The 558068-nt window shown below is 52.1% G+C and overlaps 23 protein-coding genes across 34 annotated transcripts; 8 read left to right on the top strand and 15 right to left on the bottom strand.

The window, feature by feature from the left end:
• Window positions 1–8431: 8431 nt before the first annotated feature.
• WNT6 (Wnt family member 6) lies at window positions 8432–20833 on the bottom strand. The gene is given in 5 exon segments (XM_086615749.1): window positions 8432–8893; window positions 9170–9289; window positions 9291–9472; window positions 12390–12610; window positions 20757–20833. Coding segments are annotated over 5 exon segments (1062 nt in total).
• Window positions 20834–29728: 8895 nt separating this feature from the next.
• CYP27A1 (cytochrome P450 family 27 subfamily A member 1) lies at window positions 29729–34670 on the top strand. The gene is made up of 9 exons (XM_086615906.1): window positions 29729–29962; window positions 32073–32263; window positions 32510–32709; window positions 32793–32990; window positions 33118–33278; window positions 33635–33801; window positions 34080–34161; window positions 34248–34448; window positions 34545–34670. The coding sequence occupies exons 1-9, from the start codon at window positions 29729–29731 to the stop codon at window positions 34668–34670; spliced, it is 1560 nt and encodes a 519-aa protein (XP_086472032.1).
• A 1878-nt stretch (window positions 34671–36548) lies between these two features.
• On the bottom strand, window positions 36549–41416 carry PRKAG3 (protein kinase AMP-activated non-catalytic subunit gamma 3). 2 transcript variants are annotated; one of them, XM_086616051.1, is made up of 13 exons: window positions 41384–41416; window positions 40468–40507; window positions 39931–40163; window positions 39765–39846; window positions 39619–39677; window positions 39279–39324; window positions 39095–39149; window positions 38873–38999; window positions 38599–38764; window positions 38388–38425; window positions 38040–38186; window positions 37861–37954; window positions 36549–36571 (listed from the first exon to the last, which is right to left on the bottom strand). In XM_086616051.1, exons 1-13 carry the CDS (start codon window positions 41414–41416, stop codon window positions 36549–36551), a joined length of 1143 nt encoding a protein of 380 aa, XP_086472177.1. The 2 variants fall into 2 exon arrangements, with proteins under 2 accessions (XP_086472177.1, XP_086472176.1); XM_086616050.1 differs by lacking the exon at window positions 36549–36571 and having other exon boundaries at window positions 37838–37954; window positions 38599–38785.
• A 2177-nt stretch (window positions 41417–43593) lies between these two features.
• TTLL4 (tubulin tyrosine ligase like 4) lies at window positions 43594–63261 on the bottom strand. Its single transcript, XM_086616049.1, is given in 27 exon segments — window positions 43594–43896; window positions 44721–44803; window positions 45395–45465; window positions 47698–47908; window positions 48499–48598; window positions 50433–50570; window positions 51293–51427; window positions 51997–52095; window positions 53602–53724; window positions 54358–54389; window positions 54392–54432; window positions 54435–54487; window positions 55583–55665; window positions 55749–55834; window positions 55837–55942; window positions 56868–56944; window positions 57908–58018; window positions 58375–58499; window positions 60466–60529; window positions 60945–61054; window positions 61747–61832; window positions 61834–61929; window positions 61931–61963; window positions 61965–62068; window positions 62071–62571; window positions 62574–62713; window positions 62802–63261. Coding segments are annotated over 27 exon segments (3210 nt in total). The 5' UTR covers window positions 63062–63261; the 3' UTR covers window positions 43594–43754.
• A 6770-nt stretch (window positions 63262–70031) lies between these two features.
• On the bottom strand, window positions 70032–85550 carry STK36 (serine/threonine kinase 36). The gene is given in 44 exon segments (XM_086616158.1): window positions 70032–70193; window positions 70293–70373; window positions 70376–70582; window positions 70584–70625; window positions 70627–70770; window positions 70772–70861; window positions 70863–70931; window positions 70933–70986; window positions 70988–71047; window positions 71318–71472; window positions 71694–71760; window positions 71762–71847; window positions 72256–72427; window positions 72846–72920; window positions 73080–73190; window positions 73396–73459; window positions 76879–76973; window positions 77157–77277; window positions 77496–77605; window positions 78212–78277; window positions 78279–78340; window positions 78632–78645; window positions 78647–78680; window positions 78683–78758; window positions 78760–78771; window positions 79152–79257; window positions 79611–79704; window positions 79908–80046; window positions 80048–80116; window positions 80375–80494; window positions 80605–80645; window positions 80648–80765; window positions 80767–81009; window positions 81221–81405; window positions 81668–81758; window positions 82163–82191; window positions 82194–82239; window positions 82241–82305; window positions 82308–82411; window positions 82637–82751; window positions 82754–82769; window positions 83185–83262; window positions 84215–84355; window positions 85467–85550. Coding segments are annotated over 44 exon segments (4113 nt in total).
• A 516-nt stretch (window positions 85551–86066) lies between these two features.
• Window positions 86067–93186, top strand: RNF25 (ring finger protein 25). Its single transcript, XM_086615550.1, is given in 12 exon segments — window positions 86067–86104; window positions 86216–86290; window positions 86370–86380; window positions 86383–86469; window positions 86567–86636; window positions 87343–87412; window positions 87539–87610; window positions 88331–88471; window positions 89274–89291; window positions 89293–89364; window positions 89712–89846; window positions 89963–93186. Coding segments are annotated over 12 exon segments (1515 nt in total). The 3' UTR covers window positions 90689–93186.
• A 1214-nt stretch (window positions 93187–94400) lies between these two features.
• Window positions 94401–99395, bottom strand: BCS1L (BCS1 ubiquinol-cytochrome c reductase complex chaperone). Its single transcript, XM_086615705.1, is given in 9 exon segments — window positions 94401–95089; window positions 95786–95831; window positions 95834–95902; window positions 96358–96527; window positions 96909–96972; window positions 97342–97536; window positions 97652–97791; window positions 98068–98444; window positions 99358–99395. Coding segments are annotated over 8 exon segments (1257 nt in total). The 5' UTR covers window positions 98388–98444; window positions 99358–99395; the 3' UTR covers window positions 94401–94836.
• Window positions 99396–100054: 659 nt separating this feature from the next.
• On the top strand, window positions 100055–109609 carry ZNF142 (zinc finger protein 142). The gene is made up of 8 exons (XM_086615425.1): window positions 100055–100337; window positions 100887–101525; window positions 101787–102047; window positions 102525–103337; window positions 103602–103779; window positions 104460–107694; window positions 108612–108717; window positions 109110–109609. The coding sequence occupies exons 1-8, from the start codon at window positions 100055–100057 to the stop codon at window positions 109607–109609; spliced, it is 6015 nt and encodes a 2004-aa protein (XP_086471551.1).
• Window positions 109610–110392: 783 nt separating this feature from the next.
• Window positions 110393–118863, bottom strand: PLCD4 (phospholipase C delta 4). The gene is made up of 16 exons (XM_086615531.1): window positions 118799–118863; window positions 116976–117028; window positions 116470–116628; window positions 115680–115908; window positions 115309–115438; window positions 114695–114926; window positions 114116–114317; window positions 113650–113794; window positions 113038–113190; window positions 112539–112679; window positions 112132–112288; window positions 111630–111746; window positions 111164–111342; window positions 110863–110998; window positions 110624–110773; window positions 110393–110499 (listed from the first exon to the last, which is right to left on the bottom strand). Exons 1-16 carry the CDS (start codon window positions 118849–118851, stop codon window positions 110393–110395), a joined length of 2343 nt encoding a protein of 780 aa, XP_086471657.1. The 5' UTR covers window positions 118852–118863.
• A 2928-nt stretch (window positions 118864–121791) lies between these two features.
• Window positions 121792–134788, bottom strand: CNOT9 (CCR4-NOT transcription complex subunit 9). Of its 2 annotated transcripts, none has more exons than XM_086615479.1 (8): window positions 134755–134788; window positions 130059–130238; window positions 128821–128936; window positions 127401–127510; window positions 126499–126608; window positions 125435–125533; window positions 122898–122988; window positions 121792–122195 (listed from the first exon to the last, which is right to left on the bottom strand). In XM_086615479.1, exons 1-8 carry the CDS (start codon window positions 134776–134778, stop codon window positions 122020–122022), a joined length of 906 nt encoding a protein of 301 aa, XP_086471605.1. In that variant the 5' UTR covers window positions 134779–134788; the 3' UTR covers window positions 121792–122019. The 2 variants fall into 2 exon arrangements, with proteins under 2 accessions (XP_086471605.1, XP_086471604.1); XM_086615478.1 differs by having other exon boundaries at window positions 121792–122188; window positions 122897–122988.
• Window positions 134789–136072: 1284 nt separating this feature from the next.
• Window positions 136073–174448, top strand: USP37 (ubiquitin specific peptidase 37). 4 transcript variants are annotated; one of them, XM_086615738.1, is made up of 23 exons: window positions 136073–136275; window positions 139819–139990; window positions 140526–140626; window positions 142090–142271; window positions 142625–142699; window positions 143280–143377; window positions 144889–144973; window positions 145915–146076; window positions 146535–146666; window positions 148657–148780; window positions 149051–149256; window positions 150859–150976; window positions 152198–152277; window positions 153603–153767; window positions 155219–155284; window positions 156488–156638; window positions 161217–161469; window positions 163903–164069; window positions 165888–165948; window positions 168116–168231; window positions 169445–169514; window positions 169894–170032; window positions 170849–174448. In XM_086615738.1, exons 1-23 carry the CDS (start codon window positions 136120–136122, stop codon window positions 170934–170936), a joined length of 2967 nt encoding a protein of 988 aa, XP_086471864.1. In that variant the 5' UTR covers window positions 136073–136119; the 3' UTR covers window positions 170937–174448. The 4 variants fall into 4 exon arrangements, with proteins under 4 accessions (XP_086471864.1, XP_086471865.1, XP_086471866.1 ...); XM_086615739.1 differs by having other exon boundaries at window positions 136073–136224; XM_086615740.1 differs by lacking the exon at window positions 155219–155284.
• Window positions 174449–175191: 743 nt separating this feature from the next.
• On the bottom strand, window positions 175192–180853 carry VIL1 (villin 1). Its single transcript, XM_009980348.2, has 19 exons — window positions 180764–180853; window positions 180447–180521; window positions 180113–180309; window positions 179723–179831; window positions 179336–179446; window positions 179041–179243; window positions 178433–178511; window positions 178250–178348; window positions 177997–178150; window positions 177788–177888; window positions 177523–177660; window positions 177197–177355; window positions 176933–177112; window positions 176678–176823; window positions 176417–176561; window positions 175937–176125; window positions 175723–175791; window positions 175394–175531; window positions 175192–175305 (listed from the first exon to the last, which is right to left on the bottom strand). Exons 1-19 carry the CDS (start codon window positions 180836–180838, stop codon window positions 175192–175194), a joined length of 2481 nt encoding a protein of 826 aa, XP_009978650.2. The 5' UTR covers window positions 180839–180853.
• A 4735-nt stretch (window positions 180854–185588) lies between these two features.
• CTDSP1 (CTD small phosphatase 1) lies at window positions 185589–189468 on the bottom strand. Of its 4 annotated transcripts, none has more exons than XM_086615386.1 (7): window positions 189402–189468; window positions 187793–187935; window positions 187472–187573; window positions 187179–187235; window positions 186569–186661; window positions 186073–186258; window positions 185589–185974 (listed from the first exon to the last, which is right to left on the bottom strand). In XM_086615386.1, exons 1-7 carry the CDS (start codon window positions 189466–189468, stop codon window positions 185846–185848), a joined length of 777 nt encoding a protein of 258 aa, XP_086471512.1. In that variant the 3' UTR covers window positions 185589–185845. The 4 variants fall into 4 exon arrangements, with proteins under 4 accessions (XP_086471512.1, XP_086471511.1, XP_086471514.1 ...); XM_086615385.1 differs by having other exon boundaries at window positions 186569–186706; XM_086615388.1 differs by lacking the exon at window positions 187472–187573.
• A 4075-nt stretch (window positions 189469–193543) lies between these two features.
• On the bottom strand, window positions 193544–199564 carry SLC11A1 (solute carrier family 11 member 1). Its single transcript, XM_086615683.1, has 15 exons — window positions 199546–199564; window positions 198818–198951; window positions 197944–198066; window positions 197477–197596; window positions 196607–196713; window positions 196440–196510; window positions 196269–196336; window positions 195966–196121; window positions 195669–195827; window positions 195404–195493; window positions 195131–195250; window positions 194498–194647; window positions 194348–194421; window positions 193742–193895; window positions 193544–193654 (listed from the first exon to the last, which is right to left on the bottom strand). The coding sequence occupies exons 1-15, from the start codon at window positions 199562–199564 to the stop codon at window positions 193544–193546; spliced, it is 1656 nt and encodes a 551-aa protein (XP_086471809.1).
• Window positions 199565–200583: 1019 nt separating this feature from the next.
• On the bottom strand, window positions 200584–203092 carry CATIP (ciliogenesis associated TTC17 interacting protein). The gene is made up of 9 exons (XM_086615999.1): window positions 203017–203092; window positions 202597–202809; window positions 202406–202461; window positions 201996–202082; window positions 201682–201852; window positions 201370–201494; window positions 201204–201280; window positions 201016–201104; window positions 200584–200823 (listed from the first exon to the last, which is right to left on the bottom strand). Exons 1-9 carry the CDS (start codon window positions 203090–203092, stop codon window positions 200584–200586), a joined length of 1134 nt encoding a protein of 377 aa, XP_086472125.1.
• Window positions 203093–203490: 398 nt separating this feature from the next.
• On the bottom strand, window positions 203491–207378 carry LOC104380425 (PNKD metallo-beta-lactamase domain containing). Its single transcript, XM_086615717.1, has 9 exons — window positions 207194–207378; window positions 206148–206263; window positions 205828–205940; window positions 205518–205576; window positions 205283–205375; window positions 204873–205036; window positions 204671–204757; window positions 204447–204562; window positions 203491–204260 (listed from the first exon to the last, which is right to left on the bottom strand). Exons 1-9 carry the CDS (start codon window positions 207376–207378, stop codon window positions 204087–204089), a joined length of 1107 nt encoding a protein of 368 aa, XP_086471843.1. The 3' UTR covers window positions 203491–204086.
• An 82-nt stretch (window positions 207379–207460) lies between these two features.
• On the bottom strand, window positions 207461–215305 carry LOC147528375 (uncharacterized). Its single transcript, XM_086616159.1, has 6 exons — window positions 215278–215305; window positions 214689–214902; window positions 214355–214496; window positions 209341–209351; window positions 208294–208317; window positions 207461–207473 (listed from the first exon to the last, which is right to left on the bottom strand). The coding sequence occupies exons 1-6, from the start codon at window positions 215303–215305 to the stop codon at window positions 207461–207463; spliced, it is 432 nt and encodes a 143-aa protein (XP_086472285.1).
• On the top strand, window positions 207841–213958 carry TMBIM1 (transmembrane BAX inhibitor motif containing 1). Of its 2 annotated transcripts, none has more exons than XM_086615719.1 (12): window positions 207841–207870; window positions 210966–211213; window positions 211308–211390; window positions 211489–211553; window positions 211673–211726; window positions 211868–211918; window positions 212101–212140; window positions 212305–212342; window positions 212569–212656; window positions 212769–212864; window positions 213145–213198; window positions 213296–213958. In XM_086615719.1, the coding sequence occupies exons 2-12, from the start codon at window positions 210994–210996 to the stop codon at window positions 213437–213439; spliced, it is 933 nt and encodes a 310-aa protein (XP_086471845.1). In that variant the 5' UTR covers window positions 207841–207870; window positions 210966–210993; the 3' UTR covers window positions 213440–213958. The 2 variants fall into 2 exon arrangements, with proteins under 2 accessions (XP_086471845.1, XP_086471844.1); XM_086615718.1 differs by lacking the exon at window positions 207841–207870 and adding an exon at window positions 207884–207938.
• Window positions 215306–215598: 293 nt separating the features above from the next.
• AAMP (angio associated migratory cell protein) lies at window positions 215599–220292 on the top strand. 2 transcript variants are annotated; one of them, XM_086615583.1, is made up of 11 exons: window positions 215599–215686; window positions 216017–216169; window positions 216590–216709; window positions 216866–217005; window positions 217121–217265; window positions 217422–217505; window positions 217789–217904; window positions 218270–218373; window positions 218871–218961; window positions 219276–219430; window positions 219680–220292. In XM_086615583.1, exons 1-11 carry the CDS (start codon window positions 215599–215601, stop codon window positions 219753–219755), a joined length of 1272 nt encoding a protein of 423 aa, XP_086471709.1. In that variant the 3' UTR covers window positions 219756–220292. The 2 variants fall into 2 exon arrangements, with proteins under 2 accessions (XP_086471709.1, XP_086471710.1); XM_086615584.1 differs by having other exon boundaries at window positions 215626–215658.
• Window positions 220293–220377: 85 nt separating this feature from the next.
• Window positions 220378–241556, bottom strand: ARPC2 (actin related protein 2/3 complex subunit 2). The gene is made up of 10 exons (XM_086615585.1): window positions 241406–241556; window positions 230836–230870; window positions 229717–229829; window positions 227644–227689; window positions 226880–227066; window positions 226355–226448; window positions 223893–224019; window positions 222369–222469; window positions 221782–221882; window positions 220378–220819 (listed from the first exon to the last, which is right to left on the bottom strand). Exons 1-10 carry the CDS (start codon window positions 241477–241479, stop codon window positions 220795–220797), a joined length of 903 nt encoding a protein of 300 aa, XP_086471711.1. The 5' UTR covers window positions 241480–241556; the 3' UTR covers window positions 220378–220794.
• A 1947-nt stretch (window positions 241557–243503) lies between these two features.
• On the top strand, window positions 243504–246472 carry LOC104379005 (C-X-C chemokine receptor type 2-like). The gene is made up of 2 exons (XM_086615831.1): window positions 243504–243530; window positions 245369–246472. The coding sequence occupies exon 2, from the start codon at window positions 245374–245376 to the stop codon at window positions 246448–246450; it is 1077 nt and encodes a 358-aa protein (XP_086471957.1). The 5' UTR covers window positions 243504–243530; window positions 245369–245373; the 3' UTR covers window positions 246451–246472.
• Window positions 246473–248061: 1589 nt separating this feature from the next.
• Window positions 248062–253089, bottom strand: RUFY4 (RUN and FYVE domain containing 4). Of its 2 annotated transcripts, none has more exons than XM_086615983.1 (11): window positions 253044–253089; window positions 252557–252663; window positions 252069–252194; window positions 251691–251797; window positions 251392–251535; window positions 249758–250679; window positions 249533–249685; window positions 249350–249456; window positions 248584–248730; window positions 248244–248375; window positions 248062–248164 (listed from the first exon to the last, which is right to left on the bottom strand). In XM_086615983.1, exons 1-11 carry the CDS (start codon window positions 253087–253089, stop codon window positions 248062–248064), a joined length of 2094 nt encoding a protein of 697 aa, XP_086472109.1. The 2 variants fall into 2 exon arrangements, with proteins under 2 accessions (XP_086472109.1, XP_086472108.1); XM_086615982.1 differs by having other exon boundaries at window positions 249533–249675; window positions 249736–250679.
• Window positions 253090–263808: 10719 nt separating this feature from the next.
• On the top strand, window positions 263809–322532 carry TNS1 (tensin 1). The gene is given in 43 exon segments (XM_086616160.1): window positions 263809–263884; window positions 265075–265112; window positions 280592–280630; window positions 282785–282826; window positions 285498–285547; window positions 285857–286028; window positions 286355–286405; window positions 286931–287053; window positions 287362–287426; window positions 287546–287629; window positions 287753–287865; window positions 288491–288551; window positions 289778–289853; window positions 289968–290097; window positions 290469–290518; window positions 290520–290535; window positions 291094–291255; window positions 299824–299894; window positions 299897–300137; window positions 300140–300213; window positions 300215–300244; window positions 300246–300527; window positions 300530–300693; window positions 300695–300948; window positions 300951–301405; window positions 301407–301524; window positions 301739–301767; window positions 303923–304007; window positions 307718–307896; window positions 308111–308253; window positions 310630–310724; window positions 311639–311674; window positions 314862–315036; window positions 315711–316579; window positions 317946–318032; window positions 318685–318816; window positions 319246–319338; window positions 319886–319963; window positions 320317–320388; window positions 320467–320635; window positions 320884–320952; window positions 321303–321335; window positions 322388–322532. Coding segments are annotated over 43 exon segments (5526 nt in total).
• Window positions 322533–558068: the final 235536 nt, after the last annotated feature.

A 558068-nucleotide genomic window follows, 5' to 3' on the forward strand; every position in this document is an offset into this window, starting at 1 on the left:
TCTACCTTCCAACTTCCCTGCCCAGATGGCTTGGCAGGAGGGAGGTGTGGCAGACCCTTCTGTCCCTTGATCAATGCCCTGAGTGCACAGAGAGGTCCCTCGCACAGCATCGCCTCAGCACCCATCGCAATTCCTCCATAGCTACTGCTCTCCAGCACCCCGCAGTAGTGTGGAGTGTCCCACGGGAGATTGGTAGGGCTGTCAGGACCCTTCCCTCCGCCACTCTGCCACCAAAGGGGGCAGAGGACACTGGTCCCCTTGCTGCAGACTTTGACTGGTGCACTGTCAGGGCTGGGCAGAGCACACCAGCGGATTCACGCGGATGACACACTGGATCTCAACATAGGGGCCAGTGCTTCTGCCCTCCCCACCTCCTCTCACCCAAGACCTGACTCCCATGCACTGTTTCCCCTTTGTACTCTGCTACAGGCTGGCTGGACCCCCCTCTTAGCAGGCAGGGAGGGAGGCAGGGGAGCAGTCCCCTCTGCCAGGCAGCACTCTGGCTCAGTTGTCCCCAGCAGGTCCTCACCACCGCCTGCTTTCTCGGGACACCCCAGGGGCTACACCCAGGCATGTGCTGCCCTTAGCCTGGACCCACCAGAGGGTGTTCTGGAGGCTGCTTTTGGGGGTCCCCCAGTGAGAGAGGGGTTCCTTCCCACTGGAGGGCAACTCCCACAGCTCCAAGGACCCTGACGCCCGGGCTCCGGGAGCACAGATGTTTGTTCGTTAGGATCCTGCGCACAACTAAATGCCAAGGCAAATCAGAGGGGAAATGCTTTCATCTTCCTCCAGCCCTTAATGACATAATCGCTTCCAAGAGCGGGTGTCTCACTCGCACGCTCCTGCTGGCTTGGGGAGGAGGCTGGCCGCTGCGTCCCACGGCCTCAGCATTCGCAGCGGGAGCAGGCGGGGGGAGACCTGTTTCCTCATGTCCCAGCAAAGTCCTGGGGCCGAAGAAGAGCCAGGTGAGGCCTTTGCTGCAGCCTTTCTTCTGCGTCACACCGGCAAAGCCCTTAAGCACAAGATTAAGCATCTGTCGTAGCCCAGGGAACCAAGGCCCTGCGGGACAGGATCTGGTCCCTCCGAGCAGGGGTGGGTGCAGGCAGGCATGCAAGGCTGGTGAAGGATGCCTTGGTCCTGATGGGAGCGTCAAGGCTCAAGGCAAAAGCTGGGCCTTCTGTGAGCACCGTGTCTGTCCTTGTCACTGCTGCACCTCCACAGTTGGGGACACAGGGACACAGGGCTGTGGGACCTGCCACCTCCCTGCTTCTCTCCCATCTCCAGCACCCCTTTGCAGATCCACACTGTAGAAGCCAGGCAGAGATGTGGGAAGCTCTCAGAGGTGGCATGAAGGGTGATGATCCTCAGAGTCAGGGCAGAAAAGTGATGGGGGGGTCCCTGGCACAGAGCACCATGGGGACACCCCTTGTAGCTCCCCTGTCCGGGCCAAAGCACTCAGGCAGGTCCCTTCCTGCTTACCTGGTGCCCCAGCGTGTGCTTTGTGCAGGGGACTGAGGAAGCATCCATCCCTCTTCCTCTCCATCCTGCCTTCCCTCCCTCCTTCTATCCCTCTGTCCCTCCATCCCTCCTACCATCTCTGTCCCTCCATCCCTCTTGCCATCCCTCCATCTCTACACCCCAAATCCTCCTGCCCAGCCCCCAGGCTCTCTGCGCTTTTCCTGCTCCTTTCCCCTTCCTTCATGCAGATCCTGCCAGCGCCCTACACCGCAGGCTCCACACCCCCAGGAGAGTGGGGCTGGCTCTTCTCTTGTCATCTCTATCAGGTCCCCTTTCCAGCACCTTTGCGTGCAGCACATGGTTCCATTCCCCACTTCTTTCCTGGTGGGTACCCTCCTTTAGCCCCTTCTGCCTTGGGATAAGGAACCTCCAAGCCCTGTGCCCCGGACAATCATGCAGTGGTCTTCATAAGCACTGACTGAATGGAGGGTCTCTGGCATCTCCTTGGAGCAGTGGGTCATCTCTCTGGGGCTTTGGGATGTTCAGAGATGACCATCTAGAGATTCACAGCAGGGAAAGGCAGAGGTTGAGATCTCTGTGCTGTATCATGGTCCTCCCACCTGATCTTACAGACTGGCTGCAGGCCCACAGATGGGACTGGAGTCCAGCACAGGCTGAGACCAGCCTGCTCCAGCCAAGCACAGTCTTGGCTATGCTGTGGACTTGGAGGGGCTGATGGCTTCTGGGACCATCGGGTCCAGCCAGTCTGTGTGTGCATGTGTGGGAGGATGGGGCAGCTCTGCTGACACAGGGTGGAGCTGAAGGAGTGCAGGGGAATGTCTGGAGAACCTTATAGAGGGGGGGAGCAGGAAGATGGACAGAGATGGAGAAGCACCAGGACAGACACTCAGTCTGATGCCATCAGGACCTGGAGGACAGAGAGGAAGGGCACTGGGAGCTGTGTGGCTTTCTGTCGACAGTGAGGCATCCAAGCTGGTTTGGAGGAGTAGGAGGAGGAGAAGCTCACTGGGAGCCCATGCAGCCAGCCATGCACCCAGCCTTCACCATCCTGCAGCGCAGCTCTCCTCACTCTCCTGCCTGGCAGCACCCACGGGACCGGAGCGACGGCTGCGTGAGTCAGGGCTGGGCGTGGGGTCGGGGCGACCCTGCCTTTTGCGGCAGTGTTAGTCACCATGTCGAGCTGCCCCAGCCTGGCAGTACCGGAGCCCCCAGCATGGCTGCCCTCCCACTGGCTCACACCCTGCGACCTGCCCGAGTCTGCTCGCCGTGACTCAGGACCCAACCGCACGACCAACCGGCCGGCCCGGCCAGTCCTCCTGGCTGCCCAAGGCTGGGGCACTGGCAGGGCCTGGGGCAGTGGGTGAACCCCAGCCCCAGCACCATCACTCAGTCACACTGCCCCTCGCATCAGGGCAGAGAGGCAGGATCCAGCCACCTCCAGCCGTCCACTAGAGCATCCTTCCAGTGAGGCAGACCTTCCCTCCTCATCCTCCTCCCAGCACCTGGCAGTGGGTGCCACAGTGGCAGCAGGGTGCAGGGAAGAGGTCGAAGCCCCGCTGTGGATACCATCCCACAGGAGCCTCAAATGCGGGGCTGGGGCTGGCCCCCATCCACGCTGCCTCCCCCATAGCACAGGGACTGGCCATGCAGGGGGACATCCCATGGCAGAGCAGCCTACAAGCTGCTTGGAGTGCTGGTATGACTGGGATGGGGGATCCCAGCTCTTGCACTGCCTCTGGCAAGGACAGCGTATCCCCAAAGTGCCAAGCTGCTGGCTGGGGTGAGAGGAGGTGGCCGGATGGAACTACCCACGCGCATCTGTGTGGCACTGCCCCGGGGAGAGGTGCCCAGCCCAGGGATGGATGGATGGTGCTGGTCCCCATGTAGGGTGAGCAAGGTATGGATCCACCTCAGCAGACACTTCTCCTGCAGCTGCCCCCTGCGGGGGTATGTATAGTCAGATCACCCTCCAAGAGATGGAGGATGGCTGCTGCCTTCGTTATGTGGTAAGTAATGAGGCTGCAGGAGCGGAAGGGATTTGGATAAGGTGAGATGTTGGCAGTCAGAGACAGAACCCAGGAATGAGGAGGGTCTCTGCCCTGCCCTTCTGCTGGGGGGAGGGGGCTGAGGGGTGCCCTGTGGCAGGAGGTGCAACTCCCTGCCAGCCTCCAGAGCCCACCACCCTTGCAGACGCTGCTTAGTGTGCGCCATGCCAACACGGCTGGCCCCAGAATGGTGAGGCTGTATGGACAGAGCAGGGGCCAGTCATCAATGCCAGAGGGGTCAAGGAAAAAGGTCACAGACCCTTCACATTCACAGGCAGCGTCCCCAAAAAGAACATCTGGGGATCCTTGTACACCCCATTTCTTGCCCCTCGCAGGCTCATGCCCACTATCTGCACCCTGCTTTGGGTGCCCTCAGTCCCCGCGCATCACCTTGCCTGAGTGCTTGGAGATGCTGCAGCAGGGCTGGCCTGGAGAGACCCTCCATGGCACCCATCTCCCCTCTGCCAGAGCCCCCACGGTGGGCAGGGATGAGCTGGACCTTCCTGGGCAGGCCAAGCTGGATGTGACTCTTTGGCTGCTTGGGTGACATCTGTCACCGGGAGCCAGAGAGGAGACAGAGGGGGACAGTTGTAGGCAACTCCGTGGAGAGAGCAGCAAAGCCTGGAGCAGAGTCAGAGGCTTCCCGGGAGAGCTGGGCTGGGCAGGCAGGAGCCCTGTTGGGGACCCAGCTCTGCCGGCTGGGCAGCCCTCTTCTCAGCACCCAAAAATGAGCAGGCAGAGGGACTGCAACCACAAGAAATGGGTTTGTTGAGGCTTTTGGGTGCTGCTGTCCGAGTCTTCCCTTGGCTGAGCTGGTATTTGAGTTTCTCAGCCTCCTCCTCATAGGCCTGTGTGTGTTACTCCAAACTTTCCTAAAAAAGCTTCTTCTTTTTTTTTTTTTTATCAAAAATGTTCTATTTTTGGTCTCTGTCCAGAGGGATTTTTTTTTTCCCAAGTTTGATTGAATTAATCTGTCCAGCTGTTTTCAACTTGGGCAATTGAAGGGAAAATTGTGCTCTTCTCATTTGAAGAAAAAAAAATAAAAATGAAGCCATTAATGTTGCAGAGGTTTGAGATTCTTTCTTTCTTTTTTTTTTTTTCTTTTAACCCAAATATTATAAACTTCTTTTTTTTTCCCTTGGGAAGATTCTGCAAGTTTTGCAATGTAAACTGCCCAGCACCAAGGATCTGGGCTACGCACACACATGTACAGCTACACCCCGGACCCCACAGCTGCACGTGGCACCCACACAGCCACCCTTGCACACCCCTGCCTCACACCAGCCTCACAGAGCTGAGTCCTGCCTAAGCACTGTCCCCAAGAGCATGGGGCCAAGAGCCTGAGGGGCAATCAGGGGGCTCATACATACTTACATGCATGCTCCCAAGCACACCCATACACATACACTCCCATGTACACACGTCGCCATGTACAGCTCCCCAAGCACAGCCACCTGCACACCCCCGTGAACCTCCACGACCCCCTGTGCACATCCACATTCATGCAGCCCCGTGCACATTCCCCCAAGCACTCCCCTATACACCGCCCGCCATACCCTCCTATACAACCCCCCGTGCCAACTCCCGGGACATCCCCACGCCCACCCCCGTACACCCCCCCGCCCTCCATCATGCCTCCCATACCCCCCCAGACACCCCCAAGTCCACCCCACACCCCCCCATGCCCACTCCCCATGTTCCCCACGTACGCCTCCACCCTCCCTCCACCCACTCCCCCCGCCCGCCCCCCCCGGAACACCCCCGCCCCGTCCCGCCCCGCCTTGCCGCAGCGCCCCCTGGCGGCCGCCCGCCGCCCTGCCGGTCGCCCCGCCCCGCATCCCGGGTTGCCACGGCGACGGCGGGGATGCTGCTCCCCCAGGGCTGGCAGCTGCTGGCTCTCGGGGGCGTTCAGTGGGTTCCTAGGGGTCTGGAGAGCTGGGGGACTTCTAGGAATCTGAGGGGCTCCCCCCTGGGGACCTAGGGGACTGCTGGGGGTGTGAGGGGCTCCTGGGGACTCCTGGGGTGCTTCTATGAGGCTGGGATGGAGTCCTAGTGGACGGGAGCTCATAGGGAGCTCCTGGAGATGTGAGGAGCTGGGGGGACTGCTAGGGGTCTGGGGAGGTGGGAGATTGTTAAGGGGGCTCTGCTGGCTGTTCAGCCCTCTCCAGACCACTGGGCCAGGTTCAGACCCTGCCTGGCTAGCAGCACCACCTGCCTGTGCCAGGGCCTCTCCTGGCTACCAAGAGAATGGATTTGGCTCTGCCAGCTCAGGCTCAGCAGGGAGCAGTGGCAGGGAGTTGGCAGCCCTCACAAGAGGTAACCCTTCTCCTCAACTGGGCAAGGCACTTGCAGATATCCTGGGGGTGCAGAGGTGCCACCTCATAATCAGCTGCCATGTGTCTATATCCAATTAAGAACCCCTTGCCCCTGTGACAGCTCCATTTACTATCTTGTTCCCCCTCCACGTTTTTGGCTTTCGTGGTCTCCAGCCTTCAGAAGCTGTGATTTGGGGAAATAAGAGAGAGTACACAGGTTGGATCCCTTACTTAAAAGAACTACCTGTCTCTTCCAGTGCTTATCCGTGATCCAGATCTTCAGAGCCATGTCCATGCAGTCAGGAGCATGAAAACAACCCATTGTGAGGAAACTGAGGCAGACTCCCGAGAATGAGCTTGCTGTAGGTCAGACCCAGGACTCTGACATCTCACAGAGAGATTCAGAACCCTCCAGTATGACTGGCCTCAGCCACTCATGGCTCCAGGGAAGAGCAGAGGCGACTCAGAGTTTCACAGGACCTGCCTGAACTGAGATCCCCTGATGTCTCAAGCCCAGGGCCTGAGGTGTGCTCCAATGCTTCTCATTCAAAGGCACCTGCTCAGCCTACGAAATGGGTCCCCACATCTCTCAGCTCACAGACCCTGCATCTCCGCAGCTCCCTTCCTGCAGGGCCCTCCTGCAGCCGCGCGTGTCCTCCCTGTCCCAGGCACACCTGCACAAAACCAGTCAGACACGTGCAAACAAGCACGCTCTCACACAGTCACACACGGGGACGGTGTCACCGGCACACACACACACACACACACACACACACACACACTGACAATTTGCCGTGTATTCTTTGACGTGCATGAAGACATGGGGGCCAACTTGTTTGCACACCCAGGAGGGGCTCACATACATGGTGATGGATGTGCACACAAGCTCACATGCATACATACAGTCATGAACGCACGTAGACATGTTACCTGTGCACGCACACACATGCACATCGAGCTGCTTACATGCACAGGTACTTCCACTTGCACCCACCCAGCCCTGCTCACACCCATCCATGTGTTCCCACAGATGGGCATGAGGCCGGGAGTTCCCGGGAGCCCTGTGTGCCTCCCCTCTCCCAGCACTGCTGTGGGCAAGCCAGGAGGGAATTTCCAGCTGCAAAGCTGCAGCTGACAGATTTAGAGGCTCCCGCCCCAGTGCTCTCTGGGCCAAGTTACTGGTTCACCAGCACCCTGCTTCCCCTGCCCTTCCCCACTGGCTGCCTGGTGGTGGGCAAGGAGGGACCCACTGGTGGACATCACCAGCACCCCAATGCAGCTCCCCTTGCCTTGCAGCATGCCCAGCACTGCGAGCTGCACACCCGCTCTGCCTGGCAGCACACAGCGCGCAGGGCATTGCCCCTCTTGGCTGACAGCCCCGGTAGCCCTTTTGCAGAGGGGTGGCTGGGCAAAGACCCCGTGCCCTGCATTGCTACAGTGCAGAGGGCGGGCACAGGATCATGACCCTCTCTGCCAAGGCTCTGGCTCTGCTGACATCCCCTGGGGGCTGCACTGCTCAATGTGGCGTTGCCAGCCAAGCACAGTTACCTAAACCCCCATGCTGGGGAAGGCTGGAGAAACCAGTTCTCGTGGGCTCCCTGCAGCATGGGAGGGACCCCCTTGGAGACCCCCGGAGTGTCTAGAGCAGAGGGGTGGCATCCTGCCCAGCTGGGCAGCCAGGCAGGCTGCTCCTCACCCTGTGTTTGCCCACGAGGGGCAAAGACTTATCAGGTTACCAAGACATGTCTGGCACCATGCCGGCCAGGTGAGGCTGCACGTGGCCTACCGCAGGCCAAGCGAATGCTTCGCATGCCACCATACCAACAATGCCAGCGCCACAAGGGGCTTCTCTGTGCCAGGCCCCACGGCAGGGACTGCAGCGACTGTGGCTGAAGACTGAGCGAACAGTCAAGAGGACACCTTCAAGAAACTCACAGCCTATCACCATGGTGTCAGGGCAGCTAGCCCTGCATGAGGGGTGAGTGGAGGGGACCATGGGCTGAAGTTCATTGCAAATATTCCAGGTCAGGTGGTGGTGGGACACAAACTGGCATCTCCAAGTGACGGTGGCCGTGAATGACGGGAGGTGAGCACCCACCCAGCCTGGGGGCTGCAGAGCAGGGCAGGAGTGCGCTCACCCTCATCCACGCTCATCTCCTGGCTCTACAACCATGGAGAAAAGCAGAGAGCGGATAAAAAATGAGCCAGGCTTTGCCACTGGTCCCAGCACGAGCAGGAGGCTGGAGGGAGCTGATTGATCAGGACTCATGGCTGGGGCAGGACCTGTCTCTGGCTGGACTCGTCCCAGTATGGCGGCCAGCGCTCCCAGCCCTTCCCAGGAAGCACTGTGACACCACGGCTTTAAATAGCTTTATTAGTGGAAGCTCTGCGCCCACAGCCCCCGCTGCGGGGGCCGTGGGGATGCCAGGCAGCCCCATGCTGTTCCCCGGGGAAAACAGGACTCCCAGGGACGCAGAGCTGGGCTCACCCCCACCGTCCCTGCCACCGGTTCAGCCTGTGTCTGTCCTGGGAGGGCTGCAGTGTGAGCCTGGGGGTGGCCCCCCAAATTGTCCTCGCCAGCCCCCGGGGCTGTCAGACGCAGAGGCTGAGCTCCTGACGGACAGAGCACTTGCGGCACTGCACCACGCAGCACCAGTGGAAGCGGCAGAGGCAGTTCTCCTCCAGCACCACCGTCTCGTCCCGGTGCCCTCGCCCACAGCACAGCAGGTCGCACCCGCTCGTGTCCATGGCCGTGCTGTTGCAGACGCGGCCCCGGGTGCCCAGCGAGCCCGTCTTACGGTTAGCTGAGCAGAAATCGGGCGAGTCGGCTGAGTAGATGAGGTCCTGCTTATCAGGCGGTTTGATGTTGTCACCCACGGGGATGAGGGTTTTCCCATCGTTGCCCCCCATCACCTTGAAAGCCCCGTTGAAGCGCTCGAGCAGGCGGTCCCCCACCTCACGGAAATGGGGCATCTTCCGCCAGCAGGTCCGCAGGGTGCAGGACCCTGACAGCCCGTGGCATTTGCACTCTGTCCTCATGTAGCCGCGCACCGCCTGGGGAACAGACGGCGATGCTCAGACCTCTATCCCTCGCCTCCCTGCCCAGACCCCCAGCCAAAACCCTGCCTCTTGGTGCTGCCCTGGCCCGAGGGAACGTGCTGGGAGGGGTGGGCACAGAGTGTTTCCAAAGCACCTGCAAAGGATTCCTGAAAGATATTGGTCCATATTTCACCCAAAGTTGGTCCAGGTACATGGCTTGGAGGAGGGTTGAGCTGGGTGGGGATACTGAGGGGTGATGCTTGGGGAGGGCAGGGAGTGTGAGGACCTTACCAAACGTCCGGCTTCGTTGTTGTGCAGGTCGATGAGAGCTCGGATGTCATTTTTGCCTTTCTTGCTCTTGGCATCCATGAACTGCTGGGATTTCTCGTAGCCGAACTGCACGTCGTCCCCCGCAGCCCCCCCACTCCCAGGCCGTGCCCTCCATGCCCGGACCTGCTGTGGGCGAGGGGGGAGCCCGGCTCCGTGTCAGCTCACAGCCACACTGCAGCAGCTCGCCCATGCTGCAGGCCTGCGTGATGGCGTGGCTCACCCCCGCCGCCGTGATGGCGTACACGAAGGCTGTCTCCCGGATATCTGCAGGGGAACAGCCAGGACTGGGATGCGGGGTCAGCTCTGGCAAAGACTGCAAGAAAAGCATCCTCCCACCGGCACCCATGGGTGCTCAGATCTCCCCTTCTCCCGCTTCCCCTGTGCTCTGTGCTGTTTCCCAGATGATGCACCCTCCCAGAAGCGGGCTGCCTGGGGCAGGAGCTGTCTCTTGCAAGCAGATATGCAGAATCTGGGGGATGGCCAGGCTCTGCCAGCATTCCTCCACCCCAGCTGTAAGGTCCTACGGGTTCCCCTTGCAAGGACGGGTGCTGTCCCATAGAAAAGAGGGGAGCTCAGTGAGCCAGTGCTGGATGCAGGCGGGGAGGTCCTGAGTGACCGGGTGGTACCCGCAGCTTCCTCACATCACCCAGAAATGCCCCTCTAAGCAGTAAAAATCCCATTCCCAGCTGCAAGCTGGCACCTGGAGAGAAGTGCTGCAAGGGACGCCGTGGGTGCCACTCACCCCTCTGCAAGGTGACAGCGATGAAGCTGTCCTGCCCACTCTCCCCCCATACCCGCTTTGCCACAGGGTGCTGCCTGCCCCCCTCCCTCCACCGGCACAGCCTCCACCCAGCAGGATTATTTATTATTAGTATTTGCTCCTGTCTCTCTCTGCTCCAGGACATGAATTCCAAACATCCTTCCCCTGCCCAGACCTGCCGCTCGCAGCCGCAGCCAGCGGGGGTTTCTGGCAGCGGGGGTGCGGAGCCCTGCTTGGGGGGATCCCATGCTCCCCCCACCCCCATGACAGGCCAACTCTCACCCACCTGAATGCCAAGGCAGGGCTGGCCTAGAGTGGATGACACACAGGGGATGGGGACGGAGGGGAAGGTGTGTTTTGGGAGGTGTCCCATCTCTCCATCTCCAGCACTCAGACTTGGGAGGAGGCTGTAGGAAGAGGGGCTCCTGGCCACTGTCTCCAAGAGCGGCTCCTCCACAAACCCACACAGCACTTGATTCCCACTGGTATTGGCAGGAACTGGGCACACCAGTTCCTGGATGGTATTGCCACCCCAGGGATGAGCGTCCCCTGGCCTGGCCCTCCTGCCCCCCTGAGCCACACGACCACCCGCCTGCTCCTGCCTGGGGCTGGCAGAGCCCTCAGCAGGCAGCCCGCAGCTGGCAGAGCTCCCCGTGCCACCCTGCCAGCTGGGGCCCCGGGGTGCCGCTCCTCTGACAGCTCCTCCAGACACGTGGCTGCCCCTGAGCCAGCCTGCCCTGGCATGCTGCTCCTGGCATGGGCGGCAAAGAGGGAAGGGGGGAGGCCATAGCCAGGAACGGGAGCTTGCTGCAGCATCGCTGGAAAGAGGAGGCTGGTGAATGTCATCTGGGAACCCCAAAAACTCTGGGATGGTTTGTGCAGTCCCTGCAGGCTTACAGAGAGGCTGGTGCCTGCTGGCATCTCTCACCAAAGGGTGAGCTCACTGCTCCTGACACCCATGATGCCGTCCTGGGGACCTCCATGCCTCTTGTTGGGATGTCCCTTGTCCTCAGAGTGCCAGAGGCTCCCAAACTCACCGCTGTCCCCAGGACATTGCTCATCTCCACTGCCCCAGCAGCGAGGCTGGGCCAAACAGAGCATGGCAGCTCCATCAGCATCCCTATGCCTGATGCACCTGAGACTCCTCCAACACAGGCTGCCCCTGGGTACCTAACAACTCATCCACCAGTGTTACCCACTCACTACCTAGTCTGGTCCTGATGTCCTGGCATCATCCTGCTTCCTGCCCAGACCCTGCCTGGCACAGATTCCACCTGCCTCACTGCCAGGACAGTGTGAAAATAGGTGACTCTAGAGGCAGGAGTGACCCCACACACCCTGGCTCTCTGCCTCTTGACCGAACATACCTTCCTGTGCTGGGGGGAACCCACACTTCCAAATCAGTTCCTTAGATGCATCTGCCCCCTGCCATGGGCCAGTGTCTCCCTTGGGGCCCCAGCTCTGCTCCCCACTATCACTGAGACCACTGTGTGCCCCCGGTGAGGAGGAAAACAGCAAATTTTCAATGTCAAGGCACTGCCACCTCAGCTCCCTTGCAGGGCCCAAGGTGGTAGCCACTCTGCCTTGGCCCAGTGGATGCACCGGTGGGAGATGTGACAGCTGAGGAGTCCGGGGCTTGCTCTGCCATCTTCATATCCCACAGTACAGGGACCAACATGGGAAGAGAAGAAGGACTAACTGACCACCAACTAAGTGGCCCTACCAGCCCGAGGTGCTTCAAGCAACCCCCCCTTCCCTACCTGCCCCAGTCCTTCTTCTTCGAGAGTATGTCAGGGATTTCCCATCCCTTTCAGACTCACAGGTGTGCCCTCGCTCTGCCCCTGCTCTGGCTTTGATGTAGTCGGGCTGGGCTTGGACCACTGCACCCACCTGGCTGGGACCTGCCTGTCCCTCCCTGCCACTCCACTTCTGTCCCTCAGGGTGACATCAGGGTGCCCACTCAAGGATGCAGGGATGGGGGGTGAGCACTCCTCTCCTCTGCTCCCTGCAAGGCCAGGAGGAGGGAGCTGCAGGGCACCCATGGGGCAAGGGGCAGCTTCCAGCGGCTGCACGCCGCCTCCCACCCGGGTCCCTTCCCCCAGCAGACCCCAGGGTCCCGGGGCAGCAGTAAATCACTGCCAGACGAGGGTGCATTCTTGGGCTTTGTGAAGCCCCGTGCTGTCTGGGAGCATCGGTAATTGCTTCATTACAACACGGGGAGACATGTCCCGGCAGTAAAAAAACCTCAGCATGACTGCACTGGGGAGCACTGAGCCCCTACACATACACACACACACACACACACATGCATTTGCACACCCAGACTCTGCTCCAGGAGTCCATGGGAGACACATGGCCAGGGAGCAGGAGGCTGTGGTTTGCTTTTCAGGAGATGGGAAGTGGAAAAAGGACTGGCCTTACCTTGCTGCAGGATTTTGCCGAAGTACTTGCTGTGGCTGGTGCAGTTCCAGCGACGGAAGCGGAATTGGTACTGGCACTCCCGGACTCCCAGCTTGGTGCCTTTGGCGACCTCCTGCACAATCTCCGGCTCCAGCTGGCACAGCTCTGCCTGCTTCCCCGCCAGCCGCTTCGTCTTGCGGCAGATGCTGTTGGGGTCCATGACCAGGGGGCTCCCCACTGCCCTGTAGGAGGGACAGCAAGCAGAGCAAAACCAGCACTGGAGCCAAAGGGGGGACCTGGGTGGCAGGGCCAGCCCTGCCCCCAGGGACAGAGCGGGGCCGCGGGGCAGTGCCGGCTGAGCACTGAGCCTGGGGGACAAGGGGACAGGGAGAGGTATGTAGGGAGGGCAGGGCAAAAGGTATGGGTTGCACCTGTGTGCCAGCACCCAGGGGACACTTTGCCTTGCCCAGTCAGTCAGGGAATGCAGGAGATACCCAGGTGTGAGGCTGGCAGGAGGATGCTGGCACATGCCACTCCACTCCCCAAAGCCCTTGGGGACATCCCTGGGGATGATGGCAGTGTCCCTGATGGGAGGTGACAGACGCCGTGATGCTTAGCATCTGCTCTTTGGGTCTGGTGCTGACCCGGCACGGCCCTGGCACTGTGATATGACCAATGCCCTGTGCAGCTGCAGCTCCCAGAGCCCCATGGGCACAGGGGGGAGCCCAGCCAGCCCTCTCAGTGCACCTCCTCCTCTCCGGGGGAGCTTGCTGCTTTACCCTGTGGGAGACGAGCTGAGTGACCTTGCCAGCGATAAAGCCCCTTGGCTGCTGGCCAGGCTCCCATGCTCACCTCCCCCTACCCAGACACCGGCTCCGGAGGAATGGAGCAGCGGGCGGGTGCGGGTGTGCGAGGGAGGGATGCAGGTGGCATCGCCAGTCCTGCTGATGCCAGTGCGGGAGGGCACGTCTCGGCTGGGCCCGTGCCAAAGGCGGCTCCTCCTCGCCAGCACAGCTGGAGCGAGGTGCCTGGCTCTCCAGGCTGGGAGGCAAAGTCTGAGCATGACGCTGTGCTCCCCAGCGTGCTGCTGGCTACAGAAACTCCTGTACTTTCCCCACGCGTTTCGCCTGGAGTGCCCTCCGTGGCACGGCTCGTACAGCTGCACAGCCCGCCGGCACCATGCCCCGTGCCGGGGCAGGCGATGCTCCAGCTCCGCTGCGGGCAACACCGGAGCGGCAACGGGCAGAGGGCAGGCACGCCACGCTGACAGCCTCCCGCCCACGCCACCCATCTTGTGGCATGAAGACCACGTGGCTATGGGCCACCCGAATTTAGCACGCCCCAAACACAGCCCCACTCAGCCTCCCCTTGCCTCCAGCACCACTCCCATTGGGTCAGAGCAAGTCCCACTCGATAACATGATTCGTCTGGCTGTGGATGCCCACAGGACCTCAGGGCTGGACTCAGCATCCTCCAACACTTCGGGATGCCCGAGGACCATGAGGCCACGTCCTCTGGGGTCCCCTGGGGAGCAGAGCCCAGGCACCCTGTGCTGCTGGCAGCCCCGCTCGCTGGGGAGCACCGGCTGCGCTGCAGCTTCCAAACCCAGACCTTTATAGTCTGGCCAAGCCCCAGAGGCTTGAAAATCACAAGCTGAATCTCGGTGTTTAACTGTGTTCTGGTTTCCTTTTCGCCTCACGCAGCTGGGGGGTTGCAATTGGAACACCAGGCTGCACGACTTCGCTTGCCGTCCTGCCTCCAATGCAAATCCCCTCCGAATCCCTTGTTTTAAGCTTGGGGTCCTGCTGGGGTCCCTCTGCCTCACGTCAGGCTCCCAAGATGCCCCCATCTCCTGCCTATCAATCCCAGCTGGGTTTGAGGAGGACATGCCCTCTCACCCAGCCTGGAAAAGGAGTCCTTACATTTTGGCTGGAGTTTTAAAGGGTTAAACAGCTCAACTGAAAGGCACAGCCTGGAAAGGTGACCTCCAGCAGGGAAACTGAGGCAAGTCCACACTGCTGCTGGGGAGCACCCATCTCCCTTTGCTCCCCCAGGTCAGTTTCCCTTTGCACGGGCATCTTGCTGTGTGATATGTGGGCACCTCTGCAAAGGGAGGGGGCAGCTGGGGAAGCATCATGGGGCTGTGGCTGGGCTGGCACAGGTCCTCCATCAATGGGGAAACTGAAGCCCATGTGGAAAGCCACCAGTGAGCCTGTCCAGTCCCATCCCACGATGACCACATGGGGATTCAAGCCCCTGTGTGGAGCTCTGAGCTTGCCCTCCTCGGGGACCATGAGCTCTCGACATCCCCAACAGGATGATGGAGGTTTCGCCGCCTGTTCCGGTGGGGTGGGGAAGGGGAGCTGGGACAGGACTTTCATTAAGAGACGACTCTTTGTACTCATATAAAAACGATGCGCCAGCCCCCCGAGGCCGTCAGATCAAATGCTGAACTGCGGCTCACCCCGGCCCGCCGGATCAGGCCGGGAAGAAGAGCTCAGCCCCGCGGGGCCGGGGGGTGGCAAGCAGCGAGCCGGCACCGCGGGGGTCCCCACCCATGGCCCAGGCGACGGCGAAGCCGGTGGGAGCGGGCAGGAGCTCGCTAGCTGTGCTGACCAGACGTGGGGTGGGCTGCCTAAGTCCGGTATGATATTAATTTCCGCTGGGCTCCGCTTTCTGGCACGGGGAGGCTGCTGGGAGCCCCAGAGCTGTTTTGCTTCGGAGGGTTTCGGGATTGGGGGTGGGGGGGTGACGGTGGGGAGACAAGGGCAAGAAAAATGCTGCCAAACTGCTACCGCTTTGGCAAGGGCTCCGGCGCGGGGCCCAGATCTGCCTGAGCTTGTCCTGCTCCAAGGCCTCCCGCATCTACAATTAAGGTGCCCCACCTCTGCCGCCGGGCACTCCTCCCCCTGCCCTGGTGAAGGAACTGGGTCGCCAGCCCAGCTCCCCCTAGCCTGCCCGGGGCACCCCGGCTTCCTGCCGTCTCCCCCCTGGCAGCTCCTGGATGGGCTCAGCACCCCAGCAGCATCCCTCCCACCTGCCCCCAACACCCTCCAACTCCTGCCAAAACTGCCTCCGAGTGGTTGCTGCCTCACCCCAAAAGGAGCCGGGACCATGAGCTCCACTTTCCACTGTGATTCCCAGCACCCCATACAAGGGAAACAACCCCCATTGCTGAAAAGGGAAACTGAGGCACAGAAGAGGAGCCGCAACCTGCTGCCAACCTGCTGCTATCACCCCTCCAGCTGTCGGAGCCGCAGCCTGAGCCCGGTCCAGGTGGCACATGGAAAACAGGAGCCACTGGGGCTTCTGATGCAGCTCCTGTGCTCTGGATGCTGTCCCTGCTGCGACAGAGACAGGGGCTCCACATCATGGAGCTTCCAGCCTGTCCCAACCTGGTTCGCAGCCAAAATCATAGACCAAGGAGCCTGGCATCAGTCCCCATCTCCCCCTCGGACATGGGGATGGTGTGGAGCAGGGCTTCTGCAGGCTCCCGCCAGTGGACCATGACCAAGGGGCACCGGTGGGCATCCTGGTTTGCAGGGAACAAATGACGAGGAAGAGGATGGTCAGGCTTCACAAACGGCACCCACATCTCGGGTGGAAAAACGCCTCCTTTTGTCCTGGCAGTCCTGAAACCCTGAAGGCGGGCGGTGGTCCTGCCGTGCCAGCTCCACGTGGGACCGGCTGGGTCGGCACCCACGGAGTGCTGCTGCCTGGGTGCTCCTGTGCGGCTCATCTCTCATTCAGGTCTCCATCCCAGCCCCTGGATACCTTCAGGAGGGGGATGCAGGGTGCCCAGTCCATCGCCCCAAGCCCACGGGCACTTCTTCACCTGCTTGGAGAGGCAAGAGCTGCAGGAGACCAGCCCTGGAGTTTGAGCTCCATCCCTGATGGGTCGGGTCACCCTGCATCCCACCCACCGGTGTCACGATCAGTGACAGCCCTGCAAGGAAATCGGACCCTATGGGAGCTTCGCCCCACGCCTGCCACCGGGCCCGTCTCTTTCCAAGCTGTGCAAGCAGCATGGAGGAGGGACACGTGAATTTTCACCCATTAGGCTTCCCTTCACCCCACGCAGGCGTGCGGCGGGTGCCCAGCTCCTAACCCGGAGCGGTGTGTGGGTGCTGCTGGAGGGGGGTTACTAAGCGGGGCAGCCAGGTGTGGAAAGCGGAGCAGGAGGAGCGTGAACGGTGAGTAAGCAGCAAGTCACTGGCCCGGGGGGGGCTCGGCTGGGGCTTGGCTGCCGAACAGCACCAGGGGCACTGAGGGAGCGGGAAATGCTGTGGGTTGGGGTGAGCAGGGGGACCCCATTCCCTGCCCTCCTTCTCGCACCTCCTTGGCAAGGATGGCAGGCAAATAGCTGGGAAATCGCCCAAAGGAAAGAGGCTTTGGCATGGCGTGGTGTCAACCCACAGACCTGCCGGCGGCAGGGTCACACTGAGGCTGGGCGCTCGCAGGCAGGAGCTGCCCGAGCTTGTGCTGTGGGTACAACGGGAGGATGGAGAGAACACGGTGCTCGCAGGGGTGGTGGTCCTAAAGCCATGTCCAAGCCGTGGAGGGGCTGGGATGAAAAGAAAGAGGTCCATCCTCCTCTAGTCACTGTGTCCTTCCTCCAGGCACTGGTGGAGGCTGGAGCCGGGGTGGCACAATGGCTGGGCTAGTGTATGCCCAAATGCTGGTGCCACGTGTGGTAGCAAGATCCTGTACGTCCTCAGCAAATATCAGGGTGTGCCCAGCTCTGTCCAGCACCCTCCTGCACAAGGAGGGGATTCAAAGGGGTCAAGCCTCTGACACGAAGCCCAGCTGAGCCCTCCAGTGTGGGGCATGCACTTGTCAGAGCTGGATGTCACTGTGGGAGAGTGCAGGTGACCAGGAGCAGGGACAAGGGATGGCATAGGGGAAAGCTCAGTTCTTGTCTTTGCAGGAGGACACAACTAGCCCGATTCTGGACCTGGTGCAATCTCAAAGAGCACAAGGGAAACACTTTCCCTTTGAAAAAAACAGAGGGTCAGCGGCTTCCCCAGAGGGGCACAGGGAGATGCTGCTAGGCAGGGGCTCCTGTGCTGGGAGGTGGTTTGCTGCCCACACAGTGCTGCGCTGAGGGCAAGGGCATGCCCAGGACAGCTGGGCAGCTCAGTCCACTGGGCGCTGTGGGGGGCCGTGGGCTGTGGGGTGGCAGGTATGGGTCAGCAGGCCAGGGGGGTGAGTCACAATGCTCACCCCAAAGCACATGGGCAGGGGCCTACAACCCGGCAGCCTGTGTTGCAGAGAGAACACAGGGCAGGAGAACATCTCACCCAGGGTGGTTTTCCCGTTACTCTCTCTTCCACTTCCTGACTGCTCTCAGCCATGCCCGCAGGGATCCGATAGGTTTGGGGCACTGGGGAAGCTGGGTTTGCTCGCCCCATCCCCACAGTGCCTCGATCCCTGCGAGCACAGCACAACAAACCGGCTCAGCTGAAATCCTGCCCTCAACCTGCCCAGGGCTCCTGAAACACGAGATTTGCCTGCCCTGTACCCCTGCACCCTCTGGGTCAGCCCGGGAGTTCCAGGCGGTCCCTACCTGGCCTGCCCAGGGAGGAATCACTGTTGCATGAGGATGTGGGAGAGAAACATGAAAAGATGAAGGGAGGAGGTAGAAAGAGATTTTACAGGGCTGGTGGGAGCAAGAGGAGCCTTTCCCTGCAGCCTGGCACTAATCCAGGGACCAGCAGCATCTGAATGACACATCTTCCCTGTCAGCGCTGACCACATCTGGCTCCCCTCTACCATGGAAATGCCCCTGTGTCTGCCCATCCCTCTATCCCTCTGCCTCTTCTTAGACACAAGGGCACAAAGGGTATAGGACAAGGGTGACTGTATCTTCAGTGAGCCCTCTGGGGACATCCCACCACAATGAGGATGCTCTTTATCAGCTACAATGTCATCAGCATGAGGTCACTGCTCGTGTCACACAACCAAACCTTTCTCCATAGATACAGCTGTCTGCCAGAATCCCAACGGATGTCATTACCACTCACGAGTGGTCAAGCTCTGCTGTGTGCCCAGGCTGGGGACCGTCCCTGCTAGGACTCAGCCCCACTGCACCCCACCGTGCCACTCTCACAAATCAGTTTGTCACCAGCACGGGAAAAACTGTCTGAAACAGGCAGCCCCTGCATCCGCCCAACTGCACAGCCAATGCACCCAGGGCTGGGATGGCGGGATGGGTAAAGACCTCCCTTTCCTGCCCAGAGGAACATGACCCCCTGGCTGAACACCCACGGGTGCCCCAGGTAAACGTGCAGAGATGCACAGGCGAAGATGTGCCACCAAGACGTCCCTATGCATCAGTGACAGGGACAGTAAGGAACAGCTCTCCCAATGCCACTAGACCTGGGGCTTCCAGGTGCCCTGGCACAACCCACAGCTGCACCCCTGAACCCCTCCTCAGCAAAAGCAAAACCCACAGACACCAGTGCTACCCGGATCTGGGAGAGGGGATGAGTACTGGGAGCAGGCACATGGGAAGATGCCTGTCTCAAGCTGAATCAAAGGGCTGGGCAGTGCCCGGACCTCTCTCTCCCCCACACGGGAAGAGCTCCCTGGAAATGAGGAATGATCTCAGCCGGGGGCCAGAGATGTCAAACTCTGGGGGAAGCAGCTCGTGAATCAGCTGATGACTCCGGTGCCCTGTCCCGGGAAGCCAGGCACGTCCATTTGGTGGTGCTGGTGGCCTCATCCACACATCACCTCCTCCCGGCTCTGGAGCGAAGCAAAGTTCGTGCTGGTGATCCCCCTGCGGCCGCTCCACTGCCCGGCGCATTCGGCCGCACTGCGTGCATATGGGTTATTATTCTTAAATTAAAAGTTCCTTTTCTTCTTCTTTTTTAAAAGAAGAAAAAACAAGTTTGACCCCTTGCCCTCCTCTGCCAAATCCTGCTAATCTCCCCAAGCCGGTGCTGCCAGCACATGCACGGCATGGTCACTGCACCAGCAGGACCTGGACTCAACAGCGAGACACAGCTCTGAGCAGCCGGGGTGGGGGACAGCGGTACCCCAGCACCTTGCTCTTGCTGGTCCCATCCGCCTGCTCCCAAATCAAAGGCAAAGTGAGCTCCCACTTCACCCCTGCCCGCTCCAGCTGTGGGCAGGGTGGCACCAGTGTCCCTGGAGCTGGGGCATAGGGCGTGAGTTTGGGGGTGAGGGGCTCGCCGGGTGGGTACTGATAAGGATGGGACAGAGAAAGCAGAGAGAGCTGAAGGGACAGCCGTGTGTGTGGGCAGCAGGCTGAGAATCAGCCAGGGAAAAAACAGCAGGATGGACTGTGCCCCGGGATGGAGCAACTAAACCAAGGTGGGTGGTGGGGAGCAGGGGGACCCTCGGCACACACTCTGCCCTGCCCACGGCTCATCCCACCTCGCTCTGCCCTCCTCTAGCAAAAAATCCGAGGCAAGCACCTCTCAGACCCACGCTAACCCCTTTCCCGGCAATAAACACAGCACTAGGGCTCTGGGGCCAAACTCTCGGCTGGTGTAAAACCAACCATAGCGGCACCATTTATACCCACCAAGGACCCCTGTTTGCCCCCTACCCCTGAAGCCAGGGCTAGCAAAGGGGATGGAGCCATAGAATAAATGACTGGCGGGCAGACGGGGACCGGGAGGGGAAAGGCTTATGGAGAGCTTTATTTTAGTGGTCAAAAGAGTGTGACAATGTGGAGACGAATAGCCTCAGATAATGAATGATAGCCCGGACAGCACGCCGGGGAGCTGGAATCTAAGCACTTAAAACCGGATAAAGACAGGCTGGGTGAAATTCTTAATAGATTTAAATAGTTCATGTTTCGACAGATACCTGGGCTTTCCAAGGCTGGGTCCCAGCTCTGCGCCTGTAATGAATCCCCCACCCCCTCCGGTATCCTGCAAGGCACTGTCTGCCTTCGATGAAGGCACCATTACAAACAGGGGTTTTGTCCCCGCTGTGTTCAAGCCATTGCTCAGGAGGGGACACCGTAGGGACCCTCAAGCTTTTAATTAAAGTTGACTTATTGGAGGGGTCTGGAGGCCCCTGCCCCCCCTTCCCTACCCCACAGGCACGCAATCCTCCCAGGCTGTGGGCTTGGGGTGCAAGGAGGCAGGCTGCAGCTCTCTCCACAGGATTTGGGTGCACCATACCCCCAGGGTCCCCCCTAGCCTGCTGTCCCCAATGCACTCATGTGCCCAAACCCCAACAGCATAGGGGTGCCTCTGAGCTGGACCCACCTGGCCAGCGAGCAGCGATCCCCACCCAAGAGGTGCCCTGGGTGTAGGGAACTCTGTCCCCAAGTGGGATGGGGGAACCACCCCTGGAGAGCGAGGGACCCTGCGCACTCTCCTGGCACCCACCCCGGGATGTCCTACTCACCACCAGAGCCCGATGATATTGGCGGGGCAGAGGAGGATGAAGAAGAGCCCCAGCTGGGTCCGGGAGGAAGGCAGCATCCTGCCAGGGCTAGGGGGGAGCGCCGAGCCCCCTCCGTGCCCCCCGCAGGGAGCCAGGCAGCCGGGCTCGCCGCCGCCCCGAGGGTCCGGCCGGAGCCCCGGCGGGTGGGCGCCCGCTGCCTCCCTCCGCCGGTCCGGGGCGGGCGGGCACCGCGGCCAGCGGGGCTGGGCTGGGTTGGGGCTGGGCTGGGCAGGCACCTCCGGGCGGCTGGAGCGCGGCGCGGAGGCTGCTCAGGAGCAGGAGGAGGAGGAGGGACGGGGCTGCGAAAGCATCTGCCTCCGACAGGGAAACCGGAGCCCGGGGGGACGGACAGGGCGGGCCGGGCGGGGGGGACTCGTGGGTGCCAAGCTCGGTTCCCGGCGCGCAGCCACGGACACGGCGTGGGCACGGGCACGGGCACGGCCGCGGGCACCCTCCGGCAGCGGGACGGTGGCCGCAGCCTGTCCGGCCCCCGTGTCCCGCCCCCGCCCTTGGACGCACAGCACTTCAGCGGGGTCTGGCTGGCACAGCCCTGTCCCCCGCAGCCCCGGGGACCTGGCACGGCCCCGCCTGGCACGGCCCGGCTCAGCCCTGCAGCCCTTGCGGGACCCTGCCTGTCACAGCCCTGCCTGCCTCCACTCGGGGTCCTGGTGTGGCCCTGACAAACTTGACCCAGCCTCAAGGTCCCACCTGCCACCTGCACGTTGTTCTCCTGCCCAACACACCGGCATGACCTTGCCCAAACTTGGTGCCCCTGCGTTGCCCCCGCGTTGCCCCCAGCACAGCTCTGCCTGGCCCCTGTCCCTGTACTGGGTTCACCTGGCAAAAGCCTGGCTTTGTGGCACTGCCTGCCCTCGGACCAGCCTGCCCTGCCTGGTGACACTGGAGGAGTGACCTCTCGAGCATCTCCCAGCACTCAGCTCCAACTCCTCTTGGGAGACATCCTTGGGGCAGGGGGACATGCAGGTTGGTGACAGGAGCAAGCCCCGGGAGCAAAGAGACCGGGAGAAGAGCGCAGGGAGGGCCAGCTTGTTTACGGTGATCTCATCTCAGGTGCAGCTGGGACCCAGGAGGGAGACAGCCCCCAGCACTGGATCACAGCAGGCAGCAGGAGCTGCCTGGGGCAGGAGGAAACTGAGGGGCCTGGGAGGTAGCAGAGGGGCCACACCAGGGATAGGTGGCCAGGGACTGGAGGAGCTGGTGCCCGTAGGCTGCCATCCCAATTTTCTGCCCCTGTGCAGCCTCTGGAATGGTTTCCCAGGGCTCTGGGATGAGCCCTGGGTCTCTGCTTCCCCTTGCACCATCACTGGCTCACAGCAGAGCTTGGGGGTGCAGCTCCCAGCCCTGCAGCATCGGGGCCACGGATCCTGGGGCTGGGACAGCTGCCCTGGGGGATCCTGATCCACCTCTGCACCCACCTCTGCTGAGCGTCATCCATCCAGACCACTGGGTTAAAACGGGGTGCCTGCCACCAGTGATGAGCAAAGCAGAGCACCCTCACTGCTGGTGAGCTCACCTGTCTCTCCAGGAAGGATCTGGGCTCTGTCTCCCTTCCTGGGAGGGTACCACCCCCATTTCCTGCCCATCTCTAACCCCTGGCTTACCCATCAGTGCTTCCCTTACTCTCATCACTGATGGCTTCTCCCCTTCACACAGGCACATTTGCTCCCTGTCAGCAGCGTTTGGTGGTGAATGACTCAGGTTTTATCTGCGGCTTGGCACAGTTCTCCTCCCTCCCGGGCGCAGGAGGTAAGAGGCTCCCACCACCTCCAGAAGTTTCCCACCTACTGCTTCCCTGCCCTCCCACACAGGATCGGGCTCCCGTTCTTGGTATGGTGACCAGGATTGAGCTGTCCTGGCCGCAGCATGGGGACATGGGGACCTTCCCTGAGCTGGGCATTGCATCTGGGCTGCTGCATCATGTCCACTCCCTGGGGTCTTTTGCCTTCACCCACCACCTTCCATCCTACTTGCCCCACGGGAACTCTATCGCCTCAAATCTAGGGAAGAAGCCAGCAACTGGCAGATCCTGGGGAGGGGGCACCCCTGCCAAGGCCAGGGACAGGCTGACGCCATGCCCAGGGCCCCAGTCCCTGTGGGCAGAGCTCCGCAGCAGCTCGCTGCAACGCACAGCTCATCTGCCGGCGTGTTGAAAGTGCTTGTTGTCCCCCCGCCCCGAGCCCCAGTCTCCTCGCAAAGGCAGCGCGGGGCAGGTGAGAAGCCTTTATCTGATTTCCTAAGGGCAGAAAAATCCCTTTGATTTTGCCCCGAAGAGAGGGAGTGGGAGGAGGGGGAGCCCTGTCCCAGCGAGCAGGTGCGGCTGGCGCACAGCGACTCGCCTTGTCAGCTCTGCGTGAGGCTGGATGCAGGCCGGGGGGGTAGTCATGCTCCCAGCATGTATATGGGAACTGTCTCCATCGCCTGGGTCCTGCGGTGAAGCCCCCGAGAGGGGCTGGTGGGGTGGGATGGGCAAAGGCGGGCTCCTTGTCTTGTGCCTGTACTAGGGCGGATGGGACCAGGAGGATGCCCAAGATTTAGTCCCTGCCTCCCAGCTTTTCTCCCAATTGCAGAAAAATCTTCCTTTAGCAAAGGCGAAACTGAGGCAGAGAGATGTTGAGACCTGGTTAAGGAGTTGGGGGGGTGATCTCCAGCTCCCCCAGCTCCCGGGCCAGTCTTGCTCACTCCCTTTTCTGCAACAGGGTCCAAAGGGCCACATCCTTCAAGGACAAGGCCATGGTGGTGACACTGAGCCAGGGCTCCAGGCGACAGGGATGTCACCAGTACCCCAAAGCAGCCTTCTGCACCGTGGCCAATCCTTTGTCTCTGCCTTCCCTCGCCTCTCACAGCTCACCGCCCCCCCCCGGCTTTTGTGTTATTACAAATTATAAAACAATTTTTTCCTGCCGTCCCGCATTCTTCTGCCTCCTGCAAGAATTTTAATGTATTTATTTTTGCTATCAGGGGAAAGCGTCGTGTTCCTTGGCCACCCCCGGGCAGCTCTGGCCCTGCTTGGCCACTGATGGAAATTAATGATGGGGGATGTGGGGAGGTGGAGCAGGAACCCCTGCAGCAGAGACACAGGGGGACAGGTGTCCCCCCAACCAGCCATGGTTTCCCAAGTGACGAGGTCTGGGTGAAGAGGAGGCAGAGCCGGACTGCAACACGGAAGGGTGACGGGGCAGCAGGGGCTGGCACAGAGCTGGCCCCCAGGATATGCTGCTGGTTATGGGCTGGAGGTGGGGCTGAGCTCCGGCTCTCGCTCCCCGCTGTGTGGCCCCAAAAGCAGAGACGGGGGTGCCCGCTCCCCCAGCTCCCCCAGCTACAAGACTGGGGGGGCTCTGGCCTCTGGGAGGGAGCGGACGGGGGGAGAAAGGAACGGGCTCTTCCTGCTGTGGGGAAAGCGCGGCGATTTCCAACCCAAACACCCCGGCGCTCAGCAGCCGCATACTTTCCCAGCGTCCCTCCCCTCCTTTATTCCTGAGGACATTGGCGATCAAACCCAGGTTGGCCCCATCTCCCGCTCCTGCAGTGAGGTCATCGAGCTGTGTTTGTGACATCCTGGTGTCTCCATGGCAGCACGCTGTGATGTCATAAGCCCGGGGTTGCGACCTCACGGCAGGAGCAGAATGATCTTATTAAAACAACATGATCCTCGTCTGTGGCCGCTCGCGGCCAGGGGTCTCCGGTGCAAGGTAACGGTCGGTGGAGGGGCTGTTGGCAGCTGGGGGGACACCGGGGACAGAGCCCTCCCTTGAGTCACATCACCGGTGGGATCTGGTGGTGACACAGAGTGCAATCCTGTGCCCAAAGCAGAGGGCTGAGCTCCCTGACCAGTACAAATACACAAGCCCCGTGGTGCTGGGGTGACAGTGAATTTGGGGACAGCCACGTCAGGGCTCACTGCCACAGCGCTGCCCACCTCTGAGGCCGAGTGTCTGGGACCTTATCGGGGCGCAGAGCCCTTTCATGTCGGGCCGGCGGGCGGCAAGAGGAGCTGACGAGGACCTGTCCCCAGATCAGAGCCGCCCGGCGCTGACAGCGACTGCAGGGCCTGTTCTTAAATTAGATGGGTCCCCCTCCTCCCACCGACCAGTGGTCCCAGCCCCTGCCCCATGGCCAGACACAGCCTGAGACATTCCACCTGCAGTGTTCCATAGCCAGTGTGTCCCACGCACACGTGCACACACACACGTGGGCATATGTTGTACCGCCAGAAGGGCTGTTGGGTGGCTGAGCATCATTCGGGCACTGACAGACAGGTGATGGATGGGTGGAGGGGTGAATGGGAGGATGGACAGATGGATGGGCGTGTGGTCAGCCAGATGGATGGGCAGGTAGGTGTGGGGATGAGTGGGAAGAAGGATGCACATGTTTGTCGATGGATGGATGGGTGAGCGTGCAGGCAGCTCAGTAGATGGGTGGAGAGATAGCTGTGAGATAGAAAGCTGCGTGGAAGTGTGGATGGATGGATGGATGGATGGATGGATGGATGGATGGGAGGAAGGACGGCCCCAGCACTCCTTCGTGAGCCCCTGCAGCTCTGGATGCTGTTACTCTTTCACAATAAACTCAGTTTCATGCACCAGAAGAAAAAGCCCAGCTCTGTCCTGGGAGAGAAGGGAACAGCCATGTCCCAAGGGGAGAAAATTCGCCTTTTTCTCTGCACAACAACGTGAGGGCCTGACCTTGTGCTGCTGCAGCAGTGCACTCTTGCTGCTAGCAGAGGATCCACTCTCCACCACCCAGAAGGGAAACCAAGGCCAGGGGAGACCCTCCTGCAGTGCAGCGAAGCCAAAATTACCCCTCTCCAGGCAGGCAGAGCTCTGTGGCTGGTCCTGCTCCCTCCAACTCCCTGCATATCCGTCTGTCTGGCCATGGGAAGGACACGCATTGCTTGGGCTGGGAGCGATGCCGCTGGGAGGGGGTGTCCTTGGGCCCCCGCGGGCCGTAAACATGATGTCATGTGGCAGCATACACAGCCCGCTCTGTGCACGGGTCCCCAAATGGGCTTCACAAGTTCTGCGTGGGAGGCATCGACCGTGGCCCACAGCCAAGGGAACTGGAGTGGGGAGATAAAATCAGGTTTGCTTTGGGCTGGAGCAAACAGACTCTTGCAGGAGGAGTAAGGGACAGGGACAGAGCGGCTGCAGGGTAGTGGACACCTCCCTGTCTCAGAGGGCTTGGCGGGGAGCAGAGGCAATGGGAGATGTCCCAGTAAAGTCCAGCACTGGTCTTGTCTCACTGGTCCCAGGCTGGCCAGGAGCTGGTTGGCTCCCTTCACGCCTACTTGACTTAGAATAACTCCGTAGGCACTTGAAATCACTAATCAGCCGGGACCACTTGAGAGCAGCCCAGCGCTGCCTGCCGTCTCCCGCGATAACGGGCCGCCAGCCCTGGGCTTGCTTCGGTGTCCCAATCCCACGTCCTCAGGGAAAGGCCCTGGCCCATCGGGGCCCCGCAGGGCAGAAAGCAGGAGGAGCCCGCAGCAGAGCTCACCACCGAGAGCTGAGCCCCTCGTGGTATGGCAAGGGGGGAACTTCGTGCTGGTTGATTTACCTCTTGCATCAAAAGCCTTGTGCTGTCCCCAGGCCTCTGCCCAGGTCCAAGGGGTCAGACAGAGAGAAACGAGGGGATGGGGACCTTTGGGAGAGAGACAAGAGGGTTCCACTTGAACCCTCTATGTGGGAGAAGAGCAGCTGTCTGCAGGCCTGGGATATGTCCCCATCCCTCTGGATCTCCCCATGTCCCCCTCTGCAGCCCTGCCGGCCTCAGCATGGCTCATGACTCAGGCAGTGACAGCACAGTGACACACAGCTGGTGTGATGGGCCATCTCCAGTGAAATGCTGTGGGCTATTTACGGCCCCCAGGACTCCGGGCTCAGCCTTCTCACAGCCTGGGCTTTTCTGGGGGTGAGTCAGGGGACACCCTCCCCTGGGACACCCCCGCTTCCCCACCCCCCCCGGCTGTGAGAGAGCAAATGGGGGTCAGTGGATGCAGCCCTGGGAAAAGTTTCCAGCTCCTGGGTGACACTGCACAAGTCACGTAAAGAAGCTGTCACTCTGTCCCAGCAGCCAGGACCCTGTCCATGTTGGGGGCAGCACTCCACGAGCAGGGTGTGGTGGGTGGGTGCGTTGAGGGGCAGAGCAGTGAGAGGATCCCACAGTGCCTGTCACCCCGCCGGGGAGGTGAGGTCAGACCTGATGATGCAGCTGTGGGGCGATCGGAGTCACAGCATCCCAGGGGCAGACAGACACACAGGATGGGACCTGCCACCCCCAGCTCCCCATCCCCATGGATAAACAGAGCATTTGCTCTCCAGCCTCTATCCGCTTGTCACCAAGCTGGGGCCAGAGCTGGCCCCGCACTGGCGGGACTTCCCGGGAGCGGGCGAAGCCCCGGGCTCCCGCGGCATCCTCCGGCTGCGGATGTGTCACGGCCCAGCCTCTTCCCTCCGGAAGTCCCCGCCGGGCGGCTCGATGGGGTCTGACTCACCCGACCCCCCCCCCCCCCGCCCCCCCAACCTTTTCCCGCACGGCCTCCCCCCACAGCCCTGGCAGCCGGCCCCGGCGGAGCCTCGGGCCGGCCCCCGCCGCCGCCGCTGCCCGCGGTCCGAGGGCGGGGAGCACAGCCTAGCGGCGGGAGCGGGAAGGAGCCGGGCTGCCCGGTCACCCCCCGGCTCGCCCGGCCGGGCTGCGGGGAGCGGCCTGGGGAGCCCCTGCGGTCAGCGCGGCGATGGTGAAGCCTGGCCTTCCCCAGGGCCAAGTGCGAGTTGGGGGAGGGAGAGAGGGAGGGAGGGAAGGAGGGCAGCCCTATGGAGAAGGATTTGGGGATACTGGCAGCTGAAAAATTGAATAAGAGCTGGCAATGTGCACCCACAGCCCAGAAAGCCGATCGTATCCTGGGCTGCATAACAAGGAAAGTGGGCAGCAGGTCGAGGGAAGCGTTCCTTCCCCTCCACTCTGCTCTGGCGAGAGCCCACCTGTAGCACTGCATTCAGCTCTGAGGCCCCCAGCCGAAAGAGGACATGGAGCTGTTAAAGAAGGTCTAGAGGATGGCCACAAAAGGGGTCAGAAGGCTGGAGCACCTCTCCCATGAAAAAAGGCTGAGAGAGTCAGAGTTGTTCAACCTGGAGAAGAAGAAGCTCAAGAGACCCTATAGCAGCCTTCTAATATAAAGAAGTGGGTTATAAGAAAGATGGAGAGAGACTTTTTACCAAGGTGGGTAGTTTTTACTGTTTTTACAAGGGGCAACAGTTTTGAACTGAAAGAGGTGGTGAGATCCCACTCCCCAGCAAGGGGAAACACGACCACAACAGGTTGGGAGAGGCCGAGGCATCCCCCTGCCCCCGGGTGGCCGAGTCCCAGGCTGGGACACCCTGAGTGGGGCTGGGGCCTGGGCTTTCCCACTGCCCCCCCCCCCCCCCCCCCCGGCTCTGGGCCCGGCTGGAGCAGGGCGAGCTGCAGAGCTGGCTGTGAACAGCCATGAGATGGCGGCAGGAGCTTACACTTGGCTGTGCCAGCCTGGGGTGCCTCCCGGGTGTCTGCGGGCACAGGGGTGCCCGGATCCTGCACCACCAGCCCCCGTATCATTGGCAGGGAGAGTGTCAGGTACGAGCCTGGGACAACCCTTGTCCCTCGGTGAGGCAGGATCGAGGGAACAACTCACTGAGGTCTGAGATGTCTGCCCAACCTGGAGACAAAACCATCCTGTTCTTGAACCCACCACTCGATAAGGCTGGTTAATGATCAGTGCTGGGATGTCCCAGCCAGAGGTACGGTGCTGGCTGTCCCAGGAGTGACACCTGGGCAGAACAGTGCCCTGCCTCACGGCCTCAGGACTCGGTGGTAGTGCCAGGCCGGCCAGAGGGAACATGCAGTGCTTGTGGGCTGAATAGCCTGGCCTGCATCGGGTTGGGCAGGAGCTGGTGCCATGCTCTCCCTGGCATGAAGACAAACCAAACCTGCCTCTCGTTGGGTTGCAGCAGCCACACTGGGCACGCTGAGGTCTCCCCATGTGGGCTCTCGGCTGGCAGTGCCCGAAGGAAGCACTGAGAGAGGCCCTGGGACAGCTTGGACCCAGCTCCCTGGGGCATCATTGTGTACTGCAAGGGGACAAGGCAGGGACAGGATATGACAGGCAGGGGATGGAGACAGGGCAGGAGGGCTCAGGCCAGGAGGGGCAGTGCCCTGAAAAGGAGGCCCAGCCATGAGCCTGGTGCAGCTGCAGGGTGTGCAGAGTCTGGGTGCGATACCCAGTGCCAGATCGAGATGCCCATGCTGGCACACGACGCCTGGTGCCCTGTGAGCAGCACCCAGAGACCGCTGCCCATGTGCCATGCCCGGTGTGCAGGACCCGGTGCTGGTACCAACGCCGGTGTCACGTGCTACGTTGTGTCCAGGGTGCTGTATCTACCGTGCCGTGCCCGTGCTGGCTGCCAGCTGCCTGGTGCACGGTTCCATTGTGCAGTGCACAGTGCGCGGCACCCAGTACTTGGTACGCGGCACTGGCTGCTGCTGATACCAGTTCCTGGTACCCAGCACCCGGTGCGTGGTGTGTGATGATGGTGAGCAGTGCCCGGTGTACGGTACTCGGTATGCCAGAGCCAGTAACCGCTGTGCTGTAGCCGGTATCCATGTGGTATCCATGTCCCGGTAACAGGTGTGCAGTAGCTGGCACAAGGTGCCCGGTACGCGCTGCCCGGTCCCCGCTGTGCAGCACCCGGTACCCTGTATCCAGTGCGCGGAGCCCGGTGCGCGACACCCGGTGCGCGATTCTCAGTTCCCGGTGCGCCGTGCCCGGTGCCGGTGCCCGGTTGCCGCCCCCGCGCCGCCCCCCGCACCGCCCCCGGTGCCGCCCCCCGCCGCCCTCCCGGTGCCTCCCCGCCCCGCCCCGTCCCGTGCGCTGCCGACGGAGCATGGCGGGCCCGAGCGGCGGGGCCCGGCGGCTGCTGCTGCCGCTGCTCCTGCGCCCCCGCCCGCCGCCGCTGCGCAGCAGCCCGGGGCCGCCGCGCAGGACCGGGGGCTCGGCAGCGGCGGCGGCGGGGCCGGCGCGGCTGAAGGGACCGGAGGAGCTACCGGGGCCGGGGCTGCTCCGGACTTTCGTCTGGCTCTTCCTGCGCGGCTACCTGCTGCACACGCACCGGCTCCAGGTGCGCCGGGGCAGCCCGGCCCGGGGGCTGCGGGGGGCCGGGGCTGCGGGCTGCGCGGGGGCCTGGGTACCCTGCACGGGGGCCGGGGGGTGGGGGTGCTGGGAGGGATGCGTGGGGCGGAGAGGCTCCCGGGTGTGCGCGGCGGGGGGCTTTGCACGGGGGGGAGCGGGTGGGTGCTGGGGGCAGGGGGTGACATGGGCTCCGGGGCGGGGGGGGAGCAGCCTACAAGTGACAGCAGGGAGTTGAGCGGGGGCGGTGGGGCGGAGGCGAGGAGGGACTGGGCGGTGGGGAGCACCCCTGCACCGTGAGGTGGTGCCGGGGCCAGCAGCGCGGAGAGGGGCCAGCACAGAACCGGGATGGCCCCGGGAGGGTCTGCCAGACCAAGGCTGCGGGCCGAGCTGGCCAGGCTGCCGAGGGCAAAGGTTCAGGGGCAGCTCACGGGACCTGTCCTGGCATCCCCGGGCAGCCCGAGCTGCCCTGGCCACGACAAGCCGAGGGGCTGTGGTTTGGGGGCAGGTAGCCAGGCAGGTGTTTAGGCAGGTGGTAGCAAGGTAGGCAGAGGAGGGGTAGGCAGAGGTGTTTGTTTTCTTATGTCAACACTTCCTCATATGTTGGATGAAGCAACTGATGGGCTTGGTTGGCCGTGAGCCAGGCAGCATCTTCCAGTGCACTGGGGCTCTGACCGGCCAGGAGGAGGGTGCAGGATCTGGCCTCTCGGGCATTGCGGAGCCCTGGGCACTGCTGTTTGGAGAAGGGGCTGTCGCAGGGCAGTGGGGCCTCGGGGAGCGGGCACGGGAGCTCCCTGTTCTTCCCTCCTGCCCGTGGGGCTCTGAGTGTGACCTGGCTTTGTGGACAGATGCCTGTATGCTCCAGAGGTGCCTTTCCCCAGATCCCAGCAGCTATGTCTTCTCTCGGCCCTGCTCTCCCAGGCCTGCTCCATGCCGGGTCCCGGCTGCCAGCAGACACCGGTGGGCAGGCTTCAGCCCAGGCCACAGCTGCCCATGGCCCAGAGCAGCGTGTTCACCCAGCAAGCTGCCTGAGGCACCAGGGCGGCCGTCGCTCCCTCCCTCCCCCTCCTCCTGCCACCACGCATGAGGAACGTCTCCCCGCGGTGACGAATCCAACTGAATCCGGGCGCAGGCTGCGATGCAGTCAGTCACCAAGGGAGATTGTACCACGTGCATCCCCGCAGCCACGTGGAATGGGGACCAGGGCTTCCCTGCTAGGTCCTCTGCAGCCCCCCGGGCTTGGTCCTGCTCCACAGGGGCTCTGGTGGTGCCTGGGTGGGATGGAATGCTCCCCTTGGACGTGGCCCTGTGCAGATCCACTTGCAAAGGGGTGCCCGGCTGCCCCCAAGGGATGCACTTGGGGGTCATGGCGCTCCCCAGTGGGGAGGCAGGCATGGCACTCTCAGGTGTGGCCAAGGAGAGGGGAGCTGTGGCTGGCAGAGCCCAGAGTGGGGCTGATGCTGATGCATGTCCCCTAGCTGGTTTGTGAGCCCATGACCCCAGGACCATGCCCCTGGAGTGGCAGCCTGCCCTGGGAGCAGCCCAGTCCTGCTCCAGCCTGGTGCTGCCCTCCCACCGCTGATCATTAACCACCCTTATCAGGTGGCAGGTTCAAGGACCCACGCAGGGACTGTTGTCCCCAGGTTGAGCAGAGCTGGGGCCATGCTGGCAGCAGCAGGGCTTGGACCAGCCGACAGGCGCTGCAATGGCCCTGCATCTCAGCAGAACCCCGCGCTTGGCAGTTGTCCCTGTACCTGCTGTTCCCTCTTGGTCTTGCCTCCCCAAAAGACCCGCTAGGGCCTTCATGTGTCTCTGGAGTGAGTGAGAGATGTGCCAGCCTGTGCCGGGGGTCGGCAGCTGGTATGCTTCGTGCTGGCAGAGGACATGTGCCTGCAGACACCAGCCCAAGACTCTGCAGAGCACTTCAAGGACGGTCCCAGAGGGGCCCAGCTGGTGCTGAGGGGTCCTTGGGTTGGGTGAAGAGCATGCCAGACACATGCAGGGCAGGACTGGGGCAGGGAGGGACAGATCCAGCTCCAGTGCTGAGCTCTGCTCCCCACCCTGCTGTTCCGCTCACTCTGCTGTGCTCTGGTGCATCGCAGGTGATGTCCCGGCGCATTTACGGCCCCATCTGGAAGTCGACCTTTGGGCATTACGAGAACATCAACATTGGGAGCCCGGTGGTGTTGGAGCAGCTGCTACGGCAGGAGGGCAAGTACCCCATGCGGAGTGACATGGCCCTGTGGAAGGAGCACCGGGACACCCGGCATCTGCCCTATGGACCCTTCACCGAGTGAGTCCTGCCCTGGCTGTGCTCTGTGGGGCGGCAGGCACTCCTGTCCCTTCCTCGGGTGTAGGGTCTGGGTGGCAGCTCGCAATGCTCCCTCTCCTGCAAGCAGCATGTCCCCCCAAGCAGGGCATGGCCATGGAGGGTGGAAGGAGCTCTGGGGTGGTTCCAGCCAGCGTGGGGAGGATGCACCCAGGGGTCGGGAAACTGCTGCCAGCCATGCCCCCGGCGCTGAGCCCCGTCCCCACGCAGGGAAGGGGAGCGCTGGTACCGCCTGCGCCAGGTCCTCAACAAGCGGCTGCTGAAGCCCTCGGAGGCGGTGCTGTACGCGGACGCCATCGGGGAGGTGGTGTCGGACCTGATGGTGCGGCTGCAGGATGAGCGGAGCCGCAGCCCCTCGGGGGTGCTGGTGGGGGACGTGGCCAACCTGCTCTACCGCTTCGCCCTGGAAGGTAGGGGGGTCCTCCCCCTCCCCCTCGCCCTGCCCCACTCTCCCCATCCCTGCGGGCATCTGGATGCAGCCTGTCCCCCACAGGGATCTCCTATATCCTCTTTGAGACCCGAATTGGGTGCCTGAAGCAGCAGGTCCCTGCCGAGACCCAGCACTTCATTGACTCCATCAACCTCATGTTCAAGAACTCCATCTTCGCCACCGTCCTACCCCGATGGAGCCGAAAGGTGCTGCCCTTTTGGGACCGCTACCTGGACAGCTGGGACACCATCTTTGCCTTCGGTGAGCGTTGACGATGGGGGCCCAGCGCAGTGGGATCAGACCCTCAGAAGTGGGGCAGTCCTCATCCACCTGTCCTTTTGGCCACCCTTGCTCTGTCAGTGCCGGGTCCTGCTCTCTGTCCTCACAGGCAAGAACCTGATTGACCGGAAGATGAAGGAGCTGGAGGGGCAGGTGGAGGGGGGCAAGGAGGTGTCCGGCTACTTGACCTACCTGCTGGCCAGTGGCAGGCTCAGCCTGGACGAGGTCTACGGCAGCGTGGCCGAGCTGCTGCTGGCTGGCGTGGATACGGTGAGAGCCGGGCAGCCACCAACGAGGGATCCCTGCTGAGCTCCATGCCGGTGGGGGAGCCATGGGGTCATGCTCAGCCACGCTCCCCAGCCCCTGCGAGCTGTGGGGTGGTGGGTTGAGGGGCTGATGCCCCACAGGGGCAAACCCTCAGGGATCAATCAGTACAGACCCTGTCCTCCGCTATGCTCCCTGCTCTTCTCCCTGTCAGTTTCCCTCGTGCTCGCTGCCTCTCACCCCAGCTTCCCTGTGCACCGGAGCAGGGGCTGTCTGGTGCCATCCTCATGCCACACTTGGCACAAGACTTTTAGGGTACTGGCCCCATCTCCCTCACTCCCTGCTGTGCTCTCCTCCCCCAGACCTCCAACACGCTGTCCTGGGCCCTGTACCACCTCTCCCGGGACCCAGGCATCCAGGAAACACTGTACCAGGAGCTGAAAGCTGTGGTGCCTGCCAACCGGTTTCCTGGGGCTGAAGATATCCCCAAGATGCCGATGCTTCGGGCTGTTATCAAGGAAACACTGAGGTACAGCCCAACCCAGTCTTGCCCCTGCCCCCGGGGTCCTGGTCACCGGCCCCTTCCCCAGGGCAGCCCCTTCTCCCCCTCATTGAGTGATGCACCAGCCAGGCAGGGTGCAGGGGTGGATTTCAGTCCCCCAGGGCCACATCCATCCACCTCCTCCCTGGGAGGGGGATGGAGCTGCTGAGCCATGGGAGATGCTCCCCCTTATCCCGCCTGTGGCTGTCTCCCTCTGGGGTCCCCAGATGAGTCCTGCTCCCCCACTAACTCTCCCAATATCTCAGGGTCTATCCCGTGGTGCCCACCAACGCCAGGGTCTTCTATGAGAAGGACATTGTCATCGGAGACTACCTCTTCCCCAAGAATGTGAGTGGGGGCCATGCCGTGGGGACCCCTGCTGCACTCAGTGGGGCCGAGGGGAGGTCTTTAACCCCCCACTCCTTGCCCCACAGACTCTCTTCGTCCTGGCACACTACGCGATGTCCCACGACGAGACCTACTTCCCCGAACCCGAGCGGTTCCTGCCCCAGCGCTGGCTCCGGGGCTACGGCTCCCCCCACCACCCCTTCAGCTCCATCCCCTTTGGCTACGGGGTCCGCGCCTGCGTTGGCCGCCGCATTGCCGAGCTGGAGATGCACCTGGCCCTCGCCAGGGTGAGGAGGGACCCCCCACCCCGGGTAACTCACCATGAGCTGGGATGGGGGCCCCAGAAAGTCCCCGAGGCACTGCCACCCCCTTTCTCCCCACAGATCATCCAGGCGTTTGAGGTGCGGCCAGACCCCCGTGGCGTGGAGGTGACGTCTGTGTCCCGCATTGTCCTGGTGGCCGACAAGCCCATCAACCTGGAGTTTATTGCTCGCCCGGGGACCCCCTGACTGCATACCCACCCCCCAGCCCTGGGTGCCGAGTGGGGATCCCTGCTGCCCCATGAGGAGAGGCAGGAAGGCAAACCCACCCCAGCACCCACCCCTTGCCCACATTGGGCTGGGGGACTCCCACTGTGGGAAAGATGGGGGGGATGAGGAATGCCTCCAAATCACCCCTGGGGCACTAGTATCCCCCTACCCCAAATCAGTAGGAGGCTTGGGGAACTGCTGTGCCTTTCACACGTCGCGAGGGGTTGTGTCCGTCCCCCCCCATACCATGCCCAGCTGGGCTGTGTCGGAGACCTGGGAGCTCTGCCGGGGCGGAGGGGAAGTGGGGAGGGGGCTTGCAGCTGTTCGGTGTCTCCTTCGTCCTGTCCTTGTGTAGCTGCGCGTGGATCTGTGCCTGGAGCCAGGACATCTGGGTCCTCTCTGAACAGCTGACCTTGGCCTCAGCAGCTTCTCTGTGCCTCAGTTTCCCCTCCTGCCTCCCTGGGGAGGGTCGAGCCACCGGCAGGGTTTTGTGGCTTGTATCTGGACCCGAGGGACGGAGCCAGCCCTGGCCCTGGGGAAGCGGAGCAATAACACAGCACATCCCCCCCTGCCATGGGGGGGGGGGAGGGCCTGTCACCACCCGACGCTGCCATTGTGTCCCCTGGCAGGGCCAGCCAGCACAGGGGGTGTGTGGAGCAACCAGGACCTTTCACTATCAGCTGTTATTTCACCAAGATGCTGATATGGGGGTGCAGGAAAGGGAGCAGGACTCACTCCAGGCAAGGCAGCTGGGAGAGGATCAGCTCAGCTCCCCCAGTCCCCAAAAGAGGACATGGGACTGACACTCAGGGCCATCGCAGGAACGCAGAGCTGGCAGCAGCCACAGGCAGAGGACGTGTTACTGCTTGCCCAAGCTCCTGGAGGGCTGGGCCATGGGGCATCCCTATGCTGAGCGCCTCTCACCTTGCTGCTGCACCCAGCTGGAGCAGGGGGAAGCAGCAGGCAGAAACCTTGCTGGCACCAAGGCTGTTGTCCCCAGGGTGTCCCCGAGGGGACCCATTAACCCCTGCCACGGTGGAGCCATCAAGGCTGCATGACCTCTGGTGAGCCGATGTCCCTGTCCCCTTGGCTCTACCCACCTGGGCACAGGTGCCACCCTCACTGCAGCAGGTCCCAGTGGGCATCCCAGGCTGTGTGCACCAGCCCTGCTGAGCAGCTGGTACCCCCTTCTCAGCTCAGCTCTCCCTGGAGCAGCTGTACTTGGCTGCACCCCGGAAAGGTGAGGCAGTGGTGCCTGGAGCAGGCTGCTTTATTACAACAAGGCTGAACAGACCGGCAAATAAATAAATACCCCCTGCCCACCCCAAAACATGCACAGGGTCCCCATGCAAGTGCCTGTCCTGGGGCCAGCTGCCACGCAGGCTGTGCCCCTGCCAGGGTGCTCCAGCCCCGCGTGACCCTACGATAAACAAGCCTGTGTGTGCCGCTGAGCCTGTGCTACTGGGCACTGAGCACAGCCAGTGGGACCATGCTCGCTGCGGGGGAGCCGTGGCTGAAGCGCTCCAATCCAGCAGCAGGATGGGAGCGGGGTGAGCGGGGCCATGCAGGTCCCTGCACCCAGCTGCGAGCATGGCATGGCTCCTCCTGGCACGGTGCCCATCAAGCATTGCCGTGTGGTGGCTGGTGGGAGGCATCCCCGGGCCCCCTTTTCCCCGCTCCCTGCCTCCCCGAAGCTGGCAGGATCTGGCCCTGGACTCAAGACGAGCCCCAGGACCGGGGCGGGCAGGCAGGCCCTCCCCATGGAGAAGCCTCCGGGGCCTGAGCCTCCTTCCACAGCCCCAGGGCCACACAAGAGACCCTCAAGTCAGATGAGACGACAGCGCTTCCCTGGTGTCTTCAGAGCGAGGATCGGTCAATGCCTGTGGGGTGAGAGAGCACACAAGGCAGTAACCCCCTGATGGGCACTGGTGCTGGGCTGGGCACCCTGTGGGATGGCCCTCCGACCTGCCCCGGTGGCCACAGGGAACAGCGGGGTCTTTCCTCCATCCCTGGCTTTGGATACAAGCTCTGGAATTGGAGGGGGACACTGATCAGGAGCGGGATGTCCCGGTGGTCTCCCAGCAGCTCCTGGCACAGCCAGCCTTGTGAGCAAAGGCATCGTGATGGGGAACTGGAGGTGTCCCATGTCTGGTGTGCTTAACACACAACACCCCTGGTCCCCTTCTGCATGGAGCAACTGGGCATTGCTGGGGGAATGGGTGGGCAAGGGGTGACCCAAGCCTGTTCCCCACCACCGCCTCAAAAAAAAGCATCATTACCTTTGGGAAGCAGCTGGATAGAGTGGCCAGCTCCCCCCTCCCCAGTTATCCCCTAAATGGGTGCCAGGGTGGGTACCAGCACTGTGCCCACCCATCACGTGCCTGAGGACTCACCAGGCAGCGGGCGAGCGGAGCCAGGCGCAAGTAGCTGGGCAGCGCAGTCCCAACGCAGCCTGAGAGTGAGCCCCATCCCTGAACCAGGTGGGTTTTGGGCCACCAGAGGCTCAGTGGCCAGGGTCACTGTGGGCAGAGGAGGTGGTGGGCTCTGGCGGCCGTGGCCCATGGGTTAGCCATGCTGTGCACATGGCTGGTGGTGGATGGCACATCTAGGGTGTGCAAGTGGGGGGGGTCTGTCCTCTGTGCATCCCACAGAAATGGCACCAGACGGGCTCAGGTCTAAGAGGGGCTTTGAGGCAGAAAAAGGGCTCTTCTCTTGGGATGCGTCACACCCTGAAACCCTCATCCAACCCAAAGACCAGGGACCTGCAAAACATGCATCCCATATGCTGCCTGGATGAGGATCTGGGGTTGTCTCCATGGCAGGTGCCTCCATCCTTCCTCATGGACACCAGGGATCAGGACCCCAGAAGGGACTCCCCATGATCCTTGTGTTCCCAGGGACAAGGAGCATCCAGGTCCTGCCATCCCCACCTGGGTACCCAGCACTGCTGGACCTCAGCCCCAGGCTCCTCCATTCCCCCAGGGCCGGTTTGGCTGGGGTGGAGGCAGGTGGCCTGAGCAGGAAGGTGACGAGGTGCGGGTGACCCAGCAGCAGGGAGGGGACAGGAGTGCAGTGGCAGGGGACAGAGCCTACCTTAAGTGGAGAGAAATGGAGGGTGCAAGTGGAGAAAGATGGAGCGTCGTGGGCTAAGAGTTAAGAGCATCGATACCTGCGGGAGTGAGCACAAGGGCCTGGAGAATGTCAGAGAGGGAGACGATGCCCCGTGGGTACCGGTTCTCGTCCACCAGAACCAGGCGATGGACCTGTGGATGCAGGCAGAGCACCACAGGCAGGTCAGGCAGTGGGCGGGGGGGGCTGGCACCAGCGTGAGGCAGCCCCGCCGTTCACCTGCTCCTTGGCGATGCGGTCGATGATGTCCTCCATGGTTTCATGGGGGTAGCAGGTGAGGACCCCCTCCAGGCAGACAGTGCGCTGCCGCAGCGCCTCCCGCACGCTGATGTCCAGGTTGTTGTAGGTCTTCTGGGCTGCCAGGTGCTGTGGGAGAGGTGGCCCCACTCAGCACCTCAAATTGTGCTACCACCAAGGGGGACACTGAGCCTTGGGGATGCCCAGGGCAGATCTGCACTGGCACATGCATGTTGCTGCACGAGGGGTGGGTTTGCACGGGCACAGGCAGGTGTGAGCACGCAAGGGGCCACACTCGTGCCCAGGTGTGCAAACACACAGGGTACTCACAATGACGTCGAACCGGGAGTAGAGGCCGACCACTTGCCCTACAAGGAGAGACAGTGCAAGGGCTGGAGAAGGGGCCCTGGGGACCACCTGCCATGCTTCCCCTGCACCCCAAGGGGCAGCCTAAGGGCCAGGAGGGGGTTTTTGGGTGAGGATGGGGCCGGAGCCGCTGGCAGAGGGAGATGCAGGGGTCACTGGTCCCCTCCCCAAGTACCAGCATCGTTGATGACGGGCAGGGCAGAGACGCGGCGGTCCACGAAGATCTCCAGGGCAGTGTAGACAGGAGCGGTCTCGGGCACAACGGCCACATTGCGGAAGGTGCCAATACACAGCTCCTGCACCGTTTTCTTCAGGAAGCGTGGCTTAGGGAGAGTGGAGCCCTGCGACAGGCCAGGACAGGGCTGGGTGGCACCTACACACACCCCAACACGCTTGCTTGTGCCCCTACACACCCGCCATGCATGTGCCCACACAGCCCTGGCACTCACAAAGATGTGGAGGAACTTGAGGATGCGCTTGTGCGTCAGGATGTGCAGGACATTGCCCGAGATGGGCTCGATGACAGGCAGGCGGTGGATCTTGTGCTTGATCAAGGAGTAGACAGCGTCGAAGAGGCTGCAGGTGATGGGGACACCATGGCAGGGGGGATAAGGCTGCATCCCAGGCACACACCCCACGGGGTGTGCTTTCCCCAGCAGGCAGGCGCTCACCTATTGCTCGGGGAGATGTAGACCAGTGGCTTGAAGGAGCCCTGCAGGTACACCTCTGCCAAGGAGAGAGGTGGGAGAGGGAGTACTCCAGCCCCTTCCTGCAGCCCTGTATCCCTGGAGCCCACCTCCACGCCCTATGCGACATCCCCAGCCCAGCCACCCCCATCACCCCCCCGTTTTTTACCTCTCCAGGTCTCAATCTTGTGCTCCTCCACCTCATAGATCTGAACCTGAGGGCAGGGAGATGCCCTGGTCATGATGGCCCCACAGGGAACTGAGGGGACCCTGGGGCACTGCCCCCTTCCCAGGGCATCCCACCCCATCACCCTAAGCACAGGGATGGCATCTTGGGTGCCGGTAAGAGGGCCACCATGTGGATGCTGGGTTGGCCCAGAGCACCCCCTTGTCCTGGTCTAGTGATGAAGAGGGGACAAGGAGAGGGAATAGGGGACCAGGAGAGGCAGGGACAGGCCCTGCCCACCCCATGACTGCTGTGACTGCTGTGCCCTCCCCGTCAGACTCACCAGAGGTGAGCGGTAGTAGCGATGGAGGATGTTGATGAAGTCGGTGATGGTGAGCATTCCTGCGGAGACACGTGAGGCTGGCAGTGCTGCCTGCAGCCCTCGCTGCCAGGCAGGGGAAGGGGCCAGGCAGCACTGCCAGCCCTCACCCACAAAGCTCTGTGTCTTGCTGTCCCAGAGCGGGGCAGCACGCACCCCGTTGGCCACCAGTGCCACGAAGGCTTTCTTGATCTGCAGGTGGAGTGGGAACGGGATTAGGAGGTCCCTGAGCCTGCTCCCCCTCTGCCTGTCCCCACCAATCCCCCGCTTCATCACCTCCAGGGAGATGTCAAAGATGACGAGCTTGCAGCTGGTGGGGACGGCGTCGTAGCAGCAGTGGCTCCTCATGAAGTGCATGTAAACCTCAGCATCAGGGCTCTGAAACTCGCTCTCTGGGCCCAGCCCCAGCACCTCGTTGCCCAGCGTGAAGGTGACAGGTCTCGGGCTTCTCCGCCTGTCTTGTTCCTCCTCCTCCCTCTCCTCCCTGGGGCGCAGGCCCTCCAGGAACCCTGCGGGCAAACCCGTCCCAGCCCTGGCCAGTGAGCTGAGCTGCCAGGTATCAGCACCCTTCTGCCTGGGGGATGCTGCAGGAGGGGCTGGTCCCCACAGCCCCCCTGTTCCCCACTCCATAGGGGCAGCATGCAACACTGTGGCTCTCCAGCCTGGGGGGCACCAGGAACTGCTGGGAAGGAGCTAAGGAGTGGGGCGATGAGGGGTACGGGCAGAGTGGGCAGAGGACCCATGTGCTCATTACATGAGTGAGTCAGCTCCCCCCTGCCCCACTCCCCCACCTAGGCACTCCCTGCTACCCACCTTCCTCCTTGGGGCTGGCAGCAGCATCCAGCAATGCCACCTGAGGGGACACACAGTGAGGGGGGGTCAGCAGGAGCCAGTCCAGCCTCTCCCCAACCCATGGGTGCTGCCTGCAGAGCCGGGCAGAGGTGACCATTCTTTCAGGGTGGGGATGCAGGCCTGATCAGCCCCCATCCTCCTGGGGACAACCCCACCCCCTCCGGACCCCTGGAGGCTGCTGCCCCTGTGGTGGCTCCAGTCCAGGAGGCCCAGCTTGTCCTCGCACTCTTGGGGGGCAGCAGGGGTCCCCAGGTCAGGGCAGGGGATGACAGGACCCCCCAGCTTCTCTCCCCACTGTCGGAGCCAAGCACATCCCACAGCAGCTCTGCACCCGTCCTCTCTCCCTCCCAACCCCAAGGTGTAAATCCCGGTCCTGCTTCCTCTCGTGCCGGGAGCCCCGCCAGCCCCACCTGCCCCGTGGGGACCAGGTCCACCCCGGGAGACCCTACAATAACACACAGGGCAGCCCTAGGCAGCGGGGGCGGGGGGAGGCGAGCAAGGCCAGCCAGCTAAGCCCGTGGCCCCTGGTTCTCAGGAGACCCTACCATAACAAAGCAGCATGCCAGGCAGGAACAGCAATCCCAGACCACAAACCCGCCGGCAGAGCCAATGTTTCCAAGCCACCCTACAATAACAAAGGCGCAGGCACTGCTCCCTAAGGAGCCCAGAACCAACTCCGTGCATGAGGCGAAACTGTGCCAACGTCCCCCAACCCTTCCCAGGGGGCTGGCGACAGCCAGGGAGCCAGGCGGGGTCCCCACAGCTGCCTGGCCACAGGAAGGGGGCTGCCAGCTCCTCATGCCCCCCCACCCTGGGGGTGGCTGGGTCCCAAGCGAGGGGCTGTCGGGCTGGGCCCCCCACCCTCCCCCGGCAGTACCTGGGGGGCTGCAGAGCCGGGGAGTCGCTCCATGCTGACTGCGGGGCAGCGCTGCTATTCTGGGCCCGCGGCTGGCGGGGGCCTGGCAGATAGGGTGTCAGCGAGCAATGCCAGCCATGCCCCCGCCACTGTCACGGGGGGGGTGTGGGGGGGACACCACCACCGTGCAGTGCCCGCAGCCGCTGCGCCACCCCGCGACCCTGAAACACCAGGCTGGAGGGGATGGCCGTGGCTCTTGGGAGGTGAGGGAGGGGGTGATGGAGAGACAGCCGGGGCAGAAAAAACTCCCCCTCGCTCCACAGACCCCCATCCTCCAGGAGCTGTGTTCGGCGCCTGCCAGGCTGCAGCCCTGCCCGCCTGGGTGCTGCCCCAACCCTGTCCTGCAGCAGGAGCAGGTGGGGGCACAGCATTGCCCCCACTCCCCTGGGAATGTTGGAAGAGGGCTGGATCTGGCCACGGGCTTGGCAACAGCCAGAGTGCCTAGGGACCTTTTGTCCCCGATGCTGCCTCAGCCCTGCATGCCCCTGCCCGGGCTCCTGCTGCGGCTGAGCCATCCCCGGCCACCCCCAGGTCCCACGGCGGGAACAGCCCACACCTGCTACAGAACCACCTTCCTCGCCCGCGGGGCCACCCCCTCCTGCCTGCCCTCCACTCACTCCCAGCTCCATTTCTATTTCAAGGAAGGTTCAAATAACCCCTTGGCCGGCTGCCGTGCTGGCCCGGGAGCAGCCGTGGGCAAGCGGGCTGGTGGCTGCGAGGCCAAACGGACAAAGTGGCTCCAGCTGACTCCTGGGGGACAGCTGGACTCTGGCCCACGGCGGAGTGCAAGGTGCAAAGGCCCTGTCCCCTGGTGCTACCCAAAGGCAGGGAGGAAGAGGAGGGATGAGGCACCGGGCTCAGTGGTGGGGCCAGGCCGTCAGGGCTGGGGTGACATGAGGACGAGTGGCTGCCCCGGTCCCGGGTGGCTCTTGCCCCGCAGCCATGCAGGGGGTGGGATGGGGCCGGGCCCTTACAGCTGCGCTGAGCTGGGCAGCCTGGCTCCAGCCTGGCCGCAGCCGGGTGCTGGCAGCAAGGAAGGGAGCAGGCATCTCTGCTTTCGGTGGCTATTTTCAGGTGCTGGACAGGAGCCGAGGAGCGATGAGATTGTCACCAAGGAGACCGGAGAAACAGGGCCCAGCTCCGGGCAGTGGGGGGCTGCGGGGAGAGGGGAGAGAAGGGCTTTATGTGAGCCCAAAGTTCCCATGAACGGGGCTCAGCACCTCCCCTGACCCCGAGCAACCCACCCAAGTGCCCAGCATCCCCCTGCCCAGCTCGAGGGACACAACCCAAAAGCAGCAAGGGTGAGCTCAGGGGACCCAACTCTTCCTTCCCCTGCTGCAGGGCTGGGCTGCTCTGTCTCCCTTAAGTTACTGATCTGTGGGAGAGACCTTAGGACATAAGGCAGACCCCAGACCCCAGCAGCTATGCTGGAAACTGCTCCCCCATGCAGGGGGGCATGCTTACAATGCTATGGGGCAGCAGGAACGACACCCAGCTCCAGGAAGGACAGGGGAGTGGTAGGGTGGTGGCACAAAGCCTACCTGCACCAGAGCCCGGTGGAGCGCAGGGAGAGCTGAGCTGACCCATGGACCCAAACGGGCCAGGGAAATGGCGGCAGATGGAGGCCAGGAGAGCAGCTGAGCATTTAACAGAAATCCTTGACAAATGAAGGGAAAATAGAGAGCAAAGCCCAGGAGAAGAGTACTGGCCTGCAGCCTCAAAAGGATGCTCCCTCCCCAGCAGCCCTACTGTCCGCACAACAAATCGGAGCCAGGCTGGTACCTGTGGTCTCTCTCGAGCAGCGATGTGCAAGCCCCTGGTTTCCCCCAGGCCCTAAGGCTCGGGGAGGGCAGGATGTCAGCACAGGCATTCAGAAAGGATGAAATGGGTCAGTCAAAAGTTCTGGGCCCTGCTGCAGGGGCCAGGCTGCAGCAGGGCGGGAGCAGACTCAGTGCCCAGCAGCTCAGTGCCAACACAAGGAGACACAGGCAAGTGAGGGCTTGGCCCATGCTGGTCAGGGACGGGAAGGCCAGGCTAACTCCAAGGTCAGCTTCCATGCAATGAAGAAACCACAACCACCGCGTCAGGCTTCAAGAGCAGCCTAGGACAAAGACCAGACAAACCTCACTTCCCCAGGCTTTGCTATTTGTTTTACAAATGGAAGTCACACAGCTCTTCCCTCTGCCCACTAAGACATCCCTCTCTAAAAACAGCCCCACAAGCAAGTGTGCAGCGCAGGGGGCTCCCACTGTCCTTGCTCTCGAGATCCAGCTCCTGTCTCTTCCTTTGAGGTAGGTTGAGGTGTCCCTGGGGAGGGACGGCAGCTTCCTGGTCACATCACCAGGGCAATGTCCGACAGGCAGCCAGCAGGTTTCTGCTCAGCTCCAGCAGTGCACTTGTTGAGAGGTAAGCTCTGAGTAGGGCTGGGCTCCAGGCATCCCGTGAGGTCTTCGCCGGCTGAAGGGAGGGGTGTGCTGCAGGAGAAAGGAGATCCCGTGCTGCTTAGGGACAGTGACAAAGGATCGAAAGGGCCACAGTGCAATATTCACCTGTGGTACTGTCATACACAGGCTCAGAGTCGAGGCTGCCAGGCTCACCTACTCCATTCCCCCACCCTGGGCAGCACCAGTCACCCCAACAGACATCCCAGACAGTGACGGGACTTTAGGGTCACAGCTTGATCTCCCTGGCTGCACGCAAACTCAGCTCCATCCTGGCCTGGACACAGAAGCAGAGACACCCTTTCCCTTAACACCAGAGACCAGAGGCGTGCCTGCCCTCCACTTGGATTCACTTCACCCAGATGAACCCCAGTCTTCCATCTCTCTGCAGGAGGTTGTCAGGGCCAGCAGCACCCATTTTGCAGCCCAGCTTTGCTCAGGGAAGCTGGCAGAGCACAGTAGCCCTTGAAGGCCTCGCTGCTGCCCGAGCTCCAGCCTCCACTCACTGCTGGCCACATCGGAGCCCACAGAAGTGGTGCAGGTACCCAAAGGGAATATCTTGTCAGTGTGTCCTGACCATGACAACGCCAAACGTCACCCAGTCTGGCTGTTCTGGGCCTCCATTCCCATCCAAGCTGGGTGTACAGTGCCAAAGAGACATGCCCAGTCAAGCAGACATCATGCCAGTGCCACTAGCTGGCTCTCCAGAGAGCAGAGGCTGGCTTCAGAGCCTGCAAGCCAACCTGTTCCTCTCCCCTTAAACAAAGCTGCTTTCCCTGCTGCCAGTTCTCTCTCAGGACACCAGTCCTAAAGCCACGCTGTGAACATCATGTGCATCACAGCCAGTGCAAACTCACCCCAGTCTGCCCAGTTCCCGTTTGCTGAAGCCATTTGATTCAACACTGCTCCTCTGGAGGAAGAAAGACTCTGGCAACAACCACTGCAGGAGGAGAGAAAGACAACCAAATGGCTATTTAAGTCACGGCAAAAATCCCTGGAGCCTGCTGGGCCCTGCTGCAGGCTGCCCTAGTGCGCTTCAGCTTGAACTGCCTCACACTGCAGCCCATCGTCACCGCCACCAGACTGTTCCCAGAATAGCAAACAGAGCAGTCTTTGCTCTCTGCTTAATGAATCCCTCTGCTGTAAGTGGGAGCAGAGCATCTCGAGGACAAAAGAGTGGGTTTCTTTCACTGGATCAGCCTGCTGTAAGGCACAGGAGTGACAGACGGAGACGGCTCCCTCATGGAGAGGAATAAAGGGCAGGTCAGGTGCCAATTATGTAGGGCTGTGACCAGTGCGCCCAAGGATATCCAGATGCAAAGCACTTGCAGATCTGATATATTGGGTGGCCTTCATGTTGGTGAGAGAGAGAGAAGCGTGGGTTTATCCACACACCCGGAGGCCTTGGCAGAGAGGGAAGAAGAGGGCAAACAGGTACAGCAGGAGCCACGGGAGCACAACAAGCAGGCTCTCTGCTTAACTGTGCAGGCAAACCACCACCTCTCCCTAGCTCACCCACAGCCATACGCACCGTCTGGGCCAAATCCGTCCCTGCCCCAGTGTGGTACCCTTTGACACACCAGTTCTTCAGTAGCTCCAGACCTGGGAAATGACAGAAAAGACAAGAAGGGAGAATGAACAACCAAGTTTGCAGAGAGTTAAGCCTTCCCAGCTTGGGGCACACAAATCTGCCGCACGGAAGGAACTGACCGCGTAGCGCGTGCTATGCATAACTACTGGAACACGTGCCTGAGCCCAGCAAAACACGGGGTAAACCAAGGGCGTTCACCCTTTGTACGAGCAAACATCAGCAAGTGCCAGCACATGGGCTGCCGCAGTGCCTGCCTTCCTCCTGGGGAGCCACACACACCGTGCAGCAGGCTCAGCTAAGCAGAGAAACTGGGGCAACACAGGATTTGCCGAATTAGACCAGACTGGCTGTTCCCCTGAGCCTGGTGCCTGCTGATTTGGGCTGCACCCATGAAAGTTCCTACAGTGCAAATGTAGAGCAGCTTTGCTGTCACCAGCCCCATTCCCAGAGGAGGGCAGCTCAGGCATCCTCCTTGCACAGCACAGCATCCCAGTGCATCATCTCCTCCCTGCACAGATCCATCTGGAGCTTGACATGGGCTCAGACCTGGTCTCCATCCCTGACAGAGGGTGAGGCTGGCACAGACCAGGCTCACCAGCGGTGTGACTGGAAGGGACCGTTCCTCCGTCCGCACACAAGACATGCTGCTCCAGAGAACAAGGAGGTCATCTTGAAGCAGAGTCATGTGTGTGACCGCAGTGAACAGGCTCCACTTCCTCCAAGACCTCCTGCTAGCTGTCCCCACTACAGCCAAGCTCCCTGCTCTCAGCTAACCCTGAAAAATCCAGGACTGCTCCCTTCCTCTTTTCTCTTTTAAGAGCCTTACAGTCATAGAATGAGCTAAGGTGCCTCAAGATTTAAAAACCAGCAGAGCAATGGCCAGGAACTTGATGCTGTCCAGCTGGGGTTACTGTGGTTTGCTATACGATACCAGCCCTGGCTATAGGAGGAATCCTTGCTGTCCAAACTCTGCTCCTCAGTGACCTTTCAGCAAGCCCCAGGACCTTGGGAAAAAAACCCTACGTGCTGGGGCTTCAGGAGAGCGGGGCAGCTCAGCAGCCCTGCCCCAGCTGTGCATCAGCCCGGGCTTTGCACTGTGCTGGCCAGGGAGACAGGAGGGCTGCATAGAACACGTGAGTGGGCTGGGGGAGGCTGGGTTTTGCTCAGAGGTGAAGAGCAACGAGGGGGTACAGCAGATCTGCTCGCTCGGCTGCTTTGTGGAAGCTGGAGCACTGAACCAGGACCCCAGTCTGAGCCGCCAAGCTCAGGGCAGCACTTCAGTGCAGATGATGACAGGATCTTTCTACCAGCTGACAGGAGAGCATCCAGCAAAGGTATTAGCAAGGCAAAGGATGACACATGCTGACAGTGCAGCTGGAGAGGGCTATGAGGTTACTGACTCTCTGTGAAAGACTGTTACTGACCCCTCTGATATTTGCTTTAACACCAGTCAAAAGTGACAAAAGCTTTTTTTTTTTTCTCTACATGACAGCCAGGCTAGGAGCACACATACGGTCGCTTCAGTGGAGGGCTGGCTCCTGCAGAAGCCTCTCCAGCTAGATCACATGCTGGATGGAGAGCCCTCAGCCACAGACTCTTTATGTTCTCTAACTCGGCACACTAGACCTCACTGGCTTTCTCACCAAAACAGCATCTACTGCTGCCCTGTTTAGAGACAGCCCTCGGTGAGAAGGAATTGGTCCAGCCCAGCTATGCCTCATTAAAGGATGTTTTTTCTTAAAATACAGAGTTGTGTCCTGGAAAAGTGGAGATGATAGCTAGATTTTTAGTGTTTAGGAAAAATTCGTCTGTGTGCATGCTGACAGTTTTTCATCAATTAGACCGCAGCAGGTGACGAGAACGGGCCCAATTTTTCCTTCATTTCACAGATCACCTCTAAGGAGCAAAGCCCAGCGACTCCAGCTGTTTTCTCGCTCAAAAGACGGCAGAGGAACACAATAAGAGGCCAGAGCTACAGGTTGAAGGCAGAATCCCAGCCTGCTTCAGCACCAGGGCAACTACAAGTGCTGGTGCTGCATTTACCAGTGCAGTCATCACCTCTGATCAACTCAGAATAAGCTTTTTGTGATATCTGAAGCAGTCTGGGAGGGTAACACATTTCCTATGGCATGTGCAGGCAGTCAGCTCCCCCTCAACATGCGTAGTTCAGAAGTCTCCCACGACTGCCGGCAGGCAGCCTGCCTGACTCAGGTGACTGTGCCAGGCTCTTGCATGGCAGTTACCTTTGTGTTTATTCAAGTAGTATTTGAGCTCCCACTGGGTCACCAGGATGTTGAAATAACGAGGCTGCTCAAAGAAGCGCAGGTACCGCATGGAGATGTGGGTGGGGAACACCCGCTCGAATTGCCCACGCCGGGAATACTCGTCCTCTGTCTCCACCAGGATGCGAACATCATCTGGGGTCAGGATGTCCAAGACAGAAGAATAAAAATCCTGCAGACAAGAGCAACCCAGGATCATGGAGAAGTTAACTACATTTTGCTGGTCTCCCTTCCCACCTTCCCACTCCTCAAAGTCTCTCAGGCAGAGGCCTCCATGTGTCTGAGATCTCCGAGACACAGGCCACATGGAAAACAAATCTAGGCTCAGTGGTGACATCAACACTGCAGAGAGCTGAGGAGATGCCCAATTCTGCAGCTCAGCCTCTCTTACAGACACTGCCAGGTGGCATGCAAGGCAAGCATCCCTGCTAACCTGCATGAGGTCAGCAGGCAAAGGCTACGAGAGCTGCCCAGAGAAACAAGGAGGAGCAGGCAGTGCTCGGACGCTGTTTGGGGACTGGTGGGTAACATGCACATGCCTATTTTAATGTAAAGATGAGCCAGCGTAGCAGTGGCTTAAGCAAACTCAATTTGTTTCTGACCAGCTGTCTTGTAACCCACTGGAGCCCAAGTGCTCCCCACCATCTGGCTGTCCCCACAGATGGGCACAATCTGGAGCGGGACAATGGATAGACATGTGGGACTGGTTGGGACAGTGGCTTAGCAGGATGGTGCAAGTATCAGAGGAGACTGTGTCATAACCTGGTCAGGTATCTTCTGCGTCAAGTAATAGGCCTTCTTCATCTTCTCTGCTATGAAATGTTCAGATGCTGGCTTGGGCTTCTTCATAGCACTGCCCAGACTGAGGAGACAAGAAGAGGCAGTAGAGCATTTAAGCAGAGACATCCAAGTCCTGTCATGGCAGAGCTGCTCCCAGTAACTTCTGTGAGAGCAGTGACACCTTCGGGAAGACGCTGTGGAGGAGAGAACTTTTTCTCCAAGGATTTCTCTAATTCTGAGATCAATGATGCACCCACAGCCTTGTGCGTCAGCACAGGACTCAGGAACAATGTGGGCAGGGGAACAGGGAGGGCCCTGTCAGCTCCTCGCTAAGGCATTTCAGCATTCCTTCATCCAAAGGTGAACTATCTTCTCACACCCACACAGGAGGCAAGAGGGCCAACGACACACCATGACCCGATTCACAGCACTTGAAGCCTGTTTGTATCTCATGTTTACATCCCGTTTGGAACGCAGCTTCCTAACTGTAACCACAAGGCTGGGTGTACGAGTACTCAGTACTGGTACTGTGCAAGGAAGGAGAGAACTCTTAAATCAGAAACTTCCTCCAGCAACACTCTCGAGACTCAAATTCAGCTCCAGCTCCACATACCATGGGAAATCCTGGCCTTTTGTATGATCTGATCACCAACCATCTAAACTATTCCAAGCACCCGACTGAAGCTTTTGGGAATGTCAGAGCCTAGGAGATACTTGTCCAACACCTTTTAACACTTATATCAACACAGCTGATTTGCTCTCCTGCGTCAAAAATAATTAGTTGTGTGCAGATCCAAACAGAAAGAGCAGAGCCTCAAGGCTGCATGGTGCTTGGGGAACATACAGATCTACTGGAATTATGCCCATATACAAAGAACCCCTTCATATCCTTCCCAGGGCAGGAGGTATGGTTAAGTAAGCTTGCCCCTGGATGCAGAAACTGTGGTAATGCATCATCTGAACCATGTGAAGGATCCGCTTAATCTACTGCAGGTCCCTCGGAGGACACCTGCCCTTCAGCACCTCCGCTGCAAGCTGCAAACAAGTGTGTGATCAAAGCGCCGCAGATGAGCTGGCGAGAGCTTCCCAGCTGGAATGGGCCCACGCTCCAAGCTTCTCCCTTCGCTGAAGGCACAGGGCAGGCGGAGGGCAAGAGTCCCATCTTTTGGCATGCCCATACATCACCGTGTGCTGGTGCTCATCCCAGCGAGCTGCTCATTCAGTGACATACGGACAGCAGCCGCTCTGCTGCAGGGAACAGGACTGTTTCCCCCCCACCGTCAGGTGTGAAACCAGTATAAGCTCAAGCTGTGGTGAAACACAGAAGAAGCAGGGCCTGGGTGGACACATGCCCAGCAATTAGCCTTATAGAAGAAACAGTCATGTTAGCTGCAAGGTAAGACTGTGCACACTCCTGCTTATAGGTCTACAGCCTCTGACACCTGCAGTGTTGCCTAAGGAACAGATCACTCCAGCCTTTGCAAAATAACAGGTGCTCTTCTTGCTCAAGGCAGCAGCACGTCAGCCCTGGGGTAGAGGGTAAGTGGATCCAGCCTCAACACAGCCAAGCCAGCCCTCCAAGCAAACAGAGAGGTAGTGCGGCTCAGCATCGCGTTAGTTCTGGCAGGGGTAAGGAGGAGAGAACACGACTCAGCTAACTGCAGAGCAAGCACAAATTATGCTGGCCTCACTTCCAACTATGGACCTCCAGAAAGGGCATAAATCCTTCTGCCTTGAAGAGAACCCAGGAACTAGATACTCAGGCAATGATGCAAGTCCCTGAGACCCATAGCTGAAGGGCCAGCAAACATTTGCTCTCAACAGCACAGAAAGCAGCGTTTGCTGGGCTGCAAGCAGCCCCCAGATGAAATCTCTCAAGAGAAATGCCTGCCTTTCTGATAGAGAAGGGGGCTGACCTGCAGGTAGAGCCACTTCTTGTCTGTGGCCTTGAGACCACGCTGTCTGTGCTGGGCAGAACGAAGCCGGCGAGGTTGAGGACGTCCCGGATCATCTGGCCCTTGATGCTCACATCCAGAGGGGAGTTGGAGTGGAGGCTGCAGGGAAGCAGCAACACAGCAGTCTGAGTGCTAGAACGGAGGTGCCGAGCCCCACAGCCCCGAGATCACTCCCTAGGTTAATACCAACCAGGATACAAAACCCAGCCTGTCGCTTGCCTCATCCCAGAAGGCCATGAGACATTGAGAGAAAAATCCTGACAACAGCTCTTTGAATGGGGGCTCTCTACCAGAAACGGTTTAATTCTCTACCTCTTCCCAGATTTGCTGGAAACCTGCAAATCCATCCCAAGTCCTGTGTGGGACCACGACTCTGTGTCCAGCTCACGCAGGCAGGAGAGGCCACGCTCAGGCACACTGCAGCTCCCAGCCCTGCCTGCGCAGCCGACACTGCGCAGCCGGGTGCCATCAGCAAGCAAGGAACAGTGCACGAGGCAGTGGAGCTACTGATCATTTCTGCCCACGCAAAGAAGAAATCTCTGCCATCACCTGTTCCCTACATGACACATTCCTCCTTGGCCTTCCTTTTTTAACATTCTCTTCCCTGGCTCTAGCTGGAGCATGCCCAGCAAAGCTTTCCGAGCTGCGGATGGATGCTGCTTTCGCAGACAGGGAGGACTTTGATTCCTGCAATCTGGAGAGGGAGGATTCAAAGCCTACAGTCTTTCAGCACAGGGCGTAGGGGACATCACGAGCCAAATTCACTTTGTGGCAAAAGAAAGGCCATTATCCACCCTGCTGTGGCTCAGAATCTGCCTTACCTCGGGGAAATGTTGACCTCTAAGATCCAGGGCTTGAGGTTTTCATCCAGCATGATATCAAACCCAAACAACTCATGGCAACAATACGGCTGCCGCACGTACATCTTCACCAGGCTGTTCACGTAGGGCTCAGATCTGCAAGCCAAGGGAAAAACGCTTGTTTCCAACAGTCAGACAGCAGAGCTTTGGCTGTTCACAGCACACGCTGCCAGTTCTGAGAGCGTATGCAGCCACATGCTGTGGGAGCGGGTGGGCTGAGAGACCGACTGTGAGCTGCTGCTGCTGCTGCACTGCGTATGGATCCAGCACTGCATCCTGAGCATCCCCCCTCTGTCAGGCAGGATCCATGTCTGAACGCAAGATCCATCCTGCACCAGGAAACCTTTCTTCTGAGGCACCCTGGCCAAGCAAGGGAGCGAGTGGCAAGCTGGGCAGAGTGTTGGGTACACTGCACCCTCCCAGCCTCCCCCCTTGCACTGCAGGCAGACTCAGGAATTGTAAGGTCTATTTACCCATTGCAGCTACTGCAGCACGAGCATAAGTAACAGTACAAAAGGAAGGATTCAAAGAGAAGTACTAAAGACAACAGCAGTGGCAGTATTTAGACTAAGAGCAAAAGGACCAGGCTGAGAGGGGACTGGAGAGCCAGAGGGGCCAGGGTGCACCCCATAGCCAGGCACAGAGCAACGGGTGCCAGGACTCACGCAATGATGGTTTTGATAACGATGTCCTTAATCTTCTCCCAGATGGCCTCGCTATTAACTCCCTTCTGGGTCAGGTAACTCCAGAGAGCTTTGAGCGCCCTGAGAGAGAGAAAGCAAAGGAGGTAGCTTTGTAGCCCCTTGCTGCTCATCCCTGCTAGAGGAGTGAAAGCAGCAGAGGGGAGCCTTGACAAAGCTCTTCCCTGGCACGGCCATCCTTCTGCCATCCTCAAAACCCTCAGCTCCTGGCTACTGCCCTCCACAGCCTGGCCCCTGGTCTTGTAGGCCCAAGCTACTAGGAACATAAATCTGTCATAGACTTGTCCCAGCACTAGAGTAATAGGTCCCAAATTAGCACACGAGCAAGGCCCAGTTCTCTTCCCTCCCCCTTCGTGTCCTCAGCAAACCTCTCCTTCCTGCAGGCCTTCCCTCGCAGCACTGCAAAGCAGCTCAGCAGGAAACCAGCAAGACCCCAGTAATTTTTTTTTTTGCTCAGGCCATTTCACTGAGGCTTTGGGAGTGGAGAAAAATTTTTTAAAAACATGGAGAGCAAGATGGTAGAGGGGAGTGTGTCTGCTTATATAGGAGTTTCCCACACCATACCGAGTGAAGCAAGCTACCCTGACACTGAGCCAAGGATGCTCAGACATTGCTCAAGTGAGACTGGCCAGGAATTCAAAGGTCACGCTTCCTGCATATGAGATGGAGTAGATTACAGCTGCTCTCATCTTTAACGTGGGAGTAGCCAGCTTTGACTTGCATGGCAGTACCAAAAACCCACACAATCCCACCCCCATGGGATTTCAGCTGCTGGGGGACAGCAGATCCTTCTCAACGTGGATAAACAGACCACTGCGCAGCAGGTCCAGGACTGAGAAAGCAATCCTACTGCAGCGAACCACCTTCTGCAGCTCCCTTTGAAGTGAAGTAGCCCTGCCCAGGCCCATGAATCGAGAACTCTATCCTGCACTATTTTTAAAAGAGTTCAAACACCACCGTGGAATCAGAGACTGGGGCCTTGGATCAGTCCACTCATGGGACAGCAGGGAAAAAGAACTCCTGCAAGGCTGCAGCCCTCCTCCCAAACACCCAGAAATGGCATCGCTGCTCCTATTCACACTGAGTAACGTGTAAATTACCATTTTTGCATCAGAACCGTCCCTTCCTCTGCCTCCACAGGGAAGTAAAGAGTAAGATGGGCAGAAGCTCCCATCTAGCCAATTTAAGCATCACAATTACCCATTCAAGTTCTAACAGAAAAAAATCAGATTCTGCTTTAACTACACCCCATCGCCCCCGCAATAGGGAAACGGGATGAATGAGTACAGCTGAGAGCAGCGTTGCAAGCAGGGAACGGTCCAGACACAGGCAGGATGAATGGCAACCACAGCCCAAGCAGCAGTGGACAGGATGAGTCACAAGCCAGGGAGACCATCCAGATTCCATCGACACTAATCCATGCCAAAATCACTCTGCTCCTCCAGTTTCCTCAAGCGGGAGCAGATGATACAGGAAGCACCTTCAAGTTTTGGGTAGGAATATTGAAAAAAGGCTGACTTCACAGAGAATAGAAAGAGCTGCCCTGTGCCCTAAAAGCAGCACACCTACCATTTGTGTCCCTGACAAGCAGTCTGATCCGAGTTGGACTTGTATTCCGTGTTCTTCTTGTTCACACTGTAGTTGGTCAAGTGCACAAACTTGTTGCTGAGGCTCTTCATCGAGGAGGAGTACCTGGAGGAGGTGACAGAAGCACAAGCAGTCTGAGCTTGAGCTGGTTGCTCTCAGGCCCACGGGGTAGGCAGAAACTCTGTTCTCATCTCAGACCACTCTCAGCCACCCACCAGCCTTGCTGCCTTCCCTTCCCAGGCTGCCTGGAGCTCTCTGTCCACACGAGCCCAGAGCTGATGGGTCAAAGCATAAGGCATGGAACAGACTGCCTTGGAGCAGTGGGATGCAACCCCACCCTCAGAGCAGGTCTTTAAGAAAAGGCCAGAGCACCAGTGAGCAAAAGCCCTGACAGAACTGCAGCAGCCTGAGGTAATATAGTCAAAACTGGATGAAACGGTTTCTGATACGCCAGCTCTTATACAGTATGAAGCACAGAGAGCGTATTTCAAGAACTGCTTTACACTGAGCGGATTCTGCCTTGGGAAAGGTGCGGAACAAAGCATCCTCTCACATTCCCTTTCAACTCTGTCACCTGCGGTGACCTTGTGTGTTTCCAGACTGCTTCTAAGCAAGCTACAGCTTTAAGCATCACCGTGTCTGGGATGATCCCCTCCTGCCCCGGGCGAGGCGGGTACCGCAGCCACACACGCCTCAGCGCTGAGGCAGGCCCTGGCACCGCGCTCCCACGCGACCTACTTGCAGCTAGCAAAGCGAACCAATCCGTCCCGTGAAACAGGTACACCCTGAGGGGAGCATAGCAAGTGACGTAACGTAGATCCTCAGGTCAAACTTCTTCCCACCAATGAGGTAGGGTTTGTGGAGATACCTGCAGAGGGAAGCAGGCACCAGTGGAGGGTATGATTTCATGTGCAGGAATGTCTCTAACCCCCACCTCAGAAGCATGGTAAAGGGACTTCCATGCATCAGGGACGAGGCAGAAGCCCTTTTGCAACAGTGTTTCCAAGTTTAAGTCATCACAGTCAAAATGAGAGAGAAAAAAGCTCTCCCATGCATGGGAGATCCTGCAGTACATGAGCAGTATTCCCTTCTGCTCAGTGCCACTTTGAAGAGATCTTCCCTGCGCAGTAGCTTTGCCACACCCACAAGAATGATCACGATATTCAGGAACATTTAAGACATGCAGGTGGGCCACAGATGGTGTTGGTTCAGTGAGCAGAACAGCTGGAAATTTCATCCAAGTACTGACTATCATCCCAGAAGTTGATGATTTTCCGTAAGAAAGCTTATCACTTGCACGGGAAGCAGCCAGGGAGAACAGACAAGCCAACACAGCAGTTCCTGTCTGCCAAACACCGGACTGTTTTTCCTGCCCTCATAAGAACCTTCCCAGAAAGCAGCCTCAAACCAAGATGAGCTATTTAATTTTTCTGCAGAAGGAGAAGGAGATTCTGAAAAACCTGTTATTTTGAGAAAACCCTTTGACCAACATCCACTCGCACAGAGGCTCTTAGTGCCCCATTCTAACTTGGATAAGAACAAATCTTTGACAGTTGCCGCCTCTTTCCTGGGATTTTCTCTTCCCACTGTGCTTGTGGGCACTGGATAAGGTTCATTTGCCTCTGAAGATGCCACATCCCAGAGTACAAAGCAGCGGGGAGCAGGATCACAGCAGAGCTGAATCTTGATCACCTGCCAGACAGAAGCTCCAGAAAGCCCATGGGCCAGTTTGTACCCGAGACCTCAAAAATCTACGTAGAGGACAGCAGTACTCCAGTAAGTCCAGCTGCAGCTGAGAGAGCCAAACTTCCAGCAGCAGCTTTACACGCAGGCAGTCGAGAAGTTTCCAGATGCAAATCAGGTCCTTCTGCTTTGCCATACAGTGGCAGCGGCCCAGACCTGGCCAGAGGAACTAGACACGAGGAGGTCCCAGGCTGTGTCAACCTTGCTTTCCTTCACTCACCTCTGTACCAGCAGTGGTCTCCTTTTGGGAAGCTGGCTCCATTTGTGGATGAACCTGGATACCAATGCTCTTGCTGATGCTGGCTGCAAAACACAAACAAGAACAGATCAGATCTTCTCCCTGCAGCTACAATGGGACAGAGGATTGAGCTCTGTTTTGCACTTACTGGTTTCACGATCCATTTCTGGCGGCTAGCTCCTTCCTCCCATGCTTTCCTGAGTAATTTGATGTCCTGAGGCAGGATGAAGGACTGGGGAAGAAGTTAAACTCCTTCTTCCCACAGCGAGCCTGCATCTTCAAGAGGTTGCGCCACAGACGGTCCCTTTCTCCCAATTTGAATGAACCAGGGAAGTGGTTTAGCTGCAAAGGAACCCAGATGCTGTGAGACCTCCTTGCTTCCCTACCTCCCTGTCCATCCTTGCTGCTCCCTGGCCAGAGGATTACATCCTTTCTGAACACAGTGCAGGGTAACATGCTCTGCTCCACTCCCAGGATAGCACCAAGACAGGACCCACCTGCTCCTGAAGCTTTGCAGAGACAAACACCCACACAGTGACCCACATCGGCTACAAAGCCACCAGCTGCCACCTTGTCCTTTCTGATGTCTGAGCAGTTGCACAGCAGGCATTAACCCTCAGCCTTGAGCTTCCCCTGGCAGTATCCTCCACCCCAGTGGTTTCTCACTTGCTTCTAAACCTTATTCCAAAGTCCTGCCATGCAACACAAGCTCTGAGGACAGAAAGACCCTGCAACAGGACAGGAACAGGGCTGGACACTGCTAGCTTCTAACCCTGGATGCTGCCTCAAGACCAAGCAGTTTGGAGCATCATGGCTCTCCAGAACAAACATGTATATGTGACGCTATCAAACCTCTGGTCACTCACATGTTCCCCAAGCCACTCCTGACCTTTTTAAGATCTGAGTTACGCACATCCCCTCTGGCTGTGCTAGCAGGGAGGGCACTGGTCCTACTCCTCAGTTCTGCCAGAGAAAGGACTTCTTTAAGCAACAATGACTGAATTTAGACGAGTCAACAAGTAATTATGGCTTGGCTACAGCCTCAGTCTGTACAAGAGCCACTCTCACAGCAGGGATGTTCACCCAGCTGTGCCTGTCTCTTGGGCTCATCTCCCAGCACAGGAATGCCAACTGCCATGCTCTGGAAAGGACACTGCAGGGACAGTCTGCACATCAAACACCTGGCCCTGAAGAGAGGGGATTCCAAACTGCTCCCAATACACTCTCCATGCATGTGAAGGAGGGTCAGCCCAAAACATCCCCCTACCTTCTGGTGCTCCTTGATGGCTCTAAAGCTGGGGGATTTCATGTGGTGGCCCCAACAGCCCAGCCAGTCATTGCTTTCTGCAGGAAAAACAGAAAAGTCCATGACCAAGTACTGTGACACCCACAAAACCCTCTCGATCCACCAGGACCCCATCTCCTGGGGTTCGCAGAAGTTTGCCACGGATGCTGCATGGCAATAGCACAAGCACTCATACTGGCTACTGTGAAAGCTGCCCAACCAAAGGCTGTGAGTAGGATCCAGTTAATGAGGCAGGTCATATTCTTGCAAAGGTGATTGTTGCAGGGATCTGGGAAGACACAGGGTCAAAGAAATGGCTTTAATCCCCCAGCACCCCTATTTCTGTGCTTTACAGCAGATGAATGAAGTAGATGGCTATCATTGCCGCAATGCAGAGAGACACATAGGATTTCAAGAATTCCTAGGTCTTGCTTTGCCCTGCTTCTCGCATTATAGCCCCAAATGGTCTGCACAGAGGTCTCCTGACACACGCAGGAGCCCTGTAAGTACTGATGGGACATTACGCTCCAGGATACTAATCATAGCGCTAATGCTCAGTGCTTCCTCAGCCCCACCCCTCTCCTACACATCTCTTCAGCAACAAGATTCCAAACCTGTGAACTCTCTGGTTATGGTCAGAGAGGGCATGGCTCCTCAACACCTGAGGACAAGGGACAGCGGTGCTGGAGTTGGCAACACGAGTGCCAGCCTTAGAGTGTCAGCACCATCTAGAGGCACAGCTCAAACAAGCCGGAGCACAGCTCTGCTGCTCCAGCTCTGACAACCCAGGAGTAAGTCCTTGTGGTCCATGCCAGGAACAAGCCAAGAGGGAGATCAGGCCCTGTCAGGACCCACAGAGTTTGGATATTGCGGGGGCAAACAGGCAGAAACGAGAACCCAGCATCCCGCAGTGCCGAGCCTGTATCACTTCTGCGCTGCTCTTCGCAGGCAGTCTGCCTTCTTGCAACCCACGGGCTGGAGGCAAGGGATGTGTTGGATGCTGCCGGCCTCCCACAACTTACTTTTGCTGACTCTGAAGTGGGACCTGCCAACGGTTTGCTTCACTATGTTCGGTGTGACTGTGCACATTTTCCATCGCAGCAGCTTCCTCTGCTCCCAAGGCAGCTTTTCCACTAGGAAGGCAAAAGATAATGGCAGAAGGAAAACAAACACAATACCCCAATTTTCTACAGCTGCACCCAGGGAAATTCTTATGTTTTGCTGCACAGGCACCAGGCCTTCAGACCTCCTCTGAAGGTGCGTAGCCCCCTTTGTAGAACTAGCAAGGAGCAGAAGACCCTATGGCTGAGGGAGATCCAGGACACTGGAACATTTGGTGGCAGCCAGACTCATGCTCCAGGCTGCGGGGAGGAGCCATTGTTTTACTCCAGCCCTTTGGATGGCCAGCTCCTCCCTGCGTGCTGGCACCACTGCTTGCTAATAACGGGCTGGCTGCTTCTCTGTGGTGCTGCAACAGACGCTGGCTCACCTCTCTCATCCCGAGTACTGAAGTAGATGGTTGGAGGCACATTAGGGAATAAACTGCAGACAAGAGCTGGTTTGAGCACCTTCTCTTGAGCCTCAGCGGGCTGGGCCAGGCACTCAACACAGTTCCTAGGAGAGATGGAGAGGTAGGCAGTTTGCTAAAGGTTAAAAAGTAGCATGGGGAGAAAGGGGGAAGCTGGAAGGAGCTTTGATCCTGGTATCAGGAATTTGCATCACTGCTATGTGGTGCAAGCAGTGAGCACTAAGGCCAGTATACAGTCTGCAGCGATAAGGGGTGGGCTTGCCATGAATTCATAGGCCAAGTGCTGTAACTCTCTCGGGACTGTGTTTTGCCAGGGCAAGCATGGAGTTTGTTACACAATAAACCCTATAACCTAGTCCACAGGAACAAGCAGTGGAGATTGCATGATCCAGCTGTTGTAACCTTCTTGGTTTTGGTGTCTTGCAGGGAAGAGGGGTGGAGTTTTACTGACTGTATCTACACCCTCTTATCCTGGCAATCCCTAACATCTGGAACGAACGGTAGAATTTAAAACACACCTACTAAAGTTGTGTCAGCAGGGCCAGATCCAGCCACTCTCTGCAGCACCTCTATTTGCCTGGGGGGCTGCAAGGAAATGCTTTGCTGCCTGGAGGGTCTCTGGTGGGTCTAGGGGTACATCTAGCTTCCAGATGTGTTGGGGAGGAGCTGCTCCCTCTCCCCACATACCGTCCATTCCCTCGTTTATTCCGCTTATTCCCTCACTGCCACTCTGTAAATGGCAGCCTCAAAGCCTCCGGAGGAAAAGGAGGGGGGAATCTCGGGTTACATCTGCACTTGTAAAGCAAAAGTCCCAGGGCATTCCCAGGCACAGCAGCGGGAATTCCCTGTCCCCATGGGAATTTTTAACACTGCCCTAACATGATTTTTGGCTTGGGCAACTTGCACTGATCCAGAACATCCAGTATGGAACAAGGAGCAGCAAAAGAAAGAGAACAACAACACGCTGACCTCAATTCTCCCGTGCCACCCCCGACCTCGCTGAAGAGAGTGAGCAAGTCTTATATGTATTTTTTTTTTCAATACCAGAATCAGTAATTAAGAATTTGTTAATTGTGAATAAATTACATTGATTAAAATTCCCTGGCACAAAGCTGGTTTTGACCCATGACAGACTGAAGGGAGGAGGCAGCTGCAAAGGCTTCCAGGCCAGTCCAGCGCACACTATGTACAGGGATGTGGCCCACATCTCTCCCTCCCCACCACAGGAGGCATTCGGCCCAAGCGCTGCTTCCCCCCATCTGCCCCCAGAGGCCAACCAGCCATGTCCTGCCAGCAACAGCTGCTGGTCCAATTTCTGTCTCCTCTGCAGGACTTTCACAACCACATGTGCACACCCAGAGCCCTGCAGCACCCTGAGGTTCAACGCTTGCTCCTAGGAAATCTTCCTCATCTCTGAGGTGAGTTATAGCATGATGGAAAGGAGCAAGCTGTCAGGCAGACAGCAAAGCCTGAGGCAGCCCTGGTGCAATGGGCAGCACAGCTGCAAGGACCAGCTCCCATTGCTGGATGGGCAAAGAAACAGGTCCCACAAAGGGCTGCCAGGAGTCACAGAGGCAGGGCTCAGATGACCACAGGCTGACCAATCCTCCCCAGAGAATTCTCCTTCCAAAAGCTAAAGAAAAGCCCAGGCTCTGGGACTTATTTCCAGGATGCAGTGCTGAGATACAAGACCCCAAGGAATGTTTGCAATCTCTGGCCTAGGACGCCTCCACTCTGCTTCATCTGCAAGGCAACGGCACAGCAGGAGCACAATTCAATCCAGAAAACTCTACCCAGCAACTGGCAGTGGCAGTGAAATTAAGACCCCTGTTCTGCTGTGGTGGATGCACCCTCAGCACTTTGCAGACTGCTGTCTGTAGCAAAAGAGGTAGCTTTGGTCTGAAGGGTAGCAAGGAAGCTCATTTTGGTTGGGAAGCCTGTTGCTACCTTCACCCCGTTACCCCACATGCTACGGTCCTCCTCTGTCACCAGGGAGGAGAGACAAGTTTGGGCAAAGATGTCAAGTTCAGTGCACTATTTACAGCTACTAACCTGGACACAAGAGCCACAGAGCCACTGGATGACACATCAGCAACAGAGGAAGCATCCGAGTCACCTGCAGGAGGGGACAGACTCAAGTTTTGTCTCCGTGGGGAGTGAATGCACACAGAGTTGGGAAGCGAAGAGAGGAAACATGCTCCAGGGGACAGACCAGTTCAGCTGCCCCAAATCCTTGGTCATGGGTTTTGCCCACTAACTGGTGGCATAAAAGGCAGGCAGGGTGTGGAGCTGACAGAAAGGTAAGTTTTGGAGCAGCACAGTGGTGAATCCTAGCCTGCTACTCAGAAGAACCCATGCAGTTCCTCCTTGCTCCTAAATAGCTTTCGGGTTCATTACAATCTCTAGGTCATCCTGAAATGACAGCATGAATGTAAGACAGGAGAGCAGCTGTGCTTGCTCCCACCTCCCAGACAGCCCGCTCCCCACCTTGAGGCATGGAGCACAGTCCTCCCCATGGAACCAGCACTCACTGTCCTCATCCTCCTCCTGACTCCAGCTCTCGTCCAGGCCATCAGGAAGTTCTTCCTCCACTTCATCCTGAAGATAGCTAGGGTCCAGCTGCGACTGCTCAGCAGTGACACTAGGACAAAGGGCATCACATCAGAAGGAGTGTCATGTGCTTTCCGGGCCAAAAGACCCAGAAGCCCACGAGGCAGCATGAGATAACGTGGGTAGGGAGTGACAGCACTGCTCTTCCCCGTGCTGATGTACAAGCACTCATCCCAAGCTAGTAAGATAGAGAGGAACCCAGGGCACCCTGAGAGGGAACACTTTCCAGAGCAGCCAGAAAGAAGGAGACACAAGGACACCTCTCCCAGGAGGAGCAGAAGCTCCATGTCCTTGCACCCTCCCTGTCCTGCATCAGCTCCATGTTCCTTTAGGAACCCATGTCTCTGCCCAAGAAAGCCTTGATGGACCTGGCTTGTCAGCAGGTTTCACCCAAAATAACGTGCAGAGCCTGCCACAGCAGGCAGGGCCCCTGACTGTGCAGTGAGCGAGCTAGAAATGCCACACAGCGATTCCATGCTGTAGCTGCAGGAGAAGGTGGAAAGGCTCAGAGCCACCCTGAGTACCTGCATCAAGCCGGAGGTGGCAGGAAGGCTCCTCCTGCACCAGGCTGCCACAGATGGGTTTTGCTCAGGGACACAGCCCATGGTATCCTCACAGCCACCCCCGCAGTGCCCACAGTGCATCCTCTCCCACCACACACAGACGCGATGGCCAGCCCAGCCCAGCCCACCACAGCCTCCCTCCTCCTCCTGCTTTACTTACTCAAGCTTTCCCGGGAGCACACCCTGGGCCCGTTTCTCCTCTTTCTCCAGTCGGATGGTGGACATCTGAGTTGCCACTTCCGAGACAAGCAGCGAGGTGCGGAGGCTCTGCTCTCGCAGCCCGGTCCCCGCCACAGGGACTCGGCACGCTCCCAAGGCGGCAGTCGGGATTGCAGTCAGGAGAGCGATGCGCGCGACGCCAAGAGACGGACGCTGATTACGCTTAGTGCGGACGACAGCACCGTCGGTGCCTATAAGGCTCGAGCTACCGTTAAGGCAATGGCTACCCAGCTCCAGGTTCAGGGGAGCAAGAGTTTCTTCCGGGTGAGCTGTGTTGTGACGTGCTGCCCCCACCTGCTGTTGCAGTTGGACAGGCTGCCCACATTCATAAGGCCAGAGCTTTCGACTTCACGTCCGAAGCCGTTGCACGTGGCAGCCTGTCCAGCTAGCTGCTGCACAGCCTCTGTGAGGCTGAGCTCTGGCTCCTTCACTTTTAAGCTGTGCATTCTACTCTCAGCACCCTCCCGCGAGCACCGGTCCTTCCTGAGGATCGCACCGCTGGGCACAAGGGTCGGGGAAGACACGGCAGTTTGCTCCAACACAAGGTCACTGCTTTTCACTGCTCTGTTGACCAGGCTTCTGGTGGAGCAGTCCCCATTGTTCCCGGAGTGGGGCCATGAGGTGGCAGAGCTGTGGCCCCAGGTGTTTTTCACCTTCTTCATCTCCGGTGACTGCGGCAAAGGCACTTTAGCACTGCTGGGTTGTGGGAAGTTACTATTGAGCACTAGTCTATAGGAGCTGGAAGCCTGCCGACCCGAGCTGAGGCAGAGACTTTGATCCCAGTCCCAGGTTGCTCCTCCGCCAGTGCAGGCAGCAGGCAGGGCTCCACCAGCGAGGAAGACATCACCCTTCCCGTGACAGAGCTGGCATTCGGAGGGCTTTGGAAAGGAAACCCGTAGGGCTTGGGTCTGAGGCAGGAGCGTTGGTAGAGCAGAGCACTCCCACCCAGGTCCAGACAGGGCTGGGCCAAGGGCAGGCTCGGGAGGGCGTCTTCACTGGGGGTGCGTGTGGCATAGTGACGGTGGGCACAAGAAGCAGGATTGCTGCAGAGGGATCCCTGAGGGCAGCAGGCTGCAATCCTGGAAAGCACTCACATATTTCTTCTCTAAATTCCAGACAGGTTTCACCTGCTGCTGAGCAAGGTGCCAGGCCCGGCACGGCTGAGCTCTCCCTGCCGGAAGGGTGCCTGACTGGAGCTCGATGCTCTTCTCCTGTTCTGGGCTCAGATTAGCGTGTTCTGGTCCTGCAGAGGCCATGTAGAGCCCAAGGCACGAGCGAGTCAGTCATCTACAGTGGCACGTTTACTGGCCTGAAAGAAGACAACAACATGAAAAGCACTGTTACCCCACCAGGGCAAAGCGCCCGGCTCAGTGCTCCAGGAGGGAGCAAGGTAAGCTGTTTCCCCTGCAGGACAAAAAAACACCTCTCCATCTGCTGAGCTCCTTGAGGTTCTCCTGGGACCAAGCCGACGGAAGAGCTGGCATCTCACACAAAACCAGAGGATGCGAAGGACAACTTAGAGAGGGCCCTGGGAAAAGTGCCGTCCGCAGGAAAGCTTGTACCCCTGCAAACGTGCAGGGGTTCCTGGATGCCAGCCAGGGCTGCAGGGCTGCAGCCTGGGTGCAGCAGCGCCAGCTGCAAGGAGAGACCACCTGCCCACCTGCCTTGGACCTACAGCAGCATCCAGAGCCCACTCGCACGGGTCTGCATCTCCAAGCTGCACAGTGTGCTCCACCACCAGCTCTCCCAACTCCACCGCAAGCCCCCACACAACCTGCTTCTTTTTCTTCTCCCCACTCCTTAAAGCTTCAGGTCCCATGGTCACACAACTAGGTGAGAATCTCAGCCCTTGCCCTTAGAGTTTAACTACAAATCCCCGGGGTTGCTCTGTAGCACCATGACAGCAGCTCACACACACACCACAGGGCTCGGTCAGACAGACCATCTACACCCACTAGATCTTCTAAATGTGTGAATCAGGCCTGTTTGCAGCACACATCAGGTCAGCAGCATCCCAACTGGAGGCTGAATGAGGTAGGAACATCCCATCCAGGATCCCATAGGAGCCATACATCCTCAAGGAGAGCTGCTGCCCTGCCAAGCTCTGCACGATATGGAAGGGGTCAGGTCTGCCCCATGCCCACGGCTGCACTGCTTGTTAGCACTTGTACAGTCACGCTGAGCACTCTGGACAAGGATGGGGCAGCTGTGTCCCTCTGTGAGCGACAGCCCAGAGGGGCTCTGAGCAGCAGGGACAGGAATCCCACGCACCGTGCACAACTGAGCTGCACCACACTACCTGACCCGTGCCCAGCAGCAAACCCGGGCCGTGTTGTGACATTCGCAGCGATTAGCACAGAGCGAAGAGGCTGCAGCTCAGATGCCGCCACCCGCCCAGCTCGAGTTTCCCCCAGCAAACGAGCCAGCGAGCTCAGCTTCCGCATGCATGACCCAGATGCACCCGGGTCGCAAGTGCACTCAAACTGCCAAGTGACCCTAGAACACCAGTGAATGTAGATGTGAAAAAGCAAAATAAAAACACCAGGAAGTGAATGAAAGTGTCGCCGACATGGTCACCGCAGCATCACTGTGCACACACTGCCAGCTTGGTCATCGCCTGTGTTGTCGCCTGGCTGCGAATGACCTTGCAAAACCAGCCCACAGTGAAAGCCACCTGTGCTTCGTCTCCACCCAGCTTTACAGCTATCAGTGGATCATCCTGCTATAAAAATAAAAATGACTTGCCTAATGAAGATGTAACAAGGGACATGCATCCCACAGCCGGCTTAGACACAGGCGTGAGAATGCCAGCAGAAGCCCTGTGTGATCCTGCTCCGGGGTAAGTGACGACGGCAGCACACATGTGACCAGCGCAGGCACAGGGGTACCGCCGGCAGCCATGGCTGCAGGGCACAGCCTTAGCCACCACCACTGGCTTGGCAAGGGCTGGTCCCCAGCCCCGCAGTGGCAAAGGGAGAATGTGCTGAGCTTGCCCCTCTCCAGAGCAGTTTCACTGTGGAGCCGCAGAAGCAGCCAGGCCAGCAAAGGGCAGGGGTGCAGTGGAAGTGGCAGCTGCAGAAGGAAGCGGCAGGGCCTTTTGTACAGCAGCCAGGCGAGGACTGTGCTGGCCAACGGCTAGTAACCACCGCTGTTCCCTATGGAGACACAGGAGCTCAGAGAAAGAGGCAGGAAGGACGAAAGGAAGAGCGTGGCCCCACATAGGGCACGTCGGGATGCTTCCAGGCTGGTAGCACCAGCTTATGCTGTCTGTCCTTCCCTTCTGTCCGCACTCCTGCATGCCACCACAACCACCTCTGATGTCTGCCTGCAAACTGGCTCCTGTCCTCACTGCAAGGACAGCTCAGCAAAGCAGCTGCTGAACACCCAGGAGAATCAGTGGAGATGGAGGTACCTTCATGTGCCAGGTTGTGGGCACAACAGGACAGAAGCTGCCATGTCCCTGTGGCTCTGGGCACGAATCACGTCACCTACACCAAGGTAATCCCTGCTGGTTACCAGTCAGGGAAGTTTCCCCTTTACGTTCAACTCATTTGTGCCTCTGTCAGAATTTTGGGGTGGAGGAAGGTCACAGCTTGATGCAATCGCTAGTTCTGCCAGCCCAACCCTACGGCAAAGGAACAGGAGTCTGTTCTGCTGCTCACAACAGCAATAACACTACAATTGGAAATTTTATTGCAGAAACACGAGCTGGGAGAAGCCCAGGGTGAACTGGCAGGGCTGGAAGTCAAGCCCAAACATCATTACTGGTAATTAATGAATTTTGGCTTGGACTTACTGACACACCATAAATACAGAGGCCAAAGTTGTCACTGTTGGACGGACCGTACAGCTGCACCTGCGTACAGTTATTTCACTAGCACCTTTTGTTATTGCATAACCTGCTCGCAAGCTTCAGGACGTCAGCTGGAGCGCTGCCACAGCCTTTGTAAATGTCACATCGCAGGCCGCAGGCAGGGGCCACCACACGCCTCAGACTGTGCACGCCCTGCTACACGTCAGTGGAAGAAGGGAGCATCTTCCAGACCGAACCTCCCCGCAGCGTGCGCTCCTCTAACGTCAGCGTCTCGCAGACCCGTTTCTAACGGGAAAGGACGAGACCATAAGAGCCCAGGTGTGCACCATCCCTCCATCATGTGAGTTCAGCCAGGGAGGTTATTTGAAATGCAGCTCGGTGACACACTTAAAATAACAAGAGCTTGCAAACATATGCGCTGCAAGCTGACCTGATAAAGTGCTGTCAGTCTCACACAGCCCAAAGTCACAACGGGGGGGAGGGAGGAGTCGGATAACTGTGATTTGCTGTTATTTTCTATGCTATCGCAGGGTGCAACTTCTGTTTATTACAATTAGAAAGGATAACATATTTTTCTAAATGAGACCTGAGTTCACACCAAGTTCCTCACTTGCAGCTCTGTGGCTTTTGATTAAAGCTTGAACAAGCGAGTTAACAACAACACAAAATAATCAGATTTTAAACCAACGTACATTTCAAAATAAGGGTTTGTACCCCTTCAAAAAATTCAAAAGCTTTCAACAAGAATCAAGTGCATTGATCTGAAACCAATTGACTGAGAGTGCCTAAAGCTGCTCTTACACCTGGTAGCTAGGAACAAACTCTTGTGTTTCAACAGCACAGAAACAACCCTTCCCTTACATGAGCTCCAGGAAACAACGGGCCTCGTGTGGTCACGCACCAAAACAAAGCAGCACCTGCAGCCACCTGTGAGTCAAGCTGAAGAGCAGAGGGTCCTGCTGGCCACGAGGAGAAATCCATGAGGACAAGACAGCTCAGAGACAGCTTGGCCACCACAGAAACGCCAGCGGCACAGGGACCAACAGCCTGCCGTGCAGCTTTGCCATGCAGTTACACATCGCTGCTCGCTCTTAGCTCCAGTATTGTTCTGCAGAATGTTTTAGGTGCAAACCAGAGGCACAGGATGACAACTGATTTCTCTCCTAATCAACACACCAAGTTTTCGCTTGGCCACTCAGGTCAAAAAAAGATACCAGTGAGAAATGACCCAATGTGGGGATGCGTCAGCAAATTCCACCTGCATCCAGGATTGCATTTGGTGGCTGGGGTTAGTCATTTCAATTCAATGGCTGTGGTGCTGAACTCCACTCTCGCAGAACAGAGAAAGTGTGAGAATGCATGGCTGCCCAAATGATCTTTTAACTACGCAGGGCAGCTCTGGCATGCATGCTCCTGTTTCCGAGGTAGCAGGGAGGGTGGAGGCAGACCTTATGAGCAGCGGGGTACAGGTCCAAGTCATTGGAGAGCTGGAATCTAGCCACTGCCTCGCTTCATGCCGCAGCAGATGCCTCCCTCCATGCATCCACAGGCTGGGGAATGAAGGTTCATGCGTTTCAGCTCACAGAGGACTTTCTCACTGCTCTCAGGGCATTGGAGCATGGTACTAGGTGAGGTGAGGGACTCCGAGTATGATAGGCAAAAATTTCAGGGCTGCCGCTTTGTCATGGAGAGAGCACACTGCGGACACCTAAAATAAAAGGGCTGGCTCACTGCTCACCCCAGGCGGGCTGACCTGCCGTGACCAGAGAGTGCAGGGGCTACACCAAAGGGCAAAAGGTCCACAGTGTGGATTCACCATCACTATCAAAAGACATAGGCTTTTCTGCCTGACAGAGTCCCCAGGCACCAAAGGTGACCTGCTGCACAGTGACAGGGCCGCACAACTCTGCGTTTCCCTAGCAACAAGTTGGGAAGTCCCTGCTCTCGCTCCTGCCCATGATTCTTACTTCTCATTGCCGGCGCTACAGGAGCAGCTGTATCACAGCATAAACTAGAGTAGGGAAACGAGCCTCGGTTAAAGCAACCAGCTAAAATATCGGGAGGTCCTTTCAATGAGGAGGTCTAAAGCACCTTCCTGCAGATCCAAGCAGGCAGTAAACTGGAGGGATAGCATTCTCAGTTGAGCTTCTTGATGGGAGAAGAGGTACAGAAGAATTACGCAGTGAGACCTGGGGAGAGCATGGCCATCAGCGCAGGAACCAACAGCCGGTCAGCGCAGCTCAGTCTGGTTTTAGGCAGCCTCGCCACACTCTCAGCTTTTGGCACGGCAATAAAATAAAGTGGAAGACTCAGGGTGAGTGGAAGAAGTATAAAATATCAACACATAGCAAGGAGACAAGAACTACCCAGTTAGTTCAAACCACATCAACTCTTTGCCTGTTCTCTTTTCTTGATAGTTTTTTCTGAAACATATCTGGAAATGGAAGAAAAAGCTCCCAGGTCTGTCCTGCAGTATGTGATAAGAATCCTTCCATGTCTTGACCAGGTGAGAAAGATCCTCTGGAGGCACTGCAACCGCTTCACTCCATATAGCAGTCTCTCAGAGCTTGGGAGTGGAGCAGAACAGAGATTCAGGTTGGGAAGAAGACACCAAAAACTCCCACACTTGCTGCACGGGAGGAACTCAGGAAATGACAATGACACCCAGCCAGGTCAGTATGGCAGCCAAAGCCCCTGAGCTGCGTGGGGACATGGTATCTCCACACAGGCATCATTATTTGGGGACAGTGACATTTGGCCCTGTCACCGTCCTCCTCACAACAAACCCCTGCTATGCTGAGAAGAGCTCTGGGCATGACTGAAGAGCAGGACGCGTTGGTTTGTCATCAAACAAAGTTTGCCTAATACAAAACTTAAGGACTGCAGCAAGAGACCAGTGCAAGGACAAACAAGTGCCGCTATCTGCTGGGTACAACCGCTAAGAGTCAAGGAAAAATGACAAGACCAAACTGTAATCAGACCAACAATTCACTGTTAATTCACCCAAACTGCCTAGGAGCCACTAGACGTCACATGCCTGTTCAGTGAGGAGCACACAGCAATGAGAAAGAAAAGCCGCATCACAGGGAGTTATTTAGGGAGTGTTTAGTCGTACAGCTGTGGGGCTGAACTCTGCCTCCCACAAGGTATCCACAGCCCGGCCAGGCAGGGAGATAGCAGGCTCACACAGTGTACAGGGCTTCTTTTCTTCTGCGATGGATCCTGGAGACATTCAGGAAATACTCCAAGCTCATCTCAACTCTTCTTGCAGCTCTGCCATTCACCTTTCAGACCATCAGCTCTTTTTTACAACACCAGAGCAGCCAAGCTAAGACCCGTGGAAGGCTGTCCCAGCACCCTGCTCACTGCTGCTCCAAGTGCCACTGGAGAGGCTAATTGGGACCGTGGATCGCTGGGCAGGCGGCATTTCTTCCTCCCTGGCCGCTCAGCCAAGGAACATGCTCTGTTTCTCATTTCTTCAGGTGAAAGTCTTTGAGGCCAAAGGTGCTACCAAAATGCTCCGTCCTGCCCCAGGAGCGCTGGCCAGAACACCGACCCCAGCATGTGCTGCCGCAGAGCACCCCCGCGCCGCCTCCCCAGCCCCGCGGGGCCCGGCCTGGCGCACCCAAAGGGCACACGGGGTAGGGACACGGCGAGGCCCCCACGGGGAGGCCCAGGGTGGTTGGCAAAGCGCCTCCTGTGGGCACCGCGGTGGGGCAGGGCGTGCCGGGGGCCCGGGGCGAGGCGCGGATCGGGAGGCGACGGGGGGTGAACAAGGGCCCCACGCCTCGGCGGGGAACACCGGCGGTGGCGCCCAGGGAGGGACACGCGCTCCCCGCAGGGGAAGGGCCCCGCTCCTTGACCAGGAGGCACACTCGGGCTCGCCACTCGCGTACTCACCGCCCGCCCGGCGCCCCCGGGTCCCGCCGCTCCCCGCGTCGCTGCCGCCGCCGCCGCCCCGCCCGCCGTTACCATAGGGATCCGGGGCGGCACCGCCACGTGACTGCACCTCCCGGCGTGTCCCGCAGCGACCCCTGGCGGCCCGGCGGGCGGCAGCCGGAGCGCCGCTGCCCGTGGCGGGGCTGCCCCAGGACGGAGGAGCGAAGCCCCGGGGCGACCTGCGCGACTGCCCGGGGCCCGGAGGGCGGGCACGGCGTGGGAGGGCAATTAGAAAGAGGTGGTTTCTGAAGGTCTATAGGCACTTTTCCAGGAACGGCTTCCCACGGGGAGTGCCCCCGGGGAAAGTTGGCGGGCAGGAGGTGCGTTTCATGGAAGGTCGGGGATGGATCTGAGGAGGATGAAAGCGTTTGTCCCGTTCTCCTGAAGGGCACCGTCAGGCTGAGCCCAGGCGTCAGCCCTCAGCGCTGCTGTGGGGCGGCAGGCTTGCGGGATCTGGTGGACCAGGGGCGTTCTCAAGCACTGCTCCCGCTGGTGCTGCGCAGAGGTGTGAGGAGGTGGAGGAGCTTCTCGCAGTGCCGGGCAGAAGACGGCTGGGGGCTGCCACCAGCAGCAGGCTGCAAGTCACCGCTGGCCAGCGCAGCCAGCTTCTCAGCGGCTCTGAGGGACAGCAGGACCTGCAGAGCAACGACAGTGACAGGGAGTCACCACCAGCCTGGCCCCTGGTCCCCCAAGCACATCAGGTCCCCGAAGGAGCTGAGGTCCCCTTGCAGTACCTGCCGTATCCCGGGGTGCTGGCTGAGGGCCCGCAGCGCGACGAGGGCTCCCTCCCGCACGCTCTCCCAGGGTGTCCTGGCAGGGCCACCTCCAGCAGGACATGGGGGGCCCTGCTCTCCATCAACAGGTCCCCCAGCTCTGCCCAGCGCTGGCCCAGGTTGCCCAGGGCCAAGGCCGCGTTGCAGCGCGTCTTGGCCCGCGTGTCATTCAACAGCCGTGTCAGCCTGGGCACGGCCTGCCCAGGGTCCTGGCCGGGGAGGACTTGTTGGTAGGCGGCATTGCCCACTGCGGAAGCTGGCTGCCTTGCGCACACTCTCCTCCTCATCCTCCAGGGCACCCCAGCAGGCTCTCCAGCAAGCCAGGCTGGCTCTGCAGTGTCTGGGGAAAGCCAGGCCATGTCGGAGCAGGTTTGCCCAGCAGGTTGCAAGTTTTGGCCCGTATAAGGTGTTGCTGGTGGCTGAGCAGGCGGGTCAGTGGTCTGGTCGGTCTCATCTGAGCCCTTCAGGATCCTCTGGAGAAAGGGCAAGTGCTCCGGACAGGCCCGGGCCACATGGGTCAAGAGAGACAGGGAGGTCAGCCCGTGAGCGTGAGGCTGTCCGAAACAAGGCAGACATCAAGAAGGCGATTACATGCTCCGATGGTGGTGGCTACCCTCACCGTTTGGTCTATGACCTGCTCATCAGACACAACGAGGGTGGCACAAGAGGCTCATGGGGAGCTCAGTGTATGAGAAGGGGCAGATGGTGAGAGCAGACTAAGGAGAAAAGGAGAGCGAGCGGCACTGAGTGCACTGTCCTTGCATGCGGGCAAGTCAAGCAGCAGCTGAAGGCTGCCAGCAGGTCGGTGCAGAGCTCAGCTGCCAGCCAAGCTGCTGTGAGGGCTGCATGGCACCCATGGCAACATCCTTGTGTGGGCAGAAGCCACCAGCATGGTGTGAAGTCGTGCCACACATCAGGGGCTGCGATGTGGAAAGGTTTCTCCACAGTATGGGGGGGGGGAAGAGAAACGAAGGGCAAGAGGGTACCTGCAGCAGCTGGGCAGGAATCTGGGTGTCTCTCACAGCCTCCATGACCAACGCTAAGGTGTCTCCATCCACATCCAGGGCAAAAGGAAAACAGAGGAGCTGGCAGGCCTGGATCACCACAGCTGGGACAAGCTCAGGGTCCCCAGCCTCTCCTGCTTGCCTGAATTGTTAGAGAGAGAGAGAGCTTAATACAGAGGTGATCAGAAGAACATCAGTAGCAAGAGGCAGAGAGCATTCCCCACGCCAGGCATGAAGGAGAGGCTTGCAGCTGAGCTGTGCCCTGCAAGCGCCAGGTCAGGAACTTCATGGCCCTCTGTGTGTTCTGCCCAAGCCCCATTAAGCGACCTGAAGCTCTCCCAACTTCAGCCCTCCCCACAACTCACGTCTTGCCAGCATGCCAGGAATCCAGGGGACAGCAGCCTCTTCAGTGTCACCATGAGGGCCACCGTGGGACTGGGTGAGCTGAGACAGCACACGGTGTGACTCGCGAGTGAAGACGAAGAGGGCCAGGCTGAGGAAGAGCAGGGAGCCTGCAGGGGGAGCCCACAGCAGAGCAGCAAATATAGGGAGTCTGAAAAGTCTCCTCTCTTCTGTCTGCCTGTACTGCGTCCAGGATGCTCCGGGGTGGCTTCTGTGCTTGCCGGCCCAATACTAGACCAATCTCCACCATGATGGCCACGCCTGCCAGGGTGAAGCTTCCTTGCAGCACAGACACTCTTGTTCCTCCACAGCCAGCCTCAGCTGAGCTGCTGCCAACTGGGCACAGCATGGGCCAGCCCAGCCCTCTCTCCCCAGAGGACAACAGCAATCCTCAGGAGAAGGCCCCTGAGCCCTCTGGCCTCAGGGACCACATGCTGATGGGACAGGCATGGGCAAGTCTGAGAGCAGGATGCGGAGCAGGGTCCAGGGCAGATGCCCTGCCGTCCTGCAGCTCCTACCTTGAGGGGAGAGGAGGTTCCAGTCTGGTTCTGCCGCAGGGTGACCTGCCCCTGGGAGGTTTCCCTCAAGCGCTGCCATGTCACTGCCCACGCAAAGCACCGAAGCAAACACAATGCACACCACGCTCCACAACTCTGAGGCAGCAAAGCCCTGCTCCACGGCCATGTCCTCCTACAGATGAGGAGACAGGTGTTGGGGGTATCCTGGTCCTCCAGGACTCTCCAGGGTTCTGGTCCACATTCCTGCCAGCCTTATGGTCCTGGGGGGTCAGGGCTGGACAGACATGGTCCAGGGGGAGGACAGGGGGGCCAGGCAGCTGACAGCCCTGCTGCACCTGCTGACAGTGCCAGTTCCCAGACACTGATGTACCACAAATCACCCCTCTCTGCTCACCCACCCTCTCACCTACCCTCCAGAGCTCCACAGACCACCTAGGGACATTAGGTGACTTTCACGGGGTTGTACAGCTCAGCCAAAGCTGTCCAGCTCCACGGTTTGCCTCAGCCTCCATTACTGATCCACATTCAGGACTTTTTGCCCCTACACCTTTTGGCAGGGACCAGGCAAAGGGATATAGGCAGGCTGGTACCTGGGCAAGGAGCTTCAGCAGAAGGAAAAAGATCCCATCATAGAGACCAGCACCCATTGGTGGGGGGAGCTGCAGCTGTGAAAGAGAGTAGGGAACAGACTAGAGGTAGGTGCTGGGTCTGAGGGCAGCAGCACCACAGCTGCACCCTTCTGAGCCCATCTTTGACTGCACACCTCTACAGTGGGGTGACAGCACGGCTCCCCTGCTCCTCCCTTCTCCATACCCATCCCATACCTCAGCAGGTGCTGTCAGCACGTTTGTCACCACTGGTAGGATCTCTTCTTCCCTGAGCTCCAAGGCTACCCCGTGCTGACTGAGCTGTGTCAGGAGGAATGCTGCAGCACCCTGTATGACAGGGAGAGCTCAGCACCTTTGGGACTTTCCCATCTGCCCGCTCAACGCTGGACTCTTCATCCCTCAGCCCAGGGCAGGGACAGGCAGGGCTGCATCTGACCTCATCCCACCCTGCACAAGCAACAGTAGGACCCAAACAGGACATGGGGCTCTGCGGGGCTCTCAGTGACATTTCTGGCAGGGTGGGAAGACTTACCACAAGGGAGATGACAGGAGACTGAGTGATGACATTCATGGCCAGGGTAACCATCTCTTCAAGCCTGAAACACAAGGAGGGGCACTGTGTTCCCACAGCTTCACATCCCACAGAGCAGCAGCATCCAACACTCCCAGGGCTGGGAAACGGCCATCTTGCGAGGAGGAGCAAGCCCTGGTTCACAGCACCTCCTTGTCCACACTGGGTCCTCACCACATCCCCAGCACCCACCCACACTGCCCACACTCTGCTGACGTGTCCGAATTGGAGGGATCACAGAATCATAGATGGCATAGGCTGGAAGCGACCTTAGAGATCACTAATAGAACCTCCCTGTCATGGGCAGGACGCCTCTCAACTAGATCAGGCTACTCAAGGCTCTGTCCAACTTGGCCTTGAACACCTCCAGGGATGGGGCATCCACAACTTCTCTGGGCAATTTATTCCAAAGTCTTACCACCCTCGTACTGAAGAATTTCTTCCTAAGATCTAATCTAAATCTGTTCTGCTTCAACTTAAACCCATTTCCCCTTGTCCTGTCAGTGGACACTCTTGTAAAAAGTCCCTCCCCAGCCTTCCTGTAGGTTCCCTTCGGTATTGGAAGGCAGTTATTAGGTCCCCCCGAAGTCTTCTCTTTTCAAGCTGAACAATCCCAGCTCCCGCAACCTGTCCTTGTGGCAGAGGTGCTCCAGACCCTGGATCATCTTTGTGGCCCTCCTCTGAACACGCTCCAACAGATCCATGTCTCTCTTATGGTGGGGACACCAGAACTGGACGCAGTATTCGAGGTGGAGTCTCACAAGAGCAGTGTAAATGGAGAGAATCACCTCTCTCGACCTGCTGACCACACTTCTTTTGATACATCCCAGGATGCGGTTGGCCTTCTGGGCCGCATGAGCGCACTGCCGCTCATGTTGAGCTTCTCATCTATAAACATTCCCAAATCCTTCTCTTCAGGGCTACTCTCAACCCACTCTGTGCCCAGTTTGTATTTGTGCCTAGGGATTGGCCCAATCCAGGTGAAGGACCTTGCATTTTGACTTGTTGAAGCTCATGCAGTTTGCACTGGCCCATTTCTCAAGCCTGTCAAGGTCCCTCTGGACAGCATCTCTTCCCTCAAGTGAGTCCACAGCACCACACGCTTGGTGTCGTCGGCACACACACTGAAGGTGCACTCAATGCCATCATCCATGTCGCTGACAAAGATGTTGAACAGCACTGGACCCAGAACAGACCCCTGAGGAACACCGCTTGACACTGGTCTCCATGCAGACATTGAACCATTGACCACAACTCTTTGAGTGCGACCATCCAGCCAGTTCTTTATCCACCAAGTGGTCCATCTGTCAAATCTATGTCTCTCCATTTTAGAGACAAGGATGTCATGTGGGACAGTGTCAAACGCCTTGCACAAGTCCAGGAAAATGACATCCGTTGCTTTACCCATGTCAACCAGCGCTGTAGCTTTGTCGTAGAAGGCCACTAAATTAGTCAGGCACGACTTGCCCCTAGTGAAGCCATGTTGGCTGTCACCAACCACTTGGTTATTTTTTATGTGCCTTAGTACAGCTACCAGGAGAATCGTTCCATGATTTTACCTGGCACTGAGGTAAGGCTGACTGGTCTGTAGTTTCCCTGGTTGTCCTTGGTCCCTTTTTTAAAGATGGGGGTTATGTTCGCCCTTTTTCAATCTGTAGGAACCTCACCAGACTGCCAGGACCTCTCAAATACGATGGCTAGTGGTCTAGCAACTTCAGCCACCAGTTCCTTCAGGACCCGTGGATGTATCTCATCAGGTCGCATGGACTTGTGCACCTTCAGGTTCTCTAGGTGTTCCTGGACCTGATCTGCTCCTACCCTGGCTGCTTCTTCACTCTCCCAGACCCAGCCATATCCTCTGTGATTTGGGTGGTGTGGTTCAAGCGGTTGCCAGTGAAGACTGAGGCAAAAAAGTTGTTGAATATTTCAGCCTTCTCCACATCCTCAGTAACCAGGTCACCTGTATCCTTCCAGAGAGGCCCCACCTTCTCTCTCATTTTCTTTTTTCTCTCCAATACCTATAAATCCTTTCTGTTATTTCTAATATCGCTGGCCAGATTGTCTCTGTCAGGGCCTTCACTTTTCTACCTGGTCTCTGAGTACATGAGCAACTTCCTTGTAATCATCCCAGGTTACCAGTCCCTGCTTCCATGCTTTGTATATTCCTCTTTTATATTTGATTTTAGCCAGGAGTTCTTTGTTTATCCATATAGGTCTCCTGGTGGTTTTGCCCGATTTCTTCCTTTTCGGGATGCAATGCCTTTGAACTTGGAGGAGATGATCCTTGAAAATCAACCAGCAATCTGGGCTCCCAGTCCCTCCAGGGCTTTATCGCATGGCACACTACCAAGGAGGTTCCTGAAGCGGCGAAAGTCAGCTCTTCTGAAATCGAGGGTTTCAAGCTTGCTGAGCTTCCCCCTCTTAGCTGCCCTTAGGATCTCAAACTCCACCATCCCATGGTCACTGCAGCCAAGGCTACCCACGAGTTCAGCATTACCTACCAGCCCTTCCCTATTGACGAGAATGAGGTCTAACATGGCACCTCTCCTTGTTGGTTCCTCTATCACTTGGATAAGGAAGTTATCATTAATGCATTCCAGGAATCCCCTGGATTGCTTGTTCCCCCACCGTGTTGTTTTTCCAACTGATGTCGGGGTGGTTAAATCCCCCATGAGGACCAGGGCTTGTGAATGAGCAGCAACTCCTATCTGCCTATGTAGGGCCTCATCCACTTGGTCCTCCTGATTGGGTGGTCTGTAGCACACTCCCACTGTAAAGTCTCCTACTCTTCCTTTCATCCTGGCCCACAGGCACTCGGTTCTTTCGTCATCACTTGGCAGGTGGAGCTCCATGCATTCTAGCTGTTCATTAACATAGAGGGCAACACCCCCTCCTCGTCTCCCCTGCCTGTCCTTCCTGAGCAGTTCATACCCCTCTAGTCCAACCACCCAATTGCAGGTGTCATTCCACCATGCCTCTGTGATGCCGATCAGGTCATAGCACTGCAGGCTCACAAGCATCTCCAGCTCTTCTTGTTTATTGCCCAAGCTGCGGACATTCATATAGAGGCATTGAGTTGGGTCCCTGATGAGTACCTGGAGCCCCCTGATGATGCTCAGATGTTTCCACAGTAACCAACCCTTCAACAACCCCTGTGCTCCGTCCGCAACCCGGCATGACACCTTGATCCCTTGCTAATTCACAAGACTGCACGATCATGCTAGTGCATTCCTCCCCCACAAGCACTGGCATACTGCATTCCAGCTCCCTTCCAGTGATCCTGATTTCACCCCCACCCCCTTTCATACCTAGTTTAAAGCTCTGTCTATGAGCCCTGCCAACTCAGTGGGAGCAGAAGCGCCGCTCTGGGCAGGGTGCAGGGCAGAGGGCTGTTCAGGGCAGGGCATGTTCCTCTCCCACCCATGAGTGAAAGCTGGTGCTTACCTGGGAGGAGAGGCCTGGAGCTGCAGGGTAAGCAGGGCTAGCAGGTACAGTGAGGCCTCGCAGGCTGCCCCCTGGGCCACCTCCACCATGGGCACCTGCCAAGACAGAAGGAGTCACAGGGGGACAGAAGGCTGGGAGGGGAGAAAGGGACATTTCTGGGGCCCAAAGGAGAACTGCACTCTCCAGACTAAGCTCCCCCAAACTCTTCTCCCCACACATCCCCCAACCTGGTCTAAGCAATGCTCAGAGGAATGTGTCCTGCTTGCCCACCCTCCTACCCCACCAGGGCTGTGGTCAGGCCTACTTTGCCCTTTGAGAGCTTGCATGAGAGAACTCCAAAGTTGCTGGTTCCTTCCCAGGTGCTGGCACAGGCTCAGACTGGCATGGCAGCCGCATAGAGGATCTGTGAGGCAAAGGGGAGAGACACATATCAGCCCCTGGGGACAGGGACGCAGTGACCAGGCCCATCCCAGTCACATCCCATTTATTCAACAACTGACACCAGGGAGATGAGAGTCATTGAGGGCTGAGCCCATGGTTCCCCCTTCCCCACACTCCTAACCCCAGACCAAAAGGTCCAGGCATCTCTGGAGACAGCCAGATAAATGGATGGGGCCATTACCTTAAGCGCGTTCAAGGAGCAGCTTGGGTGCTCCAGTCTTCCCAGCAGCCTCCCGAGTTGCTGGCGCTCTGCCTCCATAAGTTTTTCGGCTACCTCCTGAGCAACCTGCAGAAATCAGCCTGTTTTGCACCCTTGGCACCTGAAGCACTGCACAGACTTAAGGAGTTTAACGGTAGCAACAAATCAAGAAAAGAAGGCATCTGCTTCCTCCATGTTGCCTGCATTCACAAAGGGATGCCCCATCTGCCATGACCCAGCATGGCTTTGATGCAGTCCCACAGCTGAGATAGGCAAGGTGAGATTCAGCTCCTCTGCTTCCCTCTTTGTTGACTCAGAGTTCAGTTAAAGGTTCAAATGTAAATCTGTGGTTTTGCTTTCCCCCTTATTATTGTCCATTTAACTTCAGATTTCCTACAGTTCATATCACTGCCATATAAGAATTCTTCATGTTTTCTCTTCATTGCCTAGTTCTTTACTTAGCCCATCCCACAATTCAGACCCTAAGTGGGAGCCTCTAATTGACATAGAGTCCTTAGGACTCCCGAAGCTCAGCTGTTGGCTGGGAAGGAGCAGCCTGCAAACACCAGCCCTGCAGCCACCAAGCCAGAGGACCACAGAGCTCCACTCTACTGCTGAAAAGAGACCCTCCCTCCTGCAAAGGGTCCCTGTGGGGACCACACCTCCTCGCCCTGCAAAGAGAGCTGGCCTGACCTGCTGCTTGGCTTCCCAACAGCCATTCCTCTCCAGGGGGATGCTGCAGGCAGCAGCCAATGCAGCCCATGAAGAGGTCTGCCACACGTAGGCTCTGGTAATGGGCTGATTTGGCCTCCATCACTGCACCTGCACAAGGACAGAGATCAGGAGAATGTGGTAAGGGTGAGGGACACCGAGGACAGCAGGATAGTGCTGGAGGCCAAGAGAGGAAAAGCCAGGCTTGTGACACAAGGAGGGTGAGATCTGGGATTGAGGGAGAGAACAGGAAAGCCTGTTTAGCAGGTATTTGGGCAGATAAGCTTCAGCCACCTCCTCCAGCCAACAGCACTGCAATGGCAGTCAGTACTCTGAGGGACCCCAAGGGCAGGAGGGAGAGGGGAAACCCCAGGAAAGTGGTGAGCTGCCACCAACCGCTACCTTGCAAAGCAGGCCTCCGAGATGGATCCCTGGAGGAGTTTGTTTAGCAGGGCTGATGCTCCTCTCGCAGGCTTGGCATAGAAGGGGCAGAGACGGAAGGGAACGTCGCATCCAGTCTCTCACAGAGCAGGGGTGAAGCACTGGGGAGACACAGAGGGCGCCATCACAACAGATCAGGATGGGACAAGAGAGAGGCTGATGGGGGAGGAGGCTGTGATGGGGACAGCAGAGATGGGAGAGAAGGACTCGTGCTGGAGCTTCAGGGACCTCAAAGTGTCCTCTCCAGCCAGTTTACTGTGTGAGACCCAGTAACTCTGGCTAAGAAAGGGGTACACACAGAGGCACAGACGGGGAAGGCGCCTCCTCAGAGAGCTTGTTTCTGCTTGTGATCCCCCAAACAAACCCCCGCAGCTGGGAGCAGGGTCCTCAGCCTGTGCTCCCCCTGACATGCACACCCAGCCCCACAGCTTCTGTCCCTGGGGAAGAGGGTGGGGAAAAAGGGAGACAGGGGCACCCTTACCAGGAGGCTTTGCTGGCAGAGTCTCATCTCGCTGTCGGCCGGCTCAGCCAGCAGCTCTGGCAGCAGGGCTAGGAAGCAGCCAGCACTCTCCTGGAAGGTCTGCAGGCTGGGGGAGGCAGTGGGAGCAGAGGGGAGAAGAGAGACACAGGCCCCTGGCTGTGAGGGCAGGGTCCTGACCAGGCCCATATGGCCGTAGCTAATGGAGCAGGCAGCACAACTGTGAGCCACTGCCAGTAGGCAGCACAACAGGACTCTAGTCGGCTGTGCCTTCCCCTTAATTAGTCCCACTCATGGAAAGGTGCTCCTCTCTGAGCACAGTGATATGGCATGAAGCACTTAGTCCATGATGCTTCCCCATGGAGACAGCTCCAGTCACAGAGTACGAACACCACCTCCTGCCTACTGCCAGGTCCACACAGTGGCCACAAGAAACCTCAGAGCACTGAGGGTTGTCCCTACCTGTCCTTTTGCCCACTCTCTTCCAGGTTGCATTCACTGCTGAAATAAACTGTGGTCACCATGAGGAGGTCTGTCAGCACTGGGATACACCAGGCTGCTGCAGGATCCAGAAAGAAACAGCAAGTGGGGATTGTCTGCTGGCCATCCCTACACCACCGCAGCAGGATCCTCCCTGCCAGGGGGCAGATGCCAAGAGGCACCGGTCCTGTGAGCCAGCTCCAGCAGGACACCAGGGCCTCCTCAGCACCAGCACTCTGCAGGGCTGGAAGGAGCCCAAATTTCCCTGGGATCCTACACCCACCTGCTTGGTTCTACCACTCTCCAGGATCTGCTTGGCTACAAACAGCAGGGACAGAGGCACATTTAGCTCTTGGCAGAAGTGGTACAGCAGCTCAGAGTCACACCGAGTAGCCAGGAGGTTGCCCACGACGCGGAGCCACAGGACGGAGGCGGGAGGCTCCCTCCAGCATCCCTTCTAGCACCTGGACACAGAGAAACCAGAGGTGCTCATGATCAGCAGCAGTTGTGGCCCTCTCCATCAGCCACAGAGCAGCCCTCCACCCCTCAGCCAGGGGACAGCAGGGGAGCAGATGGCAAGCTAAGTGCATGAGACAGCTCTGGCTCCTGGAGAAGCAGAGGATCTTGCTGGCTGGACTGAAGACTCCTCCAATGCACCCAATACAATCTTGAGAAGAAGGCAGCATCCATGTCCCCAGTCCTAGTTGTCTGAGCCAGCCCTCACCTGCTGAGTAAGTCTGCCAAGCGGGCCTGGACATGGTGCCGAAGGCCAGGTCCCTCAGGAGGCTCAGCGGTGTGCTCAGCTGCATGGCCAAGGGCTCTGTGGCCTCAATCAGGTGCTGCCACTCCTCATCACTCTCCAGCTCCTAGTCACAGAGGAGATAGGCTGATGCCACAGACCCTGCCTGCCCCAGGGTCTCTCTACCAGTCCCAGGGGACTGGGCCCTGCTGTCCTCACCACAAGACACCATCTTACTTCACTCTCCAGGTCCATGGTCTCGATGCTGCGCCTGTCCGGGGCTCTGTCCTGCCAGCACCAGTCTGTGGAAGGACCCCTGCTCCAGGAAACTCCTTCTCATAGTCTTGAGTGATGCTGTGCTCCCTAGCCAAGGAAACAGCACGGTCAGCAAGCGACCCCCACCTTCCCCTGTTCCTCCTCTCCTAGCTCCAGCTCTTCCTCACCGTGGCTGGGTGGAGGCTCCTCCAACTCCCACTCTGCCATGCTGCTCTTTCCTTGCAGGACACTGGGGTTCTTCTCTTTGGAGGCAGCTGGTGGTTCCCCTCCATGTGGGCTGCCTTCCCAGGAGCTGCTCTGGGTCTATGCCCTGGGCATCCCTTTGCCAGAGTCCTTCACAGATGTGTCAGCTGCCTTCAGTTGCCCCTTGGGTGATGGCAGAGAAGTTTGATCACGGCAGGGTTACTCAGGAAGTCAGATGAGCTCCCTGACCCCACCACCCCGAGGACCCCACATCCTGCCTTGTATGTGGCTGACACCCCCGGCCTTACCCATGTACCTTCGTCTTTCCTCCCCAGGTCCCATTTCAGTACCCTCCTTTGTCCTGGACTGTGGGACACAGCCAGGAGAATCCCACACCTTTCCTCCACCTTTTTATCTGTGCCTCCTCAGCCATCTTCTGACGGGCCTTTCTCAGGATCCTGGCCTGGCCGCTCCTGGGGGCCAGGGAATGGGCTTGTTGCTCCTTTAGGGCCTGCAGCTCTGGGGACAGCTTGGTGGTGAAAGGATTTGAGATCCCATGCTCTTCTGTGTCATCACTCACTGGGGAGGTGAGGAGAGAACTTCATCAGTAGCTCTCCCTTGGACACAGAAAGACTAACCGGCTCTGGGGTCCCAAGAGGAATCCTGGGGAACCCGGAGCAAGCCCAGGGGCAGGAGCTGAGAGTCAGCACTTGAAGAAGCTGAGAGGAGGGGAGGCAAAGAACAGAGCAGTAAAAAAGCAGGGCAGGGTGGTCCTCCCAGCCTTCAGGCAGCAGGAGAAGAAATGGACCTGGCCAGCACTGGAAAAAGAGCTGGTACTCACCAGTAACCCGTCCAGCAATGAAGGGGTGAGAGAGCAGCTCCGGCCATGACAGACGCTGGTGGGGGTCCTTCATTAGTAGTCCCTGCAGAAGCTCTACAGGGCAGCACAACACCAGGGTCACTGACACATGTTCGGCATCCACCAGTGAGCACAGTGTACCCACCAGTCTCCCCAGTCAGGGCATCCAGGAGGCCTACGCGCCCTGCCTGGCTCTGGGGAAGGGAGCGGCTCTAGTGCTTAGGGCAGACAGGAAGACACTTCCTTTCCCAGCCCAGTAAATCATTCCTCTGCTGTCAGCTCATCTCCCAGCTTATAGAGAGACAGCAGCAATAACGGTCCCCCTCCCAGGAGGCCAAGCTCTCATCCCTTCTCTATGTTCTGAAATCCCTGTTATGGGACAAAAACCTAAGAGTGACTCACCAGGACAGCAGACGAGGCCAAAGCTGCTGCCCACATTAACGGATCTCACCTCATAGACAGGGTCTTCGCCCTTACCTTGAAGACTGGGCTTATGGCCTCAGGCATTTGACGGGGTCCTTGACGATGAGGCTGACAAGCTGGAAGATGCTGCTAGGTGTAGAAGGGAGGAGTGCCCACAAACAGCTCATACAGGATGCAGCCCACAGACCACAGGTCTTCGTGTGGTCGTACGGCCTCTCCTCCACCAGCTCAGGAGACATGTACAGCGGGGTGCCCTTGATGGAGGTCAGCACCATGGTGTGGATGCTCATGGCACGGGCAAACCTGCTCAGAGCAAAGTACAGATGGCCAATTCAGACTGAAACCACCATTGCAGCTCCCAGGGAGATCCCTACGAGCTTACGAATCCAAAATCCCCCATCCTACTCAACCTCTAAGTACGTACAGAATCCAGGTCCCCTTCCACACTCCCCTCTCCTCCTCTACACCACCCAGGACAGCCCTTGGCTGCTCCAAGCCCAAGTGTCCCCCTCAAGCTGGCCCCAGCACCCACCGAAGTCACAGAGCTTGACGATGCCATCTTTGCCCAGCAGGATGTTCTGAGGTTTCATGTCACGGTGCAGGATGCGGTGGGAGTGCAGGTAATAGAGAGCAGAGACCAGTGGGCAGCTATGGTCTGGACCTGACAGAGACACAGAAGCCTCAATCTGCATCCCATGGTGCCACTGGCTGGCACAATCATGGGGTCCCTTACACCTGGCTCCCCAGTGCCCCTACTCCTGCCCTTGCCCTGTATGGGGCAGGGACCACCCCCAGCCATGGGCCAGCAGTTCCTCAGAGTAGGCTGATGGCCAAGGCGCAACCTGATGGTGTTGTTCTTGGAGAGAGAACAGGGAAATTGTCCCCCAGTGGCGGGGGGCGGGGGGGAGCTACTGCTTTCCATCCCCTTCAGAAGCTCTGCCAGCTAAAGCCTCAGAGGCACCCTTACCCTCCTGATGTCCCCTGGCCCACAGCAGAGACTGGCTGCCTGCAAGCAGACAAACCCTGTTCTCTCCATCCCACAGCAAATACTGCATGGCCACCATCAAGACAGTCACCTGGTCCTCGGGCAAACTCCCATCGTCCTCCAAGATCTGGAAGAGCTCTCCCTCTGCATAGTCAGTCACCACCACCACCTGGAGGGAAGAGCAGGATGGTGAGATCAGGCACTTGCCCAGCTGCATCCCCATCATTCCCTAGGGACCATGACAGAGCAGGGCAGTAAATTGAAGAGGGAGACGCTGGGTATCGTCATATACATCTCATCAAACTTGCTGGGACCTGGGGTGGGACAGAGCCCTTGTGGCTGCACTGCAGCAAGGGCCTAGCATTTAGCAGAGCCCTTGCACCTGTCCTTATTTCAGACAGCCAGAAGAAACCAGAGAAGAGGAAAGGATAGGACAAGCCTAGAATGATATTTCCACACCCACTGGGTAGAACCACTCCCTTGAGTTTGTTTTTGAATCTGCTGCGCAATTACTTTATTTCATGCCCTCATGTCCCATAGCATAGTCTTCAATCCTTCCCTACCACACTGCCTCCATGACAGTTTAGGCCAGTGGAAAGTCAGTGTCTCTGAAGATCCCACTCTCACTTTGTGATCCCAAACTGCCCCTCTTCCATCACACACCCCCCGCCCAGCTCCTTCACCTCTGTGTATGACCCAGTACACCCCACACAGCCCAGCCAAGTGCTGGCTCTCCACACAGCACATACTGGAGGGCTCCGAAAAACACTGACCAGGTCGGCATCCCCAGTCCCCGTCCCCCATCCCCCGTCCATCCCCCCCCCCCCCCCGCCCCACCCAAGGTCCCTGCGTGTCCTCAGGGGAGTGGGAATGCCCTGAGGGCAGAGAACCATGTGGTCATCTGAGAGAGCGGAGTAGGCTGGTGGCAGGATGGCAGCACACAACACAAGCCAGGAATCAGCTGCGAATAGAGCAAACCTGGCTGGCTGGAAGAGCTGCTAGAGCCCTGGCAGGGTGTCACCAGCATCTCCTGAGAAAGAGGTTCCTACGACAGCAGGGGCCAGCCCTTGTTCCTCTGCCCTGGTCAAGCAAAAGCATCTGCGCCAGAAAGTCCCCTTCACCTCCTTGTCGGTCTCGAAGCTGTCAAGCATCTGGATAATGTTTGGGTGATGAAGGCCTCTCATGATCTCAATTTCCTGCTGCAGGTTCTTCAGCTCCTTCTCAGACCGCCCCAGCTTGGGGATGAATTTCAAGGCCACCACCTTTCAAATCAAATGAATTTGGGATCAGACCAGGCTCCCACCCGCCCTGTCAGAGGCCACTTTTAGCCCAAACAGGACTCTGTTTCCAGTTGAGCACACCGAACGAGACATTTGTTCCCTGGATCCCTTGAGCCTAGGGCTTCCCCCAGGCCCTTGGACATCAACACTGGTGCTCAGGGTACTTTGCACACTAGCATATAAGCAAACGAGCTTAATCACTGAGCACCGACAAAACCAGGACTGACAGAAACATGGGACAGGAGCTAAAGATGTGGGTGGACAGCAAGCTAAACACGAGACAGCAGCATGCCCTCACAGTGAGGAGCACTAGCAGCACCGTGGGCTGTATCAACAGGCAGGAGTTTGAGGGAAGTGATTATTGCCCTTCAGACATGTTAGACCACATTGGCAATACAGTGGCCAGTTTTCATAGAATCATAGAATGGTTAGGGTTGGAAGGGACCTCAAAGATCATCTAGTTCCAACCGCCCCTGCCATGGGCAGGGAAATCCTCCACTACACCAGGTTGCCCCAAGCCTCAGAAAGACAATAATAGGCTGGAATGGGTATAGCAGAGGCCACCAGAAATGGCGAGGGGGCTGAAGCATGTGGTATACAAGTCGAGGCTGGGGGAAATCAGCTTGGCTAGCCTGGAGAACAATTGCTCAGGGAAGCCAAATAGTAATCTTGTGATTCCCAAAAGGAGGTTTCAGACAAGATGGAGCCAGACTCTTTATAAGACATGCAAGGCAGGAGGATGAGACAGGGATTACAAACTGAAACAGGAGAGCTTTCAACTTGATATAAGGAAAAAACATTCATCCAAGTATAGTCAAGTACTGGCTGTGGGGTCTTTGTCCCTGCAATTTTGCAGGATTTGAATCCAGTGCTGACTCTGCTTGGAGCAGAGAATGGACTGGAGACCTCCTGAGGTCCCTTGAACCTGAATGACTCCGTGCCCACAGGAGTCGGCCAGGGATGTCAATGGAAAAATGAATGAGTGCCGAATCCCAAAGCCCTGGCAGGGCCCTGGAACCAACAGCCACCAGAAATGAGTCCCACCACCACACAATGGACACCCGTCCCTCTCCTCTGCTGCCTCTTTCCTCACCTGGGCGCTGTGCTTCCGGCGCCCCTTGTACACGCGCCCAAAGGAGCCTTCGCCGATCATTTCCAGGACATGGTACTTCTCCATGGCAGGTGTTCGGGGAGGGGCCGCTGAACTGCCGAGGCAAAGCAGCGAGTGAGGGGGTGCGCTTCGCCATCTCCCCCCTCCTCTCGCCCTCCACCGCTGGCTGCCCTGCGGCGCCGACCCTCCGCTCTAGACACTGCAGGCCACGATGGAGACGGGAGCTGCCCGTGCTGGGAAGGCGGGGCTGCACCCTCTGCCATTCCACAAGCAAAGGGCCGGGGCTCCCGCTCCCCGCGGGCGCCCTCTCCTCCCCGCGGCGCTCCGCCCGCAGCCCGTGTCCCCCAGGCCCCGCGCGGGCTCTGCCTGCCGGCTCCACCTCCGCTCCCCCACGGCGGAACGAGACCCAAGCCCGAGGCGAGGCCCCCCGCAGCCCCCCGGGTGGGATTAACCCCGCTCCGCTCCGCTCCCGCCGCGGCCCGGCTACCCGCTGGCCGCCCGCCGCCACCGCGTCGCCTAGCAACGCCGCCGCCCCGGCGCGTGCGCCCTCGCGGCCGTTCCGCTTCCGGGGCGCACGGGAAGATGGCGGCGGCCGGTGAGGAAGAGGAGGCGACGGACTGGTAATCCCCCCCGTCCCTTCCCCGGTCCCGGCGCCTCGCACCCTTGGTGCCCCGCATCCCCAGGTCGGCGGGCCTGGCGGCCGCCGCCTGAGCCCCGTCCGGTTCCCGTAGGGCGCTGCCGTCGGAGGTGGAGGTGCTGGAGTCCATCTACCTGGAGGAGCTGCGGGTGGTGCGGGGCCGTGGCAGGTACGTACCGCGGCCCACAGCCCTGCCCGGGCCCGGCGCGGCCCCGCGCCGCCGCCCCTCACCTCGGCCTGCCCCGCAGGTGGGAGCCGTGGAGGTCGACATCACCCTGCACCCGGCCACGGCCCAGGACCAGGACTCCCAGTATGTCCGCTTCACGCTGGTGCTCTCCGTGCCCCCCAGGTAGGGTGACGGCCCCTCGCGCCCCCTGTCCTCCCCGCCCCGAGCCTCTCCCCCTTCCTTGTTGTGCTTTGGGTGTTTCTCTGTTTTTCTTTTCCTAGTATCCCAACAAAGCTCCAGAAATCTCGATCAGGAACCCACGGGGGCTGTCAGATGAGCAAATTCAAAAGTGAGTGCAGGAGGAGGGGAGAGGGTGATCCTTTCCTTTGGAGATCCAGGAGGAAGAACAGGTGGAAAAGCCTTCTCTCAAATCCATGCGGCTCCCTGTGCCTGGATAACAGATGGCTACAGGTCTCTAAATCACCTTGTCTTAAACCTCATGGGAGCCACTGGTGCTGAGTTTGACACCAAGGGGTCCACCCTATGGTCGTTCCCCTGTGAGCTCCCTGAAACATAATCTAAATCCTCTCAGCCTTTAAAGCTGTCGGTCCTGTTTTGATAGAGGTGGGACTGAACCGAGTCCTCGGGCAGCCCATTGTTGCCTTTGTGCTCCTGTTCTTGGTGCAGCAGAGTGTGTACAGAGAGACCCTGGTACCTGCTGGCAGCACAGGAGTAACGTGGCTCCCACCGGACCTGCTCAGGGGCTGCCGTCAGAAGCCTGAGAATCACCAAAACCGAAGGGTGCTGGGTGAGCTTGAGCCGAGGCAGTTTGCAAACCTGCTCTGAGGACAAAGGCTTCCTGTGCACCAGCTTGTGGGGAGCCAGGAGAGCACGTGAATATGTGTATGCACACGTGTCCATGCAGGGCTGCAGGCAAAGCCTGAAGGCCAGTGCTCTATTTCTTGCTCCTGTCATCGTGGTGGAGTGACAGGTATGTGGGAGAGTGAAAAGATGTGGCTAAACTTGTGCTAAGTTTTGCTGCTGCTTTGCTGTAGGATTTCCCAGACCCTCAGAAGTGTTGCTGAAGCCAGGCTGGGGACAGAGGTGCTCTATGAACTGATTGAGGTGAGAGTTGGGTGAAATTGGGGGTAGCCAGCCACGGACACTGGTCCCTGACTGTCCAAGGGGTGGGATAGCCCTGCGCCCCTGGGCAGGCCAGTGAGTAAAATGTTTGCTCTAATACTTCCGCAGAAGGGGAAGGAGATTCTCACTGACAACAACATTCCTCATGGCCAGTGTGTGATCTGCCTCTACGGATTCCAGGTAGGAATGTGTCCCCTGGCCCTGCAAGCTGGCTGGGAAGTGAGGCAAGAGAACAGGGAGCCTGGGGCATAAAACTTGGCATATTGGCCTGGGACAGGGGTGTGCCTCAGCAGCCCAGGTCTGTATGTGATGCTACTAAGCATGAACCTTCCTAAGGTTTCCTGTCAGCCTGAAAATAAACGTCTACAGAAACAGGGTATAGCTGCAGCAAGTGATGGAGGAGCATCTTCAAGGGAGTGGATAGGGTCTGGGGATAGTTGCTGCTGCATCTCAGCTTCCTTGTGTTGGTCAAACCACGCCTGGAGTTCAGCACACAGGTGGTCAGGAGGGATAGGAACCCATCTGCGTGGGTGCTGAGCTCTGTGGGGACAGGGGAGCTTGCCTTGTCCAGGTTGCAAGGAGAGGCAGTGCCTGCCTAGGAAGAACATGTTGAGTGGGAAGATTTCTGCTTGCACAGGAACACATGCAGATAAATCAGTCACAAAAACTTTGCAGCTTGATATTATGAGTGTTTCTTGCTCTCGGAACAGGGAGCAGTGTCCCAGTAAGAGCTGAGGAGGCGGAGATGAAGCCCAGAGAAAGATGTTATGTGCCTCTGCCAGCAGTAGCACTAGTTCCCCACTGCCAGCGCTGACATGGGAGTGAAAGGCCCCCTCAGCTGGGGAGGCTTCACAACCCTGTGTTCAGAAACCCTTTAAAGCTGCCCTTTCTCCTCTACAGGAGAGAGAAGCCTTCACAAAGACCCAGTGCTACCACTACTTCCACTCCCACTGCTTGGCCCGCTATGCCCAGCACATGGAGGAGGAGCTCCTCATGCAACAGGAGGAGAGAGAGCAGCACCCGGCGCCATCCCCAAAACAGGTACCTGGCCTTGGGCTCCTCCCCAGCCCCCTGTACATGCTCTCATGACACCCCTGTCACCCTCTTCCGGACATGGGGTGAGGGCTAGCCTGACCTGGCAGCACAGTCACTGTCATGCCTACACTGAGAATCGGAGTGGGATTAGACCAACTGATCTCCAAGGGCCCTTTCCAACCCAAATTATCCTGCGAGTTTTTAGTACTTTAGCAGTTGGTTTATTGGACCTCTGGGTCAGCCCTGCTGTGTGAGGGGACAGGGGAATTGGTTGCATTTATGGACTTCTAGAACCACAGGAGTTAGCAAAGAGAGCTCCTTCCCTAGTCGTCGAACTGCAGGGGTTCGGAGCAGGATAAACGTGATCACCTGTGTTCTGGGGTGATAAAAACCTGCCTGAGCAGGTGTTGGAAACAGTTGTCAGCCACAGAGCAAACAGCGCAGCTGAGTGTGAAACATGTCAAGGGCTCCTTCTTGCAAAACCCTTTCAAAAAGGTGCTGCCGAGATGACACGCTCCACTTTGGAGTGGGGAAAAATAGATCCTAAGCTAAGGAGGACGAGCCATATGTGCTGACAGAGGTGGTTCGTACAGTGGTCGGCTGCTGGAGCACAAATCCTGGTGTGCCTCGTGGTGGAGACACCTCCTGTAGCAGTTGTCGGGACACCAGGCTGCTTTGATGCTGCTGGAACCCCGCTGGGCTTCCCCACGCTGGCAGAAGAGTGAAGGAAGACCACCTTATTCCACTGCCAGGCTGGGGATTATTCGGCAGCGCGTGGGCTGGGTTGTCACCTCGCGCCTCCCCGCAGGAGGCCGGTGTGCAGTGCCCCCGTCTGCCGGGAGACCCTGGTCTACGATCTCTGCACTCTGAAGGCGGCGCCGCCCCCGCAACACCCACTGGTAAGAAATGGGGCCTCACCTGCCCAGCTGCGCCCACTCGCTGGGTAGCTTCAACTGGGACAGTATAATGGATGAATGAACACGTGCTGCACGCTCTCACGACCTCCCAGGCAGCCCATCCAAAGGGTGGTCCATGAAACCTAGCAGGGTGTCTCCTGATTGTTTCATGTATCCACAAAGAGCAGGCTTAGCTGTATAGCCCTGAGTTTTCTTCTAGACCATGAAATGATCCCATGTTCCTTGTGGGATCAAAGGAGGGTTTGGGGAGTAGCTCTTAGCACTGCCAGCTGCCTACCCATGCTGGGTGTTGAGAGAGCCCTTACCCTGCCTCGCTTTCTGCCGCTCAGGAGCCTTACAGGCCAGATACCAAGACGCTGCAGCACCAAGAAGAACTGCGCTTAATTTTCAAGAGACAGCAAGAGAAAGGGGGTATCATTGACCCCGAAGTAGAGAGGAACCGTTACTTCATCAGCCTCCAGGCGGTACGGCACTGGGGGCAGAGAGCTGCTGCGGGGGGCCCTGGAGTGCAGGACCGAGCGCTGTCATCTGCTGTGGGGCTGCTCTGGATCTTTCTTCACCAGTGGCTTCTTTCTTTCAGCCTCCAGCTGTTGTTGATCCAGGCCAAGCAGCCGCTGCCTCTGAGCCGCCGGTGAGTGCAAGTGCTGTGGATGTGCTCCAGCCGCCCAGCCAAACCTCGGCTCCAGAGCCAGCCAGGGCGCCGGAGGCCACGGCAGAACCTGGGCGGCCTGAGAGGCCCGCTGTGCCCAGAGAGCAGCAGAGCAAGAGGGAGAGGCACAGAGGGGCGAGGCCAGGCCCCAGAGGCCAGGGCAGGCAGTCCTGCAGTGGCTTGCAGGAACCGGCAGAGGAAGCCTGTCATACACTCCATGGCTCCAGGGGGCCCAGGGGTTTCAGCCGGAGACCGGTGCGGAGACCTGGTGGGAGACAGAGCCAGGAGTTTCCAAAGCCTCACAGCAGAAGCAGGGCTGCTGCCTTGGCTGAAAGAAAGGAGTTGTGCCCTGAAGACCTTTCCCCAGCAACAGAGGCAGTGGACTTGAAAGAGGAGCACCATGATGTGGAGAGATGGAAACCAGAGGAGGGGGCTGAGGCCCAGGGCAGGGAGAAGGAGAACCTGGCGTTCAGCTGCAGCGACCACAGAGCAGCTGTCAGCTGGCAGGGCCACCACAGGCCCTGGGATTGTGGAAGGTGGGAGAGGTCCAGAATCCAGGAGCGTGGTTCCTACTCCAGAGCGCCAAGAGGGCGAGGGCTATTCAGGCCCAGTGGACAACGAGAAGCCCATCTCCTTGAGAAAGAGGGTGGCTCCTAGCAGGACTGGTGAGGGGCTGGGCTGGGGGAAGGAAGGGCTGTTTCTGGGGAGAACGGTGAAGGCTCTGTGGAGCAGTAGCAAGCAGACACCATACCCTTTTGGAGGGAGGAAGCAGTTGGCACGTGGCACAGCTTGGGACAGATAGCGTCTCTAGGGTATGTGCAGAGTGAAGCATCCTGGCATGAGTGACTGGCTGTCACCAGTGTTGAAGAAGCTGACTCCTGACAGATCATGTCAGACTTGGTCTCAGAGGACCCAGGGGACAGACGAAGCCTTGACAGGGGACTTTGCAGCCATCGTCCCTGTATGTGAGCTGCCAAGAAACAGGCACACCTACAGAGCAAACGGACTGAGCCCAGCACGGTGTCCTGGCAGAGCCAGAGTTGTAGCAGGACTGTCCTTGGAAGCCAGTGTCCTGGCAAAGCTGTGGTGGTGCCAAGTGATGAGGCTGTGCCAGGGCAGCAGCCTGGTGCTCAGCTTGCTTCTTCAGTATTCATTCTCAGAGCACCTTCTCAACGGCTGTCCCTGTTGGACAACATCCCTTGGAGACAACATCACTTCTCCTGCAGCCTTAGCCATTGTTCAGCTGATGGGCTCGGCCAGGCAAGTCTTTTGTACAACAGGACATTTCCCAGTCCCAGCCAGGAGAGCTAAATTGAGCTAAGTGAACACATTGGCAGGTCAGGGCTGTCTGATGGCTCAGGCTTTGGGTTGGCTCGTGCTCACCTAGGATGTCTGAGTTTAGCTGGAGCTCCTGCCCTGTCCATCAGCCACTTCTGTGCAAGCAGAAGCTGATGGGGGAGACCTGGGCAGAGCATTCTGCTTTGCGACCTGTATCTCAGGATCCCCCTCTAAGGCCAGGCTGTCTCTTGGAGCTTCCGACAGCCCGGAGCGAAGACATGCTCCTGTACTTTGGATACTCTTACCCTCCTTTCATCTTCAAGCTGATCTTGCTTCAAAGAAATGAGGATTTGCTGTTTACACTAACTTGGTGCAGTTCCTGCTGCTGCTGCTTCACAGATGTAAACAGTGTCCCACTCCAGAGCCATGATGGGGAATCCCAAGCTTCTGAAGTGAGACACTGCTATTAAATTAATTCATTGGGTCTTCTCCAGAGCCTGCTCCTTTTGTTTTCTCCGCCCTCCCGCTCCTATTATTTGCTGTTTGGAGGGAAGGTGTGGATCCCTGGTATTGCTTACTCCCTGCTTCCTACACCCGGGCCAGGGCAGAGACTTTCCCTTGGCACTCCCGGGTGGCAGGAGGGCTCCCTGGTCCTTGCTTTGCCTGCCTCAGTGTAAGCTGTCTGGCTCAGCCAGACAGTACTAATTCCTTCACACTTTCTTGTGCCTTGTGCCCCCACCTCTCTTTTGGCCACACATGAGTTGTTATTGTCTTCCTCCTCCTGCTGAGTGCAAAAACAGCCATGTCACGATGGACTTGCCAGAGCTTCGGGTGAGATCCCCACGAAACCAAGGGCTGTGTGCCAGCTAGGAGGGCATTTGTGCTGCATCTGCCTGGCTGATCCTTTGGCATGTGAAGGATGCACAGAAGCTCCCTCTTGAATGGGTTCTCTTTACCTGCTGCTCTGCTCTCTCCATGCCTGGCCTTGTCCTGAAAGGGGGGGTTGGATTAACCTGCTGCCCAAGAGCCTTCCATACTTAAATTTCCAACACTGGCTTATTTTCAACCCTTATGCTCTAAAAGCTTTTTTTTTTATCCCTTCTTGGCCTAAGCCTACACTACCTGTCCTGGGCTTGGGGATCTGAGCTCCAGATGTTGTGCCCTGCTGGGGACAAGGGCTGAGCACTTGCTCCCTGAAGACAGCCCTAACTTTTCCTCAGTGCTCACTGTCCTTGTTCCAGCTGGTTTCTGTGGCCTGTCCACACTTGGGTGAAAAGCTGTAAACTTTATCTGACATTGGTGCCTGTTCTGCTGCCTCCTGCCTTCACTTGTGAAATGGCCGTGCTCCAAGAAAGGTGTTTGATGATGTCCTGAAAGAAACACGAAGATCTCTGACCCTCACAGCAACTGAGGCTGAAGCTCCCTGGCTTCTTCCAGTGGGCCAGGCTTACTCTCAGCAGGAAAACTGCTGTGCCTAGTGGTTGGAGCGTGGGAATTCAGCTGTGGAAATCGGAGTAAGCAAGGACTTGAGTAACTTCAATCAAAGGCCAGACACATTAGAGGGGAGGTTTTTTTTTCTGGGGAGTAGGGATTTAGGAAGGGCCTTCACCTTTCTGACTCACTGCTGTCAGCTTGGAGCAGAGGATGTTTTGCAACAGCACATGGAAATGAATTTGGGCTAAACAAAACAAACCTCCAGCTGGAGGGGAGGAAGGGAGCCTGCACCCTGCCCTAGCACTCCTCGCTTGGTGTCCACCTGCGTCACCCACCTACCTCACAGGGCTGTTGTGAGGCTTAACTGGCACAAGCACTTGGGCCGGGCAAAAGGGCACCGGCAGCATCTGTAACATTAACACTATTAAAAGCAAGCAGTGACAGATGTTGCCTGTGCTCTCATGTGGGTGGCATCAGGGTGGGGGTCCATGTCGCCTCTGGTTCTCCCTCACAACTCCCCCATCCTCCTGAACTGCTGTGAGGTGCTTGCCAGTCCCTCACTGGCCAGTTTTGTCCCTCAGCTTTGTCAGACAAGGCTGGGTCTGAGCAGTCAGCCTCTGCAGGACGGCCAAGCACAGGGTTTGAGATGCCAACAGCAGCACCCAGCTCCAGGAGCTGCCCTGAGTCACTGGAGACCACCCCCCACTGTGGCCATAGGATCAGCCCTTCACTTCCAGAAACATTTGTGCCATCTGGAGTTGCATCAAAGCAGCTCCCGGTGGTGCTGAAATGGAGCCGCGTGACATCAGCCCTTCGTATCCCCGTGCGCTCTCGGCTTTGCTCCTGGCCCCATGGGGCAAAACCAAGAGGGCTGAGCAGCGACCTAATGGTTTGGGTTTGGCCAGGAACTAGCTCCCCCAGCCCACCAAGGTGACGCAGTCCCTGAAGCGAGGATGTGAACAGAGGGCTGGCCCTGGGGAACCTGATTTTGGGGAGAGGACAGGCTCTGGCTGGCTTGTTCTGTGGGTCAGCACACACACCCTGACCCCTGGCTCCATGGTGTTGGGAAGGAGACACAGAACTGCCCACTTCTCAATTGCATTTCAGGCACTGGTCGCTCTACCAGACCATCCAGAACTTTTGTTCCTGGCAGGAAGGAAGCCTGTGACAGGGAAAAGGCTGTGAGACTGCCAACAGCAGGCCAAATCCCTCCTTTAGCCATGCAGGGCCTCTTTTGCAGGAAAGAGAGGAGCAGTCACGTCCAACAGGCATGTCTGCACCTTGCACCAGGCTGGCCTGGCTGCAGAAACTCACGTTGGGGTTAGCATCAAGCTCTTGGGAAGGTATTTCGTAACCAGCCAAAGCCTCTCATCTGCCCCTGCCTGCAGTAGCTCCAGGACCCCACATCTCCTCCTCTGGCAGAAGGAACAGTCATGCCCACCCAGGAATGATGTCCAAGCAGATCTGCAACTTGGCATCACAGACCAGCAGGGCAGAGACAAGCACCTGTCTCTTGGGAGCGGCTTTTTTCTGAAAGACTCTAGATTTGGAGCACTGGCTGTGCCAGGCCCTGGTCAGAAGGGCTCTGGACCAGCAGCTGGATAGTGGGGCAACAAACAGGCAAATGGACTAGAGAACCAAGAGCTGTGTTGTCCACTTCACAGAGAATATTCACAAACCACTGAAGACCATTGTCCCTTCAAAGACCAGCAGGTCTTCAGCAGTGCAGCACCCCAATGTCCTGCCCTAGGGAAACGCCCTTCTGCAGCACCCCCAGGCTGCCCCGCAAGGAAGGGGTTTCACATCCAGGAGCCTTGGCAGCTTATGGCAATCCCAGCACGAGGCACACACTGGTGAGCGTGGCTGGTGCAGTAGCACCCAAGACAGGGGAGCAGCAGGAGCTGATTCCCTCTCCCTGCTGCAAGGCTGGCAGCTCTGACTCTCCATGTGTTTTAATAAAAAAGCCAAGGCCTCAGAGAGGTAGAGGTGAACAGAGACCTGGCCTGCATGGCTGGGCAGCTTCATGGCATCCCCAGGACGGTCATGTCCTTGTCCCAGTCCTCTCAGCGTGGCAGGGGAAAGCTGGCCTCTGGTCACAGCAAGATGGAACGTATGTTTGAAATGGCTCCTTCAGGGTCCATCTTGTAGAGCATGAAGTGGCCCTGCACCTGGGCAGCACTGATCTGCTTGGAGACCGACAGCGCCTGCTCCGCAAAGCGCTCGGCTGCAGCCAGAGGCTGCTCGGGGTAGAAGCGCTGGAATATGCAGACAAGCTGCCGGCGGGAGCAATGGCCCACGTACTGCTTGAGATCCACACGGCCAGGCCGCACCAGGGCTGGGTCCAGCCTGTTGAGAGACACAGGGTTGCCTTGAAAACCTGATCAAAGTGTCTCTGCAGGGTGGGTCCTGCAGGAAGCCCCCTCCTCACTAGCACAGCCAACGTCCTATCTGCAAGGTGCTCTGCCCTGTGGGACGGTAAAGGTGAGGAAGAGGTTTTGTCCCTGGGAGGTTGAGGGGCAAATTAGCCTAAAAGCAATGAGAGAATTGGGGAAGGGCTGGCTCCGGAGGAGGACAAGTGTGTCTTGGGAAACAGCTCTGCCCATCTCTGTCCCATGAGTAACCTCTGAAGAATGCTCTAGGCCAGCCAGGTCTGGAGTGAGCCAAGCCTGCCACAGGGCAGTGTCTGGCCAGGTGCTGTGAGAACAGGCTGCATCCTGCCAACTCTGTGCTGGGCATGGGCCCGTGTTTCACTCACGGCACAGCCACAAGCCCCAAAATTCACAGATCCCCGCAGGCAGGAAGCTGGTACTTCTCTTGAAGGGCACAACCATGGTCTGGACAGCAAAGAAGCATCTGAGGCTCCAGCAAAAGGGATCCTGATTATAGCAATTAAGGGATTTGCATCCCAAGGGAGGATTTGGGAAACCTGAACCCCCAGTCTTCACACTGGAGGATGCAAATAGCCCTCCATAAAGGTCATCAAAAGGGAACAAGGTTTTCCTGTGCTACTCTCCCTGGTCCCTCCCAGAGGGCAGCTCTAACCTGTCCACGTAGTTGGTGGTCATGAAGACAATCCTGGCCTCTGTGACGCCACACCATCCAACGCGTTGAGGAGGCCGCTGAAGGTCAGGCGCCCCATGCCTTGGTACGCAGCTGGGTCTGGGAACAGAGGTGTCCAAGATCATATCCATTGGCCACTCACCCTGCGCAGTCCTGTGGGCCACCTCTCTGTCACCTGAGGCTTAAGCTAAGCTCCCCACTCTCTCCTTCCGCTGAGGCTGACTCTCTGCCTCTCCCTGACTGGAAGCACATTCACCTCCCCTGCCAACCTGCACCCTGGGAACCCAAAGAGAGAACGAGGGGGAAAGCCACCACCTCCTCCCTCTCACTGAAAATAGCCAGGCAGGAGAAGCATCTTTGCCTGAGGCTAAAAGACCCAAATCTCCCTTTATATAGCCTAGCCAAAACTGCGCGAGGTCCAGCTTGGGCCTCAGAGAGCTGCCCACTCCTGGTCTGTGCTGGTGCAGCAGAGCAGCCCAGAGCCCAAACCTTTCCCCAGCACAGCCGGCAAACCTCCCTCCCACTGCTGGCCCAGGAAGGGGGGTACCACTCACTCTCAGCGGCAAGGTCCCGGCTGATGAAGGCAGCGTCCACGTCCTCCAGCAGGATGATGCTCTGCTGCGGTGCCACGCTCAGGAGGTGGTTGAGACGGTCATCGGAGAGGCTGTGGTCACTCAGGCTCAGCAGACAGATACTGTACTGCAGCTCCCCGGCCAGGGCTGTGCTGGGAAGGACACAAACCACAGGAGTGAATCACAGCGAGAAAGCCCCGAGAGAGGATGAAACGGATCTCGCTGCCCAGCAGCAAGGGAGAGGGCAGAGGCATCCTCCCCCGGTGGGGATCAGATACAGAGGCAGGTCAGAGCCCCTGCTCAGCCCACTAGTGCCACGCAGCACTGCACAAAGCAAGGGCGCGAAGGGTTCGGCACCATGACCTGTCACAGCGCCTGCAATGTGAATGCTGACACCAGGCACCACCACGAAGGAGGCACAGCCTCCTCCTGCATTTCAAACCCAAACTGATCCACACCCTCTCACCAGACTGCTATGCCCCAGAGCAGGCAGCTAGCAGGAAAACTGCTGTTAGCCAGCTGGCCATACTCACATGAAGCTGCTTTTTCCACAGCCGGGAGGACCATAAAGCAGATATCCTCTTCGGTAGGGGATCCCTAGGAAGACAGTGTCCTTTTAGGAACCAGCTGTGTTGTTCTGAGCTCTCTGCCCGAGAGCTGTGGGGCTACACCGGAGGAAGGCAAGCAACAGGACAAAGTTTCTCTGCAGCTGTCTCCAGAGAGGACCACAAGCATCCTGCCCTACCCCACAGCAGCATCGCAGGAGCAACGAACTCTGTGGCTTATCAGTTTCCAGGATTGGAATGAACTGAGGGGAGTTCATCCCTTTGCAGACCCAGGCCTGACCTCAGCACCTGGACTCGCTCATTAGTGGGATGTGCCCCAGGCAGTGCCCCACAGCCATGGCTGCAGGTGGTAAGGAGCTACGCTGGGCATAGTACAGAGGACACCGCGCCAGAGCCTTGCCTCTCTCGATGTACCACTTGGGGTTGTCGATGAACTCCTTCACGTCCTGGACCAGCCTCTCTGACACACCTTCCTCCAGCACCACTGAGCTGAGAGGCCGCCGGCGGCGGGGGAAGCCGAACTGCCGCCACTCTGCTCCCATGGCCGTGTACATGATCGTCCTCCCCTCCTGCTGCTGCAGCGCCAGTTCCCGGGCTGCAGAGAGAGGCAGAGGAGACAGCTGGCAAGGAAAAGGATCTCCTGTGAAGCCCTGGGTGTCTCCAGGGAGCAGGCTGTTCTCAGCAGGACCCCATGCAGCTCCACTACAGACCTTCCTGGAGGATATTGAAGAAGATCTCCCGGTTGGTGCCCAGCGCAGTGAAGGTGACGGACTCCCAGGGGGTCCCCGTTTGCAAGTCGATCGTCTGCATCTCCCGGTTGCGCTCGATGCGAATCCACTTCCTGCGATACCTGGGGTGGGAAGACGGGATTGGGGAATGGTGGTCCAGCACCACTTGGCTGAGCTCAGCTCAGGTCATGCATCAAGGGGAACACTCATCTCGGGTAAAGAAATCCCTTCACACTGGTGAATACAGGCTCCTCTCACTACTCTCAATCTCCTGCCCTAACCCAGACCCAAAAGGGAAGCAGGATTCTCTCTGCTGCCTCCACACGCCCCCCCAAGTTGGAGATTCCTTGCTAAAATGAGAGTCAGCCCCCAGACTGCTTTCCCTTGCCCTCCCTTACCAGATGAAATGGTTCCCAGGGCTGGGGACAAAGTCAAACTTGGTGCTGATGCGCCCACTTTCATGCTGCAGGTAGGACGTCTCGACGCTGAGGTGCTGCGTGTGCTTGGCATGGTGGGAGATCCAGTTCAGCAGCCAGTGGTAGCTCTTATCCTTGCTGGGCACCTCCAAGGTGATCATATAATGGCGTCTGAAAGCCACCAGCCCAAACTGGGCCCCTTTCCGGGCTAATGCAAGGGCTGTGCCCACCCCAACAAGGCCAAACCCAGCCCCGAAGTACGGGTTGTCCTTCAGTGCTAACACAAAGTCAGAAAAGGGCATTGTGGGAGGTTAAGTGGCTCCTTTCCACAGCATCGTCTCTGCACTCTGGAAACAAACCTGCATGGAAAGAAAAGGACTGAATAGCAGCGGGGCACTGCTATTGTGCATGTCACCCACAATAGCGTGGCCTTTATCGTGGCCTGTTCTCAAGGCGAAAGACAGCCTGGCACATTTGGATGCCCCATATCTGTGCTTATCTTACTACCAGGGGTTCAGACAGCTGCTGGCTGCAGCAGCCTCTCTCTCTGCAGGCCACTGGGCGAGACAGGCGGGAGAGGGCCAGGAGCTGGAGGCTCTCAAGCAAGCACAGGAGCATCTGTTGCTTCAGATATGACAAACCAAGAGTTCAACACGGTTTTACTTTTTAAACAGCTGGCGATCACGAGCATGGCAGTTATTTAAGGTTTATTGTTTGAAAAAGCTGAAGTACATCCTCAGGCTGAGCTGACAGCCGGTTCTTTGCTGCTGGCAATGGGTGCACGACTGTGGTGGAAGCAGCATCCCCATATCTGGATAAAGGGCATCAGCCACATGCTTAAGGGGCTTGAAGTTTCTCCAGCTCCCTCAGCAAGGGCCTTCCAGATACAGGGGACGAGAGGGTGCCTCCCCCGAGTAACAGACGGACAGACAGACGAGCTCAGCTCCCTCAAGCTGGATCCCACCTCCCCTAGAACAGGGTCTGACTCCGTAGCAAGGCTCCTTCCAGGGCAGGGCGTCCCCTACCTCACGGGAAGGCCTCGAACCCGCCGCGGGGTCTCTGCCCCCGCAACGGGGCCCTCCCCCGCCACAGCCCAGCCTCGGCCCCGCGGCAGAAGCCACTGCCCCTTGCAAGAGACGGGGCCCCACAGCGGCCTTCCCCTACGGCAGAGGCCGAGGCCCAGACCCCGCCCGCTCCACGGCAGCGCCCCCGCTCCCCTCGCCGCCGCGGCGGCCGCCTCTCCCCTCCGGCAGCAGCCCCACCATCCCTCACCTTCCCGCAGCGCCGCTCTGGCCCGCGCCACGCCGCTCTCTATGGCCCCGGCGCTCACTTCCGCCCGGCGCCGCTTCCGGCCGGTTGCCGGCTCGCACCGTGGAGCGGCAGCGGGCCGGGGCGGAGCGGCGCGGCCGCGCCAGCCGCGCTGAGGGCGGCGCTCTCGCCTGCCCGCCCGCCGTGCGCCGCCGACATGCGCCAGGGCCGGAGGTGGGGACAGCGGGGCCCAGCTTGAGTCCCCGGCCCGGGCGGCGGGGACGAGCCGGGGCTGCCGTGCGAGGGGGCCGGGACGGCCCCGGCCGTGTGGGGCTCGCGGTAGGCGCCGTCTCGCTCGGGGCCGGGGCCGGGGCCGGGGTCGGGGTTGGGCTCGGGCCTGGGCGGGCCCAGGCCCGGTCTGGGCATGGGGGCAGGTTTGGCTGTGGGCTCAGGGGAGACCCTCGGGTGTCTCTGGGGAGGGCACGGGGGTCCTCGCACCCCCGTCTCCCTGCGGCGGTGGGTTTTGCCAGCGGCCCGCTCGGGGCACGGCAGAAGGGAGCCAGTGTTGAGTACCGCGGATCGTGCACTTCCCTGGGGGTGGCACCGCAGGCTGCCCCTCAGAATGCTGTAGGACCCCTGGGTTCTCCCTCGTTCAAAGCACTTTCTTCTGTTTCAGAGCAAGAGGCCCTCCTGCCTAGCACCAAGCCAGTGCCCGGTGGCAATGAGTGCGGAAGCAGCTGTGTCTGAGGCTGCTGGCGGGGAGATGGAGGCTCTGTGCTCAGAGCTGCTCCTGCCCACGCCGGGAGAGGCAGGAGCCGTGGGAAGCCCTGGTGCAGCCAGCACTGGCCTGGCTGGGACACCCCCGCTGACTGCCAGCCAGGATTTGCTGCTGGCAGAGGCATCGATACCTGGGGAAGGGGCTCACGCTGAAGGAAGCAATGTGGAAATATTCATCGAAGCTGTGGCTGACAATGTGATGCTGAGCAACACCGCCAGTGCCACGGGTACAGGGTGTGGGGAGAGCAGCGTGGGCCCCTTGGTGGTCAGTGAAGGGGGGGAGGTCCAGCTGCGGGCCCTGTCCTCTCCAGCCTGCACCCTGGGGACACCACAGTGCCCTGATGTCTCTGACCCTGTGTGTGTCATGAGTCTGGTGCCGCCATTCAGTGTCAACTTGGCATTAGATGGATGTGTGGATGGGGAGGGTTGGCTGTGGGAGCCTTGGGCTGGGTGAGGGGGTTGCTCTGGGCTGTCAGTAGGGACCGGGTGGAGACCTCCACCTCAGGCTGCCTCCCCTAACACACTTCTCACCTGGGTCCAGTGTGGGGGCGTCCTGCTGGAAACAGGACCAAGCTAGCCTCACATCTCTGCAGGCCTCAAAGGGCCGGTCATCGCGGTCACCCAGGTGATGATGTCCCCTCTTTTATGGGAGGTGTCCTGGGATACCCCAGGCAGCGGGAGGGCTGTGGATCTCCAAACTGTAATTCTGAACTGCCAGTCCCAAGCTCTGGGCCTGGCAAAAGCCCTTTCTAACGCTCGCCCCTCGCTCTCTGCAGGGGTACTGGTCAAAGTGGTGGAGCTGTATTTCTGCGAAAGGTGCGGCCAGAGCTTCCCAGAGGCCTCCCTGCTGTCCCAGCACCAGTGCCTGGTGCTGGCCCCTCCAGGGCACCTGGAGCTCCCTGGGGTGCTGTCGGCTTCTGCCAGCGAGGGCCAGAGTGAGTCGGGGGGCTCGGAGCCACCCAGAGCAGGCATGCAGGAGGGCTCCGCTCCTGAGCGCCTGCTGTGCCCCGTCTGCCAGGAGGCATTCGCGCAGCCCGGTGAACTCAAGGAGCACTTCAGGACCCACCGCACCGCGCCAGGAGCCCTGCTCTGCCCCGAAAAGGGCTGCCACTTCGCCACGGAGGACCGCAAGCAACTGCGCGTTCACCTGCGCCGCCTGCACGGGGCCTCCCCTGTGTCCTGTGCCTACCGTGCCTGCCCCCTGCTCTTCCCCAGCCGCCCGGCCATGGAGCAGCACCACCGCACGCACTTCCCCTTCCACTGCGGCTGCTGCAGCTTTGTCACAGCCAACGCCAAGCTCTTCTGGCAGCACAGGAAGGGCCATGCCGCGGAGCCCCCCGCCAAGACTCCTGCGACAGGCAGTCCCCCCGGCTTGGCCCCCCACGGCCTCCAGCAGCGCTGCGTCCTGCTGTCGGGTACGGTGGGGTGGGGGGGTTGAGGCCTGTGGGTGCTGCAGAGGGTGGCTGTGTCTGTGCACCCCAGTTACAACTGGGAGGAGTTAGAGGTGAGATGGGCTGGGGGGCCCTGCAGTCCGGCTGCTCTGTGCAGTTTTCCCTCCTCTCTGTGGCACAGTTTGTGTCCCCCATGTCGGCCAGGAGGTTTTTCTCATATGTGGGTGATTGGGGTGGCTCCCTCTCACCTGGAACTCAATGATCTCCTGTCTTTCCCCACTGAAGGAGCAGAAGAAGGGCAGGAGGATGCAGGCAATTGCCACTCTGGCTGGGAAGCCACCACAGCAGAAGCCAGACCGGCAAAGCCTCCAGGTGCTGAGAAGGGCTCCTTGGAGGGGCGGAAAGCATCAGCTGGAGAGGAGGACTTGGACAGTGGCAGGGACTCGCCGGAGGAGGATGGTGAGACCCCCTGCAAAGGCGAGGCCAAAGATGATCGGAAGGCAGCTCCTGAGAAAGCCAGAGTGCCACAGGCACAGCACTTCAAAGGTAGGATGCAGGACCCTACCAGGAGCTGCTCGGGCTTTGTATTGTGAACAAACAGCACAGCCTCGAGACTGGCGGGGAGAGACATGGGCTGGGCTGGTGGGGCCTGGGGTTCCTGTGCCATCCAGCAGCCCCACATCTGCAGGTGCCAGTGCACTATTCTCTCTGGCCAAGCAAATGTCTTCCTTCTTTTGCCCATCCACCACTGCTGCCAGGCTCAGGGAAAAGCCTGCCTGGCTTTGGGGGTGAGGGGCATGTGGGCACGCCTTGTTTAGGCTGCACTTTGCTAGTGTTGAGCTGGAAGGAGCCCACCTGAACCATGCTGGTGGCTTGGGGTGGGGAAAATCCCTCCAAGCAGCTGCTGTGTGACTGCATATGTGTGTCAGCCCTCACCCTAGTATGGCTGGAGCGAGGAGAGAACATCTGCCTTTGCTCTCCCCCTCTTCCCTTCTGACAGCTCCCCTTCCTCTGCTTTCACAGGGGATGTCGCGGAGGGCTCCGAGAACCTCTACAAAACCCACATGTGCCCCGAATGCAAGCGGTGCTTCAAGAAGCGGACACACCTGGTGGAACACCTCCACTTGCACTTCCCTGACCCCAGCCTGCAGTGCCCCAACTGCCACAAGTATTTCACCAGTAAAAGCAAGCTGAAAATCCACATGATGCGGGAGACGGGCGAGAAGGCCCACCGCTGCCCGCTCTGCCACTACAGCTCGGTGGAGAAGAACGCCCTCAACCGCCACATGGCCAGCATGCACGAGGACATCTCCAACTTCTACTCCGATGTTTACTCCTGCCCTGTCTGTGCAGAGAAGTTTCGGCTCAGCCAGGCCCTCAAAGAGCACTTGAAGACTCATAAAGCTGAGCCCAATAGGCTGAGCTGCTTCCAGGGGGGCTGCGATTACTGCGCAGAGGACCGGAAGGAGTTTGTCCGTCACCTCAAGGATGCTCATGGCATCAAGGCGGTGGAGTGCAAGTACCATGCCTGCTCACTGCTCTTCGGCACAGCTGAGGCCATGGAGGCTCACCGAAAAACCCATTACGCCTTCCACTGCCAGCAGTGTGACTTCATCTGCTCCAACAAACACGTTTTCCGCAAGCACAAGAAGCAGGGACACCCAGGTAGTGAGCAGCTCCAGTGCAGCTTCTGCCCCTACGCCACCTTCAACCCCGTGGAGTTTCACGACCATGTGGGCAAGATGCACGCCAATGAGAAGATCCACAAGTGCACTGAGTGCGCCTTTGCCACCGCGCATAAGAGGGTGCTCATCCGGCACATGCTGCTGCATACTGGTGGGTGTCTGCTGCGGGGGTCCTGGGAGCCAAGCTGAGATGGGGGTATCCTGTCCTGGCTCTAGGTGGGTGAGGAGGGCTGGGTCAGGGCTCCTGGATCCCATCACTGTCTCTGCCACCCTAGTGTCACTTGGCTGAAACTGTGGTGTGCCCCCATCTCTGTTGTTACTCACAGCTCCTGCTGAGCTGGTTTCCTTGTAGGAGAGGCATCCCGTGCCGCCTTATCTGACCGTCATGCTGAGGGCGTTCTTGTATTGCCTGTAGGAGAGAAACCTCACAAGTGCGAGCTCTGCGACTTCACGTGCCGGGATGTGAGCTACCTGTCCAAGCACATGCTGACCCACTCCGATGACAAGAACTTCATGTGCACCGAGTGTGGGTACATCACCAAGTGGAAGCACTACCTGAACGTCCACATGCGCAAGCACACTGGAGATCTCCGGTATGTCTCCCTGCCCTGCTGACCTGGCAGCAGAGTCAGGGCTCCCCATATCCTGCTCTGGGAGTCTCCTGCTCTGGGCTGCATTATGTGCCAGACTCTCTCATGGCTGGGAGGATGACTACAGCCTGCTCTGTCTGGTAGATAAGAAATGTGGTCTTTGAGCTTGCAGTTTGTTGTCAGCATGGTGCTGTGGAGACAAAGCGATGTGTGGTGGTGTGTCCGTGCCACCAAGGAGATGTATTGCAGCATCAGTGCAGCGCTGAGCTTAGGTTCATGGGCTCTGCTGATGTTTGTGGGCCAAGGCCAGCTTGAGCGCTGCAGGACTCTGCCAAAGCGTGTTTCTACTTCTGTATTACCACCTCCTTTGGGTCTAGTGTGCCTCCAGCGATGCTGGAGGTGCTGCTGGTGTGGCACGTGTGCATGAGGGTGACACAGTCACTGTGTGGGATATCTAGGGAATCTCTCCCATCCCCAGGGTGGGAGTGTAAAGCACCAGCAGTGCAAAGGGCTGCAGCAGGGAGGAATTGCTTGTGGTAAGAGCTGCCCAGACAGCAAAGGTCAGATCTGGCAAACCAAATAGTACCCTTTCCCTCTGTGTCTGGGATGGGGAACCAGAGCATGACAGGGCTCAGCCAGCCCCGGTTCCTCGCACTGCTTGACCGATCCTGCTTTCTCCACAGGTACCAGTGCAACCAGTGCTCGTACCGGTGCCACCGTGCTGACCAGCTGAGCAGTCACAAGCTGCGTCACCAGGGCAAAAGTCTGATCTGTGAGGTGTGCGGCTTTGCCTGCAAGCGCAAGTACGAGCTGCAGAAGCACATGCAGGCGAACCACTCGCAGAACTACCAGGTGCCCATCTTCCAGTGCCAGTACTGCACCTACCAGACCAAGTACAAGCAGGCGCTGCTGAACCATGAGAACTGCAAGCACACCAAGCAGAAGGAGTTCCGCTGTGCCCTCTGCTCCTACTGCACCTTCAGCAACACCAGCCTCTTCTTCCACAAGCGCAAGATTCACGGCTATGTCCCTGGTGACAAGGACTGGCTGGAAAACTACGCCAGCAAGGAGCTGGAGATCAGCTCCTCTGAGGCACTCTTTGGCTACGAGCTCAGCGCAGCCCTGCGTGTGGATGCCAGCTCCCCCCTTGCTGGCAAGGAGCAGTGGGCAAAGGCGAAGCCATCCCAGCTGGATTCCCAAGGGGAAGGGGGCTACCAGCAAGCGTTTGTGGTGCCCCTCCTTGAGCAGGAAGCTGCTCCGCCGCGGAGTGGCAGCGAGGCAGATGGAGGTGTGAGTGAGGAGGAGCAGAGCTGTCCCACCACTGGCGATGCCCTGGGAAATGACCACATGCAAGGAGACACTGCAGCAGGCTCGACTGAACTCGCTGCTTCTGGGGACGTGACGGAGAGCTGCACGTTGCACTTGGAGGCATTGAACGTCTCATCTGACCCCCTCCTGGAGCATTTGACTGGAGAATCCTGCACAGCACAGCCAGAGAGCATGGAAATGCTGTCCTGCAAGGAGCCTCCCACATCCTACAAGATGCTGGGCTCCCAAGATGACCTTAGCTTGGAGGACAATGATAATACGCTTGAAGACATGCCAGACTTTGAGGAAGAGGAGGCAGATGTACAGGAGGACGAGGCAGTGAGGCTGGAGGACAACGTAGCGGCAAGAGACAGCCAGGGAGAAGACACCCTAAGGGATGCCATGGGTGACCTTGAGAGGTCATGCGCAGACCACCACAAGCTGGTGGCGGACACAGAGATGAGAGAGACCAGCCAAGTGGAGCTGCCCGAGGCCTGGCTCAGTGCGCTGAAGACGGCTGAGCAGAGGCACCCACCTATCCCAAAGGACGCGGCTGCCTCCAGTGACGATGCCAGAGGTGGCTCGGAGTCAGTGCTGAAGGCATTGCGGAAGCAGGACAAGGAGCAGGCGGAGACACTGGTGCTGGAGGGCAGGGTGCAGATGCTGGTGGTGCAGTCAGAGAGCCAGATCTTTAAGTGTGAGAAGTGCTCATACATCACGCGGAAGGAGAAGTCTATGTCTCTGCACTCCAAAGCCAGCTGCCAGAGCCGCCGGGCCCCGCTCGTGTGCCACGAGTGCGGCGCCAGCTTTAAGCAGCAAAGGGGGCTCAACACTCATCTCCTCAAGAAGTGCCCGGTCCTCCTGAAGAAGAACAAGATCGTTAAACCAGCTGGTCAGGAGCCGCCTGGGTTGTCCCAGCCTGCTGACCAGCCCAGTGACAACGGTATGGAAACGGCAGAGAGCAACAGGGGAGGCTCAGAGGAGTCCGGGCATGCCAAGAGGCCCTGCGAAGCTGGACTGAAGCCTGATACAATGAAGGCAGTAGGCAGTTCCTTGGCTGGCGAACAGACCTCGGGCTGTCCTGCCCCTGAAGAATCCCTGCTGGGTGACAGCACAGAGGTGATGGAAGAGCCTCCCCAGCAAGTGGATGGGGCTGAGCCAGGTGGAGCTGCTTGTCCCCTCGAGCCTGGGAAACCCTCGGAGAAATACCGTCTGGAGGCAGGGAAGCTGCACTGCAACGCCTGCTCCTTCGTGTGCTCCCGGGTCTCCACCATCACCTCCCACGTGGAGGATGGGTGCCGGAGCCTGGAGCAGTTCTGGTGCTCCCTGTGCCCTGAGGCCTTCCGCTCCCAGCGGGCCCTCAAGAGCCACTGCGCCGGCAAGCATGTTGTGCATCCTGAGGAGGACGGACCCCAAAGCACTGAGTTCTCTGAGGGGCACCTGGCCAGCATTGAGACAGACCAGCCCAGTGAGCCTCCGCTAGATGCGGCTCCCCCGAAAGCTGCCCTGCCCAAGAGGAGGCGTTTCTCCTGCCCCACCTGCCCCTTCACCTGCCACCAGGAACGGGCAATGAAGACGCACAAGAAGAGGGGCTGTGTGGCGCTGGGCGAGTTCCGCTGCGCCTCCTGCCCCTTCACCTCCAAGGCAGCCAAAGCCTTGCGGCTGCACCGCAGGCTGCACCGCAAGCACTACAGCAAGCGGCCGCAGCTGCAGTGCCACCAGTGCGAGTTCACCTGCAAGCAGGCACGCTGCCTGCGGCAGCACGTCCGCATCAAGCACGAGGGAGTGAAGCCACACAAGTGCCGCTACTGCGAGTTCAGCACCACGCGGCGCTACCGCCTGGAGGCCCACCAGTCCCTGCACACCGGCGTGGGGCGCATCGCCTGCGGCATCTGCGGCCAGACCTTCGGCACCAACTCCAAGCTGCGCATCCACCGCCTGCGGGTGCACGAGAAGACACCCACCCACTTCTGCCCGCTCTGCGACTACAGCAGCTACCTGCAGAACGACATCACCCGCCACGTCAACAGCTGCCACCGCGGCGAGCTCAACTTCGGCTGCTCCCGCTGCGAGGCTCGCTTCAGCTCCGAGACGGCCCTCAAGCAGCATGTCCTGCGGCGGCATGAGGAGAAGGTGTCCTACGGCTGCCCACACTGCGGCTTCGTGTGCCACAGCGAGGCCACGCTCAAGTGCCACCTGCAGAAGCAGCACCCACACCTGGAGTGCAGCACCTGCAAGGAGACCTTCGCCACCCGGGAGGCTCTGGAGGAGCACAAGACGCAGCATTTCAGCCACCGCTGTGAGCTGTGCAGCTTTGCAGCCAAGGAGCGGCAGCAGCTGGTGCGGCATTACGTGGATAGCCACGAGCCGGCCGCCCCCCAGGACAAACCCCTGCGGTGCCCCTTCTGCGACTTCACCTGCCGCCACCAGCTTGTCTTCGACCAGCACATGAAGGGCCACGGGGGCACCCGCGTGTACAAGTGCTCGGACTGCGAGTATACCACCAAGAACAGGCAGAAGATCACGTGGCACATCCGCATCCACACCGGCGAGAAGCCCTACAAGTGCCACCTCTGTAAATACGCCTGTGCCGACCCTTCGCGTCTCCAGGTGAGAGCCCTGCTTGGGGATGGGGGATATACTCTACATCTGTGTGGGTTGGGGGGATTCCAGACACGGGGATTCGAGGAAGAAGAAGAAACTCCCAAAGGGAGGTTTTGTTCTCTGTCCTCTTCTGTGGCTTGTACAGGAATAGGAGGCAAGCAGATAAAACTCACATTGGGTAGAATATGTTTCTTCCCTGCTCCCTGCTGTTACAGATTAAGGGGCAGGAGGCATTTGTAGCAAAGCAAGAAGGTGGGCAGCTGTGTGACTTCACTCATCTTCCTGCTGGCTTCTCTTAACGTCCTCTGGGTGCAGCCTTACACCACTCAAAGCCAAGTTTGGCTGCGTGCTGGCTTGCAGCGTGCTCTGTGGCACCAGTTGGACTTGTTGCAGGGAAAGCTCAGCTTCCCTCCAAGCAGAGCCAGACCCTGCCCTCCTTTCTGTAGGTGATCAGCATCCTCATGCGTGGTAAAGGGCCCTTCCTGGAAGAGGAGGGCCAGGCATGGGGTAATGGAGGGAAAAATGATCTGGTTTTGCTAAAAGAAGTATTGACTTTTTTAATGGCCAGACTGAGCTGGAGCCCTCTGGGGCCACTTGAGCAAGGCTGCACGATGTGCTCAGCTCAGGGCTGGCTCCTTTGGGCTGGGTTTTAACTTGCCATAAATACCAAACTGGGGAGAGAACCCTTTGTCCCTCTGCAGGCTGGGACAGAGCAAGCTCGGCAGTACGGGGATCTCATCCTGACCCCACTGTGGGTCCCCCCTGCCCATAGTCTTCCAGGCAAGCAGCCAGCCCTCCTTGCCCCATGCAGTTTGAGATGTCAGAGCTGTCTTTGAGCCCCTCGCTGGCACCCTGGCACCCTGCACGTTCCAGGGCAGGTGGCATGGCTTCATCCTGACCATGCCCTCTTGCCCTATGCCCAGTACCACATGCGGATCCACAAGGAGGAGCGGAAATACCTCTGCCCTGACTGCGGCTACAAGTGCAAGTGGGTGAATCAGCTCAAGTACCACATGACAAAGCACACAGGTGAGTGCTGCCTGCTGGGGACAGCCTGTGGGGCACTGGGGAAGGCTTTGGGGCTGTGGGGACCCCAGCTCTGTGCTTCTTTTGCTACCAGGGGCCCAGCTGGAGGTGGGGGAGGACCCCAGCAGTTGGGGGCAGCACGTTCTCATGTGCTGGTGGGTTGGGGACAGTGCCCCAGGGCAGAAGGGAAGGTGGGGCGGTACAGACCCCAGGGCCCAAGGCGTGGTGCCTTGAAAATCTGGGGTTTTGAGGTGCCTGCTGGCAGGCTGTGTCTTCCGAGTGCAAAGGATGCTGTGCAGGGGTGTCCCTGGGGACTGATGCCATTATGGGGACAGCGAGACCCGCAGGAGGGAGGGCACCATACCCCCGTCTCAGCCCCTTCTCCATCGCTGCAGGTCTGAAGCCGTACCGCTGCGATGAGTGCGAGTACCGCACCAACCGGGCGGATGCCCTGCGGGTGCACAAGGAGACGCGGCACCGGGAGGCACGCTCCTTCATCTGCGAGCAGTGCGGCAAGGCCTTCAAGACCCGCTTCCTCCTCAAGACCCACCTGAAGAAGCACAGCGAGGAGAAGCCCTACGTCTGCAACACCTGCGGGCGGGCTTTCCGCTGGGCAGCCGGCCTGCGCCACCATTACCTGACCCACACCAATGAGCACCCCTTCTTCTGCCGCTACTGCTCCTACAAGGCCAAGCAGAAGTTCCAGGTCATCAAACACATCCAGCGGCATCACCCCGAGCGTGGGGCCGGCGACCTCAGCCAGGGGGTGGGCAAGGACCCTAGCACGCCCACTGTCCACCTCCACACTGTGCAGAGGGAGAGCCGGGCTGAAGGGCCCCCCAGGATGGAGCAGGAAGCAGGGTGCCCCGCAGAGAAGGATGCCATGTCACAGTGAGGCTGAATCCTGACTGCTTTAAGGCCCTGGTGGCACAGGGCTGCTGCAGAGACGTATGTTTGTGTATAGGCATATATGTATATGGGTTGTAACATAGGCAGCTGTATAAAAGGAATCTCTCAGCTCCTTTTAATACTGTTTCTTTGGGCTGTTTGGAGCCCTGTGTGAACAGTGGACCAGGTCCCCATGGGGAAAGAGCGCAAGCACGAGCCCAGCTCCCCGTCTCTCCAGCATCACTGCACCCAGACCCGAGCCTGCCTGTCACCAAACAATTTATTAGGTTGCTTACAGAGGAAGGAGGTGGCAAGGGTTAGTAATGGGCACCAGCCAAGAGCTGTGCTGGGGCTCTGCAGGGTCATGGGGCTGTACCAACTGACCCCTCTCCCAGCTCTGTCCAGCCCCGGGGTTTGCTCAGCTCCAGTGTTGCTCCGCTGGCTCGGGGGACTAGCTGCTGTGGCAGAGCCAGGGCATTGTGCACCATCTCTCCTCCTCGTGGCCAAGGCATGCCTGTGGGCCAGGGCAGGATGCACGTAGCAGGGCCAGGAGGCTGCACCAGCACAGACCCCGTGCTCATGCGTGAGAGGCAGCATCCCGAACCTGGGAAGAGGAAGTCAGTGCCTTTTCCCAGCCCTTGGAGGCCATTGCAAAGGGGGTCACAGCAGTGACAACAACACAGGGATGACACAAACGGCTCAACAAGAGGGTGATGTGGTTGGCTCTGTGGCCCTGGCTGCTCGGGGCCGGCTCTATGGCTTCCGTCTGGGTCCTGCTCCCACCACGGGCTCAGTCCTGCTGAGGGCTGGGCGGCTCGGTGATGTGGATGTGGACAAAGAGCGAAGAGGGTGGGATGCTGGTGCCATCCTTGGAGAGGAGATGGATGTGGCGGTAACCTGCAGGTGAGACAGCAAGGCTCTGGCTGATGGCTCCTCCCACCGCGCCCTCTGGCACCCAGCTAAGCCCAGACATCCCTGCGGGGCTGCCTTCGGCCCCCACCGCTGGGCAGCAGCCACTCACCGGGTTTGATGTTGGCAAAGGCTAGGGTGAACTGGCCCACAAAGTCGTTCCTGGAGGTCTTGTCGTAATCCTCCACCACGAAGCGGACAAGGGCCAGCTCGGGCACGTGGAGCTGGAACTGGAGTGTCTCATCCCAGTGGGGGTTAAACCCTGGGAAGGGAGAGTGGGTGCTGGGAGGGTGAGGGAGGGATGGGGCTGCCTGAGCGCAGCGGGGTCCCTGATACTGCAGTGGGGCTCACCATTGTTCTCGATGTACTTGGTTTCCTGGTGTGCCTGGTCCACGGGGACCCCGTGGATCTCCACGCGCACCAGCGGGTCAATGACAGCTCCGACCTTGCTGTTGGCCACTTTGGGCAGCTGCTGCCCACTGATCACCTGCGGGAAGGGGCAGGGACCCTGTGAGCTGAGGAACAGCCTAAACAATCTGCTGGGAGGCTGCTTGGCTCCAGCACGCTGCCCAACGGTGTCTCCACTGGGCTGGCACTGACAGAGCCCGAGGATGCTGTCATGGCTCCCTGGGGTCTGTCCTTGGCCCCGTACCTGGATCGTCAGGGTGACAGGACCAGGGCCCTCCCAGCTGCTGGGGTCACTGGGGTTGAAGAGGGTCTCCTCGTCCCTCATGAAGGGCGGTTTGAGCACGTAGCCACAGCAGCCGTTCTGACTGAAGAGCCCATCGCACAGGTCCATCTCCATGCCAGCGGTCTGGAAGTTCAGGGCCACTGGGAGAAGGCAGCAGGAAAAGGGTTCAGGGTAGCCTGGAGACACCATGCCCTTCTCGGAGCTGAGAACCAGCCAGTCCCCATGGCCAGACAGATGCAGGGTTACACAGGGACAAGGCACTGATATCTGGGTACCCGCAAGCTCCCCAAAGCAGGGCAAGAGCCTACAGCCAGACCTGGCACCAGATGGGGTTGTAGCTGGCACCAACACGGATGTTGATGGTGCTACTTCGAATGGGACCCAGGGTGTCTCCCCAGCCTGCAGCCCTGATGCCCCCTGGCCATACCGATCTGACACCCCACGTTCCACATCTCCTGGGGGTTGTAGTTGGAGGAGTCGGTTCGCATCCCGCTGGGGTAGATGCGTGTGAGCTGCCAGGCGTTGTGGCGGACAAACTCATTCCCTAGGGATGGAGTGTGAGGGTCACTCATGGAGTCACTCCCTGGCCCACACAGCCACCCACAACATGCGCTGTTCATCCATCCATCCATCCATCCATCCATCCATCCATCCATCCATCCATCCATCCATCCATCCTCCCATTTACCCACCCACCGACTAATTCTCGTCCCTCTCCCCTCCCAGGAACCCAGACGCGCTGCCTCACTTTCTAAGCCAATAACCTCCACTCACCCACCAGAGCCAAAACCTGGGGTACAGCCCCACTGGACCCCCCTGGACAAGGAGGGAACCCCAGTGTCTGGAGGCTCTAGGCCTACACCTGAGGAAGCCGCCCACCCATTCCACTCCGGTCCACTCCCCTGGCACCACTACCCCCTGTGCCTTACCCGCATCCCGGATGAGCTTCCTGGCCTTGGCTTCGGCAAGGGAAGAGATCTCGGAGGACCGGGAATGGCTGCGGGCCTCCTGGAAGCCTTGGAAGGCCACGCTCTTGCAGTAGATGACGCAGTCAGACAACGCCTGTGCCAGACTTTCCTTGTCCTTCTGCAAGGCAGGGCCATGTTGGGTCCATCCTGATGGGAACATTGTCCCCCAGTGCTCACCCAGGATGGGGCTTTAGAGTCCAGGGCAGCCAAGAGCCAGGGAGGTGCTGGTGGTGGCACCGTCCCCACTACAGGCAGCCTTCCTGCCAGAAATGGAGCAGGCAGGGGACCGCCAACACAGTGCCACCACGGTCCATAGCTTTGTCCAGAGGGTCAGTGCTCCTGGCTGGTCCCCAGCCTGGGCCACCCACCTTCACCCTCCGCCTCTCCTCCTCTGCCTCTGCCCCATTATCATCGTCAGACACATCAGGCGCCTCATCCTCTGGCCCATCCAGCATGTCCTCCAGCCGCCCAATCTTCTTCCCCTTCAGCAGGATCTTGTGCTTCAGCTCCTACGGGATTGGGGATGGAGAGGTAGTACCCATCTCGGGGTACCCATCTCCTCCATGGGACTTGCTGTCCCCCAGGACCCTACACTGCTGGGGGCCAGTACCACCAGCACCCAGGAAGGGACAGAGTAGGAGGGCTCTGCTCTGCTGTCTGCCTCTCCAGGGCATGGGGAGACAACCTTGGGAACAGCTTTGGGACCCCTGTGAATGAGAGGACACAGTGTCCCCAGGGACTCCAAGTGCTCCAGCAGAGCAGGACAGTGCTGAGATAGGATGCTTTTCCTCTGGACAGCAAAGCCACCTCCTCACCCCACTCCCAGGCAGGACAGCGATGCCCAGTGCAGCTGTGCTCTGTCCCTACCTCTGGGGACGGGAGCTGGGTGGGGATGCGCCCATCAGTGGTGGTGGTAAGGAGCTGTTCCCCCAGGATGGTCTTGAGCTGCTGGGCCAGGACCTCCTGCTGCTCCATGCTGCAATGGTTCTCCAGGGACAGGATTACTGGGTAGTCTGAGGTCTGGGGAACAACATGCACAGCTGGAGATCAGCCTCAGCGGGGTTAGGGAGCTCTCACAAGGGCTTTGCCCAGGCGTGATCAGTGTCAGGATGGAGGCCATTGTGTGTCCTTGTATCCCCCTGAGACCTTCGTGCACCTCCAATCCCCCAGCATCCCCCATATCCCATCTCACCCCCGCATCCCTCAGGCCCCATCTCACCCCTGCGACCCCAGCAGACCATGGTCCCTGGCCCAGCAAGACACAGGGCCATGGGTCAGACCCCCCATTGCCCTTTCCCGGGAAGAGACACAGCCACCCTCCTCACCCGCAGCGAGACCAGACCTGCTGCAGCACCAGGCGTGTGACCCTCAGCGCTGCTCCCCCTCCAGAGACCCATCACGGCCCCAAATCACAGCCTTGTGCCCCCCAGCTGCTGCGGGCCACCCATGACAGCCAGCACCCAGAGAATGATGCCCTACCTTGAAAGCGTACTTCCCCAGTGTGCTCACTACCTCCCGGAAAGGGATCTTGGAGGTGAAGGTGTGGCCGTGGTACACCACGGGCTCCCCGTTCGGCCCATCCCAGCAATCCACCTCCAGGCACCGGCAGCCCCGTTTCAGAGCCCTACGGGTGGGTGGTCACCCCTGGGACCCCGCGCCCAGACAGGACACCAGCCCCCTGCCCACCCCTCTGCCTGTGGGTGTCACCCTTGCAGGGACCAGGGGACAACCACCTATGGTGGAGATGCTGCCTCATGCAGGGCAGGAAGAGGTGGGCTCAGCATCCCCAAAGTGGACCTCCTTGCTGGACACCACATCACATGGCCACATGCTGAACCACGAAGGAGGCAAAGGAGCTTCTAGGTTTGCCCCATGGAGCTGCCTAGGACATGGCACTGGGGCAGGAGGGTGCCTGGGGGCAGCTGGGAGGGAGGAGCCCCTTTACCTGATGTAGCCCTCAATGCTGCTCTGGCCCCGGATCTGGTCCTCTATCAGGTAGGTGTTGTGGGAGGAGGAGATGAAGTAGTGGCAGAGCGGCTGGCTCATGTCCTGCCACAGCGCCCGGTGCCGAGGGTTGAAGATGGAGCCCTCCGGGGAGCAGAGGTACATGAGGAATCCATCAGCACTCAGCGCATGGCGAGCCCGGGCTGTAGGTGGAGGGGAAGGCCCAGTGACAGTCAGGGACTCGGAAGGGACAGGATCTGTCCTCAACAGGCCTGCTGGTGGCTCCCGGCATCCCCAACCTGGTGGATGCGACTGCTGCCAGAGTCTGGGGCACAGGTTGAGATGCCCTAGGGCACCAGATGTGGGAAGGTAGACAGCAGACCCCAAAGCCAGAGCTTGCACCCCACGGTTGGTCAACCTTCTACACCAAAATGGTCCAGAAATGGACCAAAAGAAGGGGAACTGCACACAGATCGCACCATGGTGAGCCTTCCCCCTGTGCCCATCCCCAGCTGTGGATCTCAGCCCTCTCCTTCCCTCCACTGTGCAGAGCACAGCCAATGTCCGGGCTGGCTCTCACCTGTCTCCGATGGCTCATACTTGTCGATGAGCTCCATGGCCAGCTCCTCTGTGCCCTCATCCTCCAGCTGCTCCTGCCGCAGGAAATCCACCAGCTCCAGCAGCGTCAGCTTCTTCCCGTCCTCAGAGAAGTTCTGGAAGAGGCTCAGCACCTCCTCGCGCTGCGTGAGGGCCTTGTAGAAGAGCACGAACTCCTCCCCTTCCAGCGTTCCCGACTCCGACTTGTCAGCAGCCTGCAAGGGAGCTCACTCAGCGCCCAGCCAGGTCAAAACAGGGTGTCCTGGCCACTCCATGGGGCTGTGGGGGGATTCACCCAACGGAGGGCACAGAAACTCCACACCAGCAGCAGTGGTAGGCATTGATCAATACATGGATGAATAGATGGGTGGATGGATGGATGGATTGGCAGATGGAGGGCTGGTTGGGTGGACAGATAGATGGATAGGTCCATGGATGGAGAGATGGACAAACAGGTGGAGGGAGGGAGGAAGGGATGGATGGATGGATGGATGGACGGACGGACAGAAGAAAGTGGCTGCATCCTTCTGCAGGGAGGTGGTGTGCAGCTTGTTCCAGCCCCTCCAGCCCTTTCAGGCTCTCAGGTGTGATGCTTACCTGGAAGAGCCGCAGGGCATGATCCTCATTCATGTCCACGTTCATCATCTTGAGGAGACGCTGCACCTCCTTGAAGTTCATGCGCCCATCCTTATTCTTGTCAGCTTTCTGGAACCAGTCACGAATCCATGTGCAAGAAACCAGGGCAGATGTTAAGGGAAAGGACATTGGCTAAGAGAGATGGAGCTGGGGAGCATCAGAGGGCCTCTTTTAATTTTTCTGTGGGATCTCCCTGCCCTAATGCATATGGTGAGACCCAGAAGAGCTAAGCACACATGGGGCAAGGCTGGAGATGTAGGGCCTGGGAGATGGCAGGAGATGGGGGAAAGGACTGGGTGTGGAGGGCAGAGTGGTGCCTGCAGGAAGGATATTGGTCTATCTTCTCTCTCTGGTCCATGCTGGTGGCCACCTCAATGAGCTGGTGTAGGCCCTGGACCCAGCACTGCGCCTCCTCTGCCGAACCAGCAATGAGGTCCAGGTTGCCCCGGCGGCCGTAGAAGACAATGGTGAAGCAGCGCTCAGGGGGGAACTCCTCTGCCAGGCTCTGCAGCACCTCCGACTGGTGCCCTTCTCGAACCGTCTCCACATCGCTGATGGAGACTAGGGCAGAGGGAGGGGAGGCCTGTCTGTGAGGGACAAGGACTGCAGGGCAGGGGGCATTGCCCACAGACATCTGTCCTTCCAGCTGTCCCTCCTTCCGCTCATCCATCCATGCATCCACCCATGGAGCTATCCATCTGCCCATCCACTCATCCATTCATCATCCATCCACCTACCCATGGAGCTACTTATCCATCCGTCCATCCATCCATCCATCCATCCATCCATCCATCCATCCATCCATCCATCCACTCACTGAGCTACTAATCCATCTGCACATCTGTTTGTCTGCCTACTTCTCCGCTGGCATGCCAGAACCTTCCACTTGTATCAGCTGCAATTTCTGCTCAGCCCTTGTGACCCATGGGTCTTGCTGGGGGCAGGATGCTTCATGAAGAGGTGTGGGTGAGAAGAGCCCGCACATGCACACAGAGCCTCTCTTGAATGCCCCAGCACCTTTTGCAAGCATGGCTCTAAGAAGAAGCTCCCTGCAGTCACGTCCCTACTCACTCTGAACTCTACTGACGGCCCCATGGCCAACATGCAGCAGCCAGTACTCACAGGCAGACTCAATTTTGCCCGTCTTCTTGGACTGGTACCAGATGGTCATGCAGTCATCCTGCAGCTTGAAGTAACGCTGCTTCTTCCAGCTCTTGGACTTGACTTTGCGCATCAGCGTCCCTTGCTGCATCTGCTCCAGCGCGTCTGTGAGCTGGATGCCTGGGGGCAGCAAAGGTCTGCATCACTGAGGGTGGGGGTATCTGGGCACTGCGGCCTGATACCTCGCTCCCTCCTACCCCTGGGACCCCACGTGGTCTCTCAATTTGGGACGGAGGAAGGACGGACCCCAAACAAACTCCCTTCACCACAAGAGGGGCAGACGGTAATTCCCCATCAGCTCTTCCCACCCGCCCTCGGTGCTTGCAAGCCCAATGCCAATGGCTGCAGTGGGGTAGGGATGCTCCCGAGTGCAGCAAGGCAAGCTGAACCCATGGGCCAGATTTGTCCCAGCGTAAATCCGGATACCAGTGCCCTGGCCCACACCTCCCCTCCGCTGGAGCACTCACGGGCATTACACAGCAGCGATGCCATGGCTCTGCCTTCTCCGCGCTGGCAGCCGCTGGGGAAAGAAGAGAGAGGGCAGCTGTAGGAAGCAGGGCTGGACTCACCCTGTGCCCAGGTCCTGCCAGGTGGGCTCCAGCCGTGCCCATGCGTGTGCAAGGTGCGTGTGTCCCTACCCATGTGTGAGCGCACCTGCGCCTCTCTTCTGCTGGGTCATTGCTTTCCTTAAGTGTCAAGTTCACCCCACCATGCTCATTAAATATTAATTTGTGTTACCGGGAAGCCGGAGCTTGAAAGGTGCCGGAGGAAAACAGAAAAACTTGCAAGTGTGGCCGCCCTGACAGCCCAGGGGAAACCGGAGCCCTTGTGCTCCCAGGTCACTGCTCCCAGTTCAGGAGTGGCCCCAGGAGCCAGGAAAAGCTGCCCTGGGTGTGTGCAGGAGAGCCAAGAACGAGCCCCCACCGCCTGAGAAACAGCCCCCAAACAGCAAATTTAGAAGAAAGAGAGAGTCTTACTTGCTGAGAGCAAGGAAGGGAGTGCAGAGCAGGACCCTCAGCTCCCCCAGCCCCTTCTCCACAGGGAATGTCAGCACCCCCAGGGCTGCACAAGCAGCCGTATGGGGAGCGCGCTGCGACCAGTGGGACTATAAATACAACTGGAGTGACAATAAGGCTTTGATTAGGCTGTTAAGGCTTTAATTAGACTGACAAATTGCTGGATGTGCCTGTCACCCGGCTGTTGGAGCTGGGCCCTTGACAGCAGATGCCACAGTCAGTGGGCTGGGATTTGGGTGCAGGAGGGGACCTGGGGGTCCCTGGGGGTGAAGGGCTCTGTGTCGGGGTGCAGGGGTGGCAGCTGTGCCCCGGCCCCTGACTCAGCACGGGCAGCAGCAGCTCGGGACTGAGAATAGCCGGTGCTGTCAGTGCGCAGGCAGCTGCCAAGCCCGGCTGCCAGACCCTCACAGGCTCAGGGCCCCGACGGTGGCCGCCCCCTGCTCGGCGCAGGGACAGGCAGGGCAGATCCCCAGCACGGCGCTGGCTGGGGCTGTGGCCTTGCTCCTAGGGGACACGCCAGGCGTGGGGCTGGCAGTGGCTGTTTGGCTGTCCCCGCTTTTGGGGACCTCACGTGTCACTGGAGACATGGAGAGGCTGGGGTGCCATCCCAGCTGCCTCTGCCATGCATTCCCAGCACCAGCCTTTCTTTCAGGGCTCAGACCGCAAGGACTCACTGCAGTGCCTGCACCCTCCTGCATCCAACATGCCAGGGGGGCACCGACCCACCGGCCCAGGGCTCAGGGTGCCCACACCCACAAATGGAAGGGTGGCACCACCACTCCTCTTGGGCCCTGCAGAGTGGGTGCCCTGATGCCCGCTGGCTTGCACAGTCCCAGGAGTGCCCTGTACCCTCCCGTAACGTGCTCTCATCTCCCCCACACCCCATGATCTGCAGGGAACCAGAGCGGGGACAACCCCAGTCACCCATCTGCCTGCACCCTCCTGCCTCCCAGCAGCACCCAGCCCGGCGTGGCCAATTTGCAGGGTGACAGCTCCAGGTGCCCACCTGCCCCATGCACCCTGCACCACAGGGGGATGGGGACAATGTTTTTGGGAAGCCAGTGTGGAGGGAGAGGCACCGAGGCTGGAGGAGTGGAGATACACTTGCCTGGGACAGGGATGGGCTTGATGCTACCATCAAGTCTGTCCTCCCTGGACCCTGCCACACGCATGTGCAAGAAGGCAGCATGCAAGGCAGCTGTTTGCAGCCCCCAGGCCCGTAACTGCACTGAGATTTTGGAGCTGAAATGATGTCCCCCAGTGCCAGCCCTTACAGGCTCCTGGCACGGCCCAAGTGTGCCCAGTCCTGCCCCAGCTGTGGAGCCATGCCTTCGCCACGCACGCAGCAACAAGATGATCCCTTCCAGCACAGGGCAGATCCCGTGAGCGTGAACACAAGGACACGGCTGTGTGGCACGCCCCAGTACATAAGCTGTGCCCCGAGCCTGGCGCAGCTGGCCCCACGCAGCCCCCCTCGCCCCCCTCTGAGTTACACCATCAAGGGGAACATGGCAGGAGCTAGGGGTTGGAGAAACCCAAGCCAAGGGCTTTCTGCAGGGCAGCTCCCTCCTGCCAGGAACAGCCTCAGCTCCCCCCAGCACACGCTTGAGCTACCGCAGCTTCTCTCCTGGAGGTGACAGTCCCCAAGTAGAGCTGGAGGGCCAGCGGGTGTGAGCACTCCCCAGCCACTCCAGCGCAGAGTCTCCCGGCAGAATTAAATGCCGCCGTGGGGGTGGTCGTGCCAGAGCAGGGAGGGATGCCCACTCCTCGGACACCACCTCACCCTCCCGGGCTCTGCTCAGCCCCAAGCAGCCTTCCCACTTGCCCCAGGACATGCTGCAGCACCCGGGTGGAGCCTGGCCCACGCAGGGGGCTCAGCCGGCAGCTGACGGGGTCCGGGGGGGAGTCAGACAAGGGGCTCTGGGATGTGGCAGCACAGCGCGGGGGTTCGGGGCTCGGGGGGCAAGTGGCACCTTAAAGCAGAGGAAACAAAACCGCCGGCACCTCTCCCCCATCCCACGCCACTCGTGCAGCCGCCTCTGGGACGACGCTGCCCGAGCCCGGGGGTCCCAGCCCGCCCCGCCGGCCCTCTCCCCGCGCAGGACGCCCGGTTTCCCCGCGGAGCAGCCAGCCCCGTACCCGCTCTCCGGTGTCGTGCCGCGCCGCTCCACTCCGCTCCGCCGGTGCTCCACCGCCTGCGGCCGCACGGGGCCGGGGCTGCCCGGGCTGCCCGCCCCTCCTCAGTGGCAGGCGGCGAGCCCGCCCCCGGCCCCCCGCCCCCGAGGGACGCCCCCGGCCCCGCAGCCACCTCCTCTCAAGGTCGCCTCGGATTAAGGTCACGCCGCTCCCGGAGCGGGGGCAGGCGGTGGCGGCGCAGGCAGGGCTGGGGGCACCCTACGGTGCCCCTCGTCTTGGGGCTGAGCCCCCATTCCCACCCTCCAGCACCTCCTGTCCCTCCCCAGACCCACTTGCACCCAGCACAGCCTGACCTCCCTCTCGACAGGGCACAGTTCCCAGTGTCCCTCCACCTCCTTCCCCGGACACGGTTGTCCACAGGCCAAGACCCTCCCGTTGGAAGAGACACAGAACCCAAAGCGCAGGGCATGCTTTTAGCATCCTGGGGCAAAACTCTTATGGGGATCCAAGCTGGGGCACCCACGGGACAGGCCAAGTTGGGGGCAAGGGCTGCAGGGCAGGGACCAAATTTCAGGTGGCCGATGCTTTAACAGACCTGGACCCTGAGGCAGCCAAGGAAGGCAGAGCAGCACCTCCTTCCCAAAACCCCTCCGCATTACCTGCTCTGGGAGTGATGAGATGCCACAGGGATGCAGCCAGCTCCCACCCGGAAAGGCCACGCACTGTCTCCAGCTCACGTCCCCAAGCTGGCACAGCCTCCCCCGCCGCTTCCTCCCGCCTGCAATAAATCCCCTCCTCGCCGCTTGCCCTCCCCAAGAGATCAGACCGGGAGCAATCTGTGCCGGCTGGGGTTTTATTATTTATTAATCCGAACTTACAAAAAAAAAAAAAACCAAACAAAAACCAAACACAAACAAGCATTTTCACACCCTGTCAAGGTCAGGGCAGAGGGAAGGGAACAGGAGGCAGCAATGGTTATAAAACAGGACCCTGGGGTGGGGCAAGGAAGAGGCCATGCTCTGCCCTCGTTACGCAAGGCTGCGGAGAGAGGAGGGAAGGGAATCAAGATGGGTTTTAAGACTCTGTTGGCACAACACCGCAGATGATCAGCAAAATGGTCTACTTGAGGAGGTGGTGGAAATGGAGCGGCTGCCCAGGCTTGCCTGCAGCCAAGAGCAGGCAGCACAGGCTCCGCTGCAGCAGAACCCAGCAGCTTCTCGGCTGCTTCTGAGTGCCTGCCCACGGCCACACCAATCCCTTGGCACAGGGAGGGCAGGGAAGCAGCTCCTGGTCCAGTTTAATTGCGGTGGGGCCAAGGCAGATGCCAAGGCAGGTTTGAAAGCTGAAATAGATGCAATCCAGCTGGCAGAGATGAGCTGGAGGACAGGGGGGAAAGGGAGGGGGGCCAGGACTGAGAGACGCCTGGCAGGCAGCAGCAGGCACAGAAGCCGGCATACGTGGAGCCTGCAGGATGTTGCTCCCACCTGTCCTGTGGCCAGGGATCATCGGTGGGTGGCCTGCCCACCACCACGAGGCAGGTTCCCTAATGCTGAGCTCCGTCTGACCAACCAGCCAGCAGCCCTGCCAGGCAGATGGGAGGCTGGCACACATCAGCCACTGGTTAGCTGCGGGAGTGCACTATTTACAGCACAAGAGCCACAGTCCTGCTGTCTTCTCCTCCCCCAGAGCCCTGGGAAGCAAGCTTATGACACATGGGTTCATCACAAGTAATCCAGCCCTCCTCTTGGGGCAAGCACCACAGTGGCCCAGCTCCAGCCGCTGCCTCTGCGCCAAAGGAAAGGAGAAGCTCGCTAAGCCAGCCGGATGCAGAGCCAGGAGCAAGGATGTGCTGGCAGGGAAGCAAGCTGTCCCCGGGCTACCTGCAGCTGAGTAGCAGTCTTAAGAGGGGATAAAACAACTGGATCAGCTTTTATTCAGCTCACTCATCTAAACAGACGTGTAAACAAGAAGTGACAAGAAACTGGAGGGATGTGGTGCGTGCGCCCCGTGTCACACACCACTTGGGCGGAGGCTGAGCTAGCTGGAAGAGCGGACATCCACTATCCCCTGCCCGGCAGTGGGGGAGATGCCAGCCAAGCCTCCTGGAGAGACTGGGATCATTACAGATTGGTTTTATTGATTTATTTTTTTTTTTTTAAGCTGTGGTATCAGCGTTTGCTGGTGCTGCGATCCCTGGAGGCATGCTGCATTGCTACAGAGCAGCCCTTCGGCTGGGTGGGATGGTCCGACAGGCCGGGAGCCAGCTGGCGTGCCCAGTTTGTTGCAGAAGAGGTCACCTGTTCCTGGTTCTTTGTAAACCTGAGCTGTTTCTTCCCCAGTCCCCCACCTCCCCCAGCAGTCATTGCGGAGGAAGAGGGATGCCCCGCGGGTCAGTGACTTGACCCTCCTGCAGGTTCTTGACAAGCTGAGCCAGCCAGCGCTTTGTGGTCGTGTCGTCCTTCAGGACCTGGGCAAAGGTGGTGTCCTTCAGTTGGTCAGGAAGGCACTGCCTGAGAGCTTCACGTGCCCTACATCAAGAGACAAGAAACGGGGCCCAACAAATAAACTCACAGGGGCAAGAGGGGAGCAAACCCCACTGGAGACACAATGCTCCTTTGCCTGGGGGTCTCCCTGGGAGGGCCAGCCAAGGAGAGCATTGAGCAGCCACACCACAGCATGTGGTGCTCAGCCAGTCAGCACAGCTCCCATCCCTTACGCTACACCCTGCTGAGCCAAATCCTGTGCCCTGGCACCCATCAGTCAAGAGCAACATGGTGCCAGGAAAGGCCGAGACAACAGGTACATACCCAGCGGCTTTGGGCAGAGCTGCTGAACAGCGTGAAATCAGTTTGTATTCCCTCAACTGAATTTCATCTTTTGGCTTCTCCTGTTAATAGCACACATGATGTGGGAGAGAGCGCATCATGTACCTTCCACCTCAGTCCCTCCCTCATACATAGTTCAAGCCATGTTTGAGCTCAGGCAATCACAACCTGCACAGCTTGAATCTCCACAAGCCCCAAACAGTCACTGTTTCTCCCATGTACCATAAAAGCTCCAGGGACCAGCAAGAAAAACCCAAACAAACCAGAAAACCCACCTGTTTTCCACACTGAGCTAAGGCAGGTGTAAGGACAGACAAGGAACCCTGACTCTCCCGGAGCAGGCACTGCGGAGGAGAACTGCACTTCCAAGGCAGCCGGAGAAACCCCTGCCCAAACTCCTAAAATGTTTACCTGGGGTTATCGGAAAGGCGAAGGTAGCAGCGGACGACATGTTTCAGCAGCCGTGCCGACGGCTCCTTGGAGAGCTGCAGGACCATTTTACCCTGTTTGACAGAGGCCAGTGCCACCAGTTAAAGTCTTTGTAAGAACAGCTTCACAATCAACAGAGACAGAGAAAGACCACTAAATCACTCTCTCTGGATTCCCACGCATCACAGCCCATTACCTTTCATCTGGACAGCCCTGCAGGGAGCCCAGCACTCTGCTTGCCAAGATGCCTTTGAGAAGGGCAGCTAGCCACGATTTGGAAAGGATTCTCCCAGCAGCTCGAGCAAAGCTTGTCTCATCTCTATTCGGTTTTTACCTCCCCAGGACTGCGTATGAGTCCAACTCTGCTTGATTAAAGAGAGCCTGGGGTTTCTTGCTCTTGAAAGAGGCAAACATATCCCAAACACTTTGATAAGCTCCAGCTGAGTCACCCTGTGAGGTGTGTTCCCAAGCTCTGCAACACTCTGTTCTCATCTGCGCTGCCTTCGTTTCAACGCCCTTTTAAAACATTAACAATGCCGAAGGTCTGGGCTCACCCACACCATGTAGAGTAAGATCCACACCTGGTCTTATCACACACCCAAGAGTTGTATTTTCCCTTTCTGCTACATCTCTCATTAAGCCACTACTGGGAAGCAAGACCAGGGCAGATCTCCCTAGCCCAGCCTCCGTTTCTCACACCATGTAAGACTTTGCATGTGGTTGCACCTTTGAACGCACCCTGCCTAGTGAACAGCATGGATGCCTTCACGCATCTGCTTCCTGATATTTAGGAGTCAATCAGATCTGCCCAACAAGTTGTTTTTTTTCCTGTAAAACTACAGTGGCTAGGACTAACCATTTTCCTCATTAGCTACATTCACCTGTGTTTGGATATGCAGGCAGTTAGCAATTAGCAAATCCCCCTCATCTGCCCTTTTGCAAGCTTCCTGTTCTCAGCAGTTCCCCAGGACACCAACATTTCTTGACAATAAAGAACAGAGAGCTCCTCAGACAGCTCCTGGATGGGAAATACTAACTCACTCTTTTAAAAGCATCCAATACTTGCATAGCGTCTTACTCAGTTATCAGCAGACAAGGAAGTAAATCATCGCCCTCATGAGACATGAGTACACCATCCCAATTTTTGAAATAGAGAACAGAAATGCCTATGAACATTTTCATCCTTCTCCATAGTGCTATGGAATATTAATGATGCCAGGGCTTCACCCAATGGTAGGATTATACCACAGCTAGGACTTCTCCCCTGCTAACACAGCTTTACAGATCCACATCCTTCTGTATTTGTACCCTTCCCAGCTACGGATTCTTCCTTGGTCTCCTTCCCTTCCCTACCCCAGGGGTTTCTAATTGCATCCTTCGTTTTGCCCCCAAGCCAGACGTACTTTTGTCAAAGCCAAACCTTTTCTTGAATGCAAAAATTGTGTCACATTGGATATTATGGACATCAGCTCACAATTGTTTACATTTTGCTGTTCATATGTTAATTAGGAGGAAATATTTTCTTTACGTTTGGGAAAACAGACAAATAAATATTCCTAATGAAAGCATCAACATTTAGGCACAGAACCAGCACTGCAAATTGCTTAACTTAATGCTGCACTTTCTTCTCCTGAGACTGCTCTTTAAAAAGCAAACAAGCAAACCACCAAGCACAAAAGCAGGACGACAGCTATTCCAGGGCAGACGTGTATTCCCTTTGGCAAGCTCAAAGATAATAAAGCTCAAGCTGGGGCTATTACTCCTGGGACAAACAAATTATGAGTACCCAAATCTCTCCTTGACAGGGAACGGACAAAAATTGCCTGCTCTCTCTGTGTTCCAACATAAGAACTAGTCAAAAGCAGCAGGTAGCAGGAGGCAAGTTCAAAGAGAAAAAAAGGAGGCTGGCCTTCCAGGCAGCAAACAGGAAACCTGTGGAACTCTTTGGTAAATGCCACTGCGGACACAAAAAGCTTCCATGGCTTCAAGAGGAGGATAGGACAAACCCTGGACTTATTGCATAGAAAACCCACAACTGGCCTCAGAAATCCAAAGCCGAAAATAGCTAGCAGCTGCAAGACTTGTGAGGGTAAGTATAATATGCGCTTGCCTTGCTCTTACTTCTTCGCTCAACCTGCTGCTCTTTCAATCTGTTGTGGGAGTCAGAGATGGGAAATGAATCCATGGTCTGAGCTTGTGATCATTCTTACATAAAATTAAATCAATTCATATCCAACCAACAGCCCCGAAAACTTTTTCTTCTCTGGATACGTTTACCCAGTTTATCTTGGGAACTTAGCATGCTACAACTAATATATGTTCTCTTGACATGCACAACAGAGATACACAAAGGAAAGACGTGGAAGCAGAGAGCTACAGTATCGAAAGCAGCAAGTCCAAGAATGATTTGCCTCCCTCATCCCGTGCTCCAGGCAGAGAGCAGTAAAGCAGCTGCTGAAGAGGCTGGCTGCTTGAGCATAATTATTTTTTTTTTTTTTTAAAGAGAGGAAACAATCTTACCAGTATCATGGCAACATGAGAAAACCGCTCGTAGGTCTGACAGATATATGCCAGCCCTGTGTCATCCAGGAGGATTTTCTGGAGAATAAACGTAGCAACCTAGAACAGAGAGAAAGCAGAAAAGAAAACATACGAACAACTTAACTATGCCAAAAAGAACAGGCTTTGTGCTGTGTTCTTTTCAAGGCAGACCCAGAGCTGAAAAGCCTTTCAGCAGGCAGCAAATGCTTTACTCAGTGAAAGTTTAAAGCCAAAAGAAAATGCAGGGCACTACACAATGCTTGGCATCTCTGGCTAAAGAAAAGAGATGGACACAAAGCAGCGTGTACAAGATGACTGGATGCAGGTTGCGTAAGACAGCAGCTACTGCCGGGCTGCTCGGGACAGCCTCAGGACTACGGCCACACTACTCCAGTCACAGAGCAAGAAGCAGAAGCATGTGTCCTTTAGCCCTGCCATCTATGTGGCAAGCTGACTTCAGTTTTCACCTTGAGCATTACTGATTCATCATGGGATGAGACTTTCTGAAAGAACCTCTGCCAGCTGTGTCAGTAGGCTTCACTAGAGAAGCACACACAGACTAAAACCTGTGGCCAGCCTACCTGGGTCATCAGACCAGTCTGACCAGAGATCTGAGCTCATGGGAGAAAGAGGCCCCTGATTAGAGAGGATAACAAACTGGTCCAGTGCAGTGAACATTCCCATAATCACCACTAAGAGCTCCCACCCAACCTCTGCACTGTGTAACTACAGCATTCGTTTTTTCATGCCAAGGAAAGTTGATCCAGCTCTGCCTTAAAAGTTACTTTGCAGGGCGACAAAGCAGGGAACGAGTGCTGAGAGCAGCAAGATCCTTCCTAGCAAAACTACCAACCTCAGGAACTCTCATCTTAGTTTTGTGATTTTTGGGGGTTTTTTTGTTTGTTTGATTTTTGAGGAGGTAAAAACTCCACCTTAAGCTGTCCCATGCAACAGGACACAAGCCAACTCTGCAGATTACTGGCTGCCTGGTCAGTCGGAGACAAACAACAAAAAGTCTTAATTAGGACAAGACGAGTAGGTACCGTTTTGGAGAGTTCACTGCCAGACTCCATAATGCGTAAGCACAGGGGGATGATTTCTGTTGTCAGTAAGAAATTTATCACTTCTTGCTCATCAGTTTTCACTAAGGCCCCTTAAAGGAAAAACAAAAAAAACAAAAACAGTAAGTGATAAACTGTTGAAAATTAAAAATCTCACCTTCTAAAGAGGACCTGTGCTGTTTTCTCCCCAGGAATCATTAGGTCTGAGTGGCAGGCAGAGTCTGTCATCCTAAACGTGTTGCAGCACACAGCTGGCGAATAAATCGTTTTGGCAGCATAGAAGTCATCAAGCTGGGTTTGGGGGTTGTTTGTGTTTCAGAAAGGGGATGCAGCCTTGGCTCTCCCTCAGTGGTATCACAAACACAAGAGGATCATATCACCCGACAGCAACCTCTGGGAAAAAGAAATACACTTCAAGACCTTCTTACTTTATGCATTAAGAGAGAAATGTTTTGGGCAGAAAAAAGAAAAAAGGAAAAAAAAAAAACAGGACAAGGAGAAGACAGGGCAAATACAAGCCAATCAATGACATAAGCCATGGAAGCCCAGCCTGTACCCACTCATCCCAGTCTCTAGCTGGCTGGGCTGAAGGTGAAGGCACAACAAGACTGCAGGCGCTTGTACTAAAAAGAAACATATTTTTGGCAATGCACCCAGATTCCAGGATTTTCTTATTAGTGAAAAGATCAGATCCTACACATTAAGAGCAACCTGCCTCCACAACTGATGGAAAACGAGCAGCTCCGCCTGCTAATACTACAGGACTCAGAAGATCCCAGTAAAACAGACCTATGACTTTGGTCATGCAGGTGTCTAAATCCACAGAACGAACTGCCCCTAACTCGACAGGAAACCAGAGCTACAGCCTTAGTCCAGCTGCTTACCAATCACTCCGAGGCTTGTGAGCCGCAGGTACTCAAATGGACGCGTCTTGCTAACTGTGTGCAGGAATGGGTACAGGAAGAGAGGGATATGAGCTGCCAGAAAAGCTGACCTGTAGGAAAGGGAAAACACCCAACATGAGAGACAAGGACAACAAAGTGAGCACATAACCCAGTGTTACCATGCACAGCCTCAGACTACTCCTGACAGACACCATTACTGCTGCTCCTCAAAAGCGGGTCACAGTTTGAGTCCTGATGGAAGAGCATGAAGTAAATTCTGCACTGGGAACAGCACAAAATCTAACACCTAAACCATCAGTTACCGGCATGGCTGTCAGGAACAGAGCCTGTCCTGTTGTTTTTATTACCTTTTCCTGCCACCCAGACCCTCTGCTTGGTACATTAACTGTTGTATCCCACTTGCCAGGCTCCCACAGGCAGGTACAGTTACCCACAACACACATGCCAAGCCTCTGCATGACAGAAATCCAGACTGGCTGATCTCTAGGCATTACCACACTTTAAACGTGCACAGCCACCAAGAGTCCTCACACTGCTTTCTGACAATGGCGAAAAACACAGACTTCAGGGAGAAACCTGGAGATTGCTTTGCTAGCAGGGGGAAGCTCTCTTGAATCATTACCCAACATTCTTCCTCTGTTTTCAGTTTTCAGCTTTAAATGTAAAGGTGTATGGTGCGAAACTACCCTATTTATTTGGATATCATCTCATGGAGGGTTGCTGTTTAACACTACTTCGCAGCAGCTGAAAAGCAGCTTCACCTACGCTGCACTTTCTTCTCAGCAGGAATGGAAACATGAGATCACAGACCTATAGGTAGTTTGGTTCTGAGTTTTAGTGACTGATTTTGGCTGAACTAACACTATCTTCTCCCCTGCTGACGTGTACTGGACACGGATAGAGAAAACCTGAAGTCATGCATTGGCTGAGGACTCCAGATATGGCTCTGCTATTGCTCCCCTTGCCACATGTTTTCTGGGAAGGACAGTCCTGCTCATTCCACCCTTTGGACAGCTGGTTTAAGTAACTGTAAGCTGCTTGTCTAAATAACTATAAGCTCTTTAAAACAAGGATCCTGCACACAGCACTCAGCACAAAGGCACCCTTATCGCTGGCTGAGCTCCCAGGAGCTGCCACAACCCACCATTTTGGGAATTTACAGGACCTCAGGATGATTCAGGGAATGCACTGCATTTAGGACCACCATAAAGCTGTCATCCTGCTAATCTGAGCAAACAAGTGAAAGCAGCAGGCGGTTGCCTATCTTTCAGCTTTGTCCCTTGTTCCGCTTCTCTTGGTAAAAGAGAAGAAAGGAGCTTACGTCCTTCTGCAGTCAGACAGACAGGCTGGCTTGTCGATATCAACACCTCAGAGAACTTACACACTTGGAAACACTTACCTCGTTTCAGGATGCGATGCAACACACTGTAGTAGAGCTAAAGCATTGCAGACTCTGTTGGACTGATGGGCTGTCAAAGTCGGAGGGTTGATTGATGGATAAATATTTACAATTTCCTAAAATTTAAGAGATTCGGAAAAGTTAAAGGAGAAAAACATCAGCAAGATGCACCAAAGCACTTGCCCAACAATGAATGGTGGTGTCAAGAGACAACAGTCTGCTCTCGCCAAGCATCACTTTGAAGTTACATGGCAGCCACCAGGCTCTGCAGGCAAGGGTAGAGCTGGGTCAGAGTAAATTTGACAAGGAGTCACAGGAATGCATTCAAACCTTAATTTCAGTAAAAAAGGGTTCATTTGATTTCCTGGCTCTTTACTAGTGTAGAGACTGCTTTGTTTTGAACTTCCAGAGCGAAGAGGAGCGTTGTTCCTGTGCCTAGAGGCAGAGCACACCCACTCTATTCATACTGCAGCTCCTGGTACTCTTCTAACTCAATGCAGGGGAAACAGCTGAGGGCGAGAAATCCAATTCAGAAATCTGCCTGCTTCCAACTATAGCTCCCTTCTAATTTTCTTCACTTGTTTCAGGACCACACTGAAAACAGTTTGACATTGCCAATCCTGCACTCTTTTCTTTCCTTCTTCAAAAAAAATTACTAGATTCGGCACTGAGAGATAGCCAGTCATCAGCTGTAGAACAGTTTGCCCAGAGATAAGCTGAGTCACTCGGTTTGACAGGAAATGTAGGTAGTTTCCCTTGCAAGGATGTCTGGAGTAGTGATCAGCATTCCTATGCTGCCCTTCCTGCGGGCTCCCTGTAAGGGCAACCTTCTGACCAGGAAGTGCTCCAGCTCACAAAAAAAAAAAAAAAAAAATCAAATCAGAGATCTCGGGAGTGACAGTTGTGGTTCTGGGTTCTGCTCTGACCCTGTATGAAGCTAAGTAGAACGTGAACTGCAGGCAGCTCGTACACCCAAGAACTCGCCTGCTCCCTTCCAACTGCGTGCGCTAATTAGAAATCTCAGTCTCTGCACACATTGCCTTGCTAGTGATGATTAACGGCAAACACTAGAAATGGGCTTCCCAGATCTGTTCCCCTCACCACGTGGTCCAACATCCGTCATACTCCCAGTAACAGCAACATGGGACCCCACCAGTGCCTCCCCAGATCTGCCCCATGGACGCACAAGCTCTGCTGCTGCTGCACCATGGAATAAAGACACCGCCAGCCCTACCCACCTGAAGGAGCGCTGCGATGGTGCCAAACGAGTGCCACAGCATCGGGGCAAGGTCAGGCACAGACTCGCGCTTCTTGCTCAGCTCCAGCAGCGCGTTCTCCCGTGTCTCCGGGCTGGACAGCTCATTGATCCACTGGTAGATCTTTTCGCGGTCAACCTGAGCCAGCGCTGTTGGCACAGGCTGGGAAGGAGACAAGAAAACTTCAGTCCAAACATTTTATGCAAGTCTCACCCAAACTCACCCCACAACCCGGCAGATAAGCAAAAAAGCACTCGAGAAACTCCTGACTGGGGGAGAGAGGAACTAAAGCTGCATTAAGATGCTCTGGATACGGATCCCTTCCTTAGATGAGTATTATTATTTCACCTATATGAAATGCAAAGGATTTACTTTCTGCCCCGACTTGCTAGGACAGTCTCTCTTAATCTGCTTGACAAATAGCACCTTGTAACTTCATTCAGCAATACGAGAGCCCTGCTGGGAGGTCACACATACTCAGAGCAGTGCCCAGCAGAGCTCCCAGGGAGGTCACACATACTTTAGCCAGCTATTATTTGCTCCACCTGCATTTAGCACGCATTCATTTCACGCTTCAAATGCAAGTTTCCACAAATTCCAAGTAATGCAGACACTACCTTTTTCTCTCCAAAAACGCCCATGACATTGGAGACTGCCAATGGCTTCACCCAACATACATGAGAAAATTATTCATACAAATACTAGAAAAATTCTCACTACTCCGGCATCAGCATGACACTGTACACAGCCAGCAACACCTGCTGCTAAAGACATCTCACATTTATCCCATGTATCTTGTTTACATGCGTGGAGCCAAAAGGGAATTTTTCAAGACTGATTTTGTGCATAAATTCCTGGTCAAAATAAACCCAGAGAAGAGTAGATCTGCACTCACAGTCAAGGCATATTTTCTACTACTCAGGAAAAATGCAGGATTTCTCTTCTGCTGTTCTTGGAACATCAGGGAAAGAACAGCATCAAGGCCTACAAGTTTTCAAGCCAAAAAAAATGAGGGAGGGCTGGGAGAGAAAGGAAGAGAAACAGGAACTTTCTGTGGAAAGGGCAAGGAGCAAGCCTTTCAAAGGAAGTTTGTCTCATGCCTCTGCTGGCACAGCAAGCACTCAGGTGTAACAAACACTCAGCAGGCTTCCTAATGAGACAGTTTGGGGACTCAGATCCAAAATTTTGAGGGAGACAAACGCAGACATTAAAATTCCCTGTGTAAACACTTCCGAAAGCTGGTTCAGAATCTATTCATTCTGCTGCAGCGTTTACTATTCAAGTAAAGCACAGCCCTGCACAGACACTGCTGCTCCTGAGCTAACCTACATGCAACCAACCAGCTCGGCATCCCCATGCGTAGGGGGCAGTCACGGCTGGGAGCAGAGAATGGACTGTATTCCTTTTTTTTTTTTTTCAAAGCCAGACTGAAACTCTTCGTGTGCTTACCACAACAGACGGGACCACTGCCTGTACCGCACTGACAGTAAACACCACCTTTAAGCAGCTCGTCACCGAGGCACTGAGGAGAACACAAAGGAGTTCAGGAACAAACCTGAAACCATACGCCAGAGGCAGGTTCCCAGAACTACAGGAGGGACGAGGAGGGACTTCTTAACCTTTGGCAGACACCTCCAGAGCTTTCTGTCTACCTCTGCAAAGGTTTCCCTCCTCCATTCATTCACATATTATATCCATAGTCACGTCCAAAGAGATTCTTCCCCAGCTGTGGGATTTCTCCCCCCGCCAGACCCTTCCATCACATTATTTAACTTAAATGTCTACATATAAGCGAATGCGCTGTTATCAATCCCTGTACTCTAGGGCTCAAATATCTGTTTAGCTGTTCATCTTTCCTCCTGTCCTCTTTTTTCTTGTCTACTCGATGTTTCAGGTTTTTGGTTTGTGTGTGGTTTTGTTTTGTTTTCTCCTGAACTTCAAACTAAATTAGTAATCTTGACAAATTTATTGTGCTCTTACAGCTAGGAGTGCAATTGCAATGGCAACTCCTACTCTGGAGCTCAGGAAGACAGGGAGAATGAACAGAGCTCGTTTGTTTTTATTTGGGATGGTAGAGTGACAAGCAGTGTAGCAATAATGTTGTTATAATTGTGTTATCTAAAGCTTCCATCTATTTTTCTAGACTCACTGGAAGTTTCAGTTCCTGTAAGCTTAAATACATTGACCCTTTAAAAGCACAATCATGTGCTTGTGATCCCTGGAGAACACTAAGCAGATTTTCCACACAATTAAGTTTATGATGTCCAGTATCTGTCTTAGCCAGAACCAACTGCTTTTCACAGGCTCTACAGTTGCTCCTCTCGTTTCAGTTTAAATTGAAAGACATATTTTTTCCTAATTTTCTACTTTACTATTGTTCACCCTTCCCCCTCTAAAACCTAAAATTCTGGGGAACCCTGAGGGCTACACACAAATCCTGCAAGCTCCGAGACAGAACCCTGCCAGGCAGACTTTTCTTTTGCACAACAGGGAAAGCAAAAGTTGACAAGAGTATGTCAACACAGCACAAACTAGCCACCTCTGCATCATGAAAGATCTTGTAACACCTTCCTCAAGAGAAACAGCGTTACCTCAAACATCCATGCCCGATTACATCTCCAACAATCACATAATGAACTGGATATAGGCTTTCTCTTCCTAATTGAGCAGTTGCTGCTAGGCACACTGGTAAAAGTACCTGCCAACCAAACAGAACATTGACTAACTGGTTACGTGTGCTTTTTAAACTATTTTGATAGATCACCAACTCAAAAATAGCAGAATGAATTTTGAACTTCAGTAGCAGTGGATTAACTGGTTTTAGTCGGGCTTTCAATGCCTCACTGTCAGTTACAGCCACATTTATCGCTTTTAGCCTGTTCTCGAGCCTCTAGCATGTTATGCTGTCTCCAGGTTTGAAACCAAAGCATCAGCTCTGCCACCAGCATCGCTCTATGAAGACCAACGCTCTGGCTCACCACAGCATTCACAACACCCAAAAGGATTCCTGAGCCAATTCATGACCCTACTAAGAAGTAACATTACCTACTAGAGCTCCCAAGCACATCTCCAGAACCAAACATCCTTTTCTGTCACCTTTAGTCTAAGCATACTGACTGTGGTAGGAAACATTTTAATACAGAACTACCAGGTGGCATGAATTATGTATAAATTGAACATAAATTCAAATAAATGCCAAAATAAAGTTGATTCCTATTCCTGAAACAGATTATGTTGATAAAATTGTCTTGAAAAAAACCCACCTTTTATAGAGAGGTGACTAGAACACAGATAGAGGATTAATAGAGATAAACAGTCCCTCATGCACGTCGACAAGCACTTAGAAATTACATTGCTATAAGAATGTAAATACTGATGAAGAGAGTTCACAATGATCTTGCACACCCTTCTGTGCTCTGGAAAGCCTTACTTCAAATCAGAAGTATTTGCCGGCACTCCAAGAACCAATTTAAAGTCACGAGCACTTAAAGTGGGAAGACATAAAAAGCTCTCTCGACTTCTGCTCACAAGCACTTTACTCACTCTTGCTCGTTAGTCCAAGCAGATCCTTGAGCTAAGTTCCTCTGAAAACAGCTCTAACCGCTGGTCCTGCAATACACCTCCCAAACCCAACACACACCAGAGACTCACTCAGTTCTAGGAAGTCTTACACATGTGATGAATGTGCACTTGCAGAAGTGAAAACCAAAACACAAACCCACTCAGACGGGAGATAACATGCAATAACCACATCGTTCAAACTCAGCTTCCATTTTTGAATCCAACCAGGACAAGCTACTGCTCTACTCCCACCAGCCTGAGTATCAGGCACCCCATCCCACCACTGCTGCTTCCTAAGAGGGAGGAGGACAAGCACCGACTACGGACAGCACTGCAAGGTTTTGGGGGGAAGCACCAACTACAGAGAGCACTGCAAGGTTTTGGGGGGAAGCACCGACTACAGAGAGCACTGCAAGGTTTTGGGGGGAAAAGAGAAGAAGGAAAAGGGGGCCTTTGCCTTTCCTCCTGCTTGCCTGCTATCCTGAGGAACTTTTCACTATCTCCTCTTTCCCTCTGCAGCCAAGGCCAGAAATAAACCAGTTCGACAGAGGAGGTGGCTGGGCATGCAGGAGGCGTCCAGGCGCAGGGAGGAAGAGCGGCGGAGGAAAGGGAGGAAAGGGAGGAAAGGGAGGAAAGGGAGGAAAGGGAGGAAAGGGAGGAAAGGGAGGAAAGGGAGGAAAGGGAGGAAAGGGAGGAAAGGGAGGAAAGGGAACCCGTCCGTGACACACACCGGGTGGAGGGAGCACAGCGGGCACCCAGCAGGGAAGCCTTCCCGGACCCTGGGCGAGCTGCCCTTCCCCACGAGCACCACGGCCGCCCCGGGGAGGCGCGGAGGAAGCCCCAGGGGAGCAGCTGAGCAGGAACGGGCTCGGTCAGCGCCTCCCCGCTACCGAAGGGACCCCGCTGCCTCTCCGCCGCCCCGGCCGGCCACGGAAGCGCTGAGGGGAGGAAGCTCACCAGGGCTCCGCCACCCCGCGGCCTAAAACCTCCCGCCGCGGGCGGCCGAGGGGAAACGTCCCCTTCGCAGCAACCAGTGCCCGCGCCCCCACGGACCCACTCCCCGCGCGGCCCGGCCCGGCCCCGCCCCACCCCACCAGAGCGCGGAGCTGCGTCTCACCGCGGCCGTGGCCAAGCTATGCATGGCGAGAGCGGTGCCGGTGCTGCCGCCAGGCCCAACTCAGGAGGCCGCCGCCATCGACTCGGGCCCGCGCCGACCCCTAACCCCTCCGCGCGCCCGCCGCGAGGGACGCCGGGATCGAAGCGGGGCGGCGAGGCGAACGCTGCGCGCGCGCGCGCGCGGGCGGACGGCGGCGGGGCGCTTCGGCGCACGCGCGCGGGCCGACGGGCAATCGCGGGGCGCGCCGGGAAGGGCGCCGCCGCGCTGACGTAGTGGGCGCGCGCGCGTGCGTGCGTCGCGCGCTGCTGGCCGGTTCCCGCCATCTGCTGCCGCCGCCGCCCCCCCCTCCCCTTCCCCCTCCCCCCGGGCCTCAGCCTGCCCAGCGGCGCTGGGGACGCGCCAGGACGCAGGTACCGAAGCCACCCCCCCCCCCCCCCCCCTTAGCCCCCGCGGCACCCAGGCGCCTGCCCCCCCGCCCCTGCTCCGTCGGGCGACGCCTCTCCTCACGGCGGCCCGGCCCGGGGCGGCCATGGAGCGGCGGGGCGGGAGGCGCTGTCCTCTCGTCCCCGTGTCCGGGCGGGCGGCGGGGCCGTGCCCGAGGGCGGTGCGGGGGAGCGCGGGCCGCCGCCAGGCCGGGCGGGAAGCGACGGCGGTGCCTGAGCGCGGGCTGCCGGGGACCCTCCGCGGCGGCGCCTCCCGGGCTGCGTGCGGGGACCGCTTCGTTCGTTTCTTCTAATTTTTGTTTAAAACGCGCCCCGCTGCGCTGACCGGGAGCTCGCGGCGGGGCGGGGGCCGTGCGGCGGGGCGGGGGCCGTTCGTCGGACCGCCGGGCCGGTGGCTTTCCCGGGCGGAGTGCTGGGCGGGAGCCGGCAGCGCAGAAGGACGCCGGCCCCCCCCACCCCGGGTGACCGTGGCTCAGGTCCCGTGAGAAACGAGCTTGTTTTCCCGCTTAGGCGTCCTCCGAAACTTTGTTTCTATGTCTTACCGACTTTCACCAGTCAGTTCGTGTTTGTGGGTGGTTTTTTTTCTTACCTTAAACCTGTTGAAGTTGCGTTAAGGTTTTGCAAGAGCTTCTGTGTCTGGGTTGGGTCTGCTCGCCTTTCAACACCGAGGAATCGGCGTGTTGCTGCACAGGCTAGGAGAGATTTTATTAATCTAAGTTTCCTTCTCTTGTGTCCAACTCTCTTTCACTGTGTTTAAAAATACCAGCAAAACAGTTCTACCGAACTTCCACAGAAACTTTAAGCCACGCTTCTGGCTTTCTGTAGAGACTCTCTTGGCCTGCCTAGTTAAAAGTTTCTCCTTTTTAATAGGTTTTAAAGGCGGAGTACGCTTGCTCTCGTTAGCTCTTTTCTGTGAGAAAGCATGGCTCCGCTAAAGGTGCACGGACCTGTCCGGATGCGCAGCATGCAGACTGGGATAACCAAATGGAAAGAAGGGAGCTTTGAAATTGTGGAGAAGGACAACAAAGTGAGTCTAGTGGTTCACTACAATGTTGGAGGGATTCCAAAGACGTTTCAGGTACACCAAATATTAAGGCTTTTGTTTAAGCAGTGCATGGATCGAGCTCTTTTGTGAACAGCTGTCCTCTTCAAGGCTATTAAGTGTCACGCAAACTTCCCTCTGTCACTGTTTCTCATTTCTCGTTTCCTGAACACTAATCCCTTTGTATAACTCTCCTGTAAATTATTCACGTGTATTGTTAAAGGATCTGCCGGGGTTGGCATCGAGATACCGCTGAATGGGAAGAACCAAAAAGCAGAGAAAAATTACCAACGTGTATAGAATTATGGCTCGTGTGTTCAGATTCCTGTTATTGGTACGTTTGCAGAACCTAGAGGTGAAGAGCCTGAGCACTTCGTGCTGTTTTCCTGGCTGAAGAATAACAGTGTTAACACACTTGTACCGTTTCTGCTTGTTTATACGAGACTCTTCTGAACAGCAATTGTTACAGTTTCAGGCTTTAAAAATGCCAGGCAATGTGTTTTTTTCACTGGGAGACTGAGGCGGACCACTGTTAAGGATTCTCTTGCAATATTCAGCCTAAATTATCTCTTTTTTTCATTCTACATTTACAGCTCAATTGAAAGAATGTGAAGGAGTGTTTTTCTGTAAGAAATTTCTATATGATTTAAAAACATGTAGAGGATATAAGAGTAGTTGGAAAAAAAAAATCTGATCTTATTTAGCAACTTTGTAACAGCCTAAACTCTGATCTAAATGTTGGCTTCTGCTTTTTCATGCCACAGTGGGTTTTCGCAGTAGTGTCACCAGACCTTTTTCTGAGCCATTTATTTCTCTGTGTGGACTCAGTGAAAAAAAAGTTCACTTTATTTTTGAAAGATCAGGTTTTACTACCTTACTGTGCTGAAAGGTCTCAGCAAAGAACCTGGCAGCCTGTGTCGCCTCGGAATCGAGGCATGGGAAGAATCATTAGTTGTGGATGGTTCCTACCTCTGCTACTGCAGACTTGAGAAGCATCATCTGCCTTCTCGCGCGTGATGCTGTGACTGCATGTTTGATTTAATCCGTTGTTGGACTGTGCTGCTTCTGAGAAGAGTGGTCTCTTCTTCCCCTTATACCTTCTCTGGGTGCTTGTTCTCATGAATTCCTTTCTGCCTGGACAAGTGTTAATGTGGCGTGATGGTGACTCAAAATGTGTTCCATGAGGAGGATGAGCCTGTAGAACAGCTAACCATGGCCTAAAGGGGCAGGTTTTGCTCCCAGCTTCTCACTTCTGCTGGCTCTAGCACTCGTCAGATCTCTCCATGAGCTCTGTAGAGAGTTTTCACATGAATTAACTAGTGGAAAAGACCGAGTGCAAGATCTGGTGGAGAGGATGATATGGGACCATGCAGCTAGGAACTTGGCAAAGGAGGAGTAGGAAATGAGCAAACGCATCTATAGACCAATTGTTTTTGTTTGGCCAGTGGTGATTTTTTGGTGGGATCAGCTTTCTGGTCCTGTTTGTCTCGAAGCAGCAGAGAGAGCATCACGGGAGTGTTGGTGGGAGCGAGCAGCAGGCAGGGAGAGCCGCCTGCCCCTCACGCGGCAGGCTGGTGCCCAGCGTGGTTTGAGTGAGCCGGCCCCGGTCTGTCGCAGCGCTCTTGCGTGCAGCTTCAGGCGAGTGAATACCTGGTAATTCTGCTTCAGAAGCAGCATTCTCTTTTTTGATAAGTTACTCTTGAAGAACTATGAGTGATTTTCCCACCTTGTTTTACTTTTCTGTACCAGAACGTTTGGGTGGATCCAGGGATTTATTTCTTTCTACAGTGACTGGTGTGTCATCAAATTTCTTATGTCAGATGATATGTTTTATTGATGTTTCAAAGCTTTGACTAAGTTGTCCTAGATGCTAGATATGTACTGATAGAAATATTTTATTTACCCCCCACCTCCCGCGACTTTGTAACACTAACTGGGTCTTAACAGGTGCATCAACAATGTGAATGGAGCCCTCATTTAGCATTTTGAGTCAAAATAGGTTCTTTCGCACTGGGATGGTGAAGTAACTGTAATCCCATTACCCTGGCCTCAGTGTTTTAATAGAGGATGAAGAATTTGGAACTCCCTTTTCAATTCTTAGGTCTTTGAAGGCTTTTTTAGCTACTGTTTAAAAAAAGAACAAACACACCACCACCTCCCTTCCCCCCCCCCAAAAAAAAAAGAAAAAACAACAAGAAAATACAAGGATTGAGCACAAAGTATTTCAGAAGTGTAATTTTCCCAGCAAAATAAACCCTTAGTTTTTGACTGAGATAGTTTTCCAGCCTCTCTTATAAACTGCTGTTGTTGTGTCTAGATTTGTCTTCCAAGAAGCTAGAGGTATTCATGGAAAAAAGTAAATCTCACCGATGGGTGTGGAGTACCAAAATTTTGCTATCTCAGTCTTTTACATACCTGAACAAATTTAAATAAAAATCAGGAATACGTTTTATTTTTAAACTTGTGTGTAATTTGAAGGAGACAAGACAGGTTCTAGAGCAATGTATCGCAAAACTTTGGTGTTAGAGTGTAATTAGTGTTCGTGTCTATTAATTAATCATCGTTGTTTAGATCAGTAGTGCGGCAGTATGCAGGTCAGGCCAAATTAGAAGACTCCAGACTGATGGGCAGTGTTTAACTCCCTCTTGTGTAGTGCCTAATGATTTTGGCTCTGGTTTCCAATCTTGCACGGAGTATAGCAATGTACTGGCATGGAAGTCATTGTGTAGCTAGTGCCTCGCCTTAGGCAAAGCTAAGTAAGCAGCAGAAAAGTGAAGAATTAAGCAAAAAAGGATGAGGGAATTGGAAACGAGAGTATGCTTAGGTACGTATTGTCAAACTTCCATGCAGTCTGCAGATGCGAGATATTCTTTTGCTTCCTCTGCTTTAGGACTTACTCTGCATGGAGAGTAGAGCCTTTACTGAACAACCTGTTCTTAAAGGTGACCTATCATGAAGTAGCAATTAAGTAATGGTATAATGAAGTATCAGTGGCATTATTAGAGAGCATAAATTCTTACTAAAATTATTCTTGTGCTTGACCATAACTCTGAAAGTTTTGACACCACTTAGTTATTATAATGTTGCATATGGACTAAGTGTGTTTCTTGCCGACTTACCCTCTCAGCAGATTTTTTTAAGCTATGTCAAATCTCTCTTCTCTGAGAGCGAATTATAAAGTGAGTAGTAGAAGTTTGTACTTAGCATTTAAAACGTTCCGCATTTTAAATTGTATTCCAAACTTGATGTGGAAGTTTCAGCTATATGGGACTGTATGAAACTCTTTACTCCTTTACCTCCAAAAATGTCACACTCAATAGCAAAGCAAGTTTCAGAAAGCTTATCCGGGAATACAGGGACTGTTGAGCTACAATGATACTGCCCTTTCAGTTCTGTTCAGCTTCCAAGGTCACCAATTGCATTAATCCTGTGAGGCTTAGTGTTTGCTCGAAATGGAGCAAGAAGTATTTCGGTGCGAGTGCCTCTTACCCTCTCTGTTTGAAGTGTTTTGTTTGAATTTGTAAGTATTTTGGCCTTTTAAAAATGGATTTATGTTTATAGTCACTTTCTTGTTTTCAGCTAAGCCATAACATTAAAACTGTGACCTTACGACCAAACGGTAGAAAACTGTGCTGCCTGATGCTGACACTAAAGGATACCAGCTTCCTGACAATTGATAAGGTGCCGTTTAAAGACGCAAATGAAATGCGGATGTATCTGGATGCAGTCCATCAAGACAGGGTTCATACTGGTAAGTGCAATTGTTGAAATCATGTTAATAACAGTTTGGAGAGGGGTCGGTGCTCTATTTTCTTTTCATCTTTAGCCATTTTGTCTTCCTTGCGTTACTGACTTTCTTTGCATTTCCGTAAATGCTTCTTTCTGGCTTTGAACCCCAGTTTTTGACATACACTTTTCTCATAACGTACCTTTGTCATGCTGAACAATAAGCTGAACATTAGACATGTAGGATTTGCTTATGTTGTATGTTGATATTTGAAAAACTCTTGTATGTTTATCACACATGCATAGTCTCTTTTTATTTTTCCTCTTATTTTATTCTTTTTAAGGATAGGAGCTCTACCGCCAACTGAGTAAGTGACCAATATAAGGGATATCCATAAGCATATGCTTATGTCTGTGCACTAAGAATATTGTATTGTCTGTTGACAAGAAATCTAGTGTGTCCCTTCCAAAATCAACTCTGGCTAAATAACATCTTACAAATAAGAATGCCAATCAGTTAAATGACAATCAAATCAAATGTTGTATACTTTTCCTGTCAGCTGGGAAACCCTCTCAGGGATCGGGCAGCTTTGGAGGTGTGCTGGGCAGCAGGACCACACAGAAGGAAGCTAATAGGCAATTCTCTTACTTGGAGAACCAGGTTTGTTTAATTATTCAAAGTTTTCCTCTCCTCTAATTTTATTTCATGCATTTCCTGCTCTCGTTCACTTATTGTATGTTGTAGCAGCACTGTAAATACTTATTGTGCATCCAAAGGTTTTGTAATCTAGAGGGCTTGGAATAGATGTGTACAGGGTGGTTGGCAGCAGTGCGTCTTGTTCATGAGGAGCCATATATTCTGTATGAATAAGAAAGGTCAGTGTTTGGCTGTGGAAGACAGAATATGTCTTGATGCACTGGAACAGGTTGCCCAGAGAAGTTGTGGGTGCCCCATCCCTGGAAGTGTTCAAGGCCAGGTCGGATGAGGCTTTGGGCAACCTGGTGTAGTGCAGGGTTTCCCTGCCCGTGGCAGGGGGCTTGGAACTAGATGATCTTTGAGGTCCCTTCCAACCCTAACCATTCTATGATTCTATGTTCTTCACGCCGAGCTATCAGGCAGAGAAGCAGCAGGAAAAAAAAGCAAGCATGTGATTAAGATTTGTTTCTCACATAGTTCTGACTATCTCTGTTTATACCAAACACCTGATATAGCAGCTGAACATGTTACCGTCAGCGCACATCTCAACGAGTTTAGGAGGCTTCAGCCAAATGTATGTATTGAAAAGCTGCTGATCCAGTTTTGTATCAGAATAAAGTCACTGAATTTGTGACATTCTGCTCAGATTTTTGTGTACGTTTTTCAGACTTTTCCCCAGAAGTGGTTTTCCTTCAAAATATTTTTGTTCTTCCTTTTCTCCCTACATGACACAGATTTCATGGTGTGTCTACCAGCTTTAATTTACGTTGTTATCTCTGTGAATATACTTGTATGTATTACTGCCCTAAGGGAAAATATTTTTGATGTTGTCCCAAAACAAATTTTACTTGTTACTTAAAGGCAACCTTGCAGTAAAAACTCATAAGGCTGGATATACAGTGGTAAGATTAGGCATGTTTAGTTTTCAGGTGTAAAATCGACCAACCTTCTTTAGTCAACCAACTATTAGCTCTTTCCATTGGATTACGTGTGGCACTTGCTTGGCCCAAGGCTGTTGGGGCACTATTCTAATTGTGTGGGTTTTAATTCAGCTTTTTTTTTTTTTTTAAATACCACCCAGGATTGATATGGGAATAGTTAGGAATCATGCCCTGGGTTTTTTAGTGTCAAAGCATGTAAAGGAGATTCTGAAAACTGAAGTTCGACTGACTTAGCATTGGAAAACAAGAAGGGAAATTGATTATTGCCGTTTCATATTTGTGACTTGCATTGATACAGTCAAAATTTTACCTGTGTCTGATTAATGTTAAACTCTCTTAATCTGTCTACAAGTGGCATTTTTTCTGCCTTTGGATGCTACACTGTAGCAGATAAAGCAGTGTTGTAAATGCTAGACTGGATTAAAGACTGTCATGTTTTTCACTGTTTTGGTTGTTTCCCTGGCCCACTCCCCTTGGATTTTGCAGACTCCTCCCAAAAGAGTCACCGTGGAAAGTAGGGACGAAAATCCGATTCGAAAGGTGCTGGGTACTCCAGCAAGAGCATCTGTTAAGAATTCCACTGGAACTGGAACGCCCAGCAACAGGGTGAACATTTCAGCATCTCCTGCATCATCAGTCCCTCACAGAACGGGCTTGTTGGAGAATCGGTAGGAGTGTTATCCTCTTACTATGAGATTGTTAAAATTTAGCTCTTTATAGAAATGCGGATGGAACTCGGTACACGTAGAAAAAGAAGGGAATATTTCTTCCTCTGGTTTTCCTGTTACTTTTAACAGGATGTTAATAGGTGCTTTTCTAGCCTCTGGCTGGTAGTGACACTAGAGCTTTATGAACAACTTAAGAGTTGGGCATACCAGATTCTTCTCTGTATGATACAAACATGGAAGTTGTGGAAGAAAGGTGCAAAATGCACAGAAAGGATTGAGGAGTTCTGTTGAGTTGGAAGATGATAATTTACTAGCCTTTCTGAAAGAGTGACTGCTTCAAATTTTTCTATCAGTGAAAAGAGGAAAAGAGCACAACCTCCCGGTTCAGAAATGAGTGAAGATTATCCCAAAGAGAATGATTCTTCAACGTAAGTAACGTTGTTTCTAATTTCTGATTTAAACTCTCCGTTCACTTGTAAAGGTAAATTTTTCTGAAAAGAATGCTTGGGTGTTTCCTGTCTCAGCAACATGTTACAGGCCAGCCACTGGTCAACTTCGGAACGCACGGAGTGCTCGAAGTGGGGTTTGCATTCAGGATTAATGAGGGAAATACAACCTGCTCTAGCAGTTAGTTGATTTGCAGGGACTGGCACATGCAATTTCTGTGTCATCTTTTTTTTTTTAGTCGGAGTAGTCGTGTGTGTGCTATACATGTCTAGCAATAGGTGACTTCTTTGTCGAACTTGCTGTGACCCTTTTCAAGACAAAATTTGTAAAGGGAAATTGTCATTTGGAAAATAAGCTCTGTGTGTTGAAATTGCGTTTAATCGTGAGGAAGAAGGCTTGGTTTAAATTAATTGGTTAAACTTATCTGCAAGCAAAGTTTAGCTGTTCCATAGTCAAGTATTAAAGGTGATAGGAGACAAATGCTTTAAAACAAGTTGCAAATACCAAGCAGGAGTATCCTGTATCTTTTATAACTGCACTGTCTTCCACTCTTATCTCTAGGAATAACAAAGCCTTGAGTGATCCAGCATGGAAGTACTTGAACAGTAGCAGAGAGAAACAGTTGAATCTGAAACAGACAGAGGAAAATAGGACATCAGGTAAAAAATGAAAGTGAAGCCAAATCATACCTGGCTTTGACCAGTACAATTTTACCCTTTTGATATTAGTTTAGAAAGTTGCTGCAGAGCTGGTTTTCCTAGTCTGCTTTCCCTGTGCCACTAACTTTCTTGCTTCCTACAGAGGCATATATGAGATGCAAACAACTTGCCTTCCTTTTCAAAGCCTGTCCTGCCGTAGTGTGACCATGACCTTGATACTTGGGTGCAGATGCCAGCCCATGTGCCGACTTGTTTGAAAATTCAACAAGCAGCTTCAAACTTTGCTCCAAGCTGCCTTTCCCCTTGGGAGGGGATTTCTGTAAACACCTAAGGGTTTCCTTTTTACTCTCTGTCTTGTTTATTTTTAAGGCTCTCCTTTGCTGTTAATGCCCACATGAATTGTATGCTGGTTTTTGTGCTGAAAACGCGTACTGTTTGCTTTTACTTCCCCAGAACTTAGAGCGGGAGCTCTTTGGGGCCAAGACTTTTCTTCTGTTTGTACCAAAGTTCTGTTGCGTACTGATGTGTGACAAGGTTTTATTGACAATATAGAAATATTGACAATATGTACATAAGCTAGTAAGCAGCACCATTCTATAGTTTTACTTCTAAATACAGGCCTCTTTCCCCATAAAGGGGGATACATCCAAGATTTTGGTTTTGTGGGAAATACTGCTGAATGCATTCTTTTTTTAGTGCAGCTCTGATGGCACAAACATGTTGCTGGAGGAGCCAGCAAGGTGAATGTTTATCTCTGAATGAAAATCTGTTTTGCTCTTTAGAGTCAAACTTAGAATCTATGAGTGTGTGCCTGAAAGTTCAGGTAACCATATTGCGAACTTCCTTCATTATCTGCATTTTTGGAAGTCGCATGGCTCAAACCACTGCAAGCTGGGACAGAAGCAAATGTTTATTCATTATCCAAGCTAAGTTACGCTGCGACTCAATGTAATAGGTGTTCTTTTGACTACTGAGAGCGTTTTTTTTGTGTGACACTATCTGAGGCATTAGAGTCTCAGCATCTGACACAATGATATCAGAACAATGAAACAATCGTGTTTTGCCCCAAGCATATAGTAATTTACTGTGGAATTTAGAGTGGGAGGAGAAGCTGTTTTTACTTCGGCATATTTAGCTTGAATTTTGAGAGCACTTCATTGGAAATCGTTAGTTTTGTTATGTGTATCTTGTATATTTGAACAAGAAGTGGTTATTTATTATCTTTCAGATAGTTACAACCATTCAATGACTTTTTAATGTTTCATATTGCAGTTTGGATTTCATGGAGATTATGATATTAAATTCAATTAAAACTCCAGCTTGTCTTTACTTACATATGATTAATATCTGCATTAGTACTTCTAAGTATGTGTGTTAGTATTTTCCTAACCAATTCTGGAAAACAGTATTTGAAGATTTTTAAAACTTTTGACTGAATACTTTTAAACAAGTTGTATAAATAGCTGAGTTATCTGGAACAAAGTGACCTGCCTCTCTTTCTGTTTTTCAAGGTATTTTACCACTGCAGTCATCATCCTTTTATGGTAGTAGATCTTCATCAAAAGAGTACTCCACTGGCAGTTCCACCCTGGACAGGTAGGACTGATTCACTAGCATGAACTGTAAATGACAGTTCATTCCCAGGAATTAGGATCTTCAGTTTCCTGTTTGTTTATCCTATGTGGTATATAGCTTATATGCATAAAGTGTATGTTTATATTTTTTTTTTTCCTCAAGAGTACAGTCTAGGTATTCAGTGTGACTACAGTTGCTCTAGTTACTTCTACAAACTCCAGTTACTGCTTGCAATAGATAGACTTTCTAAAATCACTCAAGTCTATAATAGTCATTGTGAATGATGGATCCAGATGATATCTAAACTCCAGGTGGTTCAAATTCTGTATAAACTCTGGAACTTTAGACTGAATCCTTGCTTCATTTTTCCCAAGTAGATAAATGGTGTGAAACTCTATATTTTAATAACAGTATTTTAGTAATACTGAATCCTGCTGAGGTTGAGATTCTTCTGTGTTAGACGCTGTGTGATCAAACTGTTGGTCTCTGCCCTAGACAGATGAGGTACAAGATCAGCAAAGAAAAGAGGCATTGTCCACACTTTACATATGAGGGACGGAGGTCCAGAGTGATTAGGTTACAAGAACAGGAGGCTGAAAATGAAGACTCTAGTGCAGATGTGAATTTTAAGCATGTCTGAGGAGTTGTGATCTCATGCTACACGATCGTGCTTCCTTGCATCGTGCAGCATGGGGAATTGTTAAATATTTTGAAAACAAAAGGCTTGGTTACACTGCGTGCACACCTGTGGATATGAGGAAGTTTAACCAGACAAAGTATTTAAGTGCTCTGGAAAGAAGTTCTCTCTCACACACCTCTTTTGCATTATGATACATGCCAGTTATATTATGTGACTTTACCAGTCCTTGTCTTCTATAGCGATATAGTTCCAGTGTCATGGACTATAGCTGTTTAAGGAAGAGCATTAGAAATCTTACACTTCTTATCTTTTATGCTTTTAGGTCTACTGTATCCAGCCAGACCCCTTCAGCCAAAAGAAGCCTGGGATTTCTTTCTCAGCCTGCCCCTCTTTCTGTTAAAAAAATGAGATCTAATCAAGATTATACAGGGTGGAACAAACCCCGAGTGCCCCTTTCCACCCATCCTCAACAACAATTGCAAGGGTAAATTTAATTTTCTTTATCTAGTATCCACATTTTGATCATCAGAACATAAACATTCTTGTTATAATTATTTAATGAAAAAAAAAATCCTAAAATTCATGAACACTGAGAGAGAGAGCACTTTTCCTAGTTTGGAAAAATATATATTCTTAAATTCACTTCCTGAGAATTTTAGAGATATAACAATTTCAGATAATTCATGTTCTTTTCATAGACTTTCATGATTTGTCTCTCTCTCGTGTATATACGCACATTTTTTTTTAAATTTTGAGTATAGAAATTCATGAGTGCTTTCCTGATAAATGCTGCCTCCCCTGAGTTTTCAGTTTAGTCTGAAGGGCAGGAGGACAGCTCCAACAAGAAACTCTGTGGGGGGTGGCTCCGGTGACAGTAGTGTCATGTTTAACACTGGCGTGTGTATACATTGATATACATACCATGTTCAATCTTCTTTTCAGGTTTTCAAACTTGGGAAACACCTGCTATATGAATGCCATTTTACAGTCCTTGTTTTCAATTCAGTCTTTTGCTAATGATTTGCTCAAGCAGGGTATCCCATGGAAAAAAATTCCACTCAACGCACTAATCAGGTAAAATTCACTTTCTGGGAAGGATATTTTCTTTCATTACTGAGAAACTAGGTTTTTTAATACTGAAACACCTTTGTAAAGGGTGATTTGCATGTGTAGATAATACAATAAATCCTAGAGCTCTCTGTATTTTGGAGTTTTACTTTAGAAATAGGAAGTAGACTCTTAAAAATTGCAATGTGGAGTTACAGGCAGTCTTTGATATTTTCCACTGTATTTGTAGTGGCTTGAAGAGTGAAATGCTTCAGAAGAAAATTCAAGAAACTACATAATAAATAGATGCAGAATAACTTCTGTTTAAACATTACCAGCCACAGTTTAAGCTGGTCACTGACTATACCTGATATGTGAGGGCTTATGCCTTTTTGGAAAATATCCATTATCTGGTAGCTGTGGATAGTGTTCCAGTTCTACACTCTCAGTTTAGTCAAACTTCATGTCAAGAAACTCCAAAGGTTTCTGTAACATGTAAAACTCTTTTCGCTTTGAAATGTTGAATTTGTGTGTCTTTCAGATTCCATGATATGTCTGTCAAAGACAAACTGGCATTTGCTCTACGTACTGTGCCTTCTACCATTTGGGATTTTTATTATATATGCTCTTGTGTACCTTGTTTCTTTTCTGTCACTAAACAAGATTCAGGATATCAGAATCATTTCTACTTCTAGTTCATAGTCTTTTATATTTTTGGGGGGTAATTTCTATTTTTGCTGTGTCTTCTTGAACTCTTCCTACATGACTTGGGATCCGAGGTTTTTCCACGTGCTTTTTGGAATGTTCTTTTCCTAATTTTGTAAAAAGACCTCTGAAGCTTGTGCCCTGTATACCTAGTGGCAAACTGTGTGGGTAGAGCTTGTGCTTCTGATGGAGGACAGTATGTGATACTGTGCTTAAGTAGAAGTCAGAACTGACACTCAGTAGCATCTACTTTGTCTTCTATTGGTTTGATCTTTCACTTGATCTCACATGATGCATGTTTTTCTGGTTTAAATGCAATTGCCTATCAACTGCTTTGTCGTGGAAAAAGGTGTGTATCCTAACATGCTTCACTGAGCAGTTGTAGAGGGTTAAGGGAGCTCACACCGTTACTGTAGCTCAGCAGAAAGGCAGACACTTGTTGAGCTGCAGTAATCTGATCAGATTCTTTTGGTAATTGAGTATTAGTTGTTGATTTGGTGGGAGTGAATTGCACAGATCTTTTCTGTCTTTTTATTTTACGTGTCATGGAACATGACATCTTCCCATACGTCTACTATGACGTAAACTGTTGTGCTTGGAATATATGGGGAGTGTATCTCCTGTGAAATTGCAAAGCAGTTTAAAAAAAAAAAAAACTGAATCGCAATAATTGAGAGGCAGGTAAAGTAAATTCCAACAGTTGTTTTGTTGTGTTTTTTTTTTTTTTTAAACAAAGTTACCAGTAACGCTGTATGTAGCTTGAATCAAGGAACTTCTCATGCCTCTTTGTTACAGCATTTTTTTTCTCTGTTACAATGTTTTACTGCCAAAAGAAGTAAGGATTGAAATTGAGTGGAGGTGGAAATCAGTAAATAGATAAATAAATAGAAACTAGTTTGACCATATAAGTTGAATGTAATGATTTATGTGTTGCTTATTTTGGTACCATGTGATTTCACATCTCCTCTATCAGTACAAATGTTTTCAAAAAGCATCATTTGGGTTTTTTTCCTCAGTGTAAAAGATATAGCGGAAAGAAGTTTATAGAACTTTATAAGACTCTTCTCTTTACCTTAGAAGATTGTGGAATTTTTGTGTTCACTTGTTCCAATGATGGTCTCAAATGAGATTTCAAAATACTTGAAATGGAAAAGGTTAATTATAAATGAGATATTTTCATACAAAACCCATAAACCACTTATCACAGGACAAAAGCTTTTAGAGACTCTTTAAATGAGGTATCGTGAGTCTTTTTTTGTTTCTCTAAAGTCCTGGAAAGCCAATCAATGTTTCATTACATTGACTTCTGCAGACGTTTTGCCCATCTGCTTGCTAAAAAGGATGTCTGCAGCCCTGAGGTTAAGAAAGAGCTGCTCAAGAAGGTGAAAAGTGCCATTTCAGCTACTGCAGAGAGATTTTCTGGGTACATGCAGAATGTAAGTACCATATTGTCTAGAAACAATCACATGTATTTTGTTCAGTGTTTGGACTGCACTGAACTCCTGTTAAGCTTCAACTCTATTTGACAGTGACTTAAGCTTTTGATTGAATGGCAACAATTGCCTGCTGCTTGTTAGAGCAGAACTGTTTTAGTATTGCTGAATGCAGTGGACTAAAACATAATTTCCCCAATCTGTGTGTGTTTGAGAGAAAGACACTGAATGAAGTTGTACAAAATCACTCTGATGAGTTTACCCCATTTCTAGGATGCACATGAGTTCTTGAGCCAGTGTCTGGATCAGCTGAAGGAAGACATGGAAAAGTTAAACAAGACTTGGAAGAGTGAGACAGTCCCTAATGAGGATAACTCAACTGGAAGGGCTTCTGATGACCTCTCAGCCACCAAAGTTTATACATGTCCAGTTATCAGTAACTTAGAGTTTGAGGTTCAGCATTCTATCATTTGCAAAACGTAAGTGTGCTTGAGAGCGTTTCTCATACTTACCTTGAAAGGCTGGGAAGTGTTTCCATCTTATGTGACTTCATCTGCAGGCTATGACTGGAACTAAGAACCATTTTTTTTCCAGAGCTACATATTTAGAAAATACTTCATGGTTTAGAAACGCTGTAAACCTCACACCATGCTCTCTGCTGCAACAGGCCTTCTTTAAACAGTCTCATACCATTTAGTTCTTCGTTACATAGAGTGGAAAGCTTCTGTGGTTTGCTTTTTGTGTACTCACCTGGAGTATTGCATCCAGTTCTGGAGCCCCCAACATAAGAAGGACATGGACCAGTTGGATAGGGTCCAGAGGTGGGCCACGAAGATGATAAGAGGGCTGGAGCACCTTTTCTATGAGGACAGGCTGAAAGAGTTGGGGCTCTTCAGCCTGGAGAAGAGGAGGCTCCGGGGTGACCTTATAGCGGTCTTCCAGTACCTCAAGGGGGCCTACAAGAAAGATGGGGAGAGGCTGTTCAGGAGGGTCTGTTGTGATAGGACAAGGGGTAATGGTTTTAAAATAGAGGGAGGTAGATTCAGGTTGGATATTAGGAAAAAATTTTTTACCATGAGAGTTGTAGAACACTGGAACAGGTTGCCCAGAGAGGTGGTGGATGCTCCATCCCTGAAGACGTTCAAGGCCAGGTTGGACGAGGCCCTGAGCAACCTGATCTAGTTAGAGATATCCCTGTTCCTTGCAGGGGGGTTGGACTAGATGACCTTTGAAGGTCCCTTCCAGCCCTAACCATTCTATGATTCTACTAGTTGTGTGAAAATAGGGAGAAAAGGGGATTTCAGCCAAGTAACGTTTCCTTTAAAAAAAAAAAAAGGAAGCCATGTTTTTTCATTTATTCTTTCTAAGGGCTTCCAAGGAATGGCATTTTCTTCTGTTTCTCTATGTTATTGCAGAAAAAGATGCAAACCAGTATGTCTGGCCATTCATTTTGTGTGACCTGTGCAGCACATTCCCATACGGGATGCTTGTATTCCACAGTTTTCATGAACACAGACATTTGGGAGTATTACTTTCTATATACTGCATTAGTTCCCTAAAATAATTAAAAGTAAATTGCATGCAGGTAATAATTATTGAAGACAAATGACTGTAGGGTTTGCTTTTTAAAAAAAAAAAAAAAAAAAAACATAAGAAAACTGTGATTCCTTTTTAGATGGATTCTACTATTTTGTTTCTAAAAACAGTTTGAAAGTATTTCTAGGCTTTCATTTCTTCTGGGCTGGGCTGACTTCTTCTCTCAAGAACGCTGAATGAAGAAAACGTGTCCAGCTACGTAGCAGTCACTTTGATTTCCTGTGTGACTGATCACTTGCCTCTCCAAAGCAGTCTGTGGTTTTTCGTTCTCACCCTTACTCAAATGTTTCTTTCAACTTCTAAAGCACCAAAGTGAAATCTCGAAATTCAACTTTGTCATAAGCATCAAACAGTTTCATTCTGATGAGTAAAAATAGATTGAGGCATATAGTTACTGGGAAGTTAGTTTAGCCTAAAAAAATGTAAGTTGCCATTGATTTCAAGTATGTTTTTCATCAGACTTACATAAGTGTGTTTCTTTTTAGGTGTGGTGAAACAGTCACCAAACGAGAACAGTTTAATGACCTCTCCATTGACCTTCCTCGAAGAAAGAAGTTGCTTCCTTCTCGATCAATCCAAGATTCGCTTGACCTCTTTTTTCGGGTATATAGTTTTGGGGTTTTTTTTATTCATTGTGGAGTATGTGTAGGTTATACACTGTATGGAAATTTTGATTGTGTAGCTGATTATTATTTTCTATGACAGTGATTGCTGGCATGTGAAATAATTAAATTTGCACTTTGAGTTTTGGAAATTAACCGTATACAGGAGGTTTTATTGTAAAATGCTATGCAGAAATTGACTGAAAATACTGCTGTGAAATAGGTAAACTTCCCAATTTTGTGGTGGAAGAGTTGAGGCATAAACAAATACAAATGAGAGGCAGTCAGATTGAGATAATAACTCAGAAGTTGCTGCTGCTTCTTCTGGGCTGGGATGCTTCAACAGCCTATGCACTGGTCTGAATTGCCATGGAGGAAAAAGGTCGTGCAGATACAGTAACTGAAAAGTAGTTGTAATATGCGCACACTCATCTTGTAAGCAGAACTTCAAGATGAGGTTTCTGAAAGCTAAAAACGAACCTTACCTCTGTGAATGTATTGTATTTTCTTGTATCTTGAGAGACCTGTGTTTTTTTTTTCTCCTAATCCCATTTACAGATAGTGTTTTCAACAGATAGAATAGTTGACATGCTTTTTCTTCTAAAAGCTGGTGGAAGTCTTATGATTAAAAAAAACTTAAAATTATAGTGTTGTCGTTTGGCCTCACTTAAAGAAAAGGGCTGTAGAAATGTTTGATGGCTAAGTCATGTAATTTCAGCACAGTGATGCTTCCTCTTTTGCCGTCTGTTCAAAACTCTATTCTGGTGCAGCACATCCTTGACAAGTTTAGATGAGGATAGCTTTTCAGGAGCAAAGTTGAGGTTTTGAACAAGACAGAGAAAACTTCATGGTAAATTATCTTCCACCAAAGGTTATTTGGAAAAAAAAAAACCTGTGATGCGAGAGAAAACTGTAAGCCTGGCAAGATTGTCCCCTCTCTTTGGAAGTTAATTTGTCTGAACTGTGGATAATTCACTGGTCTGCAATAGACTTGCATTAAAAATTCCACCTGTATTGCTAGGTACGTTACCTAATTGTAAGCTCTACCACCTGTCCTTTTACCAGATGCCTTCTTGTTAGGTCATGTTGAAGGTGATTATAATTTTAAGTGTAACTGCTGTTTTGAAGAGCTTCTGTGACAGCCAAAAGCAATATGCTTTCTGTTGAGATCTGTTCGATGTGTCTCTTGTTCCACTAGTTATTTTCCTGTTCTCTTAAACAGGCAGAGGAGATCGAGTATTCCTGTGAGAAGTGCAATGGAAAGTCTGCCGTTGTCACACACAAGTTCAACAGGCTTCCCAGGTAAATGTTGACATCTGCTCCTCTCTTTCTGGGAAGCACACGTTACAAAAGTGCAAGCAAAAGTCTCTTGAAGAGTAAAGCTGGCGAAATGGGTAGGACAAGCATGTACAGTGGTCAGCATGTGAGAAAGATGCACGTGCAGACAGTAGTCTTCATGCTGTTTTTCAGTTTCCCTCTAAAGAAACTCTTGGTCACCTTCTGCAACGTTTTCTTTTTCCTTCCTATCACTACACAGAGGGCTGAGTTTCTTCCTTTTCTTGGGGTTTCAGGGGCATGAGGGAAGCGGAAACAGTAAATACATTCTGAAACTTTAATATTTTGTGCTCAAGTGCCTTGATGGGCAGGACTGAGTTGGAGGCATTAGTGCCAGAAGGCATATAGAGGTTTTTACTTTGATCAGTTAATTCCTCCCATGCTGATACCTGTTTTCTCTCAGTAAGCATGGCACTTTGAGGAAGACAGCAGACACTTTGAGGGTTAATGGCATGCTCAATATTTTCTGACCTCTTAATTGGGTTTAGTTCATTATTTAGAGTGGAAGTGCTTGGAGGTAGGGATCATTTTCACAGGGAATGTAAAGCTAAAAGAATCTGTTGTCTGACTATCTTACCTCTGTCTTTGTCCCAGGTATACTCATGCTGAAGCCAGTAACTTGCTGGTTTGTTTGCGTTTTGCTTAAATAGCATATTTATGCTAACATTGCTAAACCCTTGTCAAAAGTTTTTGAGTATTAGCACAACGTAAGTGATGATATGGCTTAGTGATGTAAAGAGACAGTACAGAAGTGCAGCATAAGGGAGAAGATTCTGTGTAAGGTCTTTTCAGGCTCTTTGTACTGTTGTGATCAAAAGCTCTTTCAAAGAGAAAGTGTCATGACAGGTAAACCAAGTGCACATCTTGCCCTGGGCACAGTTCCTCCTCCATTTTGGGCAGTGATGTGATCCTGCCATCACAGTCTTGAATATCTGGGAGTAATATGCTGGCATGCTGGCCTATAATGAGAATATTTCGATTGTTTCCTACCTCTCACTGTGTAGTGGAAGTAATGAGTTTGGTAAGAGCTGCTTGCTTCTGCGTGACTGAAGAGCAAGCCTCTTGAGTCGTCAGAGTCTGCACTCTGCACCTTACGTGAAGCTGAGTGATGGACAGTAATTACCTGTCTCTTGCCAGATAAGAGGCAGACAGTGTATCCCCACCACCCCAAAGTAAAAACCTGGTTTAGAGTGTCAGGTCAATGTATTTTGTAAACAGGGCTGCTTGGATTTCAAATAGGTTTTCTCTGACTTCGGTTTTGAGATTAACATTTGTCCCCTCATCTCTCTCAGGGTCCTGATTCTTCATCTGAAACGATACAGCTTCAATGTAGCATTGTCTCTCAATCATAAAGTTGGGCAGCAGGTGGTTATTCCAAGATATTTAACCCTGCTTTCACACTGTACGGAAAGCACTCGGCTGCCACTGACGCTGGGATGGAACGTCCATTCTGCAATGTAAGTGTACAACTTGTGATTGATCCATGCCATGTTAAGCAAATATGCCTGGAGGTAGGCAGTTGTCAGACCTGCTCCAGAAGATGTCTGCGTAATGAAACATGGGCACTGCTAGTTTGTAACGATGCCATCGTGAGATCGTGCAGGGAAAGGAAGCATAACAGAAGCAGTAGGAAGAGTTGATTGGACTTTAGGGAATATTTAGTAAAACAAAATTATTCAATTCCTCACTGTCCTTCAAAATAGCTTTCTATCCTTTTTAAGAGAACTTTTGTTACTAATTTCTAAAATTTATGCCTCTCGGTCCAAAATAGTCTAGATCACCTTTCCCTTCACAGCACACTTAACTCTGCTTAGGAGACCTAACATCCTACCTTTTTCTGCTAATTTCTGCTTCCACTTCCTGTGCTGTCATTCATTTTTCAGTCTGTCTTGTGCCACTGTCGTATCTGAGCACTTTACATGCTGAAAATACTCTCTTCTTTTCTCTATGCCAGTTATTTCCATGTAGCTGCTTGTCCTGAGACACAGAGATTAAATGTGCCAGTTATCATATAGAAAGTCTGTGGCAGAATAAGGAACAAGAAGCCCTCGGGTCTCTTGTACCTGCCTAATGACATAACCACAGTAGCCACAGTGAATTAGGACACAGCTGGTGTATATGTTCAGCAGTGTGACATATGTTCTTGTGCTGAAGGTTTAGTGGCGTTTGAGATTGACGTGGATGTTTTCCAAGAGTTTGCTTTAACAATAGAAATCTTTACCTCTTAAACACAACAAACAACCTAACCTAACCAGAACAGAAATACTCGAAAATAAGTTTGAAGTAGCTTTCCAATGGCTCTTTTTGAGTCGTTTAAGCCATTCTGATTGATCAGAGAGTGGAAGGATGACTAGGCTCCAGAGAAGCAGCACTGGTTCGAGGGGGAAGATTAGAAAAGATTTCAATATTGGCAGCTGCCTGGTGGATAGATGTGTAGTGATAGTGATGGATTTCAAGGAGCCTATGAAAGGACTAAATGGAACAGGAAGTTTTTCAAGAAGAATCTAGGTAAGGGAGGGGAAACGGAGATGTGGGACGTGCCAGAAAACCGGCTGATCCAGACAGCAGCAGGAGACTGTAGTTTGGGAGGAGAAATTCAAGTGTTGGTGGGAATAAAAAATAAAGGAATGAGTTGTCTTGACATGAGAGCCCGAAGCCTTTAATTTGTGAGCTTGTCCCTAAGGGTGCATCACTAAGAAGTGAATCAAGTTTAAAGGATTATGTAGGGTTTTGAACAACTGTTGTATATTTATAGCATGATGGAGTTATTACTCTAAATCTAAGCAATTAGCAAGTACATAATGGTACTCTACTTGTTTCTTTGGTCATGGATTTGCATGCACAGCAGACAAGGAAACATTTTTTAAAGATTGTAACTGCTGCAATAAATATTTTGCTTTTTTAATAGTTCCCGTCCGTTGAAAGCCTCCCAAATGGTGAATTCCTGTACTATAAGCACTTCCACACCTTGTAGGTGAGTTATAGCTCTGAAATGCCTATGGCCTGAGGTTTCATGGGATAATTTTTAAAGCATTTTAAAAATTTCTAGTTCTTTAATCTTTCCACTTTTTCTATTTGTTTTCTTTTCTTTCTTATATTTTTTCTATTTTTTCAATTGTAGTAAATTATTTCAGCTACTGTCTTTTTTCATATCTGATTTTTATTGGTGTTGCATGCTAACTGAAGTTAATACCAGTGGTACGATTTGCCTAGTTGACATGGTCACCTTAGCATTTCTTTTGAGAACCTTCGGGGACTTGTAAGTAAGCAAAGGTTATTATTTTTTTTTCAGACAGAAGGTTGAGCACCAGAACAAGAACTGGATTTAGTTTGTACAGATGATTTGTTAGTGCCAGCTGTCTTAAACTAGCTTGCATTTGAAGTTGCAAGTCACATATATAAGAAGCAAAATGGTTTCTAATTCTGCGATCTGTCTCTTTTCTCTATTCTGGCTCTATGGAACCCCAACGTATGTTTTGGGAACAGGTGGTTAGTTCCTTAAGTTTAGTTGCAAAGATGAGAAGGTGTCATTTTTATAGGCTGTTTTGAAAGGCCAGTTTTTGCTGTAGCAAAAAATGTGGTATCACACTGGATAGTTTTGCATTGTGGAATACTTAAAGACCAGATTTCCTAATTGAGCAGAAATTGTGACTTCCCCAGACTCCTTTGTCTTCCGTTCTAAAACAGGAATAATTTATCTTAATGAAAGAGCAAACAAGAAAACTGAAGAAGTTGTTCAGATTTGCACTTTTTATATCCTGGTAATGATGTGGGAAGTCCTGTGTCCAGCTTAGTAAAATTCAGAAATGCAATGGTTTGTGCCAAGTTCTACATTTTACTGTGGACTTGACTCAAACAGCACTGTCTGGGATTGCTAGGTAATAAAGTGCAGAATCCTTGGCCTTAGAAGCAAGAGCCCACACACTTAGTAACTTTTAAAGTTGTAAGTCGCTATTGCAGGCTTGAACTAGTTATGTCAGATAACCTGGTAAAATACACCTTTTCTTAAAACTCTGCCTGCTATGTTATTAAATTTTCATTGTCAATCATGGCAGCTTGTTCCCCAAATTGTACTGCCCTGCAACATGAAAGTTGGGTGTAACACTTCTTTAACGACTACTTCGAAACAGATTTGTACAATGCTATAAAGTTTTATAGCCATGTTTTTAATTTACAGAAAATACACTTTCAAGTCAAAGAGCTCTGCAGCACCCTGTGTAGATTCTGACAGTGATGATGAGCCGTTGAAACGCTCTGTTGCTCATAGCCAAAGGTTGTGTAACATTCAGAGTAGAGATCAGCCACAACTGCAAGAAGAGCCAGAAAAGGTAAGGGAGAAAAACACAAACTTTCATATACATAGATCCTATATGTGCTCATGTCTGGCCTGTGCTTTTCTTAGCATAGACTGTGAGTAAAATAGATGTAAGATATTTTTTTTTTCTTCTAATTAGCACTGCAGTGCTGGAAGGGAGTGCTTTGCTAATTGACCTCTCTATACACTTGTCTTGGGTTCCTACTGGGAACAGAGGTAATTGCGTTGCAACTGCACTTGAGGTTTTGGGTTATGTATACCAGCTGCTTAGCAGTTTTGTCAGTCCTTTGGGTAACTTTCACAGATAACATTTTCCAAGCTGAAATATAATGGGCTGCCAATAATAAAATTATGCGGTGAAGTCCTTGATTAAATTAGATCCAATACAAGTAGAGCTAGGCAAAATATTCATTTGAGAGAACACTTGCACATCCAATCTGCGTCCCCTTTCAAGTGTGGCTTTTTAAAAACTTTTAGAAACCGAAGCTGTCAGTCTTTGGAGGTGAGCAGGTAGAAGTGTGTAGAGATCAAGCTCATTGATGTAAAGGCGCGGTTAACTTCAAATTGCCTTTGAGCTCTTCACTGTGACTAGTATTAATGTTGCTAAGATGTTTTTTTTGGTCCCTGTCAGTGCAGCCTATTAGCAGGTAGGTGAGTTGTCTGGGGAAGAATGCAAAGACCCAGAAGGAAAAGCAAGAAGCTCAGAGAATTATTTTGCAGTTCTACTTTCTTCTGTTAGTGTTGCAGGCCTGGTGCTTAGGACAAATGTCCTGGATCTCTGCTTCTCTAAAGTTTTTGACAATGTTCATGGGGTTATTTTAATGAAGCAGAGACTTGCGGTCTTGATTATGGCATGAAAGGACAGGCAAAAAGCTGGCTGAATAACAATAGGTAACAAGAGGTAAATATCTACAGTTTCTGATCTGGTGAGAGGATCCTGATCCACTCAGTATTTAATAAGTGATAAAACAGATAATGAGTATTAAATTTTCAGAAGACCCAGATCTGGGAAGAGCTGCAAGTATGTTGGAGCTCGGAACTACAGTTAAGGACGATCTTGACAAATCTGACAAACTGCCTAAAAATAGGAGGGGTTGTTCAGTAGGAACAGACTAAAGGTGCTAATCTTAGCAGGACTAATGACTGTAAATGTGGGATGGGAACAGCTGGGAAAGCAGTGAGGTTTCAGAAAGAAGCCGAAGGATGGCAGTTGATCACAAGGTCAGGCTGGTTGAAAACACAAGTGTATAGACAGAGGCAGAGAAATGGGCCAGTGCTAACTGCATGAGCTTCAACAAGTCAAAATGCAAGGTCCTTCACCTGGATCGGGCCAATCCTAGGCACACATACAAACTGGGCACAGAGTGGGTTGAGAGTAGCCCTGAAGAGAAGGATTTGGGGGTGTTTATAGATGAGAAGCTCAACATGAGCCGGCAGTGCGCTCATGCGGTCCAGAAGAACAACCGCATCCTGGGATGTATCAAGAGAAGCGTGGTCAGCAGGTCAAGAGAGGTGATTCTCCCCCTTTACTCTGCTCTTGTGAGACCCCACCTCGAATACTGCGTCCAGTTCTGGTGTCCCCACCATAAGAGAGACATGGATCTGTTGGAGCGTGTTCAGAGGAGGGCCACAAAGATGATCCAGGGGCTGGAGCACCTCTGCTACAAGGACAGGTTGCGGGAGCTGGGATTGTTCAGCCTTGAAAAGAGAAGACTTCGGGGGGACCTAATAACTGCCTTCCAATACCTGAAGGGAACCTACAGGAAGGCTGGGGAGGGACTTTTTACAAGAGTGTCCACTGACAGGACAAGGGGAAATGGGTTTAAGTTGAAGGAGAACAGATTTAGATTAGATCGTAGGAAGAAATTCTTCAGTACGAGGGTGGTAAGACTTTGGAATAAATTGCCCAGAGAAGTTGTGGATGCCCCATCCCTGGAGGTGTTCAAGGCCAAGTTGGACAGAGCCTTGAGTAGCCTGATCTAGTTGAGAGGGAGGTTGGATTAGATGATCTCTAAGGTCCCTTCTAGCCTATGCCACTCTATGATTCCTTTTTTTTCCCTCAGTGTGGAGCTTTAGCTGGAGTTCTGTATCCAGCTTTGAGCTCTGGTCTCCAAAAGTTATAGATTAATTGGAGAGGGGCCAGAGGAGAGGAACATGAGTGGTCAGAGGTCTAGAAAGGAAGAATTTGGGGGAAAGAGCAAGCAAGTGTACTTGGTTGTTAGTTTAAGGAGAAACCTAAGCAGGCCTTGTGTTTTCAAGGAAGGGAAAGAAATGAATGGAAACACTTGTGTTGTTTTCCATGCTCATGGTGGATAGAACAAAAAGTAATAGACTAAATTGCAGATGGTAATTTTTAGATTAAATATTAGGAAGAGCTTTCTGAGGCTCAGGATGCATAGGGATGGAATTGATTGCTTTGGGAGAAAGCTGAAAACCCTTTACTGAAGGTCTTGGGGACAGGGTAGGCAACTGCTGTCCTGCATTGCACAGCAGTAGCTGGCTGTGGGCGGGGGGAGAAAACTAGCTTGTCTTTGAAGTCCCTCATAGAAAAAGTATTCCAAACTGTTCTAAATGATTCTTCCTCAAGTTTTGTTTGTGAGGAAGTGTAGGTAGTTTCTATCGCACAAGCCCTGTGAGTGCAGAAATTGTGGGAATAAAGTCTGTTAATTTGAATGGCAAATTAGTTATAGGCTTTCCAGCTTGTTGTGGGAAAGAGACGGTGGTGGTGATGATTCCACATAAGTGACTTTATTCTTTGTGGCCTTGCACATTGGCCACTCCTCAACCACAGGCCTGACCGACCATCTGTTATCACTGACCAGATCCTCTGTTCTTCTCTGTGTTGTCCTGGGAGGACCTGGTCCTGGTCCTTGGAAGCAGCATTACTGCTGCTGTGCCATTTCCCTTGGTGTGCTTCTCATAGCAGCTGTGGGTGGGGTTGCGTTCGGGGCCTGGCAGTCACTTCGTATGGCTGGTATATTCCCTGTGGGACACTGCTTGCAAAACAGTCCAGCTGTGTGGGAGAACAGGTGGAACAGTGGGTGTATATGACATTGGGCTGTAGGGGCAAATAGCAGTTATCCAGCTAAAGTGGGCAGAACTGCAGCTTCTGCGATTCTGCCTCTGCAGATGAATTAATATTTGAAGTACTTTTTAAAAATACTTTTTTAAAGCAGCCTGTCTTAGAGCTTAAGCTACTTAAAATCTATGCAAATAATTTCTAGTAGAAAAGTTGTATTCAAATAGTGCACAGATGCTGCCAAGTCTTTAAAGTCCAGCCACTGAATCAGTGGTAGCTGTTGGCAAAGTGCCTGGAACTAGGATTTGCTGAAGAGCTAAACCAGTTTTGACGTTAGTAGCCTACAGGTGCAGAGAGAGAAATCAGAAAGCTTAGAAAGCAGGTACTCTGCTTTCCTTATTCGGTGCGTGAATAGATGAGAGGAAAGAGGTTTAAATTTGTCAGTTCCAATTCTTGGAAGGCATGATGTCTAGAACAAGCAATTTAGTTGGCTAATTCATTTGCTAATCTTGTTTGATAAACTAGTTTTGATATAAAATGTTTGCTATATAAAACTAGTCTTGCCCATCAAAACCTTGCTATATTTAAGTAAAAAGCAGCAGTAAAAATGTATTTTTGTTCATTTTAATGAAGTTCTGAGATCCATCCAAATGCAGTTTGGAGTAAAACCTCGATAAGTACATTCTGATAGAAACTATTTTTCCACATTTTTAACGTAATACAGGAAAAAAAAATCTAAGCATATGGTAAGTAGTGTAATTGTGTAAATATGTACACATGGAGGTTAACCTCTTGATTAACAATTAACATCAAAATGATTGAAATTACTGTATTAGTTGCAAGTCAGTATGTTGTAGAAGTTGATGAGTTCAGCTTTAGGAAACTAACTAAAAAGGGAAAAATTAAGGTTAAGACTGAAGTGGGTTTTCTTTCTTCCAATTTAAAGTCATTCTGTTCTCCTTATGAAAGAATAATTTCCCCCCTTGCCTGGTTTACTCTTTTCTTACCAGGTTTGCAGAGTCCCGCACACACCCTACACCCCCCACACACACACCCCCAACAGCTTCCCCCCAAGATTTCATATTGGCAAGTCCACAGACCCAAACCTAATTTTAATTACTCTTCATACTGGCCTGATGTCAGTTCCTGTTCTTCCATCCCTGTGCTCAAGTTCAATTACTCTCATGTTGCTGCTTCAGCCTTTGTTAGCAAACTTGCAATTTCACTACTTGTGCCTCAGCACTGACTTGCCAGAGGCTCGAGGATCCATCAGAACTTAAAGGTGGAACACGTGTGGAAGGGAAGGAAGACTTATCTTGTGTATGTTAATCTACAGGGCTTGTAAAAACTGGTTGTGGTTTATATTTAAATATTATTCCTTGGAGTGAATGTAGCTACAAAGGTTGTCTCTCCATTGAGTCTCATATAACTTCTCTGTTTCATGTTGACAGAGCCAAGTTTCCACTCCTTGGGATTAGTAAAATAGGTAAAAAGAAATCTCCACAGAAATGTAAAGCTGATGTTATATCCCTGTATATTCAAGCACTTAATCGTAACTCCATTAATCTCTAGGGTTCAAAACGAAGTAAAATGGAGGGTGACAAACCTGAGCTGGGTAATGCTGGTTTTGATGGGATGAGCGAAGATGAGCTGCTAGCAGCTGTCTTAGAGATTAGCAAAAGGGAAGCTTCTCTGTCTCTGAGCCATGATGAAGATAAGCCCACAAGCAGCCCAGACACTGGTTTTGGAGACGAGGAAATTCAGGAACTGCCAGAAAACCTGGAATCTATGGAGATGGAGAAACCCAAAGCAGCATTAGACTCAGGTAAGGCGAAGTAACTATCTTAATCAGACTATAGCGAGTTGAAGCAGGTTACTGATAGCAGCAGGTTCGTGATGTATGGTGGCAGAATCTGGATGCAAGTGCACTGCTGAAACTGCCTGATTTCCTCAGTTTTCTTACAGTTTCCCTGTGTTTAAAGAGTTTAATTCATTGAATTCTGAAAATGTATTTTCTTGTATGTCTGTCACATCTCTGATAAAGGTGAGGTCATCTTCAGAGTTAATTTCCATTTTTTTTCCTCTTCTGATTAACACATGCTTCCACTGGTTCCCGTGCCAGATGATTCAGTTTACTAAGATTTTTCAGTGCCTGGAACTTAATCTTCCACAATCAGAAAGTATGTTCATTTCTGTAGCTGCTGCAGCCTGGGCAGCGCGGTAGCAGTGTTCACATCACTGGTGTGCAAGAGCGATGTCTGGCGTGCGTGAGACTAGAATGCTCTTGTAAACGCAGTTATTTTGGCAGTAGTTACTAATGAATTTAGCTCTGTCTCTGTGATTTTTTTCTAATACTTTTTTATGTGAGACTAGACCCTTGAGCATAAGAGATTCAGCATATGAATTATGGCCTTTGACCCAGAAACAGTTAAGTCCTAGAAGGAGCCTGTTTGGTCACAGTGTGGGGAAATTGAGTGTCTTCCTTTATTTGGCCGAAGGAAATTTAAATGTTTGTCGTTTGTGGTGTGCTTTCAGTTGGATTTGTAATTCCACTAGCATGGTAAAACAGACAAACAGTATGTTTCCCTTCTCCTCTAAGAGCCAGGAAGTTAAATATTAACAACAAAAAACTCCACTATACTACCAAAAATCACACTTGTTTCACTGGACAGCTCTTGACAGCTTTCATGTTGGAAGGCAGTGGGTAAGAAAGCTAAGCCTGTGGTCAGCCACCTTTGTGCCCTCCTTTATATACACTAACATTGCTTATGGTTAATGAGAAAGAGTTGTGAGAGTGTGGCCACATAAATGCATCTCTCTCCAGGTTTTCCTTGGAAAATATAACGTAATTATTTGAAGGCTCTGTTGTGACACTGAAGGATGTGTTTAATAGAGTTTTCTGTATTTGCTTAGTAAGAATGCAGTTAAACACTCAACATTGCGTTCAGCTTTCTGTATTTTACTGCTTATGACCAAAAAAAAACAAGTAGTACTCAAAGCATACAGTTTGGCATTCAGATGAGGTGTGTATCTGTGTATGTTTTGTTAACAGTTATGGCAGCTGAATGTACTGTGCGATGAGTTCACAATCCTATGTTCTATTTAAGGGAAACTTAATTGCAAAGGATACTTTGCCATATCGGACAAGATGATTCTAAACATGATGGATTGATTTAACTTCGTCCATTTCTTGTTACAACTAGTAATTTTTTCTGTAAACACTGAATAATTTGTGGTGCTTTCAGAAAAGGCTAATTTAGTTATGACACAGGAATTACGTTCTGCTACGTGATCCTCAAAAAACAGTTGTGTGAGTCAAGCGCGCATTTCTTCTTGCACTGGAAGTTTTCAAAGGTCATGTAATAAATTCTATTTTGTTTTTCATCTCAAGAGGATTAGACTGATGGATTATAGTTCCAGTTCTGGTGGTCTTTTGTTTAAGAGGTCGCAGATACTGAGACTGCCTTGTGTAGTCCTTGCTAATAACTATTGAGCAGATGTTGAAATCTGCATAGGGCAAAACTATAAAGTTTCACATGTTGCTGGATGATAGCTGTTGGAGCAGGTCCTGACTCTTCTCAGCTGCAAGCAAATGGGAAAATGAAAGTGTCCTGCAACTGCAGGAGGAGATGTATGCAGTGGTGGAATGAATGTTCATTCCAGAAGTTTTGTAAAATACTTCTGCTATAGTGTTCACTTTAATGGTGAACTAAAAAATTATAATCTTGTGCTTTTAAAGTTGTAGATAGTGCTCACAAGATGGAGGTTCTTACCTGAAGCAAAAAGTTGACAAATTTAAACATTGCTTGAGATTCATGCTTCCCTCTGTCTTACATATGATTTCACTTTAATTGTGGCTTCGTCCATAGTACTCTGAGGTATAACACGCAATGCAAATTTTTATAATCCATGGTTCCTTCCAGAGAAATTCAAATGTCAGTTTCATGGCTGCAGAAGCCCTAGTGGTGTGTGACATCTTCCTTTAACTAAAGTTGCTATTTCGGAGTGAACATAAAAGACCCAGAGGAGAACAGGTTCGGGGATTAATCAAACAGTTCATCTTACACCTGTTAAAATAAGTATAAGACTGCTCCTTGGAGCTTTTTCTATTTGGCTCGTGTGGAGTTTTTTATGACTGGTGAGCTCTCTCTGTCAATAGATGTCACTGTGCTGCAAGGATTGTGGTGACGTAAAGAGGATTTAGCTGGTAACAAACAGAAGACCCCGGAAAGCATAACTGTACTTTATGATTCCTCAGGTCCTGCCAATTTCACCGAGATAACTAAAGATTTTGATGAGAATAAGGAAAACAAAACTCCAGAAGGCTCCCAGGGGGAGGTTGACTGGCTCCAACAGTACGATATGGAGAGAGAGAGGGAAGAACAAGAACTTCAGCAGGCACTGGCTCAAAGCCTTCAAGAGCAAGTAAGAAATAAAGTTTGCTTCCTTGAGTTGTCTTCCCCAGCACTGGAAACCTGATGACTGAAGGAAAAGCTTGTGTTCAGACAGTAATTGCAAAGGGATTCTGCTGCTTTTTTGAGATGAAAAAAAGTTTGAGTTTCTTCTAGCTGCAGTGTCAGTAAAGTGATGCCACTAGATACATCTGGGCACATTTTATATGTGCTGTGGAAACCATATTTCAGATCACAGACCTGCAGATTTCTCAAAGCTTTCCATGCACATTTATCTACTGACTTGTAACATGAAATAAAAACGATGATAAACTAAACTAAACTCTTACTACCTGTCACCAAGATCCAAGCCCACTTTTAGCTTCCCTGACAGTTGCTTCTTGGAGCGTGTCATGTCAAGACTCAGTGAAAGAAGCAGGTTTCAAAGCAAAGGCTAAGAATGACCATACCAGGTCAGGTTAAAGATCTGCCTGTTCCACTGCCTTATTTCTCATAACAGCAAGTGTAGGGGATCTTTAGTGAAGAATATAGGAACTGAGAATTTGTGTGATCCTTCCATGTTAGTAAATTGGAAAAAAGATCCCAAATAATTCAGTCTAAAACAAGTGCTTTAAACTGACTTTAAAACTAGACTTGGAAAGAACTGGGATCTCAGGTTGTGTGCTAACCATCTGTATTCCACTTGAATTTCAAGACCTGTAAGTGATTTCTGAAGTTTAACCGAGCCGCTCAGAGTGAAGCAAGCACTTAGCCAGGTCTTTCTGTAAATAGGTGCCTTTGTCTACTCTCTATTAATACTAAAGCTGTCATTTTTTTTTTTATGAGATCTGATGTTTCCATGGCTCTTGGATTTTTCTCTCCCATTACTCATTATGAGGTGCTGGTTGGTATGTTGCATGCCAGATGTAGCTTTGATTCAGAGATGCTGAGTAGTTTAACAAAGATTCCCAAATGCTTTAGAAATAGTGAGATAAAAGGCCTCATGCTAATAACGTAAAACTGCCCTTTGAGTGTTGTTCTGCTACAGTTCTGAAGCAAAAATCTGCTATTCTAATGATTCAGGCATGGAAATGCAGTAGCTGTGGGTATCTTGATTTGAAATACGTAGTTGGTGTTCTGTGTTCAGGTGCACTGAAAGCATTCCAACCCTGAATTAAGAAGCCAGCTCATTAAATATTATTGATTGGCTTGATGTAGCTCTGAGCTTTCGAGAGTGGTGGGAGGGACAGGGGCATAATGTTATTCAAAGATTAGAAGAGTTTGTTGACTTGAGGTTTCTTTACTACTTGTTCATGGTAATATTTTTAATACCTGGTTGTTTAGTGGTGTCTTTTTTTGCATCCTGCCTTTGTGAATTACACCTGTTACATAGAACCACTGGCTCTACTTTCAAACGGCTTAAAAATAATAAAATCTGTCAGGATTTAACGGCTGTCCTCAGCTGGCTTTGGACAGAAGAAGTCTAAATTTTGCCGAAGTGTGAGGAGCTTTGTGTGTAAGTGACAGCTTTCCTTAGCGAAGGGTTGCAAATCCATTCAGATGCTTTTCAAATTAATGATCCAGAGAAAGCGTTCGGGTAGAGACTCGCTCTGCTGCATACCAAACTTCAGGAGCTTTGACGAGCCTTAATGAAGGTTTGTCCCAGGTTCTGTTGCAGGGGAACATTGGACTCTCGCTGGTTGCAAACATTCCTTCTCACAGAACCTTTAATTTACAATGTCAGGTTTGTTGTAGAAACCAGAGCGGCACAGTTTCAATGGAAAAAGAGCACCACAAGAATTTTAAACAGTGAAGTGTCTCAATGAGCTAAGTTTTGTTCTCTTCCCATCAGGAGGCACGAGAACAAAAAGAGGATGATGACCTTAAACGAGCCACGGAATTAAGCCTACAAGGTGAAACTTATTTAACTTCTTCCAGGATGTTGCTTTTGAGGGAAAATAGATCTGTATGTATGAGTGCAGTTCCTGAGTGCCTGTAAGACAGCTGGGATTTCATGCTTTTTCGATGTGTGCTTTGTTCTGTTTGGCTTTGCTCAGGTCAGCTTTTCTTCCTCTTGGTTGAGAAAGCAAATGCCATGAAAAACTTCATATGAAAAATGACTTATTTCAGTCTGTCGAGATTTTAATTTATTTTTATATATAAACAAATATGTAATTATATATGTAATATTGTATTTTTATAGCATTGAATATATTATATACAATTAGTATCTGATATTTATGTATAGCAAAATGGACATTGAAATTTTGCATTCCCAGTGAAAGCCGGCACATTAATGACTATAGTCAGAGTAAGGATTATTTCTTATTTGCATTGGTATTTTAGTGATGATTAATGAATGCACTGGCCTTGCCCAGGAAAGTGATTAAGTGCTCTATCTGTCTGATACAGGGTGGGAGGGAGACAGACAGATCTCACTGCAAGGTATAACTGTTGGGGGTGAAAAAAGAAACCCAAAATACACTGTCTTCTCCAAATCCAGACAGTGTGGTGAGCCTCAGGCACTGTTTAACATTTGTGTGAGGCTGGCATGTGAGTGATTTCATACAACCTGGCAGAGTACAGCATAACCAAGAGAAAATTCCTGCTCTGAAGAGGGAGAGGGAAGGGTAATGAAGTATTGTGTTAAGATACTCATAGTTGCTCAGATACTTTTAAAGGCCCTCAGGTGTTCCTGGATGAACCTGTGTCTGCTTCTGAAGAGAAGTTGAGTGCTGCTTAGACATCCCTGAGCCTGTCCTGTCCCCTAATTAGCTCTGGCAGACTGAGTGCCCAGTCCCTCTCAGGTCTTCCTTGATTGGTGGCCAGGAAGGGTTCAGCACTAGAAATCCTGGTTTGCAGTCACTTGTCTTAAGCATGAGCGTTGCCTTCTGCTTCTCGACTTGCTACCGTGTCATTTGTAAGGAATCAGCCAACAGTTGTTCAAGGAGTTGCTGATGATCTTGAACGTATAGCTGGTAGTATTTGTCTTAGAAAGGTTCCCAGTGGTGCTGCAATCAAAGAACCACTAGTCATCTGAGGACCGTTGGCGAAGTAGTGTTTAGCAATACCCATGGCAGGTGATCCATGCAGCGACCTACCAAAGTGGCTGCATTTCTTGCCTGTAGTCTAGCTTACAACAGCCTTGAATAAGTGTGGAAACCAGCAGTAAAATATTCTCAGTTGAAGGAATTCATCTATGAACTTCCTGAGAAGATTATACTAATCTAGTGTCCAATGATTTAACAGGGCAAACAGTGTGAGGATCTCTTTGGCAAAACATCGCCGTCGTAACTGGCGCAATAGTCTCTTTAAGAAAAAAAATAAATATATGCGTATGTATCCTGAGCTGTGTCCTGTTAATCTCAACTTCTCATCCACCCAGGGCTTCATAGCTTTAATTTAGCTGGAGAAAGCACAGCTCCTTCTCCTAATGAGTACTGTACAAAATCTTAAATTAGTCGAGTAGCTGCAGAATCCCAGGAAGTTTGGAACAGTGTGTACAGGGAGCAGTGGTGCCTTCCGGCTCTTTACAGAAAGCTGCCTGCATTTTGCTCAGCCAAGCAAACTGGAAGTTCCTGCGGTGAGCAGCCTTCTTGCCATTGAAAACAATGAAAAGATGCCTGCTGCCAGCAGTAGCGTTTTGATGCCAGTTTTAATTGAAAAATGCACTTTGTTAATGCAACTTATAGTTAAAACTGTAATTCATAGCTTCTCGTTCACTGACCAGACTGGCTGTACTTCTAATGTCAGTTCTGGCTGCAGACCACCAGTGCTCTGAAGCGAATTGGGTGTTTAAATGCTCTTTTTTTATCACCCAGCTGTCATTGCCATAGTGCCGATGCTAAAATTAATTCTGTAGTCCAAGATACTTTTCTTAAATATTGCTATGACAAGTTGGGGAAAGGAGAGAGAGTTTCTATTGGAATTTCCAAATATCTCCTGCTTTCCTTGGAAAGGAAGCTTGAAACATTAGCATTTTATTGTGCTGTTAATGTGGGTGGGTATACCTCAACCTGTTTTGAATTCCTGTGCACACCACAGCTTCTCACGCAGTATTGTTGTTTCCATGCTGTCTAGAGTTTAACAGCTCTCTCCTGGACAGCGTTGGTTCTGATGAAGACTCTGGGAATGAGGATGTTCTTGACATGGAGTATTCAGAAGCTGAAGCAGAAGAGCTGAAAAGAAATGCTGAGGTGTGATCTATGATTTCAAAAGCCAACCGAGAAATATACCCTTTCTTTACCATCGGTTTAGTGTTGGAGGTAGTTTTACAGAGCAGGTGTGGAGTCTAGAAAGGTCTTTTATGTTCAGAAGTGGAAAGATAGAAAATGTCTATCCTTAAGAGTCTGTCTTATTGTGTTATTTTAATTTTAAAAAACTAAAACAAAGCAGCTGCAATGACCCTCTGATTTTCTCTAAGACGCGGATAACGGTGAAAAGGAAACAATTTTTATACTGGTAATGTTCCAGTGCATGTAAAGCAATGAGCCTGAAATTTTTACTTACAGAGAGAGAGAGGACTTCAGCTAGCGTGGTGTTTTAGTTGCAACGCCATCGACTTTTAGATCCAGCAGCCCCAGAACTGAGAAGTTGTGGCAAAAATCTCGTTCCCATTAGGTGAAATGTGACTGTAACCTAGGCTGGGCTGCCAGCTGCTGTCGCTCTCTGACTCCACACAGCTGTGTTGCGAAAGTTGCCTGCTTGCCTCTGCGGAAGGGATCCTGTGTAGAGTGGAAAAGGTTAAATAATCGGAGTTTCCTTGAGCAGTTTTTATTTTCTTACCTTTAAACCAAGAGTTACATTTTAAGGTCAGAGAGGATTAAAAAATCATTGTCAAAAGCCAATTACCATAATTTAGTTTTATTGTCAGTGAATAGACAGAGCATGTTTCCTGCATGCGAAGAGGGCGTTGTCTGCTGACATTACAGGTGCAGGATGAGAGAATCTCATACTGGGCTACATATCCGGTATTAGCTGTTAAATCTGTGTACCATTATCAAGGGTATTTCTTTGATGTTGCAGAAGCAAGCGTGGTGTGGCCTTTTTGCTTTTCTGTGTTTGTTTGGTGGATTAATTCTGACATCAGTGGAAGTCACTCAGGAAATGGTTGTTTAGAAAACTTTGCAGTGCAGAGCTCGTGTCAGCATCTGTTCTGAGGCCAGTGTCTCCTTTGCATTTTCATTGGCTTTCTGAAAGATTAAATAAAATAAAATGGGAGGCTTTTTCCCATTTCTGGCAGAACTCTTCATTTGGTCTGAAACAGGGTGTCTGTTTCTGTAATCCTTGGTTGGGTTGCAGCTTTGAATACAGTAGCCAAAGCTGTTATCTTGGGTGTAAATCATCTGTCCATAGGCTATGAGGGACAAAAGCGAGTGCCTAAAAGCTTTAATTGGACTTTATTTTCAGACAGGAGAGCTTCCTCACTCCTATCGTCTCATCAGCATCGTCAGCCATATCGGAAGCACATCATCTTCAGGTAAAAGATACCATATTTTATTCTTCATCTCTTATCTAGCTTAAAAAATTTGTAATACAGAATTACCATCGCAGGATTATTTGCAGAGAAGAATTCAGACAGCAAAGCAAGTCTTGTGTCATAGATTGCTCATGAGGGAGCAGATTGAGTATGGTGCCAAACTGCAGCATGCAGAGTACTGCATATGAGGCAGTACTGGGGCCCATAAAATGGCTTGTGCTTGTTACTGGCTCATTGACCAGGAACGGTGGAGGGACTGGGATCTTAAGGGTGTTTTAGCATTTAAACCTGACACAGGTCCCTGGACCAGTGTACATAGCTGCCCAGCTTACTAGTTGAACTGCAGCATGAAAAGAAAGGTGCGTTCTCTGTTTTTAAGGTCATTATATCAGTGATGTCTATGATATCAAGAAGCAGTCCTGGTTCACCTACAATGACCTGGAAGTGTCTAGAACTCTAGAGGCCACCGTTCAGTGTGACAGAGACCGAAGTGGTTACATCTTCTTCTACATGCACAAGTAGGTGTCTTGGGGAATTTTGGTGCTCGTAATTACCTGCTGTTTGTGAGGAAGTGGGCTTCTCTTCTTCCTCTAGTCCTCTTTGCTGGATTGAAAAGTATCTCCATGTATTTGTCAGAAGAACTCAGAGTCAAAATTATATGCAAGAATGACAAAATTGACGTGCTCTGAGTTCAGAGGCATGGAATTGTGTGTTGCTAATACATAGGGTTGTAACAACATGCATTAAATCATCTTTTAAGAGAGGAATTAAGTGTCTCAGCTATGCATTCATTGCACCAAGAATCATAATGGAGCTTGAGTTTTTTCCTTAAATGCTGTGATATTTGTAAATGCCCTTATCCTTGCTCCTCGCGGGTGTGGTATTGTTGCAGCTGTGGTCATCCCAGGACACGGGCAAGATGAGCTTTGTAGGTAGAAGTGATATCTTTTCAGCCACAGGGCATTGAAGAAGGGGTTTTGTGCCTCAGTTTGTCCCCTCCTGTCTTTACTCGTTGCTCTAATAAAGGATATTACTTTATCTACAAACTGTCTCTTGTATTGCTTCTGATCCTTTTACCAGCCAGGACTTATTTCCACTATTGTTACTGTTCTCTGAGGCTTACCGCTGACCTTATTCATTGTAATAAATGAAAAAAGTGCTTTGGGATTCAAGGAGCCTTGCTTAGAGATGCCAGATAAGACACTTTTCTCTGCCAGGATCCATAACACTTGAGTTTGTGGATTAAATCCAGCTGCTGATTCCCTCAGGGCTGTCTTCTGTAGCAGTTTGTTGTTGTACATAAGTTTAACTATTGGTCTTTCCCTCTGTCCTAGGGATATCTTCGATGAGTTACTAGAAACAGAAAAAAATGCACAGCCACTTAGCATGGAAGTAGGAAGATCAGTTCGTCAGCCTCTGTGAAGAGTGAAACACCTTGTTCCTCCTGAGGAACAAGGAAGATTCTGAACTTGTGCCAGACACACAGGAGCAACAAACAGCTCAGGGCCAAAACAAGAGACAAAGGCAGAAATATGGGACGCTCGGTTTGTTGAACCATCTGTGCAAGTCCTGGGCCTGAACCACGCGTGTACACCTTGACATCCCAGAGCGATCCTCCTGTGGTGAAGTTTTTATTGTTCCTCAAATGATTTTGTCAGCATGGAGCCTTAAAGAGTTGTATCAAGCCACAAGACTACAGCTGCTCGTAAACTGATTTAAAAAAAAAAAAGTGCAAAAAGAGACTCAACTTTAAAAGCCCATTCACCTGTGAGATGAGTGGTGAAGATTTACATATCACTTGGCTTTTTTTTTTGTTTTTCCTCTGAGAGCAATTTAAGCAATAGATTCTGTAACCTGGCGTGTGTTGTGTTAGTAATATTCACTGGAAACCCGGATCACTGAGTACGCTCTTGCCAGTCCTGTCGCTCACAGGCGCTTTGGAATCCCTCAAGCCGACGCGTTCCGACATTCATGGGATTGTACGAGCTCCGCTATTTACATACGGTTCCAGGAGACAGACTGTGGTGCTGTGGAATGTATCGCACACCTGGTGGCAGCTCTGTCGGTTTTTTACACCGTTCACTGTCATTCTCCTTTAGATGTGAGGTTATGTAGGTGATTTCTTTTGTTTTACATGTTCTGTTATTTGATTGCATTTTCTTGGTGGGGTTGTTGCCCGAGTACCGTTTGGAGAGGGCAGGAGAGGTCTCTCTTCAGGCGCGCGGTGTTTCGCGCTGAAGTTGTCTTGCTTAGAGCTCCTTCGGTGTGACTCGGGGGGTAGGTGAACACCTGGAGCAGAGCGAGAGCAGTAGCAGGAGGTGAGCAACAGCCACTTGTCGTCTTCTGGGAGGGAAAGGGCGTTTGTTCTAGCGTTACCCTCTCTGCGCAGGTCTGGGTCATCGTGAAACGGGAACGGCAGGAGAAGTCGGGGTCTGCAGAGTAGCGCTTGGCACTTAAGTTGCTCCTTGATTGAACCATGGTCTTGCCTCGGTCTTCTTGTATCCCAGAGTAAGAGGGTTTTTACTGCAGCTACGCTTCTGTTCTCCCTTCTGAGGAGTGCAGAGCGCTCAAACTGTGAAACTAAACCAGGTGGAGAGCTTTCAGCAAGGCCATGTTCAGCATTAACAGAACACGGTGAGGAAGAAGTGTTGCACTTTCCTGGGTTTAGAGACAGGATGCTCCTTTTACCGCTTGTTTCAGCAGGGGGGGGAAAGCCTAGTGACTTGATTTTTTTCAGCACCTTCGCACTTATTTAGCAGGGGCAGATGTTTCCTTTTGCTGGCATTTACTCATTTCAGAGAAATTGTTGCTGTTAAGCAGAGTAGTTGCTCTTGTTTTGGCCTCTAGTTCTGATTTCTGCAGCTTGAGTTTTAGAGGTGGAATAACTTCTTTTTTAAAACAAAACAAAACAAAAAACCCCACAACCACCTTTTTCTTTTTCCTGTCGAGATAGTTTCTGAGTTTTTTAAACTATCATTAGGAGTTTCTCAGGAATAAATCAGCTGAAGCAAAGCAGACAAAACCGTCGATTTAGGAGACAGCAGCTGCCTCTTTCATGGGCGCTTCCACAGAGAGTTTGTCCCAGCGGACTGGTGTGGGGGTGCTACCTCAGCGGCCTCTTCTCCCCTCTGTGTGCAGCAGTGAGCCACAGCTTTGGGGACCTTGGCGTGGTGCAGAGACTGACTGACCTTCCAGTCCACGTGTCGGTTGAGCCTGGTGGACCTGGTCAGGGTGACATCTTTCTGATTTCCGAGCTAGGAGCGAACGTTTGGTTGCAAACATGACAGAGCGTTTATCTTGTAAGATGCAGCCTGAGTGGGTGTATATGTTAATTTATTACAAAGCGTTATGCTTTTCTATTGTCCGTACTAACTTTGGTAGAATTCTGGGCGGTGGGAAGAGGCATTGAGGCGGGAGTTATCCTTTGAACCAATCGCCCCTGCGAACGTGATGAAAGGACTGCTCCGTCCAGAGGACAAATCTGTTTTCCCCAAGCGCATCCTGTGCCAGTGCTGTGAATAACTGGTATTCCTGTAGTATCAGAAGTCAGCTCTGCTTTTTTGGGTGGCAAGGTTGTTTTTCCAAGGCACTGCACTCCAGTTAATTTATAATAAAAATGAACATTGCCCAACTTTTCAGTGCATAACTTCTGTTTAAAACCAGTTTTTATTTGGATCGAGGTGCGAAAGCTGATGCTTGAAACCAGCATTCCTCGTTTTATGAAAAGTTCTTGCTTGTTATTCTAGCCATTAAGAATTTGCAGACATCTACTAATTAAATTAAGTTTTTTTTTTTTCCATTTGGTATACAGCAACTCAGTTGCACCTTCACCCTGGCAGGAGTGTCCATGGAGCCCCTTCCATGCAGAAGACAGCTTTCTCCCTGTCTCAGAGCAGCGGGGAGGAAGGGGGGGGGGGGTGTAATCCTCCAGGGGTGCACTGCCCACCAGCTGTAATGTTCCCACCACTTGCGCTGCCGCAGCAGCAAGTTCAGTAAGGTCATCTCTTCCAGGTGGGGGATACCCATCCTGGGGTATAGATAGGTGGAGAAGTTCAGTTGCAGTCCGTGAACGCGTGCAGGATCTCCCTTAGATATAAAGAGTTGTGGTTAAACATTTACCTGCTCCTGAGTCTGCTTAGTTTAGTCCAACTGTTATTCAGCATATAAACACAAGGAACTCCCATCTTGCCTTTCCTCTCACCCTTTCGTTGTTTTACTGCGATAATTTGGTCTTGACTTACTCCACTACTCTGAGCGGTGCAAGACCGTTCATGTCAATGAACTGGAGCTTGTCTGCACGGGTCCCTGGGGAGCCCTGGCCAGCCAGGCTGCACAAAGAGCCTTTGCAAAGCAAGGACTTGGTTTCCTGACTGAGGCGGCAGCCTGAGACGGATGCGAGGAGTTGAGCAGGAGGAGGAGCGGGGCTCTCACCTGCAACTGTGGCATCGTCTCCTACCTCCTGCGCAGCATGGATAACCATCGCCTGTGCATCTTCCTTCCCATCCCACATCCCGAGGAAGGGCTGATGGCCAGCCCAGTGCTTTCTCCTGAGGTTCACCCAGGCATGGGGCACATGGGGATCGCTGTGCTTCGGGGGCGTGGGGGAGCTGGGAATAACTCATCTTTTTTTTTTTTTAATGGAACTGATTATCCCTGTAATTGCCCGCCAAAGAGAGAAAAAGGGGTGCAGGACCCCTGGCAGCTGCTGCTGGAGAAGCTCTGCTGCCAGACTCCAGCGTTGCCTGCCGCGAGGTGGTCGCTGCCCGTTTCTGCCTGCACCCTGACTTTCTGGTTCTTTACACTGTTGATGTGGAGCAGCACTTTTCTCTGTGTTTTAGCAGACCTGTTCCTCTCTATTCTTTACAGTTTTTGTTCTTGGGTTCCCCTGCCCCTTTTTAAATGATGTGTAGATAGCTTTTTGTGAAATTAAAACCTCTTTATTAACCCTCTCTTGGTTTGGGATCTTATTTCCATGCCACCTGGGCTGCTGCCTGTTGAGCATTGCAGGCAGTTGATTCTGCACCTCTGCCCCGTGTTTGGCTTTGGGACTTTGCTCAGTTGCCCGGGAACATCCTGTGTGTGTTCAGCTCCTCCTGGCACATGCAAATCCCAGCTTCTCTGCCAGAGATGTGTCCCAGCAGGGGACACCCGAGCCCCTCTCCGAGTCCTTGCAGATCCCAAGCAGGAGGGAGGTGCCCTCCTCCCCTTCCCACAACGAAAGGGCCAGGGGTCCCTGGTGACCGTCCCCAGCAGGTGTTGTCCCCACGCACGTGCCACCCTGTTGGCCTGTGACTTGTCACTTTTACCTTTGGTACCGCGTGTGTTTACTAAGGTTCAGTCGATAACGGAGGGAGTGGCTGCAGCTGTATACCAAACCTTTAGCCCTGAGCTGTAGGCTGGTGGGGTGGGATGGGGGAGCCCTGGCTCCCTGGGGGTGGCCCAGGAGTGGGCAGCTTGCACAGTGGGGGCAAAGGACCTGGAGGAGAAGGAGCTGAGGGACCTTCCCTGTGCTGCCTCGGCGCCCAGTCAAGACCTGTGTCCCCCTGTGCGCCACCTCTTAGCCAAATAAGCCCCGTGGCTGGGCTGAGACGAGGGTTCAGGGGGAAGACACTCTCCAAATATATTTTATTTAATAAAAATAACAAGCTGGGGGTGTCCCTGGGCACAGGCTACTGCCCTAGAAGAGTCCTTTTTCCTTCTTGAGTTTCTGTTGTTTCCACAAGGGCAGGTTGCCAAAGGCAGAGCGGTTCATGCCGAAGACAGCCTGGAAGTCCTGGTCAGAGAGGTGGTACTGAGGGAGAAGAGAGGAGGCTGAGCTAAAGCTGAGGGACTTCCCCTGGTCTCCCTCACTTGCATCAACCCCCCTGGCCTGGGCTCACCTCCTTCCTGCTGGGATCCACACCCCGTGGCAGGTCCTCAGCCGAGGTGTTCAGCAGCACGTCCAGCGGGAAGGTCTCCAGTTTTTCGGGAACAAGGGTGGTGGTGCTGAAGAAGACCTCTTGCTTGGACGTGAGCGCCTGGATGAGGGGGACAGAGTACATCAGAGGCTGCTGCCCTGTGTCCCCAGGAATGGAGGCACCAGGATGGCTCCAGGTGTCCCCTCATTGGAAGATGCATCTTCGCAGCTTCTCACGCCACCTGCCAAGGGACAGAGGGGCTTTCTGTGCCTTCTCCCACCACAGCTGCCCCCTCTCTCTGGGCCACTTACTGAGGTCAGCTGCCCGAGGCTGCTCTCGTCCCCCAGCTCAGCTTTCAGCGCCTCGTAGGATTTCTTGTCCTGGGAAGGGGATAAAAGTGCTCAGCCCAGGCAGGGATCAGGCAAACCGTTGCCTGTGCCCAGGAGATGCTGGCTGTGGCCAGATCCAGACTTGGTCCCCATCTGCGCAGGGCCCCGCTGTTTTTTAGCCCCCTTCATGACTCACGGCCCAGTTGTAAGGGTCCCAGGCCAGGAACCAGCCGGTGAAGTTGGGGGGCTCATGGCCCTGCTTCACCACGATGATGGGGGTGTCAAGGTCGCGCCCACTGGGGTGGCTCCGCAGGTACTCCTGGGCCATCACAGCTGCTGCCTCCTTCTCTGACTCGTTGGCATCTTTCCCAATCCAGAAGAAAACCTGCAATGGGGTCACCATGTCCACCACTGGGGTGGGACTGGGCCCTCTGGGGCCATGCCCAGCTCATGGTTGGGGTCACACAGGATCTGTTAATGGCAAAGGGCACCAGAAGTCCATCCTCAGCCATCCGTGGAACAAGGGGGATGGAAAAAAACAGCACAGGGACAGGGACATGGGGGTTTCCAGGCTCTCATCCCACCACCTCTGGCTGCTGCAGGTTTTCCATCCCACTGGAGACACCAGCTTGTGGGATTAAAGGTATCCTCTGACTCAGTGCCCTCCCCAGCTCACCTGGTCCCAAGTGTCCAGCAGGTAAACATCATTCTCCTCCAGGTCGTCCTGGGTGAAGTCTACAATCTCTGTGGCCAGGAAGGTGCCTGTCTTGTTGGAGCACTCAAAGAGTCGGGCAGACACAGAGGAGTTCTCTTCCTGCAGCCTGACAGGAGGCAACAGGGGGGTTGGGAACAGGGCTCCCCCCACTCAGGGACAGGTGGCCCATCCCACCTCTGAGGGTGGGCAGGGAGAAGGGACCCACAGGCACAAGGCTGATACCTCTTGCTGTTGGCATACTGGGACTTGCCCCCCAGGGCCACCCAGAACTCAGATGGCTCCTGTCCCTCTGCGATCACCAGCTTCTCCGTCTTGGAGATGATGTCAGCCACTGTCTTACCCATCTCGCGCTCATCCCCACTGCAGCCCTGCAGAGCAAGCATGGCTGCTCCGTCACCAGCCCCGACCAAGTGGAGGGAGAGGGGGACGTTTATCCTGGGGGTGGCAGCACCCACCCCGGTGCCCAGCGATACCCACCTTCCCATACCAGAGGTAGCAGTAGCTGGGGGTCTTGAGCACGAAGACATCATTGGAGTTGAGGGAGGAGGCGCGGACAGATACCTCGAAGGCCTTGGTGTTGTACTCGTTGGTGCCGTGGACATGGAAGAGGCGAGTGGAGGGCTCGGGCTCCTTGCTGCCTGCCCGCGAGGTGCCACCCTGGCAGGACAGGGACAGGAGGTCACCACCGGTGCCACAGGCTCACCCACCTGCCCTCTCCCACCCTGGCAGCCCCGTGCTCACCGCGTACACCACCATCTTGCCCTTGAAGATGGCCATCAGATGGGCTGGCTCCTTGCCCATGGTGACACGGACCTGCACGGGCTCGTTGTTGTACTTCTGATCCAGGATGACGGCTTGGTAGGCAGAGGCTGCCAGCTCGTCCGTGCTGGCTTGGCGGCCCTGGGCAGGGCAGAGGGGGTTCAGCGCCCACCACAGGCCCCTTTTCCCTCTTGGGGAATGCCGCTGGCTTTGGCATTTCCATGGAGTCATACATGGGGGCAGAGCCCCCCCAGGCCAGGGAGGTGCCCCTGTCCCCCACCCACAAGTCAGTGACCTGGAGGTCTTACCTGCCAGATGTAGATGATGCGGTTCACCTTGGACCCCACAAAATAGGTGTATAGCACCAGATAGCAGTCACCACCATAGAAATGGCCCAGCCACCGCTTGTCCACAGGCACCAGCTCCTGGTTCTCCACGCGCCAGACCTGGTGGGACAGGGATGTACTGCTGCCAGGGCTGGCACACCCCACAACCCCACAGGCCTTGTGGCATCCCCTGACACAGTCCAGGGGTGCCTCGAGGGGGTCCCATATCCTGCCCTGGCCACCCTACCTCCACCTCCCCAGATCCATCATCCACCATCTTCTGCTCGGCAGCTATCTGGGGCTTGGCATGCAGTGTGGTGGCATCAAACTTCACCTGCTCCACCTTAGCTGCAGGGAAGGACAGGAGGGTGATCCACATCCCGCCAGCCACGGGAGTCTCCAGTGTCCCCCCATCCCAGTCCGGGGAGTCCTGCAGCATCGGAGGGGAACACTCACCCACTTTGCCCACAGTGTGAGTCTTGCCTAACCCACTGCTCTGGTTGGGGATGGTCCATTTTTGGAAGAGCTGCCTGAAGACAGCTGACTCAGACCCATCATTCTCTGTCTCCACGCTGGTGCTGTCTGGGTAGTTCTTGGCTTTGATGAAGCCCTGGGGGCAGAATTTGGATCCAGAAAATGGGCACAGGGTGTCCAGCACCCTGGGGAGCAGCCCAGCTATCCCATAACCGACACCTGACCCAGCACCCACCAGAGCCCTGCTCATCGCCTGCTGCTTCTCCTCCTTGTTGGCGTTCTTGCCCTTCCACACGAAGATCTTGAGACCTCCTTGATCAAGGATGTAGCAGTCCTTGGAAGGGGGACAACAGCAGAAATTAGGGTTAAAGCTGCCAAGGAAATTGAGCAACCCCCAAGCACCCTATGGGTGACACACCTCATGCAGGAGCATGTCTTGAGTCAAGGGTCGAATCCCCACCTCCTGTACGACCAGGTTCCCTTTCTCATTGGAGACACTGGCAGGAGAAAAGAGACGAGGAGGGTTTAGAAACAGGGCTGGAAAACCCCCTCCCCATTCCCAAGTTGGGGTGGCAGGGTTGAGTGGGGGTGTTGTCTCCTCCTTGTCTCCTTCCCCACCCTGATCATGGCAGAGGTGGTACTCAGGGACCCTCTTGATCAGTCATGATGGCAACCTGGCTTCCAGCTTGCCCTGCTGTGCAGCCCTGTCAGATCCAGTCCTGTTCACGGCACAAATGGCCATGGAGAGGGACAAAAGAGGTGTCAGATGGGATGGGGCCACCCAGGGATATTGCCACCATATCCAAAGGTCACGCTAGCATGAGCATCTCTGCATCAGCTACTATATTGGGCTCTCTTGCTCCAGCAGCATCCAAAGGACCTGTCCTCACTTGTGCAGTGGCCTTGACCCCTCTTTGGTGTCTGCCCATGGGGTTGGGAGTTGTGGAGCACAGCAGAGATGGGTGCTGGGTCCCCCATGGCACCCTATGAGATACCCCCGTGGGTGACCCACCCTCAGCAACTCACTGGTAGAGCTTGAGGGAGGACTTGAGCTTCTGGTCCACTATTTCATCAGGGATGGCCGCCTTGATGTCCCCCTTCTCACCCAGCACGTGTGTGAGGACCTTCATGAGACCTGGCGAAGCACCCTCATCCTCGCCATCCACTACGCCCACCTTGGCACGGCCCCCACGCTCCCGGTCCCGGATGTCCTTGGCCAGAGTCATCGCCTGTACCCAAGAAGAAGGTGTCAGCCCAGATCAGGGGGTGGCCAGTCACCCCCTTCCTCCAGGGGGGAACCCTGGGACCCCCATGGCTGTACCTTGAGCCTCTCGTTTCGGTTGCTCTCAGGGCCATTCCACTGGATGATGAGCTGACCCAGGTCGAGCAGGAACACATCACCCCGGTTGAAGCTTTTCCAGCTCATCTCCACCTGCAGCGGGACAAGATTGGGGGGTGTCAAGCAGCAGGACATCTGGGTCCCCCCAGCTCAGTGCAGGTGCCTCCAGCCTGAATTCCTCTTCCCTGCTCCAAGAGGAGCTTTTTGGGAAGAGGTTGCCCCTGGGGCGGGGTGGCATGGCGCTTCACACCCACTCTGTCCCCTGCTTGAGAGCAGCTGTGTCTGGGGGGCTCTGGCCTGATCCTGACCCCAAACAGTGTCTCTGCATAGAGGCTGGTGGCTGAGGACCCCTCACACCCCATAACTCACCTCTCCTGCCACCACATTCTTCTTGCCCTTCACGTGCAGCAGGCGCTGGATGTTGTAGGTGTTTGTCTCCACGTGCTTCATGCCTGAGGCCACCCCACCTTTCTTATAGCTGGTGGGGGATGGACACAGTGTGAGTCCTGGGCCTCCCATTCCCACTCCAGCAGGGTCCCCCTCCCACCTGTGTGTGCAGGGAGGTGTTCAGGGACCCTCTCCCACATGGGTGATGGATAGAGTGAGACCAGCTCCAGATCCTCACCCTGCCTCCTCCCACCCCACTGGGACAGGGCTGTCCCCATGCCCACTGGGGATCTCCCCATGGAGACACATGCGGAGGACCCCTCCCCACTATCTCCCACTGTGGGAGCGGGTCCTTGGGGGTGTCCAACGTACATGAGTCCCTGCTTGAAGTAGGCACGGAAGGTCTCACTCTCATGGCCCTGGACCTCACGGTGCTGCACGGCCACCGTGCCCAGGTGGTCATCCATCTGGGTGGTGTAGATGGCGGCCGCTCCCTGCTCATCCTGACTCGACTCCTTGCCCAGCCAGTAGTGGATGTCGTAGCTGAAGCCGTTCCCGGTCTTGCGTGTCTGTGGCACACCAGTCCCAGCTAGAAGAGCCCTTGTGTCCCCGAGTCACCCTGGCCAGGGACATCCCTCCCTGCACCCCAGCCTCCCTGGGGGCAGAGCCCATCCCCGGTCCCCCGCAGGACCCCAGGCTGCCCTACCGACAGCACGACGTAGCAATCCCCCTCGTAAAAGTTGCCGTAGCTTTTGGTGGGCACCGGCACCATCTCCATGTTCTGCAGAAGGAAGGGAGACATCAGCTCTGGCAGGGACCACTCCCCACCCCCCCCCGCCCCAGCCCTGCACACTCTGCTGCTCCCAGCCCCGAAACCTGGGTGGGTTTAACCCTGGGTGCTGAGACGCCCAAACTCAGGCACTGAGAACAGAAAGGTGAGGTCTTCCCTCCCACAGCCCCCCTCAAACAGCCCGGTCATGGGTGCCCAGGTGGTGGGTGCCCAGGCTGTGTCCCTCTTCCCACCTCGATTCGCCATATCTGGAGCCCCGGCGTGGTCTTGTTGAGGGTCCTGCTGACTTTGTTGCTGAGCTCCACCATGGTGACGGGTGCTGCAGGCAAGGGGACCTGCCAGAGCATTGGCAACACCCTCGTTAATGGCAGGTGGTGTCATTAAGAGCTGGGACGGAGCCAGCCTACGGTGCCACCTGCTACTCTGCCTGGTCTGCAGCTGGCCAGGCCATAAACCCCCCCAGCCAGAGGTGCACGGGGTAAGGGAGCCCCCAGCACCCCAGTGCCAGGGCTGCAGCACGCAAGCAGGGCTGCCATCCCCCCACCACGGCCAGCACCGCAGCTGACTGGGGGCTGTCACTGCTGTGGCCTTCTCCTCCCCAGGGCCATCAGGAACCGGTCCTGCTCAGCCTGGTCCTGGCACGGCTTGGCACAAGATGGCACAGCATGACACGGCCACTGCTGATGGCCTCACACACACAGGCACACGCACACACACGCGCGCTAGCACCCTCTGCCCACTTCAGGTCCCCCCACACCAGATCCATGCCCCTAGGGAGGGCACAGCCTGGCCCCACAGAGGTGCCGAGTGTGCCAGGGCTCAGCCCCAGTACTGCTAAGGTTGCTCGCAGCCATCCCTGCCAGGCTGGCAGTGCTTGCTGGCGAGCAGGTGGGGGAGGATCAGGCAGCTGGCATTGGGCAAAGCCCCCCTACGCCAGGGCAAGGGACTGGCAGGGAGAGCCAGTGGTGCCCCACAGAGAGGTCTCTGCTCCCCCAATCCCACAAAACACTCTCTGGTCCCGCTGCGCTGTCCCAAAAGCACCCACATCCCATCCCGCAAATCCAGAGGGTGACATCCCCCCCAGCACAGCCCAAGGTGGGGAACAGGTGTGTCCCCAAGCCCTGTCCCCAGGCCACCGCGGTGCCAGGAGCGGTGATGGCTGTGGGATGTTCTGCTCCCCCATCCCATGCCCACCTGCCCGTCCCCCTGCCCCAGCCTCTCACCTTCCCTGCGGAGCTGGGCACAGGTGAGCGTACCTAGGCAAAGTGCTCAGGTGCACCACCCAGAAGACCTTTGTCCCCTCCTGTCCCAGCCGGTGTTCACCATATAAGGGCAGGAACAGCCCGGAGTCAAGGTCCCCACTGTCCTCCCAAGGCTTCGCAGCACCCAAAGAGCCCCGTTACTCATGGGGTGATTGTCCTTCCAGGGTGCTATTACAGCACAGGGCAACCCTGGGCACCTTGCCCGCTAGCTTGCTGTGCCTGGGTAGTACCTGCTGCCCTTCCCAGGCCTGCTCCCATCTCAATCCTTGGCACTGAGCCCATGGTGAAGGGGTTTTTGATGCCTGCCCCCCACTAAAAGGTACCCCAAAGTGACCACAATGGGCTGAAACAGGTCAGGGAAGTTGCCAGCCACAAACATGGAGGTGTCCTGATGCCACGGGGATGGGCTTCGCTGCTGCTCTGCACTCCCCGTCTCCCTAAAACCCTCAGCCCTCCCAGCCACAGGGCACTAAGCCTGGGGCAATGGGGTTTGTTGGTCACTGCCCCCCCCCAAAAAAAAAAAAAAAAAGAAAAGGTTCCCCCAAGTGATAGCAACAGGCTGATGCCACAAAGCTGGGCGACGTTGCCGCCCTCCACTCCCCCAGTCCCACGGTGACAGGGTTTTGGTGCCACCAGCTCAAAGCCACCATCATCATCTTCCCAGGGGACCCCCCAGTCCCACCCCACATATCCTCATGTCCCACACTCTATCTGGCACATCACCTCCCTGCCCACGGTACTGCCCCTAGGCTGTGCCACCCCATAGCTGGAGGCCAGGTCCCTGCTCACCACCAGATGGGCTCTGCCTCCCTGTGTTGAGAGTCTCTGCAGCCCCAGCCTTGGGGATGGGAAGGGGGTGCCGGGATGGGGCATGGGGCTGGGGTTTGGGGACACGGGACAGAGCACAGGGTGGTGGCACGGCTGTGCCACGGCCCTATGCCCCGTTCCCTGTCCCCAAACCCCAGCCCCGAGTGATACCTGATGATGACCTTGGTGTTGGCAGAGAGGGGACTGGAGTCCTGCCTAGTGGCTGCCAGCCCCAAAGATGGCTGCAGGACAACCAGAGGGTACATAAAGCTGGGAGGGAGGTAAAGAGGTGTTCACAGCAGCAGGCAGGTCCCTGGGGATCCCCGTCCTCCTCTTATCTCTTCCCCAGCCTCGCAGGATTGCCACAGCCTTATCTCCACCACCCTGCTGAGCCAGCAGCCCCGCCATGGGCATCCTGCACCATGGCCATCACCCTGGCGCCAGGCCTGGGCTGCAGTGAGCCTCAAGTCCTGCCTGCCCAGATGCCTCAAGGACCCCCAAAATGATGACAATGGGTTGAACCAGGCGTTGGGGGGGGGGTGTGACAGCCACAAATAAGGGGGTGTCCTGATGCCACGGAGATGGCATCTGCTGCTGCCATCCACTCACCAGGCCTCCAGGACCCCCAAATCCTCCTAACCGTGCCACCCAGCTCCCAACCCCTGCACCCCACCCCAGTGAGACCCTTACCTGAGTGCAGAGCCCCTGGCAGGGGTCCGGAGCTGAGTTTTGCGGGGGGAGGGTGACACCCAGGTGGCCACTCTCCGTTCGGTCCCAAGGCTGAACCTGTCAGTGTGGCACAGGGGTGGTGCACCCCACGCCGGCCCCAGCGGGGCCACCCCCTCCTCGGGCCCCCCAGCCGGCCACACGGGCCACTAATGAACTCGGTAATTAGTGCAGCCGTCAGGGAGGACAGAGACTTCGTTAATGAGGGGAGGCAGGGGGCCAATGAGGGCACGGGGCGGGCGGGGGGGGGCGGTAGGGGCGGGCGGCTGAGACCCCTCCCAGCACCCCACCGCCTGCATGTTGGCAGCAGATTAGCCGGGTTGGGGTGGGTCATAAGTCCCCTCCAGTGACCCACAGTATACGTGGGGGGGTCCTGACATCTTATTTGAAGGAAACAGGAATGACACACTTGTGATCCCCCTCCCCAAGCCTCAAAGCTGGAGGGCACAGCCCACATGGTAAATTCAGCCCCCCCGCCTTGTTAGGGGGCAGGATACCCACCCCTGTGGCATCAGGGCCCTTCTTCCAGAAGAAGGGGGAAGGAGTTAGGATGGGGGTGCCAGGGCAGCCGGGCAGGGAAGGGCTGCCCTCGAGCGTGAGCACACCCCAACCCTGCAACCCGAGGGCGCTCCCCCAGCACTGACCTGCAGCATCCCCCATCCCCAAGAAGATTTAGGGGATCCCAGGGACTCTCTGCTTCCCTCTCCCCTCCCCGTGCACACCCACTAGTGACACGTGCCCACACTCACACACACAGAGGACTCCCCTTTCCAAGACGGTTTGAGAGTTTTAATCACATAAAGGCACTTGGATCTGGTCCCCCAGCCCTCCCCAGCCTTCTCCCCCCCCCCCCCCCCCCCCACCCAAAGCTGCCACCAGCCCCTCCTGGAGCCCCCAAGGGTGCCCAGCGCAGGGGGCTGTGCTCCTCAGGTGCTGCAGCACCCAGGGGTGCCCGCTGGGCAGTGGGCTTTGCTGGTGCCGTTTGACTTGTCTAATATAAAGTGCTGAGTTCAGCCCTCCTGGAGGGGCAGGATCAGGCCCGGGGCAGGCAGGGGGCCGGGGGTGGAGGCAGGGGTGCGGGCAGGACTGGGGGTGACCCCTGCCTGCCCCCAGCACTGGGAGAAGGGCAGTGCCGGCAGGAGCCGGACAGACAGCACCGGAGAGCTAAAACCCCTCGCATTTCCGCCTCCCCTCCCACTCCTCCCCCGCCCAAATACTGCCCCCCCCCCCCCTTCCCTGGCACAGCGGTAAAAAGGCATCCATGATTTTTTGGGGAAACCGTTGCTTTTCCCCCTAAAAAGACACAAGACATTGTCCATATTGTGACACTAAAAAAGGCCTGGCTGAGCTCAGCCCCCTCCCCCAACCCCCCCAAAAAAACCCTCCCTGAGAGCCTCCAGCCCCTCAATGCTGGGGGACACCCTGGCACATGCCTAACCCCATGGGGGTCAGGGTAACCCCAGCCTGCAGGGAGGGGGACCCTGCAGTGCCCCCCACCCCTGCCCCAGCTGGGGGTCAGGAGCAAGGCTTGAGGGGGGCTCAACTAAGGCTGGTATGAGGACCCCCCCTGGGAGTCGCAGCCTTTGGGGAAGCTGCAGAGGCATGGGGGGGTGCTGGAGGGAACTCCCCCCCAGTTGGTGACCGGAGTGGCTCCCACTGACACAGTGTAACCGGAGTTGGGGGGAAGGACTACCCCCTCCCCTGGGAAGAAACCAACGCTGGAGGAAACGAGTTAAGAGACACCCCCCCCCAGGCACATCCCTTGCAGGGCTGGGGGGAGCGGACATGAAGACATGGCATCCCAAGGCACGTGGGTGGCATCTGCAGCCAGGGGGCTCAGCCCTGAGGCCAGGCTGCCCCCCAAAACACACCCCCTAGGTAGGAGGCAGCAGAAGGCAAGAGGCAGGAGCAGGGACAAGCCCCCTCCCGTGTTGATCAGCTGCACCAAAGGCAGAGTTAAAGGTACGGTGGCAGCCCCATGCACCACGGCCAACAAGACCCCTCATTTTTGGGGGTGGTAAGGGGTTAACCCTTTCCGTGCCCCCCTGCAGATAGGGGCTGAGCACTGCCATCCCTCCCAACAGGCAGAGCCTGGATGGGGAAGTCCAGTCCCCTCCTCGAAGGCAGTGGAAAGCAGCAGTTGCTGACCCCCCCTCCCCACTCGAGGGGACACAGAGGGGAAAAGGACCTGAGAACCGTTTTGGGGAGGGGGGGCGCAGGCTGGGAGGGGATGGGACGGGGAGGGGAGGACAGGACACCCCCCCCCCCAAAAACAGGTCCCCAGCACAGCAAGGCAGGGGGTCACCCACAGCCCCTCCTCCTCCACGGCAAGGGGGACACCCAGCTCCCCAGCAGAGGCACCCACATCTCCCACCACCAGCAGGCAGGGAGGGCACCTGTGTCCACCGGGGCTGAGGAGGATGAGACGGGAGGCACACTGGGACCCCCCCCTCCCTAAAATAAGGCACCCGGTTGCCACGGCAGTGCCCCTCGGCAGCACCCGGCAGGGTGGGGGGGCCATTAGCTGTTAGTCCGCTGCTTCTTGAGCACTGCGTACACGTCCTCCACCTTGCTGAGCCTCTCGAAGAAGGGCAGCAGGTCCAGCAGCTCCGTGTCCGCCATGTTATCGAACCAGGACGCCACCGGCACCTGTGGGCAGCGCAGCGGGCAGCGGCTGAGGGGGGGTCCCCTGCCACCTCCCCTCCATACCCACCCCCTCCTTCCAGCCTCGCCCCAGGGGCACGTACGGCGTTATCGGGGTGGAAGATGTAGGATGCGGGTGAGTTGTCCACGATGATGATGCGGTGCAGGTCACGTCCCAGGCGGCTCAGGTCCTTCACGTAGTTGCCACGGTGGAAGACACAGGATTCCCGGAAAAGCCGTGCCCGGAAAGCCCCCCATTTATCCAGCAGGTCAGCCACAGGGTCCGCGTACTGTGGGCAGGGGAGGGGCATCACTGGGACACGCCGCACCACCGCATACGCCCCACGGTGACGACTGCACCCAGCCCTCCGCCGGCATGAGCTCCCCCTGTGCCTCAAGTTTCCCCGGCCAGTGCCTCGGAGGGGCAGACTGGCAGCACTGCCCAACGCTGGCACTGCCTGCGGGTAGGCAGGGGGCAAGAGGCCAGCAAAGCCCAGGACTAGCAATGCCCATGGTAGGCAGGCAAGGGGGGCCAGCAGTGCCATCCAAGGGGTGGCCAGGAAGAGGAGGGCGATGGCAGGGGGCAGCACGGGCACCCACCTTGGCCAGGCTGGCGGTGAAGAGGACGCACTCAAAGAGTTCACCCATGCGCTGCAGGAACTCATCCACATGCGGCCGCTTGAGCACATACACCTGTGGGCACAGGGCAGAGGGCAGTGCGCCACGGGCACCGGCAACCTGGCCCCCACCCAGCACCCCAGTGCCCACCCCACGGGACACCCGTGTCCCCAAGCCCAGCCAGCAACTCCCTGCTGGTGAAGGGGGCAGAGGGCTGCCTGTGCCCCGTGCCATGGGGTCTGCCCTGCGTGGGCTAGGGGATGCCATGGGCCTGTGGGCATGTCCGAGGCGAAGCGTCTGGCCGGCTCCAGGGCCAAGTAACCGAGAACAGGCTGACTGTCAGACCACAGCCTATCCTGGATTACTTGAACCCGGGGCCGGTCACTGCAGAAGGGCACCGTGCCAGGAACCCCCCTCACCTCCCCACCCACCGGGAAGAGGAGCACCCACCTCTACCCCTCAAGGTGCCAGCCCCGGCACCCTGATCCCCTCAACTGCCCCTTGGTGCCAGAGCACTGGAATGGCTCCCAGTCCACAGGGAGGGGGCAGAGGGGGCCGTGCCCCCCTCCCGCCAGGCACCCCCAATTGTTACCTGGTGCATGATGCCATCAATTTCCACAGGAATGATGAAGTCAGCGTTGTTCACCGGCTGGGGAGGGCACAGCGGGGTCAGCGTCGGGTGGGCACCCCCTACCCAAACGCTGCCTCCCCCTGCCAGCCCCGCTGCCCCCTCGCCTGGCGCAGGGACACCCCAGCTCTCCCAGCAGGGCTGCGCTGGGTGCTGGGCAGGGGCACCTAGGTGCTGGGCATCACTAGGGGGAGGGCAGAGTGGGCGTGGGGGGGGCGTGGGGCAGGAGGAGTGGGGTGGGCCGGGGTGTTGCCCACCTTGAAGGAGCTGTGCACCAGCGTTTCATCCAGGTCAATGACCACGCACAGCTTGCTGGCGTCCTGGGGCTTGATCTCGGGCAGGAGGTGCTTGACAGCAGCCTGTGGTGGAGGGGGTGGGGGGCACAGGCAAATCTGGGGGTCAGCAGGGTGGTGAGGGGCACCCCCTCCCCTCCTGCCCACCCAGACAGGGGGCACAGTGGGGAGGAGCCCGTTCAGCCCCCCATCCTGGCACAAAGATGGACAGTCCCCTCCCCCTAGTGCTGCTCCCCCCCACCGAGTGCCAGGCTGGGGGTGCAGGGGGTGCTTGCGGGGGGGTACCTTGGGCAGGGCCCCGTTCTCCTCCACCAGCAGCGGGGCACTGGTGGTGCCGGCACAGGGCTCCCCCTCATCGTGGCACAGGCAGCAGAAGAGGGACTGGAGGATGCTGCGGCTCCGCGGCTTCTTGGCGGGGGCCTGGGTACCTGGGGGGGGCGGGAAGTGGGATAAGGGGACAGGGGCACCCCCGGGGGTCCCCCCACCCTGGTACGGCAAGAAGGAGTGAGTGAGCTGGGTTTGGGGTGTTGATGCCGGGCACAGGAGGTGCCGGGGGGGCCCTCCTAAGCCCCTCACGCCCTTATTGGCCCCCGGCACCCGTCCGGCCGCCCTTCCTGCCCCGCGGGGCACCGACGCCAGGGCAGCACCGCGGACATGAGTGTTTGGAGACAACCCGCAGCCCCTCGCCCGGGCGCGTCCCCCTCCCCACGGGTGACCCCCGTGGGCCTCCCCGCGCGGCCGGAGACCCTACAATAACGGAGCATGTCCTGCCCCGGGGGGAGCCGGCTCGTCCCGCTGTCCCTCCGCGGGGGGCACAGACCCACGCGGATGGGTGGCCCCGTGGGCGGGGCCTCGCCGAGGGAGGCGGGGCTTACAGCCTCTCTTTTCCCCGCCCCCAGCCTGGCCCCACTCTCATTGGCCGACTCGAGCGTACCGGAGGAGAGAGACCAATCAGGACGAAATGCCCGCCCCTGGGCGCCGTTCCCGCAGCTCCCATTGGCGGATCACGGGGAAACTGAGGCAGAGAGGCAGCTCCTGCCTGCCCGGGGCGCCGGGGGCAGCGCGGAGGCTCTGGCCCCTTCCTCACCGGCCCGGGGGGCCAGATCCTGCTGGGATCCCCATTGGGATCGGGGCTGGCCTAGGCCAGGAGCCGCAGCTCCCTCCTGGTTGTGCCTCCCAGCAGCCGGGCCAGGGCCCCGCGCCCCGGCAGCCCCGCGGGGCGCCCCACGGTGGAAGCCCGTGGGGCAGGAGCTCGCCACTGGGGACGGGTCCCGTTCCCACGCTTGCTCCTCTCCACTCCCTCGGCCCTGCCAGCTCCCCAGGCCGGCGGGCTGCACCCCGACACCGGGCAGCAGGACGGGCAGCGCTCCACGCCAAACCCCCCGCGCTGGGTGGAGAGAGCGCAGGGCATCGGGGACCGAGACGGCGGGCTGTGCCCTGGGTTGCAGCGGGATGCACGACGCCTGGCCCCTTTCCCTGCCTCAGTTTCCTCACTAGCGCTGCCTGCACCCCCCTGACCGTCTCCGGAGGAAACGGCGCAGATATGCCGAGCGCCAGGCCCGAGCAGCGCCCCGAGCACCCCGGGGTCACCGAAGCGGTTCGGGAGGACGGGAGGGGTCGGGGCACGACCCCCCGCGCCCAAGCGGCTGCAGACAACCCCGCTGTCTCCGAACCCCGGCCCCCCCGGTGCCCAGCGCATCCCCCTCCCCCCTCCAGCCCCGGGGCAGCAGGACGCACGGGGCAGGCTGAGACCGCCCGCAGCTCATCACACCCTCCGGGAGCAGCCGTCCGCAGGCCCCCAGCCTCCTCCAGTACCGGAGATCCCGGGGACCTCCCCCAGCTCCCGCACCGGGGGTGGGAATCCGCCGCCCCCCCCAGCTTTCCCCCGCGTTACCTTTCTCCTGCAGCGGGGCGCTCCCCTCCTCCCTGCTAACCTGGGCGATGATGGACTGGTGCTCCATGGGCGGCGGGGGGGGGGGAGATGGGAGGGGGTGGCCCCCCCCGGCGCGGCCCCCGGGGGGGGAGGCGGGGCGGGGGCCGGCGGCGGCGCGGGGCGGCGGGCGCGGGAGCGGCGCCGCGGAGGAAACTTTGTTACAACATGGAGTTTCCTCCGCCCGGGCTGGGGCTGCAAACATGGAACCCGGGCGCGGTTTCAAGGAACCCCTTAAAAGGGCAACGCCGGGCCCCCACCTTCTTCCTCCCACCTCCGCCTCCCGGCACCCGCCCCACGGGGGAGGAGCGGGGGTCCCCGTCGAGCCGCGACCGGGGTCGGGGGTGCAGGGCGCTGAGGGGAATCCTGCGCCGCAGGTTTGGCTTGGAAAGACCTCCCCCTCCTTGCGCCATGGTGGTCGTATGGGCGTCCCCGCCACTCGTCGGGCTCCCCCGCACCCTCCAGGCTCGGGGATGATAAAGAGGGGGGTCGGCCCTGCTGTCATCCCCAGGTGTCATCCAGCTGACAGCCCCGGGGAAGGAGAGAAGCCCTCCCCTGCAGCCATCTCCGGCGTATGAAGACCCTCGCCCCATGCTGGGTGTCCCCTGCAGCAAAGCACCACAGACCCAGCAGCTCCAGGCTGTGTTGGGGGGTCCCCCGTGCCCTCCCGGGGCCATGTTCCCCATTACCAAGGCAGGTCGGGGGGGGGGCAACAGGTGCGGCGGGGGCTGCACCAATAACCACCTGCTTGTTTCTTTCTTCCCTCTTTCCACCACAATTCCCTAATTATTTGGGGAAATTATATAGATATTATTATATGTATATTAATATCTATATCATTTCCCTTGAAGTTCTTCTCCTCCTGCCTTCGGGGGGGGGAGCAGGGCTGTTTCCAGGTGCTCCCCAAAAAGCAGCTTTTACCAGGAGCTTGAAGACGCAACAACTCCCTCGGGAAACACACCCTCCCCCTGCCCCCCAAAGCTCCCATGCATGGGCATCCCCGGGGCGTCCCTCCAGCCCCAGCCCCTTCCCCGCCTGCCAGGGCAGCCCTGCACCGCCGTTGTGCTCCCAGGCAGCGGCTGGCCCTGGGGGGTTTCCAGTCGGTCCTGGTCACCATCTCGGTGGCTGGAGATTCAGCTGCTTCCGTCCGCGCTGCCCCGGGGGCAGAGCGGGTTGGAAATTCCCCGTCTGAGCTTGTTTGGGGTCTTTCCACCTCTCTCCGCTGTGGTTTGGGAACTTCAGGGCTTGGTATCGTCCTTTCTGGCCCGGGGGGAACCAGGGACGCTGGTGAGGCAGCGATGTCCGCAGCGCCAGCCCCTGGGTACCGCTCTGTTCCTCCGGCTCCGCGGGACTGAGCCGTCCCCGTAGGGTGGGAGCAGCCCCTGTGGAATGGGGCTGCGAGAGGACTCGTCTCCCCGGCCAGCGTGGAGCACAAAGGGACATGACACACACCCACAGGTGATCCCGCTGGGAAATGGGGTCCGGCATCGAGGGGTGGCCGCCCTGGGGAATTAGGATGCTGCGGGGCCGGCGGGACCTGGCAGACGGTGGAGAAAAATCCGGTTCACGCCTGCGGCTCCCAGCTCCGCGCGGGGCATCCCAGCACCACGAACCCCGGTGGAGCCCGGCAGGGACCGGGCTGTGGCTGGGAACCGGGCCATTTCGTCCTGCCACCTCCTCCGCCTGTTCTGACGGTGGGCAGCAGCCGTGCCTCAGTTTCCCTCCTCCCTTGCAGTGCTGGACGGGGAGGCATCTGGCTCCCCTGGCCAGGTAGCCGGCTCTGCCCCCCTGCCCGGCAGGAGGAAGAGAAAAGAAGAGGCTGTGCTTCCTCCGCTCTCTATTTTGCGCTGACCTGTCCTGCCCCGTTAGCCCAGGTGGTGCCGGACTGGGTGCCTGGGGACGGCTGTGGAGGCCACACGCTGCCGCCTCCAGGACCCCCGTTCCTCCGGCCGAATCCTGTTCCTCCCTCTCGGATGAGCCATGCACAGGCGACAGCCCCAGCTCAGTCGGGCCCTGCCTGTCCTCTAATTAATGTAATTAGGAGTCTCCTGGCCAGACGCCCGCAGCAGCAGTTGGAGGGAGCATCGTTGGCAGGTTCACTGCCCGCAGGCTCAGGGGAGGATCGGGCAGCCGGGGAGCCCCGGGGGACGTTGTCCCTGTCCTGGGGCTGTGGGATGGGCCGGGGACAGGGAATTGTGGGGTCAGGGGCCTCGTCCTGCGCCCCCAGCAGGCAGAGCTCAGCTGGATGTGTGGGGACAGAACCCCAGTGGGCTGCGGGATGCAGGTACAGGGCAGAAAGCCACTGGGATCGCACCAGTGAGCAGCAAGGGACCCGTCTGTGCCCCCCACTGCCCCCAGCCTGGGGTCCCGGATGCTGTCGCCTGTTCCCTCAGCTACCCATGGTCCTTGGCCCTGGGAACTCTGCCCCCGACATGCTGCCCCACGGCCCCGGCCCGAGGCTGGGCAACCTCCTGCCAAGAGCTGGGCCCAGGCAGGTGCCCCTGGGCTGGGGGTCATGGCTGGAGAAAGACGATCCCTGCAAGCACAGCCCTAGGGACCACCTGCTCCCTAGAAGCCCCCGCAGCACCCCTCAGCCCCCACGCCCGGTGGGGACGATCCCGAGGTCCCCTGACGCCCCAGCCGCGCCCCCAGTCCTGTGCCTCCGGGCAGGGGCACCTGGGGCTGGGGATGCCTCTTGCAGGCACAGTGAGAGTGAGATGGTCTTGTGTCCCGACCCCCCTCTCCTCCTCCTCCTCCTCCTTCTTCGAGGTGGCGGCAGCCCCGGCCACCGGTGTCGGCTGCACCCCTTGCGGGGGGGGGAGGGGGGGGCGGGGGGAACACCCCAGCTTTCGGTGGGCCCCACCACTCTGGCTCCTCCTTCAAGCAGCCCGAGGCTGGGCCAACGCGGAGGCGGGGGGGGAGGCACCGCCCCACCCCGGCCGGCATCGCCCTTTTAAGGAAGGGGAAATTCTTCACATAAACAAGCGCGGCCCCCGGGAGCGGGAAGGGGGGGGTCCCGTCCAGGGAGGGGGGGCACGGGGCGGGGGAGTGTGTAGCCCCCTAAATTCCCCCCCCCCCTTCACCCCCCCCAGCCACGCTGTTTTGGGAAGAGGGATTTCGTCGGGGGGTGGGGGGGAGTTGAGTGCTGGGGAGAGGGGGGAGCCTTGAAACAGCCAGGGACCGTCTCGCAAGTGCGGGCCGCGGCGGGGGGCGAAGCGCGGCGGGACCCCTCCACGCGGGGCGCGTGGGGGGAGCTACGGCCGCCCTCGGGGAGGGCGCGAGCGGCCCCGCATCCGCATCCGGCGGGGCCGGCAGGCGGGAAACGGGGCATCCGGGGCGGGGAGGGCACGTTGGGGCCCCGCACCTCCCTGCTCCCCCCCGGGAGAATGCAAAGGGTTGGGGCCAAGGCTGCTCCCGCGCCCCCACGGCCACGCACACCCCCACACACACCCCGAGCCCCCCAGCCTGGGGCAAAGGGTCCGGCCCAGGGTACGGGGCGGCCATGGGGGTCCCCGTCCCCCCCCCCCCCGCCCGGCACCGCGCGGCAGCAGCGAGGCTGAGGCCAGGTTGCAAACACGCCGTTTATCAGCCGCCGCCCCCCCGAGTTTAGGAGCCCCCGTGGGGTTTCGGCCGCTCCACTCCGGGGGCCGGGGCCGGTCCCGGGCACCGTGGCTGCCGGCCCCGGCTCCCCTGGGGCGGACCCCGCCGTCGCCGGGGGGGCGGCGGGCCGTGAGGGCTGGTTAGCGGTCCCGGGTGGTGATTAGCGGTCCCGGGCGGTAATTAGCGGTCCCGGGGGCCGGCGGTTCCCGGCGCTAATGAGCAGGGAAGGTCTCCGGGGCGGCTCATTCACTGAACCCCCTGTGCCAAGGGCTGGCGACACCTCACGCTGCCCCCTCGCCCCTCCATCCAGCCTGGACCCGCACCCCCGAATTGGAGGGGCTATTAAAACCTGGGGGAGGTCTGCCCGGCTGTTAACCCCTTCCTTGCTGGGCGCATCTCTCGCCACATCACCCCCAGCCTCGGCGTGGCATTAAACTGATGCCCGATTCGGGGGGGCCGAACTGGGCAGGGGTAGGAGGCGGGGCGGTAATGGAGGACGGAGTCTGTCACCGGGTCCCTGCCAGGGCCGGTGGGTCGAGGGAGACACCAAAGCTGAACCGGCTGTGGTGGCCCCGGGCCAGGAACCGGGCTCCGTGCGCGATGCTGCACGTCCAGATCTGTGGGGACAAGGAGGGCAGGTCGATGGGCACCCACCGGGGATGCCGCCCCCACCCGGCCACCCCTTCCCGCGGTGCCAGCCCTACCAGGTAGGCGACGAAGACCACGTAGGCAGCCAGCAGCAGACCCAGGGGGATGTAGTACCCCAGGCCCCGCAGCGTGGGCAGGAAATCCACCACGAAGTAAACGTTGATGGCGCAGACCAGCCCCGCGATAAGCGTCATCAGCACCTTCCCCGGGCTGTGGGCAGGGGAGTGGGCAGCAACGCCAGGGCAGAGCCCCCCACTCCATGTGCCACCGGGCACAGGGGTCTGGGGCATCTGGGGCTGTAGGTGAGCAAGACCCCAACTGGGACATCTCTGCACCCCCTAGGCTGTGCAACACCCCCATGATGGGGCTCTGGGTGTGGGCTTTGGCCACCCTCCCCACGCAAGGCTGGCAGTGCTAGGAGGATGCTGAGGAGGTGGGAGCTGGATGTGGCATTAGGATGAGGATGGAGAGGACAGTGAGGGAGTCTGTCCTGCTCTGGCTGCCCTGGGCAAGTGGGAATGAACATGCTCCCTCAATGCCCATACACCACCTGCCCCCACGATGTGGTTTGGGGGGACAGGATAAGCTGAAGGGAGGGTGCCTGCAGCTGGGGTGTGCCACTCTGTCCCTCGCCCTGTGTTCCCCCCTGCCCTGGCACTCACAGGCCGTTGGTGAAGTCTTGCATAAGCGGGCGCAGGCTAGTAAAGGTGAGGACGGGCAGGACGGCAAAGGGCAGCTGGAAGGAGAGAGGGGTGAGTGGGGCACGACCACCAGACTGGGGTTTTGGGGGCAGGCAGTGGCCCCCACCTTACCAGGATGCTCTGGAGGACGTTGAGCAGGTCGTTCATGCCCGTGAGGTGGCTGACGTCCTTGAAGGCAGCCACAAAGATGGTGGGCAGGATGGCAAAGGAGCGGGTGAAGAGCACCCGGGCAAAACGGGACCAGCGGAGCTGCAGAAAACCCTGGGAACACGGCGAAACCTGCACTCTCGCCCCAATGCCTGGCTCGGAGGGACAATGTGGGACACCACCCCTCCTCTGTGCCAGGGTGCTGAGCCGGCCCTTGCAGGGCTGCTGGGCCCCGCTAGATGTCAGCTCCAGCTCATTAAGCAAACGAGCTCATTAGGCACTCACTGCATGGGGCGCAGGGTGCCTCTGGGAGGGGATGTCACAGGGAGTTGGGATGGCCGTGCAACAGCTATGTGTGGGCACCGTCCCCATCCCACCTCCTGGGGACTAGGGACCCTGGTGCCAGCAAGCTGCCACCCACCAGGTGGGCAATGCCCCATGCCCAGCTCCCTGCAGGAATGGGGGGCAATTAACCCTGCCAAATACACCTGGGGGGGAGGTACTGCCAATAGGACTCCTTCAGCCAAGGTCCAACTGTCATTCCCCCACTCCCAGCTGCTTCCTGTGGGGGTGAGGGTCAGCATCCCTGTCCCTCACCTCCATGACAAACTGCCCCGCGTAGGTCCCGGTCATTGTGGAGCTCTGTCCTGCTGCCAGGATCCCAATGGCCCAGATGTACAGTGCCACTGCCCCGAAATAGCAGCCCAGGATGACACCCTGTGTGGGAACACTCCCATGAGGACCTGAAAGCATCCCCTACCCTGGACACCCCCATCAGCTCCCAATCTCCCAGCGGGGTCACAGCAGCCCCAGCGCTATGTCCACCAAATGGGTACAGATGCCCGCTGGGTACAGCCTGGGCTCACTCACCCCCTGGTAGATATCCACAGAGACAGTCTCATTGTTGGTGGGGAAGATGCCGGCGTAGCGGCTGACGCTGCTGTTGACACACTTGTTGTGCTGCAAGGCATGGCGGGCACGAACGTGACGGCCACCTGGCAGCCCCCACAGATGTGGGGGACTCCCCCGACATCCCAGAGGATGAGGATACCCGCTCTCCAAGGGATGCTTGCCTTGCCCACCTCTGCAGCCAGGCACAACCATCACCTCCCTGTGGGCACGGGGTGACACTCACCACATCCTCATTTCGCTGGTGGTAAAAAGCCTCACCGAAGACAGCCATGACGAAGAGGTTGATGAGGAAGGAGACAAAGAGGGCCACGCAGGACTCGGTCAGGAAGTACATGTTGGCCTCCCGCACTGCCTCCTTCTTGGACCGATCAATCGCCCGCGTCTGGACATGGCGGGTGACGTGAGTGCCACGGGGTCAGGTGAGCACCCCCTATACCACAGCCAGGACCAGCTGGTCCTCACCAAGTGTCCCCTGAGACACTCCAGGGTGGCAGTGCCCATGGCAGTGCCTTGGTCTCACCTTGACCAAGGAGGAGTGAAGGAAGATGTTATGGGGCATAATGATGGCGCCGACAATGCCCACGGCCTGGAGCAGCTCCTCTCGCCCACAGCCCGGGCAGTAGGGCAGGAAAATGCCCTTTAGCACCTCCACCTGCCCTGGCCTCACCACCACGTACTAAGGACCGGTGGGAAGGGGCACTGTGAGCTAGCAGCCCCCCTGCTGTAGCCTGGTGCCAGCAGGGACTCCCTGTGGGGGTACCATGCCAGCCCCCACCTAGCAGCACCCTGTGGGGAAACGGGTGTCCCCAGCTCCCCCTTTCACCTCGTAGCCAAAGGTCAGGGCCATGATGGTGATGAGGAGGCCGAAGAAAGCCTCCAGTTTGCGGAGCCCTGGAGGGGTGGAGAGCCAGGGTGGGACAGGAGACACTGGTGCCACATCAGCACCAAGGCTGCCCAGGTGAGTGTCCTCCTGTCTCTCCACCCCAGCACGCACCGTACTTGTCAAGGAAGAGGAAGAAGAGAGTGTCCACGATGGTGATGAGGACTCCACCCCAGAGGGGGATGCTGCGGGATGGCAAGGGGGGAAATGTTAGCTGTGTGCCCCTTGGCAGAACAGGGCCATTGAGAGGGCTGGGGGGCGATTCTTGGGGGGTGGCTCACTGGCCGGCCGAGAGCAGGCTGAAGGCAATGGCCGTCCCGATCACCTCCTGCATGTCAGAGCCAATGATGGCAATCTCGATCATAAGCCAGAGCAGCACGCGGGGCACCTGGAGGGACCGGAGCACAGTGAGGTGCCTGAGCCTGCAGGGACTCCAGGGTGAAGACCCCTGTCTCCATCCCCAAGCTGCAGCAGGGCCTCCCAGAGCAGTGTGGGGACCCTTGGAGACATCCCCCCCCCCAGCCTCTCTGGTGACACAATCTCAGGGTGCAGGATGGATCCTGAAATCCCAGCCTTCCCGTCCCCTCCATCCCTGTCCCTGCCAAGGACAGGACCCAGCTCTCTGGATACGATGCTCCTGGGGGGTGCTGGGGCAGAGGGACATATCCAGCTCTCCTTTTCGAGCCCCGTCAGCCAACATCTCATTGCTCATCCCCTGCATCAGGATCCTGATGAGACGAGACCCCTAGCTCCCTGCCTTCTTTGCATGTGACCCACCCCAAACCATGCCAGTTCCCCACACCAACGCGCCCAGGCTCGCCCCGCGTCTCGGCTGCGCGTCGCTGCCGTGATGCCTGGGCTCACCCCCTTGGGGGATGCGCTCACGTCCCCAGATCAGCCCAGGACACCGAGGCACTTGCTCCTCCCACTGTGTACCCCTACCAGAGGGGTGTTTGGGTGCTGGATGGGGGGCACTGGGGCTGGAGGAGGTTTGGGGAGCCCCTGGGAGAGGAGGGCCTCTTGCAGCATCTTCCTGATCCTCTCTACCCCCTGAACAGTCCTGTCCCCCAGTCCCTGCCACGTGTGCCACCAGTCCAAGAGCAGGGTCCCCCAGGCTGTGACTCCCAGGGGGGTTCTCCGTGGTTGCTCACCTTGGGGTAATAGAGGTAGCAAATCTCACCCAGGTCCTTCCCTGTCACCACGCCCAGCCGGATGGCCAAGCGCTGGCACAGCAGCCCCAGGACGGTGGCCCACAGCAGCACCCACAGCAGCTGGTGGGGGGTGCAGGAGGGAAGGAGACAGCAGGGACTGGGCACCGGGCAGGGTCCAGCTGCCCGGGGCTCCCGGTTATCGACCAGCCCGGAGGCACAGAGAAGGAGAAACCTGGAGGTGGTCCCCAGCCTAGGAAGAGGGGTGGCCCTCCCGCACCCTTGGGTGCTCTCCCCAAGTGCCAAGGGCCCCGCCTCCCCCTCCCCCCCACCCTGTGCCCTTCCCGCTCCCTGGGCTGGGGAAGCCCGTTTGCCATGGGGCTGGGCAGCCGTTGGAGCAGGTTACGAAACCCCCGGCTGCTTCCTGCCCCCGGGGTTTGGGGAGGGTGCGGGGGGGGCCCAGGGCTCACCTTGAACCCCGCCACCGCCCCGCACTGCAGGTCCGACTCCACGTTGCCTGGGTCCAGGTAGGCGATGCTCATGAGGAAACCAGGACCAGTGAAAGCCCAGAGTTTCCTAAAGCTGAAACCGGGCTGGGACGAGGCAGTGGGTCAGAGTGTGGCGCTCCAGTTGAAACCAGTACCTCCCAGTCATGCTCTTGGTCTCCTTTAGCTGGGTGCTGGGAAACCCTGTGCCTCCACGGGCGTGTTTCGCACATAGAGGAACGTTTCTCCCACCCACTTTGTGGAGGAAACCACTGCCCCCAGCCTCTCTCCCTTAGTAGCAGTGCTGGGGGACAGTGAGACCTCCATCCCACTCATACATAGGTGGGACAGCAATTTGCAGGGGAGTCCCGGGGCTGCCAGGTACCATGAATTGCAGCCCGTGGGATCTCACCGCTGAGCCCCGCTTTCACTGCCTCTCCTGGCAGGGGAACCTCCGTTCCTTCCCCTTCTGCCTTGCACCTCCTGGGACCAGCCAGGGATGTGGGGGCTGGAGGGGCGCAGGCAGCCTGGGTGAGCCCCGCTGGGCAAGGCACGGGTGGCTCAGGTCAGGTAGCCTGGCAGATGTGTGAGCAGCGGGGTGATCCCTGCAGCTGGGTAGCACCTTGCCCCGTGCCTCAGTTTCCCCATCTGATAACTTTGAAGTGTGAAAACGCTCAGCCTGGGGCAGTAATCTGCCTAAGCCGGGTCTGGGGACACTGAGGTCCCCAGGACATGTCCCAGGCACATCTCACCCCCCACAGTGCCCCTTTGCTTCCCCACCTCAAGCTCCTGGCAGTACCGGCCCCCTGTCCTGTCTCTGTCCACCCTCAGACAGAGGTGCCAGCCTGGCAGCACCTACCCTGCTGCTCTTGGGGATGCTGATGAGTTCGTCCAGGTAGGTCTGATCCCGGGTGCCAGGGTGTTGCAGGGGCATGGGGCTCCTGCTGGTGCCATAAGTCTGGGCTTGGCCCCGATTCAGGGACCCGGTGAGGTCTGGGGAGGCAAGGAAGAGGAGGAGGGAAGGTGGCAGCCTGCTGGGGGACAAGGACACTGGTGGGCTGGCAGCCTTGGTACCAGCTCTATTCAGTCCCACCTGCCCCTGCCCAGCGAGCTCCGGCTGAGCCCAAAGAAGGATGAGCCCCATTTCTCTGGGGGGCCTGTGGGGGTGGCTATACAGGGGCTGTCAGTGGCTGCCTGAAGGGATCAGATGCCACCTCCATCTCAGGTGGACCTAAATCCCCCAATCCCAGCTCAATCTTCACCATTCCGAGAGCCAAGTGCGTTTCTGGGCAGGAGGGACAGGAGGGGACCCTTTTCCTGGTCCTGCTACTGGGTGGGCACAGAGCAGGGACAAGAGGCTGTTACTGATCCAAATCTCTCCCAGCCCACGGACACCTCCTGGGAGCACGAGTGAATCATGAGTGGGCTTGGAGGAACAGAGGATGAGGCAGGTGGGGAAGCCAGGACAGACTGGGGGGGGACAGTGCCCACTGGGTGCAGGAGCAGAGCCAGGGGTCTTGGGGCAGAGGGAAGGGGGTCTGAGGGAGAAAAGGAGGTGCGGGGTGACCCAAGTGTCATGTGGCTCACCTGGCTCCTGCGATGCCATGGCTGGGTCTGATCCGGACACGCTGCTGGGGAGCCCAACCTCAGTACTGGGTGCAGAGCCCGCCACCCAGCTTTTAAAGGACCCCCCGGTTGCCCCCTCCCCCCGAGGAGGAGGAGGAGGAAGTGCTCCTTCCCCACTTGCTGACCTGGTCTGGGAAAGGGGCCCTGCCTGGAGCAGGGGGGTTGGGTGCTATGAATGCGCACGATCTCAGTTCCCCTACCCCGTACCAGGAGGGGGGCACCCAGCACCTCCCTCCCCTCGGCATGCTCATGCATGTGCAAACACGTGGCACTGACACCAGCATGCCCAGGGGTGTGGGAGCGCACCCACGGGTCACCCTCCATCACAGGCCAGGGGTCCTGCTCCTTCAGCACTTGGAGGGACAAGGGACAGTGTGTCACAGTGTGGGGAGGGAGGGCTGGCCTTGCGAGGGTAGGGGAAAGGCCGGGGGAGTGGGAGCGAGGAGGAAGCAGGCGTGCGTTGCACAAACGCGTGAGCAGGTCAAAATGCACCCTCAGCTGCTGGGGGGAGCACCGAGCCCGGCAGGCTCTGCGGCACAGGGTGCTCATGCTGCCCCTGGGTGGAGGGATCCTCACCCCAAAGATGGGGTGTTCAGCGTCTTTGCAGGTCAGGCTGCTCCCACAAAAGCAGGGCATCCTGTCTCCAGGACACTCATGGCTGTGGAGGTAGGAGGGTGTGCACCCATGGGTGCCTGGGTAGTACTGGCTGCCTGTCCAGAGCACCCCTCTGCCAGCCAGGCTGTGCTCTACAGAGAGATGGGCATCGGGGTCTGCCCCTGGGGAGATGTGGGGTGCCCTGGCACAGAGAGGCAAGGCTGGCTGTGCCCCAGGGTATGCCTCAGGCACCCCCCACCCAAGCAAGGGCAAAAACAGCTGGGAGGGGGATAGGGTCTTCCCTAGACTGACTTGGAGGGGTTAGCATGCAACTCAGCGCCCCCTGCCCTCCTATGCCTCAGTTTCCCCAAAGCAAATGAGCCTGGACACGCAGTGCTGGCAGCTTTATTCCCTGTTAGCTGCAGGGTGGTGAGGAGGGGGGCTGGGCAGGGGGCTGGCAGCCCCGGTGGAGGCAAAGGGGATCCCAGAGGGCTGCTGGTGGGCGAAGGGGGCGAAGAATCGGGCAGCGAAGGAGACAGGGTCACAGGGCTGCCGAAGGAGCACAGCCTGGAGGAAGTCAGCCAGCAGTGCCCGGAGCTCGGGGTGCTGCTGGAGGTAGGCGGCGTGGGACACTCGCAGCTGCTCCTGTGCCAGGGTGGGCATGGGCACCAATGTGTGTCCCCGCCCCAGACACTGTGCCAGGGTGGGGGGCGGCAGGATGCCTGGGTCTTTTCCCACACTTGAGGAGGTGCAGGGTGAACGGTGGCTGGCATGCCCCTTGGGCACTCCCTGTTGTGGAGCGGCACAGCCCCTTGTCCCCCTGTCCCTCCACCTCACCTTCCTGTCCAGGAACCAGGAGCAGAGCTGGATGTCCTCTTCCCAGTCCAGGGGCTGTTTGGGGAAGCGAGGCTGGGGCTCGACTCCATCTGGCAGCAGAACGGCAGGGCAGGGTGTTCCCCACTTGGCTGCCAGACAGCAGACAGGGGCTGCCCGTGCTGGGGGGCACAAGGGTCCCCCTCACATACCTGTCTCGCTGAGGACGGACTCAACCTGCAGAAGCACCTGCATCGGGCAGCCAAACTGCACCCGCTGGGCCAAACGCCTGCAGGGTAAAGAGCCGGTGACCCTCCTCCTGGGCCCCTGCCAGGCTGGCAGGGCTGGGGATGCCCCTGGCTGGACCCCTGCCCTTACCCGCTGGGGAGGAAGCTGCTGTGCCAGACGGTGGAGATGCCCATGCTGGCATGCAGGGCTCGCTCGATCACAAACACCTCTGACTCCACCGAGCCCACCGCATGCCGCTGGGTGCCCAGGGCACGCTGAGGGGGCATGGCCAGGGGTCACCCCTGTCCTGGCATCATTCCTGCCCCCAGGTGCCATCCCCGTGCCCCCCCCCCCCATGCTGTCGACCCCACTCCGCTCATTCCCACCTCCCACATCCCATCCTGGCACCACCCAACCTGACTCAACACCCCATCCCACAGGCCCCCTCAACTGGCAGCTCACGTAGCTGGAGGTGCAGAGGTGGCCCTCGGTGTCAATGGCCGGGAAGACGAGGCCGGAGGGCACTGCCCACCGGTGACCCAGCACCCGCAGCAGCAGGAGGCTGGCACCCTCTGCCAGCAGCCCCCGCAGCTTGGCCCGGCTGTAGGAGAAGCTCCAGTGCTGCGGCTCTGCCTGCGGAGAGACCCGGTCACCTCCTGGGACAGCCACAACCCCACTGTCCCTGGGGACGGCACATCCCCAAAGCCTGGGGGCACCCCTGGGTGGGATAGGCCAGCTGTCTCCAGCCCCCTCCATGTCCCCCCACCAAGGCTCACCTCTCCCTCATGAAGGGTCTTGGTGACAGTCAGCCCATGCTGGTGGCTCACCATGTGGGTCCTCCTCTCCACAGGATGTGGTCTGAGCTGCAGGAGGTGGGGGCACAGGGTGGGGGGCAGAGCCAGGGCACTCCCCCCCCTCTCTGAGGTGGCACACCCCAGTACCCCTTTCAATCAGGGTACCACACCAGATGCGTTTTGGGAAACTCCTCACTCTGGCTGCCACCCAGACCAGGGATGGGGACCAGGCTGGTGGGATGGAGCTGGTGTCTGAGCCAGAGAGAGGACACCAAACTGCCTACAGTGCCCTTGCACGGGGCACATCCCCCAGGTGGGCATTGCTGCAGGGCACACCCCAGGGCAGGGGGACAGGACATGGGGAAGGGGACAAGCCACCGCACAGCAGTCACCTCCAGGCGCTCCTGCTCCTCCTGCTCCAGGGTCTCCAGCTGCGGGGTCACATAGGCTGACAGAGCAGAGCCACGCTCAGCACCTTGCTGGCATTGCTGCAGTGGCCCCCACCCCAGCCCTGGGGGCCAGTGGGACAGGGATGCTCCAGCCTTCGGGAGGTGGGGGACACCCCAAGCCACCCCCAGCTCACCTTTGAGGGTGCTGGAGCAGGGAATGCCGTCCTGCCTGCTGCGGGAGACGGCTTGCACCAGGAGGCAGCTCCTCACCAGCTCACCTGCCCGCTTGTAGGGTGCCCACCGGGCTGTCACCCACCACCGGCCCCCAGCCTGGTCCCTCGGCTGGTCCTCTGCTGTCACCACCTCCAGCATCTCGGCGAAGAGACAGCGCTCCAGTTCCTCCAGCCCTGCCCGGAGGGACCGTCACTCCCGCCCGGAGCTCCTCCCTGCCTCAGTTTCCCCCCACCGTGCAGGCCGGGCTGAGCCACTCACCATTTACCCGGCTCAAGCCCCCACGACCTGTCCCTCTCCTGCGGACCCGGTGCCCCCCACCCCTGCCCCGAGGACCCCCAGGGCACGGCGTGGGGGACAAGGGGGAGCAGGGGGACACGCACCGATGAGGCTCAGGAACTCGGCGGCTGCCTCCGTGAGGGCTGGGGTGTCCTGCCAGCACTCGGGGGGGGACTCCATGCCTCGCCTGGGGGCTCCTGCTGCCGAACCCGCGGGGTGAGCGGACAGTGGGTCCCCCCCAAACCCCGGTACAGCCCCGGTGCCCACCTGTGCAACTGGGGAGGGGGCACAGCGGCCCCCCACGGCCTCTGCAGTCCCCTGTCGCCCCCCTGTCCTCCCGCAAGGACCCCCTCGGCCCGCAGCAGCCCCCTCAACACCCGCCCCCGCCGCGCCCCCGAACCTGCCCGGGCCTGACCCAGGTGCCCCCACCAAGGACGCCTCAGCGGTCTCCATAGCAACGGTCCGGCCCCGCCTCTTAAAGGGACAGCGACCCTGCAGAGGGGTTTCGAGTGGGGCGGGGGCCCACCGGCCGCGGAGGGAAAGGGCCAAACAGGTACAAATCTGATCCCGTCTTTTATTTAGAGGGGTTGAGGGGGAGGGGGGGAGCTCCAGTTCCCAGTACAGCAGCACCCCCCACCAGTGTACACCGCTGGCCCTATCCCAATGTGTGTGTGTGCAGGTGGGGAGCTCCAGCACCGAGCACAGGGTGCTGGAGAAGAGCCCCTTACCTGGAGGTAGTACTGGGGGGGGGGCCCTTGCTGGCTCCATTGCAGCCCCCCCTCAAGAAGATGCACAGCACTGGGGGCTGCCAGGAGAAGGGGGGGCTCCCTGAGTGCTGGGGGGGTTGGAATTGGGGGCTCCCAGAAAAACGGGAGGTGTGGGGTTAGGAAGAGCCCTTGGTGCTGTCCCTACAGCCCCAGCAGAGGGGTGGGGGGGCTACAGACTCCCAGAAAGGGGATTGAGGTGTTTCTACATGACAGCTGGTGACCCCCGAGTTTGGGGGAACAAAGGCAGGGATCACTTCTGGGGTGCCCACACAGGGAAGGTCCACTCTTCCTCCTCCCCCCACCCTGCACCCCAGGACGGAGATTCACAGCAAAACAAACCACATGGTCTCAGACTCCAGAGCAGGGCCCAGGCCCAAGGAAAAGGGAGAGTCCGGGGAAGGGGAGGTCTAGGTGGCTTTGTAGAGGTCTTTGCGCCTCCGCACCTCCTTGAGGACGCGAGCACGGAAGGCTTCGGGGTGCTCCCCCCCATCCTGCCGCAGCCCCAGTGTCGCCTGCAGCTCCGGCCGGTGGGTCCGCAGGAAGGGGTTGTAGGTCTGCTCCTCCCCCAGCGTGGAGGGACACTGCAGGGGCACCTGCTCAGCACCGCCACCGGAGGCAGAACCCCCTGGCAGGGAGCCGGGACCCTCTCCCAGCACCCCCTTTCCCTATGGCACCCGCCATGTGAGAGGGTGTTGGGGTGCAGCATCCCTGCCGAAGGATGCGGAACCCCGTGGGGTGCTGCAGCCAGGGGACCCCCCCAGTCTCACCGTGCTCCTCTTCTCCTGTCGCTGCTGTGTCGCCCACCGCAGCTTCTGCTCCAGCGCGGGGTTGTCCAGCTCCAGGAGGCTGGCAAAGGTCAGGCACTCCAGCGCGTACTCGTGGCCTGAGGACCCCCGTAGCCCTTAGCATCGCCCCTGCCTGGACCCCCAGCTTGGCAGTGGGGGCTAGAGGGGGACACTGGCAGCTCTGCCCTGCTGTTGGGGACACTCACCCGGCCACAGCAGCGTATCTTCGCCCAAGCCCACGGCCACATCCAGGGAGGCGAGCATGGTCTCGGGGGAGCCCTCGAACAGCCTGCCTGGACCCCCACACAACCACCTGTCATGGTGGGGGGGACTGGAGGTCCCCCCCAAGCCCTTCCTAGGGTGGGAACCCCACCTCAGCCACCCATGTCCGGGGTCATGCACACTCACCGCAGCCAGCGAGGAAGAGGAGGTCCCCGGAAAAGAGGCAGGGGGGACCACCAAAGGGCCCCCCGTCCAGCATGTATGCCATGTGGCCCACAGTGTGGCCAGGGGTGGCAAGCGCCTCAAAGGTCAGGCAGCCCACGCTCACCTTCTCCCTGTCCGCAAGTGGGCTGTGCCGGGCACAGGGGTGTACTGTCAGGGTGTCTCCCTCCAGCACCTCAAAACACCCACCTCCCCATGCACTTTCCTGGTGCACTGGTGTCATAAGCATGCCAGGTCTCTGCCCATGAAGGTGGCAACGTGGTACTTGGGGGACGGACTGATAGGTAAGTGGAACCACAGCCCCACCAGTTGGGGGTGAAGCCCCTCCCCAAATTTACAGGGGTGCTGGGGGGGATGCATGGCGTAGGACTTACTTGGTGAGCTCTGGGATGGCATCGAGGGCGCTGCCGTACACCTTGCAGGAGCAATGCTGCTGGCGGAGTACCGCATTCCCCCCGCTGTGGTCCCTGTGGACAGGGAGGTGAGCACCCCTAAATGTGTCCCCTCCATATCCCACCCCCTACATGGGGCACAGCTGGAGGTCACCTCAGCTGGAGCACCCTCCATGGCAGCCACCAACCTCCCCCAGGGCCCTCTCTTGCCCCTTACCAGTGTTTGTGGGTGCAGAATATGGCCTCCAGCATAACCCCCTCTTCTTCAATGGCAGCCTGGGAACGGGGTGGGATGACAGAGAGATTTTGGGGGGATACAGACCCCAAGTACCAGTCTCCCCCTAAACCCCCACCAGCTCTGCAGGTGCTGGATGAGCCCTGTCACCCTCCAACCTTGCCCTGGGCACTAAGGGCTGCAGATTAAGGGCAGACCTGCCCCCCTCTGCCCCCAAAAAAGCCAGAGACATGCCACCACCTCACCCAGGGTCACCCGAACACCAGGACAGGGAGGGCTGCGGGGGTGTCACCTGCACAGCCAGCGGGTCAGAGGGATCAATGACGGCTGCCTGGCCGGAGCCAGTATCGATGACCAGGTAGCTGTAGTTGTTGGAGAGCACAGGAATGGGCAGGATTTTCACCCCTGGCGGCGACACACGGACAGACATCAGGACATGACACCCCTCCCTGCCTGAGAAAGGCAGGGGGCCAGGCCAAACTCCCCACATTTTAAGTCAAATTCTCAGTTACACGTGCTTCAGGCAATTTGGTGAAGGTAAGCCCTCCCCACCCCAAAGTGCCGGTGCTGGTGGACGCGACAAGGCCATGGCGGCAGCTTGCCAGGACTCACCGGGGAAGAGGCAGGGCTGGGGCACAGAGTGGCCGTGCGGGTACCGCTCCCGGGCCTTCTTCACCTGCCGCTGGTAGAAGAGGTAGCCGAGCCGTGTGCGGGCATACAGGCTGTACCTGGGGAGGGCAGACACCCCCTGCCGTTAACCTCCAGCCCCTCCAAGGAGTCCGCTTGGGGAGGGGGCTGCTGCCAGGGCTGGGACTCCCACGGGTCACACACAGGGTCACTTTTTCACACGTAGGGGCTGGAGGTGGCATGTCCCCCTCTCCCCTGCCCCAGATCTGCAGTGAGGGCAGAATCGGTTCCCCAGGCAGGTCCCTCTGCAGCTGTTCTGGGCAGCAAGGACTGGGGGGAGGCATTGCTGCTGGGGTGTCCATCTGTCCGTCCATCTGCGGCAGCAATCTGGCTGCCGGGTGTCCCTGGCTTTCCCCCCGGCCCGGCCCCGGGGGGTCCATGCCCAGGGCCGACCCCACTCCGAGGACCTGCCCTGGGTGCCATGGCCCTGGGGAAGAGGGAAGCAGGAGCAGAATGGGCCAAGGAAAAGGGAAGCGAGAAATGCCTCCGCAGCATGTGCCACGCACGGGTGCAAGAGACACAGGCTGGAGGGCTCGGGGGACCCCCCCCCATTTATACAGCCGCGTTTCAGGGCTGGAGACAGGGACCTGTGCCATGAGGAACGTGCAAAGTCCCGGGTTGCAAAGCCCATCCCCAGGCCAAGGACATCTCCCTGGATGGTTACATCCTCCGTGCTGGCATCGGCGGGTACACGGGGCAGGGATCCTGGCAGCAGGGCCACGGCCGGGGCACCGGGCTGGGTTAATGATCAGACCCGAGGAAACCAGCCCCGGGGCGGGGGAGGGCATCAGATCCGAAGGTGACAGTCCCCGCTGTGCCAGCGAGGCCGGAGCACGGCGGGCTGGCCCCGGTCACTCCCCGAGGGGCTCCGCACAAGCAGGGGAGGACGGGCCCTCCCTCCCGGACGCAGAACAAAGACAGGCGGTCCCGGCACCCACCCGGCGCGGGGCACCGGAGCGGCGGACACTCACCCCACGCGGAACAGCAGCGGGCCGGCGAGGGCCATGAGGGCGGCGGCGGCGCGGCAGGCGAGGCGGCGGAGGGGCAGGCAACGGCGCAGGCAGGCGACCCCCAGCGCGCCGGCACCGGCCGCCGCCGCTGCCCGCAGCGCGGCCCCGCCATGCCAGGGGCGCCGCCCCCCGCGCCCCGCGGCCATGCCGCCGCCGCGGCCACGCCCCCTCCCGCGCGCGTGACACCGCCGAACCGCCTACGCCCCTCCCCGCCGCGCCCCCTGCTGGTCACACCGCGCCACTGCCGCGGGAAACGGGGTGTGTGTGGCGGGGGGGGGGGGGGGGCACACCCCGACCGCGTCACCGGCAGAGAGGAGGGGATTCCCCCCTCCACGCGTCGCCGCAAAGGGTTCCCCGCCAGCTGACGTTACGGCGTGGGGAAGGGGGTCCCTAGGTGACGTCACAGCTGGGGGGGGCGGCTGGGGGCCCCGTTCGGCGGGCGGGGGCCGGGGGAGTCCGTCCCGGGGAGCGGCAGGACGGGGAGCGCACCCCCCCGCCTCGCTCGCCCCCCCCGGGGCGCAGCGGCGCGGAACCGCCGCGCGGGGGCGCGGCGGGTGGTGCCTCCCCCCCCCCCCCGCCCCGTGGCCGCCCCGTCCCGGCTCGTCGCGGCCGCAGCCCGGCGGAGCAGTGCGCAGCAGGTAGGGCGGCCGGGCTCCTCTCCGTACCCCACGGCACTCCCGGTTCCCGCGTGGAGCCGCTGACAAGGGTGAGGCACGGAGACATCCCCCGACACACACACACAGCCGCCCGCCGGTCCCTCCCGTTCCCCCCCGACTTTCCCCCGCCCGTTTGCTCCCGACCCCCCTGTCCCGGCGCCCTCCGGTGCCACAGCCGGCGAGGGGGTGTCCCAGCGTCGGACCGAGCGTCCCGGAGGGCGGCGGACGGCGGGCACCGGGCGGGGGTGGGGGGCCGGTCCCTGAGCCGCGGGGACGCGCTGCGACCCCCCGCACCCCCAAGCCCAGAGCCAGCGGGGGCACTTCGGGGCCAGGCCTGGCGCAGCGGGGGCGGAGCGGGGTCCCGCGGGCAGAGACGCGGGGGAACAGGACCCCCTCGGGCGGGACCCCACCTCAGGGCTGGGTGCTGTTCTCAGGACGCCACGGGATGGCGTGGGGAGGAATCGGGACGTGGCGTGGGGTAGTTCGGGGGGGACGCCGTCCTTTTTGCTGTGGAGGGTGTCCCCGTGGATCGCCGTGGGGTCTCAGGAGGTGAGGGCACAAGTCTGTGCCCAGCAGGGTGTGGGGTGGCACCGTGGAGGGGTGTCGGGACTGGCTCTGGGTGGTGTCGGGTTGCCTGGGTTTGGGGATAGGAGGGCACCTCTCACACGCCCCTGCTCCCGCGGGAGGGGGCTCGGGACACGGGGCAGAGAGGCAGCGGCAGTGCTGAGGTCTTGCGAACTTGTGTCCTGTGTGAGCGGGGTCGGAGCAGGCAGCTGGGTGGGCTGGTGGGGCACCCAGCCTGGGTGGGCCACTGTCGCTGCTGCCCCGGATTGAGCCCGGCCAGGCTGGGCCACGCTGAGCTGGGCAAGTCGCGTTGTGCTGTGTCGGGTTGTGCCATGCTGAGCTGTGCTGTGCCATGCCGTGCTGTACCAAACCATGCTGGGCCATACTGAGCTGTGCTGTGCCGTACTGAGCTGTACCATGCCGTACCAGGTTATGCCATGCTGTGCCGGGTTGAGCCATGGTGTACCAAGCTGTGCTCTACTTCTGGGAGCTTCCAGGCTCTTCTGGGAAGGCAGATGTTTTCCCAGGCAGCCTCACCATGGGGAGCCATGGGGAAAGCAGGGAGCTCTGGCCCCCACCCCAAACCCTGGTCCCCCTTCAAGGTGGGCCTTGGCACCCCAGGGTCCCCATGGAGCTGGAGGCAGGGGCCTGAGTCTGGCAGGGACGCCGAGGTGGCTGGTGGGGATGGTGCCCGGTGCCACCCATGGGGGTGTGGCGGGGGTGACGGCTGCCTGTGCCCCAGATCCCCACCGTGTGTGCCTTATCTGTGCTGAGTCACAGTGCTGGTGCAGAGAAGCACCCTGTCCCTGGGGACAGCACGTCATGCCAGGGCCACCGAGATGACCTGGGTGGCCCTGTGGCTGATGATCTCGGGTTTTGGGGCCCTACTGTGCTGCAGCCTGGGGAGGGTGCAGGGTGCCGCCTGCCTCTCTGGGTGCGGCGGCCGCAGGGACCCGTCAGGCTGGTTCCTTCCCTGTTCCCCAGGCCACCCTGCTGGAGTGGGAACAGGAGCGGCTGGGGCAGCTGGCAGACCCTTGCCACAAGGTGCCAGCCATGGGCACAGGGTTGGACCTCCTGATGACCATGTGTTGGCCAGATACACCCTGCTTTCCCCAGACGCCTGGGTTGCCTCCTGGGGACTTCGGTCCCCCCTAACTCTGTGCCAGTCTCAGGGTTTTTTTCTGGGGTCTGGCTCCTATTTTAGGCCCTTCCCTGACCTCACAGATGAGGCTTTTTGGGAAACCGTGGAGCAGTGAAAGTGAAACTTCCTGGCCGGGTGGTCATTGCCACGCTGGTTATTTTTGACACTGCCGTCATCGAGATGGTGAAGGGCGGCGCGGCTGTGGCAGTTCCACTACGGCTGGGACGGGCAGCAGGAGGGATGGGCACTGAGCTGTTCCCCCGGCCTGGCATGACTGGCCCGGGTGTGCCCCCCTGGCACCGCTGCCCACCCAGTCTGGCTGCGGGAAGCGCTGGTGTCATGCTGGAGGAAGTGCACGGTTCCCTCCCAGCCTGGTCCCTGTTGGAGTCAGATCCTGGTCCCGTCCCGGGGTCACGTCACTGCTGCCGGCAGTGGGGACGTGGTGGGTGCTGGCATCTGCCTGGGGCTCGGGGTGGGCACTGAGGGGGGGTGGCAGGCGGATAAAGGTCTGGCACCAGCTCCTGGCAGCACCATTGTTTTCCTGGCCTTGGTGATCCTGCCTTCTCCTCCTCCTTCTCCTCCTCCTCCTCCTCCTCCTGGGGCCCAGCCCGGCAGCTGGCCCTGGGCCCAGGATGGCTGCTTGCGGCTGCTGTGGGCTCTGCAAGGGGGCCTGGTGTGGCCGAGGAGAGGAGCTCAACCCCAGGGGGGTCCTGGCTCCCCTCCTCGGGGCTGTGTACACCTCCCTCTGAAGTGGCGTGGGTGGCGCTTGTCCCTGTAACTCCCTGGAGGGATTCAGGAGTTCTGGAGCCCCCTCGTGACCCACTGGGCTGCTGGGTGGGGGACACCTCCAAAATGAGGGGGGCAGCAGGGTCTGTGTGGCTGTGATCGGGATCAGGCTCTGAGTTTCCATCCCAGGCGGTGGGCAGGGTGACGCTGTTTGTCCCCAGGGTGGTGCCACCCAGGAGCTGGAGACCAGCCAGGGCACAGTGGGGGGCTGCTCCGTGCCCCCCCGGTGATGGCAGGGTGGGCTCCAGAGGCCAGAGAGGTCACATTCCTGCTGTGGCTTGAGTCAGTGCGTGGCTATGCCCTGCCCATGGCTGGCCACTGACGCAGGCGCTGGGGACTCAAGGTGCAGGAATGCGGGTGGCCCTGGCCGACGGACAGTGGGGATGTCCCTCGCCTGTCACTGACCCGCTGGCATTGAGGCCAGCTCGTCCTTATTAATTAGAAGCCACTATTAAAGTGGGAGGGGGAGGTTTTGTGGCTCCACTGTCCCCTGTGTCCCTGCACCTGCGGCTCCGCTTGCCAGGGACACGTCCTGCCTGGGGAGGGGGACCTGCACTGACATCCCCCCGTCCTCTCTCCCCTCCAGGTGCCTGTGGGAGACGCAGGGAGCTGGCATGGCGCAGCCCACTGCACCACCCCTCTATGATGACAAGAACTCCTACCCCCCGCGCCCAGCAGGGTACCCACAGCCCGGGGGATACCCTGTGGCAGGGGGGTACTCACAGCCGGGGGGATACCCGCAGCCAGGGGGGTATCCAGCAGCAGGAGGATACCCAGCAGCAGGGGGATACCCACAGCCCGGGATGGCCATGCCCACCATGCCTGTTCGTTTTGGTAAGTGTTTTTTTTTGGGGGGGGCACTAGAAATGGGAGTGCTGTTGGGGGCTGCGAAGCCCAGCCTGGTGCTGAGGGGTGTCCCCCACCACAGGTGATGATGGCATCGGGGGTGGCTCCCCCTTCCAATCAGTCGACTGGGATGACAAGAAAGTCCGGCACACCTTCATCCGCAAGGCAAGTCCTGGGGCATGGGGGACACCCATAGAGGTGGGGGGTGGCAGAGGCACCCATAGGGGTGGGGGGCTGGTGCTGACCCACCCTGTCTCTCGCAGGTCTATGCCATCATCTCCCTGCAGCTGCTGGTGACAGTGGGGATCATCGCCATGTTCACCTTCGTGTGAGTGGGGGGGTCCCTCCTTAGCCTTGCCCCAAAAAACAGGGAAGCCTGGCTCTGTGTCCCAAGGGGACAGTAGTTGCTGTCCCCCCTCCCTCACGCTCGTCCCTCCTGTCCCGCAGCTCTCCCGTTCGCTCCTTTGTCCAGAGGAACGTTGCCATTTACTACGCCTCATAGTGAGTAGAGGGTCTCCCAGCTCGTGTTCCCCCCGGGGTGCCCTCCAGCAGCTGGCACCCCATAATCACAGCCTCTCAGCCCAGGGGGGGTCCTGGTGGCAGGGGGGTGGCACAGTTGACACCTGCTGTCTCTCTCTGCAGTGCCGTGTTCCTGGTGACGTACCTGGTGCTGGCCTGCTGCCAGGGTCCCCGGTGAGTTGCCAGTGGCTGGGACCCCTGGGGCGAGGGGCTATGGGTATGGGGGCGGGGGGGGGGTGTCTCTTGGGCATCAGGAGGCAGAGTCCCTGCCTGGGGCTGCCCCTGAAGTTTAGGGACCAGAGGCACATGACATGGCCACTGTCACCAGCTCACCTCTCTCTCGTTTTTGTCCCCAGGAGACGCTTCCCCTGGAACATCATCCTGCTGAGCATCTTTGTGAGTGGGCTGGGGCCGGTGAGGGGGGCCTGGTGGTGCCCCATGGCACCCCAGCTCCCTGGGCAGGCTGGGAAAGATGGGGGGATGCGTGGGCAGGCGGGGGCAGCCAGGAACTGCCACCCTGGAGCTGCTCGCCTTGCTGAGCCCACCCTTCTCTCCCACAGACATTGGCCATGGGGCTGATGACGGGGACGATCGCCAGGTATGCTTTGGGGACCCTGTGGTGACAGGAGCTGGGGTCTCTCCTGTCCTGTGCTGTGTGGCCGGCTCAAATGAGAGGCTGCTAGGAGCCAGGGAACAACCCAGTCCCCTGGGCTTAGGGCCTGCAGGGTCCCTGCCTGGCATCAGGGCCGTGGGGAGTTAACAATGCCCCCCTGGCAGGGTGCTCCCGAAGCGTTGGGTGACTCTGGTGTCCCCTCTGTCTGCAGCATGTACAACACCAAGGCTGTCCTGATCGCCATGCTCATCACCGCCATCGTGGCCATTATCGTCACCATCTTCTGCTTCCAGACCAAGGTGAGGAGGGGATGTGCCCTGTGCTGGGTGTGTGGGGGGGTGTCAGGCGTGGAGTGCTGGGTGGTGGGTCACCCTGGGCTCTCCAGTGACATATGTGTGTACCCTCTGACAGGTTGATTTTACATCGTGTCCAGGGCTCTTCTGCGTGCTGGGCATCGTGGTCACGGTGACCGGCATCATCACCATCATCGTCCTCTCCTTCCAATATGTGAGTAGGGGGGACAGAGGGGCTGTGGAGTGCCATGGGTGTCCCCGCTTGGGTGTCACCAGGGCTGGTACGGGCAGGGGGATTTGGGTGGTCCCCCTTTGCCGGGAAGCAGGGTGTGGTGCTTGCCACAGCAGAGGCAGCTTGCCTGCAGGGAGAGGGTGCGTCAGCATCAGCATCTGTGGCGTCCCCTTGGGAGCTGCGTGCAGGCAGGACCTGCCCAGCCTTGCCCGCTGCCTGCCAGCACCCAGCTCACCCTGCCTGCGATCCCTTCCTCGTGCAGGTCCCCTGGCTCCACATGCTGTACGCGGCCATCGGCGCCATCGCCTTCACCCTGGTGAGTTGACGGCTGGGGTGGGCAGAGGGTGTCAGGCAGGAACTGGGGAGGGGGAAGCCCTGCCTCGATCCCTGCCTGACGCCCTCTTCCCCCCCAGTTCCTTGCCTATGACACCCAACTTGTGCTGGGGAACAGGAAGAACACACTGAGCCCTGAGGAGTACATCTACGGTGCCCTCACCATCTATACTGACATTGTCTACATCTTCACCTTCATCCTGCAGATCGTGGGCCGGGATTAGGCCAGGGACCTCTCCTGTCCTGTCCCCTCACTGCCCCTCACCCCCTCCTCTGGCCTCTGTACAGAATACGGCCACTTACTGTGACTCGTAATGCTTTGGCATCCCTACCTATAGGCTGCTAAGAAAAGGGCTTCCCTTCATCCCCCCCCAGAAAGCCTCCAAGGGTGGTGGGGGGACCAGCTGTCAGTGTTTAGGCAGTGCCTGGCCTCAGCACCGCTTGCCGAGGCTGTGCCAGTGGTGCCAGGCTGGCAGCGGAGTGCCAGGGTCCTGCCTGGATACAGGGAGCTGGCAGCGGCCACAGATCACGTTGGGATTGTTTTGGCAGAGCCTGGTGTCATTCACTCAGTGCCTTAAACACGGCTCCAGTCGTGCCCTGAGCTGCAGCGGTGCCTGGTGTGGGCAGGGGGCAGCTGGGACCCCCGTGGCAGGACTTGTGGCAGAGCTAATGTCGCAGAGCCCCTGCAGCCACGCTCGTGGGCAAAGTTGCACTTGCTAAATAAAACACTTTAATTTTCCAGATGGTCCCAGTCTTTTTGGTGTGGTGACTCCCTCAGAAAACCTGTGGGCAGCCTCAGCGGGGGCTGCGGCCTGAGGCAGTGCAAACCCTGCTTTGGGGTGGAAAAACCAAGGTCGAGCTGCTCTAGACCTGGCCTCCCTCCCTTGCCACCCTTGTGGGCAGAACCCTGGCTGCAGGGGCAGGCGGAGCCTCGGGCTGAACACTGAGGGAGTGACTGCAGTGGCACCGAGCTGTTCCACTCACCAGGGTTTATTTGTCCATATCCAGCCCCACAGGCTGGAGAGGGAGGGCAGGCACCAGTGCTGTGTGTCCCACGGTGCTGGTGTCCCCTTGGCCAGTCCCTTCGGGGTGCCATGGTGCCAGGCTGGGAGGCAGCCCGGCTATGCCCCTCTGGCCACCCTCTTGTATCGCTCTGTCTCATACTCGCCCTGGTTGGCTTCCATCATCTTTTGGCGGATTTTGAGCTGCTCCAGACGGTTTTTGTCCACTTCCCGCTTGGCCAGGAGGAAGAGGATGATGCCAGAAGGCAATCCGATGGCCCTGCAGGACAGCCAGTGGGCAGGAGATAGAGAGAGCTGATGGGGAAACAAGGGCCCTGTGCCACCCTGGGGTGGCATGGACACCCCCCCTGCTCAGTGCTGCAGCCCCCTGAGACCCCCCATCCCACCCCAGGCCCCACGGAGCAGCAGAGCCTCCCGGTGCTGAGCCTCTCCCGCTGCCCGAGCCACTCACCAGGCCACCCCCACCGGCTTCATGGGGTTCTTGCCCTTCTTGCGCGTGGGGATGTACTCCACCCCCTCGGGGAGTCCCCCGCGGCCCGGCTCCCCGCCAGCCCGTGGCTCCCCTGGTCGGCGGCAGCTCTGCCCGAGGAGCCGTGTGCCCGGGGAGGCCGGCCACCCCCACGGCTTGGCAGGACCCGCTGCCGGTCCTGCTGCCACCAGCAGCCCTGCGGGGAGAGAGGTGTTGGGGGGGAGTGGCCACGGGGCAGCGCGCGGGGGCCCAGCACGAGCTGCCCGAGGCTTCCGCCCCGCCCGGCCCCGGCCCCGGCCCCGGCCCGGGGGGCTTCGAGGGCGGGGCTTGAGAGGTTGAGGGCGTGGCCAAGACCGAGGGGGCGTGACCAAGCCCATTCGGGGCGTGGCTCTACGCCCTCCCCCTCAGCCGGGCGGGGCGGGGCCGAGGCCCTGCGGGCCGGACCTGGGGGTGTTCCGGGGGATGCGTGGGAGAGGCCGCGGAGCCGTGCGGTGAGGGTGACGGCGGGACGCTCATGATTCCCACCCCCACCGCCCCGGGGCCGCCGCCCCCTCCGCCCGCCCGTTGTTACCCCGCAGCCTGCCGAGAGCCGCCGCCATAGTGGGCCGTGCCGGTGTGCGGCAGCCGCGCTGCATGCCGGGAGCTGCAGTCCGCTGCGCGGGGGCTGCTGGGTGGCGGCGGAGAGCTGGCGGCGCGAGAGATACTACAACTCCCAGAGAGCACCGCGCGGGGCGGGGTTGGCCTGCCGTGCTGGCGGAAGAGGCGGGGTCTGAGTGAGGACGCGGGGCCGTGGTTGGCTGACGCGGGAGGGTGGCGGGCGGGGATTGGCCAGGGCGGGGCGAGCGGCGGAAGCGGCGGCGGCCGGGTGGGGTGCGCGGGCAGGCCGGCCGGCATGGAGCCCGCCGAGGGTCCGGGTGCGCTGGGCTTCCACGGCGATGAAGAGATCATCGAGGTGGTGGAGCTGGGCCCGCCCGGGCCGGGTGAGACGGGGCGCCCCGCGTCGCGCACCGGGCAGGGCCTGCGGGGGCTCCGGCCTCCTACCGAGGCACCGGGTCCGCTTGGGCCCCGCCCCAGCGCCATGCCCGGCCGCGAGTCCCGGCCCGTTCACCCCCGGGTCCGCGGCCTCTCCCTGCGTCGCGCCCCGCTCCTTTGCAGCTCCTGTTCCCTGGGTCTCCCGGCCGCGGCAGCATCGGGATCGCGCGTCGCCCGGAGACCCCCGAGGTGCCGCCGTGCCCGCAACCGAGTCCCTGGCAGGGCCGAGCCGGGCAGGCCGCGAGCGCCCCTGACCTTTGCTCCCTCGCTCTTTCCAGATGACCTGGCCGATGAGATGGAGGACGTGGACTTTGATGACGAGGGGGCGGAAGAGCCCGATGCCGAGGCTTGGGAGACAGAGGATGACGAGGGGGTGGAAGACGGCATGGAGGCACAGGACGACAGCGAGGTGACATTCTCCCTCCACTCGGGTGAGTGGTGGGCACGGGTAGCAGCAGCTGGGGCCCTCGTCGGGACCTGCTCCCGCTGTGGCTTTCCCCAGAGTAAGGGGGTGCAACAGGTCCTTGCCAGGCTGCCGTCTCTCAGCTGTTCCTGGGGCAGCCGTCACGACTCAGGGCTGCCATGCTTTGGGCTTTGCTCGTTTCTACCTTACACTCCAGTAGAGAAGCCCTCGGGGCCTCCTGCTGCAGCAGCTCACCCTGAGCTCGCAGACAACCCACGCTACTCTTCTCCTATGGGAAGAATAGATTCCCACTGGCTTGGGATGGGAGTTCGACTCACTGACATCCCACCCAGACCTGGTACTGTGTGGGATTTGGATCCCCTGGGAACATTGGGTGGGATGTGAGCAGCATCTGAGCCGTGTAGCCTCTGTCTTCTCTCCTGCGAAGCCTCTGTTTTCTGCGTGAGCCTCGACCCCAAGACCAACACGCTGGCGGTGACGGGTGGGGAGGACGACAAGGCCTTTGTGTGGCGCGTGAGCGATGGAGAGCTCCTGTTTGAATGCTCAGGTGAGGTGCTTGAGGCTGTCCGAGGCAGCTGCCGTGTCCCCTCACAGCCGTGTCTCTCCGGACACACTCTTCTCAAGCTGATGCTCCGCTGGAGCCGGGTTCCTGACTGTCCTCCATAACTTGGCCTGAGCAGTCTCTGTCCCCTGACATCTCTAGGACACAAGGACTCGGTCACCTGTGCTGGCTTCAGTCATGACTCTGTGTTTGTGGCCACGGGTGACATGTCTGGGCTTATCAAAGTGTGGCGGGTGGACGCCAAGGAAGAAGTGTGGTCCTTCGAGGTGGGGGACTTGGAGGTGAGCAGCAGGACCCCTGGTGCTGCGGGGAGATTGTAGGCCAGCAGCTGGGACTCAGTTGGGTGGTGGAGGGGATGCCACCCCTGTGACACTGCCTGTCCCTCTCTCTGCCCAGTGGATGGAGTGGCACCCTCAAGCCCATGTTCTTCTGGCGGGAACGGCTGATGGCAACTCCTGGATGTGGAAGATCCCCAGCGGAGACTGCAAAACCTTCCAGGGCCCTGCGTGCCCGGCCACGTGTGGCAGGATCCTGCCTGACGGTGAGGCATGGGGGCTGTCTGGGGTGGGGAATGTCACCAGCACTGTGACAGATCCTGGTCCACAATCTGCCCTCCTACATCTGCCAGTCTGTGCTGAGTGGGAGGTGGAGGGGTGAGGGGAGCTCTGGCTCTATCCACTGGCTCTGTCTCACCCAGGGAAGCGAGCGGTGGTGGGGTACGAGGATGGGACCATGCGCATCTGGGACCTGAAGCAAGGAACCTCGCTGCATGTCCTGAAAGGTAGGGAGAGGTTAATCATCTGAGGTACTCCCTCACTGGGGAACGGGCCCTTCCAGTGGGCTCTGACCTCTGCCCGGGTGAAGAAGTGGCACGCTCTGAGGCCAGGGGCTGCAGGAGGAATCCTGGAGCTGGGTTTCTCTGTCCCCACAGATGGCTGCTCCTTGCCACTGGGGTGCTGGCAGAGCCAGGCAAGGTGGAGGCTGCAGGAGGGCGGGTTTCGAGGCCCGCTGGGTCTCCATGGGAAGGACACATGGAGCTCATGCCTCTCCTGCTCGCTCCCCAGGTCAGGACGGCCACCAGGACCCCCTGACGTGTGTGGCCAGCAACCAGGACGGCAGTTTGATCATGACGGGCTCTGTGGACTGTCACGCTAAGCTGGTTAACTCCACCACGGGCAAGGTGGGTCCGTGCTGGTGGAGGCAGAGCCAGGAGACCTGGGCGACCGGGGAGCGGCCTCCCAAGCCGCTGCCCAGAGCCAGGTGTGTCCCCGGGTGCTTCAGAGCTCTACCGGCTCTGAGCAGCCTGTGGTGGCCACCGGCGGCCAGCAGGAGGCGCCCTTGGCCAACACGACTGGTTTCTCCCAGCTACTGGTGGGACCTGTAGCTGGGTGGTCCCGTTGGGTGCGTAGAAGGACGTTCCCCCCTTGTTTGCTCTGAAGAGCTGAGGTTTTGGTGTCGGGCCTTGGTGTCCAAGGAGTGTAGGCTTGATCCCGGGTAAGGAAGGGGACCTTGGTGCGACTGGGGGTCCCTTTCCCCTCTCCTCAGGTGGTGTGTGTGTTCAAGATGGAGAGCGTGGCCCCCAAGGCCCCTGCCGGTGAGGGCGAGGAGGCCGAGTCCAACTCGGTGGAGTCGCTGGGCTTCTGTAACGTGTGAGTATGGGGATGCATGGCCTGGGGGTGACAGTCCCCCTTCAGTGCCAGACCTTACAGGGGGATGTTTGTTACTAACAGACCCGTTTCTGTCCATCGTGCTCGTTCTGCTCTCACCCCTGTCCTCCCCAGTTGGCTGTGGGTATCTCAGGTTACTTTTATGTGGCAGAGAAGACAAAGGACACCAGCTGCTCAGTCCTCCCTTCAACCTGTTAGGTTTCTGGGCTAGCCTGATGGACTGCTGTTTGGCTGGGATACCCTCCAGACAGGGCTGCTGGGCATGTTTCCTACCAGGGCGTGGTCTTCTCCCTTGTGAACCCTGGGCATTTGCTGTCTCTCACTGTCCTGTTGGTTTCCTGAACTGAGGTGTTTCATGGCTCCAGTCATCACATTGTCCCTCATCTTCTTAATGTGCTTTGCCTTCAACCTTCATCCTTCATGCATTTCCACCCCTGCTTCCCCCCAGGCCCACCTAACACCCGTCCCCCTCTCTGCAGGATGCCACTGGCTGCTGTGGGCTACCTGGATGGCACGCTGGCTATCTACGACCTCTCCACACAGAGCTTGAGGCATAAGTGCCAACATGAGGTACTGCCCTACACCCTCTCCCTAGGCCTGGAGAGGGTGTCTCTGGGCCCATCCAAGATCTCCCTTGGAGCCCAGGGGCTTTCCTGGGGCCAGTTCCCACTTTGTGCTTCTCCTTCAGCCCCTTGGGTTTCCCCAAAGGCAGCCACAGTCCCTGCACAGAGGGTGTGCCTCACAGCTTGGCCCTGGGGCCTGACTCTCCTGTCTGTGGGGATGGCAGACAACACTGGGGGGTGGGGAGAGGCAGAGGCACATGGGGAAAGCTGAGACTTGCTGAGGGCCCCCAGTGCTCACCCTGTGGCCTCCCCCTGCTGCAGTCAGGGATTGTGCAGTTGGTGTGGGAGGAGAGCTCGGCCGTGGTGTACACCTGCAGCCTGGACGGGGCCGTGCGGATCTGGGACGCCCGCTCGGGGAAGATGATCAGCGAGTACCGCGGGCACTCGGCTGAAATCCTCGACTTCGCCGTCAACAAGTGAGCATGGAACCCATAGAGCCCTTCCCTGACGGGTGGAGGGACCAGGGGTGGCAGGGGCCTCCAGCCTCAGGAACTGGAATCAGGAGCTGGCGCTCCTCTGGGTACTCCCAGGGTCTGGTCTTGAGGGGGGAACAGACCCAAGTCCATGCTGAGACTTGGGGGTCTCAAAGGGGAGTGGGGCAGAGGGGTGTTGGTGAGGGATGCCCAAAGCCCTCATCCCAATCTCTGAGCCCTCTCTCCCCCTAGGGATGCCTCCATTGTGGTGACAACCTCTGGCGACCACCAAGCCAAAGTGTTCTGCGTCCAGCGCCCCGATCGCTAGGAGCTGTGTTGAGGGACTGTGTCCTGGCTCTGCCAGGTGGCTCGTGTACAGAGGGATGGGGGAGATGGGTTTCGCCACCCTTCTCCAGTCTGTGCTTTGTAATTTTCCAGCCTGCCCCACTTTGCCCTTACCAGCTGGGGGCCAAGCCTGGGGTTTTGTATGAAAATGTCTTATAATTATATAAATTATTTCACTTAACTGGATGGCATCCACTCTGCTTGTTGGGGGGGGAAGAGGACGTGGGGAGCTGTGCTCCCTCCCTCCTCCCAACCATGGCCTGAGGATCAATAGCAGACAGTTTTATGCTGGTCTGGGTGGAGGCACAGAGTCCCATCCTAGCTCTCCCTGTTAGAGGAACAAGGGGGTCAGGGTAGTAGGAGGGAGGGGTGCAGACTGCTAGCTGAGGGCAGGAGAAATCCTGCTCTGTGCAGCCCAGGAGTTCTCTAACACAACAGGATACTCACTCCTAGACCTGGGCACAGCACCCCGCCTTCAGGCCCCAAGACAGAGTGCCAGAAGTTATTTGCTCCAAATACAGTAATTATCCCCCCTGTGCCTGTGACTCCAAACACCCTTTGCAGTGCAAGGCCCCATGCATTGACAAGCCAAAGCCCACAGCCTCTTAAGATAGAAAGATCTCGTTTATTAATGAACCCCAACAGTATTTCTTCAGATACAGGAGTTTTGAACTCAAATACTCAGAAGAAAACAAGTTAATATTGCATTATTCTCATAAGAAATACTGCAACTTATTTCCGGTAACATATTGCAAAGCGAAACAGCTTGAAAAGAAAAAAAAAATTAAAAAAGAAAAGAAATTAAGTCAATCAAACTGGAATTAAGGTTTTGTTTCTTGGAACGATCGAGTCCTCGCAAGCACAGCTCGTTTCTGCAGATTACTCCCCAAACTGTCGTACAAACAGACCCCGATTGCTTGAATTCCTTATGAGCCCACAGGGGTGCAACATTAAAAGCTACGATTATCAGGTAGCAAGTGCCCCAACCTTTGTCCTCCACGGCAGCCTCAGTGACCCTGGCGTTAACGGGTTGTGAATGTCTTCCCCCTGAAAGGATGCAGAGAGAGGTCAGCACAGCCCTTGGTGCTGTTCCGGGGTGCCCCAGGGTGGCCACGGGGCTTTGGTAGGGCACATGCTTGCACCGAGCTATCAAAGCCAGGCAGGTAACACTGGTTCAGAGCTCACAGGCATTAGTGGCTGCAGAACCAGGTCACGGGGCTCTGGAGAGGGGTTGGCTTTCACAGAGGGGCCAGCCCTGCTGCCCTGGAGCACAACGCAAAGGGGACACGCCAGGATGCATGGAAAGAGGACACCAAGGGGCTCTGGGATCAGCAGAGGGTAAAGGACACAAGGGAAACATGTTCTTGCAACACTCTCCTCCATCCACATCTTCACAAGAGGGAGCCAGCCAGCCAGTGTGGTGGTCTGGCAGCACTCCTGGCCCCAGCCGTCTGCTGGTCAAGGGCTCCCAGAAGCTGTAGACTCACTGGGCAGCAGCACAAACTCACTCTAGCACCTGCAACCCCCCAGGAAGCACCTGGCCACTCCCCCCCGCTGTGAGCTGCAGCTTCCCCCAGAGCCGATCAGCCAGCTTTAATACAACAGGAGAAAAGCCCCACAAATGCCACCATGGGCTCATGAAGGGGACGGTGAAGACACCAGGGCTCACAGAGCCACATACAAGCCTTCTTTCGCAAAGGACCCACCTTGCCGCAGACCCAGCTCCTACAAAGGACACGTGAGGCAGTGAGTGAGTGTGGGGTGGGAGAACAGGGACCCTGGGAGGCCAACACACCTTGAATCCAATCGTTCGCCTCAAGGCATCCAGGCAAGTACCTCACTATGAAACACCTATTTTCTCTCTCATGGGGTCCCAGCATATCAGGCCCTGGTCTGGTCACCCCCACAGCATCCCAGTCCTCCCTGGACCAGAGTATGCCAACCTGAGGAGGAGCAAGCTCATGGCTGGCAGAGAAGCCCAGAGAGCCAAGGCCTGCTTTGCTACTCACGTGATTGTTTTCATTTCTTTCTTCTCTGCGTCTGGACGGGCACGGTTCAGCACCTTGAGGAAATCCGATGTTTTCGCCCTCATACGCGTGTGAATATAGGCCTGTGTTTCATTGGGACAAAATGAGGGATGTCAGGATCCTGTCTTCATAGCTGAGACTTCAGGTCACGTGGTAGGAGCTATCTTTCTGCTCCCTGTTGGGAACGCACTCGGCTCTGCACAGCCACGGTGCTACGAGGGGAGTTCAGGCAGCAACAGTGAAAGTTACTGCCTGAGCACTGGTCAGAGCCAGGTCTCACTGAACAATTACCCTTATTTCTGTTCCCAGAGAGAAAAAAAAACAGATTCAAAAGGGAAAAAAAAACCCTACTTTGCTGCTAGGATGGGCAGCAAACAGGCACTGTCCCTGTTCTTTGGCACAGGCAAAGTGATGATGCATCAGTTGTCAACCCGGTGTGACTGGGGAGGGCAACGTCAGACCCGAGTGAGTTCTCATGGGGACACACCTGCACCGTGCTCCTCTCCTGCAGCACCCAGGTGAGACAGGCCGAAGCTACCCTGTATCCCCCATCCCCATCCCCTTGGTACCTTCGAGCACTTGATGTGATAGTGCAGGTAGTCCCGGAATGTGTGGATCAGGTTTATGGTGTTGTCTCTGGCAGCAGCATTGGTGTGACGGGGGAACAGCACTGAAAGAAGAGCGTGACACAAACCGTTAGCACTTCCCAAGGCTTCAGGCTCTTCCAGTGCTGGAGGCTTCAGGGCATGCAGCTCCAAACGCCTGCTTCGCTCTCTACAAAGGGCCCTTTACTATGACACGTATCAAGATTACGCAGCACTTGTGATTTTAAACATAGGGCTTAGCAGCTCTCTTCCACATCTCCTGCAGCAGCCTGGTCACAGCCGTGCACTCCAGAGGACACAGGCAAGGCCACATGCCCAGAGATGATGGCACTGTAGGAAACTGCATGACGCTACTTCAACGCTTGTGAGAAGCAAACAAGAGGAGAGAGCTGCCAGGCAGACAAGGGCAGCCAGGCTGCTCAACTGATTTCAAGACCCAGCCTGCCCTTGAATCATGAAATCAGTTGTGGAGGCCCACCCAACGGCTTGCTGGTCCTATGACAGAGCCAAACTAGGTTACTGCAGGGGTCCAGTGGCTTGCTCTTGTCATAGGCTGGTGCTGTGCTAAGTGTCCCAGATCCAAGGGCTGAAAGACATTTTTGTCTGGGTGATGATCTCACATGGGACTGTCAGATCAGATAACAGGGAAACTGTGTATCGACAAGAATGAAGTCTTGCTCGCCATCCCAGACCTGCCGTCAGACAGCCCTACCATAGCTGACGAGCTGTCCTCACCTCAGGGCACCACAGTTCTCACCACGGGAGGAGGGCAGTGCTAACTTCACCTTCCCCTGCAATGTCTGTGCTCCACCTCTGAGCTCTGAACCGCCGGAGTGCCAGCCTGAGGCAGACCCTAATGGCACATCTAACCATGATGCCAGATTTCTCTGGAAGAGACCTTTGCCTTTGAACAGGGCAGGGTTTGGACTTCTCAGCTCAGCCGTCAGCATTGCTGCCCAGGAGGAAGCGATGGCTCTGCTGGCCAGCAGCTCTGCAGGCAGGGGGAAGTGGTTGACCAGACATGGAAGTGTTTGGTTCAGAGCAGAGGCAGAGCTGGAGACGCAGAACTCACTGCCCTGCCGCTGCCCTCTGCCTCTGCCGATCAAGCACTGCACAGGTACCTGCAGCTGGACAAGCTACAAATACACTCACGTGAAACCTCCCACAAGAAACCTCCAGTTTCCACAATATCACAGCAAAGGCACCTTTCTCTTTATTCCAAATGCTGACCTTATTTTGTAGGCAGACACTAAACGGCTCACTGTCCACTTCCAGCCCTTCTTGCCCACGGCAGAGCTGAGGTGACCCAATACAGCAAAGGGACGCACCGAAGGGGGTAGACAACGCAGAATGCAACTCCAGAGCCCCTTTAGCCTCCAGTGACCCATTTAAACACTCAGGGGAGGTGAATTCCTTTTTGTTTTTCACGCAGCAGCAGGAACCTCTCTCCTCCCTGAGCATCCCCAGGCCTCAAAGCTGCCTGCTTACCAAAGGTGATGTAGCCAATATTGTCGCCGATGGCCGCGTCTGTGTCTTTCAGCTCCAAGGGAGGCTCCCTGTGGCTGAAGAGCACCTGTGGGGCTGTGTGACTGGCCCGGCGACCCTCCTTGAACTCCTGAACAAGACAAAGCAAAGGTGAGTCTCCCTGTGACACTCCAGCAGCACACTGGGAAAGCAAATTGGGTGTCCCCACTCCCATAGGGCAACTGAGCAGGAGTTTTCCCAGCTTTCCCTGAATGGGCCGAGTCCATCAGGCCAAACCTCTGAAAAACAGTCCTTCCCCAACAGAATGATACGAAAATGCACAGCTGTCACAGGTTTACATGTGTCTGTAGCGCAGCCCCTCAGCTGGGGTGGCTTTTGGCGTCACACTTCCTGCCATGGATGTTTTGTGGAAGGGACACCTCTGAGCTAGCACGTGAGACAGCACAACTGCTGGGAAGTCAGCACCATCAACACTTCCAGCAAAAACAGATAGTGCCTGTCATCCCAGAGGAAATTAAATTCTCAGGAAGGGCTGTGAAGTCTCCATTGCACCCAGTGTAAAGGCTCTGCCATTTGAGAAAGCATCTCCCATCAGGAGTCTTTGCCTAGGCATTAAGAGACATCTATGGGGTTTGAAGCTTGCGTGCAAAGCCTGCTCCTCCTAACACTTCTCTACACCATGACACAATACTTTCAGGTAGAGAGATCATTTCCGCCAGGGAACCTCTCTGACAGCAGCATGACCCTCATCTCACATGAAACGAACTGGCTCCTCATTTCAGGAGTTACAGAACTGTCCCTACATGGGGCTGGGCAACTCCAGACACAATCTTCCTGCCCCAGAGGCAGGGCAGCCTCCCCTCTGCCTCACCGACCCCTCAGCCCAACCAACACATCATCAAATACCCTTGGCCTCTCCTCCCCTCTTAGCACGGCTCACCCCAGGAAGGGCAGGAGCATCCGTGCCCCTTTAAGAAAACTGAGTAGTTCACTGGGGTTTCCTTAATGAAATGCTTAGCTTGCACTTCCATCTGCTTATGCCAGAGGGTGAAATGGTTCAAATGGCTTCACTGGTTAGTTAATGGTCAGATTTTCTCCATGAGAGCCCAGATGAGCAGCCACCATGCCAGCTGGGCTGTGTTACACAAGAGCAATAGCTGGAGGGAAGGAACCAGTGTGACTCAGAGTGGAAATTCTTGTGGCTGGGCAGGAGCAGAGCGCGCTGTTGTAAAAAACCAAGAACTTGGGACATGGAGACTCTGGGACAGCTGCTGCCTTGAAGCCCTGCCACCTCCTCAGGGGCCTCACAAACCTTGTTTTGTTCATCTCACATCTCCCTCCCTGTTTTAAAAGCTGAATTCCAAGCTGTGGGATATACTAGTGGGGAAAAGCTCAAAGCCAGAGCAGATGCCCTGCCCATACCTAAAGCACACAGAGAGCAGAGCTGCGAGATAAGACTCCCATCACAACAGACCCTGTTGCAATGACCTCCAACAGAGGTAAACTGGTATTCAGCAAACTGGGCCAGTGACTTGCTGTCCACAAGCCTGTCAGCAGCACAGCCTGGCACTCCTGAATGAACAGGCTAAAGCTCCTCTTGACCCCAAACACCATGCAGGGCCCTGCTCCACAGCCATGCCAGCACAGGAGGCTCCCCAGGTGCTTTGGCAGACACAAGGTGAGCTAGTCAGGCAGTGACATGGATGAAGACACACACCAGCATGCAGTGAGCCTTTCCCAGCTGTAAGCAAACGTCTCGGTCTTCACAGGCTGCACACAGGCACTAACAGACATGTGAAGCATTTACAAGGGGCCTCTGAATCCCTCCCGGCTAAGTGGCAGTTGCAAAGGGCAGGTGAGTCCAGAAGTACTTGGCGTTATCATTGATTGAAGCCTGCAAACTAAGCAAACTCATAGCTTTGAAAAGCTCAAATCCAAGAGCCCATCACAGCACGTGAGAGCAGTCACACTGAGCTGCTTCCAGTCCGAGTCCCTCTGCAGCATTTGCGCACCAACAGGAACAAACTTCAAGGTGAAGACAACTCTCAGCACCATCCCAGCCACAGCACAACATCATGTTGCCCCTTCTGCTCCCTCTATGGCCTCTCCAGCACGCTCAGCTCCTCAGCTGGCTGGCGATCCCCATACCACAGCTAGCTGCACTACAGACCTCATGGTGGACACTGAAGTATTCACCCTGGTGTTTTTCAGCTGTAACATAGAATATGTTTGATTGTCCATCCAAGCAAGACCATCGATAATAAAGACGCCAATCAAGAGCCTGGATTAGAACAGCCTGTGCCTGTTAACGTGGCTCTTCCAGCCCAGGGCAGAGTAGAGCACTGCAAAGCATTTACATGCATTAATCTGCCCGTGAGCTCACTTCAGCCTGACATCTGCTTGTTCAAGCAAGAAGGCATCTGAATCACGGACCAGACCCCTTCCCCATAATTCAGTTTCCATACCTGCATAAACACCTTTCCGATCACCACGTCATCGTCATCCTTAAATACTGTGCTGAACACAACCGTGACGCGGTCCTTTTTCGCCTCGACATACCTGCAGGTGGGGGAGAGCGAAGGCAGTTGTGAACAGGAGCTAAGACGTACACTGGATGGGAAAACAACGGCATGACAAGGTCAAGTTGATTCAACAACCATTCACAGGCCTGGCTGCTGAAAATTTCCTCTCCCTCGAGACCGTATTTACAGGGAGCAAAACATTTCAGTTGGGAGCGGCCAGTTCCTCTCCTGCATGCAGCCACAAGTGCTGCCACTAACAGAGACGCTTGTGTAACATCCCTGCAGCCTCTGGGGTGAATATTACCCTCACTGGATACTTCTGACAGCCTAGGACACGCCCTTATTACCCTGCCGACGCATGGAGCAGTAGGATTTCCTGACTTTCCACCACATCCTACATCTGTGAGCAGGAGTAGAGAGTGTACTGACAGCTGTCCAACTCCCGTGCCGCTTGGTTTGAACACTTACATTGTCTCATCATCCCTGTAGTGGATGACAGCTCTTTTCTCTCCTTCTTTGCCCTCTTCTTGGAATTTGAAATACTTTTCAAAGACCGAAGCAAAGCAGTTGCGCTTCAACATGCCGGCTTGGTGCACGATAGCGTCCTTGTCTGCGGGAAGGTTCTCCAGGTCGTAGAGCAAAGACACATTGTAACCTGGGAAGGGACAGCCACTAACCTTAATAATCTACGCAGGGCCTTAATGAAGCCAGAGACATTTTCCAAAAAGAGACACCTACAATCCCATCTGTGCCTTAACCCTTGTCAAAAGCCCCAGGGGTGAGTGCTTCCCACTCCAAGCATCATCAGAAGCCATGCCTGAACTTGGCGTGTGGCCATGGCAACGCTCCTGGGGCTCCTTCCCAAGCTTCCAGATACACGTGCTGGCTGAGCTGCTCCCAGGTTTTTGCAGTGAGTAGGAAGAGATGCTGTCACGGGTAACCATGGTTTTCCTGTGCCTCACGAAGCGTCTTTGAGAAGAACAAAGACCTCAACTGTGAGGAACAGAGGCTTTTCAGAGGAGGGCTGCATCAAGAATTACAGCTTGTGCTGCAAGCTACTTCAGCCCTGATGTACCTGAGTCCCCTTTTAAGTTGCCATTCAGGGTACAGAGAGCACCAGATATCAAGCTCTTGAAGCACAGCCTTCATTTGAGCATTTCTGAGGTGACTTAAGTAATTTTGGAATCACATTCACACACAGACACACAGAGTAAACGTTATCGCAGGGTTACCTGATTCAGGATTTACCAAGTAGTTTCCATAGACTTTCTTCAATACCTAGGAAAGAAATTAAATGTTGAGATCACAAGCTACCAGAGTTGTTTCCTGCTGCACAGCCCGGGCCCTGTTTGGAAACATCCAATTACAGCATCTGCCTCCCCTAGTCTAAGTGAACTTGGACAAACATTAAGTCATCGGCTTCTAGTATTACTGGATTCTTCTGCTCTAGGCAGAGCTCCCTGAACCCCACTGACAGGGGACACACTGCAGGACAGGACTCAGAACTGGAACTTTTCAAAGTTCTTGCTAGTCTTGAACTTGCGCCGGGAAGAAAACCCCTTCCGTACACCTCACCTTCAAAGGACAACTGTCAACAGAGCTTGACACAACAGATCTGAGGGCTACAACCCTTCTTCCCCCTCAAAGGCCGATGAAACAGCATGCCCTGCCCCTCTCCTTGCAGCAAGGCAAGTTCAGAGCAGGGGTGAGGCACAGCGTGGCCAGGCGATCACCCATCCTATTTCAGCCTATTACACGGGACAGATGGGGATTGAAAGGAGACTGCCAGGCAGCTTGGATGCCTCCCAGAAGCAGAGCTGCCTACGGCACAGTAAAAACCCTTCTTCAAACATAATCACTGCTGAATTTTACATCAATGGCAATTTTCAACTGAGCCATAGCTCTGTGTCAATGAGGGGGCCGGGAACAGGAGGTATTTCACAGAGAACACAACGCTGTGGCAGAACTGGCCCTCCTGGGATGACACCCACTACCATGCAGAGAGGATGCACAGGCTCGCTGCATGCCAAAATCTCCTCTCAGCAGAGTGCCCGTCTGCCTGCAGCGGCCCAGGGAGATGCTCTCTCTTAGCAGGAACCCTAATTTGCACTCCTCACAGTGGGGTTTCACCAAAGACAGAGCAGAAGCAAGCTCCATCATCTGCAGGGAAGCACAGAAAGCAACAGTTTGCTAACTGACAATTTAAAAATGTAATTTCTATTTAGTCAGCACTTCCAAGGCAGTCCTGCAGAGATCACATTTTCCTCTAAAAGCTTGGGAAGTTGCCTTCCACCACCACCACGGTGGCTGCTGGTGCACAGTGGTGTCTGCCACTTGCCCGCCACAGTGGTTCTCCTGGGATCACACAGCGTACTGATCCTCAATAAACGTGCTGGGAGGGCTCCACCATTTGGGCTGCTCGACTCTCTTGTTGGCCAGCAGCCGTACTTTCAGCAGCAGGCAATGCTGCTCCTAGAGAACTCTGCATACAGGAACCAGGAAAGCAGGACATTCAGTCATATTTATTCTGACTTTGGTAGGTCTTTGCAGCAACTCGCAGGAATTCACTTTGGGTTCAAAGTTCGCCTGTTTCTCGCCAGACTCACAATAAATTCATGGAGCAGTTTCCTTGTTTTCCTCCAAGGACAGACACCCAGGCGCAAAAGCCTGCTGAAGAGCCTTGGGTGAAGCCCATTTGCTACCATGCGGAGATTTGAAAACTGACTCGGGAACTGAGTCACACTTCCTGCCTCGCCACCCAGCCACAGCTCGGAGAGAGGCTCCTTCTTTCTACCATAAATGGCCCTCCGCAGCCCCGGGCCATTCAACAGGAACTGAACCTGACAGCGAAAAGGGAACAAGACAGTCTGCAGATCAAGACACACAGCAGGAGCCCATCACTTGCTCTCAAGTGTGGTCAGTCAGAAGAGCAGTGCCATGGGACTCTGGATTTGTTTTGGCATCCTCCTTCACTCACAAGCTCAGCATATCAGTCACGGAAACTGTTTCTTTATGGTCAGGCCTCACGCTCATTTAGACTTTCAAAACTAGGGGTGCCTTTTGCCTTTCAGGCTGTAGAGCCATATAAGCTGACCTCTTATTCATGAGAGAATGTGAACACGCTTTGCCCTTGTCTTGTATCAAAGTGGGACTCCTGGTTGGCACAGGACTGCTTTTTGTATTAGCACGAGATGGGAGCACAGACGCTTCCCTGAGAGCTAGACATTAGACCCGTTAACATCGCAAGGACATTGCCCATGCTAAGACAACATTTGCAGGCTCAAGGCCCAGAGATGCTCACTCACCTCATCAGCACCGTGTTCCTGGAGTTCCTTGTAGAATTTCAGAGAAATACTGACCATCACTTTTGTCTTGTCTCCATTGGGGTTTGAAATATGGTAAAGGACTCCATCAAAGTCTATGAAACAAGTGAGAGAAACGTGAGGGAACAGGAACCAGTTCTTATTTTTGAGGAAGGTTTTCCCTACATGTTCTAGAAACTACATAAAGTGACACTGTTCCCCCTGCTCCAGCCCTCATACATATACTAAGAGAGAAACCATAATTATGGAAAGTGTTAATGTCATGTAGGGAGACCTGTTATCATTCAGAAGTCTGAAACAGTTTGGACACCTGTCCATCACAGAAAGCTTTAGTCTAGTATCACTTAGCATCCCTGGCAAATCTGCTTGTGCTCAACGCACAAGGACACAAACACGCAGAGACGGGAGCCTTCTGGATGTCCAGCACAGAAAGTGACTGACATGCCCACCGGGGCATGGAGGAGAAAACATCTCTGCCAGCACAGGCAGCTCAGCTGCTGCCTGCTGAGACAGCTTCCACTCCACTGCAGAACAGGCAGAGGGAAGGCAACCCTCCAGCTACCTAGCAAGCTCCACCTCCCCACGGAGCTCTCGTAGCTCACACAGATTCTTGATAGCAGAAACAAACAAACAAAAAAAACCGTTGCTGAATGAACACTTAAACTTCCTTGGTACTTCTCATCCCGGAGAGCAAACTTCAGGCGATGAATGTCATGCTGAGCCAGCTTTCTAACAACCCAAACCAGATGGTGCTAAAGACCTAGTAACAGGTAGCATCAAGGGCAGGACTGGACAACAGGTGAGGTTAAAGAGAAGAGCTATGTAGCACACACACCCCAAACCAAGTGCTGCCACCACTGAACTCACTGCTGTGGGGAAAGTCCCAGAGAAGGTGGACGAATAGAGAAAATAGCGGGGTAGCCAACAAAGCCCCAGCTCTGGGGATGCTACAGGGTGTCCACAGTGTCTGCCCCTGCGTGGCTGTCCTCCCTCTGCAGTGGTACTGGGTGAATTTGGGTATGTCAGATGTAACTGTGGGGGTAGGCTGTTTGAGCCAGCCTTTTTTTTCTCCAGAGAAGTCACCAGAGTTGTGGAACTTACCTGCAAATGTTACTTCTACTGCCTCTGGTTTATTTCTAAAAAGCAAAGAAAACAAAGGAGGTAAATGAGGACTCAAACAGCAGCCTCCAAGCTGTGAAGGAAAGAAGATTAATTTGTAATGCCTTATTTCTCACAAGCAGCTCTACCTGAAAACCCTTCTAACTCCAGCTGTTCAACTAGCAGATAACCTTTGACAAGAAATCTCAGACTTCTCCCCATTTCTATAAGCACCAGCTTTACCCCAGATGATATAAAATAAGCCTTGAAGCTGGCAGAGATTGTTATTATTTGCAGTTTATGAATAGATTTTGAGAGCACAGATTCCCAGTTAGAAATATCTGAGAAAGCCACTCATCACTAAGGAGTTTGTTTTAACAAGCGTGTTCTCTGCACAGAAAAGCCATGATACAGGTTTGGGGACAGAGGCTGGCTCTTTTACAAGTTCCTGCAATACCAGTTCATGGAAGGGACTTGGAGGCTGAGCAATCCTCCCTGACACGGTGCCCCCTTCACCATCAGCAGCAGCTCTGCCTGCAAACACGTTGATATCACTCACAGAGAAGACCTTTTCTCCAAGTTCAAGGCTAGGAGCAAACCACAGAAGGAAACTTCCCAGATGTGTATTTCATCCTGCCCCCTCCAGGTTCCTTCCGAAATACCCCAACTACCTCTGTGGGAAAAACTGTAGGTCTGGGTTTGCCCTAACACTGCCCAGTGTTTTCTCTGGGATCCCTGATCAGCAGCAGGAGCACCTCGTGAGCCAAAGGCACAATCACTTCTTATGCTGCGGGTATGAAGATTTAACAATATCTTAACAAACCCTATTTGCCAGTTTGTCCATGATCTCTAGAAGAGCAGGATCCCGTGAAAGATCTAACTGCTTCTGGAAAAGTGATTTTGTTGTGACTGGCACTACATAACTGCTTTGGCAGCTCCAAGGGGACTGGTATTAATAGGTCATTCTCCAACAGGGAGCAATGCAAAGCTATCTCCGCCACTGAGAGCAGGCGTGGAAATTGAGAACAGGATAAAGATGCCAGTCCACTACTGCCGTTTCACAGCGTATCTCCGCTCATTTTTCAAAAGCAGCTAGTACTAAACAGAGTACAAGCTAATGATGCTGCTAACAGAAATCAAGCCTGTAAAACAGATCATTCACACCCATCTGAACCAATGTACTGAAATAACTTCCCAAACCAAAGCCAATGTGTCAAGGCAACCCTGTGGTTTCAACTACACTGCCACTGCCCAGATACCATCTTCCACCTTTTTGCCAAAACTTGCTCTGTCCACACAGGCGTCTGCTGCTGGGTACCAGCTACACCTTGGTACGTGCACCAAGAAAGGTGGGGGAAGTGATGACTTGATATCTACCTTCCCTCTCCATATTCTGGAAAGGTTTTAATGATTTTTTTTTTTTTTTTCCCCCTCAGCAGAAAGCACTGTTTTCCATCATCTTTTTTCTGCAAACAGCCTGATTCCTGGAAGCCAGGAATGACCACAATGTGCTGAAACTCATGATGGGGGCAATGTGGGGAGACCAAGGCACTGAACAGCACTGATCCCAGACTGTGCACTGAGTCAACAACGTTTCACTCGGGTGAAAAGGGAGGAATTAACCCCCAGCCAGAGATCCTAAGTGGAAACGACGAGGTGTTACTGTTCCCTGAAAGTTATTAGCTGTGAAAAGCAACAGCCCTTTTTGTCAGGAGGATGGAAAGTCTTTTGTGCTGCATGACTGAAGATAAAAACCACACACTTGAAAGAAGCGATGCGAGTGCACCCAAGGCAGGTCCTTTAGTTTAAGAGCTGTGCCAGCTACCTGTGACCTCTCGCTCTCGTCTTTCCTTCTGAACCAGGCCTGGCATGGAGGCTCACAGGGCATCTCTGGCTGCGTATTGAACTTGGGCTCTTGGAAAGGGGAGTAACTCCCCAATCCACTTCTCCTCACTGAGGACTGCTCAGAGCAGAGATGAAAGCAAATCCCACTGATCCCACTCGGTCAGTCGATGCAGACGCATTCTTCTTTTAGAGCACCACACTCAGACTTGGGAATCAGCTTGGATGGCAGTATAAATTTTTATAAAAAAAGAAACCTATGTAGGAAGCTTTAAAGATAGCACAGTCAGGCACATGAGAGCTAGGAATATTAAAGAGGACGCATCCTTAAACCTCAGTTCCTGCTTCTCAGAGTTACACCATTCAAACTCCATTCCCCACGCAACAGAGCTGATGCCTCCTGGAGCCCTGGCTTCCCGCAGAGCCTCCAAACACCGCACCTGCCTCCGAGCAACGCAGGGAAGGAACTGACAGCCAGCGGGCACTGGAGTGGTTCCACCGGGGAAGGACAATAGGATCCCCTGCTCGCTCACCCAGTACCCCAGGGGACAGTAAGAAGATCACTCGTCACGTTATTTGAAAAAACCGTGCGAGACCACGTACCCAGTCAGCTAATGGCTCCGCACGACAGCCTTTGTTCTGCACACAAAAGCTTACGGCTGACACGGCCCCGTTTCCGAACACTTCATCACGCAAGCATGGATTTCTTCAAGAAGTTATTTTAACAGCCATTTCCTGAGTGGCTTGGTTCTTGCGCTCGGGGATGGCGAGGAGGGGAGACACTTAAGCGAAAAGCAGGTAACTGGGCAGAACTTTGGGTGCTGACCGTTCAGCTGCTCCCCAGCACAGAGCCTCGGTGAAGCCAGCGCTCACGTGAGCTGCATACAGAGCTCCTTGCAGCCACGCTGGCACTATCATCTACTGCAGGGTGGCTTTTCTGCCTCGCCTGGCACACACGTACGTAACCCGGGCCTGACCTGGCCCAGGGGAGGACAGAGAAGGGCATCGAAGCGTGGCTGGGAGCGAAGCAAGCTCTTTTAGCCCTTCACAGTTCAGCAGCCTTACAACTCCAAAATTTAGAGTGCTTCTATTTATTTCTCTGGCTCACCTCAGCAAAACTATCCTGGCCACTTAAAACGCTTCTACAATGGAAAAATCACCCCTTTTGCTATCTGAATTGTTGTTCCTCCATCAAGAAGGCCCCAGGCAGAAGGGAGAGGAGCTCTCACCTCCAGCCTCTTGCGGTTTCCGGACGAGTGACAGTGCTGCAGGTCGCACGCACACGATCACTTCCCCTCGACCTCCCACCAACCCCATCTTCCGCCAACAGAAATAGCAGCGGGGATGTGCCCAGCACCTTGCAGAAGCACAGCAATGTCCTCTCCACGTTTAGGCCTCCCAGCCCACCCTGCTCTCCTGCAGGGAATGGGGTAGCAGGCCTGGGACCGAGGCTGTGCCACTGTGAGGTGGGTGCTGGTTACTGTCAGGTTACGGTCCAGATCTCGAAGAGCTCTGCCTGGTCTAGCATGCTCCAGTGCTCCCTGCATCCACGATGAGACCCATGCACACCCATGGTGAGAAGCAGTTTAGCAGCTGAGTGCAGAGTGACTAAATCCCAGCCATCCTTTCCACGTTTTACTTCAAAGAAGGGCTCTGGGCAGCCTGGAGCTGGTTTGGGGTTCACTTCCACCCCGATCCGAGTCTTGGCAACCAGACTAAGCCTGGCTACACTCGGAGGATTTCAAACAGTACAGCCCATCCGCTCCCCAGGCAGAGAGCTGCTGTGACCCCTGAAAGCTCCTCACCACAAATGCTACCTCAACCATAGCCTCCCCCAGTGACCTTCCCTGTTTGCTACCTTCTGCCCAAAGAGATGACAAAACCAGCTCATACTGGGAATAATTGACATGGCTCCTCTCTGCGCTAAGCACTGAATTCAGACCAGACCTTTGCAAAGCCCTGCCCAAACTCAGACACTAAAATGGCAGCTGTTCCAAGCAGCAGCAGTGGTCCATTTTCTGATAAAACTTATCAGGTTTGAAGTCAAATCCACACCAAATCCCATCTGCCCTCTGCTTGTAACAATAAAAGGCCCTGACAGGTTTTATGTCTTCTTGCTTACATTCCTCCTGTTCATCTCCTCCTATTCATCTCCAAATGGCTCCTATGCTCCGTCTATCTAATACAGAGCCAGCTCAAAATCAGATTTTTCACCCCGACAGAACATCCACGAAGAGCCACAGCGCCTGTGGAGAGACGCCAGCAAGCACTTAAGAGCAACAGCAAATCTCTTTTTCTGACAGCATTTCCTCAATTTTGGCTCAGACAACTTCCAAACTTCCACGCTTCATTCTCAGGCCATGGAGGCTCTTAGCCATATGTTACAACAAATTTAAGAACAGAAGAACAAAGACTGTAATTATACAGAGCCCTCATCTTCTGTATTAAACAGATCTAAACGCAAACTTGGCTGACAACTGCAGTGAAGCATCTCCCACACCACAATTAAGGCCTATACCAAATAAAGGAGGATGGCAATTATTTTAAAAGCTGCAGGCATGGAGATATTCTAATCTCTTGCCCCAGAGGACAGGGAATAAAAAAGAAAGGGGGTATTTCAAAGCTTAAAGCTCTGGACAGAGCTTTCAGATCACTGGAGCTGACAGACAATTTGGAGAGAGCGAGCCAGATTCAGTGACAGACTGCAGGCTCTCGCTACAGAAAGGTCACCCCAATAAAAAAATTATAAGCAATGTCTAAAATTATCCGAACAGTTCCTCCACTCCTGGGCCTTGCTCAGCTAACAAAAGCTACTCTGCGTAAGCTGCGGGAGTGTATGAAATCAAAGAGCTCCTGTAGCTCCGGCAGCACACCCACCATGAACTCAAATGCTCTGTCAGGGTGATGCCAAGCAGTGTACAGCAGCCCCCACACATTCTGGCTCTCCCCTCTCAGTTAGGTGACCCCTCCGTGCCCGAGCTTCTCCCTCACAGTGGGCAGGGCAGCCTGCAGGAAGCTGGCTGGTAGCAAGGCGTCAGGATTCCCAGCAGACAAACCACAGGCCAGTCCTGCAGCGCGCAGGTCCGCTTCCAGCCAGGTCTTCACCCCATGTGTGTGTGTTCCAGCTGCAGACAGGTAGCCCGTGGTTCCCCTGTGGCATGATCCAACACTGCAGCAAGTCTCCGGAGAAGAGCCTCATTTTGCGAACACCATTCACTTCAGTACAGCTACTCATACCCACTTTGCTGTGGTGTCAAGCACTGGTGGCTGCAATAAGAAACGTTCTCAGAGGATAACAACAGATCAGGCTCTTCTCGGGAACCCGAGATGAAAGCTGAGGCTGGAGTAATGACAGAACAACCTGCAAAAACCTAACACTTTGCAGATCCAGGTTGCTCTTCTCTCCTGTTTCCTGCTCTATTGCTCAAAAGCAGAGCACTGCCTAGCTCCAGACAGAGGTTGTTCATGATCCACCATTAATATAAAGTCACCTTCTCTGGTAGCTGAAGCCAGATGTGCTGTGGCAGCCCAGAAGCTACGCTCAAACACCTACAGCATGCTCAATCAACATGGACAGCCAAGATTTACTAGTGCCGCCCATGCCATGCTGAACCGGAGGGTACTGCTTTCCGCCAGTGGCATCGCCTGAGAACTCCTTAGCGTCATGCTGGGGGAGATGTGCAGCTCCAGGCTGGGCTTGCGAGAACGCTGAGCCGGCACCTGCCACTGGTGCCAAAGGAGGGAGATGGGATCCCTGCTCCTCGGCTGCACTGTGGCGAGCAGCCTGCACACAATGAATGGGATGAGGAAACTCATCTGGGCTAAAAATACCCAGTTTGCCTGTTTAATTTTAACCTAGGTCACTTCCCCAATCCTCTTTCCCCTGAAGCCATAGAAATGTCTGTGTCAGCAAGAAGGAAGGGGAGTCAGAGGAGCAATCTGTTTTCAGCGGGACTGCTGAGCTCCCCTGAAGCGCTGGAGCCACGGATCGCCGCAGCCATTCCCATGGGGAGTTGCTCAGTGGTACGCAGCAGGACCAAAGCTCCTCTACCCTCCCAGGATGCTCAACAGCCTCCAGACGCTCCTTGGTCTCCCCACGATGAACTCACATCGCGTATCACACCACGAACACGAAGTTCACGATAGCCGGTTTCACCCAGTGCTCAGCCTCCCTCTCTGCAGCCGACAGGCACCAAAGCGACCGCGAATGGGAAACCCCACAAAGCACGTGGGCAGCTTCAGCCCAGCTCTCCAACCAGCTCGCAGGAACTGCCCCACATCAGGGAAGTTCAAGCTTCAGTTGTTTTCCTATGTTGCTAACAGTCATGAAGCCCTGCAGATTTGTACCTACTCGAGGCTGTAAAAAACACAAACATTTAATTTGAGGTACTCTTCCTTCCACCCCCAACCAAGGGAAAAGGCACGCTGGTCGCCAGCTATGCAAATTTGTTTTCTTTTGCACAGTGAGTAAATACTAAGTAACGGTTTGAGACAGATGATTAATTTACTGGAGATTTAGGGCAAGCTGCATATGGCTGGAAAATCAAACCCTGTGAACAAAGCTCTGTACCACACTTTCACTGGGGTCAGTTAAATTAGAGCAGGACAAAACTGTTTTGGGAGGCAGTTCTTCCCTGTGTGTTAAACAGAACAAGTATTTACCAGATGAAGAAAACACTCAAAATGTTTCACGTCTTTTTTTTTTCTGTCTGTGCAGTTAGCAAAGGGAAGCAATGATGAGAAATAAAATCTTCCAACTGGTAGACCATCTCCTCACATCACGTTTCTATCAGAGATGAGAAAACTCAAGTGTGACTCCAACTTCTAGGCAACTTCTCAAGTCAAAATGAATGAGTCAAAAGTTTATGGAACAGTTTATTCTCTTAACACCTGTAAAACCTCACGAGTCACCTCATTTCAACACACTTGTTTCCAGGTACTGACCAGGTATTCCCCCACTGCAGCAGTTGGACACTGGAAAGCTTCAGTAGCAAATTCTTAACTCAAGTTATTTCATAGAATCATAGAATGGTTAGGGCTGGAAGGGACCTTCAAAGGTCATCTAGTCCAACCCCCCTGCAAGGAACAGGGATATCTCCAACTAGATCAGGTTGCTCAGGGCCTCGTCCAACCTGGCCTTGAACGTCTCCAGGGATGGAGCATCCACCACCTCTCTGGGCAACCTGTTCCAGTGTTCTACAACTCTCATGGTAAAAAATTTTTTCCTAATATCCAATCTGAATCTACCTCCCTCTATTTTAAAACCATTACCCCTTGTCCTATCACAACAGGCCCTCCTGAACAGCCTCTCCCCATCTTTCTTGTAGGCCCCCTTAAGGTACTGGAAGACCGCTATAAGGTCACCCCGGAGCCTCCTCTTCTCCAGGCTGAACAGCCCCAACTCTTTCAGCCTGTCCTCATAGAAAAGGTGCTCCAGCCCTCTTATCATCTTCGTGGCCCTCCTCTGGACCCTCTCCAACTGGTCCATGTCCTTCTTATGTTGGGGGCTCCAGAACTGGACGCAGTCCTCCAGGTGAGGTCTCACGATGGCAGAGTAGAGGGGGAGAATCACCTCCCTCGACCTGCTGGCCAGCTTTAGGCCTTTATTTTAAAATGTGGTTGGTTTAAGGAAATGGATTTAAAACAAGAAATTACAATATTAAATAAAGAAAAAAAAATCAGATGCATTGCAGTCCATTACCTTGATCTAAATACCAATGCTCAACAGTGGCTGCCCAAGGAGGTGAGATTTCCTTGGGTTTTGCCCACAAAAGCAAGCCAAATTTGGAATTACCCTACCAATGGGTCTCTGTCTGCAGCCTGCCAAGGCACCTTCTGTGCTGGGAACTCCAGAGGCAGTTGACAGACCTTCACACAGGGCGGATTTCAACATATATTATACGACAATGATGTTATGAGCAGTTATGAGCTCCAACTTCTGAACGTGAACTAGTTCTACACCATACAGTGAAACGTGAAGTGTCTCTCACCTGGTGGTCCAGGAAAGCTCTGCAAGGACCCTGCTGAATCACGGCCACAGCGTGGCCACGGGAGGCAGTGGGGAGCGACATGGACCACGTCACAGAAGGAGTCTCTGGCAAAGGATTTGGAAACAAACCCCGCCCTGCCTGACTCCCAGGCTGGCACTGAAGCCCAGGCACACCTGGCTCTGAGACAACCACTACCGACAAATCCATGCATTCCATCTGTCCCACTCCTGGTTTAGAGGAAATAACTTAAAACCAACTCTGTTCAAGTGTCCAAACTCACTCCTCCTAGTCACCAAAGCCCTCAAGGCCTGACCTCGCCCCGACTGTCCTGTGTCCGTTCCCAAGACACACCTTTGGAAAACCATCACCAAAATAGTGAAATACAGCAAATCCCCTCCTGCCTCCAGGCTCAGCACCACAGGAATGACCCAAGAACTGTGGCTGGAGGGAAAAGAAACTTCATACGAATAAACATTGAGTAACACTCATTTCCTAAAAGACTTGAAATCAAGAGAAAAAAAAAAAAAAAAACACCTCCCTGACCTTTGTCTCCGCACTGCACTTGCCTGGACAGGAGGGCCCCAGCAACAGCACGGAAGAAAATGCAGAAGTAAATAACTTCCTCTCCTCCAGCAACACACTCAAGGCACAAAACTTATCTAGAAACGACATCTAAAGAAAAGAACATTCCATAGATGAGTAAGAGGCAGGAGCAGAGCACCATCAGCCGCACTAAGAATCGATCCAGGAACAATCAGTATGCCAGGCAAGCGTGCTGACGCAGATGAGGAGGCTTTGCTGTGCAGCAAAACAGAAACTTCGGGGGCCTGCAGGATAGTGGAGAGCGAGCAGCCTCAGCTCTGGTCACACAGAACTGGGGTTTCGAGGTGCATTTAAACCCGCAGATTGCTACCTCCACATTTACACCAACAAAGGGACGGACGCATGTGCGTTTTCACTCCAGCAAGAAGAGTGCTTTAGTACAGACTTGTGATGAACAACCATTTTTGACACACGCTACTAACCTCCATACACATAATATTTTCTAATGGATGCAGCTCCAACACCACAGCAGTCACCTGAGACCTCTCTCTTCCCAGTGCAGTGCCTGTGCTTTGCGGAAACTTGTTGTATTAAACGACCAGGCTCAAGAAGAAGAAAAAGCTTGCAAGCAGCTCAGCTATCCCACAAAGCAGTGCAGCCCGTGAGGTTATTTTATGAAAAAACCTGCAAACACACCCCCCAGAAAAACCCTAAGCAAGAAGTGAACTGAGAGGGGAAAGCAGAGGAAACAGCCTCTGACTGTCAAAGTTCTGCACACGAAAGGCTGCGAGCTTCAAAAGCCACTGGAGGAAAAGGTGACACAGAACAAGGCACCTGCCTGGGGGGTCCTTTCCTGGAGCAGCCTGGGCTGAGCTCTTCGAGGCACCAAGGCAGGCTCCACCCCAGAGATAACACCACTGTGCTTTGCTTCTCAAGGCTTCGTCTCCTTACAAAGGTGCCCAGTGTTACCTATGCCAGCCAACAGCACAGTGAGCCCATGGGGAGCTCGGCTGCAGCTAAGGACATTACGTGAAAGGGATTCTCTTCCTAGCTAAGCTGTGCTCAGATAAGCACCTTTACAGCCCTGGTGCAACACTCACAGCAAGATGATCACTGGCTCCCCAGGGAGTGGACTGTCCCAGCCAGAAATACAGGTGCAAACCAGCCCCCCCCCCAGGCCACTCCCTGAGGCCAGGATGCGCATCAGGCTGGCACCAGGGGCTGTGACAGAGCCGCGGGCCTGCAGCCCTCCTGCTCAGGAAAGCAAAGTGGGGCAGGCGGGAATCTCCTCCCCACCCCCAAAGCGAAAGGCTGAGGCCATGGCTCCACACACAGACTTCCTGTTCCTCAGCTCCCCCTACACATTCTGTACCAGCACTGGCATCACGCTGGGCCTGTTCTGATGAAAGCTGCTTTACCCAAAGCAAACATCTCTGCAAATCCACCTTCTCCCCTCCCCAACTCCCTCCTTGTCCAGGCCCTCTCCTCCAGCTCTGCTCCCTTGGCCTGCCTCAACACTGCAATCTCCAACACCTTACACAGCTCCTGTCTCCAATCCCAGCTCTCACACTGCCCTAGCACGAACCACCCCATCAAGCCCTGCTTCTTGCTCCAATTCTGTCTGCCCGACTTTGCTCCCTCATCCTCCAGGCCTTCGCTCTGCCCAAGCTCCGACCAACTCCATGGCCTCCAGCTCAGTTACCACTGTCCATACCACCCCCCTCTAGTATCGACTCTTCTCCCAGCCGTCTCACCCCGCAGGCGCCCGTTCCGCCCCAGCTCTGCCCTCCTCGCTCCCCAGGCCCCCATCCTGCCTCAGTGCCACCCCCTCGTTATTCTTCAGGCCCCTATCCTGCCTTGTCACCACCCCCGCAGCCCGGCCTCAATGTCCCCCAGCCCCCATCCTGTCCCGCACTAACTCCCCCAGCCCAGCCCGCTCCATTTCTCGGTCCCCATCCTGCCTCGCCGCCCCGCTCAACCCCGTCATCCCCTGGGCCCCCATCCTACACCGGCACCACTCGCCCCGTCACCCGCCAGTCCCTCCCCTCTGCCCAGGCGTGTGGCACAGCCCTGGCCCCGCCAGTCGCGGCACTTCCCGCCCCTCCCTCAGCCCGCGGCCCCGGCCCGGCCCCGCCACCCCCGTCTCTGTCGCTGTCCCTGGCCGCGTCCCCGCCCCGGCCCGGCTCCTCCGCCCCTACCCGGCGGCCGCGCCCTCGAACTTGAGCGTGAGGGTCTCCTCGATGATGCGGTTGTTGACCTCGAGCAGGATCATGTCGGTACCGGGGAGGGGAGGGGCTCTCAGGGCGCCGAGGCCGGAGGGAGCCGAGCCCGCTGAGCGCACCGGGGACCCGCCCGAGCCTGCGCCGCCGCTTCCGCTCTCGCGCCCGCGCGTCACTTCCGGCCCCGGCACAGCCGGCAGGCGGCAGCGCAGGCGCACTGCCCCTCCCACCCCGCCCCGCCCAGCCCGCCGCACTGACGTCACGGGACGACGGCGGGGCGGGGCGAAGAGGGCGGGGCGTCGGGGGGGCGGGGTACGGCGGGGCGCGCCCGAATGTGGGGGGCACGTGCAGAGGGGCACGGCGGGGCGCATCGGGTATGCGAGGTCCCCGAAAGTGCGGAGGTGCCCCTAGGGATGCGGGGTGCGCCGGGGGTAAGGGGGTCCCCGGAAGCGTGGAGGTGCCCAGGGAAGAGGGGTACCCCGGGCAGATGTGGGTGTGCCCCGGAGTTCGGAGATCTGCACAAGAAGGATGTGCTCCAGGGGTACGGGGGTGCCCCGCGCGCTGGATCACAGAATCACACAGAGTGTTAGGGATTGGAAGGGACCTCAAAGGATCATCTAGTCCAATCCCCCTGCCGGAGCTGGGCCACCTACATCAGATCACACAAGAACGCGTCCAGGCGGGTTTTGAACATCTCCAGAGAAGGAGACTCCACAACCTAACACAGGGTTTTGAGACCCTGTAACCTGGTTGATCCCAGGGTTACAGGGTCTCAAAAGCATGGGGGGACCCCAGGGAACGAGGGTGAGCCAGGGTGATAGGAGGATGCCCTAAAGGGATGGGTGTCCCCAAAAATATGATAGTGCCCCAGGGATTTGGGACACCCTAGGGTGATGGGAGGATGCTCCAAAGGGATGGGAGTCCCCAAAAGCATGGGACTGCCCCGGGAAATAGGGACACCCTAGAGAGACTGTGAGGATGCCCAGAAGCTGGGTGGGGGTGCCCAAAACTTCAGGGGTGCCCCAGAAGAGCATGAGGATGTCTCCAGAGAATTGGAGTGTTCTTGGAGCTGTGGTGATGCCCTAGGGGTGTGACGGTGCCCTACAACCGTACGGGTGCCCCCAGGGAACAGAGGTGCCCCAAAAGTGTGGGGTACCCCTAAAACTGACGGTCATCCAAAAGCTGCGGGGATGCGGGTGCCTCGAGGGTTTGAGGTGCGCCAGAGGGACGAGGTAGCCAGAGGGTGCTCAGGGGTGCGGGCTTCCCCCAAAAGCAGTAGAGGTGCTCAGAACAGTAGGGATGCCCGCGGGTTACGGGGGTCCGGGCGGAACACCGCGAGTCTGGGGGCTGGCGTGGGGTCACGGCTCCGCCTGGCGGCACGATCCGCTCGGTTCGGCTCGGCTCGGCTTGGCACAGCCAGGGTGGGAGGGACACAGGCCTCTGCTCTGGGGGGTCCCCCGCAGCACCCCCCAACACGGGCAAGCCAGCCCCGGAGTGCCCCCGCGCCCCCCAAAACCCCAGCACCAAACTCTACTCTTTCAATGGGGAAACTGAGGCACGGAGCCCTGCCCTGCCTTCGCCCACTGGCCTGCCCGCCAACCCCTGCCACAGCCCTGAGGGACCTCTACTCTTCCGGGGGGGCTGCAGCACCCCTGGGGAAGCCTCAAAGGGGAGCCCCGCATCTGCTGAGGGCCAGGGGACAAAGGTGGGACCGCCAGCTGGAGACTCCCAGGGTGCATCACTGCAGGGGAAGTGATGCACCCCTGGGTGCACCCCGATGTCACCCGCTGCTGGGGTAGGAGGGTGGTGAGGGGCTGCGGGGAAGGCGTCCTGGGGGGGGCCGGGAAAGTGTCCTTTCTGGCTGTCACTTCCCCTTCACGCTGGGAGGAGATTTTGCAACCTCGCTTCCTCCCCAGGCAGCATAAAGCGGGCAGCAGAGGAAAGGGGTGCCAGGTGGCAGCGCGGCGGCTCGTGCAGGTGAGGGACCCTCCGGCTGGTCTGGCAGGACCCCCGGGCCTGGCGCTGCCCCACATCCTGCCAAGCTCCGTGCCAGAGCCCTTCAGAGGTGACGCCTGGATTCATCCCTGTGCCCGGGTCCTCCTTGGTGAGAAGCGGCTTGGGACGGGGAGAAGACCCCAGATTTGGGGTCATAGTGAGGGCAGCAAGTGGTGAGTCTCTGGGGTGCTCCACCAGAGACTGGGTTTTCCTTGGGCTTTGCCGGCTCCCCAGCACCCGGCTAAGGCCCCTCGCACCTGGAGCGGGCTGGGGTGAGCTGCTCCGGCTGCCTGAGGGGCTGCCTGGCACAGGCGGAGTCGGAGGTGGTGGGAGGGGGCACCCTGAGATGTGCTTGGGGCTCATGTGGGGTGCAAACCCCCCACAGTCCCCAGGGACATTGGCTGGGGGTGCCCCAGGGGGACGCACCTGCTCCCATTTCCTCCCAGAGCAATGAGCTGGGTGGGCACTTCCCCATGGCATGTCCCTCCTTCTTCCCCTCCCCAGGGCCACCCCAGTGTCCCCCAGCTCTCCCAGGATTGGGAGGGGAAATGGAGTGCTGCTTGTTCCCCTGGTTGTGCTGGCTGCGGGGTACCTGTGGGTGGGGGATACCCAACCTCAAAGGAACCACTGTGTTTTTGGAGTGGAGAGGCGGAAGCAGCAGCCAAATATAAACTGAGGGGAAGCTCTGGTGTCCAGCTCTGCCCCATGCCCGCGGTGGCCCCACACAGAGGGACCTTTTCCCATTGGCACTGGCAATGTCCCCAGCCACAGCTGCGGCATCACCACCCCAGGATCACCACCCCAGCATCACTGCAGGAGTGGGGCTGGCAGAGCCGGGATGGATTCTTCTGGGCAGAGGCACCGGCCCAGCTGCAGTGGTGAATCACCGCCGGGCAGAAGGGGAAAGTTGATCCTAGGGAAGTTTTGGGTTCATATAGGGCCAGCTTGGGGTCAAGGACCCCCAGCACCATGGAGTCTCAGCACCCCCAAGCAGCCCTGGCATCGCCAAGACCTGGACAGGCTCGGGGGCTCGGAAACGGGGCAGAGAGTTGAAACTGGAGTGAAACGAGACTCTGGATCCATATTGGGAGAAGGCTGAAACCCAATGGTCTTTAGGGAGGCAGGGACAGAGCAGGGAAGTGGTGTCCTACACAGGAGAAGACAGGAAGAGTGACTGTTGCCTTTGATTTCCCCATTGCGGCCGAGCACGGGGGACACCAGGGATGCTTGGCCACACCCGGCTGAGCAACAGGAAAGCCAGAGATGCAAAATGTTTCCAAAGCTGCCTGCAAAGGGTGACACGTCTTTCCATCCAGGGGCTGAAACCGCTCACACAAGGACAGAACAGGGGGGAAAAGTAGGGCATGAAACCACCTTCAGACCTCAAGTCCCCACCTGCCTTTTGCACCACGACTGCAATCTCGCCGCTGGCTGGGGTTGCAGGAGAGGCAGCTCTGGCAGCGATGCTCAAGGGAATGGGGAAGCCAGAGGGATTCAGAGATGCTTGAAGGACTTTGGAGGTGCCTGAGGAGCTCTGAGATGCCCAAAAAGCTCAGAGGCTTTTGAAGGACCCACAGAAACCAGGGTGACCCAGGGACGCTGGAGGGGCCAGGTGTCTCCTGGAGGGAAATGATGGGGGAGCCCCTCAACCCAAGAAGAGGTGGCCAGTCTGTGGGGGAACCCCTTCTTCCATGGAGGACAGGCAAGATACAGGATTGGGATGAAGTGGGACAGACCGAGGAGTGCTCAGGTTGTAGAAGGGGATGTATGAGTGACAGTGTCCACCTTCAGCACTGCCCATTACCTGGCACAGCATGGATATGGGGCACGGTGGAATGATGGAGGGGACCTGGGGGGTGATGGAGATGCCAGAGGACCCAGAGACGTTGTCACCCTTGGCCCACACCACCATCCCACCCCATACTCATGCTGCTTTGTGGTCCACAGGCAAAATGGATTCCTTCTCCTTCAACGGGGATTTGTCCAACCTCTTCTCCTTCTACAACTACACCTATGACTACAGCACAGCCATGCCTGACACCGTTCTCTCCTCTGCCCCATGTCGGCCTGATGGCTCCGTCCTCAACAAGTATCTGGTAGTGGTGATCTACTGCCTCGTCTTCATCCTCAGCGTGGTGGGGAATGGGCTGGTGGTGTTGGTGGTGACCTCCAGCCACGCCAACCGCTCCGTCACCGACGTCTACCTGCTCAACCTGGCCGTGGCAGACCTGCTCTTTGCCCTCAGCCTGCCACTCTGGGCTGCCTACCGAGCCCATGAGTGGGTTTTCGGCACTGTGATGTGCAAAGCCATCTCCGTGCTGCAGGAGGCCAACTTCTACAGCGGCATCCTGCTGCTGGCCTGCATCAGCGTGGACCGCTACCTGGCCATTGTCTATGCCACCCGGGCTGCCACCGAGAAGAGGCACTGGGTGAAGTTTGTCTGCTTGGGCATCTGGATCTTCTCTGTGCTGCTCTCCCTGCCCGTGCTGCTCTTCCGCGAGGCTTTCCCCTCGCCCAGCAATGGCACCGTGTGCTATGAGCGCATCGGTGGTGAGGACACGGCCAAGTGGCGGGTCGTGCTGCGGATCCTGCCACAGACCTTCGGCTTCGCCCTTCCCCTCCTGGTGATGCTCTTCTGCTACGGCGTCACCATCCACACCCTCCTGCAGACCAAGAACTCCCAGAAGCAGCGGGCCATGAAGGTCATCTTTGCCGTGGTGCTGGTCTTCCTCGTCTGCTGGCTGCCCTACAACATCACGTTGGTGAGTGACACCCTCATGAGGACACGGGCCATCGCTGAGACCTGCGAGAGGAGGAACCGCATCGACACGGCCCTCTCTGTCACTCAGGTTCTGGGCTTCTCCCACAGCTGCATCAACCCCATCATCTACGCCTTCATCGGGCAGAAGTTTCGCAACAGCTTCCTCAAGATCCTGGCGCAACGTGGGCTCATCAGCCAGGATGCTGTGGCCCGCTATGGCCGCGCCTCCTATGCCTCCACCTCTGGCAACACCTCCACCACTCTCTGACCTGACCCTCATGGCTCCCAGCAGGTCCTGGCACCCCCTGCACCTCAGTATCCTCGCCCAGGCCCCCGGGATGTGGGCAGCAATGCCACGGGGATGGGCAAGGCCACCACTGGATGCTGGACCCCATCTGGAAGGGCGCTTGGGTGGTGAGGGGGTAGGACCCCATTGCTAGGGGAGTGATGCCAAGTGCCGCCCACCCTCCTCACTCTTTGGGGCAGAGCCTGTGACTTCGAGGATCCCACAACCCCACTGTGGGGACAGTGTTTGTGGCTGACAGCATTCAGCAATAAAGGAGTTGGCGGGTTGGTCACTCAGGTCTGGCTCCTCTTTGCCATGGGGAGAGACACAGCAGGACAGGGCCAGGGCACATCTTCAGGGATGGTGAGTCCTGGGGTCCCCACCTCAGTGCGAAAGCGGCGGTGCTAGCTGAGCCCAACAAGATGTGGGTAACACCACTTCCAGGCCAGAGAAGGTCTGTTGCCCAAGAGGCTGTTGCAGAGGGTTTGTCATCCTGTGTGTCCCCAGAGGGGACCCAAACCCAGGTCTCGCTCCCTGCAGCTGCCCAGCCAGGTCCTGGCACTTCCTTGATGCAGGGGTCCCTGTATGGTGTCTGTCCCACCTAGGGACAAAGCCACCCCCTTCCTGACCGTCATCTGAGCTCCAGTGGAGCAAATCACTGCAAGATCCCTGGGCAGCCCCTTGCTGACACCGAGCCAGCCCTGTGACCTCTGCCCAAAGAGTGCCAGCACTCAGGGCACTCCCTGCCCCCCCGGTGCTGCAGTGCCAGGACATCGTTGTGTAAAGGGCTGGGAACCTGTCTCTTACACAACCGTGATGTTTCCGTCCCAGCTTGGGCAACTGGGGCTGACACTGGAGTGGGACAGAGGGGCTGTGACCCTGCTAGGGTCCCTCCTGCCACCGTGTGCCAGGTATTGGGGTGCCTTCACCAGCATGCCCAAGCATCTCTCCATGGGGGTCCTGCACTGCTCCTCCATCCTCCCTGCTCCAGGCTCATGGGGGTCCTTAACCATGGGGGCATCAGTGGGTCCCAGCCATCGGCTGGCTCATGGGTGGGTACAGGGGTCCCCCAGCACCCAGACACGGAGTGCCTGGGCAGGGTCAGCGAGGGTGCTGGGCAGCAAGAGACCATCACCTTTGCATCCGAGAAACATCTTGCCCAAGCAGTTCCTTGCAGCAGGGCAGGAAGCCAGGGCTGTTGGCCAAGAGCCGTCATCCCTGCCCACCGCTGCCTCCCCACTGTAGGACGGGGCAGATGGTGGCTCAGCCTGGCCACAGCTGGGACATCCCTTATGGGGATGGTTTCCCCCTAGAAGGGCTCGGATACCCCCACGCTGGCATCCTCCTGCTCTGTGCCCAGTCTGGGGATCCACCGGGCAACAACCAATAGACAACACGGGAGCCACAGCTGTAGCAGGAGTGGGTTCTTTTCCTCTCTGTGGACCAGCCACAAGAAAGACACATCTCAAACCTGAAATATCAGGCAGCACAACCTGCCTGCAGGCCCTGGACACCTAGGTTCCTGGTAAGTCCAGGAGGAGGCAGTCAGGGTACAGGGTGTCCCAGGCACAGCACAAGGGCCACCGTCCCAGCTCATGTAGCCTGCGAGTGTCTTTGCTGGTAGCAAAGCAGGCAGCAGCGTCCTTGCTTGCCCACGTCCACGGAGCACGCGTGGCACACCGTGCCCTGGCACAGCCTACTGAGAGAGCGGGTGGTGAGAGCCGTGCCACCCTGGTGCCATGCCAGTGCCCCTGCCACTGTCCCCCATAGCCCACCTGCAGTTGTACCGCCGTGACAGGAGGCGGAAATCCTTGCGGCAACAGGAGCACAGCCCCACATCACGGGGCGCTGGGCTGGGCATTGGGGTGTCGATGCCCTCCGTCTTCTGCCACAGGGCATCTTTCTCCCTGCAGGAGGAGACAGGTCAGCCCTGGCAGGAGCATACCCCACGGTGGGGGTCCAGGAGCATGCCCTGGCACCCCAAACCCAAGGTGGGCACCTCCCAAGGTGGTGAGTGGGATTTGCTTGGGCTCTGGTGCCCTCCTCTGGGCAAAGGTGTTTGGGTTCCCCCGCCCGTGTGTGGCCCCGCACCAGCGGGGTCCCCGAGGCTCTCACCGCAGCAGCTCCAGCAGCCGCCCCTTCATGTCGCGGATGAGCTCCTGCTGCCGTGCCTGCTCGGCGCCGCGTGTGGCCTCCCGCTCCAAGGCCTCCCGCTGTGCCCGCTGCAGTGCCGATGCCCAGCGCTCCCCGTCCTGTCGGGCTCTGGTGCAGGAGCAGCAAGGAGACAGTCCCCGTGTCTCTCAGTCATCTGTCTGTCCCTCCCTTACTCCCTGCATCCCTCCCTCCCTCCATCTCTCTGCTGCCCATCCATCCCCAAGCCCAGCCTGCTCCCTATCCCCACAAGCCACCCCGTCATCCTCCGGACTGGCCACTCATCAATTTCCCAAGTGTTCAGCTGTCCTTCCCCACACCTGTCCCACTGTCCCTCTGCCCATCCATCCATCCATCTACTTGCCTCAAATTCATCCCTCCATCCCTGCTTGCCTCTATCAACTCACTCTAAATTCATCCCTCCGTCCCTTTGCCTTCCCATGCATCAACGTATTCCCCCCAAATTCATCCCTCCCTCCATCCACCCATCCATCCCTCTATTCATCCCAAATTCACCCTTCCACCCACCTCTTCACCTCTCCATCCATCTACTTGCCCCAAATTCATTGTTCCACTCCTCTGCCCACTCAACCCATCTACCAGCCCATCAGTCCCCAAGCTAATGCCTCCCTCCTTCCATCCCTCCCTGTCCAAATCCTTCTCTCCCTCCCGTTGCCCATCTCCAGGTGCAGGGGGGGACACGTGGTGGAAGTGGGGGTCCCTGCCCAACCTGCTGAGCTGCTCCTGCAGCCGCACCACCTCCTGCTGCTGGGCCTGGAGCTGCTGCCGGCTCTGCCAAGCCTCCTCGTGCGCCGCGGCGGCCAGGGCGGCCAGGTGCTGTGGGAGAGCAGGGGGCTCAGTCCCGGACCCCGGACCCCCGCCCCACTGCAGGGACCTCCGGGCTCGCCCATACCATGGCCATGCGGGCGGCCGAGCCGTGCTCCCGCTCCACCTTCGGGTCCAGCGGGGGCTCGTGGGGGCCGCGGGCCAGCTCTAACGCCTTCCGCAGCACCTCCTCCACGGCGGCCACGTCGTCGGGAGCACCGGCATCCTCCGCTGCGGCCACCTCGCCGGGAGCACCGGCATCCTCCGCTGCGGCCACCTCGCCGGGAGCACCGGCATCCTCCGCTGCGCCCGCCCGTCCCGCCGCCGCCAGCGCCGCCTGGCAGTCCTTGAGGCGCGATGCCAGCGCCGCCGCCTCCGCCCGCGCCGCGGCCAGCCGGGCGCCGCGCTCCTCCGCCGCCTCCCGCCAGTCCCGCGCCTCCTCCTGCGCCCGCGCCAGCGCCCCCGGGCCGCCCGCCGCCCCCGCCGCCGCCAGCGCCCGCCCCAGGAAGGCGTTGGTCTCCCGCAGCGCCTCGGCCTCCAGCGCCCGCAGCTGCGCCCGCCGGGCGCTGCCCTCCTCCCGCCGCCGGCGCCGCCGCTCCTCCCGCGCCAGCCGGGCCGCCAGCGCCCGCGACGCCGCCTCCTGCTGCCCCAGCTCGGTCCGCAGCCGGGACACCAGCGCCCGCAGGGACGCCTCTGTCCCGCCAGGCTCCCCGGGCACCAGTGGCGGGGAGGCTGGCGTGCACCCCGTGCCGGGCAGCAGGGACATGACGAAGTCCTCGTCACCATCGGGCTGGGGGGCTTTACCAGCACCATGTGGGTCCTCCAGCTCCTCTACATCCACGTCCTCCAGCTCCTTCTCATCCTCCTCCAACTCCTCTTCATCCTTCTCTTCCACGTCCTTCAGCTCCTTCTCATCCTCCTCCAACTCCTCTTCATCCTTCTCTTCCACGTCCTTCTCCACCTCCACGTCTTCCACCTCCTCCTCCTCCTCCACCTCTTCATCCTCCTCTTCTACGTCCTTCTTCACCTCCACGTCCTCCTCCTCCACCTCCACATGCCGTGCCCGCGGGACAGCCAAGGCAGGTGGGCATGGGCGGGCTGGCACTCTGTGGGGTGCCACGATGGGATGGGCGATGCCATCGGGCAATCCATGTGTCCCCGTGCTGGTATCACCTGTCTGCAGGGCTGTCTTTGCTGGGCCGCTCCTGGCCACGGGGTTGGGCCGTACCAGTGGTCTAGAGAGGACACGGGGCTCAGGGCCACCAGGTCACCCCTGGGGTGCAGGGCTCTGCAGGACTCCCTGGGCACGGTCAGCCTTTGGGGATGGAGAGGGCAGCAGGGCTGGTGACACTGGGTGGCACCTGGTGACAGGGGACCAGGGAGTCTAGTGCCATTAGACTGAACACCCACAGGGCAGTTGGCACCCAGAGACCCCACATGGCAGTGGCAGGGGGAAGTAGGGGGCTGTGCGTGTGCTTGTGGCAGTGTGTGCACACGAGTGTGCAAGCAGCATGAGAACAGGCATGAGTGTGCTGGAGCACAAGTGCCCCCCTGAAAGTATGTCCAGGGGCAAGGGTGTGCGCGCGCACACACACACACACACACACACACACACACGTGTGTCCCTGTGTCTCAGCTGTCACAGTGTTACAGTGTTGCAGCAGACCTGTGCCTGGACACATGCTTGGCAGAGGATGGTGGCGCGTGTGTGCACACGTGTGGCATGTTTGTGGGTGCGGGTATGGCTTGTGTGCTGGCATGGGTATCTGTGCCCTCCTGGGGCCACATACGCAGGGCTGGCACAGCTGGGGCAACACACGGGGTCTGGGTGGCAGGGGAACACCCGTGTGCTGCTCTGAGATGCTGAGCCCCAGGTGCCCCTGACACCCCTGCTGGCACCCCTGATGCCCCCAATGCACCCAGTGCCCCCCATGTCCCCAGGCTCACTCAGAGAACATGGGCCAGGCGATGTCCAGGTCAGCCCTGCACAGGGCCAGGTGAAAGGTGATGCTGTCCAGCTCATAGAGGATGCCCAGGATCTCTGCCCGGCACTGGGGGCTCAGGAAGGGGCTGCGGGCGTAGTACCACTCACTGCAACCACAAAACAGGATCACGCATCACTCCGTGCCGCAGGCGGGCACCCAGGCCTGCAGCACCCTTATCCACCGTGCACTGCAGGGCGCTGCCCGCCTTGGCCGTGCCCCCTGCCACCACGAGCATCCCCTCCCCGTGTCCCTTGCTCTCACCGGAGGCTCTCAGGGTCGAGGAGGCAGAGCTGCAGGGACTCTGCCAGCTGCCGGTGCACCAGGCAGTACCGCAGGAAGGCTCGGCCCCTGCCCACGGGGGTCTTCAGCTGAGAGGAGAGGGGGTTATCCAGCCCCTCCATGCCAGCCTGCCCCCTACACGCCTCCCCCCTAGCCCATGCAGGGGGAAGGGCGTCCCCAGGGCCAGGGTTGGGGGCAGCAGGAACCCAAGAGGCACCCCTTTATAGTGCCAGTGGGTGAATTCTTAGTGCCCGGGTGAGCGTGTGCCCGTGCACAAGTGCATGTGCTCCTGCAAACAAGCACAAGCGTGCTCATGTGTGCATGCACGAGCCCCCGGGCACCCCGCCAGCCTGTGCCCACCTTGTCCAGGGAGGTGACAAAGCGAATGCCCTCGTGCTCCTGCCGGCGCCGGGCCAGGCCCTGGCACAAGAAGTCCCAATAGTCCTTGCGCTGCCCAAAGAAGCTCCTCTTCTCCTTCATGTCGAACTGGCAGAGATACAAGCTTGGGCTTGTTCATTTGAGGGTGTCCCTTGTCCCCCCAGCCTTTCCCCTGTGGGACTGGGATCCAACCAGCTCCCCTAGCAGGGTGGGTCCCAGTGTCACCTGCCTGTCATCTCTTTGTTGGCTTTGTGCCTCACTTTCCCTTTTGCAGCACATGCAGTTACACATGTGGACATGGGTGTGCCTGGTCCGGGTGCTCACATGGCTGGGGATGCTCAGGGCCAAACAACGCCAGCTGGGGTCATCTCACCCCCCCCAAAACAGCCGAAGTGGAGTCCCCTCTGCTCTCACCTGCGCCCCAGGGGAAACTGAGGCAGGGAGTGGCGGGAATGGAGGAGTGGCGGTACCTGGAGGAGGAACTCCAGCTGGGCACAGAGGCTGTGCAGCTCCCGGCTCCCATCCGTCACGGGCAGGTTCTGCTCCCGGTAGCTGCAGTTCAGCTCTGCCACGGTCTCTGCGGGATGGCAGGGCTGAGCTGGCACGGCCCTGCCTGGGTGGCGGGTACCCTGCCCCATCCCACCCCACCCCCCGCTGCCTCCCGGTCCCGGGGATTTCTGCTGGCGGGTGAAAGAGGAACCTGCCCTGGAATGAAACAGAGGAGCAGGGGGAGTGAGGGGCACAGGTACCCACAGGGCACTGCTGGTCCCCTGGGGCTGACTGTGAGGACAGGAGCAGGCAGCAGTGGTGAGTTTGGCACTGGGATGCTCTGGAGGACCCCCAGCAGTGATACCCCGCCGCCGCCTCCGGGCTGGGTGCCAGGAGGGACTCGGCATGGCCAGGGGGAGATGTGCCATGCAGGGGACACGCTGGCAGGGGATAGGCTGGCAGACTTACTCTGCAGGTCCTTGACGATGCGGTTGAGCTCCCCGTCCCCTGCCATGGCCGTCCCCGGGGGTCTGCAAAGGCAGGGGCAGTGATGAGAGGTGGCAGGCTGGCACTCACCTGGCACCACCAAACTCTCTGCCCCAAGGAGAGGATCTGCCTCTCCTCAACTCCACCCCAGAGCTGCCTGCTGTTAAGGTATGAGGGGGTGGGCTCAGGCACCCCATTTCCTTGCCCATGTCCCCCCACTACATGGGGTAGACGAAGGTGCCCCATCCTGTAACCCCTTAGTTGTCCATGTGCCCTGTCCCAAAGTGCCCTCAGACTATGCACCCATGCCATGCCCAGACTCTTCCCCCATTCCTCGAGGGACTCCTGAGGCTGAGCCCCCCTGCCCCAGTCTGTCCTTGTCCTTATCCCTGTCCCCATCCCCCAGGATTCAGGATGTGGGTTTGGCACAGGGGAAGCGCTGCTTTTGCTTCTGCTCTCGCTTCCCTCACTCACACCATGAACAGTGTGGGGGGCTTCTAGGGGGGTGAGCAACGGGGCCATAAAGCCCCCGACATGCAGCTCCCCCAAACCAAGCTCCCCTCTGGGCAGAGCCCCCCCGGCACAGCACACTGCCTGCAGGGCTGGAGAGGAGTTTGGGGGTGTTGTGGGCATGGGGCAGGGGGCTGGAGGGCATAGTGCAGTGAGGATGTCGGGGGGGCAGGTGGCACCTTGGGGACAGGGTGAGGGACAGTGTCCGTGGAGGTGGCAGGTCCTGGGCTTGTCACCGTGTGTGGTGCCTGGACACAGAGCTGGGGGAGCACATATGTGTGCAAGGGGGCGTGCGTGGCAGGGTGAGTGTGCACTCACAGAAGCGTGTGTGCACAAGTGTGCACAAGTGTGTGTCACTGCCCTGTGCCCCCCCACCACAGCATAGTGTCTCAGTGGACACAGAAGGATATGGGACTCCGGATGCCTGGGTTCCTGTCCCGGTGCCCTTGGATGACCTTGGACGAGTCATCTTCCCACCTGCCCACCCTGCCCGTGCCTCAGTTTCCCCCCGGGGAGAGGAGACCCTTACCTGTGGCTGGGAGCCGTTGGGTGCCCCAAGGCGCTCACCGGGTGCTGGGAGTACGCTGGCGTGTCCCCGTGCCCACACTGTGCCTGCCTGCTTCTCCTTTTGTACCTCGGCCAGGAGGAAGTGGGGGGGTTAGAGGGACCGCGGGAGCCACCCTCCCCCTGCCTGCCCCGCACCACATCAGGCACTGTGGCTTGGCCCCCCAGCCCCTGGCTCCCTCGTTTGGGTGTCCTGGCATTGAGGGGGAGGTCAGCCAGGCCATACTAGTCTCCCTGTGTACCCCGGGAGGTGGGGGCAAGGACACTGCCTGCCCTCCCATGGGAATGTGACTTGGGAATGCTTTGAGGGACTCCACTGCAGTTTTTGGGGAGGAGGTCCAGGACCCATATCCAGGTAGCAGCAGCCAACAGCACCCCTGGGGCAGCAGTAGCCCTTGGCACAGGGCCACCCTCCATGCACGACAGCCCCCAGGAGCAACAGCCCCTGGGCACAGAGACCCCCCCAGGAGCTGCAGCCCCCAGGCATCTGCCCCTCACATGGCGGCTGTGCCCAGAGCCGGGGTGCAAACTCCTCCTGGGGCACCCTGGGCAAAACCCCCTGCTTACTCTCTGTGCCTGGGGGGCCCCCAGCCTGGCAGTGCCCCTTGCCCACTGTGCCTGTACCCCTTTGCTCTGTCAGTCCTGCCCTGTGGGCTTCTTCCGGAGTGAGGGCTAAACCCACTAGAGGGGGACCAGGGGTGATGCCAGCTCACCCCCCCCCGCCCCGATGCCGGGCATGGGGACCTGCTGCCATCCTACTCTCCACCACCAACGTGGTGGATGCCCACACTAACGTCTAGATGCCACCATATCCTGCCCTCCACCACAAACCCCCTCACAGTACCCGCTGTCCCTACCTGTGTCACCCAGGGGACCTGGGGTGGCAGGCCTCGGCTCAGCACCAAAGTGAAAGTAGGAAGTGATGCCGAGCAGGATCCTGGGCCTCCCTGCACCCTCCTGGCTCCTGAGGGGAGGGTGTCAGGCCGCAGGGTACCCCCAGGCAGCCGGGGGGGAGCTAGTGGAAGCGTTCAGTGTGACCCCCAGCCTCCTCAGCACCCCCTTACCCCACCCCACGGTGGGTGGTGCTGTGGGCATGGAGCACAGCAGCCCACACAGGATGTGGGGAGAGGAGAGGGTGTTGCAGGGTGGACAGGGTGTTGGGGGGCAGCGGAGCATCATGCCACTGTGTGAGTGAGGTGCATGTACGTGTGCGTGCATGTGTGAAATTGCACATGTGTGCAAGGCTCCGGGGTGCGTGTGCAGGTACAAGCCATATACGTGTGTGCAGGTGTGAGTGCAGGGCTGAGAGGACACCCGTGTGTGTGTGCACACATGTGCATGTGCCCGCGGTTGCACCCACGTGCCTACACTGCCTGCCCCATGCCAGGCACCCCACCGGCAGGATCCCAAAACCGTGGCAGGGCTGTGCCCCCCTGTCCACTCCTGGCTGGGGTGGGTGGCACCCTGGCACTGGGCTCCCCCATCCCTGCCCTAGCCAAGGGCAAGGAAGGGGGTGCAGGGGGGCTGAGGCGAGGGAGAAGACACCCGCCCGTCCTTGGCGCGGGTGCAATTCAATTAACGAGGCCTGGCCCTCGTTCAGTGCAGGCAATAAAGCTAATGGCCCCGCACAGGCCTGGCGCTGCCCGGCGGGGGGGGGTCTGGGGTGTGGGGGCCATCTGCTAATTGAATGCGGGTGGGGGACAGTGGAGCCAGCGGTGATGTCACCTCCCTGGCACTCAAGGTGGGGGGACTGTACCCTGGCACCCCCTGCCCTCCAGCCTTCTGCTCACCCTCGGGGTGCCAGCAGGGCTGTGGGGGACATCCAAGAAGTGTGTGGGACCCCCCTGAAACCCTTGCCTGTCACGCCCCTCCCTAGCGCTGCTGCTCGTTAGGAGTCTTCCTGGGGCAAATGCAATTAGTGCCCAAGCCTGACACAGCTGCTGCCCACACTTGGCATCTGCAGCTGCCACATGGGGACTGGGTCCTCACCCAGCATCACCATGGCGTCACAGTGGCATGTAGGGGTGCTGCTGCCAGCCCCCCCGGCACCACCCTGATGGGTGCAGGGAGATATATATGGAGTCCCTGGTGCAGCTGCAAGGTGGAGTGCACCTTGTCACCTTGTCCTGTGCAAGCTCTGTGGTGGGATGGGGGTGTCTGGTGCCATGTTGGGGTGTCCTGCAGCAAGGGGTTCCCCTGGGTAACATTGTACCCATGGCACAGTGCATCAGCTGGGCATTCTCTCAGAGAGAGGACCCCACCGGGGGGGCTGGGTGAGAGGTCCCTGAATGTGTCCTCAGGTTCCTGGGGAAGGGCTTGGTGGGGTGCTGGGTGAGTCTGGCAGAGGGACAGGGAAGTTCCCCATGTTAGTCACTGTCACTTAGGGTTTGGTGTAGGCAGGAGGTGCCAGAGGGAAACTGAGGCAGGGTTCAGGAGCTGCGATCGAACCCAGGCATCCGGGCTCCTCCACCCCAAACCAGCGTGGGCTGGAGGGCGGGGGGCAGTGTTAGGACCCAGCATCCACCTCAGGGGCAGCCGTGCCCAGGGGGCAGCCTGGTGAGCCCAGGGTGTGCCGACCCCCCAGCCCCGTGTGCGGGGAGGAGAAGGAGAAACAGGAGGAGGAGGAGGAGGAGGGGGAGCGTGGCGGAGCTGGCTCCCACCCAAGCACTGCAGGACATGGGCGGGCACGGTGCTCCCTGCCTGGCTGCCAGCGCGCAGGCGACGCTGGGGGACCGGCGAGGGGGACAGGGCCCAGTGGGACCGCAGCCCCCCGGCCCATCGCCGCACGGCCCCGTGCCCGCAGCTGGGCACCTCCGGGGCACTGCCCGGGCACCGGCGCTTGTTGCAACCGGGGGAGGAGGGGGGGCGGGGGAGCACCTCTGGATTTGGCCGCTCCCCTGAGCGTGCCCTGGGCAGGGGTCGGCCCCTGCACCCTCTCCGGCCGGGTGACCCCCGGGCAGGGGCACCATGACCCGGCTGAGCTGGTGCTTTGCCACCTTGGTTCGCTGGGGAAAGTCCCTGGTGTCCTGCCTCCTGCCCTTCCGCGCCTGCCGCCACCGGGAGGTAAGCGGGCACCGCCGGGCACGGCGTTAGGGTTAGGGTCTGCAGGGGGGCACGGGGATGGGGCGGGCTCTAGGGGGTGCGGGGGGACAGGGGTACAGGCTGGCGCTGGCCCTGGCCCTGTCTGCTGCGGGCAGTGAGGGGTTAAACCGTGCGTGTGCATGCCAGGGTGCTGGGCATGTCCTTTGTCCCTCCTTGTGTCCCACCCCCAGCATGGCACTGTGACCCCCCCACCCCATAACCCGCACCCGCGGGCCCCTGCAGTGCCTGGCTGAAGGCGATCTGCTGTACGGCGTTACACGCAGAGGGATCTGCTGGGATCCCTGTGTCCTTACAGAGCGAGCGCAGAGGCAGGGGGTGTCCCTGTGTCCTTACAGCACCCACAGTGGGGGGACCTGTGTGCCCAGCCTGGGGGATCTCTGTGCTCGTAAAGCACCTGGCATGAGAGATCCCTGTGCTCATGAAGTGCCCAGCGAGGGGGATCCCTGTGCCACTAAGCACCTGGCACTGGGGAGCTCTGTGTCTATAAAGAGCTCAGTCTGTGTGGGATCCCAATGCCCAAAAAAGTGCCCAGCGTGGGGCACCCCTGTGTCCATAAGCACCTGGCGTGGGGCATCCCTGTGCCTATCAGCACCCAGTGTGTGTAGGATCCCTGTGCCAAAGGATTGCCTGGCACCATGGTGGATCCCTGTGCCCATGCAGCACCTGGTGCGAGGACCTGTCCTGCTCTGCCACCTGTGGTGGGGAAACTGAGGCAGGGAGGGGAGAGTGTGGGGCTCCTTCTGCGCCACTCTCACTTGGTTCCTTAACCTTTGTGAAGCTGCCCTGTGCCTGGCAAAGTGGCAATCGCCACTCCAACTGCACCGTGCCAGCAAAGCGGGTGCCAAAGCCACTGCTGGGCAGTGCGTGGGGGATTGTGACTGCAGGGTGGTGACAGGCCAGCATGTGCCAGGGCACGGACCCAGCATGGAGGAGGGAGAGGCCTCTGGCTGCCTGGGGACCCCAGCATGTGCCAGGGATGCAGGATCGTGAGCACCCAGAGTGGTGGGTGGGTGAGTGGCACTGGTGGGGTGTGAGGCAGCGATTGTGCGGTCCTGTGTCCATCCCTATGTCCATGTGTCCCTGATGCGGGTGTGAGAACAGAGACTCACAGGGGTGCGTAGCACACACGTGTGCTTGTGTGTATGTGTATGTTCATGAGCGTGCAGCTGGGGCTGGGGCGAGGGTGAACTGCAGCTCCCACGAGCGTGAGTGCACAGCAGGTTCCTGGGGAGCTGCCGAGGGGTGCATGTCCGGGTGTGGGCATGTGCCCACTGTGGGTGTGCATGCATGTGTGTGCCTTTTAGCATGTGCGTGTGTGCTGGGTGCAGTCGCAGTGGGGTTTTATGCTGGGATGAGCTCTTAGAGGGGTTTCCCCTAGCCCTTCCCATGCCCAGGTGGGCACTCACACATGGGGGTCTCTACTCACCACATGTGACATGGGCCATATGTGTGGTGTACGTGAGCGTGCCCCTGCGTGTACGCAGCGGGGTGCTTGTGTGATGTCTGTGTGCGCCCTGTGCACCCAAGGGCAGTGCAGGGAAGCTCTGCTGGTCATGGGTGTGGGGAGTTTGCGGACACGACAACCCTGGGAGGGGGGATGCAGAGGACTCCTGCCAAGGCTGGCCCTGCACTGGGGGTACATGACTGCACCAGTGGTACCCATGGGGGGGGAGTGTTGCTGGGGTAAGTGCCCCTGTCTGTACCTCCCCTGCTGAGAAAATGAGCCATAAGTGGTGCTCACAGGCAGTGTCCCTGCGGCCACCCTGTCCCCGTCGCATGACCCTTGTCCCTACCCTTCTGAGGGGCCCGGGCTTGTCAGGGCAGTGAATGGGAAGGGGTGATTTACTGGTAGGTGGGGACACCCCTCTGCACTGAGGCTTTCATTTGTGGGCAGTAACGAGGCTGATTAACGAGGGCTGTAACGATGGGGGGAGCACAGAGACGGGCGCTCCCTGCCTGCTTGGTGCTGTGGGCAGGATCGGGACCCCCAGCCTCCCTCTGCCCCTGGCTCTGGCTGTCATGGGGGGGTGGGGGGGAGGTGGGCGGTGCTGTCCCCATTTGTCCCCTGTCCCAAATGGCATATCCCCACACGGATATCTCTACCAAGGGCCAGGTGGGCACAGCGGAGCGGTGGGGTGGAGGGCAGTGGGACAGGGATACTTTGGGGAGCGGGTGATGCAGTTTTTGGGGGGTCAGATGCAACCCCAGCCCAGTCTGGGAAGGGCAGCATCCCCCATCCCATCCTGCCTTTGCTCTCTGGGCTGGCAGCAGTGTGGGAAACTGAGGCATGAGGGGGTGGGGGCATTACAGTGCCCACGGCCCCATGCCAGCAGAGGCTCATCCCGCCGGCCTGTCCTTCCCCCTTGTGCGTTCCCCCCACCCTGACTCACACGCTCATGGTCACGGCCGGCTGAGCACAAGTTTCCAGGCTGGAGCTGGAGTCAGCGCTGGCGGGGGCAGGCGGGGAGACCGTGTGAGGGCCGGCCAAGCCCCCCAAGAGGGGCTGGGGCACCCCCTCTGCCAAATCCATCCCCGTCAGTGCGGCGGACTGCCAAGCCGCTCTCCGCCTGCCTGGAGCTTGTCGCCCCTCGCTGAGGGCCCCCAGCTCGGCGCACGGATGTCCGCCGACCCCTCCCCGTCTCCCATCCCGGGACCACCCAGGGGACACGGCTGGGGATGGGGGGGACACACACCCCACCGCAGGACCCGCTGGAGGCCGGAGGAGGCCGAGGGCATGGGGGTGAGGTGGGTGGCGGGTGTCCCTCGGGGCAGAGGAGGAAATGAATCCCAAATGTGTGGGGGGGCGGGGAGAGGGGGGCCGGGACGAGCCACAGACCCGTTCCGACCCCTGCAGTGCCGCAGCCCCTCTGCTGGGGTGGGGGGGGGGTCCCTGGCCGACCCCGGGGCCACCTCGGCCGGGGTGCCGGTGAGCGCGGCGGTGGTCGGAGCTGGGGGAGCTGTGCCGCCCCCCCTTTTCCCCCCGGCTAGAGGGGCGGTGTGGGGCCGGGGCGGGGCGGGCGGGCGGAGCGAGGGGACCGGGGGGGCTCGGCCGGCCGCGGGGCTGCGCCGCGGGCAGCATGACCGGGGTTTGCGTCTCCTGCCTGCTGTGGGTACGGCCCGCCGCGCCCGCACCGGGGGACACCGGGGAGGAGCGGGACAGCAGCGCGGTGGGGCCCGGGAGCGGGGTCTCGGAGCGGGGCTGGTGGCGGGGGCGGATGGGCCCGGTTGCGGGGCGAGCGGGGGGGAGCGGGACGGAGCCGGGGGGTTTGCGCCGGGACGGGCGGACTGGTAGTGGGGGAGAATCGGAGGTGCTGGAGCGGGAGCGGGACCGGCTCTGGGGGAACCGGGACCGAGCGGAGACCGGCAGGGACGGCTGGACAGCGGGGCGGGGCTGGGTGGGACTGGACCAAGAGCGGGGCCAGCAGGAGACCCGGGGACCGGGGGGAGCGGAGCGGGACCCAGCCCGGGAGAGCGGCGGCGGTGGGCACTGGGCTGGGGGGTGCACGAAAGGGATGGGGATGGAATGTGGGACAGGGACACTGGACTGGGAGCGGGGGTGTGTGTATATAGAAGGGGTGTGGAGTTGGAGATGGGGAGGGTGGGGGGCTGATCCCTCACGGTGCCCAGCCTGCGGCACCGGCCGGTCGTCTCCGCCATTCCTCGGGTCGAGGCTTTGCTGCGCTGCTGGAGGGGAGGGAAACTGGGCAGACTGGAGGGATCCAGTTTGTGCTGGGAGTTGGGGCTCTGCACCCCCTCCCCCCAGTCACCAAGGCGAGCTGGGCCCTGGTCTGCAGTGGGGTGCAAAGTACTGGGCGGGCCCGAGCCCGCAGGGCTGGACCCAGGCGTCCGATGCCCCCCACCCACTCCGGCTTTGCAGCCTCAGGGAAACTGGGTGTCCCAGTTCCGCCCCCCCACTGCACCTCTCTGCAGTGCTGGGCAGTGAACCCAGGCCTCCCAGCTCCTGATTAATCTGGCATCTCTCCCCGGTGCCTCTTCCAGCCCAGGACACCTGGGTCCCCTTCCAGCCTCCTTGGATCTGTGTGTTGGGGGGCCCATGGCCGGGAATACCTGTGCCTCTCCTGCCCCTCCTGCACTGTGTGGGGGCTGGTCCCTGGAGGTGGGTACCCATGAGTGGGTGGGTACCTGGGTGGCATCTCTAAGAGGCCCCTCAACCCCCCTACACATCCCCCCAGCAGTTCCCAGCCCTGGGGCAGAAAAGCTAGCTGGGATCCTGCCAGTATGGAGCTGGGACAGGGTTGTTTGATGGGATAGGCTGGTTCCCCGGCCAGTGGGGTGGCACTGGGTGGGCAGGGTGCCCCCCACGGCAGCAGGGAGGTGAGGATGTAAAGCCAGGCAGCCCTCAGCACGGGGATGGTGTTGGCAATGGGACAAGCCGAGAGGGCTGTGAGGGGTGGGAACGGGGGGGGCATCTCTTTCCCTAGCAAGGATAATTGCCCTTAATGAAGCAGGCCCATGCGGACGTGTGGGGCCAGGGCACGGTGGCGGAGTGCATGCGTGGGAGACGTGTCGGCATCCCCGGGCATCCCGGCGGGGTCCCTGGGAGCGGGGGGCAAAGTCTCTTCCCGGGGCACCCTGCAGCAAAGATGCTGCTTTGCATATGCAAACGAGCTCATGGCATCGTTAGGCCTTGCTGTCACCCAGCAACTGCGGCGTGGGAGCCCCCAGCCTGGGGGAGCTTTTCCCACGGCTGCTGGGTGGGTGACAACATGCCCGTGCACACGCGTGTGTATACACCAAGCTGTGTGTGCCCCGGTCCCTGGTAGGGCAACACGAGCACCGGGGGCTGCCAAGGGACCAGTGAGTGGCCCTGTGGGAGCAGGTGCCTAGGGAAGAGGGGCTTGCACATGCGTGTACAAACCCGTGTGAGTGTGCACACGATTGCAAGTGGACCTGCACATGGGGACATGGAAATCTGCCCGCATGTCTGCTGCTACTGTAGCTTGGGAGGATGTGCACGTTTGCATATGCTTGCACGTGTGGCATGCGTATGCATACAGCACTCTGGCACACGCGCTGCCTGTATCACACACAGCACCCTCACAGCCCTGGGGGTGTTTGCACGCATGCAGACATGCGGTGCATGAGTGCTGCCCTTCTGCGCGTCCATGCGTGCACTGGGGAAACGGAGGCAGGGAGGTTTTGGGAGGTATACCTGGCGCCCTGACACTTTGGCACTGTCCCCCCCAGCCCCCGGCTCTGGCACGGTGCCGAGGCCGGAGGAGAGCGAGGCGCCTGAGTGAGGGGGGGGCCACCGGGCCCCTGCTTAATCTCATTAGTCTTGGCATGAAAAGACGGATTTACAGGGGCTCACGTCTTCATCTGGCTGTGGGTCGGTGGGCAGGGCTGGTGCGCTGCCAGGGCGTGCCCCCCGCTGCAAACAGTCCGGGGGGGAGTATTGGGAGGGGTACTGGCTGCCTGCAGCTGTGCCAGGACACCCCCCACCATCAGCACGCATGCATGAGCAGACACACACACACGCTTGCACGCCCGCATGTCCATGCCCGCACACGTTCGGATCCATCCTGCACTCACACTTGCGGCATCGGCCTCTCTCTGCCATGGGCTGTGCTGGGCAGGGTGGGCACAGGCACTCATGCTCAGGAGGCACCGCACCCCCTGTACACCCTGGTGTGACACCTCAGCATGTGCTGCCTGGCGTGCGCCCCCAGAACACGACGTGACACCCAGACGCCTCCCTGCACCGGTGCCCCCCTGACAGCACCTGCGTGTATGCATTTGCACGCGCGTCTGTGTACTCACACACGTACGAATGCAAACACCTCCGTGCACACGCGCGTTTATAGATGCGCGTTCGCAGGTGCTCTCGAGGCCACACACGTTTGCACACGCATACACAGACGCATACACGCGTACGTACGAGCATGTTCACCCCCACGTGCGTGCAGACACACGCACTTGTGCCTGCAGGCACGCGCTCACAGAAACGCTGGTGCACAGGGACGCGCTGCGAAAGCACCAACACGCAGAGAGGCGCCAGCGCTCACCCGTGTGCGTGCGCACGTCTGCGCACACGCACGCACGTACGCACACGCTCACACACATGTGGACAGATGTGCACGCAGGTGCGGATGTTCATGTATGTGCGTGTAGTGTGTACGCGCGCGCGCGCGCACGCACACACACACAGGCGCGCGCACAACCCTGCGCGCCCGCCGCCAGGGGGCGGCAGAGACTATTTAAAGGGGCCGCGGCAGCGGTGGGGGAGTGCACTGACCCCCCCCCCCCCACCCCGCACTGCCCTCCCTGCCCCCCCCCGGCAGGGGCCGAGGTCCCCCCCACGCCGTGTCCACGGTTCCGCGGCCCCAGCCCTGCTGCTGCTGCTGCGGGCACGGCCCCCTGGGACGGGCTGCAGCAACACACATCTGTTCACCTGGCAGGAGTGGGTGGAGGGTGAGCCCCTTCCCAGAGGGAAACTGAGGCAGGGCAGGGCTGAGTGCTCGGGTCGCCATGCCACCTCGTTCCCACTGATGAAGCCCCCTGTCCCCCCCAGCCCCAGGACCTGGAGGCCCCCCCAGGGCACACCTTCAAGATGACGAGCTTCAAGAAGGTGAAGGCCTGCGGGATCTGCCGGCAGGCCATCACACGCCAGGGCAGCACCTGCCGAGGTGAGCTGGGAGTGCTGGCACGCGCGTGTGAAAGGGGGTGTGCCGGGGGATGTCAGGACATCAGGGGATGTGCGTGTGTGTGCCTGTACATACAGCTGTGTGCACGAGGGTGCGAAGGTGGGAACACCTGCCTGCGCCAACCTGTGCGCGCACGCGCCTGCATGTGTGTGTTCGAGGGGGAGCCTGTGGGTGTGCAAGAGCGTGCGCGGTGCCTTTGCGGGCGGGAAGGTGGCTGGGAGGCAAGGGCGGCCCACGGAGGAACTTGTGGCCATGCACATGGCCGCGTGCCAGCCGCACGTGTGCGCAGTGAGTGTGCAGCTGGCGCTGCACGAGTGTGCACACGCGTGCAAGTCTGTATGCACGGGTGGGTGCTCAGGCCCTTGGCCCTGCTCGCTGCCCGTGCCGCGGCCCCTCGCACGTGTGCGGTGCTGCTGAGCCCCGTGCGAGGGGTGGCAGGCGGAAATGCTGCTGGCCTCGGGAACAATGCAGCTTCCTGCACCGCAGGAAACGTCCCGGGGGGGACGACTGGGCGTGTAGGGTGGCCGCGGCCAGGGCCATGCTACGTAGGGACCCCCGTGTCCCCTGGGGATGGGACTTGTGGCTTTGCAGGGCTGCCCGGGCAGTGTGGCAATGCCCTGTGTAAACGCGTGTCCCCAGCAGTGGCAAACACACACGCCTGCACATGCCATCCTCTGCAGGGGCACGGGCACAAGCGTGCAACAGCAGTGCGCAGGCAGGTGAGGGCACGGGCACTGGCAGCACCCCTCCGGCGCTCTTGTGCACGCTGGTGCATGTGTGAGGCCTCGTGAGAAGTGTCCATGCACGGCCTCCCTTCACGCCGTCAGGCCCTGGGCACTGGGGTTACACATGTGCGTGCTTCCCGGCACACTGGCACCAGGCAGGGATGGCTCATGCACGTGGGCGTGTGCCCGAATGCCACATGCGTGTGCACGTGGTGCTTTGCTGTGCTGGCGCTGCTCAGAGCATGCACATGTGTGTGCGAGGCGTGGGCATCCATGCGCACGTGTGTGTGACCCAGCAGCCTGTACCCAGCACCAAGGCACTCCATGCCCCGCATTGTGAGGTGCCACCCCTCATCCTGCCCCCCACGTGCGGTGCCGACGGGTTGTCCCCTGGCACCGCTTCTCCTCCTGCCCCTACTAACCCCCTTTTCCCTCTCTCTCCTGCAGGCTGCAAACTTTCCTGCCACACCAAGTGTCAAGCCAAGGTAAGACCGGAGCCCCAAGGCGTGCCTGTCCCTGCCTGGGTGGCACCAGGGGCTCGAAGGGGGGATGCCACGGTCCATGCTGGCTGACCCTACCAATGGACATCCAGATGGGCTGGTTATGGTGGCACTAGTGTCACTGATGGGCGAGGCTGGCAGTGCCATCCTGGTGCAGGGCTGGTTTTCGGGGTGCAGCCCTGCTCTGAGGGGGCCGGCGGGGATTTGTGCCCTGGTGCCTGGAGCGGGGTGCCCTTTGCCGGGGTGCCCTTTGCCAGGGTGGGTGCTGCTGCACGTGAGCGCCATGCGCCGCGGCTGAGCTCTGCTGGCGGCGTGCACGCAGGCTGGGCATCTCTCCCGATACCCAGCACCGCTGGAGGCGGATCTCGCTGGCAGGAGGGAGCGGAGTCGAGGATGCCCAGTGGTGATGTCCATCTGTCCGGCTGCTGCACCAGTGGAGGGGGACTCTATGGCAACCCAGGCTCCCCGGGGAGCTGGAGGTGGGCATGGCACCCGCCGCTGCATTGCTGGGGCAGGGGAAGCTGAGCGTTCCTGAATCCCTGGGGAGACATGCGTGCCAGCCAGCTCTGGGACTGGCATCTCGGGCAGGAAGAGGCTGGCACGCCCCAGGCAGGCAGCGTAGGCTGGGACGTGCCCATGCCCGTGCCTGTGCCCGTGCCTGGCCAGGCAGGGAGGGAGAGGAAGGGCCTGGGGGGACCCGGTGCCAGGGGCTGGGCACGTGTTGGGCATTGCAGCATGCTGCGGCGTGGGTGGCGGCGTGGGGCAGGCACTGGGAGCAGCCCTGGCACCAGGCCCTGGCCGGGGTGTTGGAGGAGGTGGGGGCTGCAGGGGCATCCTGGGGATGTGCCCGGCACCCCAATCCCTGAGCGGGCAGGGCAGAGATGACCGGGAGGCTTGGCGGGGCTGTGCCACCCTGGGGAACACGTGTAACTCTGGGAAACTCTATGCCATCTTGGGGACCATCTGCCATTCCAGGACCCTGTGCCAGCCTCGGGACCCTGTGCCAGGCCAAGGCCCCTCTGCCAAAGATACTTGGGGGCTGAGGCCAGAGGAGGTGGCTTTGCCTCGACGTGGGGTTGCCACGGGGAGGGACGAGGTGGGCGTGGGGTGGGAGGATGCCTGCAGTACAGCAGGCAATGGCGAGGAGCATCTGTCAGTGGTTTCCAGGCAGAAGGGAGTTTCGAGAAGCGCATGCATCTGGATGTGAGCCGAGTGGGGATTCTCTGATGTCTGATACGTGGTTGTGCACCAAGAAGCAGGGTCACACCATGGTCCCAGCATCTGGGTAGCCTGCGTGCAGGGGCAGCCTGCGGCTTGCTCCCACAGCTGGCTGCATTTCATTAGCCTCCGTCACCCTTCCCACGCTTGCTGGAAGCCGGAGCCCCCTCGGTGGGGCCGACTGGCCAAGGGGTGTGCTGCATGGGGCCAGGGCCAGGGGCCTTCTGCACAGCTCCTTTGGGCCAGCGCCCAGGGAGGGGCTCCTCCGGCCGGGCAAGCGGCCAGCTGACTCACACTCCCGGCTTGTTATTGTAGGGTCTCCAGGGAGGGCTCATGTGGGGAGGGGGCTTGGCCCAGAGTGAAAATGGCCTCTTGGCTACCTGAAGCCCCTCATGTTTAACCCCTGCACCCCTAGGATACTTCGGACAGGGGAGATGGGCTCATCCCCAAAGCACTGGCAGCTGCACCCTGCAACACTTCCTCCTTCTGCGCCGCAGATGCTGTGGAGGTGCCGATGTCCCCTTCCAATGTTGACTCCTGGCCCTGGCGCCTGTCCCACCATGCTGTTCACAGCGTCTTCCCCCCGCTCCCCGTATTTGTACCCTTGGGACCTGCCCCAACCCCTTGTTCTGTCCCGCTGCCGGCCCCCGGCACGGCTGGCTCCCAGCCAACTGCCTCCTCCAACTGGCCCAGCTCGGGGAAAGCTCCTGGTTAAAAACCCCAAATGGACTGGGTAGGCTGGGGTGGGGGAGAGAGGAGAATTAGGGGTGTGGGTAGGGGGGCCAGCGGGGTGTGAAGGGTTGTACTGAGGGTGGTGGGTGTGGGGTACCGGGAGGTATGATGGATGTGATGGGGATAAGGGGGGTGTATGTTGGGGGAGATGTGGGGGTGCTGGGGAGTCCCATGTCCCTGGGGAGACAGTGGGGTGGTGAGAGGGCAGAGCTGTGCCAGGGGAGGCAGGACCTGTGCCCCGGCAGTGATTTGCACTCCTTGAGGTCCCCCTCTGCCCTGAGGGACTGCAGGGGAAAAGCAGTGTGACCCATGCCACGCGGTGGCAGCGATGCTGGAGGAGTGCCCAGTGCCCGTGGGCAGCTCTGGGAGGGCTGGGGCAACCACACACGCATGAGCTGGGATGCACGACGCCGTTCCCATGACCATGTAAGGCCCTTCTTGCGCCCAGCCCCTCTGCTCAGGGATTTTTCCTCGCTTAGCAAACCTCCCTCCCTCCCTCCCTCCCTCCCTCCCTCTAAAAGGACGGACGGATGGACGGACACTGGTGTGTATCTGACACCTCTAGTCTGCCCTCTCCCTCTGTCCCCTTGCTGAAACTGCCTGCCCGAAGCAGGGAGGGTGGTAGCTTCCTTTAAAAAGTGGGGAAACTGAGTCACAGAGCCCTTTCCTGAAGGCGGTTCGAGGTGGGGAACACGTGTGGGGTGTGGGTGTGGGCAGCCTGGGGCGTGATGCTCTCCGTGGCAGTGGTCAGGCACGCGTGAGCCCATGTGCTGGCATGTTCCAGTTGTTGGACAACTGGGATGTGGTGGTGACAGTGGCCTCCTGGTTGGGATGGAGGGATGAGCCCAAGGATGCTCCAGGCAGCAGGGCCATGCAGGCGTGTCCCAAATCATGGAGATGCCAGGAGTGTGCCCGTCCCTCAGGGATGCACTTGCTCCGACTGGGGCTGGATTTTGCTGTGGTGCTGCTTAGAGAGGCTGAGAAAAGACAGGGGGATGCTGCTTCTCCCCATGTCAGGAGCTGACCTGGTGATGGCTGGTTTGACTGGGAGACAGGGAGAGCTGCGGTGTTTGGCTGCTGAATTGGCTGGTGATCGCTGGCGGGTGGTTCTGGGAAGTGGCAGCTGTGCCAGGCCCTGGGCCTGGTGGGACTCCAGCCTGCCCCGCCTGCCCCGTGCCACACCGGCACCCGCGGATCCTGGGGGAGATGGGAGTGCCGAGCTGTGCCAAGAGGGGAAACTGAGGCACGGCAGATAGTGTGGGCTATAAGGGTGCCTTGTCCCTCCCGGTGTCTGCCCCTGGGGAGCTGGCAGTGGGCTCTGGAGCTGTGTCGGGCTGTTGGGCTGTGTGTGTGAGCATGTGTGTGTCTGTGCATGTGACCATGTGTGTATGAGTGTGCATGCACGTGTCCAAACATGAGCGTGTTTGCACGTGTGTGCATGCATGTGTACGGTCATGTATGCTCGCAGGTGCCTGCGTGTGCATGTCAGCCTGCAGGGGAATGCATGTGTGTGCAAGAACATCCATCTGTGTGCACAAGCGTGCAAGCACACTCACGTGTACAAGTGCACACACGTGTCACGAGGGTGTGTGGGCATCTGTGGGCCCTGTGTGTGCGAGCTGCCCCGGGGCTTCTTGTGCCTGCAGATGCGTGCTCCTGCCCGCACGGCCTTGCTGGCACACGCGTGTGCTCCCAGCTTGGTGCTTGCTGTCCCTGCTGGCCTCGCGCCAGGCCTGGCTTGTTTTTCGAGTGCCCCCCTGCGATGGGACCCGGGGGGGTGCAATTTGTCCATCATTAAACCGGGGGCTGGAGTGGGGCCAAGGCTGGGCAGTGAGGCGCATCCTGGCCAGAGCAATCGCTCCCAGTGCCCATGGCGCCGATAGTCCCTGGATCGGGGGACTGTGCTGGGGTGCACAGTGATGGCGAAAGGGCTGTACGTGCCCTGGCCTCAGCTGGTACTGGGGACCACCCCCCGCAAAGCAAGTCAGGGCCAGGAGGGGAAACTGAGGCAGGGGGCAGGCTTGACTCATGGTGATGGGCGTCCCACAGCTGTACCATGGCCGGGGGCTCCGGTTAGTGCTGGGGAGCATGGCCAGGGAGTGCATCACTGGGTGCCGGTGTATGTGCCAGGCATGGTGGCTGTAGGGAGGGGACATCGTGTCCTAGCTGTGGCAAGCTCATGCTAGGGGGGACATGTGGCTGTCCCATCCCTGCTCACTGCCCCAGCCGCTCTGTCCCACTGTCTCCTGCCCATGCAGTGGAGGGCATGACGTGCCAGTCACGCGAGGATTGACCTGTCCTGTCCCTGTCCCCAATGTCCCGTTAAAAGCCAACCCTCCAGTGCTTCGGGACAGCTAATTAGCAACACCCCTGGTCTCCACAACAGAGCGGGTGACAGCGGGGGAAGAATGCGGCAGGAATGTGTCCTTGGCCCTGGCACAGGCCCAGCCAGGGTGGCGGGACAGGGGGCTGCGGGGGTCAGCCCTGCCCCAGTGCCGTGCCAGGTCGCGTTTGTGCAGCGGGTCCTGGAGGGGGTTCTGGGATTTTTTTTCCTCCCTCTTTCCTTTTTCCTCTTCTTTACGTCACCGCCCAAATATTCAGCCTCGCTCAGCTCCAGGGGGGGTGTGGGAGGGTGTCACCTCGGCTGCTCAAAGGAGCTGGGGCCCTTCTCTGCACCCCCGGGGTGCTGCCGTGTGCAGGGCCGGCAGGCGGGGGAGTGAGGATGCTGAGACCGCCCACGCTCGCTGCACCGGTGAGCGCTGGCCAGGGCTGGCCTGGAAGGTGTGAGCCGAGGCAGTGGGGAACACCAGCTGCCCTCCGCAGGGCTGCCAGGGCCGGATCTGGCCCTCCAGGGCCCTGCGGTGGTGGGAGGCAGGATTTGGGCTGCATGGGGGCTCCCACGGCACGTCTCTGCCTCGTTTCCTACCAATTTTCTCCCTTCCTGGACCCCTTTGCATCCCCCATGGCCACCACTCCTGGGACCTGCCCTGGGAAGGGCACTGGGTCCCCGGGAACCCTCAGCACTGTCCAGGGGGTGGCACCAATGCCAAAACAGCTGGGTCTGACTCGAGAAAGTGCTCCACAGACCCAGTACTGGGGCTTCATCTCCTCCTCACGTGCTTTCACATGCAGAGATGAGCCCCCCTCGGTGCCTGGTCCCTGGGTCCTCCTTCTTCTGATGACATTTGGGGTGGCGATGCTCAAGGGTGCTTGTTTTGGGATGCAGAGGAGCTGGTTAAGGTGGAGGGTGGTTTCTCTGAGGGTGCTGGAGGGACCCCATGGAGCGCAGAGGCCACTGGAGCCACTTGGCCAACAGCCAGACCCACTCCTGCTGGTCTTTTGGCCCCATGGCTCCGGGAGGTATTTTGGTGGCTGGACTTCAGGGACATTGTCAGGACTTCTCTGGCTGTGTCCTGTGAAGGGGACACGTCATCTCCCCAGGGAACAGCTCCCGTCACCTCCCCGGGGACGGGGACATGCTGTCAGTGCCCTTTGCTCCTCCACTCACTTCCACCCTGCTTGGCCACTGATACTTTCTCATCTGGCCCTGGCTCTTCTGCTGCTGGTGTTTCCCAGGCTCCAGGAGCTGTGCCATGGCCACCTCCCGAGGATCCAGGGCTGGGGGGTTCTGTGTGGGGGTCTGTGCTGGAGCTGAGCTGGGGTCCGTGCATGGATCCCCTGGCACAGGGTGTTCATTGCCCCTGCATCTGAGTCGCAAGGCTCCCTTCTTTTTGGGATGCGTGATTTTTGGGGGCTGTGGTGCTAGGGGAGCTTGTTTAGGGTAGCCAATGGAGCCTGGTGAGGGGGCGTTTGTCCCTGCAGTGGTGGCTGTTGGGGTCTGGCCCTGTGCCCTTGGGTGCGTGGGAGGGAAGAGGGGCTGGTGCTTGCTTGGGAGAGGTATGAGGAGGTGCTGTCTGGGGATGTCAGGGCTCTGGCAATTCATCCTTGGTAGCGGGCAGGGTCCACTGGTGCCTCTTGGTGCTCTCGTCCCCCGGCACTGTGCAGCTGCTGGGGAAACTGAGGCAGGGAGGGGCTGGGTAGGATCTGCTGGGGTGGGATTGAACTCACAGGAGGGATGCATCTTATAGGGATCTTGGAGTAAGCCAGAGGGTGAGCCCCTTGCCACCACCCGTTCCCTGGTGACTTTTGGGGGGTTGCTGAGGCAGGAGTGGTCTCCGGGGTCCTGTCCTGCACCAGCAGAGCCAGCTCTGGCCTTTTGGCTGAGCCCGCAGTGCGAGGACGGAAACACAAACAGGAATGGGGAGGTGTTGGGTGAGAAAATGTCAACAGTGCTGGGCCGGGTGCCTGGTTCGCCGCCTCCCTGGCCGGCTCGCTGCACTGTGGGCCACTGCTGGGTGGGCTCTCCTCTGCCCCTCACCAATGGGGGCTTCCCCCCTTCATTCCCAGGTCTCACGGCACTGAGCACTTGCTCACACTGCAGGGCCAGGGCTGGGCTGCCCCAGGGGTGGCCAGGGAGAGCAGGGCTCCATCCATTGCCACGCAGAGCCCCTGAGGAGGAGGAAGAGGAGGAGGAGGAAGGGAGATGGGAGGAAGGCAAAGGGGGATGCTTGGTGTACCCCAGGTTTGGGACAGACGAGTGGGAACTGTTGTGGCTTCACATACTGAGGGACAGCTGGGGCTTTTCCAGCGTTTTGGCTTTGCTTTTTAATTGAGGGGTGAGCTGCTGAGTCTTTACATCACCCCAACACTGGGGTTGTGGGGCACCCAAGGACCATTAACTGGGCACCTTGTCCTGTGTGTGGCGTGGGGAGACCAAGTCGTGTCAGGGGCTGCCAGGTAGAAAAGGCCCCAAGAAGGGCCCCACACCCCCGTCCTTGCCACCCTCCCGCCAAGGGCATAGGGACGTCGGTGGCGTCACGCAGGGTGATAAGGCCCCGACCCCGCTGCGCCCCACCACCCGCTGTGGCCCCTCGGCACAGGTTGCGAGGTGCTTTGCAGGGGGACATGGTGGAGGGGGGATATTTTTTTGGTGGGAGGGATGGGGTGCCCACTTGCCAGGCACCCCTTGCCCAGGGCCAGTTGCCTGAGTCGGGCTCCCGGTTGCCTTTAAGGGCGTTTTTGGGGGAGGCGAGGGGAGCGGAGCGGGGCTGGACTTGGAGCGCGCCGTGCAGCTGGGGAGAGAGGGAAGAGGAGAAGAAAGAGGGAGAAGGAGCGAGAGGAGGGAGGGGAGCGGTGGAAAAAGCCGCCTGGGATCCCCTTCCTCCCCAGGGCCGGGGCCGGCACCCCCAGGCTCCCCAGCCTCCGGCCTCCCCGGGGGTGTGGAGGGGTGCGGGGGGCCGGCCGGACCCCCCTGCGCCCCTCCATCGCCGGGGTCCCGCTCGCGGGGAGCGAAACTCTTCTGTTCTCCCCCTCCTTCCCTCCCCTCCCTCCTCCCTCCCTCCTTCCTTCCTTCCTTCTCCAGGCTTGGCCCGGGGAGGGAGGGGGGCTCTGCCTGCAGTCTGCCTTCACGCCTGCCCGCCCGGGCGACGCCGGGCTCCCGCCTGCCACCCCCCCGCCTTCCCCGGCACCCTCCAGCCGCCCCCTCGGCCGCCCCCCGCGCCCCCCGGGCCAGGTGAGGCTGCGCTGCCGTCCCTTTCGGATGTAGGCAGGCGAGACCCCGGATGGATTTCGGGAGCGTCATGAACCAGGTAGGGGCAGGCGGCGAGGGCACGGGGGTCCCCAGGCCCCCCGAGGGGAGGGGGTGATGCTGAGGGGAGTGGCATCTCGTTAGGGGACTGGGGGCCACGCGTGACATCCGAGCGGTGATGGGGTAGTGCGTGGTTGGGAGGGGGGGGTGCTGCCTCCCACCCCGTGTTGGGGGGTCCGCAGTTGTCCGTCCCCGGAGCGGGGCTCGGGGTGCAGGGGGCCTTGGAGGGGACAATGCGGTGCTCGCAGGGAGAGGATTTGGGGAAGCGGTGAGGGCTGTTTTGCTGCCGGCTGGGAGCTGTGAGCGGCTCGGAGGAGGGGGGCGTACGCCCCGTGCCCACCTCCCCGGGGCGGTGACCCGCAGGATGCCCCGGAGGGGGACCCGCAGGCGCTGCGGGCTGCGTCCCCTCCGAAGTGCGTAGGGACCTGTCCCTGGGGAGCGAGCGCTGCGCGGGAAAGCGAGGTCCTTCCCCGGCACCCCGCTCGCACCCCGCGGCCGGGGGGCGATGCCGGGCGGGTGCCTGTCACCCTGGGGTGGGGGACATGGGGAGGGGCAGCCCCTGGGCCAGGACACTCTGGCAGCCCACGGGTTAATCCCCCCTTCCCGGTCCCGCCGCGGGACCGTCAATGGTTAAACCCCGGGTTAATGAGTGGCGAGGAGCCCGGCAGCCCCGGCGGGTGCCAGCCCCCACCCCCGGGCAGGGACCCCCGGCCCCTCGCCGCCGTCGGGCCCGCAGAGGGTTAAATCCGGCAGGGCAGGTCCCGGCGCAGATGTTTTTGGGCTGTGCTCCTGGGAGAGGAAACGGCCGAGTGAGGCATCAGCCCTCTTGGTTTTAAGGGGAAAACAAGAAAAAAAAGAGAACTGCTCCATTCCCGGGGCATCCGTGGCCGATCCCGCTTGCCATCGGGGTCTGCCGCCCATGCGGGACTGATGACTCCGCTCTGGGTGCTGAGGGGTGGCTGGCAGGGACAGGGGGTGACGGTGGCTGCACCCCCCGGGTCCTCATGGAGGTTGTTGGGGTGACATCTGCTGCATGATGAGTTTGGGGGTGCTGGGGGGCACCCCGTGTCCCTACAGCGTGGTGACAGCGTATGTGTCCCACCTGGAGTCAAGCCATCCCTGGGGGTGGCACCCATCCTGAAAGTGGATCAGGAGAATAGGAGCCCCCAGCCCACTCCCTCTCTAACAAAGCCTCTGGGTCAGCAATCGCTGCTGGCCGGTTTCAGGAAGGGCAGGGCTGGTGCTGACCTCCCGGGCAGGGCCCTGTGACTTGGGGCTGTGCCCCTCCCATCCACCCCCCTTTTGGGATCCCAAGCTGAGGGGTCTGTTTGCACCCTGGCTTGTTTGAGGGGGCTGCCAGAGCAGAGCTGTGGCCTGCCCTGGGCCACCCTCCTGCTTGCTTTGCCACGGGCCCAGGCCTGGCCTCCTGCAGCCCATCCCCATGGCTTCCTGTCACAGTGCCAGCAGCCCCTGATCAGCACTGGAGCCACCCCGATGGGTGTTGTTGTGCCAGGAGGAGAGCAGCCCTGGGCTCTGTCACGGCTTCCTCCTCCTGTTCCCACACCCCCTCTGACCCCGTAGGTGGAAACCACCAGTTTTAGGGGTGCTGCTCAGGGTTTGGTTTCACTCTGGTGTCTTCAGCTCTGTCCTGTGGGGTGGGGACGCATCGCTGACCCCACTGTCTGTCTGCTCGGGGCTTTTCCCCTTGAGGGGAGCCCCTGGGGTGGGTGCTGGGGGGCACAGACCCCCTGTCCCAAGGCAGCCAGGGCTTATTTTGGCACCTCAACTACCCCTCATGGCGAGTCATGACCCTGTGAGGGCTGGTGGGTGCCTTGATGCCATGGGACAGCCCACTGCCCGCAGCGGGGCTGGGTCTCTGTCCCTGGGGATGGGGCTCACCCAGAGCTCCCCCAGCATGGCAGAGGGGACTCATGGGGCAGGGGAGAACCCATGGGGCAGGATCCCGCATGGGCCAACCCACCTGCTCATGGACCCGTGTGCTGGCCAATCCCATACAAGTACCCGTGCCCCAATGAATCCTGCATCAGAATCCATTTGTTGACCAGTCCCATGTGAGAATCCATGCCCTGACCAGTCCTGTGGTGGAATCCCTGATCTGGCCAATCCTGCTTGATAATCACTGCTCTGACCAATCCTGCATGAGAATCAGTGCTCTGACCAATCGCATGACAGAATCCAGGTATTGTCCAATCCCATGTTAGAATCCATGCACTGAACACGCCCCTCCAAGAATCCATGCACTGACTGATCCCAGGTGAGAATCCAAGCACTGACTGATCCCAGGTGAGGATCCAAGCACTGACCAATCCCAAGTGAGAATCTAGTTGCTGCCCAATCCCGTGTAAGAGTCCATGCACTGACCAATCCCATGTAAGAGCCTGTGCATGGACCAATCCTAGTGAAGCCTCTCGCAACAGACTGGGTCCCAGCCAATCCCAGTGTGACTCCATTCCTGGCCAATTCCTGCTGCGGGAGCTGCTCCCCAGCCAGTCCTTGCGGATGATTTGTGGCTGGGGGGTCCATGAGGGGCTGGGAGGCTCCCGTGCCCTCCCTGGGGGCAGGCTGGGTGCAGGGGGGCGGTGACCCCCACGCCATCCCTGGGGGCAGGCTGGCTGTGGGACCCCTGTGGGACCGGGGTGAGGGATGTCCCTCCTTGCGGTGGGGTGGCAGCGCCCACGGGTGGGTGCTGGCAGCGGGGCATGACTGGGGCTGTGGGGCCAGTGCCAGGCAGGCACTGGCCTGCGGGGCCGGATCCAGACCCGCTGCCGGCAGATGTTGCCTTTTTAGGCACTGGAGTACAGCATATCCCTGCCCGTGGCTGGCCCTGTGCTGAGCCAGCTCCCACTGCCAGAGTGGGGCCAGCCACTGTCCTGGCATGAGGAGGCACCTCTATTCCCCCTCCTGACCCCAAAACCCCCCGTTTTTCCCCAAGCAGGCCTGAGGAGGCTGCTTTCCCCTAGTTGGCACTTGGTGATCCTGGGGCCAGTTACACAAACCCCCCTGGAGCTGGGACCTGCCCTTATTTGGGTTAAAACCAGGGCTATTTTGGTGCTGCCGCCTCCGTCGCAACCCCTCGGAGCTTCTCTGTGTGTTGCCTTCCCTGTCCCATCCTGTCTCCCCGTGCCGGGGGCTGCTGGCCTGGCCAGCTGTGGCCTTCCAGGGACCACCACCCTCCCGGCTGTGCTGAGGGTCCCTGGGTGTGTTGGGGTGCCGATGGTGGCCCCTGGGGCAGCTGCAGGGTGGAGCAGCTGCTGTCCCCTGCAGTATCTCGGTCCCAATCTACAGGGCTGGGCGCACTGGGTGACCTCTGTCCTGGCCTTGCTGCCGCCTTCTTGGCGGTGACAGGCCATGGGGTGGTTCCTTGGGGACGGACTGGGGAGAGAGACAGAGGGGATGGGGCCCATCCTGGCTGAGGGGACGTGCCTGGCACGGTGGTGGCTTTTTGCTGTGTGGTACCCTCCCTGGGTGCCACCAGCATCTCTTGGGCAATGCAGGGGCAGGATGGCATGCAGCCCGGTGGCCTCTGCCCTGGCACAGGCACTGCCAGGCATCCCGGCTTGGAGGAGATGGCATGGTCGCAGTCCCCAGCTCAGCTACGGGGCGGGACGGGGATGCTCGGAGGGAAGCCTGGGAGCGGCGAGACCTCTGCGCTCCGGCGTCAGCCCAGCCTGACTCACCCCAAGCCGCTGGCCAAGCCTCTCCCCGGCCCTTCGGCACAGCCGCCAGTTACCCCGCCTGAGGGGAGGAACCCCAAAAGCAGCAGAGCCCCTGAGTGCTGCTGGGGGCAGAGAGGGGCTGTGCAGTGCCAGGGTGCTGCCCCCTTTCCGGGGGGCCAGGGCTTGGTGCAGCCCTCCTGTGAATCGCTCACCGGGGCTGTGGCGGGCAGGGTGGAGCTGGGGTGAGGGGGGAGCGGGTGCAGATGGAAACATGCCGTCCTCCCGCCGCCTGGGACTGGTTGCATAAACAGGAGATTTGCTGGAACTGTGAGAAATGTGAGGGCAGGAGCAGGCAGCACGTGGTGTTGGCAGGGGGGACCTGATTCCTGAGCCTGGACCCTGTAGTCCTTATGGCTGGCAGAGGGGAAGGTGGCTGGTCCCACCAGGAAGGGGGGAACAGGGGTGCTAGAGAGGAGAACACCTTCCCCGATGTCCCCAGCTTGGTGGCCCCAACCTGTCACTTGCTCTTGTCCCTTTAAAGCGCCTTCTGTTGTGGGGTGCCAAAGTGGGGCTCCCCCTCTGCCCCACACCATGGCTAAGAGGGGGTTCAGCAGGGCTTGGTGGCTGTGGCAGGGCTGGAGGGGCTGGGGATAGATGAGGGGGTGCTGTGCCCCATGGTTGTCCCAGGAACCCCTCCTGCCTGCGACAGGGTCTGGGGGTGAGCAGAGAGCCCTGGTGTGCATGAGGAGGTGATGCACAGTCCAGCTGGGATGCGGGTGGCACAAAGCTCAGGCAACCTTCCTAGGGAGGAAGCGGTCCCCCGTGGGGTGACGTAGGACCCCACGAGGTCCCCTGTGGGGTGACATGGGCTGAGCTGGCATTGCTCCACATGGCCTCTGTCAGTGCCACCCCAGCGTCATCCCATGGGACACCAATCTGGCCACTGAGTCACTGTCCTCTTTGTGAACTCTGTTTCCAGCCCGTAGGGTGGTATAGGCAGGGGTTCCCCTTCCTAGGGGCTGCAGGGAGTAGAGTGCCTTGCTCCCCTCTTTTGAGGTCCACATCCTTTCTGGGTGGAGGGGCCAGGAGGGCCGTGCCTGCCTGATGCTGGCTTGCTGTGGAGGTGGTCCAGGATGCCAGGAAGGGTTCTTTTGGCAGCACATCTCCGGCTCTGACCACACCAGCCGGGCCGGCTTGCCAGTGTCTCGGTGTCTGGCCGTGGGAAGCAGCTCCAGCGTGCTGGGGTCCGCGCGAGAGCTGAGGTGGCTAGTGCTGCGGCTGCTCTCGGTATCGCAAGGGTCAGCACTGGCCCGGATATCGGCCGGCTGGGGAATGTTTATCGGAGCTCCTGGGGAAGGGAAAAACAAAAAACACCACCCAAAGGAAGGGATATGCGTCAGAGATGGGCCTGCATCATCCACCGGCAGCCAGGCGGGCCATGCCATGGGCTGTGGGCCAGCACTCGCCTGGCTCCGGCAGCCTGGGTGGAGGTGACCTCTGTGCTCCCCTAGCCTGCCCTGTGCCCGGTGCCACACTGACCCAGCCCACTCTGAATTGGATTGCTCCTCCATGGAGACGTTTGTCCCCCTCTGAGCCCCACCGGCATCCCACAGGCTGGGGCTACAACTCGCAGGGATGCTCTGGCTGGAGCAGGACATGGTGATGGGTTTATTTTGCTGAGGGAGGAAGTGGAGGGAGATGTGGGCGGTGGTTGCAGCTTGCAGAAGGCTCCGGGGTGTCTCATCATTGAGTACGTGGTGGATGTCTACATCCCTCCAGCCTCACTCAGTGCTTGTGAACTGGTGCCGACGTCCCAGCAGGGATCTGGGGTGCAGAGACTGGTCGCTGAGCTGCAGCCGATGGGATTTGGTTGAGAAGGGCTCCCATGGGCTTCTCTGCCCTAGGACGGTGTGGCCAGGGGCTGCCAGGGGTTTGCCGGCCAGGTGTTTACTTCTGGGCTTTGACATCTTCAGGGTATGGAGTTTCTCTAGGTACAGTGACAGCTGGCTATTAGCAAGCAAGCCCATTGCTGCTTTGCAGGACAAGGCTGCAGGGTGTGCCCAGCCCTTTACAAGACATCAGAGAGTCAACATCACTCGTGGCTGTGGGGCCTCGTTTGCTGGGAAACTGATTTCGCTGCTTGGCAAAACGCGAGTCTCAAGGCAGCGGCTCGTGGGATGTGGCTGCTGGGAGAGATGGGGCTGCGACCTGGGGGGCCGTGGGGGGCTGGTGGGGTGGGTGGCAGCCCCGCTGCGCCTCGTTCCTCGCATTCCTGGGCAGGGCTGCCAGGCGGTGGGGTCGTGGCGGTGGGGGCCATGCAGCAGGAATGCAAACACCGGTAGGGGGGAGAAGAAAGGCTGCTGTGTCTGCCGCGGCAAGGCGAAGCCCAGACTGGGGCTGTGCAGATCCCCCTGCCTCTCCCACGCCTCCCAGCACTGGGGGATGCAAGGGTCTCTGGGGACAGAGGTGGCAGTGGTCCTGGGGTTCGCTGTGGTCCTATGCAGAGGGATGCTCTTCCTGGTCCTGTGGGGCAGGAGGGATGCTCCCGCACCCCTGGGTCAGGAGTTTGGCTTCCCTAGGGAGGGGTCTGCTGCCCGACGCAGTGTCATCCCTCTTTGCCTTGAACCTGAGGCATGTGCGAGCCAAACTTGAGAGAGGGACGGAAGCTGAAAACAGCGTTGCATTCCTGCTGTCCTTGTAAAACTGCCTTTCTGGGATGAGAGAGTGCCACACAGCCTGGGTTGGTGTCTCCTGTGGATGGGAGTAGTGATGTCAGGTGAACACAAGCCCATATTTGATATCAGAGAATCCGCTAGGGCAGGGGATTCCACCACAGGCACCCCAGTTTTCTCCTTTCTCCAGCCAAAGCATCATTCGTAGTCTGCAAACCTCTTGGTGCCGACAACAGAGGAGGAGTGGGCATGGACCGTACCTGTCTGTGGGACCAGCGTGCCCCATGGGGAATGCTGAACATCTCCTCCATCACCAGCCTCAGGAGCAGGGGCTGGGTGAGGGCGGGGGGCCCACGGTTGAGCATCCCTGGGAGGAAGAGTGTGGTGGCGTGCAGGGCACGGTGCGGAGTACGGCACAGCCCTCGCTGGCCCCGTCCGTCTGTTGCGGCTCACTGCCGGAGAACATTCCAGGGAGGCTGGCGTGGGGCCAGCGCTGCGGGGCAGGGAAAGGGGCCTTTTATGGAAGCGTTTCTGCATTAGAATAAAATCATAATAATAATGCACAGGGGAAGGGAGCAGGAGGAGGAGGAAAAGGAGGAATAACCCCTGAAGAAAACAAGGAGGCGGGATGGGAACAGGCTGGTGGCTGGGGAGGGGGCGGGCGCTGGGCATCAGCCTGCGGGGACAGGGATGGAGTGGGATTCGGGTGCTCTGAGTGGGGTGCTTGGGGCAAATCCTGCTTTTTATGGCCCAGGGCAGGGGAGGCTGAGTGGGGCGCAGGGGGTCCCCGTGCCGCCGCTGTGGGGGACCAGCCCCTGAGCGGTATTTGGCACCTTGGCTCAATGCTGGGAAGGGGCAGGGGATGGCTGACTGGGGGTCACCGCTCCTGGGGACACATGGAGGGGGCGAGATGCCTCGAATCACAGCCACCCGCTACCGCCGGCATCTCCGGGCCAACGCGGGGCTGGAGCAGCTGTTCCCGCTGCCCCTGGCACCACCAAACCAGGCACTGCCTCTCCCACCCTGGTGTGCTGCTGCTTCCCGGCGGACTGGGGCGCACGCAAAACCCAAGGTTAATTGTCAGTGATTGCCTCTGGTAATTAAAGTAACAAGAGCCGGGCTTTTCAGCTGGCGGCTATGGGAGTGCTCACGAGGCCAGGCTGGGTTTTGTTCCAGGACGAGCTCTTGGCATCGGGCAGCCACCCCGTGCCGTGCCATACCCCACTGTGCCTACCCGGGCTGTGCCCGCCTGGGGCTCCCTGGCTGAGGATAAATGGCATCGCTGGCCCTGAGCCCGCTCCCGTGACCTGGGAGCCCGGCCCTGACCTTGGGACACTGCTGGTGCTCCCTCCTGGGGCGACAGGACCATGGGCCATGTGTTGCCCCTGTCACCCCCTTGGGTGGGTGCTAAGTTTACTTGGGGTGGAGGGATGCTGCAGACTGGACTCTTCCCATGCCCTGTGCTCAGGATTGGGGGCTGCAGGGACTAATCCTGACCCTTCTTCTGCTTCCTTGCAGGCCGTGACCCCCTGCTCCCCTGTTGTCAACTATGAGCTGGTAAGTAAGCCCTCCCGGAGCTGTGGGTGGCCCGCAGGGCTCTGGGGACACTGGGTGGGAGGGGATCCCCTGTTCTGCACTGGGCATGGGGCTTTCTTTGCCTGGGGGCTTCAGGGTGTGAGTCCCCCTCCCCCGAAACCACAGGGGTCCTGTGCTGGGGGTAATGGCACCCCCCTATTTTGGCGCTGTGCATCCCAGTGTTGCTGGCTGCAAGGCTTCCTGCGTCTAAGCTGCATGAGTTGAGGCAGTCTAGCCATCACGGGACTCCTAGAGCTGGAGCTTTCAGGGAAAAGAATTGCAGGGTTGCTGGGGAGGGACAGGCAGATGGGACGTGACCAGCCTGGGCTCTGGGGTCCCCCAGCACCAAGGGCCTCTCCTCCCTGGCTGGAGCCGGAGCGGTTTCTTGTGCACCCGGAGATGGCTCTACCAGATGTGCCTTTGGCTCCGGGCGTTCAAGGCCGCGTGCTCACGTCCCTTGTTATTGTCACCCTCTTCTTTTGTCTCTCCTGGGGACCTTTAATGAGCAGCCCGGGCTGCGGCGACGCACAGCCCTTCCCGCTCTGTCCTCTCTGGATACCGGAAAACAGCTGGAAGCCTCATCTCCAGACACCCCATCCTGGGGGAGGACGGGCGTGGGGGCACTGGATGGAAAGCCGTGCTCCCTTGCTGCACTGTGCTGGGTCACAGCAGGGCTCTGGGGATGGGATGGCACTGGGAGCAGGACCATCCCCAGGGCAGAGGTTTGGGAATTGTGGTGTGGTGGTGCCCACCAGACAGCATCTTGCTGGTGGAGCAGCCCCCCTGCCCCATCCTCATTCCGGCTGTGCCCGTGGCGGCAGGCAGAGCGGGCACGTGGCGGCAGGGAGGCTGGCACTGCCTGGGGCCAGTGCGGCCGCCCTTCCTTCTTGCTCCAGACATGTGCCAAGGCTTGCTGGGGCAGGCGCCGGGGAGAGGAGGCTCTGGCAGGGTTTCAGCTCAGGGCCCCATGTGGGGCCCTGGACTTGGCACTCTGTAGCCAGGCAAGGGTCTCACCCGAAAAATGAGTTTAGGGGATGGCCTGTGTGAGCTCACGAGAGCAGCATGTGAGCCTGAGCCAGGGGAAGGGACGGGACGGGAGTGTGCTGCCCGTCTCGGGGCCCCGCGGTAGTTATCTGCCCTGGGTTTAATCTCTGCCTGCACCCCTTGCCCCTGCCAGCCTCCCCGGGCACTTATCACCAGCAAAAACATGTTGGCTTCGAGCTGGGACCGTTACTGCGGCTATGGGAGGAAATCGAAAGAGCTTTGCCCTGTCCCGTGGGCTGGAAATGGCAGCTGCAGCCCCGCTGCTGGGACTGGAACAGCTTGGTCTTGCGGGTCCCCGCTGTCTCTCTGGTCCCAAGACCCCCATGAGCCATCCAGCTGAGTCTCTTTGCTGCGTCACCCCCAGACACCCCAACCAGCTGTCCTCAGGCACAGAGGTCTGTCCCTTACTCCCTATATTTGGGATCTGGACACTCTCCCCCACCCTGGGAACTTAATTCCCGTTCCCAGCCCAGTTTCAGAGCTCTCTGTGGTCTCCAGCAATGTGTCACCAAATTTGCCCCTTTGTTGAGCATCTCAGAGCCCTGCTTTGCTCCCACTGGGGTCCTTTGCCAGCCCCTGGGGCCGGGTTTATCTCGGGGAGCTGGGCTTGCCGGTGGCCAGCGGCCAGGCTGGGTGTGGGGCTATGCCGTGCTCACCCTGTTGTTTACCTCCTGGCTGTGGGGTCTGACCATAGAGTATCTGGATGGGATCCCGGAGGTGTGGAGGGCACTGGGTGCCCATCATGGAGCAGACGCAGGGTTCGGCCGAGCACTCCCCATCCGCGACAGTGGTCCAGCGCAGGGGGCACCTGCTGGGAGGCAGGATGGCAGCATTCTCGGTACCAGAACATCGCCCCGAGTGTGTGCTTGGATTTCGAGGGATTCCTGACCTTTAGGAAGAGCGGACATGTTGACGAGCAGGGAAGGAAACAGGACCACGGTACACTTCCTAGGAAGGGCCAGAAATAGCCAGGAGGGAACTTTTGACCCCGGCCTCCGCTTTGTGTGTGTGCCTCTCGCTCAATCTCTCTCTCCCTTCTTTTTTGCTTGCCTTTTTCTCACCCTCCCATTCCTCCTGCCTGCCTGCCTGCAGCCGTCCCCAGGGGAGAGCATCACGAAGCAGGTAGATGCCCCGGTAAGTGCTACCAACTCCCACCTTCCAGGGGGTTGCTTGTGCCTGTCCCATTACCACAAGCCCCCCTTGCAGCCAAAATGCAGCCTTGGATGTCCTCGTGGTCCCCCAACGTCCCTGGGACCCCCCGACCCTGCCAGCCAAGGTGATGGTGGCCACGCCAAAGGCCAGGCAAGGTGCCCGGAGTCGGTGGCAGAGGCGGTGGCGGAGCCCAGCGGAGTCAGGGCCGGGGTTTTTGCTGCAGAGCCGGCTTTCCTGTCCTGGAGCTGGGGATATGTTTTTTAATCTGTGGACATGAAATTGCTAAGACAGTTTAGACAAACGCCCTGCCAAAATCAACGCGGACGGCTTCCCCCTGCCCGCAGCCAGCTTGCTGGCCTCCCTGTGCTCCGTGGCTGGGACCCGAGGGATGGAGGCAGAGCGGTTCCCACAAAGGAGAGGGTGAAAAGCCTTCCTCACCTGGGAGCCAGCTTTGCTCCATCCTTTGGTTGTCCGGGGTGTGTTTCTAATCTCTCTCCAAACGGGAGAAAGAGTGTCCACAGCTGGAAAAATCCAGTGGGAGAGTCAGGAGCCCCTTTTGATGGCTTTACTCTCTTTTGGGGAAGTTTCCTGATGTTTCTGCAGCCTTTCTCGTTCCTCACATCACCCTTTCCAGGCAGAAGGGACCTGCGGGTTTCGGATGCTGCCCAGAGCCTGGAGACATGCTGAGCCAGCCTGTCTGGCCAGGGGGTCTTCAACCCAATGTGGCTGGGACCAGCGTGTCCTGTGCTGGGCTGGACTGGGACATACTGGCTTGGCTGGGGTCTTTGCTCCAGAGGGGACCTTTGCAGGGTCCCTCAGCCTGGTGATGGGCGGGAGTGTTTAATAATGCCAGCGCTTGCTCCTATCAGCTGATCGCGGGCTGACTCTTCCTCGTGCAGGGGCTGGCAGCAGAGGCAGCAGCGCGGCTGCGGTTATATCGGGGCGGGGAGCGGGGCAGAGCTGGGGGGCTACTGCCTGGGCGGGGGATGCTGGAGGGCCCTGGCCACAGGCACCCACTCCCCCAGGCCGGGAGGGTGCCAGGAGCGGAGCCACCATGCCATGGAAATGGATTAGCAAGGGTCTCGCCACTGTCAAGGTATGGAGAGGGAGAGGGCCTCTGGCGTCCCTGCCTCACTCACCCTTCCGTGACTCAGTTTCCCCAGTTGGGAGAGATGTGGCGAGTCCCGGTTGTCCCATGTCAGCCCCTCTGTTGGGCAAGACTGCGGTTTGGGAGGCTGCTGCAGCTGGTTAGGGTGACAGGGGCTGATGGCTCTTCCCTGGCTGGTGGGTGTGGGTGGGGGACCCCAGACGCCTCCCGCAATGAAGGTCTGGGGCAGAGCAGAACCCGCCATGGGGATCCCGTCCTGGTCACTGGTGGGTTCAAGCTTGCTCCTGGTGCTGCTGAGGGAGGGTTTTACCTTTCATTTTACTGCATTTTAACTCCTTGTTTGCCTCCAGCAATGCTGGGGGGTTTCTGGGGTGAGCAGGTGATTTGGGGCACCCAGAAGACAACCTGGGCACTCGGGCAGAGCTGCCGCCTCCTGGAGCCGTTTTGGCTGGGAGGGGAGACCTGTTGTCCCCAGGCTCCGTGGGCTGTGGAGCCTGGCTCTGCTCCGTCGGGCAGCCTGACCTTGAGAGGGGAGCATGAAGCCAATGGAGAGTGACGCCGGCTGCCTGCGGGAGCAGCCCTGGAACCCTGCTGGGTGGGAGGTGGTCGGCAAAGGGCACCGCGAAAACCTCTCTCACCTCGTCTCATTGCCTTTGGTGTGCGGGTTGTGGGATACTGCAGCCCGGAGGAGGGTGGCAGCAGGTCCTGCAGCTCCAGGAACAAAAGGGGCATCCCGGGAGCCAGCTGCAGGCGCATCTCTTGTTTCCAGATCCTTCCAGGGTCTCAGGACGTGCCGCCTGCGTGAGATGAGTCTTTAAATGACTCCTGCTTATTAACTGGAGATACTGAAACTAATGAGGTGTGAGTGTGTTTTTCCTTAGCGTTTTTTTTTGGAAGCGCTGCTTTGTTTTTCGGCTGAGGTCATGAAGTCACTGAGCGAACCGGCTGCAGATGAAATTCTTGAGGCTGGAGAACATGCATAAATAGAAGTTTCCTGCTCCGAGAGCTCAAACATTTCCTCCCAGCATTCAGCTCTGCAGAGCCGGGGCCAAAGCAAACCCTTGTGCCTGGCTGGCTCCTCGCCGCCGCTTGGGCAGCGAACCGGCCCCTGCCCCTGCTCTGGGCAGGGCCAAAGCCGCTCTGTACTGCCAGGTGTGTGCCTGGAGCCTGGCTGAGACCAGCAGGCCCATGACATGCCTGAGACCGTCCCCCCACCCACAGCATCCTCCTTAAAGGTCCTCTGGGACCCTGTGCCAAGGCACTGGCCCCGCAGTGCCTGTGGTGGCTGGTCCCAGCTGTGCTGGGGGTTGCGAGAGCTGGTCATGGTGGGGGAATGATGGCTCCATCAAGTTGTTTGGTGCCACTGGGATGCTTAGCAGGTGGGATTTGGAGACAGCAAGATTTTGGGGGTGTTCCGGTGTGCATTGCAGCGTGGTGAGGGTGGGATGCTCCGGCAGCACCATCACACCTGGCTCTGGCAGGACCCCTGGGTAGGCTGCGGGCTGGGTCAGGACAGTAACTCACTCTTCCTCTCTGGTTCTTTAGGATGCCGCAAAATCCCCCTGGAGCGGGCAGTCACGCCGCAAAACATCCAGGTAGATGCCTCAGTTTCTCCTTCTGGTGAACATCCACCCTGCCAACACTTTGCTTCTCCAGATGTGCTGCAGCTGGGAGGTGCTCCCCATGGAGAAGACATGGGGGTTATGACCCACCACCCCCAACTTGGAGTCCCCAAGACACCCCAACAGGGCTGGGAGCAGGGAAAATGCTGTGGGCAGCCCTGCTGCTGCGTCCCCATGTGTCCCAGCCTGTCTTGCTCAATCCCAGGGGCTATGCAGGGTGGGGAAGGGTCACTGCATCCCCTGCCCATGCCGCGTCCTGACGGCAGTCCCCTCCCTCACCAGGAGCATGAGCCTGACGGCGGCCATGGAGAGCAGCTGCGAGCTGGACCTGGTGTACATCACGGAGCGGATCATCGCCGTCTCCTACCCCAGCGCAGCCGAGGAGCAGAGCTTCTGCAGCAACCTCCGCGAGGTGGCCCACATGCTGAAGTCCAAGCATGGGGACAACTACGTGGTGAGTGACATGGCCAGGTCCCCACCAGGCTGGGTAAGGGGCTGGGGTGATGCGTCATTGACCCTGTCTGGGCTTGGCTCTGGTGAGGGGGGTCTTTGCACCAAGACGGATAGATTTTTTTCCTTCCTTGAAGCTTTCTGGTCCTTTTTGGACCCCCTGGGAGTTTTTGGCCATTGTGTTGCCCCGTGGCGAGGTGTTACTTGGATTAATGTGTCTGGGTAAGCCTCTCACGGGGGATTGTGGGGAGGCTTTGGGGTAAGGAAGAGGTGAGAGGTGGCAGCGAGGGAGGAGGGTGTCCCCTCACTCTGTTTTCCTCTTTCCTGAAGCTTTTCAACCTCTCTGAGCGGAGACACGATGTCAGCAAACTTCACCCCAAGGTGGGTCACAGCTATGGGGAGCAGAGGGGGGTGGGGCAGGGCTGTCTGCAGGACCAGCTCCCTGCTGCAGGCTGTTTGGGGAGGAACAGCCATCCTTTCTATCCTGCCTGGCTGGTGGAGGAGCGGGGCGGTGGGGAACCTGGAGGAAAGTGCTGGGACTTCTCAATGAGTTTGTGGGGTCTCAGCTTAACCCCCTCTGCCCCCAGCCCAAACCTGGCTTTTGGGGCTTCTTGGAGACCTCCCTAAGGCATCATCCCCGTGAGCGTGGGGGAGCCCTAGGCAGCTGAGCTGAGTGATCTGGGGGGAAGGCTGAGATCTGGGACCCTGATGGCCCTGCCCAGGGCAGGGGTCTGGGCAGTGGGGTGTAGGTTTGGGGAAGAGGCTGGGAAGGGCACGTCAGGGCAACGTGGTGGTGCCCCGCCGGGCATGTGCCCTAGGCCTTGTGTGCTGGCAGGCTGGGAACTACAGAGGGGGCAGAGCCCAGCATGGGTGTAACCCCTTCCCTCTCCTCCCTCTCCCACCCAGGTGCTGGATTTTGGGTGGCCTGACCTGCACACCCCGGCGCTGGAGAAGATCTGCAGCATTTGTAAAGCCATGGACACGTGGCTCAACGCGGCGGCGCACAACGTGGTGGTGCTGCACAACAAGGTGGGATGGACCTTGTCCCCAGAGTGCACAGCGACGGGGAGCTGCGGGGGCCGAGGGGCTGTGGGGATGGGGTTGAGCAGCCTCAGAGGCTGAGGGATGCAGAGAACATGGTGCTTTGTGGCTTGGGCTGTGGATAGATATCAGCATAAATATGTAGATTGGTGTGTGTCTATAAGGGTTGGGGGTGCGTGTGGGTCGGTGCACGCGTATAGGGACCGGTGTGTGCCTGCCCGTGTGTGGGGTGGCTGTGCCTGGGTGCTTGCAGGCACCGTTGCCCCCATGACACCCCTTCTGCTGTGTGTCCGCAGGGGAACCGCGGCCGGCTGGGGGTGGTGGTGGCTGCCTACATGCACTACAGCAACATCTCTGCCAGGTGAGAGAGACATGTGGTCCCGGCCTGGCCCTGGGACCCACTGCTGACTTCCATCCAGGGGCGCGGAGTGCTGGTGCTGATGCTTTCCTTCAACCTCATCTGCCCTTTCGTGTCCACAGCGCTGACCAGGCTCTGGACAGGTTTGCCATGAAGCGCTTCTATGAGGACAAGGTGGTGCCGGTGGGACAGCCATCCCAGAAGAGGTGGGTCCTGGCAGGGGTTTGCAGGCTGGGTTTTGCCCACGTGGCTGGGGCGGTCGGATGCAGGGGGCCAAGGAGGGTGCTTCTCTGTGGGTCCTGCCCCTGAGCTGCCTGTCCCCTTTCCAGGTACATCCATTACTTCAGCGGGCTCCTCTCCGGCAGCATCAAGATGAACAACAAGCCCCTCTTCCTCCACCACGTCATCATGCACGGCATCCCCAACTTCGAGTCGAAAGGCGGTAGGTGCCCCTCTCACACACCACCGTGCTGCCTGGCCAGGCTTGCTCTCCATGGGGGATATTTTCCGTGATTTCCTCAGCAATTTGAATTTCTTTTTCCCTCTTGGGGACTGTTCACTCCGATTAGCAGGGCACTACTCTTTTCCCCCAGAGATGCCCTTGGGGGTGTCCCCCTGCCCTGTGCTGAACACTAACCTTAGCTGCGGGGTTACAAAGCTTTTCCAATGGCTTTTGGGAGGATGGCACCACATTGGGATGGGGTTTTGAGATGCAGTACCACAACTGGTGCTGGTACCCAGAAGCGGTCCCTTGCTCAGAGACCATCATCCCACCTCCATCCCCAGCCCCGCACTTGCCCCAGGTCCTACAGGATCCAAACTGGGGTATAGCCCTTATAGCTATAGGATAGGGCCTTTCCTACTTTCCCACCCCATCCAGAGCATCCCTTTCTGCCCATCCCAGATGTTGCCCATGGCCGGTGCGTGCTGGCCGGGGTGGGGAGCGGCTGTTTGCATTGGCTCTCTCCCTGTTTGGATTTCTCCCCCGTGACTAATCTGTGCCCCGGCCCCTCCGCCCTGCCGGCTAACAGCAGCGTGCCTTCTCTCCCCGCCTTGATGTCTTCCAGGTTGTCGGCCCTTCCTGAAAATCTACCAGGCCATGCAGCCCGTCTACACCTCGGGGATCTAGTAATTATCTCCTCGCCGTGGGGCTTCCCTCCTCCCCAGCACGGGGGCGCTCGCCAAGCAGGGGGAGATGGAGAGGGTCGAGGCTGAGTCCCCAGCTGTTCGGTGCCCTGTGCTTAGTCTGTTTGGGGTCCAAGGAAGTGAAAAAAAGGGGCTTCCTTTTCCTCGGAGGTGATAACTGGCTCTACTGGGCCGTACTGGGTCCTTCTGCTGGGAGGGCTGCAGTGGCTCCACGTATCAGCAGAGGGAGCCCGGGGCTGCGCGGAGCCCGGGCTGAGTGTTCCCGGAGGGAGCGGGGGACAGGGACAGGGGTGGGGGACACCTCCCTGGGAGATGGAGGCATTTCTCCTCTCCCTGCTGAAGGAGCTGCTCCTCCTGCCAGGATCAGTCCTAAAAGCCCTCTTTCTTTCCCCCCAAAAACGAGTTCCCCCCCTCGCACTTTTTAACCTGCCCACGATTTCCCCAATGCCATTTTCCATTGCGGCTGCTGGGAGCCGGTGCTGGTGAAGGCGAAGCAGGAGCCGATTTCTCCAGTTGCTTAGATGCTCCCCTGGGGCCACATCCCAGCCTGGGACCCCCTGGAGGGAGCAGAGCCCCTCGCTTTGGAGTTATTCTCATCTCATCCTCCCTGAACCAGCATCTCACTTCCCCGCAGCCGGCGTCCCCGTTAGCTGAGATTTACTGCCATCCCAGCCTCGCCTTTCAGCTTTTAATAGACTGTTTATGGGACGCCAGTAATAAACTCCAGGTTTATCTTGCCTGTGAAATCCAACTCCCTTCTTCCCTCATCCCCCGCTGCTGACGCCACCACCCGGAGGCAGCCCCTCGGCACCCTGGGGAAGGGAGGGCTTCCAGCAGGGATACTGAGGCAGGGAGGAGAGCCTTCCCTACAAGCTCTCCTTCCGTGTCCCATGCCCCTGCTTGGCTCGTGGGAGCCGGGTGGATGGCTGATAGCCTGGCCTCAGCGCTCGGACCCTAGTCATACCACCTGGGATTTTTAGCACCCTCATTGAGCTGTGCCTCAGTTTCCCCTTCCTGTCCTCCTCTCCCTGGGAATGGGTGCCCCTTGGGGTGGGGAACAGGACTCTCCTCTGTCACTGAAAGGGCCAGCTCTGTGCTTCGCACCTTTCCTGGCTGGATTTGGGTGGAAGGGGCTGGTTGAGGTGGTGCTGGGAGCTGTGGGGGGCTCTGCACTGCAGCTCACATCTTCCTGCTGTCCCTCTCTGCAGCAATGTGCAAGGAGACAGTCAGACGGGCATCTGCATCACCATCGAGCCTGGCTTGCTCCTCAAGGGTGATATCTTGGTAAGGAGCCTTGCTCAGCCTCCCGCGTGATCCTTGTACCTCTGGATCCCCCATTTGCGCCTTGCTCAGCTCTGGGGGCTCATCCTGACAGCCCATCCCCACTCCCCTCCGCAGCTGAAGTGTTACCACAAGAAGTTTCGCAGCCCAACCCGAGACGTGATTTTCCGCGTGCAGTTCCACACGTGTGCTGTGCATGACCTCGACGTCGTCTTTGGCAAGGAGGACCTGGACGAGGCCTTCAGAGGTAACCGCCCCGGCACCTCCTGACTCTAAACTACCCCCTCCTCCCACCCCTCTGACGGTGCTCCCATTGTGGGGACATCTGGGTACCCACCGCAAATCCACCCCCGATGAAGCAGGGCACCCCTGCTCCGTCCACAGGGTGCGACACCACTCAGGGACCGGTGGCAGTGTCGTCTTCTTCATTGCCAAAATCAATACCGATGCAGATGAGCTGCCTCAGGGTTGTTTGGGGGCTCAGGCGCGCTGCTCCATGCTGGGATATCCCCTACCAGCTCCCGGCCTTGAGCAGGCATGTGTGGGGTGGCCGTCCTGGTGCCATTGGAGGGATGGATGGATGGAGATGGTCACTTTGCTCTGCTCTCTCCCTGCCAGATGATCGCTTCCCTGAGTATGGCAAGGTGGAGTTTGTGTTCTCCTACGGCCCCCGAGAAGATCCAAGGTACGGCTGGCTCACTGCCATGGGAGTTTGGAGCTGGATGCTGGCTCCATTCCCACTCCCCAGCTCTATCCCCTGCTGCTTCCCTTGCGACTTCCCCCTGCCCCATTTGCAGTCCCTTTGTCACCAGGGTGGGATGAGGGTTCCAGGCAGTGATGCTGGTCTAGGAGCACCCATGGATGCCCTTTTGCCTTTGCTGTCTTCCACAGGAGGCCGCTCTCTGCAGGACTTGCTGGCCTGGAAGAGAGGGAGGGGGTGCTTGGGAACGGAGGACTCTCTGGCCAAAAAGTCCAGACCTAGGCACACTTGCTGTCAGTCTGTCTGCCTGTCTCTATGCAATCCCAAAAGCCCCAGCCAGCCTTGTACACCTTGTTTGTGGGTCTTGATGTACATCCTGTGCCCATCCACCTCTCTTGGTGCCCCCATTCCTACATGACGCTTCTGCTTTGGCCTGCGGCTCCTGTCCTTTTTCCCTTGCCTGTACCTTCTCTCCATCTCCTGCCCTGTCCCACTTGCACTGGCTCCATCGTCTCCCTGACTGACTGTCCTGCCTCTTCCCAGGCATGGAGCACCTGGAGAACGGGCCCAGTGTTTCCGTGGACTACAACACATCTGACCCTCTCATCCGGTGGGACTCCTACGAGAACTTCAACATCCAGCGTGAGGACAATGTGGAGGGCACCTGGGCTGAGCCGCCACTGCCTGGCAAGCACCTGGAGAAAGGTCAGGGCTCACAGGGCGGTCGGTGGCCCAAGTGTCCCCATGGGAATCTGCCCCTCCTCAGGGAAGGGGACACCGGTGGGCAGCAGAGCTGCTGCTGGGAGGAGTGTGACCATGGGATGGGAGAAGAAGATCTCGTGACTTTCCCTCCTGCTGCGATGCCGGGGAGCTCGGCTTTTTTTTTCGGTGCTTTTCCTCTCAAAGCCCTGTTTGCACAGAGCAGGATCCCGCCCCAGTTAATGCCCTAGAGCTTGGGAAACCCAAACCCCGAGTCTGTTGGGAGTGAGACCTTATGGGGGGACCATTAGGTCTCCCAGCGACTTTCTCATGGTGCCAGCATGATGGGATGTAGCTGTACCTCAGTTTCCCCTGGGGGATGAGGCCTGGAGAGTCCGCACCCATTGCTTGGAACTGAGAAAAGCCCCTTCTCAAGGGTTGCACCCATTTGGATGCAGTGAGGTCGGCCACCCTCGCCCACTTGGCAGGAACAGGCGGTACTTGTATGTCGAAGGGTGGTGGCTCCGGTCCCAGCAGCAAGGCACCTGTGGCCGAGCAGATGCCTGAGCTTTCCTGGCCTGGTCCAGAACAGGCGTCCCCAGAGCAGGGACAGCTGCGGTCCCTGATGTCCCTGAAGGTCACTGGCTGCTCCGAGTGGGAGCTGTGGCGACCAGGCTGTCTGGGAGGGTGGGGGAACTAGGTACCTGGGGTGGGTGAGGGGGTCTCTGCTCATGGTGGGAATGCGTGGCTGGAGCCAGGGTGGCTGCGTGGAACTGGCATGGACACCTGCCTTGGCACGGGGCAGTAAACAGGCAACTTGTGACGTGTGGGCTCAGCTATGCGGCAGGGAGCTGGGGAGCTGTGAGTCTGGCCCGAGGGGATGGGACGTGTCCCCACTGTGAGCTCAGACCATGGCTCTGCCCCTCCCCAAGCTGGCAGGACTGGCTGGCAGCACCCACTTCCTGCAGAGACCCAAGTCCCTTGGTGCACAGTGTGTCCCCTCTGCCCTCCGGGACAGAGCTGCTGCGCTCCAGCCCCTTGCAGGGCTGCAGAGGTTCCCCAGGGCTCCTCTCTGTCCCCTCCTGGGGATCTCGGTAGGTGTTGAGGCTGTGGAGGTCCCTCCATACTCCAACTGGGCCGTCCTCCCTGCGGGAGGGTGGTGATGGGGAATGAGGGCACCTTGGATTTGAAAACAGTGCCCTGCTTTGGGGATGAGCTGGGAATGCTGGAGGGTGAAACCACAGGCAGGAGACTGCCCTCTGACCTGTGCCAGCGCAGGCAGCTGCGAGGCGGCCCATCTATGGGGGTTCTCCCCGCCGTCACCTCATGGGGCACCTTGAACAGCGGTGGGGAGAGCCAGCGTGGACTCGGGGGGGCTTCTGTCTTGCTGCCTGTCTGTTGGCACTTTCCCTCTTTGCCAGCCTGTCCCAGGCCAGGATGGGAACCCCGGTGCCCGGTTGTACAAGAGGTGTCCCTGTTTATGGTTGTTCTCGCCTTATTGGTCAGGGAATTGCACGCCACATTTTTGGCACCACCAGGCGCGAGCGAGCGGCGGCCGGGGGCGGAGGGGGGTGAGGCTGGCACGGGGACCTACGCCAGGGTGCGATCAGCCGCCACTCCTTGTCCCTGCCGCTGCCTGTCCCTACCGCTCAACAAGGCTCCCTGCAGACTGGCACCGCAGCCCGGGCCGACGGGATCGGGATCGGCTGCCAAACGGTGGGTCCCCTCTGTGCCGTGTCTCTGCCAGCCGCAGCCGCTCTCGCTGGAGGTGGATGCCCTTTCTCTGGTGGCTTTGGCTCAGCGTGGGTCACCCAATGGGGTGGGGGGGTGCCTGATAGGGTGGGGCTGACTTTGTGGAACCCCGAAGCTGGAGGGGCAGGTGGATGCCTGTCTTGGTGATCCACTCGCCTCCACTGTGCTTATCCGTGGGGGCTTGGGGAAGGGGAAACTGAGTTGCAGCAGGGTCACCAGCTGACCAAGCTCACCTAGGGCAGGGGGCATGAGAGAAGGGGATCTGAACCTCCATATCTTGCTCTCTGGCCAAGAGGACCCGGGTGGGTCCAGCAGGCAGGGACCGCTCTGCGAACCACCCCCATGGCACAGGCTGGGCCCGTCGGTGAGCTCGGGGGTTTTTGGGGTTGGTGCCAGCTGTGTGGTGGGTTCCTGCTGCAGTCGCCATAGCCATCGGGTGGCTGAGAGGGTGGTTTGGAGGCTGAAGGGTGGTGATGGGGCATTTCCTCCTTGGCTGTTTTGGGGGTTCAGATGTCCCCTATCCAGAGTGGATGAAGGAGCTTTGCCAGCACCATGGTGCCTCTTCTTGGGGGGACAGGCTGACTCGAGGGAGGCAGGAGAAGACCCGTGGCTGGATGTGGCACTGCTGGATTTGCAGCTGATTGGAGGATGACCACAGAGCAATTTCTGGGGTCCTGCAGAGCTGGGTGGACAAAGCTGGATGGAGAACATCTATGGCTTGGTTTGATTTTGTTGAGAAAACAACGCTGATGTAGAACAGGATCGGAGCTGGTGGAGGGGTTGTCCCCAGGTTCTGGATATGTGACTGTGGTGAGAGGGCATCAGGCTCTGCCATCCTGGGGTGATGCGAGATAACGCAAAAGAGCCAGGCATGTGTCCCTGACCAGCAGCTCCCTTGGACCCACCCTGGCTGGTCCTGCTCCACCCAACATCTGGTCCCCCTCCTCACCTCCCACCTCTGTACCATCCCAGTTCCCTACTGCAGGCTGGCCCTGCCCGCTTCCCTTTTTAACCGGGGCTAGAAAGGGCGCAGCCGGGGCCTCGCCAAGTCCAACATCTGCAGGGAGACTTACTAAATCCCCACTTGAGTCATGCTTCTGGCGTGGGCTCCCCTCCAGCTCAGCCCACGCACAGGGCAGGGCTGGCCGGGGTGGGGAGTGGGATGAGCATCCCACCCCTCCAGGGATGGGAGGTCACACAGAGCCTGACCCCACAATGGCGAAAGCTGAGGGGTCCTGGAGCCCTCCAAATCGAGCTGGATATCTGTCCTGCACCTTTCCGTGGGGCAGCAGGCCACGAGGACAGGGTGGCTTCATCCGTTGGTCCCCCAGCAGGGTGGGCATCTCATGGGGTACATCTTCCCTAGTCGGGTCAAATCCTCCCCGCTTCTCTGGGGCTGAGGCTGCCCAGGAGGGTGAGCCAGGCTGCACAGAGGCGGAGAACCAAATGGACCAGGCCAGAGCTGGTAAAGCCATTGCTGGAGCTGCCAGCGGCTGCTGCTGCTCTCCCTCGCGGCTGGATCCGTCCACTGGCTGGGCTCGGCTGGGAGGGGAGCCACTGGCTCTCCTCTCCTCTTCTCCAGCTGACTAAAGCTGAAGGAATCTGCTTCCCCCTCCCCATCCCGCCCCTCTCTGCTACTCTCTGCTTCGGCTGCCGCAAGGTAAGGGCTCGGCGGGGTTGGGTGTTTTTGGGGGGCAGTGGGGACCCGGGTGGGCTGGATGGGGATCCCGGGGAGTGTCTCCCTCTTGCTTCTGGTTATTCCCCAAGGCAGGAATGCTGGAGCATCCATGGGCTTGGCTAGACATTTCGTTTGGAGCATGGATGCTCCAGGGCAGGGTCCATCCTCTGACCTGATATTTGGGGTTGTGATGGGGGGGGGGTGATGGGTTCAGTCCCGCTGGGACTGGGAACCAGGCAGGGTTGGGATGCAGGGAGAGAGGGATGGGCTGGTGGAAGCTCAGCCCCTTCTCTTTCCCTTTTAAAACCATCCTTGAAGTGAAAACCTGCCTGAACGTGTGCAAGAGGGGCTGGGGCTGTCTCTGGGAAACCGAGCTGGAGCAGGGAGCCCTCGACCTGCCCTCCCATGGGCTGCCCGTGGCTGTGGAACCAGAAAAAAAAATTAAAAAGACAGAGAAGCAAGCAAACCTCAGAGGTTTTGGGAGGATGCTGACTTGGCATGTGCCACTATTTGGGAGCAAAATGGGGTTGTGAGTCAGGGGGCCGACTGGAAATGCTGCTCTCATCCCCTTGCTGTCATCCATGGGGGTGTAGGAAACACAAGATTTGCGGGATTAGAGCAGGGGGGAGCCTCATTTTTTGATGAATATGTTGGATCAATCGAGGAGGCTTGAGCATGGATTCAGGCAGGGGCCCAGACACGGGATGGGCTCGCTGTCACCTGGACCAGTGAATAGTCAGTACCATTTCAGTGTGGATTTTGCCTGTGATGGAGCAGTGCGATCACAGGAGGTCAGCAAGGACAGAATCTGTGCTGTGCCTCCGCCACGGAACAGGGCGGCACGTGCCACCCCAAAACTGGTGCTGGTGCATCCACACTGCGATGCAGCGCCGAGGGCAGAGCAGGGGGGTTCTGAAAACGGAGTCGGCGGTTGGTGCCTTGGCCGCGGGTGGGTTTCCACTCTTTGTGATGCGTGTTATTTCAGATGGAGGAACTCAACTCTCCAGCAAGCCGTTTGAGTTTGCAGTTCGGCTGGGTTACAGCATCACGTTGTGCCTGAAAGGACATCCATGTCCCGAATGTGTCACTGCTTTTTGGGGACAGGTGTGCCGCGTGGGGCGCCCAGGAGCCGGGCAGGGCTGGGAGGTCTCAAACTGGGGGGGTGGGTGTCTCATCCAGCGGGGTGATGCTTCAGGACCGGTGCGGGGGTGGGGGCGGGAACGGAACAGGCTGTCCAGCTGTCTGTCGTCGTGCCTAGGAAACAGTTAACGCGGCACAGCCCTGCCCTGTGGAGGAAGTAGTTAATATTCATAGCTAGGAGCTGTCTATCCTGCGTCAGTCCTCCGCGGCTCTCACCCTCCCTGCACCTCGCTGGGGTTAAACCCGGGCTGGGGCTCCGGCTTGGCGGCCCCCGGCCGCCCTCCCCGCTCTTCTCACTTTCCCCCTCCGTTCCGTCCCTGTGTGGTCCGGGGCAGAGGGTGAGCACAGCTGCAACCTCTTCGCCTCCAGCCCACCCCCGCCTCCGTGCCTTATCTCCTCCATCCTCCCCCTCTGGCACCCCGTGTGCCGGGGGTACCCCCGTATCCGAGCCACCTCCCCCCACCCCGGGTGCCCCGCTGCTGCTGGAGTGTCCCTCTCGACGGCCCGTGGGACGCGGCGCTGGGGAGGGAACAACTCCTCCACCCCCAAGGGGAAGCAAAAGCCAAAGGGACAAACGCCAACCAAAGCCAGCCCTGGGCTGTCGGCTCCTGTCCTGGAATCGGGCACCGCTCGAGTCGTCCCCCTGGAAGGCTCTGGTGCTGGAACAGGTGAAGGAAAGGGATTTTTGCTGCCCGCTCCTTCTCTTCGCCTGGGATCTTTGCTTCCCCGTCCCCTTTGGTAAGTCCTGACTTTGCTTTTTGTTTGAGCTGGATGGGATGGGGGAAAGGGCTGGGAGTGGGTGCAAGATCATGGCCATGGTGACCCATGGCTCAGGGGCTGGGGTTACTTCGTGCCATCGTATCTGGGCACAGGATGAAACCAGAGCTGGGAGGGCTGAGAGCTTCCCCATGGGACTCAGTCGGTATCCTTCATCCTGTGAAAGGTCCAGGACCCAGGATCTTCTCTGCCACCTGATGCTCTGGAGATGCCCCAGAGCCAGGACTCTGGGTGTCGGGGAGCAGAGACAGCAGGTGGGATGGGGCAGGATCAGGGGGAGACACGGTGGTATTCCAGCCTCATCCTCTACGCTGGTGCGGAGCCCTGGCCAGGATTTGTGCTGGTGCACGATGCTGTATTGTACACCCCACTGGGCATGAGGTGGGTGGCTCGGATCTGGGGATGTGAGCTGAGCCCCCCATCCCATTGTCATGTGTATCTTGGACCAGTTTTTCTCCTGGGCTGAGCCGCAGGGTGCTGGGGAGGGAGAGGAGAGTGCATTATCCTGCTGGGGCAGCGAGCCTGGCAGCAGGGCCAGGACCAGGCTGAGTTCAGCACTTCCACAAGCCCCCTCGATACAGCCGGAGCAGATGGAGCCGGAGCAGAGCCGGCATCTGGGACTGAGCCCTAGGCAAACCCAACCCACGCTGGGATGGCACAGCCAGCCAGGCTGGAGCTGCTCTGACCTTCAGGGACAAAATCCGACCTTGCTGGGAGCTGCAAACGCTTTGCAAATGGGAGCCCGGGATCCTGCGCCTTTGGGATGGCTGTTTCAGCTAAGGCAGCCTGTCCCCTCTTCCCTGGTCTTTCTGGGGGATTTTTTTCAACTTCTCAGGTGACAAGTGATAGATGGTCATATGAGTGATAGCATGGCCCAGGGATGGTGGAGGGGGCCTGGGAGTGGTGGGGAATAGCAGGATTTGACTCTTGGCATCTGACCCCAGGGACGCATGGGACGAGGGCAGGGATGGGCAGTCAGGTGTGGGGCAGAGCAGTCGTGGGACAAGGGCTTGGCTGATGGCGGAGGTGTCACGATCCCTTTCTTGCTTGCTACTCTGGTTTGGTACCGCTTTTGGGGTGGGGCCACCAGAGGCCCCTATGTCCCTGCCTGGCTGGAGGGTCTGGGGAAGGTGGGACGGGGCACTTGGGGCTTTCTGACTCTGCCATGAACCACGTTGTGCCTCATCCTGACCCCTCTTTGAAACATTTCTCCCAGCCGTGGTGCCGTGCTCAGCCCACAGTCTAATTAAGCCTTTCCCAGCTATTTTCTCTCTTGGTGCCACGTGCTTTCATTATATTTATTTATTCCCTTTTCCTTTCTGTTCCTCTGCCCTGTTTATCCCAGCCCCCACCCTGGCTCTTGCCCTGTTTCCCAGGACTGGCCAGCACCCATCACTGCCATCAGACAGGAGGGCTTGGCCCTTTCCGTGGCTCAAGGCGATGTCTCGGCCTCTCCAGTGTTGAGGCTTCCCCTGGACACGCTGCTTTTCCCTTTCTCCCTCCACGAGAAGGGATTTCCTCCCTTCTCTTCCCCTTTCCCCTTGTACAAGAGGTGTCACAGAGTCAAATGCAGCCGATTCCTGGCTACCCTAGCAGGATGAAGGAGCTCTGAGTCTCCTGGAGAAATTGTGGACCCTCATCCTCATCCTTTCCTGCACCAAGTGCCTGGAGAGGACCTCACTGCACGGTCCTGGGGCATCTTCAAGCCAAGGGGGGGCGCTGGGGCTCGGCTGCCTCCCTGAGATGCTGCCAGCAGGGATTCAGGAGTGGAAATCAGCGGCAAGGAGGGGGCCCTGGCTTGGTAGGACTCGTTCTGGGTGTTATTGCCTCCCTCTGCTTTACGGCGAGGCAGGTCGCCGACACGGGAGCTGCGGGGCATACGTGCGGCAGCGTGGGATAGTTAAGGCGTCCCGGCTCGGGGCTGGCTTTCGGAAGTGTTTTGCTCGCAGATAGGAGTGCTCTGATTTCACACTATCGCGTTAGGGCCGTCTTCCGTCCCTGAGTCAGCCCGCCTGGCCCCCGGCCAGGGAAGAGTCATTTTTTCCTCCAAAAGAAAGTGTTTAACGCTGCTCGCGGGCCCTTCCAGGAAACCTTGGCTAGGAGCTGGAAAAACAGGAGTCTGCAGCCCAGCCAGTGCCGTGCACACATCGGCGGGGAGAACACGGCTTGGGGGCCATTCCCATTGCTGTTTTGGTGGCCAGTGTCCCTCTGTGCCCCCAAATCTGGCTGTCTCATTTAGAAAGGTTTAAAGGGTGCAGCTGGTTGTGGTGTTGAGGCTACCAGGGTGGTGGGAGCCAGAGGGCTCGGAGCTGAGGTGCAAGGTTGCTGGTGGTGATGTTGTTGTGCCCTGGCTGCCCCCCAGCCTTTTGGGGCTGCGGAGGGGAGCCAGCTGCTTATATCAACCTCAGATCGTGGGGTTGGGGCGCTTGGTGCCTCTCCGGGGAGGAGACGGGGTATCCTGGGGTTGGACAGAGGCACTGCTTGTGTGGGAGCTTCAGGGCAGCGTCCAGTCCAAGGAAGGGTCTGGGGGAGATCCACCTGACCTGAGAGAGAGAAGGAGAAGGACAGAAAGGGTGGGAGCCTGCCTGTAGCCAGGGAGGAAAATGTCAAGGATGGGCAGCTGGCTGGATCCGTGCATCATCTGGGAGCAGAGTGGGTGGGGAGGGGCAAGGTGGGTCGTGGTTCATCTGTCCTTCACCCATGGGCTGAACACATCCATCCAGCTGGAGACGTGCCAGAGCTATGAGGCCAGATCTGACCGCCCTCCACTCATCCTCCTACAGCCCGTGGTGCATCTCCCCCACCCTTCTGTTTGCCTCTCTGGTGCCGTTTGGCCCTTTGGAGCTGGCTGAGCCCTGCGGAGCAGTGGGGCAGCAAAACAATGGCCGGCTCTGTGGGCAGCCATGGATGGGAATTGCCAGGAACGATGCCTGGAACTGGGGTGGGGATGTTTGGTGGATCCTAACGGAGCAGGTCGTGCTTGCAGGGCAGGTGTGTGGACCCGGAGGGGCTGTGGGGACACGGGGACTGGGGGGCAGTCTGGCTCCGATATCTCTGCACGGTGGCGCCCGTGGGATTGCGGAGGGTGCCGAGGAGACGGCGATGCTGGTCGTTAAGCGTTCCGGCGGCATGGAAGAGATCGAAACCACCGGCTAATGGGACCCATTAGCTCTGTGCAGAGCGCCAGGAATTGATCTGGGGTCTCGTGTTCGTTTTTCCCCTTGCAGAGGTTGGGCACACGCAAGGGCCCCTGGACGGGAGCCTCTACGCTAAAGTGAAGAAGAAAGACTGCCTCCAACGGCCAGCACCGGCGCCGTCAACGCCGCCCGCCTCCCGCTCTCGGCAACGCCCAACCACGTTGAGCACACGCTCTCGGTGAGCAGCGACTCAGGCAACTCCACCGCTTCCACCAAGACCGACCGGGACTGAGAGCCGGGGGTGCCTGGGGCGCCCGGCGGCCAGGCGGTGCTGAGCCCCGAGGAGAAGCGGGAGCTGGACCGTCTCCTCGTCGGCTTTGGTTTGGAGAGCGCACCACCCATGCACACCACACGCCCGGCCCCGTGCCGGCACGCCTGCCTGCCATGCCGGGCCGCCACGTGGTGCCAGCCCAGGTGCACGGTCAACGGGAACGCCGCAGCACTGGTGGCCCGAACGGGAGACAGATATCTTGGATGATGAGCTGCCCAACCAGGACGGGCACAGCGTGGGCAGCCTGGGCACGCTCTCCTCCTTGGACGGCACCACCACTGCCAGTGAGGCCGGCTACCAGGAGGCGCCCCGGGTGGGCAGCTTCTCCTCCCTGCCCAATGGCCCCTCGAGCTGCAACGGGGCTGAGAAGCTGCTGAAGGAGGGGCTGTACGATGGTGAGCCAGTCTCCAACGGCACCTACGCCTACAACAACCAGAACACCCTGACAGGACACCACCTCCTGTGACCCCGCTGCCTCCCTTGCGGCCATCGACATCTGCTCAGGACCACCTGGCTGGCTATCCCCAGCGCCCGCCGGGCTCCCACGCCCCGGGCTGGCTCCAGTCCCAGCCCCTACCCAGCTCCCAGCCCTACCTATACAGCTACGACCCCCCTGGCGCGTACCGCTCCGATCCTTCCGGTGGTGGATGCGGCCAAGTACGAGGTGAACCCGGCGCTGCCCCAGGCCCCGGCGCGCAGCACCAGCAGCCGGGAGGCCGTGCAGAGGGGCTTGAATTCCTGGCAGCAGCAAGGAGGGAGCCGGCCGCCTTCCCGGCTGCAGGAGGGTGGCGTGGAGAGCCACAGCCCCAGCATCTCCAGCTGCAGCCCGCAGCCCAGCCCGCTGCAGCCAGTGCCCCCCCACAGCCACAGCATGCCAGAGTTCCCCGGGCGCCCTCCCGCCGGGAGATCGAGCAGTCCATCGAAGCGCTTGATGTCCTGATGCTGGACCTCGCGCCTGCCGTCCACAAGTCGCAGAGCGTGCCTGCTGCCTCCCGCCAGGACAAGCTGGCTGGACCTCTGCTCTCCTCCTTCTCCGCCCAGCCTGTCACTGGTCTCTATGCCCGGACGGCTCCGCAAGTGGCCCAGCAGAGGTCTTTCGGCACCTCCGTGAGCCCCGTGGTCTCCGAGCCTGGTGGCAAAGCCTGTTCTCCTGGAGAGCCGGACTGTGGGGTGCATGAGTATCGGGAAACCTATTCGCCCTACAGCTACCAGCCAGCTCCGGTGCTGGAGCCGAGGAGCTACAGCCATGCTCCGGCTGGAGGACCGATGAGCATTGTCCCGGTTGGCACTTCCTACAGCCCTGTGGGATCTCAGCAGCTCCTCGTCTCCTCCCCGCCTTCCTCCCACCATCCCACCACAAACCCAGATGCCCCCCAAGGGACTGGAGAGCTACGAAGACTTGTCAAGGTTGGCAGAAGAGCCCTTGAACCTGGAGGGCCTGGTGGCCCACAGGGTGGCAGGTAGGACGCTTTGATTCCTTGGGGGGACGGGGAAGACTGCATGTCCCGAGAAGCCAGAGCCTGTGGGGGTGGCGTGCATGGTGGATCCGGGGATGGGAGATGCGGCGACTCCTCGTCCGTGCTGGATCTGGGCTTGGAACTGAGCCACCCGCCGTGGGGCGTGTCGGCAGGGGGGCAGCCTGTGCCCCTCTCCTGTGCCGAGACCCCCTTGCAGCTTGCCGACTGCAGCAGCATTGCCCAGAGGTAGGGAGAAAGGGTGGCCGAGGGGGTCGGGCCCTGCCATCTTCACCCCTTCGGGGTACGGGGCTGGTCTGTCCCCTGCAGTAGGGCTGCTCACTGGATCCTGGAGGGATTTCTTCCTTTCGGGGAGAATATCGCCCAGTTTGGTAAGATGTTCTCAGGTCTGGCTGAAGGTGTCCTGCCTGGACCCCACCTTGGACATCATGCTCTTCCAGCAGAGCGTTTGCCTTGTGCTTAACGTAGCTGGGCTGCTCCCTGGTTTCAGCCCCTGCTTTCCCCACAGTGTGCTGGGCTTGGAGCTTGGGACCTCCACCCCAGTGCTCCAACCTCCTCCCTGGGCAGCTGGGGTGCTGCTGGAGCAGAGGGGCCAGGGTGCAGGCTGACAGCAGCCTTTCTGCCCCAGTGGTCCAGCCAGCTTGGTCCTGGGTTGTTTGAAGCTGGACCTGGCCTTGGGGCAGTGGTCAAGGGCTGGGAGGGCATTTCCCAGCCCTGCCAGAGGGGTTTGGTGCAATGCTTGGCTGGGGCAGTGCTCAGTGTTGGTGCCCTGGCTGGAGGCGTTTGCTCCATGCCGCAGAGGGGAAGCCCCGTCCTCTGACTCCCTGCCCTCCTGCAGCTCCAATTCGGGGGCTTTTGGGACCCAGGAGGTCCCAGCCGCCCGGAAGGAGATACTGTGGTCCCGTGACAGCTCGGTGCCCTCCCTCCCCGCAGCTTCGGCTGCAGTTGTTGAATTGCAGAGCGACATTTGGGAAGGGTTCGGGGCTGCGGCCAGGCTGGGGGCCAGCTCGTGATGCTGGGGCTTGGCAACTCCATCCCTTCCAGCTCTGTGCTCAGTGTAGAAACTCGCCTGGCATTAAAGGGAGGGGGAAAAGGCTTGGCTGGAAAAATCCAACAGCACCAGCCTCCCAGACGTGAGGGCTGAGTCACCATGGCACCGGGAAAGGGGGCAGGAGGGGTGCCAGCAGAGGGGTGGGGGACAGGTATGGGTGGCAGAGATGTTGGGGGCAGTTTGCATGCATCCGAACCTGGTCTTGGTGATCCAGACCAGATCCACAGAGGAATCTGGGGCTTGTGTAGAGGGTTTAAACAAACCCAAGGTCACACGGGGTGCCCAAACTGCTGTATGTCTGGACTGAGTATTATAAGGAGCAGATCCCTCCCCAAATATGGAGGGGAAAAAATGGGCTGGAGAAGATGAGAGTCTCAGGAGAGCAGGAACAGTATGTGCAGTGGGTGGGAAATGAGCGTTTGATGGTGTCTACCAAAAAATTCATACCTTCCTAACCCTGGGGTCAGGTCCTCAGGGCTGGGCTGGGGTCACTCTCATCCCCCTGCAGCCACCGGGCTTCCCGAAGAGAAGAGGCGTCCTAGAGATGGTCTCCAGCCCGCAGCCACCTGTCCCTGCTGGGGTCTAGTGGTCTGTGCCAAGGCGGGGACAGCGTGGGCAGGCGGCCTGACCTCTGGCGGGAACGAGGTGTCCTGAAGCCAGCGCTGGGAGGGGACGGCTGATGGGGACAGTGGGACACGGATGGGTTTGTTTACATTCCCTGCTGCTATAAATTGCCTGCATGTTCCGGCGCAGCGATGATGAGCATCTCACACCTCCTCTGTGCCCGGCGGGGGAGCACTCCTATTCCTGCTTCCCACTGGTGATGGAAGGGAGGAGATAGGATGGGGCAGCACTGGTGTCCCTGGCGCCTCCTCGCAGAGAGGAGGCAGTCCTGCCGTCCTTCAAGTTCCCCTCGTCTCCCAGCAAGGCATCTGGGGTCATCCCTTCTTGTCCCAGTCCTGGGCATCCCATGATGGAGGGAACCTGCACGGTGCCTTCCCCAAGGGGATGGTGATGGAGCATTTGTGGCATTGCACAAGGCCACGAGTGTCTGGAGCCACCATTGGTTTCCCATGTGGGTTTAAGTGGTGCCTGGAGCCAAGTGATTTGGGTGATGGGAAAGTGACTCCAAGCAGGGTCTGAGCTCACTTGGACCCTGAGCAGCCCTGGGCTCATCTCTTGGATCCCAGCTAATATTTTCTCATTTTCTCTCTCTCCCTATTGTATCTTGTGACATTTGTCCTGTCTACCCCTTCCTCTCCCCATGGGGGACCATGTCTGTCCCCTGCGACCTCCCACCCTCCTTGCACCCCTGTCTTGGTACCCTGGCAGAGTAACAACGCCAAGCTCAGGGACCTCAACAAGAGCACCAAAGCCCCCCGTCCTCTGAACCAGCAACGGTCCTTCTCCTTCTCCGGTTCGTTCATTCCACCTCCCTCCTTCCTTGCCCTCCTACCTTCCCATCCATCCTTCTCCTTCCCTCTCCTCCATTCCTCCCTCTCATCTTTCCTTCCTTTTCCCTTCTCTCTCCTCCCTCCTTCCCCCTCATCCCTCCTTTTTTCCCTATCCCTGCATGCTGAGTGCTCTGTGTGTTGCATGGATGTGGGATGGACGAAGGCTCAGGAGACCCTCCCCATGCAGCTCGATCTCCTTTCTCAGTGAAGTGATGCTCAGGGCCCTCCTCGACCTCCTCTGGTGGTGGGAGAGCCCCTGTCCCCGGGTACGGATTCCTCTGCCCACGCTTAATTTGCTTCTCATTCAAGCCTGGCACTGCTCTTTGGTGGGGTTTCGTTGCTGGGCTGGATCCAGACCCTCTCTCCAGCCCCTCCAAGCTTTGCGCTGGCCGTGGCTCACCCCTCGGAGGGGCAAGGGCTGGGGTGCATCTCCACAGACCCCAGGTTCAGCCAGCTCCTGGCACAGTAGGGTATCACCTGCCCCAGTTTGGGGTTTTCCCCCATGGGTCTGTCTGCAGGCAGGGGGTTGGCAAGGGAGGGCCCCTGGCTGTGCTGGTTTTGGGGTGAAACATGGATGACTGCATCAGTGAAGTGCCCTGGGAGGAGGGGAGCAGTAGGTTTATCTGTGCCCAGTGGAAGGGGCGAATTGGGCTCTGGTGGGGAGCAATACGGGGCAATGTCTGCTGCTGGTCTTCATGTAGGGAGGGAGTGAGTTTGCATCTCCTTTTCCTGGGCATCATGTGTCCCCATCTGGCTTTAACTGCTGGGTGCTGCATCCCGATGGCCATGGATGCTGCTTTGCCCTCTCCTCTCCACCGTGGGGGCATTGCCTGGCTCTTGCCTGGCAGTAGCTCCAGCATCTCATGCCTCAAAAGCAGCTACCTCCTGATTTGGCCCAGAAACCGCAAAACCACCCAGGTTTAAATCCTCCCTTGTTTCCTGCTGTACTGGCTGTTGTGCTCCTGCCTTTCCCCAGCCCTAGAGCTGCATTTAGTCCAGGGGCAGGACTCTGCTGGTTGCTACCAGGTTAGGGAGTTAAGCGGGCAGCAGAAGGGGTGGCAGTGCCAGAGATGATGGGGGGCAAGGGAGGGGATTGGGGTGCAGGCTGCTGTTCCCCCTTTCAGCTGTGATGGGGAACCCCAACTCCTGCAGCCAGGCAGGGCATCCTTGGGGAGCTGGTAGTGGGGCCGTGGCTGAGGGAGGCTGTACCTCTGCCGAGGGGGCACAGTGAGCAGGGGAAAGGAGAGTTTGTTTTCAAGCGTAGTTTCCAGCCCATAAATCACCCAGGGGTCGAGGGAGCTGTGCTCAGAGCCTGGGTTTCCTCCAGGCTTTGCTCTGGGCGGCTCATTTTCCCAAGTTTCCCACTCTCGGCTCCCGAACAATGAGTCCCTTTTTTCCCCTCTCCTCCCTCCCCTCCCCACTGCTCCGGCTGCTTTCCGTGTCTGGGGAGTGGAGCAGCCAAAGCCCGATGAGCTCCTGGGTGTCCCGATGGGCTGGATCCAGCACCCTGGGACTGGGTGAGATGCAGCCCTGGGGATGGAGTGGGGTGTCCCACGCTGCAGATGTGTGTGGTGCACTGACAGCTGGGCTCCAGTGAGCTGCTGTTTGTGCTTCCCAAATGAAAAAGGCAAAGCAAGGCAGGCGTGCGTGACTCGAGGAATCGGTCCCTGCCTCTCCACAGCACTTGGTCTCTGCAGCTCACTTCGAGATGGGCCAAGGGATGCTCCTGGTGATGCTCTTGCAGCGTGCAGGACATCCTGCTAAAGCAGAGGGGAGAAAAGAAAATACAGGGCTTTGCTTTGTTTCCCCCCGCATTTTGTTCTCCCTATTCTTGCAATTCAGGGCTTCATTCCCTTAAAGCGAGGAGCAGGGGAAAGAGATACAGGGTGGCCACAATGCTACCTGTGGCCACTGTGCCTGCAGAGTGGCTTCCCAGAGACCCTTTCAGCCCCCCTGTCCTCTCCATGGGCTTTTTTAATGGCTGTCCCCTGTGCTGGCGAGCACCTGCAGAAGGGATTGGGGAGTTGTGTTTCAAAGGCGCTCTTAGTGGAATTTTCCAGGCTGCCTCCGCGGCTGGAGCCAGCCCCGTTGGCTCGCGGCCCCCGCCTCGCAGCCTGGCCGCCTCTTCCCCCGAGCCGCGATTTTATTGTTATTGCCGTTCACTGGGCTGATTATTTAGAAATGCACCCAGGCCACCTCCTTCCCTTCCACGCTCCCAGCCCTTTCCCTGCTCCCAGCCCTTTCTCCGGGGCCAAGAAAGCTCCGGAGTGGGTGCCGGAGTGGTGAAGAGGGAAGGTCAGCGGGCGCGAGGCGTGAGTCCTGCGTGGAGCCCTGGGGAGCAAGGGGAAGCAGCTGATGGCTGCTTTTCCTCCGCCAGCCCGTGGGAAAGGAGTGGTGTTTGAAAAGTGCATTTCCTGGAGCGTCATGATGGACTTTTCTTTTTTTTTTTTCCCTCTTTTTTCTCTTTTTTTTTTCCTCCCAATGTGCTGGGCCAAGGGGAGTGTCGAGCACTCCCCAGCTCTGCGGGAAAGGCAAAGAGGACGGTGCTGTCACCTCTGCTAGTGGGGCTGAGACTGGGCATCACCCCGCTGCCATGCGGGTCCCGGGGAAGAGCAGGAGTCCCGCTGGGCTCCGAGCTGCGCCCGTGCTGCTCTGCGTGATTCCCCTGCACTGAACGTGGCACCGTGGTCCCTGAGCCCTAATTAACCTCTTTGTCAGGTGGGATGGGGCGGAGAGTGTGTTTAGGCCCCGCTGGGTGCTGGGAGAATTGGGTTTGCACCCTTCATCCCAGCCTCCCAATCCCGCCTGCCCTGCGCTGGCCTTGTTCCCGTTCCTGGGCTTTATCCCAGCTGGCTGGGATCACCAGTGGGATCTACTAGACCCCGACAGCCTGGAGAAACCCATTCTCCTTCAGTGACTTGCTCATTCTCTTCTTCCCCCCTGGGGTCTCGAAGCCCCTTGATGCTGCCCTAGGCTGTGGCACCAGTGGCTCGTGGCACTGGGGTCTGGGAAGGAGATCTGGGGGGAGATGGAGAGGAGATGCCAATGTCCTATTTTAGGAAGGCTTTGTGCTGGAGGTAGGAGATCAGCAGTGGCTTGTTGGGGTTCCCTGCACCATCCCTCTGTTGGGGTCTTTCCTCCTGACCCTGTGCTCCCTCTGCCTCACAAAAGCAGGCTTTTTCCACTGCTGCGGTTGAAGCTGCATCAGGCTGCGGGAGCAGGGATGCAACCGAACATGGCTGCCCTGGTGCTGGGGGATTCAGCCCTTTCCCACCGTGATGCTGTTGGGGGGGTCCTGGTCCTCCCCAGCTCTGTGGGGCTGGACTGGCTGGGCTACCCGCTGCCGGGGGATGCTGGCCCCGAGCACAGGACTCGAGGTGCTTGGGAGGGCTAATGCAGCGATCCAGCCACTAGCCACAACCCTGCCTTGCTTTTTTGCTTGGCCCAGGGCCAGTGCTGTGGGATATCTCTGCTCCAGCTCAAAACTGACTGTGCTGGTCCAGGGGTTAGATGCAAGTGAGTGCTGAAGCTGCCACCTCCACTGGGCAGAGCCCCCTCCGCGGCACATGGCCCTGGGGAGACCTCTTGGATCAACTCTGAAGTATCTCCTACTGTGGTCCCCGTCTTAGCTGACACCTCCTCACCCATTTCCCACCCTGTTCTTGCCCCGCAGAGGTGCAGTCCCGGGAGAAGTCCCCGGAGGAGAGTGCCATCCCTGCCCACAAGCGGACCCCCAGTGACAGCCACTATGAGAAGAGCTCGCCAGAGCCCAGCTCGCCCCGCAGCCCCACCATCCTCTCGCCTGAGGTGGTCAGCACCATTGCGGCCAACCCCGGAGGGAGGCCCAAAGAGGTGTGCTGGGGTAGGGGGGTGCTGGAGTCGGGGCATGGCTGATGAGGTGCCGCCACCTCTTGGGAGGGACAAGGCTTGGAGGGGAGTGCAGGACTTTTAGCATCCATGGCGTCCTGCAGGGTTGGGGGTTACTGATGCTGTTGGTGGTGACGGTGTCCTGGAGGGTCGTGCCCATTGTAGGAATGGGACTGACCCTTTCTCCTGCTTTCCCCAGCCTCACCTCCACAGCTACAAGGAAGCCTTCGAAGAGATGGAGGGTGCCTCCCCCACCAGCCCACCCTCAAGCGGCGGTGAGATTTCTCCCCCAACCCCAGCCTTCCCCGTCTCGCCACAAACCCCTTACTCCAACCCCTGTAAGTCCTGCGGCTCCGGGAGGCAGAGGGGCTTGGTGGGTGGCTCTCGGCAAGCCAGAAGTTCGCCAAGGGTCAGACAGCTCCGGGCTCCAGACACCCACCATGTTAATCGCTCTTCCTCTCCATCCTCCTCTCTCCTCCGCATCCCACCACTCCATGCTGCCATCAGCATCCCGCTGCCATCAGCATCCCATGCTTGGCACTCACCTGTTGGCTTTTTCCCACCTTCCACTCACTGGGGTGTTTCTTGGATGGGATCCCAAGGCAGGATAAGGAGAGAGGCAGGGTCCAAAAGACATCATCCTTCCACCTCATCCCAGTGCTGCATCTCCCCATCTTTGCTCCGAGCATGGCGAAAAGGGCAGCGAGGCTGCTGTAGGAGGAGGCAGTAGGGACCGAAGAGTGGGAGGGGGCTTGGGGCAGACCCTCGCACGCTGGGCCACTTCTTGCTCGCTGTTTCCAAGGCAGGATGGGCAAAAGGGAGGGAGATGCTGGCCCTTTGCATGCAGCTTGTCTCTGCTCCCCTGTGCCTTCTTTCTGACTAACCCTGATGGTGCAGTTTCAGTGGGTTTGTGTGGACTGGGGTTTGTGTGACCAACTTGAGCGACGAATCCCAGTGAGCAGCCTCACGTCGGCACAACACGACTTGGGATGGACCAGTGCAATGGAGCAGCTGGTCGACTGGGAAACCCATTAAAAAGATGGAAGCGCTCCCCTTGCCTCCCAAACCACTTTTGTAGGCTGGATGCTGAGGGATGCTCCATGGCTGAGGTTGCCCCTCTGATGCCACATCCTGGTCCCGGTGGGGCCACCTGCTCCCCGTAGCTCAGCCCAGCTGTTTCCTTCGGTGCTGTTGCTGTTCTCCCCTGCAACATGCTGGCATTTGAGCCCCATCTTGTGGGATGCAATGGTGGGAGTGTGGAGTGTGGGAGCGTCCCTGGGGCATTTGGCAGCTTGGAAATGTCCCTGTTGTTCGGGGCGGGGGGGCGGGGGGGGGGGGGGGAACGAACGACCTGGAGAGCTCAGCCCGGGGCAGCAGCTCCTTGGCAATCCGACAGTGGCTTGTTTTTTGGGATGAGTCACTGACAGAGGTGATGGGAACAGCCTGGCTGGGGACGTGGCCTGGAGGCAGTGCTTCTTATCCCACGCCAGCCAGGGAGGCCTGGGAAGATGGAAGCTGCGTCTTGCAGGCTTCACCAAAGTGCCCACTGTGGGGGATGTGTGAGTGATCCCCCTCCATGGGGAGATGGCAGTCCCAGGGGAATTCCTGGCCCAGGGAGGATTCTGCTGCTCATCAGGCAACGGAGGCGCGAGCTGACGTTGCGGCTTGCAGCCAACCAGATTTGGGGAAATTGGGCACCCGCTGGGGAAAGCGCTGCCATCTTTGTTTCCCAGGGACTTCGCTGCTCGGCTGCTCCAGCCCTGGGCTGCCGGGGGGACCTGGCCTCTGGGCGAGGGTCTGGCTTTCCTCCAGAGCACTCACCAATGTCGCCTCCCGGCCTCGCCGCAAGCCCCATGCCCATGCCAGCAGTCAGGGTCGTTCAAATGCTGATGGAGGGATGTGACCTCCAGTCCCTCTTGCTGGAGATGAGACCTGCAGGTCTCCTCCAGGGAGATGCAGCATGAAGGAGATGGGTCAAACCCGAGGGCAGGAGGGGAGAGGAGGTGCAGTCGGCTTGGGGAGGTCTGCCCTGCCCTGTAAAACCCTGCCGCTCCGCACTGCCAGTGCATCCATACCATAGCCATACGTACATACAGCTCCTCCTGGTATGTACATATGGGCCCAGAGGTGCAGACCTCATGTGTGCGTTGGAGAACATGGTCTGTGTGAACATCCTCACCCGCTTGTCGAGCTGATCTGGAGGTGGGGTTTTTTTGACAGTCACACTGCTGTTTTTGTGGGGACGATGAGCTGCTCTGCGACAGCCTGGTCCCAGTGCAGCCAGACGTGAGGGTCGGCAGAGGTGGGTTAAGGTTTGGGAGAGCTGGGTTGGGGGGACGGCTGCTTGCACAGGGGCAATGAAGGAGACTTCATGCCTATGGTGGGACCATTCCCTTATGGAGACAGTGCTGGAAGATGGGGTCTGGGCCTGTCCTGGTGGAAATTGTCCCCTTTCTCCATCCTGACAGCCCTGTGATGGGGCAGAACTGCTCGTTCCTGGGCATCTCCAGCCCTGTGTGCATCCCCAAATGGAGAGGGGCACCTGTGTCCAGGGTGTTGCTTCATACGAGGGCATCTCCTCTTCCCAGCAGTCCCCAACTGCAGCTGGTGGGTGGGATGGGTCATGGGAACTCTGAACTGCTGGGCAGTGACAGTTCCGGCTTTTCTGAAGCTTCACCTCCCACTCCTTCGTTAACACTCTTGTTTCCCTCGTGCCAGCAGTGCGTTCTCCCCCGGCCTGGCCAAGACCCCACTCTCAGCACTGGGGCTGAAACCCCACAACCCGGCCGAGATCCTGCTGCACCCGGTGGGAGGTGAGTGTGGGCACGGGGGCTGCAGGTGGGTTTTGTGAGGGGTGCCTGTGAGGATATCCCTGGAAGGGTCCTCTGGTTGGAGAAGGCTCTTCTGCCTCCCCTTTGGGGCCACGTGGCCCTGGGGTCCTTGTCACCTCCTGTGGAGACTCTGGGACTGTGTGAGGGTGGCGGGATGTTGGAGCTGCCCTAGAGGGCTCAGCCCAGCAGAGTCTCTGGTGGGGGAGTCTGGAAAACCCTGGGGTCTTGCCTCCTCCCCATCCCTGTACTCCTCCCTCCCTCCCCCTGTCCATCCCTTCCCCTCCCCAGCACATCTGGAGAGGGTTTGCACTCCGGGAGCTGAGCCTGTCAGCCAGAACAGTATCCAGAGCTCTCTCCATGCTTGAGAGCTGTCTCCGGCTGCAAAGGCCCCGCTGTCCTGGGTACACGTCCCAGAGCAGCCTGCCAAACCAGCTCTTGCTGCTCCCGGCACCTGGGGCCGCTTCCTGGGCCATCTCTGGGCTGAGGGTAACCTCCCCAAAACCCCGCTGAGCCCAGCAGTGGGGACTGGCCTGGCAGGACCCTTCTTGCTCTGCTCTCAAGGGTGAGCTGATGCTTTTTTGGTGCTTGCTGAGTTTCATGGAACAGCTCTTCCTGGTGGCTCCCCACTATTCCTTCTTCTCCACCCGAAACCAGCCTCCTGGGGTTCGGACGTCACCTCTGGGATGCCAGGTGGACCCTGGGGGTGTCTGAGGCCAAGGGCCTGGTCTGGGGCGCAGTGTCAGTGTTGGGGAGGTGTGGGGGTCTCCTTTGTGCTCTCTGTGCCCCTGCCCCCTGCTTAACTCAGATTTCTCTTTCTTTCTGTCTTGCATCTCCCTTCTTCCTCCTCTCCTCTCCTCTCCCCTCTCCCATCGCTCCCCTGTCCCTCTGTCTCTCAGAGCTGGAAGGGGAGGCGGGCGGTGACTCTGAAGAAGGTAAGAAAGGCTTTCTTTCTCTGTCTCTCTCGTCCTCACTCATCTCCGCTGTTGGGACCGTCGCTCAGAGCAGGCTCCGGCTGTTGGTGCCAGCAGCCTTCCCTTGCACTGGCCCCGGGGGCGTAGCATACCGAGTTTTGCCCATCCCGCTCCCTTTTGAGGAGTAGAACATCGTGCCACATGTTGTGGTTGGATTCCCCTATGTCCAAATTGGACCTGGAGGTCTGTCACGTTGGGTGGCGATTGTCTGTGAGGGCTGAGACCTCTTTGTCAGCGCGTGGTGTCCTCGCTGGTGGCGCACCAGCAACGTTGGCACATCACGGCCAGCTTCGGATGAGCCTGGCAGGGGGCTGGGAGCAGCAGCCCCAGTTTTGGGCTCTTGCCCTCCCCTTCTGGCTTTGCCGCTGCCGTTCGGAGCAAAAACAAACCAAAGTGCAGCACAAAAGGTCAGCAGGCACAGAGGCCACCAGCGCGCTGCCGGCTCAGCTGGCCGGGCAGCGACGCAGCGCCGGCAGCTGGTGCGCATCCTCTGCTGGCTGGGAGGCTGCCCAAATTCCCCCCACCTCTCCCATCCCTGGGCTGCGCCTCTTGGGAAATGCTGAGGATGGGGCTGAGCTGGGAGGTCAACTCGAGAGTGGCTGTGCTGGTGGAGGAGGCACTGTGGGCTCTGGGGTGGTGTGATCCTTGCGGAGACGGAGGCTTCAGGAGTGGCTGTGATTCCCCGGAGCGCTGCCTGCTATCTAACGGTTGTTGGGTGGTTTTGCTTTCTTCTTTAATGAAACTTTGGGCCCTCGGGGCCCAGATGGGGAATGGTATGTTCAAGATGGGTTTTGGGAAGAGGATGTCTCTTCTCAGTGAATTTATGATGCTTCCTGCAGCCCCGGGTGCCCGCAGCATTTCTCCCCGGGAGTTCCTCAAAATGCACATAACCCAAATCTGAAGTTGTGCAACAGTGCAGAAAGTGATTGCTTGAAGAAAATGTTCTGTTTCCAGAGCTGATGTTTCAGTGATGGCTTCTTGGGTACATTAAAGGATGTCTGGTGAGTGGCCAGTCTGAGTGGCCACCACCATCCTCTTGCCCTCCTCTTGGATAACATGATGGTTTTGGGGATTTGAGTCTGCAGTCCTGAGCAGGGATCTGTGCTTTGGCTTAACAAAGCTGTGGCTTAGCACCCTCTGCACCCAGCCGTGGACCCCACAAGGATCCCTGACCCACCGGGGCCCTCCTCAGCAGATCCCTGCCTGCATGGCCGGGCTGCTCCTGGGGTCGGAGGATGCTCTGGCAGCTCAGGAGCTCCAGCCTGGCTGCCACCTCTGAGGAGGCTTTAAAACAGCCCAGCACAGCAGCAGCGCTGGGTATTTCTGGCAGAAGCACAGCCCTGCCTGGATTCTGGATTCCCAAACGATTGCTCCCTTTCCCCCCTGGTGACTCACGACCTCTTTATTCTCTCACCATCTTCCCGTCTCCGAGCCTCTTCCAAGAAAACACTAGGAGGCAAGATCTGATATTTTCAACCTAAAAAATCCCTGCCAGAAACTTCCTAGATTTTTTTTTCATTCTTTTTTCCCGTATTGAACCAAACCACTCGAACTCGTGCCCATGGTCACTGTGGCACACGTATTCTGTCCCTCCTCTGTATGCTGTCTCCTCTCCCTGAGCCCCCAGAAGCTGGGGCAGGAGGGCCTGGCATTTTCGCAGCCGTTTGGTCTTATCCTCTCGCAGGCTGACTCATATGTACTGTCTGGCTAATTTTAGTCTGGGGTGGGGAGCTAAGGGGGGGGAAAAGTGAGTAGCTGTGAAATTAATTTAATTACCTAAGTGTTTTCTTGCAGCTGCTCTGGGCGTCCCCCTGGCCAGTGCCTCATCCCTGATGCTCGGAGCCGCGTGTCCTATGTCACATGCTGGTACCCAGCCCGTGTTGAGGTCCTTGGTCTGATTTTGGCTGAGATGTTTCCTGAGCAGGGCTGGGCAGGGAGATCAGCCCAAGAGATGGACTCCTTCTCCTCTGTCTTCAGACAGACGGGGCACAGATACTGGAGAGGAAGGAGGGGAACTGGTGACAGTCTTTTTCCTTGCATCCCCCCAGTCCAGCACCAAACACAGAGCTGTGTGTCGGTGTTACTGGACACGAGTGGGCCGGCTTGCCGACAGGCTTAGCCAGAGCCCAGCTCTTATGACTAATAATAATAATAACGTTTGTCATGCTAATTACTACTGTGAAGCCGCCTCAAGCACGGACAGCCTGGAGCCGCGGACCTGCAAGGGTGCCCAGCCCACAGCGTTTGACGCCGGCGGGTCTCACTTAGGGTGTCGTGCCCCAGCACGGAGGCAGTCGGTGGTGCCAGCTGAGGTGTGACACAGCTGCAGGGACACTGGGGGACGGGGCTGAAGCTGCAGCCCCTTCCTCTGGAGTGGTGTTTGTCAGGGGGCTGCAGAGGCTTTCGTAGGGATGGGGACCAGCCTGGATGGAGCAGGAGGCAGTGGGGAAAGGGAGGAGGGAGGACTGGCTCTGGCGGCTGCCTTGGCTGGTGACGGCCGGCCCAGCCCGCTGCTCCCGGCACGGGGCGGCTCAGTGGCTCCAAAGGAAAATTGCTTTTCTTGGTTGTGCTCGCGGGCTCTGATTTCAAGCCGGGCTGGGAGTGAGAGTGTTGGATGCTGCAATGGAAATAGCTGGGGCTGCTCTCTGGTCTGCTTCTGGGGACGGCTGGCAGAGGTGTGCAGGGCAGGGACCGCTGGGCATCGTCGTCAGTGCCGCGTGAGTCAGTGCAGGCTGGGCAGAGTCACTGTCTTTATTTTTAGGGGCTGGGGATGAGCAAGGAGCAAGACATGTGCTGTGTGGCATGCTGGGCAGGGAGGGACACTGACTCAGAGCAGGGCGGAGGGGCTGTGGCACTGGACGGGACCGTGGTCCCACGTGCTCTGGTCCCTTCAAGGAAAGAGGTGGGCACGACCCGCCTCCCTGTGCCCTGGCTGGGGTCTTCAGCATCCATTGGAGCAACCTAAAGGCCCAGATGAGCCAGACGTGTTTTTTCACAATCCCTGGGAGAAGAGGGACGGGAGAACTGGGCAGCTGGAGTTGCTCAGCTCAAGCACCTTCACTGCCCGAAACAAGGATACTGGGAAGGACATGGCCCCCTTCCCATGGGAGCTGTGGGCTCATCTGTTTCCCCTTCTCTTTTGCCACAGAGCCCAGGAGCTACGTGGAGTCGGTGGCCCGCACAGCCACAACAGGCAGAGGAGGGACTCTGCCCACCACCCAGCCCGGGGGCCCGGAGGTGCCCACCAGGAATGGCACCTTCACCAACTCCTTCACCACCCCCAGCCCCGTCTCCACCAGCAGCCCCATTCACAGCGTGGACGGGTAAGGCAATGGATGCAGGTCCTGGGGGCTGGTGGGGCTGGGGCTGAACCCTGCCTGGTGCACAGGCTTGCTCCCACTTTGAAATTGCCTTTGCAAGGACCCCCCTCTCCCCACACAGGGTTTAGGTGTCCTGGTTAACCGTGTGGCTCGCCATGTGCCCTGAGGACACAAAGCTGGGTTACTGATGGTCACTTGATGGTCACTGAACCTCAGCAGCATCTTGCTGAGAACGTGGCCCTTGGGGCAGGAGGAGGGATGGGGTCTGTCCTAAGCCTTAGCTCTGGATTAGGCTGAGGATTGGTCCCCTGTGCTGCAACAGAGCTATCATCCCTGTCCCCTCTCACTCTCCCCATGAGGTGACCTGCACCAGCCCAGCCTGGCAAGGCTGACAAGAAGGAACAAATGGGACGTTCTGCTGGAAGAGGAGTTGGTAAAAGGCTCTGTCTCCCAGAAAGTCGTATTTTGAGAGAGAATTGGGATGCATGGTGAAACTAAAGCTGCCTCTAGTTGCTGTCATGCCGCTGGCAGGACCCATCCCACCGTTGCCTCTGAACAACTGAGCAGCTTGCTGATGCCATGCCTCAGTTTCTCTATACACCACTGGCAGGAGGGTGCCAGCCAGTAGCAGGAACGAGTGGTGGAGCTGAATCCTCCTTCTCCTCATCTCTCCTCAGGGCCTCCCTCCGCAGCTACCCGTCGGAGGGCAGCCCCCACGGCACGGTTACGCTTCCCCATGCCTCGACTGAGCCTGTTTACCGGTCGCCTGTCAGCTCGCAGATGCCCTCTGCTCACAGCAGCTACCAAAACTCGTCTCCATCTTCCTTTGCAATGGTCCAAGGCGGGGTCCCGGGCTCGGCGTACGCCAGCCCTGACTACCCTGATGGCCGAACCAGCCTCCAGCCAGACCCCCAAGCTCGGCCACAGCCACAGGTCAACGTGGTGGGGGTCCACGTCCTGCCAGGGAGCCCCCGCACCCTGCACCGGACAGTGGCTACCAACACACCGCCCAGCCCCGGCTTTGGCCGAAGAGCCGTCAACCCCAGCATGAGCAGCGCTCCTGGCAGTCCTGGGCTGGGCAGGCATGCTGTGGCGGCTCACGGCAACCTGGTGGCCTCACCGGGGAGCCCCAGCCTGGCCAGGCATCAAGCCGCAGCAGCCGTCCCCCCCGGCAGCCCCCTGTACGGCTACCCCAGCCCAGAGGAGAGGCACCCAACGCTGTCTCGGCAGAGCAGCTCCTCTGGCTACCAGCCTCCCTCCACGCCGTCCTTTCCCGTCTCGCCGGCGTACTACCCTGGCACGAGCACGCCACACTCCTCCTCCCCGGACTCAGCTGCCTACCGCCAAGGCAGCCCCACGCCGCAGCCCGTGCTGCCCGAGAAGCGGCGCATGTCAGCCGGGGACCGGTCCAACAGCCTCCCCAACTACGCCACCGTCAATGGCAAAGCATATTCGCCGCTCTCCAGCGGCATGTCCAGCCCCAGTGGTGGGAGCGCTGTCGCCTTCTCCCACACCCTGCCGGATTTCTCCAAGTTCTCCATGCCAGGTGAGAGAGGTCCTCGTGTCCCTCATCCCCACCCAGGGCTCTCCCCTACTGCTCCTTGCTGGCTGGCAGGGAAGGGGTTGCAGCCACGTCCTGATTTACCCCTCCTGCCCATCCGTGAACTGGTGGCACTGCTGGGGCTTGGGCCATTTCCTGTGCTTTCTAGCAAATCCAAACAGGAAAAGCACCGACCCAGCATTGCTGGTGTAAACAGCGCCCAGAGTTGTGTACGGGGAGATCAAAGCACCCAGAGGCGGCTTTTCTCTGCCGTGGGGATGTGCTGACCTCCTGGCCCCGTTCCCAGCGGGTTTTACCCCACTGAGACGCCACTGCGGCGTTGCCTCCTCGTTTCAAATGGTGTGCCATGCCCCGGGTGCCCCCGCACCTGGAACGCCTTCGCTGGCTCCGGTTACAGGACACCTCAGTGACGCCGAGATGGGGCCGATAGGACCAGGGGAATAAAGCTGCGGGGCAGCGGTGCCTCTGGCTGCTGGGCTGGTTTTGCTGCCGAGTGGGCAGCCCTTTGTGGGCACGTTGGCGCCCACCCTGGCCCCATGACTCGCCGAGACTGGGGACCTTTCCCAGCGGGGAAGCGCCAGCAATTAAATCCCATAACAATTAGTGAGCGGCTGGGGAGGGGAGTGAGCCCTCCGCCTCTCTGAAGGCGACCAGATTGCAGAGGGCCGATAACACGTCTCCAGCAGAGATGCTATCCAGCCCTCCGGGTTGTTTGCTCAGTTGTTTTTGGAAAGCAGGTTGTTGGAAACATTGCCCAAGCAAAGTGACAGCTTCATGGCCAGAGGACCGGGTCCCATCAGGGCTGTGCCATTGATGAGCACTGAGCGAGGCAGGGTCGGGCTGAGGCTGAGACTGCTTTTCCCAGGGTAGATTGACCTGTCTGGTTTCTCTGCACGGAGCAAAGATAAGGGAAGGAATTGATTTTTGTCATGGACGAGCCAAATCTTGAACATTAGAGAGCAATGAAGGTCTTCTGAAGGCAGATGATCTCCCCACCACCTTCTGGACATATCTTTTTCCTCCAACAGTTTTCATTTCACCTGGCCAGCTCCCTTTTAAATGTCAAATTCCCATTTTGCCTCTGGCTGTATGGCAAAGAAGCTCATCCGACACACAGCCCTTTGAGGGCCCTTGCGCTTGGGTTTAGCATTAGATGCCCAGCAGCCTCATAAGCTCCAGGTGATGATCAGCCTGCCTGGGTGTCGAGGACTGGGTTGAGGTTAAAGCAATGTGCTGGGCTGAAAGGAGGTGGAGGTATTAATGCTTTAGCTGGATTTGCTAAAAACTCACGTGGAGTTTTAGATAGAGCATCTTTCAACTTTTTTCTTGTCTTCTCTTCCCTTCCTTGCAGACATCAGCCCCGAGACTCGTGCCAACGTCAAGTTTGTGCAGGACACTTCCAAGTACTGGTACAAACCGGAGATCTCCAGGGAGCAGGGTGGGTAGATGACACAGGGCGAAGGATATGGTCGAGTGAGTCATGGTCAGGAGTTGGGGTGTATCTGGGATCACAGGGATTAGCAAGGATTTCCCTTAGGGGCTGGATTAGGAGTGAAGGTGGATTGTGAATGTTCAGACCATTGCAGAGGAGAGTTGAAGCCCAGCTCAGCTGCAGGCTTGCATGATGTCAGCTCCCCAAACCTTCCTCTTGGTGGATGAGCACCGGTCCCCATAGCATGCAGTGGATCTATGCAGTTTGGGGTGCAAAGCACCCAGATCTTGAGTTGAGAGAGCTCAGAAGGATCTTGGAGACATGGCTAAGAGGGGAGAACAAGGAGGGGGCAAGGTGCCTTCAGGGGCAAGGTCCCAGCATTTGGTCCCTGGTCTTCGCCTGCTTTCCAGTACTTGGTTGCTCAGAGGTGGGCTGGGTGGGAACGGATGACCTGAGATGCCCACACAAGGGCAGGGGGAGAGATGAACCCCTGCCTGACCACAGACTCACAGATGCGCAGGGGTAATAGTAACACTGTGGTTCTCGGCTGTGAGGCTGTTGAGCCGAGGCGCCCCGTCTCGACCTGCACCTGCTGGATTCGAAGGGGCACATTGGCTCTTGCCTTTCTGGCTCTGACGTCTGCTGTCCTCTCCTGCAGCCATCGCATTGCTGAAGGACAGAGAGCCGGGGGCTTTCATCATCCGAGACAGCCACTCCTTCCGGGGAGCCTACGGCCTCGCCATGAAAGTAGCTTCTCCGCCTCCCACGGTCATGCAGCAGAACAAGAAAGGTATTGTGTGCCCTTCTCCATCCCACGCCGAGATGCTTTTCATCGTTTGTCCGGGGTGAGCGGGCAGCTGGGTCTGTTGAGCCAGTCGTGCCCTTGGGTATGTGCTGATGTGACAGGATCCTTCCCTCCCAGCCCTCAACCCAGAGCACAGGGAAGCAGCAGACATCCTCTGCCCTGAGCTGCGGAGGGCTCAGGGGCATCTACTTCCTGGGCTTTGGCATGGCAAAATGGGCACAGCCTCCCCGGCGCACACACACCATGGGGGAGCCTGGCTTGGGGTTGACCCTGTGCAAAGGGCCAGATTCGAGGAGGGTGTGTGGAGTGACAGAGACCCCTCCCCTGCACTGGAGCACTGGTTTCCCTGTAGGTCTGCAGAGTGGGAGGAGGAGTGGGGTGGCTCTGGTGTAAGAACATCCCGTCTCTTCCCAGGAGACATGACCAATGAGCTGGTGAGGCACTTCCTCATCGAGACCAGCCCGCGGGGTGTGAAACTAAAAGGATGCCCCAATGAGCCCAATTTTGGTGAGTGCCACCAGCATGCTTTCCACATGTGGGCTTGGGTTGGGATAGCCTTGCCTTTACTGGACTATCAAAGCGGACTGGGAGAGCCCCTGCCTCTGTTCCTGCCTCTTGTCCCTGCATAACCAAGTCCTGTGGGCATTTGGAGTTTTTGGGGTCATGCACACTCATGAGTGCACGCAAATGTGTGTATGTGCACAGGTAGGTACCTTCCTGCACATACGTGTAGGACAAATGATGCTGCTGGGCAGAGTGGAGGGCGAGGTCTCCTCTTGTTCCAGTTATCTCGTGGCTAATGTGCTCCGAGGCACCGCACGAGGACCTCTGCCCTGTTCGTTGTTCCTAAAGTGTCCCTGGCATCTCTGCCCCCTCCCTGGGTTTTCTGTGAGCATAGTGGTTTCAGCAAGAGGAAATGCCATGTGTGGCATTAGGACTACGGTGAAGGAACACACCAAAAAGCCTGTTCCCATCCACCCAGAGCAGCGACGGCTCAATACTGGGGAAACCCGTGTCCCCAGCCCTGCGCTGACCGTCTCCCCTCTCTCCCCAGGCTGCCTCTCGGCTCTGGTGTATCAGCACTCCATCATGCCCTTGGCCCTGCCCTGCAAGCTGGTCATTCCTGACCGAGGTAAGAGCCAGGGCCAGCAGACCAGGGAGCGGTGGGACAGCCTTGATCCTCTCCTGTTTGGGGTGGGATGTCGATTCCCGCGTCCAGGGCGGTATATCCCCAGTGGGGCCAGCCCTGGGGGTGTAGCCCTCTTGTCTCCATGCTAGGGGCTGTACCTCCTTGCTAGTCCCTTCATCCCTATGCTCAGACAACTTGGATCCAGATTGGGCTTTACCCTTTATCCCCAGTGCCACATCTACACTGGCATCTGATGCTCAACAGTTGGAAAGGGGATCCTACATCTGTCCCCACAGCCTGTGGAGACAGGGTAGGTTTCCAAGCAGGGAGCGGCAATGATGCCCTGTCTCTTCTAGATCCCATGGAGGAAAAGAAAGACACTGCATCAACCACCAACTCAGCCACCGACCTCCTCAAACAGGGTGCAGGTGAGTAGAGAGGGCTGCCGCAGGGCGAATGTGGCCCAGAGCAGTGGCTCAGCCCATGACTGATGTCTCCCCTTCCAGCCTGCAACGTCCTCTTCATCAATTCGGTGGAGATGGAGTCGCTGACGGGCCCCCAGGCCATCGCGAAGGCCGTTGCTGAGACGCTGGTGGCTGACCCCCCACCCACCGCTACCATTGTCCACTTCAAAGTCTCTGCACAAGGCATCACCTTAACCGACAACCAGAGGAAGTAAGAGCCCCCATGGCCACATCTCCGGGTCACCAAAGCCAACGGGGCTGTGATCCAGGGAGCACATTGGTGAAGGATGTCCCTGGGGTGGCATAAGTTTGGTCATGGGCAAGGCTGGGCTATGTCCTTGACTCCTGGAGCATCCTAGGGGAGACCTATGGGAGTGTCCTCCATGCTGGTGGGACTGGGCTGTGGTGGGGCAGAGGTGGGGGATCCCTGGCCCTGACGCTCCCTGCCTTGTCTTTCAGATTATTCTTCCGAAGACATTACCCGCTCAACACCGTCACCTTCTGCAACCTGGACCCCCAGGAACGAAAGTGAGCGCCTTAACCCTGGGGATCACATGTTCCCTGCCCCTTTCTCTCCCCCAAGCTCCCAGGCTGCTCGGAGCAGGGTCTTTTGCTCTGTCCCTTTTGCTCCTGCAGAGGGCAGGGATGGAGGGTCCTTTTGGATACCGTGGGGCAACACCAGCTTCTCCTAGTGACTTCTTGGTGTCTCGAAGCATCTTTGTGCTGGGGGAGAGGCGCATCAGGTTTTTTTCCTTAGAGCCAAGCCTGTGCAAAGCCAGGCTGGCCCTCCAGCATTGGTGCGGTGGCCCCCATCACAACCCTGTCTCTCTGTGGAGCGCAGGAGGCATCATCCCTCACATGTCCTCTTCTCTTTGCAGGTGGACTAAAATTGACGGCAGCGGCCCAGCCAAGTAAGTACTTTCAGTGCTCAATTCTTCCCAGCCACTGTCGGGATGGCTCCTGCTTGCGTTTGAGCAGTGTTTGGTTGGGAGATGCCCCATGCAGGGCAGTGTGAGATGGGCTCAACTCCTTGCTGCAGGAACATTTCGCCCAAGCATGACAACATGGTCCTATGGACTCAGGAAGCATCTTTCAGCCCCAAATTCCTGGTCAGAGCAGGGATGTCTCTTTCTGAACTGGCCTTACTGGAAACTCTCCCAGTAGACTAGCTTATGGAGCAGAACTGGGGATTATGCTGATGGCGTGCAAGCCACCGGCTGGCTCTTGTCTTTGCTCCTGTCCTCCTCTCCTGACTCACAGGAGAGCAGAGCTGCTGGCTGAGCCTGTTTCCAGGGGCCAATTCTCACTAATTTTAGCCATTGTGTTAGCGAAGGGGTTTTTATTAGGATGTCCAGCTGCTGGGATATTTCCCCTCTCCAATTAGAAATGCCATGGCCTGGGCCTGTCTCACATTCTGTTCTCCCGTATTTATAACTTGAGTTTGCATGTTCTAATTAAAAAAAAAAAAAGAAAGAAAGAAAGGGGACATTTTATTCATCAGAGAAAGACAGGCAGAAATAACTGCATGGTCTCACCCAGCTCCCCGTGTCCCCACATGGCCTTCCCAGTGTTACAGGATCTCCCGTATGGGGTCTACCCCAATGGAGAGCCCATCACACCTTCATGGTTTCAAGGGTCGTCACCCAAAACAAGGCAGAGCTGTGGTCATCTGGAAGGTCCCTTCTGGGGGGCGATCTAGGGGAGGGTGACAGGGGTGGTCAGAGCAAGGGAGGTTTGGCCAAGAGATGATGGAAACGCAGTGCTGGCCTTAAAAGAAACTGCAGCAAAGGGAAGAGTAGACTGGTCTTCATGCAGGCTGATGGCGATGTCTCCCTGTGCATCATGTGAGGTGGATGTTAAGGAGGGGCAGGTGGATAAGACCATGCTGGAAGAGGGTGGTGGTGTTTCTTGGGTGAGCAATGCTGGTAAACCTGGCTGACCCTCTTGCCTTTGCTCCACTCAGGCTCTTTGGCTTCGTGGCCAGGAAGCAAGGGAGCACCACAGACAATGTCTGCCACCTCTTTGCCGAGCTGGACCCGGACCAGCCGGCTGCAGCCATCGTCAACTTTGTCTCCAGGGTCATGCTCGGCTCCGGCCAGAAAAGATGAGCTGGTGCTTGCGGGTCATTCTTGAATTTTGGAGAAGGACTTGGAGCTGATCCGAGAAGGAGTGTGAGGAAGTGCATTGTGGGAGAGGGAAGTGAATTGGCGGGGGGAAAAGGGTTGGAATTTTGGAGGAAAACTGCAAACAACAAAAAGACCCCAACGAAACCCCTAAAAACTCAACACAAGCCAAACACACACATAGAGGAAACAAAACCACGCACCTACGTAAGAGAGCCACAAAGTCGCACCAGACAGGATGCATGTCCCATTGCAGGGAAGGTGACCAAAGTGAAGGTGGCAGCGAGAGGCATGTTCCCAGCTTTTGGCATCACGGTCCTGAGCGGTGACGTTGGCTCGGGACCAAGTGCGGAACCATGACTGGTGTTTTCCATTTGGGAAAAAAGAGACAACCGGCAAAACTCATGGAAGAAGCTCCATCCCAGCAGCTCCATTGGTGAACGTCTGGTGCATGTTTGAAACAACCCGTAAGAGATGATACCGTGGGCTGGGTCTGCAGGACACTGGAGGAGATGCGCTCGGAAACCTTCTCTTGCCTGGCTGCGATGGAGGATCCTCACTGGCCCCCTGCACTTCTCCCAAAACCTGCTGGCCGCCTGGTGACTTGCTGGGGGTGTGAGGATGCTTGGTCCCGAGCCTCTCATTCCTGGGGAGCTCGGCTGCAGGCCCAGCACCGGTCACAGGTGAGCTGCTGTGAGTCCATCCAGAGAGGGGGTCACCGCGGGGAGGTGTAGGGGGCTCCTGCCACCCTGTGCCTGGAGAAGGCAAATGCTCCCTGGGCACCTCCTCGTTGGGTGCAGAGAGTTGCCTCCTCTCCTGTCTTCCCTTTTTCCCTCCCATCACGTGTCCTCTTTGGCAGTTTTCTCCTGTGGCCTGTCACACGTTCTCTTAACACTCAAGAAAAAAAAAAAAAAGAAAAGAAAGGAAAGAAAAGCATTGTAATAATAATAATAATAATAATAATAATTATTATAATAATAGAGAATGCTGGCACGGGCGAGTTCCCTGTGCGAAGCAGCAGACCCGTGGCTACCCCGTCTCACTCTTTGGAGATGCGCAAGCGGTTTTTAAATTGCATGGACGTTCAAGTTGCACGAAAGGCGAATGACTACAAGTAGCCCAGGCGCTTTTTTCTCCTTTTATTTTGGAGGCCACGTTAAAAAAAAAGGAAAAGAAGGAAGAAAATTTTTTTTAAAAAAAAAAGGAAAGGACCTGCAGTTGCTGGGCAACTTTGGCTCGGTGGGGAGGTAACGGGTCCTCCGAGAGCCAGCCACTCTGCTTGGCACATGTGTACCCCCAAAACCGGCTGGCTGGAGGCTCGTGTCCCCCAAATGCACTGTAGTTTTGCAGAGGCTTTGGTGTGATTGCCTTTTCCCTTTGCTTTGGGAGGTGAGGAGAGCCAGCTGGGGGGCGAGAGGGTCAAAGCCCCCTGTGCCGCTGCAGGTGTATCATGGCTGAGGGGCAGCAGGTGGGGGTCCCAGCCGTGGGGTGTTGGGAAGGGGCAGAGGATGCTTTGGTCACACGTGCAGGTTTGGGGCAGGGGGAACAGTCATTGCTGAGCCCTCTGCTGCAAATGTCCCCCCAAGAGCTTTTTGAGAGAAGTTTTCAGTGCAAAGTGGCCCAGATAGTCTGCTGGGGGCAAAAATTAGAAATATAGCACTGTAGCCCCCCCTGGAGAGCCTGTCTCCCTTGGACCGCCCTTGCCTTGGTAGCTATAATATATATACGAGCTATACTGACAAAATACTGTAAGCTAACGAGATTTTAAGAGGAAAAAAAGGTTAAATTTACACTCTGAAAATATTTATTTTTGCCATATTGCTTTCCGCGCATCATATCTCTCCGGTTATATCCGCCTCCCCCTTCCCCTGCCCTGGCAAAACACCTGCACGTTAAAAGAAAATCCAGAGCAAAGAAAAATATGGATGGGGGAAGAGGCAAGGGGGTCCCCCCCACGTCAGGGTGGTGTGTGTGTGAGCGGTGTGCGAGTGCGTGTGTGTGCGGGGGGCGGCGAGCGGCGCGGGTGCCCGGAGGGGGCTGGCATGGCCGGAGGCTGTACTGATGTACTGATGTAAGGATGCATAGCGAGGAGTTGGTTGTGAGATGGCGGCGGGACGGGGGGCTGCGGGTGGGGCTTTCCCCCTCCCTGGCTCCCTCGGCCACATGGATGCGGAGACCTTTTCGTTTTTGATGTTTCCAAAAAAGCGATTCCCTCCTTCTGCGAAATTCAAGCGAGATGAGAGACGATCTCACCCGTAATCTCCTCACCCTGCCGTTCACTGATTAGAGAAAACACTGTGTTTATAGATATATAAAGATATATTTTTGAAAGCCTCTATTTTTCAGACTTGGTTTTCTCACTGCTAAGAAAAGAGATGATAATAAGGTAATTTTATTTTAATCTGCTGCCTCGGAAATCGGTGCTTGAAACTCCCGTTCCTCTTTTTCTCCCCGAACAAACGAAGCAGACCTAAGCACCCTGGAGATGTTGCGTAGAAGCCGACCCCAGCAGATTCCTGCCGATAGCGTCACGCCTGCTTCGGGCCCTGAGCCGCTCACGGCTTCCCCACTAACCCACTAGCTGGAGATTTAGACCGTATCCAAATCTCGAACACTAACAAAATCGTCTGATGGTTATATCATTTTTTTAACACACAGCTAATCACCTTCCGATGATGTAGCCGGGTGTTTGTCAGCTCCCTTTAAAGGCACTTTTTTTTTTTTCCTTTTTATCTCCTTTTTTAAGTTACGTTTTAGGTGTAACTAACCTTTCTGTCCCTGGGAGAGACCATCAGCCGGTGTTGAGGATCACCCAGGTCCCGGGGCTGGTGGGGACCTAGTGTTGATATTTTTTCCTTATGAAAGGGACAGAAAAGACTCTTTGGGGTTTTTTTTTCTTTGGTTTTTAAATGCAGTCATGGTATTTGAGCTTGCGTGAGTTAAGCCCAGCATATGTTTCGTTGTAATCACACTGCCATTGTCAGCAGCCGGATGGTATCTCTCTCTCGCTCACACACACACAAACACATCCCTCCTTCCTGCACAAAGAACTGCATATATTCTTGCCAAAGATATCCTTAAAAACGCACTTTTCCCCACATATATATATATTTTTTGCGTGTGTAAATTTATTGTACGTGCCCTTTTTTGTGTCGGTTTGTTCTTTTGAGAAGCCCCTTCCCACCTGTCCTCCCTTTGCTGTCAATGTTGCTGTCTGCTGGGACACGCTCCGCAGGGGAATTCGTTTGCTGTCTGTCCTAAATGGTAGTGCCTGCAATGTGCAGAATGTGGGGTTCCCATTCAACGGGGCTCCCTCTGGCTCTGCCTGCCCCGGGAGCTGTTTTGGGGGATGATCCATGTCATCATCTGCTGATGGAGCGCACCCATCTCATAGTCTTTGCCGGTCCCCCCGTTGCCATTGGAGATGGGGGGCTCATGGGTCTAAGCAGATAAATGGAGCAAAGTTTGGGGTTGCTCTGGACGCAACATTTGCTGGCTGCCCCTGGTCAAACCACACACGGAAAACAAACCAGGTAGGGAGAAAAACCCAGCTCAGCCTCCGGGCATCGATTTTTCCAGTGAGTTCAACCACCTGAACTGAAGTGCAAAGTAAATCCCCACCCAGCAGGTCGGGCGGGTAGAGAAACCAGTTGCCCCAAAAACCCCAGACAGCAGCATCAACAAAAGGCAACCCTTCCCGCTGGAGCAGGCAGGAGGATCAGACAGCAAAGGCGCCCGCAGGGGCTTGTTTCATTTCGTTTGTTTGTTTTGCAAATTGCAAGGTTGGTTTGGGATTATTCTTTTTTTTTTTTTTCTTTTCCTTAAAAAGGGAAAAAAAAAAAAGAAAAGAAAAGGAAGCAACCTGACGTTTTTGTTGCCGGATCTTGTGCCGCCGTGTTGCGCGTGGTTTTTTTTTTTTGTTGTTGTTGACTTCGTTACTTTGGGAATGTTACAGATTTATTTGCTAATCAGTGTTAATGAACAGTTTCAAACTTTTAGACTCGCCCATTTCTGTGTATTTATATAGATGGAAAAAAAAATACGTTATATTTTGTATCTTTGTGCCCATAACGTCGCCGCGCGTGTAAGGATGACTTCGGTCGCACCATGTCCGTGTGTGAATGTGACTCTGCTGTTGTCTTCCCGTTGTACAGATGTCGGATTCTTTGCAGTTCATTGTATGGCTTTATAAAGTGGTAAAAACAAAACAAAAAAATCAGTTATATAAAATATACTGTTGCTTGGAATGCCAGCTTGGTGTCTGGATTGCTGGAAATGTATCTTGAAATTTAAGGGAGCGCAGGAATAAATACTCTGTTCTTTTTGCACAGGGGAAAAAAACCCAACCCTAACACTCGGCGGGCGCTGTGTTTTCTCGGGGCTGTCATTCCCTCCGTTCCTTGACGGCAGATCGGGGCCCCCGGACAGACGTGGGGCTGTGGGTGTGGGAAGAAGGAGGGGTTGTGCAGCTGCTCGTCAGCCTCCAGCCGCAGCTTGTGTTCACCAGATGCTGGCTAACCAGACAGCCCCAAAACTTCCTACATGGCTCCAGCTCCAGCTTGGGCTTTTGTTTACCGGGATGGATCTCCCCAGCTTGCCCAGCAGGCACTGGGTGCTCTTCAAATTCCGCTGCTTTTGCCCAGGTTGCCTTTAGGTGCCATCTGTCCTGCCCCGGGCATCCTCTTAGAGTCCGTCTCCCACAGCGGAGCAGGATGGGATGATGCTGGTATGGGGTCTTTTGCCTTTGCGAGGGTCTACCCAGCTCCCTGCCCCTTTCAGAGCCATCCTGCTCCCCTGTGCCTGGCAAAACCCTCCCTAAAATCTCAGGCCTGGCTTTTCCAGCTCTCACAGAGCAATTCCCAGCACCCGTCAGAGCCCTCAGCCCCCGGCTGTCTGGCTCTGCTCCTTCCCCTCCTCACTGAATTGGTGGCCAAGACCCAGCCCCCGGGATGGATTGAGTTTAATTATACAAGAAATATCAGCCAGAGCAGCGGCAGTTTCTCTGGCGCCAGCGCTGCTGTGGCTCTGAGGCTCAGAGCTTCTCCCAGGAGCCGGCAGCACTAAAAATACCTCCTGCCTTCCTCTAAAATAGCTGCGGGGCGAGGGGCAGATTGAGGGGGCTGCTTAACAGGGATCCTGTGCTGTGGGGCTGGTGCTGGGAGGTGAAGGCAAGAGGGGTAAAAAAAGAAAAGGGAGGAGATGGGATGGTTTCTGGCCCCCCCGGAAATAGCAGTGGGGCTGTGGGTGGGCACCTGAGTGATGTGCCCTCTGAGCCAGGCTGCACCATGGGACCTTGGGAGGTACCTGGCGTCTGCCAGCCTTGGCCTCGGCTGTCCCCTGCCTACCTGTCGGCAAGACGGGACCTGCAGCCTCCTCTCCCTTTCCAACACAGCAAGCATGGTGTTTTCTTGCCAGCAGCTCTTGGTTTCATTTCTTCCCTAGTTCTGCTGGAATCACGCCCCCAGGAGCTGGCACCAGCCGCCTGCCCATTCCCGGTGCTCCTGCCCGGCTGGGGTGGCTGCTGCGGGGTGTCCCCTGGGTGGGAGGGAGAGGTGGCGAGTGCCTGGCGAGGTGGCATGGACAGACTATTCCTTGCGAGCCATAAACTGCCGTGCATTTCCTGCTCCCTGCTCCCCCTCTACTCATTTTCCGCAGTTAATTCCCCATTTCCTTTCCAAAATTCCTCCGGAGCTTCTGGTTTGTGTTTTTCCTCGACATGTTCTTATCGGCCACCCGCTTCTCCTCACTAGCTCTCACAGTGAGGTCTCCCTCTTTGCAGCTTGCTGCTGTCTCCAGGCCAGGCTGGTGGCTCTGGTGTGACTGTCAGGAAAGACAGGTCCTACCAGCTCCATGCCAACAAACCTTGCCCCCAACGCATCTTCCCAAGCCTATCGAGTCCCCACCTTCAAGTTTCCAAATCAGCAGTTTTTTTCTAATTTCAGTCCCTGCTCTGGAGCCTCTGGGCCACCCGAGGACTGTTTCATGTGGTGCTGTGAAATGTGGTGAAGCTTCTCCCTCCTCTCTGCCTCTTACTCCTGGAGAAAGAGGTGGACACGCTGTCGGACAGAGGAGCAGTCAGGAAACCCTGGGTTGGGGTCTGGGCACCAAACCTTCACTGAGGGCACGTATTCTTAGCTGACACACTTGCAAACATGGTCAGACTCCCAGCAACCTTTATTTAACAGATTTTAAAGCCCAGGCCCCAGGACCCACGGGATTATTGGGTTGTGAGATGCTGTTGACAGATAAAAGCTAGATGGAAAGCCATGTGCCAAATCCAGGGGGTAACCCCAGCAAAGAGGGGTGCTCCTGGGGAGAAACCCTGGAGGTGTGTCTGTCTCCCCACCATCATCATTTTCTGTTGACTAAGCTAGAAACAACCATCAGATCTGGAGTGAAATTGGGGTCATGGTGGTGCAGATGAGGCAGTTTCCTCTTCTTTCACTTTTACTCTTTCCCAGGCTTCTCAGTGATGCTGAGGCCCCTTAGAAGTGTACCCAAGGGACGGAAAGTGTGACACAGCCTGACTTTCCCTGAGCTTTGTGTATGGGCAAAGGCCGGGGACTCAGCCAGATTCTCCAGGGTGGGAAGGGTGGAGCAGGCGAGATGTGGGCAAAAGCCACCCTGGGGCTGGGATAAGCTGTGCTCACATCTGCGCCCTGTTTGGCAAACAGCGTCCCTGTCCCCTGTCCTGCTGCAACCACCGATGTCAAATCACCTCCCTGCCGATCCGAACTTGCCTTCACCCCACTGCCACGCAAGGGAAGGGCTCATCCATGTGGAGCTGTGCCTGACCGATGCCGCATTGCTGCCTGCGTCCTGTTTCCCAGACCAGTTCAGGCTCTGCAGCGTTGTGGGCAGGATGGACTGGGACCTGAAGTGAAAAACAGTCTCTGGGTGTTGAAGTCACTCAAGGGTGCTAGAAGGTTTGCTCGACGCTCCTCTCCGCGGAGGTGGGTGTGCTGGGCAGAGCGCTGCCGCCACTGCACAACCCCCCCCCGTGAGACACACCATGCACACGGACAAACGTGGGCATGCACACGAGCTCGCTCGGGGGTCTGCACGCGTGGTTGGGGGTGGCAGTGCCTCCCCGCAGGCTGCAGACCCTGCTGTGGTGTCCAGGATGCTGCTGCTGAGGTTCCACATCCCTGAGTTGCTTGGCCACTGTGTGCAATGGTGACAGCCTGAGCTGTTAGCGGAGGGGAAAAGGCCCCTTGCCCAAGTGCCTGGGGCTCCTGTTGACACAGACTGGGGCTGAGCAGCACCAAACCAGCTTTCGAGGTAAGAGAGGGATCAGCCAGGTTCCCTTGCCCCAGCATCCCACTTGGAGCTCTCTCTGTTCCCAGGGCCAAACCCTCAGCCCTTCCCTGGGAGGGGATCAAGGCAGCTGTAGAGGACACAAAGTGCAAGTGATGCCATCCAACCCAGCAGGGCCTGGGGAAGTCCATCATAGGGCTGGAGGTGAGAAAAGCCATCCCAGGAATGGCTCTAGGGGCTTCATTGTCATCCCAGAGGGACGTCACTGCTTGGAGAGGGGCATCAACATGCAGCCTGTGGTGCAGGGGTTACCCACTCTCCACGGCCGTGGTGGACAAGAAGAGGCAACAGAAGGGGATTTGGGTTAAATATTAAATAAAGAGGGAAAATGTGACACTCTGGAATGGTTTACCTGGAGAGTGAGCAGAGTTAAAACCGTGGAAGTGTTTGACGGCAGGGAGGAGAGGGGCTGGGATAGCCCCTCTTCAGAGCAGAGCAATCCGTAGGAGAAGGGAGATGGGTAGGAACGGGCTGTCCTTCTGCCTTGTGAGGTTCTGGCTCCATCTACAGGGATGTGCCTCCAACTGATGAAGGCCTTGGACTGACGCAAGCCCAAAGCAGGCTGGGCAGGAGGTGATGTTCCCTCCCCTGCAGCCAGCTTCTCGTGCAGCTCCTCTCCTGCCATGCACCTCTGAATTGTGCTCCTGCTGCTCTGCAATGGACAGACAAGCTCAGGTGGAGTTGGGTTTGTACATCCTTGAGACAGAGGGCCTGGGATCTTGCTGAGTGCAGTAGCAGCACCCTGAGCTAGTTGCAGTAGCAGCACCTTGAGCAGGAGTACCTTGAGCAGGGTGCAGTAGGAGCACCCTGAGCTGGGTGCAGAGCCCTCCCAGTACTGCTGGTCCCAAACTCGCATGCTCTGCACAGCCTCTGCCCGGCTGTACCTGCCTTTCACATGAGCACAGTGCATGATACCCCTGTGCAGACCTTCGGTGCTGACGACTCTTTCCACCCCCATGGCAGTACCATGCAGCCTTGGCTCCCACGGGACCATGGAGTCCAAGCTAGGTCAGGCAGCAGCCTAATTCAAAAGGTCAGGTGAGTAAAAGCAGTGTTAGCCAGCAATTTTAGGTAGATATGAAGTAAGTATAAAGTGTAAATAAGAGTCCAGATCGTTCCAGCATGCAGGACAGGTCTATGTATAGCCAGGCTAAAGAAAGCAATGTAGGTTAAAGAAGGGATGTGGAGCACCATGTTCGCAACCTCTCTGCCCCAGCTCAGGAAAATGGGGTTCTTCTAACGTGCTTGATGGTCCCTTCATTTCCCACCTTATTCATGCTCTGCCTTGTGTCTACTTCAAACTACAACATCGATGTCTTCCAGCTAGCTGTACACATGTGTCCATGTGGTGGGATAACCTAAGTGGAACTGGCTGCTGCCTCCTTATGTCTTGATGGTCTCAAGGTGACTCGCATGCTCTTACCTCTTGGCTGCCACCCCGTATTTGACCTATTGCATTGCTTGCCCTCCTCATCCCTACACAAGGCTCAGGCAGTTCCCAGCAGAAATAGGCATGCCAGCTCATCTCCAGCCAAAACCAAGCCTTCCCCACACGCCACCTGGGGCTCAGGGCATCAATATGTCCTGATTGCAGCTGCTCCCAGCAGAAAATTCCCAGTTGATGGCAGGGAAGAGAGTGTTTGGCCCCAAAATGGAGGTCATCCTTTTGGACTCCAGTCTCCTTTCTCTGCCCATCTCTGCCTGCCAGACTGAAGGCACAGAGGGATGTGTCCCTGTCCTGGTGACACTAAGACAGCTGTGTGGCCTTGGCACATCCTTTCTGGTGGCTTTCTGGTGATGACGATAGGGGTCCTGCTGTGAGCTGTCTTGCCTGAGTTGGGGCAACACAGATGTGCAGTTTGCAAAGGTGCCAGACAGCTGGGACAGTCCTCTGAGAGGGCAGGTGTGAAACGTGCATACACACACTCACATGCGTGTGTATTCACAAGACAAATGCGATAGAAATACCCTTCTGATCTCTTCTCTCGCATCCCTCCTAACTCCAAGCTTTGGTGCTATCTGCTATGCATCTCCCCTTCTCACCTCAAAAAAAAAAAAAAAGAAAGAAAAGGAAAAGAAAGAAAGAAAGGAAGAAAGGAAGAAAAAGAAAGAAAAGGAAGGAAGGAAGGAAGGAAGGAAGGAAGGAAGGAAGGAAGGAAAGAAAAAGAAAGAAAGAAAGAAAGAAAGAAAGAAAGAAAGAAAGAAAGAAAGAAAGAAAGAAAGAAAGAAAGAAAGAAAAAGAAAGAAAGAAAGAAAGAAAAAGAAAAAGAAAGAAAGAAAGAAAGAAAGAAAGCGAGCACAGGGAGGAATGCAATATTTGCAGGCTCATTGTTTTCAGCCTCCAACAACTGGATGAAACAAGCCACCAGTGAACAGCTTCTCATGACTGTGCAGAGCGCCCTTGCCAGAAGAGCTGGGCTCTAATGCAAACAGCGTGTGGGAGGGAGGTTGCGTTGAACCGAAGCGGAGCGCAGCAGCAACCTTGGCCCCAGTGTCGTGGAGCTCTGCTGGGATGTGCTGCAGTCGCTCAAGAGGACTGAGAAGGAGAGGGGGGAAGAGCAGTTTATTGCTGAAGCATCTCGCTGTCTCAGCTGTCTGTGGGCTGGCTTGTGTGAGCACAATCTGTCTTAGTGGGAGATGCTCAGCAAACACCTTTGGCTTGACTGAGTTCTCAGTTTATCCAGCACTGCTGGGGATCTTTGCTGAGCCACCCTTGCCTGTTCCTCCAGCTGGGAGAGCATGGAGTGAGGAAACCCTCACCCACCAGCCTTGGGGTAATCTTGAAAGGCTTCTGCTCATGTGGGCTCCCTCTCTGGGCTGGGATTTTGCAAGTGCCCTCTGAGGAGGGCAAAATCCGGGAGGAAAGCCTGAGTGAACTGGGAGAAAATGGTTGTACTGACTTAGGACATAGTTTTTTCCCTTTGAGGCAGTTTGGATTGAGGCAGTATCGCAGGACAGCATGAGAGGACTCTGTCTGGTCCCGGGTTTTACTGTGGTATTTGTATGACCCCTGGGAGATTATTCCGCGGTTTATGTGCATGGAGTGGTTTCCAAAACACCCCAGCTTTGCCAGTCTCTGGCTCCTTACGAGTGTTCAGGGTTCTTGGACACGTGTGCCATGATGACCACAGCTGAAATATCTTCTTCCACTTATCCTGGAAAGTCAAGCTTATTGCCATCAGCTTTGCCTTGTTCTCCTCGGTTCCCTGTGGATCCCTTGCTCTCACTCAGGGCGGGATGGAAAAAGAGGGTCCCTGCACTCAATTTGTCCAATGGTGTCTTCAGAGACCTCTTCATGTACGTCCCCAGCTCTCTTTCTGGCACCTTGGGAAAGACACTTCACTTGCTCCTCAGCTGGGGAGATGGTGCTTGGGGGCCACCGGGACCCTCTGCAGCTGAGGAGAGAGGAGAGGCTATTTGTAGAAGCAGCAGTCTCCCTGGGAGCACCGGAAAGGTTTGTAGGACATGCCTGGGATGCTTGGGACACGCAGTGAAGCCAAGCTGACATTTTGGCAGAGTGCCGCTCGGTAAGACGTGAGGAGAAGCAGGGACCTGTGCCAAGGTCCTATTTTAAAGCAGCCCCCCTTGAACCCTTTGATATGGATTGCAATAGGGATAGGGTTTCGCACATCTTTATACCTCACACTTCCATGTGAGAGAAATCTCAGCCTTGCTCAGGCAGGCTGCTACCTGCCTTGGCTTGCTGGGTTGCAAGTGATGGCTGTCCTTCATTCCCAAGGGACCCCAGCTCGAGCCTCAGCCCAACGTAGAGGGAAATCCTAGATACCATCCAATGAGGAGAAAGCACTTGGCTGTGAGCTGGTGCTCATTCCTGCCTTTCTTCCTCTTCACTGGAAAATAGGGAGACATCTCCTTTGTAGACACTTTGGAAACTGCCGCATGAGGGAAAGAAAAATGATCGTTCAGAGCATGGGACATGAACCCAGAGACCCTAACCATAGACTATCCAGCCTCACAAGCCCCCTCCAAGGTCAGCACTTTGCTGTCCCATCTCCGCTCTCTTCCTCAATCTCATTTTGACCAAGCATCTTCTCAGCACCACCAGCACTTGGTCAACATCTCCAGTGGAGAAGTTTGGCAAGATATGTCCCAAGCTGGTAATCTGAGCTCTTGTGGCTGCCTCCCTATGGCTCTCCAGATGCTCCCCCACCCATTTCCTCCCTTGTTGGTTTCTCCAGACCTTTTATTATCCAGGGAAAAACGCCATGCAAACATAAGATACTCTGCTCTGGATGCAGGCTTCCTCCCGGCCCGAGGAGCCTGGTTGATGGCACTCCGGGCTCGCACCACTAGAGGTCGGCCGGTCCCTGCCGATGGGACCGCGACCGCGGCAGAAGGGACCAGCAGGCCAAAGATGACTTCTAATAGCTTGGTTGATGGAGCAGTGTGTGTGTGGGGAGGAGACAGACATTTCCTCTCCTATTGACATTTCTCCCGGCTCCGTGCCAGCTTTCCAGGTTCGGTGCCGCTCCTCTTACAGGTTGGTGTACTTGACACGCTAGAAAAAATCCAGATCTTTAAAGGCAGGGGAGCACTGGGGTAACTGAAGTGCCAGCTTTTGCTGGGGAAAAAAAAAAAAGATTCAAGCAGGCAGCCATGCACACAGATCTCTGGCAGCCTCAGAGGCAACCCCAGCCATTGGAAAGGTGAAGACAATCACCCCTAGCCCCATGGAGATGGCTCTTGGTGCTGGTTGCACTCCCTCATTGCTCAGTGACCTGCAGGAACACAGGACCTGGTCATGCTCTCATGACCTGTCATTGGGCGCGAAACTCTTAAAACCGCCAGGTCTGGGTCCCACTCCCTGTCAGTGCAATTAAGATTAGAGCTTCGTAGCAGGGGAATAACCTGGGGCTTTAATGAAGATCCAGCACCTGCTTTGCCCTGTTCTGTCTATCTATAGAACAAGAGAAGAGGCTGGCCTGGCATACCTGGAGAAGATAGGTTGCAATTAAACTATATGTATTATTGGAAGTGATAGGACAGGGGCAATGGCTTTGAACTGAAAGAGGGTAGATTTCGATTAAATATCAGGAAGAAATTTTTTATAGTGAGGGTGGTGAAACACTGGAACAGGTTGCCCAGGGAAGTTGTGGATGCTCCGTCCCTGGAAGTGTTCAAGGCTGGGTTGGATGAGGCTTTGAGCAACCTGATCTAGTGGAAGGTGTCCCTGCCCATGGCAGGGGGAGTTGGAACTAGAGGATCTTTAAGGTCGCTTCCAACCCAAACCATTCTATGATTCTCTGATTCAGTTCAGCAAAACTGTGAACAGCAGGTGTGATAGGTTGGTTGTGAATGTTACACTAACTGGATAATGAAGGACAAGAGCTTTGGTACACCAGCTACTCCCCCTGAAACCACCCTTCGTGCAGCCCTCCTGTCTAGCTGGCTCGTGTGACCTCAGGCCTTCTTCTTGGTGCTTTATCCAAATAACACATGAGACAGGCCCAACACAGGTGCATTGCTCTGTTAGAGGCAGAGACTAAAGTATGCTCAGGAAGGAAACACCAGCAATATTGCAAGCGGTTTCCTGGGCCAGGACCCAGTTCCCTTCCAAGTTGGTTGGAGATGGGCTACTGGCTGTGCCATAGGTAGCCCGGACCCACAATGCTTTGTTTACATGGACACTGCAACAATCTTTCTCACCAGTTTTTAAAAGTCAAGGACCCTCTCCTCTTTCTGGAACATGACCCCCAGTACTTTCCTGTGCTCTCTGCCCACAGCTAGACTCAGCTTAGAGAAGTCTGGTTTTACTTTTGTTTCTTCACAGGTCACTTTTCGCTTGTATGTCTGAGGTTGTATCCATTACAGTCATTAGTTTCTTGGTTGCCTTGTAGGATGCTACAGACCCGCAGTGTCAATGAACCATGGTTCCTTGAAGAGCCCATCGGATGATGTTTCACCAGGTTTGCAGGTCTCAAGGAGTTGTTGGAAGGGGGGTGTAGTTCCCTCATTTACCTGTCTTAAGTTTTATGTCACTGCAGGAGTGAACCACTTGGAGGATGTGCCTCAGTCCCCTGGGTAGCAGCCAGACCTGATTCCATCCAGATGCTCTCTAAATGGCTTTCAGATGTCTGTCTTTTAAGAGAATGGCTTGGTACCTAACACCCAGTTTGATGCATGGCTCAGGCAGGCTGCTCCCTGTCCAGTGCTTCCAAGAACTCAGCGATTCAGTGGCTTCCTCAAGTCACCAGGCGCTCAGTCCTGCCAAGCCTTCTCCAAGGAGATGGTGATGACAGAGTTCACTTTACGAAAGGGGAGAAGCAAGTCTACCTCCAAGCGTCATCCCTGCCAGCTATGGAGAAATGGGTGAAAGAAACTGCGAAGTCCTGGAAAATCAGACCTCTGCACTGGTGATGACCGTCCCAGCAGCGGAGGGAACCTCACTGGATGGAAGTCAGCCTTCTGCTGCTGGACTCAGCTCTGAACTTCAAAAGAGGCTGAGTCTTAGCTGGTTTGAACTCAGTATCTCAATTCTTCCATTTGTTACCTAAAGCAGGCCAATTTTTGTAATTTTTGGAAACTCATTTCATGTAATCATAACTCTACGGTACAAGAAAAAAATACTTTAAATAAATACCGGCGTGTTTTGTGACACAAAAACCAGATACAGCGTATGGAAAATATAACCTCTTTCCATCTGGAAATGGCTTGGGATTATCTACTTTTTCTTGTAACTCATTTTCTACATGTCTCTGCTTCGAGGGTGATTTACTGCAAACATCTCTGTGTTCCCTTTGCTATATTGATTCATAAGAAATCCTTTCACAGTGAAATCATACTTTCCATGCACCAAAAAAAAGTCAGATAGAAGATGAAGAATATTATTGTAACAGGAAAATGGTTAGGACAAAGAAAGCTTATAATTTTGTAAACAGAGGTTGGGAGGAGGCTTTTGGGATTGAGTTTCTGGGCAGCGAGTCAGAGGGTTTTTCTTTTCTTATTTTGAAGACTCTACTGGCAACGTCTACAACCCAGAATGAAATAAATATAAACAATTCTCCCCTCCAACATGGCTTTGATAGCTCAATTAGCAGAATTGAGAATTTGATGAAGGATGTGACCTTGGCTGTCTTGGAGAAGTGTTATAAACTTAGAGGTCTTGTCCCGCCACTCCCAGTTTGCCAGAGAGGAGTTAGCTAGATCCTATCGTCTCCTGCTGAATGTTTAAGTGACCACCGCCAAAGGATTTCATGGCACAGATGTGATGGTGTCACCCATCCTGGGGAGCAAAGAGGAGGCGAGGAGAGCATCTTCCAACTGAAATGAAAGGTTTTGAGTTAAAATCCATTGGGGAAAAAGGCAACAATCTCTTTTCCCTCCCATTAGTCACAGTGAGTAACTGGGAGAAGGGGGTGATGGTTGTGGAAAGGAATGACATTTGGCTAAGAAGAACAGTTTATGGTATTTGCAAACACTTAGCAAAGCAGGTGATTACTGTTGTTTTGCTTGCTTAAGCCATTCTTCTCTTTTGGATAACCCAACATTTTTTTTGTGGAACAATCAGAAAAAATGTGGAGGAAATTGTGAAATTTTTTCCTCCTATTTTTGTCCATTTCTACAATTGCCAGTGATGACCAATTTGGTTTCTAAACCTTGCCACTTTGCTGGGATAGCTTATTGGGAAGGCATGTATGGAACGGCTTCTCCTGAGGGAACTGTTCTGCGTTGCCTGTGAATCCTCAGCTTCAACGTGTTTTGGCAACAAGGAACGGGGAGAGAGAGAGAGAGAAACTAGCAAGCAACTTCTGGGCTGCTCCACGCAGCTCACCTGGAATTGATTTTCAAGGGATCCATCTTCATCTGATGTAAATCAACACAGCTCCATGATCTTGCTTGGTTGGGTATTTTCCAAAAGTTTTGTATCTGGGCAGGCAAAGTCATAGATGGTCTTTCTATCCCAATGTCCTGCCTATAGCCCCTGAGGCTGCGTTCCTCCAGGAGGGTTGGAGATGCTTATGAGTTCAGAGCATCTATTTCAGGTTTCTACACCAGTGGATGAGAGAGGTACTTGGCTGGGAGATTTTATTTGTGTGCAGAAAAATTCTGCTTGGGCAGAACCAGGGAAATTCCTTTCTGGGGCACATGGCCTTTCTAGGTTCCGTGCCAGTGATACATTTGGAGCTGCTGATCTGGGGCCTTGTAAGCTCTCGCTCTGGTTTCACAGCTTTTGTGAGCTGCCTTGGAAAAACCTCCAACTCTCTCGTCCAGGTTCACCACCTCCTTTCCCAGCTGTAAAAATAACCCAGGGTGGGACGGAGAAGCTACACCCTCTCCTCTTCCCGTGGACCTCAGCAGATGTCGTGATGGATGGTGAAAGCCAGCTCTGTGGAGGTGTCAATGGAATTTGGCTGCAAAAGGAACTTGGTTTATTCTGTCATTCATCAGGGCTGTGATTGCTGCCTGACAACTGGCAAAATCAGCTCATTTCATTCAACCAACAGTGAAACTCTAGATCTTTCCTTGAGCCCTGCTTGGAGGTCTTTCCAACTGTCTGCATGCCCTCATTCTCTGGCTGGCTCCAGCCACCCAGGGATGGCCAGCAAGTGTGATTTCAAACTGGTGATGGGGTTTAGCTCTGACGTAGGCAGATGCAGGGACAATTAGCCTTAGATCAGTTTGGCAAAGTTGACAAATGAAATTATTCCTTCTCTTTTGCCTTCTCCCCTGCAGATGATATCTGTTGCTGTCAACTGTGATCCAGAAAGACGTAGGTGTTTCAGGACTGATTGGAGAAACTTTTAGACTAACGGAAGTAAAATTCCCACATCCACGCTTTCTTGGATCATGTGTCTCCGCTGTTACTTGTAGAGCAGCAATGAGGAAGAAAGTGTTCACCCCAGGCATTGAGATGGCAGCGGTCTCTTGAAATCACTGGTCATCTGGAAACATGGGACAGAGTTCCCTACACATCTGGGTTAAGTCTGAAAAGTCTGAAAACAACTGTGCTTTCTTTGCAACTTTCTCTAACTCCTCCTGTTATTTTTCTGACCTTCCCAGATGTGTAGGCAGGAATGTGGAAGAAGAGCATCTCAAGAGCAGGATATGAGGAACTGGTTCCAAGTCATGGCATCATTTTACCTTCCTTGGAAGACTCTCTGGGTTAATATGGAAACTCTCTCTTTCATTTCCAGTGCAGGATCTATGCTCAGGAAGAGGACTGGAAGTGCTGAACTGTGGTAGGAGCAACAAGTCTCTTCTAGCATGGATCTCATTGTTAGCTGCAGGACAAAACAATACTTCCTATGATGACCTGCCAGGACTCTTTGAGACGACTGTCAGATTCCTCTGCCCTGCTCATCCATCTCAAATCACAGCTGATACACCTGTCTTTGGCTTGATGAGACAGCTATAGTTGCAGTGGGCCGTCCAGCAGAGAGCTTAGGGAAGCTGCCTAAGTCCTGTGTATTGGCAGTCTTCATGGCTTTCGCCCTCCAGCACCTTTTCCAGTCATAGTCCCTGTCCCTGACATGGCCAAGTTTCTACATCCCACCTTAGTCCCAGACAGAGCAGTGAAGCAAAATGCAGTGTTAGAAGGGTTTTTGATTCCTCAGCTCATCCCAGCGCCTTATTTCATCTTTCACTTTGTACATCCTTGGAAATGGTGATACTTTGCTCTGTGAGGCCAGGCTGCCCAGTCTGCTCCCCAAAGCTTGTAGTCTCAAGCTCCAAGTTAATGGTTATCCTTGCCCAGTCTCCTGTCACGACTTGTGATCAACACCCAAGGCTTCTGAGAGACAGGTCAAAATACCATACTGCATATAATTAAGCAGCAACATAGGTATAAGGAAATCCCATGATGCTGTGTCTCGAGCCCAGGCTTGTGGTTTGGAAAAGGTTCATCATCTTTGGATGGCTTCCAGGGTCTGTTCTGCTAACAAGATCACTGTTCGTTTCAGAAGACGTGTCTTTTGGTGGAAGTGACAGGCAGTGTGGGCTCGTGGTCAGAGTACTTTCTTGTAATTGCCTTGACTTTACCCATGACCTCATCTAGGCCTGAGCCGCTCGCTGAACTCTGTATTTCCTGAAGCATCTCCTCGACTCAGCTACCTCCCGCTCTGAGAAATGAGTCTGCTCCAGTGATGTGGTTTCTTCGCCTGCATGGCAAGGGCTGACATGACCTGGCATTCCACAATGCGGGAGAGGTTTCAGTTGTCCTGTCCATTATGGACACAATGGCTAGGGTGGAGGAAGAGTGCTCCTGTGCTAGCTGTATAGTTCTGCTGGACCTGTTCATGCACCCTGACTACGAAGATGTCATGGTTTGGGGGGGGGGGGGGCTTCTGGTGGCAGGAGAGGGGCTTTGCTCCCTGTGACCTCCCTGGTTTTGGAACTGGGTCAGACCTGGTTCTGGCTGCCAGGTCGGACTCCCATCCCCCTCGGGGTTGAGCCAATCAGCGCCTCTGCGAATTGCCCTATTTAAGTCGGGACAAAGGAACCGGAAAAGGTGCTTCGCCCAGGAGCGAGCAGAGAAGGGAGGAGGGCACTGCCCCCGCTCCCTGGCTCCCGGCTGGGCAGCTGCCTGCGTCAGGCTGGCGCCACCCACTGAGGATGGCGGTGGCGGAGCCGGCTGGGGAACTCGGGGGCACCCCACTCCCGGGGTGCCCACTGGGCTGAGTTCACCCGGAGAGGACTGAGATCTGAGAGAAACAGCCGCATTGACAGCAGGTCAGTGAGGATGGAGCGGGAGGAGGTGTGCCGGAGCTGAGTTTCCCCTGCAGCTGGTGGTGAGATGGCAGGTGGCCCCCCTGCAACCAGGACGGCCTTGGTGGAGTAGAGACCCACTCGCAGCCTGTGGAGAGGAGATGCCTGAGCGTGAGGATGGTCGTGTTGGGACGCACGACAAGGTAGAGGGGCATCTGGAGTCTGCGTGATGACCCATGCCGGAGCGAGTAGCTACAGCTCCCTAAGAATCCAAGACCGTGGTAAAGCCCACACTGGGGCAATCCATGGGGAAGGATTGTTTCCTGTGGGCTGGACTCACGCTGGAGACGTTTGTGGATATTTCCTCGTGAGTAGGGGATCCACTGGAGTGGGGGAAAAGGGTGTAAGGACTCCTCCTCCTTTGAGAAAGAAGCAGCAGTAACAGCACAGAATGAACTGACCTGCACTCCCCCAGTCCCTGCCCCCTGTGCCGCTGGGGGGAGGAGGTAGAGCTGGGAGGAAAAGGAAAGAGGGGGGGAGAAGGAAGGTGTTGGTTTTAAGATCTGGCTTTGTTTCTTTTTATCCTCTCAAGTAACTGGTTTTGTTTCCCTTTGTCCTTTTAAGTAAACATTAATAAATTGTCTTGCTTTTAAGAAAGCCAAGTCTGTTTTGCCCGGGACCATGGTTGGTGGGTGCTCCCTCTGTTCTTGCCTCAACCCTCAGTCCCTTTATTATATTTTTCTCCTCTCCACTTTACTGGAGAAGGAGAGACTGTGTGAGTTTTAGTTGCTGGATCAGGCTAAAACCACGACAGAAGACTTGCTGAACTTTGCTTGCTCATATGAAACAATTCCTCTCAGTTCCTTCCCTGTCCCCCCAGGCCTGCTTTCACCCCCTCTTCCCAACCCACCATGTGCCTGTCAGTCTCACTGTCTGCACAGATGTTTCAGGGCATCTGAGCGAGCAGCACGTTCCTCCCTGAAAAACACAGCCCCATGGCTGTATTGCAAACAGCTGGTTGGGGGGTGGTGCCTGACTGGGGGATTTCTCTGTGTTGAACCACATTTCAAACACAGACCCCTCTCCTGACCTGGAGTAAGACTGAGCAGGGAAAGAAGGGTCAGATATGGCAGATTTGCACAGGAGATGAATGGGAGCCTCCAGGCCCAGGACACAAAAAAGACTCTTCTCATGGAACTGAAAACATCAACCTATATGGCATCAGACTGATATTGTTGAGCTTCATACAGGATAGGGTTGAGGTGAGCAACCAGGAGAGATTTTGTCAGGGCTTCAGTGGGACTATGATTTCACTGAGATTGAAAGTCCTCATTCTGCCACTACTGCTTTCTGTTTCCTCCCCCAAATACTTCTGTAACTCTTCCTCTTGAGTGCAGTTCCTGCCCTTCAGGTTAGCCTGGAGGCCATTGCAGTGTGTGCTTTGTCATTAAGTATTAGTGAACTTGTTGAGACATGTCAAATATCTTTTTGGAGATCTCCATTAATTCAAGTCTGTCTTTGACTCTAGACGCAAACTCCTGGTAACCTGCAGAAAACCCTGAAAAGGTCAGATGTAAGGAAGAATCCCTCATAGGAGGACCTCCTGAACACCGAGTCCTCAACCCATATCAAACTCTTTAAGCATTGCATTATTATAGTGACAAAGCCAAGGGGAGGACGAATCTCTCCAGGGGTGAAGATTCAAGCTATTCATGCCAAAGGAATTGGAATTTCTTGGGCTCTTTATCTGATTGCATGGCCAAGCCCAAGCGTGAGCCCTTCAAAGGGCAGGTCCTGAGTACAGCAGGATCCGGACAGATTACAGCATAGGATGCTCTTTGGAGTCAAGTATTGTGAAGTGCCTGCAAGGGGAAGAAACTTAGAGTGTTCAAATCGCTGAAGAAAATCATGTCTCTGTCACTCTCTTAGGCATTACTGGAAGCCACACTATAAATTAAGGAAGGATCACTAGATGTATGTGGATGGGTGAAGATAATGAGGTCATGGGTTAAAGCAACCTTTTCAGGGCATGGCATGGTGGAAAAGAGAACTGGCAGTCAAGCAATGATAGAAAGATCAGTGTCAAAGCAGGGACAGAGGCATAGGTGCAAAGAAAGCTGTGGATAGAAGAAGAGTGCAGAACAGCTTTAGGGAACGGGGCGGATGGCTGTTGAAAGTGGTGAAATGGAGGAACATGAGAGTGACAATTGTGTTCAGGGCAGAGGAGGAGTAGGTGGAATCTGCATCCTTTCAGCCAGTATGGGAAAATGGCAGCAGTTGAGTTGGGAGGCCTTCAGTCTCCTCCAGGGATGCTTGGGATAGTATAGAGGTGGCACATTATGAGGACTTCTTTGCTTTCAGACCCCATTCCATCCCCATACAGGACAAAGCAGAACCTGCTGACCCCCAGCTGCAAAGAAGGGCACTTAGCCAAGGAACACCCGGGAAGCTGGCAATGCCATGGCTGGGAAATGTCTCCCAGGAGCAGATGCCTTTAAATAAGAAAACCCCAGCCAAAATCGTACGGGTTGGAGAAGCAAAGCAGAGAAGTCCCTTCAGCTGTTGAAATTGCCTTGTCAGCATCCATGAGCTGTTGGCTGGCTTGCTGGCTCTGACAAAAATTGATGGGGACCATGTGGCAGTCAACACGGGAGAGGGTGGGAGGGTGCCAAGTTTTCCTACGTATGTGTGTGTGTATATATATGTGAGTGTGTATTTATTATCCCATCTCTTCTGCAGTTGCCTGTGTGACTTTTGCCAGCAAGCTGTGGAGATGTGGCCTTTCCCTGGAATGAGGAATGCGTCAAGGAAAGTGCGGTTGCATATACTTATGAACATATGGAGGCCCTGGAGTCACGCCACACAGTTTGCCACTAATTGAAATAGGCTGGCTAACCTCTTATTGTGGCCACCAGGAGCAACCCTGGGGGAGGATGGCAGAGGGGGAAGGGAATGCAGTGCATGGGCACAGTACGTCTTCCAAAGCATGACTGGGAGAAGAAAACACTTCGTCTTTCTCCTCCACTTCTTCCAGGATGGAGAGAGGAAGCTGCAGATATACAGTGGGTACAGAATCAGAAAGGAAAAGCTGTGCCCCAAGGGTCAAACTCGGATTGGAGGCAGCAGCAAAATGAGGTCCGTTTGCACCCGGATTAGATCTGTATTCCACTGAGCCCATGTCTGTACAGCTCCCCCAAAGGCATAGTGCTGTGCGGGCAATAAGAGACAGAAAGAGGTTCCCAGTGGGGAGGGGAAGGGATAGGAAGAGGGCAAATAAGAGGCAACTTGCAGAAGCAACTTGGGTAGTTCGTGAAAAGGAATGGCATGGGAGAATAAGAGGACCAGCAACATCTGGGCTGTTCTATAGGGACAGCAAAAAGCAGTCACAGAGACAGATAACTTCTGGCTGCTCCTGTAGCGGAATTTCTGGGGTATGTTCACATATGGCCAAATGCTGACTATCCTCCTTGTGCCCACGCAATCTCTGAAGTGAGGTTGAAAGAATAAGGCCTACTTCTAGTATAAGTTCTACTCATGTAGAAGAAGAGCGTTTGGATCTTCCTCCAGGTACCTCTCCTTTGGATTCCAGTGCATCTCTTCATCTCTTCACTTTTCTAAATCAGGCTCTCTGCTGCCTGCTCCTTCCCACAGATGCCCACATGACTCCTGAGTGCTCTGGCACATCCAGGTTGAGGTGCTCCAGTGGCTGTTGAAGGGTTACCTGCTTTGCTTCTTGCATGTATTGCAAGAAGTGGCATTTGAAGTGATGGAGGTTTTTCATGACTTGTTCTTGGGCTATATTGATGATGTGAAATCTTGGAGTGAAGACAGGAAGAAAGGAATATCTTCGGGTATTTCAACCCAGAGATCTCTAGATTGCCCTGGATGCAGCATCACACCCTGTTCAGCTCTTTCCCAACTAAGGAGTGAAGTAGCCCCTTGGTAAGCTATTACCATCTCCTGACTGCAGACTTCTCCTGAAGCTGTCTTGCCTCTCAGACCTCAGAACTTCAGTCTACTTCTCTTGGCCAAGCGGAGATTTGGGTATGCCAGAAGGCTGGCTGCTTTGGGGAAAAGTCTTCCAACTTTTGGTGGCATGCTGATCACAGTGAAATACAACTCATGTCACCCCTGCTTCTTCATAACTATGTTGAGGGGTGAATTCCCACCAGTTTCTCTGCTATGTTTCTTTTCCCATCTCTTGTGTTCATTTCAGAAGAATTTAGCCTGTCCTTCAGGAGAAACTGTAGGAAAACATGGAAGGGAGGGCTATCAGCACCCTTGTGATTTTGTAAGATCCTTTGCTCAGAGTGGGAGAGCTCTGATGAATACCTCAGGCCAGCTAAGCCTGTCCAGGTTTAAGACATCTCCAAACCCAAGTCCATTTTTTTTTTTTGTCTTTAGAAATGAAGCAGAGATAATAAGCCAAAATTGAGACAAGTTCTGAATTAGCTGTGCAGTGAGGACATAACCTACAAGGAAGCAAAGAAAGATGGCGTGGTTTTCTAGAAACAGAATTCACAGGAACGTAGGGAACTGACTTTGGGAATTTCCAGCAATAAAATGAGATGCCACTCTTATTAAGGGAAACTAGACTTATAAAAATAAATTTTAAGCAAAAAATGTTCATGAGATGACATAAGAATATGCTGCTTTTGTATCACTAATTTCTCTAATGGAGACAATCATAAAAGGTCCCCCATGTCGTTAATTGTTTGAGTGTAAAGGGAAACAATATGCAATATGCTTTTCTATCATATTTATAGTTTTTGTAACAAGCTGAATGAGTATTTTCCTTAAATTGCTCTAGGAATTTGCTTACTGAAAAAAGAATAACGTCTGATTTTGATGTATAACATTGTTACAATATTTTAATGAAGGTTCAAAGAGTTTTCTAAAACATAAGCAGGCTGCTTCATTCATCATCAGACACTCAAGATGTGCTCAAAATATCTCAGGGTACGTCACTGCCGATGGTGTGAATCTGTACTTTACAGTTCCTTAACTCCATTTATCTTGGGCTGTTGAGTCTTGGGTAGATCTCTAACTTTCTGCTCATGTGTGATAGTTTGATGTGTGGGGGGGTGTTCTGGTGGCAGGGGAGGGGATTTGCTCCCTGTGCCACCAGATCTGAGTCCCATCCCCCCCCCCGGGGGGGGGGGTTGAGCCAAATTGGCGCCTCTGCGAATTGCCCTATTTAAGTTGGGACAAAGGGGCGGGAAAGGGCTTTTTGCTCAGGAGCGAGGAGAGAGCAGGAGGGCGCTGCCCTCGCTCCCGGCTCCCGGCCGGGCGGCTGCCCGGGCCCGGGCCGGCGCCATGTGCTCAAGATGGCGCCGGGGGAGCTGCAGGGGGGACTCGGTAAGCGCCCCACTCCCGGGGTGCCCGCCGGGCCGAGCTCCCCCAGAGAGGATTAAGATCTAAGAGAAAACAACCACAACGACCAGATCAGTTAAGGATGGAGCAGGAGGAGGTGTGCTGGAGCTGAGGCTTCCCTTGCAATCGGTGTGAAGATGGCAGGCGGCCCCCCTGCAGCCAGGGTGTACTCGGCAGAGCAGAGGCCCACTCGTGGCCCGTGGAGAAACCCACGTCGGAAAAGAGATGCCTGAGCCCAGGAGAGGTCGTGGAGCAGGGGATGCACGACAAGGTACTGTTAATAATGGGGCATGGAATGCACGACGAGGTCGTGGAGGCATCGGGAATCCGTGGGACGACCCACGCCGACACGAGTGGCAGCAGCTCCCTAAGAGGCCGAGACTGGTAAAGCCCGAACTGGTACAATCCATGGGGAAGGATTGCAATCCTGCGGGCAGGACTCATGTTGGAAAAGTTTGGGGACTTTTTTCTTCATGAGTAGGGGATCGACCGAAGCAAGGGAAAAATGGTGTAAAGACTCCTCCTCCTTTAAGAAAGGAGCGGTAGTTAACAACATGGATGAACTGACCTGCACTCCCCCATTCCCTGTCCCCCTGCGCTGCCGGGGGGGAGGTTGTGCCAGGAACGAAAGGAAACGGGGTGGGGAGGTGTTGTTTTAAGATCTGGCCTTGTTTTCTCTTTTCTCCTCTCAAGTAACCGGTTTCGTTCCTTGTGTCTCTTGTTCAGTAACTGTTAATAAATTGTTTTGTTTTAAGAAGAAAGCCTGAGTCATGTTTTGCCCGGGACCATGGTTGGTGGGTGCTCCCTCTCGGTTCTTGTCTCAACCCTCAGTCCAAAAAACCACGACATCATGTATATCAGCATATGATGTCCAGTCTGACAGTGCTTTTGAATGGAAATGAGCATGTAAATATAATTATAAATATGTATGTTATGAGGCAGCTGAAGGCTCCTACATGGCTATAACCATCCTAGTTGAATGTCCATGTCTCAGAGATCTAAAAGATGAGAGACAGCAGCTGGACAATGCGGTAAATAGGAACGGGGACGTGACAGGATGAGTGACCAGTAAATGCGATAGGAGATGTGCAATTCCCAGCTGCCTGAGGACAGTAACCACAACTTGCTTTCTGTTCATAGCTAACCCTACACTACACTTCATCACCCACAGCACACTTTGCCAGAGTTTCTTTCATCATTGAAATCTTTAGATGATACAAAACAAAGGAAGGGAAAAAGAGAAAAATAAAAACCTTGATCTCTCCCTCTGTTTCCACACATTTGTGCCAAGTCCAGAAGGAGATCAGAGAAGGAAAAGGCTTTCTGCTATTGACATAGCTGGGCAAGGAAGCCCAGGATAAAGTAGCAGAGGTGGCATTCCAGACGTTCATACACGAGGAGTATCGGGTGTGTGATGAGAAGCAGCAGGTGGGACGAGGAGATCAAGTCCTCTGATGTATATGGCCACATGCTAACGCTGGTGGGTCTCCTCTTGCATCAGCTTCTGGAGGGAAAACTGGGGAAACCTGTCCTCCAAACCAAGGCTGTGGTCAGTGGAAAGAGGGGTGCTGAGAAGCAGAGAGAGAGGATTGTGGCTGTTTTAAAAACAAGGAAAGAGCTTTGTTTGGTATCAGTGTGATGGCACCTCCCCAGGCATGTAGTGCCAGATGCTACCATGGGAGTTGTGCTTTAGCATTCCTGTGTTAGCACCAGCTACAGTAATTAACACCATGCTGATCTCCTGGGTGCTGGGGTCTGCAGCTTTCACTCACCTTTCCGTGTTTCCTACCTCACCACCCAGAGCACCATTTATACTGACAGGCATGTGCCGGGGTGCGTGCGTGCATGCATGTGCTCATGGCAGGATGGCATGGCGGTTCTGCAAATAACGGTCTGCAGCACCCATTTTGAGAACCCTTTTCAGCCTTATTTAGACTGCTTTTTTTTCTGAACACTGCTTTTTGTTCCAAAGGAAATTGCACTGAATGTGTAAGTACATGTTTTTTGGGCAAAGAGATTCCTTTACATTAGAGCTTGTGGGATGAAAAGCAAACAAAGTTCGAACACAAAAATGAGGTGAGTGTGCCCAAATTGCATCACTCTTTTGGGGCTTAAGAATTATCTGGATTTTTTCCCTTGCTTTTTTCTGAACACAAGCTCCACAAGCCTTACCTGCTTACCTTATATGTCCTGCATTGCATTATCTTTTGGGCAGGCTTGATTCATCTCTGTCTTCCCCTGAATAGACAGATGCATTGCATGATAAAGGGGACAAGGACACCCATTTATTCAGAAGCTGAAATCTAAAGACGTCCTAAATCATTGTGTGATTAGCAAAACCAAGGAAGCTTTGCTTCTTGTGTGACTTGAAAGTGAGCACCTCTGTGGATTCTCTGAAGCCTTGTAAAGAGTTGAACTCATGCAGAAGTGGTTTTTTTATTAGACCTCTACTTTTTATTTTCTTCCACTTGGCCTATAATATCCTCAAAACTCATAGAAAGTTCCTATTTATGGAGACTTATATTCCTCTGTTATGTTTTCTTAAAACTGACCTATGAGTTAAAAAGCTATTAGGATGGACCCAGACAAATGTATTGGCAGACTGAAAGACACTGTGATCTCACATGCCTAGTTTCCTAAGTAAACCTGTCTAAAAGTCCCAAGGATCATTAGTACCTCATCTGCTACTTCCATCAGCGTTTTTTGAATGCAAGACTGATTTCTCCCAGAGGAGATGAGACCTAGCATCTTGTTAGAAAGATTTATTTGTAGTGACCTGTTCAATATTCGTTTATCCCAAGGGAAACAATGATCAGCAAAGGTAGCTCTATTTTCCACATGTCCAGCTACTTTAAACCCAATGATATAGTCAGCTAAGGTGGCTTGCAGAGCCAGCCTACATGAAAACTACTGCCTACTGCTGCAGCTCACCACAGCTACTACGGTTTTGTGATGGCTCAGCAGCCATGGGACATGTTTCGTTGACTGTTGTGACACCAGTGAGCCAGCCCTCTGGCTCTCTCTTGTGTCCGGAGATTTCCCCATCAGGCATATTTTGGAGCTCTGTGGTTTTCTTTGTGGCAAAAGTCCCTGCGGAAGTAACTCAACAAGTTGCAAAGGTAAGGCTGGCTGACAGGTGTGCCCCTATAGGGAATTTTAACTGCCTTGGATGCAACTCCAAGAAAAACCACCTCTAGCATCTCTGAGACATGTTAGGCTGCATTGACATCTCTTGATCTCTCTTCAAGCAGGGGGTTCACATGTCTCCGGCCTAAAGTAGGCAGCTTTCCACTGATCTCAACAGGAACTAGAGTAGCCCCTGTCACATAAAACACACAGGAGGACCAATGGTGGCAAAAGGTTAAAATGGAAATATTTCCCATGGCTTTTGCTGAGGTTTGAGTTGTGTTGTGGGCAAAGCTTGTTTCTGATTTTCTGACTGTTTTTGTCCCTGTTTGATGACTGCATTACATAGCAAAGCCAAATCCTTAGCCCTCTGGCCTGACACTTCTCCTCTTCACCTCTTGTTTCTTCATACGCAAATCGCCTCAGTTCCCAGCCAAAGCACACCCTGGTCCAAACTTGCTCAGGAGGTGCTTTCTGCCAGAAACTTCCCCGGGGAGATTTAAGAAACAAACAAACCAAGCATCCCTCACAACATCCCGATGACAAACAAACAAACAAGCACACACATCACGTTCCTGAAACGGCGTCCGACCCTGCTCTCCAGAGCCCAGGGCAGGAGGCGTACCTCAGCGATAAACACAAAGCACTTGTCTCAGGGTGAACATGTGGAGTGAACTGCAAATCATTGACTTCTTCTCTGGGGAGGTAAGAGGAAAACTCCAGCAAAACCTGTTTCATGGTTCCAGCCCCTCTAAAACAGAACAGGGTCAGGATGTTCCTACAGTTGTCATCTCCTACTAGACCAGCACCTGTTTCCTTTACCTCCTTCTCCTTCCTTCTCTGTGAGCAAGCTGAAAGGCATTTCTCCAATGGTGTCGGCTCTCTCTTGGAAACCTGTCTTCTCCACCACTTCAGATGGGATTGACAGGTGGTGTGTCCCAGGGGTCATGAGCTCGCCTGCCATGACTGTAGGTTACTTGTGTGTTTCTCCTAGTCAGAATTGCCGATGCTTTGTACTGAAAGTGTTGAGTCTGCCAAATGGTTCTTCTGAACCTTGCCTTTTGGAAAAAGCCCCATCCTTGGGTGTGGAAAGATGGTTTGGTCATTCAGAGTAGTCCTGTCTCTGCTTCCTGAGCCCAAGGTCCATGAATGGAGCAGTTCCTGTTGGTTTGGTCCTGTATATGCTGGATGGATAAATGCACTACACCAGAAAAGTGTGGTCCCACATCTTCTGCATGGAGGAGTATACTAGCTGGATGCTGTGGGGAGGGATGGACAAGGCAGACTCCAGCGATGAGTCAAACAAGGGTTGTCTAAGGCAGGGAGCTGCGCAAAGCAGAAATGCCAGGCTGGCTGTGTCTGGAGAAAGAATGAGGTTTCTGTGCTTGAGGCTTTTCTGCAGGCCATCTCTTCCCAGAAGGGCAATCACCTTCCACCTCCCAGGGCAGAAAGAGCAACAGAATCATCTCTTTATGGTTCACACCTAGTTCTGCAACCTCTCTCTGCATGTCTCCACACCTCCTCTTTCAGCAGAGGCAGCCAAGTCCTTGGAGTGGCAATATGAAGCCATGCCTGTGCTCCTGAAATGTTTGGAGCCAGCCTTCTGAGAAATCAGAAGGAAGGACACAGTTATTCTCACTGTTGTGCTTGAAGGCTAGCAAGACACTGTAGGCAGGAATTCATTCTGGATCAAGTAAACTGACTCTCTGGAGGATGCAGGATGATGGAGAAGGGAGAATGGAGAGTGAAGAGTAAACCTCACCAGGTCAGCAGTGCCGTTAAAGTTCAGTTTCCTGCAGTGGAAGATGCTCTTGGAGAACATCTCTTGTAAACACTTCTCAGGTATGCCAGTCATCCTCTTCACAGCTGGGTGTATAAGGAGGCACATACATCACACATCACTTTCTGAAGTCCAGAAGGTTTCTTCTTGCTTGAGGTGGGAGGAAAGGTGTCCGCTCTTTATGGAAGGGGTGGCATAGTTACAATACATCTGTCTTGCCACAGTGAGGTAGGAGATGCTCACATCTGCCCATGGTTTTTTATATCCAAACATTAGCCTGAGTTTGGAGGGGAAGGTTAACTTTACTGCAAGCCCTTTCAAGAAAGAATTCAGGTTAATTTGTTCCTGTGGGAGACAGCTGGAAGGAAGGCCACTTGCCTCTAAAGAGCATGTATGTTACAGAGGTCTGATGCAGGTTAATGAAACCACTACACAAATCAAAGCAGGTGGCCTTTACTGATGTATCATGTGTAGGTGCAGCCATGGCTATGGATAGCACATTTTGTGTGCCTCCTTTTCTCTCACAGGGAACATGAGACTGCGATGGATAAGATAACAAAAGATAATGAGCTCTATTCCAGGTGGCAGCTGAAGTGTTGATGTCCACATAGAGATGCTATGCCTTAGTTTCAATTATTCTCCCCGTGGAAATTAAGACAACCATAGATGGAAGCCAATTTCTTCTACCATATCTAGATGGGCTGTGACGTTCTGCATGTATTTGAGCTGTGTGGCTGAGTGTCCTGGGGCTTTTTTCACCTGTTATATATATGTAGGAGAGGCACAGGCAGGGGTCCTCTTGCAGGTCTAGCTGGAGTACTTGGAGATGATACTGAGATGAAGGAAATGATTTTGTGAGTTGTTCCAGTACAGACTCAAATGCTTTACTGTATCACTCCTCCTCTCGCAAGACCCCCACCTCCAACCTCCCTTGGTACAAAAGCTCTTCTGCCAGATCCCTCAGTGTACTAATAGGTGTTAATTGCCCTAACTAGCCTCACCTGGGACCTCCACCCACACCCTCTTCCCATGACCCAGGAGCCTCATTTCAGCCCAGCCCAGGGTATTTAGCCCTTTCCTGAGCTGTAGTGTAGGTATGTCTGGCTTCAGCCTTGCCTCTGATCCTGCCTCCTGGACAGACCTTGAACTTATGCTTCAGGAAGCTTGTCTTCTATATATGTCTCTCTGATATGGTTGTAGCTTGTCTCCAGCCCTGTCTTTGGCCCTGTATTCTTTTGAACCTCTCTGAGCTCTTTGCATGAATCCTGGAGTTGTTCGTTGCTTGCTTCATCTGGGGTTGTTGTTGGACCTTGTAATTGGTGTGTGGTCCTGCTTCTAGGCATACTCCAGAGGACAATCTTCTTTGCGGACACCTTTTGTTGGTGTACACCTTCCTGAAGTGGAAATTCCTTCAGCTGTTCCTACAAACATCCTTCATCCTAAACTGCTCCTTCATCCTAAGCTTTGCAACTAACAAACAAAAAGTCTGGTCATGTTTCTTTGTTGTTTTTTTTGGTGATGGGTTTCCTTTTTATTTTCTACATAGGAAGTACTTTCTGGGTGTATTTGGAGGATTTCTGGAGTTGGAATGGAATCTCATGTAATATTTTTGATAAAAATCTTGATGGCTCTACATATAGATTTGGTATTGACAATGTGGTTATGTCATTCCACTGAGGCTACCTTGGGACAAGGAATCCTTGGTGGAGTCTGTGCTTGGTAGCTAGGCAGCACATGTGAGTCCAACACCTCTGGGAAATGTTAGACTTATCAGGCTAGTGTTTATTTGGAATGGGTTCTTGTCTTTCATGTTCCTCCTGTGATGTTGGTACCCTTCATGCATTTGCAGTGTGGGTGGTCTGGGGCTGCAGCATAGAGCATTGGCCTTGGGATCACACTGTCGTGGGTTGGGGTAGAAGAGCCTGGAGCCTCTGGTCCAACTGGGGTTGCTAACTGTGTGTGCTGTGGACACCAGGAAAGGCTGAAAGTGGGGAATGAGGTGGCAGATGAGTGGTTTACATTAGGGGGCAGACAAAGAAAGTGGGTACTGCAACAAATCCATCCCTATATGGTATTAAAGTCATGAGGATAAATAAAATAATAAGAGGGTGCATGGACAGACAGGCAATGTGGAAAGAGCTGATTGCTATCACTAGAAATCCTACACCAGCATAGACTCCCTGTGCCTCCTTCTGACTGTGACCCTTCCAGACTTTGAGTCTCAGCTGATGTTGCCCTTTTAGGGCAGGCAGGAGATAAGCAGATGTGGAGCACACCGTGAATTTTATAATAACTCAGTGGTTATAGACAATTGCTTAATGAGGACCAGATGGTCAGTTTTATTTTAAGTTGCCCTTTAACAACATTCCCACCAAAGCTGTGCTTTTTAAGTAATAGGTTTTTAATGAGATGCCCATAAGATCTTACAACACATCAGGTTTTAATCATGCTGACCTGTTTAGATGGCAGTGTATGTCTTTAGTGCTCCTTCTATGTTTTTATGGTGTTTAATTCCTTCCCACCACCGTTCCTCACCCCAAACCTCAAATAGGCTGTGTCAAAGGGATTGTTCCTCCCATCACTGGATGCTGCCCCTGCTGAACTGATTCCTGCCATTCCTGACTGAGACTGAGGACAGATCTCCTTCCAAGAGAGAGGAGGCATCTTCTCCCTCCCCTCTTGGAGGTCAGAGTGCAGCTCTGCTTCACAAAATAAAAGCTCTGATTATAAATGCTGCTCTTGGATGGGGAAGGCAGAGAGTGGCATGATTTGTCTTGCAAAGATACTGTTATGAAGACAAGCAAGTGTTTGCTTTGGAATGATGCCTGTAAATCCCCCGGGCAGCACCATGTGGCTGTGCTGCAGAGGATGTCAGAGCCCAGACACGTGGCAGACATTTTGATGGTGATAAGCCATGAGGAACCACTGAGAAAAATATGCAAACCCCTTGCTGTATTTTCATTTCGTGAGGGGAACGTAACTGCACAGGATGTCAGCAGAGCATCCGTGCTCCTTAGGTGGGATGCTGTGATGAGCTACCTACCTAACTTGTGAGAACAGAGCAGAAACCCAGGTTCCTTGCTTCTCTACTCTGTATCTACCGAATTATGTCCTGAATAGCACAGGTAGCTCATCTCTGGGAGCTGTATTACAGTAACCCCATGTCCAGTTACCCATGGGGCAGACTCTCCTGGGTAGAGCATTGCTCACTCCTTTGGGGAGGGAGAGGACAGATGGGGAGAGAACTGGGAAACACGACTTGATGGCAATTCTAGGTGAGCAGAGCTCGATCAGGCCACAGCTCCCCCACTTCTTATCTCAGTGTGAGGCCTATGGGTTCCTGCTGATCATCTTTAGCATCTGCGTCAGCCCTCCAGCCAGCTAAGCCTTTCATGGCCTTCCCAGTGGAGACCAATGTGACTCGTGCTTTCCTTTGCTGGTGCTCAGCCCAATAATGAAAACACACTGTGCTGTAAGAAACCAGTTGGCTGCCAGGCAGAGCAAAGGCCTGCTGTCAGGACCCAAAATATATTTTTTTTTTTTCCTCTTCTTTACAACTGAGCAGTCCTCATGTAATATCTGTGGGGTCCTTTCCTGCCTGTCCCACTCTTACAGACATCAGCAAACACCGGACAAAGCAATGTGTGACTTTCGCCTCTTGCTCGTCTGGGGATTTCATTTTTTTCTCTTGATGTGTCATGGTTTGAAGTGGGGGGGGGAGGTCCGGGTGGCAGAAGACGCCCATCAGACCGGACTCCCATCCCCCTCGGGGCTTGAGCCAATCGGCGCCTCTGCGAATTGCCCTATTTACGTCGGGACAAAGGAATTGGAAAGGTGTGCCTTTGCCCAGGAGCAAGGAGGGGGGGGGGGCACGGCCCCCGCTCCCGGCCGGGCCGGAGGCCGCCCCGTCGAGGATGGCGGTGGCGGAGCCGCTTGGGGAACTCGGGGAGAGCTCCGCTCCCGGCGTGCCCTCCGGGTTGAGTTCACCCGGAAAGGACTGAAATCTAAGAGAAACGGCCACACAGATAAGAGGTCAGTGAAGATGGAACGGAACAACGTGTGCCGCGGCTGAGTCCCCCTTGTGAGCACCCCCTTTGCAACTGGTCCTCGGTGGAGCAAGCAGAGACCCACTTGCAGCCCATGGAGGATCTACGGCGAGAAGAGATGCCAGAGCACGGTACGCATCTAGAGTCCGTGGGATGACCCAGCCGATGGGGAGGTGCTTCGTTAAAGGAGATGCCTGAGCCTGAGACTATTGTGAATCCTGGGCACGGGTCGAGGCGCATTTGCGCATCTAAGTCTGTACGGAGACGCACTTAAGGTCGACATGATGACCCACGCCAGAGCGAGTGGCTACAGCTCCTTAAAAGTCCAGGACTGGTAAAGCCCGCACTTGGGGCAAATCCGATGGGGTAAGGATTTGCCTCCCAGCGGGCAGGATTCACGCTTTCGCCGTGAGTAGGGGATCCACTGGAGCAAGGGACAATGGTGTAAGGACTCCTTTTCCTTTAAGAGAAGCAGCAGTAACAACTTGGAATGAACTGACCTGCACTCCCCTGCCCCCTACGCTGCTGGGGGGAGGAGGTAGAGCGGGAAGAAGAGGCAAAGGAGGGGAGTGGTGGTGTTTTTAAGACCTGGCCTTGTTTTCTTGTTATCCTCTCAAGTAACCATTTTTGTGTTCTTTTCTCTTTGTAGGTAGCTGTTAATAAATAGTTTTGCTTTAAGAAAACCTCTTTTGCCCGGGACCGTGGTTGGTGGGTGCTCCTCTGTTCCTGTCTCGACCCTCAGCTCTTTTATTACATTTTTCTCCTCTCCATTTTACTGGAGTGGGAGAGCTGCGTGGAGTTTAGTTGCCGGATCGGCCTAACCCATGACAGCCTTTTTGGGCGCCCAACGTGGGGCTGAGGAATTCGGGATAAGGATGGAGATTGGGAAAGGTAACGGGCAAAACATGGACTGCACAGTGGTGAAAAACAAAAGGACCTTGGAAAGCTCAGCTTGTTGTGACTGGTGAAGGTACCAGGGGTGGATTGTTTATGAAACGCCTGTTCTTGTTCAATATTGTTTGCAAAATCTGTGTTCATGTTGATGTAACTGAAGTTGTGCCTCAATAGGGAATCTGCAGAGGCAAGGGGTGGAAAAAACAAATGGGTATCGAGAGTCTCTGTGAAATTGCAGATGAGATCAAGCTCTGCTTTCCTTTCTGGAGCCTTGGTTGTGCTTCGGTAGAGCTTACACTGAGACCATGACTGTGTTGGTTAGATGACATCAGCATGTTTCAAAATGTTATTTGTTTTTTGTTTGTGTTCCTCCCCCCCCTCCCCCTCCCCCCCAAGTTTTTTGTATGTTTACCCAGTCACTTTCCAGCAGCTGCAAACTCGGACACTTTCTACTCTTTGGGTGGGGAGGACATGCTGGTGAATGAGATTTGGGGGCATTCACAGCCTTTCCTGTATTTGAAGTAGTAGCAAAATAAACCTTTCCCTTGCACCAGACTCAGCCCTGTTTGTCTAGCAGTTCTCCTATGTTTAAGAACTCTTGTGGGTAGACATTAGGAGGCACCAAGAAGCTCATCTTGTGTAAGGCATAAAATAAAAGGAGCAGAGAAGAGACTGTAAGGGATTATTTAGCAAGGAGTTTAAGTTCAAATGTGACCTTGGTCACACTAACAAGTGTGGCTCAGGTGGATGCTGTGCCCTCACTTCTCAGGTCTCAGCACAGACCCTAAGTTATTAGGTGCTTTCCTGGAGAAACCTGTGCTTTGCTGATGTGGCTCTGAGCAATGGCCATGGTGGAGTGTGAACAGCAATGGAAGACGCAACAACCCAGGCATGAAGAGCTGGGGTGTGAATCCAACTAATAAAGGTCTGCTTAACACCAACCTTGACTGCCCTGGGCTGGGCTTGACAGCAGTACATAGAACCATCTGGTTGGAAGAGACCTTCAAGATCGAGTCCAACCATTCACCCTGCACTGTCAGGGTCCCGAAACCATGTTCCTCAACACCAAATCTACATGGTTTTTTAAACATCCCCAGGGATGGGGACTCCACCACCTCCCTAGGCAGCCTGTTCCAATATTTCACAACCCTCTCTGTAAAGAAATTCTTGCTGATATCTAACCTAAATTTCCCCTGGTGCGACTTGAGGCCATTCCCTCTCGTCCTGTCGTTCATAATGTGGAAGAAGAGACTGACCCCCATCTCCCTACAACTTCCTTTCAGGTAATTGTAGAGAGCGATAAGGTTCCCCCTGAGCCTCCTCTTCTCCAGACTAAATAGTCCCAGCTCCCTCAGCCGCTCCTCATAGGACAAGTTCTCTAAACCCTTCACTAGTTTTGTTGCCCTTCTCTGAACCCACTCCAGCACCTCAATGTCCTTCTTGAAGTGGGGGGCCCAAAACTGGACATAGTACTCAAGGTGTGGCCTCACCAGTGCTGAGTATAGGGGGACAATCACTTCCCTGCTGCTGGCCACACTGTTTCTGATACATGCCAGGATTCTGTTGGCTTTCTTGGCTGCTTGGCACACTGCTGGCTCATGTTCAATCGGCTGTTGACCAGCACCCCCAAGTCCTTCTCTGCTGTACAGCTTTCCAGCCACACTTCCCCAAGGCTGCAGGGGGTTGTTGTGGCCCAAGTGCAGGACCCGGCACTTGGTCTTGTTGAATTTCATACAGTTAGCCTCAGCCCATCGATCCAGTCTGTCCAGGTTCCCTCTGCAGAGCCTCTTGACCCTCAGGCAGATCAACACTACCTCCCAATTTAGTGTCATCTGCAAACTTGCTGAGGGTGCACTCGATCCCCTCATCCAGATCATTGATAAAGATGTTAAAGAGAACAGGCCCCAACACTGAGCCCTGCGGAACACCACTGGTGACTGGCTGCCAGCTGGATTTAACTCCATTCACCACCACTCTCTGGGCCCAGCTGTCCAGCCAATTTTTGATCCAGCAAAGTGTACACCTGTCCAAGCCATAGGCAGCCAGCTTCTGCAGAAGAATGTTATGGGAAACAGTGTCAAAGGCTTTGCTAAAATCGAGGTAAACAACATCCACAGTTCTTCCCTCGTCCACTAAATGGGTCATTTTATCATAGAAGGAGATCAGGTTGGTCAAACAAGACCTGCCCTTCATAAATCCATGTTGACTGGGCCTCATCATCTGACTGTCTTGTACATGATGCATGATAACACTAAGGATAATCTGTTCCATGAGTTTACCTGGCACTGAGGTCAGACTGACAGGCCTGTAGTTCCTTGGGTCTTCCCTCTTACCTTTCTTGTAGATCAGCATCACGTTTGTCAACCTCCAGTCAGCTGGTACCTCCCCTGTTAGCCAGGATTGTTGGTAAATGATGGAAAGTGGCTTGGTGAGCACTTCCGCCAGCTCCCTCAGAACTCTTGGGTGGATCTCATCTGGCCCCATAGACTTCTGCACATTTAGGCTGTGCAGCAGTTTGCTTATCGTTTCCTCTTGAAAGAAACCTTGATAAAGCTCTTCATCTCCACCATTTGGACTACATATATAAAAGGTCTCAGTGGTTTTGAGGGAGATATCAGCTTCTGCATTTTACATGTATTGAAGGAGGCCATGAGCGCAGGAAAACCACACATCTCTTGAGAGCTCTCTTAGCATGTCTTCTCATGACAAACTTACGGGTAAAGCATTTTAGCTGGTCCCTCACAATAGGAAGGAAAGGGTTCTGGAGTCATGGATGCTGCTCAGTTTCAGACTGGCAAGTAGGATAAGCACCCCAGATATTCTCCTATAACCTCTGGAAGAATATACTAGACAGTGTTTCTGCCATTCCTTGATGGCTAATGGTTTTTGTCTTCCCAAGACTGCCAGCTGAAGCCTCTGCCCTCAGCCTAAATTCTAGTGATGTTTGTTTGAGGAAGCAGGAGAGGAGCAAAGCTCCAGGCTCTGAATCTTTTCACACCTCTTCCATGAAGCAGGAGCAAGAAATGGTCTTCATCTTAGAGAGGCCGACAGATGCCTGACATCCCAGGAAAGGGCTGATGGGATTCAGCCAGGTTGCAGAGCTGTCCCAGGGAAAGAGAAGGAAAAGGGAATATTGGCAGTGATAAAAAACTGCTAGTGTGGGGAAGGAAAGTGACTGCAGACAGAAGTTTGTTCTTGAATGGCACCATCAGCAAGATGGTGAGAGGTGTCCCCTGCGAAGGCACCTCGGCATGCAGTGATAATTGTTGCTGACACATGTGCTCAGCCTGGAGTGGCTGATTGGCCCAGAGCGAATAGCGGTGCCTCCCTCTTCCTTCGCAGCCTCCCCTTTGGAGGTTTTCCGACTCCTGCAGCCTGATCGTTGGTTAGCCAAGCAGCATCTATGTGAAGCGTTGAAGTGTGTGTGAGCACAGGGGCTGGGGCACAGAACCACAGCTGGACTTAGGGCCCTGAAGCCACGTTGTCTGAGCAGGCAGCTGCTCTGTGGGTTCAAGGAGCTTTCCTTGGAGCTGTAGCAGCCTTGCAAGAAAAACAATGACAGTTGGAGGAAGCACCCAGTGTGTGTTTGGCACAGAGCTAACACCCCCTTCTCTTCTTCCTGCCCACTTCCAATAATGGGGCATGTTTCCTGCAGACACATGGAGTCAGTAATTTGTGGTGAGCTGTACTGCCTGATAGCGGATGGAGGAGCCTCAGTGCAGCTGGGAACGAGGCAAACACAGGAGAAGGTGGTAAGTAGGGAGATGGAGTCTGGATGGCAAAGAGACAGAAGTGGGAAAATGTTGGGATGCCATCCAACTGAGGGTACCCTTTGCCAGGAGGTTGGCTTCTCCAAACCACGGAGGGCTGTTTCATGCCAACAGCACCCACTTCTGAGGTGGTGCCAAAAATAGGACTGGGCTGCTCAGCTTTGTACTCCGTGATGGTGTGAGAGCTGATGGGCTCAGTCCCTTCACTGAAGCTTAGGCCTCTTCATCTCACTTCTTGCTGCTGCAAGAGGTAGTGGCAGCTTGAGAAACTTGGTCTCGGCTGGTGATTCTGTTTGGGGACATCAGTAACGTCCCCAAGGTAAACAAGAGTGCCTGAAACAGTCTTGCAAAATGAGGGACGCTGTAATAAATCTAGTGGTGTCAATCTCAGCGTTGCTGGGACCTGAGCATTGCAGCTGCAGGAGCAACAGGATTTGGAGGGCTCTGCTGGAAAATTGAGCCATGGAAGGGCTGGCAAGGAATTGTTGCCAACAGTGTAGAACCTCTGGCCGAGTGGCTCTGAGTCCAGCCATGCCATAGATCTGTGCAGCAGCTGGTTGTTTTTCCCTTCTGTGATGATGGAAACATTGCACCATAGTATCTTCCTTGTGGGAAAAGATGGGAATTGGCTTGCCATTGGAGAAACTGAGACCATCAGACACAGCCCCGAGGTACCAGCACATTAAACCAGTGTGTGAAGGAGATGATGATGAATGGTCTCCTAGGGACCAGGTCAGAAATCTCAGCAGATAGTCTTTGTTCCCTTTGTCCAAGGACTTGCACTAGAAACAAACCCCAGAGCAGAGCACCCGTTTTGAGCCTGAGCTTTGTAATGCCTTTGATTCTGCTCTGTTGGAGATGACCTCCCCTCAAAGAGCGAGGCCACTCAAATGCAGCCATCGGCTTCTGCCAGGCTCTTTGGAAGGAGGCATAGCTTGATCTTCCTGTCCTCTGTGGGAAGGGACAACCCTAGCAGGGTAGTCAGGATGCTCAAGGTGAAGTTTTGCAGGCTGTGACTGCTTTGGCACTGAGTTCAAGTCCTGCCTGTGGCTGCTGGCAAGGTTCTGCTAGCTGTTTTCCTCCAGAAAAGTCTTGCGTTCCCATGGGTGGTCCAGAGGCATCTCCAAACCCAACAGTGTCTGGGCTCAGGAGTGCAGCACCTCAGGTGCCGGGGGATCATGGTTTGGTTTTGGCTTGTTGCATACTAGCTCTTGCTACTCTTTGATCGAGGCTGTGAACCTTTGGCAGCCTGGCCTCAGAGCCTAAATGTAATAAGTGATGGTGCACCTGTATGTGGATTGGTATGGCTAAATTCATCTCACCCTACTGTGAAGTGTGATCCCTAATACAGGCTGTATCCTCTCTCCGGATGCTTCTTTTCACAAATCTGACAGTGGCTTAATATCTCTGAGATCTCCTCCCTTTGAGCAAACTCAGTGGAAAGGGCCTACAGGTTCCAGAGCTGCTAAGGAAGAGGAACATAGATGGAGAGAGTGTGACACTCAGAGATCGCATAAGCCTGTTCATTTAGGGAACCATGTTAAAAATGAAAAGCATTTTGTAAAATAGGAGTGACTACAAGGTGGGGTTCGCAGGCAGCCTGGCAGCCATCTAGGTCCTTGATCACTTGGTTTCAGAAATACAAAGCAAAGTTGTCAGCAAACAATAGACTACAAGCCCTCTCCACCCACATCTCTGTTTATCCTGAGAACAGGGATGTGGAAACTTTCCCTTTCTGTTGTTTCAGCAGAAACACTTTGACCCCTTCAACCTTCATCAGAAAGGATGCATCATGCATGTAATTAAACCTCCACACAAAAGCTTTTTCCTTTCCTAGCCAAAGCTTTTCCCTTGCAGCTTTACTTGATTGGAAGGAGCCTTTCTGCTCTGCCTCTGTGTAGGTCTTGGGCTGAGCCACTTGATAGCAGGTTGAGTGTCTTCCCACATAGGGCTCTTCTTTTGCTGTTTGAGTGTCTTCTGGTGCTACTGCTGTTTCCCATGCTCTGCCCCATCCCGTTTCCTTCTAAGAGGTTGTTCTGCTCTGTGTTGGAAGGGAACAGGGCAGGACGATGGGTTCTTGATCACCTGCAGAGCTCTGTCTCACAGTTGGCTCGCTTTGGTTTCTCAAAAGGCATAGGTTCCTGCTGAAGCTTGTCTCATGGCTGAGGTTCTTCAAAGGACAGGTGGTGTCTCATGTAGATGTTCTGATGGCTAGTTAGGGTTGAGATCCCCTCAGCCACATTTCTCTTATAAGAGCAGGATTTGGCTCAAGGCGAACACTCGCAAATGCCAGTGTCAAGATACAGCTCTGAGCTCCCATTGTGGAAGCTGGTCGAGAGTAACCAACTGGGTTAAATATTACCTGTGGGAGAGCAAATATGCGTGACACAAGTCATGTTTCTTAGGAAGTCAAGGTAACAGGAGGTGGCAAACAAATTAAAAAGGCAAATACTGGCTATGGTCTGTGGCTGCATGGCACAAGGTGACCATCATTCTCGGAGATGCCTGTACAACCCTCCTGTGGGCTTGGAGGTGATGTGCTCTGTGTCCAAATAGAGCAAAGCCATGGAGGCTTTTGTTTACTCTGTGCCCACAGGGACGCACAGGATGCTCTTGTTCCCACCTCAGTGATTTTTTTGGGAGTGGTTTGGCTGATGCAGATGGTCAGGACAGCTGGGGCTGTGCTTGCATTGCATGCAGGACAGAGCAGACACCAGAAACTTTCAGGAATGTGGTGGCCTGCAACATGATGAAGTGCAGACGTGTTTGTTTGTCATGTCAGCTGAGGGGTCTTGCAAAAACACTGCAGCATGTCCGTGTTTGTAACCTTGAGTCTATCTGTGATTGTGGATCTGCTGATGCCTGTGTTATGTGGCTGCTGCGATGAAGTGTGCTTGGGAGATGCAGTTAACAAACATCCAGCACATAAGGACGACCGGAGTTTGTACTGACAAGCTTGTCATGTTCTTGAGACGAGGTTTGACTATACATGTATAAACAGGAGACGTAAAATCTTCTGGCTCCAGAACTGGACTGGGGAGGCTCTGGAAGGCTTGGTTGTGTTCTCGGTCTGGTTGTTCCTCCTGTCTCATCGGAGACACTTCTTTTTAAAACTTGCCTTGCCTCAGTTTCCCCTGACCTACTCTCACAGCCGTATTGACAGCCTCCCTCACTGGTGGCGATGATGAAGATAGCTGGTGGTGTGCTGGCAGGCTTCTCTGTGGCATTAAAACCATCATGGCCTCTGTCTACATCCTCAGCTCAGCATACGTTTTAGATGGAAACAGGCAACATGAGAATAACATTTCTCAGAGGGACTTCTGGATCCCTTCCAGGGATAGCTGAAAGCTGTTCCCTAAGCCCTTGCAGAACATTGCACATGCCAAGGGCTGGCTGACTGGCTTTCATTGTTCTTCAGATGCTCTGACTCTGTTCGTGGGCCTCGTCTGATCACAGGTACTTCCTCTGCCTTTGCTGGGATCCTATCCAGGACTAGAGGACTGCAAGATCACAAGAAAACCTTGTCATGGGTCTTGAGAGTGTCAGCCTTAGTTTTGAATGGGGCTTAATTCTCTAGATGGAACGAGGCATAGTTGGGTCAGAATCTGATCCCTCTGAGCCCCTTCCATGTGTGGAGCAAAGGTGCATGTGAGATCATTTATTTAATTCAATCCAACACCCTGCTGCAAGTTCAGCAGTGTGGCAGGATAAACACTAGGTCAGAAACATTTTGAGCCATCTGAGGAAAGTAATGAGATCTCAGACATCAGCAGAGGGATCATCCTGGGAGCCAGGAAGGAATTAGCCCCTTTCAGCCACAAAAAATTGGCCAGGTGCATTGTGGCAGTATATTGCTTTCCTCTGAGGCATTAAGTTTTGGCTGCCATCAGAGAAAGGATATCGGCACACTGGTTTGGGATGGAAATCTCCATTCCTGTGAGTGGAAGCGCCAATATTTCATTGAATAAGAATGTACTGGGGCCAGAAGAGCTTTTGTCTCTGTGAATTTACTTTTCCCAGGAAAGATCAGTCTGAGAGGAACATCCGTTTCTACCCCATCACTTTCTACCTGTCTTTCTGCTGGATGAGTGGTTGTGGAGCATGGGGACAAGCAATCCCAAACCTCAGTCCTCTTCCAATCCTAATTGGTCACCTTAGCTACGAAACTGATCCCCTTTGGCTCCTGGTGGGGGCTGAACAGGCAAATTTAAGCTCAATTGCCAAAGATCCAAATGCTTTGAAATACCTCTATTGTAATGAAAAATGTCTGTGCTTATGTTGTGGGCTCAGCGTTCAGGCCTATGAAAAGTTCAGAACATAAGGGAAACCACTGACTGGGTTTCCCATTCAACTGCTCTCTTTCTTTGGCTGTTTGACCTTCTTGGAGTTTGTTTGTTTGTTTTCTTCTGTTCTGTGAATCAGATTCAGACTTGGCATGACTGTGTAGGAGCTGATAGAGTCACTTCCAGGCTAAACATTTATTTCTTTAGTCTTATGTGAAGAAAGCAGTTCATGTGCCCCTAAATCAAGGTTATGTATCTCACTCATGTGTTTTAGTTCAGCCCTTTAAAAAAAAAAAAAACTTTGCTGGGAAAATGTGAGATGAGTCAGATGAGTGCTCATGTGATTCCTTTTCACTGCAAAATTCATGGCTCTTGACTTTTCCTCCCAATTGCGTATTTACCCTGTGAAGCTGCAGGTTGAGTTGGCTTGCTCACTGATTAGTCATATCGCCTCAGTTATAAAAGAAAAGAGCAAACGCTAGAAATCAGACTCTGGAGGTGGCTCATGTTCAGCCCTGAGCCTCTGCAGCTAATTGACCCATTGAAGTGGGACAGCACTAGAGAAAAGCTCGAGTCCTACCTCTACAAAGCACAGGGGCAGTTTCCTATCACTTCTTTTAATTAAATAACAAGGCCTAAACCTCTGTTTCAGTAGGATTGGAAATAAAAACGCCACTTGAAAGTGATGGAAACATCATTCTGTCCAGCCTTGAACCACCTCTCAGGAGGAGACAGCCTCTCAATTGCTAAATCCAAGTCTCGTCTCCTCTGCAGTTTTCTCTGTCCACACTTGTGTTCTGGAAGGAATACAGTCTGGACTGTGTCTCACCAAGGTGCCATGAGGACATAACTAGGGAAGTACTTGGGACAGAGAGATTGGCTGTGGTGTGAGGTTCCTGCCTAGAGCTGGCTTGTGGCTTGTTGGGGCAGAAACCTCGTGCTATAGGAAGGCACTGTGTCCTATTGCAGCAAGGATCTAATGAACCACGCATCACTGATGGCTGGAAACAAACAAGTTAAAAGTCAAAACGCCAGAACAGCCTTGATTGTGCCTCTCTCTGAGCTCACGAGCAGGTGAAGCGTGGTCTGTATAGACTGCATGATAGCACAGCATCATGTCATGCAATTTTAGAACAAAGGAAGGTAAAAGGAGGGGATAAAAAAGTAGGTAATGGCAGAGAGTAGAGGGGCTGAAAGGAAGAAGAGAACGAAGGCATGAAAGAGAGCAAAAGCTGGGTTTGGAGGAAGAAGAGTTGGCTTGCCAGGTAAGGGTTTTTTCCCTCTGAGAGCTCCCCAGCTCTAATTTATACAGTATAAATAATTAAAAGCTGTGCTGGCCCAGTGCTAATCCTTGTGGTATTCCACAAGCAACTTCCTTCCTGCTTAGAAAGGATCCCATTGAGAATTATCCGACCGTTCTTGCTCTGCAGCCAATTTTCCGCTCGCATCCAGGAGTCGGCGAGTGGAGTCTGAGCTCTCCTTTTCCTTGGTTCAGCCTTCCCCAAAACACATGGCAGAAAAATCCCATTATGTGAGGTTTACTTCCTCTCATCCTGGAGCTATCTGTGCTAAAATCTCACAGCAGACCTGGAGGGAAGGGGAGGAGATCTTGTGGAAAACCAGTGATTTCTGAAGCCAGATTTGACCACACTGCATCCATTTGGTCATGTAAATCAGTTCTACAACAGTCCTGCCATACCACTTCAACTCAAGTTTGACAATCTAAATTGATGTGGTATTGTGGTATTCTCCTAGAAGCATAGGGCACTAATGGAGGACAGTTCAACCTGTTAGAATGCATTCTGTGAGAGCAGCAGTAGTAAGATAGAGAGCCTAGAATAAAGAGGGGGTTGTTCTTTCTTCTTTTCCCTAAATTAACTGGATCTGACTTCCTGTCACCAGAAGTATGGTCTTAGAAGGAATTATGGAGGTGTGGTAAGACTCAGTGGCATGTATCCTGTGCATAAGACAGACTTCTCTGATGCTTCAGGCAAGACTGAATCTTTCTGGCCTGAAAAAAATGGACTGTAACTCTGAAAAAGCCCGTGTAGTTGCAATCCTTGGTCCTCAGCATTGGGGGACAGATCAGTTCTAGACAGTCTTGCCCAGAGAGGGAGCCAAGTCTCCAAGGCTATCAGCCATGTGCTGCTGGAAAGGCACAGAACTAGCATTGATGCTAACATTTTGCAATGGGAGGAGGGAGGAAATAAAAGCATATTTGGGGAAATGGGTTGTAAAACCTGAAGGAGGCTTTTTCAACGAAGAAATTACCTGACTGAGCAAAGGTGGAAGATTATCACACATTCAGAAATTTAAGAGCCTTGCAGAACTACTATGCTCAGGCTTCCTCAGAGAAAGGGAGTGAATTTCTAGTGGCTGAGTTAGAGGTTAGGACTCAAGAATTTGATATGAACTGGCTCAGTTGCAAGAAGTGTTTTCAACAGCTTGGTTTGAAAACCAAGTATCACTTCAACAGCCAGTTCTACAGGACTGTGCTGACCAGAATTGTGCTGCTTATATTACCCTCTGCCCTTACTGAGTTCATTACATTTCCAAAGCAGAATAACCCAGGAGCCTGGTTTTCCATCAAGGCCAACAGACTGTTGTGATGTCCCAGCAGGTATGAACAATGAAACACATACTACCTACAGATACTGGATAACGCAGTGGTAGTTTCTGCATCAGAGCTTGCCTGACATCAGATAGATGGTCAGGCTACCACATCATCCCTGCAGATGTGGTAGGTATTTGGGAAAGGGATGTTTGAATTTCTTGCCCAGTGTGAAGGATACACGTGATTTAAAGGGGAATCATGGGTGTATATTTTGCAAAGTGACATTTGAGATGCTATTGTTTGATGTCACCAACAACAGACCATGATCTGCTGGTCCAGCTTTTTGGCATTCCCTGCCCTTCAGATGCTTGGCAAAGCGAATATAAGGGGAAAGCAAGATCTTCCAAGTGAGGATTCAGTAAGGACTGTGGTGAGGCAACTGTGAAATGAAACACACTAGTGTTTCTGCAGTGAAGACAATACAACTGCTCCTGTAAAAAACCAGGAGGTGTACCGTTGCTGCATGCTCTGGCCAACTGCTGTTAATGAATCATCCAGCTCCTGGATCACTCCCATGAAGGGGATGGAGAATGGATCCAGTCCAGAGAGATCTTGGGAGTTCATTGCAATGTGATAACCTTGTTTACTACTTTAAGAGCTCCAGAAATTCAGGAGGTGCTGGCAGAACATCTTATTGCAGGATCTTGCCAGCCACTCTTTGGAGATACTAGCTGTTCTTCATTTGTCCATTTGAGATGCCTTGGAAACAGCACATTGTTGTATCCTAAGGAAGACTAAATGGGTCTAGGAAGAAACAACTCTGCTTTGCTTCCCAATGGAAACGGAAAGCTCTGCTAAACTTTCAACAAGTTTTAGCTCAAGTAATTATCCCAGGGTTGGGAGCCAGGGGCCATACTGCCATTATTGTTCCCTTTTTTTCTTGCTGATCCACCCACAGAAACTCTGAAATTACTGCAGAAAACATTTGTGGAATGTTCCTAATCAGACGTGAAAAACTTTCCCAACCACGTGTATGAAGCTGCTGGGGCATATTTTCAGCAGGAAACAGATCAGTTATTGTTTTACCCAAGGGCAGGTGACCACCCCACTATGCTGGGCAGCTTCCTGCAAAGATGTTTCTGCACACTGGGCTGAGGAGAATGCCTTTCAGGGGCCTTGGGTCTAGCTTCAGGTTCCTGCTTTGCCGCAGACATCCCTGCAGGTCCTCCAGCTCCTCTTCCAAGCCTGTATGGATACTAAAATGGGCTAGGGAATGGACTTGATCCCTGCAGCCAAATGGTATAGTATGTGTTTGTGCAGCCAAGCTCTCTTTTTTTGCCAGAGAAGAGGGTGCATATCCAGTCTTCCTCCTGGGAATACTCCTGATCTGTGACTGATGTTGTCTGTGTGGATGTCAGTGCTGGGAGCTGTGCCCCATGGTGTTACCTGTGTAGTCTCTGACCTGCTGCAGCTGGGCCCAACAACCGTGGGAAACAGCACCTAGAAGCCTTGTTCTGGCTCCTGCAGGGCTGGCCAGTTGCCTGCACATCACTATCATGGTGCAAACCTCTTTCTGAGTTCACAGGCTTTAATTTCTGACTAGGAGTTGACAGGTACAGGCAGGACCCTAACCGGAGGCCATCCTGAGGATGGTCTCATGTGCTGTGTTGCCTGCTGCAGCCATGCAGTGACCAGAAAAAGACATCAGCCTGCTCCCAATGAGAGGCTGGTACAGAAGCAGAGCCAGGACCAGAAATGGAGCTGCCCTGTTTGCCCTCACCCTGCTCTTCACCATTGCCCCATCCACAGGGATAGTGGGGACAGGCTGTGCCCACAAAAGGAGGAGACCTGCAAAAGACAGGATGCCACACTCCACCGGCAACGTATGTCCCCTTGCCCTACTGCTGACGGCTGATGTCCTGCGTGCTCCTGAGCCCTGGGGATCTGGACTCCCATCAGCCACAGCCATGAAGCCAACCAGATGCCTGCGGGCAGTTTTCCTCTCTTGGGGAACTGCTGGCTGGAGGCAGGCGAGTTTCACAAAACCCAGGGTGACACAGCCCTGTGTGTGCTCCGCCCTGCCCTGCCGCCCGGGAAGGGAATGCTGGAAGCTGTGAGGCTCTGTGGCCGTTTTGAGGAGCTAACATATCATTTAAGGTCAACCCTGGTGCCATTTGGAGAGAAGCTCGTATTTCCTTAACTGAAACAGTGAGTTCTGAATGTAATTAGAGGATTAAAGACATGTTCTGGGGCTGAACACATGATTTATAAGCGAAGGTTACACTCAGTCTATTTACAAGGTGCTCTTGGCCATGCTTTACCCTTTATTTGCTGAAGACAAATGATGACGATGTTACTGCTGTTATGGTACTCGGGTGTGATGGAGGGGTGGTCCCCAATGGGGACAGATCAGGGAGCTATTGGATATGTTCATCCCACAGGAGCAGGAAGTGACTGTTCTAACTTTCTCCCTTTACCTGGCACAGCTGACTAAAACTCCAAAGCTGTAGCCCCAGCAGAAAGTCCTGAAACAGACTAAGTTTTAGCTGATTGTCCTTTATCTAGATGAAAATCTCTGTGGTGTTCCTTGGTTATCCCCAAAGGCTTTCTGTGTGGTGGTCCGTGAGCAGTAAGGTTGGAAAGGACAGTTATCAAGATGAATCCTCATATATGGCAAACAAGCTAAACCCTGGAGAATTTTCTCTGGTTCTTTTGTTGAATCTACTAGTCTGAGGTGAAGCCAAAGTCTATTGTGCAGAAAGCTGCCCACAAGCAACAGCAGACAAACAATTCTAGGAATCCAACTTCATTGTCATGGCTATCTCTCTTCACTGACTGTGTAGGGATCCAATAACCTTATAACTCTGGAGAGAAAACAACTGGAATGTTTTGTGGGTTTTTTTGAGTGCATGGCACCTGCAATGATTAAATGAGGCATCAAGAGTAGGCCATCTGAATATGGGCCCAGTCTTGCTCTGAAGACTTCAAAGGATGGAAAATCTGCTGCAGTCCCAAGGAATTTATTCCAAAAGTGAGGGTACAGTATTCAAAACTTGCATTTTATATCCAGAAAGGTGTCAAATTTAATTTCCTACTGTTGACTCTAGGGATGACTGTCCCAATTTGCAGCTTACCATAGCATTTCTTTAAGAGCTCTGGTGGATTCAGAGCTCCTTGCAGCCTACAACACTGCTACTTTAGATGGAGTTGCACTTATTGACTAATTTTTCCAAGCATGTACACAGACTAGAACTGCCATTGTTCTTGTTGTTGAGTCTGTAATTTGCTATTTCAAGCTGGAATGAGATACCAAAGCAACTCAAGTGTTTTGCTGCAGGTCCAGGGCTGTGAGTTCAAATTTTCTTTTATGCCTATGGCAAAGGCTTCCTGCCAAACTGAGTAAAAAGGTACCTTGTTGCTGTGACTGGGCAGGTCATAAGTGGTGGAGATGACATGTCTCATGAGGAGTGGCTGAGGGAACTGGGGCTGTTTAGCCTAAAGAAAAGGAAAACCCCAAAAGAGTTGTCAAGCATTGAAACAGGCTGTCCAGGGAAGTGGCTAAGTCACCATCCCTGAAGGTGTTTAAGACATGTAGATGTGGTGCTTAGGGACATGGTTTAGTGGTGGACTTGGTAGTGTTAGGTTAACAGTTGGACTCAATGATCTTAAAGGTCCTTTCTAATCTAAATGATTCTGTGTGAAATTGGACATGCATGGTGTGCAGTGCTCTAAGGACACAGTCCTGGTCATAAAGAGATTATAAATTTAATAGGCAAAGAAGATCTGAAAAAAATATTATCTACAGTTTGCAAGTGGAAATGGGATTTATTTACATTCCCCAAAATGATTTGTGGCCCATTGAGGAAAGGACCTGCTAAACCTCTGTGTTGTGTCCCCAGAACCAGGTGACACATGATCCAGGACTGCAGCACATGGTGTGCACAGACAGATAATGAATTGTTCCTGAAGAAAAGTCTTGGCTAAGCCAGGTAGGCTGGGCACCAGATGGCAAGCAAAGAACGGCTATGCCAGGTTTGTCCCAAAACAATTGCATTTCTTCTTTCCCCTCCCTTGAAGATGGACTTGTCAATTCTACATCATACTTCTGGAGCTGCCTCTAGCTTCAGGGAAGAAACATCCCTGCCCTTGCCCTGGCTTCCTCTGCAGTCTTTGGGGAAGTGAGTGAGTTTGCATGTAAGCAACAACTCAAGAAGCAAAAAGGAGAGGAGAGATGCAGGCCTAGGAATTTATGTGACCACTAGGACAAATTGTTGTCATGCTCCAAATGTGAGAATTTTTGTGGAGTCAATGACTAAAGCAGTTGATGGTCTGCTTAATGTGTGTTGTTTTCCTTGTGTCCTTATAAATGGAAAGGATTTATGAAGCTGGGAAGCCTTGACATTTTTATCCAAGATAAAAAGAGTTGTCAACAGGAGAGAGGGGGCTGTATCTCATGTTCACTTTCTCTGTTTAGATTGTTTAAGGTTGACTAATGGACAACTGAAAAGTTGGATGCAAGCCCCAGTATCCAGTTCACAGGTGGACCTACCATCCTGGAAATACGTTGTTGATACAGACCCAGGTTAGGTCTGGTAGGGAAAGGGATGGTTTATTATAACTTTCCTGGTTTATATTATAACTTTCCTGGTTTATTAGGAAAGTTATAGCATTAAGCTGCATCTACCTGGTCCTAAACACCTGGCTGGGAATAGAAGAGTTTCTCAAGAATTTAGAAGTTATCTTTCTTGGCTTAAGCTGTGGCATTGCTTGACTATTTTTATTGGGTTGGCAAGTTTCCAACCATCTAGTCACCCATCTGGTTTTTGTTTCTATGTTACTGATGCCCCTAGTAACCTAGAGCACCAGGCTGCAATATGGAAGACCTAGACTTCTAGGGAACAATGAAGCAGAGAAGATGAGAAACCCTGTCATTTGCATGCCAGGGCAATGTTGTCATTACCACAAGTTTGCAGCAATATGTCCATCTGGCTCAATCCACTGGCTGCTAATAACCAGCTGAACAGTGATCGTTGGTTGCATGTGGAAGTGGGTTTTAACAGGGCCACATGCATATATCTATGTGCGTATTATCTATGAACAAAAAGGAAAGGCAAATTGGAAAAAAAGGAAAAGCTGTTTTCCCGAAGATGGTGACTATGCAAAAGACATAGAGTTTACAGTGAATGCCCAGCTGAATACACATTCCTAGTGCAATGATGTGGTTAGAAGAGCTGACACAATCTTTTGAGTAAAAGAGGCATGAAGGAACTCTGCTGATATTACACCAACTGAAAATGAAGTGAATAGTGCTCTGCTTGCAAACTCAAGGTCAGGAGATCAGAAATACCTGGAAAGAGGCTTCCTGTGCAACATTCATTTGGACATGGTGGCATGTGTTTTTAATTTGTTTGTTTTCTGTGAAGTCTCTGAATGACTTAGTGAGCAGTGGACGTTGTTCACTGGTGTACATTTGGCGTCTACCTCCACTTGAGTTCAGCTGCAGACCAAGTGCTTGGCATTGTACTAACCCAGCACCTGAGTGTTTCCAAGGGATTGTCAGGAACCAAAGAGAACACATGGCGGCTGCTGATGAAAGCTCTTTTCAATGGACTTGCTCAACTCGATGCTTTCCTATCCAGTGTACAATGTGTACAGGGCTGATATGTTCCTTCTCTGAACATGCAGATGAAATGGGATGCTTGCATTTTTTAGTGGTGTGGGAAGAATCTTTGTACAGGATGGAGTAACTGGGACTCCCTGGGTTTCTAGTATCTGAGAAAGGAAGCTGGATACTTGGAAGTTGAAAGTAACTGCAGCTTCCTTGGGCTCTACCAGCAAGCACAGCACAGGGGTGTAGAATGGTTATGTCTTGGGTAGCTGCAAGAACCCTTTCTGTGCCACAGGGACAAGTCCCAGCATCACTTCAGTCTTTCTAGCAGGGATGTTTCAGAAGCCTACTCTGCCTTGCGGGGTCCTGCTATGCCGGGGAGCTTGCAGGCCCTTGGGTGGGGCAGTTGCTGTGATTGCAGGAAGGGGAGAGAAATGATCCTGTGGCTCAGCCGCTAGCTTGGGTCCTGGGAGCTGTGGGTTTATTTCCTGGCTCTGCTGCTGGCTCCCAGTGGGCAAGGCTTGGAGTGGCACTCTCTCTAGCTCCGTTCCCCAACTGCTCATTGCATGGTAGCATGTTATTTTAAAACCCCAATCCGGCTGCAGTGAAATGCCTCATATTACATGACAGCCCACAGCCTCGCTTGAGTCCTCAGTGGGTAATTTGCAAGGGGACATAGGCCCCAACCAAAACCCTGAAGCCCCTGGACCCCTGGCATTGGAGTCTGGATCTCGCAGCTTTCATGCAATTGAAAATGAGGTGTTGTGGTGGTTGAGTCAGCGATCTCTGATAATGCTTTTGTGGTGAGACTTCCCTCTTTGCCTAGAGTTTGTATAAAGCCTGCTCAGTACTTAACTGCCATTTACTGCCACAAAGTATAGCTCGAGTTGGACTTCAAATGAAGCTTAGACCCTGCTGGGATGGGGTGTACAAGGTCTGGGCTGGTGAGGTGGAGCTGTCCTGTAAGAGCAAGAGAGATGGGCAGTTTGGGGTGGTTCTTATTAATATTTGGATCTGGAGGTGTCATGGTTTGATGTGGGGGGGAAGGTCCGGGTGGCAGAAACTGCCCATCAGACCGGACTCCCATCCCCCTCGGGGCTTGAGCCAATCCGCGCCTCTGTGAATTGCCCTATTTAAGGTGGGACAAAGGAACCGGAAAGGTGTGCCTTTGCCCAGGAGCAAGGAGAGGGGAGGGGTGTGCAGCCGAGGGGGGTGGGCCAGGCCGGTGCCGCCCGGCTGAGGATGGCAGCTGCGGAGCCGCTTGGGCAACTCGGGGAGAGCTCCGCTCCCGAGGTGCCCACCGGGCCGAGTTCACCCAGAAAAGACTGAGATCTGAGAGAAACGACCACACAGATCATCCAGGTCAGTGAAGATGGAATGGGACAACGTGTGCCGCAGCTGAGTCCCCCTTGCAAGCGGCCCCTTTGCAACCAGTCCTCGGTGGAGCAAGCAGAGACCCACTCGCAGCCCGTGGAAGATCCACGTTGAGGAGAAGAGATGCCAGAGCCTGAGTACAGTACACATCTAAAGTTCGTGGGACAACTCCCGCCGATGGGGAGGTGTTTCATTAAAGGAGATGCCTGAGCCTGAGACTATTGTGAATCATGGGCACAGGTTGAGGCGCATTCGCGCATTTAAGCATTTATGCATTTAGGCATTCAAAGTCCGCATGGGAGGCACGTTTACGCATTTGAAGTCTGTATGAAGATGCATTTAAGGTCGATATGATGACCTACGCCAGAGCGAGTGGCAACAACTCCTTAAAAGTCCGAGACTGTGGTAAAGCCCGCACCTGGAGCAATCTGTTGGGGAAAGATTGCCTCCTGCGGGTAGGACCTCATGCTTTCCCCGTGAGTAGGGGATCCACTGGATCAAGGGACGATGATGTAAGGACTCCTTCTCCTTTAAGGGAAGCGGCAGTAACAGCATGGAATGAACTAACCTGCACTCCCCCATTCCCTGTCCCCTGTGCCACTGGGGGGAGGAGGTAGAGCCAGGAAGAAAAGGCAAAGGGGGGGAGTGGTGTTGTTTTTAAGATTTGGCCTTGTTTTCTTGTTATCCTCTCAAGTAACCGTTTTTGTTTGCTTTTCTCTTTGTAGGTAGCTGTTAATAAACTGTTTTGCTTTAACGAAACTGAGTCTCTTTTGCCTGGGACCGTGGTTGGTGGGTGCTCCTCTGTTCCTGTCTCGACCCTCAGCTCTTTTATTACATTTTTCTCCTCTCCATTTTACTGGAGTGGGATTGCTGCGTGGAGTTTAGTTGCCGGATTGGCCTAACCCACGACAGGAGGGAACACTGAGGAACCTGACTCGTTCCCTTCCTCACTCCTCTTTCCTTTTACTTGGTGTTATTTAAACAACAAAATTAAGGATAAGACTCCATACCAGCATGTTTGCAGTCTCAAGCAAGACAAAATAGGTGGATACAGACAGATGAACACAAAGACATAAGACCATGTGGTCTCAAGGTTTCATGATGATCTCTGTAAGCATCTTGGAGATATTTAGAGAAGGGCTGTGGGTACAGCCACACCTGGATCCCAACACTTGGCCTTGGGCTTGCTTTTGGCAAAGGTGTGTAGCCAAAGCAGGAGGACAGACAATTAAAAAATCTGGAAGTGAGCTGGAGAAACTGTGGAAGAATGAGAATATCACCAAATTGTAGGGCAGTTGGCTGGTGAGAGAAGTGACAGAAAGCTATTGTGACTGCAAACAAAGGACATAACCTTATTGAGGAGGTGCTGAGGGTCTAGAGGAAAAGAATACAGTTTAAGAAAGGGGTGGCATAGACATATGCCTTGGTGGCACAGCCAAGCTTCCTCCAATACAAACTACCATCTGTTGAGAAAATGATATTTTTGCACTATGGCAGCACCTGTAGATGATAAATGGGACCAGGGGCACTTTGCAGCTGATACTGGGTGTCCTGGTTTCAGCTGGGACACAGTTAGCTCTTCTTTCTAACAGCTAGAAGAGCTCCGTGGTTTGGTTTTAGTCTGGGACTTGCTCTGAGAAGAACGCTGACAGCGCACTGGTGTTTATTGTTGGCACTGAGGTCTCAAGGACTTTTCAGCTGCCGTGTTCTTGCCAGTGTGCAGGAGCACAACAGGCTGTGGGGAGCATGGCTTTGACAGAGGGTCCACAACTCTCCTTATGATTTGTACTTAGGACTGAGGGCCAAACTGGCCAATTAGTATTCCATATTATCCCGTGTCATGCCCAGTATAAAATAAGGGACAGCCAGAAAGAAGGGCCTTTGCTCTTCTGGGACTCTCACTCTCGGACTCTCAGAGTGCTTTCCCTGTCTTGCTCTCTATTTTCAAGCCTCTCGCTCATCTGGAATTGCAGTGTTGGGACTTATCTGTTTCGGGATCGTTAATTTGGGACAAGATGGACCTTGGTCAAGGGGTGGTGAGCAATTACATCATACATCACTTGTTCATATATATTTACCATTGTACATATCTGTGTATATATATATTGGTAGCAGTAGTAGTAAATTGTTCTTATCTCAACCCATGGGTCTCTTTTCCTTTTCTCCTTTAATTCCCTTCCTCATCTTTGGGGGGGCGAGGGAGGGTGAGTGAGCGGCTGTGTGGAGTTTAGTTGCTGGAATGGACTAAACCACAACACTGGGACACCCCATAGCTCTGGTGCTCCAATGTGTGAGATGTTGGAGAAGGATGGGGGAGGGAGGAGGCTATGCCTTCCCAACAGACACCCCAACAACTGGCCCTACCACACTGTGTGGGGAAAAAAGCTGATAAGTCTGCAAGTGAGTAAAGAAGTAACGAAACCTTACCCCAATGGTCAGAATCAAAAGGCAAATCTCCGGCTATCTCATTTTCTTTTTCAGGGAACCACCAGCATTTGAGCTATTTGAAGACCAGACTAGACTGAGCTCTAGGAAATATACTGTAAGAATCTGCCCCAGGACTGGCAGGGAAAGATGCCAGCTGGTCAAAGCCTTTTTAGTAATGTCACCGTTTGTACGAATGTTTATATTTCCTTGCCAGCCCTGTGGACAATTAACAAAAGGCTTGGCTGAGATGCGAGCTATCATTATTGGTTTAGATGCTGGATTGGCTCCATATCGTAAAAATCTTAAAGATGGAGAGGAGCTGTATGAGGCAGTCATTTGCAAACTGTAGAGAGCATTCTGCAAATCTATAAATACAGCTGGTGAGATAAAAGATGGAAACAACCTTTGTGCATCCATGGCCAATGGTGTCACTGAGTGGTTGCGTGTCAGTCACTGGGAGACCGGTCAGTGCCTCTGCTCTCAATACACATGCTTCCACTGAAAAAGAAAAAAAATGATAGTAGTAGCTCAACTTTCTCCTCTGGCTTCGTTTTGAAAACTTGTTGAATCTCTGACTCCTGTTGCTGTCAAGTGGCGCTTAACACTTCCAAAAAAATTGCTAGCATAGTTGCTAGAGCCTTGGCAAATGTCAGGACTGTTAGGTCTGACCACTGGAGAGGGGGTTGTGTCTTACTTCCATAAGCCTAACATCTAACTACACAAGGTGGAGGAAAGTTGGAAGGGGAGGCTGAAGGGAAATGACTCATCGGAAGGCGATCAACCATGTCAAAGCACTGCTGGGGACCGGGAGATAGATCTGAGATAAATGGGAACCTGATCTTTTCTCCCCCACTTGGCCTCCTCCTTGGCTTTGGGGTGAGAGTTGTGTTAGCACTCAGTGGTGAAATTCATGGTTCAGAGGCTTGTTTTTAATTTCCTATTTCCACTGTGCTGGTTAGTGAAACTTCCACCCAGAGAGACATCCAAAATTTGCCTAGAGTGAATGACATCAGCCTGATCTCATCTCTGCTCGTTTATTCATACTGGTTATCTCTGGCTTCAGCCTTAACTCATTCAGATAATTGTGTACACTCTCCTTAGGGACTCAGGAGTCCTGCCACCAGCCTTGCCATCAGCTCACCAAGTTGCTGGTTATCTCATTTTTATTCATGCTAAGAAGGGGGAGGAAATAAACTAGGGCAGGCTGATGGCTCATGAATTGCTTTCTCCCCACCAGTCTCTCTCTAGTCTCTGTCCCAACACCACTTTGTCCCATGGAGCATATTTTTACAGTGCTGTTCACCTACCCGCTCCTAAAACTATGATCGGGTCCAGAAAATGGCCTTGGTAGATGGCTCTATTAGTGCTTAGTTAGTGTGCCTTAGATATTAGTTTCATTAGCCTACTGTGCAAATGGACTTTGAAGTCATCAAGTTATCTGAGAAAATATCTTTCCCTCTGCCTTATGATTTGTCTTGCCTTGTTCCCTCTTGTTTCTATCTACGTTGTAAAACCACTGGGGTAGACATCTCCTTTATAGATATGTTTGTGCTAGAGGGAGATGTGTATGTGTAGACACAAACTCTTCCACAGTGAAGGTACAAATAGCCTTGTCCCCGCTTGCCAGACCCATCAGGTGATGGGACTTACTGATGGATTTCATAGCTGTGTCTCATGCTTCTTTGACGAGGGTGGTCAGAATTGGGGAAGAGCTTTTGTAAGACAAAAGCTAGTGTGGTCAGCAGGTCAAGAGAGGTGATTCTCCCCCTTTACTCTGCTCTTGTGAGATCCCACCTCGAATACTGTGTCCAGTTCTGGTGTCCCCACCATAAGAGAGACATAGATCTGTTGGAGTGTGTTCAGAGTAGGGCCACAAAGATGATCCAGGGGCTGGAGCACCTCTGCTACGAGGACAGGTTGTGGGATCTGGGATTGTTCAGCCTTGAAAAGAGAAGACTTCAAGGGGACCTAATAGCTGCCTTGTAATACCTGAAGGGAACCTACAGAAAGGCTGTGGAGGGACTTTTTACAAGAGTGTCCACTGATAGGACAAGGGGAAATGGGTTTAAGTTGAAGGAGAAAAGATTTAGATTAGATCTTAGGAAGAAATTCTTCAGTACGAGGGTGGTGAGACTTTGGAATAGATTGTCCAGAGAGGTTGTGGATGCCCCCTCCCTGGAGGTGTTCAAGGCCAGGTTGGACGGAGCCTTGAGTAGCCTGATCTAGTTGAGAGGCATCCCTGCCCATGACAGGGAGGTTGGATTAGATGATCTCTAAGGTCCCTTCCAGCCTATGCCAAATAAGCAGACTAGAACTCTTCAGTTGAGAAATAAGGTGGCCAAAAGAGGATCTTATAGATACCTTTAAAGGCAGGAAAAGTATGAAAGATGCAAGGAAACAAGTATAAACTGCCCAAACTTCTGAAAGTTAACCAAAGGAGCTCCTTTCTGCGGGAGGGTGTGAAGGCTAAAAGGTGGCACGACTTCAAAAACTGATCGGATAAATGAAAGGACTTTTGAGCACAAAGCTACTGTCTTTGATCACCAGAGGGTGGGAGAGCGCTCTAGGGAAGCATTGCTGTGCACTTGCTTCGCCCTTAATTTCTTCACTGGGCACCTGTTACTGAGTAACGTCAAAGAAAAGATACAGGTCTCTTTGGGCTGATCGGATCTGTCTGTACTCGCGTGCTAATGAAATCAGCACAGTCCTGAGCATGGGATGAGTGCTGAGGGTCTGGCCCAAAACGCGGTCTGCAAGGTAGCTTGGAGCGAAGCGGGGAGATCAGATCTTGCTTGCTTAAAATCAAAACCAGGCTTAGACAGCAATCCCAGAGCAGGAGTCCTGTTCTCCAGGAAAGTTTCCAAAACCAACTCCTGGCCTTGGAGAATAACATGGCAAACCACCAATAAATAAATAAATAGATAAAGAAATAAATGCAAAACCTGTGTAGAAAGCTCCCTGAACAAATGACAAGAATGTTTCCAGTTTTCAGGCCACCTGCTTGTCATCTATCACTTAGAAAAAATGAGTGTTCTTTAAATATTTATATGGGGAAAACAGACCCACCCTCCTGGGTTTGCATGGTGATTTATGCTGTGGCATTTTCAAGGTCATCCATTGCCTAAGTCTGGCTGAGGCCTGGATCCTGTAAGGAACCCGATCCCCATGATCGTCTAGATTAGAAGGGGAAGGGCCTGTTTCCATATGTGTCTTAGTGCTGGCATCTGCATTTCAAATGCATTTGCTGGTTCCTCAGTCTGTACTCAGACACCAGCATTCTCCTTTGGCTGCTCCAATGGAGGTTTTTGTGTGAAGGGTTTTCAGCTAAGGGGCTTTCAGTGGCAATATTCTCAAAGACACATCTTGGAATCACGTTTCAGGCTCTTATGGCTGGCTCATAAACTCTCCCTACGGGTTGGAACTTGATACGTTTAAGTTGTGCTCCTCTTTCATGAGGAAAGGGAGCTGTATTAAAGGAGTCTTGCCACTCTGGGGAATCAGCAATAAGATTAAGTCAATATTTGCATCCATTGGTGTTTTTCTTGTTTGTTTTTTTGACCCAAAATCAAGAGTATACAGAGGTATGAAGAGACATGTGATGCTTAGCATGGGAAAGTTTGGGATCAATGAACAGAGAACAGATTGTTTAGGCTGGAAACGTTCATCATCTCTCAGGAATGAAGCAAAAAAGGTTGGATAAACTCATCTCTGGAGATGTTGATTTCTCTGTCTAAAGACAGAACTTGGGCAACCAGGTATAATAACATCAGTCAGTTCTGCTCTGGCCCATGGTAGATCTCCAGAATCCTAGCATGATCAGGGACCTAGAACACGTCTAAGTGACTTAAATCTCTCTCATCTTCAGCCTCTACTGGAAGGTCTAGAGTTTCCTCCTTCGCTAACACGCACAGGGTGTTCACGGATCAGAGTTTACTCTGGAGCTCTCAGCAGATGGCGAGAAGGGCATGGCTGAATTCAACTGCGTGCTTAAAACCCACTGTTGCCGGTAGGATTTGAGGCCAGCACATGGAGTGTTGCTGAAAGACCAGAGAGAAACCCTATCTGCATTGGTTTCAGACCGCACTTAACTATATTGATTAGAAAAAAAACCACATGCTGTACCAAAATTTACCTTGTTTCATTCACTCAGATGGGAAATATAATGGAAGGAGGTTCCCCAGTGGTTTTTTCCTCTCTCTCTTTGTTCCCCTCATTAGGCAAAAATCTGTCTGGTCAGTGCTTTTTCCAAGCACCCTAAGGAGAGACAAAATATACCTGTCCCCTCTCAACACAGCCTTTGTGTTTTGCTTTGTATGGGGGGAAAAACCCACAACAACACTGGCAGAGCTTTTAACTCTTTTGGGACTGACTAAAACATCAGGTTGCCATGAAGCGCAAAGCAAGGGAACCTGCACACCGCATTCCAAGGAGCTGATCATAGACAAGGGAAGCAGAGCAGCAAGGTGGCCCTAAGCAGCTGGGGACTGGGTAGCTCTGGAGATTGCCCACTGGATCTACAACTGCCTTTGCCTTCAGCACAGAGGTGGGGCCAGAGAAAACGTGTGCCTACAGGCATGCTCTTCCCAGGGCAATTGTTTGTGGATGAGTAGGAAGGATCCTCTTCTGAGCTCTGCACTCTAACTCTGCACCTCTGCATCCCCCAGCAGAAGGCACACAGCAGGCATGGAGGAGAGACAGCATGCTTTCTGTATGATTGTGCGCTCTGTATTGTTTTTCCTCCTTTATAAAATTCAGCTTTAGAAAAATTGGCTTATTTAGCTGAGTTCAGACCTTTAGGCCTTCCAGCTGACGCTGTCAAAAATGGAGGAATTTCTTTGTTCTACCATTGCTTGGCCTTAGCAGCAGAGTTGAAGCAAGTTGAGAGCACAGAAAGGCAAATGCTGTTCTTGCTGGTTTTGTACCTGCTTGTGATGACCACATAAATGGACTTAACTTGATCTCCTAGATTACAAGTCTGTTTGCTGCCATGAAATTCCCCTCATAAAACACAAAGCCACAGTTGAATCCTGATGTATATTGTCCAAAATGAATACATGGCCTTGTCCACCAGGCTACCTGTGTCCTGGTGGAGGAACTTTTACCCCCTTTACTCTTGCTGCACCACTGTCTCCCTGTCAGATTGCCTGTTTCTTTTCTTGGTTCTGTTCCGGATTCATGATAGCAACCATCCACCCTGCCTTCAAAGTTGTAGGTACGTTAAAAGAGAAAGGAACAATATTCAGGTGTGAACAAGAGTGTATGAGAGGGGTAAATCAGCAAAGGTCAAACAGAGCTGTCAGAAACAGCCTTGTTCCCCCCTGACTTAAAGAAACACAGATTGCGGTTCCCACCATGTTGAAAAGCCGAGGATCTTGCTCAAGATTTGGAAGTACCAAGGCCAGTGTCCTGTGGGACCATGAGCTGTAGGCATCAGGTACTGCAAAATGGTCTCCTCTTCCTAGTCCAGGTGAGGAGGACATAGATTCTGAAATGTACCTTGAGTGATCTGCAAATGGAGGAATGGTCAGTTGCAGTTGAACTTAATCAAGAAAGCTGAGGTGGGATAAGATCACAGTTGTGCTGCCTGCCTTGTAGGACTCTCAAACTCCGGTTAAAGTAGTAAAACAATGTATCAGATATCTACTTCCTGTCTTTATCTCTTTGTCTTTATGTGTATATGGAACGGAGAAGATGCCAAAGAAAATAATCCAAAAGCTTTCTCCACATTTTTTTTTCAACCTTTCTTCAACAGGGATGCACCTAGAAAGACTGTTCTTTGTTTCTGTAATATCGGATGGAGATCTGAACTGAGAACTCATGTTGGGCTATAAATTATGCACATATTTGTTCCATAGATGCCTCTGGAATGGCATTATCTTTTATTATGAACACAACTATCAGGAAAAAAATGTGAAGGCCAGTCCATATTTTCTTCCACACCAAACCATTCTCTTTGGTTTACTCACTTGTTTGAGTTTCAGCTTTCAAAACAGACGTCTAGAGCACAGTATTGATCCAGCCAGGCCATCATGGAACTGAACATGACCCAGAAAACCCACCTCAGAAGCAGGGTGAGTTGCCTCGAGCTGAGCTCTGTACTGGCACAGCCAGCTGACTCTGAGCATTCCGCCTCTTGCACAACACCGCAGTCACCACAGCAGCATCACTTTAGGAAGCTGGTATCCATCTCTCCAGAGCAAAGTCAGCAAAGACCGGTTCCTCAGGGTACCACACCAACCTCAGGTAACTGTATAAAGTGCATGTCCCAAATTGTCCTCGGGCAGGTGCTGAGCTCTTTGCACTGGCTGAAAGAGGTACTTGAAGATGAGCACTGGTATTAGAGAGAACAGCTCTATCCTGGGAGCTGAAGTGCCTGTCCATGTCTCAGTGGGGCTGTGTGTTCTCTGAAGGCACCCAGGATACACTGAAAAACCTGACCCAGGGAAACAGGAGACCAGTTTCAGGAGGCTGGAAAAGATCACGGCTTGAAATAAATGAATAATGACTTTGAGACTGGGATACCGAGTCATTCTCGAGGACAGAAGGAAAGCAGCCCCTGAGATAGATCCTTCGCACTGACGAGAGGATCCCTGGAGATGGCAAAGAGGAACAGCATGGGATCAGCAGACAGATATTTTCACCCCATAGCATGCCCATCACACAGTAGAGAGAAGAGCAGAGACATCAGAGTCAGATCCCCAGTGTGCCTCAGTGAACCTCGCTCCGCTGACTTCCCGGGCTCCCTGGTTTGTTTTCCCTCCAATCTGGGACTTGGCCCAGACTGTGCTTGGACTGCGAATGTTTCCAGATGTTCTCAGCCCTCGGGGGGACAGAGGCACGCCAGGCTGTAATTGGTATGCAAGCAAGCCTCATGCAAGGGGCATATAAAACATTACCTATCCCTTGGCCAAAGCCTCCTGCCTGGAGACCTGCTGGTCGCCAGTGGCAAAGGGGAAGGAAAACAGCACAGCCCGGTGGAACTGTTTCTTTTATTGCCGTGCCCCTGGGCAAAATAGCCAGTGTGCTAAGTGGCACCTGGATGGAAAGGCAGGAGAATGCAATAGGAAGAAGCAATGAGAAAGCAGTCCAAGCCAAAAGCATTAAAAACTTGAAGGAAAACATTGCTTCTCTCACCGCTGCCAAGTTTATTTCAGTATGTGGCAACCTGGTGAAGTACGTTCCTTTATAGGGGAGGAATTAGAGAGGACAGGACCTTAAATTCCTCCCATTCGCTCAAGAACTCCAGCAAACACCTCCTCCTTCTTCCCCCTCCTGCTGGTCCGATTTTAAGGAGATTTTAATTTGAGCCCAAAGTGCTGGAACATAGACAGGAAACAGCTTATGATTTGCAAAAGTGTATATAGTTTCATGGAAAAGTAACATATATACTGAAACCTATGCCTTTCAAATTCTTCCCAGCAGCCATCTCTTCTGGCCTTGGGACAATGAAGTCTCTGTGTTCAGGTCTGTTTTCGGTCGAAACGGTCCATGACTGCTCTTTTGTGACCAAACAGAATGCAAGAGCAAGCCGGCCGGAGTGCTCAGTGCCTTAATTACTTTAGGTCATGTGGCTGCCTCTGCTGCTGCAAGTGGCAGAGCACATGCAACCGAGGAGCATCGTTTCTGCTAAGGGGAGACGTGGAAAAAAACACAGAAGGGAAATTCAGGCATCTCTTGGAAATCAGAGGCAAGGTTCCCATCAGCTTGGACAGGACTTCAGCCTTTGTGCCAGGATGGATGGATGCGTGCTTGCGTTCACCGCAATAAGGTTGTTGTGAGTCAGAAGTACGTCTGGCTTCGGCTGCTAAGAAAATTGGGAGTCCCAAAGGCTCTTCTGTCCAGCCTTTTCATTTGCCCTAGAATTTTTGCAGACACAAAGACAGGCTAAGCAGACAATGGCTTGTTTGACTGGCGAGCACAAATGTGAGCTTTTGCATGTACAAAGGATTGTTTGTGCAAGCAAAAATGTCATGCAAAATGAGGAGCATGTGGCCATGACATGAGAGTCTTCAGACTGAAGAAATATCCAAACCCATCACCAGTTTGGTTATGGAAATGAGGGCAAAATTTTGAGGCATATAAGTTGGCTTCTGAGTGTGAGAGAGATCTCTTGCCTTGGGTGACCAGGAGACACATCAGCTCTTGGACAGTGAGGGCTGCAGGGAGCTGACAATGCTGCTCTTTGGATGGGTACATTTAAAAGAAACCATCCATATGGAAGTGAGACATACGATTCGAGTATGGGCCACATTGCATCCTGCGCAAACACTGATGGCCCGATACTATTGGTAAGCATTAGCCTGGAACCAGATTCTCAGACAGTATAGATGTGCAATTGTGCATGCAAAACGCATGTCTAATTGCTCAACTAATTGCTGTGAAACTATCAAAATTGCATACAATGGGGAACAAACAGAGACTTTACTTACTCTTTGTCACTGCACTTGCAGTAGTGGCTGTTCTATGGTAGATGTACAACTGTGCCCAACGTTAGACATCTCAGACAAGATCTGGTTGGCCCAAAGCTTTGTACTGTTGGTCGGCAGTGAGAAAGACTGGGTTGGTTTTCTGGGCTGTGATGTTCTTTGGTTTCCCAAAGATACTTGCCTGCAAACCCTTTCAAATCCCAGTTTTGAAACCAGTGCTTTGGAGTCTAAACTCAAAATGCTAGTCTTTGAAACGCTGTGTAACATAAAGTTCCCTTGGGCAAAAAGCTAACCTTCGTGTTTTCCTCCCTTCTTTTGCAAATTGAGGGTAATTATGCCTAACTATCCTCATCAATTAGGCACAGCCTAATCTCATGTTTTCCCTTTGGAAGGGGTCTATTTCTCTTCAATTTACAATTCCCTCTTGTTGCAACTGAGGCTCATGTGGCCACTATTTAGCTATAGCCACCCATAGTTTTAAGCCTCGATCTGTGACTCCAGAAGCCACCTCTGAGGCCACACAGGCAGCACCAGGCCTATTTGAAAGCATGTGCTGAAACTTAGACGAAGGATGCTTGGTGTTTGCAGATGACATTTTGTGGGTGAACACTCAGTACTGCTGTCTCACCGTGACCTGGGGATGGTGGCATTGGGATTCTATGGCTTTCCTTGAAAGTGCTCTGCCACCTAACTGTGGGTAGAGCATCACCAATGCATGAATCCCAACTTAGGAATTTAAAGCACACATCAAGAAGAACTTGCCCTATGAACTGTTCGAGGTCAGCTGCTGAGGCTGCCTTTCACTTTAATGAGGAGGTACAGAGAGCTGGATCAGGAATATCATAACTCCTTATGGGCCTTGAAAAAGACACTGAAACATATTGCATTTCTCCAGCTAATTACCTGGACGAAGAGAGGCTAGGGCTTGGGTTTTGAAATGCAAAATGAGTCATTATGCAAAAAGAACACAGAATTTGAATCAAAATAAAAGTCAGATCCCTGTCGTTTAAGGGGCACTTTTCTCTGCTTGGATTATCTGGGCTGCTCCCTGTTGGGATGAGAGGCTTTGTCTGGCCTGGGCTGTGACCAGAGCACCTGCTTAAGGGATAAGTTGCATAGAAAACTAACTAGGGACGAGCAGTTAGATGTATGTGCAAGAGATGAGCAGGGCACCTACGAACTTGGCTTGAACTAAACGACTCCAGTCTCTGCAGCACTGAAAGGCCTCAGGATGCTTTTCTTGTAGCACCCAAATGGTAGTGGCGTCCTGACATTGCCAGTAGCACCAGGCATTGTAACCCTCCAGAAAACCTGGTGCTTCTGCCTGAGCAATCAGAAGATCACTTCCAGGTTATCTTCTCTGTTCCTCCTGGCTTAACTTCTGTGTTTCTGGAGACCACTGTGGAGAGTAGCAAGAACACCTACAGGACATGGATGAAGCAGTGGTGAAGTTCCTGGCCTCAAGAGGATGTAGAGAAGTTGCCATGTTCTGCAGATGCACCCCTTCAACACAGCACTACCACAGGTGTCTCTTTTAAGTGCCACTGTGCTGCAGGGAACATGGTTCATCTTTCCAAGACCTGTCAAGAAGGCAAAACGCGTGTGTAGAGGTGAAGTGCAAAAGGAGTCACATGGGCCTTTCAGTACATCCTGAGATCCCAAAGTTCTACAGCTGGGGTTTGCTGATACGCAGGAGGGAAAACAATGGAGTCTAGTAAATCTAGTCTGTTTTCAAGTCAACATATCCTTTCAGCTGAGAGGAAGCAAGGGTTATTCATAGTTTTGGACATGAGACCAGCCAACTCATGAGTCGAGTCTGATTCCAGAATTTAGAAGCTTTGGAGTCCCCGGGTGCTGCTGTGTCACTTCTAGTTAAGATCTCCAAAGAAGCCAAATGGGCCCCAGCTCTCAGCAAATTCAGCTTCTATTTCTGCTGAAGAAAAGTCCAGGGACAATCAGTCAATTTGCAAACGTCTGTTACAATGAGAGAGAAAAACTGGATCAAATCCTAGCTCTGGAAAGCCACAGAATGGGTTTCCTGGTTATTATTTCATTAGCCTGCCTATCCCTCAGAAATAGATTTGAAATGGTACAAAATTTCACAAGAAATAGCTCATTGACTTCTATGGGACTTTTGCACAAGCCACCAGGTGCAACAAGATGCTGGTGTTTGCTGACAAGGACCATGGCTTCTTTTTGGTGCTCTAGTGACATGTAGCTGATCATGGAGGTGTCAGATGGTTGAAAGAGTGTCCTTGAAAACAACAGCAAAATGGCTTTGGTCCTTTCATAGTAAGGAGCCGGAGCTTTGGAAAGTGCTGTTGTACCTCTTTTTGTTGTTGGAAAATGGAAAAACATACCAACTCTGTTCTAAGCCAAAAGCTACTGCTTGTTCATTCTTTCCTCACCCACTCCAAATCATTTAATTATTGGGATTCAACAGGAAAAGCCAAGCCATTTCAATGAATATACATGCCAAGGAGATATTGTTTAAGCTCCCTAGATTTCTGTAGGAGATTTTCCTTTCAATCTTCTCTAGTAGCAAGAGGTGACTCAAGAGGTTGAACATCAGCTTCTTGGAGACCTGTCCTGTGAAGTATTTTAATACAAATAAAGAGGTCTTCTGGTACTTGCCTATTGTAGTGTCATTAGCTATATCTACAGTGCCATTTAATTGAAATATTAAATGATATAACTCTCTCCCCTGCCCCCCACATTCAAATAAATAGGCTTTTCTGGTCATCCTTAGCCCACATTGGCTACGCTCCATGCTAGTCTGTTTTATTAATTGCCCTATGCTCACCTGTTGTCAGGAAAAGCTGTAGAAAGGATTGCACTATGGTCATAAAAATTTTAACTCCTGCATCACAGCTAGGATATTCTTGTATGCTGGATGCCGGGAATTTTATGGACAGGGTATGACTTGGTGGCCTGCCATGGCAGAGATCTGGATTCTGCAACACAGTAGGTCCCTTCACATTCTTATGCTATTGCAGATTCCCAGGATGGCCCTGGCTGTGAAATTCACAATATTTTCTTTTGATAATGAACAGAGGCTCCGTGGATCTGCAAGGAGAGAAGTTCCTCAATGTCTCTAAGTCAGACAGAAGATGGAGGAAGGGCTTTTCTTTTTGTTTCTAAACACAAAATCATCTAATGTTTAGTACAAGCAGGACACAAAACTATACTCATAAGTGAAGATGTGAAGGGGTGTGGGGAAACTAATAACTGTGTTCCTCATTCCTCAGTCTAACAGTTTTTGTTTGTTTCCATGAAGCTGCAACTTTGAGATTCGTGTGATCTTCATAAGACAGAGCTCTTTGCTTTCGCTTTCTGAGAAAGAGAACAAACTTCAAACTTCTGCAATGTTACAAAAACCTGAGCTAATGATAAAAACCACACAGAGTCCAATAAACACATGAAACATCATTTTGCATTCTTGTGAAGTCTCGTGACATCCAGGTCAACCCTGGGATTTTCTGATCATCTTGGTGTAGGAGAGTCCACTTTGTGGTGCTCCAACACTTATGTCTGGAAACACTGCAACGGTTGAAGAGTCAGACCAGCCTTAGTCTGATCTCAGCCCTTGAAGCTGGTACAAATGCCTTTGCAGATCAGAACTGCAATGTCCCAAAGTGACCTTCGCCCTCCCCTGAACCCCCAGGTCCTCTGGCTATGGAGACACTTGCGAGCCTACACGTACCTCGGGCAGTCTAAGCTGGTCTGTTTAACAGGTCTGAGAGCACTGCAAAGGACCTGGAGGCCATGAGGAGCCAGGAAACACCCGCGTCCTGTGGGTCAGTTGGTGCTTCGCCTCTTTCCACCCCTTCTTCTCCGTGAGATCGACAGGGCTAGAGGCATCGTGCCCTCCTTTTCGTGGCCTGTTCGTGCTCTGAGCAGTCAGCTGTAGAGGGTGCTCTTGCTCTGCTCGAAAACAAAAGGTTTGCCTCGTCTCCTCATTTTTTCCTCCTTTCCATCCCCTGCTTTTAAATACGAGCGAACAAGTGAGTCCGCTGCGACCTGAACTCTCCACTGGGACCGAGGGGTCAACGGCGAAGAGCCGTTTCGAAACATCCCCTTCCCCTGCTTGGCCGGGGGAGGCTGGGGTTTGCGGCCGAACGTCGAGGGGCTGCGTGCCCGGCAGGGAGGGCGAGAGGCTGAGAGGCTGCTGGTTGCAACCTGCGCCGGAGAGAAGCGCTGTCAGCAGTGCCGACGGACAAAAGGGGAGCTGCTGACCCCGCACTGCTGGCCTGGGACTGAAGGGGTGTGCTGGGAGACCTTGAGCTGGCAGCCCAGACTTGGGGCTGAGGGTCTCCTCTGGTTGTGCTGTCATCGTATTGCTGCTGTATCCCAGGGAGGTTCAGCACGCTGTTCCACAGGAGAAACACGCTCTTTCTCACCCAGACTCGGGCCAGGGTATTTATTAAAGCAGCCTGGGGATGCCTCAGCGTTTCTAGCTGCTGGGCACAGAGGTGATGGGCATTCTGCTGCTGTGTGCCCGGGGGGAGAGCTGCTGTCCCTTCCCCTGGCCGAGGCTGGGACTGGTGTCAGTGGAGGCTCTGCTGAGCTGGGCTTTTGCCTCCTCAAGATAAGGAGGTACAGAGACACTCACCCACAGGGATTCATGCCCATCAAAATTCTTCTCCTAGCAAATCACACCTGTTCTGTAGATATTCACTCCAAGGAGTGCTGCAGTAGCCAAAAACCCTACCTGTGGTGGATTTTGCTCCTCCCTTCGTGATAATGTCTGTGTTTCAGTCATCAGAAGATTGTTCAGCTTTCCGGTCAGGCAAAGCAATCTGTCATGAAAGTGTACTCGATGTGCTGCTTGCCTCTGGAGCACCTCAGTGCATGGTAGCTCTTGTGTGCAAATATACCTCGAATATTTCAGAGAAAAGGGAATTTTTAAAGCCACAGAAAACAGATGGGAGGGATCCTGAGAGGTGGTTTGCTACACTGACCTTCCCCAAGACAACGACAACTCAACTGAAAGCAGTCTTTGCCTAGACTGCTCTTAAAATCCCTCAGTGATGGAGATTTCACAAACTTTCCAGGCCATCTGTTCCAGAATTTCACTATTCTTGCTTTGGTGGTGGTATCTGGATTACATTTCTCATTCCTCATGTCTCTTGGCTAATCAGTCACCAAAGATAAAGAGGATTTTCTCTCCTCCATTATATGAATCTGCACAATAATTAGTTAATAATAAATCAGAGCTGTGTTTTGCATCTGTATGCTGATTTGGAGGCAGGCTTAATATGCTCTGTGCGTACCAGCTACTTGTGTTTCTACGTGTGGAAGTAGACATGCCACTGAAATGCAGTTCTGCTGGCAGAGAGGACGATAGCTAGCGAGGGGGCCAATGCGACCAGGTGCTGAGGAGCTCCCTGAGAGTTGTGGAGGCTCAGACTTTCTTGGAAAGGTGCTCCACAAAGATCTGAAATTGTTTAGGGGCAATTATGTTTGATGACGGCCACTAAATAAAACTTTCCTTCAGGAATGAGAGAATGCAGCATAGGATGAAATTAGAGGTGGAATTTGTTTCACAACACTTTATCCTGAGCTTTAAACAAACATAGTATTTTCTAGTTCTCTAGGCTCATGCTATAGGCAAAGGTGAAGGTCTGGTGCCTCTAGAGGATCTATTTCTGCCCTCTAAAGTGAATGTTTAAGTTAGGTGGTAATGGGAGCAAAATGAAATCACTTCCCATCTATTTTCTTTTGTTTTACAATACAATTCGTAAGGCTTCTCATACACCGATGTCAGACTAGCCAAACAGTCAAAAACTATCAGTAGTCTAAAACAGTTGGAGATACTAATAGTGGAACAGAATTTGCTTGCTTAAGAAATTCACAAATAAATCCCCCATACTGAACACTTCTGAGAATACTAAAGTCCTGGTCATGACCATTTGCTAAGAGAAAAAGCCGCAGTCACCAAGTAAATCTCTTGTGCATCATTTGAACTTCTATTATATGTAGCTAGCCCTTGAAAGCAAGCTGCTTTCTGCCATCCCCTGAAGACTTGTGGTCATGGAACATTTATCCATTTTTCTACGTGATTTCAAAACACATTATTATTTACTTTGATGAACACTCAACATGAGTACCGTGTTTATGAAGTTACAGATATCAAAGAAGAGATGTAATAAAGCTATTAATCTTCTCACCTGTTCTCTCTGTCCACTGAAAGAATAAATCATTAATTATCACAGCTATACGATTAGTTTAGCTTGGAATGTTTTAGAAAATGGGACCAGTGATTTTTTTTTCCCCTCTTGGGAGACTAATCTAAGGTCAAGTCATTAAGTCTAAGGATGTTTGTCTTAGATCTTTTACCAGGAGGCACACTATGCTACTTCTGGTTAATCCGTTTTGTAAGTGGGATAAATGAAAATATTCCTTCCACAGAAGGGGATTCTTATGAAGGCCAACATTACACTTTTGAATCTTCCACTGGTCCATTGCATGCTCTCAACTTGGTTTTATTTGAAGAAACAAGGAATTGAAAAAACAACAGAACCATTTTTCGCCTCCAAAATTTTCCTTGTCAGCTGTGACCAGCTGGCAATTTCCATTTGGACTTATTTCTATGTATTTCCATCCTGGTGCAGAGATTATGGCAAAATATTCTTTTATATCCTTTTATACTGCAGAAAAAAGTTATTTTCTTGTCAAGTCAAGTCAGACACACATTTATGGCAGAAACAGTCACACCTACCTTCTCTCGGCAACTTTCAGTCCATCATATGAGCTGTAGCCAGTAACCTACACAGGGCAAACACCTCCTTTGTATTGTCAAATTTTGTACACCGAAGTCTTCAGCTAGAAAGTCTTAATTTAACACCCTGAGACAGGATCTGAAATACAAATTTCCCATGGATGTCTACTCAAGCAATCATAGAATCATAGAATCATAGAATGGCATAGGCTGGAAGGGACCTTAGAGATCATCTAATCCAACCTCCCTGTCATGGGCAGGGATGCCTCTCAACTAGACCAGGCTACTCAAGGCTCCATCCAGCCTGGCCTTGAATACCTCCAGGGAGGGGGCATCCACAACTTCTCTGGGCAATTTATTCCAAATAGCTCATTTATTCCAATAGGAAATTTATCCCATAATTTATCCCAAATTTATTAAATAGCAAATTTATTCCAATAGCTCAGTGTCCCTTCTAATAACAAGTGAATATTGGGACCACCTATGTAGAGACCTGAGAAAAAAGTAGCATGGCATTTTTGATGGATAGATGGATGGATGGGTTGATGGATAAGATCCTACATTCTAGGGGAATGCTAACTGCTTAAGGATGTCATGACATAAAGACATCTGTTTTATCTATTTGTCTAGAAGAGTTGGGTTTGGGAGAGTAGCATCTGGAGATCCAACACAGGCTTTGCCCTCTGGTTTGGGAACTGGAAGAATGATGGAAGAAGCATCAGGGCAACATATTTGGAATCTGGTCCTGGCCAAGAACAGGGCTTTTTATAAACCTGACTTAGCTTTGATCTCATTCAAGAAGTTTCATGTATTTAAAGGCATCCCACAAATTTCTGAGACGGTAGGAAGGAGAAGATTAAGGGAATGTTTCCTACCCTACTCTTATTCTTTTCCTTCAGGACCTCTGCTCCCTGGGTCTATAGAAGCACCATAGCAAAATGGGGTCTTCCCCCCACGTTCATGTGACCACTTTGCCAATTCTGGCCAATGACAGATGCTTCTTCATGAGGCAAAATAATTTCCAGATGAACTGGTCAGTAGGAAGTCAGAAAGACTTTGAAGAATTGAAGCCTGGTGACAGCTCTTGCAACACAAAGTACTTTAAATACTTTAAGTACTTTAAACTTGAATATTGCAAAGTAAATAGAAGGAAGGTGGGGATGGGCTGTACAAGTTTACCTGCTTTCTTATCTCTTCAAGGTTACTGTAGTCGTTCTAGCAAGGGGAAGAATTCGGTACCCCTCACATTTCTAGTTCAAACTTTCTGTTTGTTGAGTCACTTGTGTCTCAGTCACTTTCTCCCTGCAGCTTTCCAAAAGTAAAGGTCCCCCATGAACTCCATACTCTACTAAGGAAACATGGGGCAGATGTCAACATTTCTGAAGTTTCACCCTGTGCCAAAGCACACGCATGGCTGGGGCATCAGAACTGTAGCAGTAAAATCCAGTGAGGTCAACAAACAAAAGCAATAAAAAATCAGTGTCTTTTACTAAGTTCTCTGGCACGGGGACAGGTGAAAGTTCAATAGAATTTTGCCAGGTTCAGGTCTCTCCCATGGGAAACATTTGAACAAATCTTGTTAGTCTGGGTTGCTAAAGATTCTTGTCAGTGTGTTTGCACTGGTGCGATGGAGCTGGGAATGTGACAGAACAGACATTGGCTTAAACTGTAGGCGGACCAACTTTTTAAATAAAGTGTTCCTAGAAGAACTTTTCAGTCTTTTTCTCTGTATCAATTTCTGAATCCTGCTCCATCCATCCTATCCTAACTGCAATTTCCATGCAACATTTCCTCAGGCATCTCTGTAGCTGGCCTCCAAACCATGGTGTTTCTACATCTGTTGCAGCGATGGGACGGGGGAGAAGGACAAGCCCTGCAGGTGAGAAAATCTCTGCCCAAGCTTTTTTGGGCCAGGATTACTCTGAGGAAAAGGGATGAAGAAAAGCAGCTGCAGAAAACATGGTTATTCTTAAAAGAAAGGAGCAAAGGGGGCATGAAGTGTTGGCCATGGGTTTGTCATCTGCTGAGAGAATTTTCTCACCTGTCAGGCAAGTCTCCTACAGGCAGATTCCTGCCTGCTCCCAGTTCTCTTCAAGCTCAGTATCTTTTCTTCAAGATGTTAAGTCTTCTGCTCCCTCCCTCATGTAATACCTTCACAATCCTTGCATGTAGTGAGCCTTCTGTGGTCTGTTTTATTCAGGTCCTCATGTTCCTTCTCCTCTTAGCAGCCTGTTTCAGTAATTGATAAGAAGCAAACTAACCAGGGATTCTTCACCTCTCCCTGCTCTTCTGACAGTTTAATATACTGCTGAGGGCAGGGCACAAAAATAATAAATAAATAAAAGGATGTTTAGCAATAAGGCATTTCTCTTGCCAAAGGACCTCCTGCTCTGGATGCAGAAACCGCTCTGTGCAGTGGAGAACTGCTGCCCGGTGGAATGTGTCAGCTGCTTACCAGGTCACGGGCACGTTACGCGGCCATTGGAGAAGCACGCTGTGGCGGTGGTATGAACACAACCATGTGCTTAGCGTTAAGCCAGTGAGAAATTCCACTGAAGTCAAGGGGGGTTTTGCACGTGCTTAAGGGCTTTACTGGATTGGGGCCTACGGAGGGAAGAATGGACTGTTGGTCCATCGGATGGGATTGGATCAAGAATCTTGCACCCCTCCTCTTGCCAAATCCTGAAGGGTGCCTCTGATTCACAAGCAATAGGAGTGAATTGGATCATTGAAAAGAAGGGAATCCAGCTGATCAGCTGGCCATAAGCTCCCTGCTTGGATACTGCTGTGAAAGAAAGTGACTTTCTTTTACTGCCACTTGGGTGCTCGTCGGAGGGTTTTTGTGTGTGTGTATTTTTTTTTGGTCCGACTATCCAAACTCAGGTAACTCACGTGATGGAACAGGATCTCTGCTCATAATTGTTTGGCTGACATTACAGATGAAAAGCCATCAAATCATGATTAAGAACAGTATTTGCAGAATCAGCAGTTAAGTTCCCTGACCTGCTACAGTTGCAGAGCAACAACATTGCAGCGGGCAAATGATTAACCACAAAGATTGTTGAAAAGAAAAGAAAAGAAGAGGCTGGATTTGTCAGATCAAAGAGAATAAACTTGATGATACTTACAGATTAAATTGTCTCAGGATGATATATGTAGCCATAAAAGTCTATAGGAATAAACTGGAACTCAGCTGCCGAGGAACTGTCAGCAGCCTAAGGACATTGTGTGGTCTTGACTGAGAAAGGCAAGAGGCTAAGAGAAGAAGGGGCATTCACAGTGGCAGATCTGGAGCTGAGTTGCTTCATGACTACAGACACATCACTTGCGGCTTCCATTCTCCTCTCCCAGCCAAGCCAGTAAAACACAGAGATGGGAAAACTGATTCCAACAGGAAAACTGCTTCATGCTTCTTACTTCTTTAGGGTCCAAGTCCCCATGTGATACGTCTCTATTTCAGTGACACTGCTGTGCATAGAGAAAAGGCTCACTAATTCTCTTCTGGGTGCTTTGCAAACCTCTTCTTAATTCCCTGTAAGGCAAACCTTGTTTTCCCTTCCAGAGGTCAGTTAGAGAGAGAGAGATATATTAATCCCAACAGCAAGATTTCAGCCAATATCCTAAACCAAGAGGAAGGTCTAGGGTCAAAGCTAGCAAATGAGGTTGGAAGAAATAAGTTCACGGTCAGTGTGTTCTTTCATGAGCAGATTACAAAGGTTTTGGAAACTCTTGCATCGCAGAGGTAGTGAAATACTGCTAGTTTGCTATAGGCAATGTCTAATCTCCACCCCCTCCATCCTCTTGTGAAATGAAAAATACAATCACCAAGGTTTCAAATAACCGATGAAGAAACAGTCCTCCTTTTCCAGCAGTTTTGAACAAAGGGAGAAGGGCAAAGTGTTGGCACTCGTGAGCAGAAACACAGACCTGTGTGAGCTCAGCTTTCAAAGGGTGGAAGTCAGCCATGAAGACAGAACTAGCAGAATTTCAGCAAGCCATTTGGCTCCTGTTAATAGCCATTTGTGTGGGACTGACTTCCACCCTGTTGGGACACTGTGGTGTTTAAAGAGACAGGGCTCTGAATGCTGAAGTTTTGTTAGTTTTCGAGAAGCTTTGACAAAAGTGGCAAATTCAAGCGATGGGAGGGATGGATGGGCTTGGAAAGGGATGAAAAAGGGGAGTTCAGGTCCTGATTGAGCCACGGACCTCGATTGAGCTTAGGAAAGTCACAGCCATGAGATTTACTGTCTACAGACTAAGTGCCTAACCTAAACCAGTAGTGTGGACTGGGGAAATACCACCCTCTTTTCATTGCAATATCCTGTCTGGATTGTTATAATGTCTTCAGTGCAAAGATAGTGAGTCTACTCAGAGCACGACTCATTTTGACCCCAGATATTTGATGACATTTTTGCTGTTACAATAATAATATCAACAGGTATTCCCTGTCCCCCAAACTGTAACCAGTTTTAATGTTATTTGTTTGTTTCCTTATTTGTTTTTATATGAAGCACTGCAGCGAAAGTGCAGATTCCTGGCTACCTCAGGGCTGCTCTGAGGGTCCCTCCACTCTTAGCTAAGCATTGCAGCTCTCTAAAATCTTCTAGAGGCAAGAGTGCTAAATACGTCTGTCTGGACTATCCTGTAGATCCACACTTCACCCATTTAGTGGTTTGGAAAAGGGAAGATGCTGTCTCCAGAGGGTCTTGTAGTACAGTATCTATAGGGCGATGCAAATGGCCTGAACATCCCAAGCTGATCAAATGTTTACAGTGTAGACTGTAAGGAAAGCAGTCATGTCTTCAGCTGAATACTAAATAGGAGGTATCTCCAGGAAGTCTGAACTTAGTTCATTGTTTTTCTGCATGCAGTTCATCCAGATGAGTGCTGAGCATCTCACTGCACCACTGAGAGCTCTGCAGTTTGGGTTGATACAACCTCCTAGTGCAGTCTTCGCTGTTCCTGTAGTGGACAAGGAAGAGAGATGGATCTTTGCCTTGGAGGCGCGTCCTAATACATAGCAAAGGGACACAGAGCTCCTTTCAGTCACTAAAAGCATTGTGGAAGTTTTGCAGGAAAGGCTTCTGCTACGTTTATCCAATTTCTGCATGCGTAACTGCATGCTGCTCTTCCCAAATATGTCCTGCTTGTTTGGCTAGAGGAAGTACTTCTGACTCCTTGGGTTAATCTGCTGTATAAGGCCGAGACTGCGTTTAAATAGCTACCATGTTTCATCATCGTGAGGCAGAAGATCTTCAACAGGGGAGAGAAGGTTCCTATCAAAAAGGTATGTGGGAGCTCTTGGTAGAGAGGTTGTTGTGGGACCTCAGTTCATCCTCCAGCCTCGAAGGAGAAAGGAAAGGGAGAGGAAGACATGTCCTGCCTCACAGCCAACCTGGCCATGAGTGCTCAGGACATAAAGCAATCTCAGTGCCCACTGGGATTCCTTATAACCTCTGAGCTGTGGTATCCTGCAACAATTTGATCCCAAAGATGATACCTATTAGACACTATCCTGGAAGCATCTCCTTCCTGAATACCCTGTATCCTGCCTAGATTTCTCTAGATTTAGCCTTTGATACATGGGCAGGGCATAGACAATTGCAAATGACTGAGATGCAGAGCTGTAGAAAGCCATTGCCTCTCTGCTTCACACAATAGTCCCCCGAAGCTTCACATTAGCAAAAATCCATGCGATTTCTTGCGATGTGGTGTCACATGGAAAGACATCTCCCCTGGTGCTGTTTTAGAAATACAGTATTCGTTTTTGTTTTATCTGCTGTGCCATCAGCCCCCCCAGCTGGGAACTCAAACATGCATTAATTCTGCTTACGACTGCCAGGAGAGTTTATTATGGCCAACAGCAAGAGGCATGTAGGAATCTGTGAGGAGTGTGCATTTCTATAGAAAATGAGCCTTGGTCCCTGTTTGCTGTCAGCTTTCATTACAGCAGGAGAAACTTCTTGCTGGAGAGGGGATCATGTAGTAGGCAAACATTGCACAAGAGGGAGAGAGATGCCAGGACTGGTTTGAAGGCTGGGCTGTTGTAATGAGAGGAGGGGGAAAACGAGAAAGCCAGGGTCTGAAAGGCAAGAGAAGAGATGAAATACAAGGTAGCCCTCAGGAGCTTCAAGTGTTAGGCTGACAGGATGGTTAGCTCCTTTTCTTTTCTTTTCTTTTCTTTTCTTTTCTTTTCTTTTCTTTTCTTTTCTTTTCTTTTCTTTTCTTTTCTTTTCTTTTCTTTTCTTTTCTTTTCTTTTCTTTTCTTTTCTTTTCTTTTCTTTTCTTTTCTTTTCTTTTCTTTTCTTTTCTTTTCTTTTCTTTTCTTTTCTTTTCTTTTCTTTTCTTTTCTTTTCTTTTCTTTTCTTTTTTCTTTTCTTTTCTTTTCTTTTCTTTTCTTTTCTTTTCTTTTCTTTTCTTTTCTTTTCTTTTCTTTTCTTTTCTTTTCTTTTCCTTTTCTTTTCTTTTCTTTTTTCTTTTCTTTTCTTTCCTTTCTTTTCTTTTCTTTCCTTTCTTTTCTTTCCTTTCCTTTTCTTTCCTTTTCTTTCCTTTCCTTTTCTTTTCCCTTTCCTTTCCTTTCCTTTCCTTTCCTTTCCTTTCCTTTCCTTTCCTTTCCTTTCCTTTCCTTTCCTTTCCTTTCCTTTCCTTTCCTTTCCTTTCCTTTCCTTTCCTTTCCTTTCCTTTCCTTTCCTTTCCTTTCCTTTCCTTTCCTTTCCTTTCCTTTCCTTTCCTTTCCTTTCCTTTCCTTTCCTTTCCTTTCCTTTCCTTTCCTTTCCTTTCCTTTCCTTTCCTTTCCTTTCCTTTCCTTTTTTCTTTTCGTCTTCTTTTCTTCTTTTTTTTTTTTTTTCTTTTTTTTTTTTTTTTCTTCTTCTCCTGAGAGAAGCCCTTTTGTGTTGCTTGGCACAAGTTTGGGAAGAATTAAATAAACCCAACAAATGGAGACTGCCTTTTCCACCTTTGCTGGAGGCAGCTGTCTTTCAGCGATCAAACCAGTGCGTTGCTGTGGAGGCTCAGCATATCACTGCCTCATTGCACCCAGACAGCAAAAATGTGGCACATGTCCAGTGGTGGTTGTCCCCTTGGAGGGACATAGTTTAGCTTGGGACAGTTTAGGTTGAAAGGCACTTCAGGAGATCTCTGACCCAAACTATTGCTCAAAGCAGGGCTAGCTTCAAAGTTAGGTTGGTTTGCTCAGGGCCTTATCCACTCTAGTCTTATGTTTTCTTCCTAAGGTGAGCAGGATAACACTGGAACCTCACAAACTGCTGGGAAAGGTGGGAAGTGTGTCAAGTCCAGGAGTCCTTAAGAGCGGGACAGGGAGTTTGTTTGGCAAAGGTTGGTAGAGTTGACTCCATCTCAGATGCAGACCAGGAGTGGGTGACTCCTCAGAGGCAGTCATTTCAGGGAGGGCTGTTACCTGTTTCACCCTGGTTCCTAAAGCAATGAAACTACACTGTGTGGGTTTGTCTTTCTTTCCCCATAACAGCGTCTCATAGGTACTGGAACATATTATGAGATGAGCAGCTGGCTGAAGCAGGGAAACTCCTTCGGTGTCTATGTCCGGGAAAAGCCAGGGCATGGGCTCAGCCTTTCCTAACACCAGCTAATTGGGATGAGTGAAACACAAAGTCATAGGAACTCGGGATTCTTCAGTCATCCTGGCTGCCAAACGACTTGCTTAGCTGCTGATTACCTGCTGTCTAAGCTAGCCTGACTCCATCCAGCAGTGCCAAGGACAGGACACTTGCTGGGATCTGAAAATCCAGAGTTGTGTTGTTTGGTTTCGCCTGACCAGAACTGGCACAAGATAGATAACCGTCATGGAGTCCAACAGCACTGTATCAGACCTAACCTTTTCTCATCCATCAGGTGTATAACACCTCTCCCTCTGAAAGTCTGGTCATTAAATTCACTGCTGCTGACAAGATTTTGCCCATTTGATGCCCTACGGTAGATGCAAACAGTTGAGCACCGTGCTCATTTCCACATCATTCGGTGCTGAAGTCCATAGAGTTGCAGAAGGTGCGTTTCTCCTCTATTTCCTAAACGTTGTCTTCACTCAACTCCTTTGCAGAGCAAGGAATTAACCAGTGGGAGCCCATGGATTCAGGCACCTCCATTGCTTTGCGGACCAGGCCTTTACTGGAAGGGTACTTTCAGCCTCCCGGTCGTCAGCCCTGGAGGTACAGCTCACACCCCACAGTGCTGGCTCCTTTTCTCTCTTGGTAACTGTCCTGCATCTTTGCAGTTTCTCCTCCTGCAGACACGGTTTCAGTCTCATCTTTGTCCTGACTTGCTGCTGTGGAATGTAAGACTTTTATTATTTTTTTTCATGCCGTAAAACAAAAATACAAATCTAAGCACATCATGTCAAGACTTCAAGCTTGCATTTTCAGTCTGTGTCCTTCACAGAAAATAGGAGCTGCACCTTTTTTTTCCTCGCCTTTTTACCTTCCCTTTGTCCTCCTGCTCTCAGAGAAGATTTATGCCTTGTTGTGAAAGCGCTGTACCTAACACAGCCAGCTCTCACAGTTTCACTTGCTGTGCAATTCCAGTATGATCTTGCTTCGATGCATACTTGATTCAGGAACAGTGGGGTGTGTTCACATGGATGGAGCTGATCAAACATGAGCCAAACTCTTATTTTATTGCAGTTTATTTCTTTAGGAATAGCCAGTGTCGAACTAGGAGTTCATTGAGTTTTAGGCTAACACATTTTCTCTCTCAGCAGGAGCAGGCCATCGGCATATATGGTTATTTACAGCAGCTCAGCTGAGGGAGGGTAACCCATAAATAGCAACTTCTTCTATTCACTCACAGCCACATGTTCTTAGAGAAGGCAGAAACCTCACGTTCCAGCTCATTCGTTAACATTCAGCAATAGAATTTTTGAAGGAAAATGTCTCCCTAGGTAGGATATCCTATAACTCCTGACCACAGGGATTTCCTGCAGCTTCACCTCCAGCATCTGGTGTTGTCTGTTCTCAGAGACAGGCAGATGGGGTAAATGGACCCCTGATCTGATTCGGGAGGACAGCAATTCCCATGAGCCAAATGCAACACCAGAGAAATAAGTCAGATGCATTCCAGATGAATATCCCTGGAGAGCAGCGTCTTAATTCATAGACCAGGCAAAGAGACTTAAAAAGGAAATGGCTTTCCCCCATAGCAATGGAGAACCTTGAGAAACAAAAGGTAGATCACCTTCCTCGGCTGAGCTCTCAGGCTTGGTCTGGTAGCTTTGGTGATGGAGGTGTTGATGATCTGGACTAAGCAAACTCTTCCATCTCTTCCCTGTCATATTTCATAGAGATGCCTACAAACAGTCCTTACTGGTGTCCTCTTTCCATTGCTGGTTAGTTCAGAGCAGTGACTTAACATCCTTTCTATGAATGAACTGTCCCCGCAGTGAACTCTGCCTGTCTTGTGTTTTCAGATCAACAATACAGCTGATTTTTGAGGTGCATTGTAGTAGGGGCAAAGATATATGGGCCAAGTCCTCTTATATCAAGATGTCTTATCTTTCTCTTATTTACAGTGACAGTACCTCATCTTCTGTCTCAGATGAATTACTTCTTCTGTGGGAAAGAATTACTCCGCTGACGTCTCTCTATAGCCAATATTTTTGTTTCACCGATCTGTGAGATATCCTAGACATCACATCCCCTCCTTCTTTTCTCTAAGCTACATCTTTGTTTATTTTGTAAACAGTTAGAGTAGACACTTAAGTTTGATCATCTGGCCAGCTCTCTGGTCATGTATTGACAGTATTTGTTGTATTTCCATCGATTATTTGGGAGCTTAGTCACATGGCTTGCGTGTAGACACTCTGCTTAGGCTCCACATCTGTAAGCAGTATCCCAGCCTGAAAATACCCAGGCCATTCCCAAGAGCAATCACCAACATGATAAAGTATTACAGTATTTTCAAGTGACATAACACTTAGAAGCTCTTGGGATCAGCAAAGCCCCACTGTGCTAGACCCTGGACGTAACTAGGGAAAGAAACTCAACTCTTCATCTCGGCATTTGTTAATTAAACTGGTGGAGCTGGAGAGAAAGAGGTTCAGAGTGGGACTGTCAATTTCTGCTGCTCTGACCAGAACAGCACTTATCGGTGGAACAGAAAGGTTGTAAACGCTATGATCTATTGCAAAAATCCACCTTCATCCAGTGATGAATGCAGAAAAACTCCCACACGAATGAACTGCCCCAGGTAACCTCATTGCTCTCTTCTGGAGAATTAGATCATGATCCTAGCAGCTGACAATTGACATCTGTCCCAACAGAAAGGCAAGGCAAAGCATAGGCTTGCTTTAACACTGTGCCATTGATGAAGAACAGATTTTGCATTGGCAATATTGATTCAAGCCATGCTGGACACTTACAGTGGAAAGAATTGAGGGCTTTTAGGAAGCACGTACTTTGGAGACCCTCTTGCTGCTGTCTAGGCTCGAACATGTTTGTGTCTTCTCTCCTAATGGAAGCGTGTTTATATGTGTAGTAACAATGCATTTTCCTTCCCACAGTGTATTTACAGATATGTGCTGCTTTCTGGCAGGTTGGTTGCAGATGACAGATGGGGAAGGATTTCACTTTGCCTGTGTTTTCTCTGTGGGGTCAGACAGCATGTGGGTGTGGTGTTAGATTCCCCATCTCTTCACTTAGACCTTGTGTTAGAGGATCAGGAGGATCTTTGACAGGTGCTACAAGATAGTCCTCTATAGGGGATTCTGTTTGTGTAGTTGTCAGGTCAAGTGGTGTTATTTAAGCATATGTACTGTGGTGGGTGTTGCAAACAGGTTCCTCCAAGACATTCACAGCCATGAAACTGTTTCAACTGACTTGGTAGAGCTGTAGTCAAGCCATCTGCTCGCTCAAAGCTCTTGACTAGGCTACAAATATTTTGTACCTTTTTTAACACAGAGTCTTTCTCTCTGTGTTAAAGTGCCATTTTGCCCTTTTAATACCCATTCTCAATGCCTTTGCGGAGGTCAGAGGTCGCAGTTCCCCTACCTTGACCAGATGGCCACTTCGCTCAGAAGAAAAGGGGCCAAGTGGTTATCTCCAGCCATACCCAATCGCACTCTTCACAACTAGTGAGTATCTGTAAAAGACTGAAGTGATACTGAGATAACTGATGCTTTAGTGAGCTGAATCTCCAAAGCTTCATGTAGCATAATGATGATTTGTGATGTGCGTTAAGGTCCCTGGTAGGTCCATGTCTTAACTCAGGATCCCATTTTATCAGATTCAATTAAATTCACAGGCTAACAAACTGCACCTCGGGGGCAGGGGGTGCCTGTCTCTTTCTAATAATCTGGAAACATGACAGTTTACTGTTAAGTAAGATGAAAGACTGAGGAAGTTAAAGATGCCTGTCTAGTGCCGTTGTATCAGGAATTGACTTTTGCCTGTATAAATTCCGAAAGGAACTGACAATTTGCCCATATGACTTTGCCCATGTAAAAGTACAGAGAAGTTTCCTCTGTCTAAATGGACCTTTTGGAAACATCTCTGATACATACACAGAGTGGGATCATTGTAGCCTCTGAGATTACTAGGAGAAGGTGTGAGAGCTTAAAACAAGTGAAGGAAATAATTACTGGCTTGAGGAAATAGCAAAATCAACAGGAAAAGCCCATTTATTTATTTATTTATTTTCAGCCCTGATGACAGCCAGGAAAATTTCATTAGCCTTAAGAGCTTTGCTTTACCCTTGTATTTCCACTAGAAAGCTGAATTCCCCCTGCTCACGTGTGGTTAGACTTCTTTACTGAAACTACAGTGTGCTTGTGGTATTTTATTATTTCTAGTACTGTTGAGCTGGTGCCTCTGAGCTCTGTGTGGGGAACGGCTTTAGCTGCTAGGTGTTGCACAAGCACAGAGCAAAGCCATCATCCTCTGCCTAAAGATCTCACATATAATACAACTTTTAGTGCACAGAGAAGTTGTGGAAGATAGGGGGAAGCAGGACGACAGGTGAAAGGGGCACTGGCAGCCCACTCTTTGTTTTGGATCAGGAACTCCTTCCATCACCCTAGGGAAAGGAGGGGTGAAAGGCTAGAATTAGAGGGCTTCCTTGGCATTCAGAGGCCTCTTGTGATCCCTGCGGACCTCTGCTGCTGCTCTAGAGAAAGGAGCGATGATACCATTCCGTCTTTCCTCCCAGAGTACTGGAAACACAAATGTGGTGTGTTTAGATACAACTGTCTTGCAGCCACCTGCAGCTGTCCTGCTGCTTCAAGACTTGGAGATCCCAGATCGGTGCTCCAAGCAGCCTGCTATACTGTTCTTGATGGCGAGCCAACACTGGATATTTCAAAAGATGGAGCCCTTTTCCCCTCCACTACTCAGCGTCATAATTCAGGTCCTTGGCACCCGTGCTGCATGACGCAGGGGAGGAAACTCTTGCTTGATCCCAGCTGATGGGCCGCCCAGGCTTGGAAACACAAGGATTGATGGTCTCCGTAAACGCCTTTGCTGCTAGTGCCGCTGCCTGGGCTGCTGAGTGATCCTTGCCTGACCCCCCCCCCGGGCCTGCTTCTCCCCTTCCTCCTCAGTCCTGATGCCTGTTAGCAGCTGATAGATCACCATCGCTTTACCTCTCGCCCCGAGCAAGACATGTTTCGCTCGCGGGGGGTGTCAGCGTGAGGAAGGCTCTGAGACCCAAGCCTCATCCCTCAAGGCACTGCACTGCATCTGGGGTTATTTTTTCCCCCCACTTCTGTTCTTCTAACCGGTGTTTTTAAGAGGGGTAGGAGATGAGCACAGAATGTATTTATTGAGCCCAGGGGAGGTGCATGCATCTGTTAAATATTATTAAGATATCATTGATGAGTTGGATTCACCTAAAGGCTGGAAGAGGTATGATGGTTAAATGGCTCTCGTGGGATGGCCCGGAGCAGGGGAAAGGGCTCTTTGCTCAGTGATAGCCCTCCATATTCAGAGGAGAGATGGCCAACAGAGAGGCTCCGGGTCTCAAAAAAATGAGTCTTCTGTGTCTTCTGGTTGCACTGGATGGGAGGAAAGGCTGTATGCAAGGCTCACCAGCATCACTCAGGGAGAGATTTCAGTCACTTTTCCTCTCAGATACAGGATTTGTGTTTGCCCCATCCCTCTTGTACCTCCTACAGTGATCTGTCTGCTTGCTGAAGACGTCAGCTCCCAAGCTTTTTTCCTAGAGATTTAAAAGCATATTTAGATTCAATCCTTTTCAACTGCTTGCTTCCCAGCCATTGTCTTCCTGAGCACGACAGCAAGCCTGGTCCTGCCTCTCAGACAGCCTTGGTTAGGTGGAAGGAATCCACCATCCCTCACTCTCCATACTTGTCCCAAATTGTTTCCCAGGCCAGGTACAGCTGACCCATCCCATTTCCAGAGACCAGTCACTGGTCAAACCACTGCTCCACCTTGGGAAAAGAGCACAGAGGGGTCCTGGATCGCAGGCTAAGATAAAAACCAAGATTCTCTTGGCTGAGACCATCATCTGACATTGACGCTTTCAATCACTCCCCTTAAAGTTAAATAAACAGTAACCACAGTCCTGTTGTGGCAGGAAACAACTCCAGCCCTCTGCTCAGGAGAAAGTATCGCCCCCCTTTGGGATTTGATTCTCTTTATCTTCATGTAATGAGCGAAGATCCTGACAATAAAGTGTAATATCAAAACCAGAGGGAGGTAAGAGAAGGGAAATAAATCAATTTTTCAAAACACTCTCAATATTCAATCTGTCCTTTCGGTCCTCGCAGGGGGAGATCCGTATCCTATCACACACCTGACGGTGCCCCTAGCAAAATTAGTCACGATGGCCCCATGCAGGTTTTGGATTTATTGTCTGCAAATTTGGCTGGTCCGACCACTGGTCTGAACACCTGTGGAGCCTCAGAGTCCAGACTATTAGATTAATCTGTCAGTCACTCTATATAACAGCCTGTCCTCCTCTCCATCCCGGTCCGACACTCCCTTCCCAAGCTGGGTGTATAGCTCCAGGATCCAGTTTCACCGGAATGTAAACAGTGTCTGAATCCCCCAACTTCCCTGCTTTGCTTCCGCTGCGAGTGCAGGTCGGGTATATCAGCTGCTTGAAAAGTAATTATCCTCACTTCCCACCTGATAAATTAAAGACCCCCAGGTTCTTTGCTTAATGGTGCAGAGCGATCCAAAAGTGATTCTCCTGCAGAAGCTGTTAGGAGAATGTCCTAGCAACCCCACACTCCTCTGGACCTCATTGTGCTGGGACAACAGCCCATTAATCAACCCGACCTGGCTTGGAGATGGCAAAGGTCGTACTGTGTGAAGTCTAATCGGAAAAACAAATTCCACCCCTCTGAAGTGCTTCCTGGCAGGGATGAAGGGGGAGACTCACTTGGTTTCACACTTAAGTACCTTAAGTATTTTTCCAAGGTTAGAAGACAACTGATGTGAAGGGTTTGTACTTCAGACAGAGGAGCACAAGTCTCCAGGGCTGTGTCTACACTGCTCCACAATGTGTGTTTGGGAACGACTGGGAGAACGAAGAGCTCCCAGATCAACCCACTTCACATCTGTTCAGCGTCTTCCTGGGGAAGCAAGGATTGAGCCTGCTGGAGCACATGCAGCCCCAGATTTGGTGAAGTACAACCTTGGATCATACTTGCAGACCCACTGCCTACAGTCACAGATGAAAAGATTGGTCTCAGGCTCAGGATAGTCCTGAAAATTCAGTGTACCCTGTTAGTAGTTTCCATATAAGAGAGACTGAGCCACATCAAACCCTCTGCTGCCTCAAACCCTCTCTCTGACAGAGGCCAACAGTGGATGCCTGGGGAAGGATGATGCTTCACAGGTAACTCTCCCAGCATCTGGTGACTCAAAGGTGCTGTATCTGTGATTAGGAGCCCTCAATTTATTGTTTGTACATTAATCTGTCCATTCAGGTTTTAAGTCCATGCAAGCTTTCTCCTTCCTCAACGTCTGGTGTCAGACTTGAACTGTTCAATGACACATTACATGAAGCGCTTCCTTTTCTTTGTTATGAGCCTGTCTCCTTTCAGCCTTACATTATGAGGGCCAAGCTACAAAAATCTCCTATTCGTCTTCTCTGTTTAGAGCTCTGTAATACCCTCTTGCAGTTGTAGAGATGTGTTCTTGCCATACTTGTGACGGTATTGAAATTTTACACCCTTCTTGATTCTAGTCTGTACTACTCATGAAACAGGAATAGTTTATTGCGGTGGTCCTAAAATCCATGAACCTAGGAAATAGTAACATAAATTAGACGATCAGTCTGTGAAAACATCTCCTCCATTCTGGCAGGTGGTGATGTTCACAATTTGATAAGCCAACATAAAGTCAAGCCAGGAAAAATAATGCATAAGCTGCAATATATTCTTGTGTTGGCTTCGTACAAGAAAAAATCTCCAACATCTCTGGTTGTCTAATATCATGCTTGAACTTTCTGGCCCAAAAAGCAGCCCTGTAAATGTAGGACTGAATGCATGGCAAGCAAAGAAGTTGCTGCCATTTGGTTCTATGACAAGAACAGCATTGCGCTATAGTTTGTTGCTTTCTCATAGACTCTGCAATAACTGTATGCAGTTAATCTTCTGATCCTTTGGTGTAAAATGGCACGTTCCTTCATGGGTGAGAAAAGCTGTATAGCACTGACACCACTACAGGTACATAACTCTATAGCAACATCTTTGCCTCTGGCAAGGCTTTGCTCATATTTAGCAATGACCCCAGCAGTGACATTTTCATCATTGCTGCAGGGAACACCGATCAGCAGCTTGTGGCTGGTGCTGATGGGTTCAATTTACACTTTTCCTTTACTAGTTTCAGCCTCTTGTTCTTGCTGTAGGTATAATGCTATCGTGTTTCTATCACCAACATCTCTGTTGCTAGTTTATGATACTGAGTTGTGGTTTATCCGCGTATGCTCCAGTAGTATAAAGACAATCTTAAGATAAGCCACAGGTGCCACTTCTTGCTTTCTTTCCTTTATTTGGCATGTACAAAATCCTACGCCCCATCTTTTAGTCCAGAAGAGCTTCCAACTAATTCTGACTGATTTTATATTTCTTTTCCTTCTCTGTTTGTACCAGAGGTGCTTCTGCTTGGCTTGGTGGCCGTCTTGAAGTTATGCCTCTCCTTGTGCACTTGAATGTAACAGTGTTCAGGAGATGGTAATAACCTTCTAGCTATAGTATGTTTGAGACAGCAGGGCAGGCTATGAGGGCCTTGAATCCAACCCTTAGCCCTTCCAGCAGTCCCAGATGTGATTCAAGTTCCCCAAAACCCTTGATGGCAAAAACTCTCAATTGCTCTCTTTGACATCACAGTAGGCTTTCAAGTCTGTTTTAGGTGCTGAAGGAGGCATTTTGGATAGGTTCTATTGTGCCTCAGCTTCCCTGGGAGAGCAAAAGCCCTGTCTTATTTCATAAAGGGGTTGAGAAGTCCTATCTCCATGCAAGCAGTGAGATTTTCAGACAATAGCGCTGAGAATCAGAGAGAAATGTCTGTGCTCAAACATAGCCATGTCTAACTGCCTTGGCACAACATTATCTTTGGAGCTTAGGGCTTTGCCACCCATCTTGCAGGGGAATGAACAGAGGGAAGCAAAATAAGCAAGGAGAAGAGTTTGTACAGGTATTACATGAGAGAATAATGAGAAGGAAGAGGCTGTGTTGGTTCACTGGATGAGAGATTTGTGTGGAAATTTCCAAGGAAAGGTTCTGGCTAGGCACAGGTTTCCTCTTCCTTCTGTAAAAGTTTGGTGGACTGGGCTTTAGTAGTATTTGTAGATGGTGGATTGCTAAGTGCAGAGTGCCCATGTGTGACTCCTGGTTCTGTGCCTGCCTTCTTTGCCCTCTTCCTTCTTCCTACGTGCTGGGAACATGTTTGTACCTCTGGCTTACAGCTGTAATTTGGGCTATCCCAACATTCTCTCCTTTTTAACTTGATGTGAATTTCTTTCCCATCTCCAAAGAAATGTCCCCATTGCTACAGGCTAAAGCGGGCACAAGCTGTCTTGCTCTGCCTTATTCCAGCTAAAGGACAGAAGTGAAGCATAGGGAACATGATGGTAAGAAATCCTGCTCTCATGAAAAGAAAGAAAAGTTATATTCTTTCATTCTGGATAACTGGATCCCCACCCCACATCATTCCTGTGGGTTGCCACTGCACTGCTTGGGGATGGCAATCCTTCTTGGCTAGCAAGATGGTCCTTGTTGGACTTCCATCAATTCAGAGCATGTTCCAGGTGCACAAAGCTTAGACCCTGTTTTGACCCTGCTGTAGAGGCTTGTTTCTCTGCTACATGTCCTGGCACTAGGAACATCTGAGCAAAGTCTGCTCCTGGACCTAGGAAAGAGCCGTGGGACATGTTCTGTGGGCTGAGCTGAAGATCCTCTTGCTCGTCTCCCCTCAAGCTGAGCTGAGGCCAGCAACAGCTTTTATGAGAGTCTGCTACAAAGTGTGCCTTAAGCGTCCTGATTATAGGCTGATATTTCAGTGGAGTGGGGATACTTATCCATGGAAATGGCCATGCAGCTTCTGGGGAGAAGCAGGTGAGGCTCTCCGAGGCTTAACTGTTGAGCTTTATGGGTGAGACTGGGGCGAATGGCTTGGAGAAAGGACCTGAGCAGAGGGTCATCGGAGGTAGCTGTTGAAAAGAGCTCTTCTGGAGGGAAGTGGAAGCAGAGGCAGTGTATTGGCTAAAGGAAAGGGACTGTGGCAGATGCTTCTCAGCTGGAAAGGGTGGACTTGTGTTCTCCTGCTGTCAGTGGGGCGAAGAAAAGCTCCTGCTAGATACAATGGCTTCAGCTGTGCTGTACATGCCATGCTCTTGGCCTCCTTACCATACCAGGATGTTCCTTCATACCAATAGCATCACTGTCCACAGCTTGTGAGCAGGGTGTGGAGATTTGGAGCTCATGATACCCATACTGGTTAGTACTGGCATGAAAGGAATTAGGTTGTGGGAAACTGAGTCATAGCCTATATTCTCTACTGCTGACTCTCCCAGCTGATGGCTCACGGACCACTGCTGGTCCATGAGAACTCAGAAGATGGCCTGTGCAACAGCAGAGAAAAAAAACAATACAGCAAACCCACAGATGCCTTCTTGCACAGTCAATGTCCTATTTCTGTCCTGGGAAAAAGCAGAGGAGGCTTCAGACTCACTGGAGCCTGCTGACACAAGGGGCAGCAGGGAATAGGTCAAGGTGCTCACCTTTGTGGAGGGCATTGGCACCAACTGACCACAGGAGAACAAAGAGAGGGACGTGGGCGAGAGCCTGCCAATGAGCGTGGGAGCCAGAGGGAGATTCCTGAGAAGCCCAGAAAGTATTTTGAAAATGGAGACCCAACCCAGCATGGCAAATGCAGCATGACCCTCCCTAACACAGCATGGGGAAAGCAAAGAGCAGCCCAGCTGCTTGGATACTTGACACCGGGATCACGCTCAGCCGCTCCATTCGCTGGTGCTGCTTGCAGTTGATGACTGAGGGTCATTTCCAGCATGAGATTTCACATGTGAAGCCCATCCAGCGTAAGGCAACTGCTGAGACTTTCGGAGGAGGTGACTCTGATAAGGGCTGGGAAATGAACACATGGAACTGTTGCTAGAAACCAAGCTGAGGCACGTGAAAATAATAAAATGGATGTCCAAACTGTGACCTCCCCTGGGGCTGCACTGCGCTGACAAGCTGACCCTGGATGTGTCGCATCTCTCAGCCTCACAGCTCCTGACGCATGACACCAGCTCTCCCTTATGTCAGGAGTCACATTCCCCATGGCTGGAATGCCGCCACCTCTGGAGCAGAACCCAGCAGCTGTTTAAAGAATTGACAGAAACAAACCGAGAACAGGATGCGCAGACACAGCCAAAGAGCAGAGGGAATTAAGGGAGGGAAAAATGTCAACCAAGTCTGCAGAGTGAGCGTGACGGTCATAATCAAACGATAAAGAGGATGGCAAGTTACTAGGCATCAGCAGAGCCAAAGGAACCACCTGGGTGTTCCCTGTTGGCCTGAAGCAATCATAAAGTAATGCAACTTAGCTTAGACCTTTCTTTTACATATTGTGTCCTGCCATACTCCCTTGTGTTTGTTACAGCTAAGACTGCTGATCTACATTGATATAATAGCTTAGCTGATGCTTAGTAGGAAGCCGTGATAACCTGGAAAGAAGCACGACCCCTTTGTCTCTGGTGGATAAAGAATGCAAGGTTTGGTTTCTCTCTTCAAGCCAGTCTCACTGTTAGGTCAAGCTGTTAACCTGTTTTCTGCTCTTTCAACCCTGCTCCTCAGATCCTCTTGGACACTAAAAGAGATATAACCTAGAAAATTACCTAGACACCTTAAAAGGCCATCAGAAGAGTCAGTAGTGATTGAAAGGCTGATTCGGAGGTGCTTGTGTGCGTTTTATCTGCTGAGAGATGAACCATGCAAGGGAAGGACCACTACGTATTCTCCAATGACCTGCCCTAGGTCTCTGTTGCAGAGAAGACACCAGACTGGATCATTGGATAATTAACTTGAAAGAGTCCTCAGGAGTCCTGTGGATCTACTTGTTGATTCTGGGACATCACTGGTGTGTTGATCTGGCACAGTGAAGCTCTTCTTACCTCCTTCTCTTCCAGCCAGTCCTGGGTATTCATCTGAGTTAGTCAAGAGTATCTGGGCTGGCAATTATCTCCAGACTCCAGCTTAAAATGAATTAATTAGAACGAGCCACCAACTGAATCCACCAGTGAGACCACTGTGAGGAGACATCCGGGGCTTTGTGTGGTGGCACCATCTGTACAAGCTGGCCCTTGAAAGGAGGCGGAGTGGGGAAAGAGGAGCGGAAGGTTTTTGAGGTGGATAATGGGAGAGTGAAGAGACAGGAAGTCCTGAATGCCCACACTGCCATCGCCCCTGCCATTTCAGCCCAGAGAAAGCCCTCTGCAACCCACACACGAACTGCCCCTCACCACCATTGTGTTTGCCTACTTGGAAAGCCGTTTGCAAGCCTCCCCCTGTTGCATTCGGTGCGCAGCCACAAGAACAGCAGCCGTCTGGATTCCCTCCAGCTGTCCAGTGAGAGAAAGGGAAAAGCATTTAGTAGTAGCAGAGAAAAGGGGAAAAAAAAAAAAGAAAAAGAAAAAGAAAAGGCCAGAAATCATTTTTCCTGGCACACTGTGACGCACAGATTCTGGAATGAGGGTTGTGAAAGCTTTTTGTTTAGCTTATTCTTTTCTGGTCTGACAGCTGATAAGTCCCACAGCTCAGAAACATCTGACAGGACTGGCTGAAGTAAATTCATCTTTCATCTGCCCATCACACTCCTGAAGTGGAGAGTGACAGAGCTGTTTCTCCTCCGGCCGAACGCCGCTCTCCCTCTTTCTATCCCTCTTTCGCGTGCTGTTGTTTGGAGCTTGGGAAAACTGATTTCCTTCCTGCCTGCAGCCTTCTCCCAAGGTTCAGGGCAGCGTCCGTCTGCCCTTGCACCTGCTCCCTGCAGCTGTGAGCTGCCTCTGCTGAAACCATTTGCGCCCGACTCAGCAGCAGCCTGACGGGGCCCCTCCGGCTTCCCCTCAATCCTTTCCCTCTCATATTTTCCGTTGCTGGTCTTGCAATTAGCACGCTTGTTCGCTGCTCTTCTTGCTAGCTCCTTCTGCTCTCCCGGCACGCTCCCCATTTCACCCTCACTGGACTCTGTATGCGCTCACTATAACAGGGCTTCTCATGCAGCTCTCGAGACACAGCTCCTTTTCTTTGCTCTGTGTCCTGTCCCCCAAAACTGCTGACTATCCACCTCCTGGGGGCAGAGATGTAATCTGCACATTCTGCTCATTTTAAAAGACCTTTAGCATCTTCCATGGACTGGTTAGATCTTCTCTGGCTCTGGCCCTGCCTAACTATGTGACACATAGTCACTTCTCGGAAGGGACGTACCCCTGATGTCGACCAGCCACAGCCTCACCAGTGGCTCAGAAAAAGCAGATCCACCTCGTACATGCACCAGGCAGTTAGCACAGCTCAGCTGTTGAGGAGTAATTTGCACATCCTGTGAATTTACCACCCCAGGCTGTCACTTGTGATGGGTGGCACCTGCTCTGATGCACCCACCGGGTTGGGTGCTACAAGTGTTGTCCTTTGGGAAACACTGCCTCAAGACCCGTGATTGCAAACCAACAATTGCAATGGGATGGGGGACACGAATGTTTTCATGTATATACTGAGGTGACAGCAGTGAAGGACATCAAGGAGGGGTGTCTGAAATTGGGTGACTCAAATATTTTTCCATGTGGGGTACTATTTCTGTGTGCTCTTTGCTTTGTTGATGCCCACTCATGTAGCCTTTTTTTTTTTCCATGTGAGTCGGTAGCAACCTCTTTGAGGCAGGGACTACCTTTTCAGTTGAGGTTATGTGTCATCTAGCATAAGGTGTAGATTTTTGATGGGACACCAGCACTCGGGCCTGCTAGTAGGTGACAGCAAAGTATTAAACATGGCAAAAGAAGAGCTAAGACCCCAAGCTACTGAATGAGAACGTTTTATTCCAAAGGTGGAGTTCTTTCCCTCAGACAGGTGGGAGATAAAACAAAGGGAACAATTTTAGAAGAAAGAGATTAAATTGTTTGTATTACAAATGGCACTGTACTTTGACATAAATTTTAACAGCTAGGAAAAATATGAATGATAGCAACAAAAAAACCCATCCCAAAACAAATCACTCTTCAGGCTGACGGGAAATCTTGCTTTGCTTCCTGCAGCAGAAAATCAATGATCCAATTCACTTGAACTTGACAGGCTGCATCTCCCAAATAAGGCACTCCATTGGACACACTTGAAAATGCAAAGCTGTTTCGGCAAACTCCCTCCTTTGCATCACAAGGCTGTTGTTTTTATCCCCAGAGATTTGTTTTCTCATGCACGTATTTTACTGGAGAAAAACAAGCACCTGTTTTGCAAAACAGGCCCTCTAACATTTAATTACTCATCTTTTTTAATAGGCTCCACACGGTGAGATTTTCTGCCATGGGTTCTGCAGTCCTTGCTCCCCACAGCTCTCCCACTCATCCCTTCCCAGATTCAAAACTATGTGGCCGGGTTATGTCTGGCCACCAGCTGGGCCCCAAAACCCGTGCGAGAAGCTTAGCTGAATCCTCCCCATATCTCATGGTTGGTCTCACAATATCTGTTTTATATTCTGTAAATTAGTGCAATGTGGCCACTAACAGGATCCTCACAGTTTTACAAGCAGCAACACAAGTCTTGCCAGGTCAGCCAAGAACCTAGATGGGCCGATCAAAGCTCTGCTAAAATTGCTCTCAGATTAGCATCCCTGGTTGTATCTTTGTGATGCAGCTTGAACAACAAAGGAAAAGAGGGAAAGACAGAGAGAGAGGCAGGGGGAGACAGAGAAAGGGTCTCAAGTATTTTGTTGAGTTGCTGGATGTGGTTCAGCACCATTAAGAAAGGGGATATTGAAGAGTGCTTTTCATTCCACCATTTTGCAGTGGGTAATTGCTTTCCACACGGTGCATTGGGTTTTGATGTGAGTCCAGCTGCAGTAACACAAGTTACAGCAAGGGCTGTTCCAGTGCAAATGTGTTATTTGAGTGTCTCTTTGCTCACACTATGACTAACAGAAGCAGCTGTGGCCAGAGAGCCATCAGTGCTTTCTATCACACAATCTGGCATTTAATGGAAAGTTTTTGGGTTTTCAGTTGGAAAAACTTTCTTTCTTCCATGGCTGGAAGTTTTGAAGAAAATTTTATTTTGCATGACGCAAAAAAGTGCCCTAAGAAAACAATTGTCCTTTCCACTGGAGATACAAGCCTGGAACCATCTCAGCCTCCAGTATGACTCTCATGTATTATAAGCCTCAGCATGCCCAAGAGCCACCAATGTATGTTGGTAAGGCAAGCCACCTGTACATTTCCGGAGGCCATCAGTTTCAAGAAATGAGGTAAAACTGCAGTAAGAACAGCTTGGAATAACAAGACTACATTGCTGAGCCAGGGCAAGAAGATCCCATCGGTTTGCAGCCCTATGATCTCTGAGGATGAAAATTTCTTATTGCCCAGCTATTTCAAAACTAGCCTGGAGAAAGAACTGAAAGGGAACAAGCTTGCCTTAGCAGAAAAGTGTCAGAGATGTCTCTACTCTGCTTCAGCTGGGACTTGCACAAGGTTTTAGCCATTAGCAACAAGGAGCCCAGGACTTTGAGTGAGCTTCTCTGATTGTCTCCAGGAGCGTCAAGTGAGTAGGGCAAAGGACACAGGGCTGCAGCAGTTGTGAGATCTAGGGCAGACTCACAAGGAGCAGCAGCCAAATCTCCAGTGAGAAATTTTGTGCATGAATCTGGGCATCTCTTAAAAGATATTTTTTTGTTGTTTTTTGAGATTATTCTTAGGCCCTTAGGAGCAAGCCATTCTTAATGGGTCTACTTGCAACCTGGACCACTTGGCAAGCAAGCAAAACAAACAAGTGAATGAATGGAAACATACAGCTGGGCCATCTAAATAGGCCCATTTTACATTTATTACCCTCCTTAGAAAGAACAAGGAAACAAAAAGATCTACAAAATAGAAAACATGGTTCCCCAAAGGTTCTCGTATTCCTTAATTGCAGCTAGGAGCAAGTGACTTTCTCAGGTTTGGTGCAATGAGCCTTTGGGAACCACTGGGATTAAACTCAGGATCTTGAATCCAACTTTTATTCCCCTTGAACTCCTGGACCACACAGCCTTCTGCTTATAAGCGTATGGGCACAACTATGCACACAGAGGGGAAGCTCAGCATCACATAGGTGGTCTGCTCTTTTTCCGAGAGGATACACGCAGTATTCGAGATAAAAACCATGAGTCACTGTAGGGAAGAAGGATGCTGGTTTGACAAGTCCGTCAGCTGCCTGTAACTGTCACCTTCTGAAGTTCTATATCCTTCATTTTCTCATTCAGTCTGTGTTTTTTTTTTGACTGGCCTTGATGCTTAAACCATAATTTACCAATGACTTTCCTTGGTAATTCATTTCACACGTTCATTACAGTCCATTTGGCTGTAAACACATGTAGATTTCCTTTTTAACTCTCATTCCTAAGTTTTCGATAGAGAGGTTCTAAAGCTAAACCACAGGAATGGTCTATGCAGCTCCAGTTATTAACTCTACCCCACCGTGTCAAGTGTCTACAGCACATGCAATTATTTGAGCTAAGCTACAGTTATGAGAGAATTCATTTCACCCAAGGGTAGATTAAGTCTGTAGGTGTTTTGTGTCAGAATGGTGATACTCGTGCTGCAAGACAAGATGGAAATGCTAAATTCTTAGGGTCTCCTCAGATCCCAGTATATGCTCTGGAGTTCATGACTTCCACAGCCAGGTTCAGCCAACTGCTTCCTCTCTATACATACTGCATAATCCATGTGCATAAGACTACACTAAAAAAAGCTGTATAAGCGCCAAAGGTCAAGGTCCTTTGGGTCCTTTAGAGAAGTAAAGCCAAGGTGCAATAACTCCAAACAGGCAGAACGTCCCGAGTGCAAGAAACAACAACAGATGGAAACATGTGCAGTCAGCTTTATCAGCAACCATTTTTATACCCTTAGGTGATGGACATTTCAGAATACTCGGATAAAATTAGATGGGAAAGAGAAGGGCTGGGAAAGTTGTTAGTATCTCAGTCTGGCCATATACGATATGAAGAACCCAGCAGGCAGTTGCAACTACAGGTTAAAGAAACTCCCAAACTTGAAGAGAAGTCCTGTGGTTTCTGCCTGGAGGTGATGAAGCCCTTGAGGAGTAAAATACTGAGAGATTCAGCTGATGCTTCTTCTATTGAATGTAACTGTATAAAGAAGAATTCAAAAGTCAGTTGAGTACTCTGTCTTCTGCATCCTGGACTTCATCTGTTTCTAATTCTTTCCATTTTGGGACACCTGCCCTGTAGAATAAAGTGACAATAAAGCAGTTTCTTGCAGTGGATAGTATATATTGTCAGGTGAAAAACATTGTTTGTCTTTCCTCATTTAGCTTAGTTTTGTTTTCTGAGGAACATGGAGCAGTTGCTGATCAGAGTTTTATCGTGATCAAAGAAGCCTTCACGGAAAGTTTCTGTGAGGACACTCTGAAGGAGGCCCGTTGAAGTTTTTGAGATCAAGAGTGAATGGCAAGTCTAGAGAGATGGCTCCTGGCTAACACAAAACTGAGATCTAGGAGATATAGACTTATGAGGGTCTCTCATGAGACACAGAGAAAACAGAAGCAGATCACCAAAGTCCTCTTTTTTTTTGGCAGTTCTCCAGTGGAATCCAGCACCTTCTGTCCAACAGGAGGTCTGGGATCTGGGAAGACGGATTCCTTCTGATAAAGAACGTTGTTCACCAGTTCTTCCCCTTATGCTCTGAAGCTGGTGGAGGTCTCAAGCCCAGCCTCCTGCTTCACCCCTTCCTTGAACGTTGTGTTCATGCCCTCTGCCATCTCAGTGGCCCTCTGCAAACTTCTCTTCACCTGTCCTAAATTTCTCTTATACTGGGGTCCCATAGATGTCCAAGGAGTTCAGATGGATCCTCTGAGTAAAAGATGAAGGTAAATGATCACTTTCTCTAATAATTTAAAGTCCACTGCCTCACTGTTTCCTTGGCTGTTGCTCCTTTCCTTAGATAGTCACCTAGAGCTGCTAAGTACTGTGCAAATCTCTTCTTATTTGCCCCCGAACTGGGCTGCCAAAGAGTCTCTGTTCATCATTGTTATGGGCTGACAACACCACTGCAAAGACCTAAGGATTTCCCAGTGGTTTCAATGGTTTTGGCTGGGCTGACATTTGTTGTTTGCATGCTGCATTAAAGCTCATTAAATTAGTAGCAGTAATTCACCAGGGAGGAGGAGACCGGCCAGTTGTCTACAAACCTAACCTGTAAATATCAAGGGGTGCATTTTGCTTTGTTTTTAGTTGAAAGATGAGACAAGTAAAAGGATATTTTTTCCTGCACGTCTTCGGAGGGAGAGACATTCCTATAGGCAACTCATACCATGTAAAAGTTAACCTTCCCCTCAGCCTGGGCAAGGTTTTGATAGCCAGAGATCATCTTAACAACTCCTTTGTCCATAGCAGCCACAGCCCTCCCAGCCACAGCTCCGAGTCTTCTTGAGAGCCTGCCAGTCTCCCAGGAACCCTCCCACTGCCTGATAAGCAGATATAAGACAGCATTAAAGAGACAACATGTTCTAAGATAAAATGTTCCAAATATAACAAATCTATTTTTATTAAATTTGACCAAAGGTCTCCCTGCTTCCTAATCAGAGAGCCTGATTTGCTGACTCCTCCAGACCTAGCTGCCCCGTCTCACTACAGCTGTATCATGAGATAGAATTATGTTTTCATAATGACTCAAATCTTTTCCCAAGTCCTTGAGTATTTTCACAAAAAGTAAAAAAAAAAGGAAAGAAGTTTTTTTGAAAAAGAAAAAGGTAGAACCCCTCCCACTCCCCCACCCTCCTCTAAAATCCAGGCACCAGCACTGAGTGTGTGTGTGGTCTTTTTGTCTTTTCTTTTGGCTTTCCTCAAGACACGGCTTATTGCATTGGTCTGGATGCTGTCCTACCAGCACAGCTTGCTGGCCAAGCCCTGATCCTAACAACAAAGTCACCTTGACAGGTGCCAAAGTAAACGTTAGCCTCCAGCTACCTGTACGGACTGCTGATATTTCTGTGTGTGTTGTGGGCCATGAGACTGGAAAGGCAGCGTCTTCTCCCTCTGTTCCTCTGGTGTGTATCAGTCCTTGGACCTGATCTTTTTGATTCAGGGGAGCCTTCAGGGCGCTGCAACCTGGAGAGCTATTTTAAACCTTTTATTTAGAAAAGTGTGAAGCTGTCCAGAGAGAACTGGCTGTGAAATGGACAGAGGCTGAAAAATGTGTGTGTATGGTATGGATGTTGCATGTGCACAACCAGGGTTCGTAACTGCATCTTCTGCTGTCTGTGTAGCTTTAGCTCATGTGGACGTGTGTGTGTCCTCATGTATAAAGTGTATGAGGCATGTGCCTGTCGTTTATTCCAAAGGGACCCATTTTCGATGTTTGCCGTAGTCCTCACGACTAGAGTAGCGCCTCTGAGAACCAGTCCAAGTCTTTTCTATCACACAATCACTTCCATTGGGTTTATAAGGTGCAGCTAAAATTATGAGACATTTGAATTCATGAATGATGTAAAAGGGGAAGTTACAGGTCGTGCTTAAATTGGTCAGAAAATTACAGGAGTCAAGCAGGAAAGGGGTGCAGTCCAACCAGTTGCAGGCAGCAAAGGGGTGGGGAAGCCAGGGCTGGCAGGCGCACAGGAGTGTTGCTTTGTTCCCCTCCATTTCACAAGCTGCGGTGTTGTTTTTCCACATTCCACCACAAAAACCAGACTGGGTCTCAAAGACCTGCTTCAAAGTCAGTTGCAAGACTGCTAATGAGTTGCTTGGGCTGCAAGAGCCTGCTCTGCTCAACATGGCTTCAATTTGATGCCTGCTCTGCTCAACATGGCTTTTGGTTTGCCTGAGTGAGCACACCTGACTGGCTTAGGAGTCTTCTCCTGCCCTGGCTGCATGTCACACCTGCCCAGCTGTGTCCTTCAGTGTCCACTAGAATTATTCTTTGTAAAAGATGAACTTCAGTTAAAACAAACAAATGCATAGGGTGCAGAAGAGTCCGGCACTTTTTCTGCTTGCACCGCGGCAGATCTATTTAAGGTTGCCACATTTCAACAAGCAAGGACAAAGCTAAACTTTGGAGATGACTTCCAAAACTTATGCAGATGTTAAAGCGCAGACTACAAATATTTAATGATAAAAGTGAATAAATAGTAGTCCAAAAATACAAAATTAGAAAGGCAGGGAGGAAGGAGAAGGGAAGAAACAGCAGTCCTTTTTTCCCCAAAGACTTGTGGAACAGCTGACTGAAATGTCGAAGGGAAACAGGTTTTGGAAGTTGTATTTCAGCTCCGCAAACTTGTTTCTGTGCCCTTTCCTGGTTCAACATCTGCAACCCATATTTCATCCCTGTAGCACTCGTTGGAGGACTTCGTTTCCCAAGAGTGGGGAAGGTGACACATTATGTTCAGGATACGCGGGTTCAGATGTTGATTAGAGTTCACAAGGGGAACAGCTTAATGGTTTCAGACGAGAAGACAAGCTAATGCTGGGCCCAAGAATAATGCTCTAAAAATGGGTTCAGAAATCCTAGCATGAGTGGAAGCTGTTGTATGATTTATGCTGGGCGCGTGGGTTTTTCTGGTTGTTTTAAGCCTTCTTTCCTAAAGAAGCAAAGCCTATGCTACCCGGCTCTGTGTCTGTGCGTGCATGGCTGTGTGTGTGCCTCTCTGCCACTGCCCTTCCCAGGATTTTCTGAGTCCCGGTTTGACTCCTGTCTGGGAGAGGAGCACAGCGACCAACGATGTTAGGTTCCTAAAAATTTTGAGAAAATTTGGCAGCCTGTGAGACCAGGGCTGTCACTGTGGTGCTAGCGGGAGCGTGAAGATGCCTCTTCTTATGTGCACAAAGATATTTTGTTTCATTCGCAGGGAAAATTGTGGTGGGAACTTGCCTTAAGGGACAGCGATGGAGAGAAAAATTATATGAAGTCAGCGCTAGTGCCAGCTCTTACAGAGCTACTGTGAAAGACATGTAGCAGGAATTGCAAGAATAAAAGGAAAATGGTCAAAAGGGCATGCTGGGTACTCAGCTCAGGGAGCGGATGGAGGACTTAGGTTCCCAGGCCACCAAGATGGTTTGGAAAGTTTATTGCTGGTCCCTACAAGCCCAGAAACAGAACTGCCAGGATGTATTTTGTTCCTGGAGAGATGCAAAAGAGCAAAGTCCAGAGACAGTTAACCTTGAGACACTTAAAAAAGATAAATCTGTTGAAAGTCAGAATTTCCTTAAATCAAAGAACTTGAGGGAGGGATTTTTCTTTTGGGAAAAAAGCCCATTTTGCCAAAAGAGAGCAACTTTTTCTTTAAAAAAGTGAAGTTCCTCTTAATCTGATTTTTACCACACTTTTTTTGCCCCAGCAAAATAGAAAAAGTTAGTGTTTAAATCTGTGTTTTAATTTTCTGAAGCATGAAGGAAGAAATAATTCAGTGTTCTGTGGCAGGAAACCACAACAATTTAGGGACAATCAGTTTTCTCCGTCAACTAAAATATAGGATATAAATATAGTAAAACAATGCATGTTTTCACATAGGAAAGCCCCAAATCACTTCCTGATCAGACTGAACCTACAGCTTTGCTGGTGGAGAGAAAACTGTACAGTAGGCTTTTGCTAGGCACTGCTGGGCTTCTCTCCTGTCCCACCTTCAGCTCAGATACTGGGTCCTTCGTAAGGAAGCAGAGCCACCCTGGCAGGTGGATGTGTTTAGCTGCAGTCACGTCACAAGCAAACTTGGTGCATCTCTGGGGAGTGGAAGGAAGGAGAGTTCATTTCTGAGACAGGAGGCAGCTGGCGGGCAAAATCCAGGAATAGCCATACTGCCTTCTCCAGGAGAAAGTTCAGGCTCTGTCTTTGCTTGGCTCGTTGGGTTTGTTGTTGTTATTCTTGTTTGAGAGACAGGAAAGTCCCAGAAGGACACAGCGGATCTGTGATCAGATGCCAAAACAAAAAGCAACAGTATAAAGTCCTGCAGAATGGAGAGGCGTTTACAGGGAAGTCCAGGTTTTCAGAAGCGCACCCAAAAGTTGCTGTTTTGGGACTCGGGTTTTGGGAGCCTGGCCTGGCAGCTGTGTGTCCTGCATGAGCTGACAGTTCCATTTCTCTATGCAAACATGGGGTTGTCTGCATTTCTGTAGCAAAAGGTGATATTGCAAGAGAGGAAAAAACAAATCAAAAGAGGGAAGTGTGTTTCATTTGACAATGGGTCTTTAGAGCCTGCATTTTTTAGAGCGAGAATCTTGGAGTATAGAGAAAAAAAGAACAACTCAACGTCTGAGATATGGGCAAAATATAGCTCAAATCTAAAGGCTGTAACTATGTGAGAAAAGTCAGATGTTAAACAATCACAGTTTTATTCCTCCCAGCAAGACAGCCTGTGCACCTGTAGCCATTATTGTCTCTGCTGTATAAAGTGAAAATGAATATCACATTGTATTGAAAACCCTCATGGAATACAATTACTCAACAGGAACTGTCCTAAATCTATCAACTGTAACTCACTTGTAATTTTGTGGGACTAATGCAGAGAAATGTTTCTCCATGCATGGTTTGCCCCTAGCCTTTCCCCCCATTAATACATTTCATTCACTTTGCTTACAATGGCTAAATTACTTGTAAAAGATTAATTACCTATGGGAAGTGTCTGTCTTGGTCTATAAGAATGACATTATACTGAACATTAAATGCTGACGCTATTAAACTCTGCTGGACATGTTTTGATATAGTAACTCTGCAGACCACAAGAGAAATGGGTCCCTCACCGATTCACTACCTCATTGTTTTCCTGTCATCAGCAAACTTTGGGATGTAGTCTCAGCCGACGTAGCTCAGAGTTTCGTTCATGTCAGTGGAGTAGCTTATTATGACTTTTTATTTCCCTGGAAGTTTTGCTGAGTTTCCAGCGGCAGATGGGAAATTTTGTTCACCAATAACCTTGACCTGAGATACAGAATCTACCATTTTCCAGGCAGATATGTGAGCTAGTTGGGAAACTGAGGCTCTACCAGCTGAAATCAACTGTTCAACACAAACCACATTTTTCTTGCTGTGTTTCAAAATTCTTTTTTTTGCCACCTTAGAAAGTAGTTGTTTTGCTTGTGTGTGCAGAAACCGCAAATGTGGTGAGTGGCAGTTTGGGGAACTTCTGCAGCCTTTTCCCACTGAAAAGAAAAGCAGAAGAGATCTGAAAGTATTGAGATACAGCAGTGGTGGAGGGACTCTTACTCCGCCTCACCACCCCTCCCCTCCCCAGCCCCAAGAATAATATTTTAAAAAGCTTAGGAGATTTAAAAATCTGATTTCTTTCTCTCCAGCCATCCAGTTTTATTTTTCTACTGTCTTGTCTTTCACTTAGAGAAGTAGTTTTCAGCCTCCTGATGATTTGCTGACCTCAGTGAAGGATTGAACCCCGAAGAGCAGCTTTAGCCCACTGTATTTTGGCTTGTTCCTATCACTGTTCATGGCAAGATGCGGATCACATGTTGACTGGCTTATACCTGAGAGCACAGACACAGCTCTCACACCTGGTCGTATGGCTCTTCCTTCAACAGGACCTGGAGGAAAACATCATGCAGGCAACTCGCGTCTTTGTTAGCACTGTCACATAAGGTAGCTTTGCCTTCGGGACTCTCTCCATGACGGACCAGAAAGCAGCATAGTTTCAGCTAAATCAACTAAACAACAGATTTCTTGAAGCAGAGGAACTACGTGGCCTCCTTTGAAATACCAGAAGAATTCCCTATCCTAAGGAAAATTTACTTTGAAAATTCAGTTAGTTGCTTTCCCTACAGCCGCATTTCTCCTTACCATTGTCTATTCCTCCCTTGTCACCAGGGCATTGATGACTGCTCTTGTTCCTCCTCTGCCTCCGTCGTTCCCATCCACTCCAAAATTCTCATCTGCTACATGCGTGCAACATTCACTGCTGACCCATCCTGGTCCTCCTCCAGTGCCGTACTCTGCAGCTTTATCTCTTGGACCTGATTGAAACTCCTCTGGTGCCCAGTAGGAGTGGATGTGTTTGGCTGTCTCACCACACCAGTTTGAGCCCGGTCTGCTTACCCGTCCTCATTGTGTTCGAGGGTTTGCAGGCTCAATGGTACTTAAAACCAATCCCTCTGACCCTCCCCCTGAGGAGATTAGGCTTGGATGCCTTGACTGCAGATGTACTTGAGCAGAGAAAGGAGTAGAGAAGAGGAGAAAAGAACGTGGTGCATCTTTCAAGGATCAGCATTTTCATCTGTAAAATCTTTTGTTCTGTAATCTGGGGCATTTCCTAGCAGTCCACATGGAGAAGAAAAGGGGCATTGTCTGGTGAGTGGCTTCATTACTAATCTCTCCTGGATGCATTTTAATTCATTTTAATGACTCTGCCTCCTGTCAGACCTTTCATTTGTTAAAGGAGTTTGTTAAAGAGATTAACTGCAAGGGGAATATGAACCTCAAAACACTACATCCCTTCCCCCAACCCGTCCTCCCTTCCCCCCAAGATTAATATTACACCAAAAGGAGGAGAAAAGGTACTTTCTGTGAAACACATTACAAGACTTTTAGGAAAAAAGGGAAGGAGGAGGAGCAATGGAGTGTGCAGGACTCTTTAACCCATGGAGGAGCTGAAAGGTGGCAGTATTGATGAGGCCTTTCCAGCTGTATTGTTCCCCATGTATGTGTCTGTTGAAGCTTTGTGCAAACACAGCTGTTTGTTAGGAATGCCAGCTTAGGGAAACAAACCATCTGCCTCAATTTGCTTCTGCTCTTGTCTTCTACTCGTGTGGGAGCTTGGAATAACCTGCCCCACGCCTGAAAAGCAAATGTACTATGCAGTACATATACCATAAAAACCTTTCAACTGAAATCCAGGCCTTCAGCCAGCTGAAGCAATAAGAGAACTTCTTGGTTTCTCACGTCAACTTCCTACTCAGAGATCTCAAAGCCCTTTGCACAGTGTGGGAAGTGGAAAAGTCAACAGGATCCCTATGTGGAACTGTGAGTTTGTTTTCAAAATTCATGGTCTCAGCAGATGTTCTTTGAAACACGTGTTTCATGGATTTACTGGAGAGATTCCCTCAACTAGCTCAACAGACTATTTCAGTCCCTCTTGCAGTCCATAAGTCCCAAAAGCAATTTCCTTATATCCCTATGGACTCTTAAATCTCCCTATGGCTCGATGAAGATTCGGAAGTTCATGAGAAGGAGAACAGAATGAAGTGCTGTGCAACAGCAGAGTGGTGTATCCTGGTCAAGAACACGGCTTTCTTTCTTACGTCTCTAAATGCTCCTCTAATGTCCAGTTGGTGGTGCAATCTAAGTAGCATGTATTTTGTGCCGAAGGCTACCACAGAAATGCATCACAGCCTCGTTACACACTGTAATGTAAGTACAGAGTGTATTTTTTCTAGTGGCTTCAGAGGGGATTGAGTCAGGTCTGCTTGTAGGGGGAAAATGAGATGCGTTTTCAATAAAGAAACATGCAGGATGTTGCCCTTAAGCAGAATGATTGGCTGAGTTGCCAGAGGATGGAGTAGGGACTGCCTAGAGCAGGTCGCGTACTGGGCATAATCCAACATGGTGTTGGGAAAGAGGCAAGCACCATATTGTGATGGGTAAGTGGGAGAACTGCCTGTAAGTATGAAGCAATTCTTCCATTCTTCTTGCCATTAGTAGGGGCTCAATTTTAATACTGTGTGCAGTTTTGGTTACTGCTTTTCAGGAAGGATGTAGACCAGCTGGAAAGTAACAGGAATGATTGAAGACCTGACTTAGAAAGAAAGATTGAAAGAAGTAGGGTTGTTTAGTCTAGAGAAGAGAAGCTGAAGAGATCTACGATAGATGTCTTTGTGCATGCACAAAGCTGCAAAGAAAAAGGAACAACCTGTTTCGCCTGTCAATGCAGACAGGTGAGAGGCAACGGGTTATAACTGAAGTGAACAACATTAGCGGCTTGGGGGAGATGTGTCCATCAGGACTTGTGGAATCATAAGCCCTAAAAGCTGGAAAAAGAGGTTAGAAATGGTACAGGTATAACCATCCTGCATTGGAGTGACTTTTCCCAGTGACTTTAGGAGATTCCTAGCAGTCTTGTTTGATACAATCCTTTGTGTCTTCCACATAATGAGATCCAGGATGTCTGATTTTCCCACTGCTGCTCTAGCTCTAAAGGCCGAACACATTCCTGAGACAGGACAAAAAATGTTTGTGAATTGTTTTGGGGTGAAATGGTAAATGTTCAAGAAACAAACCAAAACCATAAAAAAGCCTGGTAGAGAAAAGAAAAAGCTCTCCATCTATTAGATTTTCTTGCTGTATTTTAAGTTTCAGGGACAAATCTATCCTGCCATCGTGCAAGAAAACTCCACACCCTCATAAAACCAATATAATGAGAGGAACATGGTAGAAAATCCTCCGGGTTTTGTTTTAGTTTGGAAGGCATTAAAGAAAAGTGTTGTGCAGAGGGAGTGGAAATGTTGCCCGGGTGCCAATTCCACAAGGGCGTGTTCTTCTAGAGCCAGGTATGTCACTCAATGAAAAGCAGTGTTCAGCTCCTGCCATGGTTTGGGGGTTAGCCAAAGAGGTTGGAGAGGGGTGGATGGAAGGAGAAAGGAGCCTGGTACTTTTTGCTGCCAACTTTCTGCTTTTTGTCCAGCTTTCCCTACACAAATGACATCTGAAATGCAAACTGGCCCCTTTCCGTTACGGAAACCTCAACTGAATTTAATAGTAGGGGCTTAAATTCAAGTGTCCCATAAAGCGTTGTAGAGAATTGTATCATCACTGTAGCATTTTGTGGTGTGATCCAACCTCCTCAACCTGAAACCTTCTCCACCCTAGATTTCGGACTAGCCAAAGTGATTTGGACACATCTATTCACTTGTATAGACGTTTATTCATTTGTATGACTTCACTGCTTTACATCCTATGGACAAAGTACGAACCCGTTATTCTAGATGGTGGCCAAGCAGCGACTACGTCCCACAATGCTGTAAGCTGATGTACAAAGCAATGGATGGATGAATGATGGTAAGCCAATAGGGAACCCAGACAAAATATGCCTGTGTTCACCCTGCAAGAGAAAGATGGACTGGCAGAGAAAGATCATCTCAGCACCTTCTCAACTTGGACTGTTTATAGCTTGGGCTGAAACAAGCAGAACATACATAGTACAGGGTGCCTGCGGCGCCAGGGCTTGTAGTTTGATGAAGTGGCAGTGATTTCAGCTTACTAGGGCAATGGATCACCTCTCTGCTCCAGTCAGCTTGCAGATCTCAAGTACTGGGGCACTTTCCCTCCCTCTTGACATCCGTAGGATCCGAGAACAATTTTCTTACAATACCACTCAATCCCTATGGAATCTCGCTGCTTTCACCCCTATTACGTGCCAGAAGACTTTCCCACAAGGGTTTAATCTTTACTGCCTCAACTGAGAAATCTGTGGAAGCAGAAAGAGCACAAGATAGGCTAAAGAAGAAAGAAAGCACAGTCGGGAATTGTTCAGCCTTGTTCCAAGATGCCCTGTCTCTCTACAGCTGAGATTCTTCTGAAATTCACTGGTACTAACTAGCATTCATCACTTCAACCCACAGCAATTTACTGGTGGCGATTTTCCGCTTCCAGCTGGTGACCTCCTGACCTCAGAGGTTAAGACAATTTTTTATTCATGCTACTGAACTTGGCATCTGAATTTTAATGTCATGCTTTATGCCTCCCCTCCCCCTGCAATTTTCCTGGTGAAGTCTTAGAGCCTGTGGAATCTTTTCAGGAGAAATGGAGAAGTAATAAGCCACCCCTGAAGCATGACAGCAGAACATGGCAAAAGAATTGCTGCTTGCTAGCGGAAGCCTCATGTTTTCAGGTGAGTGCTATGCTGGTGGGAGAGAACACTCACTGGCCAGCTCAGCTCTCTGATGTCTCAGGTATGGGTCACGTTATGTGAAACAGCAGTGACTGTATGTAAACACTCAACAGGCACCAAGAAAAAGTTGCAATAGAAGATGGAAACATCAAGACAATGGGATGTATTTTGAATTAACTCTTTCAATGCATTTATTCAGCCATCAGGGAACAATTAACAACAGTGGAAGTTAAATGGCCGTCATACTGTCATGGCTCTGGGTATCAAAATCCAGGGAGACTCGGGGCACTGAGTGAAATGGAGCTAGATGACTAAATATCTTTGCTGATCTGCAATGAGGGGTTTCAGCATTCTGTATCAGTTCATTGTTCTCCTAAAGTCCTTTGAAAACACTGGGAAAAAGAAAGCAAAGTATTTTGATGATCTTTCTGTGACTCATCTTCAGTTTCACCTTACCCTTGTCCACAGTCCCTTTCATGTAAGGCCTTAATGACAGAAGATAAAGTTAGAAAGAACCTTAGGAGAGCCATTGAGAAATAGAAGGCGGAATATATTTCCATTTGTTTATTTAATACCTGGTAATGCGGCTGGGCATGGCTACCTGTCAGAGAGTCACAGCATATGTTGTAATCATCACACCAAGAGAATATGAAACATCTGTTTTGCCACTGCTGTCCTCTAGTTAATGCCTTTACATTTTTTATTAATTGGTGTCACGCTCTTTAGAGTTCAGAGTTCTACTTGGGAATGTAACGGTGTTTCCGGAACCCAGGTCAAAGGTGTTGACCCTGCCTACTTTTATTTGGGTGTAACAAAATATAAAGGGTTGGGGTCTATGACAATCTCCTCCTTCTCCTGAAGTGCCCACACTGCTCACCCCACTTGCCCAGCCACAAGCGACATCCAAGAGCAACACTTTCTGAATTCAGCAGTTATTCATGAAAACAAAAAACTGAGCAACAACAGCAACATTTACTAATTTGTTTTTCACACTAAACAGAAGATTCCGTTTCTGCTTTAAAGCGGAATCTCTGAAGCTGTGAATCTGAAATGAAAACCTCCATCTGTGTCTCCATGTGTTCCCCTGGCCTCCCTACTCTGCTCCAGGGTAGCTGAATATCAGAACAGATCAGCATTGACAAAAGAAACGAATGCCTCTTTTGCCCACAGTGTTAGGATGGGGATCATCCAAATGTCTCCAACACTGGTTAAGTCAAGAAAAACACAAACAGGCAAACTCAGGTCCCTTCTGGGGGAGCAGAGTAAGCTGACCCTGGAGACATGTTCAGTTATTTTCTTACTCACTGTAGGTATCCCTAGTTTATTCATTGCCCAAAACATTTCCTTCACTGTGGACAGGTGTGCTGGCTAATCTCAAGGGCTGAACCAGGGAGTTTGGGAGCTACCAGTGTGGCTCTTCACCTGGTGACAGAAAAGCCAAGCTAAAGCTGAGGCTGAAGGGTAACCTAGCAAAAGACCCTCACAAAGATTTCCAAATGTTAGCAACACGGTGAACCCTTCCCCATAACTTCTTTCTCTCTTGTTACATTTCTGTCCTCCTTCCGCTGCAAGCAGGAATCCTCTGAATTTCCGTTATTTTGAAAATGTCTAGCTTTGGACACGCTTTGTTACTAACTTCCATCTGGTGCTGTCATTTAAACTAGAGCTAAATGGGTTGTCATGCACTCAGAGATCAGCATAAATGCTCTGGCATCAAAGGTTCACAGCCACAATACACCACTCTGCTTCTGAAAAGAAGGGAGGATCAAGTCCATTGCGACGCAAATGTGTCCGATTCCCTAGCCGGTGTTTTGTTTCTGTCTGGGCTTAGAGAGGGGAGGCTGAGGACAAGAAAGGAAATGTTCTCTGGGAAGATGATCTGGCATTTTTTCTCATTCTCCCCATACACGCATTCCAGAGAGTTATACACCAGATAAGCAGCAAGCGCTGTTTGGCTGGCTGACTACTACACAAGCATTATGGACCATCTGGGGACTTATAAAGCCTGCAGGATATGAGGCGAGGTTGTGCTGGAAGTAGAGACTGAGCTGGTATCCTGTGGCTGAATACCAACACAGCTGCTTGGAGCAGGAAAGGGGAACCCTCCAAAGGAGCAGCGGCAGGGGCTCTTCTTGATGAAGGATATTACTCTTGAGTAATTGTATTGGTTGTGACTTCTCTGTTTGAGACCATGAAATAAGATTCCCCCCAACTGAAGGAGCTGCAGGGGGGACAGCAGCAGACTCAATGCTATTACTATTATTATTATCATTATTATTATTACTGTTATTACTAATACTATCATCATCATCATCATCATCATTATTAGTTTATTTCTTAAAGAGCCTCTGAAAAAGTTTTCCAGTGTTTTGAGATGTGTGAACTCAGTATTGTATGTTGATCCTGGAAGGTGTCAGTGTGCTTCAGATGAAGGGAGGCTTGAAAGTCAGCGTTTTCCCATAGACTGAGGAGAACCAGCTTGCTGGCTTTCACTGCGTGCTGGTGTTACAGGGACAGGAATGCTGTGTATACAATTTTTCATGAGCTTTTTACAGGTGAACCAGGCTGAGCAGCGGGGAGGATTCACCCCCGAAAATAAACACATATCCGAGCTTGTGATATTTTATGAACAAGAGATATACTCAGGGCTCTGGGGTGGAGGGAGTTTGATCTAAAACAAACAGGGTCTTTAGTCACGTCTGGAGACCTTGTTAAAATTCTTTCTGCTTGCAAATCTCTCTGATGGAAGGGAAGCACATGTACCTCCAATGTGACCCCAGGCCGGGGTATTGCCAAGGGTGAGTTTGCCCCTCTGTGACTATTTTCTGAATCCTAAACACATAGTGGCTTTTAAAAGGCTTTTTCTCAAGACACCAGACTCTCCACTTTGCTCCAGCTGTTCAGCTTTGTGCTGCAGCCCAGCCTCCCCTGATGGCTGCTCTTCACCAATGTCATTCATCGAAACGCTGCAGCCTAATACCATTTATTTCTAAATTAAGTCAGAGCCTACAGCGGATCCCAACGACAGTTGAGGGCTCTCTGTGCCAGCGCTGTGTGAGAACAAGGCATAGCAAATCTCTGACTTGAAGAGGCTGCAGACAAGGAGAGAAAGGAAGGTCTCCAGGGAAATGAAGGGAGGCTCCCAAGATGACTCAAATCACCAAAGATTACTGACCCCCCAGTCTGCTGATTCTCAGCCTGTACCTTTCTCCCCTCAGTTAACTGCTGTATTAGAAGTTATTTAACCAGCTAATGCAGATGACTGGCGTCACAAGAATTAGTTTAGGTTTCACAAGCAGCCTGCTTTTGACTTGAACAAGATGCTTGGTAGATCTCATACACCCTGAAACCACTGAGGTTCAGGTGAAACTACATGACACACTGAATAACCTTCTGCTTTCTTTTGTTCTTCATAAATGTTGAGTGATTTTTTTCAGCAGAGACATGTCTCAAGTTCCAGGGAAACCCTCAGCCAAGAAGAGATGAAAAAAAAAAAGGGATCAGTCATCCATCGTATCTTTTCCAAGTTATATTTGAAAAGTAAACATTGCAGGGCATATGTCTTTGTGGACAGACTTCCAAACACCTGAGAGATCCAGCTACACCCAATGCCAGCACACTTCAGGCACAGTTTCTGCAGAACGGTTTCAGATGGAGTGCAGAATTTGGTCTCCTTGCCCCACCAAAATGCTTATGGGTTAAGGCTATTGTAAGTTTTTGGAAAGTACTTCAAAAGGCACTTCAGTTGAAGACATAATTATTATATAAGTTACAGCTGAGCATTTATAGGATAATTGCCTTTCCAGAAGTGTACCTCTAACACACCCTGGCATTGATGTTCTCAGTTCTGGGGTGAAGACCAAAACTAAATGAGATCAGCAGGAAATCCATATTCATTTCAAATTCATTTAGCTACCCCAGGATACAAAAATAAAGTCTTGCACAGTCAAAGACAGAATATCATTATAATAAGAAAAATATGGGCAGATGAAGGTAAGTGATTAGGTATGTTTGAGCAACCATGGGCTTTTCAGGAGGAAATCAGTTCAGATCTTGTCTTTATTTGCAACTTCCACATTCAAATACAGATTATAACTCTATATAAACTAATTTAAAAGAGCTTCTGCAACCCATTTAAGTCAAGCATCACATATGAAAAAGGAGTTACTCAAAAGGTGGAAAAATTGGAAGGCATCATACAAAATTAAAAGGCAAGTATAAAACAAGCAGAAGAAGGTATTTGTTCACATTAAGTTACTAAGCTGTGGAATTCCTTGCTGCATGATGCTCTGTGCTAAAGATTTTTCTTCCAGTAATCTCTTCGACTGGTCTTTGAATCCATCAAGAACTGTTCAGTATGAAGGCACCAAAGGTAGCTCAGGAAGTCCACAAGCCAGAAACATAAGGGCTTGGGATAGTGTTCTGGGAAGGCATCAATAGATGCTTGCTCTCTCATTGTGACTTTTCCTTGGGTTTTCTTCGTTGCTCACGGCCTGCTGGAAAGTGGCCTGCCACTGGCGCTGGACAGCTCCAGCCATTCCCACAAATGCTCCATGAAGAAAAAAGACCTTTTAGGCTCTGTACATTGGTGCCATCCTCAACTCTGATTTCCTCACCTCAGTTCTGGGTCCTCTTGCTTATATTTTCCTTTCTTCAGAGTTGATGCAAGGGGACAGGTTCAACAGAGAATCACCGAATGCAGCTGCATAGGCCAGGATGCCAATAACTACTTCTCCCCAGTGCAGTGGAGGTCAAGAACATGTCCTTAACACCTGTAAGCAGTATATGGTGGGAAGAAGGTGTCAGTCCTCTGCACTGGTCCTGAGACAGTCATGTGCACTGGAGAATTCAGGTTTGCAGGGTGCGCAGAAAAGATGGTCCAGAATAGTGCCAGGTAGGTGCAGCTGTCACAGGATCTTAATAATCTTCAGAATATTTTTGTGCAACCAAAGCATCCTCAAAACTCTGTTTCATTCCTTTACCTGGTGAGAGGAAGCAAGAGCTCTGCTTGGAGGTTTTGTTTGGGTAGTGGCCCTTTAACCGAACACCGGGGACCGATGCGTTCCTGATAAGGCAAAGTTCTGCCTTGGTGAGCTCATTTTGCTCCAGAGAGTGTTGCTGCCCTTGCCTGAATAGAAGGGCAGGGGATTATGAGAGTTTATGGAGGATGAGGGTGAGAAGGCAGTGTAATAGCTGTTACGCAGATGGGAAAAAAGCTCTTGGCTCCAGATGGATTCCCCAGAGAATCAGATAAGCCCTTTAGCGTACTAGTTGGCTCCACATCCATTTAAATTGCTTTGCAGCTGGGTGCTTCTCCCAAGGACTTTGGAAAGGCAAAGCATGGGGATAGGTCAATGCCATGAGTTCAACAAGTGTGGAAGATCTGCTCCCGACACATGGCTGGGGCTTGCTCCCAGAAAGAAATGCAAGGACTGACAGTGTTTACTAGGTAGGGAGGAGTGTGGAGGTGGTGTTGCCTGCTTGGAGATAGCAGCACATCAGCTTGGGAGTGTTTCTCAGGCCCTCCTCTGCAAGCAGGTGGTGAAATACCCTCTTAGCTCAAGTTGCAGGGGAATCTGGTGTTCTAGAAATGGAGGCAGGCTAAATTACAGCTACAAAGCCTTCCTTCTGGGCAGCAGATTTCGCACGTAAGTGGCAGCAGTAGCTGCTGTTTCTACTTTCAGACTCAGACCCAGAGGAGTTCTTCTTCCAACACCTCCGTTCTGTCTTTAGGCAGAAATACTGCAGGGAAGAGAAGAGTTTGACAAACAACATGAAGGCAGCAGGCAGGTATGGTTGTGCCCTGGGCCTGGACCATGCACACCCTTACAGCATGTCTGCCACAGGTACTACAGGTACTCCAGGTGATTTCTCTTGGTCTTGAAATGTTGCAAAACAAACAGCATCAGAAGCAAGCACCTACATTTAAGGGATGCTACCTAATTCCTATATTCAACAAGAAAAATATCATTTGGGAGCAGGAAATCTGAGAAAACTTGAAGACTCCAAAATTTAGGGTCAGTAAGTGGCTGTTTAGACTAAGCAAGCAAGGGGAAGATAGACTGATGAACAGGCCATCAGAGTGAAGCTGACAGCTTTGTGTTCAGATTTCTGTCCCTGTGAATCACGTCAACCTGCTGACATGGTGGTTGGACTCGATGATCTTGAAGGTCTCTTCCAACCAGATGATTCTATGATTCTATGATGTTTCCTCTCCTTTTGAAGTGGGGAGAAGGCTCCCAGGGGCACAGGGGGCTGCACAGGTCAAAGTCATTGTTCTACTGGATGTTGCACTTGCTAATGTCATAATGGGAGCTTAATATCATCATGCTGACTACCCCCCGACTCACTCACTTTTCTTTTAGCCTTTCTGCAGCCTTAAAAGTAAACAAAAAATGCTGCTTCTTGTGCATGAACAATCACTTTCAAATGCCAGATCTCAGTCCAGAGCCTCCTGGAAAGGAGTCAATTTCCAAGGAGTCTGTTTTCATATATTTTCTCTTATCAGTCCCCATCACAGATCGGGGTTTGTGGCTTTACAGCTGATGGCAGGTTGCCTGCATATCTCAGGGCTGAAATGCAAAAATAAGCCAAGCATGAAGACGGTATCAGCTTGACGCTACATGCCTTTCTAGGGCTATTAGATAAGAGATAGTGTTTGTACAGAGCAAACCTGTTACCTCAAGAAAACAAACTTAACTGTGGCTTGAACTGTGGCTTGCTTTAACTTTCCTTTTAAATAAATCTGCAAAGTATATGAGTCAAAGAAATGGACAGCCAGATCATCAGCTCTATGCCACTGACCCCAGCGAGGCAGGAACAAGCTGAAAATATGGCCCAGGGCTGAGCCACTCTGTAGATAACCACAACATGTATAATTTGAGGGACTCACTGACAGCCTGGAGAAGATCTGCCTTCATTTGGTCTTACCCAAAAGACCCTTTAACAGCAAAGCATTTCCAGAGGGTGGTCTTGATGCGTGTGGGATACTCTGGGAAATTCTGTGTGACGGTTACACACAGGGGTCCTTGTTCCTTAATGGTCCAAACTGAGAACACTGTTGGTCCCTTCTGGCCCAGATGCCTGGTTTCCTTCCTGTGGAAATGGTGGCACTGGAGTTGCAGCGAGGGCTGATGCACACACAACTCTCTCTCCAAACCACATAATCCAGATTTGCCTGGGCATGCTTTTGCATGCCCCAATTTAAATATAGCCTGAGCACACTTCTGCTCTGAACCACCCTTTCAGAAAGTCCCTCTCTCTCCTCCTCAAATCATTCACTCTAGACAACATGGAGACCTCCAACGTGTAATACAAGCCTTTTTGTACATTCAATGTTCTTATATATTACATGTTTGGTAAATGACTTTTTTTTCTTTACCACAGTTAGCTACTGTTTTAGGAGCCATCGTATCCCACTAAACCACAGGAGGTTTTCTTATCCCAGGTAAGCCAATTTCTGTGGGAAAAATTGGATTCTATGTTCGTTTGCATGTCCCCACCCCTGCACAGGAAAGATCAGATCTGAGGCTGTAAATATAGACCCTGTATGTCTGGGGTAAGGGTAGTTTGTGACCAGTCATAAAACTCTGCTGCAAGGTGAGTTCTCTGGACTGGTGTTTGATAAAGAATCAACTTGATTTCCTAACTACCCCATCCTCTCCTTCCATTCTTTAAACTTCATTGTATATGTGCTGCTCCAGTTGCAAAAGCATAGCAAGAGCCTTCTCTTAAAAGTGTTGGGGTCAGCCTTCTTTCTTAGGATTTTACAGCTGATCTGGATATGATCTTACATTTGTATTTATCATCAGAAAATTTCGACATGAGTTGAACTTAAAAAACCTTACCCAATGCTCTTTTATACCGCATCAAAACCATATGCAGAGAGAGATAAACTTTATAGATTAAGACTGACTGATAGGAACAAAAGCTCTTGGAAGACAAGCCAAGAGATTTGGCAAAGCAGGCAATGAGTTAAAACAGACATTCAGCCCCTAGTCTCTAGACCTGATGTGGGGTGACTCAGTCAGATGCTCAACATCTGAACTGACACCAGGCAAGAATGTGGGCACTTAGCTTGATCCTGAATTTGGCTTATAATGTGAAAATTGTCTTAAGAGTTTAAACTCTTAAGTTGGTATGACTCTGGTGTACTAAGCTCTCAGCTCCTCCCTCGGAGTTAAGGTGGTTTAAGAATTTAGTGTCTTAAAACCAGCATGATCTGCTAAACTACTTTTAAGATTTAGGAAGACTTAATTCTTTAAACCAGTTTAATATCTTAAAGTGGCTGAGCCACTTTTGCTGGCTTAAAAAGTTAGCAGAGTTGAGACTAGGTGACATTGGAGGGACACTGTTGTGCAGAGGATCGGATCAGACCAGTGCAGTGCAGCCTTCTGGCTTCCCAGTCTCTGAATCTGCTGTATGTTTTTCAAGGTCATTGCTCAAACAATTCCAAGCAGTTGGCAAATAGAGACTGGGACTGTTTGCCAGTCAAATCTAGTTCAAGTATTCTGTGAGTCAATATCCAGCCATTGTGTTACTTATTTGTTCTTCTAATCTTCCAAATCCCCCATAAAACCTATGTATTTTTGCTCTGCCCTCCTCCTCTTACATTTCAATGACAGCATGTCTGCTATTTCTGGAGCTCCTTGAAAATCTACTCCAAGTTTTCTATTGATGCCAGGTTCGTCTCCCACCCTTATGCCTTCCTGTAGAAGGTACTGACCTTTTTACTTGCCTTCGTACTCTGCAAACATGATTCCAGCTTTAGGATCTGGCGCTTGACAATAAAACAGCAGTGAGCATGGGGTGGGTAAAACAGGAGCATCTGAAAATCTCTTTCAGAACTTTTCTTGCTGTGTCTGTCTGGCAGGTCATTTGTACGTGTCTCCTGCTGAAATCAGGGTGACACAGGGTACTCCTGGTTCATTTGAACATGAGGTTGTCTCCAGTGATGATTGACACCAGTGTTTCAAAAGGGAGGCGGTGCAATCCAAAGCAGAGAGCTGTTGGAGGGTCTGTCCAGCCCTTTCCTCTCTCTGTACTGGGAGAATTCCCCCAACTGTTCATAACTAGGCAATGGCTTAAACTTTCAGCTCTTGGCATCCCAGTCTTCCTGTGGCAGAGTTCCACTGTTCCACGAAAACAAAACATTCATTTCTTTTCATTAAGATGGAATTTGTCACTTTTCTGTTCTCCTGGCTGAGCCTTCCCTTATCATCAGAAAGGGAGACAGATTGTCTCTCTTAGTTTTGTCCCTACTTTTAGAAAGTATTACTTTAATTCACCTCTTCTTTGTGAAAGCAACCCAATTCTCTTCACTTTCTTTTTGTGTGACCTCTGTGAGACCCAGGTGTTCTCAGCATTTTTGAACCTTGCGTCTAGACATAGAAATAGGGGCCCCAGGTTAGGAACATTATTTTGGAAATTTAGGCCACAACTCTACTGTCTAGATGATCTCCTAAATGTAATGTAATTATATTTATCATTGAAATTATATTTCAGACAGCTTTAGTTCCTCTGTCCTGATACCTAAAGTAGATATATGCATTATTTGGTGCATACCTTTATGTATGGCGAGGCATATGTCCCAATAATGTGGGATTATTTACACTTTAGCCACCTAAAGTCAAATGCCAGCTTTTATAGCAAGTCAATGGAAAGTGGTGTTTCATTTTCTTTAGACAACTCTGGGTAGAACTAGTTGCTTCCAGAGGTGCTCAACCTATGCTAGAAGCCTGATTTTTAGTTGCTAAACTGTGAGAGAAGAAACCCATCCTACAGGCACTCTTTCTCTGGGAAAGGGTTAAATACAGGAACTTCTATTGGCCAGTTCTGGAATATGTCCCAGTCCAAGAGGTGGGTTGTTTGGGATGATCCTTAAGGTCGTGTGAAACACCATGAGCACCTATACGTAGGGATCTGGCATAAAGCGTTACCGGAGCCAAAAGTAAGGAAAAAAAAAAAGTAAAATAGTTTAAAATGTGTCTTTGATACTTGTTGCTTAATTATCACTGGGGGTTGTTTATCAGCTCTGGAGGAAGGCAGAATAGGCTGTCGGGATCAGTCAACTGTGTATCCTCTCACTGTCCCAAGCTATGGTCATGGTCCCTGAATCCATTGTCACACGCTTTCCTCTGCCTTGAGCACACTGACAAATTGTCCAAATTGCAACTCTCTAAAGAACGGCCAACCACCGGATCTTCTTTCAGAGAAAACAAAGCAAAACAAACTGACTTTTTTGTTTTATTATAATCAGAGGCTCCCTTTTTAGTCATTCCAGTTTCTAGTCACATGGAACATGAACAGTCTAAGAGAGCTGGAGAAGAGAGGGAGCATGAGAGAAAGGAGAGGAGCTTAGACAAAAAAGCTTCCTCACTGAGGACAGGAAAGCTCCACCGCAAGGCAATGGAACAGGGACCTTTTGCCTTGAGGTCAGGGTTTCAAATGCATCTATCAGTCAGTGGCTTTGGGAGGTTATTCCCTTAGACTGAGAAGAATATGGGATGGATGACACCTGCCCTTATACTCCAGTTGGGTCCAGTCTCTACATCTTGGTCCAATTACCTACATTGAGATCCTGGAACGCAATTCTGGGTTTCACTCATCATCTACGTAAAACCTTCCAGTTTGCTACCGCTGGGTGATTTGTCTGCAGAGACTGACACAGATTTTAACATTACCTATGAGAAGAGGAGTCAGGGAAGAACATGCAGATCTCAGAACAAACTCCAGATTTTTTTGGAGTCTGGAAATCTGCTTTCCTTCCTATTTCGCCAATATAAAGAATTCTTTCCCTTATCCTCAGGCATACTCAAATCCTGGGGTCAAAACATGGCTCCACACGAGTCAGCTTTTCTGGAATGTCCCTGGAATTTCACACATTCCTCTTAAAGGCTGAGCAAGCTTTGTAACCATGCTGGACTTAAAGCTCTCCTAAGGATGGAAGGCCCTCTCCAGAACTTGATGGACGTGTGTGAGAGGTAAATCTGCAGTAGCTACTGGTCTTTTGTAGCACGACCTTTCTAAAGAATGAGATCTAATGAAAACATTAGTGAAAGCTCTCTCAGAGAACAGAAGGAGCAGAAAAAGCTCATTCTAATGCTTTTTCCTACTTGAAAATCACTCTTATATATGTGGCTATATGTTTAAAACCTCCCTCATTCTAGCATTCACCTTGAGCCTGCTAACTTCTTTCTCTACATCAGTCCCCTGGAGCTGAAAGATGATTTTAATTTCTTTCAGCAGGGTCCCAAATCCATGCAAATCCCTACGTGAGGCCAAAGACTTCTATCATGCCAAGCTCAGGACCTCACCTGAACAATGCCTCAGGTCCCTTCTCTGTGAGCCAAGGAGCTCATGCTTAGCCATATTTAGCAGCTACCAGGAAGGCTTTACATGTAGTTTCTTTCTTTATAGCCTCTCATTTGGCCTCCGTGCCTGACAAATGTTTGTGAAGATTCCTCAGGCCTGATCGGCCATACTGGTGTGCAGGAGAAATCCAGCTGTGACCTGTCAGGGATGGAGGCACTGCCCGGGGACTCTCCCTTCCCTCTGTTCACATACGCAAAAATCCCTTTCTGTCCATACATGTAGAAAACAACTTTGCTTCAGCATCAGAGAGGTCACACAGCCAGGACACCAGGGCAGCGATGGTTACTTCCCAGAAGACCTTTCAGCCTAATGATCTGGAAGACATCTCTCTCACCAGTTTATCTGGCCCTGTGCTTAATATGGGATGTAATATTTCATGTTCATTTGGGCCAGGACTGGAGATGTCATCTCATGGCTCCAAACGACAGTAAATCCACCCTGTCCCTTGGGGCAGCTCTCCCAGCGCTGCATTACTCTTCTGCATGGAAACGTGCTGTGTATTTCCTCTGTGGGCTTTGCTGATTTCCAAATTGCAGCCCCGTGGAGTCTCTCATGCCTCTGGCTGCTAGATCAAAGATCGACTTTATATCAGAGTTTTTCACTCCATAAGTCCCCTAATCACTTATTAACCTGTTAGCCCATTCGCCATCTCACAAATTGCTCTCCTTTTCTCTTTCCCTGGTGAGCACATTTGCCAGGCTATAAATCTTTCTGGAAGCTCTTCTCTGAGCTTTCTCCAAATTTTCTTTTTAAAGTGCCAGCTTTGGGACTGGACACAGGATTTTTTTCTCATGTGTTTGTCAGAGATTGGTTTCACAACTCGTTTGTAAATACATCTTCTATTTATTTCTGCCAGTTCTGGGTGACAAAAGGGAGACGGAGAAGGTAAGCGATAGTGTATGATGTTGTTTCTTTTAATGAATGTGATGCTAATGTGGAGGTATTTTTCATGGTTTTCTGGGGATCACCCAGTGATTTCTGGTGTAACACCAAGTGGCAGTTACTGTCTTATCTTTATGACACCTGACAGCAGATGTCCAGAAAGAAGCTGCTTGTGAACAGAACCAGCATCGGTCCCACCTATTTCTCCCACCCTGGCCAAAAGAAATGTTGTCACAGCATCCCCTCTCTCCCTTATTCACGTGACGTGACCATGTTGAGCAAGGCTGGGTTGAAATGCCACCCTCCCAGTTCCCCTGCCACAGCTTTCATCGTGGGATGCCTCTTTCAGCCCCCATGAACTGGGGAAAGGCTCAATTGATGTCTGTGCTTGGATGCACCATACCCTGGTCAGAGATGGCTTGCCAAGGCTCCGTGTGCGCACATGCCCATGCCCGTTCTAGAGATTGTCATGGGGCCACCATGATAGATCAACTCTGTGTCTCCTCTAGTCTCTGGGGAAAGAGTTGCTTCGTCCACCAGAGCCTTTTAAGAGAGGATGTTAAAAAAATCCCAACAAGCTCATAAGGTCAGACTAGGCTGGGGACAGCAATCAAGTCTCACACATGGCAGGGAGGAGACTGTTTGCTTTAGAAATTTTATTTTTCACTTAAAAAGAAAAGAGAACTGTAAATGGTTCTAGTAGTCTCAATTTCTCTCTCTCCCTCTTTCTCTCTTATGTATACATATCTATGCGTGTATATATGTATTTGAAAAATGCAACCCACAACTTTTGGTTTAAATTTGATCTGACAATATCCCTTTAACATGAAACTCTAAGGCTGTAATTGATACCCCAGTTGGACATTATCACAGATTATTTCCTGTCTGTGTTTTGACTGTCCTGGTCAAACGGCTTCCAAACCTAACACAGAGTCAATGAAGAGAAACAACACTCAGCTACTATTATTCCTGTTACTCATTCTACCAAAATAATAAAAATAATGAAACCACAGCCTGCCTTGAACAGTAAAGATCTCTTAAAAGCCCTTCCTAAGCTAAGCCTTGATGTATCTTGCATATCTTAGGGAAAAAAATAAAGTTGGTAGGTTGGAGAGAGGAATTACCAGTGATGTTCCTTGGCTGGGCTTGTGTCCACACTACTCATAAAGCATTGCCTTGGGCGCAGATGTGAGCACCGGGAACTCCCTGTCCCACCCAGGGCTGACCACCCAGCTGCCGTGCACCTGGCCACGCGCCGGCTCTGCCGCCCCACTGCTGGCGCCGCGGCAAGTGGGAGCCCACATGCAGGAGGCCGCCTGTGCAGCCCCGTGGTCTGCACCGGTGAGAGCAAACCAAGTCTTCAGAGGGGCCGGGCAGTGATTTGCCAAGGAGTGTTATGGACTTCCCCTCCCGGCTCTCATCGTGGGTAAACATGGTGGGTAATGCTCGTGGCACAAACCCCAGCAAATACTAGACAGCCACATTGCCAAAACTGAGCTAGGTGATATTTTTCATCTAATGCTTTTGATACTAGGAGAAAAAAGGAAAAAAAAAAACCCTCCTAATTCAGTAGTAGCAAAACATTTTATGAATTCATGCCTTTTTCCCTGAGCAGTTCATTTAGGCAGGGAAAGAGCACCCAATAATAATACCAAAGCCCCTTCCTGGCCAATCGTTTCATTCGGAAAATAAATGTTTTCCATTATTTGCCTTGGAAATAGGTCTTCATTTAAAATAAATTAGTTAATTTACTTTTCTGTATTTTTACATGTGTTTAAGGATGGCTAACACTGAATTTAAAATGCCATATAAAAATGCCTATTTATTTTCATTCTCATTTGGTAAAAATCTTCTTTAAAAATAATTTAAACAGAAAAGGAACCCTCTCTCTCTCTCCTTGTTTTATTTTGCTTTATCAATCTAAAAAAAAAAAGCCAAGAAAGCAGAAAGAGGAAAATCAAATACAATCTAAATCTCCTCACCTATTGTGAAGCCTGTCTGTGAGGCTTCCAGTGGGATCTCTGAGGGATGTGGCTTCCCCCAGCTCCCTTGGGCACGTCTGCTCTCAACCCAGGACCAGCCCCCTCCTGTTGCCCACGCACGGGGTGTCTCAGTTGAACTGCTCAAGAGCTGCACACAGCCGTTCCTGATCCTAGTGTGGTTCAAAAGACAAAGCACAAGGCATGAGAGTATCAAGGAACCAAAGAGACTTTGGAAGACGAATATGAAATGGATCAGTTTTGTTAGTTTTACCCCAGCAACTTCACAGACTAATTCCTATTTTCAAGAGAGATGTGAATGCTGCTGCTTTCCAGTGAGATATTTAGCTTTTTTCTCTATTCAACTTCAGACTTTGGTTTCAAAACTGCTCACAGAAAGTCTTGAGAATCTTGCTTAGGCATGATATGGAGGCCCAGATTTCACTCTGTAAAGAGCATCTCTCCAGACTGGGAGAGCAAAATGAGGCAAACTGAATGGATTTTTTTGGATTAGTGTGGTCGGGTGGAAGGGGCAGGGGCTGCTCCACTCTGATATCTCTCAGATTCTTGGCTGTGGTTTCAACATCTGGCAAAGATTAGCAACCATCTTAACGTGGAGCAGCTTTCAGTGCAAGAGATCTCAAGGCACACCCAAATAAACATTAAGTAGGTTTTTTGTACAGTTTTGCGCATGCTCTGCCAAGCCAACCCCAGGACATCCAGGTGAGGAACTCCTAGTCATTATTTCATGCAGCATTTTTGCCTGCTGCATGTTAGGTTTCTTTGGGTTCATCTCCCTTTCTTTCAGGAGAGGTTCCTCTCAGGAACCAGGTCATATCCAATTGTATTCTGAGGGCATAAAAGCAAAAGGCCACATTCACATCTGGTGAAACACTAATGCAGTGATATTACAGCTGGTAGAATTGGTCCCCAAGAACTTGAAAGTGGCAAAAAGCTCGCAGAGATTGCTGAGTTTGTAATCCCTCATGGGAACAATCAGTGGTGACCAAGCAGGAGGAACCTCAGGGCAGCAGAATGAAAGGGAAAAATGTTTTCATCTCTCATAATCTTAAGGCAGGGAGGGAGGGCAGTTGGGGAAAATTAAACAAAATAAACAGGCATCACACGAGGTGCAGTAAGAAGAGGGTTGAAAGAAGGTAAGATGGATAATTAAGCAATAAGACATGACAGACCGTGCATTTCTGGGTGATTATTGCATGCCTGCAATGATGTTTTTTACGAACAAACTTTTGCCGCATAAGAACTAGGATCACCCCCCAGGGACAGGCTGGCAGGAGGGTCTAATTGCTGTTATTACAAAATTAATTTTGAAATTAAAATAATAATTATAATAGGAAGAAAAAGAAACAACCTCCCTCTGCACCAAGTTGTTTGTTAGAACGTGTTATGGGAAAAGAGATGACATCACCCACAGTTGGTCGTCGGAGGGAGGGCAGTGACATCACTGTCAGCCAATCTCTGCCTGTGTCCTGGTGGTGTGCTGGCTTTCACATGGCTTTTCTTCTTTCGCTCATTCCTTGGCCTAGGCTGCCTGCCTTCAGGTCAATGTGCCTGACTAACCTCTTGTGTGAAGAACTTTTCTGTCTTTTATCCCTTTCTGAAAAATCCTAGTTTTTCTCTTTGCCTTATTCTATCTCCCCCTTTTGGTAAAAAAGAGATCACAACTGTTTGAGACATGGAAAATAATGCATACCATGCCTGTGGTCCAGAAGCATGGTATTTGTTTGGGATTTACTCTGCAAACATCCTTTTTTTTGTTTTAGTCTGTCACTCTCCAGCTCCTACCTACCCATCTCCTTCAGTGAATCTGTAAGTAATTGGGGTTCCATATTATCTCTCCATTGAATGGCAGGGAAGATATAACAGAAGAGAAGGGTTTCTCTTCTTTGGCTGTGTAGCAGTGGATAACAACAAAACAGTTATTCAGGTATATGCTCTTAGCATCCATGGACTTTCACCAGCACTGAGTGGCATTTTTGTGGTTTTTTGTTTGTTTGTTTGTTTGTGTTTTTGTTTTTTTTTTTTTTTTTAATACACAAAAATGCTCTGTTTAAATTAGTTTGTCTGGGAAACATTCTGTATGAAATATTTTATTCCTATGTTTCTCAGCCAAATGCATTCAGGAATCCTCATTCCAGAGAAATTCATTAATGTCTTTTTTTGTTGTTTTTGTTCCATTTTGCAAAGGAAAAGAGATTCTGAGATTTCCCTGTGAATGGAATTCCTCTTATTTGTAGTTCTGGTCGGTTTTAGTTTATTCCCAAGTAGTTTGCTGGTCTAACAAAAACTTCTGGTCAGATAATGACTTAAGACCATCTGGTTGCCTTAGATATATATATCAGAGCAGCTCTAGATTTAGAGTTTTTATACAACTTGAATTTTCCCTTAGAGACACAAATTCGATAGATCAAGCAAATCAAATAGGCTCCCTCAAACTGCTCTTCAGCCGCTACTGTCAGTCATCCCATCTGAGACTCCAGTATCTTCTGGGAGGCTCTATATCATTAACTGCTGAGTGGTGATGATACCAGGACTCTGCTCTTGGTAGCTGCTGTGCAAAACCAGAGACAAGCTAAGACTAGATGAAATAGAGGTCAGTAGGAAAAGAAGACGCACAGAGAAGTGACATGGCATACCTGTGTTCACACTAGAAATAGTAGCAAGATCAGGATTGGATTTCAGGACTTTAGAAACTCAACCCAGAACTGTGCCATTAGGGGATATTTTGGTTTGTTGTCAGGGGATGTGTGGGAGGACAAATCCAACTCACCCCTCTCCCCAGAATCAATCATGTTCATGTGAGTTATATTTATCAGATTGAAAAATCGGTCAATAACACGGTGTTTTCAAAAATGAGTGTTTGCTCAATCAAAAAAAACCCAATCCCAAAAAGTAATTAAAGCTCTATAGCTTCATTGTACTTGCTACATTAGCAGATGAGATGTTTTTCACATGCCATTGCACATTACCAATATCTTATCAAAGGGATGAACATGTGACCTTTAGCATAAAAAGCTTAGGTTCCATCATTAGAATTAAGGAATGACCTGCAATACTTGTTATCCTTAGATGACCCAACCAGTGTAATGGGACTATGACTTTATATAAACGTTATATATATCCACACATGCACATATATATGTACTGCTGTAGAAATAGAAGAAAATGTGTCTCAGGAGAGAAAGAGTTAAATCGACTGCCAGCAGGTGAATGCTAAGTTGTTTATGCAGACATTTTCTTGTAAAGATCTGGTCTTTGTCTATGCATTAAGTACATACAGAGACTTGCTGTATCCAGGTTGACAGCTCTGGCGTTGTACAGGTTAAACTGTGTCGTGGCACCACTTGAAAGACTTACAGATGGAATTGTACCTTCTTAGTCTCCCACATTTTCTAAGGTAAACTGAAGTGGGAAATTTCCTAGGGCTAATAAACAAATTTCTACCTCATGGACAGTGTTAAGCTATCATGTCAAAAGACTGGGAGAGGGGACTGGTACTCCCAATTTGAAGGGAGGAAAGAAAAATAAGCAACATATATCAAACAAAGTGATTCTTTCCTATTTCTGTGGCCATGAAGAAGTTCCCTTGACCCTCTCCACACCACACAGCCCGTTTACAACAAATCAAAAGCTGCACCTCTAAAGGAAATAAAAATGAAGACAGAGACAGGTTTGGATCAAGAATGGGAGAGAAAGAGAAGAAAAGCTTTCTAAATATTGGTCAGGATAGTCAGAGATGAGAATAGACAAACAATGTTTGTCATCCTCTTCTGAACATAGCTTCACAGATGTTGAGTGCAAAGAGTTTCTTTCTAGTGGGATAGAGTCACTCATTGGTTGAAACATTAACTTTCCATTTCCAGGGCCAGTTCCCTGCTCTATCCCAGACTTGCTGTGCCAAATGACTCGGTGCATCTGCCAAGGACGATGCTACAAGGTGGAGATACAGCCTTCAACATGCTCAATCCATGATCAGGGTCTTGCTCTCTCCTTCTGTCATCGGCCTCCCACCCTTCATGCCTAACTCCTCTCAGACCCTTTAGAAAGCTCTGGCTTTTGAACTGAGGCGTCTCCTTAGGGCAGCCTTGAAGGTTTGCAAAATGGCAGGGCAGATGAGGTTTGGTTTTGAAAGATTTTAGACCTGCTGGATCTGCAAGGGTCACAGCCCACCAGTTCTCTTATCTTATCAAGAAGGTCCTGCTCAGTGCCATGCAGGAGGAAGCCTAAAAGGGAGCTGTGTGGAAGCATAGTGAAACGGATGAGTGGGAAGGCTGCTCCACGTAGAAGAGCAGAGGGGTAGACACTGTGAATTTGTATATTTATTTCCAAAACCTGTTTTTATTTCCATTGTCTTCTGTTGTAAAATGATGGCCTCACTGCCTCTAAGAGCAAACTAACCAAGCCCAAGTACCCAAATCAAGTTCAGTGTATAAATCCTTCTCCTTATCTCTTTTTCCTAGCATCCTTGCCATCAGGCAGCTGGACAGGGAACAGGCACACCCAGATACCAAGGTCTTCTGGGTGCCCATCGGCGTCTCTCTTACCTGTTTGTGGTGTTTGTGCAGCAGGTGGCATACAGGTTTCTGCATCAGGTCACCTGGAAGATGTGTCTTACTTTCCGGGAAAGTGAGGCAGAGAGAAAACAGACTTGAGCCCCAAACTCGGTTCAATGAAAAGGTGCTGGAGATGAGATGCTGTGATTCAGTTGTACTTGGGCTTTGCACACGGGCCAAAGCTCGCAGAGTGCCCGGTGCTATTTCTGGTGCATTGGGCACAACGGTACCAGCAGGCTCTGGCTGGGAGACAGAGTAAGAGATTAGGCAAATATTACAGGAGAAGACTGTGGGCTCATCTTCTCACAGAAATCTGGCAAAACAAACCTGAAGTCAGAGACATCTCTTCCGGTCAGGCTTATTAGCACCTCAGAGCAGTTTCTTATTTCAGAAGTTCCTTGGGAGAAAAATAATCCAAACATCTACAAATTAACATAATATTTGATGGCTCATTTCATTCCCATGAAACAAATTGTTCTTGAAAGCAGCTTTTGCTTTTTTTTTTCCCCTCATCTTTTTTGGCTCCTCTTGCTGTCCTTGCATCTTGACTGAGATGTTCCCTTTTTTTTACACTTTTATGAAATTATTTGATCTGATTTTCTTCTTTCCTCACGTATTGAGGCTGGAAATATACTCATTAAATTTTAGTAGGAGAAAAATACTAAAAAGAAGTCCCAAAGGTGGTGGAATTCTAATCCAACAAAAAGACAACCAACAGCAGAAAGCAACCAAGCCTCCACGACCCCCTCCTGACCCCCCACCCCTGTCAAATGTTTCTCATGATTTTCAGGTCAACCAAGTATTTGGGAGCTTCCACACAAAAAATTTCATTTTACCTCGTTTAAAGTAAATTTCCTTGCAAGCTTTCCGTGTAGCCTGAAGCATACAACTATTTTTGAATCTTTCTATCTTTTTGAGGGCGAGGCAGAGTCAAGTTACCTTGTCATCAATTCTCATTTTGGCAGGAAGGGTGGTGGGGGTGAAGAAACAGAGGACTTTATAGCAATAATCACTAACCAAAACAGCTTCAGAGTGCCTGAACTTGTTAATGTGTCTGTTCAGTTCTTCGACAATATGTCAAGCAGAAAGAAAACAGCTTAATTTTTCACAAGCCTGGTTGCTTCTGAAGCTAACAACAACACGGCAACTTGTTTGAACTAGTGATGGAGGGAACATGCTATTAATATCAGAGCCACAGAGCCCCGTTCCCCACAACCCACCAGATGTCTGAATTTAAACTGTCACCTCACGTATCACATCAATTTCTATGGGCAAAATCTTGGTCTGCGTTCCAAATGCCCTAGATGCACCGAGCTGCTCTTGCAAGGTCTTTGATATGGTCTGTTAGTAATGCGGTTGTAAAAAAGGCCATGTGCATTTATGTTGCATTATTATTAATATAGCTCCTGTTCCCATCATTGTTTTGTTATTATTTATGCATTATTTCCTCTCGGGCAACTAGATTGCTGTGGGGATCGATATATCTTACAAGTCCTTTCACTTTTCTATCAGCCCAGTTTGGTATCCTGCCTGCTCCCTTGCTGGTAGATTGTATGGCATAGCTATGTGTTCACATCAAACACTGAGTTTCTCAGAAAAGAGAGAAGATTTCTGGGAAAACTCTAGAGGAAACCAAAATAAAGCCATTCCCCCCTGGAATTTGGTTGAGGCAATTTTTGAATATCATGCCTTCCATACCCTAAAAAAAAAAGGCTCAAAACCCCCAAATGTTTAGGCCAAAATTTTTAGTCTTCATCAAAAAGTCAAAATCCCTGTGGAAAGAAGATACTTTTCAAGAAAATGTACATTTAATCAAAACTCCATTTTCTCAGCAAAGCAGTATTGACTACAGCTATGCCAAGGCTGAGAGAGACTGCTGGGTGATACCACCTCTCCCTGCCAGGGGGATTGTCCTGGGCCACTTGACCTGATCCATGGGTCTCACATGGTGGGGGAAAAGAAAGTCAAGAGCTTTGCTCATCTGAGCCATCAGCTAATGAGAAAGAGCCTAGCCTGTGTGTAGGGAAAGCAGCCGAGAAGAAACTGGAGACTCAGTAGAGCTTATGGCAGAGGAGAAACTAGAGAGATGCAAGGGGCCAAAGGGATGAAAAGGGATTCGCACGGAGGGAAATAGACCTGTACACTGGCCTGGGTCTGTGCAAGTTCACCCCAATGTTTTGGGTCAGAGTAACCTCCTAAGCAGGTCTTGGTTCTCACGGTGTACAGCTTCCCAGGGACCTGCGCTCTGGTGAAGTCACCCAATGCAGTCCCAAGACTCTTTTCTCTGAGGCAGCCAAGAGCCTGAGGAAAGGTGAAGCTGTTGGCTCTGGTTCCAAGAGACCTCATGCATGCACATACCTGTACGTGAGGGTCAGTGCCACTCCCAGACATGCTGTGCATTCTTCATTCTTGACGGCTTCTTTTTATTTCTTTTTTTTTTTCTCCTTTCTTTTTTTTCCTGAGATCTAAAATTAAGAAATCATGCAGATGGAAAACATCTGCCTGTTCTTTGTGAGTGAAAAAACATAACACATGGCAGGGATGATAAATAATAATAATAATGATGATGATGAAAGTATTTTGAGAGGCGCAATGGTTTGATTTGTCCAGAGCAAGCATCACACACTCTCTGTCTGGGCTAAGGAGGATAAATAGACTGCTATGGTTTGAAATTTGCAAATGGCAACAAAATTTTGAGGCATTTAGGAAGAGCAGATGCTGAGCATGGCTTGGCTTTCCATGGATTGCTCATTAGTGCCTAGTCAGAGACTCTTCAGGTGTGCAAAAGGAGCCTGACCTCTCCTGAGTGCAGGTCTATTTATGTGTGAGTCACAAATCAACTATTTCTCCTAAAACTAACATGGCTAGGCCAAAGAATGACATAGCCTCCCAGTGATGTAATATTCCTCTTTTCTACCTGGTTACCTAATACAGGGTTATGAAATCAAACATGCCACAAATCAGATGTTTGATTCTCTAAGGTAGCTAGGGTAGCTTTTCACCCAGAAGAGATAATTCTTGGTGTCTCCCAAACATCCATACAGAAATCAGCTCTAATTGTATCCCCATGGATCTCACCTAGACCTTCATCAGGGTCCACCTAAAAACTTATTCCAGGGTTCGGGTTATGCCTGATCATCTCAGACTGTAGGTAATGACATTGTAAAACTCAGTGAGTGTTATCTGATGGAGAGGGACAAAGGGGATTATTTAATGAATTGTTGGGTCTCAGCTGAGTTCTGAGACTGCAGGTGTTCTACTTAATGTCTGCCAGCAGGTTGGCGCTCTCCCTGCCTTTGTAAGTAACTAGGCCCAAATGACTCCTGATTTTGAAAGCATTTGAAGCTGTGACATGTCTGCAGACAGAAAAGGCAGGGATGGTGGGGAAAGAGTGCTGTGCACGGTCAATGGAAGGTCCATATCTACGTGAAGAAAAGCATTCAGATGACAGAGAAGGTGATTCATATAGAAATGTGTGTGCAGGTCTGAACGCTGGTAAAAGAAATGTGCCAGGACAGATGTATTTACAGCTGACTGAACAATGCGACACCAACTGTGACGGTCTTGCCCACTGTCAGACTTCAGCTGTTTACGGAAGGTACCTCTAAGAGCCTGAGATCTCAGCTCCCAGGGCAACCATCCTGTAATGTCTCAGGCAGGATGATTCACAAATGGAAATATCGTTGAAAAAAGCCCAACACTAACACTCATGACAAACCGTGCTGTATGTGTGTGTCTCTGTATGCACTCTGCCAGCGTGTTTGTGTGAGCACTCAGAGTGTAAACACAGCACAGCGTTTCCTTTTTTTGTGTATGTCTGCTGGAATGATTGAAGTTTAAGACTGAAAAAAAAAAGAAAAAAACGCAAAGGAATCAGAGCTGAGCAACAGGGGAATGATGATGCAATGATATTGCAGCAGCAAAAGCAAAAACGATCTGCTAAAAATACACCAGAGGGATCTAAATATTTCCATAAACAGATGGAGGTCGGAGCCCAAATGGAAGAAAAAATGCAAGTAAAGGAAATTGTATTTGACAACCATAAGAGTCTTATAGTTCTTTTGTGTCTTTTATCCCAAAAGGGTTTTTTACAGATGCTCACAGTTGGGCAAAAGAGAAGTCTGATCCCACAATGCTTTACTCACATGAGCAACCCTAATTTATGTTCGTAGACTTGAAGGGGCCAATGGAACTGCAATGTGAGCAATACCTTGTATGAGTTCTTTAGAGGAGGCATCTGGCAGTGCTTTATAGTGAAGGCTGCAGAGCAGTTTCCATGCTAAACCTCTCTTTTATTCATTCTCATAATTTTTTTTTTTTTGTTTCAGAGCATTTACGTTTTCAGCTGAAGTTTTCCAAACGTATTCCATGCCTGAATGTGAGTTTTATTGGGATGCATGAGGAAGAACAGCTTCAGCCTGGCTGGAAAAATATGTTTTCCCTTAAACAAGAAAGCCCAGGCCTCTTCCTGCCTCTTTCTTGCCTCTTTATCTAAACAAATGAGAAAAGGTTAAAATTTCATTTGCTGAGTCTGTCCTATGGGGAGTCAGGGATGGTGAGATTTGGTGACGTTTCAAAATAAAAACCATCCTAGAAATATTTTAAATTGGTAGGTACCTGAAATCCTGAATATGTACTGCAGGGGTGAAATTCAGCAGCTAGAAGAAGGGTACCGGAGAGCTGTATGGCATGTGCTCCTTTGAAGCTAGATGCTTGTGCTTCAGCCTTGCTTTCATCTTGCCCAAGTTCACCCAACTATGAGTGGGAACCTGACTTTCTGATTGGGAAACTGAAACTAGGTGTGATACCAGCTGTAGCATTTCCCTGTGGCCCTCATGGAGCACCTTGGCTCAAGATAGATCTTAGGCAAGATTAAGAAGCATCAACATAAACCCCTTTCCTGGCTGGAAGTTGCAATCTCCTTATTTGAACCCAATACAAAGACTGAGAGGTACCCAGCTAGGGAACCTTGGCTCTTGAGCTGCTGCAGCTCATCTTCCCAGCAGGGAAGAAATCTTCTGAATCCACACCAGGATGCATTCTCAGTGGGGGCAAACACAAGCACATTTGAAAGCTTCTGGACAAATGTTTTCTTCTGGATAAAGCAAACTAGTTCCCTTTCATGAAGTCAAAAATTTCTTTGGATTATTTTTGTTAGTTTTATTTCCAGCTCTCAGTCATGTCTAATAATCAGCCTAGAAAAAGAGGGGTAAAATATTGTTTCAAGATGTAAAAAAAAACCCAAACCAAACACACTGAAATGGTGTACAGAGAAATTGTCCAAGCAGCCAGGGATCAGGTTAGGAAAGCTAAAACCCTGATAGAATTAAATCTGACCAGGGACATGAAGGGCAACAAGAAAAGTTTCTATAGGTATGTTGGTGATAAAAGGAGGACTAGGGAAAATTTGAGCCCTCTCCGGAAGGAAACAGGAGACCTGGTTTCCCGGATATGGAGAAGGCTGAGGTACTCAACAACTTTTTTGCCTCAGTCTTTGCTGGCAAGTGCTCTAGCCACATAGCCCAAGTTGCAGAAGGCAAAGGCAGGGACTGGGAGACAGAAGAACCGCCCACTGTAGGAGAAAATCCAGTTTGAGACCATTAAAGGAACCTGAAGGTGCGCAAGTCCATGGGACCTGATGAGATGCATCCGCAGGTCCTGAGGGAACTAGTGGATAATGTTGCTAAGCCGCTATCCCTCATATTTGAGAAGTCATGGTAGTCTGGTGAAGTTACCATTGACTGGAAAAGGGGAACATAGCCCCCATCTTAAAAAAGGGAAAAAAAGGAAGACCCAGAGAACCACAGGCCAGTCAGTCTCACCTCTGTGCCCAGCAAGATCATGAAGCAGATCCTCATGGAAACTATGCTAAGGCACATGGAAAAAAAAGGAAGTAATTGGTGACAACCAGCATGGCTTCACTAAGGGCAAATTGTGCCTGAAAAATTTGGTGGCCTTCTACAACAGGGTTACAGCATTAGTGGATAAGGAAAGAGCAAAAGATGTCATCTACCTGGACTTGTACGAAGCATTTAACACCATCCTGCACAATATCCTTGTCTCTAAATTGGAGAGACAGATTTGACAGGTGGGCGGCTTGGTGGATAAGGAATTGGCTGGATGGTCGCACTCAGAGAGTTGTGGTCAACAGCTCAATGTTCAAGTGGAGACCATTGACAAGTGGCGTTCCTTAGAGGTCAGTATTAGGACTCATGTTTTTTAACATCTTTGTCAGTGACATGGACAGTGGGATCGAGTGCACCCTCAGCAAGTTTACTGATGACACCAAGCTGTGTGGTGTGGTTGACACTCTGGAGGGAAGGGATACAGGCTAGAGAGGTGGGCCTGTGTGAACCTCATGAAGTTCAACAAGGCCAAGTGCAAGGTCCTTCTTATGAGTCAGGGCAATTCCTAGCACAGGTACAGTCTGGGCGGAGAATGGATTGAGAGAAGCCCTGGGGAGAAGGACTTGGGGGTGTTTGTTGATGAGAAGTTCAACCCGACCTGGCAATGGGCACTGGGATTGTTCAGCTGGAGAAGAGAAGGCTCTGGGGAGACCGTCTAGCAGCCTTCCAGTACCTAAAGGGAGCCTACAAGAAAGCTGAAGAGGGACTTTTTACAAGGACATGTAGTGATAGGACAAGGGGCAATGGCTTTAGACTGAAAGAAGGTAAATTTAGATTAGATCTAAGAAAGAAATTCTTCACTCTGAGGGTGGTGAAGCACTGGAACAGGTTCAGAGAAGCTGTGGTTGCCCCATCCCTGGGAGTGTTCAAGGCCAGGTTGAATGAGGCTTTGAGCAATCTGACCTAGTGAAAGGTGTCCCTGCCCATGGCAGGGGGTTTGGAACTAGATGATTTTTAAGGTTCCTTTCAACCCAAACCATTCCATGATTCTATGACATATTTTGAGAATACTTGGCTTTAAAGTTCTGGATTTCACACTCTTCTTTCCAAACAAGCATCTGTTCAAACCGACACATTTCTAGGAAAATGTATTTCTTTCACATGAAGGTTTTCAACAGGAAAATATCTTCTTGGAAAAGATGTGTTCTGATCTCTTCTTCAGACAAACATGAGTGACACTTTCATACAGCATTAGGACGGCCAGGCTGTCCTATCCAGCCATTCATACTGATGCCTCCAGACAGCTTAGCAGATATGGTATTACACAGTTTAGTCCTTGTTTCGTACACTGCACAATTTTTCCTTGGTACATTGTATGAGTGTCCTAAGCCATAGGAGCTGGACCAGAAGAATGATCCCGTCTAGCTCCTTGGTTCTTGCCTTTTTTTTTTTTCTTTCAAGAGCATGTCCTTGCAGAAACAAAAAGTGTTTGCAACCTATAAACTTGTCTCATGTTCTGTCTAAAGGCAAGAGAGGTTTTTTTTCCACAGCTCTTGACAGCGACAGGAGTGGTCAGACCTCCTGTGTTACCCAAACCAAATCTTTCCGAGCCTCTGCTTCATATTTTTACTGTTGTATAGCTGAAAGTCATTTTTGCTTCACCTGTTCTACACTCTGGACGACTTGTCTCCATCCAGTGATACACACCGTGTTGTTGCTGCAACTTCAGGCAGCACAAACAGCATTAGAAAAGAAGCTATACGAAAACACAGCAAAAGTGGATTGGTGATGCCCTAAAGCTTTGCATCAGGAAGGCCTTGGCTGCTGCAGAAGCTCCTCTCCCTTTGCTATGTACTGAGGTAAACTCCCAGCCTGGGCTTGGCTCACTCTGCCTTGTGAAGAGTCACTGCTGATGTTGATTTATTTAGCGGTTGAGTGGTAGGTTTTGGAAGAGGCAGGAGGAAACTCTCCCTTCCTGTTCACACACAGCTGTTCTCCTCTGAGACCCATCTGGATTCACTGGAGGACCACTGGCCTCTTTGCCAGAGCTCTATCACAGGCAGTGTTTACAGCTGTCCTGCACGGACGACCAGTGTGTGGTCTGAAGCTATCGATGGAGAAGCGAGACAAGTGCATTCCACAGAATTTATTCTCTCCACATCTTCCGGAGCTCCACAAGATTCCCTAATATCAGCTGTCACAAACTCCTTGGACCTGGCTGAGGCAGGATAACAGAAGACTGGCTCTTCTGTTCCGGTGCCGAGCTACCGGTACTCCTCGCAGGAGCCATCATATTGCACCCAAGCTGTATCCGTCAGGAAGGACTGCGAGTCAGCCTTTACCTTTGGAAGCAGCCAGGTCCTGTAGCATTCAGAGCCATATAAAAAAAATCTCCAGCAGATGGGAAGCTATGTGCGTACACGAGCTCTCTATCTCTGTGCCGGGAGAGGTACAGTAAGGGTTACACGAGCTGCAGGAGTATGCCTTTTTTAAGCAACCTGCAAAGAATAAAAGGGCTCTGTAAAGTTCACGTCTTTAAAACACAAGGACAAAATAAAAGTATCTCCAAAGCTTCTGATCTGTGCAGATGAGGAAAGGCTAGGAAAAAGGAATTTACCGGAGGAGTACTGCCCTCAGTCATCTCAGCGCAGACAGCAGCCCCACCTCTTTTTTCAAACTTTCAAAGCCCTTTGCATGCAGAATTATCCAAACCTTGCCACTGACAGTGGTTAGGAAACAGGGAGTCAGCTGCAATGCGTGGATGTCATCTTTATACTATTAGTGGTGGCATTGCCACACAGGTGGATCCAAAGCCTTCCAGAAGAGCATCAAAACCTATAAACTCTCCAGGTCAGTGAAGCCAGATTCCCATTACAGGCGACAGCTTGTCCCCAGTAACTTCTGCAGCAAACCAGCTCATGTAATGCTCTCACCAAAGTCAGTAGGCATGTTCTAACCAAAGTGGGTAGACATGCATTAAAATCACCACAAGTCACCAAATCACTCAGGTTTCCTTGGACCTTCTGCCTGTCACCGAGATTGGACACATTACAAGGACTCTGCTGTCCTTCTGATTCAGTTTTCACTATCTCTCCATGTGTTTATGGTTTTGGACCAAAGGGAGGCTTGTACGATGGCGCCTGAAGAGCTCGGGAAAAGATTCTGATTTCCTGGATTATTGCATCATCAGGACCTGGGACAACTGCAGAAGTTCATCGCTGCTCTCAAAATCCTTCACTGAACTTCACTCTACTTTATTTTCTGTAAAGGACTGCAGAGTTATTTACTTGTGCTCTCAGAGGAAGGCAAGGGCAGATTTCAGGATAAACCATGAGGTTTGTGGAGGTGATCTCAAGCCTCAGTAGCACAGAGTTGCAGTAGAGAAACTATTTTTTGAAAGAAAAGTGAAAGTTTATTTTTTGGCTGTGTTAATTCAGTGAATTCTATACTATGCAGAAGGCACTAGAAGCGCAAAGACGGTATGAGCCTATGTGAGCCTGTATGATGGAACTCAATGGATAGTCCTTCTACCAAGTCAGAACTCAGAAGAACTTCATTTCTATCTCTCAGGAGACTGTGTGTATGACTTCTCTGGATCTTCATCCATCTCCAGTTTAAACCACTCATTTTCATACAAATATATCCCAGTTCTGCTCTGAGTTACACCCACTGACTGGAGCAGAACCACATGAATGTTAACAACAAGAAGTAAACAAAGCAGAATTTAACCCTATTTCTTTTCCTCATACACTTCTCAATGTATGTTACAAATGTGAAATCCCCAAAACATTAATTCTGGAAATATCTGTCCATATTAGACAACACAGTTCACCAAATGGAAAGATGGAGATTCTCCAGGATTAATAAACGGAAAAGTACAATATTTGATGTGATAAATATTTGGAAGGCAACTTTATTGTCAGGAGTGTAAAGACCCACCCGTTACTTGGAAAATCAGGACAAAGCAACAGAATATCTCACTTTAAGAAAAACATCAAGGAGAAAAGAGGAAGTTATCCAAGAACCAGGGAAACTTGACCAGGGCCTGTAGGGATTTTAAAAAGCAAGACTGTTTGTTGTTTGAACTGAGTCACACCAATGCAACAGAGAATTTGTCCTTGGCAGCAGAACTGTTAGAAAGGAGAGTTAATGCTCCCTTGTGTCAACCCACTGAATCCAGGTCATCATGTCTTAATTAAAGTGTATATGCTATGAAATACCATCGAACGTCAATCCAGTTCCTCAGTGTATAGAATACTATGTTTATTTATGGGGTTTGGCAATAATTTCTGGAAAATAAAAAAAAACCCCAAAACCTGTTAGAATATCAAGATTGTCCGTTAACAGGAGAAAAACACTGTCATGCCCTAGATTCAGTTCTCAGCTGGTTTTGGTGAGATTCCTGCCTATGGTTCATCTTTCTACACATTAAAGAGGTTCTTTGCTACCTTGGCCAGGCGCAATTCAGTCTTACTGGGATGATGATGCGTGCATACATAAAGCAGAATTTTGGTTTAGAATAAACTCCCTATAATGGGCCAACTATGCAGCATGAAGTATTAAAATATTTTCAGATTCTCCTCTACTGAAATTGCAAACATATCTCAGGGGTGCCCATCAAGTGTCTGAGAGCTCAAATGCCTGAGACACATGAAGGAAAAAGCTCTCCCCTGCTCTCTCATGCTAAGCCTAGAAGAACCTATGCTCTGGGTATCCACCCAGCCCTGGAGCAGAATTCCAGCAAAACCTGGAAATTCATTGCACTCAAAATCATTCCCTGAAGTTTGCTTCACCAAAGATGCAACTTCACAAACCAGTAACTGCGCTAGCTGTATATGTTAAAATATTACATATATTTATGGAATAACTATTCTAGTGATCCAGCCAAGAAAAACAGCAGAGCAAGTCAGATTGGTAAAGATGCGATAGATAGAGAAATTGCCAAACTAAACAAGGTTTGATTATGGCTACACACTGTCCTCTGCCTCTAATTTTCTCTTGCAGGGAATTTCCTTGAAGGCAGCCAGCATAAATGGTCCTGCCTAGCTCAATAGTTCTCTAAAGTTAACTCTTTTCTGGATTGTGGGGTTTTGTCCTCAATTGGCTCTCAAACATACATGTATATATGTCAGCTAAGTTCTGCTGATGTTTTTGAATAAAAAGCCAGTGGTTTTGCTTTTCCTTTGGAAACAAAATGCAATTAACAGAAAGGTACTTCTAACTGCCCTGTTGCTGTTCTGCACTTCGGATGTTTAAAATACAGATGAGTTAACCCTATAGAAAACAAAAGTTACAATGACCACAGAGTTGCCTTCCTTCTCTGGATCCCCGTCCCAGTAACCCAAGACGGACATAGCAACACAGAGGGTCTCATGTGTACCATGCTCCCAGAAGACCTAGGCAAAACCCAGGTACCTTGCCTCTCCACCAAAGTGACTAATTTATTTTTCGATTCCCTTAACTTGTCTTTTTTTTTTTTTTTTTTTTCAACTGACTAGTGAGAAGATAGAAATTTTACCATGTGGCTTTATTTCAATCAGTTTCATTGGATTTGTGGGCCAGAGCTGAAGCAAATAATTCCCAGCACAAGGTAAAGAGAAGGCCTTTGTACACTGTATCCCCCTGGAATAGCCATACTTGCAACACCTTGCAGGGTGCATTCAAAGGTGGAGTGCCTAGGCCACAGTAAATGAAAAGACCTTCTGGGATCCCTGTAACATTATAGCTTCACAGTAGCCTATGAATTTAGAGATAAACTGTGGATTGCCTTGAGAACAAGCTTAAACTTGTACTGGACAAGAAGGTAGTCAGTTAATAAATGGCACACATTCTATCTTTTGTCTGTCTCTGGCCAAACAAATTAAATACATAAAACCGGACTCTGCTCCGTCTCCTAAAGAGCTCTTTTCCCAACAGTCTGAACTGGAATAATGAGAACAGTGGAAGGGCAGGCTCAGGAATGATTCATTAACTGCAAAATAGGGGAAAATTCATACCAAATGTTCCTTGTAACTACCCTGATGCTTCCAACAGCCTTTTTTGTGTCCTATAACTGAGAGGTCAAACCTGGTGTTAAACTTTCACATAAGGTCTATATGCACAAGCATGGAGACCATGTACCTGTAAGACGCTTCCCACAAACATATAAAGCCTGCTGTGCAGTGCTTTAGTAGCCCGCTCCTGTAGTTGCTAGGTCTCCCTGGGAACATAAGAGTAGCCATGCAGGTTCCGGCAAGTATCCATGTAGGCAGGTGACTAGAACATGTTGAGAGAAGAATACAAGACCATGGCAAATGCACAGTGACACATCCCAAAGACACTCCCCAAGTTCCAGAAATCCCCAGCTTAAGGAAAGCACCACAGATTCACACCTGGGAATTTCCAGGCTAAATGGTGGATTTAGCTCACAAAGTAAGCTGCAAAGGCATTAAAGGCTTTGAGATGCTTAACTCTCAAGGCCTTTAAAATTGTGGCCAAGAGAGCTACATCTCAACACCTAAGCTAGGCATTGCAGCAGCTGCAAAGACTGAGTTGAAGAGAACCGTGAAAGACTCAGAGCCCCTAACATCTATGCTTGCTTTTCTGTAGTCTATAGAGAAAGGTGATCCACGTTAAAAGAAGAGCAAATTCATAAATCTCATTTTTGAGCCCATCCTCAAAAAAGAGGTGTGATGGGGAATATCTCCATGGCATATGGAATACTTGCAGTCCCAACCCCTTTGAGCGCAGCAACGCCAGAACTGCTGACACGTCTTCAGAGTTGGAGCTGCTAATAGAGACCTTATGCAACACCGTAGCTGTTTTATGCAAAAATCCATAAAATTATTAAAAGCTTCTGCAGAATCAGAGAAAACTCAAGATGAGAAGGGCCAACAGTTTCTTGGATCAAGCAGTATCGTCAGCTCCAATCTTGTTTCCAGGCTTGCCTGCCTCTATGCTCTCTCTATTAATTTGTTCGGGCTAGTTTGAAATGAGTCAGTGATGGTGCTTCCCTCGAACTGGCTCTGTGGCTTCATAGCTCTTGTTGTGAGAGACGTCATTCTCATGTTTGGCCTGCCTTTTATTTAATAATTAACCCAAACCTGTACCCCTCCATTTTCCAGGCTCTCATTGAACACATCAGAATTGCACCCTCTCTTTTCTAACATGTCCAGGTAGCTTCTGGGTTTTTATTACCTTTTCCCATCACTTAGGGTATTTCTAAACAGAGACATCTGAACAGCTTTACTCCTAGTCCACGCAGTTTGGGCACATGGTGGTTCTATTCCAGAAACCATGTACCTGCATTGCTGAAAGAGAGTTTGAGGTAACAAGCCAAGATAGGAGGCAGGATATGGTTTAATTTGAAAGCAATACTGTGTCAATGCATATATACAGCTTTAGAAATGTAGCAGAGCTGTTACAGTGACATCTAAGGTTTTCCTAGACATTCCTGCTTTTTCCACCCTGTAATTTTATATAGTGAGCCAGTAAAATAAATGAGCAGCAGACATAGCAATCTGCCTGGAAGTACAGTGATCCCAGTACTGAGGATCTGGACCCAGCTATGAGTCTTGCTTAGAGAATGGCCTTCAATTTTTGTGGACTCATCAGCTCTCCTGATTTCATATCTGCTGAAAATACTACTTTTTTGGGGGTATTATTATGTGTAGATCTCTTTCAAGTCATCCACAAGCTGCAAGTGTAGCCCACAGAGGTAGCTCATCGTTTAGCCACTCAGCCTATTTCCTTGTTGTTGTCCTTTTTTTTGTGCGAAAGTTTTCACAGGGTTTTAAGCTGGCAATTAAAAACACTGCAACAGTTTTATTAGCCCTGTATGCCATCTTGTTCTAGCTAGGTTACTTACTTATGCTAATTGGTCAGGTATTAAAGAATAAACACAGCAATTAATTAGTGGTCTGACAGGAATTATAAAGAAATAAAGGCCTTTCATGGGTGTCAGATTTGAGTCACTCATAGAAGCTTACAGAGTGAAAAAGTGAAGAGGGATGAATCATGGTCAAAAGAAACATTTTCAGTCATGCAGTATGGCATCCAGATGTGTGGGGATTGCCTACATTTTTAGTTCAGGGCACGGCCTTCAAACAGGCATTTATGCTCTGTAAGGGCTCAGTGCTAGGTTTGATTTGGAGCAGTGAGCCATGAAAAGATCATGCTGTTCATGGAAGCAGGCTTGGTGTGGTGAGTTCAACTGTTCAGGCAGGTCACCTTGGGCAGAGGAAAAACACCTTGCTCCTGTGGCAAGACATACACCAAGGACAACAAGAGCTGCAACATGGCGTCATGTGTTGGATGTCCCTGGATGGGCACTGCCACCTCTATTTCCCTCTTGTAAAACTGAGGGAGATCTTCTATATTGTATCCATTTTGTCCTGTTTGTCAATAAGCTCTTCAGAATATGGGAATTTTACTTCTCTAGTGCGAAGAGTAGAAACTGCAATTGCTAAGGAAACAATTAGATCTGTCCCACCTGGCAATGGCCATACTACAGAGCTGTCTCTCCTCTTTCTAACATAGACCATTTTATCTATAAGGGCTAAGTCACTAATGGGACTGCATAATTGGACAGCTGGGGACATCACCCACAGGAAAAAATCTCTCATTGCAAAACTGAAAAGAGCTTGTCCCATGGATGGGGGAGGTGGCAGCATGGCTGGGAAAGTGGGTTGTGTCTTCTCTTCCTTCCAGTGTCATACCATGCTTGACTTTATCCCTAGTGAAATATTGGATGAAAAATTTCCTTATCTGTCATTGCATGCTACTGCTTTTCTTCATCTATGGGTTAGGTCTACCGATTTTACTGCCCTGTTTGTAGGTGACTAAGGATCACTGGGTGACCTAAGACCAGTCAGGTGTCCTCTTTGAGTTTAATTTACCTGTATGAATCAGTGTTCAGTTCACTTTTGGGCCATGACATCCTTATCTGATCTCCAATGGCTGGAGGCTAGAAGGGTAGAGGGGAAACGATGATGCTGTCGTGTTCTAATATCCTTCCCTAAGCATTCTCTTTTGATATTATCAGAGACAACATAACCAAATAGACTATTACTCTGACCCAATATGGCCACTGTGATATTCTTATGGACAGATCTCCTCTCCTATCCCGCTACACAGTCCTCAGCCTAAGTGTGAGTTGCCATCTAGAACTCTTATTATATGGTCTCATTCTCCAAGGACTTCTGCCTTCGATAGGAAGGTTAATCACATGAGTATCAAGCTTCCACATAACTGTAGGGAAGGAACTTCTTTATCCCAGAGAAGGCTGCAAGCACAAACAAGGTTCTTTGGGGCATTTCTACACTGATCAATGGCACTTGGTGATAAACAGTGACGATAAAGGAACCTGTATTCAGAAATTGATGCAGAATCTTGGATGGACTTGTACTGAAAAACTGGAATCACAAATGGGAGTGACACTGCGACAATAAGGCAGTTTATGGAACGGCAACATTTCTGTGTGGCCTTATGCCATGTGGATGTCACATCTGGGAGCCCTAGTCGAAGTATCCCTATCATTCACTTGTTTGTACAATGTAAACATCGTCCTTCACAAGAACCAAAGCCGTTCAAAGTCCATGACAGTTTTAATGTTTATTTTCCACTGTCTTTGATGACCATTTGGGAAAAGGACTTCCACTCCACAATTGTTGGGCCAGGGAAGCACTGTTAGGATCCATCTTATTACAAAAACATGGAAAGTATTACTGAGGGAAGGCAGACAAGTGCAAACTTGCACTGAAAATGCAAGCACCCGTTTCTATATGCAAAACCCTTACAGTCACCGGCCAACACTTGCAGCTTAATATATGAACAGCTCAGAGGTTATTTTAGGTGATTCAAAATGGTCCTTCTTGGCTTCGTAGTCCATGACTCCACTGTGGAAAGATTTTACACTAAAAAAAAGCCCTCTGGTAACCAATCCAGGCAGATAATGAATCACCCCTGCGATAACAACCAGTGATGCCCAGGAGAAAACAAGATTTCAACTAGAGGCTTCTGACGGCTACAGATAGCAGCAGCCAAAGCTGAATGATGAGAAATTACAAAGTATATATGCATACATGTCTATGAAATGAACAAGTTGCTTCAAACTTTAGGACATTACATTTTTTGACTGCTCCAGCTCAGAGTCTGCAAAACCTCTACTGAGCATTTGAGTGCACTGCTATTGCTCTAAAGCAACGCGATGAGGAGAACCAGAGGAATCTGGTGTATATGTTACTGGGACAGAGGACAGCGCAAACGTCACTGGATACGTAACCCAGCAATGACCCGTCAAACAGCTGAGAAGAGTGGCAGATCTGATACTCACCCTGGGAAAGGTTACCAGACCCATCTGTTGCTACTGTTGCTGCTACTGCTATTTTTCAACATCCCTTCTTGCCAGGGTGTTCTCCAGCCAAACACCATGTCCTAGAGAACAGCATGGCATCCGCAGAGCTGCCAAAGAGACAGCAGTAAGCATGTCAAGGAAAAGTTTGAGAGGTTCCTTCCTCTTGCTTCTGCTGCACACGCTGTTCGGGGAGACAGATCAGTTGAGCTGAAAAACGTCCAAAAACTAGACTAACATCAGAACTGAAACACTCGTCCAGTCAGCAGAGAAGAAGCCAGAGAGAAGAGATCTCAGACACTTGAGGTTATGCCTGAGGACGCCATGAGTCAAGCAAGGGTTGCAGTGTCAAGGGCAGAGGTGGAGCTGAAGCTGCCCATTTCTGAAGGAAATATCACCCTTGTGTTCACATCCATCGTCCCCTGTGCTGACAGCTCCTAATGTGATCACCTCTGGGGTAGCATGAAGTTCCCGTTACTAACCTCAGTAGGAGCTGAGGGCACTCAGTGTGATGCAGTGAAGAACTCAAATAAAAGGTCTCAGCTCTGTGAGTGGCTTCAGATGACGTGGACTGAAAAGTATTCGGAGAAACAGCACTTCTCAGAGTAGTGCAGCTGTTCTGAACAAGAGATGAAGTCCATGCTCACCCGGGTGAGTTGCTATGACTTCAATATTAAGAAAGTTTGCAAACTTTCTATTTCCTGTTTTAACTTTGACATGGTTATTAACAGCAAAATTGATATGAGTTTAGGGCAGACATGAAATAAAGCCTGAACTGAACACATAACATTTTATTTTTTTCATTTTACTGAGACAGGACTCCAAAGAATCTCTATTCCTCCCTTTTATTTCCATTTAGCATATTAGCAGAAGAATAGGACTGAAATAGGTCCTTCAGTGCAGGCAATCCCAGTTCAACCCAAGAGAAGCCTGTAGCTTGCATTATGGGAGAGGGACCCAGGCATTCTGCACAACGTGTTTTTGAGGTGGATGCAAGAAACTCTTCAGATCAGGGAGAACCGCAAGAATTACCGATACTGTAATTTAGCTGAGACAACAAAATTAATTTTCTAACCATTGTGAAAAGCAGCAAAGGAAGTATGTGATGAGCGTGGGAGAAATGAATTTTGAGGGTCTCCTCCAAAAGGCAAAATGCCTCCCTTCTCTGTGCTGGGCCAAACCCCCAAAAACCTGCCTGAGGAAGGCAATCTACAGAATCATAGGTAATTTCTTGATGGCCCTGGATCCAGTCATTAAATAGGCCTGACATTGTTAGTATACGAGAGCTGATGTTTTTGCAGCTTGTAATGGCATGGCTGGAAGCCATATATAGAATTATATAGACAGGATGAAATGTTTCCAAGGGAAAACATGCACAATGAGAATATGCTCTGTTCTTCCCTAAAGCAACAGGCACCGTTGCCAAGCTATGCTCAGTCAAGCTGCTGTATGTACCAGGAAATAGGCTTCCTTCCAAGGTAAAGCTATAAAACAACACAGATAAAAGGGGTTGAAATAAAAATAAAGGGAAAGTGGAAACCTTTTCATTGCTTATATTCCCCTCTAGACATGGCTAGCATTTGGAAGATGCTTCCATTACTATCTGCACCATGGAATCCATGAGCTTCCTCCACCATGCCAAGTTCTGGCTTATGGCTTCAGTGACCTTGCCTGTTTCCTATAGCTCAGTAGGCGACCACCCATTCCACACGCCTGTGTAGCAGTTCGCAGGTCATTCAGAGCAGCACCCCTGATACCCAGTACCTTCCTAAACAGCGATGAGAAATGACTCCCTTGAAACAGGCCTCTTTTATTCCATGGCCTTTCATGAAATTTTGAAAGGAAAAAGTGAAGATGTTGGAGCATAACTATAGAAGAATCGCCTCCCTTCCCCATGCTTCTGTTTCCCCATTCTCTGTTTGTTGGATGTGAATATTTCACCCCAGAGCACTGTGGATAGAAGAGTCAATAATTGCACAGCACGCTCATCATTCCAGGTTACAAACACATCATCATAAATATTGCTGTGTCTTCCCTTCTCCCAGCCTTGATTGAAATCCAGGATGAAGTGAAGGGAGGTGTATGCTTCACACACTCATTCATTCACTTCCCAGCAAATTCCTTCAGACCTTAAGTGTGACATACAGCAATTATTTGCTATTAAGTGTAGCAGGTTCAGGTCAGTGAAGCTGTCTTTGTACGTATGGTGATGACACTAACAACATGGAAGGAGAACGGATAAGGAGTATCTTCTGTGTCTGAGGGGAAAAGCTGGTTGGAATGGAGAAGTTCTGCCCTGTAGAAAACTCTGGCATTTAGACATTTGTGTTCCACCCTGAATCAGTCCGAAAAGGTCAACATTTCTCTATTTTTCCCCCCAGAATAAAAATTTCCATTTCAAAACACCAAAATGACATAGTTTAGCAATGCCAAAATATTATACTAAAACATTAAATATAGCAATGTAAATATTGCATAGAAAGTATCAATACACATGGCACCCTCTGGCCAAACATAAATGTGAGCTGGACAAAACTAAATTGGGACTGAACAACTTGAGAAACTTGGAACAAAGTAAGTCTTTCTTGCTGTTGTAGCAGCCTGACTTTTTTCAGTCACAAATTTACTCAGCATCACATATTCCCAAGAAACATTTTGCCTTGAAACGTCCCTTTCCAATGGAAAACAGCTTCTGTCACATTTTTTTTTCAGCCAGCTTTGACTGTGGCCAGCAAGGCCCCATGGGGATTTTCTGGGGAGAGCTGTGTATTTGCTTGGGAGTACAGCATCCCCTCAAAAGATGGTGCTACAGATTCAGAATAGACAGCATGGGACCCAACATCTCTGCTGCAAAAATGATGAGGAAGATGATTTCTTTTTTTTTTTTTTTTTTTTGGCATTGTTTCAGTACAATGCCAGGGTATTCTGAGAACATTTGCCAGCACTGCTCTCCAAAACCCGAGGCACATGCACACATGGGCTGATATTGAGGTTTGACATCTCAAGAACCAGCACAATCCCAGTGGAAATGAACAGTGAAGCAAAATAAAAGAGGTTTTGAGCAGCGGAATTAGAAAACTCAAGCGCATGAAGCCTTGGTAAGGGGCACTACTTGAATTCTGTTTTGCTTAAGGAAGCGCGCTCCTACGTCGGTCTGATCTGTGTTTGGGACTTTCCTGAAGTCCTGTCTTACGCAGATATTCTGATGTCTAATAAGGGTTGTGCTCCCTTACAGCCTGTCTTGGGAGATGACTAAGAACATACTCCTGATCTTGTTCTGTAAAAAGTCATAAAGATTTGGACACTTCTGCTCCTTGTTCCTCTCCATCATGGCACTAAGAAGTTCTCTGGAGATGAAGGATAGACAGACTCCTGTTATACATCCATACACCAAAATGAAGCACAGAGATGAGACCAAAGTATGTGAAATAACATGAGATATGCTTACCTTAGTAGCACACCTAAACTAATAAAGACAGCGTTTATCATAACTTCAAGTCATATTCAGACCTGAATATATAAATTTGAAAAGCCTAGGTCCTTATTAGTCTGTGGTGTACGGCCTGCCTTACATGCAGGGTCACCTCCCATCCCTGGCGATCCACCTTCTGGGGGCAAAAGGTTCCCAACCCAGACACAGCCAGCTCTGCTGGACTGAGACCAACTCCTCAATAAGCCTGACACACAGGACACGGGTAGGGCTTATCCTTTGCTTGCTCAGGGTGACCCAAAAGGTAGGATGGAGTACCTTGGCAGGCCTTCTGTGTTCTTATTTGTAAACCCCAAACAAACAACCACATATTTGAGGAAAAGGGGAAAGCAGAGATGCAAAGTTCGTTTGCGGAACTGCACATGGATTTCTTGTTTAATTATTATTTTTCCAGTGGAAGACTTGTGGACAGGAAAGATGACACTAAACCAGCCCTTTGACTTATCAGAGTTAGGGCAATTGCTTGGTGTGCAGACCTTTCTCTTTAAAATCAGTGATTTTAGTTTATATACATGTGTGTGTGTGTCTGTGTGCACGTGTATACATCTATATGTATACATACCTACATCTGCAGTTGGTGGAAGGCTACAGAAAGCAGCTGGGAGAGTCCTTAATGTGGGAAACTGCCTGACATTGCCCTAACTGGTTTGCATTGGTCTTAGTCAGAGTGAGAACAGGTTGCAACATGGAGACAGTTCCTCACCCTACAGCAGGGAGCTGCTGGAGCATCCTCCCAGGCAGAGCAGCAGAGCAAGCCATGCCTTACGTAACCTCCCTGCAGATGTGTAAGGGGCTGGGACGTGCAGAGCCAAGGCTCGGAGAGTGGCCAGCAGAAGGAGGCAAAGTTGAGGCTGTTCCAACAGTAGGAGCAGCAGATAGTCCAAACGCAGTGAGTCTCTCCACAGGAGTAAATGATGAGGGGAAATCAGGCCTGCTGTCTCTGCTCTGGTCCATGTCAGGCACATGGGAGGTGAGGAGTGGTGGGGTTACTTCTCCAGAAGTTGAGGGCATTTTCACAAGAGCCTCAAAGCTTTCCAATTTCCTCACCTTGGAAGCAGAGGAAAAGGGGTGACCCAGGTGCTTTGATCAAAGCCTTCATATGAAGGTTACCCTTGGAAATCCAGCTCCAGCTGGGAACAGCAAAGGTGGCCCCGGGGCGCCTGCTCTGCACATGTGGGCAAATTGGGCAAGAATCCATCCCAAATTTGGAACAAATGGCCCTGCCGTAGTAAGCGCTGTGATGTGACCTCCCTGAGGTTACGCCAAGGGTGGTTGGAAGGCGATAGAAAGCACGCAGGAGGTGCTGAGGACTCCCGTGTGCTGATGGTGCAGACAGAGGGCGGCACAGCAAAAGACATTCATTCTCAGGAGCTGCTACAGGCTCGGGTCTGGGGCTATTACAAAGATATGACTTACATTTAGAAAGTAAGAAATGCACATGCCTGAGGTTTTCTTACTTGCACCTGTGCTATGCTACATAGAAAGTAGCATGACACTCTCTTAACAGGCTTATGAACCCTCTACAGCACCCACCATCTCTCGTTTTTGAAGCTGCTGAGAGTAGAACAGGAAAAGGGAGTTGGGGAGGTATTTTCTGGGCCAAATATGTACCTGGTTTTCCTTCTTGTTTGTTTTGCTATGTAAAGCCCCAGGACGCGCACGTAGGTACAGTAGCACTGTGGAGTGGAAGCGGTATGAGCAGGTGAGAAGCAAGATTGGAGACATGGAGCTGAGGTTCACTCCCTGAGAGTTTGGCTGGTAGCCTGATGCCATCATGAAGGTTTGTTCAGTTTGTTAATCACAAATTCTGCATCTTTAATCTGCCGACCCCCCTTCTGAAAGCACCCTTGGACCCCCAAATCTGCCTACTGTTGCAAAATCAGAGCTTGCTGTGATACCAAGAGACTACGAAAAACAGATGTGAGCCGTTATGAGGGAAGGGTGAGTGACAGGATTTCACTTAGGAGTGACTGAATCTGAAAAAAAGAAAAGAAGTAGGGGTTTAAGAAAATGCAACCAATAATTAATATGGGGATTGGGCTTGCCTGGGGCTAACTTGGAGGCCCAGTGCTTAGGAGAGATAAAAGAGGATTAGGTACTTCACTTGTAAGAACAGCATCCATCAGCTGCAGCAGATAAGATAATAGTTACAAGGGCTGTCAAGCCTTGTGCCTCCTGTGCTGGTGACGGACAGTGTGAGTCAAGTTACTTCCACACATCCAGACCTGGTGCCTAATTAGTGAGGTGCTGCAGGCAGGGCTGCTTTCCTTGGAAAACAGAGCTAATCACCGCAGCTGGAGGCCAGAACCTGGGAGGTGAGTGAGTCTATTCCAGCAGGGTAATCCCTGCCATGGAGGGGTATGGGACCCATCCTGCCTCCATGCCTGCACAGGTCAAAGGAGCTAAGGGTCTGGGGACAGCAGTGGATTCCTCCTTTCAGTGATGTTGGGTAGGGCCTCGGACTCAGAACTGGGACAGAGTATATACGTGTGTGTGTGTTTATTTTTCAACACAGCATACAGGCAAACTGCAGAACCTTCTGCTGTGGGATGTAGCTACAAAAAAATTTAGCAAGGTTAAAGGGAAAACAAAAAGTTTCTGCTTTTTCTGTTGAATACAGGCTTTTTCACAGTTACTGGAATGAATTATTGTGGTTTTGAAATGGATGTTGGACCCACTGCTACCTAGTGCAGGCCAATGTTGATTATTAAAGATCAGACAAAGCCCTAACTTAGGATCTGGGGTTGTTTCATCCCATGAGGGTGATTCTAACATTTTACTCCTTTCTGGGGCTCTGCTGGTGCTTCTGACTGTTTGAACCAGGACATGGCATTAGACACACCTTTGTTCTGTCCTTATCTGTGATCCTATGAAATAATCTTCCCTATTTCTTTAGAGAAGTCTCAACTGCATTTTCTAGGGTTATGTGATATCATGTTTCAAGAGTGTCTCCCCAGAGAGCTTTTACCATTTACCTGGCCTTTCATCCACAAGAATATGTCACCGATGGGAATTCTTCATCCCACTGACAAAACCTTTCCTTGATATCAGAGTGCTTACTCATTGCTTGGAAACCTGCACATGCTTTACCCTCCGAATCAGTTTTTAGAAGTGGCTTGGTGCCATTTGCCCTCTCTTGAGCCTTCCAAAAAAAGAGAGGCCTTCCAAGCTGGGCAATGCTGTCCCCCTTTGTCGAGCAAATAATTTATTTATATATATTTTTGAGGACACAAAATCTCTCCATCTAGATCTCCAGAGCTATATATACTCTGTGTGTCTTGTTCTTATATTAGGGCTTGCAAAGAAGGAAAACATCTTGCTGTGCTGGATCAACCATTGCACAGCATCGTGCCCCTGCTCCCAAGATAGTTTGTCTTACTGGCCAGCTGCCTCTGCGTATGGGTTCAATTGCATCAGCCCCTACTCCCGCTCAGTAGTCAGTGGGCCAAACACTGTCCTTACTTGGATCCAGGGACAATCCTAGCGGAGTTGCAAAGGTAAAAACAAAGTAAGAATTGGGCCTCCTTTTCCATCCTCCTTCCCTCCCTGGAGAGGCAGAAGAGTAATGGCAGCTTGCTTTGCCTAGTGTTTTCCATCTGTGAAAAGCTATTCACTTTCTGGGACTGTCAGCCCAGGACTGTTCAGGTCAGTGCGACCATATCAATGCTTCCCTTACACCCAGAAAAGTTTATTTTGTTCGTGTATTCTAAAACACCAGTCTTTTAAAAATGCACACCCCAATATGCTGGTACTACTAGGTCACATAAAACACTGCTGAGAACTGTGAGATCTGGAAGTTTATGTCAATAAATTGCTCCTAGAGGTAGGTGTTTCATCATGAATTTCCATTTTTATAACTGATAGCCTGCATAGCTTTGGAGGAAACCTTGAGGGAAAAAACAAAAACAAACCCCTTGCAACCTCAACACCAGAAGGAAAATAAATCTCTGTCAAATGTATTACTTTTTGAAGTCCTATAGTTATTCTGAAGAGAGACTCAAAGAGTTAACAGTGAAATAATTTTGGTGTCCAATCTATCTCCTTAGTTAAGAATTTACTAGCATTGCATAAGCTTCCCGTAACAAGGTAACCAGATATAAATTGACTGCTAAAAATAGCTTTACTGTGTTAGTCAATCCCTAATTAACTTGCTCCAGCTGTCTTCAAAGATGCTATTTAAATCCATCTATCTTCTGGAGGCATGGAGGATACTGATACACTGACAGAGGTGCATGTCAGCTCATGATAGTTCATATTAATTACTGGGCTGTATGTGTGTTTGAACATAATTCTGGGATTGATGGAAATCAGCCTGAAGGGAAGAGTTTGACATCAGGCTTCTCCTGTGATTCTTAGGAAGAATAGAAAGATAAACTGAGATACCGAAGGGAAACGGTTGGAGGGGCCTCCAAGTTCTGACCTTTGCAATGGCAGTAAATACCCAGAAAAAACTCCTCAGAGGTCCTGTCACGTCAATATTTCTGCACAGCTTGACTCTGATCTCTCATACAAGTTAATGGATTGAATGGGCAAAGCAAAATGCCAAGACTTTTTGAAAAAACTCTACTATGAAACAAAACCAGCCTTTTTCTCCCAGCATTTCAGGGGTACTCAGCTGTTGACTCAGAGGGCACTGCTGTGGGCTCAGCACCAAGCCCTTTATATGGTCACCTCTGGCATATTCAGCCAGCACCTTGTTTTCACAGCACAGTTCCCAGCTGTCCTGACCCGTTTCATGATGGGTTTGACTGTTGCAGCAGGAGGTGGACAAAATGGCTTTTGGAAGGCTCTGCAGAGTGACTCAGCAGCTCAGCTCCGGTTACGTGACCCAGAATCCACTTGGCACAAAACCTGCCTCTTCCCTCTGCTGGGCCACTGCTCTGCTTGTTGCAGCACAGCTCATCCTTGCTCACCCCGACTCTTACTCTGGGACTCTGCTTTGCCTTCCTTTCTGTAGGCACCAAAGCAGTTCTTAGATTGGCCAGGGCTTTTCCCTTCTAGCTCCTCCAGGTATGGCAGATCCAGTTGAGTTTTGGTCCTGTCTGAAGACAATAGGTGGAAGGTACTTCTTGCCACCCCCCAGCTCCCCCTGTCCTTCCCACTCTCATGCTCCTGTTCTGAATCAGCCCTTTGGAATTCTTTTCATCTCCAACCCTTGCAACTCGACTGCTTCTTCCTGTCTGGATTGCAGTTGAAAGCTCCATTTGTTTAATTTGGCTTTTAATTGACCTCATCCAATGCTTGTTGATGTCTCAGCTAATCTGTGTTTCTCCTCTGCTTATCTGGTGTAGTCCTTTGAAGTCCCCAGCACCATAAAGTGTCCTGTAAGAAGAAAGAACAAAAGATGCATGGGACAAAATTTCCCATCTAGCTCTCAATGTCCAGTCAATGTTTTCATTGTCCCTCAAATCCGAGGCAAGAAGGAGAAGGAGGGAGGCTTTCAAGGAAATATAAAATAATTTCTATCAATCTCCACTTAGCTGGAGATTTTTGTGACAATCTCTGCTAAATAATTGCATCATTCAGCTCTCCATCTGTCAATAAGAGCAGGTAGTACAAGCCTGTTCTTGGCAGAGATATTGTGAAGCCTGGATACCTCAGCATTTATTTTTGAAGAGTTCAGATGCTGTTGGGTAGAATGGGAGAAAATATGTTGCTGCCAGTGCTGTTTGCAACTACCAGGTTTGCTTAGAGCGGCTGGGGGTTTAGATGTGTAAATGCCACTGAAATGGGAGCTGGGAGGAAAAGATGGATGAACATTATGGAAAGCACCTAAGGCTATCTCTTACCTGACATGTTAGCTAATTCCCCTTCACCATCCCTATGTCTGGAGAGGCTAAAATGGAGTTTGTCAGCCTCCCTTGACTTGCCAGATGTTTGAGCTAGCAAGGTGGACGGGGTCTGACTTCTGAGATGAATTCAGAATTTTCTGTCAGGTAAACGTATTCCTGAGGTCGTGAAACCTGGCTGGGACTTGGGGTCCCACCTTAAGAGCAGGTGCCACCATCTCAAGGTATTTGGCTTGAAGTACTCGAGTACTTCTACTGGAGGCAGCAAAAACATAGCTGGAGAGCCTCGATTTAAAAAGGAGGCTTAAGCACCTTAGACTGCTGCTAGATATCTAAAAATATTGTTTAAGAATCTGTTGTTAGTACCTAATCTCTGCTGAAAGTTAACGGGATTTTGGGTCCTAAGCGATAGTACGTGTTCTTGCCTTCAATGATGAATTCTTTAAAGCTTCCAATTTTCAAAGTCCAAAACAGCAAGACAAATGCATCCCTAGTGTGATGGATACAGCTCCCATCGATTTCAGCTTTTGGGAGATTATAGTTATGAAAGTGTTCTGTGCAAACTTTGTAAAGAAATAAAAGACTTTGCAGAGGCACAGCAGGCAGCATTACAAGTCAAAGGATACGTTCTGCAAAGCTGTTTGCTCATGAGTCATGGCATGAACGGAGTCCAGGACTCAGAGGAAATGAAAGGGTCTTACTAAAAGCAATATGCCATTGAGTGTGTTTGTATATATGTGCAAAGCCCAATCTGAGCTCCAGAGGCATCACAAAGATTGGAAAAGTCCATGGCAGGAATTTAACTTGGTTCTGTCAGATACAAGCTTGTTCTTCTCATCCTGAGACAGTGAACTCCACTGTTCACTGTGCAACCCAATGCTGAGTTCAAGAGCTCAACATTCTGAACTATTCATTGTTGATGTTATTTACTCATAAAAATCACTGTCTGAGAATGCAGAGAAATGCACTAAAATGTGTAATGCAATGGAAGCACAGGATCAAACTCAGATCTGTGCCAGGAAAGGGAAAGATCCCATTCCCAGGTACTCATCAGATGTGCAAAGCTGGGCAGTTATAGCTGGAGACATAAAGTTTCTGTTTTTCCCTTAATCTTGCAGCTCCTCATGCAAACTTTTTAAGATTGCAGCATAAAAACCATTGCCAAGGGGCACAGTGAGAAATATTTCAGCTGAAATAAAATGTTCTAAAAGCTGGCAAGTCACTTAATGTCCAGTTGAGGACTTCTTAGAAAAATTAGAAGAACTGTACAGAAAAAAAAGCTGTGCTAGTCAACCTTTGCAGAATTAAAACTGGGATCTCTTGAAACAGGTCTTCTCTAAATGGCCACATTTTCAAATTTATTTGCAATGCAGTTCCTGGAAGAAAAAGAGAAAAAAAGATGGTGCCTGTCTTCATCCTCCCTCATAGATACCATCTGGATTGCAGACAACTCACTCAAATGAAAGAAGAGCTTGTCAGGAAAATAAAAAAAAAAGCCCTTCGTGTATCTTTGTAAACTGATATTTCAGTATCTCTGTTTTGCACCAACTGAAACAAGGACAAATTTTCTGGTAGCGAGTGTGTGTTAACATGGCTTCTATTTGATTAAGAAGAAGGAAAAAAAAAAGAAGTCATGGCAGTCGTTTAGCTGTAATGGCCAAGATATAAAATGTCAGTTTTATTTATGGTAAGTAGCTGGGTAGAAAATATGTCCTGGCATCACTTGAGATTTCAAGAACTTTGTTTTTCTTTTTCTCTTACTGCATGAAATAATGCTGTATTCTTAACAAACAAACAAAGCAAAACAAAGACAGAGACAGCCCTCCCCAGCAAGAGGGATCATGTTCTTCTCCCCAGATAACCACTTCCAGAGTGAGGGGACCTACTAGAGATCCAGGGAGAGGAAAGTCAAATTGGATGCAAAGGGACTTAAACCCATGCTTTCCATCTCTGAGTTCACATGCTAATCACTGGATAAATGAGCACTCTGGAGCTGCTGTTTTCTGCTCTGTTTTTGAATTAAAATTCCATGCTGGACCTGAAAACTGTTCTTGTCAAAAAACAAAAAAAAAGAGAAAAAAGTGTCACTGAAGTGAGTCCACCCTTGCCATGAGTGCAGCTGTCGATGTACCCACATTTTCCAACAACTAACACTTCCATTGGAAAATTCCTCCCCAGTTCTCAATGACGAGCATTGATTTGTTCCTTCTCTGAGTCCCCAGAGCTGGTCACAGAGTCCGCAATACTCAGAACGTGGCCGGCAAGACGACAACCACACTGAGACCTATGAATGGCAGCAGCCTGGCTTTGTGCTGCCAGTACGTGAGTGTAACACTGCTGTTTCTGCTGACTGGCACCTCTGATGATCTTGCACAGAGGTAATTAAATCATTAAAACACCACCTGAACCAACTTCCTACACAGGTCTGACTAAACTCAAGTAGTTATCGTTTCTGGTTTTTTTTAGCATATATATATGATTTATCTCTTTCCCCAAGGAAAGCTCCTTACGAGACCACCGTGCCACTGTCCACAGAAAGCTAGAAAGCTGCACTGGCATGTCTCTCTTATCTGGGTATGAAAAGTGACATCAGGCAGAGCCCTGCCTTTTCTTACACTGGTAAACTAGACAAGCCAGGTTCTGTAAACACCCTTTTTTTTTTCTGCTTCAAAGAGACTTTATCTGTCCAAAAAGATCCGAGTATGGATTTCTAAAAGCAGACTTAGATCTCTCAGCCAAGCATGTGCTGAAGCCATGGTTCTTCCATCCCATGACAACAGAATTATAAAAAGTAGGACAGTCCCTGCTACTTTTTAGCTCCTGCTTCTACTGGCATCCCAGGGTTTCCTTTTCCATACCAGCAGAATTTTGGGTCAGGGTGCCAGAAAACAGATTCTCAATATCTGGATCTGCACAATGTGCAGCCGTAGTTGAAACCATCTTTCCCCATCTCTGGACTGCTTAGTCTGAGAGGCAAATGTGACTTTGTTAGCAGAACGGTACAATGGGTCTCCTGATTGCTTCTGAGTGGGCAGGCATCTACTTCCAAAAATAACTTGCTTTTTCTTCTGTTAATTAATGTAGTGTTAATTGCAGTGTTTTCCTTAGAGTGAGAAACCTCATCATCTGAGACATTTGCCAGAACTTGTGCACAAGGGCTGGATGTGCCAGGCATTTTCAGCTCCTCTGAAAACGAAGTGGTTTATGGAGTTCAATACCCAGGGCAAAACCACTGGACTCCCCACAGGAGCCAGAAGCCCACCCCCCGGCAGAGAGGGTTATGAGCTGAAGGTTTCCAAACATTTTGTATGTAGGTATCTGTCAGTTCGATTTAGGAGAACGGTTCTTGAGGAGGTGTCTCCATGAGAAGGTAGACAAGAAAGGTCCAAAGACCAAGAATCAGAAACTTCACTACTTTAGACACCCGAGACAGATGCCCAGCACAGCACAACGCTGCTGGGGCTTCCTCCACGAAGAACCACCACACCATCAAAATAGTTGAAATGTGTAAAACTCACTGAAGGATTATGACTGACATAGTAAAGAGACATCCTGCTTACAGGCCTTGGGAGGTGGCACCGGAGGAGACTGCTACAGGAGGTCTTAGGAAGGGCATAGGCAGAGTGAGTCTTATCTTAGGGCAGGGAGATAGGCTAGAGGATCTCTTGGAGTTTCTTCCAGCTCTGTTTGCTAGAGTGCTTTATTAACACTGAATCTACTGAATGAAGACCTTACATAATCCAGACACTGTAAGATGAGTGACAAATTGAGGGCAGAAATAAATTGCACAATTTTTAACAGTGGAACAGTTAGTCTAGAAATGGCCTGAGTTCTCTTTAGCCTGTTGCCTAAGATTAGATAGCATGCTGATAGTTACGTGGTAGCTCAACACAGTTATGGTCTTGACACAGGATACACGAGAACTGCTCCTCTTATGCACTGTTAGGGTTGAATTTTGAACTTCAGGTGAATTATTGGCCAGAATCAACTCATTGCCAATAACGAGACTGTGAAGAGATTGTAGAAGAAAGATACTAGACTAGATGGACTGTGGAAGCCAACTTGCCTTTACTATAGAGCACAAGAAGCACAGGAAAGTTGGCTGGGAAGAAAATGCTCCCCTTAGCACTTTCTCTTTCAAAAGCAGGACTTTACATGTCGCCTTTAAACTGATGGACTGTAACTGGCAAGGGTGTTGTTCCAGATTCAGAGTAAAGGCTTTTCTTTCAAGGCCGTGTTTCAGTAATTATCCCAAACAGAGTGATCATTTAGCAAAACAAAAAAAACCCAAATCCCTATATTTCAACCACAGCTGATGCCTAACATGAATGCCTGGAATATTTACAAGGACTGAATTTGTACTGCAGTCTTCCCAGTTTCTTTCCTTGGTATTTCAGTTGCATTTACCATGGTAAATGGCTGTCATTTACCATGGTAAATGAGTGAGAGAAGAATTTGTAAGCTCATAAAAATCATGGATGTACATGTTATGTGTGGTGAATGGTTGGGGAGAGTAAGCACATTCTCTGATGTTGCCCCGCCAAAACTTCATGGCCTAGCCATGAGGACTGGTTCAAACTAATTAAAGGCATATTCCATGTGTCTGAGCATTGTTTAAGCACAGAATATCAACAAATTCAGTGGTAACATGCGGGAATGTATCTTGGTACATAAAATGAGTGACTTTAGTTTCTATGTATTAAGAGCTATACTGAGCCAAGAAATACTCTAAATTGTATGATGTCAGTTTTGAGCAAGTGATGAAGTTACTCAGGTTATGCTGCTGTCAGAATTGATCCTAATAAGCAAAGTGTAAAGAATAATTTCAGGATTCCTTGTTGTGCACACACCTTTGGGAACATGTTAAACCAAACTGCAAAATATCTGGATTAAATTATTGCTGTCAGTATTACAGAGTCATCGAAAGTAGTGTAATATCTCTTCACTGTTAAGGGAGAATGTTTTCCTTAAGAAATTGTTCTGCAGCTTGCAAAGAACCAGACTGACCCATATCCAAAAGCTGAAGTGTAGGCCATATTAAAGAAGTCTTTTGTTTCTGGAGATCAAAAATGCCTAAGAAATATAGTTTTGGTACCCAGAGCAAGGGTCCTCTGTGTTCTTGAAGCTGAAGAATTGCCATAGTTTTAGGACATTATTCTCCCACTTAGGGTCTTAGTTCTTAGGTCTTAGTTCAGCAAAATGCTTCAGCACATGGTTAATTTTAATCACTTAAGTCATCCCATTCAAGTCAGAGCTTAAACACTTTGCTAAATTGTGTTTAAAGTGGGGAATGAGTGCTTGAATTTTCAAAAGTCTCTAATTGCAATTAGCTATGCCAAGGGTAGTTTTTCATCTTATTTCTGTATTTGGTGGACAGGTTGGATTAGAAAAGAAATAGCTGCAACTCCTGTTTTATATACAAAACTCTTCTGACTGCATAATAGGACATCATAATGCAGAACTCTGTTTTAAAATAGTTTTGCCCTGGAATTTATTCCAACTTTCCAAAATAGAAGCCAAAGTTATCTTAAAATCCCAGTTTGTCTTGTGAGAGCCTTAGGTCTCAGACTTGTAATTAAGATACTGTGGCTTAACAAGTTACCAAGCATCAGCTAAGCTGAGGTAATTTTCTGGATGCAAACCTTACAGTAAATGCTTAGCCTAAATGCTGAGTCAATTTATCCCTGGGCAAATGCAGGATAATGTAATTTAACACTTCAGACTAAGCTAAAATGAATCACTGTGTGTTTGCCACAGGCAAAGAGAAGGTATGCAGGCAGTTGCCCCAGCTGAGGAGAGACATGATAACTCACAACCCTGGTTGCTTGATGAGGAGTTTGAGCACTTTCACACTGCTGGCAATGGGAAACAATCGGCGCTTAGCAGTTCCACCACATCCTTCTGCAGGTGTTTAACGATTTACTGATCTAAGGAGATAGTCTATATCCAGCACACATTGGTAGTGGCTAAAACGACCATTAGATGACATACAGTAACGTTGATGGTTCTCAGTTCATTTCTGCAGGACGTGTTCATTACAGAAGTTGCTTTGATGACAGTAGAATCAGAAAGGGAGCAATTTGGCCATCTGTACGAAACTGATGAGATCCCCAGGAAAAAAGGTAATCAAAGAAAGGTACTGTGGAAACCCATAGAGTTGTGAATATCTTTGAAAGGATGGATAGGGAATGATTTCCCACTGTCTCTTCCCTTTCAAGAACTAGGGGACATCAGAAGAAACAAGATGGTATCAAGACCTCCTCCACAGGGAAGAAAAGAAGGGTAGTAGTTATAGGTGACTCCCATCTGAAGGGGATGGAAGGTCCAATATGCCGGGCTGATCCTGCTCTGAGGGAAGTCTGCTGCCTCCCTGGAGCCTGGGTTAAAGACGTCGCTAGGAAACTTCCTAGCCTGGTATGGCCCACGGTCTACTATCCTTTACTGCTCTTCCATGTGAGTGGTGATGAAACTGAAACACGGAGTCCACGGTTGATCAAGAGGGATTTCAGGACCCTGGGACAGCTGGTAAGAGGATCGGGGGCACAGGTAATCTTTTCTTCCACCCTTCCAGTTGCGAGCAGTGACACTGGAAGAAGCAAGTGCATTCCGTCGATTAATATGTGGCTCCGTGGCTGGTGTCATCGCCACAATTTTGGCTTTTTTGATAATGGGATGGGCCACATGGCACCAGGCCTACTGGCACCAGATAGGACTTGCCTTTCTCAGAGGGGAACGAGGGTCGTAGCGCAACAGCTAGCAGGGCTCATTGACAGGGCTTTAAACTAGATTTGAAGGGGGAGAGGGTTAATATCAAGAATGATAAAGATATGCTGGAAGTACCTGAAGAACAGAAGAAAGGAATTCCAGCCATCCAGCCAGGAAGTCAGATTCATCTGGGGCCCAACTTAAATGCCTTTATGCCAATGAGCGCAGCATGGGGAATAAGCAAGAGGAGTTAGAAGTGTGTGCATGCCTGTTGGAATATGATCTTATTGGCATCATGGAGACGTGGTGGGATGAATCCTATAACTGGAGTGTCAGAATAGAAGGGTACAGGCTCTTTAGGAAGGATAGGCAGGGGAGAAGAGGAGGAGGAGTTGACCTCTATGTCAAAGACCAGCTGGAGTGCATGGAGCTGCACCTGGGGATGGAGGAGGTCCCAACTGAGAGCTTATGGGTTAGAATTAAAGGGAGAGCAGGGACAGGGGACATAGTAGTAGGGGTCTGCTACAGACCACCTGACCAGGAGGACTGGGTGGATGAGGCCCTCTACAGACAGATAGGAGCTGCCTCACGTTCACGAGCCCTGGTCCTCATGGGGGACTTCAACCACTCCGATATCTGTTGGAAGGACAACACAGCAGGGCATAGGCAATCCAGGAGGTCCTGGAATGCATGGATGATAACTTCCTTCTCCAAGTGGTAGAGGAATCAACAAGGAGAGATGCTTTGCTGGACCTTGTTCTCACCAACAAAGAAGGGCTGGTGGAGAATGTGATGCTCAAGGACAGCCTTGGCTGCAGTGATCAAAAAATGGTGGAATTCAAGATTCTTAGAGAAGCAAGGAGGGGGCACAGAAAGCTCACTACCCTGGATTTCAGGAGAGTAGACTTTGGCCTTTTCAGGGATCTCCTCGGTAGAGTACAATGGGATGAAGCCCTGGAGGGAAGAGGGGCCCAAGAAAGCTGGTTAATATTCAAGGATCACCTCCTCCAAGCTCAGGAGCGGTGCATCCCAACAAAGAGAAAGTCAGGTAGGAACACCAGGAGGCCTGCATGGATGAACAAGGAGCTCCTGGACCAACTCGGACACAAAAAGAAGGCCTACAGAGGGTGGAAACAAGGACAGGTAGCCTGGGAAGAATACAGAGCGATTGTCCGAGCAAACAGAGATCAGGTTAGGAAAGCTAAAGCCCTGATAGAGTTAAATCTGGCCAGGGACATCAAGGGCAACAAGCAAAAACTTCTATGGATATGTCAGTGATAAAAAGAGATCTAGGGAAAATGTAGGCCCTCTCCGGAAGGAAACGGGGGACCTGGCTACCCGGGATATGGAGAAGGCTGAGATTCTCAATGACTTCTTTGCCTCAGTCTTCACTGGCAAGAGCTCCAGCTGCACAGCCCAAGTCACAGAAGGCAAAGGCAGGGACTGTGAGAATGAAGAACTGCCCACTGTAGGAGAAGATCAGGTTCGAGACCATCTAAAGATCCTGAAGGTGGACAAGTCCATGGGACCTGATGAGGTGTATCCGCGAGTCCTGAGGGAACTGGCAGATGAAGTTACTAAGCCACTATCCATCGTGTTTCAGAAGTTGTGGCGATCTGGTGAAGTTCCCACTGACTGGAAAAGGGGAACATAGCCCCCATCTTTAAAAAGGGAAAAAAAAAGAACCAGGGAACTATAGGCCAGTCAGTCTCACCTCTGTGCCCGGCAAGATCATGGAGCAGATGCTCCTGGCAACTATGCTAAGGCACATAGAAAATAAGGAGGTGATTGGTGACAGCCAACATGGCTTCACTAAGGGCAAATCCTGCCTGAGTAATTTGGTGGCCTTCTATGATGAAGTTACAGCATTGGTGGATAGGGGTAGAGCAACTGACATCGTCTACCTGGACTTATCCAAAGCATTTGATACTGTCCCACACGACATCCTTGTCTCTAAACAAGAAAGACAAGGTTTTGATGGATGGACCACTCGGCAGATAAAGAATTGGCTTGATGGTCACTCTAAGAGTGTGGTCAACGGTTCAATGTCCAAGTGGAGGCCAGTGACGAGTGGTGTTCCTCAGGGGTCAGTACTGGGGCCAGTGCTATTTAACATCTTTGTTGGCGACATGGACAGTGGGATCGAGTGCACCCTCAGCAAGTTTGCAGATGACACCATGTCGTGGGTTAGGCTGATCCAGCAACTAAACTCCACGCAGCTCTCCCACTCCAGTAAAATGGAGAGGAGAAAAATGTAATAAAAGAGCTGAGGGTCGAGACAGGAACAGAGGAGCACCCACCAACCACGGTCCCGGGCAAAAGAGGCTGTTTTCTTAAAGCAAAACAGTTTATTAACAGCTACCTACAAAGAGAAAAGCAAACAAAAACGGTTACTTGAGAGGATAACAAGAAAACAAGGCCAGGTCTTAAATACAACACCACTCCCCTCCCTTTGCCTCTTCTTCCTGGCTCTACCTCCTCCCCCCAGCGGCGCAGGGGGGCAGGGAATGGGGGAGTGCAGGTTGGTTCATTCCAAGTTGTTACTGCCGCTTCTCTTAAAGGAAAAGGAGTCCTTACACCATTGTCCCTTGCTCCAGTGGATCCCCTACTCACGGCGAAAGCGTGAATCCTGCCCGCTGGGAGGCAAATCCTTACCCCATCGGATTTGCCCCAAGTGCGGGCTTTACCAGTCCTGGACCTTTAAGGAGCTGTAGCCACTCGCTCTGGCGTGGGTTGTCATACAGACTTAAACTGCGCTCCGGCGTGGGTCGTCATATCGACCTTCAATGCGTCTCCGTACAGACTTAGATGCGCAAATGCGCCTCGACCCGTGCCCAGGATTCACAATAGTCTCAGGCTCAGGCATCTCCTTTAACGAAGCACCTCCCCATCGGCTGGGTCATCCCACGGACTCTAGATGCGTACCGTGCTCTGGCTCTGGCATCTCTTCTCGCCGTGGATCCTCCACGGGCTGTGAGTGGGTCTCTGCTTGCTCCACCAAGGACTGGCTGCAAGGGGCTGCTGGCAAGGGGGACTCAGCCGCGGCACACGTTGTTCTGTTCCATCTTCACTGACCTCTTATCTGTGTGGCCGTTTCTCTTAGATTTCAGTCCTTTCTGGGTGAACTCGGCCCGGTGGGCGCCCCAGGAGCGGGTCTCTCCCCGAGTTCCCCAAGCGGCTCCGCCACCGCCATCCTCGACGGGGCAGGCACCAGCACCGGCACGGCCCGGGCCGCTGGCCCGGCCGGGCGCTGGGAGAGGGGGCCGTGCCCCCCTCCCTTCTCCTTGCTCCGGGGCACAGGCACACCTTTCCGGTTCCTTTGTCTGACGTAAATAGGGCAATTCGCAGAGGAGCCGATTGGCTCAAGCCCCGAGGGGGATGGGAGTCTGGTCTGATGGGCAGCTTCTGCCACCCGGACCTCCCCCCCGACTTCAAACCATAACACACCAAGTTGTGTGGTGTTGTGGACACGCTGGAGGGAAGGGATGCCATCCAGAGGGACCTTGACAGGCTTGAGAGGTGGGCCTGTGAGAACCTAATGAAGTTCAACAAGGCCAAGTGCAAGGTCCTGCACGTGGGTTGGGGCAATCCCAAGCACAAGTACAGGCCGGGTGGAGAATGGATTGAGAGCAGCCCTGAGGAAAAGGACTTGGGAGTGCTGGTGGATGAGAAGCTCAACATGAGCCTGCAACACGCACTGGCAGCCCAAAAAGCCAACCGTATCCTGGGCTGCATCCAAAGAAGCATGGCCAGCAGGTCGAGAGAGGTGATTCTGCCCCTCTACTCTGCTCTCGTGAGACCCCACCTGGAATACTGCGTTCAGCTCTGGAGTCCCCAACACAAGAAGGACATGGAGCTGCTGGAGTGAGTCCAGAGGAGGGCCACGAAGATGATCTGATGGCTGGAGCACCTCTGCTATGAAGACAGGCTGAGAGAGTTGGGGCTGTTCAGCCTGGAGAAGAGAAGGCTCCAGGATGATCTTGTAGCAGCCTTCCAGTACTTAAAGGGGGCCTACAGGAAAGCTGGAGAGGGACTTTTTACAAGGGCATGTAGTGATAGGACAAGGGGCAATGGATTTAAACTGAAAGAGGGGAGATTTCAATTAGATAAAAGGAAGAAATTTTTCACTCAGAGGGTGGTGAGGAACTAGAACAGGTTGCCCAGAGAAGTTGTAGATGCCCCATCCCTGGAAGTGTTCAAGGCCAGGTTGGAAGAGGCTTTGGGCAACCTGATGTAGTGGAGGGTTTCCCTGCCCATGGCAAGGGGGTTGGAACAAGATGATCTTTGAGGTCCCTTCCAACCCTAACCATTCTATGATTCTATGATTCTATGATTCTATGATTCTATGAAACTAAGTGGCAGGACAAAGAAAGAAAGAGAAGGTGCTTTTTCAGACATTTTGCAATTCAGCTGTGGAACTTCTTGCTGCAGGTGTCAGTGATTGTGGAAAGTTTATTGAGGTTCAAAAAATATCTAGACAAATTTGAAGGAGTAAAATCCATTAAAGGGCTTTATCAAAAAACGACATGTTGGCTCAAGAGGTTGTTGAGCCACAAATCATTTGGTCTAGAAGTACCTAAAGAAGGAGTCAGACCGAACGCGGCTCTGTGGGTAAGTGACTGTGTGTGCCTGCTGAAAGGGGCACAGTGTACATGAAATGTGGGTGTATCATGAAGGACAACCAGAGAAGTTCTTGAAACCCTTACAACCTTTGGAAGACATCGTCTTGTGTATAAAATGTCAGCTTCAGCAGAGAATGAGGGCTGGGACTCAGCCACTGCTTTAAACCAGAGGTATTTTAAGGAAGCGATTCCTTCAAAGCATGGGTAAAGCCCTCTGATGTGGTGCATGGAGGGGCTATTCTACCCAGAGTTTGGCACGTTCAAGTATGTACAGTCATTTCTCAGGCCTCTAGGGTTTGTATTTGATGGGGGAAAGAGGCATCTGTTTGCAGATTCATGAGTAATGAGGTCAGGAACTGAAGCAATTCTTGCCAGATACCTTTGCCTGGCAATTTTATTACTGCCATGTAAGCAGCCAGGGGAACTTAAGATAGTTATCAGGAATCATCAGGTTTGATCTATAGATCATAATAACTGCACACAAGATACTGGAAGTAGCAGAATACTCTTTAAATATTCATTTACTATTCAAAAAAAAGGAAGAGAAGTTGTCCAGCATGGTTCAATGACAGACATAGAGGATCTTTTAAATTATTATTTTCTTAAAAAGAAGTGACTGATTGGAACTCCACAGAAATCAAAGACATGCTTAATGATGGGAATGTGCCACATTTTTAAGTCTATGGGAAGACAGCTGGAGAATAGAACGTAACATTCAAGCTTCTTTTCCAATGCTCAAAAGGTTAAAAGTGAGTTTAGCTCAAACCTTGAGGATTTCAAAACTCTAATACAACTATCAATGAGATGGAGACTGGGACAGGAATTTGCAGAGGTCTTTCCCAGTTGGAGCAGCAGACTGAAATATATGTGATTTCCTTCCCTAAAGAGAGGCATAAAATTATCTGCTTATGAAGGGCTATTCAATGGTTCTAACAGGGAACACACAAGATGGGGAATAAATGGCAAGGCAGCAGTTCTGCATTCCCCAGTATGAGTTTGGGGGCGGTCCAGACAAAATGGGAGACAGGATTTCAGTCTGCTATGAAAAATGGATGCATAAAGGGGAACATTGTCTTGCAAAGTGTGCAAAACAATAATGTCCAACTCAGCATCAGTAAAGTCTTAGCTGAAGTACAATGTCCTTTTATGGGCATCACAATTCAAAAAAGGGACAAAGAAACTGGTGAGATCCAGACGAAAAATAAGAGGCTGACCAAAGGTCTAGAAAACTCTAAAGGAAAGACTGAAATCTTTATGGTTTTCACCATGCTCTCTGTCTTCATGTTTTAAGGAGGAACGGATATAGAGGAAGATGATGAACAGCTCTTGGGGTCTGTGGTGAACAAGAAAAGAAACTGCAGGCTTAAAAACGCAAGGGAAGTGTCAGCTTTGCACTTGGAAAATAGCAATGGCAGTGAAGCTCTGAACTTCCTGCCCGGTAAGTCGAGGTGTCTCCAGAGCTGAAGGCTTATAAGGACACAACAGACATCTGTGAGCAGTGATACTGTGAAGGCATGTGCACTTCAACCACCTTCACATGGGGAGCTGTGTACAGTGACCCCCAAGTTACTGCTGCAGTGTCATTCCCTCCTGGAGTCCGTTCCCATCTCTGACGCTTCTCTATTGTACCCTTTATAGTGTAGCAATGGGCACTTCTGTTATTTAAGATGCACTTACACCATTCTTAGTCCAGAAGCCATGTGTATACTAGGAGATGTCTCCAAACATTTATGCAGCTTATGGCTTGATGCCTGGACAAAGAAAAAGAACTGTGCAGTGGGAGAAAAGTACTTTTTTGTTGTTGTTTTTTTTTTTTTTTTTCCCAAGTTAATATTTTAAAACTTTGTAATCTTAGCTTTCTGCCATGTCGGAGTCTTTTTCGTAGCATCTAATAAATAAAACACTTTTCCCCTTAATTTTGTTTGTGTAACCTCCCTATTTATGTGATTTGTTGAAGGCATCAGAGGTGACACATTTAAGCCATCCTCAGTGACAAGTGCCTGGATATTTACAGGTCCATTTAAATCACTTCCTATCCTTGGGTGCTATATATTCAGCTGCATAACCACTGTCCTATTTTCTGCATTCTGCAACTATAAATCTCTCGATGCCCATGGATAACGTTTTTTGCTGTTTCTCACACAAGGGCACCGATACCAACAAGATTATTAAGGTAAGTTGTAGATGCTCTGATGGAAATTCCTCAAGCCTGAGGATAGGAAAAAACAGTGAAGTGTCCAGATTGACTCTCCTCTAACTCTGGGTGCTCACGATAGGAGCAGAGTCACTGTAGACACTCTGTGGACATATTTGAGAGCAAAAGAGGGGTGTTTCTTAAGCCATACAGATCTAAAACAGACAGAGTTTTGAAACGTTAATGTCATTCCACAGTTTGGGTAAGGATCCCCATTGGATAACAGTCCTAATGTGGGTAGCTCAGTTTTAAGCATGTCAGAGATGACAGACTGAATGCAGGTCCATGAAATGCTTTGCAGAAGTTAGACTTCTGTTTCTTGTTCCCATAACTTCACCTGAAAAGATCAGCTGTGTCGGTTCTTTGTCTGCTGTGAGGAGCTTTCCCTTTAGACTTTGAATTTCTCTCTGAGGACAGTACAAAAAGGCTTCCCAGAGACCCAATGCTACTTTCTGCTGTGTTCCTATCACATACCATTCCCATGAACAAAAATCTGTGGTTTCTACACAGATTTCTTGGTCAGTAGAAAACCCACCTGTCCCTTCAGAGTGAGTGATTTCAGAAGAATCATCTCTAGGTCTAATTTTAACCTCTAATGAGTGAGTGCAGGCAGACAGCAACATGAGCAGCATAGTGATGTGAGTAATTTCTAGTTGCAGAGGAAAGCAGGGCAAAGTCACGTTTCTCGTTCCTTTGTCCAGGAGAATGGGAATGACAACTCCAATTTTTCTTAAAGTCACGGCTTAAATCTAAGATACCCCAAAACCAACCTTGGAGGGTCTAGAGAGTGCCAAACCCTGTCTACATTGTATGGGGTGTCCTGGTGTTAAGCCATGACAGTAACATTGTTTGACCACCCAACAGACTTTCTTGCATTCAGAAAGCAAAATAGTTGTTAAGTCTCCCATCTGTAGGGTTCCATCAGAGAAAAATGAGTGGTTATATCTTTCAAGATGCTTAATAAAAATGTGTTTTATTTTCTGTACTTTGGGACACCACAGGGAGATGATCATAAAAGTCCCTGGATCATTCAGTTTATGGCTATGATGGAAAACCTATTAAAAGTTCCCTCTGTGATGATAACATTCATTGGGTTCTCTAGCCTCCTCTCTTCCCTGCTGTCAGCCTCTGGTGATGAGCTCAGGTGCAGCAGGCACTCAGAAAAAGTAGTGTGACAGCAGGTTTAATTTCAGTTGGGAACTAAGATGAGGCCAAGACCATTAAAGGTGATTTAAGGCAGGTGGGTTTGAACCTGTCATGAGTGTTTCATAATGCTCTGTTATTCTTAATGTATGATTACACTAGTCCCTGTGGATCGTCCCTGGATTTATGGTGTTTGCATAAATGCTTGGCTGTAAATTAGAAGATGTTTTTGAGCGGTGCTTCACTAGCTGGAAGCCACAGATTTGCAGTCCCTGCTGAGCCATCAACCATCCTAGGGGAGATAAGCCAAGAAGAACTTGACTCCCGGGCTCAGCAGCAGTGGTGAAACAGGCAGGACTGTCAACATTTCTGGAAGACATGATGTCTCTTTTGCAGATTAGTTGTGTTCCTGTACTTGGGCAGGGACCAGGAAGGCAGAAGGCTTTTGGTTTCCCAGGTATCTGTTTTTGTAGTTAAAAGGACAGCAGGAGTAAGAGTGAATGGTACCTGAATTTGCATCTTTGGAATTCAACCTTGTTCTCGCCTGCTGAGTGAAGACTTTTTCCAGGGGGCACAACTTCAGGTGTGTTGCAGGTCCTGCAGGCTAGTGTGGCAGCTGCTGCTGGATGTTAGTTGCATCTGTCTCTCAGGCTACAGAAACTAAAGCTTAACCATCCCACCCCAATCATCTATCGAGCCCCAGGCAGACCTTTGAGCTATTTGTTCAGCTGGGGCAAGTTTTCCTTCTTAATCTTTTCAGCTTGGCAGGAGCCCTGCTGAGCACACAAGGAAGCTCATCAGCTGCTGGCTGGATGTTTGGACAAGGGGATAACTCCTGCTGAGGCTGGTGAGCTCCAGTCCTGTCTAATTTACATTGTTATTTATTCTGCAGGCATTCCTGTGCTTCCTGAGTACAAGCTGGCTTTTCAGCACGTTTGCAGCCACTCTCCCACAGAGAGCTCAGCAGTGACAGACAACTGCGCACAGAAGCAACAACCCCCTTGCATCATGGAGAACGGGTGCTTGTAGGCCAGCAGTAAAAGGCCACCCCCTTTTGCAGAGAACAAAGATGATTGATTTGCCAGAGTCCATCTTGTATTTTGTTCAGATTGCTGCAGTTTTCAAGTCACAGTTTTCCAGGTATATGTCATTCCCAAGCACACCTGGAAACTAGGAAGTTGTTTGCTCTTCATCCTCTAGATGTGATTAAGGTGACTTGGTCAATGGCACGTAGACAAGCAGCACAACGCATCGCCAGATGTGACCATTGGGTCACTCAGAAGGTCGGGTCTGCTTGTCCACTCTGCAAGCTCAACTGGAAAGGGCTGCACGGGGCAGTCGCACACGGGCCTGAGTGACGAAAACGAGCGTGACATCTGCACACAGAGCTTGGTGAGCTCTCACCAGTGGGCGGGTGGCAGGAGGTCACCTGTGGCGCCTGTCTCTGGAGGGGCATACAACCAAAGTCTCTGGTCTTTGACTCCAGGAACGGATGCCTCATCTCTAGGGCTGATGTCACATCTGAGGTTTGACTAAGCTGAAAGGAGTAAAAGTCACTTCTCCATGCCAGAGGGAACTATCTGCACCGCTGGTAGCGGATCTCACAAATAAGTAGCAGAAGAGACAGAAATTCTTTGTGGCTTGAGCTGAGAAGCCTTGAGCTCTGTTATCTGGGGCAGAGAATGGCTTTGGTGTCTTCTTTGTCAGCCAACTGCACCTATCTGAAACATTCCCAAGGCAATTAAGAACCGATAATGAAATATCACTGGATGGACATAGCCCACTGTAAGAGAAAACATGAATGAAAAGTTGTCTCTTGCAAGAGCAGCTGCCAGTGTGGACTTTTTGCTCCATGCTGGTTGCCTCCCGGACTAGATCTGCCTGCCATGTAGCGCTCATGACGGGCACAAGCCTCCGACAAGGAACTGCTGTTCTTAATGGAGCATCATCTGGGAGGTGATGAACACAAACAAAGGTACCTCTTTAATTTTTATAGTGCTGCTAAGCCCTTTCTTTTGTAGGGTTGGATTTAGCTTAGAGCACATGGCTGCCTGATGAACGGGACGTCGGTGAGGAGCTGACCTTAGAGCTGATGATGACAAGTTGTACTGGCAAAAGCTGGTGTAGCTGAAGGAAGGCTGAAACCACGGAGCAGCAAAACCAAGGCAGGCTTGGCGCAGGGTGCGGGAAGCAGGCACAGATATGCGGCATGGCAGCTACTCATTAAAACAGCAAACACCATGACACAGGCCATGGATGCCTCAGGAGAGAACAGAAAAAAAAAAAAGTGAAAACCAGACAAACAAGGTACGGGACTGTGAAAACCAACCTGAGCTGCCACTTGTGCTGTCTTTACTTTGCACTCCTAATTTAAGTGAAATTTACAGCAAGAATTATACTTTTCCCCTGCTGCCTCCTTTTCTTTGGGAAGGACTTGTTTTCCTTTACCTGGGACACCCTGTCTGTAAATCTTTATGGCTTTCCTGCTGTTTATATTACTTGTGTAGCTCTGAAATACCCTGACTTGTTCCTGCCTTCCCTCAGGCAAATTTCCCATGCTCAGATTTCTATTCAAAGTGACCCCAGCACTTTGGAAAACAAGGATGATATAGCTTCTTATATCCTTCCTATACTCTGAGAAAGGATTTTCATGTCACCTAGAGAATTCATTTATGTGATTAGATATACATGCACTTAAGTCCACACAGTCTTTTGCAAGCAGGCAAGACATGTTTTGCCCACACTCCAAACTGGTCCAACAGCCATGGAAATGCAATCAGAAGGTGCTGAGTGACAACTCATATAACCTACTTCTCAAAACGCTTATGAGCTGGGCTCAGCAATGCACTAAAATGACTGCATTACTTCCCACATGGAGCTGGCTTGTGTTGGGTCAATTCAGAGCACAATATTTCATGAAGGCAGACCTGACATTTCATCCCATCGGGTATTGACTTCTTTTAATGAGGTTTATCAGATTCAGATAGAAAAAACAGAATCACAGGAACAGAAAAATCTCCACAGACCACCAGCCTGGAGATCATAGCTGAAAAACCTTTCTGTAAGGACTAGCAAGACCCCAAAATGAAGTGAACAAGACTGATGTTGACAGTTTATTACAGTTCTTGGCTGGATTAGTGAACATAGATAGCCTTTTTTTGTGTGTGTGTTTTTTGTTGTTGTTGTTGTTAAGGCATTGTATTTTAAGCCAAAATCTGCTGTGATTTATGTATTACTTTAAATTTGAACTAGAGCTCATTGGTGTATTTTCAAAATAAGGAAATTTCACAGAAGTATATTGTTCTGGAGCCAGAGCATGTCACAGAGATGTGTCTGTCCGTGACTACTACTCTGAGTCAGGGTAAGCAAAGCAAGCATTAATCTGCAGGGGTAAATCTACCTACCCTACATTTCTCCCATTCCCTTCTCTGCTCTTATAGCAGCAGTGGCATCTCTGCGGTCTTGTGATGAATGGGGTTAGGGAACTGGTCTCGTTGAAAACTAGTGGAAGTGTAAAAGCAGTTCAGTTTCAGTTAGCTGAGCTTCACAGGCTGAATTATCGCATGGCTGGAGCTGGACTGTCTCCGTCAGTGGCAGCAGAGTTTGCACTGGGTCACTCTGACTAGGAGCTAGGCTGAAGCTTTCCCTACGGCTGCTGATGCTACATCAGCACTAGGTCAGTGGGAGATGTATCCAACACTCCCTCAGGCTTGATGTGCCAGGCAAAAGACACAAGCCAGAGACTGCAGGTCACATAAGAGTGTCATCTGCACTGGTTTCTTAGAGGCAATCCCCTGCTCCCTCCAAAGCCTCCTTGCTTTATGCAGTGGTATACAGACTCAGGTGTCCTTGTGCAATGGATCTTGAGTCCTCAAGGCTTCCTGACTATAAAAATTATGAGATGACCGTAGGAGAAAGCTCTGAAACAACTGAGCTGTCTGCCTACCTCTACCTTTCACCCATGTGTGAATTACAATCATTTTTGAGAGCAGGAAGGAGAAAGGCACTACAGCCTCAAGAAGAGCATAGTCTGGTGGGAAGTGTGTTAGAACAGGACCTACATAACCTGTGTGGAGCATTCATGTCCTGGCATAGAACCACAGAATCGTAGAATGGTTAGGGTTGGAAGGGACCTCAAAGACCATCTAGTTCCAACCCCCCTGTCATGGGCAGGGAAGGCAACTAGACAGATAAGTTACACGTCTATAGCATCCAGCTGTAGACGTGTAACTTATCTGTCTAGTTGCCTTCATCTCTATTAGATGCAGTGGGGAGACTGGTGATCCAGAGCACAAGAAATTAGGCTCTTGCTCTGAATCATCCTATAAAGGAACTTCTGCTTTGGTTTCAAAGGATAGTGAGTCCTTACAGATTTTTGAACTAAACCAACCCACATCTTATGTGTTTGGGAAAGAAAGCAGACAGCTTTGCTCAACTTTCCCATGTGAAAAACCTTTCAACTGGCAGCATTCTCATCACACATTAGAAATCTCTTTTTTGAAACCCCCAAGGTTTTGGGACCTCTTTCCAGCAGCTGGTTTGCCATGCCCAAAGCCCTCCATCTAGATGTGCAGGTGGCCGAGGCCACATTTGTGCCACAAAAGGGGTTTTGTGTGTCCCATGAAGCTCCTTGAGACCTTCCACCGAGGTTCTGGATGTGTTTTTTCCCTCTGCCCCATTCCCGGAGAGTCACAGGATCCTTCCTTCAAGATCTGCAAGGCCTAGTCTGATCTGATTATCACCAGAGCGGGGAAGAGGAGAAAGCAGAGCAACCGTGGGGTCTGTCTTACCAATTTTCCTGACCTAGACTAAACACCGCTGGGCAGTACTGACAGACACTTTAGACCTTTTCATGGAGAGGCTAGGTGCTGCATGGGGGCTCTGCTCTGCTATCCTTATGCCACTGTCCTTTTTCTGTTTTTGTTCCCTACCTGCTGCCTAGTCACTCTTTCCTGTGAAAGGAATTTTCTTATTTTTTCTTGTTTGGACAGTCTCTGGATTCATCGCTGAGAAATTCAGCTGGGAGAGTAGTTACCTCAGATGCCTGGAGGGCAGCAAATAAGAACAGGGCTAGTGTACAGAAATACTGCGGTGTGAGACATTTCCGGCACAAGTCCTGCAAGGAAAACTCTTTGTAGAATAAAGATCCCCTAACCCAATTGACCCAGAGCTTCTGACTCCTCTGAACACCAGTCCCATCCTACCCTTCAAATCATGAGTCCTACAGCAGGGGACAAGGAGAACAAATAGCCTGAGAGTTAAGACACAGTTCATAGGCTTGGGAAAACTGATTGTGATTCTTGGCTCCTCCAAGAACTTCCTTCCTGACCTTTTCCAAGTGGTTTCATTCCTTATGTGGAGCAATGCTTATTGACAGACTCTCCTGAGTATTGCTCAGACCCAGGCCTGGAAAATGAGGACTATATGACTTTTCTTCTTTTAGATATTTGTCAGGTCATCCTAGATCAGAAAGGTGTTTGGAGGGTGGAAAATGGACAACAAAAAGTAATTCAGCCCGAAGGCATACACCTAGCACGGAAAACCTTAAACCCAAACATTCAGCTTTGGCAAAATCATAAACAACTGAAAGCATCATGTATTGTAATAGGAGGAAATGGGGAGCCTTGCAGGTCGCCGGTGCTCCCAAGTCAGCCTCTAATAAAGTCACTGAGTTTCGAGCACATCATCAGCCTGATTTTTGCTGAGGCTTTTCAATGATGGTGTGACGTCGATTGTTCCAAACTACAACATGCTGTGGACAGAAGAAACCACACTGGGTGGCAAAAACCTCCCCATCTTGAGAGTTTCAAGCCACCATGTAGAAACTTCTAGGCAAAAAGCATCCTCAGAATTGCTGCTTTTCTCTTAACACAGTCCACACATGCCCTTTTGAAGCTTAAGACCTGTTGTAAAATGCTAAAGAGTATGAGGACCATCATGCACTTGAGGCAAGAGCTAGCACAGAGTATGCTCCTTGTTCCTTCTCTTTTAGGGAGGAGTTTATTATGGTGGGAGTCCTGAAGAACATATTATACCCCTGGTTTATAGAGAAAAGCAAAATCTCTCTAAAATAAGTCATGCCAGATCTGAACGATGGGGAAAAGTAGAGATTCCTTCCCAAAACCAAACCCGGGAATGGGATTAATCTGGATGGCATGAGTACTTTACACCTGCTGTGCTCCAGGGGAAACTTTCACTACCTTTAGAAGCACCTGACACTCACCCCACACCCTGTCTTTAGCTACAGCTCAGCCCCAAAGAACCAGGAAAAAAACAGGTAAAAAGAGACAGAATCGGGACTACCAATCATCGGAAACAAAGTCCTCCTTTTCCCTCTGTTTAACTGATACGAGTCCCCTACAACCTCTGTAAGCAACAGTGCAAATAGAATCAACGAGGTGTCAATAAAATACTCTCACCCTCCCTTGCAGGAAGACACAAAAGACCGATGCGTGTCCTCATCGAAACCTTTCTCTTAACTCCAGGTTTGCCCTGATCCTGCCACAGGATTCTAACTTCATCAAGGTCCTCTCTGAAACCATGCACCTTTCCTTCCAGAGGGCTGTTTTGAACAGGCATGCAGGCTTACAGCTGTAGATGTTTCACTGCTTGTTTAGACTGTCATTGACCAGGAAGCATCTGCAACGATTTTGTATGGAGGAGGCTTGGCAGCAGTAAATTACCATCTGACCTGATGTTGTGGTTGTTTAGCTTTTTCTTCTTCTTTTTTTTTTTTTCTTACTCCTCCAAGGAGATCTGGGATCCAGGACATGTTAAACATTATTTTTCTGACTTTAAGTCGTTTTGCAATATTGCAGTCAACTTGAATGCCAAACATAAGCCTGTAAACTCTATTTTTAACCTTGACTTTGTCAGTGCAATGGATACTGTCATATCAAAGTGTTTAAGGGTTTGTGGTAAAACTTCCTCAAACCAATTTTTACTCAGATGAGAATAGTCTTACTGGAAGCCTATACAGATAGGAGCTATAAAAATTCGGTTTAAAATTGAATCAGGCTGCAGGAAGAAAACAATCCTTTTGTACCACGGCAGCATAAAAGCAGGCGGTTTTTGGAACAGAGATGGGTTCCGTTCATTGCATACGCATAAAACCAGCCTAACTAACTCCAACGCGGTCCTGAAAGGACCCCATGGATGAAATCTCCTGTTCTGCAACACTCCTGTGAAATGGTGCTGTGATACTCCTTGTCAGCTGAGCCAGCATGGTTATTTGCCTTCCTAGCCCTTGAGAAGTGGACACACACCAAGTTAGACTTTGAGCACCTTTATGGCAAGAACCCATTGCCCTGAGAATTACAAGAAAGGAGGCTTACCTCTAGACAGGTGGCTGGCTGGGCTCACCTGTGGGTGAAGCCAGAGCTGGACATCCCACATGGCTCATGCTGGATGGCTGGCCAGCAGCAGCTGGGCACGGTACCAGCCACGTGGGACTCTGCACATGCGAGCCATGCCGAAGGGTTGGTAACACCTGCCTGTAAAACAAGGCAAAAGGCACTTAGTTTATGGGTATACAGAATGCAGTCTTCATGGAGGCATCCAGCTTTCATCTTCTGAAACCAGGGAGACAACTGCCTATGGAGCAGGGAATCTGAGTGCAGGTGCGCATCTGGATCACTTCCATGCAGATAGCTGCCTCTGTAGCACAGCAAGTGTGCAGTCCAGTGATTTCTCTCAGGAGCTCAGTCCCACTCTCCAGGAACCAGCTACAAGAAATACAGTGCCACGTGAAGCCCCTGAGCTGTCGCTGCAGCACAGTAAAGATGACAACTGCATTTGAGCCTACTGTTGTTTTAGACAGAGAATAGAGGACCAGAGGACTGGATGCTGTTATCTCCGGGAATATCACTGGGAATGTTTGAGCTTGATGGTGTATTTTTGTTTGTTGGCTTGCTTCTATAATTTGTTGGCTCTTCTGCGCTAAAACACAAACAAACTGTGGAATTAGAAAGTTGTGGAAGAGCAGATTTTACCTGAAAACCCAAAAGCACCTTTGTGAAATTTGATGAATGCTCTTGGACTTGTCTGAAAAATAGGAATTTTTTGAAGGTAAATCCATCATATCTACCCAACAACAAAGAATATAAATGAGTCATATGATTATAGAAAGACTTGGAAATATTGATGGTAAGAAATGAGACATAAAGATGAGGAAAAAAGACATTACTGATGAGAAATTTCCTTTGAACCTCACAGCAATTTACTACATACTTAAACTGCAGAAGCCTTTCAGGATATTCTAGCTGAACAAAAGGATACTGTCATGACTAGATTCTCCATGATGATATTGTAAAGGAAAAGAAGAACTAAAGAAAAAGATTCTGAGATCAGGAATAACAGACCGACATGACTCTGAAGAGCATTTAAAGTGCTAATTCTCCCAAGTTTCCGTTAGGACAAACAGATGATGGGTTAAGGTTTGGTTCAGTCTCTCTTGGTGTTGATGGGGCTTGCAGATACTCCATCTTGGTATCTTAGATAACTTCTTATTCCACACTGGGCAGTGGGAAGCTTTCAGTTTCAGATTCTCCTCCATCCTGTTTTGGCAGTATCTGCACTGGTCTCGTGCAGGAGCCCAGAAAGCAACCAGGAGGACAGTGTCCTTCCTTTCACTTACTTGGCATCCTTATGGACGAATTTCAGATTGCACCTATTTCTGCCTTCCAGTTCACTAAATCACCTCATGGACTGTGAAGGCATCAGTCGTTTTTTGGTATACAATGGTGTATGGTCTAAAAAGCATTCAGGACTTGTTGGTTTATTGTCTGAGAATAGACTCTAGCTCTGCAACAAGCACATTGTTTCAGAACAGGACTCTGGCTGAGAGTTTGTAGGACAGATGCAAATGCTACTTGGGAAGCAACAGACCCATTAGAAGGAAATACAGCGATTAAAAGGTCTTGCCCTGAAAAGTCCCATGTGTTCAAGCAGAGTGCATGTGCATTCAGTGCAGTATGCCCCAAACACACATTTGTGCTCGCAAACTGTGCTTACGCAAGAAAGTGTTTAAAACCTGGCCCAGGTCAAGTCTCAACTGGAAGGAATTTACTTAAATGATCCATCTGGAGGTGTTCAACCATCAGACTCTGCTTCTGGGGTATAAGTGTTCCTGGCTTTGGGCATGCCTTCGCAGACAAGCCTAATGGCGCACAGCTGTGTCACACCCCCATGAGAAGAAGGCTTGCATCCTACATCTGGACGCCAGTCTGTCAGACCCACCACTTTGCAACCTGGCTGTGCTAGATACACCTTTCCCATGTTTTCCCTCACTCTTCAATGGCTTCTTCACTCTGCCTTATGATGCTGCTTTCAAGCTATAAATGACACAAAAAAGATGCATTTTCACATGTTTATGCAATGCTGTGTCCTCTTTCTGCCCAATGAAAACCCCAACACCAGTCCTTTCTCAAAAGGAGCTGAAAAATGACAGTAAGAGATATGCCTGTCTCCTTCTCTGACAAGGGCGTGTTTTTCTTCATCAGATTTGGGCTCACCAAGTGGTGTTTAATTAGCTTTCAGGACATGGCTGGTTTATAGCATCTGGATTCACAACAGTAAAACTGGGTCACATCATGTGTGCTGCATGATAGACATATTTAATTTTCATGCCAGCACCAGATGCCTTCGAAACTGGACAGTTTGTGTAAGCGCTGAATCTCTTTTTTTCCTTTAAGCTCACCACAATTTCATCAGCACCAAACAGGCCGAAGCATTCCTGTGAAGTGACCAATTAAATCACATTAATTATTTAAAAATAAAAATAGACAAGGTGGTTTTTTTTCCCTTGTGTCTTCCGAACTAAGTGCTAGAAGGAATTTCCCCCCCTCCCCCAAATGAAGATTTATTCTTTGAAAAAGCTTAAATAAAAAAAGCAAAAGACGAAAATAAACTCTTTTCATCTTTCCAACTAACATTGAATTTGAGTAAATTGGAAATGATTCAGTCGTTATAATTTTAGCTGGAGGTGACGATAGCCTGAGAAATCTTAGTTGTTTGCAAGATTTCTTGCAAAATCCGACTGCAAGGTGCAAAAGTCTGTATTGCAACTTTCCTATAGAAACCTGACTTAAAGCATTTTTATTTCTGAAGGGAGAGGGCACAAGCAGGCTGTATGGACTTTAATCGCTCTTATTTAGCAAATAAGGGAGTTTGAGAAGGATCTCTTGTTCCTTCTTCTGTTAAACAAGTTGCAGTAATTTTTCTGGTAAAGAAAGTGATGTGCAAACAATGCCAGGAAAACATTGTTGGGAACTCATTCAGCAGGACTGGATAGTCTCCATTGTAGGACTCTGTAATTATTAGAGGGAACCCCTAGCAGGGGCCGTTGGGTTTAAGCTCTTCAGGTTAATACACATTCACAGGAAAGCAAAAACCAAACACCGAATCATATTTTGGTGAACAGTTACAAAAACTGTGAGAACAATTTTGGAAAATTCATTACTTGATTAGGCACAATCTGAGCATCTTTTCTGAAATTCACAGCAAAATTTCCACAGAATCTGGGAATAATCTCCCTCTTCTCCAAATTCAGTAGCATATGGGAAAGTGAACAATCACTCACAGAACATTGATGCCTTTGAGATATTTAAGTACATGCTCTTTATAAGGTACAGTCACTCTTCCACAGCCTTGAATTCAGATCTTCCTGCTAGAAATTTGGAGAAGTTTGGATCTGGTGCCCTTTAGCTTTGTGCTCTATGGGCTCCCAAGAAGCCGCAGGTGATCTGAAACTACCAGATTTTCAGATGATGGGTTTCAGTTTCCACGAGCTCAAATTGCAGAAGGTTAAGATTCATGACCGCACTCCAAAGGCCACTCAGTTGTGCTTGCAGAGGCACACAGAGTTGCATATGGAACGCGCAAACATCTGAGATGTAATCAAACCTGAGCAAGTATTTTACACCCAGGAGAGGTCTCAGATGGGCCACTTAGAAAATAGGATACTAAATGTGCTACTTTCACCTTACAGCTCAAAATATTCCTCTATTTTTCCTTCCCTACCACAATAACTCAATATAAGGAAGACATGTTGCTCTCCTCTCTGAGCATAAGCCAATGGAAAAAAAACCCCAACAACCCTCATTCAGCAAGCACTCCTAGGAGGAAGCATCAAGAGAAAGGGGGAGGTTACAGACAACAGCGTTCTATGTAGAATAGGACTGCTCCTGACGAGCAGACATTGCAAGATTTACTGGAAGGCATCAACTGCTTTTACACACTCCCATTCTCCCCTTACATTTTCTCTTCCCTCATCTGGCCACAGAGATCTCAATTCATCCTCTTCAATTAATTGCCTTTACTTTTCACCTCTCCCTGAGGTGGGTGCTGGGAATTTGCTCGATGAGGCACTTTCTATTATTCTATTTCTGTTATTCCCAAGTTCTCCTCATTTTAGTATGGAATGTACTCTAAGTTATGGTGCTTACAGCCAGTTGCTAGTCTTTTATACAGGTCCCAGGGCTGTCTGCATTCACTCCGAGTATGAATGCTCAAGTTTTATGGGGAGGGGAAGAAAAACCCTGGTTCATTTTAATTTGTGTCCTTGCTGCAAGACAAATGTTTAGCTGCCTTCCTGTTAGCAGCGTTCAGATAACTCTCAGAGGGTAGGTTTTCAGCACAGACCAGGAGGAGAAGATAAGAGTACGTATGGAAGGGTCTCCAGACTCTTATTAGCAGGAATTGCAAGGCTAATTCTCTGCAGTCCTTCCTAGAAGTTTGGCTCCAAATGTTCCTTTTTTTTAAAAAAACACCCAACAACACAAAACTCAAAAACCAAAACCCCACCCAAATTTATGTTGTTAATTTGACTCTTAATTTGCTAATTCTGTCTCATGAATATTGTCCTGTCTCTTTATGTGTTCTCCAATAATGTATGCAGATTGAAATTTTACCCGCACTGACTTACTTGGGAATTCCAGTCTTGTTTCTATTCCTGCTTCCTCTTCAAGTTTAGTAAGGGTCTTAGAGTACACTGCAAACTGGCCATGGACACAGAGGAATGCATTGAATAAGCAATTGCCCCAGCTATCCAAACAAGCTCACCCTTTCCCAATCCATGCCGGGAGCTTTTGGATTCCCCTCACCAAGTACAGGCGCTGTCACGCACTATTCCGGTTGAATTTTCAGTGACCCAAAGACTCCTCTTCCTGTGAAAAATCCTGGAAAAATGCAAAGCTGGATGCAGTCATAGGCTAATTTAGAAGATGACCGAGTGAGAACATAGTGCAATGTGACATAACATAGATGCGTTTACATACCTGAAAAGTTCTTGGCTGGGTGAACCTCTCACCATGTATGCAGGTGTTTTGGTTAAGATACCCTTACACATTTGTCTTCGGTTTTTTTGAACCCATATTCTGGAAGCTGAGGACTTAAAAGGGGCTTTATCCCACAGTACCAAGGGGTACTATGTAAAGATGCACCACACAGGTGTTACTCCTTGATAAGATGCAGCTGGACTCGATCAGAGCAACAGTATTAAGGTGCCTCATTAAATTCACATTGTTCTGCAAACTCCTCCTCTCCATGAAAAGTCAGACCTCTGATCAGCACTTTTAGGATGTTGCTGGGTATAAGGTATTGTTACCCTCCTCAAAACAAGCAGAAGTGTTAGCTGATCAAATTTCTCACAGATTTCCTTTCCTGGCACCACTTGTATCTCTGTCACTAAACTAGCTTCAGAGCAGTGATTAGTTATTTCTCAATCCCATTGACAAATACCCACCAGCTCAAAGCAGTGAAGCTGCAGTAACAGTCCTTCTTCAATATAACAATCCCAATAACCCAAAATCACAGACGTAAGGAACTGTCCTGCTGTCTGTTCTCATCTGACCTCAGGCTATTAGCTCCTTGGTCATCTTCATTGAGAAGCCACTTCTGAAGCGTGCGTGTTTGCTTACACCTTTGCTTCCTTACACAACTGGGAAGGAAAGCTGAGTTTCTTCAACCTCATTAACCAGGCTACATTAGCAACTTGGCATAAGTTGCCATGAATTTTTTTGGGTATGTTCTTTTTGCTACTGTTACTCTCAGATTCACGTTTTGAATTGAAGTGCTCAAAATTCTTTTCTTTCATCACTGCAGTTAGCAAAATAAGTTTGACTACTGGACTCCATATTACTTCTCTTCATTTACGGCCTAAACCTCATGCTAAAGCCTTGGCATTAAGTTCCCTTGGCTGCATGGGCCTTTACAGGGACAACCTTGCTATCAGAAATAAATTTCCCAAAGGCTTTTGGGTGCATCAGTCCTACAGAAATCAGTGGCAATTTAGGAATGAGATTCCTAAATGAGAGTCCTAAGTCTAATCTTAAAGAAGCCTAACGATTCAGATGAACTTTGTCTGGACTCACTCCACCTTACTGACTTCCTTATCTTGAGTTTCCTTGGGCTTTTGTTACATTCTTCCTTTAGGTTAGAGTAGGTTGATGAGTGTAACATAGAGCTCTTTGGATATGGTAATTTCTAAACTTCCCAGAGAGTGGGATTGTTTAGGCTGTGCAACAAGAGGGCACTAAAAAAGCAGACACCTAAGTACAGCCCTTGAGATAGGCAGTAGCATCATACAAAGGTCACAGACCAGGAAACCGTATCTTGCAGACAGACAGGATTGTTGAATAAAAGAGTTGTCATTAGATAATGTTGCTGTTCCAACCTTTCCCTCGCACATCTTTTTACAAGAAAGCATCGTTGTAAAACAAAACAAACCCAAACATTCAATAATTGTGGGTTTCCCAGCTTGATGATGGAATTTCTGACCAAATGTAGATGTTTTCAGCTCAGAGCAGCTGCTAATATAGAGGATATATGTCTTGGAATAAGTATGACCAGGTCTCAGACTAGGAGGGTGATGTTTTGGGGTCTCACCACCTCATTCATAGTCATAAAAAGTTGAGAGATCTTCTTAAGCCTATGTTGACTTCACGGGAGTAATGGCTCCCTCCCCAGATGATCTCTTTGCTATTTTAGTCAGCTGACTCTTTTCCAGAGACAGTTTTTGTTTGTGTTTTTTTTAGGATAAGGAAGGGAAGAGAGAGAAAAACCCCTAAAAATCTCAACTAAATGAACCAAAACCACTACAAAAGAGTTTGGGTTTATCCTGTGGTGGGACCTGAAAAAATTCTGGTCTCAGAAAACTTCACAGGATGAGAAAACCATTATCTGCACAGATTTATTTGCAAACAGACATTTAAGAAAAAAAGAGGAATCTGAATTGGCTTTTTGCAAGCAGATTATTTAACTCAAAATAACTTGGACAAGTCCATTTGTTTCTAAGGTCATTAAAATACCATCTTATAGACACTTTTTTCTAAGATTTAAGTCATCAACTTCACTCCTCAAATTAATTAAGGTAAATCAGACTGAAGATACATCAATTCAAAATGAGATAGTCTAACCAGGGGTTCAATGTAGTTTAAATAGCAGCTTTAAATTCACCCCACTGGTTAATTCAAATAAACGATGATGCACGTCCCTGTGCAGGCAAAGCTGTTCTGGGAGTTTCTGATAGTCTACTGAAGTCCAACAACTTCCTTTCCTGCTTACACCCTGCAAGGAATGTGATCTGGAGCCAACACTAGTAAATTATCAAGTAGTCGGCAAGATCACATCAGATTCTTGTTTGCAACCACTGTTCTTCTCTAAGGGGAGATCGTGGCAACCCTTGTGCCTCTACTCACCCTTTCTGATGACTCCCTGCTTGCTCTTTGGCATGCCATCAGACCTGCGCTACCTTTACTCACTTTTTCTTTAGGATATATGTGCCCTGCCAGATTTATTTAGGGTATCTATTTAGGATATGTATTTTGCAGACGATGACTCTGTGTAGCTCACTGGCACAGAGGTATGACTGTCAACCAAAGTTTCATCATGTTGAGTAAGAGCTTGAGCATCGGAAATTGCAACACTGAATCCTAAACCAAAAATTAAATACATCTTACAGCTGTAGGATACAAACTATTCTATCAAAAGTCTTCCCATAATCTATGGCTTTTGCTCATGGTGTCTCTTGCCCTTATCCTAGAGCAGTTGCTGCTTGTCAGTATTATCAGACAGACCAGTCCTCAGGATCAAGAGCTTTTTGTTGTGGGTGTGAGTGCCCTGTCTTATTTCATGTTTAATGCTAACACTACAATCAAGTGCACTAATCCTTTATGTGGCGTATCTTGGAGGAACAGCCTGTTTGCAAAGGCACATGAATGAATTTGAATGGTGCCTCACGGGTCAAGATCACAAGGCTCAGACATGGTTTCCTTACTCTGCCAAGTCCGAAGGAATCAGATTAGTGCCTTCACTTGCTAGCACAAGGGAACATACTTCCCGCTTTTTATTCATAGCCTCTTTTTAAAGTTGTCCCAGCAACATGCTCTGCTCCCTCTGTCTACCCTCCTCATCTTTAAAAGTGTAAAGCTTGGTCAGATAGAAGCTCCTTTGGGCCTCCGGTATGAAATCCAAATCTTATTTAACAGGGACTTGACACCTAACTAATTAGCAGACTCTTTGGATAAAGATGTGTGTCTCCCTTGTCTTGGTTACTGTGCAATAGTCAACAGATTTTCATTGCTTTTTTTTTTTCCCCAGGTGTAATGCACTCTCTGCTGACAGGGTAGATGCTGGGGTCAATCCCCGGTCTTTTATTGGAGTGGGATGTGAGATATCCAGGAAAAATGTCATCACTCTTCAGAATTCAGATCTTTGTTGGCTGACCAGAGGATGTTTGTGGGGTGGACACAACCACAGCCTGAACGATAGAGGGAGAAATATCATCAGCTGGTCCCAAATGGGGCACTAAGGTCTTTGTTCTTCCCTAAGAAATTTACACTCAGGATTTAGTCAGAGTTAAGTAACCAGGGGATTGCTCTGTAGTAAAGAAGAAAGCTATTAGATGGAACTGCCTACTTTGCAGAACTGTATCAGATAATGGAGGAATGGAATTAAAAAGAGCACTGTTTAAAATTGCAGAACAAAGGGAGGAAATTCTCCCTCTCTCCCTGAGTCTACAGAGTGTTTCAGTGTTTGGACTGTAGGTCCCTTGGCTACCAGAGGTAATTCCAAGTATCACAACTACAGATGTGAAAAAGTTCTGAATCTCCATCCCATGGAAAAATCTGACATTTTAAAATTTGCTTTAGGTTCCAAAACATGAGGTTAAAGAAAAAGAGAAAAAAAATCCCTAATTTCTAATCTGCAGAAAATGTCAAAAGCTTTTTTTTATTAGTAGTAAATGTCAAAACATCTTGTTTTGATATTTAAAATGCAAATAATGGAAGCACTTCATCCCTGAGACAGCCTGCAGAGGATCCCTTCCTCTGAGGTAATTTCAGCACTTAGTTTCACGCTTCAGCAACATGTTGCCTTCTGGGAGTTGATGTCCCAGCCTGTGTTTTCTTCTGTGTGCTAGTAATCAGATTGACTACATCTTCCATTGAACTACCCAAATAGGAGTGGCATCATTGCCCAAAAAGCTCCAACACTTGCTTGCCTTGTGGGATATGTAGTTTTCTAGGAAATCTACACCCTTAAGAGGGAACACGGGCATCTGATCTTCTGCAATGTACCATAAAGAAATATACCATAAAGAAATGTGAATTCCTGTCTTGTTGCATAGATTTAGAAATAAAGCACTTTGAGATCATGTAAAGGAGGACACATTTGGGCTGGAGTTGAAGCAACTGAAACCCAGTCTGATTTTCTTCCTACCTCTAAAATAACATTTTTCCACATAAAGTTTTGGTGTTCATGTAACCCAATGGATAACCCCAGGTAAGCTTTCACTGCAGCATTTCATACCTTGTGCTCAGCTGCTGTTCAGCTGCCTCTGGTCATCCAATACATAAAACAGGGGCAGGAGAGGAGAAGCAAGGACAATCTGTTGAGTTCATTCATTGAGTCAACACTTTGATTTAGAAAAGACATTTGCCCAGTGACATGAAGCAGTCTACAGACAAGCCAGCCATACACTAAACCTTGCCCCTTTATTGGCTTCTAGCAGAGCTGGCTGCTTTTCTAGTAATTACTCTAATTCCTGCATAATCCTGGGTTTCAAGGACTGACATAGTGTGACATTTCCATCAATTGCATGTTTTCCTGTAGGTCTTCTAGTGCCTCTTTGAGGAAAGGGTCTGCATGTCTCAAACTTCCTCACTTCCTAACCCTTCTTGGGACTCATTGCCTCTCTGGCTGATGTGCAGTTTGACTGTGCGGCCAAAAGCCCTGGGGCGGTGATGCCTGGCCTTCAGGTCCTGCCCTCAGGCAGGAGCACATCTGTTGCTGCGCATTGGAGCACTCAATATCCACAAATATGTGTGATGGCCCACTCTACTCCTCAGGATTGAATTACATGCTTGAGACACACAGAAGGCAGTTTTCTCTCCCAATACACATGGATCTCCCAGCGTTGTCCAAGGGTTAAAAACACATATAGGTGGAAACTGCAAACCACAAAGCTTGCCTTAACCAAGGCAAGGTTAAGAATCTCCTGAATTCGACTGTACACTTGGTAGTAGCCTTTGTGGTGCTACTAATATAGTCTTCTCTGGGTCTTCCGCCTCACCCAGACACCTCAATGCAATTTATAAAAGGCAGAGAAATCTAGAGAGGGAGGAAGCAACTTACCCAGAAGGAGGGACCTATTTCAGCAACCTAGCGACAGGGCTTGGAGTCTAGAAAGCTAGAAGGGGGGATCTCAAAATATCAGTGCTGAATCTGCACATCTGTCTTCATGATGTGAAAGATTAGATGAGAATATGCAAATGCCTTGCCTTCAGTTTATAGCAAGGACTAGGCCATTGCCTTCTTTGAGTAAAGTTAACTGAGAAGAAAACATGTCAAAGGAGATTAAAATTAATTCAGAAAAAGTAATTATTCCTTGATGGATTTGGACAGCAAGAAAAGTGTGGGAGAAAGACTATTTTAGAGCTTGTCTGTTTTAGCTGGCATGAACTACTCAACAGTGAGCTTTAGGATCTATTCATGCAGTATTAATGAGTGTAGAAACACAACTGCACGCAGGATGGGGCTTCATCCCATTTCAGTATAAATGAGATGAATTAACAAAAAGGCTGAAGGTTTCAACCCAGTACCCCAAGGCTCTGTCTTTATTACAGAGAGAGAAACTTCATCTCCAGAAGGTGCCAAGACCAAAGTAGCATAGAGCAGCTGAGCTGGGTGGAAAATGTAGCAGGTGGGTGAGGAAAGCAGGTCCCTTGGGCAGAGATGGTTTCATGTGTGGTCTCAACCATACTGCAGACGACGGTGCCATTACTACTTGACTGTGAATCGCTACTAAAACGAAGTGAATGAATTGGGCTTGGAACTTGGAGTTGGTTCTTTTTAGGGTGGGGGAAGTGGGAACATTGCACTTATTCACATGACCTCTCTGAAAGAGGAAGAAACCTTCGCCTCTTCCCCAAGCAGTGCCTGAGACCTTCTCCAGACCTTTTCCAGCTGACCTCCAGCAGGATGACGGGCCACTGGAGGCCCTGTGAACACTGATGGCTCTGAGCCCTCTGCCAGCAGAGCTAATGACCTGGACCTTGCTGGCGAGAACACAGAGCAATAAACATCCCAGAGATGCTGCTGGGTCTGTCCGTTTCCTGCACGCAAGCTGCACATTGTAAAAACTGAGGCTCGGATTCTTTTTCCTGTTTGCACTGGAGCAGACCGCAGAAGTTGCACAATCCTTCAGGCCAGACCCAAGGTGAATCGTGAGACGATAGGTTCCAAGGCAATATTTCACACTTGCTGAAAAAGTGATGCAGCCCAGGGGAGAGGGCTGTAATTAGGGAGACCAGTGACAACCCACAGACAAAGTAGTTCCATAAGCAGAGGAAGAAATGAAAGCTCATTCCAAAGGTTCTCACTTCCGTGGATTCTCTAGTGTTCAATAAAAGGTGTGATCCCTGAGTAAGAAAGTCTCTCTCCTTTCTCCACTTGCTTGTTTTGATGAAATATGATAGTCACAATATTTTTAGGCATTCTCTCCTGCCTGTCAGGTTACAAAGCTGTTAGCTGGAAGTTGTACGGGCTGACACATAAACAACATGATCATATTAAACTCCGTTTCCTGGAGAAGCCACTCAAGAGTTTTGACTTGGTGGAGACATCTGGAGGGGTGGCAGGGAGGAGGGTTGCAACTTTCAGATAAACAATGGTGGGGGGTTGAAGAGAAAATAAAGTTTCTTTTTCTGTCTTTAAATGTCTTCTGGAGGGAGTTTTTCTGAGGACTTTCTAAAAAATGCTTTTTTAATGTTGCATGGGAAAAGAAGAAGGAAAAGCGGATAAAACCAGTAAAACACCCATCAAAATGTTTGGTTACAGTTTTCTCAGCAATACAGAGAGATAAATAAATAGACAGACAGACAGTCAGACAGAAATACAGAAGTATTTGTTAAAACTGAAAAGTCATTGTCCAAACATGAACAGTGGAATTATTTGGAAAGTTTGTCTTGTCTTTTGCACAACCTGGAAAAGGCTGCACAAGCCATTCCCTAAGCTCCCTCAGTGCCTGACTGCTGACTCTAGAGGGTCAAAGCTCAGAGAAATGCTGGAAAATTGTATGAACCACCCAGAAGTAACAAGAATTCATTCAAGACCGTAGCTGTCTCCATGAAGTAGATCTTCTCCGCTATTCTTACTTTATCTTCAAGAAGGTATACACTCCTTATGTTGGTAACCCTGATCCTATGAGACTGATGCTTCCAGCAAGTGAACAACTGTTCCATGACACCGATCGTGTCATTTAACTAGTATGAAACTCAAGGTCTACAAACCCAGCAGTTTATTCCTGGACATGAGAGAGACAAAATTCTAACATCAAAAGAGAAAGGACGAAAGTTATGGTGGTACAGGAATCTGGCTGGGAGATCAGCAAATTGGCTCCTGCAGAGGTGGAGACAGTGGACAGCTCTTGGTCAGATGGCATTTTTCTACCTAATCAAGGCTGACTCCATGTTCTGGGAAAGGATGACCAATTCTGCTGGTGTTCAGGACTCATACTGTCATGGTCTTAGCTAAGGTGCCAGAGCCATCATTGAATGGCATGGCAAAATGTAATGGCTCTCTTGACCTTGAAATGTCACTGTTTTTTTTTATTCCTTCTGCTCTAGAAAGGGTAGGCATCCACAAATCTGCTTGGGAATGAAGTAGTGGAATGACTTTAGAAGTCCTGCTTTACTACCATCTTTGCCCCTCTGACTCTGTGTCCTGCAATGCTGCTAACACTTGTTCTCTCTGTGCATCCATACACATGCGCATCCATCCCTCTCTGCAGCTCTGAGCTCCGCTTGGCAGATGAAGAGAACCAGAAAGAAATCAAGCACAGTACCAAGGTAAAGAACATGTGTACCTCCTACTCTTGGGGGCTTCTCTCTGTAGCTTGCCCTGGTGCAATCTCAGCTGTCCATTCATGCAGGGACTATGTGCCAAGCATAGGGGAGTGCAGGGCCTTTTTTTCTAAGCCCTGAAAGAGAAGTCGTGTGTCATCCTGGAGCAAGGTTGTTTGCATAGCTTCCTTGAAACATAAAACATTCAGCAATGCCAGGCCAGAAATGAACACACGGAGGTAGGAACAGGACTGATTTAACATCATGCTTGAGCTTAGTTTCAAAAGTCTTTTGAACCATGAATGGATGGACCTCAGAAAACATAAGTAGTTGTTGACAATGGTTTGAAGGCAATTTGTATTCTAGGGAAAAGGTTTCCTCTTGTCACCTTTGCATGCATAAAGAACAACTACTGCCATTTACTTTTATGCTGAAAACCTATTTTTGGCAATGAAAAAAAGTGGAGTGACTCTCTCTCTCCCATTTCCAAGAAACAAGAGCAAACAAAAGTAAAATCTCTGCAAGAAACCGTGATGAAAAGGAATCTCTTCTGCAACAGGTTGCAGAAGGCCTGATGATAAAAGGATTGCCACAGATGTTAACAGGTCAAGCCTTTAAAAATATAAATGGATCACATATGACCAACAGAAGAACCAGGGTTTCCAGTATCAGACTGAAAACTGGAAAGCTGTTTGACAGGATCAATGAAAGCCTTCTCTGGAGAGGCTGATCTTCTCTGGAGAGGCTGAATGACTGAAACTAGCCTCTCCTCTTGAAGGGGAGACCTTTTGACAACTAATTCATCACATATGATGGACACATTAATCTAGCCTCTCTTAAAAAAAGGCATATTTCTTTCCTTTTCAGTGTCCATGAAGCCCAGGTCTTTTGCACTGAATATTTGCTTTCAAGGGTGCATTGCTAGAAATAAGTAACAAATTTATAATAGCCAAGCAAATACCCTGGCTCCACGTCTCTTTTCCAAGATTCAGTGTGAACGTAAACCAGATGTGATCCCAACAAAGAAGCGTCCTCTGATGTACCAGATGGGACTCCTGCATCACTTTCCCATTGACTAAATATAGTTGGGGGGAAACCATAGTACCAACACAGAGCACTGAGGTCAAGTGATATGAGGCAGGATTGTTTCCTTCGTTCTAGAACCTAATGATCGTTCTCTGAATGGGTATTAAGTGGGAAATCAAAGAATAAATTTCCCTGTTTTTTGCCCTGCATAATTCTTCTGCCTGGTAAGGCATATGGACTGCAAAGTGTTTCCTAGCTTTGATTTTGGTTTTAATTGCAATTCTCATCGCCATTTCAACCTTAACTGCTATTGTGGGCCTTTGCTACTGCAGTGTTACAGACAACAGCAGCACCAGCAGCAACAGCAGCAGCAATTTCAAAAATAGAGCAGGAAATTTAACAACTGTAAAAAACTCCTTACCCTGGAGAGCCATTGTTTATCCTCCTTCATGTATGCTAGCAATAATTATACTAAAGTTTGGTTAGGAAAAAGGGTCAGTTTTACATCAGAGGAGAAAATGTAAATTTTTTTCCTTCTAAACTGAATACAAAGACTTTCATTAAATGTGGCTTTTTGGTAAAAAATGGAACAAAAAGTCTACCCATAAAAATTCCCATTTGAAAAAAAGCCTTTTCCATCCAAAAATCCGAACAACTGAATACGAAATGTGGATCTCTTCTTTTAAAAGGGGAAAAAAAATCCAAGTTGACCTTAGTTTTCCCTCTGTTATACAGGGTTGCTGGTTGAGAGACACCCCACAGACACACCACATACTCCAACCTCCTGCGTGTGTCATCCAAAGCAGGAGTGCCAGGCTCATCTTTGCTATATTTCTCTAGTCTCCTCTTACTGATGAAATTACAGGCTTATTGTGGATATACACCAGCCCTGGTGAGCATGTGCCCAGAAATAACAGTGAAATAGTGGGAGGTCTGTGGCTTGCGTGATACAGCATTCGAACACTGACAGCTGTCTCACAGACTCAAATTGGTCATTAATGTACCTTCTCAGCCTCAGGAAGCTTTTCACCATCAGGTTGGCTGAACATTTCCTAGCACTAACAGAACTTCATGGGATGGGTTCTTCTCTTCTTGTTTCAGAGGCAAGTTTCACCCTTTTGCAAGTCATAAGACAAAATGTTTTCCATTGCTTGAATTGAAGTGAAGGTTTCACCCAACATATCAATCTCTTCTCTAAACTCTAAATGGCTGTCACAGCAATGGAGCAATTAGGTTCCACTTCGGGTGGAATGATTCATGCTTCAATAAATTCAATTTCAACAGGACATAATTATGGTGAGTCACATAATCACAGATTAATCACAGCACCTCCCATTTAGCAGTCAAAACACTTCACAGAATCATAGAATCATAGAATGATTTGGGTCTGAAGGGACCTTAAAGATCATCTAGTTCCAACCCCCCTGCCATGGGCAGGGACATCTCCCACTGGATCAGGTTGCTCAAAGCCCCATCCAAACTGTTCTTGAACACTTCCAGGGATGGGGCATCCACAACTTCTGTGCGATGCACGTGATGCTTCTCCTCAGCTTTTGTTTCACTTGATTTAATTTCTAATTTATAGGTTGATCCTACACAAGCTCTAGGAGAAGGCTTCTGGAGTTGCACACAGATCTGTAAGACAGCATGGTGACTTCTCTTACTGTTTTCTATGTGGTTAATGAACCTGAAAGATAATGAATGTTGCCAGTACCAACAGTTTCAGCAAGAACCTGAGGATCTCCTGTTTGCTGCTGAGCTCCTCTTGACAAAGTGCATTGTTAGTGGGGCCTGAAGATACCCGGTGCCTTCTGTACCTGAGCGCACACAAAAGCTGCCTTGCACTGTGAATTCTTCTGTTCAGTTAGTTCTTCAGAGCTGCAGAGAATGGGAAACATCTTCACGCTAATGTCTGAGCATCCTGTTCCTATCAGACATAAGCAGGATCCTTAAAAACGTGTTAGGGATTCCCTCCCGGTCAGTGCTGGTCCTAAGCATCTTGTATCTATGTTGGCTCCCGTCTCAGCTGAGGTATGGTACTATCTCCTCCTCTCTCCTTGCTCCATTTTTACTGCTACTGAATCCAGAGACTGAGAAGGGATCACTCACTTAGCAGAAGCTGTGCTCAGCTCGTCTCATTTGAACAGCACTCTTAGCCTCACGTACACTTGCCACAAAACAGTGAGGGGGAAATTCCTTCTTTGTGATCAGACAATTTGTGGTTGCCCTTTACCAGACCTTGGGTAGGAACCTATGCAGTGGTTTTTCCAAATATTGTAACCCAGCTTATTCTGTGTGACCAGCTTATTTTGAATTGCAGTTGGATCATTTAATGGAATTGTTTTGCTTTCAAAGCTTTCGTTCTCCAAAGTGGTTGGAAAGGGGTTTATTTTTTTTCCTTTTTATTGCTTTTATTTTTAAGGTGAGCGTTGAGGGGGGGGGGGAGCAGAACAGGAGAGTGTGGGTTTTGACAAGAAGAGTGAGAGGGAAGGTTGTTCTTTGACATTTTTGTTTACACTACCACTGATCAGTATAAAGCTTGACAAGCTGAAATTTACAAATTTACTTCTCTGTGCATCTTGCGAGTTTTCCCTAGAATTTAGTTTGATTTTAAAAGTTGGCTAAAGGATCTGTGGACCGGACGGAGTGTTGATGGAGATGCCAGTAAATTAACATTGTCAGCAAACTAATAAACCTTTAAAAGAAAAGCCTTCGAGGGCATAGACAAGATTTCTTTCATCTTTTATTCTCTCTCCCTCCCACACCCCCTCTTCCGCTTTGCACAAATTGATTCTTTATTCAGTTCTTTTTCAGAAAAGATTACATTTTTTTTTTCTGCGTACAAAAGGATGACAAACACTAGAGGATTTAATTTCTGGAGAATTAATAATGTTCTGACAAACAGCAGGTGAAGGCGAATTGACAGGAGTTGTGAGGCTGGGTGCGTGCAGAAGAGGAACACTGAGCAACGCATACTTGTCTTGGGCACCGCAAAAATTACACGACACAAGTTAGTGTGGGTGTGAGACAGGGTGGCGAGCAAAAGAGAATAGCCTCGCAAAGGAATCGATATGAACATGAGGTCTGAGTCGGACATGGGCGGCCCTTCAGCCACTCAGCAGGCAGAGACCCATCTCTGTTGGCGTGTACAATCTGCCTCTCTCTTGGGTTCGCTCAGTCCCACAGCCCCCAGGGGCCTGGCTCCCTGACAGGGCTTCAGGTATGCCAGCAGTCTGCAGGCTTCTTTGGAGCCATGAACATGGTGACTTTCAGAAACGGTCTGTGTGGTGGTCACAGCCAGAGGTGCCATCGGGTACCTCCATACCGGGGATTTCTGAATCGTATGGGAAGAAACCAGAGGAAGTTTCCGACTGACTGTTTATGCTCTCCCACTAGCGAGCACAGGGTGCGGTTTTGAGTGGAGAATGTTGCTCAGGACGACTGTAAGCCCAAAAAGCCACATTTATTCCATGGCTCAAGCCTGTATCCACAGTCCCAGGAGATTATATTACTCACAGAAAAAGCTTAATAAAATCTCCCATGCATCATAAGATATGCCACCCAACAGGAGGTGGTGATTCTGTCTCAGTCTTAGTGGCATCTGAGTTGTAGAGAAGAAGAGAGGCGTCCAGAAATGACTGTATGCTCCCAGCAGGACCTTCTAATTTTCTAGCGTTTACAGGCTACAACAGCAGACCTCCAGGGAGAGGTCTGCTTTAGAGATGCAGCCTCAATAATTCCATGGACACATCCTTTTCTCTGTGTTAAGTCTGAACCAAAATTAATGCTAAGGTGGTTTCCGAGGCACTGTGCAGCTAAGAGGTCTGACGGTCCTTGAAAGACAAGACGCTTATTTTTTTAAAACTAGAGTTGCTATGTCATTCCAGCTAAGCTGTGTGAATTCCATTATAAACAATGCCATGTGCCCCTTGAGCCCTCTATTGTACTCATTTGATGGATTATTCCCCTTCATTTCTTCCCAAATCGCTCCCTGGGTTTGCTGCACACTACAAACCCATTGCATTCCGTCTCCAACACAGCCACCTCCTAGCTAGGATAGAGACAGCGATGCAAAGACTCCTGCTCCTCAACGTATCTACTCCCACTGACGTCAATCAATTTGGCTTGGTTTTGCCCGACGGGACTCTTGGCCTGTAAAACATTTTGGGTCTACTTCCAAGTCACAGGTCCATAGGAACCATTCACAATACCTCTGGAACTTGTGGAGGGTGGTATAGAGTCATGGATCCAGCTCCACAGCCTAGTATCAAAAACAAGAGCAGACCTGGAAAAATATTACAAAACTCTTCCACTGGCACCAGCAGGTCAGTGTCATTACAGGCAGCGGTGTTGTTCTCAGATAATATTTCATTGGCTTCCTTCTCCTTTTTCCTCTCTCTCTTCTGAAGCACATTTTCTTTCCCCTGTATTGCACGGTAGGGTTGTATCCCTGGAGATGCACAGTGATGAGGAGGAGTAGGCAGAGATCAAAAGCACTTCTAGCTTTGAAAAGATTATTCCTGGCCTCAAACCAAGTACGGCAAGCTCCAATCCATCCATCTTTTTTAAACAGTGTTTCAAAACTGGTCACCCAACCCTTTTGGATTCTGCTTCCCTTTCAAGTTTATATGGCACACAGAATTCTTTGATTTTACCATGGCACTGAGTTCTTTACTAGCACAACTGACTGCCCTTATTTTTCAAACCTGAGGCTGCAGACCTCTGCGGTGTTTCAGTCCTGCTCAATGTCTTTCAGGGCCAAAATTTCTCAGTTGCTTCACAAATCAACTACACTGATTTTACCTTGGCTCATTGACCTTTCCAGAGAAATAAAGCAAAAAAAAAAAAAAAAAGCTCCTCCAGCAATCTAAAGTACCAAAGAAACAACAAAGGCCCAATGATAATTACAAGAAGTTCATAAAAAAATGGATACGGTCTGTTTAGAAGACTGCCAAGATCTACAACATTTGGCTGAAAGAAAATTTAATTTTAACAGCTGGGTGGAGATAATAGTGTTAATAGCAGAAGATGCATGAGTTGAGCACATTTCTGTCGTGTATAAAACATTCTGCATTTTCAAACAACTTTTACATTGGCAGGAGGGCTATCACACAGGAAGAGATGAACAGACTTCATCTTGTCCATCTCTGAATCACAAGTTCAGACAATCACAAAAGGACTCAGATGTTTGGGAATACACTCATTGACTGTAAGCTATCAGTGTTTCGGAAATCACAACTTATTTTTCTTGTATATTGGAAGTGTTCTTAGCTCCAAACCTCCTGAAGTAACAGGTGCTTAGTAGTCTACCCATCCAGGCATGACTGCTATGAATAGTTAAAGTGATTTCCTTGGTTAGTTTCATCTGTGTATCACAGTGCATAAACAAGTGGAAATGGAAGATGTGTCTCAGTGTCATATCTGCTGGATAAAATAGTAAAATGCATCCTGCAAGTTATTCCAGAGAGACAGGTCACAGTCTGAGCATGCACTGGTGTGCTTGGAAAACGAATGATTATCCAACATTGCCTAGTTTTTGGAAAGCAACCAGAAAAAACTAAATTGCTCAAGAAAACAACTCCTCTCTCAAAATCAAAATGTTCTGAATGGATTAGGAAGGAACAACATCAGTTAAATCAGTCATTTTATTTCTCCCGTATGCCTTGGAAAGTAATAGGTCATGAATGACACTTTGTGGAGTTTAGGGATGAGATGTGTACACATATCTTGGTATGAGCATTCAAGAAATTCTGGAGAATGTAAAGAAAGTTTTCAATGGTCAAGCTAAGTGCATCTAAAACGTGACTTCTCAAAAAATATTAGCATGTTGGGAAAGAGGGGTGTCTGTGGAAGGCAAAAAATCATGGGCCAAGCTAATACGGTGATTTCATTGCAAGAGTGTCAAGAAGGCAATTCACTTTTTACAGCTTTTCCGAGATGAGATAAATCCAAGATGTCATATTCGTCCACTGCAGGAGGCCACTGTCAGCATACGTAGCCAAAAATGTAGCTAAGAAAAGAAGACAGCGAAAAGAATATGATCTGGACAGATCCCATTGAAAATGTCAATTATTTGGTATTGGTTTTCCTCGGTCTCCCCCAAAAAAATGGAAGACAAAACAGAACAAAAAAAGTCATTTCTATGAGAGATTTGCCTTATTAGCATCAAATAAAAAGATTATTAACTACATTCATTAAAGCTTCAATTTGGATCAAGTAATTGCAGTCTAGTGTGCCAGAGCCCCATTAAGACTGTTATAGCAGAACCTGCTGACCTTGTGTCATTTCAGACTTTTTTTTTTTACCTGGAATGAAGGAAAAAAGAGCATGTAAATAAGTGTTAGTCATACTAGATCACTTCATAAGGTTTGTCCCAGCCTGTTCAAACACCATAAGTCAATCAATATCCTGGCAGCCAAACTTTCAATGAATGCCTTTTAAAGCATTTTTCCCAAGAGGATTATCCACAACTAGGATGCAGAGGTCAAATATAATTTGTTCAGAAGGTTACTGCAAAAATGTCAAATTAAAACATCCCACATAGCCCTAGTCAGTACCAGGCAGTTCTTAGTTTTAAATTCTCTGAATGTAGGCCAGACGTTATCCGATTTGACCACCTATGTATTTCATAAATACGAAGTGCAATTTTTCTCCTGGTGACCATCTAATAAAATCTATTAATATGTCTCAGTTAAAGTGGGTTTTCTGAAGAAATGTTCAGATCTTATTTGGAGAAGACAAATGAGAGAGAGTTCATTGTTTCTGCAGACAGATTACTCCAAGTAGCTGATTCTTTTCCCTTCTCCCTAAGAGTTAAATAACGTGCCAAATTTTAATTCAACTCCAAGCTACTGATTCTTGCTCCCCATTTCTCTGCTGAATTAAAGACTTCTTTAGCAACTGCTATTTTTTCCTTGGGAAGGTAATTAGAGTAATCAAGTCACCTCTCATCTCCCTAGTCGCCTTCATAATTAGTTAAATAGATTGATTTCTTTTTAACTCTCCCATGGTGAGGCGCTTTCTCCAGACCCAGAGTAACCATGTGGTTCTGTTCTGCAAAATACTGTGGTTTTGTATCCTTTCTCAGGTGCAGATTCAGAACTGGATGCAACAAGCTGGCATCAGTAAATGTCATCTGCAGAGGTAATGTCATCTATTAGATTACTATTTCTCTTTCAGTGTACCCTAGGACCTCAGCTGCCCTGTTTAGCTTGTTTTCATAACCAGAACAAACAGCCTTTTGCTAAATTTGGTCTTAAGGTATTTGTGGTGAGGACCAGTCTTTCTGTAGGTATGACACACTGCCTTTCTTTTAGGCATAAACTTTTACTGAAATATTTCATTTTAATTTATCAGTTGATTGCTATAATTATAAATCATTGCTCCAGGAATGCTTGTGTCACCCAGTAGCCTTCATCAGCAGGGATTTTATACCCATTACTAAATTGGTGATGAAAAGGCAGATCCAAAATGAGCCTCATCCTAGAACATCAGCACTAAAAATAGTAATTCAGGCTTCTCCCCTGGATTGAAATTTTGAGATTTGTCAGTCAGTTTTTAATTCATTCCTGCTCTATATATTGTTCAGTGCTCATTTGTTTTAAATCAAAATATGGAGCCGTAACAATTCAGTAAAACTAATGACAGTAATCCAAACATATAACATTTCTAATGAGCTCTCTAATGAGCTGTGCTCAATTTATGCTGCTAAGCAGTAACTGGATAGTGAGTGCTGTTTTCTGAAACCATACTGAGTGCTGCTTTCAGAAACCATACTAAGTTAAAAGTTTTGTTAAGATTTTAAAGGATTTCTGTGTCCTCAGTGGGGACATGACTTCTTTCTCAGAATGGGGAAATTCATTGCATGGACGCCTATTTTTTTGGAGGGTCCCACATCCTACCCTCCATGACCATGCTTGGGTCTTAATTGTGTGAAATATCAAATCATCGATCTTTGCCACCATGTTCTAATGGAGGAGTAGGGATGGCAGTGAAAAGTTAAGTAGGTGGGAACAATAACAGTTTTTCTGCTGACTTGACTTACTTTACGCCTGAGAGTCAGACTTAAACAGTAGGTTACCCTAGAGAATGGCATCAAGTTTGTTTGACAAGAACTATTATCCAAAGTGGTTTACTTTTATGATATTTCTTCCACATTTCTTTAAACAGGCTACTTTACATATAACTTTTTTTTTAAAATCAATATCAATTTAGTGAGTTAATAGCCTTCTGAGGGCAAGCAGAAAGGTTGAAACAGGTTCATGTGGCTCATCAATAGTAGAATCCATGAAAGAGAGCTATCAAGACAGTGCCTGTACCTGAAAAGATGCCACAGTATTCAAATTACTTCATGAAAGGCTACCACATTGGAGACAAAGTAACTTCCTTAAAAAAGGAGTAGTAAACCAAATGGTAGCAATGTATTAGAACTACAAAGCTCTCAAACATATGCTACTCAGGATTAAAAAAAAATGATTGTATTTAAAGACCTTACAGTAGTAGAATGAGAAAATGACAAGTATATTTGTGGGAAATAATTCAGAAGAAATTGAGCAAACTGACTTCTGGATGCATGAGTTCATGATACGATTGTAAGGCTTGAGGAATGAGGATAGTTCAGTTTACACAGTAAAAAACAGAAGAGGGAAAAGTAAAGTTTCAGATTTCTCACAGTACTTTCTTCTCTTCCAGCTTCTCACAAACCCTACCAGCTTTTAGCCCCGGCTATAACGAAACCTATACTAGCTGCTAGAGAGAGAGGCTGCACAAGGCAATTCATGTCATAGGAAGTCAAGGAGAACAACAAGAACTGAAACTCCCTCAGGTAGCAGAAGGGAAGGCAAAGTTCCCTGCAGATTTGCCTTCATGGTTGCAGAAATAATTAATTCATGTTGTGGGAGTGAAGTTGATGTTGATCAACACTCATTACTCAAGCTGTTGAAAGACACAAAAGTGAAACAAGACACTGGAGAGAGTGAAACTGGAAATGATCTCTAGGAAATTATGAGAAAGAGTATTTTGGTCATCAAGACATCCAGCCCCATGGATACTGGCAGGTGAGCATTTAAGGCTTACTGTGTAGACAAAAAGGAGGTGCAAGTTGAGCATGCTTCCCAGCAAAGAAGGATGGAGAAGGGAGCTGTACCTGATCCAAGAGCAAGTGCTGACACTGTGGCAAGCATCTCTCCTCTATATACTGGAGCTCTGTTCCCTGCCACTGTCTCACACCAGATAACCATCCTCTGTTCCTTGTGCCTTTCTCTACTGATAGATCAACAACTTCAGGTAAGAGGCTGGCTTACAACTAGAGACTGTTATGGCAAAGCAGAATTACTGATTTATGAAAGGTGCAAAGAGTGACTGTGTTTCAGTCCATCTCACTGTGAAAATGAAGGACAGTCTTCTTTCAGTTACTACCCGTGGTGGTTTAAGTACTCGCTGAAGGCCAGTGACTTCTTTAAATGTAGCAGACTTTCCTAAGTGCCTTACCATCTGTTCTGTGCTTTTGACAATGTGTTTATGTTGTCAGTCACATAGGGGAAAAAAAATCAAAGTGCTTCATATTTTTTGTTAATGGAATATGTTGAGATGACATTAATCATACGGACAGGGAACCCTCTACTCGTAAATGAATGCACACGTTAAATAGTAGGACTGTTAATGGACCCTGTTTCTGATCACTGCTGTCGTAAGTGACAACAGGCCTGAGGCCAATTAAACCACTTTTCACATTTTTCTCAAGGTGAAGGAGTGCTGGGAAGGGATCCTGACACCAGCAAGAGTGCTAAGGTGAGGGGCTTAATGCAGTGGTAATGTGATCTCTCTCTGCTCAGACGCTCCTGTGCTCTCCTCCACTGCACGCTGCCCAAGCTTGTGTCTGGAGCTCGGGCACGGGGCTTGTCTTCTCCACTGCAAGGTGAGAACAGAGCATGCAGGAGTTACCATTTATTGGTGCCCTCAGTTACTGATGACGGCACCTAGGGATTATCTAGCTTTTCTGTCCCACTTCAACTTTTCCATTTGCAACGGGAAACCTGAAGCAGAAGCGGAGGTCCAGCTGCTTTGGGGTACACTTACAGTTAGTTGATTTATTGGGGAAGCATTGCCTCACAAGACACCTGCCATGCTGAGTCTCTGCCTGACTTGAAGTAAACCAGTGCATGTGCAACAAGTCCAGACTTGTTACTGTTTTGCACAACAAAATTAGATTTTAGATTAGATAACAATTTAGATAATACAATTTAGTATAATTTTAGATTAGATATAAGGAAGAAATTTTTCACTCAGAGGGTGGCAAGGCACTGGAACAGGTTGCCCAGAGAAGTTGTAGATGCCCCCCCGGAAGTGTTCAAGGCCAGGTTGTTAAGCAACCTGGTGTAGTGGAGGGGGCTGGAACTAGATGATCTTTGAGGTCCTTTTCAACCCTAACCATTCTATGATTCTATGATGCTAAATTCCGCTTGGCTGGCCAAAATTTGCCTTTTTCCTCTGAACAATATTACGAGTGAGAAACAAAAGAAGATGCACCCAAAGAAGCTTAAAACCATAGTCACCCTGAATTTGCAAGGTCCTTGCATGTAATTGGCAGTAGCACAAGACAGGCTATTTTTGAATCAGCAGGAATTTGTTATTAATATATTTGTATACTAGCGTGGACTACGTTTGGACTTTGAAAGCATAAGGCCTCAGTCACGTAACACATAACACCACTCTTCAAAATCTCTGTGTATCATTGCACGGTCCTGTACAAGGTCCCATCTTACAGATCTCAAAATAAAAGTGACTTGAGATGATCTGTCTAATAGGCAGCTCTATGAATCCAAGCACTTCTCTACTGTCTCCTCTCCTGCTCTTTTCCCAAGTTGAAGATTGCATCTGCCAGGCGAATGCTGAATTGGCGTGGTAGCTCGTTTTGCTGGTATGAGGAATGCTGAATTTTTCAGCAAGTTGTGAAAGCCAAAGTCCTCGCCAAATTTCCTTTAGGCTTTTTAGACCCAGTGTTCACATTTGCTTTCTGTTTCAAGCGAGGAAAGAAGTGGCAGGGTAGCTAGGGTCTCAGTCCCTTTGGAAGTGCCGTGGCAAAGCAGGATACCAGGCAAACACAGGAAAATGGTGGGAATCATGTTCTGATGTCCAGCTCCCTGATCTGCATGTGTATTTCCAATCTGCAATATATAACTGTAATATAAATCAAATTAGAGAAATCAAGATGGTCAGAGAGATTCGAATCTTCCTTTTCATTACATTGAGAAATTAGATTTAAAAAATCCTGCGATTTTTACATGAGACGTGTTTTAGGCTTGTTTTTCTTGCCTTTCAGGTTCTGAACCCGAGTTTGTTGTTTGAACTAGTATAAACTGTTTCTTATGAGAAGGTTTTACCCCTAGAGATCTTCAAAATCTATTGCAGATTTGAAGAGCCTATTTAACCTTTTCTGACATTTAAAAGAAAACAGAAAGCAAGCCCTGCCAGCTGAAAAGTGAGTTAAAGGAACAAGTCCAGTTTGTGTCCAAATGGATGAAGAAAGGATAGTCAAATTCCTTCCATTTTACACATAGTTAGTCATGAAATTGTACAAGAGAAATAAAAAAAGACAATAAAATAGCCGTATTGTAACAGCTGAAGCAAACCTTGGGTAACTGTCAGCATTGAAATGTCCAGAGAGCATTTGTACCATTCCATTTCATTAAGCTGAAGGGTGGGATTGCAAACTGTAACAGAGATCTTCAGAAATTTACAGCTTACAGCGCAGCGAAGCACAAGGGAAGTCTCCCTTTCTTGTATACAGAACAGGGAGCCTGGGTTTTGTCTCTCAGATGATGACGATGTGTAGGAGAAGAAGGTTGCCAGAAGCACCAATGAAAACTAAAGTGTGCTCCATGAAGCCTTTTTTCTTTCCTGTGGCCTACAAAATGCATTTGCACAGTTGGCTTTATGCGCTTCCCGAGCTCTTGACTTTGTTGGCTGGGTTAGGACGGGAAGCCTTATGGGTGGCGTTTAGGGCAATGTCCGGTGCTTTGGGGGTATAATGCATAACAGGAACAAGTGCAATGAATGCCATAGGAGAGGGGACACTTCTCTCATTTCAAACAGTGTAACCAGCACGAGCTACTCTGTTTTGTACCTGCTGAGGATCTGGCCCCAAGACCATCTCTGAGCTGCAACAGGAGGCTTAAATTCTGGCTAAAATAAGGATATGTATCTACTGCAACTGCAGCCTATTGCTCCGAAACAGAGCAAGTACATTGGGAAGTGATGTTCCTCTTTCCCAGAAATTTGTTTGGTTTCAGTCTCCTCTCTCTTTATACACAAGCATCCTCCCCTCCCCTTATGTCAATGGGACTTGTGGTAATGTGCTGTAGAGTAAGAGAACATTTAGTATAGCAGTTATCTGTTAGCAGAAAAGTCACAGGGCTGGCGAAGAGAGGGTGAGAACAAGAAGTCATTCTGAATGACTAACAGCCCTACAAGCTTTTACTGGTGACATTTGGCTATAGCAGCTAACTTCCTCTGGCTCGGTTTTTCCTGCCTATGTTGATTCACCAGAAATGCTGGATTGTGCTTGTCCTTTCCAGAGTGGAGGAGGTATCCACTAAGGGCAGAGATGGTCAAGATGTGTACGTTGGTGCAAGTTTCCAACAGGAATGGCAATTTCTACCAAACTGTTTTTCCAAATTGAAGAATTTTCAAAATCACAATGGGAAAGATGCAAAACGAAGTGTTGCAATCCAAATGAAATGCAACTCAAGTTCAGAAAAGCTTGGTTTTCTTTATCATTTATACAAAATAAATACTTTTTTGTCTTGATTTACAGTGGTATTCATCTTAATTTCCTTATTTGAGCATTGCCTTGTGGGAGTTTTAATTCACAACTCTGTTCTCTCCACTATGGGCCCATAGTCCTTTGGAGGACTGCAGCTCCCAAGAAATAATGTGCAGTTGGCTTGGCCTGAATTATGTGCTGTGTTGGATACTCGTGACCCTAGTGCTGTATGAGAAATGTAATTTGGGCAGAAAAGTTTAGCCCATAGGGAAATCTAGGCGTTCTGGCCTTTTAACTACAAAGCCAAAATAGAGACCTTCATGAAATGTGATGTTCAGCACCAACTGAATTTCAGGCAAATTGAGCATGTGTGTCAAATAGAGCAAACAAAAGGAAACATTTCAATATAGGTAATTCTCCGTTCCCCCTTCTATTCAAGAACAATGAAAGTATTGGCAATTCTTAACAGAAATTATATGAAATTTCAGTTTTTGTGCAAATTTATTATGTTGGAAGTACTTGCTTCAGCTTACAATAATAGGTTTTGACATGCTGGAAGTTCCCAAAGAGCAGGAATTCCAACTTTCTCACTGTTGCAAGTCCATGTTCATTAATTTTCATGGTTTTTTATGTGCAGTCTCTCCTCTGTGGGTTATAAAGGCTTGAGCAGTAAAGCCAGAACCTTTACTGAGGATTTGTACATGGGTAATTGAAGGATTTAATTCTTACAAGTGGAATTGTGCTCCGTTTGCTTTTATAACCAAAAAATTTTTGATACAAATTGCACAGGTCAAAGGAAGTGTTCTGAATTGTGCTGAAGTGATCTCACAAAAAGCAATGTAAATGGATGAAAGAACCACCAAAGAGTGTAATGGAGCAGAGTTTGGACTCCTTTACAATCTTTTCTTAGTTTTATGCTGCAAGTGATTAGTAGCACAGGTTTCTTGTGCAAAATTGTCAGTTCAGATTGGTTTCACGACTAGATTTTGAACATGCAAAGAAAAACATTTTTATGTACAGCGTTGTGAGAATTTTGCTCTCTCTCACAGGCATGTGGGGTTTTTATCCTCTCAACAGATCTGTTTCCATATTGCAGAAGTGACCCCTTCGATCATCAAAAAGACTGCAGAGTTCAAATGACCTCAAGGACTGATTCCCATTTTGCTTAATATGATTCTGAAGTCCCCAAACTAAACTGTTCCACCTTCAGATTTGGATGTATGTGAAATAATCTGAATTTCAGGTCACCTCTCTGAAGACCTTCAGATACAGCGACAGACACAAATTTAGTAACTGTGGATGATTTACCCTTGGATGCTTCCTTTTCTGGAAAGTAAGTTAAAGAACTTTTGAAGCTGTAAGAGCTGATTTGCCGTCAAACTCCAATCAACAATTTAAATATTGCCAACAGAATTGAATGATTGAGAAATTAAGAAGACAGGATAATAAAGATCATCAGTTGTCTCTCAGGCCTCTTATTTTACTAGCATGGGTTTTGGATATTATAACCAAGATAGTTTAGAAAATGCTGGGGACAAATTGGTGAAGCAGTTGAACTAGGAGACTCAGAACTCTGTCCCTCAATCCTTTATTTTACGTATCTTCCTGTAGGACTTAAAGGACCGTCCAAGGTTGCCCCTTCACAGCTGCTGTTGGGTTACTGTGAGAAGTGAATGTACTGTGGAGAACAGGAATAAAAAAAAAAGAAAACATCCAGATCAGAAGACATGAGGATTCTTCTGGATGAAAAGTGTGAAGACCAAACCTTGAGGAATACTTGCCATTTTGCAAAAGGCAATAACCAAGCCTGTAATACATGTCTAAAATGACATGTAGTTCTCTACACAGGGGTGAAACTCTTCAAGTCCAAGACAAAGAAGGCCAAAGTTTATTCTCAGTTCATTATGCAAATAGAGAATATAGTTCAGTGATTTCCATGAGCTCCCTACATAGAATTTGTCTCAAAATGATCCATCATGTCTTAGTGGGGACAAAGTCAATGACCAGCCTATAGGAAACACAGGAGGAGATCCATCCAGTACAAGTGGACAGAAAATAAACTTTTCTTCCCTTTGCTATAAAAAAGATGGATTTTCGTATACCAAAAAAAAAAAAAAAAAAAAAAAAAAATTTCCTGTCACACTGAGAAGCATTCTGGTGCTTTCACAAGAAATAGGACAGACTGAAGAAAGGTGTTCACTTTTCAGTGAAGTGCATTTGGCTGAAAGACCCTAATAAATATATTTTCCCTTTTTTGCAACAGTTCATTTTAAACTCAGCCTCATAGGGTTGCACAGGACAATGACAAGACCTTCAACATATGGGAAAAGCACTGGAATTTTGATCTTCCTGTAAAACTTGTTTAGCCTTGATGGCTTTTGCCATCACTGCATCTTGCAGCTAAGTACCTGAGATTGCATTTTCACTGAACTATTCCCACCGTGAGCCTTGCTCTGCTACCAGTCAATTGTCTGGTAAGGTCTCAGTTCTTCAGTGTGAGCAGATCAGAGATCCACATTGATTTTCCATGTTGCGGGACAGATTTGGCTGACAAGCATCCATAGACCAGGCAGATAATTTTCATAAAAAAACCCTGCTTCTGCTGCCACCTAAATTTTTTAAAAGACTCAGTGGGACAGTGAGAGCTGGTGGGTGAAGAGCTCTTTGTTGAATCTTTTTTTTTTTTTTTCCCGCTGCAAGAGAGGAAGAGAAAATTAGGGTGTTGAGTGTTTGGTGGAAAGCAAAACAGAAATGTAAGCTTGCCTCTACCAGGCCTGGATCCAACCCTGTGACAGTCTGTTTTCCACTGGCTATCAAAATTTATGTAAAGAATAAGGCAAAGAATGTAACTGTTCTCTTGCAGTTTCTGCGCTGAATATGCTCCTAATGAGTTCCCCTTTTTAACCCATCTGATTGTTCATCCTATCCTGGCACTCCCTGGGCCTTTGAGACTCCAGAGATCCCAAGCATCTGAAGACATAAAGCTAGTGTTAAATGACATTTCACATTCCAGGAAGCTCCCAAAGAGCCACCAATTTCCCTTCACCCCGGGAGGCTTTGCAAAATCCAAGGAACAGCTCCTACTTTTCTGGGGAACCAGATCAAACCACAGCACCAAACGAGCACGGAATTGCCAAACATTTTCTTTTTTGTCTTGGAAAAAAAATGAAATTAATAATAAAAGCATTTCTAGCTCTTAGTGAGTTTCACACGTCTGTATGCCAAGGGGAAGGGATACTTTCCTTCCATTAATAGCAAGGTACAGAGATATCAAAACTAGTGGAGCATTTCAAGTCCCAACAGGAAGGATGAGATGTGGGAAGAAACTGATTGTCACAATCAGGATAGAGACAAGAAAAAGCAATTAGGTAAGTGGCTAGCCCAGATTCAATTTATGCTTTGGATCACCTCATCATTTTTTTTCCCATTCATATCTGCCTGCAGTATGCTAATATTTATTTACTTCCTCTTCCCACCCCATCCTGGCCCAGCTCTTCCCACTTGTCTCTCAGTGGAACAGGATTGAAAATTCATTTGAAGTTCATTCAAAGTGGGGAAAAAAAGACTAAAGAGATGGACTTGGACTAGATTCTGGATCTCAGATCTTCATCTGTAATGGGCACCATCTCTGTCTGATAGGTTAAGCCAGGATCCTAAATTCTGGGAAGCTGTTGCGATCCTCATCTTGTTACAGAGCATGCTGCATAGATACCTGCCCTTTCTTCAATTGCAGCTGATCCTCCTGTGATCATCTTGCCATACACACCCTTTGACCGCTGCTGCACAGATGCTCACTTTTAGAAGTCATCTCACACTCAAGGGCACCCCCGAGACGCCACATTTTGGTGGCACTCTGAGGAGAGGGCGAGCAACTGGAAAGGAAGGAGGCTGTTGGCAGAGGCTGCTAATGCTGAGATCAGTTTCTAACCCCCAAGACCAAAAAAATGCCAGCGAGATTTTGGTGGGGTCAGGTTTCACCCCAAAATTGCTTAATATTCCTACCAAGGAAAACATTGTGCTTCTGAGTCCTTATCTAGATCATTCAGGGGTGCACAAGAGCAATGATTTTCTTCATCCTGGCATCAAGAGAAGCAAGAAACACTCCTATTAGAAAAACGAAAGACAAAAAGTATTAGTTCAGGCAAACGTCTTCATTTAGCAAAACTATATATGTCTGATGGCTCTGGAGCAGATGGGGATTGAACAGTGCCTGTCAGGAGCAGAGACACTGTGGCCTGAAGCAGAGCACAAGTCCATGCCCCTGTTTACAAAAGTGCCCCAAGTGCTCGCAATGAGCATTGCCAATCATTGTTTTCTCTAGTGAGACGTATCAGTCCCTTACTAGGAAAGTCACCCAGTTCCCCTTTTTCTCACGGGCTGTAACACTGAGATGCAGCAGCAGAGGGGCAAGCAATGTAGTTTCAATTAAGATCTACCAAAAACAGCTCTTACTATGTTATAAATTCTATATTTATCCTGAAACACCAGTCCCATCCTGAGCCTTTCTCCCCCTCCTTTAATTGTTTGCAGAAAAGTTTCCATTGTGTTTTCTTTTCCATTTTTTAGGACTAGTATTGCAATATAAATAGTCTTTTTTTCTTTTCTTCTCCCTCTCTCTATTTTTGCTAATAGTTTGGTTTCTTTACTTGGCTGAGTGTACATGACTCTGAGGTTTTGTGATATAATTGCATGATTGCTTCCAAATTTTCCAACCAATGGGGCATCTAATCAGTTGAAAAATTTCGTTACCAACTGATACATGCTGGAGGGAAGGCAAAAAAATGGTTTCTCCATATATCATTTCCTTCCGTCTCCTTCCTCATGTTTAACCTTCTCCTTCTACACCCAGAGCAGGGACAAAGTCAACCCAGCTGCAAAAGAAGTGAATGTAAATCTGTTAGTGCGGGACGTTTGTGGTTGTACCATGCTCCTTTGCATGGAGATAACCCACTCAAATTCGACTCAGGGGCAGTTCAGCTAAAAAAGCCAGGTCTGATCTGATGTGCAGTATGGAGCCAGGTATTACCCTTGTTCCCCAGACAGCTGGTCTCTGGACTGAAACTTCTGATTTTGTCAGCTTTGGTTATGTTATTCAGTCTTGTAGTTGCAGCCCAAGAAAAAAGGAGGCATTTTTAACTGTTCCTCACCCAATTTTTCCTCTTGTCCTTAGTTACTAATCCCTTTATCTCTGACTTAATTTTAATTACCACACAAGGACACTGCAGGGGTGCCTACATCCTTTCACATGCCATCATTTTTCTGTTGAGATGTCTGACTTCAAGGCTCTGCTACATTGAGCGATTGGTTAACACCATAGACTGAGAATAAAAGACGGGGAGGGAGGAAGGAACATCATTCTCCTTCCTCATCCAAAAAAGCTTTCAGCTTTCTTAAAGGATTTAAGTACACTCAGTGAAATAGGAAAGCAAAATCTCTTCTTTCTACTTTCCTTTTTCCTTGAGGGAGTGAAGGCTGGCTTTGGTCCTATTAGTGTCATTGCATCCCTCTCCACCTCCCAGCTTGTTCTCAGGGTTTTGCATCCTGGAAGAGGCAGAGGTAGGAGCCCATCATCCTTTCCTCTGCCCTTGTCCTCTGGCCGTTGCCATGCACAAAGTATTAAAAACTCCTTTGTCCTCAAATGACTATTTAAGGATCAAAATCCAAGCTCAAGGTTTCACCTCGTTTGAGCAGACTACCTAAAAAAATATAGAATCACCACTACCACTTCTAAAAGCTCATTTATAAATACCAACATTTGTACTATGTTTTGAACAGCCTGAATTATTTCAAGCTACAGAAATCTAAACTTTCAAAACAAAAAATCCAAACAAAAAAAAAATCCTCTCAATTTGTCTTTTAATTAAAAGTATCTCATAAAAATTGGAAATTTTCACTTACAACCAAGTTTGGTTCTTACTTTTGACTTTCACATAAAAATAATCCCCTTCCAAATATTTAAGAAAAGGAGGGAAGAGGGAAGAGGGAAGAGGGAAGAAGGAAGAGAGAAAGAAAAGTAAAGCTTTAGCTTCTTTGAACTATTCAAAAAATAATAATCAACTTTTCCTGGTTAAAGTTAAAACTACTCTGAAAATCTTAGTTTGTCATCAACATGTTTTATATATGGTTTCTCATTTGTGAGGCAAAATTTCAAGTGCATTTATCCACCTACATTATCAAGAAGTCATTTACAACAGGTCTTTCTAAACAGGACTTTTTTATTTAAATATACTTTGCAGGCTGTTCTCTGGAGTGCCCTGGATTTCATTAGAAGTGTGGTATTTTCCTCTCCTCTAAAATTAAATTTAGTTTCCAATTAAAAGCTGGCCCCTCTGACAGACACTTTGTTTCACTTTCAGGTCCAGATTTCTTGCCATGTTGACCCTACCAAAAGCCTCCAGTGACTTATAAAAATAATAAGGATTATGCACAGCTGCACAGATCAAAAATCCCCCCAGCATTCAATTGCTATCTTGAGTCTTTTATCAATCTGCTCTAGAGTAGAGAGGGAAACAATTTTCCCACTCCATGAAACTGAGATTTCATAAATGTTCCCGTTCTACATTATGATGAAAAAAAGGAGACCTTTCAAAGTTTTTGATTCCTTTTGTAAAAACAGTCTGCCACGCCACAGGGGAACGCTAACCGGGCAGTTAAGAAATTCCCCTGGGTTATGGAATAGCAGCAGGGGCAGGATTTCCACCTGCAGTACCAGGCTACATGAAATGAGAGAATGACTTCAGGAGACCCACGTTCACATTTTGGTCCACCTCAGAATTCCTGCTGTGTTATCTTGGGCCAGTCTTTTCAGCCTCCAGTTCCTGACCCCCTGCTCTCTACCTTTCCTGGTATCCCCTTTTCAAGACGATCTTCACAAGTCAAGAATGAGAACATAAGGCAAAAATGTGGGCAGCTGTCCACCTAGGATAAACCTCATTTCCAGAGCATGAGGTTGCTCTGGTTACCAACACCAAATCCATGCTAAGAAAAACTCCGGGCTCCTTAGTAAACTAGAAAACTTCTTAAATTTGTATGTAATTGAATGATGCCAGCTAATTATTAGAAACATAATAGCCTGTTACATAATCACAACAGCCTCAGTAAATGTGGTTTGAGTTATTACATAGTACTTTATTAATAGAAAATAAATACAATCTTAAATCTAAATTAAATCCTCATTTGGTAGGTGCTTCATTTTGAAAGGTTATCAGAATGTGTCACTGAAATCAAATGTCAGCATATTTAAAGTCATGCGACAAAAATCCTTGTCCAGATGTTGTTGCAGATCTCATTCAAGGAACAAGTGGAAGAATGTCCTTGGAGAACAGCTTCATACAGTATGGTCTCATCTGTTGCTCACACATTTTGTATGAACATTTAATTCCCACTAGCATATAAGCATTCTGGAGGTCACTTTTGGTCAGTATGCTCCAGAGGATCCCAGGAAACAGCCAAATGGTGTGAGATCATGGCGGTATTTCTAGCTGGGTGACCACCTACTTCCTCCTATGAGATCCTCTGAATGTAGGAAACTAAAGCAGATGGACTTAAAGCCAAGAAAGAGGGAAGTTATTTAAAAATAAATGTCTTGAATAACAGCAACAAGATGGAAATTGCTGGTTTCCTAAAACCAGATGCTCACGAGCACTGCTGAGGATGCCCCACCCCAGGGACCTCAGGAGCACAGTGCCTTGTTCTAGGCAACCAAATAGCACTGCTCAGGGAAAGGCCGTTCCTATCACTGTGGCTGTCAAGGCAGCCATTGCTTTCTGGTGATAACTCCTTCCACAATAATTTATGAGCTTTCACAACCTAGGGTTCAATCATTGCCATCTGGTCTACCTGGGTCAAAACCAAGAAAGGCAGAGAAACCCTCCAGTCTGCACAAAGAAATTCGTGAATAAACTGAAGGCTTATGTGACAACGAGACTCATCTTTCCATGTAGACATGATGGCTAGATTTCCATATGCTTTAGAAATTTCCTGCAGGCTTCCATTATGCTGACAAGCAAGGAAGAGAGGACAGAATATTCTGCAAATACTTACTCCCACTGAACTAATTCACTTCGAAGAAATTCATCATCATTTTCCTTCTTTGTACACTGGTAGCCTGGCAATGGAGGACAACAGTAACAAAACTCCAAGTAGTCGTACTGGCTATTTGTCCCAGTGCTGCTTTCAGAAATGTGTCTGTGAAACCAGGAGTAGTTATACAATCAACAAATTTCTTTAAAGGCTACAAAGAACTGTTCTGATTAGTCAAACCTCCAGAGAAGCCATGTAAGCTAGACCCATGAATAGAGCTAGCACAGATAAGAAATGGTTCCTTGGCTACATAAAGGGGAAAAAAAAAGAAGGCACTGTGTGTAGATGAGTGAAGAGAGACTCTAGATGGTTTACGACATCAGCCAAGTATCTACTGGCTCACCAGGAAAGCGTGGGATACAGGAACAAGGCTAAAATCTGGAGCTGGTGGAATGAGGATCAAGGCTTCAGAGCTACTCTTAATAAGTACAAAGAGGAAAAAAGACCACATGAATGAACCAACATAGAGAGCAAAGCCTCCTGGAAGAGAATTTTAACAACTGAGTTAGAAACCAAGTCTGATTTTGACAGTCAGTTCTTCTAAATCAGAGCAAATTGCCCCAGCTCAGTTGCGAAGGTAAGGAGAAACGAGAAACCGTATGGACACTTTGCTTCAGTGTTCAGAGAGAGGAGGCAAAGAGGACCTGACTAATGGGAAAGAGCACAGAAGTGAAAACTAACATCAATTAAGTGAAAGCAGAATAAGAGTAATGTGAGTAAACGCAAATTATACCCTAAGCTCAATTCTCTGGTAGTGAAAGAACTAGCATAATCAAAGTCAAGCAGCAAGACTTTTTAAATAGCACTGGCTGCTCTTCAGGTTCATAAATTAAGAAGGAAGGTAGGGAGGGCAGAGGTGAACTGCTCAGCTGCAGGCCCTTTCTCAAAGCAGTGCAATAATTGAGCTGTTGTGTTCAGGCATAGGGCAGACAAAAAACTTGAGTAAGATGTAAAATGTGCTCAACAGCACTGGGTTTCACACTAACATATCCAGTGAGATACCTGTATTTCAAGCCTTTTGTTTTTTTACCCCAAAGAAGGAATGCTTGTATGATCAGAGCAATACATGCCTAAGAGTGTCCATCCGCTCTACTACTTACTGAATGCCAAGGCCAATTTAAGCCAAATTTGGCTAGGGGATAGTGTCTGAGCAGCATCAATGTCTTCTAGTAGAAATAACGGATGTAGAAAGCCTTTCCAAATACCAGACATGGAAGATTTATTTTCGATAATACGTAGATGATGCCATTGTTTGCAGCAAAAGAAAAATGTCTTCAGTCCTAGGTTTGTACGCACATCGTATGCCAGAGACTGTCAGCCAGTGGTGCTGGTATTAAACCCTAAAACTTCTGTCCAAAGCCTGCTGTTTAGGAAGGAAGAAGTTCAGTCTGTAATACTGGTGTCCTGGTCACTTGGACTACAAGTACATCCTTTGGGAACTTGTTCAAGCAGAAGATCACATGCAGGCTTGGAAGAGAAAGTTTCTCACATACTTTGAGCTCTTAATGGTCTGGTAGAGATTTTAATAAAATGCAGGCTCATTTGTATTTCTGCATGCAACTGACATGTCCCTGGCATTGTTGCAATGCGTTAGAATCTGTCGTAGCCCTTTTCCCTCAATCCACCGTGATCTTTGTCAACTGGGGAAAAGACTTTACCTCCCTTCCCTGCTCCCCACAATGTTTGTATAATACCTAGGATGTTGTTGGCATGAATGGAACACGTTAAGAATAAAAGAGGAAACACACCTTCAATTGTAGTAGGCAAGGATGCAACAAACACTTCAGCAAACGCACAAGACATTTCCACTGGGGATCACAAGAGGACAGATACAAAGGAGTGTGGAAAGAAATCCATATCTGTATCTAGGGCCTGATCCAAGGTCTTGCTGGAGTGGATGGAAAAATCCAATGGGCTTCAAATAAGGCCCTGATTCCAAAAAGGGGAAAGAGTCTAGAAAAAAAGAATAAAACATTAAAAAGCCAAAGGGAAAAAAGAGATAAATGACATTTACCCAAAACAAACCAGATGTTTCACCTCAAATCCACTTTCTGTTTCCATGAGAATAAAGACAAAGAAAATAATGGCTATTAGCCTTTTCTTTGGGTCGAACGGCAGAGACCCAATGGGTGATGGGCTTTAAGGCATGTGACCCACACACGCTTCCTGTGTCATAAATGAGTCACGGCAGTAGCATACTCATAGATATATTGGAAAGAATAATGTTAGTCTAAAGGGTTTGATTCAAGCAGAGGCAATAAAAGGCAAAAAACATCTTCAACTTACCTCCAACGGCTGTTTCCTTCATTTTTCTTTTTTTTGGGTATATACATATATTAAAGAAAAGCTCTTAATTCCATTTTTTTTGTCTCAAAATGAGCAATGTTTTTGGGAATGGGTGAGCAGAGTGAGTTTGCTGACTTGAGCCATTGGAGTTACAGTCTCTATGGAGCTTTTAATGTTGCTGAGGAAGCAAAGCCAAAGCAATTTTCCAAACGAGATGACAGGACTGCATAGAGCTCCGAGTTGCTGATGGGGGGTGCTCAGGCACATTGCTTTCATAGGACTTGCTGGAGGTCACTGAGCCACAGCTGAGGTCAGAAGAGAGTACTGGGATGTCCTTGTCCTGACATCACCCTTTTGTACCTCCTGGGACCTGAGGGATGAATAGACCTTTGTCTTTCCTGCATTTGCAGGCAGCAGCAAGGTTGTCTCTATTTAAATGTGCTCAGTACCCCTGAAGAAGTTGAGAATCCTTGAGCTCTTGACCCTCCGTACAAAGTAATGATAGGATTTGGGGTGAAATTGGTGCTGCTCCCACAAAGAAAGGGAGAACGTTTGCACATGGTTCCCTAAACAGCCCTATTGACTCATGTTTTGTAAGAGTAGGCAATGCAGACAGCATTTAATCTTATTTTTTCTTTCTTGCAGAAATGCCCCTGCTTTGCCATTGCTTTTAAAACTGTGACACTGAAATGGCTCAACCTGAAGTTTTCCGTGATACAGCATCTGCTTCAGAATTATTTTCTTTGAAGTTTCAGCTAGAACAGTTCCACTCCCAAGGAAAAGTGAAAAAAGACATCCTTTTGTCCAAGTGTAAAAAAGAAATAAACAACTTAACAACAGTTCCATTGAAAACCTGTAATGCTTTTGCTTAGAATAGGAATGTAAAATTTGTCAGAAGGATTGCTCTGCTCTCAAAGATGGCACTTGTACCATCAATGTGAAAAACAAAAATCTACATAAATAAGGTCAAGTTGTAAACTTCAAAAAACCCACAGGCTTAATAGAACATTTGTCAGTGTTTGGCAACTTGATTCTCAGGCAGTTCAACATACAATGAGCATACTCTGATCCCCTTGATGCTCTTATGCATGTAGCATGCTACCGCTTTGCCTGCCAACAGCTGAGCAGGGCTTTTGGCACAGGCTGCTGGAGATGGTTGTGGCACTGTATTACAGGTAGACAGCATCTTCTGTGCTCCCACTTCTTCTCCTGATAATATCTAACCAGATCAGACAAGGAGCAGCTTTCACACATTAGAGAGATACGAATAAGACAATGTGTCCCAATCTCATTAAGCAAAGGCTGTGATAATGTATAACAAGAAAAACAAATGTCGAACAAAGTTTAATCAGGACACATTAACATGTGCCTTTCCTTAATTTACGAGTGTTTCACCTTGGCAGCTTTACCGTTAAACGTTGGCGGGGGCGGGCGGGGGGGCAGGAGCAGGGTGGGGGGAGTCAGGCATTTTCTGTTTGGCTGTTACATAGCCCTGAAACCCTGACATCTGAAATTTTGATTGAAACTACAAGCAGCAAAATCTTTCTGTCCATAACAGGTCCCTCCACCCTCACAACATAAAAAAAATATTTCTATTTGTTTTCAAAAGGGAGAGGGGAGTATTCAGGGTGTCCCTTTGCCAGCAGTTTAATAGAGAATTTGTCTTTTTCCCCACCCTTTTCTGGGTAAGATGGGTGAAATTTCTTTTGCAAGAACAGCCTCTGGCTGGCCTCCTGGTAGCCTAGTTTGTTTGACTTTGCTCTTGGGTGACTGCCTGCCTGCAAGCAAGCAAAAGCATGGAAGCTGTAAGCAAGCAGCAAGCTGATGCAATGGACAGGGATCAACTTTACGAGAGCTAAGCACAATCAAACAGAATTGAAACAAGCTCTGCCAAACACAAGCTAATAGACAGGATTCCCTTCTCCCTGCAGTTGATTTGAAATAAACTAAAGACAGCGTGTCTAGAGCAGGATCAGTGTCCGAATGAGAAAATGGCAGATGGTGCCGTGAACCATGGAGGAGAGGCTGGGGAAGGAGGGCAAACATGCAGCTGAAGGTAATGCGGGCAAACCCACACATCATCTATAGCACTCAGACCACAGCACAACAGGGAATAATGCGCAGATGATGCTCAGGAAAAGATTCTTTCCCAGGGTACCCTCTTCTGTCTCTCTAAAGCATCTTTGATACATAGCAGCCTTTTAAAAAACATTTCTACTAATCACCTGTTATCCTGCTATTTTCATGTCACGGAGCTCATTATTTTAAGATCCTTAACATGCCAACTGCCCATGCGGCAAATACACAAAAAGCGAGTATCTGTTAGAGGACATGGGACTGATGAGGTTGAATCTCAAACAGTGCCATCCCAATTCTTCGCTCCCTCCCTTTTGGGATACATGCACAGGAGAAAGCCAAACTGATCAGGACAATCTGTATAGTGTTTAGAAGTAAGCTACCCTAACAACTACATACAAGTCTGCACCTTCCTTCAAGACCAGAGTTACTGCTCCTTTGCAACAGAAACCTTGGAATAGACCACAAACCTGATCTCTGAAGTTCTTGAAATGGGGTTAGGTACCAAAGCTTTAGCTCATGCAGTGGAGACACTTTGCAGGTAAAGACAGACACATTTGTCTCCCTCTATGGCACAGCAGGATCCTTTGAGCCTGAGTGACAGCCATCAGTAGTGGGTGGAAAGCACGTGCCACAGCAGACGTGCCTCTGCCTGGTCTCACATTAGTTATTCACTTACAGTGCAGGCAGCCACAGCATTTGCACTCTGAGCCTCGCAAATGTTTCTCCAGAGACATAGGTAGTCCTGTTTGGTGCAGGGAATAGAGCCATTCCCTTGGCTTCGGAGCTGGTTGAGCTGCAAACTCCACACCAGAAGGAGAAGTAACAGGAGAAAGTCTTGACAGCAGATTCTCTCCCTTTTCAGAGCTTTTGTCTCTGTAGACCATTAACACAGCCCCATTCCTAACTCTAACACTTTCACCTTCAGTTTAGTTTATTTCTTCAGAGGATAGTAGTTTTTCACTTTTCAGAGGAAATCCTTGGTTGCCAGAAGACCCTCTGTATAAAACCCACTGCAAGCTGCATTCCACAGGTCTCACTAGAATTTGAACTTTGTTTTTCCCTTGAAAGCCTGCACTGAGCTCCAAAAAGGAAGAGGAAATGCTTGGGGCATTTTTGTCCTGCAGAAGCTGAAGCGAGGCATGCTTATTTTTAATACAGGGTATAAGAGATTCTTTTGACAATATCTACTCATTCTACCAATGACTGGATTAAAAAAATAAAATCTTTATTACCCCTCCAGTGTCTGCTACACAAATGATTTTTGCAGATGTATGTGGGTCTGGTTCAAATTGCAACAGCACTACGAATGTCGACAGAGTCGCTCTGATTTTGGGATATTCCTTTCCATCAAAAGAGGATGAATCCACCATTTTCTCCTCAGTTGTCCACAATCCCCTTTCCTTAAATTGTACGCTTGTCATACCTGAGTGTACAGTTCTGGCTAGTCTTTAAGAAAGATGAAGCAGATCCAGGCAATAGCCTACTAAAAGCGGAGTTAAGCATTTATTTAGTAGTAGACTGAAGTCATTCATCAGAAGGAGAAAAGAGATATTCCAGCCAGCATTGGCTCAGAGAAAGATATAGGGATGAACTGTCTCACAAGAGACTACTAGGTAGAAAGCATGCAGAAATTTTAAAAATAACTGAGAGGAATAAGGTACTTGTAAAGTTTTCTAACAGAAGATGCAAGGAATTGTTACCGTTGGAAGAGGTATTAGATCTTCCCAGACAGGACTGTATGACGTTCTCTGCAGAGAACATCATGTGATGACTTGACATCTCTCCGTGTCCCAAATTTGACGTTCAGCTATCCTTCACTGATATCCATTACAGGTCCAGATCAAGGAGTTACTCTTCTTCTGGACAATGCTGTTGCTATCTTCCTCAAAGAGTCACACTGATCCCTCAGTTCCACCTCTCTGGAAAGCTATGGATATATATTTCCAGCATGCTGTCAGTCTACCAGCCAGCAGATTGCACCTAGGTCTACTGATAAGGGTCTTTATAGACATTCAAGCAATTCAGCAAGCGAAATCAGAATCTCCACCACTTTGGAGTCTTTTCATCTAGGTTTGGACTCCATGGAGGACATTTAGCCAGAGATTTCTTTTGATACCATTCATGCAGCACCAACAGAAAGTTCCATTTTAACTTTATAAATGTGAAGGCAACAGTCAAAATGTCTAGAGCACAAATAAAATATGAAAACACACTGTTGATGGAGGCCATTGTAATACAAGTTGAGATCCTTCTTGTGATGGGAAAACTGAGGCTCAAAGTGAGTAAAAGTTCCATCAGGGACAGATCTCTTGTATTAGTGGTGAGTTTGCACTCCTGGCAGGTAAGATATCCTCTAGTATAAAAGAGAACGGTACTTCTTTTACAGCTTGTTTGGCATTGAAGAGCACATCCCATGAGTGTTTTTCCAATTTGAGTAATGTTCATGTGTTATCTTCCTTATCTGGGAGTCTGTTTAAGCCCTTACCATGGACCAACATTGTGTTGCTATCTCAGCACCTCAAAAAGTAGTTCTGCAAACAAACAAACAACAAAAAAAAAAATCAACTGGCAGAAAAGTGAGAAAGACTTTTAATAAATCTCAATTTAGGAAAAAAATGAGTTGAGAAACACTATTATTAGCTATAGAAACCTGAATTAAATTGTTCTTATTGCTAAGATAAACACAGAATAGAACCGTATGTGCTTTGTACCCCATCCAATATAAAATTAACATTCAAGCTATACTGGTTAAGTACTCAGACACTGCTTCTCCAAATAATCTCGATATCAAAAGTCTATTGCTATCATTTAGTGTACTGAATAAAGTGAAGAGTTTTCAAAAGCTTGTAGGAGCCTGTAGACACAAGAGGAGCCTCACCCCAGAGCATTAAAGGAAAACCATTTCAGCCAATCAAATCTATTTACATGTATATTTATAAACCGGCATGATTTTTGAGTTACTAAAATTAGAATTAGATCTTAGCCTCCAACTTCCAAGTGAAATCAGTTCCCTTGTCACTGGGATGGTACAACATGATCCAAAATACTCAGGGACAAATATTTTAAGTCTTAATCCTAGTGTCCAAAGGAAGTGGCAACTCAGTGGTCACACTGGCCAGCTGTTCCACTTCCACCATGAATTTCAGCCAATTTCAACATCACTTGAGAAATATCAGGACTGGTCCTTTTTACTCCTATCTGTGAAAACCACCATGTGATCACAGAAAGACACCTGGATTGCTGTCATGGAGGGAAGTAAAAAACTCAATAACATTAAGGTACTCACAGAAAAGTAGATTTCTGGTTTTTTGAGTTCTACAATTTAGAGTGACTTGTTTTCTTAATGAACACTGAAAACCAGAAGTACAGCACAAGCCCTTTAAAAAGGAGCAGAGGTAGAGGAGCTACTGCACGAACATAGCAACACAGGATCATCTTGCTTCAAAAACATTTTACTGTTTTGAAACAGTACACAAAGTCACAAAAAATAGCAATGGGCTTTGCCAAAAAAGCATCCAGAGGAGAAGAGGCAAGGAAAGAACAGAGGAGGAACAGTGGAAATAAATCTTTCCAAACAAAGTGACAAGTCCAAAAATAATGAGAACTAAAGTTCAAAGAAGAAATCTAAACTGAAGTAGAAAGAGAGAACAACCATACACAGGCAGTGGGGGCATGGGGGGGGGGTGTGTGTATGTGCTGGTGGGGGGAGTACGCAGCAAACATCTTGTGCTGCTTCCTCAGCTAGCATTAAGGGTTCAAATCAGGACATCGGCACTTGACAGACATTATTTAGAAATCCATGTTTATACATCCTGCTACAATGTCTGGCCCCCAAAGTTTTCAGATTCCATCAAACACTAATTATCAGGATTGTTTTCTTCCTACACACTGAACTGAATTTCCAATTTTTTTTTTAGCCTGCACGGTGACTGTATCCCATACTTACATTTTGACACCTTTCAAGCTGGTGACAACTGGGTGGTCTGGACGATATGTTTTATTTTCCCTTCCTTAGCCACACTTCCCAATGGCTTCCCCTCTCACCTTTTATTCTCTCCACAGTCAGGATAGAAAGAAACACAAAGCAGCACAAACTGAACATACAGCACACAGAGGATGTGGTTGAAGGCAGAGCTTTTAACTATGGCTTCTGAAGCAGACCACAGGGTCACAGGCAATAGATTAACTTCTCAGGAAGGCACAACACTCCTTTATTTTTCAACAGAATAAATGTGACACAGGTGACCATAATAAAAATGTGGTCACCACAGGATTTAATACTCTTATAGCAAACTCATTCAGCAGCATGAGCTGTGTTCAGAGCCTATAGTTCTCTGCAGAGATAGAGAAATAAGGATGCTGAGTCATAGTACATTGCTTTGAGTGCCTCTCAGTTCAAACACCAGATACTTCCTTTGGAGAGCCTTGAGGACAGGCCAGTAGCTTTCACACATACCAGGCTAGGCTATGTCAGTTGTCAAGGACAATCCATCCTTCCCCAGCCACTGCAACCAAAAGCTCCTTTGCCATCTCCTCATGGCTTTTTAATCTTTGCTGCTCTTTCACATCATGTGTTCTGCACTCCCCTTCAACTCAAAGTACAGGGACACTAAACAGGCAGAAGATGAACAAGTGCAAAAAAGCTTTTTTAGGATAAAACATACCAGAAGAAATAAGAGATAGTCTGAGAGAGGATTCTCACTAGTAGGTTAGCAGCCTCTTACTGATAACCAGATTCTTGCATAGCCCTCTTTGGAGTCATACAGTAGAGACTAAGTTAGCAATACAACTGTAACAGAAAAAATTTGCCTACTTAGGCTTTCAGACATCTAGGATGGATCTAATTTTGTTGTTTTCTAACAGAAAAGCTTCCTTTTGCTACAGCAGATCATTAACTGCAGCCCTGTGGAAAAGAAAAAACATTTGTATTCTCTTCTACTTTCTTCTCAAGTAAAGCATTTCCCCTAAGTACTACCAACCTTCCTCTTCAGCAAAGCATCTCCTAAGATACAAACTGGCCTCAGATGAGGGTTTATATAAAAACAATGAACCACAGACGCTGGAGATAAGATTAATGAGCCACAGATGTTGCCAGGTCCAGCTTTGATTTAAAAAGGATAAGGTATGGAGTAGAGAGCTCTTGGAGCTTGAAAAGAAAACAGGGGCTCTAGAGGCTTGTGCTAGCGCATGGAGGCCTCTGCTAGAAGTTTGTTGTTTGTTTTTTTTTTTTCTTCTTCCAGAATCTGCTTTTTTACTATCAAGCCTGATTTCCTCTTGAAGAAGTCTGATCTTGTGTATATATATGCTCATCTTTGAAGTTGCTCAGGTACAGAACAGCTAGTCTAGTCCTCTAGAGCATATGTTTAAAGAAAAGATGATGGTAAATTGGGCATCTAAATCTAACCCTAAATTCTTCACTGTGGCTTGAAAAGGTTAAATCTACAAGAGCCTCAGGCACTAGATCCTGGCACAGCTGATGGAACAGCTATCTTAATTGCAGGGGTGAGATAGCTCAAATGCTTGGAAATCCAGGCATGAAACGCAATTCATTAAGGCCAGAACTTTTTATTTTCTGCTAAGTTATCCTGTACCAAAGGGTGGTTTTAAAGCAATCCTCTGTATAATATGTGTTGGTTTTCCCTATGAAACAGGAGACTAAACAATCTGAGTTTTGAAATCAGTTGTGGAGGGACAACAGAAGTGTCTCTATTTCTGCTTTGTAGTGGCAGAAGAAAGAGCCATATGTTAGTTGACTTTTTTGTATTGATTGCTCACAGTCCTTGTTACAAAGGCTGGCAGTTTTATTATTGCATCTCCACAAAATAACAATGCTCTGCATAAGAGGGAAGAAAAAAAGACTTCTGACTTGAGTATTATTTGTATTAAAGTGGTGCCCGGAGGCACTGACAAAATCCAGGACTCTTATGCTGGATGAGGTAGGAATGCAGGATAAGAGACAGCTCTGTTGTAATGTTAATATTTGCTTATGCTATAATGAGGCAAGAGTCGCTAGGGGGATTTCATGTGAGGGGCTGAAGTGTAGGTAGACTAAATGATGTGCCTGAGGTTACATGAGAATTTCGAGGCAGAATCAGGAGATTAACCTGCCCATCTTAAGTCTAATTTTGTGTGCTTCACCAAAAGACTATTCTTTTTTTCCCTTTAAAGGGCTCCAATTGTGCCCAACCACTGCCTCAGCTCTCTAAAGCTGGTAGCTGCAAGTAATTCAATAACACAAATGTTCTGACAAAGTCATTTTTAGCTTGTTAATTATTCCCAAACACATTCTTTCCCCTTCAAGTGGAGCTAGATGACATCAAAGCTGTTTGAGGGATGGAGGAACACTTGAAGTATTAACAAGAACAATGGAACAGACTACCCATTTTATGCCAATTCATTTAAAGGGGAAAAGACTGCATATTGGCCAGGTTTCAGCTTGAGAACTGATAATATGGAAGTCCAGCTCTTACATTTGTTGTGCTTGTGCAAGACAGTGCTGTGGGGGTCCCAAATTACTCATCTCTGCTGTGTCAGGCTAATAGCCTAGAAAGGGGTGAGCAGGGCTAAAAAAACCATTGCTTGGAGATTGCAGGGAGCTCTAAAACTCAATGAGCTCCAAAATAAAGGATCTACCACACTTCTACAATTTGGCGTAAAATTGGGAATAATGCAATTACAGAGGCAAATATGTAAAGAAGAATCCTCCTTGGAATAGAAAGCTATGTTGCCTGAATCTATTATTATAGACACAGAAGGTAATAGGGGTATGGTGGGATAGAGAAGTGGTTTCTATAGCATTCAGCTGGGATGAACATGCAGTTCCAGCGGAGGTCTGAAAGTGGTGGATTTGCCTCTTTGGGTCTGACCTCCTCAGGCTTACTAAGAAAACTCATGGACTGCATAAAATCCAGCTGGACTGGCTCTGCTAGCAGAATTGCTGAGTTAGGATTAAAAAGGGTCCTAATTTCAGACACGTTAGCTTTCTAATGCTGGATTGAGCCATGCTGTAATTACAGGGCAAAAGCCTCTAATGAGGGTTTAGACACACACTTATTTAGCAGACAGCGGTATGGTCAAGTATGCCACCGCCTTCCCCTTCACTTTTCTGCCAGTGCTAATTTGGTGGAAGGCGGCATAAAAGCACTCCCTGGAGAATTAGGGATTTCTTTCCTCTTCCGTGTGCCTTTGATGTACACATATGAGTAACACCTGGACGAATCATGTAAAGCCTGAATGCAAGTCTAATAAAGTCATTTTATCACTGGAGCCAGAGTGGGGGGAAAAAAAAAAGCTCTAGGGAGGAGCAGTAGAAGGAAAATGGAAGGAAGTGAGATGTGATAGATTATGCTTCTGTGGCAAGGCATTTTCCAGTTTCACGTGGAGAAGCAGGCAATCACTCTTAGGAAAATGATCATGATTTTTCTACACTCCATAAGATGCAAAATAAATTATTTTTCCTTTGTTGATAAGCCTCTGAATGCCTGCTTACAAATAGCAAACACACTCTGGCCTGTTGGTCAAAGACTGTGCGTATAATGTCCTGGTGTACAGTCATTCACCTGGCCAAGGAGTAACACGACAATGTGGAGATTCCTGTTTAAAGAGACAAGAAGTTAATCTACCACACAAGGCATGCAAATCCTTTCCAAACTCAGACACTGCCTGTGTTACTTGGGCTCCCAAGTGTAGAAAAATCTCATATCAGAACCTTTCATCTGGTCTGAGCCCTGGGGGCATGAGTATCTCTGGACTGCTCCTATGCTCTGCCTAAATAAGGGTATGTATGTCAGGCATTGCCAGCCAGTGCTGGCTCTATGCTGAGAAACATAGCGCAGAATATTGTTGCTAGGTGGCTGAACTCCGTAGAGTTCGGATTCTAAATTTTAAGGGCTGGAACTTAGCTGGAGAGCACAGCCGTTTGTATTCTTATTCTAACCAAAAACTCAGTTTTTATGCAATGTTTTTTAGTAGGGGAAATCTATAAATAGGTTTTTTCTTAATGTTATTGACAAGAAACATGCGTGGAGAATATTATAAGGACATGCATCAACAACATTGAAATTAAAATAGGACTGTGTTTGAAGTACAGTCTAAATGACTAAAGGCATTTTGATTCTTTTCAGATCAAAATGGCAAGAAAACATCAACAGCAGAACTGTTGAATTTCATAGTCTAATAGCATCATTTTACACCAATTTATGAATTTTTGGCTACTGGCTCAGCTGTCACAGTAAGGTGATCAGGATATTTATTAAGTGAATCCAATACTATACAACAGTGTCTAGTGAGATCTTCTAAACATAACTACCTGGTAACAGGGGGTGAATGCCTATGGATATGGAGGCTGCTGCAGAATTGTCACTGCACCCTTTGTTGAACAGAACTTCTCTTGAATTGTTCAGCAAAGATAAAAAATCAGGGCGTTTTGCAATTGGTATTTCATTCCATTCTTCTTGTAGGTTGTCATTGCAGTGAAGGTCAAACCCAGGTCAGCTGTAGGACCTAAAACCCTGGTGTAATAGCTTTAGGTGGAAAAATGAGTATAAGGCCTATCTCTGTTCTAGAAACTCACCAAACATGAAAGAAGAATTTTTTGAGCTTTCTGTAACCCCAAATGACGTTCACAGTTTAAGACCTTCTACTTCCAAAACAAACTGGAACGAAGGGAACAGTAACAAACTAAGTCAGACCTCTTCAGAATATGCCCACTGGTGTGGGGAAAATAACACGGCTGTATAGAAAGTAGAACTTAAAAGTCTAGAGTTTTAGTAGGGTACAAACTGGGGAACATTAATTGGAAGCATTGGAAGCATGAATTTCCTGCTAAATTCAGGAAACAAAAATGAAACAAATGGCCCAATTTGCTCTCATCAACTCTGGCGTAAACCTGGAATTTTTCCATGAAAGCCCTTGTGTTTAAGACCCTTTATGACTTTCATGTGGATCTCAGGATGAATCACCTGAGGGATACCTCCTTGCATTGCAGAGCAGCTCCCTGACACCGGCACAAGTTAGGAGGCCTCAGACTAGGGATACCTTGGTGAACCACGTGGAAGTCATGGCCTTGGTTGGCTTTTCGTATTGAAGGTGTAAGCTTTGTTCACTGAGCGCTAAAGCTGCATGTTCATCCCAGCAAAAAGGAGACCTGAGAAGAGGACCATGTTGCCAAAGGACCGCTAACTGAATTTGGATGATGCACAAAGGAGCCTTTAGGGATGAATATGGGATGTTTGGAAGTGGATCTGAGCAAGCAGAGGATAGAGGCGAAGCTGTTGCAGTGCCCTAGATGAGTGACATGACTCCCAGCAGTGGGGATAAAAGCATCAGGAAATTGCTGGGAAAGTGATTTTCAGTGTCTGGTTCTGGATCCAGCTGTGATTTGTTTCACCTGAACCTTATCTCTTATACGTCTGCCTGTATCTGAGAGAAAGCAACAGGACTGCGATAAACCTGAAAGAGGATTAACCTCCTCTTGTTCCTAGTAGGGTTTTCTTATCCAACAATTCCATTGTCCTCACAGTCAGAAAAGAATAATATTATCTTGCACCTTCTTCCTTCCTGCGGTGATAGGATTTTGTTCCAGTAGGCACTCTCCTGCAGAGGGCCACTAGAATACAGTTTCTTCAAGAACAAGTTATTTAAAAAGATCAAAACATCCAGGAGAAATTATCTTGGCTGCCCTTTAAGAATCTTACGTTCTCATCTTCTTCCTTTCTTATTTTTTCTCGTTCCCCTTCTGTAAAATGAAGCTTTTTTGGCAGAAACAGTGGCAGATTCAAAATGTATGAGCTGAGGACAGGATATTGGATCTTCAGCAGGAGAGAGATGGAACCCAGTGCCCGTGTCCATGTCTTCCTACCATGTTCAGCAGGGAAGTGATCACAGTGGAGCCTGAAATTAAACACACTGGTGTTGCTGTGAGTTTTTATTATTGTTACAATTGTTGTCCCAGGACAGCAGAGCTGTATAGAGGAGGCGGAACAGAAAATGCTGCAGATGGAAGGAAATTTAAAAAAAATATTTTGCGGATTAATTTAAGGGCTAGGAATGGTCCACTAGGCAGGGTATCAAACCACAGCGAGCTGGAGAGCTTAAGGCAATTTGCTGAAGTATAGTTTACAGTTCCTGTGGCTTTTCCAAGTTGAGATTTTGCCCAAAAGATAAGAGCTTTCTTAATGTATCTGCAGGTAAATTGAGGACATGTCAGAATCATGAAAAGGAGGGGAGCGGGAAGCAAAGCAAAATGGTGATATGCTGGATGTCAGGCATGGCCCTGGAGCTTGTTGTGAATTCATCATCCAGTCAAGGTTCACCCAGACTAGTCAGTCTTCTGTGCCTAAGAAGATTTTAGTCTGAGACTCTACCAGAAAACAAGTTCTCTCCAGCACAGCTGGTCTCTGGCATGGTGTTCAGGATGAGATAGAGACTTTAGATATACTCATGGCGGCTCACTGTAAGAATAGGTGGATATAATGACTTCCAGATCCGGATATGGAAATGCTGGAAATAGGTTGTCCCCACCAAGGAATTTCTGCCCTGAGGGATGCTGGATCAGCATGTTGTTTGTTTAGCTATGTTGCTGTAACACACCAGGAGGTCACTGCCTGTTGATCCTGAGTGGATAGCATGGGATCATAGCTGCCCTCTCTGTCCTTTATTGCCAAATAGATAGGAAAGGGAGTTTGGCTACTCAGGTGGTTTTCCTCTGAAAGATGGCAAACTTTTTGGCTCCTACCTTTTGTCCTGGGACAAATTCCATTTTGTCAGATTTTTATTGTGATGGACACAGTGTGTAACAGATAAAGACTGAACAGCTAGGATATCTTCGCAGGTTTATCATTGTCTGGTGAGGCAACCATAGGTCAATTGTTTGATTTCCCTCCACCTGAGTTTCACTGTCTGTATAATGGTGATAATGATATCAGCTGCTTTTATAAACAGCTGGGAGATAAGAACTGATAAGGACTATCTGATAATAACCCTTCAATTATTATTATGAATTGCTCCCCTGCTTTATTTGCTTTTAAACTATCTTAAGCCTCGTCACCTTTTTCTCTCTTGGTTTGGTGGGGCTGTGCATCAAGGGAATGTGTTGGGATTAGTCCAAACCACACGTCTTCATCCTGTCTTATCAAAGTGAAATAATTTTGTAAGAAATTTTAGGTTCAGCAAGGCATATTTGGTTTTGAGCTCCTGGAATTGAGACAAACGGGGGAACGTGGAGGAGTGGGAGGAAATGTCTCTTTTCTCTGTGCTGTGACTCGCAGTGCAGTGGGTTGAGGAGTCCCACCCTCAGCTCATCCTGTGTACCCTCCTGTCCCACACTAGTGCAGAATTTCCAGTGGTTATCTGTAAGAGGAACCTCTTCCTGCCTGGCTTTGTGTCCTGCCCCATCCCTGGAAATTTCCAGAAAATATTATTAGGATGAATTTTACTTAAATGATCTAATCGTTGTGGCGACACCTGGGCTTGGCTTTTCAAGACATGAACTACTCCTCAACAGTACCAATTATTTTTCAAAATGCACAGCTTTGTTCCCCACTGCTTACATAATGGACCCATGCTGAATTGCATCCAGCTGAAAATCTGTCTTTGAAAGACTCGAGGCACATCAGCATTCAGAGATTCTCAAGGTACAGAAATTTGGCAGCATCTGTGCATGCCTTCACACTCCAGTGTCCTCCCTGGAAAGGTGAAGGCCTGCCAGTTATTGAGTGTTATTGTACAATTAACCCTGTTGGGAGAAACGTCCACGCTGTCGTGGATTGTAACTGTAAAGCTTGTAACAAATCATCACAATGCAATCAACCCTACCAGTGCTGAAAACCTTTCCCTTTTCCTCTGGGGCATTTAAAATGTCATTTGCTATGTGCATTTTTCCCTTTATATGTTTTATTAATAATAATATAACAATGATGAAAAGATCCTCGAAGAAGCCTCAGGAAAGGAATTTTATAAACATTACCATGGAATAAAATAAGCGCATTCCATTTTATCAGGACATTTTCCATTATAAATGGCCAGCTTTCTCATCAGCCTGCCAGCAGCTTTGCCTGCCATCTGTTCACTGATGTCATACTATAAAGTTCGCTCGCAAAACTGCTTGTTGGGAAGCCCAGGGTTGTGCTAGAGAAGTTTTGTTTAGGAATAAATATGTTGGCATCTCTCAAGTTTTTTCTTTCTTTCTTTTTTTTTTTTTAGAAAAATGACTTTTTTTGTTTGTTTCAAAGATCAGATTGCTGTCTTCACTATACAAAGATAATGACCGACATTTTCTGAAATTACTGGATATTTTGGCTCTTTCTATTATGGAAGGATTGATGTGAGACATCTTGAGAGGGAGAACCTGGGAACTGGGTTTTCAAAAAGGCAGGCTAAGTTGAGCATCTGAAATTCTTAACTATTGTCTCAGAAAATACAGGTCAGAAAGATTCAATTAGGAAGTGAAAGGGGAGGGGAGAGAGATGTGTCCCTCAGGGAAAAAAAAATCGGAGGGGTAGGGAGGACATGGATGCCACAGCCACGATGGCTGGTGTGGGAGCTTTTGTGATCCCCATGTGAGGCAAAGGCAGCCTGGCTCCTGTATATATCTGTAGAGGGTCTCCCATGGGATTTCCTTGCTAGGGAAGCCATCTCGCTGCTAAGATGACAAGGTCAGATGTGGACTCCCTCCCTGCGCTGTGGAGGTTTGGAAGAAGCATAGAGATTAGACCAGGAGGGTGTGTGTCAGCAGGATAGGGTGCTATTCCCTGGTGTAGACCCCCTATGGGCACAACCAGAAGCTCTTTCTGAGCTTTTGCCCCAGGGTTTGCTGCCAGGTCCTGGTACCATCCATGGTACCTCAGCCTTGATGCTGTAGCCTTGAGTGGGTACCTGTAGTCACAGCTTCTGTTTCATGACCAGACTTGCAGCCTATTTCTTTACTCATTAAACAATGAGGTTAACATAGGAATAAAATGGTAGGACTCTGGGAAGCAAAAGGGCATTGGAGACCCGATTTCATAAGAGAAGGCAGGGAACTTTGCTTGCTTTTTGTAGGAAAACAAGGGTCAAGAAAGGATGGCTTAACTTTCCGTGACTATGCTGAGATTGGAGAGAGTAAAATGCCAGAAAGGGGTAAGAGATATTTAAGTTGAAGCAAAAAAGTTTCATACCAGAATACACAAAGATAAATGTGGCCAGGAATAAGCTAAAACTGGAAAGAAGGAGAGGGTTTCTGACCATTTGAGGAGTAAACTTCTGGCCTGCTCAAAAGAGGAGTAGGGATAAAGAATCCAGCTTGCTCTCCAGTGGAGTTTTGCCTTGTATAAGAAGAGGATAACACTCTTGTTAGCAGAAGATGTGTGGTCCTAGGAGGGCTGAAGGGGATGTAATGTCCTCATGTTTTCTGTTCTTTTGCCCCACAAAGCCAAAGTGTTTGGACCTGACTTCTGAACCATCTCCCTGCTGAATCCAGCATCGTTGCTTATTTAAATTGGAACACCACATTTGTAATTAAGTCTCAGGCAAGATCTTTATTCAGTAAGTGGTCCTAAAAAGCCCTTTTTTTTTTTGTCCTTGGCCAAATCCCAGATCACTGAAGAAAGCAGCACAGAAGCTAAAAATGAGTCAATTTAATAGAAAATGAGAAATGTTTCTGAGTCAAGTGTGCATCTGTGCCTCTTTATATATCCTAGTCTAAATATAGGTGCTCTGAGGGCTTGCTACAGATAACTGGAGAAAGGAAGGTGAAAAGAAAGAAGCCACTTAATTCCCACTTGCCCTTTCCCCAGCCCCCATAGTGTTTGCAAACCTCCGAGCTTTGGCAGTTTAACCTCTTGAAGGCTCTGGATAGTGAAGCCACAAAACTGGGAGAACTGGAGGAAATCCCACCTGCAAAGTCGAGTGGCAAGGAAAGGTTTTTCTTTTTTAATCGCTGTGCTTAATCCTGCCTTTCCTAAACACTGTGGAAGGCTGGAGTTGGTAATTTGTTTTCTTAAATTACCATAAATTGGAATTTATGGACCAGGTGATTCCCTTTGAAAAAAGAGTCCTTGTGCTTTGGAGAGGGGAGGGTGGGGCCAACCTGTCAGCAGGGAGCTTTTGGACTACTCCAAAAGCAATTCTTTGTTGCTCTCTCTTCCCATCAATGTTCCCCCATAGGAAAATAAATAAATAAAAGTGTTCCAACTTCTTTTAACAGCTGCCCACAAAGGTTCCTTTCTTTACTCTTTTTTTTTTTTTTTTCTTTTTATTGGTCATCCTGATTCCTTGGCACAGCAAGGGAGGAATAAGAGAACTCTAGAGACAGTGGGATCATCTTGGGGACACCTTGCTTTCAGTACTTTTTTCAAATGTACGCCATTTTTGGTATAAGTAGGTTTTTTTTTCCGCTAAGGAGAATTTCAGGGGATAGGTCAAGGATGTCTTGGGACTCGCAGCTTACCTCTCTTTGTCATGAACCAAGTATATTCTCTTTGCTGAGGAGGAGAAGGATGTTGTTTTGTGCTCCCAACATCAACACAGATTTCCCTGGCCTAAGTATCCTGAGCTTCTCTACATTACATACTGTACACTTTTTAGTAAGGTTTATGCTAACATGTTTTACCTTGTGCTGCCTGGGGATAAGAATGGGAATAAATTGCTTTCTGGGTCTCCTATGGATTGGACAAGAAGTAATGGGATTAAATTGCACTGAGAAAGAGTCAGGTTAGACATCAGGAAGCACTTTTTCACATTCAGAGCAGTTAAATACTGGAATACATTGCCTGGGGAAGGGGTGGAATCTGTGTTATTAGAAATTTTTAAGAAGAAGTTAGAAAAGAATTTGGCAGAAATGGTTTAATAGAGCTGAATCCTGCCTTAGGACAAGGGATTGGACTGAACTGGTGTTCCTCAGCCCTTGCTTCTCCTCTCCCAATTCATCCAAGGATGACTTCACCTTTCTGATCCGGAAGGAACTACAGTTCACCTAGTGCAATGTTTCTACAATAGATTGAACTTCCAGCCTACTGCAAACTGAACTGTGTTACTGTCATCATCCCTCCCCCTCTCCCCGACTTCCTTGCTTGCTCCCACATGTGGAAATGAGTGTATACGCTGGAAAATTAAGTTGTTGCAGTTTCCTGGCTACTGCCTGATGCCTACCAGACCATGGACCACAGACTGAAGAATGCTGGCTGTAGTGTGACCTCCCGAGGTCCATTCCAGTCCTAATTTCTCTGATCCTAGCAGCGCTCATGCGGTTCATCACCATGGCTCTATTGACGTATGATAATTTGAGCCTTGGTAATAATTATGCTTCTGAGCCCTGGGAGAGAAAGGACTGCTCATTGGTGAGATCAACAGTCTGGAAACAGGACAATTAACTTCAAATCCTAGCCCCTTGGTAAACTTGCTGTTAGAAAGTCTCTTAGGTCCAAGCCTTAAGGTGTATCCTCAACTGAAATCAGAGAGCCTGCCTTTCCAGCCTCCGGACACATGTGCCATTTCTGCCCAGGGACAAGGGAGATATCTGAAATATCACATGCCAGAGGCAGTGACATGCAGAGGCATTCACTGAAAATTGAAAAAGACATAGATAAAATCAGTATACTTATCTCTTGTGCTTACTTACGCACATATCTAGCCAGGTCCTTCAAGGTTTTAAAGGTGTGATGTAATGCTTCTCTTGATTAGTACGAACATCCAGGTGAAAACGAATCAGAATATTATGTACCATTAAAACTTTTATAGTTTCCCCATAGAGAGACCCATCAAACATGTTTAAGAAATGTTTGGCCTTCTTTGCCTTCTTGGGACTTAATTCTTGGAAGAGGAGTTTATTTCATCTGAATTTTTGGGAAGGAAATCTGAGGCACACAAAGGACACCAGCCTGTCTTGGGCTCTGAAATATTTCCCAGCTATGCGGCTCATATGGAAAGGAAGCAAAGGGTGAGGCTGAAGTCAGGCAGTGGCATGATACTGCTATGTATTTCACACCTACAGAGAAATGAGTCTGTTTCCACCCTCTGACTCCAGAGGGACCTGAGAGATCTTGCTATTTGCTCCAGAGCTGGCTCAACATTGGTCATTATCCAAGAGTTATGCTCGATACTGGGTATATATCTGACTACCCAAAGAAGTGGTACAGCTCACACAGTCCTTCGATAGACACTGTTTTTTTTTCTGCCAATCTCTCCATCATCCACCCTGCAGGAATCTGATGCATCCAAATAAATACTGCATGAATCATGGTTCTCTGTCCAAAGCCCTGGCGGCTCTGGTTCACCTGGCCACACCTGCTTGACTTGTCCTCTGACCTTGTGTTGTGCCCCTTGGTCATTAGCTGTAATGTTTTCTGGATGCTCCCTGTGAGACGGAACCATACAGCACAGTAGACCTCATTCCAGGAGTCTGAATCCAATACATAAAATTAAGCCAGATCCTCATATACTGGAAATGGCTTAGTTCTTCTGAGTGACACAGAGCTCTCCTTCTTTACACTAAGCAGAGAACTGCTTCTTTTCTCCTGCCCTGGGTTAGGGACACTTAAGATACAGGATTTGCATTGTCCAGGATATGTTTGTGTCTGCTTCTTTCTTCAGCAATCAAATCCTTCAGCTTTAAAGCCACAATTCCTGGCTCAGATATTTGTTCCCCTTCCTTGTGTTCAACACCACTGGACACAATTTCCAGTAATCTCTGAAAGAGTCACATGCTTGCTGTTCTCCTCACCCAAATCCAAGGTGACAAGAGATGCAATTCCCCTTGCATGTTCCCAGCAGCTACAGGCCTTTGAGGTCTCTGCATTCAGGAAAGGATGTAGAGCAGAGTACATCATTTCTCCATTGCCTCTGGGCTGTGCTTTCGCTTCACTCTGTGGCGGAAACCTGGGTGTTTCCCAAGGACAGGAGAAATCAGACATGGGTGAATGTCTACAGGCTAGAGAGCAAAGAGTGTCCTACCAGGGAAGTCAGATGACTTAATCATGAGAGAGCTGACTGAGTGGCTGATGGAGGCACTGCAGCTTTGTGTCTGAAATAGATTCAGGATTATCATTTTAATAAATACTTTTTCCCAATGGAGCTGAGTTGCTGGGCAATGCAGAGGCTAATGGAATACCCCATCATTTCTGGAGCACAGGAAAGGGATTTGTTGACCTTCATAGAGGAAGGATGATTTTATAGGGCAGGCATTTCGATGAGACCCCTGGGACTTTCTTCTAGTTTTGCCACAGATGCAGGCAAGTCACTTAGGCCAAGTCTTTCAGAAATAATTAGCAGAGAAGGAGGGAGAGTAGCTCAAAATGGCAATGTCCCCACCCATTTAAAGTAGGAACAGGCTTGCTTTGGGGACAGCTGACAGAAAGGGTTTGCAAAGGAGAAGCCCAAAGGCCACAAGGTATGAAGATGCTTTTTAAATAAAGGAGGAAGTCTGGCACCTTCACTAAGGAAGCACGATGGACTGGGATGACCGAAGGCCTGAAATCACTTCATCGGCCTTTTCAAGATAGAATTTCCTTTGATGAACCTCCAGCGAAGTTTATTTCTTAATACTTTTTATCTGATGCTTGTTTTTCCATAATAGCTAAATAATGACAGGCTGCCAACCTCCCTTATTAGATACCAGGAAATATGCATGATGAAGAAGTCATGACTCATGATATAATCTCTTTCGCAAACTTGAACACTGTTTGTGCAAGTGGCTTTTCTGATGCCTGATACAGCCTTAAGCTTACATATCTTAGCATTGACTAAGCATCTCTTCTTTAGCAGCTCACCTATTTGCATTCAGCTTAAAGTGTTTTGAGACCTCTGCTTACTAGTTTTTTTTGAGACCTTTGCTTCCCAGTTTTAGCCTTCCAATGTCTCTAATAATTGACCAAAGGGGACACAGTTCAATTATGTAAGTCTTGTCTCCTGAGCAAAATGAGGTAAATGTTTATGTATGTATTTGACTGCTTTTCATCTTTGGGATCTGAAATGAGGCAAGAGATCCACCAAGACCTGCAGAGGGGTAAAGTCAGTTCCTAGGAAAGGTCAGACTCAGAGCTCCTGTTCTTATGTGGTGGAGCCTGAAAGGACGAGCTGAGTACTTGTATCAGTGGTAGGAGCCATCGAAGTAAGGGGGGAAGAAGAGTCCTTTATAAGAGAGGCTTTTTCTCATCCCTCTGCATCGCCTGTGCTGAAATGAGCAGTCTGAAGACTGCTGTATGGTTAAGAGGTTACCTCCACAGCCTGGTCTCTGGTCTCCCCAAGCGAACAGTGGGAACAGGCACGCTGCATTTCACCCTGCACTGATGGGGGACACACGGGGGTCTTGGTGCCTCCTCTGAGCCCTGGTTCATTTGTATAGGAGGTGCCTTTCCAAGGGTGAAGGCACATACAGGCCTGCTGTCTTCTCAGCCCTCATTTTGTGTAGGATTTCCTGGTGGGTAGGTTCCGCTTTGCTCGGAAGAGACAGGCAAGACAGAAGCAAGTGATGATCTTTCAAACTTAATTTGCATGATGTTGCTGGCCTGAATACACAGACAGTTTTCAAATGGGACTGCAGTGGGTTTTGTTGGTTGATTTGTTATTTGATTCTGCTGCTTCTTTTTCTTCCCTCTTGAGCACTTTGGCTCATGTGTGTCTGGTTTATTCCCTCTTCACATCTATACAAAGAACAGATTTACTGGGGAATAGGGCACCTTCATTACGTGCTGCCTTCAGTTCTCCTCTGTCAGCTTGGGACGACCCGTGTTCTCTCCTGTGAAAGGGAAAGAGGACTCTGGGTCGTGACGTATCTCTGTCCCCAACAGCACTGCAGCTGCATTGAGCTCCATATGTTGATTAGCTCTGAACCATGAGAAATACCTCCGGGCCACATCCTCAGGCTCTCTGAGGATTTCCAGATGAGAGGCCAGACGTGTACGTCCTCAAGTCAATACATTGCTTATAGCTTCTGTAAGTAAGCAACTGATTAAATACTCTGGAGCATGCCAATGTCTGTGCAGAAATGTACTGCCTAAGGAGGGGAGGACCAGGAGGGGAAGATGCTCTCTGAATCTTCAGGAAAGAGAATATGTTGTAAATAAAGCTACATACCATTAATTAACTTAGCATAATCACCCTGTAATTACACTGATAATTATTTATCTTGGGCTCAGACCGAAAACCTTAATGGGGAAAATCCATCATATCCAATTTTTGTCCAGATGCTTAATTCCACAACTAAACTAATCCTAACGGTTCTGTCAGCTTCATCATGGCACCATTAGAGATAGAAAACTAGAAAGTGCTCTGAGCAAGCGTCTCTGCCTCCCTCCTGTGCTGTCCTAACACATGGGGAAAAAGGATGGAGGGGAGCTGGAAAACCTGGGATACCACATTTCTAACAGACCTCATGAGTAGTTGTGCAAAAACTGTTTGGCAGTACTTTGAAAGGAGATCACAAGTAAGGGACAGATCGGTCACTGCTGGCACTGAGCGAGGAAATCTAGGGGTTTATGTTAACCCCAGGTGAAGGACTGGCACGAGGCAAACACTTTGCTTCAGTCCTTCTAAAGTCTTTGCAAAGATTCAGAGCTGGCAGCATGGAAAACAGGAATGGAATTAGGCTTCCTGGGAAAATGTCACTTTTGTCAGTGTTAAACTTAATCTGAAGCGCCATGACCCTAAAGTAGCACTTTAGGCATATTGTGACTTGACCACTTTGCCATTAAAAGGACATTATAGAGCAGGATAAAAAATTGTCTGTAGGCTGCATGAGGAATGGATAACAAGATATTTGACCATTCTTCTATTTCCTCAACTTGAAGCTGCTACAATTATCTGTGTAAATTTAAAACATATATAACTGTTGCAAGCACTGAATGATTGAATAGTTGGTTAATTGACCAAATTATTAAGTCAAAATGAAAGGTCTTGACCAAAGCACAGTAACTCTCATAGTTTAAACTGTCAGCCTTAAGATGTTGTCTTATTATGTGACCAGATGACTTTGTAAAAGATTTTCCCAGTCTTTCCAGATCTTCTTAGTTTGCAAAAATGTAGTGCAAGTCAGCTCTATGTAGAATTGTCTCTATTTTGCAATGCTTTTTTTTAGGAGAAATGCACTGCAGAATGAAGTTCTCCTTTGAAGGTGGAGCTCTCATTCCAGAAAGGAATTTCAATGTTGGCAGCTTCTGTTTCATTTAGGACCTGTACCCTGTTGCTTATTATTTCCTGATAAGCGTTGGTAAAGATGTCATATACACTGATGAATGCATTCAGATCTCTGCAGTTAATTATGGCTGTAACGATGAACCTGTCTTCCAGGTCCTGAAAAGCATCACTGCTTTCTTGAAAAACAACACCTATTTCACCTTCAAATGCATTCATGCTGTGCTCCTAAAATGAATTCTACTCACCTTCTCCCTTGCCCCTTGCTTTAATTTTATTTTAGGAAATCCAAGCTAAGAAAAGCACTGTTTTTTTTTTCCCCTGAACAGAGCTGCACTGAAATTCAGTTTTCTCTCTTCTATGTAAGAAGAAGATCTAGCTGCCTGAATTTACAGACAGCATCTGTGTGTGTCGTAAGAAAATGGCTTCCACGATTGGGGAGGGACATATGGTCCTAGATGCTGCATTTCAAGTTGGTCCTGAAGAACTGGACTGAACCCCAGAACAAGAGTCTGTCTTTACCATACAGCCAGGGCAAAGAACGAGAGAGCTGTGCTCGTGTGCCCATGGAGGCAACACTGATGAGCACGTTGTGTCAGCTGGAGAAACATCAGGCATTGCTGTTAGTCCCTGCAAAGTCTGAACCTAGGGAATGACAAGCATGCAGGAGGATGGAAGGTTACACAGTGAAGTGATCTGCAGACCAAGAACTGATTGAGCCAGAAGCTGTCTTTGAATTTTTCTTCTATTAATTTGTCAACAGAGGTCAGCATTAGCTTCCTCTTCACCCCTATTTTCTCCAAAAGGCTAAATCAGCCCTTCAGGATAACAAGGCTGAAAAGGATGGGAAGATCCTCATGTTTGGCCGGGCTGTTTCATGAAACAGAGACCTTGCTGCTGTTCTGGTTGTCCGGTCCTGGGGCTGCTGTTGTGAGGAGGAGGCAGACAGCTCTGCAGGCAGTTCAGGTCATTAGCTGCCACTGCTCAGGCTGCCTTCTAGAAGAACTCAAGGCAGAAAGATGAAAAATTTAGGTATGCATAGTAAGTGAATATCCTCACGAGTATATTACTTATCATAAGTGATCGCTTTCTCACCTGTTCACAGCTAAGCCACATTAGCTGGCTCCGGACTCCATTTAACTCCAACACTCCCTGATGCTTGACAGAGTTTTCCTAGAAATTTTCTGGCCTCTCCAGGAAGCCGATTACCAGGTATGAAACCCTCTGCCTCTCTCCTCTGCTTACGCACATGCACAGGACAGAGGTGATCAATGGAGACCTTACTGGTTATTTATTTAACAAGGGAAACAAACCTAAACACAAAGAAGGATGGTTAAAAAAAGAATTTTTAAACAAACTCTGAGAACAGCAGCTGATCCTTCTCTTCTGTAAACAAGGCCTTACTGTAATCTTTTTAACTCTCGCCACAAGCCAGATTTATCTTTGGACATCCTGCCCAGAAATCATTGCACTTCTCTGCAGCAGAATAAACATTCAAGGGACCCAGCCGCATGGACACACACAGAGGAGGAGATAGGGGGAACTGGAGATCGAGCCAGTGCAGAAATGTTTCATTACAATGGCTAGAGGAAAATAAAGAAAAGGGGGAAAAAAGCAATGAAATCAAATCCCTGCCTTGATTGTGTGTGGGTGGATAATTCACTTCCTTCACACGCTTCTTGTCCACCGATCCAGCACACAGCATGCGAGTACTCCAACTCCTGCGCCTCCCCATCATTTACTTCTTAAATCACTGCAAATATATATGGAAAAAAAGCTTTGAGATAAAGCTGGCACAGGGGAAGACATGCAACTTCCCCAGCAGAGCTGTGGCAGCCTGACAAGCTCTTGGACCCCATCCAGTGAGCTGAAGCAACTGAAACTCGGGCCCAAAGCTGCTGAACGTCGACAGTTTGGTGCAGACTGAGATCTGCCGCAGCGGCTGCAGGAGGCAGAGGGGACACCTCTGTGTGCAGAACATGTGCATTGCTGCACACACATGGTCTTGGGGCCTCTCCATGGTGCCACTGAGCACCCCAGTAGGACGAGGAAGCATCCAGTACTGTTCCTTTTTATTTTTATTTTTGAGGGCAAATTTTTGGGCAAATGCCCAGGCAATCAAAGCTGGATGCAGGAGCAATGACCAATTAAAGCTCCTTTGTGTCACTGTAATGCTGAGATCTCCTCTATACCACTAACAGAAGGAAGTTCACAGTTTTTCAAAAGGTTTATGTTAGGTACTATAACAGATTTCTCAGTAAATCCTGAAATAACTAATGTTAATACAGAACCTGATGGTGAGTAGCAGTTATATATTGACCATTGCACTAGATTGATCCAAACAACCAAAATATTTCCAGATTTTGGCCGATTCTATAATAATCTTTTTTACCTATCCTATCAGGACAGGTAGGTATGAGCCTGTAGACAAACAGTGTTCAGGCATCTGGCACTGTGAAACAGTGGGTATGCAGAGGGCTTACGGATTCTCACGTGTCAGAGGGGTATAGGGCTGAACAGGGTTGGTCAGGAGGACAGGTGGCAACATGGGACTGGATAGGAAAGAGAGAAGTGTATGAAGTACAATGGTACTGGGCATAAGTTGTTGCCTTCTCCAGCGTGGCTGCTGGCCTGGGCAGAGGGATTCTGAGGGCCAACCATCCACTGCCAGCCTGTCATTAATTACCGATAAAATTCACTTGCTGTTGCACTTGTGCCTGGTGCCAGCTTCTGGCCAAGAGTGACATCATTTTGTCTGTGATCAACATCAAAGGGAGGGAAGAGAGGCCTAGGAAACCCACATAAATCTGCATGGAAGCAAACAAAGACATGTCATCAACTCTGGAGATGGCACGGTGAGGAGCAAAACTTTATTGCCGCTTGTTTTGGGAGGACCTGTGCAGCTTGCCCATGGCTCTGCTTGAGTAATGCGGTTGTCCTGGGTCCCTGACAGTGGAAAAACAATAATCATATTACACTGTCACATATTTCCTCTCTCTTCAGTGGGTGAACTAAAAAGCAACAGGAAGTTCTCCAGCTCTGAGAACCATATTTTTGTCATTCTTTCATTGGGGAGCTGCTGTTTGCATCAGAGCTCCCGCATTCATGACAGGCCATCGATGGGGGCTTCCTCTGGTTTTCATTTTCTTCCTTACAGATGCAAAACTTGGGGCGTCTTCACAGGCAAGCTGGAGGAATGAGTCTGCGGTAGGAAGGACGGTGCCTGTGAAATGGTTTCTTAAAACGGAGTCCAAAGTCTCAGGACGTTATCCTTGGGTGACCTGGGACGGACTGAGCTCCTACATAGCTGAAGAGCATGTGATGTGACTGTTAGGAAAACTGCAGCTGCAGGATAACGGCCTAAAACTTTTTACTGAGGTAGCTTCTTTTGTGTTAGCATTCTTCTTTACTTTTAACTCAAAAGTCTCCCTAGGATTATTTACTTTTAACTCTTTAATTTGGCTTTATGGTTTCATGCAATAAACCAGATATTTTTTTAACTCTCCAGATCTCTCCAGTGCCTCTGAAGGATGCATGTTGCCTCACAGATATTTTTTTCCTCTGTAAAGTTAAATCTGCTTTTTTTCAACACATAAAGCTATAAACAAGTGATGAAGAAATCCATCTTTTAAAAATAGCTGAGACGGCCAGGGCACGTGTTCTGCTACTCATGCAGAAAAGAGGAGCATCTGGTTTGAAGAGAAGGCTTCAATAGCTCCAGCAGCAATTTATAGTCACGGAGCTGTCAGCTTGCACCTGCCTTGCAGGCAGAAAAGGAGAAGGGGAAAAGGATTTCTGTTTTTTTAAACTCAGAGTTATTCAACAGAACTTTTTCTGGTGGCTCCTCAGACTCTTAAAATGCCCAAATTAAAAACTGGAGACTACATTGAGGTACAGTACTCATGTGTACTTTTCTGCCATTACCTTGACCTGATCTTTAAAGTGGCTGGATTGTAGGCCAGAAATGTGATTTACCAGGAAAGAGAAAAAGTAATTTGGCTGTGGTGCCCCAGTCCCACTAGCCTCACAAAGACCTCTCTCTTTTCCTCCCCCTCTCTCTTTCTGTACCTCTCTCTCTCTGCCTGTCCCCATACCTCTACCCTCCACCTGATGTCTGAACCCACACCTCCATGTCAGTGCCAGCAGGGAGGGGTGTGAAAGTGGACTTCATCCTCCAAAGCCTTTCCCTTAAATAGGTTTCCTGGTAAAGAGGAAAAAGAACCCTAAGTGTCAGCCTATAGGAGAAAAACCCTAGCAGTGCAGCCTAGCAGTGCAGCCGGTGGCAGGTTTTTGCTTCTGTGAAGAACTGAGATGAAGAGCTTTCAACAATGCCATTGGATGCAATGATGAGACAGAAAGACCAAACCGGGGTCTGGAGAGGAGTAAGGCATTAGTTGGGTCCAGGTTCAGAGTCAATGTTGAGCTGAACTTTGCAGGTAAAGTTGTCAAGATTGCATTTCTCATCCTGTCAGAAATCCAGAGGGGATTTAAATAAATTATCTTGGATTGATGCAAGTGATTAAAACCTCAGATGATTTGTAGAATGCAACTTTTGCAATTTCTTAGCTTCTGAAATATCAAAATAACTATGTGTGAATCTTCTATTTTGATGTAGATCAAATGCAATACTACACATTCTATATAAAGACACACAAATGGCTTAAAAAGTAGTTAGCATTATTTAAATGCTTTAGCTTGTAAAAAAGTAATCCAAATAAATTATGAGCTCCATGAAATGCTCCAAGGAAGTCCAAATGAAAGCCTAATTTCAGAATGATTATCTCTCACTGAAAACATATTCTGACAAAGCATGTCTATTTTGACAAAATGGTATTTCCTAATGAAAAAATACTCATATTCCTTGCTATTCCATCTTTTCTGCTTGTTGATCTGTTCATTTTTCAACTAAAATTGCACATTCCTCTTTAAGGGAATTTTTCTTCCCTCCAGTTCGTTGGAGACAAGTAAATTGCAATTAATTTTCCCTAGTAAAAAGTAAAAGCTAGTCTCTTTAATCATGCATCTCACACAAAATGTGACTTGTCAGAAGAAATTTCAAGCAAGAGATATTGCCCATGAAAGAAAATGTAGCCATGTGCCAGGAACACAGAGACAGATTTCCAAAGGAAAAAAAAGAGCAGTGAAAGACTAAGCTGGTCTTGCAGAGCACCGTTTTGCTTTGGCCTGGGAAGTAAAACACCCAACATACCATTTCCTCCCTTAACTAAGAGGGGCAAGGATTAATCAGCCCTTGAAAAAGTAATAATTTAAGCAAGTGGAATGCCAGCAATGCTCACTTTCAGGGGAAAGTTTATAGTGCTTATATCCTGTCTGCTTTACTTTAATAAAATGTAAAATACTTTCAAATAAACTATATTTAATGGACTAGAGATACATATCCTCTGGCACTCCTCCCCCCCCCCCCCCCCCCGCCATGTTCACATCCTGGTTGCTGTATAATTCCCTTTTTTTTCATGTCGTGCAATTTCAGTGTTTGCTCTATCCTACTTGACTGGATTTCATGTTCAATCAGGGCAGTAACAGTCTTTCTCTAGAAAAGAACGGTGGTGAGATTGGAAAGGTCCAAAGCGTATCCCACAAGTTTATTTTGCTATAGCTATATCTTTTCTCAAAGCTGATGTTGTTCTTCATCAGAGAGTACTAAAGCACCCACACAGGAAGCCAACACTAAAGCAACATGTTCATGGTTGTATTCTTTGTCGAAGATAATAACAGAAAATATAACTGGTTGACTCTACAATAACTGACTGATAGACACAGTCCAGCCTTCAAGATCATTTATTTATAGATCTTATTTGTTATGGTTGTGCTCAAAAGATAGCAAGGTGCCTTTCTGATAGCTCTTGGGAAGCCCTTGAACAAGACAAGGATCCCACAGAAATAGGAAGCAGCAGCAGTGAAGGTAAATATTAATGAGGGCTGCCTATCCTTGATGACAAGAATTTTGTGTTAGAAAACCTCTGGGTCACCAAGGCAGGAAGGTAAGAGCCCCAGACTTAGAGCTGCTTTCAGTGACTTTTGAGGA

Source organism: Tauraco erythrolophus, chromosome 8, assembly GCF_009769465.1.
Source record: "Tauraco erythrolophus isolate bTauEry1 chromosome 8, bTauEry1.pri, whole genome shotgun sequence".
NCBI classification, from domain to species: domain Eukaryota; kingdom Metazoa; phylum Chordata; class Aves; order Musophagiformes; family Musophagidae; genus Tauraco; species Tauraco erythrolophus.

Bases quoted from the DNA above. Each gene is read 5' to 3' on its own strand.
- ARPC2 (XM_086615585.1), bottom strand. From the start codon at position 241,479: ATGATCCTGCTCGAGGTCAACAACCGCATCATCGAGGAGACCCTCACG. The intron at 229,830-230,835 runs GTAAGTTCCACA...CTTGTTTCATAG, and splicing joins AGTAGAAGTAACATTTGCAG to ACTTTGATGGAGTCCTTTAC. The intron at 227,067-227,643 runs GTAACCCTGCGA...GTCCCTTCCCAG, and splicing joins CTTGGTAAATCCTGAATCAG to GTTACAATGTGTCTTTGCTC.
- VIL1 (XM_009980348.2), bottom strand. From the start codon at position 180,838: ATGGTGGAGCTCAGCAACAAAGTCAGCAGGACCCTCAACAAGACCACG. The intron at 180,522-180,763 runs GTGGGAAGAGGG...TTCCTTCTGCAG, and splicing joins TCCAGATATGGCGAATCGAG to AACATGGAGATGGTGCCGGT. The intron at 178,349-178,432 runs GTGTGTCACCCA...CCCCCTTCCAAG, and splicing joins AAGACATGCTCCTGCATGAG to GACTGCTACATCCTTGATCA.
- CTDSP1 (XM_086615385.1), bottom strand. From the start codon at position 189,468: ATGGAGCACCAGTCCATCATCGCCCAGGTTAGCAGGGAGGAGGGGAGC. The intron at 186,259-186,568 runs GTGGGTGCCCGT...CCCTGCCCACAG, and splicing joins TCACCGCCAGCCTGGCCAAG to TACGCGGACCCTGTGGCTGA. The intron at 185,975-186,072 runs GTACGTGCCCCT...CGCTGCCCACAG, and splicing joins TCTTCCACCCCGATAACGCC to GTGCCGGTGGCGTCCTGGTT.
- CYP27A1 (XM_086615906.1), top strand. From the start codon at position 29,729: ATGGCGGGCCCGAGCGGCGGGGCCCGGCGGCTGCTGCTGCCGCTGCTC. The intron at 32,991-33,117 runs GTGAGCGTTGAC...CTGTCCTCACAG, and splicing joins GGACACCATCTTTGCCTTCG to GCAAGAACCTGATTGACCGG. The intron at 33,802-34,079 runs GTACAGCCCAAC...CCAATATCTCAG, and splicing joins GTTATCAAGGAAACACTGAG to GGTCTATCCCGTGGTGCCCA.
- LOC104379005 (XM_086615831.1), top strand. From the start codon at position 245,374: ATGGATTCCTTCTCCTTCAACGGGGATTTGTCCAACCTCTTCTCCTTC.
- AAMP (XM_086615583.1), top strand. From the start codon at position 215,599: ATGGAGCCCGCCGAGGGTCCGGGTGCGCTGGGCTTCCACGGCGATGAA. The intron at 218,374-218,870 runs GTGAGTATGGGG...CCCTCTCTGCAG, and splicing joins TCGCTGGGCTTCTGTAACGT to GATGCCACTGGCTGCTGTGG. The intron at 219,431-219,679 runs GTGAGCATGGAA...CTCTCCCCCTAG, and splicing joins CTCGACTTCGCCGTCAACAA to GGATGCCTCCATTGTGGTGA.
- TMBIM1 (XM_086615719.1), top strand. From the start codon at position 210,994: ATGGCGCAGCCCACTGCACCACCCCTCTATGATGACAAGAACTCCTAC. The intron at 211,214-211,307 runs GTAAGTGTTTTT...CCCCCACCACAG, and splicing joins CACCATGCCTGTTCGTTTTG to GTGATGATGGCATCGGGGGT. The intron at 212,865-213,144 runs GTGAGTAGGGGG...TTCCTCGTGCAG, and splicing joins TCGTCCTCTCCTTCCAATAT to GTCCCCTGGCTCCACATGCT.
- RUFY4 (XM_086615982.1), bottom strand. From the start codon at position 253,089: ATGGCAGGGGACGGGGAGCTCAACCGCATCGTCAAGGACCTGCAGA. The intron at 252,195-252,556 runs GTACCGCCACTC...TATCTCTGCCAG, and splicing joins AGCTGGAGTTCCTCCTCCAG to TTCGACATGAAGGAGAAGAG. The intron at 248,376-248,583 runs GTGAGAGCCTCG...CTCCTCCTGCAG, and splicing joins CGGCTGCTGGAGCTGCTGCG to GGAGAAAGATGCCCTGTGGC.
- CNOT9 (XM_086615479.1), bottom strand. From the start codon at position 134,778: ATGCATAGCTTGGCCACGGCCGCG. The intron at 127,511-128,820 runs GTAAGTGTTTCC...CCTTTCCTACAG, and splicing joins GCATCGCATCCTGAAACGAG to GTCAGCTTTTCTGGCAGCTC. The intron at 122,989-125,434 runs GTAAGATTGTTT...TCTGTCAAACAG, and splicing joins CTCATGTTGCCATGATACTG to GGTAAAATGGTCCTGCAGCT.
- PLCD4 (XM_086615531.1), bottom strand. From the start codon at position 118,851: ATGGCTCCACAGCTGGGGCAGGACTGGGCACACTTGGGCCGTGCCAGG. The intron at 117,029-118,798 runs GTAAGGGCTGGC...TTCTTTCCCCAG, and splicing joins TTGGGCCGTGCCAGGAGCCT to CGGCTGCCAGCGCGGAGAAG. The intron at 110,999-111,163 runs GTACGGGGCCAA...CCCTTCCCGCAG, and splicing joins CTGTCACCCTGACGATCCAG to GTGATCAGTGGGCAGCAGCT.
- CATIP (XM_086615999.1), bottom strand. From the start codon at position 203,092: ATGGAGTCCCCCCCCGAGTGCTGGCAGGACACCCCAGCCCTCACGGAG. The intron at 202,462-202,596 runs GTGAGCTGGGGG...CTGCTCTGTCAG, and splicing joins CTGCTCCAGCACCCTCAAAG to CCTATGTGACCCCGCAGCTG. The intron at 202,083-202,405 runs GTGACTGCTGTG...CACCTCCTGCAG, and splicing joins AGGAGCAGGAGCGCCTGGAG to CTCAGACCACATCCTGTGGA.
- LOC147528375 (XM_086616159.1), bottom strand. From the start codon at position 215,305: ATGGCGGCGGCTCTCGGCAGGCTGCGGG. The intron at 214,903-215,277 runs GTAACAACGGGC...CTCTCCCCGCAG, and splicing joins GGCTCTCGGCAGGCTGCGGG to GGCTGCTGGTGGCAGCAGGA. The intron at 214,497-214,688 runs GTGAGTGGCTCG...GCTGTCCTGCAG, and splicing joins AAGCCGGTGGGGGTGGCCTG to GGCCATCGGATTGCCTTCTG.
- SLC11A1 (XM_086615683.1), bottom strand. The intron at 195,251-195,403 runs GTGAGTGAGCCC...GTTCCCACACAG, and splicing joins CTGTGGATATCTACCAGGGG to GGTGTCATCCTGGGCTGCTA. The intron at 193,655-193,741 runs GTAGGGCTGGCA...TTGTCCCCACAG, and splicing joins TGGTCTTCGTCGCCTACCTG to ATCTGGACGTGCAGCATCGC.
- USP37 (XM_086615738.1), top strand. From the start codon at position 136,120: ATGGCTCCGCTAAAGGTGCACGGACCTGTCCGGATGCGCAGCATGCAG. The intron at 165,949-168,115 runs GTGAAACTTATT...CATGCTGTCTAG, and splicing joins CACGGAATTAAGCCTACAAG to AGTTTAACAGCTCTCTCCTG. The intron at 169,515-169,893 runs GTAAAAGATACC...TCTGTTTTTAAG, and splicing joins CGGAAGCACATCATCTTCAG to GTCATTATATCAGTGATGTC.
- ZNF142 (XM_086615425.1), top strand. From the start codon at position 100,055: ATGAGTGCGGAAGCAGCTGTGTCTGAGGCTGCTGGCGGGGAGATGGAG. The intron at 100,338-100,886 runs GTACAGGGTGTG...CGCTCTCTGCAG, and splicing joins CAACACCGCCAGTGCCACGG to GGGTACTGGTCAAAGTGGTG. The intron at 103,780-104,459 runs GTATGTCTCCCT...CTTTCTCCACAG, and splicing joins AAGCACACTGGAGATCTCCG to GTACCAGTGCAACCAGTGCT.
- LOC104380425 (XM_086615717.1), bottom strand. From the start codon at position 207,378: ATGGCCGCGGGGCGCGGGGGGCGGCGCCCCTGGCATGGCGGGGCCGCG. The intron at 205,941-206,147 runs GTGAGTCCTGGC...TGTCGCCGCCAG, and splicing joins CCAGCCCTGCCTCTTCCCCG to GGGTGAAAATCCTGCCCATT. The intron at 205,037-205,282 runs GTAAGTCCTACG...TGCCCGGCACAG, and splicing joins GCCATCCCAGAGCTCACCAA to CCCACTTGCGGACAGGGAGA.
- PRKAG3 (XM_086616050.1), bottom strand. From the start codon at position 41,416: ATGGAGCGACTCCCCGGCTCTGCAGCCCCCCAG. The intron at 40,508-41,383 runs GTACTGCCGGGG...GTGTCCCCTCAG, and splicing joins CCGGCTCTGCAGCCCCCCAG to GTGGCATTGCTGGATGCTGC. The intron at 39,847-39,930 runs GTGATGAAGCGG...CTCCACCTGCAG, and splicing joins TCTTTGACATCTCCCTGGAG to ATCAAGAAAGCCTTCGTGGC.